Raw genomic sequence first — 509,801 nt, 5'->3', positions numbered from 1 at the left:
CCAGACTAGAAAATAACTGTTGGGGATGTTGAAATGCCTATTGTTATCCTTGGGGACTCAGCCTACCCCTTAATGCCATGGCTCATGAAGCTGTACACAGGCATCCTGGACCGTAGTAAGGAGCTGTTCAACTATATGCTGAGCAAGTGCAGAATGGTGGTAGAGTGTGCATTTGGACATTTAAAGGGTTGCTGGTGCAGTTTACTGACTTGCTCAGACCTCAGCGAAACCAGTATTCCCATTGCTATTGCTGCTTGCTGTGTGCTCCACAATCTCTGTGAGAGTAAGGGGAAGATGTTTATGGCGGGGTGGGAGGTCGAGGCAAATCACCTGGCTGCTGAATACACGCAGCCAGACACCAGGGCGATTAGAAGAGCACAGCAGGGTGCGCTGTGCATCAGAGAAGGTTTGAAAACCAGTTTCATGACGGCCAGGATACCGTGTGCCACTTCTGTTTCTCCTTGATGAAAACCTGCCCCCTTGGTTGACTCTAATTCCCTGTAAGCCACCCGCCCTCCCCCCTTCAATCACAGATTGCTTGCAAAGGAAATAAAGTCACTTTCGTTTAAAAACTATGTATTCTTTATTAATTGATTATAAAAATAGGGAGATAACTCACAAGGTAGCCTGGGTGGGGTGTGGGAGGAGGGTAGGAGGGAAGGAAAAGGTCACTTCAAAACTTGTTGAATGCCAACCTTCTGTTGCTTGGGCTGTCCACTGGGGTGGAGTGGTGGGTGCCTGGAGCCTCCCCCCGCCGTGTTCTTGGGCATCTGGGTGAGGAGGCTATGGAACTTGGGGAGGAGGGAGGGCTGTTAAACGGGCTGCAGCGGCAGTCTGTGATCCTGCTGCCATTCATGAACCTCTACCAGACGCCAGAGCGTGTCCGTTTGATCCCGCAGTAGCCCCAGCATTGCATCCTACCTCCTTTGATCTTCCTGCCACCACCTCTCATCTTGATCGTCCCTCGTGTCCTCACGTTCATTGGCCGCTTTCCTGTACTGTGCTACTGTGTCCCTCCACAGATTCTGCTGAGCTCTGTCAGTGCCGGACGACTGCATGAGCTCAGAGAACATTTCATCATGCGTGTGTTTTTTTGCCACCTTATCTGAGATAGCCTTTGGGACGGAGGAGGGAGGCTTGAAACATTTGCAGCTGGGGAGGGAAAAAAAGGGAGTGAAGTATTTAAAAAGATACATTTTACAGAAGAATGGCTATGCTCTTTCACAGTGAACAACACTATTCACATTATGTAGCACATTTGATTTTGGTACAAGGTTGCATTTTTCATCTTATATTAAGCGCCTGCGGCTTTGGTGTTAGAGATCACACATAGAGGGCCGGGCAACAGGATTCAGCTTGCAGGTGGCCATGGTAAGCCATAGTCTTTCAGCTTCTGCAAGCTTCATAACAGCAGCACCCTCCTTTCCCATACCAAGTGAAGCCCATTGAGTTGGCCATTTAGTGCTGTGGTTTTCTTGTTAACGTGCAGCAGCAGAAACCAAACTAACCCCCCCACCCCATTCGATTCACTGGGATGATTGCTTTACCCCTCCCCCGACTGTGTGGCTGGTATCAGGGAAAATCCCTGCTAGCCAAACGCAAACAGCTCAGCATCAATGCGCCCCCCCGCCCCCCAACCGCTTGGCTAAAGAGGATTTCTTTTCAGCCACAGGCAAACAGCCGAGTAGGAACGGCCACCTCTGAATGTCCCCTTAATGAAATTCCCGTATTTCAACCAGGTTACCATGAACAATATCACTCTCCTGAGGATAACACAGAGAGATAAAGAACGGATGTTGCTTGAATGCCAGCAAACACCGGGACCATACCCTGCCAGGCTTTGTCATGCAATGATACCAGATTACTTGCTACTAGCATGGCATTTTGTCAAGTGTCCTACCATGGAGGATGGAATAAGGTTGCTCTCCCCAGAAGCTTTCTGCAAAGGCTTTTAAAATACCTCCAGGAGAGCTTTATGGAGATGTCCCTGGAGGATTTCTGCTCCATCCCCAGACACGTTAACAGACTTTTCCAGTAGCTGTACTGGCCACGAATGCATCCTAAGTCCTCAGGGCAAATTAATCATTAAAAAATGCTTGCTTTTAAATCATGTATTATATTTAAAAAGGTACATTCACCAGAGGTCCCTTCTCTGGCTTGGTTGGATTGGGAGGGTATTTCAGTCAGGGTGATAAAAAGATCCTGGCTGTTGGGTAGAATGGTGCACTGTGTGCTCTCCTCAAACTCATCCTCCTCTTCCTCCTCATCTTCCCCGTCTGCAAAATTCTCAGGCATGGCGGAGAGTACCCCATCATCGGAGTCCACGGACAGGTGGGGTAGTGATGGCGGCCCCCCTTAGAATTGCATGCAGCTCAGTGTAGAAGCGGCATGTCTGGGGCTCTGTCCCGGAGTGTCCGTTTGATTCTTTCATTTTCTGGTACACTTGTCTGAGCGCCTTCAAGTTTCACGTGGCACTATGTTGCGTCCCTGCTGTTGCCTCTGTCCATCATGGCCTCTGAGATTTTTTTGAAATGTTTTGGCATTTTGTCTTTTGGAACGTAGTTCTGATAGCACGGATTCGTCTCCCCATACAGCGATCAGATCCAGTACCTCCCGTTTGGTCCATGCTGGAGCTCTTTTTTGATTCTGGGACTGCATGGTTACCTGTGCTGATGAGCTCTGCATGTTCACCTGTGCTGATGAGCTCGTCTGGCCAAACACGAAATGAGATTCAAAAGTTCCCAGGGCTTTTCCTGTACACCTGGCCAGCGCATCCGAGTTCAGAGTGCTGTCCAGAGCAGTCACAATGGTGCACTGTGGGATAGCTCCCGGAGGCCAGTACCGTCAAATTGCATCCACACGAACCCTAATTCAAAACGGTGATGTCGATTTCAGTGCTAATCCCCTCCTTGGGGAGAAGTAGAGAAATTGATTTTAAGAGCCCTTTATGTCGACAAAAATGGCTTCATTGTGTGGACGGGTGCAGGGTTAATTTGATTGAACGCTGCTAAATTCAACAAACTCGTAGTGTAGACGAGGCCTAAAACTCTGGGTAGGTAGATCACGGTGAAGGATCAAGGCCTTAGACTGCAAGCAGTTTGGGGAAGGGTGTTGTGTACTTCACATTGTTTAAAGCCCTGAACACATTTTAAGTTCTCAACAAATAGTGAATGAATAAATACATTTAAAAAATACCGATTGAATTTTCAGCAGCCTAAATTCTCTCTTGCTGAAGACTCAATTTCCCTCAAATTAGATCATGGATGCTCTAATTTTCACCAGCACATAATGGCTACTAAGAGGCTGTTAGGCCAGTCAAGGATTGTGGGAGTAGTTGGGCCATGCCTCCTTAACCTAGAGCCCCCTGTTCCAGTGGAAGTAGCATAGCTAGCTCTACGCCCCCTGAAAAGGCACGCAAGAGGAACACTTAGTTCTTTGGTTTGGACCAGGCTTCCTGCCCTTTTGCACTGGCAGAGTGGCACAGAAGGACTGTATTGATGCCAAAGGATCTTGTCCATGGATTTCTCTTCTAGGTAAGACCAGAGAATTTCTACTGTGTAAGTGTTTTAGGCATATTATCCAATACTTTGTAGCATATTCATTGTGCCTGGTCAGCTATCCTTTGCATAGTAGTAAACTACCTACGTTTATATTTTAATCAGCTATGCTTTCTTCTATTTCTGAATAGGATTAGTAAAATCTGATTTTGATATAAATTACTGGAATTGAAGGTAAATTTGGGATGTTGGAGAGAATGAAACAAAATTCTTACCTCAGTGAAAGCTGACTCAGGACTGAGTACTCAAAGCAAGCAAATTTCAGTTCCCCTCAAGATTGCCAGTTTCCTTGCAGCACTGAGGCCAGACAGGATTCCGAGGAGAGCGTAGCGACCTTGTGGAGTTGTACATTTGGCTAGTGGTACAATGTAAATGGTCAGTCTGGAGGCTTGTGCAGAGCAAAGTGAGCAGCAACTGAAGCAGGAAAAAAAAAATGAGTAAAATTGTGAGTACAGTTGTCAGTTTTGGTTGGACATATTCTTGGAGGTTTCATCACATGACCATTTTAAATTAAAGATTAATCTTTAATTCCTGGAGACTCCAGGATAATTCTGGAGGGGTTGGCAACCCTGGTGGTGGGTAGAAATGTATGTGGAGAGAGGGGGATGGAGTTCTGTAGAAGATTGAGTGTGAAGGCTAAGGACTGGTTATCCCCTCCCTTTGACTTTGTGCAACTATTTACATCTGGGCATAGTGGATGTAACACATGACCATTTTCATTTGGAAGTAAGTGCTTTACTCAGTTGCAAATGGCTACATAAGGTGTAAGACAGTAAAGAATCAGGTCCTAGGGGCTTTGTTTGTTTGTTTTTCCTCTCCAAAACATGATGCCAAGGCAAATGGGAGCCAGTGAATGAATCTGAATACGATAGTAGCACGTAGAGTGGTAAGAGAATAGTGGAAAAAGGAAACTATTTTTAGCAACTGTCTTTTTGTTCTGTGCTTGTACAGCTGCCAGTACACTTGGCGCCTGGTCACCTATCCGTGACGTTATGATAATACAAATAATAAGAATGATAGCAATAGCTTTTTGGATGGACTAAAAAGGAGCAAGAAAAGCAGCAACGGGACCAGAGGAGGTTTCAATACTGAAGGTAAGAGATGACCAGTATTTGGATGAGAGTTTTAATGGAGAGGAAACTATGGATTTTAAAGAGGTTATAAAAAGTTGCCTGTGTGTGCTGTGAAAGAAAGAGGAGCCAAATATGATTGAAGTAGTGAGCCTAACTGAGGGACAGAACAAGTGATAGAGAGGGGAGGACTTGGGGAAAACAGGGGAGATGAGCAAAAAAGAAAATAAGAGCATCCTGACACACCCACAAAAAGCCTCATGGAACTTTAACTATAGCATTGCTGGCAATCTGTGCTAAACTGAACAATTCAAAGCACAGAGTGAAAGAGCCCACATTGTTTTACGCAATGGCAGACTTTTTCTGACGATGCACAGGAGAAAGAGGGGTAACTAGTTTGGTAGGTCATGTTTGTTTTTCTTGCTATAATGGGGTGAGATTCTGGTGGAGGTGAACTAATTTCAGTGCTGCATATTGTAATTTCTATAATTTCTATGGCTGGGTTCTAAGATTTTTTTTTCAAATGCTGATGGATATGATGATATATTCACAAGTCTCCCACTCACCCTGCAAATGAAAAAATGGTCCACTGTAAATAATGTTATATTGCACAGATGTACGGTACATGTATTCATTCTCATTGCAGATTTAACGAGAACTCTGTAAGGGAGTTCAGCTCCAATTGACTGGCTCCCTATGGGGCCCAGCAAATGTGCCATGCAAAAGATAGGGACTATTCAGAAGAAACAGCCTGGGCTGTTTTCATTTTACAATCCAGCCCTGGATGTTCCTCCAGATAATAACATAACATACAGTATGATCTCAAAGTGTTCAGTAGCACATTTGTCAGAACATACACAATTGTTTTATACACAGAAAAGTGTAACAATGGAAAAACAGTATATCTAGAAAAATGTGAATGACATCACAAGCAAATGTCTTAAGCAGAGGCCATTGATAAGGCAAGTAGTGTCACCAGCGCCTCGGGAATAAATACAGTTCTAGTTTGTTCTTTAGAAGCTAGGGTTAGTCCAGACTAGGATTCATTTTTTTGCTGTTGATCAATTTACTATCTAATCCCACAACCACTGAAATCAAAGGGATTTTTTTGTCATTGACTTCATTGAGAGCAGGTTTTTGCCAGTCCACTAGCCTGCTACACCCACTCGTTTCAGTACTTCACCTGATTGGATCATGATTAGTAACGCACCATGTTCAGCAGCCCTACTAGCGTAGCTCAAGGCTACTGTCTCTCAACCCTCATTTGCACCTTTGCAAGCTACGGCCCATCCTGAGCAGCCCACTTTTCATCTTTGTCTGACTCAGACCATTAAATGATGAACAAGAATGACTCCGTAGTCTAGTGGGTAGGGCACTCAACTGGAAGGAGAGACCCAGGGTCCAGTCTTCGTGTTCCAATCACTCTCTAATTATGTATCCACAGTGGAACAGCTTCCAACAGGAGACACTGAAGGAACCCCACATCAGAATATTTCATAGCTCAGGCACTCTCCTGAGAGGTGGAAGACCTATTCAAATCCTTTCTTTAACTTGGAGCTCCCACCTCCCAAGTGAGAACTTTAAACCCTGGGATAAAAGTTATAAGGTGGGAAGCAGCAGAAGTAACACCACCACCTCCTCCTCCTCCTCCTGTTTTTTATGGAGCAAGGCAGGTACCTAACTCATTCCCGCAAGAAACAACTTATGCGCCTAAGCCACCCGACTGCCAGAAAGGGTTTCCCATTCATGGATCTCCAGCAGAAATAGGCATCTCCCTGCAGCTTGGACTTAGGCACCTATCTCTGTGAGTGGGGCAGGGCTTGAGACACTCTTCTCGTCAGGATCTCCGATACGTTAACTGGTGTGTCTCCCAGCCTAGCATGCTAGCACTCCCCCCACATTCATTCTATAGGGAGCTTAGGTGCGAAACTCAGGGTTCATGGATCACTGTTACTGTAATTTTTCTAGGCACCTAGATCCCTTTGTGGGTTCAGGCCTAGGTGACCTGCCCACAGGCATAGAATCATAGAACCATGGGGTTCAAAGGGACCGTAAGGGTCATCTAGTCTAACTCCTTACCAAGATGCAGGAGACAGCCACAAGTCAGTGTTTCAGGGCACTGCCTATTTGTGAAGGAGAGCTGGTTGCTGGGATTGGTGGAGGTTTTTTGTTTTACTCTTCCTTCTCACTTTTTGTATTTCCTTCTTCCCTGGTGAGAATGAAAAGTTTATTTTAGCAATAAGAATGAGAATTGTTTTAATTCTGCGCACATTTACAACTATTAAGACATCATCACAATTTTTAGCAGTAGGCTGCCCCCAAAGACACTCTCCAATTTTTAGATTTCACAGCAAGGGCTCACTTCTGCTTCTACTCAGATCAACAGCAAATTTCTGTTAATTTAAATAGGCATAGGACTGAGCATTGGGAGAAAATCTTGTTGCCTTCTCTGCACCTTGAGAGTAATTTGTGGCAGTGGCTTTCATATGATTCTAACATACAAAGTGCAGGCAGCATTTGGGAAAATTCACAGGGGATATGTTCCCTACACCACCCTTAACTTTGCAACCTGGAGGGGATCCTGTGCATGCACTAGGGAAGGAAGAGGGGTCAGGACAGAGTCAGAGAAGCTTGCACAAGTTTTTTAGTGCTACCACTGATGAGGAGTGGGCAATGCACAGGGGTGGTGGGAACTGCTGTAGCCAAGGAGCACAAGTAGCAATTTTGCCAAGCCTAAAGTGTTAAAAGATTGAGTCAGACACACCAAAAGTATGAGGTGGGCTTTAAAAATCCATGAGATTGAACAAACTGGATTCTCTTTATTTGTCTTCTGATTTTGGAGTCTTTAGAGTCCACTCAGGTCACGTTTTCAAGACTTTCCCTGCAAGCATGAGAGTTTGTTTTTTTATGGAAGCTGGGATTCTCAACTAGTTACATGATTATTAAGTATTAAGGCTGCAAAGTCAAGCACTCAAAATGTAGAAAGTGCCAGAATTCAGGTTGCCAGTGCAACCATAGCGTAACCCTCTTGTACTATGCAATATAAGACAGACTAATTACATGATCATATTCTACTTTTTCCACAAGACCCCTGCCTCATTCCATGCACAGGAATGAGGGCGAGCAGCAATTCAATATTTTATTTTCTCCTTGCTGTGCAGTGTGTGGCTCCAGACCTTATTTACTGCACACTATTCAAACCCTGCTCTGAAGAGAGAATTATTAACTTCCTCATGGGTTTTTCTCTGAAGCTCAGCAATAAGATAGCAGAAGGCTTCACAGATACTGATTAATTTTATTTTCCAAGCACAGCAGTTCACCATTACAGATGGTGAACTGAGGCACAGAGAGTAAGGTCAAATGTTTCCACTAATTTTGGGTGCCCAATTTGAGATGCCTAGAATCTAAATTTTCAGAGTATATATTATATTGCGTTTTCTGTTTAAAGCACAGCTCCCATCGAGTTCAGCTGCAGCTGTGAGCATTCAGCACTTCTGCAAATCAGACCACAGGATCTCAAGTCAGGCACCCAGAAAATGAGGAACACACAATTAGTGACCACCTGTAGAATGTTGGGTTTAAGTAACTTGTCTAGGAATACACAGGAACTCTGTGGAAGAGGCAGAAATAGAATCCCATTCTCCAGGGCAGCACTGAACTGACTTCCCCATGAGTCCATCCTTTCTCTTCCTACAGTCCTCTGCCTCTTCCATACCCACCTTCAAAGGTAGCCATCCATCACTCCAGGAGGAGGAGGTTGGATGAGAGAGTGGGGACAGCTCTGCAACTCTGGTGCCTATTTTGAATCCCTTGTCCACTCACATCTCCAGTTCCTCTGGACATAATCTACTGATTTATTGGATGTCTTTGAGGAGGAGTGGGTGTTGTCCGGGGTTCTCTGCTCAGAGTCCCTATCTAGGGCCCTCGTTCTTTAACTCTTACTTCATTCCCACTCCTGTTTTTTTCATTTGTTGTCCCCAGAAGTCATTTATAGCCTGGGCTCAGTGGTTCCTCCCTCTTAGCTGATGGGTCGGGGGGGGGGGGGGAGCTTTAGTTGTGGGTAGGCCTAGAACCTCTGACCCAGGGGTACGACATCCAGAGCCTCCTTCACTCCCCAAGTCTGGTTCATCCCCAGAGCAGATGCAGCCTATTTTTATCTGAGCTGTATCTCAGAAAGAGACAAACTGTTTTGGCTGAAATTTAAAAAAACCAAGCCCACCAGAGGTAGACCGCCTGGAAGGTTTTAGCTCAAGTGGTTAAAGTCTGTAAAAGTTATAAGCAAATGAAAACAGCAACTTACAGTAGGAGGTATCATGCAACTTCAGCAATAATCAGTCTTAACAGCCCATCACAGAGTCCTTCTCAAGCTACCCTGTGAGCAGCGCTGCCTAGGCAGGTTATGGGGTTTCGAGATGACAAATACACACAGTCTGTTTCTTTTTCACTACGTATACCTTTAATCCTCAGTTTCCAAACATGACAGGGCATAGCACAGGTATACCAGTTCCTTTCGCTCAGACTCTGAGATTTCTCTTTTACTTCCTGTTCCTCCCAATTATATATCCTCCCCATTATTAAGCCAATTATTTCATTAGCCCAGCAATTACCACCAAGCATTAGTAAGCACCGGTAACAATTAAGCTTGCAGCATTCTCTGGGCTACAGCAACCTCAGGTACCAGGGTGCTACAACTAGCACTTAGTCACACAGCCCCACCAATTTATCAGGTTTTGTAAAGGGATCATTTGGTGCAACAAATACAAATCTACCCACAGAACTGCAGGATGGGAACTTGCTGCTTTATTTAATTTCTTCACAACAGAATTTGTCGGGTGGGGAGAGGTCGCCCACTGACTAAACTGGAAGTAAGGAAAGGTTGAAGCATGGCTCTGCCCCATAATATGGAGAGGGGGGCATACTACGTGGGGAGGGCTATAACACAGTTAACCCCATGATGACCACTTTACTTCAGAAGGATTCTCTTGTGACTGACACATAGGACTCCAAATGAAGAGATCTGGGTTCTGTTCCCAGCTCTGACACAGACTTCCTGTGTAACCTTGAGGAAATGACTTAGCTGCCTGAGTTTCCCATCTATAAAATGGTAATATTTATCCCCTGTGAGGCTTATTTAATTCTTGTAAAATGCTTTGAGATCCTTGGAGAGAAGTTGCTGTGTAATTATAAAGTATTATTTATTAACCACTCAGAATACTAGCTAGAATCTGGATCCTGAAAATAAGTATCAGACTATTTTCAGGTTGTCCCACCCTTGACAGCATCGTTCATATACAGGGAATGAGCAATATGGAACACTAGTGTGTAGGGAAGATGGAATTATTACTTACTAATAATTGTGCCTGTCACGGTCATCTTCCCCCATCCTACAACAGAGTTCTTTTACTCTGAGCTCTTATAACTCCACCTGCTGGCAAGCAGGAGGCATAAAAAGATTTTTAATCATTCCTACAACATAAGAAACTGCTTAACCCATTCATAAACAGGTGAACAACATCCTAAAGCGCGCAACAAAAGCCAGAAAGGTGATAGGGCAGAAGCTGGGGAAAGAGGAAAGAATTACAACTACCAGTAAGTGGTTTCACCCTGTAATCTCTCTCTCCTTTCCTCCCATCCTATGACAGACAATCCCTTACTTACAGCTGCTGTATAAGAGGAGCAGCCCGGGACTGTGTTCTTAATGTGGCTTGTAACTTTTTTCTTCGTTTCTAGCCTGCATGCAGATAAGCAAGCTGCAAAGCTCCAATTTTTGCAAAGCTCTCATCATCTTGCTCCTATGCTGACATACAAAAAACAAAGTGATCTTTTGGCTGCTTGAAACACGTATGGCACCAAGTGTTAAAACTGAACTGCTACCATCACCAAGTGGTCTGCCAGTTTGGAGGAAAAAACCCAAACAGATTAAGCCCCTAGCAATCAAAAGTCTAGCCTTGAAGCACTGTTTTCACTCAGGAGCTCTGTACGAGTCTCAAAGAAGCCTGAAATCAGAATAGACAGGGCCAAATTTAATCAAAAACTTTACTTTTTGTCAAAATTTTCTGAGACAAAACAATAGCCTTGGTTGAAAAATAGAGCTTCTTGCAAATGGAGCAAGGCACTCCCGGCTATATGCTACAAAGAAGATGTTCAGCTTATGAACAATGCAAGTTGAAACAGATGCTTAGCGAGAGAATAAACCTGGGAGCAGGACTGCTGAGACATAAAACACCAATGTCTTTCATCACCCTGACCTAGATAAATAAATCACTCCTGTGCATACCAGCTTTCTTCCAATATGATCTGAAACTGTCATCATATCTAAGGCAATTTTCTGCTGCCTTGAAGTTGCCAAAATTTAAGTATTTTTAGCATCTTTACTGTATGTTAAACAGAAAGCTCTCTACAGTCATTTATGTTCCTCTCTGCCTGTATGAAATGCAGACATAATTCTTTGCTGTGACAAAATAGTCTAATGTCATGAAATGAGCTGACCATTGGAAACTGGGACATTTTCATTTCCAGGTGTAGAGAATGGTACAGATAAATTTTTCATAGAAATACAGTACATGCTGACATTACGGAGATTGCATCAGTACAACTCAGGCAGAATATGACTCATGCCTGTAATAGACTAGATAAGAATTTTAAGAATAGAGGCTCAAATCAGCAAAACACTGAAGCACATGCTTCAGTGCTTTGCTGATTTACTATTCTATCACCTTGCCTTTTGACACGCATACCTGCTTTTTAACAGATGTATCTAGATTTCGTGTATTTGACATACAAGTGTCTATGTAAAGAGTCACCTTCTTACCTATCTGCTCCATGCATGTATTCAGTAGTGCTTAACATTAGCAACAAAAATATCAGGCTTATTTACTCCTGCTTCAGAGCCAATACAGTTTTAAGGACCTGACCTGGATTCTTTCTAGATCATGTAAAATCAACAGAATTCTTGACTAAGTTCTACTTGCAGGTCCCGTTGTGGAAACTAAAGCTCACATTTGTTTTAAGTTTCAAATTATTTCAAATAATTTGCTTGGAACTTGTTTTGGGGGAACAAGATTGCACTGAAACAAATAAAATAAAATATATGAGAGGCTGGTGCTAACAGAGAATCTGGTCTAATCATAGCAGTCAAATGAAAATTCCATCCATTGCTACATAAAGGTTCAGCACCATGAAAGAAATGGATAGATGCAATATGAACAGAATACATCTTTCTAGCTTGCGAGGGAACTGAGGCTTTGAAGCAAGAATTTGGCCTCCAAAAACTCCAAATCTGGCAATACCCACAAAATAAACATTTATTAGTCCAAACAGTTTTGTGCCATTGAAACAGCAGCTCTGGAATCTCCAGACTTGCTAAAATGCACATGAAAAATTGGGCAGCATGCCAGACCTGCTGCATCAATATAAACTTGTTTAATGAAGGCCACCAGAAAAAAGTACCACGGTGCTTCAGAGTGAAGAATTATCAGGATTTGTCTTGATCACACAACAATGGAACACAATTTGACATAAAATAAGAAAAGCCCCAGTAGCTTTCTGTCTAATCCATCACACGCATTAGACTCCAACCCATATATCCAAAACAAGCACGAAGTGGACAGAAAACTGTGGAGTAGCCTCTGCTTATCACGCACACTGAGTATGCAGCTTGCGAAAATTGAGTACTTTTGGAAACAGAGGTACACTTAAGACTTTGTATTAGGCTTTTCTTTTGTTCCAACCATAATTGTTTATTGTTGGAGCTATGTTACAGTCCCCTGGCTTAGTCACCAGTCTACTTTATGGGACCCAACCTTTGGATCCCACAGGCTTCTAAGTCCATTAGGTCTGGGCAGCTTCCAGACACTGTCTCTCACACATACTGCCAGAGTGCAGACTCCCTATCTGGCACACCCTCAAGTCTCCTTCGTAGCTAATGCAGACTCTCCCTAGAGATCCATCATCATGGGCATTCTGGTGTACAGTATAATTTAACTCTTTGGGGACCACATGACAGTTAAAGCAAGGCGTACACAGGATTTGCAAATGAATGTCTTACACTCACACTTTACTTGTAGATGTCATCAGAGATTTACAGGGCTGTGGAAAAATAACGGACACCTTGAACACAATTCCCTCCCTCAGAGTCCTCACCACTGTTTGGGGTCCTTTGCAGTTTGGTCAGTGTCTGTCAGGAGGTCCAGTTCCCTCTAGCCCTCCACTGCTCTTGCTCAGTCTTCTGGTTCTGGTGATTACTGTCAGAGAGACTGTCTGTTTTTAAAAGCAGTGTCTGGCCCTTCTTCCTGTTTCTCTTCTCACTCCAAAGTTTTCCATTCTCCCCACCCTCAAGTAGGGGTGCTGTCATCGTCATCATCATCATCACATTCCTATTACGCCTCTGGCATTTAGAGGAGTGACGAAGCTCCACTACTCCTGTCTGTTTCTGACAAGTCTTTCAGTGGTTCCCCAGCTGTGTCCTAGGTTTTTCAGCTCCTCTTCCACAGCTCTTCGCCATGTTGGTTTTGGGCGGCCTTGTTTTCACTTGCCTTCAGGTGTCCATCTTATTGCTACTCTGGTGGTGGAATCAGTTTCCATCCGAAGCACAAGACAAACCCATCTCCGACGCCTCCTGGCAATGATGGTGCTCAGATCCTCTTGGGTGCACTGTGTCAATAGATCTTGAGGGTTGCTGTCAGACAGTCTTTAAAAGTCATGGCTCAATCTGTCATCCCCATGGAACTGCTCAGCCTGTTGTACCCATGGCACCATCTGGGTAAAGCTATTCAACTGTTGAAGCCCCTTGATAGCCCTGGTTAGGAGTCACAGACTTCTGTCTTCTGCCATAGAAGGGAAGTGTTAATCCACGCTGATGACTGTAATCAAACAACATTAATAAAATCAAATGTCATTCATAAGCGTACACAGACAGATATCCTAAACTGTCCAATTAGATCAGTGTTGGATCATGTGACTACATTTTCCCCCCTCACAAAGATGGGTTTTTCCAACAAACTTCCATTACCAGTAAACAAACTTGTAGTGAAATGACAGTCTGGGTTGTCAGCAGGCAGTGAATCTGGGTGAGAGCAGAGCCCTAATTGCTTAAACCATGGTAGCACCTAATGTATTATGGGTCAGATTCTGCTCCGTACCCCAACTTTTGCTGATAGCACCTACTCTGCAAACAGCCCCATTTATTTGAGCAGGACTACTCATGATGGAGTGTGGCATTACTGTTAAGGTACTAAACTACTACCCAGCATTACATAGTTAGCATTAATAAAAATGAAAACATTAATACAAAAACTTGAAAGTACATTCAGAGATTTTAATTTCAGAAGGGACCACCATAATCAGCCAGTCTGATCTCCTATGTAACATAGGCCACAGAGTTTCATCCAGCAAAGTAGGTGTCATCTATGCATTTAGAACAGCTCATTCTGATTACTGTCTAGCTTTCCTCCTGCCTTAATTCCAGCCGGGTTTTAGCAGCCAAAAATGTCATGAAACCCTGGAGCAGATTTCTGAGCAAGGCCAGCTCTAGGCACCAGCAAAAGAGGCAGATGCTTGGGGTGGCACATTTTTAGGGATGGCATTCTGGCGCCGGCCATGCCGCCCCTAGAAATGTGCCCCCGCCGCCCCAGCTCGCTTCCACCTGCTCCCCTGAGCACACCGCTGCCACTCCGCTTCTTCCTCTCCCCCCACCACCCAGGCTTGCTGCACGCGAAACAGCTGTTTGGTGCGGCAAGCCTGAGAGGGAGGAGAAGCCGAGCGATGGCGCGCTCGGGGGAGGGGGCGGTGGTGGAGCGGAGGTGAGCTGGGGCGGGGAGCAGTTCCTCTACCCCCGCCCCGTTACTTCCTGCGCTCTCCCACCCCACCCTCACTCCCCTCCACTCCGCCTGCTTCCTTGAACGCGCTGCCTCTCCCTCACCTGAGAGGGAGGGGGAGAAGCGGAGTGGCAGTGTGTTCAGGGGAGCAGGCGGAGCGGAGGTGAGGGTTGGGTTGCGGCACGCCCGGGGGAGGAGGCGGGGCCAGGAATTTGGGGAAGGGGTTGGGAAAGGGCGAAGTTGGGGTGGAGCCGGGGGGGGGCACAAAAAAAAGCGGGGGCGGCCAAAAATGTTTTTGCCTGGGGGTGGCAAAAGTCCTAGAGCCAGCCCTGTTTCTGAGCCATATCATTTGAAAGTTGGAACTACAAGATCTAAGATTATATATAGCATTGGCCCCAGATTTAACAGTTTCCAAGAAAGCAACCACCACAAATCAGATCAGAAACACAGTGGGAGGAAAATGCAAAGATGATAAACAAAATTATGTGTTTTTAATTTCCAACACCTCATGAAACTTTAGGGCTAGAAAATATGATACTGTAGCGATGAGCACCATAGAAAATATAACGAGGGAATTAATAAGTCTGTCTTTAGAGCAGGGTTTGAATAGTGTGCCGTAAATAAGACATGGGGTATACACTGAAAAATTAGGATGAAATAAAAATTAAATAGCTGCTCATTTACTGATCACCATTCATCTGGTGCACTGAATGAGGCAGGATCCTGTGGAAAAAAATAGTATGTGAATATGTAATTAAAGACAAATATAATGCAGATGCATAAGGGGCTCAAATTAAGGTAGTACGGGCAACCATAATTCTGGCATTTCCCAACCTCTGAGTGCTTGACTTTGCAAACTTAATGTTCTTTTAATGTATTTGTGCATGGGCGTGTGTAATTGAATATAGAATTTAACATCTCATTTTATTTATTTAAAATGCCTATCTATACAATTTTTTAAAAACACAACGTAAGGATAAATATCCTCAAAACAAAGGACTCCACCACTCATCCAGCTTCATAGCAAAGTCAGCTAAATAACACAATAAGCCCTTATAACTGTGGAAATTCCACCATAAATAATACCCCGCAATGAACCACAGCAAATCCCTCAATCCTGAGTGAATAGATGAACTTTACAGCTGCCCTGAAGGGTGACAAGTCCAGGCTCCGTCAGTTCAACCGGGAATCTAGTTCTTGAGGTGAAGATCCACGATGGAAAATATTTTCATTCACAGCCTTGTTGTCCTATCAGCACAAAAATAATGTTACCCTTTTTTCTAAGTTCTAACAATCCTTGCCTCCTCCTCTTATTCATGGAATGAAAGATTAGCTACGCCAGGAGTATAATAACCATTGCATGAGCTTGCACAATCATTTTCTGTCTTGCCTCTTAACTGCAAAATGACTGCCATCTAGTGTTTAATTGCAAAAATATCCAACTCCAAGAAATATTAGAATGCCAGTAGTAGTATAAACAATGAGGAGTCCTTGTGGCACCTTAGAGACTAACAAATTTATGTGGGCATAAGCTTTCGTGGGCTACAGCCCACTTCATTGGATGCATGGAGTGGAAAATACAGGAGCAGGTATAAATACATGAAAAGATGGTCTTAATCTGCTGGCTGTCAACTCATTACACATTATTACTGACAAGTTCCACAGTACACTTAGGATCCTGCCTGAAATAGAGATACACCTCTCTTTGGAGAAGGAAGAAACTGCCAGAGACATATCTAGTCAGGTCTTATTGCCCAGGCATTAGTGTTACTTACTGTGGTGATGGATGTCTTATAAATATCTGAGATACACGGAGTCCCTAATAACAAACTCCCATTCCCTCCTCCCCACATTATGCAAAGAATTGCATTAGTGTAATATTATGGCAGACATCAGAAATACACAAAATTCTAAATTATGGGTCTCACAGCAATCATAGCATGGCCACACTGCTCATTAGTGCCCAGATTGTGAGATGCCCTTACTGAGCAGGCAGGGGTGTTCCCGAGGATGGAATGCTGAAAAGGGGGCAAGAGTGGTGAGCAAGAGGTGAGGGCTAATCTAATCGATTAGATAAAATAGAAATCCTCAGTAGAGTGTCTTCCAGCTGTGGGGAGTGAAGGCAATAGTCTCAGCTGAGTGCTTTATTGCTGTCTTACTGATGCCTTTTTTGCCTTCTGTCAGTTGGCATCATGTGTCCATGGACCCTACCCTCGCCCCACGACATTGGACCACATTATTTTTGGGAAGCCACCAGCTAACAATTCAAAGGAGAAGAAAACATTGAAACCCACCGTGGGAATATAGCCCCACATTAGATCTGGAGGGACTATGGATTTAAACAGAGTTGGGATATAACTGGCCCCAATCATGTACCCAAAAAGAATGAGCTCATGAGAAAGAAAGGTTGTGTTAAACTTGTTGTGACCTGTCAAAATACCAGTGTTATCTTATTTAAGGTTTGGGCTGAAGTAATAGAAATAAAACACAGTTAACTGGGTACCAGGTGCAGTAAATAATTGGCCATACAAGAAACTGCTTCATCTGACCTTAGCTAAGGTCCAATAATTGGTAATAACATCATTTGTTTGTTTAAGGCTATACAAAAGTAAACTCTTAAAGGATTCATTTCTAATACCTCCCTGACCACCACGGAGCTGACCAATATAGATCTAAGGGCTCCTGGGTTTAGCCCATTTGTATCTTGATCAAATGCTTATAAATGTTTTGTTACTGTTTGGATGTAGTAAATTTCTTATTTTTTAGGCATGTTTAGAGCAATCGTATAAATACCATTCAGCCTTTGGATTCAATAAAGGAATTTATGGTTAAATTAGTGTCTTGGTAATATCCTGCATAAATAATAACAATTCCAACATCTATATTATTAACACATTTTGCTTCCTTCTTTCAGCTCACCCTTAGCAGTGGTGTGCTCATTGATGCTGCTCTTTGTATGTTTACACACAAGCCCATAAACAAAATTTTCAAAAGTGATTCACAAAAAGAAAAGGAGTACTTGTGGCACCTTAGAGACTAACCAATTTATTTGAGCCTAAGCTTTCGTGAGCTACAGCTCACTTCATCAGATGCATACTGTGGAAAGTGTAGAAGATCTTTTTATACACACAAAGCATGAAAAAATACCTCCCCCCACCCCATTCTCCTGCTGGTAATAGCTTATCTAAAGTGATCACTCTCCTTACAATGTGTATGATAATTAAGTTGGGCCATTTCCAGCACAAATCCAGGTTTTCTCCCCCCCCCCCCACCCCCACACACAAACCCACTCTCCTGTTGGTAATAGCTTATCTAAAGTGACCACTCTCCTTACAATGTGTATGATAATCAAGGTGGGCCATTTCCAGCACAAATCCAGGGTTTAACAAGAACGTCTGGGGGGGGGGGGGTGTCCTCCTCAGACGTTCTTGTTAAACCCTGGATTTGTGCTGGAAATGGCCCACCTTGATTATCATACACATTGTAAGGAGAGTGGTCACTTTAGATAAGCTATTACTAACAGGAGAGTGGGTTGGTGTGGGGGGGGATGTGGGGGGGGGGAGAAAACCTGGATTTGTGCTGGAAATGGCCCAGCTTGATTATCATACACATTGTAAGGAGAGTGATCACTTTAGATAAGCTATTACCAGCAGGAGAATGGGGTGGGGGGAGGTATTTTTTCATGCTTTGTGTGTATAAAAAGATCTTCTACACTTTCCACAGTATGCATCCGATGAAGTGAGCTGTAGCTCACGAAAGCTTAGGCTCAAATAAATTGGTTAGTCTCTAAGGTGCCACAAGTACTCCTTTTCTTTTTGCGAATACAGACTAACACGGCTGTTACTCTGAAACCTGTCAAAAGTGATTGTGGCCCTTAGAAATCTAAGTACCATTGATTTTCAGTGAGACTTAGGGCAAAATGTTCAAAAGGGCCTAAATGCCTTTGGAGCCTAAGTCCCATTTTCAAAAGTGAGTTACGTGCTTAGGAATAGAAGTCTCACTGTAAGTCTCAGATCAGACTAAGTTTCTGTGAAATCAACCAAATTGTTTTTTTGACCTCTGTTCAATCTGACACTCTTGTTTTGTGCCCATTTTTTAGGTTCTTAGGCTGTGAAATTGGTATTTTGAGTGCTATTTGATGGCTGTAGAAATTGGAAACTATTTTTTGTTGTTTATGGATTATAGTATCTACTGTGACAGCTATTTTAAGAGCTAGTTAATTGTCAAAAAATAATGTTTTTATTGATGAATGAATAATGAAATGAATGTAATGAAAATGATGAAAGTAATGAAAAAATATGTTCTATATCTTAAGTAGATTTGGGACCTATTCCTGTGAGTTCTATGGTCTCAAACTAGAGTTTTGTTCTTGTGGAAATGAATTTCTGCTGGGTTCAGAGAGTAATCACTTGAATCAGACATTACATTCCAATCCTAGATTCCACAAAGCTCCATACTCACTGGGAGTTAAGGATGTGTAAGCGATGGAAGCTCACACCACATGCTGTCTTCTCCTCCCTGGGCAGCAAAATACTCGTTTTCTAACGTAAAACCTGAACAAAGATCCAACTAAAAGAGGAAAAGATCTTGTGGTTAATGCAGTGGACGGGAACTCAAAAGACAATTCCCAGCTCTCCTGAAGACTTCCTATGAGGCCTTGGGAAAATCACTTCATCTCTCAGTGCTACAATATCTGCATGTGTAAAATGGGGATAATTATACTTTATACTTTATTTAGATTTCTCTTACTTGTCTATTTACTTTATAAGATCTTCTGGCTAGAAACTGTCTGTTGCTAATGCTTGTAGATTGGCCTCCACAATAGGACCCTGTTCTCAGTTGAGATCTCTAGGAACTAAGATAATACACATAATGATAAAAAGAGAAGTGTTCAGAAACAAAATCTGTAGGAATAACAATAATAAAAAGAACTACTACCCTTCCAGCAATGAGGAGGAAACACATTGGGGCTCTTTGTATCCAGAGACTTGGTCAACACAGTCTCCTGAAGGTACTCTATTTACTTCTGAGAGAGTGGAAAAAACTTATGTTGAGAAGAAAATGTTTGGGTTGAGATGTGGACTCTTTAATATTTATAAAGGGCAGAGGTGGCTCTGTTATCTCCAGTAAAATTGTTGTAGCATCTAACTTACCTACCAATGACAGCTTGCTGTCTAATAGAGCTGTGTGGAAACCAGAATTTCTTCCTTCATGGGAAATTCCACAATTCAGAAGTTTCGTTTCACTTAAAATTGGAACAAAACCAAAGATTTTTTAAATTTCCCATGAACTGAAATTAAAGAAAACATTGATTTTTAAATAAAAGAATAGCATTTGAAAGTCATTTCAAAGCAAAAAAATAAAATGTTCCGAAAGCATTGAAGCAGAATGTTTTTACACGTTTTTGTTCCAAAATGAGATTTTGTCTATGTTGACTAATTCCTGTGGAACGTTTCAGTACCAACAAAATGGTATTTTGCAATAGAAAATTGTTCAGTTGGAAAATTTTTCACCAGCTCTATTGTTAATGTTGTATCCAGCTGCTGGAACCTTTGCGACTCAATCCAGAGAATTCCAGGGTCCTCATATTTCTTACAGTGAGTTTCACGTCATCCAAAAAACTTGTTCTCTACAAACATGAATCCAGATGCCTAGATGGAGTCATTGCAAGGCACAGATCCAGTGACCATGGGGAGGGTAGCAGTTGCAGATACAAGTGGGAAATCTCAGGTAGGTTATATTCCTTTTTAGAGTAGCAGCCGTGTTAGTCTGTATTTGCAAAATTAACAAGAGTACTTGTGGCATCTTAGAGACTAACAAATTTATTTGAGCATAAGCTTTCATGAGCTACAGGGTTTTCTTTGGCTGGCAATTTGAATGACAATTCTGGGAGCTAAAGAAAGCAATTAAGCAGATCTCTCATTTTTAATATTTAAATTAGCTAATTTATTATATTTATCTCATTTCTTGAGGGCATAGCAAGATTTGTTAGTGTACTTGTATTATCTTTCTGTTTTATGGTTGCAGTATGTGAATATTCTAACTGAATGCATGCTGCTAAAGAACATATTTGTTCAGCTGTGAGAGTTTTGCCTTCACATATAATGTATGTTCATGAACCAAAATACACATTCCATCTGCTGTCAGTAAGGTGCTGAATAGTTTTACTTTAAATAAAAAAAAATGCTTAGCATTCAAAGATATTGTCCAGGACGGGGAAAATAAAACAAAACCAAAGTTACACAAAGAGACTCCAGAGGAAAATATTAATGATAGGTTTTCAAATATAATTTCTTTAAAACTCCACCAGACAGTGACTGATAGAAAGAAAATTAGAGTGCTTAATTGAGTCTGCTTGTATACTAGTAGAGTATTTCAATAACCTAATAATAGCACGTTCACACTAACTTAAAAATACATTTTCCTAAAGTGTTTAACATCCACCCTGTTATTCTTTGTCATCCTATTTTTTGTGATGAGGTAATTAAGCCACAAGTTTTAAGACCAGGATTGTAATTATTATTATTTTATCTTCAATTATTATTTCCATTGTGAATTCTTCATGGATGGACAGAGGTCTCTCCCTTACCTGGAGAATTGCATCATGACTGATGTGACATAGTCTAGCCTTTTTCATATCATAGGTTATTATTTTTTTAACAATACAATGTTCTTTCCTGGCAACGTTTTATTTTAAAAACAAAATCTGCTTCAAGCTCATTTTCTTTCTGAATGCTACAAATTAGAACAATTTCTCAAAGATAAACAAAGCGTCGTATGTTTTAGAGTTGGAATGTTGGCTCCATTCCCAGCCCCAAAGACCATTAGTTGTGTGTGGCACTGGGGAAGAGACATTGTCTTTCAAAGCTCTGACACCCAGTAAGAGAAACGCTTATTCTTAGCAATCTCAGATTCTGGAACTATGGAATGAATGACACAAACATTTCCTCTCCCACTCTTTATCTGCTGTGACAAAGTTCCTCCTCTACCTTGGTGGGTCTTGTGCTTATTGGCAGATTTGCTCACCTTGGAGCTTCACGGCAGACCTCAGCTTGGCCGTTTTTCTGAATGCACAATCCAGGTCGACTCCTCCTGTGTCTGACCAGGAGTTGGGAGGTTTGGGGGGAACCCAGGCCCGCCCTCTACTATGGGTTCCAGCCCAGGGCCCTGTGGAATGCAGGTGTCTAGAGTGCCTCCTGGAACAGCTGTGCGACAGCTACAACTCCCTGGGCTACTTTCCTATGGCCTCCTCCCAACAGCTTCTTTATTGTCTCCATAGGAACTTCCTCCTGGTGACTGATAATACTTGTGCTCCTCAGTCCTCCAACAGTCCGCGTTCTCACTCTCAGCTCCTAGTGCCTCTTGCTCCCAGCTCCTCCACGTGCACCACAAACGGAAGTGAGCTCCTTTTTAAACCCAGGTGCCCTGATTAGCCTGCCTTAATTGATTCTAGCAGCTTCTTGACTGGCTGCAGGAGTTCTGATCAGCCTGTCTGTCTTAATTGTCTCCAGAAGGTTCCTGATTGTTCTGGAACCTTCTTTGTTACCTTACTCAGGGAAAATAGACCTACTTAACCTGGGGCTAATATATCTGCCTTCTATTACTCTCCTGTAGCCATCCCTGTCACATATCCCTCCCCCCCCCCGCTCAACACTATGGGGTTGGGCAACTTGGGTCATCAGGCAGTGTACTCGTGACAAGCCATCTGTATTGCCATGGTGGCTTCCAGCCCAGTTTTGTATGGTGAATTGGAAAGGTTGTCGGGACAGGAACCACCTGGTCACCCTTGCGTTCTTCTCTTTATTTCGCTGCATCCACGGGAGGGGTGCATGGTCAGTCACAAGGGTAAAACGTCGTCCCAGAAGGTAATAACGTAGTATTTCCATGGCCCATTTCACAGCGAGGCACTCTGTTTCAACCACGGCATATTTCTGCTCTCTCAGAAGGCATTTCCTGCTGAGGTAGAGGATTGAGTGTTCTGCATCTCTGACCATCTGCAATAGGACAGCTCCCAATCCTACTTCAGATGCATCTGTTTGTAAAATGAATTCTTTGTTGAAGTCTGGGGCTATAAGCATGGGTTTACTGCAGAGGGCTGTCCGTAGATCCATGAATGCTTTCTCTGTGGCATCTGTCCACTTCACCATGTCTGGACCCCGGGCTTTTATCAGGTCTGTCAGGGGACTCGCTCTGGTAGCAAAATGGGGAATAAATCGTTGGTAGTACCCCACCACACCCAGGAATGCCCGGACTTGCTCTTTCCGATTCGGCCGGGGCCAATTTTGGATAGCCTCTAGTTTGTTTAGTTGGGGCTTGACCATGCCCCTTCCTACAATGTAGCCAAGGTATTTAGCCTCGGCTAGCCCTATAGCACACTTGGCTGGGTTGGCTGTGAGGCCAACCCGTCTTAGCATGTCCAGAACCGCTTCCACCTTTTCTAAGTGGGTTTCCCAGTCGGGGGTGTGAATAATCACATCATCCAGGTATGCCGCTGCATAACTGGTATGGGGCCGTAGGAGCTTGTCCATAAGATGCTGGAAGGTGGCACGTGTCCCATGCAGTCCAAAAGGAAGAACAGTATATTGAAACAGACCCTCTGGTGTAGAGAATGCTGTCTTTTCTTTCACATCTTTGGCAAGGGGAATCTGCCAGTATCCCTTTGTTAAATCAAGGGTAGTCAAAAATCGGGCATCGCCCAGGCGGTCAACTAACTCATCGATACGGGGTATGGGGTATGCATCGAATTTGGATATCTCATTTAGCTGGCGAAAGTCATTACAAAGCCTAGTGGTGCCATCGGGTTTGGGCACCAACACAATCGGGCTTGACCACTGACTGTGGGACTCTTTGATGACTCCCAGCTCCAACAACCTTTTTGCCTCTGCCTTGATCTCCTCCCTTTTTGCCGCTGGGACCCAATAGGGCCTTAAAGTTACCTTTGCCCAACGGTCTGTGATAATGTGGTGATATGCTTCAGTGGTCCGACCTGGTTTGATTGAAAACACGTCCTGGTATCGGTTGATCATCTCGGTTACCTCCTTCTTCTGGTTTGGTGTCAGATCAGTGGATATCCTGATCTGCTCCTGCATGTTATTTCCCTGGATCGGGATCTCTTGGGCCACTACACACGCCTCTTGTTGGTGCCAAGGCTTTAAGAGGTTAATGTGATAAATTTGTTCTTGTTTCCGGTGTCCTGGTTTCTGGGTTTTCCCTTCCATGGGGACCCCATCTATTTCGGTCACCTCTTTCCTAATGTTGTCGTACCTTGGGTCTTCAGCCTGGTCCCGTTCAAAATTTCCTCTCCCGGGGCTAATCTGCCCGAGATCTAGGGGGCCAGTCTCTGTTGCATCTACTGGTTCAGAGGCGTTAGGGCGTGGGTCAGACTTGGGTGCTTCTCCCTCCTGGGTGGCCTCCTTTTCAGTTGCTCGGGTCCACCTACCTACGAGAGCGACCCTCTGGCTTTGGGCCAGTATTCGGGTTCCCAAGGCCTTAGCTGCCCTTCTTTCCCTTTTTGTTTTTCTACCCTGTCTGGGAGTGGAGAACAAATCTGGGGATATTTCAGAGAAGGTTGGGGGTTGACAGTCTACTGTGGATGCCTCACTAACTTCAGGGCTTCCCCCTTTCTCCAATTCCCCTACCGGGAGTAAGTCTCCAAACCCTGGGAAGTCCTTCCCTATGAGCACCGGATATGGGAGTTTAGGGACTACCCCTGCTGCTACCTTAGTAGTGTTCCCCTGAATCTCAATTTTTACTGGGAGGGTGGGGTAATAACCAACTGTCCCATGGACGCATGTTATCCCCGTACGCTTAGCCCACAGCAGCTGACTACGCTTCACAAGCTTCCGTGAGACAAGTGTGATAGCACTCCCCCAATCAACCAGTGCTGTGGTCTCTACCCCATTTAGCTTCACTGGTCTGGTGTACATATGTGGGGTTAGTGAGATCCCCACAAGGTGGATTAGGGAGCATGGGTCTGCCAAGTTCCCCAGGTTACCCTGCATAGGCTCCTCGGCATTGGGACACTGTGCAGCTATGTGTCCCCACTCCCCGCAGGCGTAACATCTATATGGAGCCCTAGGCATTCCCCAGTCTCTTGGTTTGGGTAGTCTAACATCACGATCCTCTTCCCCCTCAGTGCTCCTACTCTTTGTGGCTTCTGGTGGGCCTTCAGCCCTTCTCTTTTTCCACCTGGGTTCTCCTGGTGGCCCAGTCACCCGAGCTCTAGGGCTTGGTGCTGCTAGTTTAATCTGGGGTGCTTCTTCCTTAACTGGTCGGGTCAGCTCCCTCGCCGTCCTTCGCCTTTCTACCAGTGTGACAACCTCGTTGTAGGTGGAGGGTTCATTCTGGCTTACCCAGGCACGAAGGTCTGGCAGTAGTCCTCTCATGTACCGGTCTATGACCAGAACCTCTAGTATTTCCTCCGGACTCTGGGACTCAGTTCGTAACCACTTTTGTGTGAGATGAGGTCATATAATTGGGACCGTGGGGTTTTGTTTTCCTGGTACCTCCACTCACGATATCGCTGGGCCTGCACTACGGTCGTTACCCCAGATCTGGCCAGGATCTCTGCTTTCAGCTGGGAGTAGTCTGCCGCAGCCTCTTCAGGCAAATCATAGTAGGTCTTCTGGGCCTCCCCGCACAGGAATGGAGCGAGGATGCCAGACCACTGTTCTCGGGGCCAAGCCTCCTGCAGGGCTGTCCTCTCAAAGGCCAGGAGGTATGCCTCTACATCATCCTCCCGCGTCATTTTCTGCAGCCAATTGATGGCCTGCATGATCTGCATCCCATCATGGCCACAGTTCAGCTCTGTAAGCTGGTTTACCAGTTCCTGCAACATAGCCCGGTCTTGAGCAGCCTGGTCCATCAGCAGGCGATTAGTCTCTTGCTGCAGCCACACTGCCTCCTGTTGGGCGACTGCCTGGACACGGGTAGCCTCCTGCTGGGCAGCTGTGGCTTGTATCAGTGCCCGCACTACCTCCTCCATTGTGGTGAAAAAAAAATAAAAATAGACCCTCTCCCCCTTTTTCTTTTCTCCCAAACACCCTCCTTCTTCCGCCACACTCTACTTTAGTGGGTCTTGCGCTTATTGGCGGATTTGCTCGCCTTAGAGCTTCACAGCAGACCTCAGCTTGGCCATTTTTCTGAACGCATAGTCCAGGTCGACTCCTCCTTTGTCTGACTAGGAGTTGGGAGGTTTGGGGGGAACCCAGGCCCGCCCTCTACTCCGGGTTCCAGCCCAGGGCCATTGGAATGCAGCTGTCTAGAGTGCTTCCTGGAACAGCTGTGCGACAGCTACAACTCCCTGGGCTACTTCCCCATGGTCTCCTCCCAACACCTCCTTTATTCTCACCATAGGAACTTCCTCCTGGTGTCTGATAATGCTTGTACTCCTCAGTCCTCCAACAGTCTGCATTCTCACTCTCAGCTCCTAGTGCCTCTTGCTCCCAGCTCCTCCACGCGCACCACAAACGGAAGTGAGCTCCTTTTTAAACCCAGGTGCCCTGATTAGCCTGCCTTAATTGATTCTAACAGCTTCTTGATTGGCTGCAGGTGTTCTAATCAGCCTGTCTGTCTTAATTGTCTCCAGAAGGTTCCTGATTGTTCTGGAACCTTCCCTGCTCCCTTACCCAGGGAAAAGGGACCTCCTTAGCTTGCTGCTAATCTATCTGCTTTCTGTTCCTGTCCTATAGCCCCCTGGCCTGGGCTTTTCTTACTTTTTGCCCCTGCCTCAGCTTCCCCCCCCCCCCCCGACCGGGGCAGACGCTTTTTCTTCATTTTGGGTTTTTTTTGCTGTTTTTCTGCTGCCGTTCGAGTACTAGCTAGCTGCCAGACCCCCCACACTTGTCCTCGGATGCTGCTACTGTTCCAGCTGAAACCCCTGGAGGGGTGGGGGACTGCCGACCCGCTCCCCTGGAGGAGGGGAGTGTAAGCCCCCAGACCCAACCGTTTGCTGTTTGTTTGTGGACCCGTACCGGCCGAGAGGAACTTCTCTTATCTGTTTGGCATTTCTGGAATGCTCCACAAAGCCCGGGAGAGAAGACAGCCAACAGAGAAATCGCCCAGGGAAGCTACGAACCATTGTGGATGGGGCCGTAAGACTGAGTAACTTTTGAACTGTACTCTTGTGTGGGGGGAGGTTTGACTGTGTCTTGACTGTGTTTGTAGGGGCACAGGGGATGTGGCATGGAGCTGCCCCCCGATCCATCGGTGCCCCCCCCAACACTACTACAACCGTCACAGCCCCCCCGCCGTCCATCCCTGCCGGCAACTTGCCATCTGCCTCTGGATTCAGCTGCTCGCCCTGATTCCACCGTCTGGATCAGAAACAACAGCCGACCAAACGAGACTCTTTGGACAAACGCACTTGGGTTCACATCCCCCCTCCCCCGGACTGTCCACCCCAGTTTGCCCCTACTACCTGACCCCAACTCCTGTTTCCTCTGCCTGTCCAGTCCGACCCAATTGGCCCTCCGCCCTGCCTGCAGCCCAACAGGGAGAAGTGGTTAATCTGCTTCCCCCTCCCCCCTCCTCCTTCTGGTGTCTCCCCGTCTCTCCCTGCTCACAATGGCGGGGAATGAGAGGGGTGAGGCCCCTCTAACAACCTCAGCTGCCCCTCCCCCACCTACCCCCCCGCCCAACCCCCAAGCCTCTCCCCCCACCACTGCTGCCAAAACACCTGCCACCGCCCCTGCTGGGGCATCGGTAGCAGGAGGCACTGGGGCGATTACCACCGCTGCCACGCCCACCGCCCCCCCAGATTCTAGGAGAGCCCCCCCAGTTGCCTGGAAAGGCCAGGGTGTGAAGAAGGGAAATGGCCCCGCTACAACCACCAGGCCCTCCATAGCAGGGGCTGCCCCCACCGCTGTGGCCTCGTCATCGACCACGGCGTCCCTCCCCACTGTTCCCTCCACCAGCTCTGCGAGCGTCCCTCCCCCGACCCCCAGGGCGTATGCCAGGTGGCGGCAGCCCCCCCGCCTGCCGCCTCGTCATCTCGCCCACCCACCACCTCCGCTACCATCAATAGCGGCCGGGGCCCCTTTCCCACCATGACCAGGAAGCACGGCATCCATTGTCTCCTGGTGCCCACCTCGCTCCGCGTGGACACATACGTGCAGGCTTGGCGAGGGTGGTAGGACCCACGGCTATTGTGGCGGCCTCCAAAATGTATGGGAAGGTCATCTTTTTCTTAGCATTGGAGGCTGCCGCCCAGGAGGCAGTGGAGAAGGCCTGGTGGTGGTGGGGGAGTTCGTCCCCCTGGAGCCGCTAGAGGACCTGGGCGTCCACCTAGTCCTGACTGCTGTCCCTCCTTTTTTACCCAATGCCGCCCTGTTACCGGCTCTTTCCACCCTGGGAAACCCGTCTCTGTCATCAGCCCTCTCCCGTTGGGCTGCAAGGACCCCACCCTCCATCATGTCCTCTCATTCCGCCAGCAAGTGCAGCTTCTACCGTCGGCAGCGACGTGTGATGGAGAGGCGCTCGAGGGGTCCTTCCTAGTCCCCTACCAGGGAGCCTGCTATCGGGTCTACTACTCCACGGGAGAGGCCCGGTGCTACCTCTGCCAAGCAGCGGGGCATGTCCGAAGAGACTGCCCCTTGGCCCAGCGGGGAGGGGCACCCGAGACCCGGCAGGACATCGGCTCCGTCATTGCCGACGTCCCTGGCCGCCCAGCACCTGAAACCACCTCTCCTCCTGCTCGATCCACCGCTGCTCCCACCCGGGCCCAAGGGACACCTCCTCTACAACGCTCAGACGAGCGAGGGAGCCCCGCCCTCGCTGCTAACAATCTGGCAGAGCCTATGGAGGACGGTGCAGCAAAGATACTACCGGGCATAGGAGAGGGCCCGCCCCAAGGGGAACCCTCCCTCCCTCATGCTGCCTCACCGTTACCCCCCCGAACCCCTGAACCATCGCCTCTGCCCCCTGACACGACCCCTGCTAACCAGTCCCCAGACGATGCTATGGAGGGCTGGACCCTAGTCCAGGGGAAGCGAGGCAAACGGAAGGCTCGAGCTCCGCTGCACCCATCCGATGCGGAGGCCCCCCGGAAGACCAGGAAGGAGGGCACTGACACCGAGCCTTCCGCTCTGCCCACGAGTGAGAGCCATCCGCCGGTGTCGGGTGGGGAAGACACGATAGCACTGGAAGGTAGGGTCTCCCCTCCATGGGAGACCCTCCCCTCCGAGACCCCTGGGGAAGCCCCTTCTGCCCGGACATCACCCAAAACCCCCGCAAACCCCGAGGCGACCGTTGAGGCGGGCGCCAGAGGGGAGACCCCCCAGGGTGGCGGAAGGCGACCTCTCCTCCATGTGTGAGGAGATCGAGGCCCTAGGTCTGACCCCAGTCACCCAGGGAGAGGATGACCTTCTGCCGGCTGGCCTCGATCTGGGCAACCTCACTCCAGTCCCCCTTTCCCCATGCTCCCTCCCCCACCGCCTTCCCGGGCGGGGACCCTACAGAAGGTAGTCCACCACCTGATGCCGTGGCTGCCAAATCCACCACAGAGCCTGCGCCTGGCATCACTGGGAGCCCCCTCCCCACCCCCTTAACCCTCGAATCTGTTTGGGAGGCGCCACCTCTCAGCTGCTTGCCTCCTGAAGCCCAGAGCCTCGCCTCTGCCCCTGCCCTCACCCCTGTCCCTGCCCAATCCACCTCCTCCTGCAATGCTATTGCCGCCCCTGGGGTTATTTCTTTCCTTTTTCTTGCGGATCCCCCCCAAGGAGCAGCCTTTGCATTTTCCTGCTGCGACCCATTAGGAGCTGCAGTTTTCCCTCCGCCATCCCCTTCTATCCCAAGGCTCGAGACAGACCTAATAACTTTGGCCTGTCAGACACCCCGTCGGTGGTCCGCACCCTGTCTGCCCGCCTCAGCGGACCATGAGGCTGCACCAAGAGCCCCACCAGGGAATAACCGAGAAATCGCAACCCCATCCCCCCATGAGCTGCGAAAAGCATTGCGGGAGTTTTTAGAAGACATCCGTGGCTCCTGCAACAAGCTCTCCAGCGATGGGGGGACTTTGACCAAATCCTACAAGCCACAAGGGCCCTCATAAGAGAGGGTAGAGGGACAGGAAGGCAAGGTGCCGCGACATACGGGCGGGTCCGCAGCTTCCGTGATAAATTACTCACTTACGGGACGGGTCACCGGATTGTTGCGCGACCCGCTGGGGGCCATGAACACCCCCGCCAACAAGGAACCCCCACCCCCCCCAGCCCTCCGCATGACGCCTCTCATTATCGCAACTTTGAACACCAGGGGCTGTAGGATGGCTCTCCGCAGGTCCCAGGTGCTCTCCTTCCTTCGGGAGGGGGGGTACTCTGTGGTTTTCCTGCAGGAAACCCATACGGATCCGACCGCCAAGGACAGCTGGCGGCTGGAGTGGGGGGACGGGGTCTACTTTAGTCATTTCACAGTTCGACAGGCTGGAGTGGCGACCCTGTTCTCCCCCGACCTACGGCCCGAGGTGCTAGGGGTCACTGAGGCCGAGCCGGGCCACCTGCTGCATCTCCGGGTCCATATGGAGGGGCTCGTGATCAACCTCATTAACATCTATGCCCCGACAACGAGCCCGAAGCGGCCGGAATTCTATCAGCGGGTGTCTGACTTCCTCAGCACCCTAGATTCTCACGAGTGCCTAGTCCTGGGAGGGGACTTTAACACCACCCTTGAGGAGCAGGACCGCTCAGGGGCCGAGCTGAGCCCGGTCGCCACAAACATTCTCCGAGAAATAGTCGAACATCATTCCCTAGTGGATGTTTGGCGTGACCACCACCCGGATGACACTTCCATGTTCACCTTTGTCCAGGTGGAGGCCCATCAGTCACACCACTCTTGGTTGGACCATATTTATTTATCCCGTTTCCATCTTTTATGAGCCCACTCCTCCAACATTCGGCCGGCCCCATTTTCCGACCATCATCTAGCCACCATAACAGCCTCCCTCCGTGTAGAGAGGCCGGGGCCGGCCTATTGGCATTTTAACAACAGCCTGTTGGAGGATGAGGGCTTCGTGACGTCCTTCCAGGAGTTCTGGCTGGCCTGGCGAGAGCAGCGGCGTGCCCTTCCCTCGGGGCGGCGATGGTGGGATCTAGGGAAGGTGCGTGCCAAGCTCTTCTGCCGTGACTACACCCGGGGCACCAGCCGACGGAGAAATGCGTCGATAGAACAGTTGGAAAGGGAGGTCTTAGAGATGGAGAGGCGTCTGGCCGCCAGCCCCAAGGACCCGTTCCTCTGCGGAGTGTGCCGGGAGAAGCGGGAGGAGCTCCGGGCCCTCGAGGACCATCGGACCCGAGGTGCCTTTGTTCGATCCCGCATCCGCCTCCTTCGGGAGATGGATCGCGGCTCCCGTTTCTTCTACGCCCTGGAGAAAATAAGGGGGGCCAAGAAACACGTCACCTGCCTTCTAGCAGAAGACGGCACCCCCCTCACGGATCTGGTGGAGATGTGTGGAATGGCCCGTGACTTCTACACAAGCCTTTTCTCCCCAGATCCGACCGATCCTGGCGCTTGCAGGGTGCTCTGGGAGGAACTCCCTATGGTCAGCATGGGAGACCGAGACCGACTAGAGCTGCCTCTCACCCTGGCCGAGTTCTCGGAAGCCCTCCGTCGCATGCCCACCAATAAATCTCCGGGCATGGACGGGCTGACCGTAGAGTTCTACCGCGCGTTCTGGGACATCTTTGGCCCAGACCTAGCCACTGTCTGGGCCGAGTCCTTGCAGGGCGGGGTCCTCCCTCTTTCGTGCAGGTGAGTGGTGCTCGCCTTGTTGCCGAAGAAGGGGGACCTCCGCAATTTATGAAATTGGCGCCCCGTCTCGCTCCTTAGCATGGACTACAAAATCATAGCGAAAGCAATCTCGCTGCGGCTAGGGTCCGTGATGGTGGACGTGATCCACCCAGACCAGACCTACACTGTCCCAGGCCGCAGCATTTTTGACAACCTATTTCTAGTCTGAGACCTTTTGGAACTCGGGTGTAGAGACGGTCTGTCGTTCACCCTCCTGACTCTCGATCAGGAGAAGGCGTTCAATAGAGTGGACCATGGGTACCTCCTGGGCACTCTGCGGGCATTTGGATTCGGACCTCAGTTTGTGAGTTTTCTCTGGGTGCTGTACGCTTCCGCGGAGTGTCTGGTTAGGCTCAACTGGACCCTGACCGAACCGGTCAGCTTCGGGCAAGGTGTACGGCAGGGGTGCCCCCTCTCGGGCCAGCTGTACGCTCTGGCGATCGAGCCCTTCCTCTGTCTCCTCTGAAGGAGGTTGACAGGGTTGGTGCTGCGGGAGCCAGAGCTGCGGCTGGTCCTGTCGGCGTATGCCGATGACGTGCTCCTCGTGGTCCAGGACCCGGGTGACCTGGCGCGGGTGGAGGCTTGCCAGGCCATCTATTCGGCAGCCTCCTCCACCCGAGTCAACTGGGTCAAGAGCTCTGGCTTGGCAGTAGGGGACTGGCGGCAGGTGAGCTCCCTCCCACCCGCGCTTCAGACCATCCGGTGGAGCGCGGGTCCGCTGCTCTACCTCGGCGTTTACCTTTCTGCCACGCACCCTTCCCCGCCGGAGAACTGGCAAAATTTGGAAGGCGGCGTGATTGAGCGGATCAGGAAATGGACGAGGCTACTCCGATGTCTCTCCCTTCGAGGGAGAGCACTGGTGCTTAACCAACTAGTCCTGTCCACGCTCTGGTACCGGCTCAACACCCTAGCCCCGGCCCCGGGTTTCCTGTCCCACTTCCGGAGATTGATTCTGGAGTTCTTTTGGTCAGGATTGCACTGGGCCCCTGTTGGAGTTCTTCATTTGCCCCTGAAGGAAGGAGGGCAGGGCCTGAAGTGTCTGTACACTCAGGTCCGTGTTTTCCGCCTCCAGGCCCTGCAGAGGCTCCTTTATAGTGCAGGTAGTTCGACGTGGAGCATATTGGCGCATGCCTTCCTACGCCGCTTCCATGGGCTCCGATATGACCGGCAGCTCTTTTATCTTTGTCCGAGAGGTTTTCCGCGAGACCTCTCCGGGCTGCCGGATTTCTACCAGGACCTCCTCCGGACCTGGAAACTGTTTTCAACGACCAGGTCCGTGGCGGCCATCGTGGGGGCAGATCTCCTCATGGAGCCCCTGCTACACAACCCCCAACTTCGTGTGCAGGCGGCGGAGTCCCGCACGGTGCGCCAGAGGTTGGTCCTGGCGGGAGTTACGAGGGTCGGGGACCTCCTGGACTACGACCGGGGAGACTGGCTGGATCCCCCGACGCTCGCTCGACGCATGGGGCTCTCCAGCCTTCGCACCCCCCGGCGCGTGCTTCAGGAGGTGGAGGCCGCTTTGACCCCCGCCGCTCGGGCTTATGTTAGCCGAGCCTTGCGCGAGGGCGCACCCCGCCCATCCTCTACCCCAGGCCCGCCGGACCTTTCCATCGGGCCCCTACCCTGCCGATCCCAACACACCCCTCATCCTTTCACTGCAAGCCGGCTGCATGAACTGCAACCGGTCGGTTTTCAAGTTGCACCACGGCAATATTTATATACACTCACGCTTCATACCCTTCACGCCCGCACCCTGGTGTCCCGCCCCGATACAAAGTGGCGAGATCTCCTACCACCTTTGGAGGGTGAGCAACCTCGGTGGGCCAGCCTGTACTCCACCTTGGTCCCGAGGCCCGTCGGGGACATCAGTTGGCGGCTCCTTCACGGGGCTGTGAGCACGGGCGTGTTTTTGACACGGTTTACTTCCATCCCGGATACTTGTCCTTTTTGTAATGTGAGGGAAACCCTGGCGCATGTCTATTTAGAGTGTGCCAGATTGCAGCCCCTTTTTCGGCTCCTCACAAATCTTCTATTGCGCTTCTGGCTTCATTTTTCTCCCCACCTCTTCATCTACACACTCCCCATCCGTGGCCCCACCAAGTCGCGGGATCTCCTGGTTAACCTCCTCCTAGCTTTGGCTAAAACAGCCATTTATAAGACCAGAGAGCGGAGGTTGGCTCATGAGGCGTCCTGCGATTGTAGGGCCGTTTTCCGATCCTCAGTACATTCACGCATCCGGGCGGAGTTCCTCTGGGCGGCGTCCACCGACTCCCTTGACACCTTCGAGGAGCGGTGGGCGCTGTCCGGGGTTCTCTGCTCGGTGACCCCGTCCGGTTCCCTCCGCCTGACCCTCTGATTGAGGGATGGAGCGAGGGACGCCAGCCACAGCCGTTAGCTGCTATGAATACCATCATTATTGTCATCTAGGAGGGGTCTTATACTACATGGGTGTACCCCCCTCCCTCCCAACCACCCACCCCACAGCCGTGCCCATCTTGTCGGGCACTCTCAGGAGAGGGAGGGTCGGTGACCCTGGGCGCGGCACTAGGTAACTCGAGGGGGTGGAAGACCACGAGTGTCGAGGAAGCCCCCCCGCTCTAGGCCACCAGGTAACTCAGGAGGGTGGAAGACCACGAGTGTCGAGGAAGCCCCCCCGCTCTGGGCCTAGGCTAACCTGAACACCTCTCCCTCCTGAAAGCTGTTGTGTTATATCTTTTGATTGCGTTGTTTTGTTGCTAAGTTTTTCTTTATCTTTTTGTAATTTCTGTAACTGTTACAAATAAATTTCTTTTCTGTTTCAAAAAAAAAAAAAAAAAAAAAAAAAAAAAACCCTTCCCTGCTCCCTTACCCAGGGAAAAGGGACCTCCTTAGCTTGCTGCTAATCTATCTGCTTTCTGTTCCTGTCCTATAGCCCCCTGGCCTGGGCTTTTCTTACTTTTTGCCCCTGCCTCAGCTTCCCCCCCCCCCCGACCGGGGCAGACGCTTTTTCTTCATTTTGGGTTTTTTTTGCTGTTTTTCTGCTGCCGTTCGAGTACTAGCTAGCTGCCAGACCCCCCACACTTGTCCTCGGATGCTGCTACTGTTCCAGCTGAAACCCCTGGAGGGGTGGGGGACTGCCGACCCGCTCCCCTGGAGGAGGGGAGTGTAAGCCCCCAGACCCAACCGTTTGCTGTTTGTTTGTGGACCCGTACCGGCCGAGAGGAACTTCTCTTATCTGTTTGGCATTTCTGGAATGCTCCACAAAGCCCGGGAGAGAAGACAGCCAACAGAGAAATCGCCCAGGGAAGCTACGAACCATTGTGGATGGGGCCGTAAGACTGAGTAACTTTTGAACTGTACTCTTGTGTGGGGGGAGGTTTGACTGTGTCTTGACTGTGTTTGTAGGGGCACAGGGGATGTGGCATGGAGCTGCCCCCCGATCCATCGGTGCCCCCCCCAACACTACTACAACCGTCACAGCCCCCCCGCCGTCCATCCCTGCCGGCAACTTGCCATCTGCCTCTGGATTCAGCTGCTCGCCCTGATTCCACCGTCTGGATCAGAAACAACAGCCGACCAAACGAGACTCTTTGGACAAACGCACTTGGGTTCACATCCCCCCTCCCCCGGACTGTCCACCCCAGTTTGCCCCTACTACCTGACCCCAACTCCTGTTTCCTCTGCCTGTCCAGTCCGACCCAATTGGCCCTCCGCCCTGCCTGCAGCCCAACAGGGAGAAGTGGTTAATCTGCTTCCCCCTCCCCCCTCCTCCTTCTGGTGTCTCCCCGTCTCTCCCTGCTCACAATGGCGGGGAATGAGAGGGGTGAGGCCCCTCTAACAACCTCAGCTGCCCCTCCCCCACCTACCCCCCCGCCCAACCCCCAAGCCTCTCCCCCCACCACTGCTGCCAAAACACCTGCCACCGCCCCTGCTGGGGCATCGGTAGCAGGAGGCACTGGGGCGATTACCACCGCTGCCACGCCCACCGCCCCCCCAGATTCTAGGAGAGCCCCCCCAGTTGCCTGGAAAGGCCAGGGTGTGAAGAAGGGAAATGGCCCCGCTACAACCACCAGGCCCTCCATAGCAGGGGCTGCCCCCACCGCTGTGGCCTCGTCATCGACCACGGCGTCCCTCCCCACTGTTCCCTCCACCAGCTCTGCGAGCGTCCCTCCCCCGACCCCCAGGGCGTATGCCAGGCGGCGGCAGCCCCCCCGCCTGCCGCCTCGTCATCTCGCCCACCCACCACCTCCGCTACCATCAATAGCGGCCGGGGCCCCTTTCCCACCATGACCAGGAAGCACGGCATCCATTGTCTCCTGGTGCCCACCTCGCTCCGCGTGGACACATACGTGCAGGCTTGGCGAGGGTGGTAGGACCCACGGCTATTGTGGCGGCCTCCAAAATGTATGGGAAGGTCATCTTTTTCTTAGCATTGGAGGCTGCCGCCCAGGAGGCAGTGGAAAAGGCCTGGTGGTGGTGGGGGAGTTCGTCCCCCTGGAGCCGCTAGAGGACCTGGGCGTCCACCTAGTCCTGACTGCTGTCCCTCCTTTTTTACCCAATGCCGCCCTGTTACCGGCTCTTTCCACCCTGGGAAACCCGTCTCTGTCATCAGCCCTCTCCCGTTGGGCTGCAAGGACCCCACCCTCCATCATGTCCTCTCATTCCGCCAGCAAGTGCAGCTTCTACCGTCGGCAGCGACGTGTGATGGAGAGGCGCTCGAGGGGTCCTTCCTAGTCCCCTACCAGGGAGCCTGCTATCGGGTCTACTACTCCACGGGAGAGGCCCGGTGCTACCTCTGCCAAGCAGCGGGGCATGTCCGAAGAGACTGCCCCTTGGCCCAGCGGGGAGGGGCCCCCGAGACCCGGCAGGACATCGGCTCCGTCATTGCCGACGTCCCTGGCCGCCCAGCACCTGAAACCACCTCTCCTCCTGCTCGATCCACCGCTGCTCCCACCCGGGCCCAAGGGACACCTCCTCTACAACGCTCAGACGAGCGAGGGAGCCCCGCCCTCGCTGCTAACAATCTGGCAGAGCCTATGGAGGATGGTGCAGCAAAGATACTACCGGGCATAGGAGAGGGCCCGCCCCAAGGGGAACCCTCCCTCCCTCATGCTGCCTCACCGTTACCCCCCCGAACCCCTGAACCATCGCCTCTGCCCCCTGACACGACCCCTGCTAACCAGTCCCCAGACGATGCTATGGAGGGCTGGACCCTAGTCCAGGGGAAGCGAGGCAAACGGAAGGCTCGAGCTCCGCTGCACCCATCCGATGCGGAGGCCCCCCGGAAGACCAGGAAGGAGGGCACTGACACCGAGCCTTCCGCTCTGCCCACGAGTGAGAGCCATCCGCCGGTGTCGGGTGGGGAAGACACGATAGCACTGGAAGGTAGGGTCTCCCCTCCATGGGAGACCCTCCCCTCCGAGACCCCTGGGGAAGCCCCTTCTGCCCGGACATCACCCGAAACCCCCGCAAACCCCGAGGCGACCGTTGAGGCGGGCGCCAGAGGGGAGACCCCCCAGGGTGGCGGAAGGCGACCTCTCCTCCATGTGTGAGGAGATCGAGGCCCTAGGTCTGACCCCAGTCACCCAGGGAGAGGATGACCTTCTGCCGGCTGGCCTCGATCTGGGCAACCTCACTCCAGTCCCCCTTTCCCCATGCTCCCTCCCCCACCGCCTTCCCGGGCGGGGACCCTACAGAAGGTAGTCCACCACCTGATGCCGTGGCTGCCAAATCCACCACAGAGCCTGCGCCTGGCATCACTGGGAGCCCCCTCCCCACCCCCTTAACCCTCGAATCTGTTTGGGAGGCGCCACCTCTCAGCTGCTTGCCTCCTGAAGCCCAGAGCCTCGCCTCTGCCCCTGCCCTCACCCCTGTCCCTGCCCAATCCACCTCCTCCTGCAATGCTATTGCCGCCCCTGGGGTTATTTCTTTCCTTTTTCTTGCGGATCCCCCCCAAGGAGCAGCCTTTGCATTTTCCTGCTGCGACCCATTAGGAGCTGCAGTTTTCCCTCCGCCATCCCCTTCTATCCCAAGGCTCGAGACAGACCTAATAACTTTGGCCTGTCAGACACCCCGTCGGTGGTCCGCACCCTGTCTGCCCGCCTCAGCGGACCATGAGGCTGCACCAAGAGCCCCACCAGGGAATAACCGAGAAATCGCAACCCCATCCCCCCATGAGCTGCGAAAAGCATTGCGGGAGTTTTTAGAAGACATCCGTGGCTCCTGCAACAAGCTCTCCAGCGATGGGGGGACTTTGACCAAATCCTACAAGCCACAAGGGCCCTCATAAGAGAGGGTAGAGGGACAGGAAGGCAAGGTGCCGCGACATACGGGCGGGTCCGCAGCTTCCGTGATAAATTACTCACTTACGGGACGGGTCACGGATTGTTGCGCGACCCGCTGGGGGCCATGAACACCCCCGCCAACAAGGAACCCCCACCCCCCCCAGCCCTCCGCATGACGCCTCTCATTATCGCAACTTTGAACACCAGGGGCTGTAGGATGGCTCTCCGCAGGTCCCAGGTGCTCTCCTTCCTTCGGGAGGGGGGGTACTCTGTGGTTTTCCTGCAGGAAACCCATACGGATCCGACCGCCAAGGACAGCTGGCGGCTGGAGTGGGGGGACGGGGTCTACTTTAGTCATTTCACAGTTCGACAGGCTGGAGTGGCGACCCTGTTCTCCCCCGACCTACGGCCCGAGGTGCTAGGGGTCACTGAGGCCGAGCCGGGCCACCTGCTGCATCTCCGGGTCCATATGGAGGGGCTCGTGATCAACCTCATTAACATCTATGCCCCGACAACGAGCCCGAAGCGGCCGGAATTCTATCAGCGGGTGTCTGACTTCCTCAGCACCCTAGATTCTCACGAGTGCCTAGTCCTGGGAGGGGACTTTAACACCACCCTTGAGGAGCAGGACCGCTCAGGGGCCGAGCTGAGCCCGGTCGCCACAAACATTCTCCGAGAAATAGTCGAACATCATTCCCTAGTGGATGTTTGGCGTGACCACCACCCGGATGACACTTCCATGTTCACCTTTGTCCAGGTGGAGGCCCATCAGTCACACCACTCTTGGTTGGACCATATTTATTTATCCCGTTTCCATCTTTTATGAGCCCACTCCTCCAACATTCGGCCGGCCCCATTTTCCGACCATCATCTAGCCACCATAACAGCCTCCCTCCGTGTAGAGAGGCCGGGGCCGGCCTATTGGCATTTTAACAACAGCCTGTTGGAGGATGAGGGCTTCGTGACGTCCTTCCAGGAGTTCTGGCTGGCCTGGCGAGAGCAGCGGCGTGCCCTTCCCTCGGGGCGGCGATGGTGGGATCTAGGGAAGGTGCGTGCCAAGCTCTTCTGCCGTGACTACACCCGGGGCACCAGCCGACGGAGAAATGCGTCGATAGAACAGTTGGAAAGGGAGGTCTTAGAGATGGAGAGGCGTCTGGCCGCCAGCCCCAAGGACCCGTTCCTCTGCGGAGTGTGCCGGGAGAAGCGGGAGGAGCTCCGGGCCCTCGAGGACCATCGGACCCGAGGTGCCTTTGTTCGATCCCGCATCCGCCTCCTTCGGGAGATGGATCGCGGCTCCCGTTTCTTCTACGCCCTGGAGAAAATAAGGGGGGCCAAGAAACACGTCACCTGCCTTCTAGCAGAAGACGGCACCCCCCTCACGGATCTGGTGGAGATGTGTGGAATGGCCCGTGACTTCTACACAAGCCTTTTCTCCCCAGATCCGACCGATCCTGGCGCTTGCAGGGTGCTCTGGGAGGAACTCCCTATGGTCAGCATGGGAGACCGAGACCGACTAGAGCTGCCTCTCACCCTGGCCGAGTTCTCGGAAGCCCTCCGTCGCATGCCCACCAATAAATCTCCGGGCATGGACGGGCTGACCGTAGAGTTCTACCGCGCGTTCTGGGACATCTTTGGCCCAGACCTAGCCACTGTCTGGGCCGAGTCCTTGCAGGGCGGGGTCCTCCCTCTTTCGTGCAGGTGAGTGGTGCTCGCCTTGTTGCCGAAGAAGGGGGACCTCCGCAATTTATGAAATTGGCGCCCCGTCTCGCTCCTTAGCATGGACTACAAAATCATAGCGAAAGCAATCTCGCTGCGGCTAGGGTCCGTGATGGTGGACGTGATCCACCCAGACCAGACCTACACTGTCCCAGGCCGCAGCATTTTTGACAACCTATTTCTAGTCTGAGACCTTTTGGAACTCGGGTGTAGAGACGGTCTGTCGTTCACCCTCCTGACTCTCGATCAGGAGAAGGCGTTCAATAGAGTGGACCATGGGTACCTCCTGGGCACTCTGCGGGCATTTGGATTCGGACCTCAGTTTGTGAGTTTTCTCTGGGTGCTGTACGCTTCCGCGGAGTGTCTGGTTAGGCTCAACTGGACCCTGACCGAACCGGTCAGCTTCGGGCAAGGTGTACGGCAGGGGTGCCCCCTCTCGGGCCAGCTGTACGCTCTGGCGATCGAGCCCTTCCTCTGTCTCCTCTGAAGGAGGTTGACAGGGTTGGTGCTGCGGGAGCCAGAGCTGCGGCTGGTCCTGTCGGCGTATGCCGATGACGTGCTCCTCGTGGTCCAGGACCCGGGTGACCTGGCGCGGGTGGAGGCTTGCCAGGCCATCTATTCGGCAGCCTCCTCCACCCGAGTCAACTGGGTCAAGAGCTCTGGCTTGGCAGTAGGGGACTGGCGGCAGGTGAGCTCCCTCCCACCCGCGCTTCAGACCATCCGGTGGAGCGCGGGTCCGCTGCTCTACCTCGGCGTTTACCTTTCTGCCACGCACCCTTCCCCGCCGGAGAACTGGCAAAATTTGGAAGGCGGCGTGATTGAGCGGATCAGGAAATGGACGAGGCTACTCCGATGTCTCTCCCTTCGAGGGAGAGCACTGGTGCTTAACCAACTAGTCCTGTCCACGCTCTGGTACCGGCTCAACACCCTAGCCCCGGCCCCGGGTTTCCTGTCCCACTTCCGGAGATTGATTCTGGAGTTCTTTTGGTCAGGATTGCACTGGGCCCCTGTTGGAGTTCTTCATTTGCCCCTGAAGGAAGGAGGGCAGGGCCTGAAGTGTCTGTACACTCAGGTCCGTGTTTTCCGCCTCCAGGCCCTGCAGAGGCTCCTTTATAGTGCAGGTAGTTCGACGTGGAGCATATTGGCGCATGCCTTCCTACGCCGCTTCCATGGGCTCCGATATGACCGGCAGCTCTTTTATCTTTGTCCGAGAGGTTTTCCGCGAGACCTCTCCGGGCTGCCGGATTTCTACCAGGACCTCCTCCGGACCTGGAAACTGTTTTCAACGACCAGGTCCGTGGCGGCCATCGTGGGGGCAGATCTCCTCATGGAGCCCCTGCTACACAACCCCCAACTTCGTGTGCAGGCGGCGGAGTCCCGCACGGTGCGCCAGAGGTTGGTCCTGGCGGGAGTTACGAGGGTCGGGGACCTCCTGGACTACGACCGGGGAGACTGGCTGGATCCCCCGACGCTCGCTCGACGCATGGGGCTCTCCAGCCTTCGCACCCCCCGGCGCGTGCTTCAGGAGGTGGAGGCCGCTTTGACCCCCGCCGCTCGGGCTTATGTTAGCCGAGCCTTGCGCGAGGGCGCACCCCGCCCATCCTCTACCCCAGGCCCGCCGGACCTTTCCATCGGGCCCCTACCCTGCCGATCCCAACACACCCCTCATCCTTTCACTGCAAGCCGGCTGCATGAACTGCAACCGGTCGGTTTTCAAGTTGCACCACGGCAATATTTATATACACTCACGCTTCATACCCTTCACGCCCGCACCCTGGTGTCCCGCCCCGATACAAAGTGGCGAGATCTCCTACCACCTTTGGAGGGTGAGCAACCTCGGTGGGCCAGCCTGTACTCCACCTTGGTCCCGAGGCCCGTCGGGGACATCAGTTGGCGGCTCCTTCACGGGGCTGTGAGCACGGGCGTGTTTTTGACACGGTTTACTTCCATCCCGGATACTTGTCCTTTTTGTAATGTGAGGGAAACCCTGGCGCATGTCTATTTAGAGTGTGCCAGATTGCAGCCCCTTTTTCGGCTCCTCACAAATCTTCTATTGCGCTTCTGGCTTCATTTTTCTCCCCACCTCTTCATCTACACACTCCCCATCCGTGGCCCCACCAAGTCGCGGGATCTCCTGGTTAACCTCCTCCTAGCTTTGGCTAAAACAGCCATTTATAAGACCAGAGAGCGGAGGTTGGCTCATGAGGCGTCCTGCGATTGTAGGGCCGTTTTCCGATCCTCAGTACATTCACGCATCCGGGCGGAGTTCCTCTGGGCGGCGTCCACCGACTCCCTTGACACCTTCGAGGAGCGGTGGGCGCTGTCCGGGGTTCTCTGCTCGGTGACCCCGTCCGGTTCCCTCCGCCTGACCCTCTGATTGAGGGATGGAGCGAGGGACGCCAGCCACAGCCGTTAGCTGCTATGAATACCATCATTATTGTCATCTAGGAGGGGTCTTATACTACATGGGTGTACCCCCCTCCCTCCCAACCACCCACCCCACAGCCGTGCCCATCTTGTCGGGCACTCTCAGGAGAGGGAGGGTCGGTGACCCTGGGCGCGGCACTAGGTAACTCGAGGGGGTGGAAGACCACGAGTGTCGAGGAAGCCCCCCCGCTCTAGGCCACCAGGTAACTCAGGAGGGTGGAAGACCACGAGTGTCGAGGAAGCCCCCCCGCTCTGGGCCTAGGCTAACCTGAACACCTCTCCCTCCTGAAAGCTGTTGTGTTATATCTTTTGATTGCGTTGTTTTGTTGCTAAGTTTTTCTTTATCTTTTTGTAATTTCTGTAACTGTTACAAATAAATTTCTTTTCTGTTTCAAAAAAAAAAAAAAAAAAAAAAAAAAAAACCCTTCCCTGCTCCCTTACCCAGGGAAAAGGGACCTCCTTAGCTTGCTGCTAATCTATCTGCTTTCTGTTCCTGTCCTATAGCCCCCTGGCCTGGGCTTTTCTTACTTTTTGCCCCTGCCTCAGCTTCCCCCCCCCCCCGACCGGGGCAGACGCTTTTTCTTCATTTTGGGTTTTTTTTTGCTGTTTTTCTGCTGCCGTTCGAGTACTAGCTAGCTGCCAGACCCCCCACACTTGTCCTCGGATGCTGCTACTGTTCCAGCTGAAACCCCTGGAGGGGTGGGGGACTGCCGACCCGCTCCCCTGGAGGAGGGGAGTGTAAGCCCCCAGACCCAACCGTTTGCTGTTTGTTTGTGGACCCGTACCGGCCGAGAGGAACTTCTCTTATCTGTTTGGCATTTCTGGAATGCTCCACAAAGCCCGGGAGAGAAGACAGCCAACAGAGAAATCGCCCAGGGAAGCTACGAACCATTGTGGATGGGGCCGTAAGACTGAGTAACTTTTGAACTGTACTCTTGTGTGGGGGGAGGTTTGACTGTGTCTTGACTGTGTTTGTAGGGGCACAGGGGATGTGGCATGGAGCTGCCCCCCGATCCATCGGTGCCCCCCCCAACACTACTACAACCGTCACAGCCCCCCCGCCGTCCATCCCTGCCGGCAACTTGCCATCTGCCTCTGGATTCAGCTGCTCGCCCTGATTCCACCGTCTGGATCAGAAACAACAGCCGACCAAACGAGACTCTTTGGACAAACGCACTTGGGTTCACATCCCCCCTCCCCCGGACTGTCCACCCCAGTTTGCCCCTACTACCTGACCCCAACTCCTGTTTCCTCTGCCTGTCCAGTCCGACCCAATTGGCCCTCCGCCCTGCCTGCAGCCCAACAGGGAGAAGTGGTTAATCTGCTTCCCCCTCCCCCCTCCTCCTTCTGGTGTCTCCCCGTCTCTCCCTGCTCACAATGGCGGGGAATGAGAGGGGTGAGGCCCCTCTAACAACCTCAGCTGCCCCTCCCCCACCTACCCCCCCGCCCAACCCCCAAGCCTCTCCCCCCACCACTGCTGCCAAAACACCTGCCACCGCCCCTGCTGGGGCATCGGTAGCAGGAGGCACTGGGGCGATTACCACCGCTGCCACGCCCACCGCCCCCCCAGATTCTAGGAGAGCCCCCCCAGTTGCCTGGAAAGGCCAGGGTGTGAAGAAGGGAAATGGCCCCGCTACAACCACCAGGCCCTCCATAGCAGGGGCTGCCCCCACCGCTGTGGCCTCGTCATCGACCACGGCGTCCCTCCCCACTGTTCCCTCCACCAGCTCTGCGAGCGTCCCTCCCCCGACCCCCAGGGCGTATGCCAGGCGGCGGCAGCCCCCCCGCCTGCCGCCTCGTCATCTCGCCCACCCACCACCTCCGCTACCATCAATAGCGGCCGGGGCCCCTTTCCCACCATGACCAGGAAGCACGGCATCCATTGTCTCCTGGTGCCCACCTCGCTCCGCGTGGACACATACGTGCAGGCTTGGCGAGGGTGGTAGGACCCACGGCTATTGTGGCGGCCTCCAAAATGTATGGGAAGGTCATCTTTTTCTTAGCATTGGAGGCTGCCGCCCAGGAGGCAGTGGAAAAGGCCTGGTGGTGGTGGGGGAGTTCGTCCCCCTGGAGCCGCTAGAGGACCTGGGCGTCCACCTAGTCCTGACTGCTGTCCCTCCTTTTTTACCCAATGCCGCCCTGTTACCGGCTCTTTCCACCCTGGGAAACCCGTCTCTGTCATCAGCCCTCTCCCGTTGGGCTGCAAGGACCCCACCCTCCATCATGTCCTCTCATTCCGCCAGCAAGTGCAGCTTCTACCGTCGGCAGCGACGTGTGATGGAGAGGCGCTCGAGGGGTCCTTCCTAGTCCCCTACCAGGGAGCCTGCTATCGGGTCTACTACTCCACGGGAGAGGCCCGGTGCTACCTCTGCCAAGCAGCGGGGCATGTCCGAAGAGACTGCCCCTTGGCCCAGCGGGGAGGGGCCCCCGAGACCCGGCAGGACATCGGCTCCGTCATTGCCGACGTCCCTGGCCGCCCAGCACCTGAAACCACCTCTCCTCCTGCTCGATCCACCGCTGCTCCCACCCGGGCCCAAGGGACACCTCCTCTACAACGCTCAGACGAGCGAGGGAGCCCCGCCCTCGCTGCTAACAATCTGGCAGAGCCTATGGAGGATGGTGCAGCAAAGATACTACCGGGCATAGGAGAGGGCCCGCCCCAAGGGGAACCCTCCCTCCCTCATGCTGCCTCACCGTTACCCCCCCGAACCCCTGAACCATCGCCTCTGCCCCCTGACACGACCCCTGCTAACCAGTCCCCAGACGATGCTATGGAGGGCTGGACCCTAGTCCAGGGGAAGCGAGGCAAACGGAAGGCTCGAGCTCCGCTGCACCCATCCGATGCGGAGGCCCCCCGGAAGACCAGGAAGGAGGGCACTGACACCGAGCCTTCCGCTCTGCCCACGAGTGAGAGCCATCCGCCGGTGTCGGGTGGGGAAGACACGATAGCACTGGAAGGTAGGGTCTCCCCTCCATGGGAGACCCTCCCCTCCGAGACCCCTGGGGAAGCCCCTTCTGCCCGGACATCACCCGAAACCCCCGCAAACCCCGAGGCGACCGTTGAGGCGGGCGCCAGAGGGGAGACCCCCCAGGGTGGCGGAAGGCGACCTCTCCTCCATGTGTGAGGAGATCGAGGCCCTAGGTCTGACCCCAGTCACCCAGGGAGAGGATGACCTTCTGCCGGCTGGCCTCGATCTGGGCAACCTCACTCCAGTCCCCCTTTCCCCATGCTCCCTCCCCCACCGCCTTCCCGGGCGGGGACCCTACAGAAGGTAGTCCACCACCTGATGCCGTGGCTGCCAAATCCACCACAGAGCCTGCGCCTGGCATCACTGGGAGCCCCCTCCCCACCCCCTTAACCCTCGAATCTGTTTGGGAGGCGCCACCTCTCAGCTGCTTGCCTCCTGAAGCCCAGAGCCTCGCCTCTGCCCCTGCCCTCACCCCTGTCCCTGCCCAATCCACCTCCTCCTGCAATGCTATTGCCGCCCCTGGGGTTATTTCTTTCCTTTTTCTTGCGGATCCCCCCCAAGGAGCAGCCTTTGCATTTTCCTGCTGCGACCCATTAGGAGCTGCAGTTTTCCCTCCGCCATCCCCTTCTATCCCAAGGCTCGAGACAGACCTAATAACTTTGGCCTGTCAGACACCCCGTCGGTGGTCCGCACCCTGTCTGCCCGCCTCAGCGGACCATGAGGCTGCACCAAGAGCCCCACCAGGGAATAACCGAGAAATCGCAACCCCATCCCCCCATGAGCTGCGAAAAGCATTGCGGGAGTTTTTAGAAGACATCCGTGGCTCCTGCAACAAGCTCTCCAGCGATGGGGGGACTTTGACCAAATCCTACAAGCCACAAGGGCCCTCATAAGAGAGGGTAGAGGGACAGGAAGGCAAGGTGCCGCGACATACGGGCGGGTCCGCAGCTTCCGTGATAAATTACTCACTTACGGGACGGGTCACGGATTGTTGCGCGACCCGCTGGGGGCCATGAACACCCCCGCCAACAAGGAACCCCCACCCCCCCCAGCCCTCCGCATGACGCCTCTCATTATCGCAACTTTGAACACCAGGGGCTGTAGGATGGCTCTCCGCAGGTCCCAGGTGCTCTCCTTCCTTCGGGAGGGGGGGTACTCTGTGGTTTTCCTGCAGGAAACCCATACGGATCCGACCGCCAAGGACAGCTGGCGGCTGGAGTGGGGGGACGGGGTCTACTTTAGTCATTTCACAGTTCGACAGGCTGGAGTGGCGACCCTGTTCTCCCCCGACCTACGGCCCGAGGTGCTAGGGGTCACTGAGGCCGAGCCGGGCCACCTGCTGCATCTCCGGGTCCATATGGAGGGGCTCGTGATCAACCTCATTAACATCTATGCCCCGACAACGAGCCCGAAGCGGCCGGAATTCTATCAGCGGGTGTCTGACTTCCTCAGCACCCTAGATTCTCACGAGTGCCTAGTCCTGGGAGGGGACTTTAACACCACCCTTGAGGAGCAGGACCGCTCAGGGGCCGAGCTGAGCCCGGTCGCCACAAACATTCTCCGAGAAATAGTCGAACATCATTCCCTAGTGGATGTTTGGCGTGACCACCACCCGGATGACACTTCCATGTTCACCTTTGTCCAGGTGGAGGCCCATCAGTCACACCACTCTTGGTTGGACCATATTTATTTATCCCGTTTCCATCTTTTATGAGCCCACTCCTCCAACATTCGGCCGGCCCCATTTTCCGACCATCATCTAGCCACCATAACAGCCTCCCTCCGTGTAGAGAGGCCGGGGCCGGCCTATTGGCATTTTAACAACAGCCTGTTGGAGGATGAGGGCTTCGTGACGTCCTTCCAGGAGTTCTGGCTGGCCTGGCGAGAGCAGCGGCGTGCCCTTCCCTCGGGGCGGCGATGGTGGGATCTAGGGAAGGTGCGTGCCAAGCTCTTCTGCCGTGACTACACCCGGGGCACCAGCCGACGGAGAAATGCGTCGATAGAACAGTTGGAAAGGGAGGTCTTAGAGATGGAGAGGCGTCTGGCCGCCAGCCCCAAGGACCCGTTCCTCTGCGGAGTGTGCCGGGAGAAGCGGGAGGAGCTCCGGGCCCTCGAGGACCATCGGACCCGAGGTGCCTTTGTTCGATCCCGCATCCGCCTCCTTCGGGAGATGGATCGCGGCTCCCGTTTCTTCTACGCCCTGGAGAAAATAAGGGGGGCCAAGAAACACGTCACCTGCCTTCTAGCAGAAGACGGCACCCCCCTCACGGATCTGGTGGAGATGTGTGGAATGGCCCGTGACTTCTACACAAGCCTTTTCTCCCCAGATCCGACCGATCCTGGCGCTTGCAGGGTGCTCTGGGAGGAACTCCCTATGGTCAGCATGGGAGACCGAGACCGACTAGAGCTGCCTCTCACCCTGGCCGAGTTCTCGGAAGCCCTCCGTCGCATGCCCACCAATAAATCTCCGGGCATGGACGGGCTGACCGTAGAGTTCTACCGCGCGTTCTGGGACATCTTTGGCCCAGACCTAGCCACTGTCTGGGCCGAGTCCTTGCAGGGCGGGGTCCTCCCTCTTTCGTGCAGGTGAGTGGTGCTCGCCTTGTTGCCGAAGAAGGGGGACCTCCGCAATTTATGAAATTGGCGCCCCGTCTCGCTCCTTAGCATGGACTACAAAATCATAGCGAAAGCAATCTCGCTGCGGCTAGGGTCCGTGATGGTGGACGTGATCCACCCAGACCAGACCTACACTGTCCCAGGCCGCAGCATTTTTGACAACCTATTTCTAGTCTGAGACCTTTTGGAACTCGGGTGTAGAGACGGTCTGTCGTTCACCCTCCTGACTCTCGATCAGGAGAAGGCGTTCAATAGAGTGGACCATGGGTACCTCCTGGGCACTCTGCGGGCATTTGGATTCGGACCTCAGTTTGTGAGTTTTCTCTGGGTGCTGTACGCTTCCGCGGAGTGTCTGGTTAGGCTCAACTGGACCCTGACCGAACCGGTCAGCTTCGGGCAAGGTGTACGGCAGGGGTGCCCCCTCTCGGGCCAGCTGTACGCTCTGGCGATCGAGCCCTTCCTCTGTCTCCTCTGAAGGAGGTTGACAGGGTTGGTGCTGCGGGAGCCAGAGCTGCGGCTGGTCCTGTCGGCGTATGCCGATGACGTGCTCCTCGTGGTCCAGGACCCGGGTGACCTGGCGCGGGTGGAGGCTTGCCAGGCCATCTATTCGGCAGCCTCCTCCACCCGAGTCAACTGGGTCAAGAGCTCTGGCTTGGCAGTAGGGGACTGGCGGCAGGTGAGCTCCCTCCCACCCGCGCTTCAGACCATCCGGTGGAGCGCGGGTCCGCTGCTCTACCTCGGCATTTACCTTTCTGCCACGCACCCTTCCCCGCCGGAGAACTGGCAAAATTTGGAAGGCGGCGTGATTGAGCGGATCAGGAAATGGACGAGGCTACTCCGATGTCTCTCCCTTCGAGGGAGAGCACTGGTGCTTAACCAACTAGTCCTGTCCACGCTCTGGTACCGGCTCAACACCCTAGCCCCGGCCCCGGGTTTCCTGTCCCACTTCCGGAGATTGATTCTGGAGTTCTTTTGGTCAGGATTGCACTGGGCCCCTGTTGGAGTTCTTCATTTGCCCCTGAAGGAAGGAGGGCAGGGCCTGAAGTGTCTGTACACTCAGGTCCGTGTTTTCCGCCTCCAGGCCCTGCAGAGGCTCCTTTATAGTGCAGGTAGTTCGACGTGGAGCATATTGGCGCATGCCTTCCTACGCCGCTTCCATGGGCTCCGATATGACCGGCAGCTCTTTTATCTTTGTCCGAGAGGTTTTCCGCGAGACCTCTCCGGGCTGCCGGATTTCTACCAGGACCTCCTCCGGACCTGGAAACTGTTTTCAACGACCAGGTCCGTGGCGGCCATCGTGGGGGCAGATCTCCTCATGGAGCCCCTGCTACACAACCCCCAACTTCGTGTGCAGGCGGCGGAGTCCCGCACGGTGCGCCAGAGGTTGGTCCTGGCGGGAGTTACGAGGGTCGGGGACCTCCTGGACTACGACCGGGGAGACTGGCTGGATCCCCCGACGCTCGCTCGACGCATGGGGCTCTCCAGCCTTCGCACCCCCCGGCGCGTGCTTCAGGAGGTGGAGGCCGCTTTGACCCCCGCCGCTCGGGCTTATGTTAGCCGAGCCTTGCGCGAGGGCGCACCCCGCCCATCCTCTACCCCAGGCCCGCCGGACCTTTCCATCGGGCCCCTACCCTGCCGATCCCAACACACCCCTCATCCTTTCACTGCAAGCCGGCTGCATGAACTGCAACCGGTCGGTTTTCAAGTTGCACCACGGCAATATTTATATACACTCACGCTTCATACCCTTCACGCCCGCACCCTGGTGTCCCGCCCCGATACAAAGTGGCGAGATCTCCTACCACCTTTGGAGGGTGAGCAACCTCGGTGGGCCAGCCTGTACTCCACCTTGGTCCCGAGGCCCGTCGGGGACATCAGTTGGCGGCTCCTTCACGGGGCTGTGAGCACGGGCGTGTTTTTGACACGGTTTACTTCCATCCCGGATACTTGTCCTTTTTGTAATGTGAGGGAAACCCTGGCGCATGTCTATTTAGAGTGTGCCAGATTGCAGCCCCTTTTTCGGCTCCTCACAAATCTTCTATTGCGCTTCTGGCTTCATTTTTCTCCCCACCTCTTCATCTACACACTCCCCATCCGTGGCCCCACCAAGTCGCGGGATCTCCTGGTTAACCTCCTCCTAGCTTTGGCTAAAACAGCCATTTATAAGACCAGAGAGCGGAGGTTGGCTCATGAGGCGTCCTGCGATTGTAGGGCCGTTTTCCGATCCTCAGTACATTCACGCATCCGGGCGGAGTTCCTCTGGGCGGCGTCCACCGACTCCCTTGACACCTTCGAGGAGCGGTGGGCGCTGTCCGGGGTTCTCTGCTCGGTGACCCCGTCCGGTTCCCTCCGCCTGACCCTCTGATTGAGGGATGGAGCGAGGGACGCCAGCCACAGCCGTTAGCTGCTATGAATACCATCATTATTGTCATCTAGGAGGGGTCTTATACTACATGGGTGTACCCCCCTCCCTCCCAACCACCCACCCCACAGCCGTGCCCATCTTGTCGGGCACTCTCAGGAGAGGGAGGGTCGGTGACCCTGGGCGCGGCACTAGGTAACTCGAGGGGGTGGAAGACCACGAGTGTCGAGGAAGCCCCCCCGCTCTAGGCCACCAGGTAACTCAGGAGGGTGGAAGACCACGAGTGTCGAGGAAGCCCCCCCGCTCTGGGCCTAGGCTAACCTGAACACCTCTCCCTCCTGAAAGCTGTTGTGTTATATCTTTTGATTGCGTTGTTTTGTTGCTAAGTTTTTCTTTATCTTTTTGTAATTTCTGTAACTGTTACAAATAAATTTCTTTTCTGTTTCAAAAAAAAAAAAAAAAAAAAAAAAAAAACCCTTCCCTGCTCCCTTACCCAGGGAAAAGGGACCTCCTTAGCTTGCTGCTAATCTATCTGCTTTCTGTTCCTGTCCTATAGCCCCCTGGCCTGGGCTTTTCTTACTTTTTGCCCCTGCCTCAGCTTCCCCCCCCCCCCCGACCGGGGCAGACGCTTTTTCTTCATTTTGGGTTTTTTTTGCTGTTTTTCTGCTGCCGTTCGAGTACTAGCTAGCTGCCAGACCCCCCACACTTGTCCTCGGATGCTGCTACTGTTCCAGCTGAAACCCCTGGAGGGGTGGGGGACTGCCGACCCGCTCCCCTGGAGGAGGGGAGTGTAAGCCCCCAGACCCAACCGTTTGCTGTTTGTTTGTGGACCCGTACCGGCCGAGAGGAACTTCTCTTATCTGTTTGGCATTTCTGGAATGCTCCACAAAGCCCGGGAGAGAAGACAGCCAACAGAGAAATCGCCCAGGGAAGCTACGAACCATTGTGGATGGGGCCGTAAGACTGAGTGACTTTTGAACTGTACTCTTGTGTGGGGGGAGGTTTGACTGTGTCTTGACTGTGTTTGTAGGGGCACAGGGGATGTGGCATGGAGCTGCCCCCCGATCCATCGGTGCCCCCCCCAACACTACTACAACCGTCACAGCCCCCCCGCCGTCCATCCCTGCCGGCAACTTGCCATCTGCCTCTGGATTCAGCTGCTCGCCCTGATTCCACCGTCTGGATCAGAAACAACAGCCGACCAAACGAGACTCTTTGGACAAACGCACTTGGGTTCACATCCCCCCTCCCCCGGACTGTCCACCCCAGTTTGCCCCTACTACCTGACCCCAACTCCTGTTTCCTCTGCCTGTCCAGTCCGACCCAATTGGCCCTCCGCCCTGCCTGCAGCCCAACAGGGAGAAGTGGTTAATCTGCTTCCCCCTCCCCCCTCCTCCTTCTGGTGTCTCCCCGTCTCTCCCTGCTCACAATGGCGGGGAATGAGAGGGGTGAGGCCCCTCTAACAACCTCAGCTGCCCCTCCCCCACCTACCCCCCCGCCCAACCCCCAAGCCTCTCCCCCCACCACTGCTGCCAAAACACCTGCCACCGCCCCTGCTGGGGCATCGGTAGCAGGAGGCACTGGGGCGATTACCACCGCTGCCACGCCCACCGCCCCCCCAGATTCTAGGAGAGCCCCCCCAGTTGCCTGGAAAGGCCAGGGTGTGAAGAAGGGAAATGGCCCCGCTACAACCACCAGGCCCTCCATAGCAGGGGCTGCCCCCACCGCTGTGGCCTCGTCATCGACCACGGCGTCCCTCCCCACTGTTCCCTCCACCAGCTCTGCGAGCGTCCCTCCCCCGACCCCCAGGGCGTATGCCAGGCGGCGGCAGCCCCCCCGCCTGCCGCCTCGTCATCTCGCCCACCCACCACCTCCGCTACCATCAATAGCGGCCGGGGCCCCTTTCCCACCATGACCAGGAAGCACGGCATCCATTGTCTCCTGGTGCCCACCTCGCTCCGCGTGGACACATACGTGCAGGCTTGGCGAGGGTGGTAGGACCCACGGCTATTGTGGCGGCCTCCAAAATGTATGGGAAGGTCATCTTTTTCTTAGCATTGGAGGCTGCCGCCCAGGAGGCAGTGGAAAAGGCCTGGTGGTGGTGGGGGAGTTCGTCCCCCTGGAGCCGCTAGAGGACCTGGGCGTCCACCTAGTCCTGACTGCTGTCCCTCCTTTTTTACCCAATGCCGCCCTGTTACCGGCTCTTTCCACCCTGGGAAACCCGTCTCTGTCATCAGCCCTCTCCCGTTGGGCTGCAAGGACCCCACCCTCCATCATGTCCTCTCATTCCGCCAGCAAGTGCAGCTTCTACCGTCGGCAGCGACGTGTGATGGAGAGGCGCTCGAGGGGTCCTTCCTAGTCCCCTACCAGGGAGCCTGCTATCGGGTCTACTACTCCACGGGAGAGGCCCGGTGCTACCTCTGCCAAGCAGCGGGGCATGTCCGAAGAGACTGCCCCTTGGCCCAGCGGGGAGGGGCCCCCGAGACCCGGCAGGACATCGGCTCCGTCATTGCCGACGTCCCTGGCCGCCCAGCACCTGAAACCACCTCTCCTCCTGCTCGATCCACCGCTGCTCCCACCCGGGCCCAAGGGACACCTCCTCTACAACGCTCAGACGAGCGAGGGAGCCCCGCCCTCGCTGCTAACAATCTGGCAGAGCCTATGGAGGACGGTGCAGCAAAGATACTACTGGGCATAGGAGAGGGCCCGCCCCAAGGGGAACCCTCCCTCCCTCATGCTGCCTCACCGTTACCCCCCCGAACCCCTGAACCATCGCCTCTGCCCCCTGACACGACCCCTGCTAACCAGTCCCCAGACGATGCTATGGAGGGCTGGACCCTAGTCCAGGGGAAGCGAGGCAAACGGAAGGCTCGAGCTCCGCTGCACCCATCCGATGCGGAGGCCCCCCGGAAGACCAGGAAGGAGGGCACTGACACCGAGCCTTCCGCTCTGCCCACGAGTGAGAGCCATCCGCCGGTGTCGGGTGGGGAAGACACGATAGCACTGGAAGGTAGGGTCTCCCCTCCATGGGAGACCCTCCCCTCCGAGACCCCTGGGGAAGCCCCTTCTGCCCGGACATCACCCGAAACCCCCGCAAACCCCGAGGCGACCGTTGAGGCGGGCGCCAGAGGGGAGACCCCCCAGGGTGGCGGAAGGCGACCTCTCCTCCATGTGTGAGGAGATCGAGGCCCTAGGTCTGACCCCAGTCACCCAGGGAGAGGATGACCTTCTGCCGGCTGGCCTCGATCTGGGCAACCTCACTCCAGTCCCCCTTTCCCCATGCTCCCTCCCCCACCGCCTTCCCGGGCGGGGACCCTACAGAAGGTAGTCCACCACCTGATGCCGTGGCTGCCAAATCCACCACAGAGCCTGCGCCTGGCATCACTGGGAGCCCCCTCCCCACCCCCTTAACCCTCGAATCTGTTTGGGAGGCGCCACCTCTCAGCTGCTTGCCTCCTGAAGCCCAGAGCCTCGCCTCTGCCCCTGCCCTCACCCCTGTCCCTGCCCAATCCACCTCCTCCTGCAATGCTATTGCCGCCCCTGGGGTTATTTCTTTCCTTTTTCTTGCGGATCCCCCCCAAGGAGCAGCCTTTGCATTTTCCTGCTGCGACCCATTAGGAGCTGCAGTTTTCCCTCCGCCATCCCCTTCTATCCCAAGGCTCGAGACAGACCTAATAACTTTGGCCTGTCAGACACCCCGTCGGTGGTCCGCACCCTGTCTGCCCGCCTCAGCGGACCATGAGGCTGCACCAAGAGCCCCACCAGGGAATAACCGAGAAATCGCAACCCCATCCCCCCATGAGCTGCGAAAAGCATTGCGGGAGTTTTTAGAAGACATCCGTGGCTCCTGCAACAAGCTCTCCAGCGATGGGGGGACTTTGACCAAATCCTACAAGCCACAAGGGCCCTCATAAGAGAGGGTAGAGGGACAGGAAGGCAAGGTGCCGCGACATACGGGCGGGTCCGCAGCTTCCGTGATAAATTACTCACTTACGGGACGGGTCACGGATTGTTGCGCGACCCGCTGGGGGCCATGAACACCCCCGCCAACAAGGAACCCCCACCCCCCCCAGCCCTCCGCATGACGCCTCTCATTATCGCAACTTTGAACACCAGGGGCTGTAGGATGGCTCTCCGCAGGTCCCAGGTGCTCTCCTTCCTTCGGGAGGGGGGGTACTCTGTGGTTTTCCTGCAGGAAACCCATACGGATCCGACCGCCAAGGACAGCTGGCGGCTGGAGTGGGGGGACGGGGTCTACTTTAGTCATTTCACAGTTCGACAGGCTGGAGTGGCGACCCTGTTCTCCCCCGACCTACGGCCCGAGGTGCTAGGGGTCACTGAGGCCGAGCCGGGCCACCTGCTGCATCTCCGGGTCCATATGGAGGGGCTCGTGATCAACCTCATTAACATCTATGCCCCGACAACGAGCCCGAAGCGGCCGGAATTCTATCAGCGGGTGTCTGACTTCCTCAGCACCCTAGATTCTCACGAGTGCCTAGTCCTGGGAGGGGACTTTAACACCACCCTTGAGGAGCAGGACCGCTCAGGGGCCGAGCTGAGCCCGGTCGCCACAAACATTCTCCGAGAAATAGTCGAACATCATTCCCTAGTGGATGTTTGGCGTGACCACCACCCGGATGACACTTCCATGTTCACCTTTGTCCAGGTGGAGGCCCATCAGTCACACCACTCTTGGTTGGACCATATTTATTTATCCCGTTTCCATCTTTTATGAGCCCACTCCTCCAACATTCGGCCGGCCCCATTTTCCGACCATCATCTAGCCACCATAACAGCCTCCCTCCGTGTAGAGAGGCCGGGGCCGGCCTATTGGCATTTTAACAACAGCCTGTTGGAGGATGAGGGCTTCGTGACGTCCTTCCAGGAGTTCTGGCTGGCCTGGCGAGAGCAGCGGCGTGCCCTTCCCTCGGGGCGGCGATGGTGGGATCTAGGGAAGGTGCGTGCCAAGCTCTTCTGCCGTGACTACACCCGGGGCACCAGCCGACGGAGAAATGCGTCGATAGAACAGTTGGAAAGGGAGGTCTTAGAGATGGAGAGGCGTCTGGCCGCCAGCCCCAAGGACCCGTTCCTCTGCGGAGTGTGCCGGGAGAAGCGGGAGGAGCTCCGGGCCCTCGAGGACCATCGGACCCGAGGTGCCTTTGTTCGATCCCGCATCCGCCTCCTTCGGGAGATGGATCGCGGCTCCCGTTTCTTCTACGCCCTGGAGAAAATAAGGGGGGCCAAGAAACACGTCACCTGCCTTCTAGCAGAAGACGGCACCCCCCTCACGGATCTGGTGGAGATGTGTGGAATGGCCCGTGACTTCTACACAAGCCTTTTCTCCCCAGATCCGACCGATCCTGGCGCTTGCAGGGTGCTCTGGGAGGAACTCCCTATGGTCAGCATGGGAGACCGAGACCGACTAGAGCTGCCTCTCACCCTGGCCGAGTTCTCGGAAGCCCTCCGTCGCATGCCCACCAATAAATCTCCGGGCATGGACGGGCTGACCGTAGAGTTCTACCGCGCGTTCTGGGACATCTTTGGCCCAGACCTAGCCACTGTCTGGGCCGAGTCCTTGCAGGGCGGGGTCCTCCCTCTTTCGTGCAGGTGAGTGGTGCTCGCCTTGTTGCCGAAGAAGGGGGACCTCCGCAATTTATGAAATTGGCGCCCCGTCTCGCTCCTTAGCATGGACTACAAAATCATAGCGAAAGCAATCTCGCTGCGGCTAGGGTCCGTGATGGTGGACGTGATCCACCCAGACCAGACCTACACTGTCCCAGGCCGCAGCATTTTTGACAACCTATTTCTAGTCTGAGACCTTTTGGAACTCGGGTGTAGAGACGGTCTGTCGTTCACCCTCCTGACTCTCGATCAGGAGAAGGCGTTCAATAGAGTGGACCATGGGTACCTCCTGGGCACTCTGCGGGCATTTGGATTCGGACCTCAGTTTGTGAGTTTTCTCTGGGTGCTGTACGCTTCCGCGGAGTGTCTGGTTAGGCTCAACTGGACCCTGACCGAACCGGTCAGCTTCGGGCAAGGTGTACGGCAGGGGTGCCCCCTCTCGGGCCAGCTGTACGCTCTGGCGATCGAGCCCTTCCTCTGTCTCCTCTGAAGGAGGTTGACAGGGTTGGTGCTGCGGGAGCCAGAGCTGCGGCTGGTCCTGTCGGCGTATGCCGATGACATGCTCCTCGTGGTCCAGGACCCGGGTGACCTGGCGCGGGTGGAGGCTTGCCAGGCCATCTATTCGGCAGCCTCCTCCACCCGAGTCAACTGGGTCAAGAGCTCTGGCTTGGCAGTAGGGGACTGGCGGCAGGTGAGCTCCCTCCCACCCGCGCTTCAGACCATCCGGTGGAGCGCGGGTCCGCTGCTCTACCTCGGCGTTTACCTTTCTGCCACGCACCCTTCTCCGCCAGAGAACTGGCAAAATGTAGAAGGCGGGGTGATAGAGCGGCTCCGGAAATGGACGAGGCTACTCTGATGTCTCTCCCTCCAAGGGAGAGCACTGGTGCTTAACCAACTAGTCCTGTCCACGCTCTGGTACCGGCTCAACACCCTGGTCCCGGCCCCGGGTTTCCTGACCAACCTCCGGACATCGATTCTAGAGTTCTTTTGGTCAGGAATGCACTGGGCCCCTGTTGGGGTTCTTCATCTACCCCTGAAGGAAGGAGAACAGGGCCTGAAGTGTCTGCACACTCAGGTCCGTGCCTTCCGCCTCCAGGCCCTGCAGAGGCTCCTTTATAGTGCAGGTAGTTCGACGTGGAGCATACTAGCGCACGCCTTCCTGCGCCGCTTCCAAGGGCTCCGATACGACCGGCAACTCTTTTATCTCTGTCCGAGAGGTTTTCCGCGAGACCTCTCCGGGCTGCCGGTCTTCTACCAGGACCTCCTCCGGACCTGGAAACTGTTTGCAGCCACCAGGTCCGCGGCGGCCACCGTGGGAGCAGATCTCCTCGCAGAGCCCCTGCTACACAACCCCCAGCTCTGTGTGCAGGTGGCGGAGTCCCCCTCAGTGCGCCAGAGTTTGGTCCTGGCGGAAGTCACGAGAGTCGGAGACCTCCTGGACTACGACTGGGGAGACTGGCTGGATCCCCTGACGCTCGCTCGGCGCATGGGGCTCTCCAGACGTTGTACCCCCCGGTGCGTACTTCAGGAAGTGAAGGCCGCTTTGACGCCCGCTGCTCGAGCTTATCTCAGCCAAGCCCTGCGCGAGGGCGCACTCCGCCCACCCTCTACCCCAGGCCCGCTGGACCTTTCAATTGGGCCCCTACCCCGTAGATCCCAACAAACCCCTCACCCTTTCACTGCGAGCCAGCTGCATGAACTGCAGCCGGTCAGCTTCCAAACCGCACCAAGGAAACATCTATACACACTCACGCTTCACATCCTTCACGCCCTCACCCTGGTGTCCCACCCTGATACAAAGTGGCGGGACCTCCTGCCACCTTTGGAGGGTGAGCAGCCTCGGTGGGCCAGCCTGTATTCCACCTTGGTCCCGAGGCCCGTCGGGGACATTAGTTGGCGGCTCCTTCACGGAGCTGCGAGCATGGGCGTGTTTTAGACGCGGTTCACCCCCATCCCGGATACTTGCCCTTTTTGCAACGTGAGGGAAACCCTGGCACATGTATATTTAGAGTGTGCCAGGCTGCAGCCCCTTTTCCGGCTCCTCACGAATATTTTATTACGCTTTTGGCTGCACTTTTCCCCTCACCTTTTTATTTACACACTCCCCATCCATGGCCCCACAAAGTCGCGGGATCTCCTGGTTAACCTCCTCCTAGCCCTAGCTAAAACAGCCATCTATAAAACCAGAGAGAAGAGGTTGGCCAATGAAGCGTCCTGAGACTGTAGGGCCATTTTCCGATCCTCAGTACATTCACGTATCCGGGCGGAGTTCCTCTGGGCGGCGTCCACCGACTCCCTTGACGCCTTCGAGGAGCGGTGGGCACTGTCCGAGGTTCTCTGCTCGGTGACCCCGTCCGGTTCCCTCCATCTGACCCTTTGATTGAGGGGAAAAGCAAGAGACCCCAGCCATTGCCATTGATGTGGATACCATCATCACCGTCACCTAGGAGGGGTCCTATCACACGTGGGTGTACTTCTCCCCCCCCAAACTGCCCACCCTGCAGCTGTGCCCATCTTGTCGGGCACTTTCAGGAGAGGAATAATCGGTGATACTGTGCGTGGCACTAGGTAACTTGAGGGGGTGGAAGACCACGAGTGTCGAGGAAGCCCCCCCCCGCTCTAGGCCACCAGGTAACTCAGGAGGGTGGAAGACCATGAGTGTCGAGGAAGTCCCCCCGCTCTGGGCCCAGGCCAGCCTGAACACTTCTCCCTCCTGAAGGCTGCTGTGTTATACCTTGCGTTTGCTTTTGTTTTGTTGCATAGTTTTGTTTTTTTCCTTTTTGGTGATTCTTTGTAAGTGTTATGCAAATAAAATTCTTTTCTGCTTCAAAAAAAAAAAATTACTCTCCTGTAGCATCTATGCTGATGTGAGTGAGCTCTCCCATCAGCATAATTACTCCATCTCCACAAGCAGTGGTAGCTATGTCAGCGGGAGAGCGCCTCCCACCGACATAGTGCTGTCCACACCAGCACTTAGGTCAGTGTAACTTACGTGTCTCACACACCCCTGAGTGAGTTAAGTTATACCGAAGTAAGCCCTAGTGTGAACAAGCCCTAGGAGAGACAGGGGCTTGGCCATGGCACCGCTGCAGGCTATCTGTCCAAGCATTAATGCTGTGCTCATCTCCATGGTGCATTAGCCCCCTGCACACCAGTTACTGTCACATGTCTGTGCTAGGTGCAGCTCTTCAAAGGGAAACCAAGAGCACCTTTCCATTTCCCTACGTTCCCCACAAGGTGTAGTGGCATTGTGCTTTACCCAGGCAACCTGAGACAGATCCTCAGCTGGTGGACATAGCTCCAACAAAGTTACACTGATTTACACCAGCTGAGGATGTGCCTCACCAGCTCCAGGCACCTGCTCCCCTACATCAAAGACAATAAAACTCAGGCTGGGGGTGATCATCTCACTTTTTGATCCTTGAAGAATGATTCAGGACGGAAAAATGTTTAGAAGCTTGTTTTAATTGTTGCAAGATTGTGAGTTCATAGCTGGAAAGTCCATGGATTTCCTCCAGGTCTAAGCTGTAAGAGGTGATTAGCTGGAAAATCTAGCATAGACTTAGCAGGAAATAGCTTCAGACAGAATCATGTACAATATTTATTTCTTCATTTAGGAAACTCCTAAAGTGTGGAATCAAAAGATACATAATTTAACTGTGTTACAGAAGAGACACTACTGGGTAAAGGCAACATGTAGCAATCTATTTATACTTAACAGTGTGCCAGGAGGTACCACCTGGTGGATAAACTGTGATACCCCTCCCCCCAATCCCAAAATTAGTTTATTTAAAGCCAAAGGTGCCACACGCTAATAGCAGAAAGTCACACTAGGGGGTGCACTAGTATGCTACTGATGCACTTCTTGAGCAATCCCAGGCACAATGCCAAAGACAAAGGTGCGTCACAGTTCAGGGCAACTGCATCTGCATTTCCCCTCAGTGGTTCAGCCACTCTTGGCTTTCAGCTCCCCAGCTGTTGCCTCTCTTTGGTGGAGTTTGGTGCATTACTCTCCCTTCTGACTGGGATAGTCCCAGGCTGGACTGGTCTCTCGCTTTTAGTGTCATTCCCAGCACAGATGTGTTGCCCTCTGACTGCTGCTTGCTTTCTCTTTAGAAACAGATAGCAATGTAATTGATACAGATATAAGTTACCACCCAGCTCTTTCTAAACAAGCCTGCTTTATTTTGAAAGTAAAAACATTACAGAGAAAACACACTGAAAACAATAAAAACCTATACTCATGCTAATAAGCGTACCAGAGTTCAGCCCACCTCTCACGTGCGTCTGGCAAGTGCAGTCTTTTAATACTCCACCTTAGGGGCATCCTTCTGTGACAAGTTCATCAGATCTTTGGCTCAGAACAGGCACACCCATAATATGTTCAGTTTCCTTTTTATACAGTTCAGGGGTCTTTGAACTGAAGTTTCCAGAAGCAGCTAGTTAGTATACAAAGTGTCTCTCTTCCCTGGGCATATCTTCAAAAGATTGGTTTTGGAGGGGTAGAATTTGCATTCTCCTCACTTCAAGGTATTTCTTGAGGAAATCCACTTCACAGGTATTGTTCCAAAAAAGATCTTTGAACTTCCACAAATTGCATTAATCTTGTTTTTCAACTAAAGACATTCCATATAATCTCACAATAGGACAAACTTTACTGAATTAAATTAAACCTTATTGAATTAGGATTAACGCCTTTGGAGCTCATTGTATTACAAATGCAAATCTTTGTCTTAATTCCATAAAGTTTGTTCAGGATATTACAGGATATCGTCAACCTGTCACATCTAACCTGTCACAAGGTGTTCGCAATAGCCTATTGATATACACCCTGGTGTAGCTTATTGCTACCAAGGGCGCTGGAACAATTTTTATAGTGCGGGGTGCTGAGAGCCATTTAACCAAACTGTAAACCCTGCATATAATGGAAACCACTTCAGGCCAGGTGGTACGGAAGCACCCCCAGAACCTTTAGTTCCAGCACCTATAAGGTGCCACAAGTACTCCTTTTCTTTTTACACACAAAGACTACATCAAGGAGACCAGGATCTGGAGGTCACGTGGGATGACGTGGGAAAGAGCTTACCAATGCAAATATGGGGTTTGCGTTCTAGTCTGTATTATTTATAAGGTGAGTGTAATGATCAAGTGATACAAAGTACTTACATTGGAAGCTCTTTGGGGGTAGGGACTGTCTTTTTGTTGTGTGTTTGTTTGCATAGCACTAGCACAATGCGGTCCTAGTCCGTGTCTGGGACTCCTAGTTATTTATTTTGAAGCAGTGCCTAAGAAGAAGAAGAAGCCTGCAGCTAATGTATGAGGCAGCAGTTCTCTAAAATGAGAGGTTTCAGGGTAGCAGCCGTGTTAGTCTGTATATAAATCTCCCCACTGTATTTTCCACTGCATGCATCCGATGAAGTGAGCTGTAGCTCACGAAAGCTTATGCTCAAATAAATTGGTTAGTCTCTAAGGTGCCACAAATCCTCCTGTTCTTTTTTCTGAAATGTGAGAGGCTGATTGAGGGTATGTTTACACAGCACTCAGAGGTCTGACTGCAGCACCTGTAGACAGACTTCCCGAGCTCGCTTTGCTCTAGCTCGATCAGTAACAACGCGCACTAGCTGGAGTACAAAACCAGGGTGCCCGTCACTGCTCTGGTTATTCAAACGAGGCAAACCAAGGCTCGCTCAGGAGGGATGCCCAGGCGTGCTGCAGTTGCACTTCTGAGTGCTGTGCAGATGTACGACAACGTCACAGGCAAGGTGCGTGCTGTGGCAAAAGTAGGAATGTTTTTAAATGTATCTTTGAACAGTAATTACTACGCTGGTGTAAGGCACGGCAGTTTTTAATTACTGGATTAATGACTAGATAAGCCAGATCTTGATTACTGGTATGTGCTCTTCATCTTGCTATTTACTGCTATGTAATATTACCACACTTAGAGTGACTGATGTCACAGTCTCACCCCTTTATCTTGGGCGTCACAGAGTATCCCAAGTATATTTGCAAGCATATTTCTGAGAAATACAAGTGACAAAGTGGTTGAGAGCTACAGATCCATTAATAATGTGACATCACTATCCTTATGTAACCTAAATATTTGCTGCAAACTTTATCAAGATGGCACAAAAAGGTGTTACAGCTAGTTTTTAATGTCAGTTAAAGAAACGTGCTTCCTTCTTCCAACACAGATCTTCTAGTTACTCTGCGGAAATCCAAGCTAATTGCAAAATCCAAATCAAGAACCAATAGTAATTCCCTCTGCTCTTTTGTGACTTTCTAAAATAATACTGATCAAAAAGAGAAGTAGATCTTGTGGAAGCAATAGAGGGCAATTCACACACTGCTGCTGGTGTAGTTAGAAGACTTCATGCTGCAGAGTTGTCAATGCAGCACTTTTTATGAGGACTATATTCAAAAGGGAAATAATGAAAAAAAATCCCCCAAACCATACAGCAATCATAGCTCCCAAGAGGCACCTGAAAAGGTAGTCACAAATCTACAAGCATGAAACAAAGATAGAGGTTGTGCCAGGTCATTTGGAGTGGGACGGTAACACTACACAAAACTTCTTTTTTACCTTCTTTCCAAAAGAGACAATTTCCCTAAGTCTCAAAGCTCTCAAATAGATCCTGGTCTTGGGATTCAAATTACTGTTTGCTCATGTGCTGTGTATATAGTCTATACAGCTCCAGTGGCATGAGATTGCAAATACAACGAACAGGATAGGGATAAACAGTGTGTGTTGATTAGAAGGAGCGCAGCTGGCAGCACTGGACTGCACTAGCATGCTTAAAGCACCACCCACAGCCTTAAAGGTGCTTTTCCAAAAGTTATTTAAATCCTCTCAGACAGAGAAATAAGATATGCATTGCTATACTTTCATTCATATGAACTAAAAGGACCAAAAATGCAATCAAATAATCGATCCTTTTAAAGTCCATTCCAGTCTGCAACATACATTCACGTAAAAGTCTGTGAGCAAAAATAACTGTTGTACTACGGTAGTCACTATTAACCAGTCAAAATTTACTGCACCCTGTGACAAAACTGCAGAAAGAACCAAGTTTGTGCATAGATGCAGTATGTGCACTGTAGTTGTCTCTGTCTCTAATGGTTTATAAAGGTAGGAAGTTTCTAACATGGCCTTTTCAGATCTCCCAACCTGGGGCATGTCTGTAGGGAAGACTGGTTTCGCCTAAAAATAGGAATCTAAGGCTATACAATATGAATATATAAAAGTTAATTGTTTTATTTTGGAAACCCAAATGTAAGCTAGCATTGTCACTGACAGAAGAAGAAAGGATGAAATGAGATGTCAGAGATAGGTTAAAAGAAAAGGAGGACTTGTGGCGCCTTAGAGACTAACAAATTTATTTGAGCATAAGCTTTCGTGAGCTACACCTCACTTCATCGGATGCATTCAGTGGAAAATACAGTGGGGGGATTTATATACATAGAGAACATGAAACAATCGGTGTTACCATACACACTGTAACCAGAGTGATCACTTAAGGTGAGCTATTACCAGGAGGAGAGCGGGGTGGGGGGGAACCTTTTGTAGTGATAATCAAGGTGGGCCATTTCCAGCAGTTGACAAGAACCTCTGAGGAACAGTGGGGGGTGGGGTGGGGGGATAAACATGGGGAAATAGTTTTACTTTGTGTAATGACCCATCCACTCCCAGTCTCTATTCAAGCCTAAGTTAATTGTATCCAGTTTGCAAATTAATTCCAATTCAGCAGTCTCTTGCTGGAGTCTGTTTTTGAAGTTTTTTTGTTGAAGCATTGCCACTTTTAGGTCTGTAATTGAGTGACCAGAGAGATTGAAGTGTTCTCCGACTGGTTTTTGAATGTTATAATTCTTGACGTCTGATTTGTGTCCATATATTCTTTTACATAAAGATTGTCCAGTTTGACCAATGTACATGGCAGAGGGGCATTGCTGGCACTGCTGGCACGTATCACATTGGTAGATGTGCAGGTGAACGAGCCTCTGATAGTGTGGCTGATGTGATTAGGCCCTATGATGTTGTCCCCTGAATAGATATGTGGACACAGTTGGCAACGGGCTTTGTTGCAAGGATAGGTTCCTGGGTTAGTGGTTCTGTTGTGTGGTGTGTGGTTGCTGGTGAGTATTTGCCTCAGGTTGGGGGGCTGTCTGTAAGCAAGGACTGGCCTGTCTTCCAAGATCTGTGAGAGTGATGGGTCGTCCTTCAGGATAGGTTGTAGATCCCTGATGATGCGTTGGAGAGGTTTTAGTTGGGGGCTGAAGGTGATGGCTAGTGGCGTTCTGTTATTTTCTTTGTTGGGCCTGTCCTGTAGTAGGTGACTTCTGGGTACTCTTCTGGCTCTGTCAGTCTGTTTCTTCACTTCAGCAGGTGGGTATTGTAGTTGTAAGAATGCTTGATAGAGATCTTGTAGGTGTTTGTCTCTGTCTGAGGGGTTGTTAAGCTCATCTTATCTGATCCCTCTCGTTACAGTGTGTATGGTAACAGACTACAGACTAACACGGCTGCTACTCTGAAACCAGAGATAGGTTGGGTGGTCAACCCTAGTTAGGCTGCATTTACTAAGGAATGGAAAGAAATGTGGGTAGTTAAAACTGGAAGGAATGATCTGTCATCATCTCTTTGGATTTTGCAAACCAAAGAGGAGTAAAGAATTAGCAGGAGTGGAAACTCCACATGCCAATTGCAAACAAGGTATTTGCAAACAAGGTATTGCCCAGCGTTTGGATTTGTTCCAATTTCCTTCTGTAAACATCTATGCAATTTCACAATGTTATTGCAAGATTATTGCAAAACTAGAAGTAACTTGTGCAGGTGCCTCTTTTCAAACAAAAACCTGTCTATATTATTATAAATACTTTATGAGAGAATTACTGATAACTAAACCAAGTTTTACTATGCTGGAGCCCATTTATAAGGATCCACAGAGAAACAACTTCTTCTCCCTAACAAGTATCAGACATATATTACCATATGCAAGCACAAATTAGTTAAACTGCATTTTCTTTTAATTACTAGCACTGTTTGCATCCACTTGTGGTCCTCCTTTCATTTTAAATTCATAGTGGTCATTATCACCAAACAAGCATCAAAGAGACTTTCATGGTCTGTGAAAACTATTTTCCCAGCACACAGCTAACAAGAACCCTTGGAGCTTGTTGCCCTGCTACATTGTGTGAAGCAATACTGGTCTTCCAGGAACTCATTTCAAGTGTGGTGGAGGCTCAGACTCAGTATTTGCCCAAATCTAGCAGTTCCTGTTAATTGAAGCTGTATGTTTAACTCCTCATTCACCAGCTCTAAAGAGTGCCATTAATGTACATATTGCCTTTACTTGCACTCTTTGGAAAAATAAACAATCTAGTGGCAAACCTGAGGCACACTAATGTAATGGTAAACTTCATTTGTAAAGTGATTTTTCAGAGGCGATGAGTACTTGTAGCTTCTCTCGACTTCAGCTGAAGTTGTGAATGTTCACTATCTTTGAAAATCAGTCCCCGGGCAATGTGGCCAAGGCACAGAGCGAGTCAATGCAGATCCAAGAATCAGATTCAGGAGTTCTCAATCTTAGTCCCTTGCTCTACCCACGGGAAGATGACAGTACTTCACAGGTGGGAACATACAAGAGATTAGTCCATGTTACCGTTTTATATTGAGGAATCTAATACTCTTTAAGACAAAAATAGTAATAAAAGCCTTTCAGCAACCCTTTTCCTGTGATACAGGAGTGTAGAACAACAGAGGCTGAAGCCTCCCCCCCGCCCCCACCTTTCAGAATGCCTAACTGCATGTGTCACAGGAAGTCAGGTGGTTTGCAGAGTGCTTTGTTCCTTTCTTCAGCATCAAAGTAGGTAGTTGCATCTCTGCTTGTTTGAAGGGGAGGAGGACAAAGTATTAGGGTGGTGGTGGTTCAGCAGGAAACAGGCCAGGGAGCTCTAAGGGCCTCATACTGTTCCTGTTCCTTCATTGTCCACTGCTTTCCAGGTCCCCAGACACATGCAGGGATCCCTCACACATGTACATTCTAGTCCTGTCTCCAGGTAGAGGTGAGGGAGGGGGAAGATATTATTTAGTGGTTTCAGCAAGGCGGTGTGGAAGTCAGGAATCCTGGGATTCTATTCTCAGGCATGGTTATAGCAGAGGGGACTGGAAGTCTCGCTCCCTGGATTCAGTCTTAGTACTGCAGAAACATGGATCAGATTCTCACATCTCCTAATTGCTGAATTCTTCTTCTTCTTCTTCTTCTTTTTTTTTTACTTGCATCTTCATTGGCAAACAGCACTCAAAGGATCTGGTAGGCCTTTGACCAGCAACTGTGCTGTCAACTGACCAAACAGAACTGGCCTGCAAATAAACTCAGCCCTCTAGTCTTTTCCAGTACCAGGCAGCTGATTTCATTTTCTGAGTTACCATCCTGTGCTCTGAGCTGCACTGTACACAGTGTCCAGAGAAAAATAAAACAATTTCTCTGTCTTGGCAAGGACACAAGATACTTTCTGTGTACTTTTTCAAAGACAAGTAAGGGAGCACAGCCTGACCCTTTCAAGACACCTAATCCAAACACAGGTTTTTCTTGCTGTGTGATGCTGTCTGTGGAGAGAACTTACAAGGGAAGTCCAAAGTCATTTCTTTACTGATCTGGCCCCAGCAACATGCCCTCGTGTGCACTCTGTCCTTGGTTCCCTACCTTTCCTTGCTATCAAAAGTACACAGAGGATCGTCCTGGAGGTGTTTATGCTGAGTGAGTGTCCTATGCAAATGTAGCACCTTCCCCCACACCATGAGTTACAAAAAATCTACACCGAGACTAAATTACACCATCACCCCTGAAGCCTGTCTCTCAAGTTACACCTTCTCTTGGGTCTAGCTGGAACATAGTTGCATACCTTAGTCACACTTTAGCTGCTGAGAACTGCATATGGCCCTGTATTTCTTACACTATAGAACTTTTCTATCTGAATTAATAGAAAGGGGAAAGGAAATGGCACCCTTGCCTGAGCAAACAACATAACTTTATGCTCTCAGGGACGAGGGTGCCATAAGGTTAATATATAAAAGGTGTGTCCACAGTAAGAAGCTATTCATGCCTTGCAAGCTTTAGAATATGTATCCCTGTTCTATCGAAGGGCAGAGGCAGATTAGGGGTTTGTGGGGCCCTGGGCCAGAGCAAGTGGGGCCCAGCCTCACCCCTTCTACCTGCAGTCCCCCCCGTGCCTCCCTCCCCCGCACTCCTGCTGGGGAAATGGGGTCGGGTCACGGGGGCTTTCCCCGCCCACCCGGCGCTCCTGTCAGGGAGCGGGGTCAGGGTGTGGGGGCTTTGTCCTGGGCCCTGACCCAGCTCCCAAGCAGGAACGCCAGATAGAGCGGGTCAGGGCATGAGGGTTCCCATTTTTCCAGGGGTCCCCCAGTTGGCCAGGGACCCTGGGCATGAGCCCAGTTGGCCCAGTGGCTAATCTGCCACTGTCGAAGGTACAGTGTATTTCTGGAGAGAAGGCCATAACAGGGACAGCCAAGTTTTCAGCTGTCCGAACAACTAAAAAACTTGTTGCAAATTATCCCCTTACATTATGCTTCTTAGAAAACATACAATGTAGACCGGTTGATTAAAAAAAACACAAATATACAGCCAGGCACAAAGCCAGAACTTCAGCTAATATTTTACAGCTCTAGTTTATCACGAAAATAATTTGATTGTTTTATCAGAGAAGAGGGGATTGAAGTATTCTGCTAACATTTACCTGAATTTTGCAATTAGCAGGCCCCCTGCTTCCACTTCATGCACCTGCATACACACTTTTGTATTAACATCTGTGCACACAGTTAATTGATTCTAATACACTGATAGACTTTATGTGAAAAGCCATTTTTTCTCCCAATGGATTTTACAAATGCAGATTGTATCACCAGCACACAGTGGTGTTGCTGCTAGTGTGCAGGTATATGCACATGCAACATACAAGTGTAAGTGGCGGCTGGGTTGAAATCTCTCTGTACCAGGGGTAGGCAACCTATGGCACGCGTGCCAAAGGCAGCACACAAGCTGATTTTCAGTGACACTCACACTGCCCAGGTCTTGGCCACCAGTCGGGGGTGGGGGGGTGGGAGGGGCTCTGCATTTTAATTTAATTTTAAATGAAGCTTCTTAAATATATTAAAACCCTTATTTACTTTACATACAACAATAGTTTAGTTATATATTATAGACTTACAGAAAGAGACCTTCTAAAAACGTTAAAATGTAGTACTGGCACGCAAAACCTTCAATTAGAGTGAATAGATGAAGACTCGGCACACTACTTCTGAAAGGTTGCTGACCCCTGCTCTGAACTATATCCTCTGAGGACTCCTGGGGTCTGGATATAGCATAGGGATGCTTCTTTTCTTTTTTTGTCATCTAACACTATAATAAAGTACATTAGAAACCAAATATGAACTTTCCTCTGCCCCACAAATCAGGGGGCATTCAAATTCTGGACCTGAACCAGAATCTACATTTTACCTCCTAGGTACCATCGTCTCTTATCAAGAGATTAACTTCCTGCTAACTAGGAAACTGTGCAGCTGTCAGAGCAAAACAGGCCAATTACTCTACTACAAGGGCAAGCATGACCTAACTGCTTTTTTCTTTATAACATAGGAAGCTGGGTGATCATCATGCCATACCTGCAACACATGAAAGCACAACCTTATCAGGATATACCTTATCTTTATATAACTATAACAAAAGATCATCTCATTGAGACTATACCTCCTAGAAAAGTTTGGTTTGGAGTGTGTTGGGTCTGGATGAGTCTTGCAAAATTCAACAGAAAAGCTACTGCAACGAGACCTGGAGATGTATCAATCAAGATGCTACTGCCTATCGGCCTGCTTGATTTGTTTATTTACAAATAGATGTGAGTTTCAATTTGATTTTGAATATCTGACAAGTGTTGCCAGTGGTGCTAACCAGCTCCAGCTCTGTGACTGCACTGATTTTATACAGCAGCCGCTCTAATAGTTCCAAATTAGCATTATCTAAAATCTTAAAAGTTTTCACCCTTGGAATGTGGACTACTTTTAGAAATGAGAGCACCTGCCCCATTTTTAATTTCTAGGAAACGTACTAAACTGCTATTTTAGCTTTCCAATCCTATGACAATTTACTATGAACAAATTTCTTGTGGAGGTAGTGAGTTAGCACAGCTTTGTCTAATTGGCTCATCCTGGCAGTTATATTCACAGACTGCAAATAACCTAATATTAACCATGAGGTTAACTTGTCCTCTGAACCTTCTAACCAAAGTCTGTGACTACTTCCTTCTGTGAATTTACTCCACAATAAGGCTTAACACCTTCCCATCCAAAACCTGGTATCCAATAAAAATCATAGCGATCTCTCAAAGGAGGAAAACAATCGAGTTTGTCACTGGCACCTCTCAAGCCTGGAAATAATTTCTCTGGTTGGCTGAACAGTGAAGAGTTGGGAACTCTGATCAGAGTTCAGCACAGGAGCTGCTGTTATTCCCTTGCACTTCCTGGTAACTCTGACTACCTTGTGGGGGACCACACTCACAAAATCAGGAATGGCTTTAGTCAGACATTTGGCTAATCATAGCAATAGCAAAGGAAAATTGTATCTCTTGGTTTTCACTCTCCATGCAAACAATCTGTTTTTAATAATTTTCTGTTTATGTTTTATTTTCAAATATGAGTGAGTGCTCCCCATCTCCAAGTAAATAAAGGGGAAACTGAGAAGAGACTCCCACTATAAATGTTTTGGAAGACAGTGTATTTAGGAAGTAATATTTTAATGGAAGAATTTTTAATCAGATACAGATACCTTCCTCAAATACACAAAGTATTCATATTCAAACCTTGGTTGACAAAAGTAGGTAATCTCTACAGTCTTCGATTCCTCCATATTATCTGAATATAGCATATAAGTGAAGGTAGATTAGACATTCATTCCACATTTTCTTTAAAACTACCCCATTCCCACATTAACAGCTGTAGAACTTACTAAAAGCATCCTCCTTTGTCACTGGAAGGACCCTGAAGCCCTTCTCTCAATGACTGGAAACATGGGATTGGCACAATGCCTTAAAGGATTTTCAAAGGTGTGTAAGCCATGCACGTGCAAAAATGCACATACATTTCTACATGCATGCGCGCACACACACATACAAAGATTTAGACCGAATAATTCTAACTTTGCAAAGTGAGGAAATTCAGAGTTAGTGTGCCAGTGTAAAACACATGTGTTTTGTAGGGTCTTTAATTATACAATACGTAATACTTTCCAGTGCTATATAATACTTTCCACAATTTGAAGTTACACTGTTAGCAATTGCTTGCAGATTTCAATTTGTCAGCTCTTTTTATTCACTCCATTCACTCTCTACAAGTTTCATACCTGCCACTGTTGCAAGTTGTACCAGCAAGTTAGCACAGAATGCGCTGTCAGCAAGGGTATTGTGGAGACTTTGGAGGAATGAGGTAGTGCATGATTACGGCTAGGAGCTTCATATCTAGGGTGACCAGACAGCAAATGTGAAAAATCGGGACGGGGGTGGAGGATAATAGGTGCCTATATTAGAAAAAGCCCCAAATATCAGGATTGTACCTATAAAATTGGGACATCTGGTCACCCTATTCATATCAGCAGGTCAAATGGCAGTTACCAGCAGGTTTGCATGGACCCAATCAAGTAATGTTATTATCCCAACCGTGGGCATTAATGCAACAAGTGTGTTGTTCTCACTGCCCTGAAGATAGCCATCTCTGAGAAGTCTTCTGATGTTACTTCTCTGAGCAAGGTTCTTTTTCTTTCCTTTTTAAAGACCATCTGAGCATACTGAAAATCACTTTGAGCAATGTACGGATATTAGCGCTGACTCAGTGCACTATATATTCACAGAGAAGTCATTAGGATTCAACATACATATTTCCAGAATGTTGACTGAAATTGTAGTTAGACTCAGTGTTAGTGTTGCTTCCAAGTTTCTGTGGTATAAGAAGACCAACCAGCCTCAACCCCATCTTTGAGCAATTCCATTGGCACTCCATTTATTTCAGGATCCAGAGTAAAGTTGTCCTCCTGGTATCTGAAAACCTTGGTGTACTTACTCCAACTACCTGAAGGGGGGTTCCAAAGAAGATGGAGCTCAGCTGTTCTCAGTGATGGCAGAAGACAGAACAAGAAGTAATGGTCTCAAGTTGCAGCGGGGAAGGTCTAGGTTGGATATTAGGAAAAACTATTTCACTATGAGGGTGGTGAAGCACTGGAATGGGTTACCTAGAGAGGTGGTGAAATCTCCATCCGAGGAGGTTTTTAAGGCCCAGCTTGACAAAGCCCTGGCTGGCACGGCTGGCCTTGCCATGAGGCGAACTGAGGCGGCCACCTCAGGTGCCAGACTGTGGGGGGCGCCACTAGGACTTAGAAAATTGTGTCTGCTGCTGGTGCATATGTAGTCTCTCTGCTGTAGATGCACAGAGATGGTGGAGTGCTGTGCTGGAGGAAGGAGGGCACAAGAGACATAACAGGAAGGCAGGAGAAAAGGTGAGAGGGAATAATGGAAAGCAGCAGGAGCTGCAGGGAGAGAGAGGAGAAGGAGCCTCTTATGTACCTCTCTAGCATCCCCAGGAGCCTGGACTGATTAACACCAGCTTCTCCGGGAGCTTCCTGTTTCCTGCTGCTTCTCTGAACCCACTTAAGGAGAACAGGCAGTCAACTGAAGTAGTAGGAGCCATTTAGACCCTTAAGACGCGGATATCTTCCCTCACTCAGGCCCTGCTACCGGTCTGCTTATTTGTCCCCTTCAATTGAGTGTTGAGAGCCACTATAGCTGGCACAGAACAGCAGTCATGAGTGAAAGAAGAAAACATCATTCTGGGGCAGCATTCAGAAAAAGAAAGCAAGCAAAGGAAGCTTTTCTATCTAAGCAGGAAGGAGCTCTCCTCAGATACATAGACATAAATAAAAGGAGTACTTGTGGCACCTTAGAGCCTAACAAATTTATTTGAGCATAAGCTTCCGTGAGCTACAGCTCACTTCATCGGATGCATTCATGAAAGCTTATGCTCAAATAAATTTGTTAGTCTCTAAGGTGCCACAAGTACTCCTTTTCTTTTTGCGAATACAGACTAACACGGCTGCTACTCTGAAACCTGTCAAAATAGACACAAATGTTCACGGTGAGCCTTCTGGCCCCAGTGAGGATGTGAGCGGTGAGGAGATGCCTGATCTTCCCGTTAGTTAGAGTGCAGGTGACCTGGCAGCTACTGCAGCATCCATAGTTCCATCTCAAATGGATGTAACCATTCCTGAAGAAAAGTGTAGATCAGAGAAGAGTGTGGTGGAGGCTCAAGAAACAGCTGCTGCTGAGTTTAGTTCCTTAAGTCTAGATGATCCAGGACTGTGGACCCACTTGAGCAGTAGCCTGAGGGACTTCCTTGTACTGCATGGGCCATAGCAAGTGAAAAACTTCATGTTCCCCAAAGACAATGAAAACAGAAGTTTCCATCCAACACATTACTGGTGTGAAATCCCTAATAGTGACAAAATGGAGAGGCCATGGCTTATGTCCTCAAAAACCCAGAATGCTGCATACTGTTTTTGTTGCAAACTCTTCCAGTCTAATGTTCCAGCCACATTGGGTTCTACAGGAACAAAGGACTGGAAAAATCTGGCTAGAAATCTGGCATGCCATGAGAAGGCAGCAAATCACCAGAGAGCATTCCATAGGTGGAAAGAGCTTGAGATGAGACTAAGGTTAAAGGCCACCATAGATGATCAGCATCAAGAGAAGATTGCATCGGAATCTCTTTACTGGCAAAATGTTCTGAAAAGGCTCATTGCCATTGTGAGAATGCTTGCTACCCAAAACCTAGCACTGCGTGGCACTTCAGATCAGCTGTAGGTGCCAAACAATGGAAACTTCCTTAAAATTGTGGAGCTGATGGCTGAGTTTGATGCTGTACTCCAGGAGCATCTAAGAAGAGTCACCACCCAAGAAATGTACACACACCACTACTTTGGAAAAACCATTCAAAATGAGATCATACAGTTACTGGCAACAAAAGTCAAACAGAAGATTGTGGCAGATCTGGAGTCAGCAAGATATTACTCTGTTATTCTGGACTGCACACCTGACATCGGCCATACGGAACAAATGACTTTAATGGTGTGTTTTTGTAACAGCAACAGAACCTAGTGAAAATGTCCCTGCAAATGGTGACTGTCAGAGAGCATTTTCTAGAATTTATTGACATTCATGATACTATAGGAGCTGGTATGACAAATGTGCTTCTTAAAAAGCTGGAAGATACGGGAATTGCGATAGCTGGCATGAGAAGTCAGGGCTATGATAATGGTGCCAACATGCGAGGAAAGAACAGAGGAGTGCAGACACGGATCCGAGAGTTAAACCCTTGAGCTTTTTTTGTCCCATGCAGTTCTCATTCATTGAACTTGGTGGTCAGTGATGCAGCATCAGCTTCTAGTGAGGCTGCTGAATTTTTTAATGTAATTCAAAGCATCTGTGTATTTTTCTGAGTAGCAGCCGTGTTAGTCTGTATCCAGAAAAAGAAAAGGAGGACTTGTGGCACCTTAGAGACTAAAAAATTTATTTGAGCATAAGCTTTCGTGAACTACAGCTCACTTCATCGGATGCATGCAGTGGAAAATACAATGGGGAGATTTTATATACACAGAGAACATGAAACAATGGGTGTTACCAGACACACTGTAACGAGAGGGATCAGATAAGGTGAGCTATTACCAGTAATAGCCAACAAAAAGGTAATCACTCACGTAGGTTTGCTATTGCTGATATTGTTTGCTATTGCTGGTAAGAGCTCACCTTACCTGATACCTCTCGTTACAGTGTGTCTGGTAACACCCATTGTTTCATGTTCTCTGTGTATATAAAATCTCCCCACTGTATTTTCCACTGTATGCATCCGATGAAGTGAGCTGTAGCTCACGAAAGCTTATGCTCAAATAAATTTCTTAGTCTCTAAGGTGCCACAAGTCCTCCTTTTCTTTTTATGTATTTTTCTCTGCATCAACTCATCGATGGCAAATTTTGAAGCAACATCTGGGAACATCCTCTCTGATATTGAAACCACTGAGTGCCACATGATGGGAAAGTTGAGTGGAGGCGATAAAGCCTATCAAACACCAAATTGGGAAGGTAGATGATGCCACAGTTGCCATTATGGAGGATAATGCTATGACAGGAACTGTTCGTGGGAGAACAGTGGCAGAGGGAAATGGAATCATCAGAAACATACATAACTTCAAATTTCTGTGTGGCTTAGTGTGGTGGCATGACATACTGTTTGAAATAAATGTTGTAAGCAAGAGACTCCAAGGTGTTGACCTTGATATATCTGGAGCAATGGAACAACTGGAAAAAGCAAAGTCATACCTACAGTCTTACTGGTCAGATGAGGGATTTCAAAACGTTCTGAAGAGTGCACAGAAATTGGCAGAGGAACTTCACACTGAAGCTATTTTCCCACCCATTCAACAATACAAGAGTCACCGAAGAAGACAACATTTTGATTATGAGGCATGGGATAATCCCATAAGAGACCCCAAACAACAATTCAAAGTTGAATTCTTTAACCAGGTGCTAGATTGTGCAGTACAGTCAGTTGAAGAATGTTTCATGCAGCTCAAAGAACACAGCAGTATATGTGGGATGTTGTATGATATTCCAAAACTCCTCACTATACCTGAAGAAGACCTACACCAGCAATGCAGTGCACTAGAGATACTGTTGACACATGATGACATGCACGATATTGATGCGAGTGATTTAGGTGATGAACTGAAAGCCCTTTCAAAATACATTTCAGCACGATCAACTCCAAAGGCTGTTCTGGAATATATGTGCACAAATAAGATGACCATCTTCTTTCCAAATGCTTTTTTTGCTCTGCGCATACTTCTAACACTGCCTGTAACAGTTGCCAGTGGAGAACGCAGCTTCTCCAAGCTGAAGTTAATAAAAACACATCTATGCTCCACAATGACACAGGAGAGGCTGGTCAGCCTTGCAACCATCTCAGTAGAGCATGAGCTGGCCCAAAGTGTGAACCTTCAGGAAGCAGTTCAAATCTTTGCAACCAAGAAGGCATGGAAAGGACCACTTTGATTATTCAAACAGACAAAAATGCCAGTGTTTACTGTGCAGACAAGAAAAGTTACATTTTGCTGTTCAGGCATTTGAAAGTTAAGTGTTACTTACAAATTTTGAACAAGGTATTTTAAGTTGTTAGTTCTCCTTTATTGGGGTAGGTAGCAGAGCAGTACCATGAGAGGAGTAGAACAGGAAAAAGGCAGAATTGAGACCTTTCAAAGTTTTGGCCCAAGCGAGGGGGCATGAGGACGTCATTTGCGCTCCCCGCCTCAGGTGCCAAATTATTGTGGGCCGGCCCTGCTTGTTGGGATGATTTAGTTGGGGTTGGTCCTGCTTTGAGCAGGGGGTTGGACTAGATGACCTCCTGAGGTCTCTTCCAACCCTAATCTTCTATGATTCTTCTATGATTCTAATTTAGGTCTCACTGTGAACTCTTTACACAAGAAAAGGTCACACATGCAAAGGTACCATTGTAACTGGAGCACCAAGTGAAATTTACAAAACAAATGTGCCCAAATATATTTTTTCTTGCTATTCTACCATAGTGACAATACATGGGAAACCTAAGTCAAAACAGTAATTTCTCACTAAAATTCCTCATATTTATGCCAATAAAAATATGCACAATTTGAAAATAACTATCCAGCAGCTATAGAAATTGTACAATATATAAAGACCTTTCGGTAAGTGCCAGAAAAATCATTCCGTACTAATTTTTAAAAGTTGTAAAAGCTAAGTGAAGCAAATTTACATTTCATACCAACAACTGATAGTGCCTCCCAGTTACCATACCAGACAAGTCATCAAAAAATAATGAAACAGCTTGGCACAAGTATGCAGTTTATCGTCTATTAAAACTACATTCAATGAGATTTTCAGGGAAGCATAAGAACTTCATATCTCATATTTTCCCTTAGTCTTCACTAAGAGAGAACTATCATGTAATACTGAGGCACAATGGGGATGAGAGAGCACTGCATGATGCAGTGATTGCATCTAGTGGTAGATCTTAGATGGGAGAATGAATGTCAGAAGGAAACCACCATCCCGGCTGTGAATGTGGCAGTGTACAGACACACGTCTGGAAATATTACTATATTCAACATATTAAGAGCCTGGTGAGAGTCTTCCCAGTAACTTCAGAGGGCTTTGGATCAGGCCATTAGTGTACACACACAGAGCACCCAAAAGGTTAAGTCTTTTACAGTTTCATTGAACTGTATATGTTTCCCTCTTTCATTAATTTGGAAAGAACCTTGAGAAATTAATAACAAGGTGCTTCACGTGGTGAAAAAGGATATAAGTTAGTGAAACTTAAATTCACAAGTTACATTCAGTGGCATTGTAAATAGAATATTCTCTTTAACTTTCTTTACTACTGAAAATAATGGAGTCTTTTTATAGCAGTTTTCAAGAACTGTACATAGCCAATGAGTCTACATGTGCGTTTGACTGCAAATATTAAATATTTTTGTTGTAAATTATTTACAGGAAGAGAATTATTTAGAGTGCTCTTATTTTTGCCTTGTGCACAAGTGCAAGTGAAAAAGAAATGGAAACTTATGCTAGTTCACAATGAGTGAAGCCTATAGGTTTTTTTTAAAACCAGTTGCCATTTAAATTTAAATAAATCTCACTGGAGGACAAGAATCACCTTATAGGATCACACCAGTGCTCCATTAGTCCAGTATCCTGTCTTCAACTGTGGGCAGCACTAGATGCTTCAGTGAAAGTGCTAGAAGCCCCAAAGTGGGAAATTATGGAATCGTATGCTCAACGGAAAGTTTTTGTCTAACGCCCATCATTTAGGCATGAAGGTTCATATCCCTTTCAATTTTATTTTTTTAGAATCTCATCTAACATAACTGTATTTTCATTATCCATATAAATGTCCAATCTGGCATCAAAGGCAGTTTGTGGCAGTGAATTCCACAGGCTAATTATGCACTGTGTGGAAAAATAAATTTTTCTTCTTTTCCACGAGAGACAGAGGACAAGAGAGCTAGATTTCGAATACTAGCCAATGGTGCAGTTAGGAAGCCACAAAAGTACAAGTAATGTGAAAACTCTCATCCACAACACACAAAACTGGTGTGCTCACATGGTAATTCTGCGTCACATGACCACCTCTCAGCTCCACAGGACTCTACAACAGGACTCCACATGACTAACCCTCAGATCAAATATCTTATCTGTTGACTCAGGCTGGTTAGCACCATGCCAATGATATGAGCTAAATGCTTTGAAAACAAACGAGTGTGCTGTTAAAGTTATTGTGGTGTTTTTAGTGTAGTTTTGCTTTTTTTACTCAGAAAACACCAAAAATGGCTGAACTATTAATTGGAAAGTTGGTATGCTGTTAGTACTAACTGAGGAGTTCATACGTGACTGGATTTTTTCTGGTAATTAATCTGAAATTCAAATACTGAGTACTGTGTGTGCGCAGCAGAAATTTGTCTTAAGGCAGACAGTTTGCACTTTTAGAGATATAGGACCTGAGTCTCTACTCTACTCTACTGGTTGTATGCCAATGTATCCCGAAGTGGTGGAAATGTAGCTGTGTAACCCTGGTGCAACAAGAATCAGATCAACAGTCAAAGTCTAGACCTAGCATTTTTCAGAAATACACTCCCACCCCCCACAATGTATGTAAATTGGCACCAGAGATTTAAAATTTAACCTGGATTCTCCTATCCTCAGGTTGTACCATTATATCACCAATGCAGATTTCCAAGTCCCTCAAGTCCTAGGGTGAACTCCCATTGACTTCAGTGGAATCAGGATTCACCCTGGGGGCTCCAGTAGTTAGTGGCTCACTCAAGCATGATTAGCACGTCATTAACACAGAAATGTGTCCAAGAAAACACTGTCCCACACAGGGCTGAAAGATGAACTGGGCACAGTGTTCTCACCACCGAACAACCTGTATCACCCAATCCTTTCAGTTTACTCCGCCTTAGTGGATTGTGAGTAATAAAGCATCATTCCCCCAGCTCTGCTGATGGGTTAGTATTGCTGTTTCACAACCTTCATCTGAACCTCTACAGAATCAAGCCCATAAAACACAATGCCAACATATTGTCCATCAAACAAGGCTTCTGAGACTAACATACCTAGCTAGTCAGACTAATATTGACATATCAGCACTCCTTTCCTTCTGTTTCTCTCATAACCAACAGATACATCCAATTTAACAGAAGCTTTTAGTTGGAACTAGGATATCTGGGATATCCCAGTGTTCCTAGTGGCCTCCCACCCCCCAAAATGTGGCTGCTCGAGTCCTAGGACCATGGTGCACTGTGGGAAAACTTTGCTGCCCACCCTACACACGTTATAGGAAATTTGAAGCAGCTCACTTTGCAAAAGGCTTGATCAGTTCACTCTCCATTGCAAACCTAGGAGCATAGGCGCCGACTTCCCCACTTTCCCCTGGGTGCTGGACCCCCACTCTGCCCCTTGCCCTGCCCCCACTCCACCCCTTCCAGGCATCCCCACCCCTGGCCTGCCTCTTCCCACCCCTGCCCTGCCCCCATTCCAACCCCTTCCCACCCCTGCCCCGTCTCTTCCCCACCCAACTCCGCCCCCCTCCCTGCCACTATTCCATCCCCTTCCCAAATCCCCGCCCCGGTCCCGCCTCCTCCCCTGAGCGCGCCACATTCCCGCGGCTCCCTCTCCCTCCTAGCACGCTGCCAAACAGCTGTTTGGTGGCGGCCGGGGAAAGTGCTGGGAGGTAGGCAGAGGAGTGGGGACATGGTGCGCTGGTCGGGGTGGGGAGGAGGAAGAGGTGGGACAGGGGGGTAGGGGAGCTTGACTGCCAGTGGGTGCAGAGCACCCACTAATTTTGCCCCATTGGTGCTCCAGACCCTGGGTCCAAGCTTAACTTGAGCTTGGACCCTCTAGCCCTGCAGGGTCCTAGAACCCTGAATCTGAGCCCTGAGTTAGCGCAATTGCAGTGCAGAGACGAGGGGTTAGGCTTTAGCCTGGGCTCAAACATAGGCTTATGTTGTAGCATATACATACCCCGAGTCTTAAAACTCTTACCTGGCCCATATTTTAGAATGATTTTTTTTTGAGCTCTGAAAAGAATGAAAATTCCATTTCACAGAGGATTTTGATATTTCAAAATTTGGTTTTGTTCTAATTTGGAAATTTTGAAATCCTCTGCAAAAGAAAAACCAGAAAAAATAATTTTGGATTGACTGAAACATATTGTTTAGATAAAAATCAAAACATACTGATTTTGCTTTTAAAAAAAAGTTTATTCTATAATACATATATAATTAAAAAAAACAAAATTTTGACATTAAAATATATTTCTAAATTAAAAATTTAAACAGTTCATTTTGACATTTTTGGAACTTTACCCACTTGTTTTCTCTGAGACAAATTTTTGGTAAAATTTACAGTTTTGCAAAATGTTTCATTTTCAATGGAATTGCATTTTTTGACAGAAAACTGTTCCACTGACGTTTTTCCAACCAGTTATTCCTGCTGCTAACATCTGCCCTCTTTAGGATCTTGCAGCATGGTCTTCTCTACTTTTCACACTCATCTTCTCTACTCCCACTTCTGTGAACTCATTTAAAGAAATAAATAACCAGAGTCTTAACTGGTGAAAATTGACTCACTCCACTGAAGCCAACAGAGTCATGCCAATTTACATCATTTGAAGATCCAGCCCAGTATCTACAGTGTTCATAATTAAAATGGCAATGTTTATCACACCATAGTATTTGAAATAGCAAAGCTGTTTCTTATTCTAAATACAGGGCAATACTGTGCTGTTTCAGATACCATAGTGTGATACCATGGTACTGTAAATGTTCAGTAAATGCTGACTTTTGAATGGTGAAACTGTAATTAGGTGACTTTCTGTAATGCAGTATACTTAAATCTGCTACATTACTCTCTCTTCTATTCATTTCTATATCCTCTTCCTTCTGGCTACTTTTCATGATCCTCATTATACCCTAGGATGAAATCCTGAGATTCTTAATCAGTTTCCATTTCATTTTTCCTTTATCCTTATTCACACACTCTCCAATTGTTCCATAGGATTTGGCCCATTTAAATTACAACAGAGCATTTTTTCCTTCTTACTTTATGATGTAGAGAATTTTCCAAAACCTTTAACATTTACATTTTCTATTATATGTATTACAGTATTTGTAATTCAAAAGACATTATAGCAAATGGCTCTCTGCAACATTCCAATGAAAATAAGTCCAAGTCAAAATCCCAGATCTAAACATCCTGAAACTTTGGGGGAAATTCAGATTCAGATCCTAACTTTGTGCCTTGGTCAATTTGCACTAAAAATATTGCATTGACTGCTGCTGTTGCAACCATCTAGCTCTTTCCCTCGCTGACATCACTTTCTGGGTAGGGAGATATACACTTTCTGTGTATAACTTGGTTCCTCTGGTTCAGCTATTGTTACAATCCAGTTTGTTCCCCATCCTTTCTACCTCTTAGGTAGAGGGAAAAAGTACAGTGCTGACTTCCTCTTGGTCTCTGCCCTTGTTATGCGCAGTCCTCTTTCTGGACCCTATACAGACAATTTATTGGGACATGACTAGACCCAATAGCCTTTTTTTTTAGAGACACACAGCAGTCCCAGAAGTCCCATTCACTTTTCTTCTTCTTTTGGAAGGAAGACATAGTAATTCTCTTTTGGGAATGGTTTGATGCATTACCTCACAAAATAACAATGGGATTCAAACACTGTGTAAACTACATCTTAATTTTAACCAGAAGCTTGGTTTTACCAGTGGAGAATGTAGAAATAAAGGGATTTTAATATTAAGGATCAAATCCTAGTATCAGCGTAGATCCTGAATAAATGAGCTGTGCATTGAGCATTTGTAGTCTGGCTGGTGGAAAGGATGGATAGAAGGACTCTTCCCCCTAGATTGTACTCCACAGCTTCCCCTGTGGCCTTAAGGTGACAGTAGGCCCAGAGTTCCTCTCTGTAGTGGGAAGAAGGAATAGCACCAGATGGAAGAAGGATGGTCTGGTGCTTAAGCCATTAGACTGGGACTCAAGATATGTGGATTCAACTGCTAGCTCTGGCACAGAATTCCCTTGTGACCCTGGACAAATCACTTAATTTCTCTGTGTCGCAGCTCCATGGCTGTAAAATGAAGATGGCAATACTTCTTTCAAAGTCTTGTGTATTTAAATTCCAAGCTCTTTGGGACAGGGACTGTCTATTATTGTGTGTCTGTATAGTGTCTAGCCCAGTGGAGCCTTGGATCTTTATTGGAGCTCCTAAGCGTTCCTGTAATACAAATAAATATAAATAATAACCTGGGTAGCTGTAGGTTCACAAGCCTCGCCCTCTCCCCTCTCACAATCTACTTCCACAACCCCCGCCCCCCTCTGTATGCAATTAACTCCCACACCACTGTGCTGTGCATCCCATAGAGTTTCAGAACCCCCAAATCCTACACCCCAGAACATAGAAAGTGTTCCTGTTCTAGAATCTGAACCAAAGCCTATTGATGGGTCTTCTATAAACAAGGAGGGGTCAGTATTTCCATGCATGAGTTTGCCTGATTAACAGTTGTATTACATAGTTTCAGGTGAGTCTAATAAGGCTAGGAGAAAGTTTTTGGTTTTAGGCAAAGTTAAGAAGTTAATTAATGCGTAGTCCATGTTACCCTTTAGAGAGCATGGTATGCAGCTATGATTCAGTCATGCTCTCTCCCACAATCACATCTTTACTAAGACCTGACAAATACTGCTTTGAGGACGTGTCCATGTTTCATCTGTTGAAATCCATTCAGATAATGTTTTGAAAGTAAACACTCATCCTTTATTAAAATACTTCTTTTTAATGACATCTATTTCATTGCTGTGAAAAAAAAGTCAAAATTTTTTTACAACCACCTTATGGCAAAGTGCATGTACATTGCAGAGTTGCAAGTAAATACAGAAAACAGCGTAAGTGAATATGTGCTTGGCCTGGGTGCTTTAGTACTGAGATAGCCTCTGTTTGGCTAGGAGACATTGCTTTTAAATACATATTTCCTTACATATTGGATAGGTATCTGCAAACTGTATAAAGGATGGCATATGCCTCTTGTGATAAACAAGTTTACGCCTTCCCAGAGAAAGAACTACTTAACTTGTAAAAAGGGAGTTGTAGAACCAGTAACACCATTATGGCTGGCTGAAACTTGTTGCATAATATAACCTTTTTTCCCATGAGCCAAGATTCCTTGTTCTCAGTACAGCAAATTACAGATGGGATATTACAGCTAATACAAAATACCTCAGTGACGATACAAATTATGATTAATTACCACAGCAATACTATTCTGCAAACTGTGACAGTGAAGTATTGGGGAAGCAGCCTTTCTAAGGCTGGCATGTTATTTGCCTAAGACATCACAACATGAAACCCTCTGTGTTTGATCGGTAAAGTGGGAAAATACTGGGGACAAGTGGAATACAATTCCTTAGAAGCTTAATCCTGCTCCCCTGGAACTTAATGGGACTCTCATAGGAGCAGGATCTAGCACAGAATCCTTCATTAATATCTGTGATGTGTAACTTTTTAATTGTTTATTAAGTTTAAAAAAGAAGACAAGAAAAATACATAAAAAACAGCAAAATGGTAAACTGTTTCGATGAAACATAACATGTAACGTGCTGCTTTTTTAAAGAAAAAGTACATAATATATCAATACATCAAACTGTAAAAATCTTTGTTACAGAATGACAATCTCATACCAAATATAGTCTTTTGCCCAGACAGACATGAAAAGGAAGCCAAAATACCAAATATTTCTTCAAGCATATATTAATTTTTCTACCTGAGCTGCAAAGTATATATATACAAACAGTGGGCTTGATTCTGATCTCACTTACTACAGAGTAAATTAGGAGTTGAATTCAAAGCAGTTATACCAGCATAACACTGTGTGACATCAGAATGACTCTCTACTGTTTTTAAATCTTGTACCTCAATAATACCTTTCTACGCACTTCACAGTCACTAAGAAACCACTTATTCTTAAAAAATTTGGAGCTTGATTCTGTTTTCTTGCAAATCCAGAACCCCCATTGTCTTTATTAAAAGAATGTAGGATCATTAAAATAGAGCAATTCCTTGTTCCTAAAAAACATACCTTAGAACATCAATCAATTTATATTTCTATAACTTTCCTCCTAACTGTTATCTTCAGATGGGATAAATTAGCTCTGCAGCAATATTGCCAACTCCAAACATTCAAAAATCAAGAGTCAGGCCCCCAAAATCATGAGCTTGTCTTAAAAATCTTGAGGTTTAAAAAAACCAATGAATTATGGATTCTTTTATTTGCCTTCTGCTTTTTTGAGTCTGTAGAGTACACTTGGGTCATGTTTTCCAGATTTTCTAGGCAACTATCAGGGCTTCAAACTTACTTTAAAAATATAAAAATAAAACTTGATATTGTCACCTAATTACATTCTCCAAGAGCCAGGGATTTAAGAAAATCACCAAATAACGCAAGATTCAAGATTTGGCAACACTGAATTGAAGTCAATTTACACCAGCACATAATCTGGGCTGTTCTACTGTTTATCTCTTTGAATGGTATGATTATCAGGCAGTGGAATCTAGAACAATCATGACCATGTTTAAAATGTGTGGGAAGTCCAGTAGTAACAACTGAGTAGATCAATTTGGAAAATAAAAATTATGGGAAGATGCAATAGATGTGTGCCCAGTATTTTTACATACCAATAGCCATATTTCCCCTGAAATATCCAACTGCATTTATGTGGATTGCTTTATTCTTGAGTGATTAACTACAGGATATCGTTTTTAAGAGGAAAGTAATTTACACCAACTACCACCTAAATACTTTTTCACATCTCATTTAAGAATAAATTATCTTGAATGAAGTATCCTGGAAAAAATACTGGTGTGAGGGATATATGCATCTTATCAACCAAACTATAGAATGAAAAACAATTTTTGTTCAATCAGATTCTTTATTTCATTCATACTAACCTGAATTTGAGATATCTAATGAATAATAAAAAACACTACAAGCCAATCCACCTTTGATGTACGTGGGTGCCAGTAAGATGCACCCACTCACACCAAGTCTGGATTTGGTGCTCTATGAAGAACTGAATTGCTGGTTACAGGCATGATTTTCCATTACCTTGCCCGATGTGCCCTTACATTGTACAGGTGAAAATAACTCAAGAAAGTGCTGAATCAGATCATGGAATACAATAGAGTAATGTTGTATGTTGTTCTTTCACCTCAATGGCCCAACAAGATTTGGTGAGATTTGTTGCCAGACTTGATTGGAACAGAAACTGCTTCCCTGATTGGTTATCTAAGGAACAAACACTACATTTGGCATATATTAAGATTATACACACACACACACACACACCCAATCTTAATTAACCATTCAGTTCTACAAATAGTTCTAAACATATCTGACCTATTTGATCTTACTTAATACTACTTTCTAGCTCGTTGATGTTCTTTTCATATAACATTCAGTTTAGAAGCTCTTTTAACCAAAAGTGTAAGAATGTATCACTCCATGAGGAAAAAAACTTTGGCTATCCCCCAAGCAGAGGAGGATTTTCATTCTGTAGAGGATTGGTAATAGAAAATAATTCCCACTGGAATTGCCCAGGAATTCCTTGAACTCCGCAGCATTACGCAAATATGGGCTGAATCTCTAATGCAAATAAGAGTTTGTTTATTTAATTATACTGTTTTTTATTATCATTTACATACAGTTGCTGAGAAAGTGGGGGACTTTAAAGTAAACAATTCTGAAATTTAAAACAAACAAACAAAGACAGCACAACTTTGGGAGTGTCTATGTCTAAATCAATGTATGGTTTTGACAAAAATGTACTAATAATCTGTAGTTATCTAGCACCGTTCATCCACTCATCTGAAAGCATTTGCAAATCTTAAATTCCAAAGCACCTGCAGCACCTAACTAGACATTACTTCACCCATCTTACAGATGGATACATTGAGGCAGAAAGCATCGTAGGCCCCAGTTCTGCCTCCTGTTTCCTGCCTCAGTAGTGCTTAGCAGATGGAAAGTACCCTAAAGAAAGTGGGAGCCAAGTAGAAACTTTGTGTTGCAAAAAGCCAGTGTGGCCAGCTCTCTGTCACCTACACCTTTCACTTCAGTGTAGACTGCAGGGAGGAATGGGAAAGGGACATCTAGTCACAGGAGTGGCAGGGTAGAGTAGAACTTGTATAAATATAGTTCACTGTGTATTTTTCTGCTTGTCAGTGACATCACTGGCAGTTTCTTTGCTTCACGATGTTTTGTGGAATTGAAATTGTTTTTATAGAATTTATACTAAGAAGTTTTATTTGTGAATTAAGTGTCTTTGACTACATTTCCAACACAGTTTTGTTATCCAGGCTACAACGCCCGCATAATGTAAAACTTTGGTTTCAAGCCTCAGGAAGCTTTGGGCCAAACATGTAGCCAGGGCCAGATCATCAGTTCAGCTAAAGCGACATAGCTCCAGGGAGCTGTGATGATTTACACCTGTTGGTGTTGATGTTCCCCTTTAATACCTACATCTTGATGATACACAGGTTTTATTGCCACATAGGAATAGTCATACCAAATCAGACCAGTGAACCATCTAGACCCGTATCCTGCCTCTGATTGGGCTCAATACCAAATGATGAACAGGAATGTGCAAGAAACCTCATACTGCACAATGATAGAATAACTTACTTATAGGAGAAATTTCTTCCTAACCCGAGGCACATAGGGGTTGGTGGTTGTCCTGAAGCATGAGAGTTTATATCCTTACGAGTTTTTTATTTTTTAAAAACACTGCTGATCTAAATAATGAATGTGACAGTTTGGGGGAATATATGTGCGTCCAATTATGGATTCCATTTCGTTTTGTGAGCACTATTTGTAACCGCAACCATCGTCGTGGTTGCATCACCCATCACCCATTCTGTGGCAGGAACTTGACTTGTACTTTGTAGTGGAGACACTATATCTGGAAAGCTGTGTCAGCAGACTCAAATGCTATTAACATTGAATGACTCTCTCCTGCTTGAACAAGGGGGATGCCACATGGGTTAAGCTAAATAGGAACAAGACACTTTTATTCCAAAATAAGAGTGTCCACACATGGAATTATTCTCCAGTAACTCCATAAGCAGACAAAGCCTAATTTACAGTTCTGTGCTACTTAAGAAAAATCTGCTGGGAAATGGCTTCCTTCCCTCCTCCCGCCTCTTCAGACCTCAAGACAGGTATGTGGGGAGTGGACAGAGGGTGGAACAGGGAATGGAGTCTTAGCTCAGAACCCACAACATGCCAGGCAGCAGAGCTGAGTCAGTATGGAGTGGGGAGGAGGAAGAGGAGGTGTAGTAATTTCTCTTAGCAGAGCCAAGTAGCAAATTATTATCCTCTGAAGCAGTGGCTTTCAACCTTTCCAGACTACTGTACCCCTTTCAGGAGTCTGATTTGTCTTGCATACTCCCAAATTTCACCTCACTTAAAAACTACTTGCTTATAAAATGACACCTAAAAACACAAAAGTGTCACAGCACACTATTTCTGAAAAAATGCTTACCTTCTCATTTTTACCATATAATTATAAAATAAATCAACAGGAAAATAATATTGTATTTACATTTCAGTGTATATATAGAGCAGTATAAACAAGTCAGCGTCTGTATGACATTTTAGTTTGTACTGACTTTTCTAGTGCTTTTTATGTAGCCTGTTGTAAAACTAGCCAAATATGTAGATGAGTTGATATACCCCCTGGGAGACCTCTGTGTACCCCCAGGAGTACATGTACCCCTGTTTGAGAACCACTACTCTGGAGTAAGGGGGGGAATCAAAGAAGGAGTTGTGGTTCCCTGGGTTCCCTGTGGGTTCTCTTGAGTCATACTTTTCCTTGGGGTGCTCCTGTGGTGGCATAACAATCAGACCCCTTTTATTATGGGTTGAGTGGTTGTGATGCAATCTAGCCCTTTGCTATATTGTGGGGATAGCATGCTTACAGTAATACTGGTTTTTGTCATAAACTTCACAGCTCCATTAATAAATAAATTACAGCTTAAAGCAAGAGTAATTGAAAGGCAAGGAATTCCCTGGAATTAAAAACCAGCTGCAAAGCGCTGATAGATATTAATAACAACATATCAGAAGGGAAGGATTTTTCCTTAGGGCTAATGCAATGCAGCTGGCACCCTGTGTACAGAGCACTCGCACAGAATTCATGCCCTGCACAGTCATCCCTCCACATTCCATTGGCTTTATCAGCTGTGGTGTTTCCTCTTTTATCTCCAACTTCAACCCGAACTAGAAAACGACACGGTCCATCGTGCGGGAAAGAGACATACCGCTGAGGAGCTAAGGGGAGGGAGTTTTATGGTCTCGGATGGGAGAACTAGCTCCATTTCTCCCTCCCTAACAAACCTAGCCAATAAATCAGTTATTTCCCAACCCAGGCTAAGGTTCAGCCACATGGTTGCTGGTTTTTTTTTTTTAAATATTTTGTACAGAACCTGCAGAACTGTCAGCATTTTACAAATAAATAACAGCAATTGTATAAATTAGTGGCTCATAATTAGAGCTGGAGGAAGTGGGAGGAAGTCTACACATGTCAATGGAGTTGCATCCTCTTACACCAGGTCTGAATTGGGCCAATAGATAGATTCCCCTGGGTATAATGCTCTTTGTTACTGAAACAAAATGAATTAGACTAGTTTTTTCAGTGTGACCTTCACAGTTGAAAGACTAATAGTTTTCCAGGTTCTAACATTAACATTTTTGACCCTACTATGTGATGATTTTTCTTTCCCTGTTAACTAGTACAGTTCAGCCACTGTTCATTTTGTATGAAATAACATCATTAGCCTCTCATGCTGTACGAATTTCATTCTCAAACACTGATAAGCACTGATTGGCATTTGTATTCAAGTTGCATGTGATTTGTATTGAACCTAATGCAATGTTTGACAAATCAAAATCTAAACTTCTCATAACTGTTTTCTATCTCTCAGCCGTGCTGCTAACGTTAGGTATTAGAACAAATTTTAAGGAATTAACAGATATATACTATTTGCACACTATCTCAGCTGAAAGTCCTATTTTCTTCAGTTATTTGCTTTAGAACCGGAGGCTTCGTGAAAGGCCAATTTAGTGCATTATATAGTTCTTTGAAATTTTGTTATGAATCACTTTCTCTCTTTACAATAGAGATATTCATTATACTTCAGTATAGACAGAGTACACATTTCATTGTCAACCATGACATTCTCTTAGCCTTTTGACGTATTAAATAATATGGAACTCAAATTGCAATCTATTAAGTTCACCTTTTAAATTGGCCCAGCCTCACAGTCTCATAGCTTACATTTTATGGTTAAAAGAATCCTGTCAGCCTTTTTTATCTTTGAATTGTGATGATCACAATTCAAAGTTAATCGGGGTCATGAAGTGACAAAGTCAGTACTATTGCTTTTACTTCCTCTGACTTCAGTTATGTTAAAAATGAAAGGTCGGTGTCATCCCACATAGGGCTATACACTACCTTTCACCTCAAGTAATGAAGGAAAGAAAGTAGAAAAGGATTTGTTGGCTCACTAAAGTAAATAACAAATATGGCTCCATAAGTTTGCATTAACACGTATGAGCCTGCATTAGGCCTTGTAATCAGTGACTTTCTAAAGCCAAGCCAATAGAAGTGGGAATGAGGATGATGGAAAGGTGAAGGATCTTTTCACACTTTATAAAAGTTCCCTCCAGTGGTTTTAATATAGACCTAGTACCCCAAACCTTAGACTGCTGTTCTCCTAAAGGAGGACTTTGAGATCCCTTCTGTTTTTGATCTCCTCTCACGCTTATGGAGAAAACACATTGTCTTATGAAGCAGAAACAGAGCGAACCCTTCTCGCATAGATTTAAAGTCAACAAAACAACTTTATTATAAAAAGGTCATTTCTGTACTGAAGGGTGAAGACAGACCATGACTCATAGAATGAAAACTTATCCTAGACAACCTAACAGGATCCTCTAGGCAGAGCAGATTGTTCACTACAATAGGTGTTCTTGTTCTCTGGATGAAACAGTCTCTAGACAAAGAAATAAACAGTACACCACACACTGGAGAGTTTAAAATGTGCATATTGGAAATGCTACTTGAGGATACTTGAGCTACACTGGAGACGGAGATGTAATTTCCAGCTCAGGTAGACATGCCCATGCCTGAGCAGGAACCTGCACCTCCAGCTCCAGTGTAGACATACCCTTAAATTGAGCAGGTGGTGAAACAGGATTGGTTGCATCTAGTAAGGATGGTGGCCATTTCCTACTGTTTCCAAACTGAAACAAACTCAGGCAGGATGGCTGCCATGTCCCTAAAGTCTTGCATGTGACCAAGAGGCTGCCTCCAGCAAAGGTGGCGACATTTTCCATTGTTCCCTTTGATTGAAGACTGCTACCTTTTCACTAAAGCCTCTCAACCTTCAAATCTGCCAACAGGTGACAAAAGCATTACAACCACAGCAAGATTAGCAGATATTCAATGTTGACATGCACTAGTTAAGTGCGTGGTGTGTTAATTATGTGCTATGGAAGTAGGGGGGTCACAATTCAGGCTTTGCGTTACACTCGGAGGGAGATTAATATTTGTATGGAGTGTATTTTCTTGCATGCCAGAGGCAGAGAACATGTTGAGTTGTTATTGTTAGTGGAAAAGAATTATAGGGGCATTAGAATACAGTTAAGAAGTGTCCCATAACTTGCCATTTCTTTGAGAGCATCTCACACTTACCCTACCTTAATTCCTTTTAAAACTATTTTTAATAGCTGTGGCCCCCATATTCAACATGTGTCAATATCCATTGTGACAGGGTCAGGCCAGATGGCTACAAGAGAGTGATCCTATTGGGACCCACACTGCTAAAGGATCCCCGCCCAGCCTAAGAGGAGGAATCCACAGGACCTGGAAGCCAAATGAGTACAGGGGACAACGAATGAAATAACAGGGACAGGAGTGCAGTCAAAGGGTCAAACGAAGGGAACCAGACGGGGACACCGAGCAGAGAACCCCGGACAGCGCCCACTGCTGCTCGAAGGCGTCAAGGGAGCCAGGGGACAGCGCCCAGAGGAATTCTGCCCGGATACCTGAGCAGACAGCCACACGTTGCTAGGTAGTCTGTGGGGCGGCTATGGAAAGAACAGGAGTTATTCTCTAACCCAGCTCACGTAGGCGGCTCTCTGGCTGGGGGAGACAAGAGGCCAAAGCTGTTGGGCTGCACCACGGGTCTTTCACCCCTGGGCCAGGGCCAGGGCCAGAGGAGGAACCCGTGCGGGGCGGTGGAATTGCAACACATGCCCCTCCTGGAGCCTTTATCTGGGCAGAGGCAGGGCTGTAAAGGAGGCAGAGAGAGCCGGTGAGGGCGGTGTGGGAGGCGGGATGAGTGACTGGGGGGGGGGCACACAGTGTGTGTGACAGACGGAATGCAAGGCGGAGGGGAGCGGTGGTGGTGGTGGGGAGCGAGTTTTTGAAGGCGGCTAAAAATATTCCTCCTCAGAGCGTTTTGGGGGGAAGCGGCTTCCAGGACGCCGCGCGCTCCCGCGGGGTTTGCAGCGGCGCCTCGCCCGGGTCTGGCTCCTTTGGGCGAGAGGCACAGTCCGGGGGTGGGGGGCAGGGGGGTGCCCGCTGGGGCAATGGCCGGGGGTGGGGGGGAGGGGAGGAAGAGGGGATGCTCGGCGCAGGCTGCCCCGGGCTGCGCGCTCGCTCCGCGCTGACTCATCTCCCCGTCTCTTGTGCTCTCTTGTCAGGCGCGCTGAGGAGCTGCGGGGCTGCAGCACCTCGTCTTCCACCCCGCGGCCGCAGCCGGCCCCTGCCCGCCTCCCGCCGGGGGCCGAGTCGCGGCGGAGGCGGCCGCCGCGAGGGTGTCGGCGAGCAGCTCTCCGCGCTCGCAGGGGGAGCGCCAGGCGGGGCCGAGATGCCCCGGGGGGCGGTGGCGGCCCTGGCGCTGGCAGCTGCCGCGGCCTTCAGCCCGCTGGCCGCGGGTGCGCGGGCCCCGCAGCCGGGCGGCCCCGTGGGCGGCTTCGCGGAGGACGTGCTGAGCCTGTTCGGGGAGAACCGCAGCCTCTCGGCCGCCCAGCTCACCCACCTGCTGCAGAGGCTGGGAGCCGCGGGGGAGCCGGGGGCAGCGCCGCCGGGACAGCACCACCTGCACCATAACGAGGTACTGCGCGCCCGCGGGACTTCTCCTCCTGCCACCCCCGGCACCGCCGGGCGGGAGCAAACCCTGCTGCTGCCGCCCTCCGAGTCCAGCCTGGCCCCAGGCGCTGCGGAGAGCTCAGGTTTGCTTCTGCGGGAGCCTAGGCACCGTGGTGACGGGGAGGCCGGAAATAGGCACCGTGAGAATTCACGCAGATGAGCTGTGCGGGGCTGATGGAGCCGCTGGCACCCGCCGCTGGTTTCCCACCCGTTTTATTTCTGTGCGGGGACACACAGGCAGGTACATAACCTCAAACAGTCAGGTGGAAATAAAATAAACCACCAGCCAAATCTTGGTTCTGTCACCAGCATAACGATGCAGTTCTTCTGGTTAGGGGAATTCAAGGCAAGAAAGTTTTAACCATGCGTGGCAGATGGTACAGATGTCTAGCTAAGTGCTGAAAGACAGGTGAGTAAGATACAGATATAAGTACAGAGAAAGGTCGAAATACTGATGTAAGTGTCTAGATGGATTGCTTTGTGATCAGTTAATAGAGAAGTATCCACAAAGTGTACATGTTACATATCACAGGCGTGCATAAGATGCCATGCAAAAGGGTCCATTTAATTTGGAAAATATTTTATTTTTCTTTTTAATTTTTGTAATAAGTTAATAAAAACAGACCCTTAAAATCAACCGGTATAGCTACATCTTGCAAACTAATTGCCACAAGTTCTTCCATAGTAGGTGACATTAAGTTTTATTTGTCTGAAGCCCATTGCAGCTGTATTTTCCCAGGCATTGTCTGGTTATATCCTCTGCCTGGGTGTGGGGGTAGACAGTGCAACAGACCTTGGGTCTATATGACATTTACTTCGTGCAGTGTACTTACAAAAAGTATTCATATGGTGGAACCAGATTAAAGTGAAACTGTTTATAGTGAAGGACTGAAACCTTGACTATTATCACTGAATTTCTGTATGCAAGTTGTGATATTCTGTATATAGGATCAAATCCTGAGGTTTCTTACTCAGTCCTGAAGCAGGAAAGTTTCCTGGATAATAGCAGCGGTGCAACAGACAAGTCAATGGGTATTTTTAGGGTCAAACCCTACCAAGCTGAGTAAGCAGAACCTCAGGATTTGGCCTACAGTGAAGTTGTCATGTGAAAAAAAAATTACTTGATTTTAAAAGATCCACTGTGTAGAGATCCTTTTTCAGAATTCTTCATATCTTTTCTTATTACAGGATGCAACTTAACTGTTTGTTTACATCAAATAATAAATCTGTTAATATTCTGGCTTGATGCCATAGGGATATATGTAGTGATCTGTGAAAATAACTTTTTTTTCCCTCTAAGTCCAGCTATACACAATTCAGATCTTTTCCTCCTTAGACTCAGTATTGCCTTTAAAGTCACCTTAGTTTCAATTTTCTATAAACTTTCACGGTTAATGTCTCAGAATAGTATGTTTAATTGAGGTGGTGAAGGGGTATCTTGGGGTTCTTGACAGCCCTCTTGTTATAAAACTGCCACCAAGTTGAAGGTTGGGTTAGAATAACTTTACTGTCTCTGGAGTATAACCCCTCTCTGGATACAGTTGAGCCATCCCTGCCAGGGATGACTTATAAATATACTTCCGAAGATCAGATCTTTTGCTTATTGTATGTACTTGACTGCATTAAGTGTGTGTGTATAAAAATTTAAAAAGCCCCAGGTGTATACTTCCTATATCTCCTTATAAAGGCTGCAGTTTATAAAGGGCACAGTTCTGCCATCCTTGCTCATGTTGAGTAGATGCTCACTCTGCAATTAGCCTAATTGAAAACAAGGTAGTACTCATCGTAAGAGGGATAGAATTGGGCCCAAGGTCTTCACTTCTCCCAACCTATTTCAAATGTCACAAGTTGAACACTGTACCAGTATGCTCAGTATATTTTTAAAGGAAGAAAATGTAAATGTTTCCCGTTAAGTGCACTGAATATAAATATGCAGTTTTGGTTATGGTTGTGAAAGTATTTTTCTTTAAAAAAGAAAAAAGAAGGCCTGGATTCCCCAGTCCTCCAGCCTTTCCCTCTGCAGTCACATGGTACTATGTACTGGGGAAAAAATTTGTGTTGTCCCTTTTTAAAATATACAAGTGCAGGAGTCTATCATAACTCCTTGAAGCCTAGCTGGAAAGACTTGTGTTGCCTCTACATTCTGTTTGGTGAAAGTCCATTTTAGTAAGAGGAAGCCATGTTGCATAAGTTGGGTTCTGTATTTGATTCAGATGAGAAAATTCTGGACCTACTTCAGAGTGTATTTTTTTGTCTGAGTAGTTACCAGTATCTGTTCTTTGTATAATGGTTCTTCCAATCCAATAGACCTCCCCCCCCCACCCCCCGAGTATATGTGAATTCAGTTGTCTCACACCAGTCTACAGAAGCCTGTTGTCAAGTGTCATCGCACATATATACTTATGCTTGACAGCTCAGGCATTTGTCCAAAGTGTGCTGATTGCATGTGTGACTGAAGAACCACTGGATGGCAACTGGCAGAGTATGTTAAGTATCCTCACATCTTCTTATCAACTGTCTAAATGGACCATTTTGATTATCACTACAAAACTTTTTTTTTCCCCCCTCTCCTGCTGATAATAGCTCATCTTAATTAATTAGCCTCTTACAGTTTGTATGGCAACTTCCACCTTCTCTGTATGTATATATATATATATATCTTCTTACTATATGTTCCATTCTATGCATCCGATGAAGTGGGCTGTAGCCCACGAAAGCTTATGTTCTAATAAATTTGTTAGTCTCTAAGGTGCCACAAGGACTCCTGTTCTTTTCTGAATGTAACCTTGGCTGTATTTGTTCTGAGTCCCCTACATTCTGTCTTCAATCTCCCCAGCCCCCACAGACGGATTCCTGTTTTTCAGGCTCATCCATTTTAATTACCAGCCCTTCTTTATCTAAATCACCCTGCCTCTGTTTATAAACAAAATATTGACTCCCTGCCCCAGGGGCATAAGCTGGGAGCAGTGCCTCTCCTCTGAAGAACTCACATTCCACACTCAGGCTATGCTGCAGTTAAGAGCTTCATCTGGGGCTAGGATGTGTGCCGCGAGCAAACTTCTAGTATGAAACTCAGGGGGCAGGGGAAGAAGCCCCCCAACCCCCAAAGTGGTGCCCCTGGGGATGTTCCGTTATTAGGGCTTGGCTACACTTACATTTCATAGTGCTCTAACTTGCTGGCTCAGGGGTGTGAAAAAGCACCCCCCTGAGCGCAGCAAGTCAGACCGCTTTAAAGTGCTAGTGTAAACAGGCTCCCAGCACTGGGAGCTGTGCTCCCAGCACTCGGAGCTAATCCCCTCGTGGAGGTGGAGTACCAGGAGCGCTGGGAGAGCTCTCTCCCAGTGCTCGCATGCGATCCCACTCACACTTCAAAGCGCTGGTGCGGGAGTGCTCCCGCGACAGCGCTTTGCAGTTTCCAGTGTAGCCATGCCCTTAGTCTTCAGAGCTAACAGCCTATGGAAGTGAATGGGGGCAGCTCTCTTTAGAGCTCTTGTTTCAGCCTGTCTGACAGCAGATTCAGAAAGCCAACACTACATTTGGTTCACATATGAAATGTTCTCTTTGCAATCAAAAAGGCTAGAAGCTTAGGCCATTTTCCCCCTCAAAGGTGTCTCTTTGTGTTCGCAGAAAAACAGACACATTGCAGATCCAGGATTAGGTAAAACAGGAACATATTTATTCAAGTTTAATACACAGGTGTAGGCTTCCTGCTTACAGTACTTTATAACGGCCCAGAAGTAACTGCTTTAATTTCAAAGTGGGTATGTGGGAAAGTCACGGAAGGGTCATCCTCTAAGAGAGACATATGCCCTAAAGAATACACACATAGAGACTTTAAAATTCACTTCAATGGAAAATTATTAACCTGCTCTCATTAATGTTGAACTGAGTTGAAAAGAAACATTTTTGATTTGGTTCAACAAACCTCAACAAAACACTTTGCTTCAGGAATGTCATTATGTTTCAACATTTAAAAAAGTTGATTTGGAACTTTTGTCTTGTGAAAAATGTCAATATACTGACTTTTTATCCCTATTTGGAATGGAAACAAAATTTCAAAATATCAGAATTTCCTGAAGAATGAAAATTTTGATTGTTAGCTCAGCTGTAACTTTCATTTCAGTCCTTGCTCTTGGCTGCTCAGTTTGAAAGAACTTGATTTTCAGAGGTGCTGGGTGTGCACATCAGCTACATTAGTTGGAGTTGTGGGTGCTCAGTGCCTCTGAAAATTAGGCCAAAGGATTTTCAGTACTCGGCAACTAAGACACCCAAAATCAGTAGACACTTTAAAAAAAGTTGGCCTTAATTTTTAAACACAAGAAATGGTAAATTATGCAGAAGCCTCTGGGGCTGCCAGAGGAGTGCTGGAATAGTATTCCACCCCATTCTGACTCACTTTGAGATTTTATAAAATCATATGGCAGGCTACCCAGAATAGTGTGTAGCATGGCTTGGTTATCATGTACCACTCTGGGACAAATCCTGTCATTGCTAGCATAGGTTCAGCAATAGTATAGACAGATAGCGGAGAGGTAGCCATGTTAGTCTGTATCCACAAAAACAACAAGGAGTCCAGTTACACCTTAAAGACTAACAGATTTATTTGGGCATAAGCTTTCGTGGGTAAAAATCCCGACTTCTGCAGATGCATGGAGTGAAAATTACAGATACAGGCATAAATATACTGGCACATGAAGAGAAGGGAGTTACCTTACAAGTGGAGAACCAGTGTTGACAAGGCCAATTCAATCAGAGGTCAGACAGCCTCCCAACCTGAAGCAAATACTCACCAGCAACTACACACCACACCACAGAAACACTAACTCAGGAACCAATCCCTGTAACAAACCTCGTAGCCTACTCTGTCCCCATATCTATTCTAGCGACACCATCAGAGGACCCAAACCATCAGGGGCTCGTTCACCTGCACATCTACTAATGTGATATATACCATCATGTGCCAGCAATGCCCCTCTGCCACGTACATTGGCCAAACTGGACAGTCTCTACGTAAAAGAATAAATGGACACAAATCAGACATCAGGAATGGTAACATACAAAAGCCAACAGAACACTTCAGTCTCCCTGGACACTCAATAACAGCTTTAAAAGTAGCCATTCTTCAACAAAAAAAATTCAAAAGCAGACTTCAAAGAGAAACTGCAGAGCTACAGTTCATTTGCAAACTTAACACCATCAATTTGGGATTGATTAGGGACTGGGAGTTGCTGGCTCACTACAAAAGCAATTTTCCTTCTCTTGGTATTGACACCTCATCATCAATTATTGGGAGTGGACTACATCCACCCGGACTGAATTGGCCTTGTCAGCACTGGCCCTCCACTTGTAAGGTAACTCCCTTCTCTTCATGTGCCAGTATATTTATGCCTGTATCTGTAATTTTCATTCCGTGCATCTGAAGAAGTGGGGATTTTTACCCACAAAAGCTTATGCCCAAATAAATCTGTTAGTATAGACAGAGTCTTCAGTAACATGCTTCTCATCGGGTACAGGCTTTTTCAGAAAGTCCAGTTCAATAGATATGGAAATATTGCCTCTTGTCTAAATCTCTTAAATGCAGACATACAAAAAGTGATGTCCAAAGAATATATAACTGAAGCATAATAAAAAGCTATATATTACTGATAAGTACATTTGTAGTGTAGTTTAGAATTCAGGTATGAAACATATATAAGGTCTAGCTTAATCTTAAAAAGCAACCTTCACATAATTATTTGAACCCGAATATGAAGAAAAGAAAAGTTTTGATTAGTAGGTGTAAATGTTTGTTGACAGATACCTCCACCCCTGACTTACAATTTCTTTAAATGGTATTCTTTTGATCCCATCTTCAAGACTTGGGCGTTACATTGTCGTTATTTTCAATAGTGGAGAGAGATCTTCAGTCCATTGATAAGGCTACGACATCTTTTTAATGACTTATGGAATGTCAGTAGGGCTAAGACGTTTGCTCAGCAAGAAGGATTTGGAATCCTTGATAAATTCTTTCATGTTTTCAAAATTATTGCATTTTATTTATGATGTTCCTGCTTGAATTATTTCTAATTACAGTAGAACTTCAGAGTTACGAACACCTCGGGAATGGAGGTTGTTTGTAATTCTGAAATGTTTGTAACTCTGAACAAAATGTTATGGTTGTTCTTTCAAAAGTTTACAAGTGAACATTGACTTATGCAGAAGAAAAATGCTTTATTTTTTTAAGAGTTTACATTTAACACAGTACAGTATTTGCTTTTTTTTTCGTTTTGTCTCTGCTGCTGCCTGATTGTGTACTTCTGGTTCCAAATGAGGTGTGTGGTCGACTGGTCAGTTCGTAACTCTGATGTTCATAATTCTGAGGTTCTACTGTAATAAATAATACTACTACTTTGCACTTATATGTCATTATTTCATTCTGTAGTTGTCGTGGTTTGAGCAGAGAATTAAACAAAATTATCTGACAGGAGTAGGGGAATGGTCCTTAATTTATATTTCCTAAAATGCCCCTAAGCCTCCAACACTGAGACATTCTAGGTTGACTATTATGCAGTGTCTTGTATAGAAAGAACACTTAACTTCACCTGTTGTCTCAGGACTCGTCGTTGGTATGTGAAAACTTTTTGTTTCATCTGTATACTCAAGTGAAGAACTCCTTCAGGTATTGGTCATGATAGAAAAATGTGTGAATAAAAAGAAATTATAAATTATTTGTGTACTGTCAAACAATTCATTACACATCTGTGCAACTTAAATCAAGATTTCTGTCTATTAGCTGTACGTTGAAAAGAATTCCTGGCCTGACATACTAAAGTAAAATATATGTTTGCTAGCACAGGAGCTACTGGCTTGTCCTAAGCTAAGAGGCTAAAGGTACTTGTCTTAATGGAATTTTTTTTTTAAAGTAAATGTATTCTGATTTGTTCTGTAACAGTCAATGATATGAAATGGATAAAAACCATTGGATACAACATACAGTAGGACCACTTAGGACAGTCTAATTCAAGTTTATTGAGACCAATAAACTGTTCAGGAAGGACAGGCAGGGCAGAAAAGGTGCGGGAGTTGCATTGTGTATGTAAGGGAGCAGTATGACTGCTCAGAGCTCAAGTATGAAACTGCAGAAAAACCTGAGAGTCTCTGGATTAAGTTTAGAAGTGTGAGCAACAAGGGTGACGTCGTGGTGGGAGTCTGCTATAGACCACTGGACCAGGGAGATGAGGTGGACGAGGCTTTCTTCCGGCAACTCACGGAAGTTACTAGATCGCAGGCCCTGGTTCTCATGGGAGACTTCAATCACGCTGATACTGCTGGGAGAGCAATACAGCGGTGCACAGACAATCCAGGAAGTTTTTGGAAAGTGTAGGGGACAATTTCCTGGTGCAAGTGCTGGAGGAACCAACTAGGGGCAGAGCTCTTCTTGACCTGCTGCTCACAAACCGGGAAGAATTAGTAGGGGAAGCAAAAGTGGATGGGAACCTGGGAGGCAGTGACCATGAAATGGTCGAGTTCAGGATCCTGACACAGGGAAGAAAGGAGAGCAGCGGAATGTGGACCCTGGACTTCAGAAAAGCAGACTTTGACTCCCTCAGGGAACTGATGGGCAGGATTCCCTGGGAGAATAACATGAGGGGGAAAGGAGTCCAGGAGAGCTGGCTGTATTTTAAAGAATCCTTATTAAGGTTACAGGGACAAACCATCCCGATGTGTAGAAAGAATAGTAAATATGGCAGGCGACCAGCTTGGCTTCACAGTGAAATCCTTGCAAAGCTTAAACACAAAAAAGAAGCTTACAAGAAGTGGAAGATTGGACAAATGACCAGGGAAGAGTACAAAAATATTGCTCGGGCATGCAGGAGTGAAATCAGGAAGGCCAAATCACACCTGGAGTTGCAGCTAGCAAGAGATGTGAAGAGTAATAAGAAGGGTTTCTTCAGGTATGTTAGCAACAAGAAGAAAGTCAAGGGAAGTGTGGGCCCCTTACTGAATGAGGGAGGCAACCTAGTGACAGAGGATGTGGAAAAAGCTAATGTACTCAATGCTTTTTTTGCCTCTGTCTTCACGAACAAGGTCAGCTCCCAGACTACTGCACTGGGCAGCACAGCATGGGGAGGAGGTGACCAGCCCTCTGTGAAGAAAGAAGTGGTTCGGGACTATTTAGAAAAGCTGGACGAGCACAAGTCCATGGGGCCGGATGCGCTGCATCCGAGAGTGCTAAAGGAGTTGGCGGATGTGATCGCAGAGTCATTGGCCATTATCTCTGAAAACTCATGGCGATCGGGGGAAGTCCTGGACGACTGGAAAAAGGCTAATGTAGTGCCCATCTTTTAAAAAGGGAAGAAGGAGGATCCTGGGAACTACAGGCCAGTCAGCCTCACCTCAGTCCCTGGAAAAATCATGGAGCAGGTCCTCAAGGAATCAATTCTGAAGCACTTAGAGGAGAGGACAGTGATCAGGAACAGTCAGCATGGATTCACCAAGGGCAAGTCATGCCTGACTAATCTAATTGCCTTCTACGACGAGATAACTGGCTCTGTGGATGAGGGGAAAGCAGTGGACGTGTTATTCCTTGACTTTAGCAAAGCTTTTGACACGGTCTCCCACAATATTCTTGCCAGCAAGTTAAAGAAGTATGGGCTGGATGAATGGACTATAAGGTGGATAGAAAGTTGGCTAGATTGTCAGGCTCAACGTTACCTAGGGAGGTGGTGGAATCTCCTTCCTTAGAAGTTTTTAAGGTCCTGGCTGGGATGATTTAGTTGGGGATTGGTCCTGCTTTGAGCAGGGGGTTGGACTAGATGACCTCCTGAGGTCCCTTCCAACCCTGATATTCTATGATTCTATGATTCAATAAAACAGCATGTGGTTGAAATATTTATTTACGTGAATAACAGTTGCTGCAGTAACTATCATTTGTTGATATTTTGTCATTGAGATTTTAATGGTATCCTAAATATTTTTAGATTTAATTATTTAGTTGTTAGACTAGTTTTATATACTGTGAGTCAGTGTTTTCAATGTTATTTTAAGCTATGAGCTAACTGGTCATAAATACACAGAAGCCAAGATTTTCAAAAGCACCTAAGTTAATTAGAAACAAGTTCCATTGATTTATAATGTATGTAAGGGAGCAGTATGACTGCTCAGAGCTCCGGTACGAAACTGTGGAAAAACCTGAGTGTCTCTGGATTAAGTTTAGAAGTGTGTGCAACAAGAGTGATGTAGTGGTGGGAGTCTGCTATAGACCACCGGACCAGGGGGATGAGGTGGATGAGGCTTTCTTCCGGCAACTCACGGAAGCTACTAGATCGCATGCCCTGATTCTCATGGGTGACTTTAATTTTCCTGATATCTGCTGGGAGAGCAATACAGCGGTGCATAGACAATCCAGGAAGTTTTTGGAAAGCGTAGGGGACAATTTCCTGGTGCAAGTGCTAGGGGAGCCAACTAGGGGGGGCGCTTTTCTTGACCTGCTGCTCACAAACCGGGTAGAATTAGTGGGGGAAGCAAAAGTGGATGGGAATCTGGGAGGCAGTGACCATGAGTTGGTTGAGTTCAGGATCCTGACGCAGGGAAGGAAGGTAAGCAGCAGGATACGGACCCTGGACTTCAGGAAAGCAGACTTCGACTCCCTCAGGGAACAGATGGCCAGGATCCCCTGGGGGACTAACATGAAGGGGAAGGGAGTCCAGGAGAGCTGGCTGTATTTCAAGGAATCCCTGTTGAGGTTACAGGGACAAACCATCCCGATGAGTCGAAAGAATAGTAAATATGGCAGGCGACCAGCTTGGCTTAATGGTGAAATCCTAGCGGATCTTAAACATAAAAAAGAAGCTTACAAGAAGTGGAAGGTTGGACATATGACCAGGGAAGAGTATAAAAATATTGCTCGGGCATGTAGGAAAGATATCAGGAGGGCCAAATCGCACCTGGAGCTGCAGCTAGCAAGAGATGTCAAGAGTAACAAGAAGGGTTTCTTCAGGTATGTTGGCAACAAGAAGAAAGCCAAGGAAAGTGTGGGCCCCTTACTGAATGAGGGAGGCAACCTAGTGACAGAGGATGTGGAAAAAGCTAATGTACTCAATGCTTTTTTTGCCTCTGTTTTCACTAACAAGGTCAGCTCCCAGACTGCTGCGCTGGGCATCACAAAATGGGGAAGAGATGGCCAGCCCTCTGTAGAGATAGAGGTGGTTAGGGACTATTTAGAAAAGCTGGACGTGCACAAGTCCATGGGGCCGGACGAATTGCATCCGAGAGTGCTGAAGGAATTGGCGGCTGTGATTGCAGAGCCCTTGGCCATTATCTTTGAAAACTCGTGGCGAACGGGGGAAGTCCCGGATGACTGGAAAAAGGCTAATGTAGTGCCCATCTTTAAAAAAGGGAAGAAGGAGGATCCTGGGAACTACAGGCCAGTCAGCCTCACCTCAGTCCCTGGAAAAATCATGGAGCAGGTCCTCAAAGAATCAATCCTGAAGCACTTAGAGGAGAGGAAAGTGATCAGGAACAGTCAGCATGGATTCACCAAGGGAAGGTCATGCCTGACTAATCTAATCGCCTTTTATGATGAGATTACTGGTTCTGTGGATGAAGGGAAAGCAGTGGATGTATTGTTTCTTGACTTTAGCAAAGCTTTTGACACGGTCTCCCACAGCATTCTTGTCAGCAAGTTAAGGAAGTATGGGCTGGATGAATGCACTATAAGGTGGGTAGAAAGCTGGCTAGATTGTCGGGCTCAACGGGTAGTGATCAATGGCTCCATGTCTAGTTGGCAGCCGGTGTCAAGTGGAGTGCCCCAGGGGTCGGTCCTGGGGCCGGTTTTGTTCAATATCTTCATAAATGATCTGGAGGATGGTGTGGATTGCACTCTCAGCAAATTTGCGGATGATACTAAACTGGGAGGAGTGGTAGATACGCTGGAGGGGAGGGATAGGATACAGAAGGACCTAGACAAATTGGAGGATTGGGCCAAAAGAAATCTGATGAGGTTCAATAAGGATAAGTGCAGGGTCCTGCACTTAGGACGGAAGAACCCAATGCACCGCTACAGACTAGGGACCGAATGGCTAGGCAGCAGTTCTGCGGAAAAGGACCTAGGGGTGACAGTGGACGAGAAGCTGGATATGAGTCAGCAGTGTGCCCTTGTTGCCAAGAAGGCCAATGGCATTTTGGGATGTATAAGTAGGGGCATAGCGAGTAGATCGAGGGACGTGATCGTTCCCCTCTATTCGACACTGGTGAGGCCTCATCTGGAGTACTGTGTCCAGTTTTGGGCCCCACACTACAAGAAGGATGTGGATAAATTGGAAAGAGTCCAGCGAAGGGCAACAAAAATGATTAGGGGTCTAGAGCACATGACTTATGAGGAGAGGCTGAGGGAGCTGGGATTGTTTAGTCTGCAGAAGAGAAGAATGAGGGGGGATTTGATAGCTGCTTTCAACTACCTGAAAGGGGGTTCCAAAGAGGATGGCTCTAGACTGTTCTCAATGGTAGCAGATGACAGAACGAGGAGTAATGGTCTCAAGTTGCAATGGGGGAGGTTTAGATTGGATATTAGGAAAAACTTTTTCACTAAGAGGGTGGTGAAACACTGGAATGCGTTACCTAGGGAGGTGGTAGAATCTCCTTCCTTACAGGTTTTTAAGGTCAGGCTTGACAAAGCCCTGGCTGGGATGATATAACTGGGACTTGGTCCTGCTTTGAGCAGGGGGTTGGACTAGATGACCTTCTGGGGTCCCTTCCAACCCTGATATTCTATGATTCTATGATTCTATGATAATGTGAATTATGTTCCCAAATCACTTTGGTGACTTGGCCAATGAATTCTGGGAGGGATTTTCAATCATGGTGTTTTCATGCACAAATTCGGAATGTGCAAAGTATGCTACTTGGAAAATCCTGCCCTGTATTTTCACTGCATAACACTAGTGTTTTTAGTGTAGCAGTTATTTCTCTCATCTGTCACCTCTTAATTTCATGTCAGCTTAATAATCTTTTTTTTTTTTTTTCAGTGCATGTCTGCTGAGGACATCTTTTCACTTCATGGATTGCCGAACAACAGCCAGATAACAAATTCCAGCTTCTCTGCAATATGTCCAGCTGTCTTACAACAGCTGATTTTTCACCCTTGTGATAATTCGTCAAAGCACAAGAACAAATCTAAACCGTCTTCTTCAGAAGGTAGATAATATCCTTTCATTCATAATGGAACAGGAGTAGGACTTGCTGAGATGAATTGTGTCCATTTGTTTCCACTTAATTTATGGATACATTCAGAGGAAATTGCAAGAAATCCTCCCGTAGGCAGTTATGAAATAACCTGCACATAGAGGGAAGTTTCTTTCTAATCATCTCTGTTAGAGGGTGGTTTATGCACGGAAGCATAAGAGCCATTTCACTTATAATTACTCTCTGAAACAGAAGATGGCCTTGGTGATTGCAGGGAGAAATTGTACTTTACAGGGGTGAATATTAATGTGTTGCATTTTAGATGGGCAGCTACCATTAAGATTTACAGGAGTCGTAAATTTGAATTGTCATTTGCAGATAGCGGTCAGGGAAACAAAGTTATTCTGGGGGAGTCAGTGGGTATCCTGCCCAGGGAAATTTTCCGTATCTGTCCCTTTCCCATTCCTGCTTTTGTCCCTTCTTCCATGCTTCCCACTGTGCATGGAACGTCTCCTCAAACCTGTTCTTAAATCCCTCTTTTTCTGATTCTGAAATTAATAATTATAATACATAGAAATGCAAGGGGGAAGGAAAATAAGTGCAAAACCAGCTATCTTAAGGGAATCAACTGTGGCCCCTGATCCTGACATAGCAAAATCAATGTGATTTTTTCCAGAATACTTAAGGGCCTCTCTTTAAAAAGGGCTGAGCACCTGCAATTCTACATCAGTGAGCAGGAGCTCTTGGTGCTCAGTAGTTTTGAAAAGCAGGCTCTCAGTGTCTGCAGAATTGAGGCCGAGATGTGTAAATGTCTTACTGAGTAAGGGTGTGATCTTCGTGTTATCCTTATCTTTCCTCTTCCCTTCCTCCTCCTTTTGTGTCTGTTGATAACCCTCATTGTTGAATTCAGACTGTAAGGTCTTCAGGGTGAGAGCCTATATCCTGTTTTGTGAGGCACCTAGCACACTTTTAATCTCTTAAAAATAACAAACAACAGTAATAGAGAGAGAAGCCAGAACGTTTTCACAGTAGTTTCTGTGGCAGCTCCTATGTTGCACTTCTATAGCCAATGAGGGGATTTGAAGACAGTTCGGGGGCAACATAGATGTGTGTGTGGGGGAAGAAAATTCCATCTTCTCTTAAGCAACCAATGAACTTACAACTAGTCCTAGGCATTAACATGGTGTTCGTGCAAAAGAATGTGTAGTGCTAGGCAGTAATTTGTTGTTCTTGTAGGCTTTTGTGCTGTGCTGAACGCTAATATCACTGCTAATGGTAATTTTGATGGTATTAGTAGCTATTTAATAAACAGAATTTAGAATGAGAGGGTTTTCCCAATAAAATCGTCATAATTTATGAGTCCAAGGCAGAGGCAGGTATGCTATTAACCACAGAGCTCATTGTTAGTTTCTTTCTTTGGCTCAGATTGCTTGTGAGTTGAAACAAAAAACCAAACCAACAAAGGTCAATCCTTTTAAAGTTGGGAGCCTAAATCCATATTAAAGCATCTAAATGAATTTTCTATTTTTCAGTGGTGCTGATCACCAACAATTCCCGTTACTCTTGTGACCTCGTAAAATCAGGCCACTTATTTTGGTGCTTAAGTGCAGATGTAGGCACCCAAGTTTGAAAGAGTTTACAAAGTGTCCATACTTTGCTTAGATGAGGTCCACACTGACAACTTTCCAGGAGTCCCAAGTCTGGACATAATTTATATGAGGTAGAACTGATAGCAGCCTTAATGTAGGAAGCTGCATGTCCCAACATGCATGCTGGTCATCTTGGATCAAGATGGAGCATTTCATGCTGAGAGTAGCAGATTCTGTGTGCCATGCCTCCATATTAAACCTGAGGTCAATTATGAGGGACATATAACAATGCGAGTTTTATTTGGCCCCTGGGCCACGCTTTTAGCTAACCCTGGTATATGGATCTTATTACTGTTCGTTTCTACGTTTAAAAGACAGGGTAGAAGAGTCCCAACTTTTTTGTTCTTGTTCTATTTCTTATTTTGTAACTCTGTTACCATTGGGTGTAACAGCCATTACTCTTACCCAATAGAATGCTGCCCATTTTATGAGATGTTTCCATTTGAGTGGCCCTTTAAGGGAGAACCTTTCCTTTACTTCTCTTCTTAAAATCATGTGAACTAACCAAATGAGTTCAATTCTGGCCATTCAGACTGCTGTGGCTCGCCGTCTTAAAAGCTGCTATTATTCAATGCTGTCTATTAAACCATGGTAGGAGCTTCTGTGCAGAAGAACTTGCAAATTTCATGGTGGGAGAATTCAAAAAGACTTTTCCATAAGTCTTTGCTAGATTTCAGTCTCTTCTTTCTACCTTTGTGAATATATTTGATCACTTTTCTATTTTTTTTTTTTATACCTATGGCTCACACTGACAGTGTTCCTTTGGGTTCTGTTGCTGACTTTCATCTTACTCTTTTCATTTATTTTTCTTACTGCATGAAATAATGAACAATAATGCAATGGGTTTTTTTTGTGCCCCCTTAACCCCTGCTCATCTGTCTACACCGAAAACTAATTGCTTTAGAAAGAACATTTACTTTTGCAGAACTTTACCCATTTTCAGTTTTTCATTACCTTTTGCACAAAATTCTGCATATTGGTTTTTCCTGAAATTCATCAGTTTTTTTTATCAGCCGTTCTTTTGTAAACCCCATATCAAGTCTGATCTGGCATTCCTCGCATACCCAAAACATCCAGTGAGCTCAGTGGGGGCTCTGAGCGTGCAAGGAACGCTGGATCAGGCCAATGATAGTGTTTATCAATAGGCCCATAACAGTATCTATTAATGTTGTTAATATATACTATTAAATATATGTAATTCTGAATTACAGGTGCTTTGTAGGGGTGCTATAACAGAAAATAAATAAAATGAACATTGACTAATGCTGCTTAGGAATTCATTAAATCCACAATCTCCATTTGCCATGACTTGTTTTGTTAATTGCATTATAACTAAGTTTAATTTTTCATATGGAAAGGATTTTAATTATTTTAACACTTACTTAAAAAGTAAACCCATTGCATCTTATAATCCTTGATTGTGAGCACTGTGAGGCTGCAACTTTCTTTGTGATATTTTTCGTACTACAACGAGCATAATGGGGCCCTGGTCAGGTCTTCAAGGTGCTACCATAATATAAATAATAATAAACATACACAAAAATGGAGCAAAGAATAATTCAACAAAATAATATACATAAAATAGTGAAATAATAACCAAATAATTTTTTCTCCTACCGTGACCAAGGGCAGAGGTAGAGGTAAATATTTAGTCAAAGTTATACTGGATTTTCTATTTGTCAGAGCCTGAGGACAGGCTTTTTTCTGTACTTGGAAAATGTTGCCTCTCTTTCTGACTGTTAGACAATGTTACTGAACTGCATTATTTAATAATAATACTTATTAATAAAAACTATATGCCATACACAGTAGGATCTCCGATATCCTGATAAGGGCCAAATAAGTATCTAGACAGAGAGTAGAGGAAGTATATTATTTTTCTGTGTGGGTTAAGTAGCCTGTACATTTAAAGTTTGACCCATAATTGACCTCCTATGCTGTTGTGACCATCTCGCTCCTTTTTTTTTTTTTTTTTTTTTTTTTGACTCTGCCAACTCATCAACAGTGTCCAGTGACAAGATAAGAGAGGCAGCCTGCCCCATGAGAACTACAGAAAATCTTCAGGGGCCTCCTGCCCTACCCTGTATTGCAGGGGCCTGAAATACAGAACATTTTAGAAGCCCAAATATTTTTTAAATTCCAAAATTCATTACAAAATTTGTAACTCAGTAATTACTAAGAATAAAAATGCTGCTTCAGAAACAGAAAATGCTAAAAGGCAGCATGTAACACATATCTATTTTCCATGTGGGTTGTAGGCTTAATAAATAGTACTGCACATAAAGCTATTTGATAATACACTATGGGCAAAATCATGTTCTTGCCTCTTTGAGGAGTAATGTGGGGAGAGCTGCAGACCTGCAGCAGCCAACTGGTGATGCTCTGAGGCATTCTGCCTGTCCAAGGCAAACATAAAGCATCATATGCAGCCCGCTCCATTGCTTCTTCAGAGCAGATCTGCACACTCTGCACCAGCTGATAACCACAGATAACCATTTGCCTTTTTAGATATGCAGAGTGTCCATTAAATACATTCCTAGAATCTGCTTGTTTGAGGGAGAAGAGTCCCTTCTTAACTTACTAAAGTCAGGTGGCGAAGTATAAAAGAGCTAAGGTCCTAAGATTTTTGTTGCTGTCTTCCCTAGCTCAGTGGTTCTTAGCCTGTGGTCCGCAGACCCCTGGGAGGCCGCAAAGTATGGCTAAGATTTCCAAAGGGGTCCCCACCAGCATTTGAAAATTTTTAGGGGAACGCAAATGAAAAAAGCTTGAGAATCACTGCTCTCGCTGACTGGTTGGATCATGTTTTCAGGCAGGGAGCTCAGGATATTCTAGCTGCTGCCCTTTATCTCCCATAATGCCAAAGAGAAGGTTGCAGCTTACAAATGGCATAAACTTCTCTCCTTGACTGACTTCAGCAATACATTGGTTAGCCATGGAGGGAGCCAGGCCTACAGAAAATTTAAAAAATGGTGACTGGAAAAAGGCCTAATCCTATCCAGGCTGCCAGCCACAATCACACAGGACAGAGTCAGAACAACTCATACACTGTTACTATAATTGAAGTGTTGAAGGACCTGAGAATTGGGAGTTAGCGCATGGGGGAGAGATTATTGTGTGAATTCTCCACGTTTGCTTTCCACAGAATGCTGAAGTTTGGTGCTGTAGGGCTGTTTGTTTGGGAGCTCTCCTGACAGACTGACTTCCTCTATATAGGATGGCCTGTGATAGTATAAAACCGGAACTGGCAATTTTCCAGGGCTTGAGTAGCATAAAAGGCCAAAGATAGTTTAAACTGGATCAAGTTCTAGTAATAAATATACTTTTACATATATGGCTCTGTAAAATACAGTGAAAACAAAATATTTTCAGCAGTGTTGCTAAATCTTGCAATTTTATCATGAGTTTTGTAGTAACTGGTATTCTTCTTGAAGCACCAGTTCTTGGTATCAGGTAATTATGTGAGGAAACTCAGCTTTTCTTTTTCTTTCTTTCTCTCTCTCTCTCTCTCTCTCTCTCTCTCTCTCTCTCTCTCCCTCCCTCTTTCATAAGTTTCTAGCTCTCATGGTTGTAGAGAAAAACTTGAAAATGTTACCCAAGTGAACCCTAAACATCCAGATAACAAAAAGCCAATAAAAACACCTAAGTTTTTTTTTTTTTTTTAAATCTTATGGTTTTTTCAGCTTCTCATGAATCTTTGGGGTTGGCAGTATTTCTTATGTTCATGCTGCTTTTATTAAATCAGTGATGGATGTAATTTGGTCTCCTGTATTAAGTTTCCTAACAAAAAACAATTAACTATCCATTGAACGCTCACCTTGTTTGAGCAGAGCAGACATAAGATATCAAATAAATAAAATAATAAAAAAATACTTCATTCCAGTATCAAAGGATTTAGGCCATAGAAATGTGGGCCCAGAATTAAAAAAAGGTCATCCCCCATCTCGTTAAATTCTAGAGAAAAGGTAGGTGAGGTAATAGCTTTTATTGGACAAACTTCTGTTTTTGAAAGAGACAAGATTTTGAGCTCTTCCTCTGGGAAACTAACTCCGAGTGTCACAGCTAAATACAAAGTGGAACAGACTGTCTAGCATAAATAATTAACGCATTTCAAGGGACCATCTCACCAACAGAGGTTAGTGCAAAAAAATATTACCTCGCCCACCTTCTCTCTAATACCCTGGGACCAACACAGCCACAACAACAACATTCAGAGTAGCAGCCGTGTTAGTCTGCATTCGCAAAAAGAAAAGGAGTACTTGTGGCACCTTAGAGACTAACAAATTTATTTGAGCATAAGCTTTCGTGAGCTACAGTTCACTTCATCGGACGCATTCAGTGGAAAATACAATGGGGAGATTTATATACATGGAGAACATGAAACAATGGGTGTTACCATACACACTGTACCAAGAGTGATTACTTAAGGTGAGCTATTACCAGCAGGAGAGCGGGGGTGGAGGGTGGGGGTGGGGAGGAAAAACTCTTTTGTAGTGATAATCAAGGTGGGCCATTTCCAGCAGTTGACAAGAACGTCTGAGAAACAGTGAGGGGTGGGGGTGGGGAATAAACATGGGGAAATAGTTTTACTTTGTGTAATGACCCATCCACTCCCAGTCTCTATTCAAGCCTAAGTTAATTGTATCCAGTTTTCAAATTAATTCCAATTCAGCAGTCTCTCGTTGGAGTCTGTTTTTGAAGTTTTTTTGTTGAAGAATTGCCACTTTCAGGTCTGTAATCGAGTGACCAAAGAGATTGAAGTGTTCTCCAACTGTGATATATGCCATCATGTGCCAGCAATGCTCCTCTGCCATGTACATTGGTCAAACTGGACAGTCTCTACGTAAAAGCATAAATGGACACAAATCAGACGTCAAGAATTATAACATTCAAAAACCAGCTGGAGAACACTTCAGTCTCTTTGGTCACTCGATTACAGACCTAAAAGTTGCAATTCTTCAACAAAAAAACGTCAAAAACAGACTCCAGCGAGAGACTGCTGAATTGGAATTAATTTGCAAACTGGATACAATTAACTTAGGCTTGAATAGAGACTGGGAGTGGATGGGTCATTACACAAAGTAAAACTATTTCCCCATGTTTATTCCCCACCCCCCACCCCCACTGTTCCTCAGACATTCTTGTCAACTGCTGGAAATGACCCACCTTGATTATCACTACAAAAGGTTTTCCCTCCCCACCCCCACCCCCGCTCTCCTGCTGGTAATAGCTCACCTTAAGTAATCACTCTTGGTACAGTGTGTATGGTAACACCCATTGTTTCATGTTCTCTATGTATATAAATCTCCCCACTGTATTTTCCACTGAATGCATCCGATGAAGTGAGCTATAGCTCACGGAAGCTTATGCTCAAATAAATTGGTTAGTCTCTAAGGTGCCACAAGTACTCCTTTTCTTTTAACAACAACATTGTATACACCAGTATATTCTGTTATTCTGAGAGAGTGCGAGTGCTATTATGAATGCATAATCATTCTTACTAGAGAATCTTCCACAGTCAGCACATTTCTAGCAATCTGGCATTAACCTAATTTTCTTACCATATTTTCTGACCTCAGTTTTTCTGCTGTCTTTCTACATTGACTTGTAGATATTAATATGTATCCTGTTTTTTGCTGTCAAAATGGATAGTATTAAATTAAAAACAATCATAATTTTAAAATGTTTGTCCTAATTTAATGTGTCTTGATTGTATCCAGTTTTAGTGTTAGTGACCCAGTTTCTTTGAGACCTGAAAATAGGTTTAATTAATTTTTTTAAAATCTGCTTTAAAATATTTGCAGTGCACAGGATAATAAAGAGTAGACAATATACAAAATTAAAAGGCACAGTTTTGTGATGATTCTAAATGGTAAAAGCAAAAGTTGTATGGATTGTGGTAACTACAGAACCCAAATGTTTTTGTTTATTTTTAGTACAGATAAAAATCAAAGCTTTCGTTAATATTGATTTAGGCTTTTAAATTGTTTGCACAAGGTTTCACTTTCCTCTCATAACATCGTGTACATTCCTTTCCATATGAAAATCCGGACACTGACACCACCAGGCAAAGTAAACTAAATTCAGCCTGGTGCAACTCCACTGCAGTGAGGGATTTGGCTCTGTATTAGGACTGACCATTAATCACAGTTAACTCAAGCGATTAACTCAAAACAAATTAAATCAATTCAAAATATTAATCGCGATTAATCACAGTTTTAATTGCACTGTTAACAGAATCCCGATTTAAATTTATTATAAATATTTTGGATGTTTCTCTACATTTTCAAAAATTGATTTAAATTACAAAACAGAATACAAAGTGGACACTGCTGACTTTATATTATTACTTTTGATTACAAATATTTGCACTGTAAAAAAGATAAAAGAAATAGTATTTTTCAATTCACTTCATACAAGTACAGTAGTACAATCTTTTTACGGTGGAAGTGCAACTTACAAATGTAGAATTTTTTTTTTACATAGTTGTACTCAAAACCAAAACAATGTAAAACTTCAGAGCCTGCACGTCCACTCAGTCCTACTTCTTGTTCAGCCAGTCGCTAAGACAAACAAGTTTGTTTACATTTATGGGAGATAATGCTGCCCACTTCTTATTTGCAATGTCACCTGAAAGTGAGAACAGGTGTTCGCATGGCACTGTTGTAGCCGGCATTGCAAGGTATTTACGTGTCACATATGCTCAAAGTTCATATGCCCTTTCATGCTTTGACTTGTAGATTGGACTATCTTTTTTACAGTGCAAATATTTGTAATAAAAAAATAATATAAAGGGAGCACTGTACATTTTTTATTCTGTATTGTAATTGAAATCAGTATGTTTGAAAATGTAGAAAAACACCCAAAATATTTATAATAAATTTAAATCGGTTTTCGGTTATTGTTTAATGGTGCAATTTAAACTGCGATTAATTGCGATAAATTTATTTGATAGTTTGACAGCCCTACTCCGTATGTTTGTTGTCATGTAAGAGAAAAAAATCAGGCAACCTTGGGCACACGGCCTCTCAGAGTAATCTGCTGGCGGGCTGCGAGACATTTTGTTTACGTTGACCGTCCGCAGGCACAGCCCCCTAAAGCTCCCAGTGGCCGTGGTTCACTGTTCCCGGCCAATGGGAGCTGTGGGAAGCGGCGGCCAGTATGTCCCAGTGGATTACCCTGATGGGCTGCGTGCCGAAGGTTGCTGACCCCTGGCCTATGCTAAGTCATCTTTGCACCACTCCAGCAATGCAAAGAGGAGCTTAAAGCAATTTTTATACTGTACAGTTTTCTGGATTATCCTGCTGCTCTCATATGTTCCAACATAATGTTGACTGTGATTATTGTTTGTGGATGATTTTACGGTAGAATTAGCAGTTTATATGGAAAACTGATTGTGGTTGTACCACAGAATTTCTTTAAAGGTGAGGTAAGAGGCAAGTTGGTGTACAGGCAAAACTTTTTGATACTCCTGGACAATAAACCTCAATCTTGACAATTTCATATTGCTTATAACAAAATCTACAATGCAGATTCTGGAACATTCATGGCATTGCATTTTGTCACCTGAAATTATGCTCATGGTGCATGGGACCGAGCTTTTCCAAGCCTGATTCTACCCTTATCTCTCTTTAAAAGAAGAGGCTCTTCTCATTTGACTCATACACAATTTTTGCATTATTCAGGAGTCTAGTACTACTTTCTGAACTATTTGACGTTCTCTCTGTCTGTCACTAATGATCCATCTTCTTTTCCACCTGCTAGTGCCACTTTCTCACTGATACAGAACGTCTGAGATTTGTCTGGCTTTTCACCTATTCATTTTCATGTGAGTTGTTGCACTTCTGCTTAGAGAGCCCCATTAGCATTCAGCTACATAGCACTGAGGGTGTCAGAGAAGCAGAATCTCTGCCAGAAAAATCCCTTCCCACAAAATAGCTGATGGGAGGGAGCGGAGTCCACCTGAAAATATCTCACTTCTTTCTGAATGCACAGATGCCTCTCCACACAAACACTGCATGTTAGAGACCTCAGTGGGTTTCAGGACTGGCATCAGGCCAGAGACTCATACTGTAGAGACAGCCGCTAAATGAGGAACTATCTCCTGTTGCTCAGGGGTGTTAGCTCATGGCCATAAGAGTCCTGTGCTGTTGTAGAGGAAAAGAGACGGGCTGGCTCTCTGCATGAATTCCTCAAAGATTCACAGATTTCTTCCATTCTGTAAGTCAAATTGCCTTTCAGGAGGGAATAATGCATTGAAAGCTTCACACCATGAACCACATGGTGTTTTCCATGTAAATTTCCCTTGTGTGGGTGTATTCTTATGGCATGGGTTTATAGGGCCAGAGTGCTTCACACACAGACAAGATGTTAGTATTTGATTAAACCTATTTTAGGAGTAGTTTAAACCTTCTCTGTGCAAATATGCTGTTCACTAAAACTTGCTCCCATTATACAAGGACTTAGCACAAGATTATTTTTGTAAATTATAAATATTTAGTACTTTCAGGGCCAGATTCCCAAGATGGTGTAAATTAGCATAGCTCGTTAATTTAAACAAATAATACTGATTAACCCCAGCTGAGAATCTGCACCTTCCTTGATTTATTTCATTATTACAACATTGGATGTCCACAGAGAATGGCATCTAACACAGAGACATGGTTACTCACAAGAAATTAAAAAAAAAAAAAATTGTCTACCCCACTCTCCCTCATGGTCCTGTTCCATTCTCTGTCTGTGGTGGGTAGGAGAGAGAGATACAAATGTTCATACATTTGCTCCATTCTGAGATATTTAGATACTACTTCCAGGTAGGACTTGACAGGCAGAAGCCATTTTAGAGAAGCTTACTGTATCCCCCCCATAGAGGTACTTGGGAGAGTCAAGGGAAGAAGGGAGCTACAAGGGAGGGAAGGGAGCCACTACTGGGGATTTTACAAATCTTTCCTTCAAAGGGAAAGGATTAGGGGATAAAAAGAGTCAAGCGGTGCAGCCCTCCAACCCTAGAGATCTGTGAAGACGTGAACTACAAGTGTTCTGGCTGCTTCTCAGCTCTCCAATGGCAAATTATATTCAAATGTAGCCATAGTGGCTAACAAGATAGTCTTATTCTTATGTCATGACTATACTGGCCTCTGGTTTAGCTTTTAAAGCATTAGTCCCAGATTAAATATAGCAGGGCTAGATTCTCTATTTACTTCAGAGTAAGCTGATTTGTATCAGCTGACAATCTGACCCACCAAATCCTGGACTTCAGACCCCAGTGTGTTTTCAATCCTTGATGTGACTGGTTCCAGACCGGAACTAATCAGTTCCAGCGTTTTGGTTTTCTTGTTTTTGTGGGTTCAGGTCAGCTCCTTTAAAGTTACACTGTACTTTTTCAAAAAGAAAAGGAGTACTTGTGGCACCTTAGAGACTAACAAATTTATTTGAGCATAAGCTTTCGTGAGCTACAGCTCACTTCATCGGATGCATTTTTTTGATTTCTGTACTTGTAAGTTCTAACATCAACTGCAGGTCAAAAATGATTTGTGAACAGTTTTTTTTATACTCATGTCAATTCATCTGTTAAAAATACATTGTATATGATATTAAAACACTTGATATTTCTGCTGTGCTCTCATTCACAGTTTGGGGGTTTGGGTTCCTTTCCGTGAGTATCATTAACCTGGCATCACTCCTTGGATTTGTTTTAACTCCTCTCTTGAAGAAGCCATATTTCCCCAAGATTTTAACCTATTTTGTGGGCTTGGCCATTGGGACCCTCTTTTCCAATGCTATTTTCCAGCTAATTCCAGAGGTAAGGAAGGGTATTCATTCTCTGGCTGTGGCACTTACCCATTTCCAAAGTGTTGTCATTTTTGAAGTGCACTATAGCATGGGTCCTCAACATTTGGGTCACGACCCCTAGGGGAATTGTGAACACATTTCAGGGGGGCCTGACTACCATCTGTCTTCATGGCTAGATGGGTGGGGAACGCCCCTACTTTATTGTAACAAGGGCGTGTCCTGGAAGAGATTGAGGACCACTGTACTATACTCTGCTTCCATCACTGGAGAAAGGGGAAAATACATTAGACCAAAGTTATACTTTCTGTAATTCTGAAGTTAACAAAATTACAACAGCGATCAATTTGTTCCAGGTTCTGTGTTGTATTGTGGCTATATTGGTAGAAGGCTTAGGAATGTCTGTTGTAGTTCACGGTGTAGTAATATTGGTGCAAGAAGTAACAATAATGGAACCTTGTCTTACAAACTGTTGTTAATGCAATCAGTCCCACAGACAGTAATGGGTCTACTCAAGTTGGTAAGCGTTTGCAGGCTCAGACCCAATAGGTATCCCCCAGGAAAACAGGCAGCTTTTACTGTCGCTTATCAAAGTGCTTGCAGTTCTTATTTCAGTTCATTGAATAAATATTAGTGGAAAGTTAATCTGCATGAGGGGATTTTATACAATAGTTTAAAAAACGCAGGGTCAACCATTGGGTTTTTAAAATATGGGACCTAAATTTTCCAGTAGGTATTTTGCTGACAGTACAGATACTTTTGTGTTTGCCTGGTTTAGATATCCAAGTGCATATGCCAGCACAGTAAATTTTGTGCATCTAAATCGGGCACATGGAAAAGTTCATATGCAGTTAGGCCCAAAGTCCGAGTTTCACTCCTTATTTTCCTGGGCACTTGATTTGATTTTTGACAATAGTAATTTAGGCATTAAAGTCAGCATGGCAATTTTTACTTTATTGCATTTACTTCAGATATCTTTGGCAAGCTAAAGTGTTATAACTGAATTTGGTCCTCAGAATGCATGCTATTACTACTGGTGGCAATGAGAGTTGCACATGCATCTTTGAGGGTTAAATTAGGCCCTTATAGCCAGATTCTGCTTACTCTGTCCTTACACAGGTAAAATTCCTCTTCAAGTCTGTATCCTGACAAGTCCTCATGCAAGCAGACTTGTGCCCTTCCCTCTCGCCCATTAAAATAACAGAAGTTTCTTCCTAGCTCAGGTTTAGTGGGGATTTTAGTTGTCAGGGAAATACATGTTTCTTCCTCAAATACTACCATGGGTCAAGAGACTAAACTTAGATCAAATATTGGCAAACCACTATCAGAATTGCACATGTAGAGAAATATATTTAAATTACCTGTTGTGGAAAGAGGTTATGAAACAGCCACATCTATATATAATTTTCCACACATTCGGATTGTATTTGGGATTTTTGTTCTTGCAACATTTTAACCTATGACTATCATGTACCTAAATTACTGTTTGGAAGGGGAGGATTTATTTTCTATGCATGAAGCTTCCAAAACAAAACCAATAGTTGCCAGATATGTAATGGTTCTAGGACAGTAAATATTGCTTACTGGGAACAAAGCCTACTGAAGTAAATGGAGAGACTTTCGAGAGTGACTTCTACACTCGGTCTGTAAATTGTACTATTTCAATACATCAGCCCAACTATTGATGGCCTAACTTAAAAGATTTAGGTTTGAGTAATAACTTAGGACCCATTAAAGCTACTGGTGGTAGTAGACACGCAGTCCTTCAGAGGATCCAGTCCAACTAATGTATTTTTCCCCCCGAAAGTGTGTTAAGATTGACTAACCTGAATTGCTGTTACATTCTCTTCTAGGCATTTGGATTGGATCCTAAAACTGATAATTATGTTGAGAAAGCAGTAGCTGTGTTTGGTGGATTCTATATTCTCTTCTTTGTGGAAAGGATTCTTAAAATGATATTGAAGACCTATGGCCAGGTAACTAACTGGACTGGTGTATTTTGATATATTTCAGCAAGTTATATTACTAGCAGGCTTTTTTATATTACAAAACTGAGCCTTAGTTTGAAACAGCTGTTACATTTTTATTAGATATTTGGTAGTTTGATGATATACAAGATTTTACATTATTTTCCAAGGATCTCAGTCTTACAACACCCCTCTGAGATACTTGGTTAAACTGAGGCTCAGAGAGGCTCAGTAACTTAACCTATCTCACACAGAGAATTACAAGCAGAGCTGGGAATAGAACCGAGAAACCGAGTTCCCATCTCCTGCTCTAATCATTAGGCCACATTCTATGCACCCTGAAGGACCAAATCCTGTGAGCAAAGCCTGAATGAATGGGTTTTGCCTGTTGGAAATACATAAAGGGCATTCTACCCTGAGCCCTCCCTTGGCCATTCATGCAGATACTGTAGGGTGTAAGGAGGATAAGTGGATACAGCCAGACACTTCCACCCATGAAGGTTTTGGCCTATTGACTCTACACTGACTGTGCTTTAACCTCACTGCCAATATCCCCACATCCCCTCCATGTTCCAGTGCAGAAACCTTAACAGGAATTGTGGGTTCTGCACAGGCTCTCGGTTTCGTCCCCATATCACACTGTATCTGTTGTCTTGTGTGCTCATGTACAGTCTGCAGCATGTGTCTCAGAGCAGGGTGTCTCAAACTTGTTCAGAGTTTAAATCGCACCTCAACTGTCTGGTGTACCTCCTCTTCCCCCTTGGAGATTCCTCAGCCCCATCTCCCTGCTGTTGAAGATTACAATAGGGAGGTGGTCCATGTGCCAATTCATACTGATTACGTACATGGAACAGGAACGTTCAGTATTTGCTAATGTATTTTTGGTTGTCTTTAGTGCAACTTAACAGCTGGAATTGAGAAGGAAAAAGCACTGCCTTGTGAAGAGCAAGCTTTCCATTAATGATCAGCAAATGCTCTGTGGACCACCAGTGGTCCTCTGACCAGTTTGGGAAGTTCTGCCTAACAGTATAATCAGCACAAACATAGACATCTGTATGTCCATCCAAATGGACAAGCTGATTTTTCTTGCACAGTGTGTTTAGACACATTCCTATTTTGCAGTCTGTATTTTTGTTTTGTTTCTTTTCTCCCCCCATTTAGACTGGCCATACTCACTTTGAAACTCACAAACAGAATCTTCCTCAGGATAAGGGTAATCCACCCACACCATTGAAATCTAATAATGGGATGATGTGCTATGCAAATCCAGCCATAATAGAGCCTAATGGAAACCCGAGTTTTGACACAGTTAGTGTGGTCTCTGCTCAGGTATGAACATTGTTTTTTATTTAATGTATTGTTTCTCAGTTGGTTGTATAAGCTTATCTAGGAAGAAGAGATACGCTTTTATAAACTGCTCGCTCACAACTCACTTGAGCAATATGAAAAAAGCTATTTTGGCAAGGTTGCAGAGTCAGTGATGCTCTCTTTGTTAGCTGCCAAGTCAGTGCTAACATATAGCAATGTCAACCCAGGTAAGATATCAATCAGTATTTTATATTCTCATTTATTAAGATCAAATTGTAATTGTTCAGTAGCTTCTAACTTTCACATAGCAAAACCCCCCACACTTTTTTTTATAATTTATAATTATAGTATAACAACTTCCTACAACTATTTTTGTAGTTCTCTTGTAATCAGAGGAATATGGTATTACATTGATATATACAGAGTTTGCTAAAGAGAAAGGGCAGTGTTTCTGTAACTTCAATATATATTTAACTCTCCATTTCAAGCACTAGCACTAGTTAATGGATTTCCAAGAGCCTTTATGTACAAATGTTGTTGGGTTTTACAGTAATTGTGCTACTGCATTTGTAACTGTATGTGCAAACATCTAGGAAACCACATTTTCAAAGGAGACCATTTATTTTGTGCTTTATCTGCCTGAAGGTGTTCATTACTACATGGTGCCGGACTTCTGTTTCCATCTCTGGGATACAGTATTGAGTCCTAAATGTTCATACTCAGCAGCTCTACACTAAGCTGTGTTTTTTTTTTTTTTTTTTTTTTTAAAAACTTAGAACCATTCAGCAGCACAGTGAAAATTACTTACTGTCAATGATATTGAACATGCACTCCTTAGAAACTGATTTTAACCCCAGGACGTGACTTGCATGGCCCAAACTTAGAAGTGAAACAATCGATGATGCTCCTGGATGGCTATGTAGGGTTTTATAGAGGTGCTCATCAGCAGGGTATCTGAGTGCCCAAGTAAGAATGACAGGGACTGGTAATATGATAGCGCCCTTTCATTTCTAATTAAGTGGTTGGGGTGGAAAGTGAGTGATTGCTTTTTAGTACCCCATTTGAAGCCCAAGTTTGTATTCTGTACAGCTTTTCATGGATTGGTGTGTGAATTGTAAAATCCACTACCCCAGTGCTCACCCTTGGTGTTTGTCTCAGCAGATGAACCAAGGGCTAAATGGGCATTGAGATGCTATTTCACAGTCAGAGTGGTGATCGATCCTTCCCCAGTTGCATCAAAGTAGATTAACTCAGTGATGTAGGAAAGTGTGTGCAGCTGCTGCCTTTTCAGTGTCAGCTCTGGGGACAAAGAACTTTGGTCTCCATTACAGTTAGTACTTTTACCTTTTAGCAGCTCTACATTAAAAAAGGGAAAGAAATCCATTGGCTTCTTTGCAGCTGTTTAATGCATCACATAATTGCTATGTTCTTTCTGCAGGAAGAGAAAACCCAAACCCAAAGTAAATGTTTAAAGGGACCCACATTGTCAGAGATTGGAACAATTGCCTGGATGATCACGCTGAGCGATGCCTTGCACAACTTCATTGATGGTCTGGCTATTGGTGCTTCCTTCACCCTCTCTCTGCTTCAGGGACTTAGTACATCCATAGCAATCTTATGTGAGGAGTTTCCTCATGAACTGGGTAAGATATTTACATTAACTCACCTGTCAGTCATGTTAATGCTGACTGAAAATGTTCTTCAGTATTTATATGAAAGAGGGCTGGGTTATAATTGTCATACAAGTTACAAATCTCCTTTCAAACCTTCAGAAAATAATCACTTAATGTCCTCTTCCACCTTTTTTTTTTCCCTAGGGGATTTTGTCATTTTGATAAATGCAGGAATGAGCACCTACCAGGCTCTATTTTTCAACTTTATTTCATCATGTTCCTGCTACATTGGTCTGGTTTTTGGTATATTAGTGGGCAGCAACTTTGCTCCTAACATTATCTTTGCAATAGCTGGTGGTATGTTCCTGTACATTTCCCTGGCAGATATGGTGAGATACAATTTCATTTTATTTATTTAATGCATGCATAAGAATATAGGCATTGCCACAGGGGACCTGAATAATGGTTCATTCACTATAATTTGGTATTCTGCCCTCTGATCCTGATAGGGGATGTGACTGACTTCCTTTGGGTGCAACTGGGAACTTGGGTCTCACTAACCTGCCGCCCCCCCCCCCCCCAAGCTGTGAGGTCATGACAAGCTGCAGTTCTCTCCACATTTTACAACTTACACAGCCCCACACAAGCAGAGACATATCCAGCTGCAGTTACATGAATGCTTCTCCTAGCCACTCGTGAACTAACAATAGAGAGGCTTCAGCCAGTCCCACCCCAGGCTAGGAGCCCAGAGCTGTACTGTCTTGCCCTGGTCAAAAGTCTGACCAGTATGTTTATTTCCTAGTCCACCCCTCCTTCAATGTAGAGAGGACAATGCACCAGCCCCTGTTCCTGAGCAGATATCCCCTTGCACTTCAAACTCATTGTTTTAGGTAAAAAAAAAATATATAAAACAGATTAAATACAGAAAGATGGATTTCAAGTCATAGTGTACAGATCAAAGTTTGTTACCCAAGAAATAAAACAAAATTGCAGTCTAAGCTCTATACCCTAGACAGGATTTGAATCAAGCAGTGTCTCACCCTCATGATACAAACAGTTCACCAATCTTCCATACACAGGCTAGAAATCCCTTCAGCCTGGGACCATATCCCTGGTTCAGTCTTTGTTCCTAAGGTGTTTCCAGGTGTTCAGTTGTAAGGGGAGTGAGGCCAAGGGATGTCACTTCCTTCTTTTATAGCTTCCTTCATGGGGTGGGAACTTTTGTTCCAAGCAAAGTCCCCAGCCCAGTTTGTGGAAAAGTACAGGCCTAAGATGGAGTCCAGTATCACACGATCTAGTCACATGCCCTTGCATGCTTCAATGACTCATAGCAGCCATTACTCACATACTGGCTGAAGTGTCCACAGAAGAGCCCATAAGGTGAAGATAAGCTTCTTTTATGGCCTCTTGTGTTTCTTAATGGGTAGTTACCTTGGATGATTCGTCCACAATGTGCTGACTAGTCTGGATATAAACTGCCTTGTGGGTGTCACTCGAGGAGCAAACACATTTGAAATATTGGTACACCGTCAATATTCATAACTTCAGATACAATCCAAAAGGATATTATTGTATGTGCTGTCAATGTTTAACAGATCAAGACTTTGAGAATGATACCTTACAAGGCATGCTTTGCACAAAACATATCAATTGCGTCACCATGGTAAAAAGATGGGAGTGTCAGGATATTGCTTTGGGGCACAAAGCAAATATATCAAAGTGAAAACCTTCTTAGTGCACGTAGCCAACTGTGCAACACTATATGAATGGAGAAAAATTCTCTTACTCCAGCAGGAATCGCTATTGAGAAAAAATTCTTTTGTAAATTGAGTCACAAGTCCACCCAAATTTATACATATTCAGACAGAATTATTGTCACTTATAATTTGATCATATTTATGCCAGACAAAAAACAGATAAGGTGGAATAGGTAGAGGCCTAAGTTACTGAGTTCCAGGGTACCAGGAGACTCTTCTGCATTTCATGACGGTTGTCTCAAGTCTCCGGTCTGATATTTCTGAGACTTGAGTCCTGTTCCCCTGTACCTTTTCACATTACAGATGCATTAGCTTTCCTTCACTCAACATTAAGCTTATAAAACATTGTCTTATGTAACTTTTACAATATGCACATGCAAGCTTCAATTTACATACCTTTTGCTGTCTATACTATTTTCAGGTCTTCGTTATCTGACTCATGATTTTTCCAATATAGGGACTTAGCATTATATTGTGAGTATCAGATAAGAGGAAGTTAATTAGTCTAAGTCGTCCAACACATAACACCACCTTTGTCCTGTAAGCATTACTGAAAGAAGTCTAGGTAAGAGAAAGATTGGCAAGACAAAAGCTAGGTCAAAGCCTTAACATAGGTACTATCCAAACTCAATCACTCTACATAATCAAACTAGTAACATTAAACTAACACAACCCTTTTTTTTTTTTTTTTTTTTTTTTTTAAAACTATTCAACAATTCTTCTTTATATTTCAGTATAAGTTTGTATGTATATAATGAAAAATGTAGGATGCTATTTATGAACTGTTAGTTGAGTAGGAAAGTTATGAGGAACAATAATCTTTGATGTCAGCATTAACTTGTCTTTTCCAAACATAGGTTTCCAACTTTTTGCTCCAACTCTAGCATCATGCTTTAAGTTATTAAAAAGCCTTGTCAGTAATCTCACCTGTTGCATTTTGAGGTGCTTTTTATTCAGTTTAGGGCTTTGGGAGTCAAGTGTTCCTCACCCCACTTATTTGTAACTATTACAGCTAAAAAATAAGAATGGCACAAAAGCAAACATCAGCCATGAGTGAAGACCCACCCTTTCATACTTGCTGATTCAGTACAAATGTACTAACCTTTGTCTTCATAATAGGCTCCGTGGCCTACATATTTCATAAATAAGGTGTGAAGGCTGGGGACACATAAGTTTTAGACTGGGGCTTGTGTTTGACAGCTGCAATTTGGACTCAACAGCATCAAAGTCATGTGAGCTTTTCTCATGATGAGATTTTTAAAATCACAAAATTCAGAAATCTTGTTAACTATCATTCATAAACATTACTGTCTTAGGCTCAAATCTTGCAAGACCAGCTATTCTCCTGAAATGGAACTGAGTTTTAAACCACATCTGTTCGTGTAGGTTCACAGCCCAGAGTTCAAACCTGAAGCTCCTCTAAATTCCCAGAATTTGAAGGGCCTCAGGGCAAGGTGACAATTTTGGCCCACCTCGAGCTACAGCCCAACAAGATATGATTGCACAGGTACCACTTGAGGCCATTTTAGAGTCAACCAGCACACCAAGAGTCTTTCAAACTCACCATGCCTTAGTAACCTCTACAAGAACAATTTCACAACTGAAATGGTTTAATTTCACTCCAAATGCTCTTTGATATGAGATCATAAATGCAAGTACTCATGTAACATGAATATCATGCAAAAATTATGAATTGTCTTTACTTTTAGAGTAGCTCAACTTAAAACAATTGTTGTTAAACCCATTATATAGAGAACACCCTGTCTCCATATCCATTGCTCTTCTGTTTTTAGGTTGTCCATTACAATTGTATCTGAAAAAAAATTATGCGAGTGCTCTATACAGAGGTCTGATTTTCCACTTCTCTCCTGATTTTCACACTCCTCTGTCTAGAAGCAGGTAGGATTAATTAGAACTTCATTTCTCTTCTTGTTCTTCTCTCCCCTGTTCAGAGAGCAGGCAGAGCAGAGCTTGTTAATGACTTGCATGTGTGGGTGAGAGAGCGAGAGAGAGTGCATGTGTGTGTGGGGTGGGAGGGAGGACTTGCACAGCGATGGGCTTACTTCTGAGAAGACTGTCTTCTGCTCCCACTAGTCTTAACCTGTTTGAGGGGATTGCACTTGCCTTGGGAGTTCATGAAGGGAGAGGCAGTTTGAGCTGGCTTAATATCACCCCACTGAGAGCTTTTCAGAAAAACAAACACAACCAACCAAGACTAGAACTTTAAACTTGATTCAACAGTTGACGGTAGCCAGTGCCATGATTTGAGGATGGGGATGAGAAGCAGCAGCTGCTGGGCTGTCTTTGTCAGCAAGTGAACTGCATTCTGCACCATTGAAGTTGAGTGGTTTTGGATTTATTTCCAACTACACAGGTTACAATACGTGACCCTGGCTGTCACAAATGAATGGATCATTGTGTTGAGAGGTTTGTGTCTGACAGGATAGAAGGTCATCTGGACAAACAGGATGGGGTGTTGTCTCCTGGCATGTTGCAGGTTGAAATAAGCTTCTCAGTTATTTTGGTGTCTCGTATCAATTTCACGAGGAGTTCTAGGTTGCATACTTTTGTCCATGGTTGGGTAGGTACCCTGTATTGATGGTATTGTCTAGTTCTGAGAAGTGTCTCTCTGTACCCCATTAGCATTAGTCCTGGGTTTTTCCCCCCTGGGTTCAGCTTCAGCCAGCTCTGATCTGGTGTTGTTCAGGTGCAGGATAGCTGGAGGTAGCATAGTTTACAGGGGAGGTGAAAGAGATAAATAGCCCAGTGTCATCCACATACTCCTGGCATTTAAAGCAATAGCATCTGATAAGCTTCCCCTAGGGGTTTAACCTAGACATTCCATAGGTTGAAAGGAATGTGGTGGAACTTTAGAGACTAGGCCCTTGGTTGCAGAAGTGCCGTTAACCATTGCTGTCCTCTGGGTGTGGTCTGTTAGGAAGGATGAAAACATCTGGGGGTACTGTCACTAACTCCTGCTAGCTCTCTAAGTCAGTCCTGCAGTATCTCATAATGTAGGTTTCAATTGCTGCAGAGAGAGGGGGAAAAAATGTTTGACTGGCAGTGGCCAGGAGACAGTCATCAGGACAGCCAGTATCATTTCCATGTCATACCCTCAAGCTGAAGCCTGATTGGGAAATTGGCTCTTGTTAGGCAATATGAGGCTGCCTTTAATCATTTTATAAATAATCCATCCCAAGGAAAGGGAAGTTAGAGATTATTTGCCTGTAGTTTACCAGGTCAGTGCAGTTAGGAGTGGTTCTAGAACAGGGGTGGCCAACCTGAGCCTGAGAAGGAGCCAGAATTTACCAATGTACATTGCCCAAGAGCCGCAGTAATACGTCAGCAGCCCCACATCAGCTTCTCCTCCCACCCACCAGCAGCCCCACTGATCAGCGCCTCCCCCTCCCTCCCCGCACCTCCCGATCAGCTCTTTCGTGGCGTGCAGGAGGCTCTGTGGGGAAGGAGCGAGGGTACTGCAGTCTCAGAGGAGGGGGTGGGGAGGGCTGGAGTGGGGGCAGAGCTGGGGTTGAGCAGTGAGCACCCCACAGCACATTGGAAAGTTGGCGTCTGTAGCTCCAGCCTGGGAGCTGCATATTAACTTCTGAAGATTTGCATGTGGCTCCGGAGCCACAGGTTAGCCACCCCTGTTCTAGAACTACAACATTTTTCAAGGCAGGTAGTAGGCTACTTTTCAAAGAAAGAGTTAATAGCCTGTGTTGTTAGAGAGCCTAAATGTTCACTTCTGTGAAGTATGGTTAAGAATAATAGGGAGTGGCTCATAGGGAAGGAACTATGTCCAGGATCTCCTGCTGTTTGAATGGTCCTTAAGAGAGGCATGGCATTATCTATTCCATGCTTGTTTGTTTGCTTCCACACACAAGTGCAACTTGGTCAGAGAAGGCGGATCATTCTTCAGCAGTTTGTGGAGGAGGTTGGGGGCTCTGGAATGCACTACAGGTTTAATTAAACAATGTACACTCTAGCTCAGCTGGACCATAGACTTTGTATTAACTATGGCTGATGAGAAAGTGGCTGTGTCTGTAGAACACTGGAGCAAGTCTGAAGGAATTTCTTGTCCCAGAGACTTTCATTTTTAGCTCATGTTTTTAGCTAGTGGCTGCTTGGTCTCATTCCTTCAACAGTTCCTGTATTTGTTTGCCCGAGAACCTGGGAGATCAGTGGAGGCAGTGTGCATATGTAGGAAGGGAGGTACTGATTAGAAGCCAGTGTCACAAGCAGTGGATATTTTTGTGATTATAGCATCTTATTTGGTCATCAGTGCCTTGACACTCTGGCTGTGTAAGAGCGCAGTGGAAACTTACTAAGAAAGCTTGTCCTTGTTATGTAAGAAGAAGTGTTCTGATAACCACTAGCAACAGATGGTGGTCCATCCATAGTAGCAATATAATTTTTGTGTTGGCTTTATACATATCCAGATTGAATATACGGTTCCATGTGTGGCCACAGGTGGGTAGAACCTGAGAGCAGCCTATAGCTGATAACATGCATGTGAGGAGTTCTAGGTGAAAGGGAGTGTTGACATGGGTGTTAAGGTCTCCTGTCACCTTTAATGACAGAGTCGTCATTGAATGCTAGGAAACTCAACTAATTCTATAGTATGTTGCTTCAGTCTTCTGGTCCAGTTCGTTAATTATCATACTTTCTTATTGCTACATGAAACTGATTAAAAATACATCAATCTTCCTTTATTACAGCCTGTCCCTTTAGTGCATTGGTACCTTAGGTGAAAGGATAAATCTCACCACAGAGTCATTGTTCTTTCTGTCCTGATTCCCACCAGCTCATCAACACCCCTAAGAGCTCACTTAGGTGTTCCAGTTCTGAAAGGATGTATGCATTTTCAGTTCCACTGTGGTAGTTTGTAGATGTGCCCCCAGAATCCTTATTTTGCATTCCCTAAAAGACCCTAGAGAGGTTCCTGACTGCAGCAGTGTTTGAAATGACAGACCATAACATCCTTTTTATTATGATTGTGTAACTTGGCAAGATAGCAGCAGCTGCTTGTATTAACAAGATAGCAGCAGCTGGCCTAGTAGATGGACCCCCATAGATTCCTGATGTCATATGAAGGAAGTGGTTCAGATCTGGATGACATCTCTAGATTACAGCACAGGAGAGACCACCATTTCAGTTTTCCCATCATTGGTGAAATGGGCCCTTTGACCTGTCCCTACCACTAACTCTCCTTTCTATTAGGGTTAAGATCCAAACACAGCTATAAAGTACATAATAAAAATCACTATCAAGATGCTAAATTACATATTCTACCACAAGATGGCAACTGTTACCTAAAAAATAAACCCTTCTCTTCTAGTTCCCAGAGATGAGTGACATGCTGAGAGAGAAAGTGACTGGAAGGAGAACAGATTTAACCTTCTTCCTTATTCAGAATGCTGGTTTACTAACAGGATTTGCTGCTATATTGCTGATTACCATATATGCAGGAGACATTGAGTTGGAATAATGAGATTCTGAAGATGGGACTGATAATGAAGGATATTAGTAAATTAGAAATGGAAAAACTCTTGAAATCCATAAAGGGACTTTAAATTCATCTACCTGATTTAAAACAATGACCCTGTTTTCTTCTGCAAATCATAGAAAGTTAGCTGCTTCTTTTAGGACTCCCAAATCAGTCCTATAAAATGGGCCATCAACTTCTGAGTATTACAAGCAATGGATTCAACACTTGTGAAGGTGCCAGACATACCTGCACAATGGTAAAAAGAGGATATTATATTCAATGGAATTAAGCAGGAGGCAGCTATATGTATTCCATATGACTTTAAAAAAAAAGTCGCCAGGATGGAAATTAGTACAAAAGAAAATGGTAAGGTTCATACTCTTAATTTAACTGTGATGAAAACTAACCAGCTTGGAAACCGCCTGCTTTCATGATTTGTGTTGCAGGGTTTCCCTATAAGCATATAAAACCCCCCAAATGATTTCATAATAGATATAATTGCTTCTAAGATTCTAATTAACACTGGAAGGAAAGAGAGCAGTTAATGCTTTTGATCTTTTCTCTTTAAGTGCACTAAGAGATTGTGGATTTATTTTGAGAACAATTTTTTAAAAGTAAAAACTTGGTATTAAATTTGACAAATTATGAATTCTGTAATGTTTTAAAAGGATTGTGTATTTTAAGTTCTATAAATACTTTGCATTGAAATGTTTTATATTCAGATATATATCAAGTTCCACAGATATCACTCTGGAGAAAAAAAATCAATGTTTGGTTTAGTTTTTGTAAGATCTCATTGACAAATGGCACTAAGAAAAAAATAATTAATGTCAGCAATCAAAGGGTTTCTGTAATGAGTAGTTTCCTTGTACAAAAGTTCAGCGTAGCAAGGAAAATATACATTTTTGAAGGACCAATCCTGCATTCCTTGGACTCTCAAAACATTAATTTTTATTGTATCAGTTTTCCAAAATCATGCTGGCAAGAACTCATTTTTAAAAAAAACAAACAAACAACACAACTGGCCTGGTATTGTGGGTTGGAGTGAGAGGAAGGAAATACATCTAGTTTTTCTTTTCAATTACCACTAATCTTTGGAAGGAGAAGAATACAGTTTTATAGTAATTATTTACGTTTTTCCCCTTGTTCAATGACAGCTTTACCATTTCAAAGTAAATACGGTCTCCCACCTCACTTCCTACCTATAGAGATTGGAATTTTCCCCATTTGTTAAAATCTATCTTTGAGGCAATAAAATTGATTTGAATATTTTAATTGTATCTTGGTTTATAATTACATTATATAAATGTTACATTTCAAGGTTGCTAAAGGATGGAACAAGTTTAAGGCAAACTGTATGGGAATGCTAAATGTTATTGGTTAGGCTTGATTATTTTAAAAATATGTATACAATATAAATATTTCATACAGTTTGCTATATAGAAACTGTATTTATCAGCCATCCAAATTTCAGGTCTCTGAAAGGAAAGGTATCCTGACCTCACTCAATATTCTCTCTCTCTCTTTTATAAAAAAATCATTCTGTTTATTGGCTCCTTTGGTTTTATTTCCTTCTACTGTGTGTGATGATGAGAAGAAGACAGAGCAAGCCTTCAGTGATTAGTCCCTGGAACAGCTACGGTTTTTATGCAGGTGATCACTCCCCATTGATCAAATTATATGCTCATGTAGCTCTTTTCATCCATAGAGCTGATGACACTTTGCAAAGGAGATTAAATATCGTCTCTGTGTTACCAGTGAGGTAACGGAAGGGCAGACTTCAGATGACTTGCGCACGGTGTCACAGCAGGTCAGGGACAGAGCCAGGAAGAGATCCCAGGTCTGACTTACAGCCTAGATTCATAGATTCCAAGGCCAGAAGGGACCACTGATCATTTAGTCTGACCTCCTGTATAACACAAGCTATAGAATGTCTGTAAAATATATTCTTGGTATATACCTTTTAGAAAAAACCTGATCTTGATCTAGAGAGAATTCACCACAACCCTTAATTGTTCCAATGGTTAATTACTCATGGTTAAAAATTTACACCTTATTTCCACTCTGAATTTGTTTGACTTCTGCTTCCAGTCATTGGATCATGTTATACCTTTCTCTCCTAGATTGAAGATGCCATTATTAAATATTTGTTCCCCATGTAGATACACAGACTGTAATCAAAGCACCCTTAACATTCTCTTTCTTATGCTAAATGGGCCCATCACTGTAAGGCATGTTTTCTAATCCTATAATCATTCTCGGTTATCAACATCCTTCTTGAACTGTTGACACCAGAACTGGACACAGTATTCCAGCAGTGGTTGCACCAGTGTCAAACAAGAGGTAAATAATCTTTATTTAGACTCTAGATTCCCCTGTTTATGCATGCAAGGATTACATTAGGCCTTATGTCTGCAACACTGCACTGGGAGCTCATGTTCAGCTGGTTATCCATCAAGACCCCCAAATCTTTTTGAGTCACTGCTTTCTAGGCTAGGGTCCCCCTTCCTCTAAGTATTGAGTTGTGTGTGATAGCAGGGCTAGTCATTTGATACTTCATTTTTCTATCCCCGTACCCTTAAAAAAAAAAGGGGGGGGGGTATGTATTTGGATTCTAGGAGTGTCTGAAATATGCTAGACTTTTGTCCATACACAAAGGAAGATATAGTCCCTGCCCCATACAAGTCCTTCACTTCCATGTGGAATATCAGGTACAGCTTAGCAAACAAAAGCTGACAATTTAAGACTGTGGGTGGACACTTCCCATTAACCCTCACGTTGGAAACATGGGAATAAATCAAGGGAAGAGACTTGTACATTCCTTTCCACTTTCACATACTGCCTACAACACTGTCCATTACAGACTCCAATGCTCCTTAAAGCTTTCACTTGGTCCAACAGATACCCGAAAACAATAATGTATCTCAACTTCAAACCTGACCAGTAATGCAAAGCCTTAACAGTGCCCTTGTACGCTTTTATATCACATGTCAACAGATCAGTACATCTGTCACACAATCCATGCATCTAAGATGTTATGCCTTGACAGTGGCCTTAGCCATGTTTCTCTCTTGTGATGTGTTTGCACTACCCCAGATATGGATCCAGCTTGGTGCCATGTTCACAGTTATGGCTAAAAAGCTATAAGAGGCTCCGCAGACAAACACTACCAATTGGCATGTGAGAAGCAACAATATGGACAAGACAGGTCCCAGATTTCTTCCAATAGGAGTACAAAGAAAAAGTGTGACAATCCAGTGAAAACAGACTGAGATTTTTGAACTTATTTTTTCTGTACCAATTCATTTAATGCATCTGTTAAACTGAACTTTTGACTCCACCTTAACTGTGGAATCATGACCAGTGCTACCACAAATTGGGCAATGAATGGTTACCTGTCTACTCAGTGTTCTCTCACTCAGGTAAGTGGAGGATTAAGCATGTGTATGTTAATAGCTCATTCTTACATACCACTTATACTAATACAAACGTACATTTCAGACAGCAAAGCTTTCCTATTGAAACTGCTGGTTTCATCATCTTTAGATATACAAATAGGTTTACATCTTCAAAGGTCTCCCACGCTATTAAAAAGTTTCTAGGTTTGCCTGATCGTGAATTTTGAGTTGTGTGAATTCTCATAAATCTAGGCCTTAGCAGGGAGAAAAGTTTTAGAAAAGGGACAAGTTTCTCACCTGTGAAATCCCAATGAAGTGCAAATTCAGTGAAGTCAACAGGGTTGCACTAGCGTATTTTGGCCCCAGATATGCTACTGTAACTTAATTTGGGATTGTATGATTGTGTACGTGTTTGCTAGAGCTGGGTCATTAACTTGGGATTTAAAACATCCAACAGATCTTTTGAATTCAAATTGTCCCTTACAAGGGTCAAACAGCTTTTTAAACAATCCCAAGAACTGCCTTGGAATCTAGTTTGTCTGCAAAGCAGACAGTAAACCATTTATAACATGAATGAGAGAGGCAAAGGAACCCCCTGTACAGCTGAGTGGGAATCTGGTCTAGGAGGATTACTAAATGTGGCAGATCAACCTCAGATGTTTGGGCTGAACAACCAGCCACCACTTACACCAAAACAGTCGTGTTGTGACAGGACAACATGCTAATTGGTCACTTACTAAGGATTCTACTCAGAATTCCTTAACTTAGGCCTGCTCCCATTGACGTCAATGGGATCTTGCCTGAGTGAGGACTGAATAAAGATGAAAAGATCTGGCCCTAGATAAGCATGTTATTTAAAGGAGCAAGTTTGAGAAGAGAGACTGTAACTTCAATTGTCAAACTGCTACCAATCTACACAGTATGAGAGGACCAAATCTAGCTCTTTGTTACATTAATACTCCCTGTGCAGCGTCCCCCCCGGCCATTGGTTCCAATGGGAGTTGTGTACATTTATACCTAATGGGAGATTGTGGCTCCTTTATAATAGCCACAAGATTCACAGAATAGCATAGCTGCCTTATCAACTCCTGCAGTACCTGATGCTCATTCTTTCCGTAGAGTTTAGAGGAAACTCCCTCCGCTATCTCACAATTCAGTATATATTGGTGTGACAAGTTAAATGAGCATGGCTAAAATCAAAAGCAGACAGAAGGCCTCATGGCTGCTAGAGATAGATACAACAAATGAAGCATCTGCCCATAGTATGGGTACATAATGTGTTTGGGATTTCATTCCCAATACATTTACCTTCTTATACCTATACAGTATGTTTACACTTCTTATTGCAATCCATATAAAGAATATGGCATAATTACATGTTGACTCAATTGTGTAAATTTAACTGAGCAATAAGGTCTGTGAGTAATATCTTTTATTGGACCAACTTCTGTTGGTAAGAGACAAGCTTTTGAGCTTACACAGAGCTCTTCTTCAGGTCTGGGAAACACATACTCAGAATTTAAACTAGTGATTATTAGTAACTAGTTGGATAATGGCATCTGTATCCAGTTCTTTATCTTGTGATCAAGTCTTGTATGGGGAAAGGGATATTTGCCAATATCCTTGCTTGATTTTGAAGTAACAACCCACTCAAGTTAAAAATCTCCAACTTGCTTTCCGATTTGGTTCCTTCCTGTGCTTCACATGTAAAATATTTCAGTTTGGATTGTCCTTGTGAAATCCGCTATGAAGAAAATTCTGGTACCATAATTTGTATAATGACAATACTCAGCTCTTTTTTATATAGTTCTTTTCATCAATACATCTTAAAAGATGCCATTCTCCAATGATAAAATCCAGTCCTTCCATACATGGGAAGCTTATAATTTCTGAAGGACTCTTGGTTTAGGTTGGAAACTCCTTTGAATCTGCAACTTCTCGGTGCTGCTGCTGTCTGTCTTTTGTTGGCATTTCACCCAGTCACTCATGGCTGAGCAGCAGCCGCCACAAATTGCAGTCTGACTTGCTACTCACTCTATTAGCAAGTGCTGGGGAGGAGGAAAGGAATATCAGATGCCCTGATAGCATTGCTAAGGAATGCTAGGAGAACACTGCCTGGTGAGGAGTAATCACATAATACTATCAATGTTCAATAATCCCAACTCATTTTATGAAACTGGCTTTGGGAAGACATGAGTTTTCCATTAATTCATTAAAAAAAAAAAAAAAAAAGGATTATTACTCCAGATGTTTTGCTTTGCTGAACACAGAGTAGGTAGCTATGGCATGGTGCCTCAGACTTTTGGAACAGAATCATATGCAGCCCAGTCACTTAAAGCATAGACATCCTCGGCCATCTCCACCTGGCCTGGTTCTTTGGAGGAAGCTATACAACAGGGACATTCTTCCATCAGAAAAATAGTCCAATTATAAGCATCACGGGGATATCTGAAATTAATCAGGCATAGCTAGCAAAGGGAAGTTTTTATGCAATTTTATAAAATGTAGCCTTTGCATAAAGCCTACAAAAGCTATATTAAATTCACTCCTCTTATTTCAATCCACTGGTCAAAACTACTGCAGGTCCCATTGCACACTAGGCACAACAATAGAGTTAATCTGTACACAGAGCATTTCCCTAAATAAGACTCAGCGCTGGCCCACGAACTTGTGTGTTTTTATTCTCAGTACCACTATCGCTGTAAACTGGAGTTATTTTTTTTATTGTAACCCAGCTCTGTAGCTGGTTGAAAAGCAGGGGGTGGGAAAATTGTGAATATTGTCAACTTTTCCAAATATTTAAAATATTTTTGAAATCTCATTAGTTTCAAAATCTGAAAATGTCAATCAACTGATAGAATAGCCAAATTCAGCTTTAGCTTAATGCCAATTACAGATATCCAAGAACTATGTATTCATTGCCAAAATTAATGCACGGCTTGTGTACAGTACAGACTACAAGGGTGTAATTGCAGCATGCACTAGCATAGTGCTCTAACTCCTCCACATGGATACTGCTGGTGCAAACAGGTCTAAGTTAATGCAAACTAGATACCTTTTCGTTTATGCCCGCGGTATCCACACAGTGGAGTTATATCACAGCATGCTAGCGAGTGCTGCAATTCACACCGCTGTAGTTTGAGCTGGTGGTGTAGACATAACCTCAGTTGAACTACCACATTGCTAACAATCTCTCAGGCTTGTACAGAAAACAGGAATCTGTTTGACACTATTGCGGCCTGAGGATTTGCACCTCCCAGTCTTCATGCCAGACTTTAAAGTCATTTCTATCTAATCTTCTGGGTTTACCTGATCTAGGGGATGAACACCCCTGAAAAGTTTATTTTCTTTCCTGGCGCTTTTATTTCACAATCCAGAATGGGTATTTTTCTGTGTGGAATGTACAGAAGAGAACAAAAGGAACAGTTCCACTTCCCTCTTAACCCCACGCAGGTATTGAGCACAATAGCAGCAACAGTTTTGTCAAGATTGGTGTGGAGAGCTAGTCTGGGAAAAGGGGCTGGATTGTGGCAGACGAGACCATACATGGGTAGATAGACTGCTGGTGTGAGTAAGAGGCCATGTCCCTCACCACAGGATGGTACAAGGGACTGTCACAATTGCAGTCTCTGCACTCAAGGAGCTCAGAAACAGCACGCCCTGTAGTGCCAGCAGTGCAGCGTCTCCCAATGATCCCACGTCCTTTTGCACCAGCCTGAGTAAGAGGCAAGGTGTAGGGCAAGGAACAAGCTATGTACCCTATAGTATAACATAACTTCACAGTTCGCTTGCTCACCACACCAATTGGCCCAGTCTCTCCCAGGTACCCTATCAGTGGCTAAATGCCACAATTAAGTCCTATGTGAACAAAGCCCAAGCAAAACAGCTGTGCCAGGGGAAACTATAAGATGAAATGAGCAATGAGGTGGAGTCTTCAACTACAAAATAGCGCTAAGGCCCTGTGTGGTTCCTACACTAATTCTGGGCTATGTAGATCCAATGACTATATGCTATTTGTGGATGTGAAGTCCACTTGTCTGGACTGAACATGCCCCTCTGTCTCACAGGCAGACCCCTTACTGCTGTCCTCTGCAGGGACTGGCCAGAGAGAGGATACAGGAGAACCACTGCTTCCTCCCCAAGTCTGCCTGCGTTGGCTCCTCTGTTAGCAGGACCAAGGGGAACCTCAGTTCTATTTGTGTTTGAATTTTGGAATCTTAGTTTTATAGTTGTCATGTTCCAAGAGGACCCTGAGCTGAAATGAATGGCATATACCACTAGACCACATTTGTTTTTGTGCTGCAGAATGTCTGAGATGCAAATACAATTTGTAGACTCCCTGACCTGTATTTTAAAAATGATAGATATTAAGCTCAGACATTTGCCATTCACTGGTTCAATTTTTTCATTCCGCCTGCAGAATTGCTCTTTGAGGTAATGAGTCCTGAAATCAAAAGACCTGTGATTATCCATATAGCATCATCAGGTTCCAGATCACAGTTGCCAGCATCAGGCTTTTTTCCCCTTCTAATTTTCCCCCGCACAACATTTGAAAGAAGAATTCCCTGGAATAGGGTGAGTAAATCTGTTTAGTAGAACTGGGGCCAAAACTGTTAATTTAACAATCCCTGATGCACAATGGTTTGTATCAGGCAACAGGCCCATCGGATTTAATATCGACTAGGGAGATCTACTAAAGTCAACAAATTGGGAAAACATGCTTTTTTAGTGCAATAAATGCTCAGTGTACATTCCGATTACATACTGCAGGAGCAGATATTTGAGCAGTTGATTCATAGATTCCAAGGCCAGAAATGACCATCATCATCATCAGTCTGATTTCCTGTGTAGCACAGGCCATAAAATGTCTGCAAAATAATTCCTAGAGCAGATCTTTTAGAAAAAGAGCCAGTGTTGATTTAAAAAATTGCCAGTGATGGAGAATCTACCACAACACTTGGTAAGTTGTTCCAATGGTTAATTACTCTCACTTATAAGTTTGCCTTATTTCCACTCTGAATTTTTCTAGCTTCAACTGCCAGCCATTGGAGTGTGTTCTACCTTTCTCTGCTAGACCGAGGAGCCCATTATTCAATATTTGTTCCCCATGTAGGGTACTTGGACTGATCGACTCACCCCTTAACCTAAATAGATTGAGCACTTTGCGTCTGTCATAAGGCATGTTTTCTAAGGCTGTCTACACTAGCACTTTTATTGTCACTTTTGTCAGCTAGGGGTGTGAAAACCCCCCCACCCCTCTAACTGACATAAATTACACCAACAGAAGTGGCGGTGTGGACAATGCTATGTTGGTGGGAGACGCTCTCCTGCTGACATAGCTACTGCTGCTCGTTGGGGGTGCACGCCCATCGGTATAGAGTGGCTACACAGGACACCGTACAGCGGTGCAGCTGTGTTGCTGCACAGTGTCGAGTGTAGGCATAGCCTAATTCTTCAATTACTCTTGTAGCTCTTATCTGAGCCCTCTCCAATTTATCAACATCCTTCTGGAATTGTTGACAGCAGAACAGGACACAGAATTCCATGAGTAGCTGCACCAGTGTCAAATAAGAGATAAAATAACCTCTCTACTATTCCCCTATTTATGCATTCAAGGATTACATTAGCCGTTTTGGCCACACTATTGCACTGGGAGCTTATGTTCAGCCAATTGGTGGTGGTGGGAGTCAATCTTCTTTAGTTGCTGCTTCTTAGAGAGGGTCCCCCACCCTGCAAGTATGGCCTACCATCGTTCCTAGATTTATACATTTAGCCATATTAAACAATATGTGTTTGCTTGTGCCCAGTTTACCAAATGATCCAGACTACTATCAATCAGAGACTGGTCCTCTTCATTGTTTACCACTCCCTATTTTGTGTGTCATGTGCAAGCTTTATCCAATGATGATTTTTTTCCCCTTCCAGGTCATTAATAAAAATGTAAATAGCATAGGCCTTAATCCAGTCCCTCCAGGACTCCACTAGAAACATACCTGCTTGACAATGATTCCTTGTTCAGAATTACACTGAGACCTATCAGTTAGCCAGTTTTTAATCCATTCAATGTGTACCAATTTTATATCATAGTAGTTTTTTTAAAACAACTTGATTCTGCATGACCACTTAAGTGCCTTACAGAAGTATTAGATCAAACAGTTACCTTTATCAACCCAACTTGTAATTTTTCTCAAATATCTATTGTCCATGAATCCACATGGATTGGTATTAATTTTAATTATACTCCTTTAAATCTTTAATAAATCAAGTCCTGTATAAGCCACTCCAAGTTGGAAGTATATATTTGGAGAATGGTCAGACAGTCTCCAAAAGTAAGGAGTGGAGAATGGTCAGACAGTCTCCAAAAGTAAGGGGTAGAGCAGGTCAGGACTCCCTGCAGCCAAAGCCCCATCCCCCTGGAAATTCACCCTGATTTTTTCTTCCATGAACTTCCTCTTACACCCTCTCAATGCTCCAGCAATAGCTTAGAGCACCATCCTCTTTGGGGGGAAAGCTTAAAGCCCCTAAATCTGACCTAGCCTTCGCTCCATCAATCTGCTAGAAAGCATTCAGGAAATGAGAATTTTAAGAGCTTTGTTTTTTGTTTTTTTAACATAGTATGTAATTTGTTATATCTACGCATTCAGTATCTTTGCCACACAGCTTATATATTTGCAACGTCTATGAAATGCTTCATGCATGTGTTTTTGATATCACAGAGGAAATGGAAGAGATGCCTCTAAGCCCTCGTCCTCTGTGAAATGGGCTAACTACCAAGACAACTGACAGCCTAATTGAAATTGGCTGCTCACGTAAGGTGCTGAGCACCCTTGAGTTTTTAAGACCTCATCCTGCAAGTTGTTAAAACGGGCTGCCATAGAAAGCAGGAGGATTGGAAGATAAAAAAGAAATGCCTGTTGCTAGCTCAGCGGTTTTGTTTGGAATTTTCTCTGAATTCATGTTTTGTGTTGAAGACTTTCAGTTGTCTTGCTAGTTAGCCCACGTGAAAGGGTTTGCAGGATTGGGGCCTAATGTACTTTTATATTGAGTTTCCATTACCAAGTAATCAGTTTGCAAAATACTTGGAAAATTAAAAGCAATATTACTGTTTTAATGTATTTTCACACCACTTCAATTTTTGGGGGACTTTCCAGATAGGCCCAATTTAGGGTAAATACTATAATAGCTATAGAGGGGCCCAATCCTATTCCCACTGGAGTCAATGAGAGCTTTGAAATTCACTTCACTGGAAGCAGTATCAATCTACCCCCCTCACCCCATGACTACTGATTCATAGGTTAGATCAGCACTGTTTTCTATGCATTTTGTATTTTAAGTGTGTATCAAAGAGTTAACTTGCTTACAGCAAGTATTCTCTAATTTCTCTTCACAAAGTCAAGGTACTCCCATGAAGAAAATAAGTTATGGTTTGAAAAAATGGAAGGGGAGCAGTGATATGGGCACATTACAAATGTGGATTCTGTTCTGAATACAGAAGTAGTACAATATTTTCCTCCAATACATTTTGGGATAGTGAGGTAGTACGTAGTCCCAAATAGCGGCTGGTTTTCAGAGTTATTTACCTCTTGCATATCCACCTGAAGTCAACAGGAGTGACAGTGCTCAGTAGTTCTGAAAAAAAAAAATCAAGCCCCTAACTTGTCATGAGATCCCTCTAACAGGTACATATAAAAAGAAAAGGAGTACTTGTGGCACCTTAGAGACTAACCAGTTTATTTGAGCATGAGCTTTCGTGAGCTACAGCTCACTTCATCGGATGAAGTGAGCTGTAGCTCACGAAAGCTCATGCTCAAATAAACTGGTTAGTCTCTAAGGTGCCACAAGTACTCCTTTTCTTTTTACGAATACAGACTAACACGGCTGTTACTCTGAAACCAGGTATATATAGTCACCTGAACTATGGGTTAACATTACTGAACATCACTCAGCTCTGCTAGTGTCTCCAGACAGAGGAAGCATTACCAGCCTTGACAGTAGCCCTCAGCCAAAAGGAAGTAGAAGTATATGGTGTATTCACTTAGTGCAGAGATTTTCTTTAAAAATAAACACCATGCAATTCAGCATGATCGGCAGCCCCTGCGGAGGAGAATTTCACCGGCAGCTTCAGGTCATGATGTTCATTAGTAAAAATCTTGTTGTATGCCTGTCTACCACTGTGGCTAACTCAGACCTGTGCGTCTCTTGTCACAGTTCAGGGCAACTGAACCTGTATTCCCCCTTTTTAGTCCAGCAAGGACTCTAATGCTCCCCACTCCTCAGCGGTCATCGCTCGTGGGTGCAGACCTCTCTCCCTCCCTCCTGGCCAGGCTTTCCCCCAGGCTTTCCTCCCTGTCTATTCCATTATTCCCAGCAAGTCAGGCTGCCTAAACATGCTAGCGCCTGTACTTTGCTCTCTTTGAAGGCTATAAACAATGTGATTGTCTACAGTTAGTCACCACTTAGCTGTTTAAGCAAGCACATTTATTCTTGAGGTGAAAGGGTTATAGAGAAAACATCAAAAATAATAAAAGCCTACATGGATGTTAATAAGCTTATGAGAGATCATACCTCTGCCCGTACCTTCCCCAACTCCAGCAGTAGGGGTCAGTCCTTCAAACACCACAAACTGGTTTTTCACTGGTTCTGATTTCATAAAAGCTTTAGCTAAGAGCAAGCACATCATGCACCAGTCTTTCCATTATACTCTTGGGCCTTAGATCTTCAGATTCTGGGAACAGGTAATCAGGAGACAACAGTGTCCTCAGGAGGTAGCTTCACAAGGCTGAGCTTTTGCATAAACGGAGGTGGGAATTTGCATTTACCTCCCACTAGAGATACCCAATTGACTCTGTTTGTCAAAGTCCATTCTTGGCTGCCACATTGTTCAATACAGTCCTTTGATTACCCAGGCCCACAATAATACATTAGCCATTCACTTAATACAAAGTATTCTAGAGATAGGTCAGGTTACTCAATATGATTTTTCAGTGATATTACAGGTAACTGCGATATCTGTCATCTTCCTCTTTCATGTTTGTTAAGTTACCCATAAAGAATAAGTAGTGAAATAAATGTAGTTATCTAGTTTGTGTGACGGAGCTTTAGAGATATGTATTACTTCTTTTTCAGGTTACTTATTGAAATCAGTTCCTTTGATTAATGTAAACAGTCTCAGTGTGAGCCAACTAGCTCCCAGTCTCTTTCCACCCCCTTGCCCCCAGTTTTCTAAATACTTCTTGTAATTTAATGGAATCGGTACTCTGGAGTATGGACCATTTTAATGAGCTATTGTAGAATAACAGCTGCCCAGCCTTTTGGTTGTAAAATGCTGGTCACACTTTACAATAACTAAGCATTAATTAAAGCTAAATTATATAGTGCCATTTGTCTGACACTCCTTACTACATGCATCAGACCAGATGCAGAGAAAGAATCCATCACGATTAATGTTTACATGATGATATTTATTTAATCAGTGCCAAAAGAGTAATCACGCTATGTTCAGAGATTTTATAATTTTTCACCTTGCTTGTGTTAATGAAATCAAAGCTACAGCTGCTATTGAATTGCCAAATAAGTGAGGTGTACATTCTGCCCCGGGACTTTGTTTTTATCAAGTTAATCTGAAAGACTACAGCTCTGTGGAAGTTATTTTGTCTGCAGTCCTATTGTGACACTTACTCTTCCAGTGATTACTAAATCTATGCTTGTTTGTCTTACCATATTTTACCATCACCTAGTAGCCCATATATGCTGGCAGAAAGGAGCTTTTCCATACATTGTCAACAGTAAAGCGCCTAAGTCTGCAATTTTACTTCAGCAGGATATCTGAGGATGCAGGGAAATGCAGGACTGGTCCCTAAAGATATGCGCGCTCATCATCTTCACACATGAAAAAGATCCATGTGCCTTTTATAAAGCCTGCTGCAAGATTAGGCACATCAGTATAATGTGGTACTGGTTTAATATAGACTTTGTAATACCACCTCTTGAGCCATCACTTCTCACAGAATGCGTCTCACCAGTTGGACTACAGCCTCAGCTATGCTTAGCTTTTCACACGTTATGTTAGGGTCACAGGGGGGAAGGTACTCATCCCTCTTGACTACAAGCCTAGTGCCATCTCCGATGAGCCACACTGCCATAGCATGAGGTAGAAACTCATGGGGAACAACAGTCTTCTCCACTACGTCCACTAATATTAAACATAGCTATCTTGCTGTCTATAAGCTTGCAATGTTTGTGTCTTGAACAGACAGCCTGGCAAGTTTACACTAACATTCCAGTTTTTAATATACTTAGTAGAGCCAAGATGACAATTTTGCTATTAGTGGATGGCAATAGGCTATGAAACACCGTTTAAGGAATGCTGATTAAGACTAAAGTAACTGAACTTTCTTTTTCTTCTCCCCTCTGAGCAAAAAAAACATATAGGGACAGACAACAACAACAGTAGAAGAGAAAGTCAGGACAATTCATTATTTCCCAGGACACAATTACCAATATAATTGCACCACAGTAACAGTAATTATTGTAATTACTTCTATTTACATAAATTCTGCGCTAAATACTGTAATTAACATTTTGGGCACACTGTGATTTGTAGCTTGTGAAAAGAATGATGATTCAAGAAGAGCTTTCCCCTAGCACTGAGAATAGTTACTCTTCTCCTCACATGGCTAAGGAATTACTTCTGTACTTTCACACTTGAAATAATGATGGAAAAACATCATCTTTCAGCTGCAGAAGGAAAGAGAAGTGCAGTCAGAATGCACTGCTGGTGCAATCAGGCGTACGGTCTGTGATTTTCCTGGGGTTGTCCTTTTCTTCCCCAAGTTGTTACTTATTATGTTTGGGTGCCCAAAGGAGTGGTAGGTGCTAAACAGAAAAAGCTAAAGACAAGATCCTGCCCCAGATCTTACATGTACACCACAAATTTATGTGCAGTTCTACATGGGGAGGCATACCTGCATTACCTTTAAGCTAGCTAGCATGGGTGGCAATAGTTGTGAAGATGTGGCTGCAAGGGATAGCTGCCCCACTAGGTGTCTGCTGGGGACCCTGGAGATGTATGTGGGTTGCTAGCCCACAGTGAAGAGGAGAGTAAGCAGGAAAGTAGCATTCTCCCCCACCCCCTCATTCCTTTGCATGGATTACGTAGATGGATGGTGTGTGCACAGAAGGAAGAGCAGGTCTGGAGGGGCCTTTATTTCTCCTCTCCTGTCTAGGTGGGCCTGGAAAAGACCTGGCCCAGACCACTTCCTCTTGGAACAAGGGGGGAACCCAAGAAAGGAATCATGACAGGACTTGCAGGGAACAAGAAGTCCTGAGGGGTTGGTTGTTACGGAAACCCAGAGGTAACAGAATAATTGATTGGAGACCAGGGCACATGGGGGGAGGGGCAAAGCTGTTGCTGGGAGGAGAGAATCTGGAAAAGGGAGGAAAGGATAGAGCTCGAAGGCTTTGGGGGAGCCCGAGAGGGCTGTCGTGGGCATGACAGATCAGAGCCATACTGCTCCATTCTCCCTCCGTGCCTTTTCAGGCCATGACCCCCATTCTCTCTCCTTTCCTAACCCCCCTTCAGACTCCCTCTCCTCACTGGCCTTCCCCTCCCTACCCACAAGCCAAAAGAGATCTAGAAGTCAGATGCTGGCTGAAGCAGCCCCTGGTGACTGGCCTGGGAACTGTGCCTCGTGCTCACATCCGGGTGGATGCATGATGACTAAATGTCACATAAAATGCACGATGGTTGGCAGCCCTGGAACAGATCTGCAAGAGACAATAGGAAGGAGTTCTCCTTCTTAAAGGATTACCACTCAAGCCCAGCTTCTGCATGAGGAGCAGAAAAGATGTTTTTCCTCTTGATAAGTATGGTCTAAAGCAGTGATTCTCAAACTTCTGTACCTGTGACCCCTTTCACACAGCAAGCCTCTCAGTGTGACCCCCCCCCTTATAAATTAAGAACACTTTAATATATTTAACACCATTATGAATGCTGGCGGTGAAGCGGAGTTTTGGCTAGAGGCTGGCAGCTCGTGAACCCCCATATAAGAACCTCATGACCCCCTGAGGGGTCCCGACCCCCAGTTTGAGAATCTAAAGCGCTAACGTTTTTCCAGTTTGTGCTCTGTGAATGAATAAATAGCCCTGAAAATAGCATCTCTGCAATCCCTTTTGTACATGGCTCTACACAGTAGCCATGCAAGTGTGGAACTAGGCCGTGGGAGCATTGTAAAGGGCTGACTGATTTGCTGCAGTTGTAGGCTGGAATGCTGGGGAGGCACCCACTGTGATGCATCTGCAGTGAAATTCTCCAGCCAACAAATAATAAAAAGTGAAGCCAATGGTGGGGCAAGCAGCTAGAATCACTCTAGGCTCTGGAGAATGAGTTCTCCCCAAACTGCCAAAGCTTGCTTTCAATAGTTAAAGTGAGGATCACACAGCTGTTTCTGACACTGCCCAAGTCAGTTCCTACACTGGGCCACTGATGTGCCCAGCCAAAGAGTTCTCACCTGAACTGCTAGTAGAACGCCCATTCTGGGAGCCATGGGTGAACTGCAAACAAGGAATACAGGAGCTGTCCCCTAGCCCAGTCCCTCATTTTGAAGCACCAAAGGTTATGACTACCACTGCAAAAAAAAAAAAAAAAAAAAAAAGGTCTGCAGCAATGAGTCTTAGAGCCCAGATCAATTGACTTGGACTCATGCTAATGGTCTAAAATAGTGTAAATGGCCAGGTTTTAAGATTCTCCCACCTCACCAGGTTCCAGAGCCCAGGCTCCAGCCTCAGTGGAAACATCTACACTGATATTTTTAGCCCTGTAATTTGAGCTCAAATCAATTGACCTGGGTTCACACGTGCTGCTGCCTTATTTTTTTTTTTTAAACCCACACAGTGTAGATGTACCCCAAGAAACAAAACTCCAAAAGACAGTCTACTGTTCACAGAATCAGAACTAAAGAACTTGTTACCGGGTGTTTTGCTGCTTCTGCCTGTGGCTCATGTTCCATTGCTGTCACTAGTCCAGCAGGTTTTATATCTAAAAAAGGCTACCTTTGGAAAACTGACAGAAGGAGCATGCCAAATAATGCAGAGGTATACAGATCTAGACTCAGGAGACAGCATAGTAGTGTACAATGGTAAAGGGAAGCTAAATCAGGCATTCCTATCCACTCTTGCTTATGTGCAAGAACAAAAAGGAAATCAATGGAAGATATTTAAAACAGATTTGTTTATTAAAAACATCACACATGATTAACCTGGGGCACTTATTGCCAAAGATACAACTGAGATCATAGGAGGATTAAAAAAATATTAGGTATTTATATGAATAATGAGAATATCCACGGTTATGTAAATTAATGCATATTGTAGCATACTGTATGCTTCTGGGAATAAGTCAACAGCTAATAGATACAGTTAAGAAGAAATGTCATTGTCTACCATAAGATATTCTGTACCTTTCTCTGAAGCCTCTGGTACCGGCTATAGTCAGACAGGATGCTGGACTAGATGGAGCACTTCTCTGATTTGGAAGGCATTTGTGATGTTCTTAACAAATTAGCAAAGGGAAATATTGGTAAGGTTTCAAACCATAGAGAAAAGCAGACTAAAGAAGAGTTTAGGTAAGCTGGGAAATACATGTTGAAAAAAAAATATTTGAGATTTGTCCCCCCCAAATCATTTAAAATATTATATGAAAGGGGTCAGAAAAAAGGGTATGTGAGATGGTAAAGAGAGAAATGGGGTTCTGAAACCAGGAGGAGATATGCTATCCTGGACAAGAACAGAAGAACCAAACCTTGATTGATTGTGGTTGTCAGTTATTTCTCAGTGAGTGTTCTATACTGAAATGTGTCAGAACAAACACAAAACAGTAAGATAGTTTACTTCAGTTATGCTACTTGAATGAGTCACCAAACTTTGAAACATGTCTCAAGTGTCCAGAGGTCATGGTTCATGAACTTTTCTGTGGCTTTCAGAGAAGACAGTTGCATTGCTAGTGCAATATAAGCTGCATAGATGAATTTACAAGATGATGTGACCAAACTGTCACTGATATTGAGTTGAACAGTGCAAGCACTAAAATGGATCCCTGAGGGAGGCTGCTGTTTAATCTCTGATTTGCTAGCAGATTCACCCTGGTGTACTTCGCATCTTGGTGACAAGTCTTAAGGTTGATTGGCACGGGAAAGCTAATGATAAATCTGCAGGAGCCCTGTGCACCTTACAGTACTGTATGTGGAAGTAAGGTCAGTGAACGATGTTGCTCTTTTTAATTTTTACTAGTAGCTGGATTCTGTGTAGCTGGTTGAGGCCAGCACCTTGTCACAGCAGTTGCAACCAGTTCTAAAATCTGAAAACTAGCGCTTCAAAGAACACTCATCTCTGCCTTCCACTTGAACCACCACGAGGCTGAAGTGTCTCTGAAAGTAGACTTCTGTGGTCTGCCTTTATCACATGACCACAATACGCAGTACCTTGGAGTTACCCTCAGATGCTGAGCTATTGCCAACATCTTGACAACATCAAGAAGAACATAAAAATGAGGGTCAACATCATTCAGAAGCTCACTGGCGCACCCTGGGGATGTGATGCATGCACACTTCGAACATTAGTACTCGCCATAGTTTTATCAACAGTGGAGTATTGCATGCCAGTTTGGTGTAACAGCTCCCACAACAGTCTCGTTGACACTGAAATCAATGCTGCGTTCAGGATTGCTAGCAAGTCTTACCACTCTCCTGACTCAAATCCAGGAAGCCTTTCTGGATCCATGCATCAATGCTACAGGCCAATGGAAAGGATGCCAGCACTTGCTGGCTTGAATTGTGTGCCACTCGTGATGTCCCAAACAAAGACCTGATTGAAGATCCAATGAAAGAAGTTCCAAGATTCTGCCTTTCCCATAGACAGTGGACTGCACTCAACTATGTTTGGACAAGGCATGGCAGGTGTGGATATTCTTCCACAAATAGGGAATAAAACCCCAGAGAGTCACCAAATTGTGCCTGTGGTGAGGTACAACCCACGTGACTCATCACGGACAACTGTACCATCACCGTAAGCATGAATGGGACAACAGGATACCCTTAGCTCCCCCAGAGGCATTAGAATGGTTTTTGAATCTTAAAATTCTATTATAACCCCAGCCTGTTGCTTTTCAAATGCTATATGAAAGAAGACTACTTGTCATGAAGTACCATAAAGGATGTAGGTGCTATGACATTTACTTGCAGTTATGCTGTTCAGCCACTAGAGTCTCTGTTCTGTATTGACAGGTCCAGAAAAACATGGGGTTCCCAGAAAGTAGGAAAGCAGATTGGGTTTTTTTGGAGCTTCCTATTCTTACTAATAAATACCTGTTTTTTGACAAGGACTGTGACCCCATTTATTATGACAGCAAGCAAATGACACATACTTACTATGTTGTCAGCCCAAAGCATTCAACAATCATCAGTCAGCCCTAAAAATCATGACATTTAAACTACTAAAGTTTGGATTCTTTCCATTAAGCTTTTTGGTAAGCAAGTCTCTAGGATTCACAATCAAGGGAGCTAAAAGTATCCATTAAAAAAAAATTAAAAAATCTACAGCTACTAGCCTAAGGATAAGAAGAAGGATCTATAAAATATATCAAGAAAAAGAAATCCTGTTAATATTAGGGTCCATTTCTCTATAGGGATGGTAAATTTGTCAGTAACAATGCAGAAAAGGCAGGAGTGTTCAATAAATATTTGTTATATATGTGGAAAGAAGCTGTAGAACATATTCACAGCTTAAAGTGATCATGAAATACTTTCATAGATAAGACCAGAAGGACCACTGTGATAATCTAGTCTGACCTCCTGCATTACATGGGCCACAGAACTTCAAACAGGAATGCATTCAGTGAAGTAGAGCATCTTTTAGAAGAACATCCAATCTTGATTTTTAAATTGCTAGTCAGGGAGGATCTACCACAAGCCTTGTTAAGTTATTCCACTAATTAATTACCTTCACTGTTCAAAATTTGCACCTTACTTCCAGACTGAAGTAGACCTTGGACTCTTTGCCCTAGCAGACAAAAATGAAACATTATCAAATTTTTGTTCCCCATGTAGGTACATTAAAAAAAAAAAAAATCAAGTCACCCCTTAACTGTCTCGTTGTTAAACTAAATAAATGAGCTTCCTGGGTATTACTACAAAGCATGTTTTCCAATCCTTTAATCCTTTTCCAATCCTTTAAAGTTAGACATGTTATCCTAGTGACAGACTTTTTAAATGCTTTAACACTAAAGTAAACAGTGGCATTGTCTAGTGATCTGAGCACAGCACTAGGGGATAGGGACAGCTGAGTTTCTAGGTCAGGTCAGGCTGCTGCAGTGGTCTTGAGTTAATCGCTTAACCACTTTCATTTTCTTCTCTGCAAAATGGGAACAACATCCTTCCTTATCTATCTCCCCACAGTGCTGTCAAGCATAACCAGTTAATGTTCATGAAGCACTCTGAAAACAGAAAAGCAGTACCAGCATACAAATAAGAATTGCCATGCCATTCTCACCACTCAAAGATAATTGCCCATCAGTGTCAGTCTGCTTAAAGATACATTTGTGACTCAAGGCACCACAACAAGATCCATATCTCAGGAGCCTTTTTTATTTTTTACCCAGATGACAGCAACTGAACTATTTGCAGTCTCGTTTCCCCCCCCCAAAAATATAGATCAAGGAAGAATAGTGGTTGGGAACTTCAGAGTTAAAACACCAGCGACCCAGCCCACTTCCATGCGCTCGCTGCAGGCACATCACTGTGAGGTTTGCCAGCATAAGGAGCATGGCATGGAGCCCTTGCAGAGGAGACTTGGGAGTGGTAAAACAAGGTCAAAACTGAGATGCCAAAAGACCAACAGAAAACAAAACGGGCTGAGGAAAACAGAGAGAAGAGTCACCAGCTCATCAGGTGACTGACTATTACAGCCCTGCTCCTTTTGTACAGTGACTTTCAACCTTTCCAGACTACTGTACCCCTTCCAGGAGTCGGTTTTGTCTTGTGTACCCTCAAGTTTTAACCTCACTTAAACTCCTTGTTTACAAAATCAGACATAAAAATACAAAAGTGTCACAGTGTACCATTACTAAAAAATTGCTTATGTTCTCATTTTTGCCATATAATTATAAAATAAATCAATTTCAATGTATAGTATATAGAACAGTATAAACAAATTATTGTCTGTATGAAGTTTTAGTTTGTACTGATTTCGCTAGTGCTTTTTATGTAGCCTGTTATAAAACCAGGCAAATAACTAGATGAGTGGATGTACTCCCTGGAAGACCGCTGCATCCTCTCAGGGGTATGCGTACCTCTGGTTGAGAACCACTGCTTTAGTGCACATAACAATAGATAGCAATATTGATTTATATATGCTGTGCTTGAAACCCATGGATCTGACTTCAAATCCACAGCTGCCCCTCAGATACAGCGACAGCAATGTTGCCATTTCATACTCAAAAGTACAGTAGTGCCACCAGAGCACAGTACATGATGGTCTAAATCCTGCTCTCCTTACTCGTGTGAGCTCTCCCACTGACTTCATCGGGATTACTCCCAGGAGTAAAATGAGCAGCATTTAGTATGATAGCAGCAGCCAGTCAGCATTGTCTCTCCAGGCTGGCATAACTGGAAATAGGACTTGGGGCTAGAAATTACAACATTCAAGCTGACAAAATGGTAAACAATCAATTTACAAGATATTATAAATGAATTACCTGGTTTAGTCTAGGCAGTTCCTGTGTTCTTTTTTTACTTAATATAAAATGTTTATTTCATTTTTAAAGGACTGAACATAAAACTAAATAAATGTGGCTAGATAAGATATATAATTAACTCAGTGAATTCGAGAGGATGTGCAGTCCATTTGAATTAAATTCTATGTCCTATGTTACAATAGATCTGACCTGCTGTTCTAACAGTTTTCTGGCATTACAACCTAGGACTCTCACTGAAGCAAGTAGAACTGTACATTCATGGTGGGGAAATTTTCAAAAGGCCCAAACAGGAGGCACTCAGCTCCCACTGACTGTCAGTAGGAACTGGATCTCTAACTGCACTTCGTGCCTTTGACAGTTTCCCCATCCTTTTAACTCATTCCTATGACATCAGTTCATTAACTTAAACGGTTACAGTAGTTAGTTACAAAAAGCCAGGTTTCCAAATCAGAATAAGCTCCAAAAATCCATATTTAGACTCACACAAGAGTGGCCTGATTTCTTCAATCTTCCACTGAAGACATGCTTGTGAAGAGACTCCACGGAACAGCACTTCTGTATTGTCTATATAGTTTTCCCCACAGGCAAACTGAACAAAAAAAAAACCTTTTCATTGGCTCTTTACCTGTTAATTTGAATCTATGTGGTTAGTGTGAATGGGCCAAACTCAACCTTGATGTAAATAAGTGCTCTCCTGAAGTCAATACAGCGGTGCCCGTTTACCCTATAGCTGAATTTAATGCAGTATGTTGGAGTTTCTGATGAAGAGGAAGTCTAATGAAAAAAAATTCTACATTTAAACCATAACCAGAGAAAAATGCTTGGTCTTGACTGCTCAAACACTTGCATGCCCCCTTAGCTCTAAGCCCAAGAGTGGTACCACTCAAGTCAAGCCTGTGTGACCAGTGAAACCATGGGTGGATGTGACTGAACATAATTAGTCTGAGATGAAATCAATGCAGTATGGTGCATCTTGGAACAAGTGCACACATGCATAAAAAGAAAAGAAAGTACTGGGCAAGCAGACGGGCAGTCGTCATCAGTGACAAAGACACAACATCCAGCATTAAAAGGGACAGCAGCATCCCATCAATTTGTTTCTGTAAATGAGTGAGAGGAATGGGGTGCGTCATCAGGAGAGAGAACGAGGAGACAAGAGTTGAAGAGAAAGCACGTTGGGAGGAGCAGGGACAGTGCGGAACAGAAGCCTGGAGAGGAGGATATACAGGCTTCACTACATCTGCCACCTCCCTTTCCTCTCCAATACAAACATGACTGAAGTGGGGAGGGAAAGAAGAAAACCCACTGCCTAAGATTTTTACTGAAAAATGGCTCCTGGAGGACTATAGAGAGGCCAGATTGGTAGTGAACATTAAAAGGTAAATTTGAATTACTTGGGGAATGGGGGACTAGGCACTCAGATTCCCTACACTCTTCTTTTGGTAAGCTATAAATTGGTTCCAAAGTGCAAGAGATTTTCCCACCCCCTAGAATCTCCATCTGATGAAGCATAGCGTGGAGATAGTGCCACCTCACAGCAAGATAGAAATAAACAGAATGATAAAAAAAAAAACCAAAACACATTTAGCTACATGTAGTTTGAAAGGAAGGTCAAGGAGGAAGCAAGTTGTGTCACAAAGTTTGCCATGGTTTTCCCATAAGGGTCTGTCTTCACTTTTGCTATCTGTGCAGATCATAGGGCAGATCTTTAGCTGGGGTAAGTCATTAGAACTCCAACTCAGTTGATTTACTCCAACAGAGTATTTGGACCAATAATTTTTAGGTGTCCATTACTTATATTTGGTAAGCAATTAACTTAAAAATTTCCCCACCCAAGAGCTTTCTATTTTTCAGTGTTTTTATAATCATAGAATATCATGGTTGGAAGGGACCTCAGGAGGTCATCTAGTCCAAGGTCCTGCTTTGAGCAGGACCAATCCCCAATTTTTGCCCCAGATCCCTAAATGGCCCCCTCAAGGATTGAACTCACAACCCTGGGTTTAGCAGGCCAATGCTCAAACCACTGAGCTATCCCTCCCCCTATTGTATTGCATGTACAAGGTTTAAAAATCAAATTGGTCTAAAGTGATTCAGTACCTTGAATTCTGGTTACCAGCTTATACATATCATTAACATCCTAAAGACATACCATCATAATGCTCTTTCTTCTAGATTTTATAGAATTTATAACCTTCAGCATTTTCTTTACTTATCGTAGCAGAGACAAATGTTAGGCTACTAGGATCAGATTAATCAACATTGTACAACCAGAACTAGAAGATTCTCATCCATTCCCCACCCCACAGAGACACACTAGATTTGTCTCTAATTTAGTCTTGGGGACTCAGTGGTTCTAACCTGGAATCACATCTCTGCTCCATAGCGTCAATGGCCAACTTGACCATGTTTAAAGTAGTAGCTGAAGATGCATATGCTGTTAAAGAATTTCCCCCAAATAATACAACCGAGCATAAGGGTGATTTTCTATGAGTATTCCCTCCCCTGATACAACCAGGCTTTGCCTTTACAAAGATTCTAATGATTTACTCATAATTTTGGAACCATTATAGCAAAATAGAATTAACCCAACTCAACAAATAAAATCTAATAGCCATCCCCTAAAAAGAGCCAAAGCTATATTTGCCTCCCCACCCACCTGAAAGCTGCTGTTGGCCAGGGCTGTAGTAGTGGAGGTAACGTTATTTGCTTCTGGGAGACAGATTGCAATAGGGGCCTCCTCTCCACCTTTGGGGATGATAGCATCTGGGACTGCAATGGTCGGGAACAGACAACAGCCATTCGTGGGAGACAGCCCAGTTACATGAAGCTCCTCTCTCTTGATCTGATGCCCTTTGAAGTAACTGGGCAGAAGTTACTGCTTTGGGAAAGAAGTGAGCCCTGGTTTCAAGGCCTCCTTTTCCCAGCCTTAAATAGCTGCACCTGGTGGCTGAGGTAAGCAGCTTTCCATTTTGTTAGCAGTGAGAGTCTGAAGTTGTTGTCCCCTCAGACTGGTTAGTTAAATGCCCTTTGGCCCCTGGGGTAGATTAGGACTTAATTTCTCAACCTATCCTGTTTGATATGTCTGTCCCTGGCATTATCTCATCTTCACTACCAGGAAAAGAATAATGCTCCATGTCTACCACCAAGAATATTCGCCTCACCCACATCACCCTTTGTGTAAATCATCCACTTTTCTGCCATCTCCTTAACACTTTGGTTGCTCCCCAGCATTCTGAACAGCCTGATTGGCTCTCCCATGATTTTCTACTTCTGAAACTCTTAATGTCTGCAAAAAGGTGTCACCTAGATGTTAGTACTGTAGTTGATTGTCAGATATACTATCTCTTAACTCCTAAGTGCAAGCTATCAGTCACGTAACATGGCATAGAAGTCACACATACACATTCATCTTTAAATATTTTGGATTTGCTTACGTGAAAAAGTTTTCAAGATGATCAGATGTGATTATGCAACCATTAGAAATTAGGGGGCCAGATCCTCAGCTGGTGTAAATCAGCATAACTCCATTGACTTGAATGGAGCTATACTGATTTACACTTGCTGACGGTCTGGCCATAGGTGTTTTCCTTTCCGCTCAACCATGTTTGGGACAATGATTAAGCCCCCAGATGGAAACATCCCAGTTTCTATAGTCATTAATAGGGCCCTACCAAATTCACGGTCCATTTTGGCCAATTTCATGGTCACAGGACTTTAAAAATCGTAAATTTCATGTTTTCAGCTATTTATATCTGAAATTTCACAGTGTTGTAACTGTAGGGGTCCTGACCCAAAAAGGAGCTGTGGGGTGGTTGCAAGGGGTTGTTGTGGGGCGGGGGGGTTGTGGTACTGCTACCCTTACTTCTGTGCTGCCTTCAGAGCTGGGCAGCTGGAGAGCAGCAGCTGCTGGACAGGAACCCAGCTTTGAAGGCAGAGTCACCACCAGCAGCAGCGCAGAAGGAACCATGGCATGGTATGGTATTGCCACCCTTACTTCTGTGCTGCTGCTTGCAGAGCTGGGCCCTCAGTCAGCAGCCCCCACTCTCTGGCTGCCCAGCTCTGAAGGCAGCAGAACAGAAGTAAGGGTGGTATGGTATGGTATTGCCATCCTTACTTCTGTGCTGCTGCTGGTGGAAAGAGGAGGGGTAGATGGAGAAGACAATAGCACTGTACTAAGGCGGCATATCTACACATTCCCCTCTCAGGCCTTTCTTCTGCTACTAATCAAGAGTAACTTAGTGTCCCTGCAGTAGCACTCATTGATGTTGGATCACATTCTCCTGTGCTCCTGGCCCTGCTCACCAGTTTTTGCCTTGTGCCAATAGGCACTACACTTGACATGGACACTGAACAGGATCAAGCCCTCTAAGGTTACATGAGGCACAAGCTGTGACTCAAAAGAAATTAAAGATGTCACCCCGAACTTTGCACTGTTGCCAACACCAAGCATTCAAAGAGCATGAGTCACACCCCACAAAATCATGCGATTAAAAAAAAATACATTGTGGTTTTTTGCCTTTTGGCGTATGAACCTTTGCAACATACTAGGTTATGTTTTCAAACGTCTCTGCAGAAGGCTAGAAACTGATTTGTTTTAAAATGAAAGCTGAGTTACATGATCACACGAATCTAGTAGCAGGGGCTTTAAGAAAAATACTTAACATTGCGAGACACTAAAAACCAGTAGAGTCAGCAACACTGCATTTCACTGTAATCATGCATAGGAATTGCAACAACAGGTGAATTTGAGCCATTACATTCAGAGCCAAATGAGAACTTCCAGACTACAATAGCAGAGTTACATACTCCAAAACTGTTGGGCTCTCTCTGACTACAATACATATTATGACGGGTTGGATCACAGAAACCCCCTTGGAGGCTGCCACCTGATGTGCCAAGACTACTTCTGCTCCTGCTTTCCTGCCCTGTCAGCTTAGGACTTCAGTGCCCTGCCTGGCGTGAGCCAGACCCGCTAGCCTGCTGCAAACCCAGACCCAGGTCTGAACCATGTCCCCTAACAGCTGCAGGTTTAATTGAAAGCAACTTAGGAAGCATTCCTACCTTTAACACTCAGATGCCCAACTCCCAATGGGGTCCAAACCCTAAATAAATCCATTTTTACCCTGTATAAACCTTATACAGGGTAAACTCATAAATTGTTCGCCCTCTGCAACACTGATAGAGAGATATGCACAGCTGTTTGCCTGCCCCCCGCCCCCAAGTATTAATACATACTCTGGGTTAATTAATAAGCAAAAAGTGATTTTATTAAATACAGAAAGTAGGACTTAAGTGGTTCCAAGTAGTAACAGACAGAACAAATGGACAGAATTACGAAGCAAAATAATGAAACACGCAAGTCTGTCTAGTACAGTAATAAAACTGAATACAGAAAATCTCACCCTTAGAGATGCTTCAATAAGTTTCTTTCACAGACTGGACACCTTCCGAGTCTGGGTACAATCCTTTCCCCTGGTACAGACCTTGTTCCAGCTCAGGTGGTAGCTAGGGGATTCCTCATGAAGGCTGCCCCCTTTGTCGTCTTCCACCCACTTATATATCTTTTGCATAAGGCGGGAATCCTTTGTCCCTCTGGGTTGCCACCCTCCTTCTCAATGGAAAGCACGAGGTTAAAGATGGATTCCAGTTCAGGTGACATGATCACATGTCACTGTAAGAGTTCATTACCCACTTGCCAGCACACACGTATACAGGAAGACTTACAAATGAAACAGAGCCATCTACAGACAATTGTCCTGGTTAATGGGAATGATCAAGATTCCAAACCACCACGAATGGCCCACACTTTGCATAATTACAATCGGCTTTCAAGAGTTATATTTTATATTTCTAGTTTTCAGATACAAGAGTGATACATTTATACAAATAGGATGACCACACTCAGTAGATTATAAGCTTTGTAATGATACCTTACCAGATACCTTTTGCACGAAGCATATTCCAGTTACATTATATTCACACTCATTAGCATATTTGTATAAAATCATGTAGAGTGTGACATACATATTATATTTAACATTCTGCACTCTGAGACACCAGCAGTGCCTAGACACAAAGGGGTGGCAATTAAAGACTGCTGAGCAAGATATCAGTTTTTAATATGCAATTATCATGTATTTTCCTATTAGCTGTAATGGTTCTGCAGGAGCTGTTCCACAATAATGAGTAAATATACTATTTTAGAAAGGTCTTAAAGCCAAAGCATTGCTCAAGAGAGACTTGTATTCACATTAATGGGAGATCAGCACCCAGGATGATAGGAGACTAGAAGTGAATTACATTCAGGCCATTTATTATTCCAATTCCGTACACAAACAAGACAGACAAACAAAACCAAAACCTACATTAAAAGAACATTAAGGTCAGAGACAGGCAGTCAATTTTGCCTGTGCAGCCTCAATTCAGCCCCCTTGAACTGTCTTATGGCATGATCACATACCGTTTTTTCCCCCACAGGACTCCTGCCTTTTTCAGTACACAGGATGGAATAATCAGCTGTTCAGTATTTTGTTTTATCCTCATTGTTCAGCGTGTGACTCTTGGCTTTATTTACTGTACACTATCTGAACTCTGGTTTTAATATGGAATTATTAACTTCCTTAGGGCTTCTCAGTTATTGCAGTTAAACATCTGACAAAGTTGTAAGCAACTGAAAACTGGGTCTTATAATCAGGAGTGTCAAACCTAAATATATGTGGCACTTCCGCCTCTGCCTATAATTTGAAATCTTCTGACAATTTTATCCATTTTCTGACCCTACACCCACTTTTCTGCTTTTAAAAGAAGATAAAAAATAGCAAAGTAATTATTATTAGAACTGTATAATAGTCTAAGATGAAATATAGTAACATATATCTGGTATAAGATTTTGATCAGCAAACTTAGTTCACACAAACTTGATACTTTATTTCATTGTGTTCAGATATAATGAATTTGCAATTAAGCCCCCTAGTAATTAAAATCCTGCAGATTTGCTATGTTTGGTAATCCTCCCTTAGAAGGCAGTAAAAGCAATAGTAATCACAGGTTTACTAAGTATAATCTATCATAAATCACCTAACAAAGTAGTTTGTATAATACTATCTTCTAGATCCATGCTTTAAATATTGCATCTATATTAAAGGAGCTCAGGAACCATTGAGAATGTATCTATACAAGGGGAGGAGAACTTATTCTCTAAATATCCATGAATAAGTGTCTAAATGGCACACAAGAGAAATAATTTAGGGCCCGATTTGGTTCTCACTGACATGAATGCAAGTTTTAGTCCTGACTGCAGTGAAGATGGAAGGGTTGTCTGAAGCTGGGCCTGGTTTAGGTGTGATCTTATCAGTGCTACTAAATTAAGCAGTCAGTGCTAGGATTAATTATCTACTAGAAAAATCCAGGGAGCTACAGTAATGGTGATTTAGTAGGTGGCGGCGTATTTTCTGAAGGACTGATTCTGCCACTCTGTGCATGTGTCTGAACTGCAAAGCTCATCACTACAGGTAGCGTGAAGGGATTTGCTCCCCACATGTACTGCCTAGTGGTCAGGGTAGGGTATGACCAGCACTCTCTGTCTTGGCACCCTGTGTTGACAGCCACTCCAACCCATAGATGCTTGAACTAGGGGTGCTGCAGCACCCCCTGGCTTGAAGTGGTTTCCATTCTATACAGGGTTTGCAGTGTGGTTCAATGGCTCTCAACACCCCCACTATACAAATTGTTCCAGCGCCCCTGCTCCAACCCTGCAGTAGCCTGTCCCCTTCTGTAACTCAGCCCTCTGGCAGCTCACAGATTGCATTCACCCCTTCTGGAGTCCATAGTCTAACAAAGGCTAATTCCACTGTCCAGTGAGGGGCTTCAGCCAGCTAAAGTCCCAGAAGCAGAACTCTCTAGGATGTGGGGTCCTCCTAGTCCCAAGTGTCTAGTATCAGGTAGGGTTTTTATTTGTTTGTTTTTTGTTTAAAATCCTCTAACCCCATCAGGGGCTGAACAGAGGAATCCAGGCCTACTCTCTCCCTCTACCAGACTCAAATCCAGGGCCCAAAGGTAGGCAGTTGCATCCTGGAATGCTATGCAGCTGCCTCCTACTAGTCTCCCCACAAAAGAGAAAAAAAGCAAAAACATACAAACAAAATAAAACAAAGACATTTCCAACCTGGCAGAGCCCAGAGTCCTTTTCCTCAGTAGGATAGAGTAGATCATCAATGGTCAGGACTCAGCTTCAGCACTAGGGCACTTACAGTGCTCCTTCTGCAGAGCTTCAGCACAGAGATCCACCTCCACTAGCTGTCTACCAAAAAGCTACTCTGCTCCCCTTGTCAGCTCCTTCCCCAGACTATTCATGCATTGCAGGTGTGGCAGAGTGGAGCTGCCTGGACCCAAGTAGCTCCTAACCCCCTCCTTTCCATTGTAGGATTTGCACACCCAATCACAGATAGATTATCACACAGCTGCCTTCTGCAGTCCTCTTAAAACTTCATCTGAACCACTTGGCATTGGCTTGTGTCTGAGACCAGATACTGGAGTAGGTGGGCCCGGGGGTCTGATCCAGTATGGTAATTCTGGTTCCCTATTGCAACATACTTCTTTACTAGTCTGAGGCTTCTGGAGCCTTAGACCCTCAGGACTATCTCTTTATGGTGCCACAACCATGAAAGTGATATTGAACAGAATTGTTCTTTTCAGACAGGCTGAAATACTGTTGTATTAGAAATTTTCTGATCAGCTGTTTTCCAGTTTCCCTTTGTAAAAGGATTTCATATTGAAGAATTGCTCTGAGATGTGGCTAGGGGGCACTGGGCTGTTGGAGATTTTACCCTTCTTTGTGTGGATGAGCTGTGATCCTGACCACTTGCACAAGCTGGTCAGAAAACTGGAAGTCAAATTTCAGTGAAAATGCTTGTGAAAAATATCACATGCCAAATGGTCAGAAAATGGTAAATACGCTCCCCCCACCCCCAAAAAAAATTAGAATGAGAAGTTATTTCTGTTTTGTGACTGACTGTGCCAATTATGGAAGTGATACCACGACACTTTTTGCAGTCGAGAAGCATCCCTCAGCCCATATTTTAATTTGGGAAATTACATTCTGCCTGTCTAAACGCCTTTATACTCTCAAGTGGTTATTATATTCTTTTTCCTTTTGTAGTGTTTGCTATGCGCTCTGAAACCACTGCTACATTTCTTATCAGAAAAGGCTACATTTCCATAGTGATAGCTGAAGTAATGCAGTTCATATTTGTAATGCACTTTGGGATGAACTGAATGACAGAAATGTGAATAATTAATTTATTATTATTCTCTCAATTCCACCTCTGCTGAAATCCTCATTCTCACCATTATCTCCTCTACTCTTGACCACTTCAATGCCCTTTCTATTCCCTGCCCTAGCCTCAACCCTCTAGTTTCCAAAATGTGGGGAATGTTTTTTCTGACTTTACACCTAAAAAGAAGTCACTATATAAACCATCACCCCTAATTAACTTCACTGACTCTTCTCTTCAGGCTCCAGTTCTAAACTGACTTTGTTTATAAAACCTTCCCTAGACTGTCCCATAGACTCTGCCTTCTTTTCCCTGCTGCTTTTCCCCCCTAATCCAGTGAAGTACTTAAGCACATGCTTAATTTAGAGAATGTATGTAGTCCTACTGAAGTTTTGTTTATGTCAGTGGGAGCAGCATTGAACCCCAAAATGCAAATGCTGTAGAATAAGCCATGATCTTGGTCCACAGGAAGCTGAAATTCTTGTGGGAAGTTTTTGTAGGCGAGAACCTGAAAGCTAGTGAAACTTGATTGGGTTCAGGTTTGGAAGTGTTACAAACTTGAATCTTTGGCCAGGATCACTGGAAAGTTTGTGAACCTTCTCATGAGTGCAAATAGCTTATAGTGAGATTGGACCAAGTGCTATGTGAATCTGAGTCTGTTTGTGGTTTCAGGTAGAATAAACCAATTTCTGGGTTTGTTTGTGGGGCTCTCACCCACCTAACTCTCTCTGGTGTTGAGGATCTGTTAATGATTGCAAATCACTTTGAACAGACAGCCCACTCATTACCAAAACAAAGCTCAAGGGACCACATTTTCTGCTGTGGTTAATGGGCCCAAGGCCACTGATTTCTATTCTCCCTGAATGGTCTGAACAATATGCTGCAGGGAACAATCTTGCATTGGCAGAGGATGGTCTTTGTAAGGGACACCTGCACTGTAGATAAGATACAGTTACTGTATCACACAGACACCAGGAACCATGTCTAGAACCCTGGTTCTTCTAGCTCCAAAATCACAATCTTCTCCCACTAATGATGAAGAAAAACTCCTTCAGAGGCTAGTAGTAGCAGGTCACTTAAAGTCTCTCAAGGCAGGCACCAGTGGGTGACATTACTCACTCATGCATATTACAGCTACTGTAGATAATCTAATAGACTTTTGGCTTCTCTAATTCAAATCCACTGTCGAATCAGGCAAATGAAGAGAGTGATTGTTTCAGTCTCTGAAACAGGTCTCTTGTCAAGTCTGTCTTATAGTGCAGTGCTGCATTCAGAAATGATCTGTCAGATACTGGCAGCTGTAGCAGTCCGGACATCTCACTAAATGGACCAGTGATCTTACGTGTTACTATACATCTTTTGTTCTCTAGTGCTTAAAGTTGTAATTAAGTGGGACAACTTGTGGGAGAGATAAAAATGAAAGAGAGGGGAGTGCAGAAGAAAAGGAAAGAAGAAAACCTTGTAATTTATTACTCTTAAGAAAACCACATACAGGAGTGATACACTTATCACTAATTACACAATTACTTGTATGTCTTGGTAAAAAATTACTCAAAGTCCAAACGAAGTCTAGTAATAAAATTACTTAATCATTTTGACTTGATTATTTATTAAAGGTTAGAGTTTGCTGAAGAGCATTTTAAGGTGTTAGCAATTAAATAATTACCAGTCATTTAAAGGAGTAATGTTTTTTTAAAAACTTTACTTAAATGACTGGTAATTATTTAATTATCCGACATGTAAAAAATTCTATCGCTTGTGTTTTTTAGAAAGCGTTTACAATTGCCGTTAGAGATGGGGCTGAGCTAGCACTTTAAATCTGATCCAAACTTTGATCTGGATCTGGATTTTGTAGCTTGTGACCCACCTCCAGGTGGGGGAAAAAAAGGTGGGGGAAAAGCCACACCTGCCACCGTTTAAAAAAAAATGTGGTGGTTTATATTCTCGTTGACGTTGGAACATTACTTAATAACGGAGATTATAATGGCAGCCAAGAATTCTGAAATACAATGACCAACAAGGAGTAGGTGTTAGAGGTTGTAGATTCAGTGGCATTACATCAAGGATGAATGTGGACCAGCACGATTAAAACAGAGTTATTGCAGATAGGATGGCATTTCCATTCACAAATGTGTGACTCCTATAGAAACCTTCTAATTGTGAGATGGGCTGTTTTATAGACTTGAACAGGCTGAAAAGGGAAACACTTAAATCCACCAACTAGTTACCATTATATCTACGGACAGAAGTTACATAATTGACTAAGAAACATTGGACAACAGTAGTGCCACCAATCCCAGTGCACTGTAACAACATCAGGGTCATGAGGTGGCACAAAGGCATTAGGGCCAAATGCGCTCATGTGCAAAGTCTGAGTAAATAGGCTCTGGGCAGGTGATCAAACAGGGATTGCTGGGAAAGGAAACTTTCCCACCTAACCTTATAGCTTGGTGTGCAGCAGTTACACATTGCTGCATCAACTAGAGTTGATGGCCTATAGTAGCAACTGGGGTCTCTGCATACCTCATCCAAAGAGGTATTTAGGCTCTTTGAACTATGTAGCAATAGATCCAATAGCTACTTTCCTATCTCTCTCTGGACTACCCCCACTATGTCTTCAGATCCACTTTGCTCAGTCATGAAGATAGACAACATGAAACAGATCCACAGTAGTGGATTTAGTACCTTCCATACCTATGAGAAAATTGATGGGGGCGGCGGGGGTTTCCAACCTTTGGCCCTTAAAAACTTCACTGATATTAATTTATACCTCTCTTGTTTTTTATTTGGTTCAATGGAGATGCTGGATTTTATGTTCAATGAATCACGGTATATAAATATAGACTCTGTACCAATCGCATCCTCAGTACGTACTAAGTGTTAAATTTTTCCTCATTGGATATTTTTCAATATGCTTTCCATTCTTTACTATTACTGTAATATTTTATTTCTTGCTGACAGACAATGCAGTGTTATAAAATAAAGAAACAGAATTACTTGCAAAACAAAATATATGTAGAAAATAAAACTAACCCCTCAAACAGTAAACCATGTAGAGTATTAACTGTATACAGTTAGGACCACAAGCTTCCAGACAGAGTGTTTGGGACAGATTGTGATCTCAGTTACACGAGTGTGACTCTGTTAAAGCTGGTGGATTTACATTTGTCTGGCTCTGTATTTGTTCAGAAGGAGATTAGTTTTTATAGGAGAGAAAAAACTTTTATTCTTTTGTGTTGGCTTTTAGACACTACAATGCCTTTTTATCATATGTTCTAGGTCCCTGAGACCAGTATGTATTCAAATAAATATTTTGCTTCAGTACAAAGGATTTTTGTAGCTTTTTTTCCCATGCCGTTTAATACAAATTGTGTACAAAATAACTGTAAATTACACATGAAGGCCAGTTTGAGCTAATTTTTGAAAACCATTTAGGCTGTCAGCATCCATAATATGTAGCTTGAAGATTTATTGGGGAGTAAGACCCAGGTCCACAAAGGGTCTTGGGTGTCCACGTCCCATTTTTAGGCTCCACTGTGATCCACAAAATGCCCCCTAAGCAAACATCTTGTCCATCAGGTGCCTATGTTTTTGCAGTAAAAAGGTCCCATGTTTCTGCCTCTGGTCATGCACACTGCTTGGCACCTGGATGCCTATCTCTTGCCTAAGCCTCCGGGCGAGCCAAGAAGTGGGAAGATGGGCACTCCTCTGCCTAACTTGCATGTTAGGCCCTAGCCAGTAGGCGTGCTCAGATGCTTCTTAACTGCACGCAAAACAGTGGGACGGGAGAAGGCGATAGACAGTGAGTCTCACTATTTGGCCCAATTAATATTTAATTATGCAATTAAAGTGGAACAACTTGAATAGGAGAGATTGGGAGCCCAAGTTTAGAATAGCCACTAGTCTGGTGGTGAGGGAATATGCCTCTGAGGTGGTGAAATCCCTTCTCCTCATCAGGCAGAGGTGTGACTTGAATCAGTGGTCTCCTACATCCCAAGGGAGTACCCTAACCACTGGGCCAAAGGTTATAAGGGAGCTCCTCCTTGCTGCCCCTCCCGCCAGGTATTTTGTGTACCGTTAAGTACGCTCTGAGCATTCCTACCAGCTCAGGCCCCACACATGAGTTAGGCAAAGGCGTGCTATCTTCTCCCAGTTCATGGATCACAAGCAGAGATAGCACCTCCCTGCAGCCCAGACTTAATGCCTATCTCTGTGAAAGGGGCAGGGTTTAGCATACACTACTCTTGTCAGCATCTCCCATGGGCTAGCTTAGATGGCTCTGACCCTGCGTGCTGGCTCTTGTGGACTGCATTCTAAGGTGCTTAACTCTCCCCATTCATTGTATAGGGAGCCTGGCTACCTCACTCAGGCTTTGTAGACTTGTTGTCCTGTGATTTTCTAAGTGCCTAAAAGTTAGCCATTGTGACCCTGAGTGTTGCAACGTCTAAGTCCCTTTGGGGATCCAGGCCTTACTCATTTAGCCCTGGTCTACACTAGGACTTTAGGTCAAATTTAGCAGCGTTAAATCGATGTAAACCTGCACCCGTCCACACGATGAAGCCCTTTATTTCGACTTAAAGGGCTCTTAAAATCGATTTCCTTACTCCACCCCTGACAAGTGGATTAGTGCTTAAATCGGCCTTGCCGGATCGAATTTGGGGTACTGTGGACACAATTCGACATTATTGGCCTCCGGGAGCTATCCCAGAGTGCTCCATTGTGACCGCTCTGGACAGCACTCTCAACTCAGCTGCACTGGCCAGGTAGACAGGAAAAGAACCGTGAACTTTTGAATCTCATTTCCTGTTTGGCCAGCGTGGCAAGCTGCAGGTGACCATGCGGAGCTCATCAGCAGAGGTGACCATGATGGAGTCCCAGAATCGCACAAGAGCTCCAGCATGGACCAAACGGGAGGTACGGGATCTGATCGCTGTATGGGGAGAGGAATCCGTGCTATCAGAACTCTGTTCCAGTTTTCGAAATGCCAAAACCTTTGTCAAAATCTCCCAGGGCATGAAGAACAGAGGCCATAACAGGGACCCGAAGCAGGGCCACGTGAAACTTAAGGAGCTGAGGCAAGCCTACCAGAAAACCAGAGAGGCGAACGGCTGCTCCGGGTCAGAGCCCCAAACATGCCGCTTCTATGATGAGCTGCATGCCATTTTAGGGGGTTCAGCCACCACTACCCCAGCCGTGTTGTTTGACTCCTTCAATGGAGATGGAGGCAACACGGAAGCAGGTTTTGGGGACGAAGAAGATGATGATGATGATGAGGTTGTAGATAGCTCACAGCAAGCAAGCAGAGAAACCGGTTTTTCTGACAGCCAGGAACTGTTTCTCACCCTGGACCTGGAGCCAGTACCCCCCGAACCCACCCAAGGCTGCCTCCTAGACACGGCAGGTGGAGAAGGGACCTCCGGTGAGTGTACCTTTTAAAATACTATACATGGTTTAAAAGCAAGCATGTGAAAGGATTAATTTGCCCTGGCATTCGCGGCTCTCCTGGATGTACTCCCAAAGCCTTTGCAAAAGGTTTCTGGGGAGGGCAGCCTTATTCCACCCACCATGGTAGGACACTTTACCACTCCAGGCAGTAACACGTACTCGGGAATCATTGTACAACAAAGCATTGCAGTGTATGTTTGCTGGCGTTCAAACAACATCCGTTCTTTATGTCTCTGTGTTATCCTCAGAAGAGTGAGATATCATTCATGGTCACCTGGTTGAAATAGGGTGCTTTTCTTCAGGGGACACTCAGAGGTGCCCGTTCCTGCTGGGCTGTTTGCCTGTGGCTGAACAGAAATGTTCCCCGCTGTTAGCCACGGGGTAGGGGGAGGGTTGATGGGGTAGCCACGCATTGGGGGGAGGCAAAATGCGACCTTGTAACGAAAGCACATGTGCTATGTATGTAATGTTAACAGCAAGGTTTACCCTGAAAGAATGTAACCACTGTTTTATAAAATGTGTCTTTTTAAAGACCGCTGTCCCTTTTTTTTTCTCCACCAGCTGCATGTGTTTCAATGATCACAGGATCTTCTCCTTCCCAGAGGCTAGTGAAGATTAGAAAGAAAAAAAAAAACGCACTCGTGATGAAATGTTCTCTGAGCTCATGCTGTCCGCCCACACTGACAGAGCACAGATGAATGCGTGGAGGCAAATAATGTCAGAGTGCAGGAAAGCACAAAATGACTGGGAGGAGAGGTGGTGGGCTGAAGAGAGTAAGTGGCGGGCTGAAGAGAGTAAGTGGCGGGCTGAGGACAGGGCTGAAGCTCAAATGTGGCGGCAGCGTGATGAGAGGAGGCAGGATTCAATGCTGAGGCTGGTGGAGGATCAAACCAGTATGCTCCAGTGTATGGCTGAGCTGCAGCAAAGGCAGCTTGAGCACAGACTGCCACTACAGCCCCTGTGTAACCAACTGCCCTCCTCCCCAAAATTCCACAGCCTCCACACAGACGCCCAAGAACGCGGTGGGGGGCCTCCGGCCAACCAGCCACTCCACCACAGAGGATTGCCCAAAAAACAGAAGGCTGGCATTGAATAAATTTTAAAGTTGTAAACTTTTAAAGTGCTGTGTGGCATTTTTCTTCCCTCCTCCACCACCCCTCCTGGGCTACCTTGGTAGTCATCCCCCTATTTGTGTGATGAATGAATAAAGAATGCATGAATGTGAAGCAACAATGACTTTATTGCCTCTGCAAACGGTGATCAAAGGGAAGAGGGGAGGGTGGTTAGCTTACAAGGAAGTAGAGTGAACCAAGGGACGGGGGTTTCATCAAGGAGAAACAAAGAGAACTTTCACACCGTAGCCTGGCCAGTCATGAAACTGGTTTTCAAAGCTTCTCTGATGCGCAGCGCGCCCTCCTGTGCTCTTCTAACCGCCCTGGTGTCTGGCTGCGTGAAACCAGCAGCCAGGCAGTTTGCCTCAACCTCCCACCCCACCATAAACGTCTCCCCCTTACTCTCACAGATATTGTGGAGCGCACAGCAAGCAGTAATAACAGTGGAATATTGGTTTCGCTGAGGTCTAAGCGAGTCAGTAAACTGCGCCAGCGCGCCTTTAAACATCCAAATGCACATTCTACCACCATTCTGCACTTGCTCAGCCTGTAGCTGAACAACTCCTGACTACTGTCCAGGCTGCCTGTGTACAGCTTCATGAGCCATGGCATGAAGGGGTAGGCTGGGTCCCCAAGGATAACTACAGGCATTTCAACATCCCCAACAGTTATTTTCTGGTCTGGGAATAAAGTCCCTTCCTGCAGCTTTTGAAACAGATCAGAGTTCCTGAAGATGCGAGCATCATGTACCTTTCCCAGCCATCCCACGTTGATGTTGGTGAAATGTCCCTTGTGATCCACCAGAGCTTGCAGCACTATTGAAAAGTACCCCTTGCGGTTTATGTACTCGCCAGCTTGGTGCTCCGGTGCCAAGATAGGGATATGGGTTCCGTCTATGGCCCCACCACAGTTAGGGAATCCCATTGCAGCAAAGCCATCCACTATGACCTGCACATTTCCCAGGGTCACTACCCCTGATATCAGCAGATCTTTGATTGCGTGGGCTACTTGCATCACAGCAGCCCCCACAGTAGATTTGCCCACTCCAAATTGATTCCCAACTGACCGGTAGCTGTCTGGCGTTGCAAGCTTCCACAGGGCTATCGCCACTCGCTTCTCAACTGTGAGGGCTGCTCTCATCTTGGTATTCATGCGATTCAGGGCAGGGGAAAGCAAGTCACAAAGTTCCATGAAAGTGCCCTTACGCATGCGAAAGTTTCGCAGCCACTGGGAATCGTCCCGGACATGCAACACTATGCGGTCCCACCAGTCTATGCTTGTTTCCCGAGCCCAGAATCGGTGTTCCACAGCATGAACCTGCCCCATTAGCACCATGATGCATGCATTGCCAGGACCCATGCTTTCAGAGAAATCTGTGTCCATGTCCTGATCACTCACGTGACCGCGCTCATGTCGCCTCCTCGCCCGGTATCGCTCTGCCAGGTTCTGGTGCTGCATATACTGCTGGATAATGCGTGTGGTGTTTAATGTGCTCCTAATTGCCAAAGTGAGCTGAGCGGCCTCCATGCTTGCCTTGGTATGGCGTCCGCACAGAAAAAAGGCGCGGAACAATTGTCTGCCGTTGCTCTGATGGAGGGAGGGGCGACTGACGACATGGCTTACAGGGTTGGCTTACAGGGAATTAAAATCAAGAAAGGGGGTGGCTTTACATCAAGGAGTATTTCAGGCAGGACTTCACGGAGGGTTCCAATAAGAAATGGTGCACCTAAGTAATTGTTCTTATTGGAACAAGCAGGTTGGTCTGGCCTCTGATTGATACATGGCTAGATTTACTTTGCTGCACCTTCTCTGTGAGTGACTGCAGTGTGACCTAGAGGAATGAGTCCCCTAGATGGGGGAGGGGGGGAAGCAAATGAGTACAAAACAAATCTGGTCTATTTCTTGTTTTGATCCACTCCATCTATCTTTTACATCTTTGGCTGGCAGAAGACGGTGCAGAAGGACTGCAAGCCATCCATATCTCATGGCTGCTCGGCAGAAGATGGTGCAGTAGGACTGCTAGCCATCCTCATCTCTTGCCTGCCTGGCAGAAGATGGTACAGTAGGACTGCTAGCAATCCGTATCACCTGCCTGCTCACCATAAGATGGTTCAATAGGACTGACTGCAGGACTAAAGAGAATGACCTGGTCAAGTCACTCCAAATTTAGTCCCTGCGCCCATGTCTGCCCAGGCGCTCCTGGCCGATGTGGCCAGGAGCACCTCGGACATGACGATGACGGCTACCAGTCCTACTGTACCGTCTGCTGCCACAAGGCAATGGGTTGCTGCTGCTGTGTAGCAATGCAGTACCATGTCTGCCAGCACCCAGGACACATATGGTGATGGTTACCTGAGCGGGCTCCATGCTTGCCGCGGTATGGCATCTGCACAGGTAACTCAAGAAAAAAGGCGCGAAACGATTGTCTGCTGCTGCTTTCACAGTGGGAGGGAGGGAACGGGGGCCTAACGATATGTACCCAGAACCACCCGCAACACTGTTTTAATCCCATTAGTCATTGGGATCTCAACTCAGAATTCCAATGGGCAGCGGAGACTGCAGGAACTGTGGGATAGCTACCCACAGTGCAACACTCCGGAAGTCGACGCTTGCCTCGGTACTGTGGAAGCACTCCGCCGAGTTAATGCACTTAATGCACTTACAGCATTTTCTGTGGGGACACACACACTCGAATATATAAAACCGATTTCTAAAAAAACGACTTCTATAAATTTGACCTAATTTCGTAGTGTAGACATACGAATCTAAGTAGCTAGAATTATACCTTGATCATTCTGTTCAGCCTTCCTACGACACTGGTAAGGGCAGATCTAACTGAACCAGAAAGAATTGGTTACACGCATGACTTCAGCAAAGATTAAACAGCTTTGGTTTGATAAGAACTTTACTGCAGTTGCTCATGTATAAAATGGGGGTAACATTACTCCCTTTCTCCCGTGCTCCCTGTCTTGTCTGGTTGTACTGTAAGCTTTGGGGCAGGCATTATCTCTTCCTATGTGTAAGTACGGTGTTTAGCACAATGGGTCCTTTATCCATATTGGGGGCTTTAGGCCCTTCTGTAATACAAATAAAAATAACTTATTTTTCAAACATTTAGGTCATTTGTAGAATGGCATCACAATGACTTTATACCCTAAGTGAATTATCAAACCAACCTTTAATAGAGGTTAGGAAGGAATTTTTCCATAACTTCCCACCAGAGAGATTTTTGCCCTTTATTGTGAAGCAGCTGGTGTTGGCCACTGTCAGAGACAGGATGCGGGACTAGGTGGTCCTTGGGTCTCAACAGTTGCCAGACTGGAGATGTTCAGATTATGTCTTTGAGGCACAGACTCATGGTGGGGGCTACAGGCAGCTACATCTCTGCAGCAGGGGCTCTGGAAGGGATTGTGTTTCAGGCCATGATCCTCCCTCCCTCCCTCTGCGCCTTCTGCTTTCTTGGTGTGACTTGCTCAGGAAAGGCATGCCAGGAAGGGAAAGTTCCTTATGCTTTCACATACACACATTGTCACAACCCAATGGCTCCCTCCCATTAGGGAGTCCCCTGGGAAGGTAGATCAGCACTGTATATTGCTAACGCTGTTGCAAGCATCACAAAGTATTTTGGGGAGGGCTAAAGGTGTGTGAGTGGAAAGTGGAAGATTCCTTTGCAGGAGTACAAGAGGCTGGGGTTGGGGGGAAGAAGAAGAATAGAGCAGAGAACGAGTTAACTCAACACTGGAGCGCTAGCTCAGTGCGAAGATAAAGATGCTGGCCCCCACCAAAGGACACTGTTCACAGCCAAGACTTGGCTGGCGGCCGAGAAAGACGGGGGCTTGCAGGTGCCTGAGCAGCCATGAGAAAGAAGATTCCAACTGCACAAATCTGCAGAACTGGAAGGCCAGCACAGAAGAAAACAAAGTCTAAGACTGCAGAGATGGAAAACACCTGTGAGATGGAACTGAGCCTTGAGTCCCTGAAGCCGAGGTGTTTTGGGAAGCTAAAGAACCCACGGACAGCCGGCTTGGACTGGCACAGAGAGCACAAGGAACAGAGGTCGTGGAATGGAACACCCCCAAAGGAGCCCAGGACTTAAAACCCTCTTGAAAGCTGGAGCAACTCGGAGAGCACAGCAGATCCTTGGTCAGCCTGGGCCTAGGACAGCTCTCCTGTCCACCTTTCCCCCCACCTTCTTCTGAAATTACACTCAGACTTGGGGAGTCTGGGTCGTGCGTGAGTATGAAAGTGGGTTAGGGCTTGGGGCATTAACACTTTCTTTCTTCCCGAGTGACATGGGAGCGTGCCCAACACTCTCTGCTGTTATTTTATCATTTTATTAATAAAGTTTTAAAATTTAGACACTTGGTGTGCCTCGTCATCTCCTCCCCGAAAAGATCCTGTGGCCCCAGCCTGATCAACTGTGGCCCCAGGCAGATTGGTAGTGAAAATCTGTCACAACATGCAAGGGCCAGGGAGAATCTGACTCTGCACAGGAATCCTGAAGACCCCTACAGGAATAACATGATCCCGGACAGGTCTTACAACGTATCCAATGTTGCAGCAGTCACATCGTTTTACTACAAACTATAAAAACTAAACAAAAGCAAACAAAGTCCAACTCGGATGTCAAACATGGTCTGGTTCTTTCTTCCCTCTGACATAATTAACATTTCACAGACCGTGGGGACTCTCCAGTCCCCTACGTTAGGGAAAGGAAGCTCACTAACATGATGCACAGGCGCAGGAACTAGGGTACCATGGGGGTGCTGCAGCACCCCAGGTTTTACACAAGGTCCCAGCTGCCGGCCCTGCCCCTGGGGCTCCGCACCTGCCTCCAGCTGTAGCCCCAGCCTTGGCCTCCTTACCCATCTGCGTCCCCCCCCCATAGCCACCGCCCCGCTCCCAGCCCCAGCTTTAGGGAGTGATGTGGGGGGGGGGCATGGACAGAGGTAAGGGGTGGATGCAGCGCCCCCCCCCCCCAAAAAAAAGTGTTCCAGCGCCACTGACATAAGGAAGTGAAAGGAGAGAGAGAATGAATAAAGAAGACACATTCTCAGTACCTCTGTGATCCTGAGTGGTGCACACTTATGTCCCTACTTCCACCTTGTCATAAGTCATCCAAAGAGTGATTGCCAGAAACAGAAATGTTGATGAACAGGACAGGGTACTAGAATGTGCATCATTAGGCTCCAGTTCTGAACACCTTTCAGATTATTATAATTCAGTATGGAATATTGTCCATATCCCATCCTCACCTGGTATCTTGTTCTCTGTCTCCTCACAGGTCTGAGTCTTATTCTCAGTGAAGAGTACCTTACTCTACGACCAGTCGGAATGATTTTAACTACATCAGTGAGACTACTCGTAAAATAAGGTGCAACTCATCTTGAGTCAGGGTAGCAGAATCCAACCTTGTATTATTATAAGTGGAAGGCCTCTATCTAATTAGTGGTATTAAATAAGCCTTTGCATAGCAAAATTTATCTGGTGTAAAAGGATGGTCTTCATTGGAAGGTGAAACATTTCATACACTGTCAAAGATTAATAAGTAGCATAGTATACATCACTCCAAGCAGCAAAATTAGTATGCACATCTCACGGCCACATTGAAAAGCTTAATTGAAACCAAAAAACTTTACAAACACATGCATACAGAAATAGTTATAATATAATGACCTGCTGCCAAAAACTACTCCAGGAAAAATGATTGATGGCCTCTCTGTAATTAAACACATTCTAGCATTCCATGACCACCGAGACAATTACTCAAACTTTGTAACAATGTATAAAGAAAAAAACCCTTAGCTAATGGGCCATGACTACCCATATACACCCATTATTCAATTTTATCCTCTTCAACCAGAAATAAAAATGGTAAAAACATTAAAAAAAATTAAAAGACCCCAAGAACAAAACAAGAGCTTACTAGGAATTTAAAACTGCACTAAAAGCAAGGCCTAATCTTGTATATAAAGTCTTACCTGCCCCTGTCACCCTACCCCAGCCTAGCTTCTTAGAGATCTCTGATTCTACTGGTTAAAGCACTAGAGGTTTATGATTAGCCACTATTCAAATCTGGAAGTCCTAACATTTAGGAATTTTGAATCACAAAAATACACAAACCCTCCAAATCTCACAGTCTAATGTACAGGTCTGGGACACAATCCATCCCTCCAAAATTTTTCTCTTCCCTCATGACAGTCTTTAAGAGCTGGCTGGCCCACTCTTCTCATTCTGTTTGTTTTAGGGTATCAGTTAGTAGGATTATGCCCCATTTCAACATCCTAAACGTTGACATCTTCTAGAGAGAGGGCAGCCCATCTTTCTCTCTCTGTACTTCAGTGGCAGTAGGAATGGAATGCTGACGCATACACTGGGCCCTTATGTTTGCCTCTGAGACATCAAGACTGCAGAGGGCTAAGGAGAACTCTACTTTCAGGTGATATCAGGGGTTTCCTTTAGCCCAATGCACTCTGGAATCTTCAGAGAACATAATATTTGACCTGTTTGGTAAATTCACCACTCAGTTCATCCACCTTCGATGCAATCTGTGCCTTCTTCAAGGAAGGCACTTAGCCTCCATTCTCCAATGCCTTTCCTGCTACACAATGGCCACTTATGAGAGTTAAGAAAAAAAACTTATTGTACAGTATGTGAAAAAAGCTGAATAACATAGTGCTCAAGTGATAATTGTATTGGGAACAGCAATTTGGTTGCTAACTGAAAATTATTTACTTGAGAGCATTTAATTATTTTCTCCCTTTTTCAATGTGTTTTCAATTTTATTCCTGAAAAGGAACCTGGAAAAACTTACAGATAAACATGGATTGCATTCTGGGCCAGACTTTGCAAAGGGAGTGGATGACAAAAGATGATTACAAAGCTTCAACTCATAAGTGAGATCCCATGAAACAAAGGTAGATGGCTAGATGTTATTTTTTGTTAGGGAGAGGAACTTGGTCCCTCTACATTCATATCAAAACCAAACCATTTATAAAATGGGAGGCAAATATGGGGAACTAGAAATTATGAACATTAATCAGAAGAAGTATAATGATTCCCATTTCCCTCTTCTGATGATTAAAGTGGATTGGTTCTCCAGTTTATTGGTACAAATATGCAACATTTTAGCCCCCACGGCATTTCCAGTTTATATAGGTCCACAGATTCCTTTCTCTGATGCTTCAACCTGACTTCCCTACACAGCTCAACATTACGATGTATTGTAAAACTTGTAATTGATGTTCAAGTTATACAAAATCCCTATTTTGTCTTGATCTGAAAACGAAGGGCCTGGATTATCCATTGCCTTGTGTTGGATATTCACACCTGTGCAAAGGGGATATAAAATGCTATGTAATCAGAAGCCTCCTCTCATTTACATGGGTGGTAGCATTTTACATCCACACTGCACAGGTTTGAATGACTATACAAAGTGCCAGGCAAGGAGATTCTGGCCCTAAGGCTGCAATTACACATTTTCCTATTTGTACCAGCTAATGACTGACGGACCCATCTGTAATGGACTTGTGCTGGTAATGTGCCTTTTAGGGAGTTCTATTCTTCTACCTCAAGATACAAATAATGAATGACATGTATCCTTGGGAGGTGAAGGGGGGAGAGAGAGAGAGAGAGAGAGAGAGCAGGATTAAGGCCCAAGAGATTCACTTAGGGTTGCCAACTTTCTAATCCCACAAAACCGAACACCCTAGCCCCACCCCTTACCTGAGGCTCGGCTCTGCTCCCCCGTTCACTACATTTCCCCCTCCCTCAGTGGTTTGCTCTCCCCCACCCTCACTCACTTTCACTGTGCTGGGGCAGAGGGTTGGGGTGGGAGGGCTCTAACCGGGGGAATGGGCTCTGGGGTAGGGCCAGAAATGCAGGTTTGGGGTATGGGAGGGGGTGAGGGCTCCATCTGGGGGTGTGGGCTCTGGGATGGGGCCAGGGATGTGGGGTTTGGGATGCAGGAGGGGGCTCCAGGCTGGTGGGCGGCTCAGGGCTGGGGCAGGGGGTTGGGCCATGGGCTTACCTCTGGCAGCTCCCGGTGAGCAGCACAGCAAGCAGGGGAGGCAGGCTGCAGACCGCACTGTGCCCCAGAAGCGGCCAGCAGCAGGTTCTGCTCCCAAGTGGAGGCGCGGCAGGCGGCTCTGCATGCTGCTCTCGCCTGCAGGCATCGCCCCCGCAGCTCCCATTGGGCACAGTTCCCGGCCAATGGGAGTGTGGAGCTGGTGCTCGGGGCGGGGCCAGCATGTGGAGCCCCGTGGCCCCCCCGCCTAGGAGTTGGACCTGCTGGCTGCTTCTGGGGCACAGCACGGAGCCAGGACAGGTAGGGACTAGCCTGCCTTAGCACCGCCGACCAGACTTTTAACACCCCCGGTCAGCAGTGCTGACCAGAGCCGCCAGGGTCCCTTTTCGACTGGGTGTTCCCATCGAACCTGGACACCTTGTCACCCTAGATTCACTGAGAAGATTACAGATACTAAGGGAACGTGTACACTGGGTAGAGTGGATGTGTAACTGTAGCGCATGTGGATATACCTGAACTACCTGTAATCTAGCAAGCTCTCGTACCAATAGCAATGAAACCAACTATGACAGCATGAACTTCAGTGGGGGCTATCCACTGGGCTACCCAGTGTCCCAAGTGGACTTGTACAGCCTGCACTGAAGCCCATGGTGCCATGGGCTATTGACACATGAGCTAGCTAGATGACAGCTAGCTTGGGTGTATCTAAGTGTTGCACTTACACACCCCTCCTGATTGCAGTGTATCATAGAATCATAGAATATCAGGGTTGGAAGGGACCTCAGGAGGCCATCTAGTCCAACCCCCGCTCAAAGCAGGACCAATCCACAACTAAATCATCCAAGAGAGAAAGCAGCACTGTTTCTGCCTGGTGATGAACCAGGGACCTTTCGCGTGTTAGGTGAATGTAATAACCACTACACTACAGAAACCAGCTCAGGCATACCCTAAGATTACAAAGTAATTACACAATAAAGGAAACATTAAAAATAAGGGAATCTACAGAAAAAGCATTAATGAAAACTAATTGAAAGATATTGGGACAGGATGGACACTAATTCTGTATTTTTTAAATTGCAATCAGGCCCAATCTAGAAATACATTATTTATAATGTTTAAGAAATGAAGATTTGTTGACCTACCCCAAGTCTCCAGTGAAGCTTTTGTTGTTATTGACCACTTTATCTCTGTCCACTTCATCAAAAGATGCCTGACAAGTGGATGTCTTTCACCTCTCAAATGAACATCATACATAAACTCTTTTGACTGATTTTACGTAATAAGATAGGTCTAATAGCAGTCAAGAAAAAACAAGTTACAGTTAGAATCTGTCTTAAACACAAATGAAGCAACAGCTTTTGGAGCCCAGAACGCCAAATGGAGTCTGCTACTTTTAGGGTGCCTGTATCACTTTCTGAAGAAGCAGAGGACAAGGAAGTAACTCATAGCTTGTGTTTGCTCCCTGTTTCCAGCTGTCTGGAAACCTATAAGTCCTCTAAGGCCAGCCCTTTCACCAAAGTAAACAGAACATCTATCAGGCATCTACTGCAAGTCAAGCAAGTTTCACAAATATATCCAGCCATAGTTCATGTTAAATCTCTTGCCCCAGGTTGTCTTGCATTGCATTTAATTAAGACACAGCATGAAGGTGGCTCATTGAGATAACTCACCTTTGGGGAAAAGGACAGAGGTTAACAGGATACCACTTACAGGATGTAGAAAATAAAGAAAAAAAGAAGCTGAACCTTAATAGTTAATAGGAACTCTGTTGCAACTCTGCAAAATAGCCTAACTGCATTATCCTGTAAATTGTTATAGTGTGATCATAAATTCATTTAACTTGCCTTTGGGACAAACCCCAAAAAGTTATATAGCAAATAATCACAACGTTAACATCTTCCAAACTATAAAACAGTCAGTGTACGAGGCAAACAGCTCTTCAACTCTGCAGTTTGCTTTGAATGGGAGCTGCTTGAGTGCCTCTGCTCGGTCTTTTCTTATCTTTCCTATCAGCTGCTTGATCTTATCTAGAGGTTCAGTAGCCGATATGCTTTTTCAAAGTACAGGAGTCTTATCAACATAGGTGAGTCACAGCTTAGCTGGGTGCAATGCTGCAGCTGTATGCTCTTCCCTCTGCAAAAAGTTTTTTCCAAAGAAGCAGTTTCCCACCACAGCCTGTGCCCAGCAGGGCTGATACCAGTGAAAGAAACCTCCTTGGCGATTATAACCTGCTTCCCCTGGCCAGTCTCAAAATGTTGTTCCTGTCATTAAGGCCTGACAACAAAGCAGTGCTGTATCTCCTGCTTTCAGATAGATTTCTGAGGGGCACTGAAAAGCACCTTACTGGCTATCATGACTTGCAGTATTGTTTTTGAAGTGTTTAATTGAATGTAGAATATGAATCAAGCTCTTTTCTCCCTGCTTTTAAGCAGTTCAATGCAAAACACAATAGAATTTAAACAGAACCAGGATTCTCTATTCCCAAGTGCATTCAGAGATGCATCAGGTCCCAGGACATAGGAAGGACTGGGTGCAGGCAGTACTAGTGGGACCAATAGCTGTGTCTATCCAGTCGTTTTATTTCTTTGAATCTGACCAGTACCAGATGCTTAAGGGGAAGGTTTAAAACCTCCATAATGGACAACTATGCAGCAACCTGCCCTCATTAGAAGCTTCTTCCTAACCCCCTGCAGTTAGAAACGCCCATTATATCCATCTTATGTATCTGTAGATGATATTCTTAATATTCATACATATGTCTAATACATTCTTTAAATTCTACTAAGCTCTTGGCCTCAGTGACATCTTATGGCAATGAGTTCCTCATGATAAGTATTTAATTTAAATCATTTTTAAATTTGTTGCCTTTGATTTTCACGGGAGTGCCCCTTGTTGTATTATGAGGGCAAGGTAAATAATTTAGATTCTGTATAGTGTTCATAATTCTGGTATAATCATGTCCCCTCTAACACTCTCTGTCTTTTCAATTTCTTCCCCAATAGAGTCTTTCTATCCTTCCAATAATTTTTGTTGCCCTTCTCTAGACCTTTTCTATTTCTGCTATATTCTTTTGAAGACTGGTGTGTTTGGGTGAGTGAATGGGTGCCTGTGTAAAACAGCACATTATATAAGGTGAGGGTCGATTTATATAATGACATAATATTTTCAGTTTTATTCTCTATTGCTTTCTTAATGCAGCCTAACATTCTGTATGCTGCTTGGACCACAACAGCACACTGAGCAGCTTTCATCGAGCTATTCACAATGACACCCAGGTCTTCCTCCTCAGTGGTTACAGTCAATTTAGATTCCATCAGGCTGTGTGGATAGCCAAATTGTTCTCACTGACATGCATTACCATGTGCATGTCAGCACTGACTTTAATCTGCTATCAGGCTGCCCACTCACTTCCCTTGGTTAAATCCTTTTGGAGTTCCTCACAACCCTCTCTAGACTGTACTAATTAAGGAATTTTGCATCATCCACCAAGATTTTGAATAATATCAGAGGCTACTTGGCCACTGCCTGAAGATCCATGAAGGAGGCGCACGTAATCTATTTGTCTCAACAAAAATGTCAAAAGGAGGGGATAGTGGGGTTTACTGGGCAGTCACCACCCTTTTGAAGTTCACTCTAGGTAAGGGGAGGCCACTTCTACAGACCAAGAATGATTTGCTCAAACTAATCTGCAAGTTTACTCATACATTTGTAAGCAGAGTCAGGATGAGCTCTACCCTGACATCTGGTGGCGAGTCATGGTGGGTTGTGGAAAAGAACTTCAGGGGCTGATCTCATTTGCATAGGCACATCCACCCTGCCTAGATGGTCACTTAGATGCTATAGGAGTCCCAGTTTCTCTGTTATTGGGGCAGGAATAAACTGTTATTATCCTGATTATGTGAATCAAGGACAGTGGAACTGTACTTGGCCTTTTGTTATGATGGAGGGACCTACCATCAACTAAGCAGAACTCGCTAGGCAAGGGTCATGGGTTCCAAAACCCAATGAAGAGAGAGAGGCTAGGGATAGGTATTAATACTTGGTGGTATGGGCCCCCTGGTGAGGGCCTTACATGCTAATTGTACTTCCTCCTCTCTCCACTGTAGACTATCAGAGCTAATTTTGATTCCATTAGGAGTCTAGTTACAGGCTGTTGAGCTGAATTCACTTTTGGCTAATGGTGCACCAGCACTGAGGCTCCCCTACTACGAGCTGAAATCACAAAAGAGCTAAACTTACTAAGAGCTGAAATCACTGAGTGTTGTGTTAAGTAGTGGGGGAGCCTGGAGATATATTGTAGAGCAGTTTGCGGGACGGCTGGCAGAGCAGAGCGGCTGGTGAAGCAGAGCAGTTTGCGGGACGGCTGGCAGAGCAGTTTGTCAGATGCCTGGAGCAGCTCATGGGGGTGGCTGGCAGAGGGGAGCCCCCTGGAGAGGTGGGGCAATCAGCTTTGGACTACGTAAGGTGCCCCTTAACCCCTGCCCCATCTCCACCCACGTTGGGAGGTAAAACTCTGCAGATAAACTTTCGAACTCTGGGGCTGCCCTGACCAGGGACAGAGACTTTTGGGACTTTGGGTGATTTTGGGTTGCTGGACTCAAGAACCAAAGAGAAAGGACACGCCCCAATTTGCTTGGGGTGGGTTTTTTGCTCATGGGTTGTGTTATGAATCCTGTTGGTGGTGTTTCCCCAACATAACACCACATTGTTTCTCTCTGTTATTAAAAGGCTTTTTGTTACACTCCAGACGCTGTGCTTGCGAGAGGGGAAGTATTGCCTCTTGGAGGCGCCCAGCGGGGGTGGTATATATTTGTCCCAGGTCACTGGGTGGGGGCTCGAGCCGGTTTTGCATTGTGTTATTGCAATGGAACCCCTAGATACTGAACCCGGCCCTTGTTGCTGCCAACTCTGACGGGCAGAAAGGTTACACATTCAAGAAAATTATGAACAGCTCATGGACAACTACTGAACAGAAGAAGACAAAATTTGATAAATAAAATTTCAATGCTAATTATTTTCTCAGCTTTAATATTGATGAGTAGCCAGGGCAGATTTTGCAATGCACCAGATATTACTGCATGGAACCCTCTGTTAGGGTGACCAGATGTCCTGATATTATCAGGACCATCCCGATATTAGGGGCTTTGTTTTATATATGCAACTATAACCCCCCCCAAAAGAAATTGTCACGATTTTTCACACCTGTTACCTCATCACCCTACCCTCTGTACTGCTTTACAACTGAATACTCATTAGACTTTACATTATAGAAGTTAATGATGGAGAAGGCCACTTAAGTCATCTTGTCCATTCTGTTATCCCCCACCAATTGAGTATTGTTCCCCTATACTACACTTGTATAATAGAATAAGCCTGAATTCCCTTTAAATGAAATACAAACGGTGTCTGAGTTAAGTACAGTCATTAAAATGGCCTTCAACACTGAAGTATTCGCAGATTAAATCAACTAAGATTTGCAGAACTCCAGGCTGGTGTCTGAACATGGGAGGGAGGGACACAACTGGGGTTTCTGACAATATGATTAGATTATAAAATAGTTTGCTAGCACAGCTGCTGATTTGCTCACTTAATTCACACTTGGCAGCATTTGCAATGAGAAGGCTCCTGGTTTAAGGCAAGGTAAGTTAAAGCTTGTCCTCCTTGGGTTGTGGACATCTGGAGAAACAAACACATTGACGTCAGACCTGCAGAGAATCCTGTACCTAAAGTAGTTTATGAAATCTCATCTTAGAAATATGAACAAACACAGTGAAGGTTAATGTAATTTTCCTCTGTATGCCCAAAAGCCAGAGAACAACACAAGTCCGGGCTTTTAGAGTTTGTTAATCAATGGCAGCAGTGGGTTCACAATAAATGGCTTTTAAGCCTCCTAATTTCTTTAACCACCTTTACACAACTGAAAAGCACTTTCCTTCCAATTACTTTCTTCCCCTGCTGCTGTTGCTCAAAATATGTCTCACATTCACATAGTGCCTTTCATAAAGACGAACTGGAGTCCAAAAGGCTGTACTAGACATAGATAATATAATCCGTTGTTCACCAGTGGAATGCAGCCATCTCTAGGGTGGAATGCAGCTCATGCACTCCAGCAACATCCAATCAATTTAGACCAAAAGTGAATGATCTAAACTAAATGAAAAAGGACCCTCCCCCTATTTCCTCCTCAGTACTCCTCAGCTTCCCAACTCTACACTGCAGCCCACTGTCCTGGCCAAGGACATTGGGAAGACACTTTGGAATCTGCCAACATTATGCCATAATGTCCCTTCAGATCCCATGCATGAAAATACATGTGTTTTCCTTACTACAGTTTAATGATGCTCTGCTTAGGCTACCAGAACGGCCTAAGTTCTTTACTGAAGGCCAGATTCTATCACCCTTACTCACAATGAATAGCACCTTATCTGGCAAATACTCCCATTGAAATCAGGGGGGTTATCTGAAAAGTAAAGTACTACTCAATATGCTTAAAGATGGCCCTTAGTAACTCAGGCTGAGTAGTACCTTACTAGTCATGAATGAATAGTTGAAACCAAGTTAGAAACTAGGCCATGTCTACACTACCACTTATGTGGAAAAAAACCCCTAAGCAATGTAAATTTTGCTTGCATAAGCACTTGTGTGCACAGCTTCTCCCGCCAACATAGCTAATGCCGCTCGTTTAGGTATGTTTATTATGTCAATGGGAGAGCTCTCTCCCATTGTCATAGAGCAGCTACATGAGTGATCCTACACCTTCTGATAATGAAACAGCCAAGTAAATAACTCGTTACAACTGTATATTAAGAATCAGATTTTCAACCGTTGCATTCAATTCTGCATCTGCAAGTGTTTCACAAGAATCAAATAAGGGGCCCTAGATGTGGCTGGCTAAAATATGGGCCCAGAGTACCTTTAATCAGAATGAAAATAACTCTAGCATTTGCATCATTATTTCCCCCAACCCATTAGGTGCAGGAATTAATTTAATTTTAAATTAATAAAATCTCACTCACCGGTGACAGACTTGTGCCTTCATGGTTGCTTTTCATTTTGTTTACTGCATGCTGAGATGACGCAGGAACACAAGCATGTGCTCTGTTGAAGGAATCCCATTGCCCAAATAATTACAGCTAGAGGTAGGCCAGAACTAAACTCTTAGAACCAAACACTCCTGAACTTTGGCAGAGGGAAGGTCAAAATCCAGATCCAGATTTGAGTTTTGTAGTTAGGGCCCATCTTGGATTACAAGCCAACACAGAGAAAATCTCCCTCTCCGATCATTTTGCAAACTTGCTTCTTGAAACCAATATACACAGATGTGGAACTTTTGCAGTAGTAAATGCAGTAGTGAAGAAGAAACAAATAAAAAAGCCAGTACAGATGATTGAGTTGAAACCTGAGCAACTAGTTCAGCAACTTCCCAATGGAGAAGTACCTCAGGAATTCTGAGTAAGCAAAGAGTCAGGAACTGGAATAAAATTGTCTCTTGGCACAAGATCCAGTGGGATTTTCTCAGGAGACAGACATACTACGACTACTGTTATTCATTTCTATTTTAATAGCACCAAGAGGCCTCACCTGAGATCAAAGGCCATTGTTGTAACCCCTGTAAAAATACATAAGGAAAGAATCTAAATAGACAAGAGACAAAGGGAGGGAGAGAAGTGTTACTGTCTGAATTTTATAGATTGGGACTTGCTCCAGGAAACCTGTGGCAGAGCCAGAAATTGAACCCACATCTGCTGAGTTTCAGGATCATTCTGTAACCAATAAGGCCATCCTTCCTCCCACAGTTTTATGTATGAGAGCTCCATTATTATAGACAGCTAAGAAATGGTCGTCATCTTTGAAATCAGACCGCTTATTTGGGTGCCTAAACATGGATTTAGGAGTCTAACTTAAGGCATCCAAGTTTGAAAACTTGGCCTTGATTTTTTTTATTCTTTAATCCTCTGTCATATGTCAATATGCATTTTGGTGTTTATTGTGGTTATCTGGCATGGTCACAATCCTGTCTCTATTAGAGTGGCATACAGTGATGCATGGGAATTCTACACCTAGTTAAGAAAGAGAAATAGATTAAAATGTCAGTTTAATTTTGTAATCGCAAGTGCTGACACTGAATGGTAGCTTGAGAATTTACTGTGGGTCTGAACATTATGTCTCTGATCAGCAGAGCATATCAACTGATAAGATAAGATGTGTGAACTGTCAAATAGTGTAGCTACAGTAAGAAAATTATGCCATTCTTGCTGCTGTATGCAATATCTGTATGTCATTTTCCCCTTGCATTTGTATATAACAAGTCATGTTATACCCAGTTCTGCTAACAGAAAACAGGCTGAGGAGAGCCTAAAATATACGGCTGACATTTTAACAAGCATAAAGACCACTACTGTGGTGGCACAAAATGAAGGCCACATTACAAAGAAGCATCTCTCATTGAAAAAAAAAAATCTTAGTAATTCACTGTAGCTCCAGGCAGGCAAAAACCTCCTGTCTCAATATCTGTCCTGCTCTTCACCCAGGGAGAAGAGAAGCTAATAGAGAAGAGAGACATGGCATGAATCTGTCACACAGTGGGATGGATTCACCCCGATGGAATATTTTCAAATAACTGTGAAACCAGTGAAGTTATGTTTGCCCCACTCATTTTAAGATTTAATTGTTTCAATAATTTGCTTATATCATGCAGATCACTAAGGCCTGAGTCATTAATGGAGGATGGGAACCTCCTTTAGTACTTGGTAAAGAAGACTCTCCTGTTAAATTTAAGGCACTGACCTGAGTGAAGGTCTTAGCTGGGAGAGGATGGATAATGTGACATGGGAGATGTTAGCCAATTTCCCTCATAGATAATACCCTTTAATTTTCATCTGTCTGGGCCTGAGGTGATACAGGTGTCAGTGTACGACGGAGGCAGCTAAGAATTCCTCCAGATTTGATTTATCAGCTAAGCGAAGAGGCCAGCAGCCTTTCCCAGTGAGATATGGAGTTAGCAGTAGAGCATATCTCTCAGTGCAGCACCCGATAGTTGGTTGGGAGGAGTTGAGGCCATAACCTCAGAAATACCAGCTTGCATCCCCGGGAGCAGGCTGGGCTGCTGGAAAAGATGTGCAGCCTGCACAGTCCCACTGCACACCAGACCTCTAAGGAAGGGAAAGTGCCTTGACACTGAAATGTGGAATGTAAATAGTGTTGGGCATTCTCTGTTTTAGTTGACACTGAGGCTGGGATTTTCAAAGGGGCCTAAGGGATTTAGGCACATCACTCCCACTGAATTTCAATTAGACATTTTAGTCCCTTCAACCCTTTTGAAAATCCCAGCTTCAGTGTTTGGTTACTATTGTTACTGCTTTCTGATCTAAATTCCGAAGCACTAGGTTTTGCAACAAACTTACACCATTGGGGCTGTTTCTGAGGAACAAGCCTGGAACTCCCTAAAAGGCTTCACATGCATTATATATGTGCAGTGTTCAAGCATTATCTGAACTCACAACAGAAAGTATTGTACGGTCTTTAGAAATTAATCGGTCATCATCGCCCTTCCTTTTTTTAAATACCAAGTTAAATTGCAAAAGCGTTACTGTAATTCCTAACAGATGTGCCGTTGGGCTGTCAGCAAGGAATGTGTGGGTGAGGGACTGAGGAAGAATGAATGAATGATTGAACATAAGTGAACACAATAGGGGCGGTGGGTGGAAAGAAGAGGCTCGCTATTGGCTCACTCCCTCCCTTAATATTCTTGAAATTGACACATACAAAGTGGGGCGGGAGGAGAGGATGAAAGAATCTTACCCTCCCCTGCCCCCTCTTTTATTTCAGCTCATCTTTGCCTTGGGGATATTTTTGTTTCTATGCTCTCTTTTAGGTACAGGTAACATACCTTGGATGTGAATGCGGTGAATAGTCTTAGGAACAGGCTTGCCTGTCCTGAATGCAAAAACTGCAGCTCGGTATGGAGCTCTCACTCTGCCTTGTTCTGCTGGGTAAACTGCTCTGTAATAACAGCTGGTCACGTAAGGTTGGCTGAATAATTCACTGTGTTCATCGTGTGACATTCTAAAGATTCCGTAGTCAACAAAAATTTTGTCTTTTGTTTGCTTGGTTGATCCATCTGTCCATCTTTTCATTTCACTGGTCTGTTGATCATATAATTTATTTGGTAAATTTTATGTCTTTTTTGAGGAAATATGTAATGAGAATTCTTTCCCAACATTCAGCCAGCTCTCTGTCTGGGCTATGTTGTAACAGAGCCTATGTGGCCTTGCTTGGCAGTAAGGCGACATAAAGGCCACCAATCCTGTGTGCATGCAGAGGGTTACCCAGGGTAGGGAAAGCAATCTCCAGGCAGCCATTAAGCAAGTGGGTGGGATGGGGCAGGGTGTGGGTGCTACTTTGAGGAATTAGAGTCAATTGGAAACCAACACAGCTGAGCCAGCACAGGTTGGAAAGAGTGAGTGGAGGGCATGGTAAAATATACTCCTCATAGAGATGCAATAAATTATTTCTTCATGGGAACAAGGAAGTTATTGGATTCTCTGAGTCACAATTCCTTCCTGTGGCAACTCATTGGGCACTACACCTGTACACTGTCCCATACTCAGGATTGACGGTAATTTCTCAATCTAGTCCTGTCTAATCTAATCTAACCACTGCCTTGATTTTCATGTAATCTAACTTGGTATATCAAAGAAAGTACTAACTGACTTCAAAGATGCCCTGTCAACTCCTTTTTAAAAAAATATACTCTTGATTTTATTATTGCTCTCTAGTCTTTGAAATATTATCTTGGAAACCTAAACTAAGATGGTCTTTTTTCCTTCTACTGTCTCCTCCAGTTGCAAAAGCAATTTTTTGTTGTCACGTTTTCAGAGCTGCAGGAGTAAACACAAATTCTTCTTTGCTTAATTCACTTCACTCACCTCGGGGATGTCAGCAGGCTCCTTAGCTAAATTCTGCTGCAAAACAACAGGAAAGGGGGATTGCTTATAAACTGGATTTGGAGAAGTGGAGTCTGTCAGATTGATGACTGTCTACTTAATTTGCCAAACTTCCCTGATTTCAGTGGAGTTGCACCAAGGGTGCCTGTGAGTAAGATAATCCTTGTTAATAAAGTGAGTAGCTATTTAAAAAATCTAGCACCTGGGTTATTTGCATATACAAATATGACATATTAATGTAATGATGGCCTAGTGCAAGACAAGTACTTTTATAATCTGACAAGGAATTCAAACTAGTCAGCATCTGGAATTCACTGTTACAGAAGTTATGTGGTCCAATACCAGCGCTGGATTTAAAAGATTATGGAGCATGTTATGATAAAACAGGAGTAATCAAATCTCATGTTTCATGGTATGAGCTGATCAGTGCCAGGGTCAGGAAGGATTCCACCTCTTCCACAGCAGACAAGATATGTTATGGCGTTTTTTCACCTTCTTCTGATAAATGCATGTGCACCATGGGTCCCAACGACACCACACATTCAGCGAACTGGACTAGCTGTAAGGGAGAACCCAGGGGGTCTCTCATACTGCAAGCGTAGGGATGGCTTTCCATACAGTTGGGAGGCTAACCCTCTGATCCCTAGGCCTTTCCCTTTGAGGTACAAATTATTTATACATATTGAGTTTGTCATTTAACTTGACCAAAAGTGGGTAATGTGCCTCAGTCCATACGCTCTGGCAAAATCAACGTGAGCTTTGCCTGACTGAGAACTACAGTACGGAGGCACCAAAACAGTAAAAGTTTAATTTCAAAGTAGTCGCTACTTGTGGCTTGTAGCTATGACAGATTGGAAGTATAGTTTTATTTAAGATTGTATTGGGAGGGCAACACAAGCTCTGAAGAGCTCATTCACTTACTGCAAGGTTGGCCAACCTGTGGCTCCAGAACTACAAACGGCTCTTCAGAAGCTAATCTGCGGCTCTTTGTACAGGCACCAACTCCGGGGCTGGAGCTACAGGCGCCAACTTTCCAATGTGCTGGGGGGTGCTCACTGCTCAACCCCTTGCTCTGCCCCACTCCACCCCTTCTTGCCCCTCCCCTGAGCCTGCAGTACCCTCGCTTCTTCCCCCTCCCCCCCAGAGGTTGTATCTTAGGGCTTGGCTGTAGACAATGGATCATGTGATGCGATCCAAATAAATCCGTTAGTCTTTAAGGTGCCACCAGACTCCTTGTTGTTTTTGTGAAATCAGATTAACATGGCTACCCCTGATACTTTTCATACTACAGTAAACTTCACAATAATTAGGAAAACTGGGATGTGTTTGTCATCCCAATTAAACAGCTGTCCCAATTAAGTTTTTTTTAAAGTGCAATGAATTTGATCATAAATATCTACATGGATGGGGGAAGTTTTCTGGTAGCAGAGGGTTCTTTAATCTAACAGAAGAAGTCATAACAAGGTCCAATGGATGGAAGTTGGAGCTAGACAAATTCAAGTTAGAAGTGCAAAAAATTTACAGAAAGGGTAATTAAACATTTCAACAATTTATCTCAAGATGTGGAGGATTCTCCATCACTTGAAGTCTTTAAAATCAAGATGAGATGTCTTTCTAAAAAGATACACTATAACTCATCCAGAAGTTATGGGCATGATACAGGAATCACTGGGTAAAATGTTATGGCCTGTGTTAGGCAGGAGGTCAGACTATAGTATCATAATGGACTCTCCAGGCCTTAAAGTCTATATGAATGTATTAACTGAAATACCGTGCTGTCTAAAAATGATACTTGGTGTATTTCATCTTTATTTGACCTGATTTTCGTAAGCTTTTATGGTCTGGGTTATAAATGGGCCTCTCTCTGCCCTTGTAATTTTTCCGTTCTGTACCTGTAATTTTCAGGATGCAAAACAAACAAACAAACAAAAAAAAACCCACAAAAAAAGTCTGTGGGAGCAATTAATGAGATGCAGATATCTCAGAAGCTGATTCCTGTGTTCAACATCTGATATCAGTTGCACCTGCATACCACTGCAGTGCAAAAGTTTTAAAAATAATGTAAACACTTGGCACAGGCTGGATTTGCACCTTTAAGTGGGATTTATGGAAATACAACACCAATGAAGTGGTCATAATTGGCACTCTCTATTAGAATCATGATGACACTTCACACATATTTAGTACATTCCTCTTAAGGCTCCCAAAGAGCTCTACACACGTTTGATTAATTTAGTTTGAGGGCTATGTGCTTTTACCCAGTTGGGAAAACCAAGGAACAGAGAGATTGACAAGTCTTTTGCAGAGCTGGACATGGAGTTGGAATAGGTCTACAGATTCCTTGGCCTGAGCCTGGAACACAAAACCATTGTTTCCTTCCCTTAGACCACTTTTCCTTCCCATTAAACTAACGCTGCTTTCCTGATATAGTTCTTGTTTTAGAGTCTCAATAACTGCAGTCTGCAGGCTAGAAAAGGCAAGATTACCTGCTACCCAAACTATCTGCAGTGGGTGGGTGGAGAAAAAGTTTGCCTCCTTCCTAGCCGATTTCTGGATCTATTCAGAGAAGCTCTATTGAAAAGTAACTTTGAAGTTTGTCAAAATGAGTGTTGGCCACAATATAGTAAATGGGCGGTCAGTCAGTCTGTGTGACCATGGTTCTCCCACTCATTATTAGTGTCCCTCCCCAAGGACTGTTAGTAAAATTCTCATATGGCTATTATTCCTGTAATGAGAGATTTCCTATTTGAAATCAATCTTCAGCAGCACTGACATTTTATACCCAGGGTCCCAGCTCCACTAATAAAATAAATCTGGCACATTATACACACAGTATAGGGATAATGAATGGAATATATCCATGTGATTCATGGTTGGTAGCGCCACTTGACAATATAAGCCTTCCTAACTAGTGAGGATACATTGGATAGGCCAACTGCCTTCAGGTCTGCTACATGTACTAAATTTATATTAGAATCTAGTCAAATAGTCAACAAATGGATTGAGCTGATTCATTGCTGTTGGACAGCTATAAAGTTGAAAGTCAGAATGATGAAAAGGATATAAAGCTAATCATTGTCAAGATGAATAACAGGTGAATGAAAAAGTGAGCCTAAAATCTGAACCATTGTTTATTTTGGGAGGTTGAAGTTCATTTAGGTTTGAAACTGGATTTGAACTGCCTGGTGGATTTGGCTCCAAGTGAGAGCCAGAACTGGAAAGGGCATGTTTCCCCACAAGATTTCATCACTGTTCAATCCAAACTCTACCCCCAATTCTCCCTCAAATCTGAACACGGAATGTAGCCTGAAGCTAAACCAGATCCACATCCAAACACACACTCTCTTCTGTTCAGTTCTACAAAAGATGCACCATTCACCAGCATAAAAAAATAAATAAAAAAGACAACATGAAAACCAACAGGGAAACAGGAGTTCAATAGCTGTTACTGGACTTCATAGTTTGGACCTCCAGCATTGGCACTCTTCACCTTAAAGACCTGAGAGTTATATCTGAGACTGTAGAAGGCTTTTTAAATGGAAAAATTCCTGAGCACTTGCAATGCAGTGAAAATGATAGTCTATGCAGATGGTGTGGGAGACTGATTGGAAGGTCTCATGTGAGGTGTTAGAAATTTTGCAAAGGTGCTACAAGATTTACTGATAAGCAAAGAGCACTGAAAATACCAAATTTATCTTTCCATACACTAAACTGTACTCAGTTTAAACTAAAACTGGATTGAAAAAAAATCAATTGAAAAATAACAAAATACTGAAGATAGTAACATCCAGAAAATATGTAATGGTGGAAGCAATTCTGGTTGCATTTTATAGTTACCAATAACCAAAGCTCATCAAATTGGAATGCCATCCTTTGGAGTGGTTTTCTTGCTATAATTGTCTCTTGCTGTTCTTCTGACTTGTGGTGTTACTTTCGCAAAATTTCTAAAATTCTTAAATATCGCACATGGGACTCCTTAGTCGAGCTAATATACATACATGCCCCTCCCCTCTTAGCAATATGGGAATGGCAGGTTGGTTGTGACCTCCTGTCACTTGTTGGGGGTTGCAACATCCGTGCTGAGAACCAAGATCTACATATTCACAAAAAACAACCAAGAGTCTGAGCAGACTGAAGAAAACAAGAGAAAATACTCCAATTATTAACACCAGAGAACTGTCATCTGATTTGCACCATCTCAATTTATACTATAAGCCCCTCAGAGCAAACACTATGTCATATAGCACTTACCTAATAATCAATAGTAAATTGATGCTCATTTGTACAAGTCTGGTACCTGTATTAAGATTGAAGAATTAATGCCTATATTTTTACAAAATTTGGTCAGTCAGAGACAATGTCAAGCTGAATCTGTGCCCTCATGATATTTGTCATCAAAAGTAACAGCCTCACATAAAGCATGCAAGAGACATGCAATAGCAAGTTGAACACAAGAAAAACAAAACTGGTGACTAAGACATATTATTTTCGAGAGTTTTAGCTGATCATTGTCAAAAATTGTTCTCCGAGAACAAATAGATTCCTCTTGAGCTCAGTGTGCCTATTAAGGCTTAGTCTTTCCCCAATGCCCGCTTAGGATGTGACTGCGTGCTGTACTCACTCAGCCCCTCATCCAGCTGGTCCACTGTTCAAGTCTGGAGATGGAAAGTCAGCCTTCTGGCTCGGGTCCACTGGAGGTCACCTGTTCCGGGGTTCAGGAGAAAAGAAACACAGGCCCAAACATGCCACAGGCCTCTCTTCCTTCAGGGTGACCCTGGCAATCCACACAGTCTGTCTTAATGTCACCAGGCAAGCAAATGACATGAGGTAACCATTGGTGTGTGTGTGTGTGTGTGGGGTGGTGCGGGGGATTAAGAGGGGTAGCAGAGATTAGGAGTAAGAGCGGAACGAGAAACAGGCCGGAATCAAAACTTTCAGTCCAAACTAGAGCTGGTGGAAAAATATTTGTTTTTCCTAGTAAAACTAAATATTTCCAGCCCAAACCAATAGTTTTCAGGTTTTGGATTTTAATGAAAATGAGAAATTTGCTACAGAAAGCAGACACTTTTCACAAAAAATTACATTTAGCCAAAAACCCTATTTTCTATGGTGAAATGGTTTCAACAGAAAATTTTCAACCAGCCCTAATCACCTTAAAATTATACAGGTGTGGGAGACAACTTCATGAGAATACCTCGTAAGATTTTGTTGGTGTCAAATCCAGACCTGAACTCTACTTTAAATCTAAGCCAGATCCAAACACTGGCTCCTCAGATCATCTCTGTTTGCAACAGTTTGCTTTCTTGTCACAAATAACTCTGATAAATCAGGGCAAATAGCAAGAAAAAGTCTTAGTGAACATGTTCACTCACCTGAATCGTGCCTCAATCTGACCATGGTCAGAGCCTTTTCTTTTTTCTTTTCCATAGACATTGGTATTTGGTTCAGGGAGGAACTTTTATTCAAACATATTCAGGTGCTTGTGCATTAACAAGAATATTCACACTGGAAATGCTTACATTAGATCATCCAGTCAGGGAACACAAACCATATCAGATGACTTAGTTGCCTAATTACATAGCTAAAAGGGCAGATTGAGAATTCTGAATGTCTGATATGGCCCACTATGAACAGTGCATGAACAATGCACAGGCCTAAATGTGTTGAGGAAAATTATTTGCCAATCAATAATGAATAACCAAAATATTGGTAAAATTCATGATCTAAAAACTTGTTCTCAAATAGAAAATCCAACTACTAAATTGCTGGCAACAAACACTTCAATCAGTTCTAGCATTGTGTGAGTGCTATCTACAGGATACAGTACTGGCTAGACTGTAAATTGCATATACATACTTGTACATTTCCCTTGTGTGGATAAGAAGGGTCATTTCTTCAAATCTTGTAAGTTTTTCTGCACAACTGAGGGTGCTCACTTAAATCTCAGAGTCGCTATGTGAATGCAGACCACAATTTGAGTCAAATTCTGCTTGGTTATGCCTATCACTGCATATGTCTTACTGGGGTTGCATGGGTTTAACAGAGGTTAGAGCCTGGCTCTGTGTTTATAGTTTACCCTAGCCATGCTATTAAACATACATACACACACAAACAAACACAAACCTGCCCTGTAAACATTATTTTTTGTAATCATGCTTATAGCTGCAGATAACTTGCGCTGATTTACATCCAAATTTAATTTACAAAGATACAGTTTGATGGCCGTTAGAAAGTAGCTCTAATTAGAATACAGCCATCCCTCCTGGCAAAAGAGGCAAGTTTCCTGTATAAACAGACATTACAAATGTGTATAAAAAAGTTTTAAACAATAGAAAGGAAAACATACAACTTCTCTGTATTTATAACTTCACCAGTTGTGTGCATGTGAGTCCATTTAAATCAAGCATCTTATTTAACTTTTTAGTGGCACTTTTTAGTTGCACTTCTCTAACAGTTTTGTAGCAAAGTTGAAATGAGTATAAAATATGGTACACAAAACAAGGCACAGTTTTTTTCTTAACCTCACATTTAGAGAATCAACTGAAATAAACAGCAAGGAAAGAGTGTAAAATCTAGTGCTGACTTGACAAGAAATTTTTATTACTGCTTTCTTCAGCAATGCTGGACTTTTGCCAGGATCGCCCGAACCATATGATTCCAAGGTGCAGAAACTGCAGTGATGAGAGCATGGTCATTTTCTTAGCAATATGTGCAGTAGATTGAGCGTAAGTCAAGATGTAGATTGGATACGTGTGTGGGATGCTGAACAGAGGCAGCTGATGCAAGACAGAATGAAGAAGTGCACTGCAGGGAATAATAAAAAAATGCATATTATTGAATAAACTTTTAGCAATGGGTGGGTACGTGATCAAATGCAACATTTCTTGAAGGTTTAGATAAAGCATCAAAAGCATTAATTCTGCTCTCAGATCCACATCCAGGATTTCAAGTTTGGTCTTTCTACATGCTTAGAACTCAATTTGATAAAGGAGTGAACACCACATGAAAGCTGCAGTGCTGAAGACAGAAGAGAATTTGGCTAGAGAAGCTTACTTTTGAATGTTTATTTGTGTGAGGAGCCTTGCTAATTTGCATTTCACTAATGCATGTATTTTATGATTTACACTCAAATATGTCTTCCTTTCCATGCCCCGGCAAAAATGCAATAGCAGAATGTCAGTGTAAAATTATGAAGACATGTTTTCACAAACCTGTCTTGCGAAACAACATACTAAAAAGGCTCAAATCCTCAGCTAGTTTAAATAGGAACAGATCCACTGACTTCAGTGTAGCTACACACATTTGCTCCAGCTGAGGATCTGCTTCAAAATTCATAGCAAAATGCTGGGAAGAATGTCATGGTATAAGGAATTATTTACATCTCTTTTAGGATTGTCCCACTTTGAAGGCTGCTGGTCTGATGTTAGAAAAAGTACCAAGAGTTATTTCAGGGAGGAGTGGGGATGAGCCTGTCCTTGAAGACAGTGATAAATATCTATTGACTTAAGTGGTACAGGCCTATATCCTCCCAATTCCTTTTACTATGCTGTTGCATTAGTGGCCTGATTTGTCGAAGTTAAACAAAAAACACACAATCCTGTTGAGCATTCCTCTGACTGCTACCAATAAATGTATTTCATCACTTTGATTTCAGGTCAGAGAGGCATATAGGGCATGGCTGAAAGCCTGTTGAAAAAAATAGGAATCTTGCCATTGACGTTTTAAATCGGAACGAAAAGCTCAGCCATCCAGATTTTATAAAGGATTTGAGAATTTCACCCCAAAAATGCATTCTCTCTTCTGTGGTGCATGCAAAATATATTCCATTTCCAACACTGTTTCTATCTTGCTGTTGACTTGGCAGGGCCAGAGGTGATGTAAAAGGAAGAAGTTGTAGCACACTCCTCTGTCATTCTTGTTAGTGCCATTCCACTTTTGTACAACAGGTAGCAGTACTCTTGCTATTTTATGCAGCAGGCATATGTGCCTCTCGATGAGCATGTCCTGCTTTTCAAAAACACATGCCACTACCAGTGTGGTACTGCATTCTTTTGAACTGGGTCTCCAACTCAAATTTTGTCACAGACAAAACCAGAAGGGTTCTGACTAAATCATTTTTTTGAAGGAGAGGGACAATGTATTTTGTCCATGACAATCTACTTCGTCATAAACAAGAACATGGGCAAAAATTGCTGAATACATTTTATCTTGCGAGTTATTCTCCCACATGTAATCCTCACTCCCACTATCCTTTCCTTTCTCACTGATGTAGCAATTTTCTAAAAGTGACAGATCACTGCTTGCTGATCCTGAGTTCTCCAGCTGCATGATTCATCTCACTTTAGCAATCTTCAGTTTACCTACTGTTTTAACTAACTTTTTCCTCCAGCTGTAGTTCCATCAGTAGAGATGAGGGTCCAGATCCTTAGTTGGTATAAGTTGCCATAGCTCCACTGAAATCAATGGAGCTATGCCTAGTCACACCAGCTGAGGATCTGGCCTGAAATGTTGAAAAGGGAGGCAAGGTATTTAATGCAGTAATTTTAATTTGAGTACTTGTGGCACCTTAGAGACTAACAAATTTATTTGAGCATAAGCTTTCGTGAGCTACAGCTCACTTCATCAGATGAAGTGAGCTGTAGCTCACGAAAGCTTATGCTCAAATAAATTTGTTAGTCTCTAAGGTGCCACAAGTACTCCTTCTCTTTTTGCGGATACAGACTAACACGGCTGCTAATCTGTAATTTGAATTTGTTCACTTTCAGGTCATGCTGAGCCCTATGTAACAGCCACTTGGAGTTTGCCAGCTTCTGGAGTTCCAGTCTGAGCCTTTAGGAGGCCTTTCCAAAAAGGACTACAAGTAAAATAGCTGCCCCAGTCCTCTGACCTCATTCCCGGCATGCTTGGAGTCAGGGGTAGAGACAGATGGTTCTAGAAACTCCTGCTGAGGCTGTTAGGGAGGCGTCTGCATGGGACAATCTGTACAAGCAGTCCAAGGGACCAAAGACAAGTGGCTTAATGACTCCCAATGAGGCCTGATAGACACAGGGAGAGCATGTCATTTAAGTTTTGAGTTTGGAAGCTGGAGGAGAGAGAGTGCAGCTCACGGAGTCCCTCCTACTTCCCTTGAAGTGAGTTTCGCTCTCCTCTGAGACTCTAGCTGCATAAACCAGGCAGTTTCGACACTGCAGCAGTCCACATCCAGAGGGAGAGAGCTGATCCAGCACTGGCTACTGAGAGCCAGCTGAAATCCCAGGGCTTCCAGACCCAGGAACCAGTGATCCCAGTTGGAGTCTGGAGAGGACCCTGCCCTACCCAGGGGTGAAGAAAAAGCAAGGTGACTTTTATTTAAGCCAATGCTACAGTGCTGCAATGCTCCATCTCAGGACATTGAACCTCAGCTGTACCATCTGCCTCAGAGAGATGCCAGGGAGGAACTGGGGTTTGCAAGTGTTGGGAGGCGGGGAATTCCTTTATTTTTACTATTCATTAATAATTAATGAACTTTAACCCTTCCATTCTCCAGATCCTATTTTCCCATTGCCAGTACAGTCCCCCTTTGTTATGCTGTTATTTCTAGTGTGTCATTCCTTTTCAGAGATTTGTTTTATTTACCTTATTGTTCCTTGCGTAATGGGCTTTACAGGCCTTGCAAGCTAGCAGTATTATAGCTGATTTTCTCAAGGGGTCAGCAGGCCTGGGTCTATGGCAAAGTGAGGTGTCATTTTGAGTGGAGGCACCAGATGCCAGAAAAGAACCCAGCTCCCAAACCACATGAGGACAGGGCAGAAAATGCTCCAAATACTGGTGATCGCAAGTACCACAGAGAGAAAAGGGAGGAGTCTTAAGCCACACCTCAGGGATGGGGCTATAACTGTCTGTATCAGGGAGTTTGGGGAAGGAGCTTAATAAGTGTGTTGGAGGGTGGGGAGGGAATCTTTATCTAACCTAAAAGCGGACTACTATCCAGAGATGCTGTGAGGAGCAATAAATCCTGAAGCCTTATTATCCTTTCATATCAGCATAAATCAGGACTGGAATCAGTGGTGTAAAACTAGTATAAGTGAGAGTAGGAGTCCCAAGAGAATGAGGCCAATAGTATCTATTCTAGGAGAGAACTTTTTGCTCAGAATTTTTCTGTAATCTGTTTTAACGTCACAGACTTCGGATAGAAATGGACCTACTGTGACCAAACGCACCCTATATTCACGCCCTATACACCACTGTAATAATATTTGTACAAAATATGCTTGTAAAGTATCATTTGAAAACTAAACTTGCTGGTCAATAGTATCATGATGAAATGTGGGCAGCAACGTTATATGTAGGGCCCCACTAAATTCACCATTTTGGTCAATTTCACGGTCATAGGATTTTAAACATCATAAATTTCATGATTTCAGCTATGTAAATCTGAAATGTCACGATGTTGTAATTGTAGGGGTCCTGACCCTAAAAGGAGTTGGGTGTGTGCGGGGGTGTCTCAAAGTTTTTCTAGGGGTGGCTGCAGTACTGCTACCCTTACTTCTGTGCTGCTGCTGGCGATGGCACTGCCTTCAGAACTGGGCAGCTGGAGAGCAGCGGCTGCTGGCTGGGAGCCCAGCTCTGAAGGCAGAGCCATTGCCAGCAGCAGCGCAGAAGGAAGCATGGCATTGTATGGTATTGCCACCCTTACGTCTGTGCTGCTGGCTGCAGAGCTGCGCCCTCCATCAGCAGCTGTCGCTCTTCAGCCACCCAGCTCTGAAGGTAGCAATGCAGAAGCAAGCATGGCATGGTATAGTATTGCCACCATTACTTCTGTGCTGCTGCTGGCGGGGCGCTGCCTTCAGAGCCGGGCACCTGGCCAACAGCCACCGCTCTCTGGCCAGCCAGCTCTGAAAGCAGCGCAGAAACAAGGGTAGCAATACCACGACCCCCCTAAAATAACCTTGTGACCCCCCTGCAACTCCCTTTTGGGTCAGGACCCTCAATTTGAGAAAGGCTGGTCTCCCCCTGTGAAATCTGTATAGTATAGGGTAAAAGCACACAAAAGACCAGATTTCACAGGGGGAGACCAGATTTCACGGTCCATGATGTGTTTTTCATGGCCGTGAATTTGGTAGGGCCCTAATTATATGTACATTTTTTAACAGAAGCTGAAATTATCGCTGAAATTATCACTGAAATGTGTTTACCAGACAAACCCTGGAAGGGGGTCAACCTGTTCCTCAAAGACGGAAGACAAGCTGATGCCTCTAGCCAGGTGTCAAAGTTGATGAGCAATCACCGCTGAAGTGGCCATTCTTTGTCTGCGAAGGGGGGCAGGAACAGATCGATTTGCATTTCAACAAACAACAACATGGAACGTCTTTCACCATGAGACTTCATGCCTCCATCCTTGGAGGCATGCTGGAAGGTACTTTATCTATGGGTAACTCTCAGGAAAATGCATTTCAAAGGTTGACTGGACTATAAAAGTCAGGGGCAAAGACTCCTCTCTTTCATCCAAGAAGACAAAGGAACCAGCCTTTGGACTTTGTGAGATATACTGACTTGTAAATTTGATCAGAAATGATGATGGGAGCCTGTGGTAAGGATTTTACTTTGAACCAAGTCTAGTATCTTAAGTCTTAGCTACTATCTTTATTTCTCTTGTAACCAGTTCTGCCTTTCATACCTTATACTTGTGTTCACTTAAAATCTCTCTTTGTTGATAAATAAACTTGTTTTATTCTTTAATAAAAACTAATCCAGTGTTGTGTTTAAACTGAATTGTTTGGTAATGCCAATTAAAGTAGCAAGCAGTCACACACTGACCCGTTTATAGGGGCAATGGACCTCTAATATCTGAACTGTCCAGGAGAGGACTGGACAGTGGAGAACACACGTTTTTATGGAAAATCCTGGACTGGGAATTTGGTGGGGCCACCCAGGCAATAGTAACCATGGTTGCTGAAAACCAGACTGTGGCTGGTGTGTTGCTGACAGGCTGCTGGGGTCAGAGTGGCTGGACCAAGACTGCAGCTATACAAAGACACTCAGGGTGTGACCTGCATGCTGTTACGCTGTTTGTGAGCGGCCCAGGATGGGAGTTACAACAGCAAGGCATTGTGAGGCACCCAAGTTGCAGGCCAGGTGGTGAAATACCCCTGAATGGTCTGGACTGCACCCCACAATGTGATATCTACATAGCGGACGGTGTTTAAATTTGTTTCTGTTACTGCTTTTTACAGCTGAATGGTTTAACCTTGACCCTTTCACTTTGCGCAAACCTGTTAAATGCTAATGTTTTATCGCTTGTGACAAAGTTCCTCCTCTGCCTTGCTGGGTCCTGCGCTTTTTGGCAGATTTGCTCACCTCAGAGTTTCACAGGAGCCATCAGTTTGGCCGCTTCTGCTAGAGGCTCAAACCTGCCATTCACTCAGCTAACCTCATCACTGGCCAGCATGGGGGAAATAGAGAACAATCCCACCTAGTGGGTCAGGGACAGGCCAGATTCCTTTCCAAATTAGACCTTCCCTTCTGGTGTTGCTCACAGACCAGGTCAACTCCTCCTGTGTCCAATCAGGAGTTGGGAGGAATGGGGGAAAGCCGGGCCCGCCCTCTACACCGGGTTCCAGCCCAGGGCCCTGTGGATAGCAGCTGTCTCCGTCTCCTGTATCAGCTGTGTGACAGCTACAACTCCCTGGGCTACTTCCCCATGGCCTCCCCCCAGCACCTTCTTTATCCTCAGTACAGGATCTTCCTCCTAAAGCCTGATCACACTTGTACTCCTCAGACCTCCAACAGCATACTTTCTCACTCCCTGCTCCTTGCACACCCTCCACTAACTGATGGGAGGTCCTTTTTAAACCAGGGGTCCTGATTAGTCTGCCTGCCATAACTGATTCTAGTATGTTCCTAATTGGCTCCAGGTGTCTTAATTAGCTTGCCTGTCTTAATTGGTTCTAGCAGGTTCCTGATTGCTCTAGCGCAGCCCCTGTTCTGGTCACTCAGGGAACAGGAAACTGTTCATCCAGTGGCCAGTATATTTGCCTTCTACCAGACTCCTGTACGGGCTTCGCCCGCCCACTTCCCAGATCCCAATAGGACCAGACTCCTGTACTCTGGTCCACTGGTCTGGGTCTGTCACAAGCTATAAAGACTGAGTGAATGTAATATTGATTCCGTAGGTCAAGCTCTGCACTCAGAGCGAACATTTGTGGATTCCATTGACCTGCCTAAGAGCTGGGGACAAAGGGAGGTAGAAAATAGCATATTCAGCACCCATCTTTAAAGTCTCATCTGGCTGGGAACTGCATGAATGTCTTCAGAAGTCTCTTGGTGCAATGATGGTGTGTGGAAGTGAAGGCACTGATCTGGATAAGAAAGGGTGACACTGAAATGAAGCCAGCTGGATGGAGACAGGCTGAGTAATGCACGATAAACTGAAGTGGCCAGACAATACTGAGGGCTCATCTAATCCCAAAAGACACACAAACACTCTGTTTGATTATAGAAGCAACAATAAAACAGGATAAAGTGCAGCTAAAAGCAATAGCTGCAGTGAATCAAAAAAAGGTCATATTTTAAACTATAGTATTGATGAAGCACAGAGCTGAGTTTTAGAAATGTGGGCTCAAAAAGCCTAACCGAAGGGAATAAATGGCATTGTTATAGACATTGGCTCATATCGTACATTTTCCTCCCGAGCAAAATGGTATGGAAGGGAACGAACTAATATAAAAACTTTGGTGCTTTGCTGTGTTCACTGAGGAAGTGCTTTCTTTTTCCCATGAGTTGGGGCACTGGTGGGTGTACAAAAGCAGAAGTGCTGCAAATATAAGCAGAGGGCAAGAGGCCACAGAACAATAATGGTCCAAGCCTATAGATCTCAGTCAGCAGCACAAAAAACCACCCCCTTTCTTGTATCATCATCGGTCTCCCGGCACATCAGCAATGGCAGCACAATACATTGTCTAGCCATTTCATGGCTACAGTCTGTGATCTTTCTAAGTGGGTTCACAGAGCAAGGAGCGGAAGTAAATATTGCTTCAACCAACATTAACTGTTAGCAACCTTAGCCCTATAAGATATGTAGATTCTTCCTGGCAAACCAGTTCTCCAACCTTGCTCCCCACATACACACTGGAAATGAGTGAAAAGAATGTGATAGAATAACGATTACCTCTATCTTCCTGCCCCAGAAAGTACTGATGTTTTAACCATCCCTTTATTATCAGGAAAGAGGGAACAGTGCCACCACCATGGAGGAGAAGAGATTAGAACGTGATCGAAACCTAGTTTCATGAGGAAGATCTATTTTCTTGTAACGTCTCTTTTCCATCTCTCTTCCATATGTTGAATGTCTCCCCTATTGTTCGGTTATTCCCCATATGGTGGTGTCCCTCCCTCCTCCCATGTTACTTCCCTGCCATATGTGCTGTAGCAGCCGCAGTGGCAGAGTGTTCATGAAACTGACTGACAGTCCAATCTTGGAAGAGCCTGAATATTGCACTTCAGGGAGCAGGAAATCAATCAGGTTCACTGACACTAACGGGAAACAAAACAGGAACACTATCAATCCACCCTCCTTCATTTAAGTGAAGGACAGCAAGTTTCAGAGAGCTTCATATTAAGATTACTTTTAAAGTGTTGAAAATAGGTTGTGCCACTCATTACCATACAGTGGTACTAATATAGTATAGTGCAGTGCTCCCCCTTGCTTAGTGCAGTAACTCACATAGCACTGCATTTAATTTAATATGGAGATATACCTATCCCATAGAACTGGAAGGGACCTTGATAGGTCATTGAGTCCAGTCCCCTGCCTTCACAGCAGGACCAAGTACTGTCCCCTATTTTTGCCCCAGATCTCACAGAACTCACAACCCTGGGTTTAGCACGCCAATGCTCAAACCACGGAGCTACCCTCCCCCCTCCAAGACAAGGTAATTGTTGGCTAAAGTTGAGCTTTATAATGGTGGCTACAATAGCCTATTTCGGAAGTCAGATGCAATATTAGTTTTAGTTAAAGGGGTATATTATCTCCTCCTCATTATAACATAATTCTGCCATTAATGTATCATTATATTATATATCAGTAAATATAGTAAAACTTTTCACTTCTATAACGTAAACATTTTAAAGTGAAGTCTGACCGTCCTTGTCAGGTAGGTATTATTAGCTGATTTTGCTGATGGGAGACTGAGGCACAAGGAGCTCCAGTTTTCAGAGCTTCTGAGTACACTCAGCTCCCGCTGACATCAACAGGAGCTGCTGGTGCTCAGCATGCGTGAAATCAGGCCTCAGGTAACTTGTTGAAGGAGGACTGGGGCAGTTGCAGGAACAGCATGCAAATCTTCTGACTCTCAGCCCTGTACTTTCATGACATGATCATTCTTCTCTGTGTAAGGCTGCATAACTCGTTAACTTGTTCAGGTGGATTGGGCTCTTCAGTGGGCTGGCAACAGGATGTAGCAACTTTCATTTCTAGGTAACTGGTTCAAATTCACCTCAGGGCCAGAATGAAGGAAAAGTAATTGATAAATTCTGTGAAATTAATTGGTGGTCTCAATGGTTCATGACTGGCACTCTTGTTGGCAATCTCAGAAGACAGGCTAAGGACTGCACTGACAGGAAGACTATGAATGCAGTAATATTCTGTTTATCTTTATGTCTTCTATGCAATCAATCCTAATGACTCTTATCATTCCACAATGTTTAAAATAGTTTTAAAAGCAATATGGGAAAGAAAAGAAAATGCAGGTAGCAACTGGTGATTAAAACAGACTCCTTGAGGTACAATATGCAATAGGATAGAGCATCAATGAACTGCTAGAGAGAGCAATTAATATTTCAACAGGATATAATGAGATGCCCAAAGTAGGAAGGTCACATTCATTAACAAAGGCCATCAGCAAACTCTGCTGCTATTGAAAACAGGAGTAGTAAATACACATAATCCTCTCATCATTTAAATGACAGATTACTGAATGGCTGTAGCTGATAGGTAATTAGTGTTTCTCTGTGAACAGCCTCCTTACATTAATACCTTTGTATGTGTTACCTCAGTGATTTCTTTATTAACCAGTTGTGGTGCTGGAAATAAACAGCATGCAAACAGAATATAGTGTAAAAAGAAATAGCAAACAACCTCAGTGGTTAACTTTCCAGTGACAGCTCCAAATTCTCTGGTGAAGGGACATCCCTTTGAAAATAATAGGGCCATTCTATTGTACCCCTGTTCCAGGATAAGCTCTACTTCTGAGCTCTCTCTCAGTTTCTTCAAGGGTAGCCTTCCAAGTGCCAGACCCAGTGCCAACACTTCTCAGAGTGGAATCCTGTGATTCATCCCACTTATAGATTGGGTTTCTAGGTTACAAAACCCCTGTTTAGCAACCGTGTTTCCCCAGCAGATCCAACTATATTTGACCCCTGCTACAGGCTTCCATTCGGGAACCTGTGATTAGATGAAAAGGCAGTGACCCTGATCACTTTTTCAAAACAAAGTATGTATTCATGCATAGGACTAAAGCAATCAGAGAGGCAAGGGTTAGAACAACAAAAGGTCGACACACATGGCATCTTATCTAAGCATAGCATTTCCTTCAAGCCTTAGTTAGGTCCAATTTAGCCTTTACTCCCACTCTCCTAGAGACTGGGTTACAATCCTTTTTGCAGACCTGCCTCTGCCTTCAGTTTCACGGCCAGTGCTTTTAACAATTTCCAAATTCTTTCTTCAAATTCTCTCTCCGCAGGGCCCTGGTTCTGCCATAAGCTAGGGGTAGTTGTGCTCCCCTTGGATAGTGACAAAAGAGCAACATCTTTTGACACCCATATTTTTGTCAAGTGTCAAGGATTTACAACCACTGTCTGCCTTTCTGCAGATGTGTAAAACCACCCAAGACTGAGTTAACTGTTTACTATCATACTGTCTAATACATGGATGCAATCAAATAGAAGAGGTATACAGCATATCAACAACAACATTTCAGATATCTCCCATCTCTTCACACTTCTTACTACACATTTGTATATTTTGCTGTTAGTGAGTGACTTTTGGCTTGGGTCACTCCTTGGGTTCTGGCAACTTTTGATGACAAGACAGGCTGTGAGCACCTAAATTAGAATACAGAGGTGCAAGCAACCTGAACCCGCCCTGTTCTGCCAAGGGGCTGGAAGTGCAGGTGTAACTCACAAGTGTGCAATGCTAGCCAGAGAAGGGGCAAGTCCAGAACACCTAGAAAATGCTTGATTGAGTGCATTCCTTGGACAGCTTTCATCTCTCACGGTGTCCCAGATAGATTCTAAAGCTGCCCTGCTTACGTGAAAATAAGTTGCACCATTGATTTAGTTCTGCCATAGAAGTGAGGTACCTGTGGTCCTAGAGGATATATCTGTAAAATTATTTAGTCTCTAGCACACAGGGAGCCAGTATGAACTCAGTGGCTAGCTTTGATGTCAGTGGTGGTCCTTGGTGAGGCATTTTAGGTTCATGCTAGGATACCAACTTTCCTTCATTCCATTACATATGTTCACTAACAAAAGGCACATTTGAAAGTGCCCTTCAGTGCTGTATTGTGGCTGAGAGGCTGGTTAATGAAGTACTACTGCTGCTTTGAAAACCCCTTACTGAAAGGTGCACTTTGCAATAAGGGGACCCAGAGCCACTGCTGCATAAGAATCCCTCATCTTGTAGTGTTAAGCTTGTCTCTTTCACCAACAAAAGCTGGTCCAATAAAAGATATTACCTCACCACCCTTGTCTCTCTCATACATAAATTATCAGCTGTGAATTATACACAGAATTGGGCAAAGGTACACTGATTTTCTTAATTTTCTCAGGGTAGCAGTACCCCAGGTTTCCCAGTGATAGAGAGCCTTCACTGTTTGTCACTAATTTCTGGTGAATACCCTTTCCCATGTCTCAAGGCCTCTGGATACTGCTTTGCAGGTCATACAGTTCGCAAGCCTACTACAAAAATGTAAACCCTTTCAGGCAACCTAGAGAAATCTCCAAAGATTCTAGAAATGAACAAAAATATATCAGTTGTTCAGTCTACGGAGCTCACATCTGCCATTGCAAAAACCAAACACAATCCTCTTTTGGGGACACTGTTCACCTAATGCTGATCTCACACCTCTCTTATCCCTTCATTCTCCATTCACGTCAGTGGAGTCACTACTGATTTACACAGATGTGAGCAAGATCAGAAATAGACCTCATATTTGGATTATGATGGTTTTTAGTTACATGCAGCACAGGTTTTATTCAATACCTTTAGGACAGTCTATGTATCGTATGATAATATACATATGTTCAGTATATCAGACTACATATTCCCCCAAAGCCTCTAATTTTTGTTGGTGTAATTAGTTGTACCTACAACGGCACCCACTTTTTAATTGCATACACAAGCCAGTTGTGTTTCTGACTCAGTGCAAATCTGCCGCTGTACTACTGAGGGCACACTGAAATCTGACTAAAAATCAGGGCCCTAACATATAATACATAACACTGCATACTATAGCACTGGGTGCATTTCTGGTTATTGCAGTAGGGATACCAGGATTATGGCTGTCACTTCTCTTCCATGGTTAAGAGCATGCATCACCGATATGAAGCACTTTATTAGGAATTGTTTTATATAAAAATAAATAATTTATATATGCTCTTACCTCCATTAATTATCTTTAGGCATCTGTTCCTTTTCTGGTGGGCTTCGAGTTGGGGACTAAAAAGATGCATACAATTTATAAACAGTCATGAACGCCACATGAGCAGTTAGGACAATATAGAATGTTGAAAAATGTAGTAAGGTCACAAAGTCTATAGTTAGAGTGGGTGATTGTTTTGACACAATGTGACATGTTAATTTTTAAAATTCTCTTTTAAATTCTCCAATATCCCTTCTATATCTCTGGCAGCTACTTAAGTAATGTTTTCCTTCCAAGGTGCTAAATACGGAAAATGCTACGGGGAAAACTGTGAAACTTCTATAAAAATAGGTCATCTTTGTTGGAGAATGAGCTGGGGGCCTGACCCTTGCTTCTGACTATACAAGAGTCCCCTCCTGTTTGTTTGGGGATGTGCAGCTGCAAGGATGGAGTGGCTTCTGAGGGAGATTGAGAGGTTGGGGAGTATTGTAAAGACACTGGGCCTCTCTGAGAACATCCCAGCCATGGTCTTTAACATCTTGGGTTTTGGTCATTCCATGGAGTTTAAGGAGGGGTGAAAATAACTTAAAGGACTTACCGGTACGCCGGAGTCCTGAGCAGGGGGAGGGGCCTCAACCAGAAGAGGTGGGGCCTTTAAAGACCTGGGCCCTTTAAATCAAGATTTAAAGGCCCCGGGGCTCCAGCTGCAGTAGCGGCGGCTGGGAGCCCTGGGCCCTTTAAATCACCCTGAACCCCGGGGCTCTGCAGCTGGTAGCTCCAGGGGTGATTTAAAGCGCCAGGGGCTCCGGCCGCTGCTACTGCAGCGGAGCTCTGGGCTCAGGTGGAGATTTAGAGGGCCTGGGGCACCGCTGCCACAGCAGTGGCCAGGAGCCCCTGGCCCTTCAAATCACTACCAGAGCCCTGCCACTGCTACCCCGGGGCTCTGGTAGCGGGGCTGGGGTGGTGATTTAAAGGGTGTGGGGCTCCCCGCTGCGGCCGGAGCCCCAGGCCCTTTAAATCACCGTCAGAGCCCTGCCGCTGCTACTCCGGGGCTCCGACAGTGGGGCTCAGGCAGCAATTTAAAGGGACCAGGGCTCCCCGCAGTGGCCGGAGCTCCAGGCCCTTTAAATCACCACCGGAGCCCTGCCGCCGCTACCCCAGGGCTCTGGCAGCAGGGCTTGGGCGGCGATTGAAAGGACCTGGGGCTCCGGCCGCAGCGGGGAGCTCCATGCCCTTTAAATCGCCGGCCCAGGGAAGCCGTCTGGTCTGGCACGGCGTACCAGCTCTTGCCGGTATGCCGTACTGGACCGGACCGGCTTACTTTCACCTCTGAGTTTAAGTGATGCCTCCTCCCATTCCTGCCAATGGGATAATTCCAAGGAAACACTATGCGTTTGTGAGCTCTTCCACTGAGTGGCATTCACTTTGAATTATTTCACTCCTAATAACAGGGAGAAGCAAAGGATTTGAAATTCAATAACTGGCTTCGTATTTCATGAACACTTAGAATTGGTGGATGTGTTCAAAATAAAGGTGTGTATTTTATGGTTTAGGCCCATCTCTACTTATTATCGGTCTTATAGATTTTTGTATATGCATTCCCTTCCCTATCAGAATGGAGTCCACTGATTATCAAGTGAGTGAGTTTACTGAGATAACTGCCAGCAATGGGAATAGAAACAAGATGCTGGTGAGAGACAAAGGGCTGGGGAAATGCATCCAGGTAATGAAGATAGTGCTCATAATCAACAAGCTAACAGTTTGTGAAAGAAGCTCAATGCTATTCTGAAGGCTTTTTGGATGACGCTGTGGAAGCAATTTGGTCTTTGGCAGACAGTTGGGCAAACTTAATTAAACCATATATGCTTTATTGCCATGGGCTTCTACAGGTTCAGATGGTGAAATCTGAAAAAGTATATATTCTAGGATTTCTTTACTCCTGTAGGTGACCTGGCCATGTACAGTACACTGGGGAGTTGAGCTATATTGGAGCAGTTATAACAGTAAGAGGACAGAATGTTTAATATAGCAGCACATGGTGAAATAAAGATATCCTTGGAGATGAAGCTTTTTCTCACAGAGAAATGAATAAATTAACATGCACTTTCATCTTTCATCTTTAAAAAGTCAGTAATGACTGAAGTCATAACTATGTGTTGGCTATTGAATGGCCTATGTAAAAGGACTTCCATCCAGTTTCCAGTGAACAAGCACCCACAGGACAAAACAACCATCAAAATTGCCACAGCATGCCACCCACACTGGTGGTCTCAAAGATACTTAGGCTGGAATGGGCATTAAGACTGAGTTACCATCTCACCCCGGTAGTGGCTCCAGTAGAATATGTTGGAGGCATATTCATGGGGCAGAACTGTGACCAAAGGACTACAATTTCCAGGTCTATAAGTCTGACATGTTTCTGGAGACCTACGTTCAATCAAAGTGCAATTATGCACACTGATGACACATAACACCCCCTCCCCCACAAATAAATGCTCAATAATGGCCTTTTGGTGTTTTCAAATACAATTTATGTTAACTTCAGGTGTTTTGGAGCCTCTATCTGGCCCTGTTGTCGCTTTCAGGTAATCTCCTACATCACTGGCGGCAGGGCTTGCAGTGTCAGCACATGGGGTAGAACTTAGTCTGGGCACAATAGACGACTGTTGTTTAAAACATAGGTGCATTACTGAGTGATAGAATGGTACTACATGCCCATTCAGTCCTTGCCATTAACACTGGCAATGAGGTTGCTAATTAATATCTATTATGATGGCAAGTTTTAGGATGTGGAAACTTGTCCATCCAGAACTGGACTGAGAAGAGTTCATTCTACAAAAATTACCAAAGAGCCATCAGAAGACAACAATTTACAGGCCGTTCAAATCACCATGAATCACAAGTATTTTTGTTAATCACCTCTGATCACTTTGAATCATCTCTCATATTCATTTTTAGAACATGACTATGGATGATTTTTAAATGATGGGAAATGGCACACAAAACTCAAGGCAGTTTGTATGTGATAATGGGTAAATGTTGCAAAAGTGCCTTTGGCCAGATTCTTAAAGGTACTTAGGTGCATAATGGTGCAGATACATACCTAGTGGGATTTTCAGGAGTGCCAAGGAGCCTAACTCCATTGATTTTAATGAGAATGAGGTGCCTATGTGTTTTGAAAATCTAAGGCACCTTTTTGTATCTTTAGGCACCTAAATACCTTTTAAAATCTGGCACTTAGAAGTCTAAAAGTCCCACTGAGAGTCAATGAGACTTAGTCTCTTCAGTCTAGCGCTTAAGTCACTTTTGAAAATTGTTCTTCAGCTCCTATGTCATTTAGGCATTTTTGAAAACTTTACCATAGGAGGTTTTCTTTGGTGGTTCATTTTTTTTCTCCAGTTCTATAAGAATGCAACAAAAATGTGATCATATCCATGCCTTAATGAATGTCATTTTAATTGTTATCAGAGAATCAGCTTTCTAAAAAACGAAGTGTTTTCTATGTCCATATTCGGTGCTTGCGCAAACAGCATGTCTGTTCATATGCCACACACTTACTCCTTATTTAGTAGTAACAGTTGTTAAAATCAGATCTATCCCACTTGCTTTTCCAGAAAAAAAGTCAAGATAAACTTTCCTGCTGCCATAAGAGGCATATTTTTTATGAATAAATCATATATTAATAGCCACATAAAGTATTACTTGGGGACCCAAAGATAGGAAGAACTGAAATAATATAGTGGAAGACTGAGCCTGACCCTGCTCCAACTGAAGTTTATAGCACAGTTTCCTCTGACTTTAGTGGGAGGAAGATCAGCACCAATATCAAGAAATTCAAAATCGCATTTTGTAACTATAAAAAGCAAAATTCAGTTATCCCCCTGCTCATTTACAAAAAAACCCCCTAAACTCCTTCCTGAATAAGTTTATGGAATAATAACTGTGCATGCAAAATCTAATCTTCAAACTTGGCTACTGAATAGGACATCCAAATCTGAGAGTCTAAAAGTGGGATTATGGCGATAAAGAGAAGATATGCTACTGTAATTTTTGTTTCAAGTCATGAATTAACATCTGTTGGGTGGACAGAGATGTAACCTTTTAATGTCCCAGCCTTACACTCATTATTTTGACAATTAACTCAGTGGGAGTTGTGTAAGAACTCAAGGATTAGGCCCTCAATAGTTAAAATCTGTTTCAAAAGGATCTGGGATCCCTTCACGTTCTTCCCAGTTTCTCCTTTTATGTCTCTGCCTTGTCATTCCCACCCAAGAGGGGTTGATAAAGTTCTGTCTTATGCCCAGTTTGAATGCCAGCTAGAGAGACACTTCAGAGCGATATAAGACACTGTAGCAGGATTCACAGAATGTTAAGACTTGAAGGAAACATTCTGATTATCTAGTCTAACCTGCCTAATGCACACAATAGAATTTCACCCAGAATGGCAGGGCTCTCCTGTTGACCTTGAAGGTCAGGTGGCAGGTGTGGTTCATTAAGAGAGAGAGTGGCTCTCAGGAGAGAGGAAACTAGAGAGAACTAGGATACAGGAGGTCTTGGAGGGAAATGCTAGGAGATAACCAAGCTCAGAGAGAAAGCTTAGTTTGAGGTTTATATCAAGTAACTGTTTGTGAACTACCAATAAAACCAAACCGTCGGAAGGGAGTGATTCTGAATACTAACTCAGGGTCTGTGTGCTCTGTTGCAAAAGCTGATAGGGATTCAACCATTTCACAGGTGCAGTGCTCTAAGTTCCTGGCAGTGTGGGGACTTTCAGACTGAAATCCTCTAGCTTACTACTACACCATTCAGCTAACCAGAATGCATTATTTCAATCTAAGGAACCAGCTATATATCTTGGAATTTCTGTGCAGTAGTTTTTGCCAGAGGGGCACTCTGAAAACTACCTATGCTAAGGTGAACTTTTAAGATTAAGCTAGTATCACTTACCATTTGGATGATGTTCAATGGTGATTTTGTCTGTCAAGAGGAAAAAAGATCATTAGAATGCATTATTTGTTTTACTGTCTTTCTGGCATTAGAGCAAGTGTGTGTGTGTTGTTTCCCTCTTTGGATTGGATTGGATAAATATATACATGTGTAAATAGATAGACACAGTATCGCTTGTGTACACACCCCCCCCCATAGGTATAGCTATATATGAAGGGCAGATTTTTTTTTTTTAGCAGTTTACTATTCTGTGCTTGTCATAACCATACAGCTAAGGATAGCCTAGAATTCCTCCTTACCTAAAAGGGGTTAAGAAGCTCAAATAACCTGGTTGGCACCTGACCAAAAGGACCAATGGGGAAAGAAGATACTTTCAAATCTTGGGGTGGGGGGAGGTTTTGTTTTGTGTGTTCTCTTGGGAAGCAGAGAAGCATCAGGTCGGAAAACTCCTTCTCCTATAAACCATCCTAAAAGTCTTTCATATTACAAAAATTGTAAGTAAAAGCCAGGCAAGGCGAGTTAGATTATCTTTTGTTCTGCTTGTGAACTTTTCCTTTGCTGGAGAGAGGTTTAATCCTGATTTTTGTAACTTTGAAACTAAGCCTAGAGGAAGTTCTGCTGTGTTTCTGAATCTTCTGTTACCCTGTAAAGTTATTTTCCATCCTGATTTTACAGAGGTGATTTTTTCGTTTTTTTAAAATAAAATCCTTCTTTTAAGAACCTGACTGATTTCTCTATTGTCCTAAGACCCAGGGGCTTGGGTCTGTGATCACTTTGTAACCAATTGGTTAGGGTATTATTCTCAAGCCTCCCCAGGAAAGGGGGTGTAAGGGCTTTGGGGGAAGAGGAACTCCAAGTGATCCTTTCCCTGATTCTTTGTTAAATCACTTGTTGGTGGCAGCATAACCTCCAAGGGCAAAGAATTTGTGCCTTGGGGAAGTTTTAACCTAAGCTGGTAGAAATAAGCTTATTAGGGGCTTTTTTCATGCGGGTTCCCACATCTGTACCCTAGAGTTCAGAGTGGGGAGGGAACCATGACAGTACTAATTGTCAAAATTAAACAGCAGGACAGGTTGAACTATTTTTTAATGGGATTTCACAAAAACTCCACTTGACAATCAATTAGTATTAATATTTAGGAACAGTTTTTAGTTACCCGAGTGACTACTTGTTTAAAAGGTACCTATTTTATATTTACTTTAAAAATGCTCCTTGGTACTCCAAAGAGTACTCAATGAATACTGAGTTTTATCAGATTACTACAAAACATTAACCATCAAGTCTATGTAAGTGCACTGTTTTCCAATGTAATCATGAAAACAGTAGTGTGGGTGATTTCCTGATTAGGGGAGTAGAGAGAAAAATAAATTTGCAAACATTTTGTGATTTAGAAATAGAATTTTGCATTGACTGTGTTCACATCCTATTTTTAACAAATGTTCTGTGAATGGAGTTTTGTTTGTATAAATATTTGCGGAAAATTTCAGGTTCATACTCAAGCTTTGTCTAACTGTGAAACAAACTTTTAGTTTCAAGACAGGATGAAATTTGTTTGCAGGACATCCCATCGGGAACAAAACAATACGGTAGAATTTTAAATAATGAAAAAAACCACAGCTCACATAATGAATACTAATTATGTGAAAGAGCTCTTGCAGTGAGCACTTCCTGAGCAATTCACAGGCACTAAATATGTATAATTTTGAACAGTAAACAAGTTAGTAAAAACCAATGTGTGTTCACTGATGAGTCACAAACAAGAAAAAAAAAAGACTAAAAATTCACCACATAAACTGTTATTAGGAAATTGATTGCCCATTTCTAGTCCCAACACTTTATTAAGCAACGCAGTGCATTACAGGAAAGCTGAGCAGTAGACACCGAGGGTGAAATCCTGGCCTCAACTGAAATCAATGGCAAAACTCGCACTGACTTCAGAAGGGTCAGGATTTTACCCTATAGGTTGATCAAGTATTATTAAGATAATACCTGTGAGTTAAACCAAGATACACAAAAGTGCTCACTAGGTCCTGATCTAAAGGCCCACCTGCGATTTGGATTGGTACTAGAGATATGGCATATTTATCCCTCAATTCATGTCTTCATTGTATTGAAATGCTACTTACCATACAAAATTTCTTCTTCTGGTCTTTTCCCAATAATGCTATCTCTGAGCTGGCGTACTTTTTCCTTAAAAAAGAAACACACAAACAACAATAAAAATCAATAACTAGGGCTGATTGTAAAAAAATGAATGAATAAATAGCTGGAAAAGTTGGCTTTTTAGTATTCTGAACATTTAGCTTCCCACCACAGGAAAATCATTTTAAAAGGCTAGGAAGAATGTTATGCTGCTCTATAGGTGCAGTCTTTTAGTTTCAGCATTTATCCCCAAGCCATCAGCAAGTTTACAGCGTATCCAGGGCTAGATGGTAGTTACACTCCTATCCAAATAGATTTAAACAGTCTGCATCAGTCTTTGTAGCCATAATAAGAGGTAGTCATTTTCTAGCCAATTGAGAAATAAGGTGCTAGTAGAAAGATCCTTTAGGGCCTGACCCTACCACCCTTATTCATGATAAGTAGCATCTTACTACACAAGTAATCCCACTGATTGTCTGCAAAGACATATTGATTCTTAAATATTTATTTTTTGTTTAAAACCAATGTTTAGGGTGAACAAATTTCAGCCCATGTATTACTTGTGAACTGCAAACTGAAAGAGGCATTTTAATGGGGCTACTCACAGAATAAAATACTATTCAGCATGAATACTGATACAGTAGTAGAATCATGGTCTAGGAATCTGGAAGATATCCTATTCTTCACTTGACTTTTTTTTGGTACTTCTGCTAATTGCTGGTGGGGCTACTGCCAGCATAATGATTTGTTTGTTGCAATATAAAAGTGGTTCCATTTTAGTGGTGGGTGGGAATACAATGATCCCTATATGTATATACCAGACTGTAGCACGTAATTCTGCATGCAAGCGGTTTGAAACCTGTGTAAAACCTATGCAATGTATATACAATGTCCTATATATCTGAAATGGTAGAACTTCCATTAGCTGGCTCTATACATTTTGTGTGTAATTGAGAAGGGTTCAGCTTATTCAGTGAGATAAGGCGTATGGTGAAGAATTCAAAGATAATCATTTTTCATAGATGTTACACAGCTTTCATAGATGATCAAAACAACAAGATTTAAAAAAAACAAAACAAAACATGAACAAAATGGTGCAAAAACTATGTTCTAAATACATAGTTAGGTACCAAAATATGCAACTGAAATTAAATGCTGAGAACCCACTTGTTCTCACTGAAATCAGCTGCTGGGTGCACAACACTTTTGAAAATCAGGGCCCCTGGGTATGTCTATACCACAGCTGGGTGGCCAGATTCCCAGAGTGGACAGACAGACTTGTGTTAGCTCTGCTCGAGCTAGTATGCTAAAAATAGCAGTGTGGACCTTACAGCATAGGCGGGGGCTGAGGCTAGCTGCCTGAGTCTATGCCTGCTGAACTCCTGGGTCTGAACTTGTGTGGCTAGCCCAAGTCGCATCTGCACTGCAACATCCACGCTGCCATTGATAGTGTACTAGCTTGAGCAGAGCTCGTGCAAGTCTGTCTGCCAGGGCTGGGAATCACAGCTGCAGTATAGATGTACACTTATTTGGATGCCTAAGTATGGATTTAGGACTCCAAATTTAGGTACCTATTTTTGAAACTCTTGGACAAAATGTCCTACAAGCAAACATAATCCTTCAGAAGTATACCTGCTGTGTGACTTCTAAACTGCTTTTTTCATTCTGCCATTGTTTAAATTTCTCAAGTGCTTCATCCACAGTAATTGTTCCCTTCTTCACCTTTTCCTGCAAAAGGATCAGTTCTTCCTGTCCAGAAGGGATGCTGTGTCTCAAAGTGGTATAGGTGGTACTGTCCGTTCGAACTCTGTCTGTAGTTATCAAGTATAAAAAGGAGTTTAAAAAAGGCACAGACGGTTAATTCATTTTTAAAACTGTTTTTCTTTTCAATGAAAGCTCATTTTGAGCAAGAGCATGTGAGTAGCAAATCTGTAAGGAGATGGCAATTAATCTTTTCCATCTTAACCGTGTTTACAGCCAAGCTCTATAGAGAAACATGCAATGAGCTATTTGCTACTGTTCTTTTGAAATAGTGTGAAGTAGTGTGTCCTGGTGAACAAAACTTTCAAACTCATTGCCATTTGCCTGATTGATTCACTCTTCGTTAAATTAAGTTTATGTAGCAACTTCTCTTTTGAGATAGTGCCGTACCATTAATTAATTATGAAATTCCACAGAATTCAAAAGGGAGTCCTGACATAAAAGAGCTGCCATATTGGGTCAGACGATGGTTCATTTTGCCCAGTATCCTGTCTCCAATCGTAGCCTGTACAAGAGCTTCAAGGAGAGTGTACAGAACAAGGCAATTATGGAGTGATCCACCTCTGTATTCCATTCCTGGCTTCTGGCAGCCAGAGGTTTAGGGTTGCATCCCTGACCATCGTGGCCAAGAGCCATTTATATCATATGTAGACATATTATATCAGTGCCAAGTTATTTGCTTTATAAACCATGACATTACTTGGAGATAGGAGTGGAAAATCCCAAATTCCCATTAATATCCATTTTCCTCACTCCCCAAATTCCCATCAATATCCATTTTCCTCTCCCCCCAAATTCACATATCATATTTCCCAATAGCTTGTGCTGAGAGTAGGTTAGAATCTGTTTTGAATTTTCATATAATTCACTCAACTATAATGATCAGAAAATATGCAGGGTCAAAGAGGAATCTTTTAATTTCTATGTAGCCTCATCGAACTAGGTTCTAACTAATCCCTATGCAGGTGTGCAGTTGAAGAGAAGTAATATGGAACTCTATGCTGCCACCCTCACAGTTTAGCCCATACATTCTTAGTATTCTCAGCTATTGGAATGGTTGCCTGGGGGCAAAGGCAGCTGGGAGTAGGTTAAAGCAGCCCAGAGGCTGCTTTGATTTTTTGAGGGATACTGAAACAGCTCTCCATAAGCCCCAGAATCAGAGAACTAAAAAAGGTGGCATAATGCCACTGCTGCTCTCCTCTCCTCAGCTCCTACACAGAATGCAGCTAGGCTGAATCTCCGAATTGGAGCCATAGTATTTGTCTTTACCTACATGTGAGCTTTTAATTGATTATGCCTGATTCCTTACTGTGCCTGCATGACATCCCTTTATTCTACATGAGGGATGACCAGCTGTGCAAAGGGAAATATACCTTGATGAAGAGAAAAAAAGTCATTATTGAGCCCCATTCTGCTCTTTTTCAAGAATATTAAGTACCAGCATACATTGGCCATGAATCTCCACCACTTTGCATCTCTGATAATAATTTACATTTGTGCTAAGAGAGTGCAAATGACTATACCGGACGCCAGGCAGTGGGAAAAAAATCAAACCTAAAACTTCTTAGGGGAATAACCTTTGTAGGGATTACACTAGCAATGCTCCATCACTAAACGTTGCAGTTATTTAATCATTACACAGAAACTTCCTATATTTCAACACATATTTTTTTAATGAATTTAGTGCTTGCAAAAAGTGACACTGACAGCACTGGCAAGTGGCGTTCTCTGTTTATTCACTGGACAGACAACTGTAATGCAGCTTCCCTACTCTGCTTCAACTAATACGTCCTAATCCTGACCTAGAGGGGCTATTTCCTGGAAGGATAATTCAGTCTCAACTCCATGTTCATTCATTTAACAATAATGCTAGTTATGCTAGGATACCAATTAATGCCAGTTGCAGTGGTAATTTAGTGATATGGACTCTTCTCAAATAGCAATTGGGCTGGAACCAGAAACTCATTTTACATGGGTCACAAAGCAGCCATGAGATAAGCTTTGGTAACTTGCTATTGACTCAGGCAGGTTAGAACTGGTGCACAGCATACATATGAGCCACCCAGTTCCTCCTTTTTTTAGTTTTAATCATTATAGAGAAAGCTGACAGAAAAGTGCAAAGTCATTTTTGCTTTTTCATATCTTTCCAAAAAGCTTTCATAAAGCTCCTCACTGATTTGCTTTGTTAAAATAATAATTTTTTATTTATTTGAATTGATTTTTAAAAGCTGAAGAACTATTGGGGATTTAGATCACCTTGGTAGGAAAAAAAGATATTAAATCATCCAAGAAAAAAATCAAGCCAGAGCAAAACTCTCATAGTCATATTAAGGATCATCAAGACTATTACAATAGCAAAATGAAGTTCCACACCTTGCTTCCTGAAAGCATAGTACATCTTCTCATTATCACTCTGAGTGCTGGTGGTCTTTTGCTGAAACACTGCAACAAAATAAAAAATGTTAGGAAGTTGTTCACAATTACACAATAAGGAGATAGCTCAATGCTTATCAGAACTTCAGTGTCCTGCAAGGTAATTTTGGACCTTTGAAAGTAAGCTGGAAGAGAAAAAAACTCTCTCTCTCAATGTATAATAGAAGCATTTCTGGAATTTGCTTATGTGAAAGAAGAATGCATAAAAAAGGATGCTGTGCAAAGGAAATTGGATGCCAAAGTGATATAGACTAGTTGGAAGACTCAATGACAAAGCAGAATCAGCTTCAAGTAGTTGAAGTCCAAAGAATGAACTCTTTTGGAAGCACAAGAAGGTGCAGGAACAAATCTATATATTTACCAAAGAGAAGATTAAAAGGTGTGAAATGTGCATAGACTCAGTGCAAGTGAAGAGCAAAACACACAGGGGGAAAAAAAAACAACAACTTCTATTGGAGAATGTCTGGATGTGCTTTGCCAGTAACAGAGGGAAAAGACAGTACCAGGAAGAAACATGCATTCTGCCTTCCATTCAGGGTCATTCAGAGAGACCAGAAAAGAAAAGCTAGTTCTTCATAGTGGAAAAAGTTGCACAAAATCACAAAAGGAACAGGAAGCCTGTTTATAATGAAAGGATTCCAGATCATAGCAACCTGTTAAAAGCTTTTGAAAAGCAGACCCCCTGAACACAAATGGGCAAGGAATTTTTAATTGTGACCAGAGTAAGGAGAGGATGACCAATGAAGAATGTCCATAGGTGTGTAGTAACTGTGCTTGTTATGACAAAAAAACCCACCTATGGATTCCTTCGTTAGCCTTTGCTGGAAGGAAGAGCGCCTTTGTAAAGCATTGAGAAGGGATTATTTGTCCTCTTTAAGACCGCTGTAATTTTGCAACCTGAAAACCTTAGCACCACTACTAGTTAATCTGCCACAAGAACTATTAAGAGTGCACAAGCTGTTAGTACTGCAGCTCTCCTAATAACAGAGTTTTAAAACCGTATGTCTGCATGTGTTTGGATTTAGCTTGCACTCGACAACACAGCTACTGACTACAAAAATACCCAGATCTTTCCTATGAAACTCTGTGGAGAAGAAAAACTTTTTGTACATGTCTATATTTAATCTTTTTTAATCTGATTTTTCTTTTAACCCTTTTTTGTAGATATGTCATTTTACTACTAATTTGCAAAGTTGTTTTGTTGCACAGAGAGACATGATTTTAGCCAGCCACAGAGTGCCCACATATTACGGTAAAGGGTATGTTAGAAAATAATAATAGTAAATAATAAATAGACACATTTTCACATTAGCGACATATACTTTGTATTACAATGTTTACAATTGCTAAACATCATGGGCCTGTTTTGGAGCTCAGTTAAACTGGTGCACATATTGAGTTCCATTGATGTGAATGGAATTACTCCACTGAAGTCAATAGAGTTAACATTGTGAGATCAGAATTTGGACCCAAGAGTGAAAGGTGTAGTGCAACATTTAAAAACTTGTCTGAAACCAAGGAACTCCTGAATTTTAATTCCATCTCTGGCACACATTCCGTTTATTGCACTGGACAGGTCATTTAACATTTCTGCCTTAGCTTTCCAACCTGTAAAATAGGGCATAATTGTTGGCTGCCTCACATGGGGAACTGAGATGATTAATTAAACCACGTTTTTAAAGTATTTTGGAGATAGCACTAACATAAATGTTGTCTATGTACTATTATTCATAATAGTAAACAGAAGAAAGCAATCTAAATGAACATGAATTAATAGGAATTGCTAATGTTTGTTTGTCCTTTCCTAATTACCAGCAATTACAATTTAGTTGGTTTCTTAATCAGAAACAAAATTAAGATGCAGTAAATGAATGCTGCAGTTTACATAGGATATCTGCACAATACATAGTGCCCAATTAATAACGTATGTAATACAACTATATAAAAAAGAATGTGTAGTCACATAGAATTCTAAGGATAAAGCATTTGAGTCCCCATCCTACGAACATTTAACGTGTGTAATTTTACTCATGTGAACAGATACACTGACTTCAGTGGGACTATTTAAGTGCATATATAGTGCATTTAATTGTGGGCCTGTAGCCTTAGAATTGAGGGCACTCAGCACCTTTTCAGAATCAGATCCTATGCAGCAAAGCTTTTAAGCACATGCTTATCTTTAAGCATGAGTACCCCTAATGAAGCCAATATACTTCGGTATTTCCAAGGCCTCTATTTATTTCATCTTATCATTTTCATATTCTAGAAATTGATAGCCAGACCTGTAAGAATCTAATCTCCTCCCATTTTATATCATCCAGGAGCTTTTCCATTATGAGACAATCCCATACTCTTCTAAGACAAAAAGAAAAGGAGTACTTGTGGCACCTTAGAGACTAACCAATTTATTTGAGCATAAGCTTTCGTGAGCTACAGCTCACTTCATCGGATGCATACTGTGGAAAGTGTAGAAGATCTTTTATACACACAAAGCATGAAAAAATACTTCCCCCCACCCCACTCTCCTTCTGGCAATAGCTCATCCAAAGTGACCACTCTCCCTACAATGTGCATGATAATCAAGGTGGGCCATTTCCAGCACAAATCCAGGTTTTCTCACCCCCCCCCCCCCCGCCACAAACCCACTCTCCTGCTGGTAATAGCTTATCTAAAGTGACCACTCTCCTTACAATGTGTATGATAATCAAGGTGGGCCAGCACAAATCCAGGGTTTAACAAGAACGTCTGAGGAGGTGGGGGGGTTCCTTAGACGTTCTTGTCACACCCTGGATCTGTGCTGGAAATGGCCCACCCCGACCACCACACACATTGCAAGGAGAGTGGTCACTCCAGACAAGCTACGACCAGCAGGAGAGTGGGTTTGCGCGTGTGTGTGTGGGGGGCGGGGTGAGAAAACCTGGATCTGTGCTGGAAATGGCCCAACTTGATTATCATACACATTGTAAGGAGAAAAGGAGTACTTGTGGCACCTTAGCGACTAACCAATTTATTTGAGCATAAGCTTTCGTGAGCTACAGCTCACTTCATCGGATGCATACTGTGGAAAGTGTAGAAGATCTTTTTATACACATAAAGCACAGTATGCCAACATTTTTATGACTGACTTAGAACAATGCTTCCTCAGCTCTCGTCCCCTAACGCCCCTACTCTACTTGCGCTATATTGATGACATCTTCATCATCTGGACCCATGGAAAAGAAGCCCTTGAGGAATTCCACCATGATGTCAACTATTTCCATCCCACCATCAACCTCAGCCTGTTCCAGTCCACACAAGAGATCCACTTCCTGGACACTACAGTGCTAATAAATGATGGTACATAAACACCACCCTATACCGGAAACCTACTGACCGCTATTCCTACCTACATGCCTCCAGCTTTCACCCTGACCACACCACATGATCCATTGTCTACAGCCAAGCTCTGCGATACAACCGCATTTGCTCCAACCCCTCAGACAGAGACAAACACCTACAAGATCTCTATCAAGCATTCTTACAACTGCAATACCCACCTGCGGAAGTGAAGAAACAGATTGATAGAGCCAGAAGAGTTCCCAGAAGTCACCTACTACAGGACAGCCCTAACAAAGAAAATAACAGAACGCCACTAGCCGTCACCTTCAGTCCCCAACTAAAACCCCTCCAAAGCATTATTAAGGATCTACAACCTATCCTGAAGGATGACCCAACTCTCTCACAAGTCTTGGGAGACAGGCCAGTCCTTGCCTACAGACAGCCCCCAACCTGAAGCAAATACTCACCAGCAACCACATACCACACAACAGAACCACTAACCCAGGAACCTATCCTTGCAACAAAGCCCGTTGCCAACTGTGTCCACATATCTATTCAGGGGACACCATCACAGGGCCTAATAGCATCAGCCACGCTATCAGAGGCTCGTTCACCTGCATATCCACCAATGTGATAAATGCCATCATGTGCCAGCAATGCCCCTCTGCCATGTACATTGGTCAAACTGGACAGTCTCTATGTAAAAGAATAAATGGACACAAATCAGATGTCAAGAATTATAACATTCATAAACCAGTCGGAGAACACTTCAATCTCTCTGGTCACGCGATTACAGACATGAAAGTTGCTATATTACAACAAAAATACTTCAAATCTAGACTCCAGCGAGAAACTGTTGAATTGGAATTCATTTGCAAATTGGATACAATTAACTTAGGCTTGAATAGAGACTGGGAGTGCCTAAGTCATTATGCAAGGTAACCTATTTCCCCTTGTTTTTTCCTACCCCCCCCCCCCAACGTTCTTGTTGGACCCTGGATTTGTGCTGGAAATGGCCTACCTTAATTGTCATGCACACTGTGAGGAGAGTGGTCACTTTGGACGGGCTATTGCCAGCAGGAGAGTGGGTTTGTGTGGGGGGGAGGGGAGGGGTGAGAGGACCTGGATTTGTGCTGGAAATGGCCCAGCTTGATTGTCATACACATTGTGAGGAGAGTGATCACTTTAGATAAGCTATTACCAGCAGGAGAGTGGGGTGGGAGGAGGTATTTTTTCATGCTTTGTGTGTATAAAAGATCTTCTACACTTTCCACAGTATGCATCCGATGAAATGAGCTGTAGCTCACGAAAGCTTATGCTCAAATAAATTGGTTAGTCTCTAAGGTGCCACAAGTACTCCTTTTCTTTTTGCGAATACAGACTAACACGGCTGTTCTTCTAAGACACAGTATACTGTCAGGGGGCTCCTTTCTCATCCAAAGCACTGACAAAACGCAGATCTGATGCTGTCAAAAGGTCTGAGCAATTTTTTATTATTGAGCAGATAGATATTTTTATTTGTAAGCCCCCAAAGTTTTACTAATAGATCCGCGGGTAATTTCTCTTTTGTTCTGTCCACGATAAAGTTTAAGATAATTGACTAATATTCCTGTGCTTAGGAATTTTTCTACCAAATATAGCTTAAGGCATGAGTTGTCTGACTCATCTCTGTAGATTTCCGTTAAAGGAGAGGTTGTCAGGTACCACTTTAATAGCACTTATTATTTTCTTTTATAGTTACACATATGAAAGAGGAGCTGCTGTATGGCAAATAAGAGACCACAGCTCTAGGAGCCAGATCCAAAGACCAATAAAGACAAAGGAAAGATTACCATTGGCATCAGTGGGCTTTGAATCAAGACCACAGGGAATTTTCTTATCTAAAACTTTTCCCACTTATTAATATAATTACATTTGTCTTCAATGGCAAGTGTTGGTATAATTAATATTTGAAATTATTATTAATATTAGTATTAGAGACCACCTGACTAATTTAACCGTGAATTCCTTTATGAACTCCAGCATGATCAAGTAGGATCTGACAAAGAACCTTCAGATTCATGGCTCTCTTTGTATTTGCTGACTTTAGCAAAAACCCAATTTTCTTCCTCTAAGGCCTTCTTTTCTTATCTCCTCGCCCCTCCTTGCTTACTAGCAGAACAGTGGGAAGGGTTGTGCTTGTTTCCTTTTAAGACAGTTTTTCTTTGTCTTGTTACTGCAGCTGTTTATTTTATCAGTTACTTTTTGAACCATACATCCTTCCCACACGACAAGCAATAGCCAGGTTATATGTCTTACTCTCACGACCTTCTTTTATTTACTGATTAGGACCTTTTCCTTACTAGTGACAAATAATAAAGCAAATATATTATTTCCTTAACCAAAAAAACTAACTTTAATTCTTTTATTTTCTTAGTTATCCCTACAGCAAGTTTAATAAAAGGTCATTATATAGTTTTGAAATTATGCCCTGGGAGGCTATAACCTTTCAAATCTCGGTGAATGGTCTCTTAAAGCCTACCTCTGTCAAGAATGTGAAATAAAATGTTTTAATTGTGTACAGTTAGATACTAGTATTATATCTGTATTGAAAACTCTTTATAGTGTCCCTGTGTCCATTTTTTTCTTCCCTCAATTACTGCCCCTCCTCTTTACAGGTTGACTGTTTTACAGGGTAATTTTTTCACATTTGTTAAACATGGGATGAGTATGTCCTGGGGGGAGTTGCTGTTAGAGAAGAATCGTTATCTGGTCCCAGAATTTTAAAATGGATGGAGACCCTTTTCAGCAAGTTTCAGGTGTTTTAATAAGAACATTATATATCGTAAAAGGTTACTGAAATCTTCCTGCTCCATCTTAGTGTCATAGAATCACAGGATTAGAAGGGACATCTAGTCTAACCCCCTGCCAAGATGCAGGATTTGTTTTGTCTAAACCATCCAAGACAGATGGCTATCCAGCCTCCTTTTGGAAACCTCCAGTGAAGGAGCTTTCATTACCTTCATCTAGTGTTCACGACTGCCCCCATCTTACAATATTATCAAGGCCTATTACATATACCGCCTGCACTATATAATTTCCTTTAATTAACCCTGATGATCTTATTACACTAAATATGTTGTAAAATAGAAAATTGCAATACTTCTAATATCTTTATGGGGATTTCTAGTGGAAGGATTTGAAAGAAGAAACAAACTTTACAGAGAATGGTCATTTCTGCCATTAAATATTTTAAAAATCTTTTCAGTAAAGGCTCATAATTTGCTTCATGTAATTTTTCCAAAAGGGAGGTAATATTAGACGTTAATACAAATATATTTTCCCAGTGGATTTTAAAGTTTTTTTGTAAAGATTTTTGGGTATCCTAGTTTAACTGTCTTTGCTATATATCATCATCTTGATTTATCTTTCTTTTGTTATTATTTTTTCAGGTATCTTATACCAAAGATGAATAAAACATGGCTTTTCCTAGCATTAACCTTTAATATTTTTGTTTTGTGAACTTTATTGGATAATATTTTAATCTATTTAAGTTAACATGCTCTTGTGTATGTTTGATCATTACATTCTGACTTACCCACTAATAATTCAATTATTGCAGTTTCTTGCTGCTGCTGTCAGGTTTTCCCTGTGAGGAGCAAAATGTCAATTCCTTGTTTGTGAATGAGACTAAGGATAAAGTGTGGGGAGGAACCAGAGAAGAGTTATCTTTGTCCAAATAAAAGTGACAAATTATGTCCTTACATTAAGCACACCATTTCCATAGATGAAAACATAACCTGTGCATGTGCATTTTGGGATAGAATTTGTCCCCAAAGTTTTACACATGCTACTGTGGGGTTATTTATGTTACCAAACACATGAAATTATCTAAGAGGCATATATTCTTACTAGGGACATTTACTTATAACGTAGCAGGCCAGGCCTCAGTGCCATTTAAGCTCAGAACTCAGGCTTTGCACATGTGTGTGGAGTGGAAGTCATGAAGGGAGTGCCCCTGTACCGCAGGATAGGTCTTCAGATGGACCTTGCACAGAGTGGTAAGGAAGGTGCTGATGGAAGCAAGCCAAGCAAGTGGCCGGAAGTTCCATACTTTTGGGAATGTAATTCCAACACACTGCACCAGTGTTGTGTATACACTAAAAAACTGGATGAACACACAGACTTTTCCAGTGACCAGGAATGGCCCTAGTGGTTTTGCCGGCCAGGATAAAAAGGGGATTTTGGTGCCACCCTCAAAACAAGCAGCTGAGTAAAAAGCAAATGAACCAAAATGACCAGCAGAGAAAAACAAAACAAAAAACCCAGCTGAGTAGTATGGAGCCCCCTGAACATTGGCACTCAGGGTGACTGCCCTGCTTGCCCACCCTAGAAGTGACCCTACTGAGACTCATCCCTAGCTTCAGTTTAGAGGGTTAGATTTCACTTCTTTGACCTTTACCTTCATCGAGCCCACCTAGTCCAGCTGAAGCATTTTCTCCATTGTGGGCTTTTTCTCCCATTCGTAGGTATAGGGTTCTTGGTGTTTAAAGGATTTTTCCTTTTTAAAGTAGGGGACAAGAGAGTAACCACAACATAGAGGTGAAATTGTGATTATTACTGCATAAAAAGGCATCTGTACTCTATTTTCTACCAGTATTGTTAAATCAATAGCTTGGGGTGTGAGAATTAAGAGCAGAGTTTCTAACAAAATCATCAATAGGGGAAATGAAGTGAGTCCAGGATGGGTACTCTCAACAATATCCCTGATTGGGAAGTACTTTAATTGATAGGCTTTGAGTTTTCTGCTGAGCTTTGAAATGCTGGAGTAATCAGAAATGGAATTAGTCTTCCAGCTGTTGAAAGTAAAATCATTAAAACCACTCTGCATCTTGCTGAAATGATTTCAGCTGGCAACAAACGCTCCATGTGGGAGAACTAAGTGAAAACAAATTAGTCCAATTTTTTGAATGACTGAAAAGATGTATAAGCATAATGCTATACAATGGTCACAAACAGAGATGAATCAAGCAATTTGTTCTACCACCCATATGTTGTAATACAGGGTGGGCAAACATTTTGGCCCAAGGGCCACATCTAGGTATGGAAATTGTATAGTGGGCCATGAATTCTCACAAAATTGGGGGTTGGGGTGCGGGGTCTCCAGCTGGGGGTGCGAACTCTGGGGTGGGGCTGGAGATGAAGGGTTGGGGGTGCAGGAAGGTGCTCCGGGCTGGGACCAAGGGGTTTGGAGGATGGGAGGGGGGATCAGGACTGGGGCAGGGGGGGGTTGGGGCGCAGGAGGGGTGCAGGCTCAAGGTGGCGCTTACCTCAAGCAGCTCCCAGAAGCAGCGGCATGTCCTGCTCCGGCTCCTACGCGGAGGCGCAGCCAGACAGCTCTGCGCGCTGCCCCGTCCGCAGGCGCCACCCCTGCAACTCCCAATGGCCACAGTTCCCTGGCTGCCCTGACACCTAGGAGCTGGAGCGGTGACATGTTGCTGCTTTCAGGAGCTGCACGGAGTGGGGCAAGCCCCTGACTCCACTCCCTGGTGAGAGTTCGAGGGCTGGATTAAAACATCTGGAGGGCTGGATGCAGCCCTCGGGCCGCAGTTTGCCCACCCTTGTTGTAACCTCTGGAATATGGTTGAACTACTATATGGGGAAGGGCTTGCTTGTGTGACAGGGGGAAATTATTCTGTCCTTTCCCACATAAAGAAGAATAAAAAAAGGTGCAAAGGGCATCAGTAAAGCAAACCCTCATTTTGATGGCCAAGATATCATACTTGAGCTCCATCCAAGGCAGGGTGTCTATTTTCTGAGCCTCTCTGCTTTGGGTAATTCAAGTAAGAAGCTATGCATTTCCATTACACTTATTTATCCAACCTGTACCTACAATGATCTCCAAGATACTACATAGATGGCCCTTTCCATTTATATTCATATTATGGCTGATTAAGGCATGTGTGGGCATTTATGTAAAAAAACAGAAAGCCAACTTAAACTATAAATGAAAAACCAATACACTTTACATTCAATACATAGATACATATATCCCAGAGAAAACCTATGTCAAAATGGAGTTAAGATTGAGAGTACTCGTCACTAGTTTAGGGTACAATGCATTACAGGAATGTTATAATCATCCCCTCCCCCAAAGCATTATAAACCCTGAAAATTCAGTTTTCCAGGTTCAATTTAAAAAGAAATACAAACATAGTAAGTATGAAAATGCACAGGTAGTGTACTTAAATAACCTTAACTCTGCCCTACAGTCACATTATGCATTAACCATATGTTTATGATTAAGACATTTCAGAGTTTGTAATCTCAGATTAGATTACCCTGATCTCTAAAGAAACATTATATTTTTTAACTCCCCTCCTCCTTCCCCCCAGTTATAAGACAGTTAAAATTGTTTAGATGCACTAGCTGCATTTCTGTAACATATATGGAATTCTTTTAGGTATGTACTATAATCCAATTAACCCTCCCATTTAAGGAAAGCTGGAGAGCAAAAAGCAGATGTAAGCAGATTCCAGCAGGAAAGGGAAACAGAAAACAAATACTTGAAAGCATGTCTGCAGTGATGCCTTGGAAAAATGCCAAATGCCAGGGTTGCAGAATTACAGAATCCACAGGACCCTGAAAGAAATGAAAGGGGCAGTTCACACATGTCAGACTTATTGTTTTGACTCTGCAGATGCAGGCAGGAAATATTACACTATTTCAACCTTGAAAACTTTCGTGAAATTGTGCTCTTGAGGACGAATGTGACTGAGTCAGAAAATCAGCATAATGTCACCTATTCAACGCTTTCAGTAAAATACACACATGAAGCAGCAGAAGGAGACAAAATGGTGGATATCATTCATCTGAAATCAGCTTGATCAAGGTTATTCAAGTTGCATTTATTTGTCAACTTCACTGAGTCTGGTCTTAGCAGGCTACCTATAACAAGAACTGCATTGCTTAAGAAACATTGACAATTACTAATCACAAAATTTTAACAAAATTCTACACTGGGATACAGGGCTAAATGGTAGCATGAGTTAATTTATGCACCAAGATTTTACTTCTTAATATCAACGTTCACATCTTAACTAGGTCACCAATCAGGATAAGTTTGTTAGTTTCAAACTTATCCTTACTCAATATCTGGTCACATCATAAAACAGTCACACAATTAACTACAATGACTGCATCTGATCAAGAGAAGGCCAAGAATGAAATAGAAGGGGTAGGTTACAAATCAGTGTTATGGAGCATTGATAGATGTATGTACGCAATTATTTCTAGCTTTACTTAGTGTAATTATTTTATTACTTAAAGATCATCCCAGGTGTGCATGGCATTTAGAAAAATAAAACGGACAAGTCTCTTACCTGGGAAAGATTAAAATCTAAATTAGACAAAATACAGCAAGGGATGTCAGTAAACAGAGGACAGCAAGCAGGAAATATGGAAGAATGAGGGTTGACACAGTTAGGGGTCATGAGTTATGCTGACTGTTATGTTTAATTCTATTAATTAATCAATTCACTTGACTGTTTTCCCCAGCATTCTCTTATTGCTGGAAAACCCAGCAATAAGAGAATACTGGGGAAAACAGTCAAGTGGATTGATTAATTATTTGAATGTGACATTAAATTGCTGGGTGCTAATTACTTGCTAGGCAAGAAACCACCCCAAGAACTCTTGCTCTGCAGCTTCTATTAGTAGGTAAACATATGCTAGAAGTTGGAAGACCTCTCACAGTGCATCTCAGGAATATTAGGTTCATTATGAAAATGGAACAATTAACTAAGCCTAAAACTTCGGATACATTTATTAGGCTTTGGAGTCCCATTTTTGTTGCACGGAGAGAAGTGATACTGTATGAATTTGCTTTGAACATTATTCTATAGCTATAGCTTCTTCATTGCTAGTGTCTGAAAAACTTCAATAAAAACACAGTGGACTGAAATCTCCTGTCTGGTGCATGGCACATTTTTGCAGAAGATTAGATGTAATTTCCTCCCATTGTGTCAACACATATATCAAGAAAATAAATTTTAGCAAAATAAAAAAGTCTCATTCTCCTGTCATGAGTAGGGTATTTGTGTGTGTGCACACCATGCTCATCTTCTGTGCGTGCTGCAGAAAAAGGGAGTGTGGCACTCCAAAAGGACAAACAGTAAAGGCAAAATCCCTTACGCAGTATGTGCTTGAACCAAAGTCTGTTGAAGTCAATGGGAGTCTTTTCAATAACTTCACTGGGGGATGATCAGGTCTTATGTTCCCCTCTGTAAAGGGGTTTAGTCACTGCAGGAGCACCTCCTTGTGGCCAGAAGTGGTGTAGTGGCTGTCTTTCCATATGGCACCCCCTGCCAATGGTCACTTTGGTGGTCTCTCTTTTTGCAACTTGGTCCTCTGGCCAGGTCATGCTTTAGTCAATCCCCTCCGGGATAACAGAATCCAACCCATCATTAATCCAATGACTGTAGAGCAGATCTGCCTGTCTCTGGGCTCCATGGTCATTACACCTCTTACCTCAGGGGGTTTCACCACATCTTCCTTGGTGGCTGGTAGCGGAACCTCTACTCTGGGTTTCCGTTCATGGACCCTGCAGCTAGCAGCCAAGGTCTACTCCCTCAGAGTCCTTCCTGTCTCTCTGGACTACATTTTATTTCTTCTATCCCCTTCCCCCCCCGCCCCCGAGACTGACTGCAGACTCTCTCCTTCAGCCCTTACTACTACTACTACTCCTTCTTCTTCTTCATGAGTTTGTGGAGCAGCAGACTCACTTCCTGAGTCTATGACTGCCATTCACTGTTAGCTCAGCCATAAAGACAGATGAAATTAGCTAGCCTTACCTCTTTCGTGACTCCAAAGACAGGCACACAGAAAGCTGCTCCTGCTCTACCCATTCCTTCTTCTTTGGAGCTGTCAGTATACATTTGACAATAGTGTCTCCATGTATCACAGATGCACTGATTTGCTAAATCTTGTACATTTATCATTCTTCTCCTTTGTTTATTATATAATTCCATTTCTATCTTGGGGGGGATGGATTTCCAGTAATTGGGTATTTTCCCTTTGCTATAGAGTTTGACCTTTCTTAAGCCCTTCTTTTCATTGACATCCTTTACCCACTTCTTTACACTACTTACATGAGGAATTTTGAGTTTTTGTCCTACCCAGTCTCCAGTTAATCCCCAACAGTACATATTAGTGTTGAGTTATCTTCACTATCATCTAATGCTTTAGACCAAAAGCTTAAGTCTAGGATCTTCATTCTAAGAGTAAAAACAACGAGGAGTACTTGTGGCACCTTAGAGACTAACAAATTTATTTGGGCATAAGCTTTTATGGGCTAAAACCCACTTCATTAGATGTATGGAGTGGAAAATACAGTAGGAAGATATATATACACACAGAGAGTACATGAAAAGATGGGGGTTGCCTTACCAATTCTAACAAGACAGTTCAATTAAAGTGGGCTATTATCAGCAGGAGGAAAAATCACTTTTGTAGTGGTAATCAGGGTGACCCATTTCAAACAGTTGACAAGAAGGTGTGAGTAACAGTCGGGGGGAAATTAGCATGGGGAAATAGTTTTTAGTTTGTGTAATGACTCATCCACTCCCAGTCTTTATTGGTCTAATTTGATGGTGTCCAGTTTGCAAATTAATTCCACTTCTGCAGTTTCTCGTTGGAGTCTGTTTTTGAAGTTTTTTTGTTGAAGAATTGCCACTTTTAAGTCTGTAATCGAGTGATCAAAGAGACTGAAGTGTTCTCCATCTGGTTTTTGAATGTTATAATTCTTGACATCTGATTTGTGTCCATTTATTCTTTTGCGTAGAGACTATCTTGTTTGGCCAATGTACATGGCAGAGGGGCATTGACAGGCATTTCTCTAGCTGTTACCTGCATTTCACACACAAGTGTAGTAATGAAGACACCACATGCTATACCCAATGCCTGTGCTTGGATACTGTCTAGTTTTCTCAGATTTGTTTTTGATGCTGACCTGAAGGCCTGGTAGCCATACTCAATATTAGGTCTGTTTAGAACTCTGTTTAGCACTATCACTGTTTTTTTTAATCTGCTCCCCTGGAGGTTCCAGATATACTTTTAAGTAAGTTGATTCTCCCCTTTGGACTTATCTATAATATTTGTAATATGGTCCCTATCAAATATCACACCTAAGAAATTTTTCCACTATACTTATCTGCTGGTCATACATATAATATAATGTTACCTCTTTCTGAATCTTCCAATCCAAGTTGTGAAGATCATTCCTTTAGTTTTATCAATGGAGAACTTGAAACCCCACCTGTTTCCCCATTCTAAACTACTCTGAAGTGCATCGTTGATTCTTTTGGTGGCATTTTCAAGATTTCTGCTTTTGATCCATATGGCACAGTCCTCAGAAAATAATGTAATGCCTATTCCTGCACTCATCTCCTTTGATAGGTCATTTATTATGATTTTAATAAGGGTTAGGCTAATGACACTCCCCTGTGGAGTTCCATTTGTAATGGAATATATGGTGGAAAAGGCCTTTGGTATTTGGACTTTTATATTCCTTTGCTTAGAAAATCTCTTATCTATACATTCTTCCTACATTACCCATAGTTGCCACTTTTTACAAAGTCCCTCTCTTCATTGTAGGCTTTTTCTATGTCCAAGAAGGTTCCAATGTACTCACTGGTTTTCAAGCTTTTATGTGTTTCTGTCTCTATCAGTACAATGTGGTCAGTCACACTCTTACTTCTTCTGAACGCACTTTGTGTTCCATCTATGAGCCTATTTCTTTCTAGGTATATTACTAATCTGTCTGTCATCATCTTTTTCATAGTTGTACCTAAATATGCTGCGAGGGTAATTGGTCTGTATGCCTCAGACCCAAAGTGCATGTTGCTTGGTTTCTTCACTGGGACAATAATCACATGTTTCCAGCCCCTAGATATTTTCCCTTTCCTCTATATGCTATTGTTTAATTTTAGTATTATCCTCAGGCTTTCATCACCTAGTATGAAGTATTTGAGCATTTCAAAGCTTATTTTGTCCTTGCCTCGTGTGGTGCTTTTGCTCCTTTTCATCACTTTTTGGAGGTCCTGAATACGGAATTTTTCATTTAAAATAAGATTGACATCTTCCTCCCACCTATTCATTATGTCATAATTATCATTAAGGAACGTTCTTTTCCTTTCCCTAATTTCTATCCCCTGAGCCTCATCATTACTGACTTTTTGAAACATGGTGGCCAAAATTTCTGCTTTTTCTTTGTTGGAGCTTATTACTCTATGACCTTCCACTGCAAGGCTTTGTGTTGCTCTTATTCTTATTCCATTCATTTTCTGAAATTGTTTGTGTACCTCTGATGTATTGATATCTTTACTTTACTTTCCTGCAGATTTCCTCCAGCTTTTTCTTTTCAGCCTTTTTATAGCTCTATGTGCAAGTACCTTGTAAACATTCCTTGTTCCACCACAGTACGCTTTTCTATCTTTTATAAAGGTTGGTATCCTAGGAATAGCTAGGCTGGCTGTCTTTATAATTTCCTTAGTAATATTACTACAGAATTCCTCAGTATCCTCACTGATACACTGCATGCCCACGTGTTCCTCATGTTAAATAGTTTCCAATTTGATTTTTTTATGTTTCAAGTGGGGGTATTAGTCTTGTCTTTGTATTTCCTTTTCCTGGATATCTAATGAATGTCAGGAACAGATCACTACCCATTTCATCCTCTCTGTAAATTTCCTAGATGCATTTGCTTGCTATGTTACTAGAAACTATTCCCAGGTCTTGGCAAGAAAGGCTTCAGTCTGCTGCAGTGAACCTGGTAGGTCTTCCACCATGTCATATTACTAAATTACTATCTTCAAAAAATTGCTCTAGGACATTTTCCATTCTTATAATTTTTCCAACTTTCCCACAATCTGTTGGGATTGTTCAGATCACTGCAGATAATACATGGGCATGTAACATCCGCAGTTAATTCTTTCAGTTCTATAGTCTAGTTTTCTGCAGGGGTTATAAACATTATGTAGTCTGAGAGATGCAGAGCTGTTTTGTATCAGTATCTCAACAGCATTATACTTGATATTTAACTTTTTAACTCTAAATCAAGGTAGTTTAGATTCTCCGTAACAAAGGTGTACACACCCCCACCCTTCCCTATTTCTCTAGCATGTCTATATATGCCAAATCTTGGATTTTTTTAGTCTAGTTTTTCTATTTGCCAAGTCTCTTTTATGCATGGTACATCAGGCTTTGTTTTCATATCAATAACATTTCTTTAATTCCTGCCCATGTGCGATAAGACTGTGTGTATTCCAGATAAAAATAGTTACCCCCATTCTTGTAACCTTCAATACTTCTTTAACTTAGGAAAGTATGGGAGATGTTCCTCTGATAAATTGGTAGTTCATAGTTACTTTTCAGCAGCTTTAACTGTAAGTCTCATTTTCTCTGTTTTCTTTCCTGTCTGAAAGAAGTACCACGTATGCCTTCAGTCACAGATGCAATTTCTTTTTCTATAAGTAGTATATCATCTCCTTTTGCCCCAATGTCACTCATTACTTTCTTCTCAGTATTTTGTTGCTTGGTAACCCCTGCCCCCAACTGGGTATTATTTTTCTCTCCAGGTGTCTCCTAGCAGGTTCTGCATATGAGATGTTAATGATTTTGTTTTTTATATTCCTTTAGCTTGCTTTGCCTCGGTACATTCTCCATATGCTGAGCTGTGTTTTCCTTCACAGTTACAACATTTTTGTTCTGTCCCTTCCTCATAATTATCATATGAATGGTCTCCTCCACACTTGCTGCATATTAATTTCCCTTTGCAATTATTTGCTAAGTGACCAAATCTTTGACACCTGTCGCATCTACCCTGTTTGTTTCAGTTAGGAATCCAGGTAGCTAACTGTTCATTTTTAGCTTTCTTAGCACCTTTGTCTTAAGGAGCTGTCCTATTTGTTCTTTGTTTTTGCATTCCACTAATAAGACTCTATGAGGTAGTTTCCCAGATCTTACTATATCTCCAACACTTTTTTTTGAACCATTCAGCAATCATCAGGTGATTGACATACCCTATCTTTATCTTGGGATTTTACTGTTATATAATGTTCTCCCATGTCCCATTCCTGCCTTCCCACTTGCAGTTCTTTCTGCTGGTTCTAAAGAATCTATCCTTTTCTTTTTCCTTGTTTTCAACCAGTCTTCCTCAATGCTTTCCCTATGCACATTTTCTAGCCTGGTTTGAGTATCATTTGTTATCACTTCCATCTCTCCCCAACCAGCAGTTTAGCCTGACCAGCTTTCCACTTCACCCCCAGCAAGAGAACCAGCCACATGTATCCAAATCCCCTAAGTCTCTTTGTGCTACAAACTTCCTACCTTTATAATCACCACCCAGCCCCATCCCAGTTGGGCTTTCGTCATCCATTAAGCCTCTCTCTCTCTCTCTCTCTCAGGTGCTGTCAGGTATGTTATTTGGCCTCTCAGGCCCACATTAACCCCTTAAGAGCCTGTGTGGAGTACACACCTCATCACGCCCACCAGAGCAGTTCAAAAAGTGAGAAAATAGGAAGTTTCAGCAATTCCTAGTTTCAAATTACTCCTTTTCCTCTCCACAAATATTATTGCTAGCATGTGGTCACTTCTGCTGAGAGATAGTTAAAGGCACACAGTACTTGCAGATGGATCAGAAAGAAAACAAAATTATCTCTTATTTGGGTTATGAATCTATTAGTCCCAGATCCACAAAAGGACTTAGGAACTTGCACCCCCAGATTTAGGTGCATATGTCCCCAATTTAGATGCTATTGCAATTCACAAAACTCCCTCTTGTCTGCTGTTTAACTCAGTAGATGCTCAAATTCACTCCGTGCCTAAATTTCCACTGTAAAAGTTCCCTGGGCACCTAAGTTTTCACCTCTGGACATGCACCTGACTGCCTGAGGCAGACGTCTGAATATTTAAGTGCCAGCATGATCTTCAAAGTTAGTCAAGATAGGCCTTCCCCTTGCCTATCTCACTTCTGGGACTCAATCCACTAAGGGTGCTTGGAGCATGTCTAACTCTACCCAAAATGGCCATTCCCCACTGTGCTTGATGAGGCAAAGGACTTGAACAGGGGTCTCCCACCTCTCAGGCAAGTGCCTTATCCACAGGTTATGTGTCTTTCTCTCTCTAGCCTAATTAATATTTAATTATTTAATACAAAATAGTATTTTTTTCCCCAGAGAACTGATGAAACTGCACCCTTTTTTGCCTCCAATGGATTCCTCAGCTTTCAATCACAGTAGTGCATCCTAAAAATGTTTCCTCCCATTGCACCTTTTCAGTAGATTTCTTAATGCCCCAAAGTTTGCTCATCTAAAAATCTAATCTTAGTTTACCAATCTAGCCAATCAAGTTAGCAAACCAGTTTACAAGCAGAATAAAAAATCCCCATTCTAGCCAGTAAAACTACTAGAGCATTAAACAATCTCAGTGCTTAGTATAATAGAGATCTCTCACACTGGAACTGACTGCTATAGTTACAAGAAATCTGTTGTTTCTTGAGTCTCTGAGGCGCTGGAAATGAGGGATTTTTACAGCATTTGGGTAAACACTGCCTATTCCTTATATGGAATATTCCTGTTCCCCGAAAACCCAACCACCGGTTGCTGCATGTGGTGCAAATTCATTTGGTTTTGATGAGATGCTAGAGTGCAGCTTGTACTCTATTCTGGAATAGACTTTGGAATATTGTTCCACTACTGACTTTTTGGCTTGAAATTTGTCCCAGGGACAGCCACTTTTAGATGCTAAAATGTTTTCATGTACCTGGGGGGACTGTATGGCTCCAGGGATATGTAATGAGACACAGACTACAGCATGTCACTGGTTGGGTGAAGTAGAATAGTAAAAGCCTTTGCCCCCGAGAGCTCTTTAAAGACACAAATGAAACAAGTTTGTGGCTTCATTCTAGTTCCTGCTGGACCAGGTGTCCACATAACAAACGACACTGATGACAATTAGCACCCTCATTGGTTGGTTCAGCAAGGAGGCAAGTGACTGCTCAATGAGGGATACTTAATGTATCCCCTCAACCCTTGAGGCAGTCCTCAAAAGTCTGAGTTGGGCCACATTGCTGGGCATTGTGGGAAAGCTTGCACCTGTTGTGAGGATAAATTGAGAAAATTGGGTTCCAGGGCTGTTAATCTAGCACATATAATGAGCATTGTAATTTCACTGTAAAATAAAAACAAAATCCCTTAATACATTTATTTAACAACTGTTTTGACAGCACATAGCTGGAAACATATTGAAATAACCTGGTAAGGAATATTAAGAATTTAAGGAACGGAGAGGGAGCACACAGGGAATGCGCACCATCTGGACAAAGCGCTATTTGGCACCACTCTGCAGCTTCATCTTTTGATGAACTTTTCATATAAAGACAGAATATTTACACTGGTGTGCCCTAAACAACAAGCAGGGATACACTCAACTGTTTATTAAAGATGCAGTATGTTTAGTGGAGTGTTCAGTATAGAAGTTCACATGTTCAGTATAATCTGGCAAAAGATTACATGAAATTAAGAGAAACCTTATTAGAACTCATAACGATTTTAAAGAATAATGAGGGGAATCTCCGAGCTGAAGGGTCATAAAAACATTAAATTACAGATCTCTTTACTTTCATCTGCTGGGAGACACAGGGCCGAGATACGCAACTTGTATATATTATCACAGTTCTGTGGAAGTCAATGGAGCGATGCCAATTTACACCATCTGAACATCTGACCATCATCCTTCAAAGTGTAGTCCTACTCTGAAAAGTGGCTGTGTATAAATGGTATCATGGGTTCCTATGTTAATTGCCTCTAAATCAACAAATCCCAAATTGTGGTCTGCAGAGCACTTGTTGGTGATCTATGGAAAGCTGGTTAGTCACATATTTCTCCAGTCCAGTGAGTCACAATCTTGTTTCTGGCTGCTTCTAAAGTTATGCTTTTTTAATAGGGCTGCAGGTACGGGGAAACCTGTGGGTGAGGCTCTTTCAACATGGGCAAAACAATGTATTTTTTCCCCATCTCCATTTTCCAAAACAGCTGAACCATTTTGGCTGAATTTTTTTAAAAATATGCAGCTTGAGGCAGACACCCAGCACAGAAAAGGTCATCTCAAATGGTTAAAGTTTTTAAAGTTTGGCCAAGTTATAAGGAACTGAAATCAGGGTCTTATAATGGAAAATGTTGGATAACCTTAATAAGAGGTGGTGCTACCAGCCCTGCCTTTAAGAAAGGCATGACATTTGTTATGGTTTTCTTCCCATTATTGGATAAATGTAAGGTTATGTCCTTAATAAAGAGAATGGGGAATTTAAATGAAACATACCACAAGAATCTTATCTTCCAAGTCCTCTCTCAGAGAATACAAGATGGAAGAAAATTAGTTTTCTAATTAAGTGATGACTTTCTAGGAAATTAGTGCAATTCTTTTACATCCAGCTAAATTCTGAGAAACCTAGAGGGAAACCGCTGAGGTTAAGGATACCAACAACCATTCGTAATAGCTCTGTAAAAGAAAAGATCCTTTTGGCGAATGTGGTGCAGATACAGAATATTCAGTGTAGCAAAATGCTTTTCTTTACATAGCACTTAAGAGTTCTGTGGAAATCTTAGGAGACAAACACTTAAAGGCCAGCAAAATACCATATGCCAAACTACCCACAGTAAAATTAAAATGTCTGTGTATTAATAATCAAATCATAAATCCCAAACAAAACAAACTACACTTCCAGCACATTTGACACTCCACTTCTTACCAATGTCTCTTTCTTTTTGGCTTTGTCTGTAATGAGTACAAACACCTGAGGTAACTCTTTTTTTTAGAGACGGAGTTTTATCCCCATCCTAACCAAACACCTATCACATTTCTGTATACATTTTCTCTTTCATTTCCATCCCTTCAGCATAGTTTAAACTCCAATATTATATTTCAGTATCATCCTTATTTACATAAAACTGAACTGAAGAAAGGAGCTTTTCAATTGTGGAATTACGTTTTCTGTAATAGTTAGAGATAGATGAACTGATTTGGATAAATTAAGAACCTGCCCAAACTTTGGCCCAAAACTCAAACTGAACTTGGTATGACTTTTGTTTAATTAAAAAAATAAAATAAATGAGGATAACTTTAACTGATTTTTTTTCTTTTTCAAGTAATTCAAACAGAAGAGGAAACACTGTTCTCATGGTATTTCTGACAAAATAAAAGCAGGAAGTACTAGACATCTCACCAGAACGCCTGCTCTCAGGAGATTTCCAAAGCAATTTTTCAGAAGCAGGAATTTCAGATCACTTTGATAAAGTTCAGATACACATCCTAATTTATGTGTAATTATTTCTACCAAAATGAGCTTCTATATCTTTGAGATTTACTCATTAGCTATCATAATGACAATTTGTGCACACAAAAACCTTTAAGATACTTTATTTCAAAATGCTAATTTAATGTCACAATAAGATTGCTAGGAAAGGAAATGTGGTGTGTGGTCAGGATACAGAAATGTTTAATCATAGATACTGAAACAGCGGTTCCTAAATGCTCTTTTCCACATCTTCTTCCCCTGAGTTCAACACAGTTTACTGATGATTTGTGATAAATGAAAAAAGAATGGACAGAATTTTAAATCAGCAGTTTCGGATAACTTGCCTCCAAGAGTTTTCAAGAAGCTGGCTGAGGAACTTGCTGAACTGTTAATGTTGATTTTCAATTACTCTTAGAGCACTGGGGAAGTTACAGAAGACAGGAAGAGAGCTAATGTTGTGCCAATATTTAAAAAGGGTAAACAGGATGACCCACGTAATTATAGACCTGTCACTCTGACATCAATCCCAGGCAATGGAGCAGCTGATACAGGACTTTTGATTAATAAAGAATTAAAGGAGGATAATGTAATTAATACCAATCAGCATGGGCTTCTAGAAAATAGATCCTGTCAAACTAACTTGATGTCTTTTATTGATGATTTACAATTTGTGTTGATAAAGGTAAGAGTGTATATACATAGATTTCTGTAAGGTGTTTGATTTGGCATTGTACATTTAGATTAAAAATTAACTGGGCATACATTAAATGGGTTAAAAGCTGGCTAAATGATAGGTCTCAAAATGTAACTCCAAATGGGGTATTATAACTGAGAGGGTTGGTTTCTAGTGGGGTCCCACAGGGCTTGATTCTTGGTGTCACATTATTGACCATTTTTATCAGTGACCTGGAAGAATACATAAAATCATCGCTGATAAAGTTTGCAGGCAACACAAAAATTGGGGAGTGGCAAATAATGAAGAGGATGGGTCACTGATATAGAGCTATATGGATCACTTGGTAAAGTGGGCGCAAGCAGCCAATCAGCATTTTAATGGAGAAAGTTAAAGGGTGACTTGATTGTAGTCTATAAGTATCTACATTGGGAACAAATATTTGATAATAAGCTCTTCAATCTAGCAGACAAAGGTATATGATGCAATGGCTGGAAGTTGAAGCAAGACAAATTGACATTGAAAATAAGACATACATTTTTAACAGTAAGGCTAATTAACCATTGGATTAATTTACCAAGAGTTGCGGTGGACTCTCCATCAATGACAATTTTAAAATCAAGATTGGATGTTTTTCTAAAAGATTGGCTTTAGGAATTATTTTGGGGAAGTTCTGGCCCTGTGTTAAACATGAGGTCAGACTAGATAATCACAATGGTTCCTTCTGACCTCGGATTCTATGAATCTATTATTCCAGGAGGAAAGCAATGAAGGATAGCACCATAAAACAAGGTGGGAATAACCTCAGGAACACTACCATTATCATTGCATATTCATTGAGAATTATGTAAACCAACAAAAAATAGAGATGAAACTTAGACTACTACTCAGTGTATCAATTTGTTTACCTGTAGAAACACATTTTAAAAGAATGGATTTCAAAATAATGGGATTTAAGGGAAGAACCACAGTAAAGAAAGTTCTGAAGCTGGGGTTGGGGAAAGGAAAGATTTTTTTTTTAATATTGTTACTTGGGCAATATATTGCACCCTTTGTTAACTGCTTGAAGGACACACTGAACAGAATGGACCAGATCCTGAGGTGGTGTAAACTGGTGTAGCTCCACTAATTTACACCAGCTGAGTATTTGGCTGAGTAATTTTTCATATTGTGTTACTATTTTAAGTAATTTTGATTAGGTTTTTTTTAAAAAAAGCAGCATCCTCTTAGATGCAAAATTGAAATTAGCAACAGCTTGGATACTTTTTCAGTTTGTTTCAAAGAGAGAATAGGTTGATGCAAGTTTATTAATAAGCCAAGGACCTCAGCCTCAAGTAGAAGATAATCTTTAGAAAATTAATATTCATCATTCACAACAGACAACTCTACCTGGAGTACAACTTATCTGTCAGTAAATATCTTTAAACAAACCTTACCTTGTACTATGTAGGGAGTGTTCTCTTCTTTAGGGGAACACAAGGGACGAGGGGCAGGTGCTGGTGGCCGGTTTATAATAAAGGATCCGTGTTGCTTTCTTTTCTCCTCATCAGAGGCCAGTATCATATCATACACACTGTCATCCAACTCGGCAAAAGTATATGGATCCTCTTCATCCTCCTCAGATTTATCTTCTTCACCATATACTTCCAGATGACCAGAAGTCACGTCTCTTTCCTTTCTATCTTCTACCCATTTCCTTGCTGCAACATAGACAAGTTGTTTTCAATCTTCAGACTCCAAAAAGCTGCATTCTAATGCCAAAATTTTCAAATTGGGCACCTAAATACATATTTAGGCGTCTAAAGAAACGTGGCCTGATTTCCCACAGCTCCTATTAAAGCCCATACAGATGGCATCTAGGGGAAAGACTGCATTCTCATTTTTTCTTCATAGTTTTTGCTAAACTTTTTGAGACTGGGAACCAAGAATGAGGACCCTAAATAAATGGCCTTATTTTAAAAAATACTGAGCACCCAGCAGCTCCCACTGAATATAAAAGGTTTCTTATCCTTAATAGTAAAGCAAAATAAATGGCAGCTGTGGGGTTCTCAGCACTTGTGAAAATCAATTCACTTATGTGCCAAAATTCGACCTTAGTAGTCTAACTTTACCTATCCATATTTTTAAAATTTTAGCTTTTGTCTCCCACATGCCTTCTGTAGACATGAAGCCTCTTCCCAGGTGCCCCCTCCTGGCTTAGGGGCTGCCCCATATGTGGTCTCTCACCTCAGTTTCCCTCTTGGATCCCTAGAAAATCCATGCAACTATGTTCTCAAGTCCATCAACATGTATTAACAAAACACAGCACAAATGTCTCACAACACGTCACCCCAGTGCAATTAGTCCTTAAAAAAGCCAGCTTTGTTCTCACCATAAGCCAGTGTCTTTTGCCACATCTCCATCCCTCTGCCAGGACAGCCCAGCCCTTCCTTCATGGGTGCAATCCTGTTCTTCCCAGCGGGAGCTCCCACAGCCTCTCTGCTGGGAGCACCCCTCACTCCCCCTGGCTTCACTCCTCACTGTTCTTCAGGGTCCAGCTCTCCAGCAAAGAGACGTCAGTGGGCAAACCCCTTCACTGCTCCCCTTTCTTTCAGCCCCTTATGGCCATTGGCTCCATCTCTCTGACTTAGAGCCAGCAGGAATCTCCCTCTTCTGCTGCTATTGCCTTCAGCCTTCTCCAGCACTGGCCCTCTGGGTTGAGACATGTCAGTCAGCAAAACCTTCTGGCTGCTCTCCTGCCTTCAGCCTTCTCCCAGGAACTACCTTCTGTCTCTGGCAGCTCTTATCTCCTGCCCTTCCAATCTGCTCTGACTCTCCTGGTCTCTTGCTCACAAGACCTTATTTGGCATGTCTACCCTGCAATCAGACAACCATGGCTGGCCTGTGCCAGCTGACTTGGGCTTGGGCACTGTTTCACTGAAGTGCAGACGTTCGGGCTCAGGCTGGAGCCCGGGCTCTAGGACCCTGTGTCGTGGGAGGGTCCCAGAGCTTGGGCTGCAGCCCGAGCCTGGAAGTCTACATTGCAATGAAACAGCCCTACAGCCCAACCCCCACAAACTTGAGTCAGCTGGCACGGGACAGCTGCAAGTTTTTAATTGCAGTGTAGATATACCCTTATAGTCCCCTGGTGCTACCCTGCCCTCTTCATCATCCACCTGGACTGGAACAGGAGAGCCAAGCCCAGTTTCCTTTAATGGGACAACTATCCTGCAACACCACCTGTTTTTTGAGTTTCACCAAGATGTACTGTCGTACTGTATTATAAACCATGAAAGGCAGGGCCGTCTCTAAGGGGGTGCTCCCCACAGACCCCCCCCCCCAGCACCTCCTGATGCTGCAAAAGCGGCTAAACAGCTGATCCACAGCTGGTGGGAGGTGCTGATCGGCAGGGCCCACTGGGGAGCAGGAGGCCCTGGGTGGGAGGGGGAGGTTATGGTAGGGGGGTCCTCCTCACCCGTCTGCCTTTCGCCTCATCTCCCTGTCCACTCCTCACGATTTTCTTGAAGAGCGGGACTCCCCAAAGCACGGGGCCCGGGGCAGTTGCCCCAATTCACTGTACCCATTTGTACACCTGGGGCTCTGATGAAAGGGTCTCCAGATGTACTTTTACAACTCATGACATACGGTTCCATTGTATATCATCTTTTGTAATTCATGCCAATGCCTTAAAAAAAAAAAAAAAAAAAAAAAAAAAGGTTTCCTGAACCTTTGCTTCCACCTTCCCCATATTCCACACATTGTGTTTTCTGGCTGCCCAGAATTGCATTCACTTTCTATTTAAAAAGCTGAGGCAGAATTAATAATATCCCAGATTTCATTTTTTAGACAGCAATATATTAGAAGCTTGTGCAGAGAAAATGATATTAAAAACAGCAGCTGGTAGATGTTTCATTTTTAAATCAGTGGTTTTAAAAATACTTGGACAGATGTCACAAACGTATTTAGCACAATTTATTAATGAGGGATTCTGAGGCCACAAAATGAGGAATGTTTACATTTGTTATTGCTGTCTACCTACTGTCCCCAAACAAACAGAAGATCCCCTAGTAGGTTTTAGTAGTGAATTGTGGTTCCCTTCATGTTGTTGTGGTCCCCTGCGTATGTCTCTTAATGCTTAAAACCGTTCTGCTGCTAATTAGAGTGAGAAACATTTTGTGTGTCTTGGGGACTACATCAGGTGAATAAATTTTAAAAGTGATACTATGTTCATGTAAACCAGCTATCTAATTATCACCTACTATGTTCTCTGGGTTTCTTATATATAAAATATATTGTAAAACATCTACTGTGGTAGATAAAAAGTCTGCAATATTCTATACTTAATGTGAGAAATAATCTGTTTCCATGTTTCTGTCTCAGTGGGCATTTTCATTCTCTGAACTCCAATAGGGGGCACTCTTATGCCATCAACAAAAAAACCAAACCCTCTCTCTGAAAAAGGGCTGAGCACTAGAATGCCTTTTATCTATTCCTAAGCAATACCTGCAGTAAATGGCTGACTAAAAATGTGTAGTGATGACTCGTTACAGTTTCTCTTTGAAAAGAAACTATCATCCTAATTTAGAGAAGATCCTCATATGTTATTTTCATTTTCCCCTTCCCCAGAAAGCTGTAACGATGAAACCAAAGCTAATACTTCATGAAAACACAGCACGTTTTAAATGAAGGATTCATATAGGAATTGTTTCAGAGGCACCTTACATTACCCCTAGGTTGTTAACTGTCTGTGCTCTGTATGTCCATATCTACCTATCTGTTCAGGTCCATATTTATGTTTTATAGGCATGAGACAGAGATGGAAGCATTACTAATGCATGGTGTAGCCACATATGAATTATGCATGTTAATCCAAATTTATACCAAGAAATTCTTTATTCCAAGTCTACCCCTCTCATGTATGTAGCTACTGAGAACAGTGGGTATTGCAAGAGAAGTAAGGGGCATTTGGGGGTCATGGTGACAGTGCACCACTTTATGGTAAGTAGATGTGCTTATAATTTGTAATCTTTACTTTTTAATATATGAATATAAACTTGTAGCATCCTGTATGAAACCAGGTTTCAGAGTAACAGCCGTGTTAGTCTGTATTCGCAAAAAGAAAAGGAGTACTTGTGGCACCTTAGAGACTAACCAATTTATTTGAGCATAAGCTTTCGTGAGCTACAGCTCACTTCATCAGATGCATATGAAACCAGCTTTTTTCTTTCACGTTAGAGGACTGGAGGAAATCCCACTGGAACAAAACAACTCCCCCCCCCCATATCCTGGAGAACAGAAAGCTATAAAACATGTAGCCACTCAGATACCATGAAGATGGTGATAGATTAGATAGAAAAGACTACACAATAGAGTGGGGTGCGGAGACTATGGAGTGTAAATTGTGAAGGAAGTAAGGATCTAGGAAATAGGTAATCTGTAGAACCAGATGATTAGAGGTGAGAGGCAACCTAGGCAGTGGAAAGGAGCTAGGCCAAACTCAAAATGGCTGCCAACATTATTGCACAATAGCCAGGGTTTATTTATTCATACTGAATAAAATCCTGAAGTCCTTATTCAGAAAAAATAAAGAACAGATACTTACCCTATGGTAACTGTGAGTCTTCTAGACCAGTGGGTTCAACTTTTTCTCATTTACGGACCCCTAAAATATTTCAAATGGAGATACAGGCCCCTTTGGAAATCTTAGACATAGTCTGTGGATCCCCAGGTCCATGAACCACAGTTTGAAAACCATCATTCTAGAAGGTGACTGTGGATCCCACTCTAGGCGCACATGTGACCCATGTGCATAAGACTGGATTCTTTTTACTAGCAGTGTCCATCGGGGTTGTGCATTCACCCTGTATCTCCTCATGCTCTCGCGTGAGGGCATAAAGAGGGGGGAGACCAGGACCCTCCCTCATTTTCCTTCCAGTATGAAGCTCATGTTTTTTGAAGTCTCTTAAAGTGGGAACGGAGGGCAGGTCATGGGTTCCACACTGACTAAAACAACTAGAAGAACCACAGTTCCTGTAGGGTAACCGTTCTTCTTCAGGTGGCCTGGGCATATTTCCACTTGAGGCTCCAGGCATCTGCACCATTAGCTTCCAGAGTCCTCTGGACAGCAGTGTTCTCTGGGCCCGCTTGTCCTTCAGTTCCCCAATCCTGAAGGGTTTGAGGGTATAAAAAAGGTATAAAAGGGGAAATGCAGTTCTTTTCTAAACACCGATGGTGCAGCAAGCTTGGACCACAGCTTCTATACTTTCCTCGACAGTTTTTGTTTTTTCTTTTTCTGCCCTTTGGAGGCAAAATGTCTTTAGAGTTATGTCATAGGGCAAACCCAACTGGAGAGCCCTCCAGCAGCAGGCCATGGCACAACAAGGGAACATGCCTCAGTTTCCCTCCTTCACTGGTTCTCAGAAATAGTCCCAACGGTCTTATCAAGTACAAATATAGCTCTCACAGTGTTAATTTATTACAGGGGTCCCATGCACATAAATCCTAACAAAACAAGTCCCCAGCTCATCAATAAACAGCCCCAGTGTGTCTCACCACATCTCTCACCACACCTTGTCCCCAGCCTTCAGCCCACTTCAGCCTTCTCTGGGCATAACTCTTTAGCTCAGGAAAGTCAGCAGGTCGGTCTCTCTCTCTCTCTCTCTCTCTCTCCCCCCCCCTCTCTTTCTCTGCTGGCTTCTGGGCAATTCCCCACTCTTTCCAGAGAAGGTCTACAGAGCTTTCTGCTCTCTACAGGGCTTTCCCAAGGCAACTCCCTGCTGCTCATTCAGGGCCCAGGTGTTCTCTTTTAAGCCGAAGTGGGGGTTTGCTGACCAGTAACAGCTGCACTAGTAACTGCCCTCCAGTTAGTTTGGTCTGTTTGTCTTTTAAAAGAAAAGAGGAGCTGCCCCTCTGGTACAGACTTGGTCTGAAGCCACAGGAGTCACCTCACACACGCCTACTGTTGTGGGTGGCTTCTCAGGCCCAGTTGACTAAGTTGGCAGTGAATAAAGTCCAGCATCTGCTTTTAAGAATGTCTTACAGGAGTGAATTTGGCTGCCTCCCCATCCCTGCTCACAGGGGAGGCATCTCAGGTTGGCCACTGTTAAAGTCCCTGGCCTAGGAGACCTAACTATATGCCTAAAGTGGCTCTCTGGCCATTGGAACCAGTTTCCAAAAGCTCTGGATCTGCAAACTGGATCTGGACCTGGGGGCCATCCATGGATCTGGTGCTGCAAAACACGGATCTGGATCTAGCAGCAAAACATGAATCTGAGGCTGCAAAACCCAGATCCAGATCTGGCAGCCATACATGGATCCAGGAGCCGTAAAACCTGGATTCTGATCCAGCAGCCAATCATGGATCTGGGAGCCACAAAACCCTGAGTGGATCCACAACAGGGCATAGATCTGTAGCTACCTCCCCCCCAAAGCTGCATATAGATCTCTGGCTTGTATTATTTTGTTCTGCAAATGGTATAAATACAAGTTAAATTCTTTCCTAATGGGGATAATGTTCTTGTTTAGGGTTCTGAGCCAAAGGCTAAGAAGCCTGGTCTTTCCATCTTCTGCAGACTGCTAGAATGCCCGTATATCCTTGCACCTCATTTACATTCAAGAAGGCAAGGATCAAATTTTGCATATTCAGAGAACTTTGTCACTATTTATATGGGGCCAAAATGTATCTATAAGTTTCCCAAAGCCTTGGGAAGACGGTGCTGACACAAGAGGAATCAGTCTGTCATGGTCCAAAGGTTGTCCATGTCATGACACACTGACAATATCCTGTAAAATCTGAACAAACCTTATGGGATTAAGATAAAGTTTATTGAATTAAGATAAACCTTACTGAGTTAGGGTTAATACCTTTGGGATGCATTGTATTAAAATGCAATTGTGTATGTATTATTCTGGCATTGTAAGTACCTTCTCTTGTAGGGAGGTGGGATGCTACTGTACTTCCTCTGTTATCAACCCTTTGAAACCCCTCCCCTGGACAGAGATGCATATACTAATTCCGACTGGATTCTCCAGGGATCAATAGACAAAGAAAGGGTTTTGGGATGAATAGCCTGATTTTATACTGTCTCAGGACCTGCTTCCTGATCCAGCAAACAGACAGGTCCATGGAGGGCCCCAATCCTTAGTTGGAAGGACTGGACCACGGAGGTCACAGAGGACATTGTGCTTGTTCTGAGCTGAAGCTGTGATAAACTGGTGACCACAAGGAATCCTGGGAGGGAGGGGAGGTCTGAAGGACTGGTCTTGCCAAAATCCATGTTAGGAGTAGGGTTAACTCTGGTAAGCTTATTAGCATACATGTAGGTTCTTTTATTGTTTTCTCTGTAATGCTTTTTACCTTAAGAATAAAGTAGACTTATACAGGAAGTGCTGTGTGGCAATTACACCTGTTAACCATCTCTAAAGAGAAAGTCAGCAGGTGCCCCCGGGCAACCTGTCAGTGCTGGGAAATGCACTGTGAAGGCAGGGAACTGTGCAGTCTGGAAACAGCCCAATCAGAAGGGAGAGAGATGGGGGTCTCCACCCAGAAAGGCAACAGATGGGGAGCTGGAAGCCCGAGGGCGGGTGCCCTTGCTGCACAACTGACAGGAGAAAGGCCATGCCCTCAAGCTTTCTTCATCACACCATGCTGCATGACAGATACTGCAGCTACATATGTTGTTTTTAGCAAAAAAAATTCCTTCAATTAAAACTTATCTTGGGGGAGGGAGAAGATTGATCTATTCACTCTTGACCTGGCATCCACAGCTGATGCTTGTTCTGGCCATTCTGCAGTCCTTGTTTACCTAGAACTCCTCAGCCCACTTTCCTGGGGGTTGTGCTGCTTGTTAACTCCCACAAGTGGGAATATGCAGAGACCACTCAACAACGAAATGAAGGTTACTTACCTGTAACTGGAGTTCTGCAAGAGGAGTCTCTGCATGTTCACACTCCCTGCCCATCTTCCCTGCTTCTTTGGCGTCTCAGGGCAAGAATTCCCAAATTAGTGGAAGGAGCTGAGGGGTGGTTGGGGCCACTCTCCACTTTTACACCATTAGAACCCTCCAGGATCAGAGGAAAAGGGAGGAGTGAGGGGCCACAATGGATACTCCTGTTCAGAAGGTTCCAGAAGTTTGTGGTGCAGGCACCTTGATCCCACAAATGGGAATATGCATAGGCTCCCTCAAAGAAGTAAGCTTCATTTCTTTCTTCTTTGCGCATGTGTCACTGTGAATCCCACTGTATGTGACTGGCAAGCAGTATCTTCTTCTGGATAGTGGGTACCCTGGCACTGGAACTAAGGGTGCTGGGGGTGCTGCCGTACTCCCTGGCTTGAAGTGCTTTCCATTATATCCTGGGGTTTACAGTTTGGTTCAGTGGCTCTCAGCACCCCCATTATACAAATTGTTCCAGTGCCCCTAAGTGGGTATGAAGTGTATCATCTGTGCTAATCAAATAAAATTAAATAAAAAATGAAGTACTGCTCTTCGGAACTTGGCATCTGCCCTGGCTGCATGTCAAGTGCATAATGTTTAAAGAAGGTCAGTGGGTTTGTCCATGTAGCTGCCTTACAGATCTGTGAGACTGACACATTTCTGACAAATGCCGACTTGCTCGCTTGAGCTCTGGTGAAGTGAGTCTTGACATTCACATATGCGGCTCACCAACCAGCTAGTAACAAGTGGAAATGCATTGTGTAATCCACTTGGAGAGTCCCCGTGGAGAGATCACCTCGCCTTTCAATACACAAAGAAACAGTGAGAGCGCTGCAAGGGCTCACTCCTCTTTAGGTATTAAAATAGAGCTTTGGAAATGTCCAGAGTGAGAATGGCAAATCCTCTTATGGCTTGCATTTCATGAGGAATTCCCTAAGCTTGAAGACGGGATGCCCTCCTCACTAATGCCACAATGGCTGTCGATCTAGCTACATCCATTGTGGATTGCAGGGACATATTTGCCACCAATTGTCCATCTTTTCCAATGTCTTTAAGCTCCTCTCAAGCCTTGTGAGGGAGCTTGTTGATAAATAGCATTGCTCTGTCCCATGTAAGAAACTCTCATTTGTCTAGGAGAGTCTGGCAATTAGCAACCCCTCACTGATGTGATATAGAGATAGCAGATCCAATCATTTGGGATTTTATGCATATTCTTGGCCAAATGCAATTTTTCTTGGATGACTGAGCCTACTAGAGATTGGGATTAGGGTAAGAATAAAAATACTTGAACCTGGAAAGTGGCACCTGGTATCTTTTCTTGATACATTTTGTTGTTAGTGATACAGTGGCTAGCAGTTGCCACGGAGTTCATGCTGTATCTAGCAATGCCACATTTATGGGGAAGATGAAGATAGGAAAATGAATAGCTTGTGAGATTTTTCAGATATGACTGAAGTCTGGATCTCCAGTGTGTCTGTGATCCATACCAGGAGCTCTTGGAATACTTTGAAATCATTCAGCTTTGGTATCAGTGCTGAGGTGACCACCTTGCTGGTTGATGATGAGGAAAGGTCTTTGAGGGGCAATGCCAGATGCTGATGGATTTGTGCCTACAGGTCCCGCTCCTCCTGGTACTCTGGGGGTCTGCAGCCTTGCCAGTTAGGCTGCCAGAGAGGGAAATCTTCTGTTTCTTGATGGAGAAGAGTGGCTCCTTCAGGCCTGTGAAGGAGGACCATTTATCCCAAGAAGGGCCATACTGGTATCCCGTATGAATACAGGTGGTTGGAAGGTTGCTGACAGGACTCTTTTTTTTTTCAGACTCTTACAGTTTTTCAGACTCTTACAGTTCAGTGACCCTAAGGGGGAAACTGGTGAGGTGTGCCCCAGTGATGATGAGTATGTGTCCTCCATAGGCAGTGCCAGTGGGTATAGTGCCGCCACTGGGTAGGGGTGCAGGTGCTTCTGTCAGTACCAGTGCACATCTCAGGGAGGTTGATCATTCTGCAGTCCACAACTGTTCCCCCATAATACCAAGTTTGGAGTTGGCATTGGGGTCCAGAACCAAGGAATTCTGCTGCACTCTAGTTTGCTCCTTTTCACTAATCTTCAGAGCTGGGAGTGTTTGAGGATTTATCCCTGATGCTTTCCTGTGTGTCTCTACATGAGAGGACACTGAGTTCTTCCTCAAGATCCTGCCTCAGCATTCTAGGTAGCTTCTTTCAGTGACCTGGTCTGATGTCTGAGGTTTTGCTGTCCATGGCCTCAACAGTTCTGGTCAGTGTTAATGTAGCCAGTGCTGTGGTCAGTGTTGGTGATGGTTCCTCACACGGTGCTGACTTCTCTGCTGAAGCCTTAGGTATCATCTGTCCCCTTGATGGAGCACAAGAGGGTGAAGTTTTGGCTACCATGGGAGTTTGAGCCCAGATCTCCTGACTCCAATGCCACTCTCATGGATTGTTCTAAAAGATGGAGTTTGAGTTTCGCATCTCACGATTTTTCGGTTCAAGCAGCAAAAGAAAGGCAAACTAGAATGTGGAATTTACCCTGGCAGAAAAGGCACGTGCTGTACCCATCTTTAAGTGGAATTAGTGCATCACTGGTTGGGCACAGCTGGAAGCCTACAGGTTTTGAACCCACCAAGTTAAGGTCCTTTACAGGGGAGTCATGTGCATGTGTGTGCATGTGCGTGTGTGTTTGTGTGTTTTCGTTCGTTCATACAGGAGGGGTTAGATTGAAGAATTTATATCCAGCCAAGAATTATTCAGTCCAAGATGTTGTAAGAGACTGAAGGCTGCTCTGAAGTGTTTCAGAAGTTTAGATGAAGATATAATAATAGAGTTGTCAGCAGATAGGACACCACTAGGTTCTGTCTCATTTCCATGGATGGTCAGAGGAAAATGAGAGACCGTCATGGGAGCATGAGGAAGCATAGGATTCATGCACTGCCCCAGTGGACACTGCTAGCAAAAAGAACCTGCTCTTGCGTGCCTGGGGAGCATGCACACCTACAGTGGGATCTACACTGACTCGTATTCAAAGAAGAACCAGAGATTATAGTCACAGTTCTCAGATTTTCATAATCTATTAAAGACAAACATTTGTGCAGCAAATTCAGAATGGACGTATCTGGATACTTACAGATAGTGTCTGCAAAGGACAAGTTGATTTTTGTTATTAGCTCAACATCTACATTTGGCATTTAAGGATTTGCTCTTTCCCATTTTTTTTCCAATAGGAAAACTATCATGACCCTTCTAGAAGTGCTACCACAACATTTTTTATTTTTTTTTGCCTTTCCATAGGGGGAATGCAAACTACAAAATTCAATTTTAGATTTTTGTTCCATGAGTCTGGTTTTAAAAAATCCATGTGACAGCCCTGTCACCGCATTAGGGTCATGATGTCAGCCCTTCATCAGGAATACCAAAACAGGAATACCAAGATCATTGTCCAATCTATAATTCAACAGATGGCCACATTTCTACCACAATACTGGCTAGAACTTATACTTAATACAATATTGGGTTACTTTTCCCTATTAGAATGCATAAAGTAAATTCTATTAATTTTACCTGTGGCATTGCAAGCTTCGCAAACAAGCACCAATTTAAATGTAACTTAACTAACATCTTAATTCAGTATTGTGTCTAAAACCTTCCTTATAATTCTATGCACCATGTATTATTTTATGGATCTCTGAGATGCGTAGGAGGAAGAAAACTCAGCCTGGAACCAGTGCTCCACAGTCTACCATCACTACTCTATCTGTAGTACTGAGTGACTTACGCCTTGACTCAGCAACGCAATTAAGCACTTGTTTGTTTTGCTGAATCAGGGCCTTACTGACTAGCCAACCACCATTAGCCACATCCATATAGAATCTCTACAGTGGCATTTAACAAGTATTACACATATGATGAAAAATTCTTTTTTGGTAAGACTATACCTTGTGAAAAGTAGTGAATATAATCTTGTTTTATAGTGGTAGATGGATCTCGAGGAGGTAGGGGTGGCTTGTCCAGGAAAAAAGAGTCTCTTCCACCCACTTCAGGATCGTCATCAGGTATGCTGGCATATAAATTGTCATTGTCGTCATCAAAGCTGCATGACTTTTCCTCTAAATTATTTTCTTCGTCTTTCTTTTCTTCCACTTCATTGACTTCTTCAGCTTCCTCTTCCTTTTCTTCCTCCTTGTCCTCTTCCTTCTTGCCTGATTCCTCCCAGGCTTTCTGTCTGACTCCACACTGGTCTCCTGTGCTCTGTCTATCTGTTAATGCTAAAGAATGCATTGTTTAATTTAAAATTTGCCAACTGGAAGCATTTTGTGTTTCACCGATTTCCATAAAAGTACCAGCACTGCCAATAAAACTTTTATGAACTAATACAGTGGAACGCTGTTAAATGTTTAACTTCTGTGAATGACTTTTAAAATATTTACCAAATGAACAGTGGAAGCTTTCATTATATCTTGCTACCTCAGAACACAACATATTCATGTATACAATAACATTAGGGCTTTTCAGAGTTATTGGTGGGGTGGTTAGGCAATATGCACTATCCTTTCCCCACAATCTGTATTGCCTGATTTTCAAAGCAGCACAGCACACATGAGTTAGTAAAATATGCTAGAACTCATGCAGCTGTATCACTTATTTTTAATACACTATAGCTTGGCTGCTTATCATTTAACATTATTTAAAATGAAATAAATATTTCCCCTGGGATAAGTGGTTTGTAGTGAGCTTTATGGCCTTAGTGGCCTTTCGACCAAAAATAAGGATATAGTGGAGAAATACATAACAGTAAATTTTCTGCACTATGTACAGCATAAGGATTTAGCTAAAATAACAACTGGAAACCATGTAACTTATTCCCTCCCTACCCTTTTAAAATTGTATCCATTTCTGGACATAAACATTATGAAGACCCTCCATTATTTCCAATATTAGAAGCATTTAACTTACATATGTTTCTATTCTTTTGCCAACCCTCTCAATTTTAACCCACAATTTATATGTTAATATTTTAAGCAAGCTGTTTCACTTAGGGTATTTGAGATAGAAGTTTTCCAATAAATTCTTTCTTTTCCATTCCTGGTATTTTCCAAAAAAATTCTAGAACCCCCCCAAAGTACCTGACTACTTTGTACTGCCTCATGCCTGACAGAAAGATGAGTGCTTCTAAATATAATAGACAAACCCATCCATCACCATTTTTTCTCTTTGTAAAAAAGGCCAAATTATGGTCCCCTGAGTCAGTGGAATGCGGGTGGGTGGGGAAAACATCCGTAGCATGTGAGAAGTGTGAAAGGAAGCGTTACGTCTCTACAAGACAGAATGCCCCCAGAGGCACCAAGGGAAGTAGAAGGAGAAGCAGCTTTTGTTGCACCTTATTAAAGGATTCTTAGTTGTGAAGGATCTGTTATGAAGATTTGTCCCTAGTGCTGAGTACTTCAGTTCATTTCCTAATTGGACCATCATTTTTATATCCACATCCAGAGCAGGGTAATGTTTGTGTGTCCCACCTAGAGCAGTAAGCACTAACAGTGCTAGCCAGACTTCTAGCCCTTCAAGTCAAATTATGGCTGCCCAGTGTCTAGGTGTGTTGGAGGAAGAGGCTCATGATTTAGCCTGTAAGGAGCAACAATCTAATACAGAAAGTGAGACAACTGGGAAGATATCAAGAATCTAGTCAAATACAAATAGAATATGGGATGGCCTTTCTTACACAGTTATCATGGATCTGTGGCATAAGTGTCATTGCTAAATGCAAAAAAACCTGCAGCTCTTCCCTAACTGTCTTAGGTTCCCTTGCAAATCTCAGCCAACATTACTGAAACGTTAAGGGACAGGTCAATGTTTGTACAGATGTGAGAAGAGGAAGCTGAAAAGAGCCTCCCAATTGTGCTTCCATGCAGAATCTAATGACAAATGTAGGCACTGCCCTACTCTAGCACAAGGGCTGCTCTCTGATAGAGCACAGGAGGGGTGGAGAGAAATGGGTCTGCCACTCTCCACATCAGCCCGCGGATCTGGGTGGCCACCAAGGGGAAAGCATGTTGCACCCCTTGAAAGAGTGTAGCAAAAGGTACGTTCCCCCATGGGCCAGTGTTTAAAGGCATGACTGAGCCCTTAGGTCACACAGCTAAATGCTAAAAAGTCAGGAAATCTGCAAGTTAAGGTTGAGCATTTAACCATAACTTTATCCTCTTGTGTGTGTATACACTCCCCTATAGTCTCTAGATACCACCATTTCTCAGTTAATACAACACAGTATGAAGGACATGGTACCTGAAACCTTTCAGACAATACGACTTACGAGAGGTAATGTGAGGGCCTGAGCTCAGCATGGCCACATAAATTCCATCTTCCTCCTCCTCCTCCTGATCACTGTCTTCATTATCGGTTGTATTAATCTGGAAAGAAGATCAAGCAGAGCACATCTTTTGGTGATATCATCCACAAACACATCAGTGTAGTGTGAAAGAAAAGAGCTTTTGCCCTGGGGAAAAAAAGAGTCAAATCCTTTTCTTTCAGTTCTGGGTAAAATGCCCTCATTTCATATTTTGCAGAGGTGCATTTGCCCTCAGTACTAATGCCTACTGATAAATTCCTTAAAATCCTTCTAAGGCGAAAACAGAGACAGGATAGTAGTAGTGATATATGAATCTAACTCTGTTTACTCTGTATGTGTGTGCGTGCATGTGTGAGAATCAGTTTCCAATTGTGAAGTATGCATGGTGGGTGGATGGAAGGTGTGGACAGTAAGAGATGAAAAGAGGGTCTGTGCGGCACTGTGGAGTAGACCAGAATGGTCAGGGTGCAACAATCTTTGGAGGGCTAATTGAAAATAGTAGACCACTGAGTGCATGCTGCGTGTGCACAGGAGACTAGAGGACCGGTCACACAACTGCAGGTATGTTAGCTGGGTCTGCCTTACTATCAAAGCAGAGCTATGTGCTTATTCTATCCTGCTTCTGAAAAAAACATTTAAAGCTCTTGATTTTACAGTGTCCAAATTAACCTCAGTTGGAGGAGTTTCAGGCCCAGTGTTTGTAGTAACAATGTCCATAGTCTTTTCACCATATTTACATTAGCAGGAGGATATATTAACTTCTGCCAATCTCTGACCAGACAAAGCAGAGTAGGATTACAGTCAGTTTTGGTTGTCCTCCACAGAAGAAGCTTGTATTCTTTCAAGGCCTGATTTTCAGTAAGATGTGTATGGAAATATATGTCTCCGTTGCACATACACAAATGTCTGATTAACATGCACACACTGCTGTGTAGGCATCCATCTAGCAGTCATTAGTGCACAAAGCAGGACTCTTTAGAGATATCTAGAGTCTTGCATCTTAAGGAGCATCACAGTAGCTTGAACTCCCTGGGACCTGTATTACTAGCATGTGCCTAAAGGGCACAACAGAGTCCTCAGTAGTCATTGATTAGAGACTTGAATGCTGAAAAGGAATATTAATCCCCTGCATTTGATTTCTGCCTACACAACAAAGTACCTACCAACTTGAAAGCAGGAATTTAACAGTGTGCTCCATAAATCCTGCAGTTTGCAAGGAATCACTGCAAGCAGATATGCAATCAGCAGAGAGTCTTTGACTGAAGAGCTGGCCTTCTGCTCCTGGGTCTCTCTGCTTAACTTCCCTAGGATTATGGGGGTTCAGAGTGAAGGCATGGGGTGAACTTCACCCAGTGAGCAGATCAAGAGGCACCAATCTGGGCCATCATTTATCACCGCTGACAGATCTTTGTAAAGTATAGGGAAAAAGGGAAAATAAATATGAGAAATTTTGGGTTTCTCTGTGGGAACCAAGAGAGCATCTTTTCCCGCTGCAGCTGTGTATGGCAATCTCAAGAATGTTAGATCCAGTGCCCCGTGTTCCCTACCCCCTCCAAACAGTAAACACAATTTAAGGAATATGTCCAGGTCATCTGTCCCCATGAACAAAGCACTGGCCCTGTATGCTATGTCCATCTAATGTGTTTAGCAGTTTAAGAGTCTTATGCTCTGGCAGAACTTCCCCATTGTTCAATTGGTTCCCCCTAGTTTGGGGACATAGGACATCACTGCACTGATGTCTGACAAAACATGTGTACGGAAGCCCTGAAATGAGACTTTTCCAGAATACGAAGTAGCTATAATCTGGGTTAATATGCACAATTTGTGCTAACAGCAGCAATAAACTGCAAACAGGGGGCTCTGACAAGTTCCATGGCCCACTGACCCTGTGATGAGAAACATGAAGCCACGACTTAGAGACATGACTCCTGAGGATCTGTGCAATGTGGGCCTAGAAAGGAGTGGAGTTTTAAAAACACTGAGTTCCCCTTCTGTGATGTTGGAGGCCTGCAAAAGGGAAACACTTCCCAGTTGTTTACCCTTAGCCTTGCAACCAGTAAGCACCTATGGATATGTATTTAATAGAGAATGCCCAGAGGGAAGGCAGGGAATGGAGCTCTTGGAGTAGCTTTGCTAATTGCCTCTGGGAGATGGAGGGAGCAACCATTAACTCCCAGTACTTATTCATTATGGATCAATTTTTGATGAAGGAAATCCCACGAATCACAGAAAGCCTAAATGGGAGATATGATTAATGTAGACTTTTCTATATTTTCAAGAAACCCAAATTCCCTTCAAAGAGGACTGTAGCCATTATATAAGTCTTAGGAGCTCTTCTGACTGATGCAATGAAATTATTGTTTAAGTAAATACATCTTTTCACTTCTCTGGATTTTAGGGGGTGAGTAGCTTGACATAGTGCTGCTTTTCAGGAAAAGTTATTAAGTTTCCTGTAGTTGGGAGACATGGGAAAGCTGAGCAAATTGAGAACAGTTTTACTTAGATCTGTTTTTCCTAGAAAATTCCCTTTGTAAACCTTGGGTGAAGTCATAGTTCCATTACAGTCAATGGCAAAACGCCCACTGACTTCAATGGGGCCAGGATTTCACTCCATTACTTTAAAGTCTTCGAGGCTGTCCTGATGAAATGGCTTGGCATTTAAGGTTCAAAACTGGATAGAATCCTCCAGTGACCTTGGGGAATACAAATATGAGACATATTCAGCCCATCTGAGGGTTTCTGCTTGGCATTACTTCTAAGGCAGAAAGCTCTATGGTCTCTCTTATCTCCTTTTATATCAGAGACGTATAGCTCTGTAGACTTATTAGTGAAGGAGAGACCCTTTACCCTGGAATGGAGTTGAAATACAGTTTTAGCCCTTCTGGCACACACTGTAGGACTTTTTGTGGGTCTTTCCCCTTTCCTCCATTTCAACCCAAAATTTTGTTTTGTTGGCAACGAGTTTGGCAATTAGAGGGAAAGAACTTCTGCTAGTGTCAACCGAGGGGCTGCCTCAAGAGGTCTGTGAAGATTTGAAACCCTTAGCTTGTAAATTAATAGGCAAGGTCTGCTTACCTGAGTCTACACCCTACAGTAGCTGGATAGTCTTAGCTCTAGATGCAGCAGGCAGGTTAGAAATGAAAGGCCTCTAAGACACTGGATACTACCATGTGATTTCCTTCTTTTCTAAACCCTTGGCTTGCAGGGTTGGTTAGCCCAGCCATGGACTTGGAAATGTTGCGTTTTATTTTTTACCTCCTCAGTCCAACTTTCCCTAGGTCTGAATAGCTCAGGGTAGAGAACTTATAAACCTCCATGTGACCACTGCCACCTGTCATTTCGGGGACCACTAATCTAGCAGTGGGCCTAGTCTGCCTCAGGATTGAGATCTGGGCACATTTGGCAAAGAAGAGAAGTCTCCCCATCTGCTGGGTTTCAGAGGGCGAATCTGGGCAAATAATGTTACTGAAATAATATTAGATGTGGTCTAAAACAAATAAAAGGTAGGTAATATGCCTTATTCTTCTCTAACTTATCCCAGTGTAACTCAGTGGCATTCTCTCCTGTTTTATACTGGAGAGAAGAATGAAGTCCATTTGGAGTCTCAGAAGTAGGAAACATAGTTCTATCTTCACCATTGCTCCCTTAATGAAGAATCAGGCCTATTTCCTCACAATTTGATTTTACTTTCACTTCTGCTAAGGTTAAATGCCCCCTTTTAACATTATATGGTCGGGTATGGCTTTCTTTCAGTTATCCACTCTAACTGGCTAACTAAGCTTTATGTAGAGGTAGTCACAAAAAAAAATTAAAAATCACATTGATAATTGAAATGTCAAAGCTGTTTCTATTTTGCAGGGTTTGAAACTGATTTTTTCATTTTTTCTAAATTTTTAATTTTTGTAGCAAAATTGTTATCAGGATCATTATCAAACAATTTACAGCCATTTTGATGAGTTTCAATAATATCTTCAATAAAGATTTCAATTTAAAACATAGTAAAATTAATGAAAAATGAAACAAAAAAATGAACTTTTTTTTTTTTTGCAAACTTTTTCATTTTCAAGAAAAGGTATTTTTCCATAAAAAACAACAAAAACACTTTGGTCAAAAAATTCTGACCATCTCAATGGTTGAGAAAGCCTCTTCTGGCTAGATCCTGTACAGATGTGGAGTGTTCCACATCTATGCACAGGCAAACAGCGATGAACTGAACAAAAGAAGCACAAGGGAATCAGATCCTGCATTAATGAAAGCACTACTGGCTGCCACCACACTACACCTGCCTTGCAGCCTGTGAGGGCAGCCCATAACAAAGCACCTCATTTACATGCTGATGATCATGCCTAAGGCCTCTTCATATCACAAACACCTCACTTTTTTTTTAACCCTGTATAGAGACCAAGGAGAGGCACTGGAGCGCAACAAGTCTGTACTCCCTTTTGTGCATTGCACAAGGACTTGGAAGAATCAAACCTTTCGAGTTTAAGTTAGGCCTTGGACAATGCATTGATTGAACACACAGGGTTAATTCAATTGTTTCTTATCTGTTGGGCTTGATACTACCCATTATCCTGTTCCTTGATTAATCATTATAAAAATGGCATTTACAAACAAGGTTGAAAAGTCAATTATTTTCCAGTCTCTCCATAGAGTAATTAAACTTCTTCTGATGGTAGCTTCCAGAATCCCATGTGCTTCTGGCTCAGTTTATTGTACTTGATCAAACTGGCATTTTTAAAAAAAATGTAACATTCAATGGCTTTCAAACCTCAGCTATTCTTTCTACATATAATTATGGAATTCTTCATGCTACATAATAGCCTCCAAATTTCCCTGAAATGTGGCAATTATGAAAATGCACCATGGAACGAATGCTGAAGTCATCATTAGACCTAGGCAAAATATTTTGAAACTTTTTTTGCTGAAAAATGCAGAGTTGGGTTGACTGAAGCATTTCTCAAACTCATGTTGACTTCGGTGAATTGTTTCAGTCAAAATGAAAAAAAGAAAAAAAAGGGAAATATTGAAATGAGTGCTATTCAAAAATTTTGTACAAATGGAATGGGATACTGCGAATACAACAGGCATCCCCACTGCTTCCTCCTTCTCAGTTTTGTGCATCTATCCTTTCATTTCCTTTGCTTTTATCAAGATGAAATATGCCTCAAAATAGAAGTCAGTCTGGAGTCAAACAAAACACGTTGTTTGATCTGAAACAAATCTTTTCCAACTTTTTTAATTAATCAAAAATTCAGAAAAATGTTGTTTTCGGTTTGACCTGAACTCCAATTTTTTTTCCATAACAGGCAGCAAACCAAAACATCAGTTATTTGCCCATCTCTAGTTGTCATTCAGTTTTTACACAATTCTTATGTAAAATTCTCATTGACTCTTTCAGTGAGAGGTTTACTTTAGTAAGGAGTCAATAAAAACTGAGTTATAACATAAGAAATTGACTCCATAATATGACATTAAGCTAACTTTAGCAATATACTGGAAAATTTAAGATATGCTACGTATGGAATAATATGGAGCCATTTATTCATGCTGTGGGCTTTCAAAAATCACATATTGTCAGGGAAAAATTAATAAAAATAATGTAATATTAGCCACCAATAAACCTCACAAAAGGTAATTCATCTTGTTTTTTTGTGGACATGAGGAGCTGTCATAAATATAAACGGAAGGGTAACCACCTTTGTGTATACAGTGCTATAAAATCCCTCCTGGCCAGAGGAAAAATCCTTTCACCTGTAAAGGGTTAAGAAGCTAAGGTAACCTCGCTGGCACCTGACCCAAAATGACCAACGAGGGGACAAGATACTTTCAAATCTGAAGGGGCGGGGGGAGAGACTTTTGTCTGTCTGTGTGTGACCTTTGCCGGGAACAGATCAAGGATGCAAGCTCTCCAACTCCTGTAAAGTTAGTAAGTAATCTAGCTAGAAAATGTGTTAGGTTTTCTTTGTTTTGGCTTGTAAATTCGCTGTGCTGGAGGGAATGTATATTCCTGTTTTTGTGTCTTTTTGTAACTTAAGGTTTTGCCTAGAGGGATTCTCTATGTTTTGAATCTGACTGCCTGTTAGATTATCTTCCATTCTAATCTTACAGAGTGTTTCTTTTATCTTTGTTTTGTTCTTCTAATAAAGTTCTGTTTTTTAAGAATCTGGGTTTTTAGGGATCTAAAAGATCCAAGGCTGGTTTGTGCTCATCTTGTTTATTCTCAAGCCTCCCCAGGAAAGGGGGTGTAGGACTTGGGGGGATATTTTGGGGGAAGAAGTCTCCAAGTGGTCTCTTCCTGGATTCTTTGTTAAATTGCTTGGTGGTGGCAGCGTACCAGGTTTTTAACCTAAGCTGCTTCCCCAGACAAGAAAGAAATCTGTGCCTTGGGGAAGTTTTAACCTAAGCCGGTAAGAATAAGCTTAGGGGGTCTTTCATGCGGGTCCCCACATCTGTACCCTAGAGTTCAGAGTGGGGAAGGAACCTTGACAGGAGCCCACAAAGGAAGAGGTCATAATGACAGTCTGCTTGCAATAAGTTTATATTTGAAGTCAGTACATACTGCTTGGGTGCCAAATAAGATCTTGTTTGAATTACAAGGGTGGATTCTAGAAACGGTCGTGAATGAAAACTGTGGCTGTGACCCACCTCCACACACAATTTTATGGTGTTGAAATCCAGAGCTGAATTTGGATACAAACTGTACAAATGACCCTTATCTTTACAGTGGGTCAAACCAAAACTCCAGATGCACACCTTGAAACTCAAACCTTGAAGTGGCTCTGAACTTCACATCTTCATCATATGCCTTAACAACAAAATATATTTAAGTGAAATCAGGCATTGGTTTATGATCAGACATTCAGGGGCAGAGTCTGCTTTCACATCAACATAAACCAACAGTAACTCCAGTAAAGTCAATGGACTTATCCCACTGTAAAACTGATATAAGTAGGAGCAAAATCAGAGATGCAATCTTTGTGAATATGCTGATAGTCAGAATATCCTTATGGGCCTTTCTACAACTGCACATATTTTACATAATGAGACTGACTTTCTGCTTTTATATATTGGTATATATCTGGTGTAATTCCATGGAAGTCAATGGGCTGGATCCTCAGCAGGTGTAAACTGTCTTAGCGCCACCACAGTCAATGGAGCTATCCTGATTTACACCAGTTGAGAATCTGGCCTGTTAGTTACACTGCTGTAAATATGACATAAATGAGAGGAGAATCAAGCTACAAGAAGTTCAGGTAATTGAGAAGAGCATGAAGATACTTGCTCATAAGTATAAAAGACTGGAATATGGATGAGGAAGCAGATTTTGAAATGAAGGACTGTACAGAATAATGATGGACCAGCTACATTAAAGTTTGGATGTTCTTTGGGAAATTGACAAGTTTGTATCTTTTAGTCTGAAAATTTGTTATTTTAGTATTTTTGGCACATGCAAAAACCAAACAGCATGTAACAATTTAGTTCTATTCAGTATTTTACTGCAATATGGTACTATAGGCTTCTCATGAATATACATTCTCTGTAATAATCCGATGGTATGACAAGTGTCTTTTTCTACTGACTAGCCTAACATTTATCATTCTTGTTTATATTAATTTCTCGCATAGTATAAATTTCAAAAGTTAACAGAAAAAGAAGATAGTAAAGTTTGGGGAAAAAAGCGCATGCAAACTGCCCATAAACAAAAATCGCACTCTCTTCTTTTCAGTAATTCACATACATGGTTCTGCTTGAAGTGCAATTAAATGTAAAACCTTGAATGGAATCCAAATATTATATGATTTTATCTCTTTTGCAAGCCTGTTTCCAAGCTGCCAATTTGGAGTTGGCTCAGAGGTGGACAGGTTTTTGATCTACATTACTGGTAGGCCATGTTTTCCTTGTCCCCAAGCCAGAGATACTTTGAATATGTATACAACAGTATCAAATGAAAGAAGTCAAGCATGGTAATGAAGCACTAGGATTGTCACTGTGTCACAGTTGTTGGACATTTCATTTGTTTAATGGCAAAGAAGCAGCTGGCTTCTGTAATCTCATCCAAGCTGTAAACAGAGGACCCTGTATGCAAAACCAGCAATTTCCCACTAAGATTATCCTACATTATTATTAGAAAATAAGCATTATCTGCTAGAACAAACAGACAGGCACTTCTTGTTCATATTGTCTTTAACTACTTTTCTCACAAAAATATGGGGTCAAATTCTGCCTTCACTTATACCCATACCAGCCTAGCTGATCCATATAAATAGGCTGAGATTAAAAGAAATCTTTTCCATAAAAACAGAGACTTTGATTAAGCAGTAGAGATGAAAATCCAGTTTAACCCACAGCTTTCCATTTGAAATAAAGTAACAGTCTTGCAGGCTGAATTCAGAACTCACATATTTTCCCTTCTATGTTTACAATTTTACAGTACAGTCCTGGATGCAACAAACACACTGCACCTAAACTGAAAAGAGAAGCTTGAAGCTATCATCATCCTTGGGTCATCATGTAAACACAGAACAATATGGATAAGGTAAAGGAGCAGCATGGAAGAACCTCAGGTGTGAAAGGCAACATATAAAGTATTTTAAACACATCTTTCCCATTCAGACCAGGGATAGTCTGGTCTATTTGACTAGTATTATTCCAGTAACTTACTCCTTTCCCCTCCAAAGTCACTTATCATTTCCATGGGATGAAAACAACCAAAATAGAAAAAAGAGACAGTATGCAACATAAGCACATACAGTAAGCGTGCTTAAAATATCAATTCCAGACTAGATATATTACTGGCTCCAGCAATATTCCCTCTACTTAAAATAGAGACTACAGCTAAAACTGGTCTCTCTCTAGAACTAGAATTAATCACCCAGTCTCACTTTGAATGTTGGGCATACCTTTTTTTGCTTTTTGTTTACTTGGACTGCTCCATTTGTTTTGTATAAAAGTATGGACATTTCCAGGAAACAGATCTCATTGAAACAAAACTGAAACTCTGCAATAATCCACAGAATCAAATTCTGTGTGCTGTTTCACTGTTATTTCATTGAGGTTCCATATGACAGCATATTGACATAAATGCCAATAACGGCTGTTTGAAACGATTGTGCTGTGAATGGACATTCTGTTTGTCACTGCCTCCTTCAGGAGTTTGGCTCAAATTAGTTTGGTTTTCATTCTGAGCACACAGATTCCCAAGTTTACACCCCCTCATCTCTATAGATTTATTTCTGCTACAGAAAGTAATGGAAGGCACAAACAGTGCTTATTTCCAAACTCCAGTTGTAATGAACTTTTCACAGCAGACCATTTTTCTGGGCTGTTCTTCTGTTTTAAGATATTACAATGTGTTCCTTGGAAGAAGGGAACACAGTAGAGTTCCCTTAAATCCTAATATAAATTTATGCAGTTATAGTGTGCCTGTCACCATACTATCTAGGCACAAATGCAAACTTTAGCTCAAAAGGAAGAAAACTTTTCAGTAGGCTTTCCTCAAAATTTGTGTTTACCAAAGGGGACTATATAAGCTTTTTCAGGCTCTTGGGCGGATACCAAAATAGTACGTACATGACGACAAATCTATGATCAGTGTTACAAATGAGATACTACTAGGTTAACAGATGACAGAGTCATACTCCTTATCATACTAACCTTTTGTACTCCTTTGAGCACCTTCAGCACTATCACTGCTTATGTCACTTCCATGTTTGTCCTTGGGGATTCAACAATGGGTGTGCCAGGCATCATTGTTTTGGTGTGAGAACCAGGGGGCTGCAGGTCTGGTAGCCTTGGCTGATATATAAAAAGAGGGCCAAATCTGTTCTAACATCAGGACCATCAAGGGAATGCCTCTAGATTTACACCCGAGTGAGTGAGAACAGAATTTTGCTTCAATATGCTTTTGTAACAAGGGTTATTCTTTTGCAATCAGAACAATAGTACTAAAGTTTGCATAGCTGGCAGATGAGGTCCTAAGCTATGCATAGCAGACATTTTCTTTACCTCTTTAACTGGTAGCTATTCAACTGAGGCAATACCATTTCTGTGACAAATCAGTAAATAAAACTGGCAGAACTGATTAAGTGCACAGCACAGTGTACTGTAGTAGCTATGGAAAAAGCTGTCAGTAGCAAAAAACCAAACCAAACCAAACCAATAAACCTTGATGTTACTGAAAAAATCCTGTTTGTAGCCAAAGAAATCTGGCAGCTGAATTAGGACACAGATGTTCTTTCTTATACAGGGAATCCTCTATTTCTCTAGGGAGAGCTGGTATTTTAAACATGCTCTGTTGTAACAATTTTACAAAAATGGTTGAGGTCTATGCTGTGTTTTTTGCCACTCCTTCCCTATGCCAAACCTGTAGAAGAAAGCATAAATCTCATCCATTTGGGGTTGTGGTTCTGGGATGTAGAGGTTATATACTTAAACTGAGGTCTCTAGGTCACATCATGGCCTTCTGCATCAGTAGATGGCAGACAGAGTGTACCTTCTGTAAAGGTTTGTGTATGTTTTTGATTGTTGTGGAAGTTGTTTCAGAGTTTCTGACTCACTCTTCCAGCCTTGGGGTAAATGTTTATCAGGGTCTGTGGATATCTTTTGCATAAAACCTAACTAAACTCAGCCACATAACACTGAATGTCATTCACTCTCATTGTCCCTTCTGCATCAATGACGTCAAAGATATGTTTCAGTGTGTTCGAATAGATTATTTCACTTCTTTCATTCACTTTCTGTCTCATACCGGAATTTAGAACTGGCTGGAGTTTACCACGTGAATGGCATAAATCCTCAAACAACTCTACTCAAATAAGATAAATGTAATACCTTTCTTTTTATGTCTGTCTAACAAGGATTGTGGTCTTTCACGTCTTCCTCTAGCCTATAAACCAAACCATGTTGACTGATGTTTTGCCAAAACCTAAACCCAAGCTTTCTGAGCCCATTGTATTACTGTTACATTTTTCCACCTCACTGTCCATTTAATTTTCCAACACTTAAATATATTGAAGAACTCTGATCCCTGAGCTACTTTGTGAAGTTGACATTTATTATGGACTCTTTGTTTCCTATTGCTTAGCCAGATTTTAATACACAACAGTATTTCATCCCATACTCTGTTAGTTGTCTATTTTCCTTTCCTCAGAAACAATTGCTGTTTTAGGGATATACATACTGGGACAAATTGAAGCTTCATTTGTAAACATATTGTGCTTGCTCACTCAAGGACAGAATTTGGACAACTATATTTTAGAGAGATGCATTATTTTGTGCACATTGTCTTTAGTTCAAACCATCTCATATTTTAGTTTCTCCTGAAGCGTGGACCCCATGTGGCCTACGAGATTTACTGAACTTAGCTGTGTTATAAACACATCCTAAAGAGAGGGAACGTGCATTGGTTCATAGCAGAAATTCTTGACGTATGCCAACCCATTTCTTGTTAGTAACATAATTGCGCTCTTTCCTTAAAAGAATAATGCCACTAAAGCTCTGCTGCCTAAATGTAAAATATTGTACTTGGTGAATGTGCTGACAAAGTGGGCTATTTAATTCCATGAGTGGTTAATGATAATGCACTGCAGTTTACATATGGCAGAATCCCAGGACCCAGCACTTAGCTTTAGTTGTGTGCTAGGTGCCTCTGCAGAGAGAAAGGAATCTTTCCCCATGCTTCCTCCCTGCAAGCAGTGGAGCAGATGCAGAACCACTCTGTGGAGGCTACATCAGCAAAAGGACTCTAACTCATTGGTAGGAAGCTCAGAGGTGGGCATGTTCTCTAGCCCAACCTTACCCTTGCCTTACACACTGCCCCACAGAGATTCGTCAGGGAGCTTGGATCTATGCAGCACAAGGGATGCACAGCCTCTGCACAGACCATCAACCTCTCAGTTCTGTCCCCCACCCTCTGCCAGAAGGATCTCTCCCACCTGCAGAAGTGGAGGCTGCATGTTCCCCCACAGTGCCTTTTCATTCGAGTTGTCCACGCTGCATGAGATGCAAGCAGTTAGTTTCATAAATATTCTCTTTCATTAAATACCATCCATAGCTCTATGTTGTAACCTAGCAACCAGGCATTTTGGTTCTAAAAATTGTTCTTACTCTCCACTTTGCATTAATGTTACTACTATTTATACAATCTACTGTAACCCCCATTTGGAGTTTGCCCGTTCCTAAAACCCCATACTGAGCCTTTAGGTGGTCCTATCCTATGGATTATAACAATACCAGCTACCAGAGCCCTCTGTCGCCATTTCTCAGAATACTTGGAGTCAGGAATGGACTAGAAACTCCTGCTGAGGCCAGTAGGGAGCTTTCTGCATGGGGTGATATGGACAAGTAGTTTGCTGGGCCAAAGATGAGCCAGGGCTGCTCAGCCCTTCCGTCCAAGGGGATAGCCTGACTCAGAGATAAAGAGATTAGGTTTAGGGTTTTTTTGAGCTTTTGGGAACTGAGAGAGAAGCAAAACAGCCCAGGGATCCTCTGATTAACTCAACCACGCAGAAAGGGAGTCTTTGAACTGCTTTGGGATCAAGTGTATGAGTTAGGAAATTCCAGCCCTGCAGAGACCAGTGTCCAGAGTGACAGATCCAACTTGACTTCTGAGAGCCAACTGAGCCCTCCACAGGATTCCCAGACTAGGGAGCCAAGAGAGGAACCTGCTCTACCCAGGAGAGGAGACACTGTAAGAAGACTCTTTGTTTGTTTTAGGTGGCCAACATCTGCAGCACTGCCACACTCATCTCTGGGGCTCACCTTCAGCATACCATCTGCCTGGGAAGGTGCCAGGGAGGGATCTGGGGGTTGGGAAGAGTTGGGAGTATTGGGAGGTTGGAAATTTGTTGATTTTTGGATGTGTTGGTATTTTTTAGTTAACCCAGCACTTGTCTTCCCCAAATACTGTTTTCTTGCTCCCAGTAAAGCCCCCCATTGTTATATTGTTATTTGGGAGGGAGGGTGTTATTTCTTTGCTGGGGTCTGTGTTGATTGGTTTTTTTTTGGTGTACTGGGTTTTATACTCCTTGCCAGCAGTGGTTACATTATTCATTTGCCCAAAGGACAGCACCCTTTGTGTCTTGGGCACAAGGAAAAGTCGCCTGATGTGGAGACACCAGGCAGCACGAAAAAGAAGTCAGGACCCAGCCCTTGCGAGTAGAGGGAAGAAACCACTTGAAGTAGCAAGAACCAGGGAGGAGGCTTGAGCCATACCTTGGGGAAGGAGCTAGACAACAATGTAAAATACTCAAAAATTATTTATTATCCATCACCCCCTCTCCCCCCGAGACCTGTATGAGCACCTGGATAAATGAATGAAGAAATTAGCTTCATAAAATTGCTTACATGCACATGGACAGAATCAGCACTGCTGTTCATCAGTATTATCTATTTAAAGTGTTTTACTGCCTTCTAATTTGAGTTTGATTTTGTTTGTTCACACCGGCAAGAAAGCTCACACGGTTTTCCTACATGATCTATTTTAAAGTTATTGTCCTCTTGTTATGAGAAAGATAGGACAGACACTCTGTTGATGTTAGTGAAAGACATTAAACACTGAGTTATAACCAAAGGTAAAATGTACTTAGGAATCTGTTTTGTTTTGGCTTTCACAGCCAGAACTGCCCTGGGGAGCGGGCAGAGTAAGTTAAAGAGGTGGAGCACCAGAGCAACAGTTGCTGGAGGCACTCTGCCCACAGAATGCTGAACTAAACAGAAAGCCTACAGGCCTTTTGCTAAAAAGGAGAGCATCCCAAGGCAATTCCTACCCCTCTGAACAATCCTCCTGGCCATGACTCGGGGATTGTGCAGCAGTGCTACATGTGCTAGCCATCCTCAACCCCCTCATGCTCAGGCAGGAGAAGCTCTAGCTTTCCTGACGCCCTCTGCATGGGTGTACAAGGAGACGGGGAAAGACTCTCGTACCTCTCTTCATTCAGCCCTTTCACACTTGCATAGGAACAATTAAGATTTAGCTCTAAGGCTCAGATCCTCAAAGGTATTTAGGTGATTTCAATGGGAGTTAGGTGCCTAAATGACTTTGACGATCTGGGCCTAAGAACCCAAGGCTCACCTCTTGTAGGAAAAAATCTGCAGGGAGGGAAAGTACCTCAGAAACATAGTGATCCCTGACTGTAAGTCTACTCAAACATGCCAGCCATGGCCAGCCCTGTGTGGAGAAAGAGGTGGTTAGGGACTATTTAGAAAAGCTGGACGTGCACAAGTCCATGGGGCCGGACGAGTTGCATCCGAGAGTGCTAAAGGAATTGGTGGATGTGATTGCAGAGCCATTGGCCATTATCTTTGAAAACTCGTGGCGAACGGGGGAAGTCCCAGATGACTGGAAAAAGGCTAATGTAGTGCCCATCTTTAAAAAAGGGAAGAAGGAGGATCCTGGGAACTACAGGCCAGTCAGCCTCACCTCAGTCCCCGGAAAAATCATGGAGCAGGTCCTCAAGGAATCAATCCTGAAGCACTTACATGAGAGGAAAGTGATCAGGAACAGTCAGCATGGATTCACCAAGGGTAGGTCATGCCTGACTAATCTAACCGCCTTCTATGATGAGATTACTGGTTCTGTGGATGAAGAGAAAGCAGTGGATGTATTGTTTCTTGACTTTAGCAAAGCTTTTGACACGGTCTCCCACAGTATTCTTGTCAGCAAGTTAAAGAAGTATGAGCTGGATGAATGCTCTATAAGGTGGGTAGAAAGTGGGCTAGATTGTCGGGCTCAACGGGTAGTGCTCAATGGCTCCATGTCTAGTTGGCAGCCGGTGTCAAGTGGAGTGCCCCAGGGGTCGGTCCTGGGGCCGGTTTTGTTCAATATCTTCATAAATGATCTGGAGGATGGTGTGGATTGCACTCTCAGCAAATTTGCGGATGATACTAAACTGGGAGGAGTGGTAGATACGCTGGAGGGCAGGGATAGGATACAGAGGGACCTAGAAAAATTGGAGGATTGGGCCAAAAGAAATCTGATGAGGTTCAATAAGGATAAGTGCAGGGTCCTGCACTTAGGACGGAAGAACCCAATGCACAGCTACAGACTAGGAACCGAATGGTTAGGCAGCAGTTCTGCGGAAAAGGACCTAGGGGTTACAGTGGACGAGAAGCTGGATATGAGTCAGCAGTGTGCCCTTGTTGCCAAGAAGGCCAATAGCATTTTGGGATGTATAAGTAGGGGCATAGCGAGCAGATCGAGGGACGTGATCGTTCCCCTCTATTCAACATTGGTGAGGCCTCATCTGGAGTACTGTGTCCAGTTTTGGGCCCCACACTACAAGAAAGATGTGGATAAATTGGAGAGAGTCCAGTGAAGGGCAACAAAAATGGTTAGGGGTCTGGAACACATGACTTATGAGGAGAGGCTGAGGGAACTGGGATTGTTTAGTCTGCAGAAGAGAAGAATGAGGGGGGATTTGATAGCTGCTTTCAACTACCTGAGAGGTGGTTCCAGAGAGGATGGTTCTAGACTATTCTCAGTGGTAGAAGAGGACAGGACAAGGAGTAATGGTCTCAAGTTGCAGTGGGGGAGGTTTAGGTTGGATATTAGGAAAAACTTTTTCACTAGGAGGGTGGTGAAACACTGGAATGCGTTACCTAGGGAGGTGGTAGAATCTCCTTCCTTAGAAGTTTTTAAGGTCAGGCTTGACAAAGCCCTGGCTGGGATGATTTGATTGGGGATTGGTCCTGCTTTGAGCAGGGGGTTGGACTAGATGACCTCCTGAGGTCCCTTCCAACCCTGATATTCTATGATTCTATGCACTAGGGGACATACTGACCTCTAGCTGAGCCTATGATCCGGGAGCTGTATAGTTGGCATACTTGTATCAAGCACAGTTAGCTGGATCAAGTTTTAGGCCCTACATATTTAGAAAAGCCTTCTTCCCCCTTACTGGTTTTAAGTTTTAGAGCAGGTGCAGGGAAAGAGTTCTTCTACTCCTTCACATTGGTGCTTCTGCTGCTTTGTTTTCTTTTCCATTTTTTTCTTATAACTTCACATCTCCTAATAAGATCTGTGATCTCAGGTAAAGGATGCCAGCTTCCACAATGCAACCAGCATCCGTTATCCTGGTGAGCTAGAAGTACTTGGCCTGAAGCTGTGCCAAACAAATCAGAAAGCAAAAGACGAGTATCTAAGATCAGTTATTTTGATAAAAAATAATAGTATTTTTGAATGAAGCTGATCATTTTGATGATTTTGTTGACACTGAGGGAAAACCATCACTTGGAGATGCTTCTCACAGTAGTCTGTAGTCATAATTTACTGTAATACTATGCTGACTTCTAACTTCTAATATCTCTGCTTACACCATATGGCTTATTATCAGGCTGCTGGAGGTAACAAATGCAGCAATGTTGTTGCTTTTCAGTAATACATAAGCACTGCATTACTAGTACACATAATTTTATCTTTCAAATACACACTTTGTCCACATACACTACATATTATCATCTTTCCCACAGCATGGTTTTAATTTCCTCAGAATGTGTTCTTGTTATTTATTTATTAATAGATATGGTCATTCGATATGTAATTGCTCTGCTTCTTCTCACTTATATTGTTGTAAATCAGGAGTGCCTCATTATGACTTAATGAATTATGACATTTATTCATTATTTATTTATTTGTTGTGCAACTCAATTGTGACACACTGGTAGAAAAGTAGAGAGACAGAAGAAAATCAGACCCTTTGCCATTTAAAAGTTAGTGGTTGAGGATTAAATACCCATGTTTCCGGTGATATGTTCACAACAGCCTACAACATGCCTTTAGCACACAGTTTGCTAAAAATCCCAAGCACTACCATACTTTCTGGGAAATTTAAGAAAATGAAATCTGTTCAAATTTTAATGGCAGCTGATAGGAAATATATCACCATGGTCTGGCTCACAAAAGAGATGTGATTAGAAAAGAACAAGGAATATGAGATATAGAACAAATCACAGCCCAAATACAATGATCTTATAACCAGTTTGTGGAAATATTGTTCTTAACACACTACTCACAGCATATTAAACAACAACAACAAAGCGAACAAACAAAAAGTCAGCAATGGATACACAACCTTGGCCTCAAACTAAAATATTAAAACACCAGCACTGAACGAGTCTGGCTTTCCTTGAAAATATGACATAGCGATAACAAACATCTGAACTACCTATCCATGTATAGATCACCTCACAAACTCTGAATATAAACTGACTCACATGCATAGCTACCTGATACTGATTTACAAACTGCTGCACTGCACCACATATCAGCAGAACAATAGGCTGTGATCCCTCTTTCCAGCACTACTATAGCAAGGCAACAGTTTAGGTTAAGACCAGCTCCAGCTTTCTGTTTAAAGGTTGACTGTTCTAAGAGCTCTACAAACTATACAGTTAATCAGATTGCCTTGAAATTTGGTGAGCCTCATGGCGACATGGGGTACGGCCAGTGATCCAAATCTGGGGCCATTTAATGAATGGGCTCCTAAGATACAACCCCTGAAAAACAAAACAGCTGTTTTTTAAAGTTGATACATTCTGGCAATGTTCTTTTGCTCACAATTAGAGATCAAATCATTATACCCGGGTTTCAAATGCTCGAGGGCTACCCCACTAGAGTGCATGGCACCAGCCAGCCCTTGGGGGGAAAACAAATTAAAACATGATTTAAAAAAGCGTTTGCATCTCCAATTAGTTGTGCTGAGGCTCACATGCCTAAGGGATTACACTAAACATGCATAGAAAGAGGGTAACTATTTGGAAAACTATCTTTTTATCCCAGGATGTGGGTGGATCTGAGAATATATTTCAGTCACCAAATCTGAGCACAACCCCAGGCACTGTGGGAAAAAAAGCAGGCATATTTCTCCAATATGCCTCTATCAAAGGAGGCGTTTTATTTTGGGGAAATGTATTCTGAGTACAGCAGAATATTTAGAAGGCTCTTAAACTTGGGGTGGGGAGGTGGTCTGAGCTCCTCTCCTTACCCCCCTATGTGAGCTGGGATTTGGGGTAATACAATAATGCAATATTATCATGGAATGCCAGCTCTGCTGTAGCTAAGGTTGGGAAGCCTTTCCTGTTTGATGAATGACTCTTCTAAGTGATCTGAAATCTGTGGGCTTATATAGACTGTCTTGAAATTGTCTATGCCTCCTGGCAGTACAGGGGTACTAGGAATAAAGGGACCAGTCCAGTGTGCAGTCTGGGCTACATAACCAAGGTAGTGTGCAGCCTACCAGTAAGCTATTGCCTGTGTTATGCGTATATACATGGCAATATAGGGCTCGATACTGCAAGGAGAAATTTCTTATATGTTAATGACGTCTACAGACGCAACTAATAGAAAAAAGGGATGGGAAAGGGGCCCTGGAAATGTTGGCAGAGGAGCTATATGTTGTGGGGAATGATGGAGGAGGGGGTGAAAAAGGTGAGAGATCAGTCTTTTCTCACACACTTAAAGTTACTATAACAACCATGTAATAAAACGGTCAAGGTTTTGGGGCATAGACCATGGATGAGATTTCTCTCACCAGCCCTGTCAGCAACTACAAAAGAATGGCCATACTGCATCAGATCAATGGTCCATCTAGCCCAGTATCCTGTTTCTGATACTTCAGAGGGAATGAAAGAACAAGTCAATTGTGAGTGACACATCCCCTGTTGTCCAGTCACACTCCTGGCAGTTTGACGCTTACCGACACCCATGAACATGAAGTTCTGCCCCTGACCATCCTGCCTAATAGCCATTGATGGACTTCTCCTTCATGAACTAATCTAATTCTTTTTTGAACCCAGTTATACTTTTGGCTTTCACAACATCCTATGACAATGAGTTACATAACTTGACTGTGCATTATGTAAAGAAGTAGTTCCTTTTCTTAGTTTTAAACCTGCTGTCTATTAATTTCATCAGGTGACCCATAGTTCTTATGTTATGTAAAGGGGTAAATAACACTTCCCTATTCACTTTCTCCACACCATACATGATTTTATAGACCTTTACCATATCCACCTTTAGCCAACTCTTTTCTAAACTGAACAGTCCCTATCTTTTCAATCTCTCCTGTTATGGAAACTGTTCCATACTCCTAATTATTTTTGTTGCCTTTGTCTTTACATTTTCCAATTCTAATATCTTTTTTGGGATGGGAAAACTAGAACTGCATGCACTATTCAAGGTGTGAGGAAACCATGGATTTACTTAGCAACAATACAATTTTTTTCTTTTTTATTAGGAACTATTAAGAAAGGCACAAATACCATTCTGTTAGCTTTTTGGATTGCCACTGCGTGTTGAGCAGATGTTTTCAGAGAACTATTCATGATGACTCCAAGATCTCTTTTTTGAGTGGTGACAGCTCTTTAGCCCCCATCATTTTGTATATACAGTTGGGATTATTTTTTCCACCGTGCATTAATTTGCATTTATCAATATTAAATTTCACCTGCCATTTTATCACCCTGTCACGTCAGTTTGCTTTGTAACTCTTCACAGCCAGCTTTTGACTTACCTATCTTGAGTAATTTTGTATCATCTGCACATTTTGCCACCTCCCTGTTCATCCCCCTTTCCAGGTCATTTATGAATATGTTGAACAGCACTGTTCCCAGTACAGATCTTTGGGGGACCCCACTATTTACCTGTTTCCATTCTAAAAACTGACCATTTATCCTACCCTTTGTTTCCTATCTTTTAAGCAGTTACTAATCCATGAGAGAACCGTCCCTCTTATCCTATGACTGCTTAGTTTGCTTAAGAACCTTTGGTGAGGGACCATGTCAAAGGCTTTCTGAAAGTCCAAGTACGCTATATCCACTGGATTACCCTTCTGTACATGCTTGTTGACTCCCTCAAATAATCTAATAGATTGCTGAGGCATGACTTCCTTTATAAAAGCTGTGTTGACTGTTCCCCCAGCAAATCATATTCATCTATTGTTTGGTAATTCTGTTCTTTACTATAGTTTCAACCAATTTTCCTGGTACTGAAGTTAGACTCACTGGCTTGTAATTGCCAGGATTGCCTCTTAAGCCTTTTTTAAAAATCGGCATTGCATAGCTATCTTCCAGTCATCTGGTACAGATGGCGAATTAAGTGATAGGTCATACCGGAGATAGTAGTTCTGCCATTTCATTTTTAATAAGAGTCCTTCAGAACTCTTGGGTAAATACCATCTGGTCCTTCTGACTTATTGTTTAATTTATCAATTTGTTCCAAAACCTCTTCTACTGACCCTTCAACCTGGAATAGTTCCTCAGATTTGTCACCTGAAAAGAATGGCTTGGGTGTGGAGATCTCCCTGCAAATCCTTTGCAGTGAAAACTGATGCAAAGAATTCTTTTAGCTTCTCCAACAGCTTTGTCTTTCTTGAGTGTTCCTTTAGCACCTTGATTGCCCAGTGGCCTCCATGACTGTTTGGCAGGCTTCCTGCTTCTGACGTGCTTAACATTTTTCTTGCTGTTAGTTTTTGTGTCTTTAGCTAGTCGCTCTTCAAATTCTTTCTTGGTTGTCTTATTGTACTTTTACACTTGACTTGCCAGAGTTTATGCTCCTTTCTATTTTCCTCACTAGGACTGGACTGTCAATTTTAAAAGGATGCCTTTTTGCCCCTAACCTCCTCTTTTACTCTGCTATTTAGATATGGTGGCATTTTACACATTGCAAATATTTCAAAGCATGACCATTATCCCTATTCCAGTACACCAAATGTGCAGGAGGGGGGAGAAGCACTGAGGAATCACATAGAAACTCTGTATTCCTGGTTTTCAGACATTTGAATTTTGCTGAATGCAACATTCTGTAAGGACATGAGCCACCATTGGGCAAACCTGAAGTTTTTTTCCATTTAATCATGTATAATTTGATGTGCATTTTATGTACCTTTCTACAACACTTAGGTAAATTTCTGTGTGATTTCCTGTAACTGTCACTTTAAATTGAAGGGAAAAAAGTGAAAAACCAACTCAAAAACACTATTGTTATCATTTCAATTCAGCTCTTCATAAATGACTTACTGCTACACTCCCACAGTTTTATATATTTTAGCTGAATTACTGCTTTTCATTCTCAATGGTCATATACTATATTGTACAGGCATTCAAATAACCTCAGATTTGTTTTTGACACCATTACTACCGGAGATAGAAAAGAGAAAATGGAATCAGTAAAATTAATTTAGCTTTACACACATAAATGCTAATATCAAGAGACCTTTTTACTAAATTACTGAAGGTTCTTCAGTCTTTGGTTGAAGACCTCTCTCTTTTTTAAAGTGTTTGGTTTGTGCTATTCTGTACAACTGAATATAAGGGATTTCTCTTCTGAGCAAGCTAGCTTTCACAAATAACAATCCTCCTTAGATTTATTTTTGTTGTTTCTCCTTTGACTACTGTTCTTGCTTCCTCACTTTTCATACCCCCACACTACTTTTTTCAAAGACTTCCAAATCTTACAGAGCACTAATTCTGCAGAACAAAATACCCACTGCTGTTTGACAAGCTGTGTAATCACTACAAATTCCTCAAAAGCATCCCCATCATGTCAATAAGTTATTTTGCTAGTCATGTGGAGTCAACATTTTTCTTGCTTCCCCCTCATTAGTTTTTTACTGGGCTGAAGAACAGCCATCCCACAGAGCATTTCTCTTTTGCCTTATGCCAATTATGGTGGCTCAGCTTTTAGTGTACTCAACTACACTACATTCAGTCCCTGATGTCACAGAACACTCAGAGATCCCCCGGCAGTGCAATAGGTGGTGGAGAAAGTGGAGGCGGGAGTCAGGGAAGAACATAAGGGGTTTGCATACCCTTCAAGGCCTAGACCCAGCTCCATAGGAGTGTTTTGTCCAGCACAGCAATATGCAGAGGGCGAGGGAGCCCAGGGTAGGTGTGGGCATGGTGAGGTTGGGCCACAGAATACTCTGTTGCGTGTTCCCCATTCCTCTCCCTGAAGCCCACAGCTCAGCCACATTATGGGTGAAACACACCCCTATGCCAAGGACCAACAAAAGGCTTATTCAGCACTTAAGCTCTCAAAATATATTTTAAATGAGACTTAAATGCATCTTAAGCAGTGTATAGGACCTTTTCACAATGGTGAATTTCACCACAGGCTGTGTCAGCCAGGAAGTAAGCACAGGCCTCCTCCCCTTTCCCCAGTACCGAGCCCAGCCTTGAGGATGCTCTGAGCTCCATCAATTGGACTTCCAGCTGGGAAATGCAGGAGCACAGCATATTCCATGCCTCCTTCCCACTACTGACATGCCCCATCTGCCAATCTAGATTTGTGTGTCGGAAGGGAGGGGCTCTGGAGGAGCCAGAGAGAATTCCCCGCTGAGGGACACACAGCAGTTTCCACTCCCTTTGCATGGCCTGAAACCCATGTACCATATTAGGGCGTTACATCGAAGATGCATGCACCTCATGTACAAATGGAGAATCAAAATGTCAATGCAGAGACTTCCAAATCCTCCAACATACTGTGAACACACTGTCCCATCTTTTCATGTCCATGAGGTCTAGTAAACGTGCACTCGCCTGAAACCCTTGAATGGATTTCAAACCTTTCTATTAACTTATAAACGTTGCTATTTTCATATGAAAGAAGAAGAAGAAGAAGGAGAATGCCATGCAGGGAGCAGAACAGGGCAGAAGTTCTGTCCCAACATTTTTTTACTTTCTTTTTCCAAACTTGCAGGGTTCTGGGTAAATTAAAAAAAAAATCAGGGTGAATATAGGCCCCTCAGCTCTTAGACATTTTTTTCCTTTGGCTCTCTTACTTGCCATCTTATCACTCCTGCTGGATGAAAGATTTTCTTTCATAAAACATAATTATGCTTTAGATGACCATAATTTTAATCAGAGCTGCACTGGATGTATGAATGCTTCATGTACTGCAGGTGTACAGTAGTTAAACAATGAGATGAAAGACAAGCTTGAATGGGTCATTGATTAAGGGAAAACCAGCCTGTAGGAAAGCTTTATGGAACATTTGAAGATCTCATACTTTAAAATGAAAAACAAGTTGCTGTGTATTGAATAAGAAATGTTACCAGTGAAGATATCCATAATCAACAGGAAAGAAACAGGACAGGGATGAGGGTTCTTCAGTAATAATATTCTGCCTACCTACAGACCTGAAATTTTACAATTCCATCTGCCTGCATGATGAATACTACAGAATACTATTGAGTTCCTGTAAAAAATACCTCCACTCCTGTCTTGCAAGAAGGGCACATTTCAAGGTTTCAGGGATCTAATTAGGTTTTTAGTTAAAAGTATACAACTTTCCCTGGACTCAGCATGAGTTGCATATGTTCAAGTGACAGGGCAATCAAGATATACTACAGGACTGTAAATTAATTCCATAGTTACATTTTTATTCCTCATTTTCTGTCCTATACTATTATATTTAATATTGTATTCCCATAGGGTCTAGAAGCCCTAGTCATGGATCAGGACCCCATTGTTCTAAGGAAAAACACAGGACTAAAAGACAGTCCATACACCAATGACCTTGCAATGTAAGTATAAGATGAGACAACGGATGGATACAGACAGATGGGAGGAAACAATGAGACAGTATTGGTCAGCATGACATGCAGCGGTATCAGTACACCAGCAGCCTAACCACTGCCAAGTTTGGGTTTTTTTGTAGTCATCACAGCAAAGCAGAGTTTTGAGGAGGATTTTGAAGAAGGCTAATGAGTTAGTTTTGTGGATGTTTACTTTTGCAGATGTTTATGGGGAGTTCCTCCTAAGCACAAGGGGCAACATGGAAGAAATGATGAAAGTGCTTGTTTGAAAATGTAAGACATGGGCAATGGAGGCTGGTATCATGGTCTGATTAGAAATGGAAGCTGACATTACATTTCAAGAGGGAATGAGAGCAAGGATACATAGGATGAGGATAGGCTGCGAAGGGCCTTGAAAATGAACACATGCAGCTTATGTTTGGGAAGAGCCGGTGGAGAGTTGCAAAGAGAAATGTGAGATGGTCAAAGTAATGAGCTAGGAAAACAATCTTTTCAGCAACATTCTGAATGCATATGGGTGGAGCAAAATTGAATTTGTCAAGAAGAGAGAAAGGATGCTGCAATAATTGAAACGCGAGATAATGAGAGCTTGAAGGAGAGTTTTAGCTGTGTTGATGGATTTGAAAGGTCATCTGTGTGAAGGGTTATTGTCACAAACCCACCCTTGCCAGTGACATAGCCAACTTTCCTCCTCAGATGGGGAGAGTGAAGATGGTCAGGTTACCCAATCAGGCCTGCAGTAGATAGGTAAGAGGCGTGGAGAGAGAAGGCATTGCAGGTGGGTGTGGGCAGAAACCTGAAGAGAAGATAGACCCTAAGGGAATGGGACTGTGCTCATATGAAACTGGTGTGAAGACTTCATAGGCTTAAGTTCTATTTTGAAAGACTTTATGCAGGATTTAATAAATTGGACCCAAAAGGGGAATGATTTCATAGAATCATAGATGATTAGGGTTGGAAGAGACCTCAGGAGGTCATCTAGTCCAACCCCCTGCTCAAAGCAAGACCAACACCAACTAAATTTGAATATCTGTGCTATGGACTTTTTAAGGGGCCTGAGCAGAAGGGGAAACAGAGGCAGAGCCCCATTCCCAGCTAGGAGGGGGTGCTCGGGAGGTGGTTTATCCTGTTACAGCTATGAAAAAAGAATTTAAAATGTTTAGACATAGTGAAGTGTTGCTGCGCAATATTATACAGATTCTATGTTTCATCCCCAAAGTGGCTGCATTTAGTGGTTAATAAACAGCTCTCTGTGTTATTTAATGCACTTGATCCTGCTCCCGAGAAATAGAAGCCAAATGAAGTTTTGTCATGCTTCTAGTTTAGGTTTTTATATATTGACTTAAATGGGAGCAGGATAGGTCTTAAGTCTGTAAAGTGCTTTGGCATCTCTGAAATGGCTAACATTGTCAAAACTCAGAGTAGCAGCCGTGTTAGTCTGTATTCGCAAAAAGAAAAGGAGTACTTGTGGCACCTTAGAGACTAACACATTTATTTGAGCATAAGCTTTCGTGAGCTACAGCTGCATCCGATGAAGTGAGCTGTAGCTCACGAAAGTGTATGCTCAAATAAATTTGTTAGTCTCTAAGGTGCCACAAGTACTCCTTTTCTTATTGTCAAAACTGGATGCCTAAAGTTAGGCTCTTACATCCATACTTATGTTCCCAAAGAGTAGTAAGAATAAGAAATAAGAATACTAGCTAAAACAGAAGTTATTCAGGTGCCTAAATATTGATTTAGGAGATTAAATTTAGGACCCTTTGAAGATTTAGCCATAATTACTGTTGTATTGAACTATACCAGTTAAAAGCTACTGTATTTCTATCCCAGGCTGTTTGTACACAAAGCACTGGAAGTTATCATAAGAAACATTTTTCTGGAGAAAGACAGATTTAAAATTAAATTTCCTTTTGAAATAAAACAAAAAATACAGTGAAACAGTTTTTTCTCCCTTGCAATTGTTTCCTGTCAATTATTCTAGATCTCTTGTCAGTCAAAATATTATTGGTATATCCTGCGGGGTGTTTAATTTTCAAAGGCCAAAGAAGGTTTTTCTTATTGTTTTCTTAATTCTGAATGCACCAACATTTGTTTGTGTGAATACTTGCTTTCAGATTCAAATATTATAAAATTGCTGAGAATGCCTTGAGGCAGAGCTGGCAACATGTTGAACATTGCCTCATAAGCCTAAGCAATATGCATCTTTTAAAAAGCATTACATAATTATTGCAAATGCTGCCTTATTCTTCATCCTTTACAACTGTCACTTGAATTAATGCAGCCTGAAATTCACATTACTTTAATTAGTTTGCCATTTTTTGCACAAAGTTCATTTTAAAATTAGCTCTACATATCCTGCATTTTTCTTCCAGTTCAGGAATATTTTTATTTGCAAAAGGAAGGTTGGTATTGGGGTAAAAGCAAAGGATGGTGAATTAGGGGCTCAAGTCCTTGGTCTGCCACAAGTTCCCTGTTTGATCTTAAGCAAGTGACAAAAACTCTCTGTCTTAGTTTTCCTTTCTGTAAAATGGGATAACAACATTTACCCATCTCACAAGGATGTTTTGAGGCTTAATTCATTAATGTTTTTAAAGTGTTCTGGGATCCTTGGAAAGAAATGCAAAGTGTTACTATATCTCTTTAAAATCAACATAAATCAAAATAATAAGTATAAAATGCACCTGTCAAAAATGCTCAAGGCACACGCACAAATTATAATTAAATACATATCATAAATAAAACTGAACTGACACAATGTCAACTAAATAACTCCACAATCTGCAAAATCTGAAACTCTCCGCATTCCACGGATCCCTCATTAAAAGCCTGAGTAAGTCATGCAAAATGCCCTGAAAGTCAATAGATTCCCTTTCTAATAAGCCAAAGTGGGAAGCAAATTGCAGGTCCGAGGACTCTCTATCAAAAATGTCATGCTGCCAGGCTACAGAAGTGAAATCTGGCCTTCTTCAATGAAATCAGTGGAAATTTGGTATTGACTTCAATAGGACTAGGATTTCACCCGATGTATCAATGTAAGGACCATGATATGGTGTACCTTTGCTAATCTCAACAGTCACAGAAAATGGTGGTCTGAGATTCACATGCTCTACACCCCTAAAAGAATTGCTGCATACTCGGGAACACAGTGTGAATACAGACAACATTTACTATTTAAATATATGTCTGTAGCCACATGTGCCATGAAACCAAATGAAGGAGTGATGAATGGACAGGTCAGAAAGGAAGCAGCAGAAGGGAGGGAGAAAATGGTGGATAACAGAGGAGGGGCAAGTGAAGAGAGACATAGTAAGGAGAAAGGAAGAGAAAAAGGAGTAACTCCTTTCAGCTTGGGTATATTATATTTATTGTAATTATATACTACACTGAACTGTTCTATGTCCTTGTGTGTGCAGATGTTATTGCCAAAATCCAAATTCTGGATAACAGAAGAGGGGCAAGTGAAGAGAGACATAGTATGGAGAAAAGAAGAGAAAAAGGAGTAACAAAAATAGAACCAAAAGCCATGGAATTTCATCTTCTTCTTAGGAACGATATGTAATTCAGGAATACATTTGAACCAGCCCTCCCATTTCTCTAGTATAACAGCTCTTGTGGTAGAATCACAATGATAATCTCATTACATCCACACTTTAAAAGTACACAACAGCTCACAAGCAAGAAGGCAGAAAGCTGGACACTGACTGAGCACCTCAACAACATAGCTAAGGTTCCCAACTAGTGGAAGCAGAGCTCTAACCTCTTTGAATGAATATCAAAACATATTTGCATTTTGCACAATAGTTTTCCACTGCCCAATTTCATACCCATTTGCTGAATATCACAAGTTTGCCTTTATTCTGAATTGTTCAACTGAATTTCAGTCTTTTTTTCCCAAAAAATATAAAAAATAATAAATTACAAACATATTAATGAAATTGGTGGTAATAAAGAGAAGATGTTTCTATTTTCATTATGTAACTCAGAAGACAAGACAGAAAATATAGCCACATGCTCCAAAGCAACAGAATCTTTTACGAGAGTTTGAGCCATATTATGTACTCTCTTTGTTGAAATATACATCCATATTCTGCAAATGTCATCCATGCACTTCAATGGGTGGGAGACCTTATTGGGGCTGGTAAGTGGACAGCAGTGAGGGAGGGAGACACTCCTCTCCATTCTTTGAGTCTCTGGTATCCATGGCCAGTTGGGGAGGGAGGGGTTCTGATTGGCAAGCATTGCCCAGATCCTAGGATTCAACCTGGAGAAGGTGCCATGGGACTCTCTTTTAGCTCCTCTCCACCAGCAATGTGCATTTGTATAGCATAGTTCACAATAGTCTTAGGAGTCTTTACACTCTAAAAGATAACTAAAAGAAACACTGAACAGCATTTTCTTTCAATTAGAATAGCCAGATCAGAATCAGCTTTTCAAATTTTGACTGGAAGTGGATTCCAGTAACATATAGTTACTAAATACTGTGGATCTGACTTTAAAATTGATATTGAAGAGATGCCAGTTTATCATCAGATGCAGACCTAAGTGAAAGAGTTGGGACATACAGTAGAAGAATGTCACAAATACATATGGACCTCTTTTGAGTTTTTATTGTTTGCTTCTTTTGTTTTTGTAAATAAGCAGCTAATAAAGTTAGATATTTTAAAATCAGCACGTCTGGATAACTTGTATCCTAGAATTATAAAGTAGCTGGCTGAGGAGTTCACTGGATGGTTAATATTGACTTTCAGTAACTCCTGAACCATTGGGAAAGTTTCAGAAGACTGGAAGAAAGCTAATGTTGTGCCAACATTTAAAAAGGGTAAATGGGATGACCTAGGTAATAATAGGCCTGTCAGTCTGACATTGATCCCAGGCAAGACAATGAAGTGGCTGACACAGGATTTGATTAATACAGAATTAAAGGGCACGTAATGTATTAATGCAAATCAACAGAGGTTTATGGAAACAGATCCTGTTGAACTAACTTGGTATCTTTTCTGATGAGTATCATAAATATAAAGGGAAGGGTAACCACCTTTCTGTATACAGTGCTATAAAATCCCTCCTGCCCAGAGGCAAAACCCTTTCACCTGTAAAGGGTTAAAAAGCTAAGGTAACCTCACTGGCACCTGACCCAAAATGACCAATGAGGGGACAAGATACTTTCAAATCTGGGAGCGGGGCGGAGGGGGGACGACGACAAAGGGTTCTGTCTGTCTGTGTGTTGCTTTTGCCAGGAACAGATCAGGAATGCAGCCTTCCAACTCCTGTTAAATTAGTAAGTAATCTAGATTGAAAATGCATTAAATTTCCTTTTGTTTAATGGCTGGTGAAATAAGCTGTGCTGGAGGGAATGTATATTCCTGTTTTTGTGTCTTTTTGTAACTTAAGGTTTTGCCTAGAGGGATTCTCTATGTTTTGAATCTGATTACCCTGTAAGGTATTTACCATCCTGATTTTACAGAGGTGATTCTTTTACTTTTTCTTTAATTAAAATTCTTCTTTTAAGAACCTGATTGATTTTTCATTGTTCTTAAGATCCAAGGGTTTGGGTCTGTGTTCACCTGTACCAATTGGTGAGGATTATTATCAAGCCTTCCTCAGGAAAGGGGGTGTGGGGCTTGGGGAAATATTTTGAGGGGAAGACATCTCCAAGTGGTCTCTTTCCCTGTTCTTTATTTAAAACGCTTGGTGGTGGCAGCATACTATTTAAGGACAAGGCAAAGTTTGTACCTTGGGAAAGTTTTTAACCTAAGCTGGTAAGAATAAGCTTAGGGGGTCTTTCATGCAGGTCCCCACATATGTACCCTAGAGTTCAGAGTGGGGAATCAACCTTGACAATGAGATTACTAGTTTGGTTGATAAAGGTAATAGTGTTGCTGTAATACACTTAGACTTCTGTAAGGCATTTGACTTTGTAGCAAATGACATTTTGATTAAAAAACTAGAATGATACAAAATTAACATGGATTAAGTGTTGGCTAACTGATAAGTCTCAAAAGGTAACTGTAAACAGGGAATTACCATTGCATGGGTATGTTGCTAATGAAGTCCTGTAGGGACTGGTTCTTGACACTAAGCTATTTAACATTTTTATTAATGACCCAGAAGAAAACATAAAATCGTTACTGCTAAACGTCACCAATGACCCAGAAATCAGGGAGCGGCAAATAATGAAGAGGACAGGTCACTAAAACACAGCGATATGGATTGCCTGGAAAGCTGGGTACAAGCAAACAATATGGTTTTAGTATGGCTAAATGTAAATATTTACATCTAGGAACAAAGAATGTAGGCTGGGAGACTCTATCCTAAGATGCAGTGACTCTGAAAAAGATTTGGGGGTGGAGGTGGATAATCAAGTGAACATGAGCTCCCAGGAAACACCGAGGCCAAAATGGCTAATGCAATCCTTGAATGTAAAAACAGGGCACGTTGAGCAGGAGTAGAGAGGTTATTTTACCTCTACATTTGGCACCGGTGCAACTGCTTCTGGAACACTGTTCAATTCTGGTGTCCAAAATTCAAGCAGGATGTTGATAAATTGGACAGGGTTCAGCCATGAGAATGATTAAAGGTTCAGAAAACATGTCTTGCAGTAATAAACTCAAGGAACTCAATCTATTTAGTGTAAGACAGAGGGCATGTCTACACTTACTGGAGATAGATGCTGCTGTGATCGATTCAGCGGGGCTTGATTCAGCAGGTCTAGTGAAGATCCGCTATGTCGACTGCAGAGTGGTCTTTGGTCGACTCCAGTACTCCACCAGAACGAGAAAATTAAGTTAAGTTGATGGGAGAGTGTCTCCCATAGACACAGCACTACATTATTCACCTAGCTGGAGTAGTGTAACATGGGTTGACTTAGTGTGGTAGTATAGACAAGGCCAGAGAAGGTTAAGGGATGACTTGATTACAGTCTCAAAGTACCTCCATGAGGAACAAATATTTAATGACAGGTTTCAGAGTAGCAGCCGTGTTAGTCTGTATCCGCAAAAAGAAAAGGAGTACTTGTGGCACCTTAGAGACTGACAAATTTATATGAGCATAAGCTTTCGTGAGTTACAGCTCACTTCATCGGATGCATGCAGTGGAAAATACAGTGGGGAGATTTTATATACAACGTGAAACAATGGGTGTTACCATACACACTGTAATGAGAGTGATCAGGAGGAGAGAAAAAAAAACCTTTTGTAGAGATAATCAAGGTGGGCCATTTCCAGCAGTTGACAAGAATGTGTGAGGAACAGTGGGGGAGGGGGGAATAAACATGGGGAAATAGTTTTACTTTGTGTAATGACACATCCACTGCTAGGCAGCTCTCCAACACCACATTCTACAAGCCACTACCCTCTGATCCCACTGAGGGTTACCAAAAGAAACTACACCATCTGCTCAAGAAACTCCCTGAAAAAGCACTAGAACAAATCTGCACAGACACACCCCTAGAACCCCGACCAGGGGTATTCTATCTGCTACCCAAGATCCATAAACCTGGAAATCCTGGACGTCCCATCATCTCAGGCATTGGCACCCTGACAGCAGGATTGTCTGGCTATATAGACTCCCTCCTCAGGCCCTACGCTACCAGCACTCCCAGCTATCTTCGAGACACCACTGACTTCCTGAGGAAACTACAATCCATCTGGGATCTTCCTGAAAACACCATCCTAGCCACTGTGGATGTAGAAGCCCTCTACACCAACATTCCACACAAAGATGGACTACAAGCAGTCAGGAACAGTATCCCCAATAATGTCACGGCAAACCTGGTGGCTGAACTTTGTGACTTTGTCCTCACCCATAACTATTTCACATTTGGGGACAATGTATACCTTCAAATCAGCGGCACTGCTATGGGTACCCGCATGGCCCCACAGTATGCCAACATTTTTATGGCTGACTTAGAACAACGCTTCCTCAGCTCTCGTCCCCTAATGCCCCTACTCTACTTGCACTACATTGATGACATCTTCATCATCTGGACCCATGGAAAAGAAGCCCTTGAGGAATTCCACCATGATTTCAACAATTTCCATCCTACCATCAACCTCAGCCTGGACCAGTCCACAGAAGAGATCCACTTCCTGGACACTACGGTGCTAATAAGCGATGGTCACATAAATACCACCCTATACCGGAAACCTACTGACCACTATACTTACCAACATGCCTCCAGCTTTCATCCAGACCACACCACACGATCCATTGTCTACAGCCAAGCTCTACAATACAACCACATTTGCTCCAACCCCTCAGACAGAGACAAATGCCTACAAGATCTCTTATCAAGCGTTCTTACAACTACAGTACCCACCTGCTGAAGTGAAGAAACAGATTGATAGAGCCAGAAGAGTACCCAGAAGTTACCTACTACAGGACAGGCCCAACAAAGAAAATAACAGAACGCCACTAGCCATCACCTTCAGCCCCCAACTAAAACCTCTCCAGCACATCATCAAGGATCTACAACCTATCCTGAAGGACGACCCATCACTCTCACAGATCTTGGGAGACAGGTCAGTCCTTGCTTACAGACAGCCCCCCAACCTGAAGCAAATATTCACCAGCAACCACACACCACACAACAAAAACACTAACCTAGGAACCTATCCTTGCAACAAAGCTCGTTGCCAAATGTGTCCACATATCTATTCAGGGGACACCATCATAGAACCTAATCACATCAGCCACACTATCAGAGGCTCGTTCACCTGCACATCTACCAATGTGATATATGCCATCATGTGTCACCAATGCCCCTCTGCCATGTACATTTGCCAAACTGGGCAGTCTCTACGTAAAAGAATAAATGGACACAAATCAGACGTCAAGAATTATAACATTCAAAAACCAGTCAGAGAACACTTCAATCTCTCTGGTCACTCGATTACAGACCTAAAAGTGACAATTCTTCAACAAAAAAACTTCAAAAACAGACTCCAACGAGAGACTGCTGAATTGGAATTAATTTGCAAACTGGACACCATTAACTTAGGCTTGAATAAAGACTGGGAGTGGATGTGTCATTACACAAAGTAAAACTATTTCCCCATGTATATTATAAGTATGTGGCTGGAAGTTGAAGCTAGACAAATTCAGACTGGAAATAAGGCATAATTTTTAACGCTGAGGGTAATTAACCATTGGAACAATTTATCAAAAGTCGTGGTGGATTCTCTAGCACTGGCAATTTTTAAATCGAGATTGGATGTTTTCCTAAAAGATCTGTTCTAGAAATTATTTTTGGGAAATTGTACGGCCTGTGTTATACAGGAGATAAGATTAGATAATAACAGTGGGCTCTTCTAGCCTTGGGAATCTATGGATCTATAATATTTACTCTTGCAGTTTCTGCAACACATTCCCTGTAGTTTAAGATTTTTCAGAACCACACAAAGGGGTATAGGGTATGATTTTTTGACATTGATTTTGTGTGGGTGAGACATTTGTCTGCCTCTTGTTGAGTTGTACTTCAAAGAAAAAAAACACCCAGGGAACCATTCTACGCTTTCAGTGAGTAGTCTACTCACCTGTCTACATCTCACTCTTCAGACAGATATTTTTCACGTAAGACATTTTGTTGCTTTGAGGCATTTTGAGCAGCACTCATTTTTACTGGAAAAGTAAGTTGGATTCAGTATTTACCACTCAATTAATTCAGAAAACCACTCAGTATTTATTTAAAAAGAGGGTGAGGCAAAAAACCCACTCTAAGCAATTCTGGTCAGTTTTACATTCAACACGCAGACTTTACAAAGTTCATATTTTTTGGCTTCCACAACCCAACAACAGCCTATACTCCTAGTCATGGAGGGGAGGCAGGGTGCCGGGAAGAGTGGGAAAAGGGAGAAAAAATTTCAAACATACTGTTTAAAGTTAAGACATGGAACTAAAAGACCTAACAAAGTTTTTAAACTGTTTTCAAGTGTTTTGTTATATACAATATTTATAAGACAGTAACAGCATATTTCAGTTGAACGTCTCTTTTGGGGATAATCTCTTGTGATATTAGAACAAAAATTAGCTGAACTGGAATGTGCAATCATGTGAAATTCATTAAAGCAGTGAAAAATTTAAAGGTACATTCATACTGATTTTGTAAGAGATAAAACTGTGGCTAAAGAGTTCTCCAGCATTTCAATGCTTATTGTTGACATTTCTTATAAAAACTGGTTTCTTTATGTTTTTGATTATGTGTGTGTTGTTGTTTTTTTAACTTGGACACACTATTGATTTCAAATAGCTCTCAACACAGCACCACCACATTACTTTCACCATTTGGTATCACCTGTCACCTTATATCCTGTTGTTAGCTGAGGGCTCTAAGATGTGTGAACATAACAGACTCACACTCCCTTCCTTTATAAATGGGGACTTCCTCCTATGTCCAAGTGATTTTTTCACCTAACCTTTGATTAGAATGCATGCATGATCCTGCCTTGGCACATGGGGTGGACCAGATTGTCTGTTGAGGTGCCTTCCAGCCCTACATTTCTGTGACTCTCTGAAAGAATCACACAAATGGAATTGAACAGACCAATGTTCTCAGTTAAGAGCAGTCTGTCGCAGTTGGGGTTAAATAAATAAGATTGTATGAAAGAAACATCCCTCTAGCATTGATGATGGAATTATAATTAGTTAATGTTTGTAAAGAACTACTATATATTTGCTAAATTCACCAGAATTTCCTGATTATGAAATACTGTTAAAGTCTCATCTACACATCACATTGAAACTGATATATCCAATTAGGGGACAATAGTGATTGGCTCCAATTACACAGTGGTATTTTTTTTCAGAGTAGAAGCCGTGTTAGTCTGTGTCTGTAAAAAGAAAAGGAGTACTTGTGACACCTTAGAGACTAACAGATTTATTTGAACATAAGCTTTCGTGAGCTACAGCTCACTTTATTGGCTGTAGCTCACGAAAGCTTATGCTCAAATAAATGTTTTAGTCTCTAAGGTGCCACAAGTACTCCTTTTCTTTTTACAGTCGTATTTGTGATTTAGAGTGGCCCTATGGCTTGTAAACATGATCGCAACAACTTTCAAACATGGTTGCAGCCTAACACTATTATAGCTTCAGGGCTAATATAATAAAAAATCAAGTTACAACCATGTTCAGATACTATTCTATATAATACCTAGCATAGAGTCTAAAGTATTTTTAAAAGGAAAAAATCATCATCAAAACAGGACTGGGTAATTGGCCTACAACCATGCTAGCCAGTGCTTAATTAGTAATGAAAGAGATCCTGGGGCTCAAGCAATTAAGTACTGGGGCTCAAGCAATTTTTTTACTTTCATAATTGATGCAGCAAGCCCAGAGCTGCCATGGCTATGAACTACCAAGCCTAGAGGTGGCAGGCTCAGCCCTGGCAAGCCCTGGCAACAATTAAGTACTGATGCTAACTACAACTCAAAAAGACCTGAAGAAGAGCTCTGTGTAAGTTCAAAAGCTTCACTCTCTCACCAACAGAAGATGGTCCAATACAAGAAGATATTGCCTCACTCACTCTCTCTAATATCCTGGGACTGCCATGGCTACAACAATACAGCGAACAACATTATTAAATGGTGTCCAAGCACAGTTCTATAAGAACTATACTTGACAACAATTTTTGAAGACAGTTGTTGCTAACTCAGTGGGCCTCAATGACTATCTTTTTCAAGTATCAGAGGGGTAGCTGTGTTATTCTGGATCTGTGAAAGTGGCAAAGAGTCCTGTGGCACCTCATAGACTAACAAGACGTATTGGAGCATAAGGTTTCGTGGGTGAATACCCACTTCTTCAGATGCATGTAGTATTTTTTTCAAGAAGACCACTAGCAGCTATTCAGAGAGGAGGAAAGAATAAAATCAAATGGAAAAGGAAGAAGGGTATTAAACAAGAGTAAACAAACAAACTAAAAAAAGAGACAGAGGAAAGGAGGGAGAAAATATAATAAACATTTGACATCAGGCACACAACCTACTAGTAATTTAATACCACTACTAACATTCTCCTACAAGTAGCTTTGCTATCTCTTAAATTTTTCCTTCAGAGTCAGAATCTGGATCCATTTTTTGCGAGCTTTCCAATTTAGGGTGGTGGGCCAAACTTTGCATTTGGCATATCAAACATGCTCATGAATCTGAGATATAATCCATTAGTGGATTGGTATTGCCCACTCCTGCACCTATTAGATTATTCGTCAGCACCATTATCAATTATAGTGATCATAAAACACCATCTATGCAGCAGGGAGCTGTGTCAACAAAAGTAGGCACAATACTATAGAATTATAATATTCCATCCTTTTACTTTATTACATTACTCGAATATATCCTAATATATCCCAACAGGATATATAGTAATTTTTCCTCCCATACCCCGTAATATGATTTGGTAATGCAGGTATTGTTTCCCCAATAGTAATATATGCCCATGGACTAGCTCTTCTGTTATGTAAATTATCATCATGGGCCCACTGAAGTCTTCACCATCTAAGAATCTGGCCCCTTTATTTTTTATCTAAGTACATTCAGTAGGTAGGAAGAAATTCCAAAATTCCTGCTTTAAGTGCATATAAACTGAATTTATAATAGTTAGGTTGTGAAAATATACTTGACAAAACCACTGCTGGCACATTGGTTCACTTGTCAGAGCTAATCAGCTATTAAATACACATGTTCTGGCTGGCAGGAGCCACAATGGAAGATTAAAGATTAGACGGTATAAACTGTTCACCACAGAGCTCTTACATTGTTTTTCAGTGGACTGCTGAAAAATCTTACCAACCTTCTTATTTCTCCAACTGTTACTCTGTGAATTCCCTCTTGAGAAAATCTAAATGCATATAAACTGTATCACACAATTCCTGTGATGGCTTAGTCTTGGATATTCATATCTCACTGAACAATCTCACAGTATGTATCATTTTATCTAGTAGAAGGTGGTGCTAGGAAAGTTTAGAAATGGGATTTGTTGTGGAAAGTGGAAACCATTGTTTAACATTGGTTTACTACTAAAAGGAGGTTAGTTATTGTCACTTTTGTCAATTTTAGAGCATGCAGTGATATAATTGTACTTATTCCACAGCTATGGGTAAATATGTAATTTAATATCCAATATATTTTTTAATAGAAGGCCTTAGTAGAAGCTATGAGGAAGAAAGAAGGGAAGGATATGAAAAATATACAACACCAGAGCATTTAATATTGACTTTTTCATTCTTTTTGAAAACGGCCAAAGGAGCTGTTCCAACAACTGCTGGAGGTGCCATTGTACTGCAGGAGCCCAACAGTTCCACTGAAGTATCAGAGGGGTGGGGAAGCAGAGAGCAGGGTATCCTGGGATTCTGTTGAACAGAATTCTGTTCAACAGAATTGGCTGAAAATGTTCCCACAAAACCAAGACATTCCTCAGAGAATTGGGAGATCTAAAAACACCCTACAGATTAACTATGATGACGTGACTAGTGATTTTGCCAAGTTATCAATCTGCCCCTAACTAAGCACACAAATAGAAAGGCTGTAACAGAAATTAATAAAAGAACAAGGAAATCAGGGCCTGATACAAGAGGCAGTGGAGACTCAAAGCGACTTCCATACCCTTTGGGTCTGGCTGTAGCTGAACAAACAGAGAAATCATTAATAGCCTAAAGCCGAAAAGGACAGAGATAACTGGGCCTGATTCAACATATAATATACCAAGTTTTCACATAGTAGAAATCTGGTCAAGTCAGCACTGTGGAAGCCCAGACCAATTATTTGTTGTTAGTACTTCACCTTTTACAGTGGCTGCAAGTTGCATTACACTAATGTTTTGCATACTATTTAAATGAGCTTTAGTACAAAGAATTGGAAAAGGGAACAGATGTTGAACAACAAATGGTTATTGAACAACCTCTGATTCATTGATTTCTTCTGCCACTGACTCTAATGGTATATATTTTACTACTGTAGATGACTATGGAAAATCCACTAAATGTTTTATTTACATTAGATGCTATAGTGAAGACAAAAATAAAAACACCTTCTAGTTCTTCTCGAAAGAAAATATCAAAGAAATAGGGTCTGACTCCACATTCAAAAATATCACACTCGTTACTGGATGTCCCCTCATAGAGAAGCGGGGAAGGATCCAAGCTGAAGCAAATTCTCTGGTCCCACCCTCTCCTTTGTAGGTCTGTCTAAGTCTGATAACACCCAATGTGTGCTGCCATACAAGAAGTCCCCATGGACCTGGGCTCAATGGCACAAAAGGTTGCATGTCCCATGTGTGTTGCCCTTTAAACAAAACAAACAAATCAAAAAAATCTTCTCTCTCCTGTGCAGCTCAACATTTTTCATCATCAAAATAATCATATAAACAACATATCATTATATGTAAACAACATATCACTATAAATTATTAAAATTGGAATGTAAAAGATTTTAAAAACTTTAATTTACATTTCTCAATTTATGGATATAGTTTATTTTATTTCACTTTATTTTACTGTGCATATTTTGCAGCTTGGCCAGTGAAAACAGTCAAGCCAAATGTCCATTGTTTCCAGTCAATTTCCCTTTCTGATTCTCAGACACAAGTCAAGTATTGTCATGTATGAAGGGCAAGCACTACAATTAGTAGAAGGCGGAATGTTTAAATTAAAAAAATCCCTCTTTTCATTTATATTTTTTTAAATTATGAACATTTATATATATTTACATATATACATATATTAACATTTGATATTGAAAAACCTAGGCCCCAAAACCTACAATGAATTTGGTGTAAGAGGACCCAGTTCCCATGTGGAGGTCCATCAACTTAACATGGTTGATATTTAACTTTTAAATTTATTGACATTTAACAACTGAACATGGTAACATTGCAGGACTGAGCATTAATTCTCTGTCAGCAACTCTTTGAAGGAAACTAATGTGCCATCAAATCAGTGCATTTTGTGTGAACAACTCCATTTAAATAAAAGGAAAGCAGAAGTATAAAGTATGGCAAAAGCTGTAGCAACATATTTTAGAACATGAATTATTTCTTGTCTCATTTACCATTTTAGGATAAGTTTTGAAAGACAGAAGTATCTCATGTCTGTGAGCTAATTAATACATTCAAAGATGATTTACTAGCCTAATGGAAATCTCTCTTAATGTCCTGAATTCCTAGAAAAAAAAATTAAGCTTCAGAGCTCTTTAGACACAAATCCTTTATACAAGTCCTTTGGGTTATAAATCACTGTCCATCCATGCCCTGATCTGATACTCACCTCATATGTTCTTCAATAGTCTCACCAGTTTTTTTTATTGATTTAAGGTAAATCAATATAGGACACTCTTAATCTGAAATAAGAGTGTCCACATAGTGATTTGACCAAAGTAACATAAGGTGTGAATTTAAAACAATTTAGTTATTTCAGAAAAGCCCTACGTGAGATCTGAATCAGGCCCTAATTCAGGGGTGGGCAAACTTTTTGGCCCGAGGGCCACATCGGGGTTGCGAAACTGTATGGAGGGCTGGGTAGGGAAGGCTGTGCATCCCCAGACAGCCTGGCCTCTGCCCCCTATCCGCCCCCTCCCAATCCCACCCCCCTCAGAACCTCCCACTCATCCAACCTCCCTGCTCCTTGTCCCCTGACCACCCCCTCCTGGGACCCCCCGCCCCTAACCACCCCCCTGCTCCTTGTCTCCTGGCTGCCCTGACCCCTATCCACACCCATGCCCCCTGACAGGCCCCCCGGGACTCCTGACCCATCGACCCCCCACACTTCTTGTCCCCTAACTGCCCCCTCCCGGGACCCCCATCCTTAACTGCCCCCCAAGGACCCCACCCCCTATCCAACCCCACCTGATCCCTGTCCCACCCTACTGGGACCTCCCGACCCCCCGGAACTTCACCTCCTATCCAACCCTCCCTGCTCCCTGTCTCCTGACTGCCCCCCTCCCTGAACCTCCCCCCCATCTGACCACCCCCTGTCCCCTGACTGCCCCCCGGGACCTCCTGCCACCCCCCACTGCCCCTTTATCATGCCGCTCAGAGCAGCAGGACAGGCTTGTTGGAAAGCCTGGGAGGTGGGCGGGCGCAAGCTGTGCTCCTTGCGCGGCGACGTGGCTGTAGGGGAGGGGGAACAGCAGGGGAGGGACCGGGAGCTAGCCTTCCCAGCCAGGAGCTCAGGGGCTGGACAGGACTGTCCCGCGGGACACATTTTGCCCACCTCTGCCCTAATTGAAGCACCTAGCTGAAAATAAACAATGGGCCTAATTCTCCACTATTTACACCAGCATAATATCCATTCATAGTTGCAGATATTGTGCTGTAGCATTTTATAGTAGTGTTAATTTTAAGTGTCACGCTTCCAATAAAACTTTGGAGGCAATTTCCACTTTGGAGGAGAACATAAATATTAGTTTAAGTGTAGATACCGTATCCATATTTTTTCTGAACTTATCATGGTTATATTTCAAATAATATTATAGCAATGTAATGATAGCTGGAGTAATACCTAATACAGAAAAAGATGTTTAACATACTCAGTTCTATTAGTTCCAAATATTACTAGACCAGAAGCTAAAGACTAAATATTTTACAGTAAAAGCATATGTCTGTATTTCTTTGGTCTCCCTTTATCTTTTGTTTTTTTATTTTCATATACTAGAAATGGTCGGGAGATCTGTAGCCTGCACCCCCACCCCACTCCCATATCATATGTGAGCTTTTCTCTTGTAAGAATATCCTATATCTTCTGAGCCACAAAATATTATTAGGGGATCTCCTCCTCTTGCAAAACTCTGCCAGAACCCACACTGATGCTATCAGGAGGTGCAAGAGCAATTTTGTATTATGGAGTGGATAGGTATTTTGATTAGGGACACAGTAAAGCATGACCACTGCATCCATTAGCAATTTCACTTCTGCTTTATCCATTCTGATATTTAAAATATAGTATTTCTGCACTTTTGAACATTCACAACAACTATGGATAAAGGTACCTTTCATTCCACACTCTCACCAACAGTTGCAAGACACATCTTTGTATATTTTCTTTAAAGGAGAAAAGGTGTCAAGTATCAGTGAAATATGTTGTATACAGTATTGTTGTAGCTGAGCCATTTGATGAATGAAAAAGCTGTTTATTGCAATAGTTCTCTCATGTCATGGGCACTATGCCTATTATAGAACAACGTAAAAAAAGATGTATGAATCTGTAATATAAAAATTGTTTGAATACAGAACCAATTGTTTTTCCCCTTTTGAGGGTTATATATGCTGCGCCGCCTCTTTCTGTGAGTTTCCAGTGCTGTCACTTTGGATGAATAGCTTTTTAAGGGTAGGTTTAAAAGACTAATTGTTTAAATGCAGATCTTTAAAATAAATAATTCTTTTAGTTGCAACCAATGTGGAAAATGAGCAAAGGGACTGGACAGAAGAGTGCAATAGTAGATTCATTGATATTTGTGATGGCCAATGGCAAGGTTTTCTGGTCTAGAATATCATAGAATCATAGAATATTGGGGTTGGAAGAGACATCAAGAGGTCATCTAGTCCAATCCCCGGCTCAAAGAGGGACCAACACCAACTAAATCATCCCAGCCAAAGCTTTGTCAAGCCAGGCCTTAAAAACATCTAAGGATCGAAACAGAGATTCTCCTTTGGTTTGTAATATGGGGTACAAAAGAACACACATGGAATCAGGTTAAAATCAAGCACTCTGGATCTGTGGGTACAGAGACTTCATAGTTGAGCTGGGCAAGTGTGGGGAGCATGCAATTCTTGCATGGTGCAGAGCTTTGCTTCTGCACAACAGTTCACAGTGGGTATGTAAGGCCCTGCAGGTCCAGAATCCAGGCCTCTCCAGGCTGCCATGTAGCAGCAGTTGTGACCAGCTTGCACTCCACTTCTCATGCCTGCTGTGGACACAGACCATGGGATTTCTGCCTCAAAGGTTTGACAAGCAGCAGCCTTGTGGCTCCTGATTGGCTCCCTGTCCTATATAAACCCAAGGGGCATTTCAGAAAGTGCCCAAGCAACAGTGTGGATCTGCTGCAGCTGCCATGACTATACCTGCTCCTGAATGCCTGTCTTTGACCTTGGTTTGATTTGGACTTCGCCTCTTGACTCAGATCCTGAAACCTGACTTGGACTCTGACCCTTGGTATCAGCCCTGGCCTAGAACTGGATTATGAACCCCTGTGCTACTCCCAGCCCCAGGTTTGCCCGAGCTCTGATTCTTGGCCCCGACTGCCCTTGGTGGGATCCTGACAAGGTAGGAGTAGGGGAAGGGCCAGAGCCGGTGATTCACTGCTGTGCCAATCTTCACGCTTGCCTCCCATAGGGCCATGAAGCCTTCTCCAACCACAGGAGTAGGCTCCATAATGCAGCTGCAAAGCTGCTCCACAGCCAGGAGAGAATTCTTGCCCTGTGCCCCCTGAGCATCTGCTCAGTCCAGCTGCTAGGCACCAGGCACTAGGAATAGAATTTTAGCCAGAATCCCTATTTATATGCCAAGTTTGTTTAGAAATACTACAGAACACCGCAAGAAGAGCTGTGAAAAAAAAATCAGATTTTTTAGTTTGCAAAACTTCACAGTCTTTTGGCAGTTCCTGTATGATTTTGAGGTCATCACATTTTCATTACTTTTGTTTATGAAAAGGCTATTTTCATACTATAAACTTAGAAAACTATGGTTTTTACTGAGAAATGGGTTTGTTTTATAAAAAATTCAGAATGCCATCTATTTTTGCTAGAAATTTGGCTAATCTGACCTGGAAAATAAGACTAGTTTTCCTCAAACAATTCACATAAGTTTTCCATAAAACTAGATTCATTTTTGGTTTGTGATGAAATGCGGGAAAAACTTGAATTCTGTTGCTTTGCATTTTTTATTAATTTTTCCACATCTCTAAAGGCTGGTACTTTGCCGACAGAATAGTAAGGTACAGAAAGGCATAGGACAGTGCTAGGGAGAAACAGCAAGTGTCTTTATTTCTGGTATGACTGCAATTACACTGGAGCTCCAATCCATCAGGGAGGTAGACAGAGGAACTAGAAAGTGGATGATTACATGTCTGAGTTGGTGATATTAACATATACATACATCACTAACACTTTAACAGCAGAGTCATCTTAGAAGGAGTGACTCTCTACCTGGAGACCTGAAGAAATACCAGGTGTTCTCTTGCTTTTCCTGCTATTCAGAAAATTACCCCTGTACTCTGTGGAGGACAAAAAAGCACTTTACAGACTGTGACTCAGCAGACAAATTAGTAAATTAATAGTCTTTGATATTATAAATTTTTATGCCTCTCCAGGCAAATCTGTGGCTGCATGCAAATTGACACCACAACCATAACGCTGTACCATACAAAATGCTGCATATCTCAGGACCTTCAACTCCTAAAGCACCATCCTTTGGAAGTGAAGAGGAATGGCTATGATCCTGATCCAAAGCCCACTGATGTTAATGGGAGTCTTTCCACTGACTTCAACAGACTTTGGATCAGGCTGCATTTCTATTATACAATCTGTGAGCCAGCTGCTATAGGGTAAGGGTACACAAATGTAATATTCACCCATTAAATTATATCTTTAAGCCACTCCCTAGCTAAAAGTTAATTATTTTGCACTCTACACAGGAACATAGGGTTAGCCTTACTAATCTAGATCATGATCCATCATTGTCCTACATTCATTCTGCCTCCAGCAATGGACAACACCTTATGCTTCAGAGGAAGACGGACAGCCCCTCCTTTTATAAATAAGGAATAAAGTGTGATAAGCTCTACTGAGCATGAATAAGGGTAACTCCTTGAGCAGTCCCATTAAAATGAATATAACTACTCAAGAAGTAAGATCCTAATTAATTTGAATGAGTGTATCACAACCTGGCCCATAATTAATTGTGCAGTGTGTACATAAGGGTAAAAAAAAATATTTTCTGAAGCATCAACTATCTTTACTGCAATCTTTGGTATTTGTTTATTCTTTATTTGCTTTTCATTGCTCAAAAAAGGTACTTGAACTTTCGCCTTAAAACTCACTAATTAGTATAAATGCATTTCTACAGTACCAAAGAGAGCTATCATATCTTTCTGCAAATATTTGTACGTTAGACATATCCTGCCTGCTCTTCCATTCTTACTGAACTAGTTCCTTTTCGCATCAACTCCAAAGCCTCACTATCTCACAAATCTTTCCTTCCCCTCCTCCACCCCCCCCACATATCATGAGAAACATAAAAAATACTGGAACTCTGCAATCCAAAAATGATTGTACTGTTATTCTTTTCAAACCAAGAAGACAGCGTAAATAACAAAATATACAGCAGAGGATTAGCAGCAGCACCACAGTAACTCCTGGGAAAACGCAGAGGCTCACAAAGAAGCATATTAGCATGGCTCCCTTGCACAAGAAAGTAAGATGCAGAGAGATGGCTTTGTGACATACAAGGGCAGAATATAAGCAAAGCTCCACAATGGCCTGTTTGCACTGGGTCTTAAACAGAGGAGATGAAAACTTGCTGGGAATAGGCTAGATGTCTGGCCAATGAGTTTGCCAAGTACATTGATCCCCTGGTTCACAAACAGGCATATGGGTGCAGCAGTAGCTATTCCTGCAAGCTGGCACTGAACATTTTGTTCCTCAGCTCCAACACACATGTGACTGAGCGCACAGTACAGTTATCCCGGCTGTGCACCATTTTTAGGGTCTGATCCTGTACTCTCCAGCAAAGTTCCCATTGACTTTAATGGTGCAGTCTCAGGCTCTTAGATAATTCCACCCTAAGTGGAGTGTAAATCAGAATGGAAAGAATAATCATTACAAAATAAAGCAATGTTGAGATAAAGAAAAACACCACCAGCAAAAATACCAACATTGAAGGTTATTCACTAAAAATACTACAGCAAGAGAAAATGCTAGATTACTGCGAAAAGATGAAAACCAACATTTTCAAAGTAAAATATAACTAAATTGCAAAATATTCTAAGATCCACAAAATGAATAATGAAGGAATATTAAGAAATGTGGACTTATTCCCAAAAGTTACCTACTTGTAACTGAAGTTTTTTAAACTATGACAGGGATTTATGGGATTGATCAAAAAAAGGTGCCATTTACAAATAAAAAAATCATGTTCTGAATTTCAAGAAAAAGATAAAGTTTAATAATGAACATTTAAAAAAGTTACTGAACTCTGTGACTTACCAGTAAGAAAGGGGTTAAGAAACTGATCTGGGCCCAGGAAGTCCCACCCCACCACACTTGCAAAGCACGTATGGCTTGGAGGAGGAGTTCAAAAGGAGAGAAGCCCAGCTCAGGAGGGTAGCAGACAGTGGGGATGAACTAACTTATACTCCGAACTCCTGAGGGCTGGCTGCAGTGATGTTGCCAAACTCAAAGGGAAGAGACTTGGAGGAGAGGTTAATAATGAAGTCAGTGATTCAGAGTGATCTGGATTGTTTGGTAAACTAGGTGCAAACAAACAATATACATTTTAATATGGCTAAATGTAAATGTATATATGTAGGAACGAAGGATGTAGGCCATACTTACAGGATGGGGGACTCTATCCTGGGAAGCAATGATTCTGAAAAAAAATTGGCAGTCATGGATTGATAATCAGCTGAATATGAGCTTTCAATGTGACACTCTGGCCAAAAGAGCTAATCCTGGGGTGCATAAACAGGGAATCTTGAGAAGGAGTAGAGAGGTTATTTTAGCTCTGTTTAGGCTTTAGATCTAGACTGTTCTCAGTGGTAGCTGATGACAGAACGAGGAGTAATGGTCTCAAGTTGCAGTGGGGGAGGTTTAGGTTGGATATTAGGAAAAACTTTTTCACTAGGAGGGTGGTGAAACACTGGAATATGTTACCTAGGGAGGTGGTGGAATCACCTTCCTTAGACGTTTTTAAGGTCAAGCTTGACAAAGCCCTGGCTGGGATGATTTAGTTGGGGATTGGTCCTGCTTTGAGCAGGGGGTTGGACTAGATGACCTCCTGAGGTCCCTTCCAACCCTGATATTCTATGATTCATACATTTTTAACAGTGAGAGTAATTAATCATTGGAACAATTTACTAATGGTCATAGTGGACTCTCCATCACTGACAATTAGTGATTGGATGTTTTTCTAAAAGATATGCTCTAGGAATTATTTTGAGGAAGTTCTATGGCCTTTGCTCTACAGGAGGTCAGACTAGATCAGCGATTCCCAAACTTGTTCTGCAGCTTGTGCAGGGAAAGCCCCTGGCGGCCAGCCGGTTTGTTTACCTGCCGCGTCCGCAGGTTTGGCTGATCGTGGCTCCCAGTGGCTGCGGTTCGCTGCTCCAGGCCAATGGGAGCTGCTGGAAGCAGTGCAGGCCAAAGGATGTACTGGCCACCGCTTCCAGCAGCTCCCATTGGCCTGGAGCAGCAAAAGGAGCCGCGATCGGCCGAACCTGCGGACGTGGCAGGTAAACAAACTGGCCAGCCCACCAGGGGCTTTCCCTGCACAAACGGCAGAACAAGTTTGGGAACCACTGAACTAGATGATCACGATGTTCCCTTCTGGCATTAGAATCTATTAATTTATTTCTACTGGTACAATATTGTTAGGAATATTGCAGAAAATAATCATTTAAAAAATGAAATTTTCTAACTGTGCCAACTGGATTTTGCGATAGCAATCTACAACACTTTAATGCTGCTCAGAACAGCATTTTTTTCTATCAGTTTTACGCAGTAACTTGCTCTGTCTTTTCCAGCAAAATGTATATCCACCAGACTTTGACTTTACAATGACTACTCCGTTATTTCTTCAGACCAAACCTCCTTTTTTCAAAATTTGTTGATGCAGATCTTCATTCTTTTCTCACAGTGGTTGTCACCAGCATAACTCCACTGACTTCAATGGACTTACTTCCGGTTTAATCAAGCGTAAGTGAGCAAAGAATCAGGCCAACAAAATGGAAAAGTTTTCTTCCTGACTATTACAAGCAAGCAATTATCATCCTAAAACATCAGATCTGATTAGCACTATATCATTGTCTTAGCCTGCCTTGCTGTAGAGGTTGTTAGTGGTTGTGAAATTATCGACTACTTCTAAAATTCACCCACAGTATGTTTCTCAATGGCTTCCTCTGGCAATGAATTGCATAAATACAGAACAAAGAAGCGCTGTATTTACTTTTAGTATTTCTCTATTCACTGACCTTTGCCAAACATGGCTGATAAGAACAAAATTTTGATCACCAGCATTCTGCCAGTTTACCTTAAGGAGCAGCTGCAGAAATGCTAGTCAGCAGAGACTTATTCATATATTACTCACTAATATTTCCATTCTTTCCCAGCTGAGTCAGATATCATCTTCTAATATCTGCACACAATAGATACTGTGAAACAAAGATATAAATTGATCTTGGCAGATGCACTGAAATCTAGGGTGAAATCCTGACCCCACTGAAGTCAATGGGAAAATTTCCATTGACTTCAATAGGGCCAGGATTTTACCCCTAGAGTTTGGGAAGACATATTTTATAGTGCTGGGTTGTACAGAAGAGTTATGAAGAAATAACATAATTTGAGGAACTAAAATAATAAAATACAATTTGAAGATCTGAAAAAGTAAATAAAACCTATGAATCTAGCAAGTAATGTCAGAATTCTAGCTGAACAGTCACTGAAGCAGATATTTACCATGAGGACAGGTTGTGATAAACTTATTCACATTGAGTGGTAGCTTACTCCAGTAGTAACCCTATTTATTTCCAATGGGACTACTTGTGGAATGAGGTACTACTCATCGTAAGTAAGGGAATCACAATCTGGCCTCAAGTAAGAAATTACTACGGCTAGAGATACACAAAAGTCATATAAAGTAAATTAAAATATGACATGGAAAGGGCAGGAGTTTGAAGTGTAGGGTGGCTGGGTTTTAAGCAGCATGCACAGAACATTGTTTCAGTATTTCTCATTTGTAGTGTACAATTTTGTGTTTGATTACGGGTTTTACTATGCACTTTCCACATGTTTTTGCTTCCTTGTTTGATTCTTTCACTGTAGAGTCTTATGCTGGTAGTTGCATGCACCCCCTTCAACACAAAAAACATCTAACCAACCAGCCAAAAAATTACCTTAAAACAAATCACTTAAAAAAATTAATACAATCTAAACCAAACAAAAAACAAAACAAAAAACAAACAAAACCTCCACTAGGTATTTTGCTACTGATTTTAGTGGAAGGTGTTCAGATACTATAATGATGAGTGGCAGTATAAAAATTCAAGATCAATAGATCTCTCAAACAATAACTATAGCTTAAAATGTTGAATGCTGTGCTTGAACATGTAATCCTTCCCTTTATGAGATTCTGTGGGGCAGATAGTTAGCTGGCGTACACTGTAATGATGTCAGTGGAATTATGATGACTTACACCAGCTGAAGACCTGCCCCCTGAGTTTCAGTCTCATGTTAAACTATGAATACCAACGCATACATTTACCTCTTGACTCTAGATTTTATTATTAAAGAAGCTTTTAAGTAAGTTTTAAGATCACTGATGCTATTCAGTGAACTGTTTTAGCCATTTTCACAATCTAATGCACAATATTGTGTCTCCCTGTGGCTGAGTAACATGGAGGAGTCCCCACGCCAGATTTAATGAAGCTTTTTGTTTGCTTTTAGCTATTTCATTATATTAGTGTTTTTCAGTCAAATCTGTTATGTTTTCTGTTCTCAAGGAGCAACTATATATTTTCAGTCCTACTTATTTTATAGCAAGGAGAACAACAAAAAGAAAGAACAAAGGTAATGTCTCCATGAGAGATCACAGTTTGTGTTTCGTCTAGGCTGCAACAACTCTCAGAACAAGAAGGTTGCTGAGTGTGCCCATAGGCAGAGTTTTTAGAAACTTAAAGAAAACAAAGGCCTCACTGTTTCATAGCTATATGGACCTCAATCCCTATCTTCTTCTGTTTGGTCTCCAAGTTTTCTCTTACTCAGCTACTGCACTTCAGATACCTAGTTCAATCAAACTCCTATTACCAGTTGCCAGAATTGTTGCTTCGGTGGACTGGGGGAAGAGGACCCATACAAGTCTCAGAGGGGGTAGTAACAATGTTATCTTTTGCTGATATTAGTTCACAAGTATCAAGGAAACGGCAACCTTCAACTCATGCATGATGAAATATGCAGTTCTTTGTCGATAAAATGGTTGGCTAGGTTCTGCCAAGCACTAGGGCTGCTTTGCACTGCACAATGAGTACAAAGTGGCCCTAAAATTGACATAGATATCCATGGGAGTATCTTCCCAGCATAAAGGCATCCCGTGTATTTTCACATTTCCACATTTTCTGTGCCTGGTATAGTGGGTGGTGTGGAAAGGAATCCCCTGTATATTATAGTTCAACATGATCCAATTCAGGATAGAGCTAAGACAGTATATTCTGAAGGAACAAACATGGCATGGAGTCAGACATTCCATTCCTCTAAACTATGCTGTCTCAGATCTGCCCGGAATCGTGGAAAGGGAAGAAGTACTTTCTTTTTGAAGCCACATACAAACACAGGCTTGGGGTTGGAGGAGAAGGGGATCTACTTTCAAATTTCCCTGAAAAAGATTAATCTTTGTGGACTATAGTAAAGTAAATCTGGGAATAGGGAGGATGGTGATTGAAACCGGGGGAAGCAGAAATCAGGAAATACTGTGAGAAGGAATAGGAGTTCAAATCTGCTACTTCATTTTTGAGGCTGAGCCAGATAACTGTAAGGGAATGTTATACCACCTCACCCTCACCACTTCCCAACAAAAATTCGAGTCAGCTCTATACCTGCTCTGTTCTCTGAAATCAAAGCTGGTATTCTGTCATGATCTCTTGGGACTGTAATATAAATCCAGTAAATAATCTGTACCATTTTAATTCATTTTTGCTAAAGCAAACTATATGGAGGAAAATGTAAAGCATCAGAAGGTACCTGTGTGTGTGTCTAGTTGGTGATAATGGAAAGCACATACCTGTTATTAGTAGCTCTTTGAATAAAACACTCTATATTGTGAACAATGCTTTCTTGTTAAATTACAAATATGGCACCTACAGGATCTTGTGTTTCATGCTTTCCCCCATTTAAATGCAAATCCTGACCTTCACACAAGACCCAAAATGGCGTTCTGAAGAAATAATGGAAAAGCACAGTGCTTATATCACCAGCTGATAACACAAGTCTTCTGTAGTCATTTTCTTTAAGACAGAACTGATAATAATAATTCTCTTTCAGGCTGTTGCTGACTTATATATATCTAATACTCTTAAGGAAGGAGTATTTTTATACAGGTATAGCAAGAGTAGTATATGTAATGGCAGATGTGGGCTTAAAATGTAACAGGACTTTCCTAATATCAGAAGATAAATATCATGATAAATTAGCAGAAACAATAGAAAAAGTAGCAGAACAGGATCAAGAATAACAAGGATTCAAGCTGAAATAGGTTATACTCATCTAGGAATCGGACATACCTACCAAAAATAACAGACAACAAGAAGAAATAGAGTAATATAATTAAGTTAAAACAATAATGGTAATATATAACCATATCTTTTGAAGGAGAAATAGTGTTGCAGTAGCAAACCCTTTGCTTTTTTAAGCAAGAATTGACTGTCTCTGACATTAGCATTTGTCTTGCTTTAAGCCTTTACTCTGGTATATACTCAAAGAAGAAAAGCCATGCAAGATCTTAGCATCGGAAGCAAATTGATCCGTAAATAAGTTTAAGTAACCATCTCTTGAATTAAATAGGAAGAAGAATTAAGTACGTAAGATTGCAGTGCTACTTTATGGAATTTTCCAAACAGCATTTATCTGTGGCTGACTGGTTCAAGGAAGATTGTTTTTATGGCCAAAATGTGACATTATACATTAGGCCTGTTGTGGTAATTGGGCCTACAAATTTATCCTAATTGTAAGCTAAACTGTAAAAAAAAAAAAAAAAAAAGTTTATAAAGTGTCACAATAACCTACAACAATAAATGTTAATGGGAAAAGATGCAAAACGCAGACAAAATAAACTGAACTAGTCCAAACAAAAAGGCCTACTAATATAATTCAAGGACGGTGTTAAAAACTATGCCTGGTAAACAAGAAAAGCATGGGACTGAAAATTAATGGACCAAAATTGTAGTGTAGAAAATTAAACTTCATTGGTAAACAAAATAGTTTAGGGGATGGGTTATTCCATCCATTACCGCCTTTGAGGTTTTTTAAAAATCAAAAAAGACTTTGGGGGAAAATATGGACAGAAGAAGGAGAATGCAACAATTTCTGACTGTGTGACACTATTGTCCCTTCTTGTCCTGATCCTGAGAGATGTCCTGACGAGATCAGGCCAAAGAGGGGGGCTCAAATGACACTGCCACGTCCACCAGCTCTCACTAAATCTCAACCCCGACCTGGGATCTGAGACTGTCTCCCACTTCCGCCGTGTGTTATTTTCCTTCCCCACTTTATTGCTTCTCTTTCCTATCCCTGTCTTTTGACTTCTGTTAAGAGTCTAGCTTAGCCAGCCAAGAGGGTATACTTTGCAATGTTGCTGTAAGCAGAAAGGCAGTTAAAAGTAATGCCCCGACAGCCCTATGATGGTACAAGTTTCCCTGGTCTCAGAGTGGCTAATAAGGCTGTGTGCTGTGCCCTTGTTTTTCTAACTGTGAGGTTGTATGGGAGTCAACGTTAGAGACAGAAGCTGCATTTTCTATTTTTGTTGTTCTCTCCTCTTTCCCCTCTTCAATGTGTGGGCCTTGTTTTGTCTTCAGGGGTGAAATCAGATTTTAACAATAACAGCAACAACAGTTCTTGCCCATCTCTACTAACTTTTTCTCTTTTCTCCAGAAAGACAGTTACTACCATCTACTCCCACCACACAAGCACATATACTGATTAAAAAAAAACCCAACATGCAACTCTCACTAAATATTAAAAACAGTAAGGCATTGATTCAAACAGAGCCAAAGATCCATTGTAATAACAGCAAAAGCAAAATTGCAATTTTAGTTGATGCTTAAAATTAAATGTGCAGATCGCATCATAGCAAACGGATTAACATACAGATGGCAACAACTCTGTATAATGCTATGAAAGCTTAACAGAAATCCATCAAAATGCACAACACCATCTACAGTCAGATGCCTAGTGCCATCTGAGGACCTGATTTGTCTGGAGCTAGTTATTCATTGCTGGAGTAAAACATGCACAGTAAGATTTTTTTTCCCTAAAGCTTCTCATGTACCCCAGAATACATTCCGTGCCGCCCCCAGGGGGGCGTCCCCCCAGTTTAAGAACCTCTTATCTAAGAGACTGTCAAAAAAGGGGGGCATAGTTCTAAAAACTCTCTTCAGTTAAAAAAAAGGAACAAAAATGTTGTAATACTACTACATTTCAAATGCTCTGTTTTTCTTCTCTCTCTCTCTAATAAAAATGTGTTTGCCGTGATACTAAGCAGGCTAAGGTCTCTGTATACAAACCTTGTTTAATGCTGGACAGTGATGGGTTCATGTTAACACCTTTGACTCTTTGAGCCCATGTAGTCCATCAAAATTAATACAACAGACCTAATTCTGTTCTTCTCTTCTGATGTCTACACTTCCTTTCCATTTTGGGGATCGAGCCAGCTATCTTTATGAGGTCAAGCCATACAGGCAAATTCTGCAACAGTAACATTGGCATAAATCCGGAGTAACTCCTTTGATTTCAGTGAAGTTAACCCCAGCATAAATCCAGAGTAACTGAAGCCAAATGTACCCCATAGCTTCTGGCACTGTCTGTAAAGGATTAATAATTCTCATGCACATTTTGTTATTGCAGCTATATATCTAAACAAATACAGGGCTGGATGGAGCTTTTAGGCTCAGCAGTGTGTAAAAGGTATTACACAACTGCACAGTCCCAGGAGATCTCCTGGTAAGAAATTGTGACTCTCTCTGAGGGTAAGCAGTGTATTTTATTGTAGCACTTTACCAAGTGAAGCTTACTTTCCCCTAATATCAGCTCAGCTCCAACGGTTTACACATTGAGATGGAGCCAAGGATCTGCCCCTTTCATGCCGAAGCTATAATGTGCTGTTAGCCAATACATATATGTTAGGTGTAATGCATACCACATTGATATAAACCTACAAATAACAGACTGGTCAACTGCATTTCAACCTATCCTATGTGCACTATTCAGTATGCAATCACCTACAGAAATGTTACGATGGCCCGAGATAAAACTGGGCCCTACCTAGTCTTGTAACTTTGCTTAATAATGTACATTTTATGCTTATACATCTTTTAAATCTCTCATTGGAATATGGCTAAATTAAGTACTGTGTAAAAGCAAATGAATCATTGTATATTTCTTTGTTAATTAATAAAATAGCATCATCTCAAAAATATGCACAGCATCAAATAGCTGGCAAAATCTATTCTGCAGTCCGGTATTTTTCAAAACTAGGTGACGCCAAAGTTTAGATTAATTATTTTGGGACTATTTGGATCTGGGATGTCCATTTGGAACAGGGCAGATCTGAAAAAATATGAAAAGGCACATTAACTATTTTGAGCACAGGCAGCGGAACCTGTTTCTAAACACATAATTAAGGCTACGATTTATAGTCATGGGTATTTTTAGTAGAAGTCATAGATAGGTCTTAGGCAATAAACAAAAATTCACTGCCTGTGACCTGTACTATATACCCCTGACTAAATCTTAGCTGGGGGTGGGGCTAAGTTTGTGCTGTTTGTGCTGCTCAGGGGGAGGGTGCCAGGGGGGCACTGCTGAGGGGGGATGTGCCAGGGGCCAGCGGCACCAGCTGCTAGGGGCCACTAAGGCCACCCACACCCACAGCTACTGTTATATCAAACAGCAACGTGAACTTGGAAGGCATCAGACATGGCCTGTTGTTCCGTTAAGGAATATCAGTATGTGTGTAGATGTAATGTTTTTCACATCACAACTCCTGAGTGTGGCCACACAGCCCTGGACCAGTATAACAAATCAGAAAGTTAGTCACTCCTGTCTCCTGCCCAGTAAAGCTCACCAACTGGCAATTCACAGCAGTAATGGTAGCCTATAATATGAATAGAGAGTACTGTGTAGTAACTAATTATTAAAAAATTATGTATAAAGACCTGACATGTTATGTCACTACTCCAAATTTCTGTTTGACTCTTCATGTACTATTATAATACAATATAATATATATATTATAATATAATATTCCAGTTTTTCAAAATAAAGCCATAATTCAAATTGAACCCCAGCATCAGGAGGAAGTTGAAAATACATACCAGTTTTTAATGTACATATTGATCCACTAACCTTAAATCTAAAAATATTACTAAATCAAAAAACACTCTAACAATTCAAATTAGCAATTACATGCATAAAGTAAAAGAAGCCCTAAATAACCTTATCTATAATGGTAATTTGAAAATAATAATTTATGGTACTTAAATAAAAGTGACATTTAAAGTGGTTGGGGAACAATTATACATCTAAGCACTTGATAACTGGCAAATGAATAAGCACTTCAAAATGTAACAGGTGAAACTGCTGACAAGGCTTTCTAATGATTTATAAGCATGGATGTTAAATTTTGAGCAACAAGTCCACTGAAAACCCATGTTTGGAAAAGATAAGGTCATGCTGACATTAGGGAATGTTGTTCCCCATAACACTCCTACTCTAAGAAAAATAAAGGTTATGTTCATAAGTAATTTAGGATGATACATGTGTACTGAATTATGATACTAAAAGATGGAAAATTGCTGAATGGTAAAAATGTAGGCTACATTTTGTAAATTTAATGTTAACAGTAAATGATAACGTATGTTGAATGGTAAAAGGATAATTGAGTTGTGTTAATATAATATTAATGACTTACAGTAACAGAATGGAGAGTGAAAAAACAAATTATTAATGTTTGGGTAAACACATAACTGGATATATGGGATGTCAGATGATGCAGGACAAATTAATATATAAAAAACTAAGTGAACAAGGGCCCAAGTTGGAGAACTCCAGAGCCTGATGTAATGTAGGCCCCTACCTTTTCTGTCTTATCCGTCTTATTGTCTGTCATACATATATGATCAGAAACTGTAACTGTCAGCGATTCTGAAAATGTATAAATAAAGGTGAAAAATTGATTAAGCCTAAATTGGGTGAACGCATGCCTCAGTTTCCCATCTTACAAAGCTTTGTTTGCATTACAACAAATATTAGTTTAATTGTACTAATTACCTACTGCCGCTTGCATAATAAGCTAAACCAGTATACATTTTATATAAATGCTCTTACCTTTGCTTCATATATCCATTTAGCAAAGGTGTCACCCTGATATAATAATTTTCGTGGTGCCAAGCCGGGGTTTGTTAGCCAATACATGTACGTTAGGCATAGTGCACACTGTATTAATGTTGTATTATACCCAGTATGTGGGCTATTATGTTAAACAAATGATATTACATCTTTCCCACAGTACTGTTCACTTCTCTTTACTCATGTCAAGATCACTCCTAGGGGAATTCTGCATCACTGCACATGCACAGAATTTATGTCCCCCACAGAATTCTTTGCTTCCCTGCAGAAAAATGACTTTCTGATGGGGAAGCAAAGGGAAACCACATGAGCGGTCATGTGACCCTCCTCAGCAGTATGTTGTGGGTGCCCAGGGAAGCCAGCAGAGAGGTAAATAACTGTAGGGCAGGGGGTGGGATTGAGGAAGACCTGGCTGGTGACTCCTACCCTGCGTCAGGCTCAGCTGCTAGTCCCGGCTGGGATGGGGAGGATGGGACTTCCTTTTCTCCGGCATGGCATCCGGGGCTGGGTCAGACCCCCAGGCTGGTTCTCCCCTGGCTGTAGGAAGCTCTGCAAACTCCCCTACACCGCGCTTCCTGCACCTATTGCTCCTCAGCTGCAGGGGGAGGGATCGCCGTAGAGGGAGCTGCTCCCCCATCTGCCCAACCCCGTGCATCCAGACCCCCTCTTACCCAGACCCTCCCACTGAGCATCACCCCTCCCCTGCAGCCAGAACCCCCCTGAGGAGTCCCACTCCCCCTGCACCTGGACCACCACAACGAGCCACCCACATCCCCACCCTACTGAGCCTCAACTAGCTGCGCCTGGATCCCCATCCCACTGAGCCCCACAAATCCAGATGTCCCTGATGAGCTCTATCCTCCAACACCCAGGCCCCCTCGCCCCACTGAGCCCCAACCACCTTCTCCTGGACTCCCCTGCAGAATCCCATTACCATTGCACCCAGAAACCCCAACAAGCCCCTGTGCACCCAGATCCCCTCACACTCAGATTCTCCACTGAGTCGCCCGCACCCAGATTGACCCACAGAGAACCCTCTCAACCCACAGTTGGATCCCCCCACACTAAGCCCCTCCACATTTGGATTCTGCCTTGCTGAGCCTGCCTGCCCACACCTGATGCACATGGCATGGAGGATCAGGGCCCTGGGGTGTTTCTGGGGCAGGCCAGGTCCTTGTGCTGAGGCAGGGTTGGGTGCAGTCTCACCACTGAATCTGTGTCCTGGGGAGATGTGGGGCGGTGGAGCTGCACAGTGATCTCCCACCTCTGTGCAGCCAGTGGCCTGTGTTCTCCAAAGCCATGCTGGAGCCTCCACATTTATTTTACGAATAAAGTTTGCAGAATTTTAAAATGTGCACAGAATTTTTTTTTTTTTGGTCACAGAATTTTAATTTTTTGGTACAGAATGCTCTCAGGAGCACAAGATATATATCCAGTAATACCCTACAAAGCTGAAGTCAGCTTTGGCACTGGAAAATACAAAACCTGTCAAAGACAAGATACGTATACTCTTTGTTGTGGTTCAAATTGGGAGGTACTTTCACAAGTAATTGGTCTGAAATGTAGTATCTAAAACAGAAATAAGGAAAGGTAAAACATGGTACCAAAAAAATGGTAAAAAGCAAATTAGTAAATTTTAGTCTTGGATGATGTACAAAGTGCTTTTAGCTCATAAACAACTATAATATAAATATAGATAGGCTTGGATGTGTATTTCAAAGCACATCTTCTAGGTAAGGAACTACACTCTGCAAAAAACAAGCTTCCGCACAGAACAGGTAAAGTATTAACTCATTTCTTTCTGTGTTGCACTGCTTTGTCTTTAATTAATAAACTTAGCTAAGCTTAGTTATTTGGTCATGCTGGGCTAGTTCACAGTCTAGCCTATGATGACTGGATCCACTTAGATTAGCATCTCTAAATTACTTTGGTTTTAAATAAGCTTTTTGAGACAAGATATGGATGATATCTGGATCATTACATTTAATTTATGTTTCCTGTGTTCTGTGTTTCCAGTTCTTCACATAGATAAAAATTGGCCTATTTGTCACAACTTTTTATGAGCCTTGTTTCTCTATAAAGTCCAACCAACCAATTGCTATTGTGGGTATATAAATTTACCACCTTTGGAACATTGCAGTCTGATCTTCACAATGGTTATTTTTCAGAGTAGCAGCCGTGTTAGTCTGTATCCGCAAAAAGAAAAGGAGTACTTGTGGCACCTTAGAGATTATCAAATTTATTTGAGCATAAGCTTTCATGAGCTACAGCTTACTTCATCTGATGCATTCGGTGGAAAATATTTCACTGAATGCATGAGATGAAGTGAGCTGTAGCTCACGAAAGCTTATGCTCAAATAAATTTGATAATCTCTAAGGTGCCACAAGTATTTTCCACTGAATGCATCAGATGAAGTGAGCTGTTGCTCACGAAAGCTTATGCTCAAATAAATTTGTTAGTCTCTAAGGTGCCACAAGTACTCCTTTTCTTTTTAATGGTTATTTTCTCATTTTTCATTATTGGCTTTTCAGCAAATTGCATACAGTAAACCAAACTACAAAGAATGGAAGAAAACTGGGGAACTTTAAACACCTTCAGAAAAAAAAAATCAAGTCACCGAAGAGTGCTAGTGGAGAGGTAGGCATCTAATATAAAGTGACACTGTGTTATTGATTTATACACAAATTTCAGCAAGGAAATCTTAAAATCTGATGTCACTATGTTTCTCACAGCTATTAATTGTTTCCTTGAGCTCCCGCCTTTTGTTTTCTTTATCCACTTGTTATATATCGTCTTACATGTAGTTTGTAAGCTCTCTGGGGAAGAGACTGTCTTTCTTTTATTTGTACAATGTCTTGAACAATGGGGCCCTGACCTGTAAATGGTACTATAATACAAATAATAAAAAGAATTAACTTACATGTTGGCCAATATAGAAAAGGTGTAACACACAGGGGAGCTCGTAAGCCACTCTACTTTATTTCCTGGAGCCAGTGCTGTGTCATGGAGTGGAGACACAAGCAGAATTTTCCTAAGGAGGGGGCCCAGAGAGCTCTCTCGTCCCCTATTCCCAGCTATACACCTAGTCTCTCCATCTGCTGCCTTCCCCTCACATTGCCCCGTATCCAGCCCTGAGATCTCCCCATCAAACATCCAGCCCCAATCTCTTACTCAGAGAGGCAGTTGGCTGAAGTGCACCATCCCCACCAAGGGACAGGCAGTTCTGGGAGCCCCAGACCCCATTCTTCTCCTGAGTCTCTGCTTCCCTAGGAAGCATCAAAAGCCTCCGACCCTCTTGAGAGTGGGGCTTCCTGGTGCCTCCTGCTCCAGTTCTTCCTGGGGGTGGCCAGTACCCATGGACACTAGAAGGATTGCAAAGGTGGGGGAGAACCCAAGCACATGCACAGGGTCACAATGTCCCTCACATATGAGTGAGGGACTGAGTGTCATTGCGACCTGGTGCACGCAGTTGCGGCACCTCTCAAATTTAGCCCAGCTGCCCCTCTGTCATGATAGAGGGGCGATCTGGCCAAATTTCTAGCTTCAGTCAGGACTGAGGATGAGGGGGTTGTTCCCTTTGTTTCCCCCTTCTCCTTGCTGTACCCCTGGTAAGGGTTACAAAAGGTTATACCCCTGTCATTTGCTATTGACTCCAGTGCTTACAGTTACATCTTCCTTCTGTAAGGGCTTGACTTGATTTCCTTAAACTATATCAAAGAGAAATTAGCCACTGTTATTACTTATTTACTTGTGGAACTCCATGATGTGCAAACTGTGATTTACAGCATGTTTTTACATTACTATTTGATGTGCTGGGTTACAGCTCAGTTTTTAAAAAGAATTTATTCCACTAGATTTGCACCAGCCTTGGCCCAAGAGTGATCAAGGATTGTGTGTGATTTCAGTGACATGACTGTAGTTATACTGATGTAAAACTGATGTGAGCACAGAATCAGGCTCAGTGTTTCTTGAATTACATTTCCTCCCTTCCCAGCATGAAACAGTGAGGCCTTTATGTATATATGCAGAAAGTATTTCTGCAGAATTACTCCTTTTCTGAAAGGGACTTGTTGGAAAGGATGGTGTTATAAGGTCCTGTGAAAAAGTAACACCATCCCTTCCAGTATGACAGGTGGAATTTTAAGGCTCCAGAACTGCATAACTTACTAAAAAGTTACCTTTGGAGCACAACCTTCTTCTATTTTATAGCAGGCTAGAATATATGTGGGGTTTTTAAAATAAAGTTTCACAAAAATTGTTCTTGCTGTTAGAGTTATCCAAATGTGAAAGCATTTTTCAATGATATCCATTTTCAAGGTTCTTATTTTACAGATATAATAATTTTTAAAAAAAACCCTTCCTGATGCCAGATGAAAAAAAGGAAGATTTCTAACCTTTGGGAAAAGAAAAGCACAGTATAACTTTTGTCAAAATGGATGCTCCTTGGCTACTACATCTTACCAATGATTAACTGACCTTTTTTACACTACATACACAACCAAATCAAATGCCTTACATTATGCACTTTTCAGAAAACTGTACTTGTTATTTTAACAAGTGGTATGGAGCAATCCAAACACAGAGAACTACTTTCATTGGTGTACTTCTACAGCACCAATTTGGAATTCATTTCTCAGTGTTTCCATGGTTGCACTGAAGGAAAAAATTCAAACTACAAGAAAGGTGATGCCATCCTATGCCTTGTTACGGGCACCGACGTTTTTGCTATGGTTTTAATCTTCACTTCAGAATTTCTATGGAAATGCTGAGCCAGAGACAAATCAGTTCAGGTGCTTATATTATTGAACAAAACTGGTGGTTTTATTATGCTTATATTCTGTGAGCCCAATTCTCAGTTCACTTACACTGGTGTAAATTCTGAGCAACTCCTGTGCTCCAGAGTAAACAGTGGAGTTATACCAGTATAAAATCAGTGTCCTGAGACCAGAATCAGGCCCTAACCATTTGCATTATTGAGCTGTCATACTGTACTGACTTCTATCCCCTCATCTCATAAGTCTAGAAAATGTGGGAAACTTTCTAGGGCTGGCTTTCTTCTTATGTTCACAATATACACACAGAGAAGTTAGAGAACAACAAACATTCTCTTTCTGGAAGGTTTAACATGGCACTACTTTATTTCTTAGAATCCAGAATCCTAACACAAGAACCAAAAATAAGATGAGACAAAGCAGACATGGGGTAGGATTTTCAAAGTGTTGTGACTTATGTGACTTAGGAGCACAAGTCCCATTGAAATTATTTGTGCTCTTAAGACAACTAGATGCTTTTGAAAATCCCACCTCTAGACTGCGCATCTCACTATGGAGTTTTCATGTTAAGATTTGGGACTCAATCCTGCAAGATGCTGAGCCCAAAGACTCTGATTCAGCAAGGTACAAAAGCCTTTCCTGGATAAGGACCCTACTACTCAGCAACTTGCACAATCAAGCCATTAAGGAACTCCCAGGGTATGTCTACTCTGAACACTAAACTTGCGTTCTGACTCAGGTTTGAGCCCAGCCCACCTTTTGTCCACACACAAATCAGTCTGACTCAGGTCAGTAAACACTCAGGACCCAGATCCTAGGATCCTGCTTGGGGGGGGGCGGGGGTTGGAAACAGCTCAAGTCCCATTATGACCTAGGTTCAAGCCCTGTCATTTTGCAGTATAGATGCAAGTTAAGCCACAGACCTGAGTCAGAAGGTCTGTATAGTGCAGTATGGACATGTTAGCATGGCTGTAAGATCCAGGTCCAACAATTGTAAACCCAGGTTTACAAGGTAGTATGGATGCTCAAGCATGAGTTTGGAAACACCCAGTCCATAAGCCCAGGCACTACAGACCTAGGTTTACAATGCAGAGTAGACAGACCCCCAGAGACCTAAGCCACTACAACTTTGTTAACTGAACAATAACTACCTTACACTCAATATCACAGAAGAAATATGAAACAAATGAAATTGGTCAATTCCCCCACATTTCCTTCCTTTGCCATGGTGAGTTTTCAGATAGCAAGAGATGAGAAATTCCTGCCAGTCAAAAGATTGCACAATATGAGTTCAGCTAAAGCTGGCTATCAACACTATGCTGACCAGATATCTTCCTTTTGGTAGAATATCTCTCTTTCTAGCAAGCCACTCTACTTTGTGCGTTTCTGTGACAGGGCACACTAGTACTGCAAGGGTTAACTCTACTCTTTGGGCCAAGAAGTCCACGCCCCCTCAGCCCTGGTTGGCATGCTTCAGCTGGAGACTAGCTATAAAGCAGCTTGGCTCATTCAGGGCTGACCACTGAGGAGGGAGGCCCCAGACAAGGGAAGCCAGAGACACTGAGATCCAGGAGGACTCCCAAGGTGTGTTGGAGCTGCATGGACTGAGAAGCCTGGAGATGCCAGGGTCACTGCACCAGGGACAGGGTAGGCAGTAGCTCAGGATGACTAGTGATTGTACTAGGTGGTGTCAGTGTATTTTGGGTGGATTTCCTGCTGACCCAGTGGTGAGCATACTTGCCACTGTCAGGGCCCTGAGCTGGGACCTGGTGCAGCAGGGAGGGCCTGTATCCTACTACCTAGCAGCCACTCACCTGACTGGCCACTAGGCCATGCAGCCCTGAAGGAGGGGGGGAGGTTATACTGACTCTGGCCATTGGGCTATGCAGCCCTGAGACAGGGCAGCCATTTTGACTTTTGTCCCTAGATCATGCTATCCTGAGACAGGGGTGAGTGTACAGACTTAGTCATGGGGAAATAACCCTCCTCCTACCCAAGAGCGGACAGGGTGTGCTTGCCCTGCAATACTTTCCCATGGCTGTCTAGCCAAATGTCCTATTTTTTGTGCCAGTAAGGCCCCCTGCCACCCTCTGAGCAATAAAATCTGCTTCAGAGGATATTACATAGATTTCATGGGGAGCATGTTTAGAGTATTTCTCTGATTAACTTATTTTGCTCTTGAAATACTCAAAATGGCAATAGCTTTCATTGTAGTAGTGTATGCTCCTGCATTCAGTTAATGCCCACTGTGAAATCCTGCCAGGTGAAAATAAGTTTTCTATATTTTTGGCTCAGGATATTAGATATTAACACAACTAACAAATTGATGCCATGGCCAAGAGTTCCTTGAAGCCAGAAACTGGAAAACCTGAATTGTTTGACAATATGCAAGGATAGCAAGCACCACGACACAGAGGTTGATCCAAGGACCACTGAGCTCGATGGAAACCGATTCTGCTTCCATTGAAGTCTATGGCAAAATTCCTACAAACTTTAGTAATGCAGGATCAGGCTCTGTATACCAGTACACACAGCACTACTGAAATGGACATCTTGGATAGGAGGTCTGCAATCAATTAGTGTACAGCACACTGCATGAAAAGGAACAGGGGAGGTAAGGGAAATTTTGGTCAAATTTACAGGAGCAAAATCCTTACCCTTATAAAAGGGCCAGGCAGTCTTTCATTTTTGCACAACTCTGGCAGGTTCTATGAAAACTGCATGCAGTCAACTGCATGATCTCCAATTTATCTGCCTCTGAAGGATGAAGGGCTGAGATAATTCTCACAGGTTGTCAAGCAGATGCTCCAAGGAGTCAGGGTGCTTCCAATCAGTTTTTAATGAATCCAGGAAGTCTGCCTATTTCTTCCATTTCACTTCTAAAAAAGCAAGGACTATGGTTGAATGTTTGACAGACTATATGCAGCTCATTTCTTTTGTTTTAACTTCTTTTTAGGGTAAGATGTACCTCAGCAGGAACAGCCTTATGGATCAGGTGATTAGAAAAAGACATTTCTTGTCATCTTACATCTTACCTCCCCTGTTCCTTTTCATGGGTAGGAAAGAGTGAATATAAATCTTGGTGTCTTCAATGCCAAGAGAAAACAGAGTTAATACTAAAGAGAATTTCTGTCAGAAAATACACACTGTGAAAACAAACCTTTCCCTATGGCAATTTCTTCCAATGCTTTGGATTTATTATAACTAAGCAACAAGGCAAAGACTAAGCAGGCAGTGCATTTCTGGAGGATTACTACATACCTCAGGTGTATTGTGAGGTGATAATTAACTAAAAAAAACCACATGACGGGTGAGTCTCAAACCATATAAAATGGTGATGTTAAAAGAAAAGGTCATGCCCATGCATTTAGTGGGGAAATACAGACCATATTACAACAATGGCAGATTAGTAAACCATTAGAGAACTCAGTGTTTGTCCAGCATTCTAAAGCCATTTAAAAAGGGTAAGTAATAGAACAATGAGGGTGACATCAATCTGCCACTTCTTTCTGACCCAATTCAAGAGGGTCCATAAATTAGATATCCAACTGCATAACATTAAAGTTTTGATTCAATAAATATTACTTTGTTTTCTGGTGCTTTAAATAAGTGAATTATTTAAGATATCTGTAAAAGCACAAGCTACTGTATAGATCATTCATTTGATCCACTTCAATGAGCCACTGTCTTAAATAGGGGTGGTATTAGTCATTAACTAACAAAATGAGGTAGAAGTCTTTTCTGCATTTATACATGGTTTAGTCTTCATGACAGTCTTTAACCCCCCCTTTTAAATAAAGCCTTAGATTTTTAAAAGGAGGAACAAAGTGTTATCCCCATCCAAGGTTAATATCATTGCATGTCACATACCTTTATTCCAGTCAGAGGAGTTTATATACTCTGCAGCACTGTTTACCAAGCAACTACACCACAAAGAAGCAGTCAAAAAATAAACAAAAATCCCACAGTTCCTCTTTCAGCTGTGGGTTTCAGAAATTAGTCTGCCACTGAAACCTTCTTCACTTTACTCAAAAGTTAATTCATGACACTGAGGATATATTTAAAAAAGGACAGGTTTCAGAGTAACAGCCGTGTTAGTCTGTATTCGCAAAAAGAAAAGGAGTACTTGTGGCACCTTAGACTAACCAATTTATTTGAGCATAAGCTTTCGTGAGCTACAGGTTAACACCCATTTTTTCATGGTTTGTATGTATAAGAACATCTTCTGTATTTTCCACAGTATGCATCCGATGAAGTGAGCTGTAGCTCACGAAAGCTTATGCTCAAATAAATTGGTTAGTCTCTAAGGTGCCACAAGTACTCCCTTTTTTAAAAAAAAAATATGCAATTTAAAAATTGCATTATACCATGTAGCATTATTTCTCTAATATATAGCTTAATTAGAGTAAGTCTAAAGCCTAGTCTTTCATTTTACTTTGCACTTATGATAACCTGAGGTGGTCCTGCTTTTCTCCTAGATACCATATAAGGAATCTGCTTAGCATATAAATGCAGAGCACACAGAACACCATTTCAGTATAGATTGTAACCTTTTACATCAGATTATAGATATACAATAGGGCACTTATTTTTAACTTTTAGACTCAGATATCTTTCTGCTTAGTATTTAGAAGCTAAAATTCTGAACACATTCATTTAAAATTGTAACTTTTCTTTTAGCCAAGAAGCTTACTATTTTTGCACACATTCTTTGAAAAAGTAGCTTTTTTTTGTTTTGATGCTTTGAAAGACAAATTCTTAGGACTTTCTCCTCTCCCACAGGCTCAAGGTCAGGAATGGATGCATATGTTTAAGTACACAAGGGACTGGTCCCACTGAAGTCAATGTGACTACTCATGTGAGGGGCAGATTTTCAAAGGCACAAAAAAGAGTTGGATGCCGAACTTCTGGGTTTTTTTTGTTTTAAATGTGTCTTTGAAATCTCCCCCTAAACTGCTTTGCTAGATCAGGGTCTTGGATCCAAGTCTTGTATATGTGTAATTACACTAACATCCACGGAGTTACTACTAATTTACAGCGGTGTAAGTAAAAGGAGAATCTGTCTCTTTGATGTTGAAATGGGTTTCATTACTTTGTTTTTCATATCATTTTCTATACATTTCTACAGAAATTAAACATTAGAAAATCTATTGGTTAACAAAAATACGTAAAGGCAAAAACTCAGAGCAAACATGGCCAATTCAATAGTCAAGGAGCCAATCTCTCAAAGTTATCCAGCTAGTGACAAAATGCAAGAGTCCCTCAAAAGAGCGTTTCTCAGATGTGTAGGTCAGTGGGATCCTCCAGTCAGGACTCCAGTTACGGCTCAGTATGATTTAAGCCTACATCTTGCTGATGTAGCTATTTCAAAAAGAAACACTTTATTTCTGCACCCTCTAATGAAATATGCTCACCTGCCATGTCAAATCGATGCTCAGAAAAACAGTGCCTACAACTTACTGTAAATGCAAATAAAAATCACAAAGTAGTACTCAAAGTACAAACAGGAGCAGTGACATCAGATATAAATGAGGATATATGGGTGTGAGAAATATATTATATACAGCAGGAGCCCCCAATCTAGTGTGGCTGTGGGTCCCTTAGATGTGTCTGAACTGGACCTGTTAGATATTTAGAAATTACCAAATCTCTATGTATTCTATGAGAGGTAGTGTTTGAGTTTAAATTGTTAGAAAAATCTAAATTAACAAATAAAACAGAATTGAGCAGTGCACTAAGAAATGATTAGTTGTAATTACACACATTAATGTGTTCCCCTATCTCATTTCAATCTCAAGACAAACATTCAACATAAACCTGCTTATCTAAGGGTAATTAATGCATTAGGTCAAAGATACAGGACATAGTGGATCAAAGGTCTGATTTAATAAGGCAAATTCTGCGCTCTTCTGTAAGCTAAACATGTTAATTGACAAGGTTACTAAACTCTCACCATTATTAACCAATACTCACGTTCCATTGCTTTACATGGGGCATCCATCAACCCTTGCTTTCTTCACTCTGCTCATATGGGAGTTTTGCCACTGACTTCAGTGGAGCCAGGATTCTGCCCTATGTATATATTGTGACATACCCAGACCAGTGGGGTACAGTAGTCTGGTCTTATTGGGATCCAGGAAGTGGGCGGGCAAAGCTCCCCCACTGCTAAAGGATCCCCCCCCAGCCTAAGGGCGAGATCCACAGGACCTGGAAGCCAAATAATTACGGGGGACAACTAATGAAGAACAGGGGCGGGAGTGCGGTCAAAGGGTCAAAAGAAGGGAACCGGACAGGGACACCGAGCAGAGGACCCCGGACAGCGCCCACCGCTCCACAAAGGCGTCAAGGGAGTCGGTGGACGCCGCCCAGAGGAACTCTGCCCGGAGGCGTGAACGGACGGAGGATCGGAAATAGGCCCCGCAGTCGCAGGAGACTCCATCGGCCAACCTCCTCACCCTGGTTTTATAGATGGCCACTTTAGCCAGGGCCAGGAGGAGGTTGACCAGGAGGTCCCGCGACTTAGTGGGGCCATGGACAGGGAGTGCGTAAATAAGAAGGTGAGGACAAAAGTGCAGCCAAAACCTTAAAAAAATATTGGTGAGGAGCCGGAATAGGGGCTGCAACCTGGCGCACTCCAGGTAGACATGCGCCAGGGTTTCCCTCACGCCGCAAAAGGGGCAAGTGTCCGGGATTGGGGTAAACCGCGCCAAGTACACGCCCGTGCTCACGGCCCCGTGTAGGAGCCGCCAACTGATATCCCCGGCGGGCCTCGGGACTAAGGTGGAATAGAGGCTGGCCCACCGGGGCTCCTCACCCTCTAGAGGTGGCAGGAGATCCCACCACTTTGTGTCTGGGCGGGACGCGAGGGTGAGGACATGAAGGGTGTGGAGCACGAGCGTGTAGAGATGTTGTTTTGGCGCGGTCTGGAACCGGACCGGCTGCAGCTCGTGCAGCCGGCTCACGGTGAAGGGGCGGGGGGGTCGGTCGGGTCCACGGGGCAGGGGCCCGATGAAAAGGTCCGGAGGGCCTGGGGTGGAGGGTGGGCGGGGTGCGCCCTCTCGCAGGACCCGGTCGAGGTAAACCCGAGCAGCGGGCGGCAAAGCGGCCCTCACCTCCTGGAGTAAGCGCAGGGCGGTACGAGGTCTGGAGAGCCCCATGCGCTGAGCGAGCGTCAGGGGATCCAGCCAGTCTCCCCGGTCGTAGTCCAGGAGGTCTCCGACTTTGGTGACTTCTGCCAGGACCAACCTCTGGCGCACCGAGGGGGACTCCGCCGCCTGCACACGGAGGTAGGGGTTGTGTAGCAGGGGCTCCGCGAGGAGATCTTCCCCCACGGAGGCCGCCACGGACCTGGTCGCTGCAAACAGTTTCCAGGTCCGGAGGAGGTCCTGGTAGAAGACCGGCAGCCCGGAGAGGTCTCGCGGAAGACCCCTCGGATGGAGATAAAGGAGCTGCCGGTCATATCGGAGCCCTCGGAGGCGGCGCAGGAAGGCGTGCGCCAATATGCTCCACGCCGGACTACCTGCACCATAAAGGAGCCTCTGCAGGGCCTGGAGGCGGAAGACATGGACCTGAGTGCGGAGACACTTCAGGCCCTGCCCTCCCTCCTCCAGGGGCAGATGGAGAACCCCTGCAGAGACCTAGTGCAGTCCTGACCAGAAGAACTCCAGAATCAATTTCCGGAGGTTGGCCAGGAAATCCGGGGCCGGAACCAGGGTGTTGAGCCGGTACCAGAGCATGGACAGGACTAGTTGATTGAGCACCAGTGCCCGCCCTCGAAAGGACAGACACCGGAGCAGTCCTGTCCATCTCCGGAGCCGCTCTACCACCCTGCCCTCTAAACCTTGCCAGTTCTCCGGCGGAGACGGATGCGTGGCAGAAAGGTAAACGCCGAGATAGAGCAGCGGACCCGCGCTCCACCGGATGGCTTGAAGCGCGGGTGGGAGGGAGCTCGCCTGCCGCCAGTCCCCTACCACCAAGCCAGAGCTCTTGACCCAGTTGACCTGGGCGGAGGAGGCTGCTGAGTACACAGCCTGGCAAGCCTCCACCCGCGCACAGTAGTCTGGTAGAAAGCAAATATACTGGCTACTGGATGAATAGTTTTCTGTTTCCTGAGTTACCAGAGTGGGGCTGCCCTAGAGCAATCAGGAACCTGCTAGAACCAATTAAGCTAGGCAAGATAATTAAGACACCTGGAGCCAATTAAGAACTTACTAGAATCAATTATGGCAGGCAGGCTAACCAGGACACCTGGTTTAAAAAGGACCTCCCATCAGTTACTGTGGGGGGCGCACAAGGAGTGAGAAGGCATAGCTGGAGGGTCCCTAAATTAGATAACCAATAGGGATCCTGCTGGAGGACTGAAGAGTACAAGTGTGATCAGGCTTCAGGAGGAAGATCCTGCAGTCAGAATACAGAAGTTGCTGGGGGAAGGCTATGGGGAAGTAGCCCAGGGAGTTGTAGCTGTTACGCAGCTGATACACAGGACATTGTAGACAGCTGCTATCCACAGAGCCCCAGGCTGGAACCCGGTGTAGAGGGTGAGCCCTGGTCCCCCGTCCCTCCCATCCATCCCCCCAACTCCTGATCAGACACAGAAGGAGTTGACCTGGTTTGTGAGGAAACACCAGAAGGGAAGGTCTAATTTGGAAAGGGATCTGGCCTGTCCCCGACCCACTAGGTGGGACACAGAAACTATGGGGATTGTTCTCCGTTTCCCCCATGCTGGCCAGTGATGAGGTTAGCTGAGTGAACAGCAGGTTTGAGCCTCTAGCAGAAGTGGCCAAACTGGTCAAACTGAGGGCTGCCGTGAACCACTGAGGCAAGCAAATCCACCAAAAAGCACAGGACCCACAGAGACAGAGGAGGAACTTTGTCACAGTATCTGTAGGACAGTTTTCCTTTTGGAGCTAATCTATCAGTGAGAGTTGGGCTTAAACTAGAATCCAAACGATTTTGAAAACAAGATATATGCAAGTAGGTTGGGTTCCAATCTTCAAGTCTGAATTTGACCTGCCTTTTAAGTTTTGGAGCAGATCCACAAGTACAGAAAGAAAAGGAATCTTTTTATGCTTCCAGTTCAGCTGTGGATGAAATTTCATTTGAATAATTAACCTCCTGAGATTTCCCCCATTTTGAGAACAGCTTGTGAACCTCATGTAATTGACTCTGAATCTGAGCCCTAATTTAACCTTCAATGTGAATACTCACCTAAACTTAATTCAGACCCACATACCACCTCCTTCATCCATCTCAACCATCAAAGCAGCACCTGAATTGTACTGAGTGAGTCACTACTCAGCAACAGGGGAAGGGATAGCTCAGCGGTTTGAGCATTGCCCTGCTAAACCCAGGGTTGTGAGTTCAATCCTTGAGGGGGCCATTTAGGGATCTGGAGCAAAAATTGGGGATTGGTCCTGCTTTGAGCAGGGGGTTGGACTAGATGATCTCCTGAGGTCCCTTCCAAACCTGATATTCTAGGAACACATGACATTCCCTTCTAAGAGCAAAATCAAATCTGAGTGCCTCAAATCAGGGGCCTAAATCCACCATTAGGCCCATAAATAAAAGTGGCCGGATTTTCTGAAGCACCTACAACTCCCCACCAAATTAATGGGAAATACAGGAACTCATCCCTTCTGAAAATCAGGCCACTTCTTTAGGTATGGATTCAGGTACTTAACTTTAGGCACCCAAGTTTGAAAATCTTGGTTTAAATGTGATGCCTCCAGAGCTCCTGGCAGCTCAGCCAATAAAAGACTGCCTAGGGTAAGGAACTGAACACAGGTTTTACAGATGTAATAACACAACACTAACCTAACCTGGTTATAATTTGAGTACAGAAATTAGGAGTATATTTGATAGCTAGTGACTATGCCTTAATAGCAGTACTCCTAGGATTCCCTATTCAGATAGCAAGGGTGAGCCAATGCTATTCATCAGCAAATGACCCTTTTTAGCAGGCCACTGCATACTTCCCTATTATTAACTTACTGGCACATATACTGTGTTCACAATAGGAGAAATTCTTGTTTGAAGATTAAATTGGGTTTTGATTATCAGTCTGCAAAGAGGTGATGGTGGAAATTTCTCATTTCCTTATTAAATGCAGACCACAGTTAAAATACAGTTTTGAAATCTCAAACTATACTAGTCAAGTATGAAGCAAAATATGTCAGTAAAGGAAAAAAAAAACCCTGCAACAAACAGAACATTGGGTAGTTGGCAGCCTAAATTTTCAAAGAGGGTCACTTTCAGTTTTTATAATGGCTTAGCCATTTGCCAGTTGAACTAATGCAAACAATACAGAATAACTAGTGAAAAGAAAAACTTTAAAGCAGCATGCCACTAGCTATTTAAATCACTTTAATCAAATCCAAGCTGGCATGTGGAACTATGGCATATTGGGTTTTTGTTAGTCAGTGATCAAGAACAGTTAGAAGTACTCAGTTGCTAGCAGCCTGTTCATTGTTCAGTACCTGGAGATAAGTGCACTGTGCAGACTATGCTGAAAACCAAAAATCCTCTGAGGATGTAGGAAAGAAAATTGGAGACAAACCTGACAGGTTTAAATCCCAATGGTATCTAAGTGAAATGTATCCTGTTAAATCTGACTCATGCATCATTTTTGTTGCCATTCTTCTCATTTTATTAACATTAGTTTCAATATGTTAAAGCACATTAATATAATCAACATAAAGGTTCAGATATAGTAAAAAGTGATGAGTGATATATTGTTGTCCCTTTGCCAAGAAGTAGCAGATTTGTGGGCTATGCAGCATGTCAGTCTCCCACTGGAAGAGAAGTTAGTGATACAGACTCAGGGTATAGTCTAGTATAAATTATTTTCAAAATCTACATGGAATCCTATTTACATTGAACAGAGATGGACCAGGAAAGAGCAAAACTGCACAAAGGCACTTCTATATACAGAAACTATAGCTAAGACAGGCTAGTCTAGATCCACAAAGGGGACTTAGGATATGTCTACACTGCATTTAAACACCTGGGGCTGGCCTGTGTTGCTGACTCAGGCTTGCAGAGCTCGGGCTACAGGCTGTTTAATTCTGGTGTACACATTTGGGCTTGGGCTGGAGCCCAACCTCTGGCACCCCACAAGTCAGCTGACACAGACCAGCATAGGTGTCTAATTGCAGTGTAGACATACCCTTATTCTCAGCATTGCATTGCCTAACATTCAGGCACCCTTCTACCTCATTGAAATCCACGGACACGAGTTAAGTGCCAGGGCTTTCTGTACAATGCATGGAGAGAGTGAGGTGCCTAAGAATGGGAGTCTCAATAGCCAGCACACTGAGCAGTTTCTATTGGCATCTGCCTAAACTAGCCAATAGAAAATGTTGAGGAGGCAGTGTGCCCTAATCCCTGCTCCCTCAAAAGGAGTGAGGCTAATTCCAGGCTAGAGGGAGGCACCTCCCTCTGCTTGGGATTCACAACCATAAACCCCACTCTTAGAGTCAGATCAATCCTTTCTTTCAAAAAACTAAGGAAGGAAATGCTTAGTTTGAGGATCCCACTGGGGCTTAGATGTGAACTAGGTGCAGGGCATCAGGATTTAAGTGGCTGTGTGCATGCACACCAGCAGAAATTTAGGCACCTATAAAAGTTAGGTGCCTGTGGGGTTAGGCAGCAGCTGAGCAGGGGTTTGAAGATCTTCATTTTGGACTCAGGCACATAAGGTGGCAGTTAGTTTTCTAAATACCTTTGTGGATCTAGCCCACAGTGTTTAACTATGTAGCCAAAAGCAGCTTCTTTTTTCTGGCCCTGGGTCTTTCACATTTGCTCTAAAAACACTATTTCTTCCCATGTCCTGTCTGTTCTTGAAATTTTTACCTGTGAAGCTCATTAGCCTAAAATCCCTAGACTGTGACAGCATGAAGCTCAATGTTCACAAAGCTAAGCATGGTCTAGTTCAGTAAGTCTGGAAGTAAAACTTTCTTTTGCTCAACTGCTTCACAACAAAAGGAAATCACAATCAGTTATGACTATACTTACTGTCCCCTAGAGCTGGCTTCTCTGATAATCTCCATCCAGACAAGAGAAATCTGCATAATCCCCATTCAGGTGCAGTTGTCAGAGTTTGCCCTTATGGGGTCCTGTAGGCAAAGTCCTCTGTTTAACTATGTCATTGGGTGACACTGGACCATGAGTAGGGAAGAGGCCAGTGTACCTGTCACTGGTCAGCTGACCCCAACTGGCAGAGATCGATATTGTAGGAGATTTCTGAAGGAAGTGGTATGTGCTGGGGGAGCAATGGAGCAGGGCTAAAGGCAACAGTAGGGTTTGCTGACTCTTCTCCGCAAGACAGAGAGCCAGGTCTGGGAAGAGGAGGGTGGCTGACTTGGTGAGAAGACCAGTGAAGAGCCTGGGTATGGTGGAAGATGCTGGAGTGTGGTATGTAGGGTGTGGAGGGACTAGAAATCATGGGATTTTAAGGTAAATGCACTGGGGGGTAAAAAAATTTGGATCCTGGTATGGACAGTTTTGCACTACATATTTATAATAAACAGGCCCCAAGGAGGGATATTATTGAGGTAAAAAAGCTTGTGTGAAGTTACTGGGGACTCTGAAAGAGGGAAACTGAGGCAGGTATGACCATTCTACTGCAGCCTGCTACGGGAGAGTGCTTCAGGTGGGGCTTCTCTATGACAAACCCTTTCAACTGAGATCTTCACTGTGAGTACTTATCTCAATAACTTAAGTCAGCCATTTGTCAAAACAATATAATACGCTGTGCTGGCATCAGCTAATTAAGTTCTTGGTTCACTTTAAGCAGCACCACTCTTCTCAGAATGGTATTCAGTCAAAATTCTGATAACCTAGACTTTTCCATTAATTTACTAATCAGCAATAATTGTCTGTTTAATGCATGTGAGGTACCCTTTACTGTTGTATGTGTGAATCAAAACTAAGACATTAGAGTTGATTTCCTGCTGATTGTTCCTTTATTGGCTAACGGCTTGAAGGTCTAGCTTCCTCTTCTTGGTTTTTAATACCTGAAAGCTGCTTGAAACTAAGTGCAATCTGCTTTTTATTATTTCTTTAACACATTTTAAAAACTGATTGTCTTTTACGAGCAGAAGTAAAAGTGGCAACCTGACTTATTTTGTGGGTATTAAAGTCCCAAATCTAAAATATTACTAAAATTTCTAGTGAATAATATCAATGTAGGAGAAAAGGAATTCTTCGCAACATAAGAGGAGTCCTACAGTTCAATCTACTATCAAAGTCAATGGAAGACGACAGACTCATAGATTTTAAGATCAGAAGGGACCATTAGATAATCTCATCTGACTTCCTATATATCACAGGCCATTAAATTAGACTCTCCCATATATCCTTGTCATTTAGTGTTATATCTTCTGCTTAGCTCTGCCTCTTATCCCTACAGTTCTGCCTTGCAACAAGTCTAGGTTTTCTTTCAGTCACCTTACCACTGAGTTAAGATCCTAAGAAAATATTTTAAAATATTAATAAGAGGATATAATTACTGTGTCCTGGTGAAGTTTTGCTTACATTCTATTCAATCCTTCCTATTTTCAGTCATTCACCATAACTCTTCACAGAAAATGTCCCTTTGGGGTTGCAACCTGAATGCTTAGTCTCAGCTCAAAGGGTTTATGCTTTTCTTCCTTTTACATCTTTTGTTGTTGTTAAGGAACTGATTGCTCATCAAAGATGCTGGACCATCAGTCTTGTAGGCTAAAGCCCTTTGTCTATCCATACCATGAATGCAGAAGAAGAAAGCACAAACTTTCCACACTGCGCTGCCAATAAGTTTCAACCCTGATCTAGAGGGTTCACTCTAGTAATTAAGAGGATGGTTCATTTTTTCTGCTCATTCTTCCCTTGGCCTCTCTTCTGAGGGTATTTCTACACTACGAAATTAGGTCAAATTTATAGAAGTCGATTTTTTAGGAAGTGATTTTATACAGTCGATTGTGTATGTCCCTAAGCGCATTAAGTCGGCGGAGTGCAGCCACGGTACCGTGGCTAGCGTCGACTTTCAGAGCGTTGCACTGTGGGTAGCTATCCCACAGTTCCCGCAGTCTCAGCCACCCATTGGAATTTTGGGTTAAGCTCCCAATGCCTGATGGGGCAAAAACATTGTTGAGGGTGGTTTTGGGTACATGTCGTCAATCGCCCCTCCCTCCATGAAAGCAATGGCAGACAATCGTTTCACGCCTTTTTTCCATGTGAATGCGATACTGCTTTCAGCAGACGGTGCAGTAGGACTGCTAACCATCATCATCGAACCACTGCTTCCACTGCAACTCTGCTCTCCTGCTCTCATAAATCCACCTCGCAGGTCATGAGCCACCGCTTCCGCTGCAACTCTGCTTTCCTGCTCTCCTACAGATGCCATACCACAGCAAACATGCAGCCCACTCAGCTCACCGACACCGCAGCAAGTAGCCAATGCAATCACTGACGTTCTGCTATCAAGGGTAGTGATTCTGGGAAATGTGCAGGTCATAGTGGATGGCTTTGCTGCAGTGGGGTTCCCTAACTGGTGGGGCGACAGACGGAACGCATATCCCTATCTTGGGACCGGACCACATTAGCAGCCAGTACATAAACCGAAAGGGGTACTTTCCAATGGTGCTGTGAGCACTGGTGGATCACAAGGGACATTTCACCAACATCAAAGTGGGATGGCCGGAAAAGGTACATGACGCTCGCATCTTCAGGAACTCTGGTCTGTTTGAACAACTGCAGGAAGGGACTTATTTTCCAGACCAGCAAATAACAGTTGGGGATGTTGAAATGCCTATCGTTATCCTTGGGGACCCAGCCTACTTCTTAATGCTATGGCTCACAAAGCCATACACAGGCACCCTGCACAATAGTCAGGAGCTGTTCAACTACAGGCTGAGCAAGTGCAGAATGGTGGTAAAATGTGCATTTGGATGTTTAAAGAGTCGCTGGCGCAGTTTACTGACTCGCTCAGACCTCAGCGAAACCAGTATTCCCATTGTTATTACTGCTTGCTGTGCGCTCCACAATATCTGTGAGAGTAAGGGGGAGACGTTTATGGTGGGGTGGGAGGTTGAGGCAAATCACCTGGCAGCTGATTACATGCAGCCAGACATCAGGGCGGTTAGAAGAGCACAGCAGGGCGCGCTGCGCATCAGAGAAGCTTTGAAAACCAGTTTCATGACTGGCGAGGCTACGGTGTGAGAGTTCTGTTTGTTTCTCTTTGATGGAAACCCACCCCCTTGGTTCACTCTACTTCCCTGTACGCCAACCGCCCTCCCCTCTTTGATCACCGCTTGCAGAAGCAATAAAGTCATTGTTTCAAATTCATGCATTCTTTATTAATTAGTCACACAAATAGGGGGATAACTGCCAAGGTAGCCCGGGTGGGATAGGGGAGGACGGAAGGACAAGGCCACACTGCACTTCAAAACTTATTGAATGCCAGCCTTCTGTTGCTTGGGCAGTCCTCTGGGGTGGAGCGTTTGGGTGCCCGGAGGCACCCCTCTCCTCGCGTTCTTGGGCATCTGGGTGAGGAGGCTATGGAACTTGGGGAGGAGGGCGGGTGGTTACACAGTGGCTGCAGCAGCGGTCTGTGCTCATGCTGCCTTTCCTGCAGCTCAACCATAGGCCAGAGCATATCCGTTTGATCCTCCAGTAGCCTCAGCATTGCCTCCTGCCTCCTCTCACCACGCTGCTGCTACCTATCATCTTGATCCCGCCACCTCTCCTTGCATACATTTTCTGCTTTCCTGGACTCTGCAATTGTCTGCCTCCATGCATTCTGCTGAGCTCTTTCAGTGCAGGAGGACTGCAGGAGCTCAGAGAACATTTCATCGCTAATGTGTTTTTGTTCGTCTTTTTATCTGCACTAGCCTCAGGGATGGAGATGATAGGGGGAGCGTTGAAACATTTGCAGCTGCAGGAGGAAAAAAAGGGAGAGTAGTATTTAAAAAGACACATTTTAGAGAACAATGGGTAGACTCTTTTTCATGGTGAATGGTTTCAAACAACAGCGCCCTCCTTTCCTGTTTCAAGCACCCGTTGGGTTGGCCTTTTAAAAGGAGGGGCTGTGGTTTTCGGGTTAATGTGCAGCACAAACCCAACTAACCCCCCCCCGCCCCCAAGTTCTCTGGGATGATCGCTTCACCGCTCCTCCCATCATATGACTATTATCAGGGAAGATCCCTGCCAGCCAAACAAGAACAGCTCAGTGTGAAAGGCCACCCCCACCCCCTCACTGCATGGCTTAAAGCGGGGATGATTTCTTTTCAGCCACAGGCAAACAGCCCAGCAGGAACGGCCACCTCTGAATGTCCCCTTAATAAAATTCCCCTATTTCAACCAGGTGACCATGAATGATGTCTCTCTCCTGAGGATAACACAACAGATGTTGCTTGAATGCCAGCAAACACCGGGACCATACGCTGCTATGCTTTGTTATGCAACGATTCCAGACTATGTGCTACTGGCCTGGCGTGGTAAAGTGTCCTACCATGAAGGACGGAATAAGACTGCCCTCCCCAGAAACCTTTTGCAAAGGCTTTAGGAGTATATCCAGAAGAGCTTCATTGAGATGTCCCTGGAGGATTTCCGATCCATCCCCAGACACGTTAACAGACTTTTCCAGGAGCTGTACTGGATGCGAATGCATCCCAAGTCTTCAGAGAAAATTAATCATTAAACATGCTTGCTTTTAAACCATGTATTATATTTACAAAGGTACACTCACCAGAGGTGTCTTCTCTGCCTTCAAGGTCCGGGAGCCCGCCTTGGGAGGGTATTGGATCCAGGGTGATAAACACTTCCCGGCTGTCAGGGAGAACAGTTTCATCCTCCACCTCATCATCATCTTTCTTGTCCCCAAAATCCTCATCCCTGTTGCGTGAGACTCCCCCCTTGCAGGAGTCCATGTACAGGGGTGGGGTAGTGGTAGGGGCACCACCTAGAATTGCATGCAGCTCCTCATAAAAGCGGCATGTCTGGAGTTCTGACCCGGAGCGGCCGTTTGGTTTTTTGGTAGCCTTGCCTGAGCTCCATAATTTTCACGCTGCACTGCTGTGGGTCCCTGTTATAGCCTCTGTCCTTCATGCCCCTGGAGATTTTTTTCAAATATATTGGCATTGCATCTTTTGGAATGGAGTTCTGATAGCACGGATTCATCTCCCCATACAGCGATCAGATCCAGTACCTCCCATTTGGTCCACTCTTTTGCAATTCTGGGATTGCATGGTCACCTCTGCTCATGAGCTCTGCATAGTCACGCCACGCTGGCCAGACAGGAAATGAAATTCAAAAGTTCCCGGTGCTTTTCCTGTGTACCTGGCTAGTGCATTTGAGTGGAAAGTGCTGTCCAGAGCGGTCACAATGGAGCACTCTGGGATAGCTCCCGGAGGCCAATACCGTCGAATTGCGTCCACGCTACCCCAAATTCGACCCAGCAATGTTGATTTCAGCGCTAATCCCCTCGTCAGGGAGGAGTACAGAAATCGATTTTAAGAGCTCTTTAAGTCGACAAAAATGGCTTCTTCGTGTGGACGGGTGCAGGGTTAAATTGATCTAGCGCTGCTAAATTTGACCTAAACTCGTAGTGTGGACCAGGGCTGAGACTGCCAGCCGGGGTGCCAATTAATGGTGGTGCTCCATTAAAGTTGTGCTCCTCACTTCTCCACTAGGAACTGGGCTGAGTTCCAAATTTGTTTCATACATGCCACTCCAGCCATCGGACAGCAACCTCTTTCAGTCACTGCTGACTTTGGCTGGATTTGAATGGTTAACCTAAATAGTCAGCATTTCAGGTTTTAAAATAAAGTTACAAACATTTCTATCTATTAATAGAGCTAAGGGATTTATAAGAGGCTAATCACCAAAGAATCTGTGCATTGATTGTGCAAAATACATTATTACTTATTTAATTAGACAGAAAGGTTAAGTAGTTTAATGTCTTGTAATGCAGATATCCTTGTCCATTCTCAGATATTTGAGAGAGGGATGGTCTGAACCTGACAAAACACCAACAAAAGCTCCCATATTTGGTGAGCTAAATACTTAGATTACTAGAATAGCATGTACATCAGCCCTAAATATTTAGCTCACCAAATATGGGAGCTATTGATGGTGTTTTGAAAATTAATTAGCTGACTCCTTCACCCCTAATATGAACTGGCTGTACAATTCCAAAGGGATAACCAACCCTGGAAAACTGTCAGGTTCAGACCATCTTGGACAAGAAATCAGTAATGAAGGAGGCCAGGTACCAGGAGGCCAGACATACACTACAAACCTAATTAAGGCTAATAAAGAACCACTGGTGGGAGCAGAAGGCTGCAGAGCTGCAAGAAGTTGAGAAGCATGACATAAAGGCCTTCTATGAAGGTCTCTGTGCAGTGTATGGCTGTGGTACAGTCTCTGTCCTTACAGCAGATGGTAACTGGCTGCTCACAGACAAAGGCAATACTTTCTCGCTGGGCAGGACACTTTGATAGTGGATTGTCAGTTCAGGAGCCTCTGTCCAATGAAGGCATTGACTCACTCCCAAGCAACCTGTCCTGGAGGAGCTGACCATGGACCGCCCCCCCCCCCCGCCCTTTATTTTTTAGACAACGTTATTAAGGCCATCAACCAGCTGTCCACAGGCAAGTCTCCAGGCCTTGACAGCAATCCACCTGAAGTGTACAAAAGTGGAGTTGTCCACATGGTCAGGAAACTCACCTGCCTTTCCAAAATTAAATGGGAACAGGATACCACGCCCCAGGAGTATAAGGATGCTTTCATAGTCTATCTATACAAAAGGAAGGGAAGCATATCTAGCTGCAAGAGCCATTGCAGAATCTCACTGCTGTCTATAGCAGGGAAGTTCCTCGCATGGGTTGTCCTCAATAGGCTCGTCTCTCACCTAGCAGACTTGGTGAACCCAGAGTTGCAGTGTGGCTCTTGTGTTGGCCATAGCCCAATGGACATGATTTCTGCAGTCCAACAGATACAAGAGACGGCTTGTGAACAGAACAAGGACCCATACATGGTGTGTGTTGACCTGACCAAGGCCTTTGACACAATGAATCATGAGGGCGTATGGAAACTCCTTTGTAAATTTGGCTGCCCAGAAAAGACAATTGTGGTCATCCCCTCTTTGAATGATGGCCAGACTAATGGAGTGTGGTGACTCAGAAGCCTTCTCTGTCACCAGTGGCACTAAGCAAGGGTGAGTAATGGCTCCAGCCCTCTTTGCCATTGTCTTTTCAGCTATGCTTTTGTTTGTCAAAATCTTGGAATGCAGAGGCATACACATCCAGTTTAGACTGGATGGGGGTCTATTCAACCTACAGGAACTCAAGCCCCCCACCAAGGTAATCAAACAGCGACTAAGAGAGCTCCTGTTTGCTGATGACTGTCTCCTCATCTCACAAACACTCAGACATTCAGCTTATTGTTGATCACTTTGCTGATGCCTCAAAATGCTTCGGTTGCTCAATGAGCCTGAAAAAGACGAAGGTCACATACCATCCAGCACCAGATCACCAGCATCACTAGCACCATGATCCCATCATCACAGCAGACAACATATCCTCAACTAGACCAGGAAATTCTGCTACCTCTGTAGCATACTTTGCCATAATGCCATGTTAGATGGGGACATCATTCAGCACCTGGCAAAGGCCAATTTGGCAGGCTCACCCACAGACTCGGGAGGGAGCATGGAATCTGCCTCAGAACCAAGATAAAAAAATCTATCATGCTGTTGTACTCACCTCAGTTCTCTATGGCTGCAAGACATGGCCTCTCTACCAATGCTGCATCAAACAACTGGAGAGCTGCCACCTTCACTGCCTAAGATCCATTTGCAACTTCAAGTAGCAGGAGGGGATCCCCAACACTGAAGTCCTTGAGAGGAGCCAAATCCCTGGCAGCGAGAGCATGCTCATCAGGACTTAACTTCGCTGGGTTGGACATGTGGTCCTCAGGAGGTTTCCTGTATACCAAAAGTGGTACCCTACAGCGAACTGAGCACGGGAAGCTGCTCTAAAGGTCAAACCATCCTCCAATATAAAGACTCCTTTCAGGACAACCTCAAAGCCAGCAAGATGCACATTTAAAACCTGGAAATTTATTGCACTCAACAGACCCAGAAGGAAAGGTCTGTGCCATGAATCCATGACTTTGACTCCCTCCGGGAACTGATGGGTAGTATCCCCTGGGAGAATAACATGAGGGGGAAAGGAGTCCAGGAGAGCTGGCTGTATTTTAAAGAATCCTTATTGAGGTTACAGGGACAAACCATCCCAATGTGTAGAAAGAATAGTAAATATGGCAGGCAACCAGCTTGGCTTCACAGTGAAATCCTTGCTGATCTTGAACACAAAAAAGAAGCTTACAAGAAGTGGAAGATTGGACAAATAACCATGGAAGAGTATAAAAATATTGCTCGGGCATGCAGGAGTGAAATCAGGAAGGCCAAATCACACCTGGAGTTGCAGCTAGCAAGAGATGTTAAAAGTAACATGAAGGGTTTCTTCAGGTATGTTAGCAACAAGAAGAAAGTCAAGGGAAGTGTGGGCCCCTTACTGAATGAGGGAGGCAACCTAGTGACAGAGGATGTGGAAAAAGCTAATGTACTCAATGCTTTTTTTGCCTCTGTCTTCACGAACAAGGTCAGCTCCCAGACTACTGCACTGGGCAGCACAGCATGGGGAGGAGGTGACCAGCCCTCTGTGAAGAAAGAAGTGGTTCGGGACTATCTAGAAGAGCTAGATGAGCACAAATCCATGGGGCCGGATGCGCTGCATCCGAGAGTGCTAAAGGAGTTGGCGGATGTGATTGCAGAGCCATTGGCCATTATCTTTGAAAACTCATGGCGATTGGGGGAGGACCCGGACGACTGGAAAAAGGCTAATGTAGTGCCCATCTTTAAAAAAGGGAAGAAGGAAGATGCTGGGAACTACAGGCCAGTCAGCCTCATCTCAGTCCCTGGAAAAATCATGGAGCAGGTCCTCAAGGAATCAATTCTGAAGCACTTAGAGGAGAGGAAAGTGATCAGGAACAGTCAGCATGGATTCACCAAGGGCAAGTCATGCCTGACTAACCTAATTGCCTTCTATGATGAGATAACTGGCTCTGTGGATGAAGGGAAAGCGGTGGATGTGTTGTTCCTTGACTTTAGCAAAGCTTTTGACATAGTCTCCCACAGTATTCTTGCCAGCAAGTTAAAGAAGTATGGGCTGGATGAATGGACTATAAGGTGGATGGAAAGTTGGCTAGATTGTCGGGCTCAACGGGTAGTGATCAATGGCTCCATGTCTAGTTGGCAGCCGGTATCAAGTAGAGTGCCCCAAGGGTCGGTCCTCGGGCCGGTTTTGTTCAATATTTTCATAAATGATCTGGAGGATGGTGTGGATTGCATCCTCAGCAAGTTTTCAGATGACACTAAACTGGGAGGAGAGGTAGATATGCTGGAGGGTAGGGATCGGATACAGAGGGACCTAGACAAATTAGAGGATTGGGCCAAAAGAAATCTGATGAGGTTCAACAAGGACAAGTGCAGAGTCCTGCACTTAGGACGGAACAATCCCATGCACCGCTACAGACTAGGGACCGAATGGCTCGGCAGCAGTTCTGCAGAAAAGGACCTAGGGGTTATAGTGGACGAGAAGCTGGATATGAGTCAACAGTGTGCCCTTGTTGTCAAGAAGGCCAATGGCATTTTGGGATGTATACGTAGGGGCACTGCCAGCAGATCGAGGGACGTGATCATTCCCCTCTATTCGACATTGGTGAGGCCTCATCTGGAGTACTGTGTCCAGTTTTGGGCCCCACACTACAAGAAGGATGGGGAAAAATTGGAAAGAGTCCAGCGGAGGGCAACAAAAATGATTAGGGGACTGGAACACATGACTTATGAGGAGAGGCTGAGGGAACTGGGATTGTTTAGTCTGCGGAAGAGAAGAATGAAGGGGGGGATTTGATAGCTGCTTTCAACTACCTGAAAGGGGGTTCCAAAGAGGATGGATCTTGACTGTTCTCACTGGTAGCAGATGACAGAAGGAGGAGTAATGGTCTCAAGTTGCAGTGGGGGAGGTTTAGGTTGGATATTAGGAAAAACGTTTTCACTAGGAGGGTGGTGAAACACTGGAATGCATTACCTAGGGAGGTGGTGGAATCTCCTTCCTTAGATATTTTTAAGATCAGGCTTGACAAAGCCCTGGCTGGGATGATTTAGTTGGGGATTGGTCCTGCTTTGAGCAGGGGGTTGGACTAGATGACCTCCTGAGGTCCCTTCCAACCCTGATATTCTATGATTCTATGACCATTTTTGAGGAGTGGCATGTGAAGTCTCTGCAGGAGAAGAGAGTATACTGCAAGGCCAACACTTCAACCCTCTCCCTCCCCCTCCCCCAACAATGACTACTCTTGCAAGACATGCACACCACATTTTCAAATCCTGTATTGGACTCAATTCCCACATGAGAAGTCATAAAAAGAAAAACCTAGAACTCTAGTTAACACTAGCTGAACGCTCATCTGCTGAAGAAACGGGAGATTCCAGAGAATCTACTCATATCACATCTGCAAACAATTATGCATAGCATAACTTGAGTAAATCCACTGAAATTAATGGGACCATTCACATGTTTAAAATTACTCATGTGTTTAAGAGTTTCCTGGATCAAGACCAGTTTGCAATGTTTATTCTTGCTCTTTTGATTTTTTTTCTTTTTTGTAGTGCAAAAAACATAATGGAATGGAGCTATACTTTTCTCCCAATGTGATTGTAAATAAATTAGACTGTATACTTCAATGATTTAACTGAACCTTTTTCTGTAAAGTTATATAAATATGTTGCATTTCATATCGCTGTATATAGTTTAGTGTGAGCTTGTAAAGAATAAGCATATAGTAATACTTGCAGACAGGATTAGTAGGGAAAGTTTTATATATCCTGACATTTTGGCATGTAACATCTTTCTCACTGGAGACTTAAATTTTAACAGGTATGGTGGGACTTGCATATGACAAGAGCTTGCAAAAACTAGGATTACAATATGTGAGAGAGCACTGGTTAAGGGTTTTAAGATGATCATGGATAGAATAAGTGGATCAGTTCCTTCTTGTTATGCTGTCTCATAAAATGAAAATAAGAATTCCCTCAAATGTTAATTTTAAATAAATAAAAATAAACACTTGTGTGTTAAGCTCAGAATTATTACACTGCAGCCGAAGCCCCAGTCAAGGAAAATCTTATACTCAAGAGGGTAGCTTTCTGGCTCCTCTGTGTTACTGTAGTGGCACAAAAAAGGTGTGTGCAATGACCAGGACAGGGGCAGTCAGCCTAGTGGTCAGAACAGGAATAAGGTTGCCAACTTTCTACTCGCACAAAACTGAACACCCTTGCCTGGCCCCTCCTCTGAGGTCCTGCCCCCCACTCACTCCATTCCCCCCTCCCTCTGTTGGTCGCTCTCCCCACCCTCCCTCTCTCACTCACTCATTTTCACCGGGCTGGCTCAGGGGGATGGGATGCAGGAAGGGTGAGGGCTCTGGCTGGGGGTGCAGGCTGTGGGGTGGGGCCAGAAATGAGGAGTTCAGGGTACAGGAGGCTGGTGTGGGGGGGGAGAGTCAGGACCCTGGTATGGGACCAGGAATAAAGGATTTAGGGTGTAGGAGGGGGCTCTGGGATGAGGGGTTAGGAGTACAGGAGGGGGCTCTAGGTGGGGAAGGGGTGAGAGCACTGGCTGGGGGTACAGTTTCTGGGGTGCAGGAGGGTGCTCTAGGATAGGAACGAGGGTTTCAGAGGGCAGGAGGGGGATTAGGGCAGGGAGTTGGGGCATGGGAGGGGTCCAGGGGTGAAGGCTCCAGGCAGTGTTTACCTCAGGCAGCTCCCGGAAGCAGCAGCATGTCCTGCCTCCAGCTCCTACACTGTCAGCAGGTGGCGCCCCTGCCGCTGCCATTGACTGTGGTTCCTAGCCAATGGGAGCTGCGGAGCTGGCACTTGGGGCAGGGCAGTGCGTGGAGCTCCCTGGCTGTCCCTGGACCTAGGAGTCAGAGGGGGGACATGCCGCTGCTTCTGGGAGCTGTGCGGAGCCACAGCAGGCAGGGAGCCTGCCTTACTCCTACTGCACTGCCAACTGGACTTCTAAGAGCCTGATCAGAGGTGCTGACCGGAGCCTCCAGGGTCCCTTTTCAACTGGGCTGTTCGGTCAAAAAATGGACACTTGGCAACCTTAAGCAGGAGTCAGTCCCAATGATCAGAGCAGAGGGTCAAAACCAAGGACAGTGTTAGGTACAATGCATAAAGTCAGAGCTGGAGACAGAGTCAGGTACCAAGCCAGGAGTCCAAGCTGGTGACAGCATTAGGGGTAAGGCAAAGGAGCAGGGGCCTGGATAAGGGCATGACATCAGGAACTGGAAGCAGACTGGGGTCTAGGATGGGAGGACAGCAACCAGCAGCAGGCGGGGTCCCTAGCAGCTGCCAGCGAAGGATTCTTTTAGATGCCCAGACAACTTCCTCTTATTACTTCCTGGTTCATATAGTACTCCTTAACCAATTGTGGGCTGGATGTTTCTCCCAATAGGGAGTTTTGAGGGCCTGGTCCTCTGCGAGCTAGCCCTTCCCTGAACCCACACCTAGTTCCTCAGGTGAGCTGCTGGGTGGCAGTCATGGCTTAAGCGCTACGTGGGGACCCATCGGCCGCGGTCTGAGACCTGTGATCCCTCAGAGCGTGTAGTGAGGGTAGGAACTGTCCCGTTTCTTCTCCAACAATACACATTACCATAATATATTCTATAGTAAATGCAGAAATACATTCATGTATTGAGCAGTGTACGTATAGTATGTACAATAAATGTACAGAATACAGAACAAAAAGATCTTATTCTATTAAACTAGAAACTGACATCCTATCTATATTATGTACTACACCAGCTGCATATGAGGTTTTTTTTTAGTATTACAACCAATGCAAAGGTCAAGAGAAACAATCTTATTACGCTGATAGCTTCTGGCACAAGTCAGGCACTTCCTCAGCTGCCAATGAAAAATATCTTCAGTTAACGTCAAAGATTTCTATGAAATTCTTTCATTCTATTTCTAAAAATAGGACCAATGGTTTACTAGAATAATAAAAAATGGAATATAGTAATGCTAATCTGCCAATCAGTCTGGTGGAATGAGAGGTATCAGACTAGCAACATTGATCCCAGGCTGTATGATCGGACTAATCAACAAATTTCCCTTCCCACGTTAAAATCCTAGATAAATTTCCTGCAAGAAATAAGCAAGTGTAATAAGTGCTGGATTGCAACAGCTTTACACTACTTTTCACTGTATCTGTGACTACAGAGAAATTTATTCTAGAAAGACTCCTTTTATTAAAACAGGTCAAGGTGCGCATGCAAAAATGCTTGTGTAACTAACCCATGCAATTATCTTGTATGCAGGCACAAATCAGTTGATGTGGCATGGAATGGGATACTAAGGTACCAAAGTAGCCATTAAAATGTGCAGTCACTCAACTTGTATATAACAGGACTGATTTTACAAGATATTGAGCTCTTCTGTTTCACGTAGAACACATTTAATTCCCAGTGTGGCAAAATGCTGCCATATGATTTCACAAGAATTTTTGCATACAGACCATTGACCTGATTTAATAAAAAAATGGCCTTCATAATACATTTAAATGTGTTTTAAGCCACCCCTGAAAGGAATGTCAAGAGTTGATCACTGGGATCTCAACGTCTCTTGGAAGCATCTTGCAGGATGGGGTCTAAGATCACGGGCCTAAATTTTCAAAAACATCTGGTGATTTTGAACGCCTCTGGTTTTGCCACCTTAAAGGAACCTGATTTTCAGAAAATGCTCAACTCCAACCTTCTGAAAATCAGCTCATTTCAATGTGTCTCTAGTCAGGCACCCAAAAATTGAGGCATTAAAAGTCACTAGTTAGCTTTTTTTCAATTTAGGCCAGGATAATCACTTGAGAAATTTTAGACATGTAACTACATTCATATTTTGGACCATGAACATTGTGTTTCCTTTACAAAAATATGTATGGCCCTAATTGCACTGATCTGCAAACAGTGTCATTTTTTAGTAAAATAATGTTTGGCACAGTAAAATGAAAAATGAAAAGAATCAAGAGTTAAAGTTCAGTGGAAATAGCCTAAGGTCTGGAGGTTAAAGTGATAATATTTTCTTGCTAGAATATTTTTAACATATGTAGCTTGCCTATTTTATATTATTTTAAATATGTACAAGAGGGAGGAAGCAATAAAAACAACAGAGGACAGATGGTTTCTGCCAAGTGTCAAGTGAAATTACATCTATGCTCTAAAATATATTTTAGCCATGAATGACGATGGCTAAATAGTGACCTGCTGCTATGCAAGTTTTTACAACAGTCGTGCTTGAGACATTCTGACAAAACTGCTTCCCACATGCATATGTCATCAGAAAATATTTGCACAGGAAATAGCAAAATAGCTTTTAGTGTATTAGTGATGCCTGCCTTACTTCATTTGAGATCAATAATATAAAAACTGGAAACATCTGCTGAAAAAACATCACTGTGACTGGAGAAATCAGTTTGTCCTTCTTTTGAATTATTCTGATATTCACCATCTAACATGCTTAGTTTGGTTAATGCACAAAAAGATAACTAGCACAGAGATGTGTCGGAAACACAAACACTAACAAGGTGGTATTTAAATAATTATGTCGTGAACATTTGGGGTGGGGTTTTCAAAAGCACCAAAGTGACTTAGAAGCACACGTATGAGACTAATGCTCCTAAAACACTTTGGTGCTTTAGAAAATCCCACCCTAGGTCTGAGATCTTCTCTTACATACAACTTAATCTTTAACTTTGTAATTTCTTATACCCTTTTGCTCAAAGTTCAAACCAACTAACATACAAGAGTAGGAGATACAGTCAGCATAGTGGACAATATCCTATCTTTGGAAATTTGTTTAATACTTACCATTTGGTGAAATCAAAGTTTTGCCACGGACTACAATGAAAGTGGGATCAGTGTTTGAATGAGGCGATATTACCAGCAGCCATGCCTGCTCTGGTTGTGCTCTTGTGGGCACACACAAGAGAGACAGTGTCAGTACTAGGACCTCCAATGAAAATCCAAAGTGCTATATGGAGTGACACTGATGATTCAGTGGGGATATTCTATTTTCTAAGGCCTGATTTTGCCCAAATCAGGTCCTCACAATTGACTGTTTTAGCAAACGTTCCTGCCAGAATTTGCTAGAATACTCATGGAAAGCACAAACAAGACATACACAGTGATAAGGAATTAGTTAAAAAAATTAAAACCATTATTCACTTTTTTTTTGTATTATACATCCAGCTGTATTAAAGAGATATTTGTTCCAGGTTACTAGGCCTGACATGTATCATCTAGTGAGAGGAAGTTCTCTGCATTCTTTTATTCTTACAGAGAAATTTGTAAAAATCACTACAAGGCATGCATAGTTGACAATAACAGTGCGCTAAAAAAAGGTTATGCCTGGAATAAAGCATTGAATGCAATAGAATTACACTAGAGATGAACTAAATGAATGATGTTTTGTCATCTGTTGTACTATTGGTCATCACCACTAATGATAAATAACGATGTTTGGACGTGATATGGTGTTACATTATTTAAAATTATTGCAGGTTAAGAACTAAAATTCAGTACTTTTTACAGTCAGACTCCAAAATATTTCCATTTAAAAACACATTGGTCAAGGCCTTCTTTTCTTTTAGCCACACCTTCTCCAAACCTGACCTCCAGTCACAGCAATCTGAGCCAAGCACCACAGCATCTTTTTCTCCCTGTGGTTTCAGAAGCAACTGAGGTCTTGGCTACATGAACATTTAGGTTGTGGCATGTTCACATGCATCAGGATTTGTGCTAGTATGGGGTAGATTCACACCCCAGCTTGCGGCAAATTAAAGGTTCGCTTAGACAAGCCACGAGGCTGAGGCAGGCAATGTGTATTTGTGCATTTCTGCTTCTGTGAATGTGCCCAGACATTAGAACTGTGCGTAGAGGGTTTGGCTAGGTACAGTTTTGAGTAAGTTTCTGTTGGTGGCTGGGGAACACTCAGAAACAGACTCTAAAGGAGACAACACAAAGACAGAGGTAGTAGGGGCAGAAAGCTAGTCAGCCTGGAAAAGCACAATATATAACCCAGAAAGAAGCCTAGAAAGAGTGCTTTTGGATCTGGTTATGGTTAAAAGGTTTGGCACTGTAGGTAAAGAAATGATATCCAGTTGTTTTTATTTCTCCTGTGTTCAAGAAACCAGGACTCTGTACATTCTTTATAAATAAACAAGATTGCATGGAAGGTACCAGACTCCTCCACCAACTTCTCCTCCCTGTTGGAACAATCTATACAAACACAAATTTTTGGCTAGCCACTCAAGTCAAATGGGATGTATGTTGCGTAACAAAACTTGCCTTGTTTTATGGTAATTTTGTCCTCACTGCAATGGATTTGAATGACCCTGAAGCTCAAAGTCAAACTCAAAGGGCTGGAAACTACACAAACTGGAACCAACAAAAATGTTTGTTTTAGCCCATGTGAACTGAAACTAGCCAATTCCATGTAGTTCTCCTTACAGTTTCCTTAATAAATCTGCCATGCATTTCAACCATCCAGCTGTACCAAACTGCTACAGCATTTGGTGACAAATTGTAACTTGGGCTGTGCAGCCCTGATGGGCCATAAGAGGGAGTAAGAATGCCCCAGTAGGCTCCTGTGCGGGCTTCACAGACTTTACATCTAAATGCAGTGAGGTAAATGGATGCTACATTCCTGCTACTATCCTAGGTGTGGCTGATGAGTGAGCCTCTGCCTGGCATGGATCAGCGACAAATTTCTACCCTCACTCCCAGAGCCAGGAGGAAGCAGGAAGAAGATCGAGTCTCTTTCCTGTACTGCCCCATTCACAGGACATGTGGCTTTGCCATAATCTAGTCCAGAAAGAAGAGGAGAACTGAAGTCATTCTTTGAAGTCAGTACAGTGTATGGTGTTCACCAATGTGATAAGGGTTGCACAATCTATAGCCTTGTACAAGTTGCAGCCTGTTAGAAGAACAGCATATAGAAATGAGTCCCTTTCAAATTTCATTTAACAGTTTAGGAACAAATGTGTAAATGCTACAGTAACAGCTACTGAAGCAGCTGTGGATGAATCATCAGCTACAGTAAACAACATTTAAAAGTTCTGATTGAAACAGCTCTTTATTACTGAAAGGCTTTGGAAGTCCTCTCCTCCCAACCAGCAAATATAAGGCCAGGCTGTCCCTTGCTCTAGTATGGAGGAAGAGGACATGGAAAGGGAGACAGGGCAATTTCAATGAGCAATCCTGCACAAGGGCCTGGCTGGATGCCCTGTCTCTCTCTGCTCACAGGTGTATAGTGACTGCTGTCTTTGTACGCCCTTCATGGTCACATAACACCCAAAAGGGAGTGGATGGGTTCTCTTTCTCCCTACTTCAGATGGGCCAGCTGAAGTTGCTGGTGTAGCAGAGGAGTAGGCTTTCCTCACTACACAACCCCTGTGTACCAGGGAGTTTGGGGAATAGTTGTACCTCCTGATGCACAATGTCTCCCTGAGATGCTTCTATGAAGTCCAGCTTGGCATCACCCTTGTCTTCTCAGTACTTAAATGACACAATTTAGTCCACTGTAGTCACTGACCTTTTCACTTGTTTTTAACATTAAGCACAAATTCCTGATGCAGAAGAAGAAATGTAAGGTAGGTGAGATGTAAGATGTTATTTTCAAATCAACCTAGGATGTGACTCTCTGATCAAAGAAAGCACTATTTTTTCACACCCCAGAGGTTGCAGTGACCACACTGTCACACCATGAAGGTTTTCTCCCAACCAAGCAGACAGCACAAAGTAAATAACAGCATAACCTGAAGAAGGTCTCTGTGTAAGCTCAAAAGCTTGTCTCTTTCAGGAACAGAAATTGCTACAATAAAAGATATTACCTCACCCACCTTCCCTCTCTGATATCCTGTGACCAACACAGCTACAACAACACTGCAAACAGCATAGTTATAGTGAAACTACTTGACTTCACAGACTGTTAAGCATGACTTATAGGATTATTTTTGTATTTAACACTTCTCAACCTCCTTTTTATAGTATGTTACCACCTAAATCTATCATACTTTGAGGTAAAATATAAGTGACTTGTCTTATAAAAGCATACACACACACACACGATGTCTGGAAAGATAATTAGATTCACATTGTTCCTTGTTATATTAATCCATCACTTGGATGTTCAACACACAATCACATTATTCTACCAGGTATATCAATTTGATATTATAAGCTTTAAAACATTTTTATGTTATTAGGATAATTATATTTATATCATGCATAGTGTCTTTAATATGTATAATAGTATTTTTTCTTTTAATACTAAACAGGAGAAAAGATTGGGGTCAGACCCAAGAAGCCACAAGTAAATACATGCTTCTGGTGAGTTCTTGGACAAACACGGCAAACAATTCTGATGACATCTCTTAGGACAAGTTTTGAAGCTCTTCAGCAACGTTGTGATTCAGTATGAATCACAGAGACAAAGAAATAATGGCCAAAACATAGAACAAAGGGCAAAAAAGATCAAGCCTAACATCCCATTAGTCATGCAGAGCTCATTGCGTCAGTCATAGTGTTCCTTTGCTCATCAATGGAGAGGAAGACTTTGAGAGTTTTTTTGAGTCACTGTATACCATGTGGCACCTTAGAGACTAACATATTTATTAGAGCATAAGCTTTCATGGGCTACAGCCCACTTCATCGGATGCATTGAATGGAACATATAGTATGAAGATATATATATATATACATACAGAGAAGGTGGAAGTTGCCATACAAACTGTAAGAGGCTAATTAATTAAGATGAGCTATTATCAGCAGGAGAAAAAAACTTTTGTAGTGATAATCAAGATGGCCCATTTAGACAGTTGACAAGAAGGTGTGAGAATACTTAACATAGGGAAATAGATTCAATATGTGTAATGACCCAGCCACTCCCAGTTTCTATTCAAACCCAAGTTAATGGTATCTAATTTGCATATTAATTCAAGCTCAGCAATTTCTCGTTGGAGTCTGTTTTTGAAGCTTTTCTGTTGCAGCCAACAACTCAGATCAAGAAATTAAGTTTAAAAAGTCACACTGAGTGAACACTATTGTCTGACTGATTAACCTGTTTTTCCTCCTTGCTCAAAACTTCATCTTATCACAGATTTTGATATTTATCTCCTCACACGGCACAAAAGCGGTATGAAGTGTAGTTGTAGCCTTGTTAACTCCAGGATATTAGAGAGACAAGGTTGGTGAAGTATTATTTTTTATTGGACCAACTTCAACTGGTGAGAAAGACAAGCTTTTGAGCCACACAGAGCTCTTCTTTAGGTCTGGGAGAGCATAATGATTGTCTGGTTTTACTTACGCTAAACAATCTGTTCCTCCTTGCATTTAGCTGTGACTCTCGGAGTACCTTTCCCAGACCCGAAGAAGAGCTGTGTGGTCTTGAAAGCTTGTCTATCTCACCAACAGAAGTTGCTCCAATAAAAGTTATTACCTCATCCACATAAAGTCTGTGACAGAGCTGTGGACTGAAACAAGGTCTTTAACTTATAGGCCAGTATCCTAACTACTGGTTCAGACTTACTCTTTGTGGAACATGGCTACCAGGCTACTCCCAATTTTTGTTTGATTAAGCAGCATTTCCAGTCAATACAGGATAGATACATCAGTAATGCTTCTAGCTGCATAGCTGTGATAATGCTATCAGCTTCCAGGAGTAAGTCATCAAGAAGTACAAAAACTCATTTTATTTTAAAATGAGAGTGGATGGGTGGGGGTAAGTGTGTGTGTGTGTGAATCAAAAACTACTGTGTGTGTTCTTTTTAAACAAAATTTGCAGCATTCTTAAATTAGAAAGCAGCCTGCTAGGCAACCCTTCAACAAGAGCAGTGGGTTTCTTCATGATAATGAACATTCATGTCACTATACTGAATCCTGTCTTCCTACTCTGTTCTTTTGAGCTAGGCAGCGTATTGAAAAGTACAAGAATCCAGAAACCATTTTTCAGCCTGCACAGGGTGTGAGGAAGCCTAATAATCATTGCTAAATATTCTAAAAACTTGGTAAGAAATAATGAATCATTTACTGTTTATTCAACACACCAAAAGGTGGGGAAAGAAGTGTGACCATGGCATCTGTGCCCAGCCCACTGTCAGAATTATAAAAGGAAAATGCGATTTGGCTATGTTAAACAAAATTAACACTATATAGGATAAAAATGGATTTTTTTAAAAAAGTAGTTTCTTATAATGGGCTCAGTAGCTTTGAAAAAAATGTCTTTTTCTAATGGTCATTCTACTGATGTAGAGCCTAAGGACAATTTTCCTAATTAAGCAATAAATCACACTTGGTAGAAAAGTCTGGTAAGTCACTCTTAGAGCTGTGCAGAGCTCTGAGCCTTTGATTCAGAGAGGTTGCGGCAAGCCTTTTATCTGGCTTTGCCATACATAGGTTCTCATCTCCTCCCCCAAGTTTCTCTTAGAGTTTTGGGTTCAATGACCCCCCCAAAATGAAATTCAGCCAAAACTGCAAAATTTTACATGGTTTATACTCTGGACCATAAACCAGACCACCTCTTTCCTCCCTAGCTTCCCTTCTCCTCTTCCAACAAGACCCAGCTCCTCTCTCATTGCCTTTTGCTGTTTTCTGTAGGGAAAGGGTATGCCACTGGTGTGCTTTCTCCCCTCACATCCAATATCTTTGTAAGGAGTGTCAGATGTCTGGTTCCTAAATCTCTTGGAGACAGCCAACTGGCACACTCCACACATCACCTGTATCCAGGGAGGTAAGTAAGTCAGTCCTCTCAAAATCACTAGAATTCCTTCAGACAGGCTCCCCGTGGCCCATTTGACAGGATCAAGACCTAAAATGTCCCTTGTAATGTAAACTTGTCTTGCTGCAGGACCATAATCTGGGATTCTCCAGCAATGTGTATTCTGGGGCTTTTGCAGCAAAGCAGGATCCAGTGAATAGTTTGGGATCTTCCTTCTGCTGCTCATTCTGTCTATTTAACATGCTTCTGAGGCAGTTACATCTTAGTCAGGAGGAAAGGAGTACTTGTGGCACCTCAGAGACTAACCAATTTATTTGAGCATAAGCTTTCGTGAGCTACAGCTCACTTCATCGGATGCATACACTCAGGAGGGTGTCCTGATCACCTGAGAATATATGTATATAAGAATTGCCATACTGGATCAGACTAATAGACCAGCATCCCTCCTCTGACAGTGGCCAGTATCAGATAATTCAGAGGAAGATGCCAGGCGATCCCATAATGGACAATTATGAAATAACCTCCTGCCGGGAAAGATTCTTCCTAGGGCATTCAGTTAGTAGGCTGCCATGAAGGCTAAAGCATGAGGGTTTATGTAGATGTTAGGTTTCAGAATAGCAGCTGTGTTAGTCTATTATCTATGAAAACATTGAATCCTTTACTGAATCCTACTAAGCTCCTGGCTTCAGTGACATTTTGAATTAATCAAGTTAGACAGATTAATTATGGCTTGTGTGGACAAGTATTTCCTTTTATCAGTTATAAATCTGTTGCCCTTCAATTTCATTAATTCTCCCCTTGTTCTCGTATTATAAGACAGGGTAAACAGGAGCATCTGATTTGCCTTCTTGATACTATCATGTATGATATCCTATTATTTGCCTCCCCCTTAACAGTTCCCAAACTTTTCAAGCTCTCCTTGTAGAAAAATATCTCCATGCTGCTAATGATTTTCACCATCTAATTCTGAACACCTGCTATTGTTGCTATATCTTCTTAGGTATAGAGTCACCAGAACTGAAATGCATACTGACATTTTATTTGCTTTTTTCACCAATGTTAAATATTGAACAGTCTACAGTGATTCATAAGTCTTTTTTTCCCTGAGTGGTTCCAATTAGCTGAGAACCCAGCAAATGTGTATGAGTGGTTCAAATTATTCCTTCCAACATGCATACTTTTGCATTTTTCAGCAGAGGTATTAATCTGCTTCCATGCTGTCCATTCACCAATTTTTTTTAGATCCCCTTGAAGTTACTTGCTCTCTTGACAACAAAACAAATTAAACACCACCAGTCCTATTACCGAACCTAGGGGCACCCTGTTCTTAAACTTTTACCATATTGAAAGTTCTTCCTTTATTTCTACTCTCTGCTTTTTGTCTTTTTCCCAGTTTCTAACCCATGATAATGTTTTATGTCTAAGCCATTAAACAATCAGTTTCCTTAATAGTCATTGTGAGGTATTTGGCTTTTTGAAAGTTCATATAAATTATGTCAGTTATTTCTTTTTATCCACAATTTTACTGAAACATTGACTGAATACTAGTAGATTATAGAGCAGGGGTGGGCAAACTACAGCCCGGGGGGGCCACATCCGGCCCTTCAGACGTTTTAATCCGGCCCTCGAGCTCCTGCTGGGGAGTGGGGTCTGGGGCTTGTCCCGCTCCAGCTGGGGAGTGGGGTCGGGGGCTTGTCCCGCTCTGCACGTGCCATGGATTCACACGGCTCCCAGAAGCAGCAGCATGTCTCCCCTCTGGCTCCAAGGCGTAGGGGAAGCCAGGGGGCTCCACCCCTGCCCCCCGCCCCAAGCGCTACCCCCGCAGTCCCCATTGGCCAGGAAACACAGTCAATGGGAGATGCAGGGGCGGCACCTGCGGATGAGGCAGCATGCACAGCCGCCTGACCCTGCCTCCACATAGGAGCCAGAGTGGAGGACATGCCACTGTTTCTGGGAACTGCTTGAGGTAAGTGCCACCCAGAGCCTGCACCCCTGACTCCCTCCCATACCCCGACCCCCTCCCATGCCCCAACCCCTTGCCCCAGTCCTGATCCCCTTCCTGCCCTCCGAACCCCTTGGTCCCAGCCAAGAGCACCTTCCTGCACCCCAACCCCTCATCCCCATCCCCAAGCCCTCACTCTCCCGCACCCCAACCCCCTATCCAAGCCCAGAGCCCCCTCCCACATCCTCATTTCTGGCCCCACCCCAGAGCCCACTTCCCCAGCCAGAGCCCTCCCCCCCTCCTGCACCCCAACCCCCAATTTCATGAGCGTTCAGGGTCTGCCATACAATTTCCCTACCCAGATGTGGCCCTCGGGCCAAAAAGTTTGCCCACCCCTGTTGTAGAGGAATGACTTTCCTTTGCCTAAGGTATCCTGGTTTGTCACTGTCAAATCAAGATCTCCTAAGTGACTTATAATTTTATTTTTAAGTATTATTTCAATTAATTTACCCAGTACAGAAGTAAGAAGTTGTGCTCTTAGCGAGCCAACATGGATTGAGTTAGTGTCTTTTATTGGACCAACTTCTGTTGGAGAGAGAGAGAGAAAAGCTTTCAAGCTACACAGAGATCTTCAGGCCATCCACCTTGTCTTTCTAATATCCTGGAACCAACACAGCTACAACACTACATGTACTGGTCTGTAATTCCCAGTATCATTGCTAGTGCCTTTTTTTAAAGCTGGGCACAGTATTTGCTGCTGTTCAGTCCTTTGGCACAGCAGCTGCTCTTAGGAGAGACTGCGTTTTGTGTTAGCAGCTCAGCCACTTCATTCTAAACTTCCTTCAGAAGCCTGCTGACTTGTAGCTAATTAAGTGCATGATCCAAATAAAAGACTCAATTGACTTCAATGGCCTCTGGATTAGGTCCTCATTTATCAGTGTGTTCAAGCACCTCTTCTTTTGATATCTCGCTCTCTGACAGTAATTCATCTTTATCACATGAAAAGAGTTGGTATCTCCTCACACTCTATGGCAAAGACAGAGACAAAGAAATCATTCAGTTTCTCAACAATTCCCTTATCTTCTTTTACAGCGTGATCCAAAACCCATTGAAGTCAATGGGAGTCTTTTCACTGATTTCACTGAGCTTTGAATCCAGCCCTAACAGCTCCCTTTATTCCACAGTGCTCCAGTGGACCCACTGATACTCTTGGACACTTCCTGCTTCTGATAGACTTAAAGAATTTCACTGTTATAATGTCTCTGGCTAATTGCCATTCAATTTCCCTCTTAGCCCACACAGTGTTATTTTCTTACATATTATCTGCTATAGTTTATGTTCCTTTCACTACAGCTGGATTTTTCTTTTTCTTAAGGATACCTGTATGGCTTGAATAACCTCTTCAATAATTTATTAATTTTTGTTTGCCTTCCTCTTTTGTTTAAACGTGTCCATGCCTTTGTGACCGTATTCTAGTTGCATAAGCAGCCTCCAGAGTAAGTGTAAAGATTTTAATTTCTGCACTATTGATCTGAGGATTGGTGGTGGTGTTTTACTCACTCCCTCATTTCTGTGAAATATCCCTGATTAAACTTTAGTCTCACACTGCAAATTTTTGGTATACTTCCTTCTCCAAGGATGTTAAACTTAATTTCCAAAGTTGATGTGAGGGGTTTTACTCTGTGATTGGGTATTAGGTTGAACAAGGTTTTATCTTTAAGTGGGAAGCTAAGGTTTATTTTAGTTGTTTCTTTAATTAATGGATTTTATTTACTTTAGCCCATTAACAATTAATTTAGCAGTCTGCTCCCCTCTGAGCCAAACTCCCATGTTGTCCCTTGTGCTTATACAGTCAGTGACTCACTTTACACTAAAGAGTATGGAGGAACGGGCATTATTCATTAGCTCATCCCGCAAAAGGCAGAGTGTTCCAGGAAGACATTAGAGTATTTGTGTGTGTATGTGTGTGTGTGTGAGAGAAAGGGTAAGCAAGTGGCCACTGGTAAGACAGCATCAGTAAAACGCTCCCATATTCTGTTGAGGAGAGAGGGATCCTATGGAATGGAATATATGACCCAAATATGGGATCAGGGCCATGTCTACATTAGCACTTATGTCAGCAAACCTTTTGGTGCTCTGGGGTGTGAAAAAACACCCGCCTGAGTGACATAAGTTTAGCTTGCATAAGTGGTAGTTTGCGCACAGTGCTATGTCGGCAGAATAGCTTCTCCTGCCACTTGTTGGGGGTGGTTTAATTATGTCGATGGGAGAGAGCTCTACATAAGACCGGCTACACGAGAGATCTTACAGCGGCACAGCTGCATCGGTAGCTGTGCTGCTGTAAGCTCTTTAGTATAGACATGGCCAAAGGTTGCCTAATACTTGTCCCAAATTGACAAATCTCTCAGGCTATGCCTACACTGCATTAAAAAACCCCTGCTGGCCTGTGCCAGCTGACTCAGGCTTCAGTGGCTCAAGTTCCAGGGCTGTTGAATTACAGTGGAAACTTCCAGGCTTGGGCTTCAGCGTGAGATTTGGGACCCTCCTACCACTCAGGGCCCTATAGCCTGAAAGTCTACACTGCAGTTAAACAGCCCCTTAGCCTGAGTCTTGCGAGCCGCGGCTGGACGCCCGCGGGTGTCTAATTGCAGTGTACAAATACCCTCAGTGAATCTGGGCTTAGAATCTGATTTAATTACAAAAGGGTTGTAAACATCTAGCCACTAAAAGACATCTAACACTATCACATTATCTTATTCACTGTCAGCTTAGGAACTCCCACGTACTGTAGGATGCATGTAACCATCAACAGTTCTGAATATTAAAATCTTGTTGAAAGAGTAAAATCCCAGCAGGTTTTGCTGAGTTATCACCGTTGGAATAGCGCAAATGCCAGAAATCTGACTGATCCTTTTCTCTCACATACACTCCCAGCTACCTGATGCTGACGAGCAATGGGCCAAAGTGTTATTGCAGCAGCACTTAAGATAATTAAACAAAATATTGATAGCAATCAAATTTAGCACATTTAGAATTCTTTTAAAATATATTTTCCACTTTCTCTTCCTACATAGATTTCTCTCCAACCACTAAGTAACTGTGTCTTTGGAGGGGGATAACATCTTGACTGAAGCAACAACAGGTTTAAATTGAGGATCCTCCCATTATATGAGAAATGGAATGAATCCCTTTGGGGCTGCACATGACTGAGCTACAATACAGTAGGATGCAGGAATAACGAAATTACTATGAAAAAAAGGAAGCTGACTTTGCCATCCACAGGCTCAGCAGCAGGGTACACAATCCTAAAGGAGTGTTGCTATTTGCATTTATTCAAATACTGGAAGTTCTAAGAACTCTGGGAAATTCCCGTGCCTTTTTGGCAAAAGTGACAGGACTGTCCAAAGTTCTTTCTGGCTGTTGCCTGTATAATTTATACTAGTAAATAAATACAGTAATACATTAGTCCTGAAAAGAAAAGACACAATCTACAATTAGACTGTAGAATGGTGGTACAATATATAAAAGTGATCCACTAGTGTTCAGGTATTCTCAGACCATCTTTTTCTGGTAGTCCCAGTTGATGACAATCCTGCCCTTCCCAGATTGCTAAGGGAGTATCTCAGCTAGAAATTTACTAAATGCAAGAGGGCCAGGTGGACTGGGGAAGTCCCAGTATAGAAAAGGTTGAGAACCCTTCACTAATTTCAATGAGTGATTCACCACATTACACTTTTTCTACTGTGCATTTCAGCCACATGTATCCTGAGTATATTTGGAGTCAGTTTTAAATGTACACATAAAGGAGTGAAAATCTGCTTGGTGCAGCAGTGGTGCGTAAATGGGGGAAGAGTTTGTAGGAAATAGTTTCTCTGCACACAAGCAGCAGGATAGGGTCTTTCTTATACCAGAACTTGAGCAAAGGCAAGCTACTATGCTGGCCCCCACATACTACATTCTCAAGTGCACGTGCTAGTGTCAGCAAGTATTAGCCAGAAGTGTGCTGTGCTCCTGCTCAGAGGGAAAGCAGCATATCTCAATAAGCCTTCCTGCACAATTATTTGTAAGAAAGAACATCCAGACTGGAAGAATTTCCATAGCACAAGATTCTCCCGACTACCTCTCTACTCCCTATCTCTACACCAGATAGTGTAAAATGTAGAGCTGGGCTTCAAATTCTTCCCTTGGATGCACAAATTTGGTTCCCCCTGAATTTAAATGGGAACTGGACATGGCATCTGAGGACAGAATTTCTCTCTTACACCAAGCTTGATCCTACATTTCTTCCACACACAAAAGTCTCATTGACTTGCGCGGGAGTTACATATAAGTAAATAGCCTGATTGTGCAACCCTTACATTGGGGAACATTTACTCACGGACTTGTCCCATTGAAGTCAATGGGACTACTCTCTTGTAACTTTTCACCAACTTGAGTTGCACAATTGAGCCAAAAGGAAGCAGGATCAACAGCACCCAGTCCTGGACTTGAATACTTCACAGGATTTTAGTTGTGGAAAGCATCACTAAGCTGTTTGAAGTGTTGTTTTAAAGACAGAGGTGGATTTAAGAGTTGGGATGTAGTAAGAAAATAAAGGAGGAGACGATAGGAGGCAATGGATGGTATGGCATATTTAACAATTTCTCTTCTTTCCCTCACTGTATTCTCCTACCCCACTCTGTTCTTTCCCTCTTAGCCTTTCATTACAGTACTTCCTTTGTATTCTCTAAGTCTGTTTCCTTTCCTGTCCTCAGTTTGTTTCCCAGTTACTCTTCCACTGACTCCTCTGCGCTCTGTCTCTTTCTCTCTTCCTCCTCCCCCCCAACCACATCTCAAACCAGCAGATGGGATTAGGATTTCCATCCTCCTTCAATTTAAGAGAGTTTCCCTTCCCCTTTCAATTTTCTCTTCCCCGACCTCAAGTATCTTCTGCATCCCTAATCTCCAATAGCTGGGCAATTTCCAGGCTCAAGAGTGGGGCCAGAGTCAATTTTGCTCCCAGAGAAGAAGCTGGGTGATATATATTGAATCTGAGGTGGGGGATTGATTTTGCCCTCAGAGTGAGGAGAGGGGGTGATTTTCTCCTACCTCTAAGTAGATGGGTGGGGTGGGGAGTACTTGAGAGTAGCCTATCATGAGTAGATAGGGAGCGACTGAGCTGACCAACTGGGCAAGATGGGAATGTGGAGTTGGGCCCAGACCCATGCAGCCAGAGAGGAGCTTAACTGAGCTGCCAGCTTTAGTGAAAGAGATGTCGCAATCCCCTGTGTTTACATAACTGATGGAGGGCCTGATTAGAATTTGCCAATTCATTGTCTTTTAGATTCATCCTTGGTTAAAGAGTTAAAGAAATACTGGTCTTGGTTTCAGAAAAAATGCCATCATTTTAGATATTTTCTGGCATTTAAATATATACACTCCTCTTCAGAAAACAATTCTCATCTATAATTGCTGAAACACAGATGTGTTCCCAATGTCTATACACTAATCAGGGCACATCTGGAGTAGTTAACAACTGCAACCTCAGCGATTAGCAACAATATTCTAGATCCTGTCATGTCAATTGATAGAATCAATCTTCACAGGAGAAGAATTAATGTGACTGTACCTAGCTGCAGAGTATTGTAAAGAGCAAATACAGTCACAGATTCACTTAAGGCCTGATTCTAATCTCATTGAAGTGAATAGGAATTTTGCAAATGGGTACAGGATCAACACCTACTGCTTTTCAATAGCTGCTAAATATCACATTCATTCAGGACTTATACCAGCTCAGTAACACATACATATACCACTCTCAATATATAAATTTGGTCTTGTCTGATTCATTAAGCAGGGAGATACATAAAATTATATTTGCAGACAAAAATCCAAAATGTTTTTACAGTCCATTATTCAGAATGGGACTTGGTTGGATTCAAAAAGCTCAATTAACCTGTTTTTTATTCATGAGAATTAGGCAACCAAGCCTAAAATGATGAAAAGCATTTTAATATTTTAAAAACAAAAGTATTTTGCCACCACACAGTCTAGACACTGCAACACAAAAAATGAATACTGCAATTATTGTATAAAATGGTACTGACGTTACCCATAGGACCATGTTATAAGGCTAAATCCAACAATCAGTAAGCCTTATTTGCATTAAGCAATCAACAAAACAGTCTTTTAATTGGAATTTTTTCAGAATCTGCGAAATATACTGCAAGTGGGATACAGTATATATTTTCTGATTATGGCCCATGTAGCAGTCAGCATCAACTACTAAATACAGAAAGGGATAAATTATGGCCCTCTGAACCTCTGGAGTGCTGTAATGGATGGAGCAGCAGAACACCCTTAATGCTGGAAGGAGGAATTTTGTCCATAAGATGACATAAAGGACCAGCATGACTCTCAATGAGACTTAGACCCATTTTGAAATGAAACTTAGGAGCTTCTAAAAATGTTATTCCTTGTTTATTTTTTGGTTTTTCTTTGTACCTTGTGTCACTGATTCAGTCAGGCTCTTCTATCAGCGGTCCACCAGTCTGCTGTGAAGGGAATCCAGGCCTCTGGATCACTGGTTGTTGTGTCTAGAGTCTGAACAGATAGTCCCAGATGCTGCATTTGCAGCTAAAGTGAGGCTACTGGCAACAAAGTGACAATGCAGGACAAATATATTGGTATATGATAACTTCATTATGCTGGAAGAAGAGGAAGTTTCTTTACCTAGATTATAATGAAACATGCAGGGAGTGGAAGTGAGTGTTTCTCAGGTGGTTTTATTTGACTTTTTGCTTAAAATAACGAATTCTTTATTCTTCGTAAAATTGCTAACATACTTGGGACAAAACTATAGAATGATCATTTCAGGCTGTTAAAGAAACCCCTTTTAGGGACAATGACTATATCCACCTAAGAAAAGTGAAAAATGTTTATAAAAATGATAAAATCTTAGCAAAACATGATGTGTCTGTGTTACGATTTCCTCAACATATGGAAGAAGATCTTCGAGGAACTTTAAAAATACAGAGGTGATGTGCTGAGAGAGAATGCGGTCAGTTACCGTTTGTTGAAATATAGGATTAGAAAGTATGTGTTATTTCTGTTATATTTAATACCCCAGAAATGACGACTCAAAACACAAGGATGAGTCTGTTTCCTTTTGTGAAAAATTTGGAAACTCCTCAGTCAACAACATACTTAACCACTATTTTCATAGGACTGTATTCTCATCCATTAGAGAAGTGCAGTAAAAGCAGAGTGTTTTGTGTTCTAAATGCACTAATACCGATAGCATTAATAAGACATTTTTTCTTGGGTTTGATCTAATACTTCTAAAATTCCACATTAAATCTTTCAGCAGACATGGAGTGCTACCCTGATTCCCCCTCTCCCCGGACCTCAATTTGCATCCCTGCAATAGATCTTCTACAGGACATTGTAGATAAACTGGCTGCACAATTTGCTAAAATGTAAACGTCCAAAACCTGTAAGAATACACTGCCCAGTAGGGAAGATTTGACAGCAGGGACGTTGAAATATTCTGCATAGTCAACATATTTAACCATATATTCCCAAACAAAACTCTAGGCAAGCTTCAGACATCCTTGCTCACACTGAGTAGTATCTCATTCCACAAGTAGGTCCTTTGATTTCACGCATCCTTTATAGCACAGTGTCTTATTTCCATTTTTTAAAAAGAACTGCTCACGGAGTAAAGTATTATTCAACATGACTTGGGGTGGCAGAATCTGGCCACCTAGTTAAAAAAAGGGGTCCAGGATGAAATTGTATTTCAGTGGAGCATAACCAACAATTTTCAACTTCCTTCTCCATCTTCTACCAAAAACCATACACTTTCTCTGTAAAAACTCAACTCCTCTCATTAAAAAAAAAATTCAACATTGCTTTAGGTCCTGCTGTAAGAGTATGTATCTCAGGTGTACTTGTGAGTCAGAGGAAAAAGGGAGAAGAGATAAAGGAAGAACAGCTAAAATGCTCTGTCTAGCCACGTCAGGGCATCTACAGTTCTGTACAAAGCATTTCTTCAATATGGCCCAGAGTTGGAACGAGGGCTTTCTTCAGCCTGCACACAGAAAAAAAAAAAAAACCAAAACAGCCAACTAAAATGTCTTTTTCTTCCAGTAAGGGAGGTGGGGGAGAGAGGAAACAAAGTCCTTTAATTATGAAGTCTCTTGCAAGCAATATAGTCTGATATAAGGCTTGGTCTATACTTGAAAGTTATATTGGCATAGCTATGTTGGTTAGAGATGTTAAAAACACACCCCTGATAAACAGCTGTGCTGACAAAATCCCCAGAGTAGACGCAGCTATGCCAACAAACGAGTGTTTCTGTCAATGTAGTGTTTGGGGAGATGGTGTTCCTGCAATGGCAGAAAAACTCCTTTTGTCAGTGTACATGGCATCTCCTATGTCAGCCTAGCTATGCCAGCATAGGCTCTGTAGTGCAGACATAGCCTAAACTCCCCTTTAACCATCATGCTCAGGAGCCTCATGGCTCTGATTCCTTGCCGGGCCAGGCAAGAGTAAATCCAATCTCTGTGGCCCTGATTTATATGCTTGGCTTGAAGCATGTGAGTATGTTGGATCATATTAAAGAAGTTCTGTATTAAAATCACAAATGAGTTTGATTCCCCATAGTTTAAATTCCAGGGTATTACTAATTAAGAGGTCTCTTGGTTTTTGGTACTGTTTCTCTCCCTCTCTGTGTGAAACTTGCAAGCTGCTAATTGTGTTAGTACATCCTAAGACAGAGTCTGTTCTCAAAGCAATACTTTGTAACAACAGAAACAGCACACAGAGACTCCCCGCCCTTTTGTTGTATTCATCTCGCTTTGTTAACAATTGTGATTAAAATAGAGATAGAGGATGTATGTGGATGGATGGTTGGCGTGGATAATAACTGAATGATCAGGGAGGTGCCAGCCTAAGAATCCAGTGTCCATCGGCCGAAGAAGGCATCAAGTGGAAACAACCAGAGGACCCCCGGAGGCCAGACTGGAATCCACCTAACAGCCTCAAGGATGGGAGAACCGAAGAACAACATGGAGCCGTCAGGAATGTGCCATCTGCTGATTGATTCAGCAATAGCATGATGAAGCAATTCCCATAGACTGGCATAGGAAGAAATTCCTATAAAAATGGACTCTAGAAACTGATAATTTTGGGGTCTGATTCTGCAAACCAACTTCCAGGAGCGTCAGATGTGCATCTGACAAGGCCCTGCTCCCTCCTTGTTTCCAGGACACCTGGCCAGTGGCTTGGCATGAGCAACTCTAAGGCTAGTAACTATGATAACAACTTTGCAGAACCTGTGTGTGTGTGTATGAATGAATGTGTGAATAAATATGAAATTGAATGGAAAGTTATAGCTATAACTAATTGCTTACTATGGTTCTTTCTGTATTCACAATAAATTTGGCATTTTGCCTTTTCCCCTTTTAATAAGATCTTGCTGGTTTTTATTTTATTGGTATAATAAGTAGTCTCCATGAAGTCCTAATGAGTAGAAGTGGTTGAAATTTCAAAATCTGAAAAATAACTGAAGAAAACAATTGACACAATTCTCACAAAATTTATCCCTGCTTCTAATCTGCTCTATTAATGAGCTCATAATAACCCTTTCTCTGCCTACTTCCATGTGAGTTATGCACACACTATTACTATCTTTATTCCCCCCAACCCAAAAAAAGCCACAGTAAATGTGACATCTAAGCAAGGATGAAAAATGAAACAACAATTTGAAGCCATTCTGGAGATACAGACAAGCCAAAAAAGTTGGGAAATTTTTCAAAATGCCAATGATAAAGAAATGGTTTAAATAATGCCATAACTTTAACACTCCTTTTCTAATTGTTTTTATAAACATCCTATAGAATTATATCTTGGGATACACCAACATGTGAAATTTGAGGGGGACTGGCTTCTTTCAGGGAAAATTTGGGATGAGGGTGGCTTTAATGTCAATATAGTATCATCTCTTTAACAATGTGGTAAATAGCACTGCATTTTATGCATTAAGATTTTTGCTGTTTCCTTGTATGACATACAGCTTTTTTCTTTATCCCAGAAAGTTAAGATCCACACTTTCATTCTGTCTGGCCATTGCTCAGAGGAGGTTAGATATTGGGGTTTTGCTACAAGAATGTATCATGTGATACAGTAATTTAGTTTTCAGTGCGAGACATCTCCTGTGGGATATTTCATCATAATAGTCACAAAATTCAGTTACACATTCTTATTGATAGGCAGATTAATTTTCATGCTTTTATTCCAGTTTAAAAAACTTCCTTGAGCAAACCAAATGTTCAAATGGACTTTTGGAATTGGGAAATCAAGATTTAAAAAGCTTGAATGGAGATACCATCTTGGATTCCCGTCATATAAGATGTGAGACCCCCCATAGTTTGATTTAACAGCTTTGAAACTTCATTTCCTGTGACAGCACCTAATTTGAACACTGAATATGTGTAATAGCAAACAAAGTTTCAAAGCCATGAAATCAACTGAAAACATTTGCTCTTCAAATGGAATGAATTAAAGATGTCAGCCAAGACTTCATGGCTCCCATATGTGATCAGGTTAATGGGGTAGGGGGCTAATGGTAGCTCTCCTATAGATGGAAAGGATTACAACAGGCAAAATGACTTGCACCAGAGAAGTTATTGTCAGATAGTTCCCATATGTTTTTCTTAATAAAGTAGCAGCTGAGTTAAACCACATTCCTGGTGTCTTATCTTTCTTCCTGCCATGCCTGATATACTAGAAAGTGCAGTGTTTGATTGTTATCAAACTCACCTGTTTCACTTGATACCTTTTGTGACTAAAACACCTATTTCAATTTGCAGCCAGAAATCATATGTCCGATAAAGTAGGTGGCTGCAAATTGAAAAGCATGTAGCTATGTAATATAACACAGGAACTGCATGAGACCTTAGTCTGAGTGTGTCAAAAAAATAAGTGGAAAAGCAACTGATGAATTCAGGAGATGTAGTATGAGTCAGGCTGGAGCTATGTGCTTAGCCAGGCAAAACTCCATTTAACTTTTTAGGAGGAGTTTTGCCAGCCTCAGAACTGGACATTCTGTGAATGAGATATACAGAGCTTTTTATCTGAAACTATTGTTCGTACCGCACAAGGACTTTTTCTTGACGATTTTGGATCTGAACATTTTAATTTGATAGCAGTTCATCAAAGTATGACAACCAATGTCTTTGCCATATCATTTTCTAGGCTTGCACATTATCTCTGTGACTTATTTCTTCCCTATTTCATTTCTGTTCATACATTTCTCATTTAAAAAACAACTAAATCGTGTCAGAGGAATAAAGCAAACACAAGCCTTGCCACAACTGAACCAGAAAGGGCTGTGTGATAGAAGTGTTAGTGACTCTTTGAGCCAGATTAGGATGACCATATTCCCAAAGGGAAAACAGGACACTGCATGGGGCTGGCCTGAGCCACTTGCCCAAGCCTTGCCCCCCATTCCCGTGCTTACGGCTGGTGTCGCTACTCACCCAAACCCTGCCTGCCTCCTGTGCAGCTGTTGCTGCATGCCCAAACCCTGACTCCCCACTGTGACTGGCGTCACTGCTCGCTGGAGCCCTGTTTCTCCCTCCGCCTCCCTGCAGGGCTGGCGCTGCCGCTGGCCCCCCCACACTGCGCACGTTCCTCTGCACCTCTCTAAGGGTGTATGCCCCATTTTGGGGGGCAAAAGTGGGCATTTGTCCAATTTGCTCTTGCCTACCGATCAGCTGAGACTGTCCTGGCCAAAACAGGACGCATGGTCACCCTAGGCCAGATCCGCTGCAGTGGAAGCCTGCTTGCCCTCAGGATTGGGGGTGGGGAGAAAAGGTGTTAAAAAGCTATCTATGCTCTTACTTCCAGGTGCACCAAGCAATTCTCTGATGCACCTGAGGATCTGATCTATTGGCTATTGAAGAGAGCATCCTGCTTTTCAAATGCATTTGGCTCTGTTACCATGGTGTTAAGTTCTCTGTAGCAGGCACACAGATGCTCTCCTCTCCCGCCTGAGTCACGTTCACCTGTTTCCTTCTCTGTGTTTACTGTAATTCAGTGATCTTTTTTATCTGGAGCATGTTTAAGGTCGCTAATTATGGCATCCATTTTCTTTTCCATTCAAACTATAACCTGAAGCAATATAGCTGCTGCTGTGTATACTGAGGATCAGGGGATAAACTAGGTTTGAGTACTGCAGCTGTTGTCAGATAACATGTATGTTTGATTTCCATAAAGCAACATGTTACCAAAGCTCATGCTTGCTGGTGTTGTGTTGCATGCTGGTTTTAATTAAAATTGCATTTTCAGGTTTGTGGCATCAACTGAAAAATGATATTCACATAATTGCTAAACCAACCAAGAAGGATCACAGCTACAAATCTCTTTTGGAAAGAAAAGCAGATTACTGAATAGTGAAATACTTGCAAATGCCTTATTATGGGTTATTGTGTCCCCCTCCCACTACCCACCGCATAAAAGGTACTCTAGCAAGGTGTACATTGACAGATACAGCAGGACAATTTTATTGTCTCCACATACAGCACTTGCAAGGCCATGTCTAAAGTAGAGACCTTACAGTGGCATAGCTGTACCGATGCAGCGGCACCGCAGGAGAGAGCTATCCATGCTGGCAATTCTGTTGGTGTAATTTATGTCGCTCAGGGGTGTGTTTCTTCAGGTTTTTTTTTCACACCCCTGAGCAAAATAAGTTATACTGACAAAAGTGCTAGTGTAGACATAGCCTAATTTGTATCTATTGAATATGCTTCTTGCCAGTACTCCACAGATATTTCTGAAACTTATTTTGTAGGGACCACTTGTACAGGTGACAGTGTCATCAAACAGCTAATCAGTCTCATTCAGTCACTGAGCTGCTTTACTGAGACTGTGGTAGTGGGTATCTGTATATTAATAAATGGCATGTGACCGGCAACCTACTGACCTGAGTTGAATTTGAATCAGTGTTCTACAGATGAAAGACATAGTGAGCGGGGGTGATAAGTCCTCTCAACTCTCCTGTCCCACATTGACTGTAAATACAGTATAATACTTTGACAGTGATCCTGGGGGATATATGGCTGTATGCCATTAGCTGCTTTAATTTAAAAAAGAGCATCCCATGATGTAAATCTTTCATAACACACTTAAAATCAGGTTCCTTGCTGATTTCCTAGAATAATTTATACAGCATATAGTATCAATAATGAAATGTGCAATAACCAATTAAAGTTGGCTTACTCTTACTGCTGTAACTTGTTATAACGAACACAGTAAGCTGCAATATTTTCTCATTGTCACATAATTGTCCTCTTGGAGAAAAAGCTGGGATACGGTGAATAAATCGCAAGCTAGCTCTCACTCAGGTGCTGAGTATCAGAGGGATAGCTGTGTTAGTCTGTATCCAAAAAACAACGAGGAATCCGGAGGCACCTTAAAGACTAACAGATTTATTTGGGCATAAGCTTTCGTGGGTAAAAAACCCACTTCTTCAGATGATGGAGAGTACTCAGGTACTGGAAAGTCTCACTAATTCATAGGGTTGCTGTAATGTAGTTCTGCCCACATTTAACATATATTGGAGGTGTGACCAGGTGCAGCTCTTGCCAAGAGTGCAGGCATTAGCTAAGAACCAAAAACACAGAGCTGGCGACAAGACCAGTTCACCTGTATGTTAGTTTTGCTTAACATAGGTAATAGTCTTATAAGAATGTAGTAGTGTTTAGACTTCATAAAATGCTTGTAAACTGCATGAAATGCATGTATTAATCTCACTTGTAATGTCTTTAGTCCAGGCTATAAGAAAATATGTAAGTTTTGCTTTATAACTTAGAAAATGTTTGCTCTGAACTTCTGATCCCAGGCAAAGGAATCATCTCTTCATGTTTCCCTACCCCCAATCCCCCATCCCCTCCTCAGCCATCCAGGAGGACTATCGACATTTAACTGGGCCATTATAAAACAAAGGCTTTGTTAATTGCCCCCATCTACCCATGGGGAAGTACACTGTGAACGCTGGAAGAGGGAAATGAAAACAGTTGATGTGAAGATTGTTCATCCCTTCTGCTGTTTGAACGGTCACGGGGCCAAAGAAACCAAGCTGAAGGCTTTGTCTACACTGGCACTTTTGTCGTTAAAACTTTGGTTGCTCAGGGGTGTGAAAAAAACACACACCCGAATACAAAAGTTTTAACAATGAAAAGCGCTGGTGTGGACAGCGGTACGTCGGCGGGAGCTGCACCCCCGGCGACAAAGCTACCATCCCTTGTTGGAGGTGGTTTTATTTTGTTGCCGGGAGAGCTCTCTCCTGGAGATAAAGAGCGGCCTCACAGCACACTTTTCAAGGGCGCAGCTGCAGTGGCACAGCCGCGCTGTTGTACAGTGTGCAGTGTAGACATCACCGAAGCCAGAGATCGCCAGGGGTTACCTCCTGGATTTGCCCTGAAAGACACTTTGAATTGATAGCTCACTACAACTCTGTCACTCTTAGGATCTAGATGGTAACTCATTTGTGTGTATATGTTTGCTTGCTTTAACCTGTAAATAACTCTCTTATTTCTTTTTCCCAGTTAATAAACCTTTAGATAGTTTATTACAGGATTGGCTACAGGCATTGTCTTTGGTGTAAGATCTAGGGTACTTGTTGATCTGGAGTAAGTGTCTCATCTCTTGGGACTAGAAGCAATCTGAATATTGTGTGATTTTTTGGTGTAAGAGACCTTTACCACTAAGTCCAGTTTGCCCAGCTCGCAAGATAGACTGGAGAGGCTAAGAGGACTGCTTATGACTCAATGGTAGGACTGCTCTAGTGATCCAGGAGTTCACATTCATTACTGGTTTGGTGAAATCTAATTATAAAACCCACTACCAGTTTGGGCTGTCTGCCCTGTTTTTGACAGTCTGCCCTGATGTAGGCACTCACAGTCATGAGCCACCCTAGACAGCATGACAAGAGGTAAATGAGAACAAAAATGTGATCCAGAATAGACTAGTACAAAATTAGAAACTCCCAGTGTCAGGGTCGGACAGAATATTGTGAATTCTCAAATTCTACTTTTCACCTAATCTCAAGAGAGGCCCTGAGAGAGAACGGTTGAAACTGCTAGTCACAGCTGCAGTATTTGAAATTATAGGCCAGATCCACAGCTGGTGTAAATGGATGCATCTCCACTGATGTCAAGAGAACTTTGCCAGTATACACCAATTAAGGAGATGGGCCCAGATTTTTAAAGGTACTCCATTACTCCACTCACTGTTGCTATCTGTAACTGACTAAGAAGCTTAAATCTCATTTTCAGAAGGGACTTCGGCACCTAGGGCCAGATTGAAATTGAATAGGACTTAGATTGATAAGTGCCTAGTCACTTTTGAAAATGAGACTAGTAACTTATGACCTCAATCATGTTTTCACTTCATCAGTGTTCCCAGTCTTTATTACCCACAAGTCAGCTTCTCCCTTAAATACCTTCATGTTTTCTCCCATGCTGCTCCTTATGCATGCAAAAAACTCTCAGTTATTATCCACAGGGCCACTACCTGATCCTCCTTCAAATCCCTCTTTAAGACTTGTCTCTACTCTGACGCCTATAAAACCCTGCCTCATCATCATGGCTAGACAGATGATAAGCCCCGAGTGTCCCTCCTTCCTTTTCTTATCTCCTTTCTCGCCAGCATTCCCAATTTTGCCATTTGCCATTCAACATCTACTCCCCAACAGAACAAGCATCAACAACGACAAAAAGCCATGCAACTCACAAGGCCGAGCCAATTCTTCACAATATTTACCTGGTTATGTATTATATCCCTATGCCTACTCTAAGTCTGCTTTACATCTTTTAGAGTATGCCTACATTGCAGTCAGAGGTATGAGCACAGCACATGTGAACAAACCTGAGCTAGTTTTGCTCTCACCAATAACAATAGCAGGAAAGCCATGGTAGTATAAATGGCAGCACCTATTGGAGGTGTAGGGAACAGGGCTGATTGAGCCCACAGCCTCTCGGCCAGTGTGGAATTTGTATACCTCATCACAGCTACACTCTCTCATTTTTGCTCATGTGAAGTAGTGCCTTATTGACAAGAAGTTCCATTGCACAGCAAGTAGAATAAAGAACCGCTTAGTATGGATATGGGAGACAGAATCAGGCCCTATTTGTTTGTTTATGGCTCTGGAATGGCTTTTATAGTCAGGTCTATACTCAAGGTGAGAGTAGAGAGGTGTCCAAAGGAATTTTTCCTTGTGGAATGTTAAGGCAGACAGAATGCTTCTCAAAACACTGCGGGGAGAATTCGGAAGCAGTTTTTACATCTTCTTACTTTCTCTTTAGAGAAGCAGCTGGAGGTTCCCACAGCTCTGATTGCTTGTTGCAGTGCAGGCAGCACAGACCTAGACATACCATATGGACAACTTCTCACTGTGCTATCTTAACTCCAACTCCAATACCACTATACTTAGGTTTGAAATCACTGACATTCTGGCTGCCCATTATATCAGTGCAAAAGTGGGAAGGGTTCTCGTATCCTGCCCCACCTGTCATGCACCCATGCTGGAATCCAGCACATAATGTTTTTAAAGAGAAGGACAACAGTATTAGGGTTTGACAAATATCAGTACCTCTTTCAAAGAAGATTCTATCCTGTAACAGGACTGCTAAGCATCTGGTTTTACATATTCAATGAACATTGTGAAAAAGTATACAAACTTACTGACAATTCTTGAATGATTTTTTGGAGTTCATTGTGCCCGTGCTTTCCAGCAATATGTGCTGGGTTCTCTCCATGTTTGTTGGTTATTCTGCAAGCCTGACTTGCCTCAGGGCACTGGAGTAAAAGAGTAGCAAGGTTCTTTAATCCAAATTTAGCTGCACAATGGAGAAGTGTAGGAAGCTCTTCCCAATAGGAATCTGTATATGAAAATAAGAAAAGGGTTTCATAAAAGTCCCTGGTTTATATACAAAACATATCACCCTCCTTTACCAAACTTCCAGGGTTCAATAATTTGTAGTGTTTTGAAAGCTGTCCTTACAGAATTGGTCCTCAGAGAGCAAATTCTTATAACTAAAAGTTTTATAATTCAAGTAGTTGTCATACATTTCAGTAATGGTGCCTCTTAACTTTCCTTTAACACAACCGAGAAGTCCCATTTTCTCTGACAGATGGAATTTCAAAAAACACTTGAATTATTTCTCCTGATAAATAATGAGAGCTGGACACTGCCCCAGGGAAAGAAAATTGTACAGTATAGGCATACCTTCCCATAAGTATTTATTACTAAAATTCTCTAGAGTCGTTTTTAATCTCTATAGCTGACCTGAACATTACATTTCTAGAGGGGTATATTCCTATATTTGTAATATAATACCCATTTTGCAGGTTCACAAGCTAGATTGTATCAGCAAATGTATGCCTATCAATTTACTGAAAATCAGGCCCATTTTTTGTTTTAAAAATGACTTTACATTTGGGGTACAGATTTTTAGTCATTGTTCTGAAATAGTGGGACATTAATTTGTATTGTCTTCTGCATTTCTCTTTTGGGGAATAAGTGAAGTAGGTACACTGAAATTAACCAACTATTTCAGAACTTATTATTAGCAACGGTACAATGGTTGTGGTGGAATGGCAAAATCTCAGCTCACCGTTGTTAGAAAGATGGATTGCAAAGACACAGGAAGTTCTTGCAATAGAAAAAAATAATTACTGATCCCAAAAGTGACTCTTATGGTCGTTACTTAAATACTCGATTGCCTTTTGGACAAGGAAGCAAGAACAGAGAAACCCAGAAATATTTGTACTATGCCATACTGAGTGGAGAAGTAGCTGTTACCACTCTTTGTACTGTCGACTGTAATGTTGAAGTTTTTAGCCACCATAAGTAAGCGTGTGTGTGTGTGTGAGAGAGAGAGAGAGAGAGAGAGAGACCTCTGGCAAAAAACTTCAGTGCTAACACCTAAGATTGAGCACCTAAATATAAAAGGCCTGACTTCACATGTATGGAGCACCTGCAAATCTATCTGAAGACAATGCGGTTTTAAGTGCTCAGCACCTTTGAAAAAACAAATCACTTAAATATAAATAATGAAATAGATTCAGGAGCCTTGCATATATTTAGAGGCACACAGCTTCAAAAATTTGGCCCTCTGTTAAGAAAATATTTATTTTCCTGTGTATCTCCATATACTAGCTGTGTTTTCTTTGAGTTTTATATTTCTTTGAGTCTACTTAGTAAAAGTCTATTAAGCATTACAATAATTGTAATTTTAAAATAATAGTTCCAGCAACAAAAATATCTAAAGCTTCTTTGTGAGAAATAGCTGCTGTATGATATGTTTACTCTGCCATTCTCAGCCTCTTATTTAAATTCCATAGTCTAGATTCTATATTAGAATAACTATAAATATTTTTCCCCTAGAAAAAAGTGAACATAATCCATAATGTAGTTAGATATTTCTCTATATTTCCACACACAGCAGAAAAAATCCCTGGGGAAAACACACACACACTAACAGTATAATATATGCAAGGAATTTGAAAACTAGACCAAAACCATCAAAGCTAGGTCTAATTCTGCACATTACGTGAGATTCTTTTACAAGTAAAATGTCTAAAAAATAGCTGATATTTCAAAAGCACCAAAAAAAAAAAGATTTCTTCCCTGAGTTGCCTGTATTAAACTTTCTGCCTTTGTAGGTGTCTAGCAGGAACATAAAAGTTGAAAAAGGTTAAAGGATAATTTTAGAGAGGATATGATAACAAAAAAAATTAATTTCCAGCCTATGTTTTGCAAGCATACATCAAGAGGTCAAATATTTTATGCAAAAAACTTTTACAACATGTTAATGACATGTTCTAAGGAAAAAATCCATGCCTTCAAATTAAACCAGATATAATTGGCCAGGAATGCAGAATAAGTCCTAATTTTATCATCTTATAAATTCCACTCACACACATTGTTTGAGATGGGAGGAAGTGACAAAATGCATCATAAAGGGTGCCACAAAGGGAAGTGAGGGAATCTGAGCACCTGAACTTCAATATTTTTGTCAAATTTGTCATCGTACTCTCTACATATGCATAACAAAATGCTATAATGTATGCAAACTGTGACAGTTTAGTATTTTATGGAGGCACTAGTTGAGACTCCTAAGTTAAGGTTGAATTTTCCACTTAAAGCAGTACTTCAATCTCTTTGTCATGAACAAAGAATACAGAACATCCTCACAATCAGAAAGGATGAGTGTTGAAATAATTTTTGAGAATTTACAAATAAATAAATAAGTTTATTAATTAAAATTTTTAAAATTGGTATTTTAAAGAATTTTAACTTATATAGTTGTTGGATTTTTATTTTTAACCTGAACAATAAAACAGCATCTTCAAATTTTTCATGTAGTTATGATTATGGACTGTTGGGGTCAGGTTATTAGCTCATGTCACTTTTGAATGGAGCCATTGTGACATTACAGGTAACTCAACTGTGACAAAAAGTGAGACCTGACAGTTCTGGAGGTGTGGTCCTATTGAAATTCCAGGGAAGTGGGCGGATATAAGTCCGCCCATGGCTAAAAGACCCTCCCCCAGCCTTTGGGAAGGATCCACTGAGCCCGGGAACTCAGCTGATTATGGGGGACAACAAACCTCTGCAGACACCCCATGCAGTCCTGGCCAAAAGAACTCCAGTATCAGCTTCTGGAGATTGGCCAGGAAACCCGATGTCAGGCACAGGGTGTTGAGCTGGTGCCAGAGCATGGACAGGATCAGTTGGTTGAGCAACAGTGCCCTCCCCCGAAGAGAGAGGCCCCGGAGCAGTTCTGTCTACTCTGGAGGTGTGGGTACTGGGAAGTGGGCGGGTGTAAGCCCACAGCTAAAGGCCCCTCCCCCAGCCTAGGGAGGAGCTATGGATCCCTGAACTCAACTAAAGTCAGGGGACAACGAAAAAAAAAAAAAACAGGAACAGGTGTGGGGGTCAAAGGGCCAAAACCAGGAAACCTGATGGGGACACTGAGCACAGAACCCCGGACAGCACCCACTGCTCCTCAAAAGCATCAAAGGAGCCAGTGGATCTGGAAGTGTGATTGAAGGCAAGTATATCAGTTTTAGATTGGTTAAAGCCCTTTTTTCTATGAACTGAAAGAGGTTATCTCAGCTTAATTAGGGACACCTGAGTCTAATTAAGGGCAGCCTGTGATCTTTAAAAACTTCTTCCAGTGAGGGAGAAAGGAGAGGTGGAATGAGAAGTAAGCTGCAGAAAGGTTGTGTGCAGTGAGGGAAAAATGTTTCTGCTAGGTCAAGAGCTGTTTTACCCTATAAGGGGAAATCTTATTTTTATTTCTGTTTGGGGAAGAGGCTTTGATTCCCAGCATAGCTGGGCCCAGAGTAGTTTAAAGAGGGTGGAGCCAGCAAAAGAAGAGGCAGTGCTCCAGGAGGAGTTAAAAATTTTAATTTTTTTTGTCTAAAGAAGCCCTTGAATCAACCTTAAGCCCTATCCTGTAAATAGGCCAATATGAAGTATTAAATCTGCAGAATAGGACTGATTTACCCCAGGTCCCCCTTAATGCCAGGGGGAGAAACACTGAGCCCTGATGTGACAAAAGAGGCACATTTGTCACACAACCAATGGTTACTATTTCTAGCCAACTACTTTCCCTGCTGCAATTCTGTTAGTTGGAATGAGACAGTGTGTGAAGGAAACTATACAAAAAGTGTCATTTAGTTTCCAGTGGTCATTGGATTGGATCCAACTTTTACCAGTATTAAATTCTTATGCTGTATGTTAAATTAAAGGACAGATTGACCAGAAACATTGTGCTACCCCAGTCAATTTAAGCAGCCAGCTTGTACCAGGGAGACTGTATCTGGCCTTAAAAGTTAAAAACTGTAAACAATTAAAGTTGATAGTACATATCATTATTCATATATTCCACTTGCTAGTGATATCACAAGGTGGCATTCTCCAAGGGTTTCTTGTTTAATATTAATGTATGAAATCTGTAACAATTAACATAACATTAACAAAGAAACCATAATAATTTTTTACAGTCCAAAATGAGGATGAATAACCCATCTATCTCATTCAACTTGGAATTGAATAATTATTGATTGTTTTACATTAATGATGAAATAATGACTTTAAGGTGCTGTGAAGTGTCTGATTATCAGTGGTAAAGGTATTAATTCCCTTTGATTATTAGACTGTTGTTATTTAAAAACACTGATAGACAATGCAGAATAAAGAGAGAGATTGTAAGGTATTTATAGTAAATCAGGCTAATCTGCCTTTGGAAGGTTCAATATAGTGTATTCTGTACATCAGTCATGTCACTGATGCTGCAAATTCATTTACGATTTTTTTATATTGATGACATATAGGTTATAGTTACACTGCAATTGAAGATGTGATTGCACACCTGCATTAGCTTTATTTTAGCTAGCATACTAAAAATAGCAGTGAAGCTGGTGCAGTATGGACTTCCGCATGGATGTAACAGTCTGCTCCTAATACTAGGTATATCTCATTGCTAGCCTGCACTGAGGCCCAGGCTGTCGTGCCTTCACTGCTGTTCGGGGTGGGGGGGGGGGGGGCTCATTCTTACATTTGCTGGACAATGGCACTGAATTCAAGGGATGTTCTGGGTGCTGAAAGGAATGCAGGCACCAGGGACTAGCTTCACAAGGGGGACTTGCCTTACATTATTCTGTGTTGCAACACCTAACTTTCAGGTGCCTTGCTGCACAGTGGAATACACAAGCCCAAGTTAGATGCTCAGGCTCCCTAGCCAATGCCTGCAGAGAATTGGGTGCCTAAAAAAGGGATTCACAGAACTCAGCTTGCTGAGCAGGCAGCCGCCTGAGCCACCCAGTAGGAAACGACAAGGAGAGGGTTGACTTAAGCCCAGCTCCTCAAAAGGGAGTTAGAGCCTAACTCTGGGTCAAAAGGAGGTGCCTCTGTCTGCTTGGGTTTCACAGCCATGAACCCTCTCCTGGAGGTAGGCACCTAAGGCAGATCAGCCCTTCCTTGCAAAAAACAAAACAAGGAGGAGGAGGTGGTAATGATGCCCCCTGCCTGATTTAGAGCAGAGATTTGAACCCAGGTCTCCCAAGTGAGTGTCCTAACCACTGGCGCATAGGGTCATTCTCTCTCTCTCTCTGACTCAATAAATATTGAATTATTTACACAACGTGGAACAGCTTCAACAGGAGAGATGGAGAACCTCCCCGGCCCCCCACATACCTTATAGCTCAGTGGTTAAGGGACTCACGTGGGAGGTGGGAAACCTGGGTTCCAGTCCCGGCTCAGAACCAGGCAGAGTGGAGATATTAACCTAGTTCTCCCACATTTCAGGGGCAGCACCACCAACTCCCCACAGACTAGGCATGCTGAAAGCACACCTACTAGATTGAGTCCCAAAGGTGAGATAAGCAGGGGCACGTGTAAGTTTGAGGATCTCACTGGGGCTTAGGTGCTAAGCAACTAAACACATTTAGGACATAGATTTGCACATGCTTACTAGAAGAAATTTACGTGCCATTGGGACTTTACTGGCAGAACTTGAGCACCATGGGACTTTAGCCACCTACAGGGTCAGGCAGCAGCTGAGTGGGGGTTTGTGAATGCCAGTGGCACCTAGAAGTTGGACTTAGACATCTAAAGGGGCAGCTAGATGTCTCAGTCCCCCTTGTGAATCTAGCCCCTGAGGTGAAATCTTGACCCAGAAGAGGCCAGGATTTCATCCACAGTATCTAGTGGGTCAAGAATACCATTCTATTGCAGTTTCTCTGACTCTATAGCCTGTCAACAGAATGCAGTAGCCCAACATAAGTAAAAATAGTGTTTCTTCCCCTTCCATTCATGCATTCCAATTCCAGCAAAGCAAAATTCCTAAAATCCAATGTCTGTAGCAGTTTCTCAGATTCATCTGTCCATCATATCCTTCCCAAACCGGGATTCTGTTTTAATGCACCAAAATATTATTCAGTGTATTAAAAAGAGAGGCATTGGAACAATTTGTTACACATTTTATTTGTCTGTTGTCATTAACTTGGAAGGTACTTAGGAAAAAATAATCTAACCAGTGTTAATTCCCAATAATACACAAATCTTGATGAAATGCAGACTTAAAATTAAAAATCTGTAACATCAAAACCTGTCAGGAAGTCCGTGCAGGTTTAAATTATCACACTTGATGAACAAACCATTTCTTAACATTACACAAGATTAGAGTTATCAGAACTAAAATGAAAGTTTAAAAGCATCTTAATTTGAACTCCACCCAAATTTAAAGTCCAGCAGCACCAGATAGCAGTACAGATCAGGATTTTAAAACAAAATGCTTTGGCAAGGCTCTGTTTGTTTATGTTCTATATAAGAGAAATTAATGCAAATGGCATCAGCACTGTTTGAAAATGTGTAACTACAAGATGAGAAAATGGAAGCAGAAGGAATAAGAACTACAACTTATGGTTGTGGTTCTGCATTTCAGCAAGATTGTTATGAATATTTTAAAAGCTTCCCTTTCCAGATTTCAGAATGAACAAAAACCCACATGTCCCTATGTACTTTGTGTGCACATGCGTGTAGTGTAATGTAACATAATGGATATATCTGACTATAAATAATAATAAACAATGAAAATAAGTAAAATACAGTTTCCCGTCAAACACGAACAAGCTCATCAGAGTGAAAAAATCCTACACTGGTCTGTCGCTGAGCTCATCTTTCTTACAGCCAGTGATGGCACTGTATGGTGATCAACTAAAACTATATCTCTTTGAGGTGAGATTAAAGCCCGGATAGACATACCCATACTAATATAGGTAACAATGTGGGGCACAGATTTCAGCGTGGGCTAGCAATGCGAGAAGGTACACAGGGTTCCCAGCCTTCTTGTGCAGCCTATGCTTAAGCCTGTGGTGCTGCATCTGCACAGTTACTTTTAGCCAAACTAGCATGGATAAAGCTACCACAAATACATCTATCCAAGCTGCAGTCACACCTTGGATTGCAGTGGAGACATACCCTTAGATAGTGTGGGCCTGGTTTTGAAAATTTGAGGCCAGGAGCAAGGGCAATAACTGTATGTTTTATTTATACATGTTGATAACAGTAGCATACACAATGATGAGGTATTTGCATGTGCCACTTGTCAGGTATTCTGTGCCATTTGTGTGCACAAATAGGAGATGTGGTGGCAACTTTGATAACTGCACACACATTTAATGCACATTTTTGTACATGGCTCCATGCTTTTCAGGTTTCAAAAAAAATCAAGTTCCAGGAAGCCTTGTGAGCCATATGCCCATGTTTACAATTCAAAACATGTCCTTTATACCTATTTTTGGCTTAACAATTCAAAACCAACACATGTATTTTACTCATTAAATAGAATGTACATAAGAGTGCCTGTTTTCCTGCTGTTATCACTTACTAAATGGGCAGTATGTATTCCTTTTCCAAAACCCAACATTATGATTACAGATAATTACTACTGTTAACCTTGTAAATCTACATCTTTTGTGTCAGCAGAGAGAAACTGAACACACATGCAGCAATTATTTGAACACACAGACTTCTGCATGGTACAAAGCACTCATACAACTTAATTCTTCAGCTTTCAGAAGCTCTGGTTGAGGAATTTACATTTCCTATCTTAGCAGATATTGCACATAGTGGGAGGCTGAGGTGGGAATGGGGCTATCTTGACATGCTGGATCATGGAGGAGCTGCAATCTGACAAACCTCCTACGATTCATAAGAATGCAGCTTTCCCCCAACAAATTATAAGCAACTTGTTGGAATATTTCTCTTCTCTCCTCTGCATTTTCCCTTCACCATGTCTCCCCTGCAGAACCCACTCTCGTCACATCATCCTTCCTCACTCCTGGGCAAACCCCACTTTCTCTCCATCCTATGACATCCCGAATTCACAGAATGTAGCTGGGGAGTCAAGAAGGCAACCTGGCCTAAATGAGAGAACAGATGGAGCTGGCTATCAGGAGGACTATCAGCAATCACTTATGTCATTAATGGTGTGCTGTCATAACACAGATGAGGTAGAACAACTGGCTAGCTAAAATGTTCGAGAGATTTCATCTTGCATTACATATGCTATTTTAGCTAGATTTTTATAAAAATACATATGTATATCACATGCTGTACAGTAGACACTTGCTTATCTGCACTTCACTAATATGTACACAATCTGCACTTTCCCTTCTCTGAGATTTAACAGAGTGCCATAGTGAGATCTCTTGTGCTAAGAATTTTTTATAGCTAGAAAATATGTTATACTGTGAAGTATCATCAAAAAAACTAAATCTTCACCTGTCAAAATAAGTGAATAAGGATAATGCATCACAAAATGTACTTTGCTTCTTAGCTTACTTTTTTTAAAATTGTAATTGTTCACTTAATTGCTGATCCACAACATTCAGTAATTTGCAATGGGTTCTCTATTAGCTCAAATCAGAGATGTTCTACTGTAAAGAACTGTTCTACTGTACCGTATTTAACTCATTAAAATGAGGGACAAAAGAGGTTTTATGTTGTATATGCTAGCAAAGTACTGTAATTATTTGAACACACAAAAGCTTTAGAAGGAAATAACTATCTTTAAACTTGAAGTTTTGTCATACTGAAGCTAAGCATAGGGAATATCTGTAAAACCTTTCCTTGCTGTAGAACCAGAAAGAACTACCCGTATATACTCGTTCATAAGCCAAATTTTCTGGGTAAAAAGTGAAGCATTAAAAAGTGGGGGTCAGCTTATCAAATGGATCTACACCAAAACTTGATGATTTTAAGCTTTATTGAATTGAATATCTAATACATTGTCATTTTGTTTACCTGGAGCATTCGCAGGCACAGTGCCCCTCAGCTCCCAGTGGCTGCAGTTTGCCGTTCCCAGCCAATGAGAGCTTCAGAAAGTGGCAGCCAGCATGTCCCTCGGCCTGCGCCACTTCCTGCAGCTCCCATTGGCTGGGAACGGCAAACCACGGCCATTGGGAGCTGATGGGCTCCATGCCTGCAGACGCTCCAGCTAAACAAAATGTTCTGACCCGCTAGCAGCTTACCCTGATGGGCCGGGAGCCAAAGTTTGCCAACCCCTGAAATATAGGGTCAGCTTATGAAAGGGTCACAACAGTTTTTGCCATTTTTACCTATCCACCTTGTGGGGGTCGGCTTATAAATGAACGGGTTAATGAACGAGTATATACGGTACTTTTGTGTGTCCACTTTAGGCTAGGACATCTATGGGATGGGAACAATTTTTGGCCGCTAAAAATTTAAATCCTGACCTGGTAACCTAGAGGTGAAAGCCTCTTTCTTTATTCTTTTCATTATCACTCCCCTAATGAAGGAAGTTAAAAGCAACAGAGCGTAAAGTGGTCAGAGCGTAAAGCTATTGCAGACGTCTAGCTTAACCGAGTATTAACTAGGTAGCTAGTGATCGTGTGTAGGCAACAGAGTGTATAAGGATAAGGAGTAATCCAGGTCCAGCTTTTTAAGGCCTGGTCTACACTGGGGGCGGGCGGGGCGGGGAAGATCCATCTAAGTTACGCAACTTCAGCTACGTGAATAACGTAGCTGAAGTCAATGTACTTAGATCTACTCACTGCGGTGCCCTCACTGTGGTGAGTCGACTGCTGCCGCTCCCCCGTCAACTCTGCCTGTGCCTCTCGCGGCGGTGGAGTACAGGAGTCGATGGGAGAGCGCTCGGGGGTCGATCGCTGCCCGCTGATCCGCAGGTACTATAGACATACCCTAAAGGTATTTAGACACCTAAAGATGCAGATAGACACGTAATAGGATGATTCTTTAAAAAATCCCACAAGATGCCTATCTACATCTTTAGGGGCCTAAATACCTTTGAAAATCTGGTCCCCAGTGCTTTCTTGTGATTACATATAACTTCTAATGGATATGTGCAAGGCTACATGTGAGTTGCTGCTGTATGTGTGTTTACTTGCCTACCACAGTCATTACGCACCACCATTTTATAATTCCTTACTGTAAAGCTGTGACGCCGGCAGGCCAAATGCCAGCTCTTGCCCAGACTGCAGGCATTAGCTAAGAACTGACAAACTCATAACTGGAGACCGGACTAGGTCACCTGTATCTTAGTTTTGTTCAAAATAGGTATCAGTCTTATAAAACTATTTGGTGTTTAGACTCTGATACAACCATTTCAAAATCTCGCTTATAATATTCCATACCCCATGGTATAAGGTAATATTTTCAGTGTTTGTTCTGCAATTGTAAAAGTGTTTTCTCTGCAATGGTAAACCACCAGCACACCCCTCCCCAGCCAGAAGAGAAGCATGACTAAGTGTGAAACCACAAGAGGTGTTAGCTCCTGCCCAACAAAAGATTGCTCATGGACAACAGACAAACCATTGTGGAACACCAGGGGATAAAAAACGGTTGATTGTTCGTCACCACCACCACCCATGAAGAGGAAACATGCATGTGAACTAGTCCCACCATCTGGAACTCTGGAGGAAGAGAACAAAAATCCCTGGCAAGAAGAAACTTTATCTTTTTTGACAGTTTGAACTCTGAAGGACCAGACTCTAAACTAAAGCCAGAGACCGCCAGGGGCTCCCTTTTGGGTCTGCACTGAAAGACACTTTGAACAGACCGATCATTACAACTCTGTCACTCTTAGGTTTTGGATGGTAACTCACTGCTGTGTATATGTTTGCTTTCTATCCCCTAACGCCAGCCCTGTGGACGTTTCCATGATTTATTGTTTATTTCCCACATCCTGTCCTTGACTTTCACTAAAATACCCATGCCAACATCACAGCCTTAGGTAAGTATTATGGTAATGCCCAAGAGGATCTCCGATTTTAAGGACTACATACACCAGGGTGACATGGACTGTTTTGGGACTTTTGTTATGAAATATTTATACATTTGTTAATCAACTGCTCTGGGACTAGAGGACAAGACTCCATGAAGTTACAAGGGATCCAAGAGGGAAACTGAGCTGAGGGGATCACTTGCAGGGCTTCCGTGAGACGAGGGGGTGCCTAGGAGCATAGGCGCCGACTTCTGCTGGTGCCGGTGGGTGCTCGACTCTCCTCTGCCCCTGCCCCTGCCCAGCCCCCATTCCAACCCCTTCCCCAAATCTCTGCCCCAGCCCCACCTCTTCCCCGCCTCCTCCCCTGAGCGTGCCGCATTCCTGCTCCTCCCTCCCGGAGCTTGTTACGCTGCGAAACAGCTGTTTTGCAGTGGCAAGTGCTGGGAGGAGAAGCGGGGAAGTGGCGCGCTCAGGGGAGGAGGCAGAGATGAGGTGAGGTGGGGTGTGGGGCGGGGAGGGGAGCTTGGCTGCCGGCGGGTGCAGAGCACCTGCCCCGGAGTACCCACGGAGTCGGCGCCTGTGCCTAGGAGGAGCCTGTGGCAGCTAGAAGCTGCTATAAAATTAAATGGAAATGGCAAAACACAAAGCCTAAATTAAAGAAATTTGACTTTTGCATGCCCCAGGCCTCAACACATTTATCCCCAACCCACCCCTGCTCAATTTTCTTTTCTCAAGACTGAATATATCCAGGTTTTCTAAACCTTTTATCATTTTTGTTGCCCTCCTCTGCACTATCGGCAATTTGCCGTTTTTAAAACTGCAAACTGGAGTTTTAAAACTGGACAGAATACTTCAGGTGAGGCCTCACCAGTGCTGAGTAGAGTGGGACAAGTACCCCCTGAGTCTTACATACGTCACTCCTATTAATACATCCCCGAACGATACTGACCTTTTTCACAACTGCACCACATTGTTGGCTCATATGCAATCTGTGATCCACTATCACTCTCAGTCGCTTTTCTGCAGTACTACTGCCTAGTCAGTTGTTCCCCACTTTGTATTTGAGCATTTAATTTTTCAAATGCTGGATGCTCAAAGCAGATACTAAAGCTGGAACTCTTGAGGAAAAACTAGTTAAACCAAAGGTGTCTGTATTCGAAGCCCTAAGGAACTAAGGGTTTGATCCAAACTCCGTTGAGATCAATGGGAGTTTTTGCATTGACTTGACAAACAGGCTACAGAAATGAATATGAGAGTGACTGGTACCCTGGAGAAGCAAAGCCACTGTGGTTCAGGACTAAACTTTTGCCTGAACTCCTGTATATTGATAAGGAAAGAGATCTTCTCTACAGCTTCCTGTAGGTCCCCCCTGCATTGGGCCAAATTCTTCAATCTTTACTCAGGCAAAACTCTTATTCAGTGGCGCAATAGGGAATGGTATGGTGCTTGACACATACAATAAAATTCACACACAACCCCTCAGGCCCAGCACAAAACCAGTGGGTTGGTATGCAGCACCGAAATCCTACGTAAGCCTTATTTTGAGGACCTAAGTGGAACTTAAGTGGTGCATGGGCCTTGTGCTGGCCCTCTACATAAAGGTGAATTTCAGCCATATGGAGTCTGAACGGATAGAAACAAAGTAACCAAGACTGTGGAAAATACAAGTGAACATGATAAATATCAATGGCAGTAAACAATACTTGCAATATTGTATTTGGAGGTAACAAAGGTATTTTCTCCTTAAGCCTTAGTCCATATACCCAAGTGAGAAGAAAAGAACTAACTCAAATAAACATTAAGAACATAAGAACGGCCATACTGGGTCACACCAAAGGTCTATTTAGCCCAGTATCCTGTCTTCCAACAGTGGCCAATGCCAGGTGCCCCAGAGGAAATTAATAGAACAAGTAATAATCAAGTGATCCATCCCCTGTCGCCCATTCCCAGCTTCTGGGAAACAGAGGCTAGGGACACCATCCCTGCCCATCCTGGCTAATAGCCGTTGATGAATCTGTCCTCCATGAATTTATCTAGTTCTTTTTTGAACCCTGTTATAGTCTTGGCCTTCACAACATCCTCTGGCAAGGAGTTCCACAGGTTGACTATGTGTTGTGTGAAAAAATACTTCCTTTTGTTTGTTTTAAACCTGCTGCCTATTAATTTCATTTGGTGGCCCTTAGTTCTTGTGTTATGAGAAGGAGTAAATAACACTTCTTATTTACTTTCTCCACACCAGTCATGATTTTATAGACCTCTATCATATCCCCACTTAGTCGTCTCTTTTCCAAGCTGAAAAGTCCCAGTCTTATTAATCTCTCCTCATACAGCAGCCGTTCCATACACCTAATAATTTTTGTTCCCCTTTTCTGAACCTTTTCAAAGTCCAATATATCTTTTTTGAGATGGGGTGACCACATCTGCATGCAGTATTCAAGATGTGGGCACACCATGGATTTATATCGAGGCAATATGATATTTTCTGTCTTATTAGCTATCCCTTTCTTAATGATTCCCAAATTCTGTTAGCTTTTTTGACTGCCGCTGCACACTGAGTGGATGTTTTCAGAGAACTATCCACAATGACTCCACGATCTCTTTCTTGAGTGGTAACAGCTAATTTAGACCCCATAATTTTATATACATAGTTGGGATTATGTTTTCCAATGTGCATTCCTTTCTTGTGGATAATTTTGATGCCTCAAACTTATACCTCACACAACTGACAGTTATATGAAAAGGGAAAACTTGTATTTTCTGGGCTTTTAACTTTGCAGCAAGGCTCTTGGAGAAACTGAGCGTTGACAGACATCCTGCAAACACCCGACGTGATACTTTAGAAGCATAAACTGAGGAAAGACCACCTGTTTATTGCAACATATTTTCAAATGTGTCAGGAACATGAAATGGCTAAATGAATTCATCCAAGACTTTGATTTTGGGCCTTAAATAGTAGTTTGTGTTGATATCCCAGATATCCTGGTTATTGGTGTCCTTAATGTAGGCTTCTGCATTTCACTAATAGCCACTATATGTACATCCAAAACATGTCTTAAATAGGCAATTGCTACAACAGTAGTGTATAAATAAATGCATATGAGAATGTACTCACTAGCTTGTTGATGGTGCACTTCATTCGGGAAAGCGCTGAATTCATAAGCAGACACATTGCTTTTCAATAAGAAGGTCAGAGTATTGTCAAGCTTCTCCACAGAAGAAAACTTGAAAGCCTGTTTAGAAGAAAGATAAAAGAAAAATTCAGAGCAAGTAGTGCTTATGTGTTATTAACCATGTCCTTGTAGTGGCAGTGAATCAAAGGATTTAAACAAAATAAACGTAAGGTCAGTCTCATTAAGGTTAGTTTATTTTTGAAAGACCACAAAGGAGAAGTAATCTGACATAAGACCACCAAGCTAATTTGACCAAAATAAGGAAAAGTGGACATTTTGGCCCCAAGCCTTAGCTGTGACTAAACTCAGAAGGATTGGGGAGGGCCTTTAAGAAACCTTTGTGTTCCTCCTATTCTTGGCTCAGCAGTGCACTGGACCAGTACCCTGCCCTAATTTAGAGCAGTGTGAGGGTTATTCTAATTTATACCAGCAGCCAATAGACCCAAGAGGCCATTACTGCAGCTGGGGATCACAAGGCAGCATGTTGCCTAGGCTGACCCAAGTGAGGAGGATGGTATGAGTCATTATCCTGGCTCTACACCAAATAGGCATCCCCCCTAAGCTGGCTGCTAACACCACTTTCAGGTCTACTATGCACCAGTGACACAGTGTAAAGCAGCTACACATATCTGAGGATCAGGGTAACTGTGTGGAAAGTATTAGTGGTTTTATGGTAAAACAATTTGACGAGCACATTTATTAGTTACAGAAGACACTCATACTGCACTGAATCATGTCAGGAACCAAGCTATGTTAGCTGCAATGATCCAAGCTAATGTCCCAATCACTGCACCACACTCAAAAGGGCTGAAGAAGCAACCGTGCCTCACGGCAGCCTGGCACATAGTGGGGACTGTGCAATCTGCTCTCCACCATACAGCTAATATTTCTGTGGGCTAGGAAAGCAAGTGGAACAGCAGGGCCCATAGCTGTATTTCCTCCCTGCCACCTTTGAGGTGCCAAGGAGAGTAGTCTGACTGCAGAGAAATTGTGGGAAGCCCTAGAGCGGGCTTCACAAAAGTTCTTTGCATGTTCTCTCCATCAACTCAAACCCTAGAGAACGGCTTGTCACTATTACTATCCTAAAATGATTTTTGAGAGAGGAGTTTCAAACAAAGAGGTTTCCAGTATATTATATCATGTTTAATATAACAAAGGTTTTGAAGGGTGATATTTACACATTGAATTATCACTTTATAAGGGATATGTCTACCCTGCAGTTGGCGGTGTGATTGCAGCACCAGCTGGCATACCCATACTAGCTTTAATCTAGCTAGCATGGCTAAAAGAAAAGATGTAGCAGTACAGGATTCAATGCAGGCTAGCAAGGCGAGTATGTAGCAAAGGTCCCCAGGGTGCTTGTACAACCCAAAGCAAAGTCCGTGCCGCTACAGCTTCACTGCTATTTTTAGCATGATAGCTAAATTAAAGCTAGCACAGGTATGCCAGCCTGTGCTTCAATCACACCTCTGACTATAGTACAGATATACCCTCAGACTCATGGCAGCTGAGGAACCTTTTACTGAGGGAACATTTCTGAGCATGCCCTGCCGTACATAGACTATGCACTAATAAATGAAAACAAAAATTGAAAACACTGACTGCAGACCAGCCACTGGGATATCCTCTTCAGAAGAAGCAAAACTAAAGTAGCAGCCAACTTTTTGCATCTCTGAAAGGATCCTACAAAACACTGTACTTAGTCCAAAGATATCTCCATGCTTTATCATGACAGCCATGCAGTGCCGCCATTTTCTTTGGGGGATTTTTCCTGATACTGATTTCTGTTTTAGAATGGAAAACCCATGTACAATACGGGATAAAAAGAATTTAACCAAATAACTATAAGGATATATTTTAATTTATAAGCTACTGCTTAGAATTATTACAAATTCATTCCTATACATGGAAAATAAGGTATCAATTAACTGTTCTGATAAGAATCAAAAGACGGAAGACACAACCAAAATGTAGCAGAAAAGATTATTAATGTGCTGTAAAACCAACTGAGAGGAAAAAAAATAAAACAAGATAGCAACACTTCATTGAAGTCTATTTCTATTTTTAGAAAGATATTTTAAAAACTCATCACATCATGCCCAAACCCACTATTTTAAGCTGCTTAGGGTCTGTAAATACTTCTGAAGGTAGGACTAATTTCGATAGTATGATAAGGCCAGTATGTACTACGCTGCTATCAGACTATGTTTCCAAAGCCAACCTGACCAGCCTAACAAATGTAAAGGTCATCTTCCAGTGGCAAAGATTCAATTTAGGGTCTCTCCCCTCCCCCCAATCCCTGCTACCAGTTTGAGTTATTGCAGCTCTTGGCCAGACACTTTTGCACACAAACCTCTGCCACGCGCAGTGTACCAATTAGTTTAGCCCCAGGATCTGGCCTTTAGTGCTTAGTACCATGTGAAATCCCATAGCACTATGGTCCTGATTCAAGAAAGCACTTAAGCATATATTTAACTTAGGTGTGTGCTTCAAGTCTCATTGAAGTCAATGGAAGCTAAGCATATGCTTAAAGTTAAGGATGTGCTTAAGTATTTCTCTGAATAGGGATGTATACGTGTTTTCCTGAATCATAGCTTGTACTAGGTAATAAGTGTTAATAAATTTGGACCATTAATTTGTGCAGCCAATACTTATCAAAGAGACTGGCATATTTCTCATTGACTTTGGCAGCTCTACAAAAGTCACATTTTCATACAGATGAACTATACTTGAATATCTTCTATGTATAGGATAATATAGTCTATGTATCATTGACTTTCAATGAGACTTAGGCTCTTCAGTGCCTGTGTCACTTTTGAAAATAGGATTTAGGTTCCTAAATCACTTATGCACTTGTGAAAATATTACCCATTGTCCATTCTGGGCTATCATAATTTTGAGAGGAGATTCCGCATTTGGAAGAAGAAAAGGAAACATTTTTAAATCGTATTTGCTGAAGTTGTTTATAAAGGTCAAATATTAAAATTAGTCCCAAAGGAAATGGATTCATAGGTAGACTGCATGTGAGGCTCTGCGATTCATCATATAAATAGGAGCATGTATGTCGTATCTATTTCATATAACTTTTTATAGAGAAGGCTGGATTTAATTATCTTTTCTTCCCTCCCCGCAAAATTTACATACTGTAACTGGAATCATGTTTAATGTGTATGATAAAAACATCTTTTGATATATCAAATGTCTCAAAAGCTAAAAATATTATTCAAAAAGAGTTTGATGTGAAGATTCCCTAAACCTCTCTAGATATTCAAAGTCACTCTAATTAACGGGAGCATCACAATTTCAATATTAAGCACCTGCCACTGGTTTCCATCTTTATTGGGAAACCAAAGGAAATCTTAAAATAAAAAATCTAAATAAGTAGGATCAATTTTGTATTAGTAGAAAATCTCATAGGAAAAATCAATAAGCTGTATAACGCAATGTTGAAATCATAAATTAAAGAAAAGTATATAGTGAAATAGGAACAAAAGTCTAATTATGAAGCATAACAGCCATATGATCATGTCTCTACATAAGGAGTTAGTATAACAAGATATGTTCCTAGGAGAGCTTCTTTGATGTAGTGTTATATGAATGTATTGTTCCCACTTTTATAATTAAACCATTAGCAGTCCCCACCTCCCATATATCTTGATACCAAGTCCTTTCAGCACTCATCATTAAGGCTATGATCTAGTCATGGATATTTTTAGTAAAAGTCATGGACAGGTCATGGGCAATAAACAAAAATTCAGGGCCTGTGACCTGTCCATGACTTATACTATAAATACCTCTGACTAAATCTTAAAGGGGTCGCTGCTGGGGGGAGCACCTAGGGGGCCAATGTTGGGGGGCAGAGCCGGGAGGGGAGCACTGCTGGGGGGGGGGGTGCTACTGTGGGGCTGTTGTTGATGGGGACAGGGACCAGCCGTGGCACCAGCTGCCAGGGGCGGCCAGCAGTGGCTGCACTGGCCACCTGGGAACTGCCGCCGGCAGCGGCTGCACCAGCCATCCAGGGACCACTGTTCAGCCTGTCCCCGGGGCCAGCCATACTGGCCACTGCTCAAGCAATCCCCAGAGCTGGCTGCCCAGGCAGCAGCCGGTGAGGCTGTCCCTGGGGCCACCTGAGCAGCTGGTCCCCAAGCCAGCTGCCCCCCACAGCAGTCATGGAGGTTGCAAAAAGTTACAGAATCCGTGACTTTCCATGACCTCCATGACAAACAAGGAGCCCTACTCATCATTATGATGCAGACTAAAGTAAGAAGGAACATCCAACACTGAAAACCTAAAATTTCAGAGTTTTGTTTCAAAACAAATCCTTTTTCAAAACATCTCGGAATGTTTTATTTTATTGTATTGTATTGCTATTAAATATCATTTTAATAATGTTTTCAATAATGTTTTGATAAAAATTTCAGAAGCAAATGGAAAAAGGCACATTTTTGCACAAAACATTTTGATTTTTAAAAACAATCATTTTAAGATGTAAAATGTTTTCTCAAAAAAATTTTTGATCAACCCTAATTTTTAATCTAATTTTGTCTTTTGTCCCCAGTCTAAACAAGTGACTCAATTGGGTTTAGTGGTACAGTATTACTCAAATCTGTCATCTCTGGCGACTATGTCCTGATTTGGCCAACGGTAAAAAAATGAACTTAGCACTCTAACCCTATTTTTTTAGTGAACATTAATGTATACCATGTACAAATAATCTGAAAGGTCAACAACAGAGGATACAATCTCTTAAAAGTATATTATCCAAACATGACATCCTTAGTATGTCTTATTGGACTAATTTGCATTCATTAAGAGATTTTAATCAGCATCTCAGATTGCAAACATTCACAAGAAACTTGAACTTTTCTTTAAAATCACAGAATGCTGTTTCTTTGATCAATAATTACTGTAAGCTTTTCTTTTTGACTTTAATTTTGTTTTATGTTGTGTCTGATTATTACTCTACATAAACTGCTGTTGCCCCAGGATACTTTTGAGGATAAAATGCTCGTCTCAAAGGTTTTAATTATACTGGTTAAATAGAAGTTACTACTATTCCTGCTACTTGATGGGAATTCTAATGATCTTCCTAGAGTGTGTTTTGGTCTTCCTTATGTAAATCTCTTTTTAGGGCACATTTAGATGATGTTCCATTAACTGAGCTTTTACAATGTATCCTGCTGCCATACTTTGTTAGCAGAGAGCTAAGGTCACCCAGTAATAGCTTGTGCCCTTCCAGGATGTCAAGTTCAGCAAAACTCAAACTTCTGAAAACTAGGAAATACAGAGTTATGGTAAACACTGTCCCCCTAGAGCTGGCAATAGCCACTGGAAATTAACTGCACACATTCCAGCAGCATTCATTGGGTTAGGTTTAGCTGTATTGAATTGGTGGAGGAATAAGTTTGAACAGCTTGGAAGAGCTGTGATTGTGATATGAGGAGATCTGCCTCTGAGTATCCCCATGTGTGTTATCAAAGGAAAGGTACCTTGAGGTTCCAGTCTTCATCATTTCAGCATAGAATTGTGTCGACTGTATCAGCAGCAGGGAACTGGGGTCTTCTTGCCATTGGTATTATCAGTGGTGAGGTGAAATATGAAATATGAAAGCAGTTTGTGGATTTAATGATGGGGAGGGTAAAGCATAGGTTAAAGCATAGGGTAAAGCACAGGTTTAGGTGGCATCCTGTGTGTAAGTGTGAATAGGTTGAAGAAAGGTCTGAAGTTTTTGCTGAATTTTACAAGTGTAGTATTCTGTCAGGGGGGTGGGCTCAGAGTTTGAACGTATGGCAAGTGCCAGCAGTGCCTGTCCATCACAGTGCAAAGGCAGAGTGTTATGGGCCTTGTGGAGCATGGCACAAAGAGGGAAAAGTTAAGGTTGGAAAGACATTTACCTTTACTCTGTATTTCCTGGTTTTCAGAAGTTTCAGTTTTGCTTAAACAACATTCTGGAAGGGCATGAGCTATCACTCGGTAACCTTAACTCTGTGTTAAAGATTTTGCCATTCAATTTCCTAGTTTTTTTTTAAATAGAAAGAGAAATGTTTGTTGATAGGAGTTAGTGGCCATTTAGGCAGGTGTAGTTCTCACCTAGGTTTACAGTTCATATGATACTGTGGCTAGATAATTAAAAAAACTAGTTGTATACAGTGCTTTTCGGCATTATACATTATCCCCATTTTACAGATGGGAAACTGTAAGATGAGTCACAGAAAGGTGATGTGACTTGCCCAAAGTCACCCAGCAGGCCTGTGGCAGAACTACAAATAGTTTCAGTCAGGCAGTCTTTCCATTAGGCCACATGGTTGCTATGGGATTCCTCAGTGCTCCTGTCCTCTCATGGACATTTTGTTCCAGTGAAATGGGAATAATGGTCAGTTTTTGAAATGCTTACAATGTGTAGTTGCTAAGAGAACCAGTGAGATAAATCTCTGGTCTATGTCTCAAAACCTTGTCAATTTTATTACGTGGTTGTTACAATAACTGTAAGGGTGTGAGAGAAGCCTGGTGTGTCTCTCTTCTCCATCCTCTACCACAACACTCCTTGCAACATGTAGCTCCCCTGCCAACATTTCCAGTTCCCTCTCCCCTTCCCATCCCATTGAGTCATTAGTTGTCACTGCAGAAGCCATTAACATGTAAAAAAGATGCTCCTTGCTGTCTCCTGCCCTATGCTGCTGTGTGTTAGGGTTGCCAACTTTCTAACTGCACAAAACTGATCAACCTTTCTCTTGCCCCACCCCTTCTTCAAGCCCCCACCCCCCACTCACTCCATCCCCCTCCCTCCGTCGCTCATTCTCCCCACCCTCGCTCACTTTCACTGGGCTGGGGCAGTGGGTTGGGGTGCGGGGATGGGGGTGAGGGCTCTGGCTGGGGGTGCAGGATCTGGGGTGAGGCCAGGGATGAGGAGTTTGGGGTGGAGGAGGGGGCTCCGGGCTTGGGCCAAGGGGTTCAGAGTGCAGGAGGAGGTACAGTACCAACTGGGCGGCGCTTACCTCAGGCGGCTCCCTGTCAGTGGTGCAGCGGGACTAAGGCAGGCTTCCTGCTTGCCCTTGCTCCATGCGGCTCCCAGAATCGGCTGGCATGTCTGGCTCCTAGGTGGAGGGACAGGGGGCTCTGCACACTGCCTATGCCTGCAGGCACCCCTGCAGCTCCCATTGTCCATGGTTCCTGGCCAATGGGAGCTGCGGAGCCAGCACTTGGGGTGGGGGCAGTGCGTGGAGACCCCCTGGCTGACCCTATGCCTAGGAGCTGGACATTCCGGCGACTTCCAGGAGCCGCGTGGAGCCAGCGCAGTCAGGGAGCCTGCCTTAGCCCCGCTGCGTCACCAAACGGACTTTTAGCAGCCTATTAAAATCTCTCTGATTGCTTACAATACTCACTGGGAGATCAATGCCGATTCCGGTAGACTCCCACCAACCCAGGAGAGTTGGCAACCCTACTGTGTGTATATATCACAGGTAGCAGTTTACTGGAAAGCTACAGGCTACCTTGGTTACATGATTTAGATGCACACGGAGCTGGGCTCCTCACTTCTGCTACCCACCGACAGCTGGGAATCCTGTCCCTGCTTCAGCTTACTTCCCCAGCCATGCCCTAGGTCCATCCAGTCTGCCCATCCCCCACACACCGGCCAGATCCCATTATCAATCCGAAGCAAGATGATGTGTATTTTACCTAGTCATTTTCTGGATTTCAGATATTTATATTTGTGTTACCTTCAGTCCCCCCACTCCAGATCGCAGCTCACATGGAGGAGCTTAAACACCCCAAGAGGAGCTGGATCCCCCATATCTCAGAACACACAGTAGGCAGGGAGAGGGGCTCAGACCCCTGAAGAGGGGAGAATTCAGAACTGGCAGTAGTCTCCCAACCAGTCATAAACCCCCAACTTCCTCTGCTACGCCTCATATTCTCCTCCCCCTCACCTGAGCCCCCCAACCCTTCTTCTCTCCCCTAATACCCATTCCATTTAGGGCCCCATAATACACCCATCCCTCGCTGTAGATACAAACCCCTCTTCATTCTTCCCCTCCTATGAGAATTCACATGTGCAATTTATACTTTTCAAAAATAGTTTAATCACCTTCTGAATATTCTGTTGTACTCAGATGATGGTTTATTTGGGTTTTTTTTTAACAAAAAAAAACCTTTCCAAAGGAAGATTTCCCCAAATGCTTACAGTTCATTCTCAGATTTCTAGCCAGATTTCTTAAAAGTTGCATATTCAAAGAGATGTTCAGTAGCTCATTCATCTCAATGAGATATTCTCCAATGAAAGGCTACTCAATGTGGATGAATACAGCCTAAAACAATAGGGGGAGGGATAGCTCAGTAGTTTGAGCATTGGCCTGCTAAACCCAGGGTTGTGAGTTCAATCCTTGAGGGGGCCGTTTGGGATCTGGGGCAAAAATTGGGGATTGGTCCTGCTTTGAGCAGGGGGTTGGACTAGATGACCTCCTGAGGTCCCTTCCAACCCTGATATTCTATGATTCTATGAATAGCCCTGAAATGTGTGAACTGATCCATTCATATCAGTGGGTGTTTCCCCCTCCCCAGGGCAGGAGGAGAATTTCTGATGTGTGTCCAGCATACCCCTTCTCAGATCCTATTCCAATATCAGCCACTTGTTCTTGGTGCATCCTGGAAGCTCGCTCCACAGTGGGGTGGGGTTCCCCACATCCTGTCACACACATGGAACAGGGACTATGGCTCAGTCACCAACAGGGGGAAGGGACTCTGAGCCCACATAAGGGCACGGGGAGGGGAGGACAGAAAGGGGCTCAGATCCCCAGATCCAGCCATATACAGAAAGGGAAAATATGGGGCTGATGGGTGCCCCGGGCTTCTCCTCCCACTCTCCTGCCACTCCTATCTATCTCTGTCCCAGTGTCCCTCTCCATCACCTAAATCCCCCAAACCCTCTCACCTCCATTACCTCCCATCCCCATTTATCCCCCTTCCCTTGCTGCAGCCCCAAACCCTCTCATTCCTATTTCCCCCCACTCCTCCACACCTTAAAATACCTATTCCCTGGCAGCAAGCATGCACTTTAAATAAATAATAATAATTTTTAAAAAACCCTGTCAGATTTTAGTAAGAAGCCGCCCACCCATTTCCAGATTTCTGCCCCCGGTAAGGCTCAAACTGACACTAGGTGGGGGGTCAGATTCAAAGAACCACAACTTTTTCCCTGGAGCTAACCAACTAGCATGAAACTTTGCTGGCTAACAATCCTGTTAACGCCTCTGTCTGCACGTGCTCAGTGAAATCTATTAGGAGAGAGAATCAGCACATGCAGCTTGCAGGAAGCCTAATTGCAGAAGCAAAATCTTTTTCAAATAATGTTTTAATTTGATTTCCCATAAAGGGCTGGTTGGTGCCATGCACTCTGTTGGGATAACCTTGAGCATTTGAGACACTGGTCCAATAGTCTGAGCCCTGGATTGACCTTTATGTGTGAGCTGAAAAGGTTGTTAGAATCTCTAAAGTTTAAGAAAAGCTGTTTTTATTTTCATGGGACTTTATCTCAGGAACCCCTTGTTCAAATGTCCCCAAATTTGGACTGCTAACAGAACCCACACTCCCATATCAAAACTTCAAGAGTCAAGCTTTAAACAGAAAGCTCATCTTACCCTTAACTATAACAAGGCTGTTGCTCTGCTGCTATAATAAGAGGTTAAAGGAGTTGAAAATTGTGGGAAATAGCTTAGCTAGTGCAGTTACATTGCTCCATGGCTTGGTGTTCATCATTAAAAATACCACCACAAAATGGATTTCCCATTACCGTTCTTTCCCACAGAACTGTCATGATGCTGTGTGGATAGGGCCACTTAATTGATTATGAAAAAGTCTCTTGGCAGTGACTTATGTTTCCTATACTAACCCAGAGCACATAAAGCTAAACAGCCAGACTTACAGTAGCTCCAAATTTGTACCCCTATTCATTACTCAGGTGAGTAAAGGTTAGGCGATCATTAAAATATGCCTGGCATTCAAAACACTAGTAGTGTATTTCCTAGTACACATACTGTTCTGCATGGAAAATTTTTACAATTTGTATTTGAATATTATTTAAAATTGTATATGTCTTACTTACTGAATTTTAGTCACATTGTTAAGATGAGGGGCCAACCTAATGAACAAAATAATCTAATAACCTACAGACATTTAAGACAGACATGGTATTGCTAGCTCACTATTTTTTTTTTAAACTCAGTCTCACACCCTCTCCTTTCAACAGAAAATTTTGTTAAATCCAGATCAAGGTCATTTTAGATGGCCTTTAATCTAGAGATTTAAGAATGATCAGATATTGTAAAGACTTTCCGAGGTGCACTGGCAGGATAAGCTACACTTTATTTTATTTTATTTTCCAAGAACAAAAGTGAATTGTATTTGGAAGAAATCTACCACTGTGTTTAAACAGAATACTAATAATGAAATATATAATGTTTTATTAATCCTTTTGTTATGCGTGTAATGCCTTAGGTGGTAGATAAGGTATATTTGTCACAGGAGAATGAGACTTGTCTACGTTACACACAGACTTTTTTGTTGTTGTTCTTTCTTTGTCATTACAATATAGATGTATCAAATATGCTCAAACTATCAATCCTTGGACAAGTGATATTTCAGTTTCTGTCCATTCTAAAGACTGCTTTCTTTTCCTTTTGTTTTTTCACATATTGCTGCTAAAGGAGACTTCATGCTGCAGTGGCTTTATACTGCAGTCTGCAGTGCTGAGTATGAAGTCCAGCTTCAAAGCCTGAATTCTTCTAAACACATGCAAATATCTGCATGGCAACCAGCAGATCTCATGAGTTATAACTGAAAAGCTGTGTGCAATCTGTATATGTATAGTAAGCTCATGTTTTCCATACACAGTAAGCTTTCAGTTTTCAATACCAACCCAAAAGAAGGGATTTACTGCTGCTGGATATACTATGGTCCAAATCTCTCTCGCCCTCCCTCCCCAATCCTGAAACACTGTGTGATTTAAGGACATTTTCCCTTGGTTTCAGAATAGGCTCAGCAGTTTCCTTTTTGCTATTGATAGAAATTAATTATTATTATTTTCATCTATGAGACAGGGGCATTAGTCTACAACTGTAAAGAATCATTCAAATTTATGTCATTGTGTAAACAATAAATAACAAATAATACAACTAATAATAGCTCAATAGAGATCATTTGTTTTCACTTGTCTGATTTGTTTACAACTAGACATCTCAAAGACTGGCTTCTTTCCACTCTTGTTGATCCATTGCTCATTATTTTATCAAAATAGCCTTTATAGCACAGTATACGTTCTCTTATCTCATACTGGCACTTTTATGCTTTTTTATTAACTTAATGGAGATGTCAACTTACCTGACAAGCAAAAGCTATTGGATCAGCCACTTTTTTAAATATGCGTTCAATCTCCTCTACTGCTGTGCAGTATTCAATCTGTGTCATGGCCTTAATGACTCCCCCACAGTAGACATTTACATTTACAGGGCCAGCAGGAAAATCTTATAAAACACAAACAAAAACGGCAGCTGAAAACATTTTATAATGCCAGACAGGAGGTGTCAGGGAGTAAGTAAAAGAACAGAGAAATATCACAAACACCACATAAAAGGTAACGAATAAGATTTTCATTTCACAGATGTTTCAATGCAATAATTTTTAAACCAGTCCTTCAGTTTAACACAAAAATGCAACAAAAATACATATCTGTAAATTGTTATAAAATATAGCTATGTATTGTTTCAAATTAGAAGAGAGATGAAAACAGAATGCTTCACTTTTCAACCTTCGCTTTGATGGATTGATGCTCTATAATCAGCTGCCTTCTGCCTACAGATTAAGTAAAGGTTCAGTCATTTATTACAAGTTACAGATTTACTATTCATCTTTTGAAACATTTTTCTTAATTGCAGACAAGCCTCTCAGAATTGGGTTTTGTAGAAATTACAGTTTAATTACTTCCATTCCAGTTGTTTATCTACTGAAAGCTGAGGAAGGAGGTATTTGTATAGTCTGTTACTTTAGAACAACTTGCTCTGTGTATGCAGCATGAGACCTCTTTATGAGTACATTTTATAATTCATTAGTATTCACTGTGCCATGAATCCTGCTGTACCTACCAGCAGCAAAACTAAAATTCTAGCTCTTCTCACAAAAGAATTAAAAATGGACAAACTTGAAGACAGAGAAGAAATGGAGAGTCAAAGAAACTCAGATTAATAGAAATCAGTATCTCAATTCACTTAAATGATAATAAGCACAAGCTCATTTTACTTTCCTTTGTTAAAATGAAATCAGCTGGATCCTTGGTCCAAACGGGCATTCCTGTACTTTAATTATTCTTTGTTTTTCCCAGGGGGAGGGGAGGGAGGGACAAATAACAAAGAAGCTAAATTAAACAATGATGGGAGGAAAATAGTGCTTCTGTTGGAATGCCAAACACTTTTTATTTAAAAGCTCTAACGGAACAAAAAACTGATCTTGGTTTGGGACAAAAAGAAACTGAACTTATTAGTTATGCTTTGTATTTTGTGTTTACGAATCTATACCCCTTATGGCTATCTGCCCTGGCCCAATAATGTCCCCAGAAGATATGCCTGGAGGAGCCCCCACAATACAGTCAATGGGAATTTCAGTTTGTCTTTTCTGAAAGATGCCTCATCACCAAGATCCTCCTCTGGCCAAGCACAGCCATTTCAGATCACCACCTACCTCCCCATGGAAGCATCCTGCTAATGAATAACTGTCAAGCATATGGACAATCAGGCAACTTGCAACCTCACCTTTAAGTGCCTCCATACTTGAATGGACTTCACAGAGACGTGGACCCCAGGAGCTCTTGTTCTAATCCCAGCTGTCACTGACTTGCCATGTTTTCCTGATCAAATCACAACTTGCTTGCCTCAGTTCCCCATCTGTAACATGGGGATAATACTACTCATCTAACCTCACAATGGTGTCATAAGGATCAATTAGTGTCCATATAGCCCTTTGAATGCACCATACAAACGTTAATGCACCATACAAATGAATGCACCATACAACTATTACTGTCAAAGCCACCTATGATCCCCAGTGAGAGGGAGCCAGTGGAGGCTCCTTTAAGGGAAGAGGAATGAGGTCAGTGATTGTGATCAACTTCTTCCCTGCAAAGAGAGATGCAGCCTCCCACAGGAGCTGATCTGAGAACACTAGTACAAGAAATAGCTGCTGCTCCCGTGGGAGAGAAGAGAAGCTGATGTTCACTTCTGTTACCCACAGATCCCATACGCCTCAGAGGGAACAATGGGATTTGCTAGTGCTTAGCATCCCCAAAAAATTAAGCCACTTAGTTAGGCCTTGTCTACACTACACAGTTTTGTCAACAAAAGTCAGCTTTCATTGACAAAACAAAGATGCCAAAATATGGTGTAAAGAAGAGGAGTACTTGTGGCACCTTAGAGACTAACAAATTTATTTGAGCATAAGCTTTCGTGATGCATCCGATGAAGTGAGCTGTAGCTCACAAAAGCTTATGCTCATATAAATTGGTTAGTCTCTAAGGTTCCACAAGTACTCCTTTTCTTTTTGCAAATACAGACTAACATGGCTGCTACTCTGAAACCTGAAAATATGGCGTGACAGGGTCGGGCCAGATGGCTATAGGAGAGTAATAGAAGGCAGATATATTAGCCCCAGGCTAAGTAGGTCCCTTTTCCCTGGGTAAGATAACAGGGAAGGTTCCAGAATAATCAGGAACCTTCTGGAGACAATTAAGACAGGCTGATTAGAACAACTGCAGCCAATCAAGAAGCTGCTAGAATCAATTAAGGCAGGCTAATCAGGGCACCTGGGTTTTAAAAAGGAGCTCACTTCAGTTTGTGGTGTGCGTGTGAGGAGCTGGGAGCAAGAGGCACTAGGAGCTGAGAGTGAGAATGCGGACTGTTGGAGGACTGAGATGTACAAGCATTATCAGACACGAGGAGGGAGGTCCTATGGTGAGGATAAAGAAGGTGTTGGGAGGAGGCCATGGGGAAGTAGCCCAGGGAGTTGTAGCTGTCGCACAGCTGTTCCAGGAGGCACTCTAGACAGCTGCATTCCACAGGGCCCTGGGCTGGAACCCGTAGTAAAGGGCGGGCCCAGGTTCCCCACAAATCCTCCCAATTCCTGGTCAGACACAGGAGGAGTCGACCTGGAGTGTGAATTCAGAAAAACGGCCAAGCTGCGGGCTGCCGTGAAGCTCCAAGGCGAGCAAATCCGCCAATAAGCGCAAGACCCACCAAGGTAGAGGAGGAACTTTGTTACAATGGATTTTAGGGCCTAACTTCAGGCGACCAAGTTTGAAAATTGTAGCTTAAGTGTTTTCCTTCTAAATGATGTGGTATTACCATGGTTTTTTAAAATAAAATATTATATAATACCGCTTGGGAATTCACAGCATGCAACAGAGAGACGAAGTGAACCCTGAACTCCTAGCTGAATATTTCCATCACACCTCTAGTCCAATAACTGGGAGGGAGGTATGGCCATTCCCTCTGCATTCTGAGACTCATACAATGAAAAATGTTGTTGTATGGTTTATCATGCTCCAGGCAAAATAAGAAAATAGAATAGCTAATATTATGGATAGAGTGATTGACAAAACCCAGAGAAACCAAGGGAGATTGAGTAACATAGAGAAACGGGGTGGATATGAAATCACAGCAAAGAAGGGAAATGTTCTCAGATGTCAGTAAGAATTATAGACAGGCATATGGGCAAAAAGAAAAAAACAACTTCGCTGAATAAAATAAGAGACAAAACATCTTGTTAAATCTAATGCAGTAATAAGAATATTAGCTTTGCATTTTATAGCAGGAATTTATTAAGAATGTTAATCTGTGACTAATCAATGACATTTTAAAGCCTGCCACCTGCCACTTAACCACACAAAAACAACCCAATAAAATCCAGTTTCCCATAAATCACAAGCCTTTGTATTGGTGTATTAATAAAAATAATAATGCTCTGTATGCAAAACCCATATACAGGAAACACAAAATAATATTAGATTCTGATGGGAAGTGAAACTGCTTATTGTAAGACAAGTGAAGAGAGACCAGGACCAAAATTTTCTATTTATTTAAAGCTACAGCAATGTTCTCTTACCTAAAGCTTTCATGCATCTGACCTTCTGATTCCAAAAGGCTGGCTGTTTCCTAATTCGTTGATTGTCTGTTATGAATTCAATTTCTACAGTTTCCGTTATTTCATCTCTCAAAAGAATGAATATTTCACCAGGGTTCTATAAAGTTAGAAATATGCTCCCATTAGCCTTTCACCAAATTAAACTGAAACCATAAAATGTAAATTATATGCTTTAATGTAAGTTGCAAGAAAAGTTCTTTTACCAATAGCTTTATATCCTGAAATATTGTTATATAACAGCTGTGATGCTATTTCATTAAGTTCTCCTTTATGTTTCTCTAAGTAAAAAATTGACAGCATTATTGTAATAGTTTGAACTCTGTTTACTAAAACCATATATAATGAAATTCTTTTCACTGTAAGCCTAAGATCATATATTCACTTCCAGTCCACAAAGGGTGACATTCCCCTCATGCAGGGGACCCCTACACTACTTAAAACACACTTAAACACTCAGAATTGGATTCATGGGTAAGGAACTTAAGTGATACAATGGTCTTCTGCGGACCCTCTGACCAAGGGTGAATTTCAACATAGAGAACATTAGTGAGCTACAGTACGTGATGGGCCAAATTCAAAGGTGACCTAGGTGGTGTAAGCTGCATCTCAGAGGTGGTATAAAACTGCATCTCAGTTTTAGGGCTAAGCTGGTGCATTTTAAATACTAAAGTCAGAATTATAGTAAGGCAAGGAACTAACAAGAAGGTGTAAAATAAAATAAGCTGACTATTTTATCTTATGCCTTCCTGCGCCAGCCCCTTATTTGTTCTCCATGCACTACTCAACCGTCTCTGTATACAAGTGACACCAGTTTATACTCACTCATGGTGACTCCCCTGTCATACTGGTCTGTAATGTTGCACTGTTCAACATCTTTAAACCTGGCCCACTGATTTGTGGCAAATTTATGTATTTTCACTGGGAAAATATACACATATGCTAGTGTTCTTTGAAGAACAGATCAAGAGTCAGAACAATCATTCACTATGAACAATTCACTGAGCTATATTTGCCACCCTTCAGATCAGCTAAAACTGAACTAAATTTCACCCTTAATCTCTTTATTAGTCCTTCAAAACAAAATATATACCCTTATATCACTACATAATCTCCCTTCTGAATGTGATGGGGTGATCCGTGCATGAAAGGACCCTTCAGAACAGCAATCTGGGGGCAGGGGGATAATCTAGGCCCTTGTTTTTCTTATCTTTTTAACCGGAAAGATTTCCCAAAAGTCAAAAGGGAATATATTTGTTTCACTGTTTAGAGAAGCAGTTTAATACTTTCTAGTATACCCCCTGTTCCCAAAATAATAATTTCCTAATTTATATTATCGAAAGGTCCTATAGAACTTAACAGACAATGACAACTCTTCCAAAAAAAATTGGAACTAACCTAGAAAATTCTATAAAAGGGATATTCATTATTAAATTCAATTTGTTACTTTAAAATTCTATTGCAAGTTTCTACTGTTTAGAATAATACTCTCCATCTTCATAATGGGGCTTTCCAGTGAGGAAAAACAGTATTTCTCAGAAGTACACATTTTAAATCATACTAACTGTAATTCTTTATTCAATTCTATAGGTTTTAGCGTAATATATGTAGAGCCCTATTGGTTTCATCAGTGCTGATTACTGAAAGAGTTTTCCAAAATAGTAAAAGTTTTAAGCTAAATATGTTCTATATGCATGTCTTTCATCTGATTTTCAGCTATAATCAGTAATCTAGGGTTCGCTGAACCACTGCTACTCAGTGGCATGGAATAGCCTATTTGTAACATAGCAGCCAAAACTGTGCAACATTCCTTCCACTTCTCTGCCATGCCATTATTCACCTGATTCTTCAGCCCTCACGTGACTGTGGTCACTTACTTGTCTAAGGGCTACAGGGTTGGGGTTCAGATGTTGCACTCTTTATACAGTTTTCATGCTTTTGTGTTTTCTCACATACAGTGTTGATTTTTAAAAATGAGCATTCATATGTTTGTACACACACACACACACACATCTACCACCCCAAACCTGATTCTTACTGAGAGGCAATTAATATCTTTTGAAAGTTCCTGACTACAATTTTCCTTTACATTGCAATGAAACATCTTGAAGCGGAATTATATCTGACCCAATCTGCCAAACAATTTTTAATAGATGTAAAGTCATGCAACGATTGTCCCAAATCCATATTAGTTTGCAGATGTTTGTATTGGATGTGACACACAGACAGCATAACTCCCACTGCAGGTAAACTTTCATTTGTGCTCCAGAGTAGTGATCTGCCCCACAGAACTGATGTGCTATGAAGGAGCTTGTAGCAGTGGCAGGGCAGAAGAGTGATATTTATCCCTAACTTTTTAGCATTGAAAGGTCTTACCTCACAGGATATCCTTTCTGGTAGCACCAATACTGATGGTCTTGTAGTTTCCAACGTTTCAGAAACGACTTCAGTTTCCAAACTCACATCTGTTTTCACTGATACTCCTCCTTCATTCAACTGCAAGTTAACTTCAGAGTTATTTTGGTAATCTGAAAGATATAATATTGAATGAAATGTATTGTTAGTCATCCTACACAAATAAAACATGATGGGCTGAAAACTGCTAGACGATGATTATTTACAAAATGCTACTGATGTATGTGGCATTTTGTGAAGAAATAAAAGAAAGAAGATGAAATCCTGGCCCCATTGAAGTCAATGGATTTCATCCAGTGTCCTTGTCCAAAAGATCCCACAACCCATATTCATCTCAATAGTCTTTGCTCACATGAGAAATTTCACTGAGGTCAAACGTATTTGGCTTTGTCTACAATGGGGATTTGCCACCAGTGTAGTTGCAACAGCAAACCACACTCTGTGCAGGGTAAACTGAGATAAGCAATGATTTTCATCACTGCAGCTTATCCTTGTTTCAAACAGGGCTAAGCTTTACTGATGCAAATGCCACCCACCTGACTCAACAGGTAGGAAACTTTATAGGAGCTGCTGCGGGCAGACAGCCGCTGGGAAAGGGCTGGGGGAGGGGACACACACCAGAACACAAAAGGTGGGCCCTTTCCCCTCCAGGGTTTCTCTGCCTCCCATTGGCCAGCCAGAGGGAGATGGGAGGTAATTGGCCCCTTTCTTCCCCCCACCCCATTAATTTAAACCTTTGCCTAGGTCTTTTGGAGCTTCTCACTCCATTTTAGCTATCCTACCCTCCTCCTCTGTAGTTTTAGGATACAAGCCATGTATTTCAGGATGTTATAGATCTAACCAATTACCTCTTTTGGGAGGTTAGGAAGAAACTTTTCCCATTGGTGCCAAATGGTGAGGGGCCTTTTGGGTTTTTTCCACCTTCCTTACAGCCCCATGGAGACAGTTGTGTTAAATAGCAGTAGGACTTAGAAATAAATATTAATAACTTGTGTGACTGTTTAGTTTGTCATAACTTTTGGCTGGTGTCCAGTGTGGATAAAAAGGCCAAAATGGCCAGTTCCCTGAAGTAAGAGACCTGGGATTTCTTTGGTAGACTTGTGCTTCTGGGAGAAGGGGAGACCTGAAGTCTTTGCAGACTGAGGTCCCTCTTTTGGTACTGTCTGTCCCCATTAGAGTGGGGAGGGTGAGAAGATACACCAGAGTGAGCTGAATCCTAGGGATAGGCTGAGGTTAGTCTACTCTGAGTTATGTGTTTTATGGTTGGAGCCCTGTAACCCTCGCATTGGACCCATTTAAATATCTGGTACACGTGAGTCAGGAGAAACGGGGCAGATGACACTGGAGTTGTGTTCAGCCATTAAATCCACCTCTGTGCCTGTTCTCATTCACCTGTGTGTCCTGACCAACTGCAGCGTTGTCTGGCTACACTAGGGGTTTGCCTCAGGGCAGCTATACTAGTGAGCTGCTACCAATGGATCTAACCAGGGCAAATCCCTGGCATAGACAAAGGTCTTTGCCATAAATATGTAGTGGATGTAATGAGCAGCATGAGTTCCTTCGTCTGTCATTCACATCTAACAAGATGGACTCACAGCATCCTAAACATATACACTATCTGTGCACGATGATATTCTGATTTTAAAATAAGATACCATCCCATTTAGTTTGTGTGCAATTTACAGTGACGGGTTTCTTCTTTATTCCACAACACTAGTATGGCCGGAAGAGCTGTAGCATGAGCCCTTCATCCCATCTCAGAATTTTAATGTGAAAACATAAAAGAATTGGCAATTGCCTCTCCAGAACTGTGTTTTAGAAAAAGCCGTTCTTCACACCTGCTACTTCTCAGCTTTATCATTATTACTCCATTCTACTGACTAGCTCTGACACAGTACAAAATGTTAGACAGTCTCGCCACCTCATCTCCCAGGACAGCAGCACATTCATAATGATACAGGATTATTCAATATTCTGCAGCACATTTAATGTAGTCTAATGATATTTCAGACTTCTCATCAGCCAGTCAGGATTCTGTGAGCAGTCAGAGGACCAGAGCATTTTGTATTACTGTAAATTATGGAACACAGTCAATTATAGTCAAGAACACAGACAACACTGAGGTGCAAACTCGTGATGGGCAGACCTCGACATTTTGGGAATTTGTTTTCTTTTCAGAAAAGCCCTAAAGGTGACTGATCAGGTGTCCTCCTCACACTTGCCCAGAAAGAGTTAAGGCAGGCCAGAAAGTCCAGTTAGCCCGTGACCGTGATTGCTGGGGAGGGACCACGCTGAGATTGCTCAATCAGGGCAAACTGCAAAGAATGGGGCAGACGATCCCCAACACTGGTGGTCTGTTCTAATAATTAGATTCACCAAGCTAGCAACAAAACAGCTTCTATAATTCCTTACTGGTTACCAAGAAGCCCCAAAATAGTCTCCCTTAACTAATCCAGCCTTGGGCTCCTACCCAGACAGCCAAATCAAATAGGATGAGGATTACTAAAATCTTATTCACCATAAAGTTCTACCAATTCCAAAGGATCGGACACATTACCCACCAGGTCAATGAATATTTCAGATTTTACTCAAGCACACACGTACAGCCAATTCTTATTAACTAATCTAAGATTTATTAAAAAGAAAAGAAAGAGTACTGTCGATAAAGATCATTATACATACAGATAAGAATAAAGTTCTTGAGTCAGTTGCACATCGTAAAGCCCTACTACTGCTATATAAATGCCAGTGTTGAGAGAAGCCAAAATAATTGCTTTCGAAGTAGGAGACATTGAGCCTGTGACAACATTGCAATTATTTTGTAATTATTATGCAGTTTAGCTCAAATATTGGTCCTCAGCATAGGCAAAATCTGCCCCCTCTCTCCTCACACAATTGTGTAGCCAGACTTGCATACAGAGACTTCCATGGGAAAGGGGAAGTCCTCCCACCGTGCTACAACACTGCTGCTACTGCAACCCTGTGGATGCAAGAGCTTTTGCTACTGCTGTGCCCCTGCTTGATAAGGAGTGATGACCAGTGAATATACATAATTTCATATCCACAAACCCAGCTCCAGCTCCTCCCCTGACCTACCCTTTTCCCATCCTCCACAACCTGTATGGGGTGCAAGACCTCGTCAAGGACTTTCCAAATCAAACTCCTCAAACTTCTGCACAATGAATTTCATTGCAGGCAGGCATGTGTTTGGTTACAAAAACAGGTGCAGGATTTTCCCTGTATCCTAAATGACCCAGAGAATTCTGACTGACACAGTGAACAGATAGTCATAAGACAGCTTGCGCACGTTACCATTGTGTAAAACAATACTGTACATTTATTATCAAGTCATATTGTAGCTGACGGATTTTATTGTTAATATAAACTTTTGTCATACAAGAATTAATCAATATGGAGCTTAAAGGCGTGAAGGAATGTGGCAAGCTGTCTATTCTTTGGGTGACAAGCTGTCCCGATTTTATAGGGACAGTCCTGATTTTTGGGTCTTTTTCTTATATCGGCTCCTATTAACTCCCACTCCCTGTCCCGATTTTTCACACTTGCTGTTTGGTCACCCTAGCTACTCTAGAGCCCCTAACATTGCTGACTGCTATTGGAAATATCCCTAACCTAATGAATATCAGAGAGAGATACTGGGAAAGTCTATAGAAAGAAGGTTCAATTACAAAGAGACAGAGCTGGCTATTATCAGTATATGAAGAAAATTGCAGACCAAAGTTTGTCCATCTACACAGTGAATAGAAGGGGTGAGAAAGTAAAATCCCTTGGAAGTAGATCCCTTACTGTTCATCTCAGTAAAGTAGAACCTCGGAATTACCAACACCACAGGAATGGAGGTTGTTCATAACTCTGAAATTTTTGTAACTCTGAAAAAACATTATGGTTGTTCTTTAAAAAGTTTACAACTGAATATTGATTTAATATAGCTTTGAAACTTTACTATACAAAAAAAAAATGCTGCTTTCCCTTTATTTTTTTAGTAGTATACATTTAATACAGTACTGTGCTGTATTTGCTTTTTTTTTTTGGTCTCTGCTGCTGCCTGATTGTGTACTTCCAGTTCCAAATGAAGTGTGTGGTCGACTGGTCAGTTTGTAACTCTGGTGTTCGTAACTCTGAGGTTCTACTGTATTTTATTCTTGTCATGGTGAGCTCATTACATAATAATTCTAACACGTACTCTACAGTCACCTTCAGATTTAGATCAAGACATTCCGATACCCATTTCCCACTCAAACAATGCAAAATTTCAGGTGATGTTAACTCACCTATTTTTATTTTAAACTGAAAAAGCATTTTCACTGACCAAAACAAGCACATTTAAAAATACATTGACTGCATAATATAAAGAAGCTAACTGTGCAAACATATGAAAGATCATGCCAGTTTTACTGGGATAATCCTAGTTAGCCATTTGATTTTCCAGTGTCCCACAAACTTCTTTTCAGGAAGATCTTCTTCCAGGAGATCTTCAATGATCTTAAAACTCAAAAAAGAATCCTACAAAAAGTGGAAACTCAGTCAAATTACAAAGGATGAATAAAAAAAAATAACACAAGTATGTAGTGACAAAATTAGAAAAGCCAAGGCACAAAATGAGATCAAGCTAGTTAGAGACATAAAAAGTAACATGAAAACATTCTACAAATACATTAGAAGCAAGAGGAAGACCAAGGACAGAGTAGGCCCGTTACTCAATGAAGGGTGAAAGACAATAACAGAAAATGTGGAAATGGCAGAGGTGCTTAATGACTTTGTTTCGGTTTTCACCAAGAAGGTTGGTGGCGATTGGACGTCTAACATAGTTAATGCCAGTGAAAATGAGGTAGGATCAGAGTCTGAAATAGGGAAAGAACACGTCAAAAATTACTTAGACAAGTTAGATGTCTTCAAATCACAGGACCATTAGCAATTATCTTTGAAAAGTCATGGAAGACGGGAGACATTCCAGAAGACTGGAAAAGGGCAAATATACTGCCCTTTTATAAAAAAGGAAATAAGGACAACCCGAAGAATTACAGACCAGTCAGCTTAACTTCTGTACCCGGAAAGACAATGGAGCAAATAATTAAGAAATCAATTTCCAAACACCTAGAAGATAATGAGGTGATAAGTAATAGTCAACACGGATTTGTCAAGAACAGATTGTGTCAATCCCACCTGATAGCTTTCTTAGACAGGGTAACAAGCCTTGTGGATAGGGGGAAAGTGGTAGATGTGGTATATCTTGACATTAGTAAGGTTTTTGATACTGTCTCGCATGACCTTCCCATAAACAAACTAGAGAAATACAACCTAGATGGAGCTACTATAACATGGGTGCATAATTGGTTGAAAAACATTCCCAGAGAGTAGTTATCAGTGGTTCACAGTCATGCTGGAAGGGCATAACGAGTGGGGTCCCGCAGGGATCAGCCCTGGGTCTGGTTCTGTTCAGTATCTTCATTAAATGATTTAGATAATGGCATAGAGAGTACACTTACAAAAAGTTTGCGGATGATACCAAGCTGGGAGTTGTTGCAAGTGCTTTGGAGGATAGGATTAAAATTCAAAATGATCTGGAAAAAGTGGAGAAATGGTCTCATGTAAATAGGATGAAATTCAATAAGGACAAATGTAAAGTACTCCAATTAGGAAAGAACAATCAGTTGCACACATACAAAATGGGAAATGACTCCCTAGGAAGGGATACTGTGGAAAGGGATCTGGGGGTCATAGTGGATCACAAGCAAAATATGAGTCAACAGTGTAATGCTGTTGCAAAAAAAGCAAACATCATTCTGGGATGTATTAGCAGGAGTATTGTAAGCAAGACACAAGAAGTAAGTCTTCCGCTCTACTCGCACTGTTTAGGCCTCAACTGGAGTATTGTGTCCAGTTCTGGGCACCACATTTCAGGAAAGATGTGAACAAACTGGAGAAAGTCCGGAGAAGAGCAACAAAAATGATTAAAGGTCTATAAAACATGACCTATGAGGGAAGATTGAAAAAATTGGGTTTGTTTAGTCTGGAGAAGAGAAGACTGAGAGAGGAGATAACAGTTTTCAAGTACATAAAAGGTTTTTACAAGGAAGAGGGAGAAGAATTGTTCTTCTTAACCTCTGAGGATAGGACAAGAAGCAATGGGCTTAAATTGCAGCAAGAGTGATTTAGGTTGGACATTAGGAAAAACTTCCTGTCAGAGTGGTTAAGCACTGGCATAAATTGTCTAGGGAGGTTGTGGAATCTTCATCATTGGGGATTTTTAAGAGCAGGTTGGACAAACACCTGTCAGGGATGGTCTAGATAATACTTAGTCCTGCCTTGAGTGCAGGGGACTGGACTAGATGACCTCTTGAGGTCCGTTCCAGTTCAATGATTCTATGATACCTGAAGTGTCCCTGATTTTTCATGTTATCAATCAAAATGTTTGATTTTTGTATATTACATAATGTCTGTTTAAGACATATTGCTATATGCGAAGTAGAATTTGCTCTGAGTTTACCAGGAACAAACAAGACAGTGAATGACCATTCAGTGTGATGAACAGTGTTCGGAGTGATGTCAAATGAACACAGACGCTATCATAGAATATCAGGGTTGGAAGGGACCTCAGAAGATCATCATTTGAACCCCTGTTCAAAGCAGGACCAATCCCCAATTTTTGCCCCAGATCCCTAAATGGCCCCCTCAAGGATTAAGCTCACAACCCTGGGTTTAGCAAGCCAATGCTCAAACCACTGAGCTATCCCTCCCCCTAGGAGAAGTTAGCAAACAAACAGGGGACTTTAGTAGGGGAGTTCAGCTAGGGACTGTGAAAGCAGACACACCTAATAAATATTCTCTAAACTTTGGCCAGTAACACCCACACACACACACACACACACACACACTCCCTGTGCAAAAAACACCACACACACTACACACACTACCCTGCAAGAGTAAAAATAATACCGGCAGAAGTCAGGCAGCAGACTGGGGGTTACCCATCTTATTGCACTGAATGCAACATGCATGATTATCTGTATTGTGGTCAGGTGCTATATGTGTGCATTCGGTGCAAGTCGCACATGGCGCTCAGAGACCATGTACGGGGGGCTCAAGACCAGAGTGACTGAACTGGAGGAGTTCACGGACACAGTAGAGTAATCCCACCCCAAGGCTGACAGCCTCTGTGTTGATGAGGAGGATGAGAGTCTTAGGAAGGAGATCATCAAGTTGGAGAAGACAGAAAAGATCCCATAGTTGGGACCCTGCTTCCAGATGATCTCAAGGTATCCTCTCTCACTGAGGATACCTCTCCCCTGGAGAGGTCGCTCGTATTAGGTAGATAGGTAATAGTAATGGGTGATTGAATTAATAGAAATATAGATAGTTGGGTTTGTGATGACGGAGAGAACCGTATGGTGAATTGCCTGCTGTGTGCGACGGCTGAGAGCCTCTCGAGACATCTGTGCAGTGCTGAGGAGGAGCCAGTGGTCGTGGTTCAGTGACATAGGGAGAGATCCTGGAGGCCAAATTTAGGCTGCTAGATAGCAGATTGAAGTCCAGGACCTCCATGGTAGCATTCTCTGAAATGCTTCCCATTCCACAAGCAGGGCCAGTTAGGCAGGCAGAACTGTAGGGTCTCAATGCATGGATGAGATGATGGTGTTCAGAGGAAAGATTAAGGTTTATTAGGAACTGGAGAATTTTTTTTAAAGCAATCCTGGCAATTACAGGCTAGTAAGCCTTCTCCTGTACCAAGCAAAGTAGTTGCAACTATAGTAAAGAATAGAATTATCGGACACATAGATGAACACAGTGTATTTGGGAAGAGTCAACATGGCTTTTGTAAAGGGAAATCATGCCTCACCAATCTATTAGAATAATGTGGGCGGGGGGGTCAACAAACATGTGAACAAGGGTGATCCAGTGTAACTGGATTTTCAGAAAGCCTTTGACAAGGTCCCTCACCAAAGGCTCTTACGCGAACTAAGTAGTCATGGGATAAGAGGGAAGGTCCTCTCATGGATCAGTAACTAGTTAAAAGATAGAAACAAAGGGTCAGAATAAATAGTTAGTTTTCACAGTGGAGAGAGGTAAATAGTGGGGTCCCCCAAGGATTTCTACTGGGATCAGTGTTATTCAACATTCGTAAGTGATCTAGGAAAAAGGGGTAAACAGTGAGGTGACAAAGTTTGCAAATGACTCAGAACAAAGCAGTCAGCTTTGGACTTGGGTAACAGTTAAAGGGATTTCACAAAACTGACCAGTCACCCATCAAAATGCTAGATGAAATTGAAGGTTAATAAATGCAAAGTACTACATATTGGAAAACATAATCCCAACTAAACATACATAATGATGGGGTCTAAATTAGCTGTTACTACTCAAGAAAGAAATCTTGGAGTCATTGTGGATAGTTCTCTGAAAACATCCGCTCAACGTGCAGCAGCAGTCAAAAAAGCGAACAATGTTAGGAACCACTAGGAAAGGGATAGATAAGACAGAAAATATCATAATGCCACAATATAAATCAACACCTGGAATACTGCATGCAATTCAGTAGTTGACCCATCTCAAAAAAGAAATATTAGAATAGGAAAAAAGTACAGAGAACCAAAATGATTAAGGGTATAGAACAGCTTCCATGTGAGGAGAGATTGGAAAGACTGGGACTGTACATTTTAGAAAAGAGACAACTAAGGGGACTGGAAGACAGGGAATGGATCACTTGATGATTAGCCTGCTCTGTTCATTCATTCTGAAGCATGTGGCACCAGCCACTGTGAGAAGGCAGGATACTGAGCTAGATGGACCATTGGTCCGACACAATATGGCCATTCTTATGTTCTTATGACACTTTGTCAAAATGAATGGTAGTGTCATATGTCTAGTGTCTCCTGATAAACCCATTCAAACAAGTTTTTAGAAGACATTCTCCACTCTGAGCAATATGCATATGTCACTTTAGGTTAGAAACTGGCAGCACTGACAAGAGAACAAGTACTTTTTTATTTTATATGAGTATTTCACAACTCTAAAAAAATGTTGCCATAAAAATGTCCTTTCTATTGTGAAAATATTATCACCTTAAAAAAACACTGATTAGAAAATAAATGTCATTTAGATGTTGTATCTAGCTATAAAGGTTCCAAAGAGAGAGGTAATGAGCTCACATAAATGACTCTTTGAGTCAGTGTTTTATTAAATCTCAAGAAACCTAGCAGCAAAGAAAGGATGGATATAGAAATTTATGTAATACCTTCAGTTAATGTATCATTATGAACTAGATCTCATTATATACTTTTTCATATTACTTCCAAAAAGTGATCATTTATCAATCCAAAGGTGTTAGCAAGTTCAGCCAACCATTCTGTACACACACGAATAGCTAAAGAAAAAGTGTGACGGTACAAGAGCTCAACACCTTTGAAAATAATTCACTAAGAGTTTTTAAAGTAATGAAGACCCATATAAAGACAAACGTGGTAAGATATAGGGTATGAAATAAAGCTGTATTTTAAAGAATCCTTATTGAGATTACAGGGACAAACCATCCCGAAGTGTAGAAAGAATAGTCAATATGGCAGGCGACCAGCTTGGCTTAACAGTGAAATTCTTGCTGATCTTAAACACAAAAAAGTGGAAGGCTGGACGAATGACCAGGGAGGGGTATAAAAATATTGCTCGGGCATGCAGGAGTGAAATCAGGAAGGCCAAATCACACCTGGAGTTGCAGCTAGCAAGAGATGTTAAGAGTAACAAGAAGGGTTTCTTCAGGTATGTTAGCAACAAGAAGAAAGTCAAGGGAAGTGTGGGCCCCTTACTGAATGAGGGAGGCAACTAGTGACAGAGGATGTGGAAAAAGCTAATGTACTCAATGCTTTTTTTGCCTCTGTCTTCACGAACAAGGTCAGCTCCCAGACTACTGCACTGGGCAGCACAGCATGGGGAGGAGGTGACCAGCCCTCTGTGAAGAAAGAAGTGGTTCGGGACTATTTAGAAAAGCTGGATGAACACAAGTCCATGGGGCCGGATGTGCTGCATCTGAGACTGCTAAAGGAGTTGGCGGATGTGATTGCAGAGTCATTGGCCATTATCTTTGAAAACTCATGGCGATCGGGGGAGGACCCGGACAACTGGAAAAAGGCTAATGTAGTGCCCATCTTTAAAAAAGGGAAGAAGGAGGATCCTGGGAACTACAGGCCTGTCAGCCTCACCTCAGTCCCTGGAAAAATTATGGAGCAGATCCTCAAGGAATCATTTCTGAAGCACTTAGAGGAGAGGAAAGTGATCAGGAACAGTCAGCATGGATTCACAAAGGGCAAGTCATGCCTGACTAATTAATTGCCTTCTATGACGAGATAACTGGCTCTGTGGATGAGGGGAAAGCAGTGGACGTGTTGTTCCTTGACTTTAGCAAAGCTTTTGACACGGTCTCCCACAGTATTCTTGCCAGCAAGTTAAAGAAGTATGGGCTAGATGAATGGACTATAAGGTGGATAGAAAGTTGGCTAGATTGTCGGGCTTAACGGGTAGTGATCAATGGCTCTATGTCTAGTTGGCAGCTGGTATCAAGTGGAGTGCCCCAAGGGTTGGTCCTTGGGCTGGTTTTGTTCAATATCTTCATAAATGATCTGGAGGATGGTGTGGATTGCACCCTCAGCAAGTTTGCAGATGACACTAAACTGGGAGGAGAGGTAGATATGCTGGAGGGTAGGGATAGGATACAGAGGGACCTAGACAAATTAGGGGATTGGGCCAAAAGAAATCTGATGGGGTTCAACAAGGACAAGTGCAGAGTCCTGCACTTAGGACGGAAGAATCCAATGCACCGCTACAGACTAGGGACCGAATAGCTAGGCAGCAGTTCTGCAGAAAAGGACCTGGGGTTACAGTGGACAAGAAGCCGGATATGAGTCAACAGTGTGCCCTTGTTGTCAAGAAGGCCAATGGCATTTTGGGATGTATACGTAGGGGCATTGCCAGCAGATCGAGGGACGTGATGGTTCTCCTCTATTTGACATTGGTGAGGCCTCATCTGGAGTACTGTGTCCAGTTTTGGGCCCCACACTACAAGAAGGATGTGGAAAAACTGGAAAGAGTCCAGCGGAGGGCAACAAAAATGATTAGGGGACTGGAACACATGACTTATGAGGAGAGGCTGAGGGAACTGGGATTGTTTAGTCTGCGGAAGAGAAGAATGAGGGGGGATATTATAGCTACTTTCAACTACCTGAAAGGGGGTTCCAAAGAGGATGGATCTAGACTGTTCTCAGTGGTAGCAGATGACAGAAGGAGGAGTAATGGTCTCAAGTTGCAGTGGGGGAGGTTTAGATTGGATATTAGGAAAAAAATTTTCACTAGGAGGGTGGTGAAACACTGGAATGCATTACCTCGGGAGGTGGTGGAATCACCTTCCTTAGACGTTTTTAAGGTCAGGCTTGACAAAGCCCTGGCTGGAATGATTTAGTTGGGGATTGGTCCTGCTTTGAGCAGGGGGTTGGACTAGATGACCTCCTGAGGTCCCTTCCAACCCTGATAGTCTATGATTCTGTGAAATGATCCATAAAACCTAGGATGTAGAAATGTAACTAAACATGGTGAAATAAAGAAAAATGATATATTCCTTAACATTACAGTGTTTTTGCAGAATTGCTTGCCCTGTTATACAAGAATAGCGTTTGTTATAAGCTGCAAGTCTGTATGGGATTGGTACTGCCAGTATGTTTTCTATCTGAGAAAACAGTGAATATCTTTCAGACTCCAAGATTTTTTGTTACAAATTTTGCTTTAGAAGAAGCTGAGGAGTTGAGAGTTGGATGTATTCCTAACACATGACTAAATGTTTTCTTATTCAGCATCAGGTATAGTCACTTCCAATTAATCCTCCTCCTTGGGACTTACTTTACTTTGAGTTACAAAATGTTTGAGAGGTTTAAATATTAGTAATTTTTCAAATGCAATACAATTTTGTCCCATTCCAATTCTTAACATAATATTTGCTTAATAAAGTGAATCGCTACTTATACAATATAGTGCAGGAACGTAGAGACTGGGTATGGACATACTTTAAACAGGTTCTTTGGACCTCTGGGTTCTTTGTTGCTGATAGGATGACTCAAATGAAGCAATTTATTCTTTTTCCATTTTAGAGAACAGATTTCCTTTAGAGAACAGATTCTGCTCTGTCATCTGACTACAAATGTAAAGCCTTTGCTCAAAGGATCTACGAGATGTTGGGGGAAGACAACCTTAACCAGAATTAGACTCCTTGATGTAGCATAGTTGCACAACTGCTTCACTGTCAGTATAGCCCATGGTTTGTGGAAGCAGCTGCAGCCCCTTTGCAGGAGGTTTAGGTGTTTGCAATTAAATAGTTCCACTTTCCCAAACCACTCTTACGTACATCCTCCAAACCCCTCCTTTGCACAGCTCTTGAGAAAGAACATGGAGGGGCGGGGGGTGTGTGTGACGTGAATCATGATACAACAAATCAGTTGTGGTTCTGCTGGATTTATGGTCTTGCATTTAGACCTAGATTAGCAATCTACTTTGTTCTGAGGCAAATTTTAGAATTATTCCAGATTAATGTTCTGGGACACTCCATAAACATTATCTAGAAACATCTGGAATTTATTTCAGAATACTCCAAGCAGTATTACGTATATCCTTCTTCTACAGTGAAAACAGCATTTGATTTCGATATAACAGGCTTTGAAACAATGAATTAAGGGGTGTCCTGTCCTTCACTGCATTAATTCAAGAGAAGGCCTTATTCTTGCAAAGACAAGAGCTACTTCACCATCAGACAAAATGAAAAGGAGAGATAACATAAAAAAATCTGGTAGGGTTAGGCCTGTCAGATGCCAGTTTCCAGTTATCATCTTTAAAGAGCTCTGTGGACACTTGCCAACCCGTATGAAGTTCACCATAACTTTATTTACATAGTTTTTACTCTGTTTATCAATACTTAGAGTAGTTGGTGACATCGTGTAGTGTCTCTAGTACTTTGCCTAGTGATATAGTCTATGTTAGAGCTAAGCTACTGACAAATTAGCATGAAGTTTAACAGCCAAATTTGTATTTTTATTTATTATTTATAGTGCAGTATCACCCAGAAGACCTGAATGAGGACTGGAGTTCATGGTGTTTAGGCTCTGTATAAACTCAAAAGATATGGTGCATTCTCCAAAGAACCTAATATCCAAGTGTCAGAGCCCCATCTTCTGATATTCACCAACCTTTGTGGCATAATTTTTGCAATTCAAAGACTCTGCTTCAGCTTCCCTCTTTCTTTGATGGACTGATTGCCATCTAGACACTTGTTGGTTCTTTGTAACCACCCTGGCCCACTGGCTGAGTCATTTGGTAGTCCTTTCTCCAGGGTGGTAAAGAGCCCAATACGTCAGGAGGCCAATTGCCTGAGACAAAGGGCATACGGGTCTTCTGGAGAATGCTTCACTTGTAAAAGCCTTTATGAACCCCCTTGCTGGTTTTGATAGGCAAACCACCTGCCCACTCTACTGGGTCCAGGCCAGGGACTCAGTATGACGTGGTTGGTACCACTCTCCGTAGTGTTTCCCTTGCTTACTTCTTACCACATCTCTCTTGCAGGCTGTTCCTCAGACTCTCACCCTGGAGTCCTCGCTTCCTAGAACTCCAGCTTCCTGGGTGGCTTCTAACTAGTCTACTGATGAAGGGTCCTGCTCCCACTGGCTCCTCAGCTCTCTGACAGCTGCCCTGCTCTTTTCCTGTGCAGTCCTTTTATCTCTACAGTTGTTGAGGCCACCGATTAGCCCCAGCTGAGCAGTCAGTTTCCCTATTAACCCTTTAGCAGCTGAGACAGTATGGGGTCTGCATACTCCATGGCAGTAAGAATAAAAGGATTTCCCTGTTGATAGTGAACGGAAAGCAGTGGCGATAGGTAGCTGTGTGCCAACTACTGAAAGCCAACAGGTAAGATTCCCCCAATAAATTTCATATTCACATTATATAGCTATTAATTCAAAAAGATGTTATCTGTCTTGCAATCCAAGGATAACAGTGGCTTGTATCATCACCCTATATTTTATAGTGTTCCTTCCCTCTAACTGAGCCCCAAAAACATAATTCCCAATATTCCCATTTTCACCATGAGTGCCAACAACACTGTCCCTAATATGTCATGAAACAAACACGTTATTTCTGTATTCTGAACAATCACCCTACCTGCTTTTTGAGATTGGGTGATAAGGGATGGATTCAGTAAACCTTTTGTTCTAAGCATTTGCTACAATATGTGATGTGTAAGGGATTAACATCAATGTTCTTAGAATGGTGAAATTTTGCTAATAAAAGACAGAATATGTATTGACATGTGAGATGCTCCTTTTCTGTGAGTTTTCCACTACAATCATGCTAACTATTGAGATTAGGCTGTGTTTGTCACATAGGTCTTTTGAGGACTGGGTTTTTTCAAGCCTTGATTGTGATTCCCATTTGCTGAAATGGCTGTGCCTCTGCCAGAGAAGTCACAGTTAAGAAGTCAGCTATTCTGCAAGCCTTGCAGGAATTTAAGCTCTTTTAACAAGATTTTGCAATTGTAGATGCATATTGGCATGTAAGTGACATGATATGGCAATATGAAATAACATCCACTGCTTTCCTAAAGTCAGATCCTCAAACACAAATTCATTTGATGACCATACTTGGCAGGATTCACTTTTTTATTGCTCTGAGATCTATCAAGATCTTCAGTGTAAACCCCTTTAAAAACGATGTCACCCAAACCAAACTGTTCATCATGCCTGACGTTACTTAAATAATTGCCTACCATCAAAAATAACTCTGTTAGCTAGAGAACATCCAAATATTCTTCGCTCTTCTTCACCATAATATATTAGCTTCGAGTGGAGAAGTACTTTTTTCCAATATTTATTGTTCAGTGAACTCAAATATTTTCTTTTGCAGTGACCTATATGAGTGTATGCATTGGAGGAATAGTGGTTTAAATAATGGATCAATAAAAATGGGTCCCTTCTTGAAGGATCTAAATATCAGAAATCATTAATAGTATTTAATGATGCTTACTTAGACAGTTAAAAAGAAGCTAAAATAAATTTAAAAAAAGCTATTATTCTTTTCCCTAGGGTATTTAAGATACTCCTGAGAATTATAGGTTTCAGAGTAGCAGCCATGTTAGTCTGTATTCGCAAAAAGAAAAGGAGTACTAGTGGCACCTTAGAGACTAACCAATTTATTTGAGCATAAGCTTTCGTGAGCTACAGCTCACTTCATCGGATGCATCATCGTGAGCTGTAGCTCACGAAAGCTTATGCTCAAATAAATTGGTTAGTCTCTAAGGTGCCACTAGTATTCCTCTTCTTCCTGAGAATTATAGTCCGTTATAGAAGGTAATGCTCTATCTCACAGGCTGCTTTCTTTGGCACGCTTTGGAAAATATCTATTGATATTTTTCATACTTAAAAAGGATTTATATAAAAAGTTTAGCTTCATAACTCAGTAACCAAATATTAGCTATGTATCTGTTACATACACTTTAAGAGTTATTTGTTTAGTTGGATTCTGTACTGATGCTTTCAATTTTATTTCAGTCTCTCTTCCTAATTCATATTATGCAACACATTATTTCAGTATATTTTATGTAAAACCTTTTGGAATGCATTATAGCTTTCAATTCCACATTCTCAACTGAACTTATGAAATTTCTTTGAAATTGTATTCCACTGCATAAATAGAATTTTTCATGAATGCCTTACCACAGCTCCTGACAACCTACACTTGACATCCAACTTCCTTCCCAAAATGAATTCTAACCTTTCAAATGTACTCTATTTAATCCTTATTGCAGTCTACAAGGTTCACAAATTATCTCTGTTTTGATATTTGACGCTCATTATATACTTTGAATCAACAATGTGTGTAACAGGCTCTGGGTGTTAAAATCAGCAAAAGAACTAAATGAAACATATGTTTTCTAAGGTTACCATGGTAAAAGGCTCATGGCCAAAGCCTGAGATCCCTACTCAGTTTTTACTCAGCCTTTACACATACAAACCTCCCTGTGGTGCTCAGAAGAGAACTGAAAGTGCTACAGCAATGTTAATTGAAGAGCTAAGGTGTATGTTCAACTAATGAACAAGGTCCCTATGTTCCCTTACATCACATAGCAACAGAGAGGATTGAAAGTGACTTAAAATCATACATTGGGCTAAGGCAGCAATACAAATTGGAAAGGTGTTTATGCAGTACAGGTGCTTCAGATTGTGGAGCGTTCAGCCCCACTGTATTTAGCCTTAATTCGGCAAAGTTCTTAAGCAAATACTTAGCTTTAAGCTTGTGAGTGGTCGAACTAGATTCAATGGTATTACTCATGTGAGTAAAAATATGCATGTGCTTACGTGTCCTGCTGAATCCACCAAAAGGCTTGTAAAGCATATGTGTAAGTGATTTTCAGGATTGGGAATTTAATCCCTCAGAGTAGTTTTGTGGGAAAATAATTCATAGCCTGTTGGAGTGTGGACGAATCAAGGAATCATTTCTATACACTTTGTGTTCCCTTTATAGTCCAGCATAAATATATGCCAGGTAAATATGCCTGCTGGTGCTACTTGGAACAGGGATAACTAATTCTAAATGCTCTTTGCCCCATTAGAGGGCTCACATGAGTATATCTGCTAGGTGGGAACCAATGGCAACTCTGTGAGCCGTTTTGCTACTGATGAGGGGAGGGCTGAGAGGGACATGGAGGCAGTAGGGGTCCCTATATGTAACCTGAGAAATTAAGGGTTTAATTTCCTTTTTACTACAAATCTCTTGAAATCACATCATTTCAAAGCCAATCCCTTCACGTCTTTGGGACTATCACTAGCCTGACTCTTTCTGCTCTGTTGAGAAGGAAGACTTCTTTTGTTAATGGTCAGAGGCCCTGAGAAACTCCCCATTTTAAAGCACTTCAAGTGCAAATACAAATCTGCGCTACATATTAACAGAAATTATTCCCAATTTTGTAAAAAATAAAAACACCCAAATCTTTATGATCCTTATGCCAAAAATATTCAACTTCCTTTGAAGCAGTCCTGATATCTGAGCAACCTGACAATTCCATTGGCATTTAACGGATGTGTAGGTGAACAAAGGAGAGATCATACTTGAATGCCTGTGTCACGCTATCTGGAGTGGTTTGTTTTGCTCAAAATCATTTTCAATCCCATTTTCTACTTCCATGGTTGAGCTCTTCTACCAAAAATTAATGTTTTTGTTCGTTAATGTTTGTTTGTGTTATCTGTGAGCTGGCCGGTATTGTCTATGAATCCAAAATGGTCCTGTTATCTGAAAGAAAAGTTGCTCACCAAAAATAAAGTAAGCATCAGGCAGACAGTTTCTTTAAAAGCTGTAAAATTCCCAGCAAGACACAGTTTACTATCTATCATTTCTCACTGTTCATTGCCAGCCACACACTGATCACATACCAGTCTATGGGTGTGACATCACGAAGACTGTAATTACTAACCACACTATGGCTTTAGAATAAGGGTATGATTTCCAGCTCCGAAGTCTGCACACACAATTGCATACATACTTTGTGCATGCACAACCACATGCATGTACATATGGCAACATCATTAATATAAATTACATGTATTTACAGTCACTCACAGGTCTTTAACACTCTTGGGGCCTCCAAGCACTAATTTAATACGAATTATGTGGCCAAAGTACCATGCACTGTACCAAACACATAGTAAGAGACAACCCCCTCTCCCAAAGAGCTTACAAACTAGACACACAAGGTAGATGAAGTGTGGGAGAGGAAACAGAGGCACAGAAAGGTAAAGTGACTACTTGCCCAAGATCACATAGGTCAGTAGCAGAACTGGTAATAGAAACCATGTATTCTGAGTCCCAGTCCATTGTTTCCTATCCACTAAACCATGTTGTGTCCTCCTCTACATGGTGACATAGCCTGGCATATGGGAAGAAGTGCACCTCAAGAAGTCAGAATTCAACTTCCAGCCTCTCTGCATAAAGGGGATACCTGCCCAGCTATTCAGATGAAATATAATATTAAGGAACCATAAGCTACCAGCATTAGACTCACTAAAGTTTTATCTGAGTAAGGTCTTCAGGTTTGGACCCATTGCCAACCTGAGAGACCATCTCTCCTCATGCTATACTGTCCACAGAGGCTGTCAGCAGAAGAATTTAGGCCAGAAACAACTTTATTTTTAAAGCGGATTGTCAGCAGACCATTCTCCATAAGGGACTCTCCATGTTGGAATTCACTCTCACCTTTGGTTTGAAATAGCCCAAACTTGTTGACCTGTACGGTATGCTACAAGGCCTATCACTTTACTTACGGATACAATAAGGACTGCTTGTCTCTAGGTCATGCAGAATACTGTTTGTGTTTGGTTTCATCTTTTGTTGGTTATTTTCTGGTTTGGGGATGAAAGTAAGCTGCAGGCTTTTTTTTGGCATCATATTTTCATTTATGTCAATAGTGCCTGGAGTCTGGGATAGGCATTTTTTATCAAAAGGGGTTATAAAGAAAACCATCAGACTACAGCGTGGGCTACTTTGATCAGAGGTGGTCTGGGAGCTCTTCTGCCTAACTTTCAGAAGCTGCGCCATCAATTTTGTTATGGAGCTCTGACCTATCCTTCAAGAAACCAGGCTGCTCATGGTTAGATCAGATTTCTGAGCAGACACACCATATATCTGGAGTTAAACTTTCCAGTGGCCAGCCATTAGGCATCAATATCATCTTGTGATGCCCAGTTTATCCAGCTCTTTACTTCAATGGCACCATCACTCTTTACAGCGCATGGTATATGTGCCAATGAGTTTTTTTATGGTTGCTGAGTCAGATGCGTGAGTGACAGTTCCATTCATAGTTAGGGCACTCCCATGCACTAGCAATGTTCTGAATCTGAGCAGCAGATTCTTTCCTCCTCTGACACTGGTCATCAAAAAGCTTGATCCAGTCTGCCTTGCTCCATCTACAAGCTAACTCCGCCAACCAGAGTGGCATTCTGCACTCCTTTCTCAATCATCCACAGAGAATCCAAAGGATACTAAATCATATTTGGCAAATCTGCGCAGCGGTCTGCCTCCCTTTTTAGTCTCTTCGTGAGTTCAGAGTACAGCAGCACACTCTTCAGGATCCTGTAATCTGGCATCCACTTACATATCCAAGCCACCTGAGTCTTTTCTTACTAATCAATGTTCCCATAAATGACATACCAGTACAATTTAACACTTCCACATTTGTCACCCTGTCTTGCCATTTTATGAGAAGAATTTTTTGCAAACATCTGATATGAAAACTGTTTAGTTTTTTGGTATGTTTGGTGTAAGTCATCCATGTTTCTGAGCCATAAAGAAGAGTGGATAAAACAGGTCTCATAAATACAGATTTTTACTTTAGTTGACAATTTGTTATTGTTCCAGGCGTTGTCTTGCAATATAGTGCTCGTTCCTGGCTGCCTTGCCAATTCTACTATTAAGCTCAGCATCAAGATCTAAATTGGTGGTAACAGTAGAGCCAAGGTAGCAAAACTGGTTAACATCTAGAGGAATACCATCTAAGCCAATATGTGGAACTGGTTCTGAAGAGCCTTGGTGCATGACAACAGACTTCTTCGAGCTTATTGCTAGCTCAGAGATTTTGCATGAATCAGAAAAATTAGTAATAAGATGTTGTAGGGCATATACATTATGAGCCACAAGAGTTGCATCATCTGCAAACAACAGGCCCCTTACGATGATTTCCTTCATCTTAGCTCTGAACTTTGCAATGTTAAACAAACCTCCATCATGTCTCATGACGAGAGACACCCTCTCGAACATCACGGAACGCATACTGAAGCAGGAATGAGAAGTAAATATTAAACAATGTAGGAGGCAGTATGCAACCCTCCTTCACTCCATTGTTTGATGTCAAATGAGTCAGACTCTTGGTTTTCATACATTAATGTTGCCTTTATGCCATCTTGTATGGATTTCACAAGGTTTAGCAATATAGGTGGAAAACCAAGCTTCTTCAGAACAATGTAAAGCCCTGATCGACCAGGCTTTTGTTAAATCTATAAAAGCCATGTACAGTGGAATACACTTCTCTCTTCACTTTTTCTGCAGTTTTCTTACAGAGAAGACCATGTCTATGGTGGTCCTTCCTGAGAGGAAGGCACACTGGCTCTCAGGATAGATTCTCTCAGCTAAATTTGAAGTCTAGGTAAAAGAATATGACTTAAAATTTTTCCCAAGATGTTAAGAAGAGAGATACCTCTGTGGTTATTACAGTCACTTGTCTCTTTTTTTTTATGGAGTTGCATGAAACGAGCATCCTTAAAGTCTTGCAGAACAGTTTCTTCCTTCCAGCAGAGTAGCAATACCTCATGCAATCTTTGCAGCAAGTCTTTGCGCATTTGTGGATTTCAGCAGGTAAACAGTCAGATCCCGAAGCTTTCTTGTTGGGAATCTTTTTGATGCTTTGTTCAAGCTCCTCTTGTGTAGGTTTGGCATCCAGCAAAGTCATAACTTCAAACTCAGGTAATTCGTCCAGCACACGTTGGTCTACTACAGACTCCTTTGAGTATATCATTCCTTAGTGCTCAATCCATCTCTCCAGTTGCTTCCCTTTATCAATTATAATATTGCCATCCAGATCTTTCAGTGGAGCTGTCTTGTTCTTTATTGGCCCAATGGCCTTTCTAATGCCCTCATTCAACTGTCGACTGTCATCTGCGTCAGCTGACTGTTGGATTCTGTCACAAAGACCCAGCCAAAATTCTTGACCACACTTCCTGGAAGCTATTTGAACAACCTTACGAGCTTCTCTTAGGTTGTTGAGCAAATCAGTAATAGTGGACTTGTAGGTGATCAGGGCAGATCTTTTCCTCTCAATGAGTGGCAGCAGTATCTCCAAATGGTCTAAGAACCAGTCAACATTTTTCCTAGTACTCTTTCCAAAGCTCTTGACTGCCGCATTGTTCATACTTGTCTTCAGGACCTCCCATGCATCTGACGCAGTTTCATTCCTTCCAGCTATCTTTGCTACTTCTTCATTAAAAAGCCATTTCTTGACAGGATCATGGATTCGAAACAAGTCAATACAAGGTTGTACAGCAGTTTTGTTATAGTGGATCTTCTTAGCTTGAAATTTCACTTTGCAGGAGACAAGACAGTGGTCTGTGTCACAGTCTGCGCTTTAGAAGGATCATGTATGTAAGACATCTTTCAAATATGCATGTTTTTTCAATACCAAGTCCAGCTGGTGCTAGTGCTTGGACCTCAGGTGTCTCCATGATGTTCTTCTGATGTTATCAGCAAAGAAGGTGTTAGTCACTGATAAGCCTTGACTGGCACAGATATCGAGAACTCTCTGACCATCGTCATTTATACGTTCAATGCCATGCCTACCCAGAATCTCAGGCCAGATCTCAGCATTGGATCCAATACTTGCACTGAAGATTCCAAGTACTAGGATGGGTTCCTTCCGTGGATTCCTGCCGATCAATTCTTCTAGCTGTTGGTAAAAGCTATCCTACTCACCACTAGCCTGAAGAATTGGAGCATAGACACTGAAAAGGTTGATGAATCCCTTCTGTAAACTAACTCAAAGTGTCATGATATGTAAGGACACTGCAATCGGAGCATCACACAATCCCATAAGTTCATTTCTGATAGCAAAACCTTCGTCATACTCTCTCCTTACTCCTTCAGGTTTGCCGTGCCAGTAAATGGTGTAGTCCTTCTCCCTTATGAAGCCTGTATCTGAAAACTGAGTTTCCAAAAGAACTGCAATATCAATTTTGAAACATGCAAGTTCATTACTCAACATCGCTGTTTTCCTCAAATCTGAATTCAGATCAAAGTTGTATCCAGAGGACAAACTCCAAACATTCCAGCAAGCAATTCTGGAAAACAGTTGAGCCAGAATGTAAACGATGAGGCAGGGCTTTTTTAACCCACCTTTTCTAGAGCCACCCTCATGCAAGGCAAGCAGGCCATCCCTAAACAAGGCTGCTTAGAAATCTTGGGATTTGCCCCAGGGCCTTTATGCCTCTCTCGGATCCCTGCGACAATCTTGCTAAGACCTTCAGCTCATATGCCTAGGCAAAGTCATGGAGGAGCGGAGGCTGCCATAGAACTGTTGTCCCCCCTTTAGACCACTGGGCCAGAATCTAAAAGCCAGAGTGAGTCTGGATGTTCAGTGACACAAAGGTTGTAGCATCTGCCAGAGAGCCAACCTAGATAGAGCTGCTAACTGCCTATCACTTCAGCGTGAGCACCTTTTCTGTCAGGGTGAGATCCTTTAGCCATTCTTCACCAACAAGTATCCACAAGGCAGTGGAGGATGCAGTTTAACATCATGCCGAGAACTAATCTCTTTATTTACTTAATACAGGTCCAATAGGTCAATGGTAAAAAGGCAAAATTGTAATATGGAACTGGAACAATCTCTGTTTAATTATTCTGAATGTGTATTTTAATTTTAGGTAGCTCTAGTTTTTGGGTAAATTAATTAATGTCAGTTCAACAATGCCCTGAAGAAGAACTCCATGTAGCTTGAAAGCTTGTCTCTTTCACCAACAAAAGTTGGTCAAATAAAATATATTACCTCTCCCACCTTGACTCAGTTCAACAATAATGCATAAACATTTCCAACTCCATGGTTAAATGGTTATTATAACCAGTATACCTGGAAGCCAGCAAGATTACTTCATTTTTCCAACTCAGTTTATAAATTGCCATAATGGCTATGCAGGGTAGGAAAAAATGGAACTTTTTTTCAAGAACTGTAAGATCTCTTGAAATTAATTTTTTTAATATAGCTTGGTCTGTTTTCTTACAAGGAATGAAAACACTGAAATGAAACAAAGTAAATATATTAGAATAGTTGTGAGAGGCTAAAATCATTGAGTTGTTCAGACTATTTTGGCCTCAAAATTATTCAGCTTCACTTTCTATATCTTTGACTTAAATTGCTCATGAGAATTCTTTTATCAGATACAGGAATGAACCCTCATAAATACACATTATTATGATTAGCATTCTACCACTGGATCTTTTCCACCACTCCCAGGTACTAACAAATCAGTTGATTTCACATCTGCCTGCAACTCATATTTCCCGAAAGGATCTCAGAGATCATATTTGTTTCCATTTTCCAATGTACACTCCCACCTTTTCCCTTAAGGACTTACACAATTCACTTTAGTCAATCAGTTCTTCTTGATTGTTAGGTCTCACTCATTCTCCATCTATCTTTGCTTTATTAGATACATTATTTGCTGTCTTTCCATTTGTCTTGTCAGCTACTTGCTGTTCTTTCGACCACTGTTGCCTCATAGTTCTCATTTAAGCTTTGTTCTTTTGATCTGTTCACCTTTCATTCCAGCCAAAGCCTAAATTATCCTATTCTTATCTTGTGCCTTTTCTATGCCAGACTGTACACTTAAGAGAGAAAGTCCAACTTTCAGTGGGCCAAACTACCTCTTTTTAAATCTTTCCCTAAAAGTTAGTTATTTCATGATATCATCCCAGGTTTCTCTCTCACATAATGTCGCCATAACTACTTGTGTTTTAGCTGTTTATCCCAGAGATCATATTTGTCTAAGGTAAACTGGAAGCTCCTTGGCATCTATGTAGCACAGGCTTTATACATTTTTGTGACTGGATAAGCTCCCTTTTTATAAGAGATAAGCAAAGCTGCAGGATTCACTTTGCAACTGTCACCACTGAGCCAAACCATGCTGGTTTGTTAGTGAGGTTCACATACTTCTTCAAGGGCAACACCAGCTGCCTCTTGACACCTTATCTTGCCTGATTTCTGAGACACTGACATGCTAGTGGCCAAACATCCTATTCCCTCTTCTTTCTTGGGCAAGGTTCCCCCATCCATGGATCTCCAGGAATGTCAAGTGACTATTTCCTATTGCAACATCAAGGAGGCAACCCTGATCCCAAAAACCCTAAAGTGTGTTCAGGAGGCAGGACGCAGCCTGCTCCCCAAACAGGAGAGGAAAAACTGGAAAACACTTTTGTTGCAACTGGCTCCTACACTGATTACAGGGGAAGCCTTATAGATCGCTTAGCAAGGTAACTTGAGAAACACTGGGGATTCCCACGTGCCATACATTAGGGATTATACAACATCCTAGGTGACTCCCCAAAAATTTTTCTAGCCACCAAAGGGAGAATATAGTGCAAGAAACCACTTACCTTTGCACTGCTGCTGAAGGAATGCAAGGACTGTGTGAGACTAACGACTTTCCAAAGTGGGCAGGATGAAGGTAGGGCTATAGCAGAGTCAGGGATCAAAGAAAGAGGGAACACAGGGAAGTGCAGCTCCTAATTATTTTCTTCTCTTGGGTTTGAGCGGGGAGATCAGCTCTCCCTCCTCACACCCCCGTCTATTCCTCCTATCATGCCAGCAAGCTAGAGGTGCTTAGCCAGTATGTTCCCAGCATATTTCCACTCCACATTAGCTTACTGAGTTACAGGGGATGAGGCAGTAACCTCAAAGAGACTTCCCTCTGTACATCAGCCCAGAGTTCTGGACATATTGAACCAGTGACTTCAGAAAAGCCCTCTCCCTGACTTCAGACCAGCAAGACAGAGGTCCTTAGTCACCTCAGAGTTCCCTTTTTCTTGACATCAACCCAGTCAGCTACAGGTGCCAAGACGGTGAGTGACATCAGTGGCTTGCTGCTTGATATTAGACCAGGAAAACTGAGGTGTTGAGCTTGTGACATCACACATACCTGTATCTTGACATGAGCCCAGCAAACCAGAAATGGTGAACTAGATACCCCACAGACATGTGACCTGAATTCAGTCTAGCAAGTTAGAAGTTCACAGCCAATGAGCTTACAGCATCCTGTGCTCTGACATCATGCCAGCAAGGCAGAGCTGCTGATCCAGTAACCTCAGAGAGGCTCATACCTTGCCATGAGTCCAGTAAGGTGGAGGTGCTAAGCCAAGAATTCCGAAAGACACTTAGTAATCTCACCAAAGCTTTTTCATCAGCCAGCAAGTTGATTGTGCTGAGCTAGTAACTTCACACAGTGGTATAACTTGACATCAGCCCTGCAATAAAGATTTACTGAAGAGGCCTTTAAGTAAGGGTTAGTAGCAGAGGCCGTGCTATGTGGGAACTCTTTTGCTAAAAGCAGAGGGAAAGTTCCACCTTCTCTTACTCTCCTGGGCTTGGGGGGGAATTCATCTCTCCAAGTTCCATCTCCTGTTTCTTAGCACTGACTGATGAAATAAACATTCATTAAGCAAATAATCTAGAATGGAAAGCACCAGGAGGAGCTGGTACCTAGCTGGGGAGTTTATTGGGCTCCATGCCTACCTGCCTTTAAGTGAAGCAGCATTGACATTTGACAGGAGAAAAAGTACTGTCCAAACTGAAAGACTCATATCAACCTCATTTCCTCTACAGCAGGAGTGGCCAACCTGAGCCTGAGAAGGAGCCAGAATTTACCAATGTACATTGCCAAAGAGCCACAGTAATATGTCAGCAGCCCCCCCATCAGCTTCTCCCCCACCCTCCGCTCCCAGCGCCTCCTGCCCACCGGCCAGCATCTCCCCATCCCTCCCTGCACCTCCCGATCAGCTGTTTCATGGCATGTAGGAGGCTCTGGGGGCAGGCAGAGGGGGAGGAGCGAGGGCACAGCAAGCTCAGGGGAGGGAGCAGGAAGGGGTAGAGTGGGGGCAGGGGCTGTGGCAGAGCCACGGGTTGAGCAGTGAGCACCGCCCACCGCCAGGCCACCCCTGCTCTACAGGAAGATCCTTCCCTCCCCACCAGGGAGAAATGGAGAGGAAAAGCTCTCTCCCCCCCCTCCCTGCATGGAAAAGGGAGGTCCTTCCTCTGCCCAACACTACCTGGATTTGAGGGGGAGAGCAATGGTTCTGTCAGCTCCTTTTCCTCTTCTGGAACCCATGGAGGGATGGGCAGGTGGATGTGTGAGTACGAGACAGGTTCCTCTATGTAGTTCCACATTCTAGAAAGATTAGATCACTTCCTTTCGGGTCACACAAGATGTAAAGACTCTATGTGCTCAAGAGTCCTTTGCTCTACTTTCATGTAGTTTAGGGAATTTCAAACTCACCATCCGCAAGAACTGTTTCATAGATGCAAGACAGTGACTCTTTGGCTTCTTCATTCTGTGGTTCGTCTAAGAAAAGAAAGATACTTTAATGGATGACATCTCCCTCAAAACATCTTGAAATGAGCATCTCCCTGGCCAGTCTCCCACTGCTTCTTAAGTTGTTTCTTAAAATGTTTAATTCTGTACTCCAGCAAGGACAGCTCTGATGACCATTGGTGGGATGAGAACTACTTTAGGAACAACTTATTTTGGGACAACTAGTTAATTCCAGGACATTAGCAGTATATATTATAGATTTTTTTTTAATTGAAGCTATAACAGAGGTTTTCTTCCTAAAAATATTAAAACCTGCTTGTTATTCAGCTACATTCCTCAACTTACATACTAGGAGTGAGTAATGTATTAAATGTTAGTTAATTAGTAATTTATTTTTTTACTATGTGGAATAAGTAATATGATAGCACAAGTGAGAAAAGAAAACTATACTGGCACAGTTTATACAATGAAATGCAAAGCTTTGCCACTCTAAGCCAATATGGTCAGTGGTTCAGTCTTCACAGAAGCACAATGATGTGGAATTAAGGTAGAAGTCCCACTGTAGTCAGTAGGAGTATATGGACTGATGGCAGGATTAGGTCCTAGTTAGTTTTTACTTTGAACTTCCTGGCTTTTGTTCAGTTGTATCCCTGCCTCAATGCTACTGTCAATAGTTTAGTACACAAAAGGAGACTTCTGAGAAATGAAATTCCTACAGAAGGGAATCACAACAGATGAGGTTCCATTCGAAATCTTCATTTTGACACACTGTTCTCCATCGATGGGCATTTCACACAATCACATAGAAAACCTGCACTTCTCATTTGTCTATTAGGTATTATTGCCACTGAAATGATTCTCTGCAAAAATTAATACAAATTCTTTTAAATCTGTTATATGAAAGGAGAGATATAATAAAGCATCACTGTTTTCTTAAAATCAACGAACAAGTGTATTAATGACTCTTCTGTGAGTAAATTATGTATACATTTCTTCATTGGCAAACTTGTGGTATAACTGGAGCATCCGATGGGCAAGTAACCACAATATTAAAGACCATTTTGCACAAATTCAATATCAGAAACTGAATGGAACAAAATAAAAAACTATAATTTGACAATATACAGAAAGATTAAAAACAACAACAAATGAATCTTAGAAATAAGGCAGGGCCGGGTCATTTATTTTTGCTTGCATTCCCACCCCCACCTCCCTTTTTAGGCTAAATCCTGAGGTTTCTTACACAAAGGCCAAAATATCTTAAAAGTGGTGGGCCTGCTGCGGAAGAGAAGATTCATAGATTCATAGATCCATAGATATTTAGGTCAGAAGGGACCATTATGATCATCTAGTCTGACCTCCTGCACAACGCAGGCCACAGAATTTCACCCACCACTCCTACAAAAAAACCTCACACCTATATCTGTGCTATTGAAGTCCTCAAATTGTAGTTTAAAGACCTCAAGGAGCAGAGAATCCTCCAGCAAGTGACCCGTGCCCCATGCTACAGAGGAAGGTGAAAAACCTCCAGGGCCTTCCAATCTGCCCTGGAGGAAAATTCCTTCCCAACCCCAAATATGGCGATCAGCTAAACCCTGAGCATATGGGCAAGATTCATCAGCCAGATACTACAGAAAATTCTTTCCCAGGTAACTTGGATCTTACCCCATCTAAAAACCCATCACAGGCCATTGGGCCTATTTACCATGAATATTTAATTACCAAAACCATGTTATCCCATCATACCATCTCCTCCATAAACTTATCGAGTTTAATCTTAAAGCAAGATAGATCTTTTGCCCCCACTACTTCCCTCGGAAGGCTATTCCAAAACTTCACTCCTCTGATGGTTAGAAACCTTCGTCTAATTTCTAATCTAAATTTCCTAGTGGCCAGTTTATATCCATTTGTTCTTGTGTCCACATTGGTACTGAGTTTAAATAATTCCTCTCCCTCTCTGGTATTTATCCCTCTGATATATTTATAGAGAGCAATCATATCTCCCCTCAACCTTCTTTTAGTTAGGCTAAACAAGCCAAACTCCCTGAGTCTCCTTTCATAAGACAAGTTTTCCATTCCTCGGATCATCCTAGTAGCCCTTCTCTGTACCTGTTCCAGTTTGAATTCATCCTTCTTAAACATGGGAGACCAGAACTGCACACAGTATTCCAGGTGAGGTCTCACCAGTGCTTTATATAACGGTACTAAAACCTCCTTATCCCTACTGGAAATACCTCTCCTGATGCATCCCAAGACGACATTAGCTTTTTTCACAGCCATATCACATTGGCAGCTCATAGTCATCCTATGATCAACCAATACTCCAAGGTCCTTTTCCTCCTCCGTTACTTCTAGTTGATGCGTCCCTAGCTTATAACTAAAATTCTTGTTATTAATCCCTAAATGCATGACCTTACACTTCTCACTATTAAATTTCATCCTATTCCTATTACTCCAGTTTACAAGGTCATCCAGATCCTCCTGTAGGGTATCCCTGTCCTTCTCTAAATTAGCAATACCTCCCAGCTTTGTATCATCTGCAAACTTTATTAGCACACTCCCACTTTTTGTGCCCAGGTCAGTAATAAAAAGATTAAATAAGATTGGTCCCAAAACTGATCCTTGAGGAACTCCACTGGTAACCTCCCTCCAACTTGACAGTTCACCTTTCAGTAGGACCCGTTGTAGTCTCCCCTTTAACCAATTCCCTATCCACCTTTCAATTTTCCTATTGATGCCCATCTTATCCAATTTAACTAATAATTCCCCATGTGGCACAGTATCAAACGCCTTACTAAAATCTAAGTAAATTAGATCCACTGCGTTTCCTTTGTCTAAAAAATCTGTTACTTTCTCAAAGAAGGAGATCAGGTTGGTTTGAGATGAGGAGGGGGACAATCTGGGGAGATCCCTCACAAGCCTGTATACACCCTTCTGGTACATGCATCATCATAGCTTACCAAAAATGATGGGAATGTGGGCTTGTGCAGGATTGTGCCTGAGGTATGTATAGTATGAATCTACATGGCTACAGTTCGGTAAGGTGGGGAACAGCAGCCTGTGCCCTTTATTCTTCTCTGTTCTACCATTAACTGAATGTGACCTAGCTGCATGAGTGCCTCAAGATCTACTCTTGGACTAAGGGTAAAGATTCCATCCCCACAAAATCCCTCATATCTTTTGTGGGCAAGGCTATTTTCTTCAGAATAAGACCCTTGATTTCTCCATTTGTTTTCTTGCCTGATAAAACTGTATTTGTGTTTTTCCTTGTGTTATGGTCCCCACTGAAATCTTCAATGCTTTTACAAATAATTATTACTGCAGCAACTCACAGTATTCCTTGGGTATTTCCTAGGTACTGTATAGGGAATATCAAGAATACTGCGGTAATCTTATCTACTTGCAAAGGCAAAAGCAAAAAAAAGGTTGCCATCAAGTGAGACTTTGACCTAGTTCAATCTGATGTGCAGGCTATGCACTCTTCCTTCAGTCTACCTGACAGGAGCAATTAAACCCCTTCATGTAGTGAAAAGCTTCTACCTAAGGCAACTCGCTGTATGACAAGGCCTGAGGAAAAACTAACCTCGGTAGATTAACAGAGGGTTCCCTGATTGCCAAGGCAGGGGCCAAGTTTTGGGCTGGTGTGTGTGTGTGTGTGTTTTAGAGGCAGAAAGCCAGCAGAAAGTGAAAAAAAAAACAGAGATGAGCGTGACCCTGAGGTGAAACACAGAGACAGAGCTTCTTGGGCACAGAACTTGCAGGAGAGGCAGGCTTGAGGATTTATGAGCAAGGAAACTTCCTGCTGTTTGTTTCTACTGTGTTCAAGGAAACAGAATTTTGCGTACATACTTTGGAAATAAACAGGATTGCACCAAAGAATATACCTGATTCAGATCACCAATTTGTCCTCCTAAGAGAAACAGCCCTGCAAGGACACAAATGTTGGCTAACCACTTATGTCAGAGGAGTAGCAAGCTGCTTGTACCAAGATAGGAGAAAAATACAAGTAAGTCAGGTTTAAAACTGTTATGGGCAACCACCTTAATATCAATTGCATTTAAAATAAAACCTGACAGAAATATTATTTATTTGTATTATAGTAATGCCTACAAGCTCCCACTAAAATTGGGACCCATTGTGCTACCCGCTGTACAGACACAGTGAGAGATATTGCCAGCATAAAGAGATTGCAATCTAAATGGATAAAAGAGACAAAAGATGGGAGGAGAAAAGTAAAGTGACTTCCCAAAGTCACGTGGAAAAACTCGGAACAGAACCCATGTCTCCTTATTTCCAGATCAATGCCCTAGCCAGTAGGCTAAACTGCCTCTTTATGAAACAAAAAAACAACCCACTACTCCCCTAAATTGAAGATCTGAGTTCTGTGGTGACTTTTCAACACTATCTTGAAGTGAGAAAAATGGGATTGATGAAGGCATAGGAACAACAGGTACAGGAATTATTTGTTTTCTGTCTCTACCTGTCACTTCAACCCCAACATTCTTCTGCACTCCATCACCTCAATGAGTAGTGTAAGCAGCTATGCTGCTGTAGGAGCCTGGCAGGGACAAAACAAAGCGTGTTTCACAGTTTGATTATTCACTTGCAAACAAAAGTAAACTTTTGTGGGGACGGTCTTCTTGCTTTTCCCTGCAGCAGAAGTCCTGAGCAGCATTTGGTAAAAGAAAAAAACCAATGGCTGCTGGTGGGGAAAAAAGGAGGGTAGAAACTAAGACACTACTTAGATGCCACATGATGGAATCTCTCATTCAAAAATTAGGAAATGCCAGAATTAAGATTGCCTGTGCAACTTTAATTCAGCCCCCTTGAGCATATGAATTAATTACAAAAATCACAAACTATTTTTTTCATATGACCCAGGAGGATGGACCTGCTCTGGAGGTGATTTGTGGCTGTGTAGTGAAGCAGGTTGTTGTCTGTAGGACCTCTGCCTCATTTGTTATGGAAGTTGGAAGGTGTGCAGTGAGTGAGGCTGGGGATTGCAAAAAAAGAAAGAATAGTCTCATGGTTAAGGTCTTGTGCCTAAGGCAGTTGAATGCTGTTCAGAAGAACTGGATTCTATCCAGAGCGGGGATGAAATTTTTCAACCAAAATTTTTTAGCAAAAAAAAAAAAAATGCAGATTCGGTGATCCGCAAACATTTCATGAATTTCTGTCAGTTTTGCCAAAATGTTTGCTTAGAAACAACAAAAATATTCTGAGAAAAAATCAAAACATTTTGTTTTGACCTTTTAAAACAAAACATTTCAATTTTTCAGTTCAAAATTTTCTTTAATTTATTCTATAACAAATCAAAAATGTTTTAAAATGCTCAAAATCTAAAACAAAATGTTTCATATTGGATCAAACAGAACATTTTGTATGACCCAAAAGGTATTTTATTTTTCAACTTCTTGAAACTGCCAATGAAGAAAAAAAAATCAGTTATTTGCTTAGCTCTAATTCTATTCCTGCCTCTGCCACAGAGTTCCTATGAGATACTAGGCAAGTCACTTAAACCAAGCTTTTCAGATTTGGAAGCGGAGCACCACGGCTGGGAGCTGGCGGAGTGGAGCGGGCTGGGGCCGGGCTGTTCCGCTTCTGCCACTGCCGGTGAGTGGGGGGGGGAATCCCTTCCCCCAAGCCCTCTCCCCCAAGCGACATGGTTGGGGCTGGGGAGAGGGAAGCAGAGCGGGCTGCTCCCGGCCCCCTGCTAATCCCCAGGGCCACTCTGGGATTGTGGGGCCCCCAAAAGTGCCCCCCACAGCTCCTGCCTCCCAGACCTTGTGGGGGAGGGAAGCCCCTGACCGCCCCCCGAGACCCTCTGCCCCTTATCCAACCCCTCGGCCCCGGCCCGTCAGCGTGTCGGAGCTTTACTGCGTTGTATGCGAACCCGCGTTATATCGGGCCACGTTATATCGGGGTAGAGGTGTATTTAAGTGCTCGATTTTAAATAAATGGATTTCTCCTGTGGGTCACGAAAAAAGGGCCCTCTTTTTCTTTGGGAACAGGCTGTAGGAGAAGAGAAGAGAAGAGGACTGCTGTGTTTATTTTTGCCAACACCATCAAATAAAATAGAGCCATTAAAGAGAGTGCTAGATGCTAAGATTCCCAAGTCCTCGATAGATTCAAAGTCCTACCAAACAGTCTCATAAAATAATAAGCTCATTTTAGAAACATAACCAGAGAGGTATCTATAGAGAGTAAAATTTTCAAAATCTACCCTCTCTTTTTGCATCTGCAAGATGAGGACAGAAATAACTGCGGAAACAATTTAAGGCATTTAGAGATCTAAGCACCTAACTGCACATGCAGATCAGTTACTTAGACATTGAACCTGTCTAAATTGTGCCTACAAATGACTGTGGGAATAAAAACAGAGGCCCAGTTAAGTCTAGGCTGAAAAACCAGGCCCATAGGATCTCTTTCTTAATGAATATATAACATAACCATCATTTCTAGAAGAAAGTACATGCCTAGAATCTTGGCTGTCTGCAGTGTCAGGTTGACAGCTACTCTAGAGTGGTGAGAAGGGGCAGGGGAAAGAGAGGAGGGGGAAAGGCATAGAGTAAAACACAGTGTTGAACTGTACTTTCATCAATATTAAGAAAAGCTGAGGCAAAGAAAAGTCAAAATACTAAATTAATAGAGTCACCTTGCATTAAAATTAAACGCACAGTTATGTAGAAGAGTAAACAGAATCTTAGTTGCTAGCTTGGGAAAATACAACCTCCTAAGTCCTAACTTTTCTGTACAGCCTACATTTCTAATGACAAACGAGTATTCAGACAATTAAAAAAAACGGAAGAAAGGTTTTAATTGAGCTGCTCAGGATAACATCACTGTAAAAATGTTCACACCTTTTAAGAAGTCTTGCTATGCCAATCTCTTAACAGCAAAAATATTTGCATTCTTCCTAGCTCTAAACAGGAACATACTAAAATCTGCCACCATCCAGGAAACATATGTTACAAAGCATAATGCCTGAGTCTCAGTTCCTCATTTGCTCCCCCTATGAATGCTCTCAACCACAGACAGCAAATCCTCCTGATTTTAGGTTTTCTTTGAATCATGCTATTCTGTAAACTGGATCTCTAATGGGTACATTATCTAACTATCAACTAACACCTTTATTTGAAGTGTGCATGTTAATTAGTATTATTTATTTGGCTAGCATTATAAGAGTACACAGCTGGAGAATAGTGCCAAAGGGTTGAAGTTGGCACAATCTGGTGTGGTAAAGGATATTTCGGCCAAATGAAGAGATATGGAGTTGGATCTCTTGGTCCATTCTATCCACTTCATGCTGCTCAGACAGCACAAAGAGAATAGAGTTCAGTGCAAATTAACTAGCAGAGAATCCCCTTGCCCAGAATTCCCTCCAGGCGTAAAGCCAGAAAACCCTGCTTCTGTGCCAGTCAGCCACTCGGATGTAGTGGCATGGCATGGCAGAGTTTGTTAACACCAAATCTACGTTGATGTAAAGTCTGAGAGATTGTAAACCAGTGATAGAAATTAGAACAGGACCTCTTCTGTTCTATCTAATGCCAGAACTAGCCCAGTACTGAATCATGGAGCCAAAATCAGCTGCCTGATGGCCTCCTGTGCCCTGCAATGAATGGAACTCAGCTGCAGAGGAGAACTGATGCTGTGGTGTCAGGTAGTCAATACTGAAATGTGCCATGGAATACATGGGTTTTAAGGAGAAGAATGGGAGAGTTTTATGAATATTGACTAGGAGGCGTTGTGCAAGGTGGTACAAATGTGCAGAGTGAACAAATTAGCAGCAATTAATAATGTTATGAGCAAATGGAAAAGGAAGGAGTAAAATACATATAATATTGTGTTCTGTTTGGTCACTATGTCAAAAGTTGTTGCAGAAACAGAGGGGATCAGAAATAGGTGATGAAAATAAGAAAAAAGAATGGCCATACTGGGTCACACCAAAGGTCCATCTAGCCCAGTATCCTGTCTTCCGACCGTGGTCAATGTCAGGTGCCCCAGAGGGAATGAACAGAACAGGTAATCACCAAGTGATCCATCCCCGTCGCCCATTCCCAGCTTCTGGGAAACAGAGGCTAGGGACACCATCCCTGCCCATCCTGGCTAATAGCCATTGATGGACCTATCTTCCATGAATTGATCAAGTTCTTTTTTGAACCTTGTTATGGTCTTGGCCTTCAAAACATCCTCTGGCAAGGAGTTCCACAGGTTGACTGTGCATTGTGTGAAGATTAAAATGAGGTGTGTCCGGACAGGCTTCCACATGAAGAGAGACTGAAAGTATTTAGCTTAATGAAGAGTAAAAGGAGACATGATGGGGCATACAAAACATTGGTATACAAAAGGTAAATCAAATGTACCTCTTGTTCTTTCATTGAAAAGCAACAAATTTAAAACTGATAAAAGGAAAAAATTGTTTTACAACATCCGAAAATCATCAATACAGGTTATCATTGAGACCGAAAGCTTAGCAGGATTCTCAATAAAAGATTAACATGGATAATGCAAACATCCACAGCTACACTAGTCAGAAGTAAACAATATAGAAGATGTAAACCTTTACACTTCAGGGCATATCACTAACTGTTACAGATTAGGAAGAAACTTTCATTGTAACCAAGTGATTTTCATATTTGTCCACTACAGCATTTTTCTTTTTTTTGCACCTTCCACTGAAGCAGCTGTTACTGGCCACTATTAGAGACAGGATATGGTGGATGCCTTGCCACTTTACGTTGTCATATTCTGTAATCTGACCACTGTAAACAAATGCTTTGTGACAACTGACCAAAATGAAGAAACACCTTTCTTCTAAGAAACTATATTTGTTTTTTTTTAACAAATGTTTGCAGTTTCCTGTTTGCGGTTCCCACTGATATGGAAGTACAGTCCCTGTGCTAAATTCTCCTCTTAGCTATACTGGTGTGATCCCATTGATTTCGTTCCCATGAATGACAAGGTTAGTGAGCCAAAGAGCTCTTTCTCCCATTCAATAGTCAAGCATCAGTAATGCACTGTAGGAAGGTGCAGAACTTTTGGGATGCCAACTTTCTGGAAGCCAAATCGGGTGACTCTGATTAGCTTTACTCCAGAACATAAAAGAAAGATCTAGAGGAGGGGATCTAGGACTTCTGTTTGTAAGTACAGTTGTGTCTGTTCACTTGGGTCCAAGCATGCTTTCAGTTACACACCAGTGTTACTGCAGAGTAAATCCATGTTCATGTAATTAAAGACTGGGTCTACTTCTCCACACCACTGCCATAGTTTTATACTTGTGCAACTCCACTTCATGACAGCATTTTGGTGGAGTTGCTCTAGCATAAGACTGGGACAAGGGAGTGAGGAAAAAAATCTGACACTAGGTTTTAATTCATATTCCCGGAATTTTGAGTACTTCATTTTCCAACCTTCAAACGTTTAATGTCAAGTTTTTGATGGACTTTCCTTCCTTTATTTTTTTTTAAAGTAAAAGAAAAGAAAACTCTGATGTGGAGCTACTTGCTAGATAGCAGCACAACATTCTACCCTGCACATAATGTGCAGTTTCTGAGGTCAAGGCTCACGTCCTGCTTCACTGAGTATGCACTTTGCATGCTGAATGAAAGTTTTCAAACAGCAGCTGTAACAAAAAACTAACTTATATGGGGGCAAGAGTGTGTGTGAATAGTATAACCACACAAAACAGAAGGAGTTTGGGAGCAGACAGAGGACTGAGAGGCCATGAAAAAGCAGCAGCAGCAAATGCCTATCAGGAGTGCATATCGGGTGATGTGTGTGAAGCCTGTGATAATATTACTGGAGTGGCCTCCCCAAATTGATTGCGATACAGTCTTCCTACAAAACAGACTGCAGACGGTGCTAGGTATAAAGTGACTCCTCAGTTCCATTTCTACAGCACAGTAAAGTACTTGCAAATGAATTTCAACCCTGTGCAATGGGCCAGCAAAAGACCTATTCACTACTTAAGCTCTTAAAATAACTCTTATGTTGACCTCCTGCTCAGTGCTGATCTGCCTCAGCAGTCACATAACAAACATATACAGGATGCAATTCTATTTAGCAGAAACTTCTTGTTTCAGCTGCTGCAGAAGATTAGCATACTGTTTCAGCTTGTGTGTGCTTCGGAGAGAAAAAGAATGACTGAAGTAAGCCCAAACTTTGTGGATGGCATATCTTCCATATTAGCACATTGCCTAGGAAGTTCTGAACTAGGAAATTAAGACAATTTGAAAGTTATAACAAGTTTCAGAGAGGTTGCTGTGTTAGTCTGCATCAGTGAAAACAAAGTGGAGTCCTTGTGGCACCTTAGAGACTAACAAATTTATTTGAGTTTACGCTTTCATGAGATATAACCCACTTCATCAGATACATGGGGTGGAAAAATAATTTTCCCTCTGTTGATACTCACACCTTCTTGTCAACTGCTGGGAATGGGCCACATCCACTTTGATTGAATTGGCCTCGTTAGCACTATAAAAAGTAATTTTCCCTCTGTTGATATTCACCCCTTCTTGTCAACTGTTGAGAATGGGCCACATCCACTTTGATTGAATTGGTCTCGTTAGCACTGACCCTCCACTTGGTAAGGCAACTCCCATCTTTTCATGTGCTGTATATTTATTCCTGCTTACTGTATTTTCCACACCATTCATCTGATGAAGTGGGTTATATCCCACAAAAGCTTATGCCCAAATAAATAATAAGGTGCCACAAGGACTCCTTGTTGTTTTTACTGAAAGTTATGAGACATGCATACACATTTTTCAACCATACTAATGGCAGGCATTAGATTGTTATAATTATCTGAACCCAGGGGTCAGAGAGACAAGAGTATATCATCCCTTTAAGCTCACCAGACAGCTTCTGAAGAACATTCACTGCAGTGCTAGACTTTCCAAAGCTGCATACTCCTTACTCTGGATCTAAGAGGAGGATAACTTTAATCATAATTAAGTGACAAATATATCATCAGCAGGATTAAACTTTAAAATTACCTTGTTGAATAACGCCAGCAACAATGGAGAGGTATTCCTCGGGATCCTGATCGGTGGAGATCTCTTGGCTGCTTTGGTCTAAGGTCAGTATCTCATGTAGAACGTCTGAGTTCTCCACCCCACAAAGTAGAATCACCACCCTACCGGAAGGCTCAAGGACCCTGTCCAGGAAATATCTTCTCTTTTGATTCAGGCATTTTAGAAGTCCATTTGATAGTATGAGCAGTTTACATCTATAACAGGATAGAGAGAGTGACTCTAGATGCTGAATAGACAAAGTTTCTAGGTTGTAAAGTAAGATTCCTTGTTCCTTTATAATGTGTTTGAAAAGCGATTTTAAATACAGAGCCCATTCTTCTGCCTCTTCTTCATAAATCACCAGAATGTCCTTTGTATTTTCTGTAAAAAAAAAAAAAAAAAAACATTTTTAAACCTCCATTTTATCTAATATCCACAGCTAGCATGGTAGATTTTTTTCTCTTTGTAATTTGAAACAGAATGGTAGAGATAGAAATTTGGGTTTTCAACTGTTTGCAGAAAAATTTGAAATTTATGTTCCAAACTAGAATATAAATATTTTTGAAATTTCGTGTGGAACAGAAATTCTGATAAAATTCCCTTTTGAAAATTTTGTTTAGTAAAACTTTTGAAATTGTTTCAAAACAAAATATGTTTAATTTTTTCCTTTTCATATTATTTATTCTTTTTATCATAAAATATCAGGGTTAGAAGGGAACCTCAGGAGGTCATCTAGTCCAACCCCTTGCTCAAAGCAGGACCAATCCCCAATTTTTGCCCCTGATCCCTAAATGGCCCCATCAAGGATTGAACTCACAACCCTGGGTTTAGCAGACTAATGCTCAAACCACTGAGCCCTCCCTCCCCATATCTGTCATTATGTCTCAGCAGTAATAGTAGTAGTAGTGCATCTCACATATCACGTCATATTGTGCAGACAAAATATAATACTCAAAACAATTACTTTCTTATTTTTATTGTATTTTATTTACAAAAAATATTGGGGCAGCTGCTACTTAATACAGATTAAAGCACCTTATTTTGTTGTTGAAAAGTCTCTTGTTTGTGATGTAATGAAGTAGTTTAACATTTTCAACAAGAAAATAATTGTTAAAGCATCAAACTGTTTAATTACAACTTGAACAGGAGACACTAATCTAAAAGAATATATTCTGTCATCATAATATAACATGTCATTTGATGCACTACAGCAATTAGAATCACAGGATTGGAAGGGACCTCAGGAGGTCATCTAGTCCAACCCCCTGCTCAAAGCAGGACCAATCCCCCTTAGTTGCCCCAGATCCCTAAATGGCTCCCTCAAGGATTCATAGATTCATAGATATTTAGGTCAGAAGGGACCATTATGATCATCTAGTCTGACCTCCTGCACAACGCAGGCCACAGAATTTCACCCACCACTCCCACAAAAAAACCTCACACCTATATCTGTGCTATTGAAGTCCTCAAATTGTAGTTTAAAGACCTCAAGGAGCAGAGAATCCTCCAGCAAGTGATCCGTGCCCCATGCTACAGAGGAAGGCGAAAAACCTCCAGGGCCTTCCAATCTGCCCAGGAGGAAAATTCCTTCCCGACCCCAAATATGGCGATCAGCTAAACCCTGAGCATATGGGCAAGATTCATCAGCCAGATACTACAGAAAATTCTTTCCCGGGTAACTTGGATCTTACCCCATCTAAAACCCATCACAGGCCATTGGGCCTATTTACCATGAATATTTAATTACCAAAGCCATGTTATCCCATCATACCATCTCATGCTCAAACCACTGAGGTATCCCTCCCCCAAATTGATGTGTTGTAAACTGGGTTGGTTGTTTTTTCTATATATTTATTTTAAAATATTAATGTAAATGCTAATCTAATAAAAATAGGAATAGTTCAGCATCTGGCAAGTTGCTGCAGCTAGAGAAACAAAAGGAAATGTCAAATAAAGTAGATAAAGGCACACCCATGATGCTGATATTATAGATGATACGATGCCTTTGACACCACTGATATATTGATCAACAACAGTATGCAGCAAAATACAATATGACATCAAATTAATTAATACAGTTCTATTGTCACAAAGTTAATCACAGGTGGTCTAAGCAACAGCATCCATAGACTACATACTTTTAGCTTAGTAATACAGGTTTGTATGCTATGGACCATATTCTACACTCAGTTTTCATGACGTAAATCTGAAGTAACAACACAGACAAAATTACACCTCTTTTATGCCATTTTAAGTGTGAACAGAATTTGGCCAACACGTTTGATAATTATATTAGTGTAAAAGCTCCGGTTTTAGATTTCTCTTAATAGAAAGCACCAAATGAATAGAAAGTTCATTTCTATCCCACTATACACTAGTTATTTTGATTTTTTAAAATACTGTAAACAAACAAAGCTTAGACATGGGAGCTGCATAGCTATTATAGGCATATAAACACATACCACACAACAGCATACACCAACAATAAATACTAACCAATTAGAGAATTAAAAATGCATAAATCAAACATCCTCTGTCATTTATATAATATTACATATGCAGTAGTGGCATAAGTACAAGACCCTTTGTGCAAGAAACAATGTTGTGTAATGAAGATTTTCTGCAGAGTCCATTCAGGCCAAATCCTTAAGTCTAACTTGGGAAATTATAGGGCTCCATCACCATAGTTACTGAGCACCTCACAATCTTTATTATATATACTCAGAGAGAAAGAGAACCTCACAACACCCTAGTGATTATTCCCATTTTAAAGATGGGGAGCTAAAGAACAGATAGACTAAATGACTTGTCCAAAGTCACACAGGGCACAGTAGTGAAGAAAGCCCAGATCTCAGAGTCCTAGATTAGTGATATCACGATTTCAGGTAACTGCTCCTGTGTCCCCACTTCTGTGATACACTCTAGGAGTTCCTAGTCACGTCTCCGGTTTCCAAAATCACCTGTCTCTGTGTAGGGACCCTTATAACACTGTCTTCTGACCAGGGGTTTTTAAGCCTGTCCAGGACCCCCGCTGCTGCTGAGGTGAGCACCGTGGCCTGGGACCCCCATTGCTGCTGTGCGGGAGGCACAGTTGCCCAAGACTGACACACCGGCTGCTGCAGAAGTCACAGAGGTCCCAGAAAGTCACGGAATCCATGACTTCTGTGACCTCCGTGACAGACTCGCAGCATTATCTCTGGGGCCTTAGTAGGTCAAAGTCCTTCCAACTCTTTGGCAAGGGTCAGACCTCCCTCCCTTGGACAGAAGGTTCTGTCCGTTTGCTAGATCAGAAAAAAGGCTTTGAGTCAGTTTACCTTTTTCTGCCAAAAGCCCTTTGTCTGTTGGCCGCTGGAAAACCCAGCTTAAACCAGTATATGCAAAGCACTCCAGGGTATGGTACGTCTCTAGAGTTGTTTAGTCTTAGTGATTCACCTTAATCACCTCCCACCATTTGTAGTTCCTAGAGAAGCTGTGCTAACCCTCCATCATGGAGTAGTACACAGTCATACATAATACTATTCACAGGTATAAAATAATATGGTCTGCAAAGATATTGCGATCGCATGCAATATCTGTCAGGTGTATTACCACTGGACCATCATTCCTTTCTTAGCTTCTAATCCAGGGGTTAGCATGCTGCAGGAAGTGGCACAGGCTGGAACTGCGAACCGCGGCCACTGGGAGCTGCGGGGGGCCATGCCTGCATATGGTCAATGTAAACGGAATGTCTCACGGCCCACCAGCAGATTACCCTGGTGGGCCATGTGCTGAAGGTTGCCAACCTCTATTCTAATCATTCATCCTTTATACACAGTATAGTGCATAATGGCATCCCAGAATGGTCGACAATGAACTGCTGCTCTCTCTCAAACCAGTTGATTGAAAATTTTCAAAATATATTTGAAATAGAGGCCCCCATATTTTCTGTGGTCAAAATGTGAAATCAGCCTTATGCAAGATGGCTCTCTATCCCTGTTTTAAAATGCAATTCTAATAAAAAGTGTTCTATAATACTATATTTCTCATTTTACTTAGAGCTAAAATTGAGTGCTATAGGTAGGGCCCTACCAAATTCACGGCCATGAAAAACGCGTCACGGACTGTGAAACCTGGTCTCTCCCCATGAAATCTGGGGTTTTGTGTACTTTTACCCCTATACTATACAGCTTTCACAGGGGAGACCAGTGTTTTCCAAACTGGGGGTCCTAACCCAAAAAGAGGAGGTGGAGTACCGCAAGGTTATTGTGGGGGGGTCACACTATTGCCACCCTTATTTCTGCGTTGCCTTCAGTGCTGGGTGGACAGAGAGCGGTGGCTGCTGGCCAGGCGCCCAGCTCTGAAGGCAGCGTCCCTCCAGCAGCAGCGCAGAAGTAAGGATGGCATGGTATGGTATTGCCTCCCTTGAAGGCAGCACTGCCATCAGCAGCAGCACAGAAGTAAGAGTGGCAATACGGCAACCCTCCTACAATAACTTGCGACTCCACACAATCCTCTTTTGGGTCAGCCCCCTACAGTTACAGCACTGTGAAATATCAGATTTAAATAGCTGAAATAACGAAATTTACTATTTTTAAAATCCTATGACCGTGCAATTGACCAAAATGGACTGTGAATGTGGTAGAACCCTAGTAAGAGGACACTGGGCTAAGCAAAATGGTTTCAGTTTTACAGTAGTTTAAGGAAGAGGAGAGGCCATGAGGCTTTTTTTTTTTCTTTTTTTCTCAGACCCTTGTCTTGATTTTGGTCAATTGTATAGAAGAAAAGGATAAAAGAAAAAATGTTGTTAGAGTTACATAAGTAATGTCAGAAGAGAAGATAGAAGTTCACCAATTGTATGGATAAAAAAGACGCTTATAATTATCTAGTCTGATCTTCTATACCACAGAACCTCACCCAGCAATTTCTGCATCAAGCACATAATTTGTGTTTGAGCTACAGTATATCTTTTAGAAAGACATACAGTCTTGATTTAAGGACTTCAAGTGAAGGAGAATTCACCTATGTAAATTATTCCACTGGTTACGTATTCATTGTTAAAAATCTTCACCTTCTACTCTGAATATGTCTCTCTTGTTTTTTCATGATATTTCATTTTGCCTTTCTCTGCTAGTTTAAAGAACCCTTTACTATCAGAAATCTGTTTCCCATGTAGGTACTTTTAGACTGTGAAAAAGTGACTTCTCAGCTGGCTGTTGGATATACTTTGCAGACCTCAAATCAGTCTTGTAACTTTTTTCTGAATCCCTCTCAGTTTTTCACCATCCTTTTTGTGAACATCAGAACTGGACAGAATCTTCCAGTAATTAGAGAAGAGAAGAGAAGAGAAGAGAGGTTGGTATCAGCAAGAGTTCTATGCATGGCAGACATGCAGCATTGGACCCATGGCTAGAAATGTCTTCAAAGTGCTTTTGAGTCCTTTAGTGTTAAATAAATATAAATCATATACACAAAAGGTGAAATTCACATCTGTGCAGAGGGACATCAGAAAAGTTATGCACTGTCTCAGTCCAAGACTTAAGAGAAGCTGCAGTATGAAGATGAAGGAATGGTGGGAAAGTTGCTTTGAAGTTATGAAATATGAAAAAGCCTTATATTTTTCCAGATGCATGTTTTTATTTTAAAATATTGTGCAAACAACTGGAACACATGTGGGTATGATATACCTGGATGGAAATTTCATACTCAAAAGAGCCTAAGTGATTTGGGAACATGTGACATTCTATACCTTGGGAGCGTCCTGTAACCCCCATATTCCTCATTTCTATATAATTGTGATCTTACCTATAAAGCATGCCTTGTAAGGTATTGGTGAAAGGCTATGATCTGCTGAAAGTCATTTCTCTATCCATATATGTATACCTTTAACGCACATGAAGTTATGAGAATTGTGTTGTATGGTTGTCACTAAAACATGCTGTACGTTGGGGAATCAGCCAGATATTAGCTCTCCGGAGGCAAGATCAAGGAAAGTAACCAACATCCGGGCGGGGTGTCAAACAACCCATCAACAGCCATTGTCTAGCAAGGGAACTACAGTGCAATGACTCACCTGCATGAGGCCACACCAGGGGAATTGCTCAACCTTACCTGGAGACTCAGCAGTGCCCCCAGACATGCCTCGACTTGTGCTCCCCAAGCACATAGGACTGAAGGTATAAAACAGACACAGTGGCCACATGCTTGGCCTTTCTCCTTCACCCATCTACGCTGCAAGCAACAAGGACACTCTGAAGACTCCAACTGAGGGGACTGGCCCAGATTTCGAGGGGGAAATCTGTGTACTATAAACTGCAATATCCAGTGGAGTGAGAAAAACTGCTTAGTCTTGTTGTTGCCCAGTCGAATAGGGTTGAGAGTTTAGACTGCATGCTTATATTTTATTTTATTTTGGTAACTAACTCTGACTTTTTGACTTTTTAATATCACTTAAAATCTATTTTTGTAGTCAATAGATCTGTTTTACTGTTTATCTTTACCAGTGAGTTCGTATGAAGTATATGGCAAATCTGCTCAGGTTTTGCAAAGGCTGGAGTATATCCACTTTCCATTGATGAAGTGGTGAACCAATTAATAAATTTGCACTGCTCACACTGAGCAGTACAAGATGGTATATTCCTGAGGTACAAGGCTGGGAGTTGGGGGGATTTGGCTGGTGCCTTTCTCTGTGTGATTCATGAGTGGCTCTGGGAGCATTCATACAATCTACCTGGGTGTGGGGCTCCACATGCTGTTGTGCTGAATGATCACAGCACCTGGAAGGGTTTGCTGCTGGTCACTAGCAAAGCATTGTGCAAGACAACCCAGTCTGGAGAGAATTAAGGGGGCACAGTAGTCCTACAGTCCCAGGCTGCACCCTGAAGATCCTGTGACAGAATACAAAACCCCAAATTCCACCCTGAGTGTGTGACTATGTCCTCTGCTGAGTGGGGATGAAAAGGATGGCAGTTTGGGGGAGGGTGGGGTTTAAGCCTTTTATTATGGCAAAATTACAATAAATTTTTCAAATACTACATCATACAGTACTTATTATGTATGAAGGATCAGGTTAATATTCAAAATGTTAAGTTGTTTACTGAGAGGTGGGCTGTATCTCTTTTTTACCATATTGATGTTTTTTAAAGAGAGAAAACACATAATGGCGTATTTATGTAAGAAAAGGGGGTGAGTGAGATGTATATTATACATTTGCTGGAGAAAGAGATTTAAGACATGTATCATATAAACTTTAATTTAACACATTTTTCTTTCCTGATCTTTTGTTTATGGGGAGACTCATAGGACTGGTACTTCATTACAGCAGTTTGGTGAAATGTTGGTTGTTTAAATAAGAAGGCAAGTGCTATTAAATTCCATACAGCTGTCTTTCATTTAGAGGTGGGAGACAAAGTGGGTTTGTTTTGCATTATTTGTTTCTCTTATTTTTTTGATTTGTGCCATTTGATTTGTTGCTTTCTAAGATATTCTTCTCAGTCTCAATTTAACTTTTGTTAATAATGAATGTAAGAGCTGTGTTTGTTAATTACCGTGATAAACTCAGGACAGAAGGCTGCAAGGGGGAGGTGGGGTAGAAAACAGTCCCAGAAGGTTAAAAGGCCCTCCTCCCTATCAACTGAGGAGGGATAACTACAGGTCAATGAAGATCATCTGAGAGGGAGCTACATGAGGTCAATTAGGATCAGCTGATTCCAACTAAGGGCTGTCTGAGACCTGTTTAAACCCTCCCCTGTGTAGGGGGGGAGGAAAGGAAAGGAAGCAAAGCGAAACAAAAGTAAGCTAAGCTAAGCTAAGCGTAGGTGAGTAGCAGCAAGGAAACAAGCCTCTCCAGGAAAGGAGGCTGCATTTTCTCCCATAAGGGAGAAAAACAAGCCCAAAACACTGACTGAGAGAAGGACAGACTGCCGCTATGCAGCCAAGAGGGACTGTTTTGCTCCAAGCCTGTCTCTCCAAGGCAAAAAACAGCTGAGGCTGGTGAGACCCAGAAGGTGGCTTGCTACATTAGATTTATCATAAAGCAGGCAGGAATCACTGTTAAAGTGGTATATGTGCTCAAATGTAAGGCTAAATACTACTCAGTTACTTATCCAGAGTAACTTCATTAAAGTCAGTGAAATTACTATGGAATTACAATGCATACTGTGAGCAAAATTTTGCCCCTACTTTGAATATTTGCAAAGAGCCTACAGGAAGGTGATCAGGCGAGATATCTTCCCCAGCCATAGTGAGATTCAACAACCCATTGTGGCACTAAGTATCCCTATATTCACACCCTCCACACTATTGTAATAATCTTTGTACAAAATGTGCCTTGTAAGGTATCATCTGAACACTAACAACTCACCGATCATTAATATTCTTGCTTGATGTATGTACATGATGTATATTAAGAGTTATGAATATACGCTGGAATTATGACTAAAGTATGTGAAAACCAGGTACAGCGAGGGACTTGTTAAAACAGGTCTATCCTAAAGAAAGGACTGTGTTTACTTCAATTTACAGATAAGCAGTAAACAGCACCATCAAGACAGCTGGGGGAGGATATGACAGAAAACAGAACAATTTTCATTTCAGCAAACACAAATGGGGGAAGAGAGAGCATGGAGCTTCCTTCATCAGACTCAGTGTTGCCTTTCTCACAGCTTGAATAAACTTTACTTTGAGGGGCTTCAAAGGTTTATTGGTCTATACAAGGGGTCTGAACCTTAAGTGCTAAGCAATTGGATTAACTAATTTATACAATATTACTGTATTATAAAGTGTACAGAGTGAAGTCTTTTCTGAAAGCTAATGACATGCTGTTAATTAACAGCATTTTGAAATGTTTGTATTAACACTGTATGAGGAAATATGGATACTTAGTGATACTCTGTTTTAAAGTCTGTGACCAAACTGGAAGAAACAAATGCTCTCCCAGACAGGAGAAAAGGCAGCTATTTACCGGTCTCCTGTGCAAATTAAGCATGGTGGAATCAAAACAACAGAAGCCCCAATTTACATGCAAGTGGAGGGGAAGCCAATAGGAAGGGAAAAAACAGCATGAGGTCATCCTCCCTATTAAAGCAAGGCCATTGAAATTTGGAAGATATAAGCAAGGACAGGAGACATCTTTGGCATCCATCACTAAACAGACACAAGAGGCCAGAACTCTTGCAAGGTGAGAAAGATGGGTCCTTCAACGAAAGATTGATATATTCCCAGTAGAAATATTCCTCTTTAAAATATAAATGCAATTCTCTAAGGAAGCTTACTTGAAAACTACATTACACCCAGACTTCCACCTCCACCTTCACTCCTCAGAGTAAAATAATTATTACAGGGTACAGGAAAAGAAGTCCAGATATAATTCAATAGAATTCAATAGTGAATACAGTATAGCAGGTATTTCACTTTTCAGTCTCCGTGAACTGAATATAGATGAGAAACCTACTTACGCAAAGAATGTACCTTGCTAGATTAAGCTTTAGACATTTCGATGCATGTTTATACTTTGCCTGTAAACATTTCAAATTATTTCTTTTACTTAACCTATGTCCAATTGCTAATAAATTTGTTTCATTTTTTTTCCATTATAAACCAACTCAGTTCTGTGTTTGAATGGAAGGGTATATTTAAGCTGCCATGTGCTTTTGTCTCTTTACATGAACAAACCTTATTTCTCTGAACTGTCCAGTGGAGGGAAGGACATTACAGAACACAGGGATGGGGAAAATTCAGGACTGGGAGTGTGCACTACCCTGCAAGTAGTAACCAAGGCTGCTGCAAGCCAAAGGGTGGCCGTGGGCCTGTAGATAGGCTGCTGGGGTCCAGGCTGCTGAACCACGTCTGCCTAGCACACAGACACTCAGAGTGTGACTTGCATGCTTGTGAACTTGTTGTAAACATCCCAGGTTGGCAGCTACAGCAGCAAAACATTGTGAGACACCTAGCGTTGCAGGGCAAGTAGTGACGCAATTCCTCATTGCACCCTGAACTGCTGTTACAACCACCCATCATTCACAAAAGGAGAGACCACCAGTCTATTCCTTGTAAGGCATGAAGTGTTGCCATTTATGTCAGTGGAGCCAGTATTTCACGTATAACACCCCACAGATAGGATTTATTTGTTTCTTTCCCTTAGGTTGGTTTTGACTCCGTTTCTTGGAGATGAAAGGTTCTGCAACTGTTCACCAACTCCCTAGTTACAGATCAAGCAAAAGTTAAAAGCCTACAAAGCCAAAAACCTACTGTATGCCCCAAACATTAATCTTTGTATATCACAATATTATTTTTCCCTGTAGAAATATTTTTCTTTAAAATATAGATGTAATTCTCTAAGGAAGCTTACTTGAAAACTACATTACACCCAGACTTCCACCTCCACCCTCACTCCCCAAAGTAAAATAATTATTACAGGGTACAGAAAAAGACGAAGTCCAGATATAATTCAATAGAACTCAATGGTGAATACAGAATAGCAGGTATTTCACTTTTCAGCAAGAATTTTTCCCTTCATTGTTTTTATCTCTCACTATTTTTCTTTTGTGTATAATGCAAGTTGAGAAGAATTTTGTTCCTGTGAAAGTTAATGTAATAGAAACTATCACCACCTGACAAAATTAAGCTATGCTTTAACTGTTAGTACTTGGTAGCAGAATCAAAGGTAGAAATAAAATGTATTATTAATTCTGCAATGAGAAACAATAGGAAAGTTTATGTCGTCATCCATAGGACAGGAAAGGACTTTTCTGTCAGGCCAAGCTAATCAGTAGGTTACTGATGTGTGGTCACCCATAAAAGCATAACACAACACTACCATAAAATGTGCCCTCTAAACCATGGTTTGAAAAGAAAAATGTTAATCTAGTATGCTTCAGGAGAGACAAAAAAAATTTTTTTTTGGGTGGTGCTGGTAAAGAGGAAAATCAGGAACTTTTGCAGGGGGGAGGGTGGAATTTAATTCCAAGGTAAGGATTAGAATTATGGATATAGGATTATGAAGAAAAGTAGAGTAAAAGAGAGTAGGAAATAATTGGAAAACTGAGGAGAAAATTACTTTAGAGAAGTGTGTGGTGTACCAAACAAATTTATCTGGGCAGGGAAAGATCTAAAAGGTTTGGTGGTTTTTAACTGCTTTTAAGCATGTACATTAGATAACCAGTTTCTCTATTAATCTGATTTATAACAAGCTTCTGCTTTCTTCTTCATTTCAAACTAAGCAAGAAACACTCAGGGTCACTGATCCTTCAGGTTAACATCAAAATAGAATCACAAAAACAGGGCCTTTGCACAGATTACATTATATTCTCTACAGTATACATTTTCCTGAATGTATAAAGAATTTAATAAGATATGTTTAGTTCTTCTCCGTGATGAAAGGAGATCTTTGGCAACCTACAGGCACACACAGTTTTCTTTGGCTCTTTCTACACAGCAATTTGAAATGGTGTTTCCACCTTTCTAGAGAGCTGCCTTTGAATATGGTATTTGCCAACAAAAAGGGCATAACAGAGCTTCCTTGGATAGCATAGACAGGATCTAACCATGTTAAATTGGCTTGGGACAATTCCATTTTCTCAGCCTGTTTTAATAAAACTAAGGTTTTATCACAGTGTGACGGGGTGGATTGGCCCTACACTGGTATGGAGAGGGTTAATCCTTCCCTTCTACTAGAGGAAGCCCCACCCCTGAGGCTCTACTGGGTATGCTCCACCTGGAAGTCAGCTATAAAAGCCTGCAGAGCTGCTCAGTCAGGGTGGATTGCTGAGGAGGAAGGATGCTCTGCAGGAGTGCCAGCCTAGGAGCCATTACAGCCCTTACCTACAAGAGCTGAAGAGCCAGAAACCTGGACCAGAGGCCTGTCACTACCAGAACCCCAAGGAGTGTCTGGTGCTGAGGAGCCTAGAGACCCTAGAGCTGAAGAGCCAGAAACCCCACCAGAGGTCTGCTGCTATCAGAACCCTAGGGAGTGTCTGGTGCTGAGGAGCCTGGAGACCCCAATACCATATGGACCACTGCTACAGGAAAGCTGGTTGGAAGTGACCCAGGGAGGGTAAGGGAATGGTACCTCCCACCCTTATGAGGTCAGTGTGTTTTGGTAGGATTCCCTGCTGATCCTGTGCTGGACTGCTCTGCTGCTGGTAGAGCCCTGAGTTGGGGCCCAGTGGAGTTGGGTGGGCCTACTGGGGGCTGCCACCCCCTTGTGATGGCCCCCAGGCACCAGCCACTAGGCCACCTGTTTTGCCTCCAAAGGTGGCTGTACTGACTCTGGCCACCAAGCCATGCTATCCCACTAGAGGAGGAGAATTAGGTGGACTCTTGCCATTGGGCCACACTGCCCTAGGGGCACATTGAATGGACTCTGGCTGCTAGGCTGTGCTATCCCACTCAGGAAGAGGCAGTAGGTGGGCTCTAGCCATTGGGTCACACTGTGCTGATTATCGGAGTGGGGGGGTTAGAAAATGGACATAGGCATAGAAGTGGGATTACCTCCTGCCCCCCTGTCTTAAGGGGTTGATGAGGTACAAAGCCTGCCACACCCAGTTTCAGAAGAATCTTGATCAGCATATTGTTCTGGGTACACTACCATTTGCTGTAATTTGCTCCACTTCTTTCAGTCTGGAATGGGGAAGGGAGATCAGCTACCAACCATCTAGCTGTCCAAATCTCCCCAACTCAAGGAGTCCCTAGTTTTTCACTTTGAAAACTTTGTCATCTAAATGACAAGTCTCTGCCTTATGAGAGATGCTCAGTTTCTCTCTCTCATGTATGGCATCTACAGAGCAACATTCTATAGATGCAGCTGTAGGTCCATAAGCCATTTTAAGGCATCCTCTCTGTTCAGTGACCGGTGTGAAGCAAATTGGTGCTCTGTGTCTAGTGGACAGCTGTCCACGACCCAAAAACCTCTAAAACAAGCAGTCTTGTTGGCTGTCTCAGCAGAGGCACCAAAGACAGAGTGGACATTGTTGCTGAGTATCTTGCACAGCTCTAAATGAAATGAGGAAGATTGGATGAATGTCACCTAGGCTAAACTCTTTGGTTGATAGCTGATGGTTGCTTCTCCATAGTTGTCAATACAGTACTTTTCACCAATGCTAAAAATAAAAAAAAAAAAACACATTTTCCCTGGAACAGAAGGATGGGGCCAGGGAAGTGCTAGGCTTTTAATAGTCAAATATGCACCTATGTTGTTTATACCTGGATTTCCACTGGCAGAGAAGCTACGCAGAATGCCATCGTAGGTGAAGATGTGGCATGCTCTCCCACTATCCCCAATTCCACTGAAACCCCTCCTTCCTAGTCTGCAGGGTCCTGACTCAGCAGTAATGGAGAGCTGCTTGAGATTGAAGAGTGTGTAACGGGGAGTGGGTGTTCTCTGCTGCCTTATCCCTTCTTGAACTTACCTGGATAAAGCTTTGCAGAAAAATGCTGTCCATCCTGCCTACCAAGGAGCAATTAGGGCAGTCAGGAACCATGCTATAAAGAGACAAGAGTGTGATGGAGAGATGTGCACAGGTACTAGTCTCCATGCGAAAGTTCAGCTTACCATAGATAAAGAATTTCTCCTCAGAACTCAGTATAAAATCCCTCTCAGTTCTATGTGTGCGCGCAGGGTGAGAGGAGAGGGTTGACACACAAGGACCACCTAGTTAGAGCAATTAGGATAAAACTTGACAAGCTGAAACTCTGGCGTCTCCTGGCCCCTACATAGACTAACTCTCCACAAAGAGTAACATATGGCCATTTATCTGTACATGTGCCTTGCTGTGACAATATAATATACTATGGAATTCAAGAAGAGTTCCACCAGAAACCAAAGCAATCCCTGCAATTTCTTGGTGAAAACCAAATGAGACTATTAAATTTAATGTTAATCAGTGTCCCTGAGATGACACTTTCCTCCCACATCAGGAATGAATTTACCAGTCAAAGTACCTGGCACACAACCAGTAACATAGATGCATAGTGAGATATCTCTGACCTGCTAGACCTCAACAAGGCAAATTCCCTGAAGCAAGCCAAAATGGATTTGTGTGGGAGGGATAGCAGAAAACACTTTAGAGCTACTCTTGGATAATGGCAAATGTTTTCCCATATTGCTTCTCAGAGATTTGCCACTAATGGAAATGAAGATTACAACTATTTGCTTCTAAGCTTTACAGTGAGATCATGAAGTACCTAAAATGCAGTGAAGCAGTGGCACACCTGTTTCAGTTAAAGCAATTATCTTAGAGGAAGGGCATTCCTGCCACCACCACATGAACTAGCTCAGTGATCGTATTTGTATTCTCAAATTGCTATTAAACTATTGTGTCATTTGCACATAGGCTGCATTTCTTTGCCTTCAATTGCTAATTGCAATGATTTGAGTAAGTAAATGCCTTCTCTTACTGTACATAACTAGCCTTCACCTCTTGCCCATTGCATTCAGTGATATTCAGTAAGGCTTTTGATACTGTCTCACATGACCTTCTCATAAGCAAATTAGGGAAATACAACCTAGATTGGAGGTGGGCAAATTATGGCCCCCAGGCCACATCTGGCCCGTGGGACCGTCCTGCCCGGCCCCTGAGCTCCTGGCCAGCGAGGCTAGCCCTCGGCCCCTCCCCTGCTGTACCTCCCCCTCCCCCCCCCCGCAGCCTCAGCTCGCTGCACCACCCGTGCTCTGGCCCACTGCTCCTGCCGGGCAGCACGCAGCGTGGTTGGCTCTGGTGAGGCTGCGAGCTTCTGCTTCTCTGAGCGGCATGGTAAGGGGGTGCGGGTTGGATAAGGGGCAGGGAGTCCTAGGGGGCAGTCAGGGGACAGGGAGCAGGGGGTGGCTGGATGGCGTGGAGGGTTGGGGGGGGGCGGTCAGGGGATGGGGAATGGGGGGGATGGCTAGGTGTAGGAATCCTGGGGGGCTGTCACGGGGCAGGGGTGGGGGCAGTCAGAGGACAAGGAACAGCGGGGTTGGATGGGAGTGGGGTCCCCAGGGGACGGTTGGGGCGGGGGTCCTCGGAGGAGGTGGTCAGGGGACAAGGAGCAGGGGTGTTGGATGGGTCGAGGGTTTTGAGGGGGGTGAATAGGGGGCAGGCTGGGGAGGCACAGCCTTCCCTACCTGGCCCTCCATACAGTTTTGTAACCCAGATGTGGCCCTTGGGCCAAAAACTTTGCCCACTCCTGACATAGATGGAGCTATAATAAGGTATGTACATAACTGGTTGGAAAACCATTCCCAGAGAGTAGTTATCAGTTGTTCACAGTGAAGCTGGAAGGGCATGACTGCCTAGGAAAGAGTAATGGAGAAAGGGATCTGGGAATCTAGTGGATCACAGGCTAAATATGAGTCAACAGTGTAACACTGTTGCCAAACAAACATCATTCTGGGATGTATTAGCAAGAGTGTTGTTAGCAAAACGCAAGAAGTAATTGTTCCACTCTACTCCACATTGATAAGGCCTCAGCTACAGTATTGTGTCCAGTTCTGGTTGCCACATTTCAGGAAAGATGTGGACAAACTGAAGAAAGTCCAGAGGAGAGTAACAAAAATTATTAAAGGTCTAGAGAACAAGACCTATGAGGGAACATTGTGTGTGGTTTTAAAAAAACAAAATAAAATTGGGTTTGTTTAGTTTGGAGAACATAAACCTTTTCAAGTACATAAAAGGTTGTTACGAAGAGGAGGGTGAAAATGGTTGTTAGCATCTGAGGATAAGACTAGAAGCAATGGGCTTAAATTGCAGCAAGGGAGGTTTAGGTTGGAGATTAGGAAAAGCTTCTTGTCAGGGCAGTTAAGCACTGGGACAAAATTGCCTAGGGAGATAGAAACCTCCAATGATGGAGATTCTACAAAGAGTTGACAAACATCTGTCAAGAATAGTCTAGTTATTATGTAGCTGTGACATACTGTACCTCATAGGAACACTCCACACCCCCATGTTCATCCTTATAATATGATTGTGTGGCATCTAATGCAAAGTTTGTCATGTCAGGTGTCTTCAGAAGGCTCATGATATACTGAGCATTGTTCTAGTAATAGGTTGTAACTTCATGTATGTAGTTATACGGCTGAAAATATGTCTTCATGGCTTAAAGCAAGCCCAGGCAAAAACTCTCCAAGAGCAGAGGAGCAGTTCACACCTCGTCAGGGGACGTATGGGACAAGCCCAGCCTCACAGAACAAAGGACACTGGGCTAGGCAACAACAAAGGATCTGTTGGACCCTCCAGTGAGTCACACCCCTTCCTTTGGTCAGTTTGGGACCACGATAAGCTGATGCTCACCTGACTCTGAAAAGAAAGGGGGCAAAGCCAAGGGGGAGAAAAGAAAATGATAAAAGGGAGAAATGTTTGCCAGGCTCTTCCTCTCTCTTCCCACCTCCATCTACAGACATCACCACCAAGTGACTAAAGCGCTGATCAAAGGGGAGAGCCTGGCTCAAGGGTAGCCAGCCAGCCTGTGGTGAGAAGCATTGAAAGTGTTAAGATCAACTTAGAATACATTTTGCTTTTATTTCATTTGCCCAAATTCGACTTTGATTATAAGTCAGAGCATAACAAATCTTTGTAGTTAATAAATCTGTTTGTTTTACCTGAAGCAGTGTGTTTGCTTTGAAGCGTGTCAGACTCCGCTTAGCCTGGTGCATATCAACTTCTTTGTTAAATTGACAAACTCATATAAGCTTGCAGCGTCCAGCAGGCATAACTGGAAACAGCAAGACAGAGGTTCCTAGGGTTGTGTCTGGGACCCAAGATATTGGCTAGTGTCATTTGGTTGCACAATCCAAGGAGCAGCTTACATGCCAGAAACTGTGCGTGATCAGCCCAGGAGTGGGAGCTCTCACAGTAGAGCAAGGTAAAGTTGGCTCCCAGAGTCAAGGATTGGCGTGACCTAGCAGCTCACCAGTCCAGATAACACCAGAGGGGAACGTCACAGTAGCCCTGCCTTGAGTGCAGGGGACTGGACTCTGGCACCTAGAATGGTAAATAGGTCATAAAGTTCAGATCCTCAAAATCACCACTCAACTGCCACCTAAAATCCCTCGGTGCCTACATTTCAGCTGCTGCCGTCCCCATAGGCACCTAAAAATCTGCCAGTGAGTGTGTATAGCTGCCTAAGTCCTGTCTTATGCTTAAACCTGGGAGGCAGTCTTCAAATTAAGTATTCCCCCCAACTGTCAAGCTCGTGGGGCCTTGTCCACTAGATCTTCTCAGAGGCTCGGTAACAGATTGGGTGTGCCATACACACAAAGGCTGCCAGAGGAGTAGGTGGCAGTGCTGTTTAAGAAAGATTAATTCAAACTGAAACAGGTGCAGAGAAGGGCTACAAGGATGATCCAAGGAATGGAAAACCTACATTATGAGAGAAGACTCAAAGAAAGTTGAGGGGGGATATGATTGCTCTCTATAAATACATCAGAGGGATAAATACCAGGGAGGGAGAGGAGTTATTTAAGTTAAGCACCAATGTGGACACAAGAACAAGTGTCATCAACAAGTTTAGGCTCAAAATTAGGCAAAGTTTTCTAACTTGAGAAGTGAAGTTCTGGAACAGCCTTCCAAGGGCAGAAGTGGGGGCAAAAAACATAACTGGCTTCAAGACAGAGTCTGATAAGTTTATGGAGGGGATGGTATAACAAGACTTCCTACAATGGCATGATTGGCGACTACCTATAGCAAAAATCCCAAATGGCAGGGAATGGTACACTAGATGAGGAGGGATCTGAGTTACTACAGATAATTCTTTCCCAAGTATCTGCCCCGTGGGTCTTAGAATCATAGAAGATTAGGGTTGGAAGAGACCTCAGGAGGTCATCTAGTCCAACCCCCAGCTCAAAGCAGGACCGACACCAACTAAATCATCCCAGCCAGGGCTTACAAACCTCTAAGGATGGAGATTCCACCACCTCCCTAGATAACCCATTCCAGTGCTTCACCACTCTCCTAGTGAAATAGTGTTTCCTAATATCCAATCTAGATCTCCCCCACTGCAATTTCAGACCATTGCTCCTTGTTGTGTCACCTGCCACCACTGAGAACAGCTGAGCTCCATCCTCTTTGGAACCCCCCTTCAGGTAGTTGAAGGCTGCTATCAAATCCCCCTTCACTCTTCTCTTCTGCAGATTAAATAACCCTAGTTCCCTCAGCCTCTCCTTGTAAGTCATGTGCCCCAGCCCCCTGATCATTTTAGTTGCCCACTGCTGGACTCTCTCCAATTTGTCCACATCTTTTCTGAAGTGGGGGGCCCAAAACTGGACACAATACTCCAGATGTGGTCTCACCAGTGCCGAATAGAGGGGTATAATCACTTTCTTTGATCTGCTGGCAGTGCTCCTACTAATGGAGCCCAATATGCCGTTAGCCTTCTTGGCAACAAGGGCACACTGTTCACTCGTATCCAGCTTCTCATCCACTGTAATCCCAAGGTCCTTTTCCGCAGAACTGCTGCTTAGACACTTGGTCCCCAGCCTGTAGTGGTGCATGGGATTCTGCTGTCCTAAGTGCAGGACTCTGCACTTGTCCTTGTTGAACCTCATCAGACTTCTTTTGGCCCAATCCTCCAATTTGTTTAGGTCACTCTGGACCCTATCCCTACCCTTCAGCATATCTACCTCTTTCTCCCCCCACCACCCCAGCTTAGTGTCATCTGCGAACTTGCTGATCCATCCCATCATCTAGATCATTAATAAAGATGTTGAACAAAACCGGTTCCAGGATCGACCCCTGGGGCACTCCGCTTGATACTGGCTGCCAACTAGATATGGAGCTGTTGATCACTACCCGTTGAGCCTGACAATCTAGCCAATTTATAGTCCATTCATAGAATCCACACTTTTTTAACTTGCTGGCAAGAATACTGTGGGAGACCGTATCAAAAGCTTTGCTAAAGTCAAGATCTATCACATCCACTGCTTTCCCCATATCCACAGAGCCATATGTCTTGCCCACATGCCCAGGATCGTTTGGGAGCAGGAAGGAATTTTTGCCCCAAGTCAGATTGGCAGAGACCCTGGGGGGATGGGGGTGCCTTCCTCTGCAGCAAGGGCACATGTCATTTGCAGGTTTAAACTAGTGTAAATGGTGAATTCTCTGTAACTTGAAGTATTTAAACCATGATTTGAAGACTTCAGTAACTCAGCCAGAGGTCAGGGGTTTATTACAGGAGCGGGTGGATGGGGTTCTGTGGCCTGCAACGATCACGATGGTCCCTTCTGACCTTAAAGTCTATGAATCTTATAACCGTAAGCCCAGTGGTTGTCCTGGGTTCAAATCCCCCTTCTCCCTAATTTGGAACAAGAATTTGAACTGACATCTCATCTCTCAGTGGAGTGCCCTAACCACTGGGCTTTGAGAGAGACCCATCCCAAAACATCCCAATCTCTTCTGTTAATTACTTATACAAAGTGGAATGGTTTAATTAAATATTCATTAGAACAGGTTAATGTCCTAACCACTGGGCTATAGAGTCACTCTCTCTGACCCAACGAATATTTAAAATGGAAGGGCTTCAACAGGAGAGACTGAGACAGACACCTCAAAATATCATCCAGCTCAGTGGATTAGGACACTCTCCACCACTTCCTCCTCCCCCATGTTTTTTTGCAAAAAAGGGCCTAGTGACTAATGTCGGGGAGGGTTCATGGCTGTGAATCCCCAGTGGAGACTGGGGGGGCTTGGATCACATCCCTCTCCTTGATGTTTCCTAGTGGCTAGTTTAGGTAGCCCCCTGTTCAGCTTCCTGGCTTTTGTAGATTCCCGTTTGTAAGTTCCTAACTCTTCCAGTGCATTGTATAGGATGCCTGGGCACCTAAATCAGAGTGCCGAAAGTTAGGTGTTGTAGTGCTGAGCTTAAGTTGTAGTGCTTTTCCCTCCTACAATTGAGAACATGCCCAAGGAAAATGGCATATATATATATATATAAAGGCCCCAATCCAGCAACTGACAGCTTCCAGGCAGCCTGCTTTGATCCCATAGAGCCCCATTAATTTAAATGGGGCTGCATGTGGGATTGAGGCTTAATCAATGAACAGTTAAGATTTCCTGTGTGCGGGGAATTGTTAGAAACTGAAAGAATCCAGAAATCACCACAGCACAACAGTGCCTTGCTTCCTGCAGAGTGAGATCTCTTAAGTAACGCCGGAAACAAATCCTTCACTTTTCAGCAATCACCACTACTTACAGAGATTCTTGCTTAAAGCAATTTCTATTTTCAATTCATTATAAAGTTGAGCCAAGTGTGCTGTATTAAACAATGACAACACTACAACAATTCTTAAGAAAAACAAAGACACCATCACTGACACAGGAAACCTACATGGTAGAAGTCCCCTAGAAACAGAACTCATACCAGTCACAGACTCTAATATAATAATCTTATGTCCTCACTGCCATAAAATCTGTTGCCAAATATGTTTTAATTTTTGTCAGAAGTCAACAGAGTATCCTCAGGGTAGGCAAGAAGGCTCTGGCTACTTTTGTGCATGATCTTCATCTACTTCTGTACATTGGCTTTGAATCCATCCTTATTTGTTGGTTTTGTCTGTCCTCTTCTAGATGTTTTGAATCTCCACTATCAGCATTTAAAAGGACAGTGAAAAGTAATTTATGTTCAGTACGTGCTATGTCTTTAATGTAGTGGGGAAGATCCTCTGGATTCAAAATATCCTCCCTACTCCAATCCCTCATTCAAATGTACCACTAGCGCAGAGGGGGGAAAAATCAAAGCACTAGTCAGTGTCTATGTACAGTACCTTTAACAGTCTATGCTGTTTCTATTGCCAGTAAACGGTGCACAAGTTAGCTAAACCCAATCCTACAGCTGAACTCTATCAACATCATTAATGACAGTCATGCACAAAGGAGGAAGTAAGTGAGACAGGAGTATAGTGTGTCAGAAAACAAAAACATAGTTTAACAACATTGCAATGATGAGTCTAGTGATCAGTTGGAAACCAAGTTAAACAAGCATTTTGTAAAACTTTTGAACAGTTTTATTAGAAAGCAGACTTTCCTACACAAAAGCCCAAATTAATCCCTGCACAGTCACTTAAGGCAGTGGACTCAGGATTCCACCCATGTAATAACCTAGATATTTTTATTACTGCCCGCCAGTCAGCAAAAAACCAAACAAACCAAAAAAACTCCAAATACCAACCAACCAACCCACCCACACCCCAAAAGAGCTAATCAATCACAGAATCGTAGGACTGGAAGAGACTTTGAGAGATCATCTAGTCCAGTCCCCTGCACTCATGGCAGGACTAAGTATTATCTATACCATCCCTGACAGGTGTTTGCTCTTAAATATCTCCAATGATGGAGATTCCACAATCTCCCATGGTGATTTACTCCAGTGCTTAACAATCCTGACTGTTAGGACATTTTTCCTAATGTTCAATCTAAACCACCCTTGCTGCAATTTAAGCCCATTGCTTCTTGTTCTGTCCTTGGAGGTTAACAAGAAAAATTTTTCTCCCTCCTCCTTGCAACAAACTTTTTATGTACTTAAAAACTGTTATCACGTTCCCTCTCAGTCTTCTCTTCTTCAGACTAAACAAGCCCAATTTTTTCAATCTTTCCTCATAGGTCATGTTTCCTTCAACCTTTAATCATTTTTGTTGCTCTTCTCCATTTTTTCTCCAATTTGTCCACATCTTTCCTGAACCGTGGCACCCAGAACAGGACACAATACTCCAGCTGAAGTCTCATCAGCACGGAGTAGAACAGAAGAATTAGTTCTTGTGGCTTCCTTACAACACTCCTGTTAATACATCCCAAAGTGATGTTGGCTTTTTTGTCCGCAAACTTTATAAGTGTACTCTCTACGCCATTATCTAAATCACTGATAAATATATTGAACAGAACTAGACCCACCACTGATCCCTCTGGGACCCCATTTGATATGCCCTTCCAGCTTGACTGTGAACCACTGATAACTGCTCTCTGGGAATGGTTTTCTAACCACCTACACACCCTACAGAGTGGCTCCATCTACATTGTGTTTCCCTAGTTTATTTATGAGAAAATCATGTGAGACAGTATCAAAAGTCTTACTAAAGTCAAGATATACCGATCTACTGTTTCCCCCCATCCACAAGACTTGTTATCCAGTCAAAGAAAGCTATTAGATTGGTTTGACACAATTTGTTCTTGACAAAGCCATGCTGACTATTACTTAACACCTTACTATCTTCTAGGTGTTTGAAAATTGATTGCTTAATTATTTGCTCCATTATCTTTCCGGATACTGAAGTTAAACTAACTGATCTGTAATTCCTTGGATTGTCCTTATTTTCCTTTTTATATATGGGCACTATATTTGTCCTCTTCCAGTCCTCTGGAATCTGTCCGGTATTCTGTGACTTTTTAAAGATAATCGCTAATGGCTCAGATACCTCCTCAGTCAGCTCCTTGAGTATTCTAGGATGTATTTCATCAGGCCCTGGTAACTTGAAGACATCTATCTTGTCTAAGCAATTTTTAACATGTTCTTTCCCTATTTAATCACATTACACCATCATATATTAAGACAATTCATACATTATATTGGAAAATCAACCAACCTGCCCAAATAACATTCAAGTTTATGAATGATTTAAGATACATTCTTCCAGCAAGCACTTTTTTCTCAGTAGAAGGTTAACATCATGTGATCACTGTCTTCTCTTACAAACTGCGAGTTCTCATATTACCGCTTTATACCCTGATCCTACAAAAGGAAACACATGAGCAGACCCCTGTGTAGCACACATTAGCACAGTCTGGCTCTTTGTCTTCCCCTAGTTACCAGACAACAAATAGAGGGTTACGAGCAACCTACTGCCTATGAGCGAACAGGCCTGGTCCCTTAGCTGCAACAGTAGAGACTTATGCTTTTCAGTTGTACTGCTGATTTCTATAAAAGGCTTCAGAAGTGATCCTTTCAGTTACAGGGTGATAAGCCTAACTTCAGTACCAGGCAAATTGGTTGAAAATATAGTAAATAACAGGATTATCAAACACATAGATAAACATCATATGTTGGGGGAAGAGTCAACACAGCTTTCGTCAAGAGGAATTATGCCTCATCAATCTATTTAAATTATTTGAGTGTGTCAACAAGCATGTGAACAAGGGTGATGCAATGGATATAGTGTATTTGGACTTTCAGAAAGCCTTTGACAAGGTCCCTCACCAAAGGCTCTTAAGCAAACGAAACAATCATGGAATAAAAGGGAAAGTTCTCTTATGGATCAGTAACTGGTTAAAGATAAGAAACAAAGGGTAGGAATAAATGGTCAATTTTCACAATGGAAAGTGGTAAATAGTGGGGTCCCCCTGGGATCTGTACTGGGACTTACTTATTTATTTAAATGATCTGGAAAACAAGGTAAACAGCACGGTGGCAAAGCTTGCAGACAATACTAAATTACTCAAGGTAGTAAGTCCAAAACAGTCTGTGAAGAGTTACAATGGGATCTCACAAAATTGGGTTACTGGGAGACAAAATGGCAGATGAAATTCAATGTTGGAGTCATGGATAGTTCTCTAAAAAGATCTGCTCAATGAGCAGCGGCAGTCTAAAAAGCTAATAGAATGTTGGGAACCATTAGGAAAGAGACAGATAATAAAAATGAAAATATCAGAATGCTGCTAAATAAATCCATAGCACCCACACCTTGAATACTGTGGAACTCGAAAAGGTATACAGAAGGGCAACAAAAATTATAGGGGTATGGAACAGCTTCCATATGAGGATAGATTAAAAAGACTGGGACTGTTCATCTTAGAAAAGAGACGACTAAATGGGAGATATTATAGAGGTCTATAAAATCATAAATGGTGTGGAGAAAGTGAATAGGGAAGTGTTACTTAGCCCTTCACATAACACAAGAACAATGGATCACCCAATGAAATTAGCAAGCAGCAGGTATACAACAAACAAAAGGAAATATTTCTTCACACAACACACAGTCAACCTATGGAACTCATTGCCAGGGAATGCTGTGAAGGCCAGAAGTACAACTTGGTTCAAAAAAGAATTAGATAAGTTCATGGAGGACAGGTTAATCAATGGCTATTACTAAGGATTAGGTTAGGTCATGGTGATCATGGTAGTCACGGATTCCATGAATTTCAGAGACTTTGGTGACATTTTCCTGCTTCAGCACTGGGATGGCGGGGGCACCCAGACCCATTGGCCCGCAGCTGGGGAAACCGGAGCTCTAAGCCTCAGGGGCACCCAAGCTGTCAGTCACTGTGGGGGGTGCTAGACTCCCCACCCCCTGCAGTGAGGCTAGGGCTCTCTTCCCCTCCCGGCCTGCAGGGCACTTCAGTCCTCCACTTTGCCCATGAGGCTCCCACCATTACATATATATATATATATATATATATTTTTTTTTTAGTAAAAGTCACAGATAGGTTACAGGCTTCAATGAATTTTTGTTTATTGCCTGCGACCTGTCCATGACTTTTACTAAAAATAACTGTGACAAAATCTTAATCTTAGCTGTTAGCCAAGATGATCAGGGATACAATCCCATGCTCTGGGTGCCCCTAAACCTTTGACTGCCAGAAGGTGGGACTGGACAACACGGGATGTATCACTCAATTGCCCTGTTCTTTTCATTCCTTCTGAAGCAGATGACACCAGCCACTGTTGGAAGACAGGATACTGGGCTAGATGGATCATTGTATGCCATTCTTATGTTCTTAATCCAGTAATATCATCACACCTGCACCTGTGAGGATCCATTTGCAGGACGTGACCCTGAAAATCTATATGTGATTGTGAAAAAAATTCTGACTGGTATATTAAAGTAGACTTTTACTCCAGCTAGGTCCTAAACTTCAAGATGTAAGGGAACAGTCTGTGTGGTTGGCTGGCTTTCCAGGAACCTGCCACAGTGACTGGAGATGCAGGGTTTTCAGCTCTCTTCTCTACCACTGTCTCATGATTGTCCCTCTGGACATGGTCACTAGAACCTGCAAAAATCACTGGACAACACATTGGTGTCCAAATAATCCTCTTAAAATGAAAACACCTTTTTCTCTAACCCAAAGTACTGAGTTGACTAGTTCTCAACTTTCTTTAAGTAGACAGAAGAACTTTTCTGTTTTTCAGTCTAGATTTTCTAACCTTGTATTTTTCTTTGTGGCTGCATACTACTTGACAAGTTGTACTGACATCTGTGCTCTGGTTTTCTCACATTCTACTTCACATATTTTACTTCCCTCTGCTTTCTCTTTCTGACACTTAGTTCTGTCTTGTTTCTTTCTGCTACATTTTAATTGTTGGCTTTCTGTTAACTTTGCTTTTTGCAAACTCCTCTTTTTCTTTCTCTTCTTCTTTTCCTTTTTGGAGAGTTGGAAACCACATAGGAAAACATTATCCATATGTAAATGACAAAGATTCTAACCGGACTTCGATTTTCTTTGGGAAGTTTTAGCAAATTATATTTTATCTAGGAATAGTTCAGCTCACTACACTTCTGGCTTGCTTTCCATGTTCCATACCAGGTACACACCAATTTCAACTAATACCGCTAAAATCATATTAATTCTCAATTCACGGCATATGCTCTCAAAACAAAAGCCTGTATTTTTTAGAGATAGGAAATAATAAGTTTCAAGAACTCATGGGACTTTTTTAACATACAAAAGCAAAAAAGAAAACATTTTGCACTAAAGTCCACAATCATTAATGGCAAAACAGAAAGTATTCTAGGTGCTCCAAGGTACCAAGGAGGCCTGGATAGCTTGTTTAGAGGCATAAATACACCCCACATGCTGCAATAGGATCACACACTAGAAGAACAGTGGTAGTATATGTTTCTCCTTTTTTAGAAAAGCAGTAAAGTGCACTGCAGAATGCACAGTCCCCAGGATATTGTCCCAGTGCCTTTCCCTGGCACGCTTTTGCAAACTCTTGGAAAGGGACTTATCTATTGAATTCACTGACTTTAATGCAAGTTGGAGTAGGCTCTCTGGACAGGATTTTGCCCATAATATTTTACTGTTCCGAGGATTTTTCTTGGTTAGATAGCTGCAAGATGATTCTGAATAATACTGAAAAGTATCTCACAAGGGACTTTATTTTTCCACAATGCATGCAGTCTCCCATACGTACATATTCAGAAATGTGTAGGAATTAAAAGTAAACAGCAAACCCTTACAGTACTACATTAAATTTTAATCCAGTACCTGCACTCTTTGTCTAAATACCACCAGAGAGCCAGTCCAGTGAGGTACTAAGTGTTCACTCCTCCCACTGAAGTCAATGGCACTGGAAAACATTTATGACCTCATATGTGATACTCTGCACCTAACTGTAGTTGCATATTAAAACAAGCTTCTCATTTCATTTCTCCTTGAATGGTTAGCCAATTAGAGAGATAACAAGAAAGGTAACACCTTGAGACTATCAGTTCTACTACTTTTTTTTCTTTTTAGTCATATATTTTATTAACTCATTGCCATCATTACAACATTTTAGCACAGTGTAGCCAAAGTAGGTCCTCAAGTGACACTTGTGCAATCCCATTGTTTTTAACAAACTTGCACAGTTATAACTGGAATTTAAATAATTCTGTTCATGAGGCATAACAAGGAATAGAATCCACTCACATTCAGTTGAGTTAGATCAGCAGGGATAACAGAAACAGTAAAATTTATGTTTTCTCCTATCACTAAATTCAACAGATAAGACTCTTAATGTACAGGAGTATAGTAAGAAAGCAACATGTTTGCACAGTCATTTTCAGAAAAGAACCCCACTTTAATAATAGACCCCACTTTAAAAGCCTCAGTTTTGCCTAATAAAAATACTCATGTCTGAATTGTTTGTAGACAAGGTAGAATAATAAATTCATAGGCCACTATTTTCACACCTGAGTGCCATGAGTAAGGTTTGTACATCCAACTTTCTGCTCAGATCAAAGTTTCTCTAATCAATGGTTGTCTAAAGGCTCTATGTTTCAAACATTATGAATGGTCACAAGTCCATAGTAAGGTTGAGTATAGTTCTACTTTCGGGGGGCATGTGATTTAGAGTATGATTTAGTTAGGGATCATGTGTGAGATTCATGAATTATATAAGAATTATATATATGGTTCACCATGATCAAGGGCCTTCTGGCATGTGGGAGGACAAAATGTATTATATATATACACACACACATACACACACACACACACACACACATCTATATACACAATATATCTGAAAAGCTAAAATATAGGAATATGGAATGCCATCTAAATGAATCATATTACCTTCTCAGATGGTGAAAAATAGGCAAAGAGTCTGTCAATGAAATAGAGTTGTTTTAAACTCTCGTAGAAGACTAGGTGACAATAATTTGGCGGGACCTCTACAAGAAAATTAAAAATAAATTGACCTGGATGTTTTGTGTTAGTATGAAAGGTTTCTGTTTCTAAATTGACAAATGTAAAAGCAACCTCAAAAGCTTCTGCAGAAAATATTTTTTCTCCAATTCAATCATTACAGGCTAGGTTTGATGCATTCAAGTCCAAATTAGATTTGGCCTCTTCTAAAATGGTTAATCTTGAACAGTGAACAGAATCTCTTGGGGGAAGAAAACCTCTGGAAGCTTTTGATAAGATTATCGAATTACAAACACAGAATGCTAGTATGAAATTTTTAAGTGGAATTTTGATTAAGGATAGTGGGCCAGATCCTGATTTGGCGTGAAATCAGCATTCTGCAATTGACTTCAATGGAGCTATAATGATTTACAGCAGCTGGGAAACTGACCCAGTGCTTCTGTATGCAGGAAACTTGAAGCTATGGGAAACTTTCCGAAAGACTATAATAGTAGAATTATTGGAATTCTTGAAAATAGGGGTGTTATTGAGCTTTTTGCATTTTTTATTGGATTTGCTACATTTGAAATCCCATTCCAAGCTAGATTTATTTGTTGTGTATTCTAATTAAATCTTTATTAAATTCTACAGTATCTAGCCCTACTTTTTGTGCTAGAAGTTTTATTTTAACTTTCAGATCACTATAGGAGTGTGAATGAGATACAAATTGGGTTTGGATATTAAAACGTAATATTATGATACCGTCCCCAAGTTCCTGGCCTGCCCTCCTCAAAATGTAGTTCTCTAGATTCAGGTAAAGCCATTTAAGCTTATAAAAACATGGTTTCAGTTCATTTGGTGTTGCTTAGGTACATAACCAACATCCACTGAAGTAAATGGGAGTCTTCCCACTAACTTCAATGAGCTTCAGATCAAACCTTAAATCATTAGGTACCCTACTTCAATTTTGAGCAGAACTCGGATGGACTACAGATAGATTTTAAAAAAATTATGTTTAAGTCAACTGCACAGTTGAATAAAAAGTTAAGGCTTTGATTCAACTAAGTATATGTTCAAGCACTTGGCTAAACTGGGCCCTATATGAGGATGAAAGTGTTCTGGAGAGTTCTATACTACTGGAGTATGATTAACTGATTGGGCTTCTTTCCGTGTGCATGCACATACACACGCACTCCTAATTGATGTTGCATGTGCCCCAGCCACGGAAGAGGATCTGGACCTGGCTGTTTGGACATTACTGAAAACGTTAAAGCCTCTGGGGGGGAGGAACCCTAACACATTAGCTCTGTTCCTACAAATAACACCGTCAGGAGTTACTTCTGGTAATTACACCAAATTGCACAGAAGGTCAGGTAAATTTGAATGTCTGTAGAGCCTGATTAATAGTGCATACAGTATTTACCAATTTTAGTGCATATTATACATTTAAAAAAGAAAAATAAACAGAACCAGAAGTTGGTATCTGACAGTTCTACTGTATGTATGATTTGTTAACTTAAATGCAGTTTCTGTCACTCAAGCATATTATGACTTGTTTAACGAGTGAACAACTGTGACTGATTTTTGAATTAATACAAACATCAGTACAATCTGGAGGATGCCACATTTTGTATTGGCTGACAGGAGTGCTATTTGTTTGCTTTTACTGCTCAGTATTGCTTTAGTGTTAAACTAATTGAGTCCTGTAGGCTTCTATTTTTAAGGAAGAAACTAATGTTATTTAAAGGTTGGGTCTTTTGATTTCAGTCCTCAAATAGTTTTCAGCTATTCTTGTTGAACTTGTTCCAGGCACACAATTGTATTTTTTCCATCCTTCAACTAACAAAGTGTAAAATGTTTCATGGGTAAACCAAAACAATAATAAGCATACATTATAGGAAAATATGATGTATATATATTTCACTTCTATAAAATTTAAGTCCATGTATTGATTCATTTTCTATTCAGCAAAATCTTGTAAAAGTTTGAACACTGACAAAGACATTACCACTTTAATATGTTAAATGTTGTAAGGGATGTGATCTATATCCTATAAGAACTCTATTTGTTAACAAATAGTAGTATTTTTCAAACATTTACCTTTGACTAACTATCAACTTGAGTACTATTACTATTCGATCCCCCAGCTAACCTTCCTCCATTCCATGGAGCGCTCAAGCTGAATGCTGTGATATATTGATATTCAGTATTATTTCTGTGGGATAAAATATACAAATATCCAGCAAGTGGAGCTATCATGACTTATTAAATGTGCCTACCTCGGCGTTTGCTCTGTACTAGACACAGAAGTACACACAGTCCCTGCACCAAGGAACCTAAGGTGATTACCCATAGGCATAAAGTGACATGTTTAAGTGTTTGCAGGATCATGGATGTAAACAGACAGATACAAAGAACCTGAGGGGGGAGGGGGGCTCAGTGTTTTCTGCTTTATGTCTTTGTTTGGGTATAAGAAAGATTGTTAGTGTTCTTGGCTAATGTTAATATTGGTTTGTTTGTTGTTTGCTAGATGGTGTTTACTTCCTCCAAACTTACGTTTACTTCCTCCAAAGTTATGCAGATTTGGTACAATTGTCTGAACTGGCTCTGTTGTTTAAGTAAGAAAAAAAGTTACAGATTCCAGTCTCTAACCCTGTTTCTTTGTGAGCATTCACACAATGTCCCCTCACCAGTACATAGAATATGTTAAATGCTACTGGGTAAGCATTTAAAATATAGACAGATCATCAATGAGCTGAGTTTTTGTGAGGTTTTCTTGGTTTTCTTTATTTTTAAAGTACCATTTACCAACAACAAATTTCAAGTATTAATGTCTGGGTCTTTATTTGGTACAAACTATAGGGCTCAGCTGTAGCATTAAGCTACACACCACAGCAGGCAGCAACATGAAGACACAACCACCCAGTTAAAGATCCCAGAGGCACTAGTCCTGAGGCAAATACACTCCTTCCATGAGCCCAGCTGAGAGGTGATTAGCCACTGCATTACCACTGGAGAAGTACAATGTGGCTCCCTCACAGAGCCACCTCCACTGTAGCCTCATGCCTTCACCGGGCATGTTATAGGCACTGCCTAAGGGATCACAATCATGGCCACTGTGTCAGGATGCTGCACAGAAATTCAAGGAGTGGTAAAACCCCTGAATGATTTTTACAACGTATGTTTGTATTCTAATTATTATCTGTAGAAATTATGGTCTCCTGATTAAGACGCTGCACTGGAATTCTAGGTCCTCTTCCTAGCTGTCACGTGCTTCCTGTGTAATCTTAGACAAATCATTTAGGTAAGGCTGTCATTTCTTTTTTTAAACCAACACAGTCATAGTTTTTCACATGGTGTTATAGTATCCTGATAACTATTTTTTCAGGATGCCTGAAATATTCCAATTTTTCATTTAGCCAATTAAAACATTTGGGTTTTTTTTTTATACTTACATAATGTTTGTTCAAGACAATTTGTTACACTGGTATAAGTTGTTTTGTGCACCAGTGTTTCACTCTCATTATCACATTTCAACAAGTTTTCAGCATTTCAAAATGTGGGAGAGTTAGGGGCTCTCCCACCAGATCCTACTTCAAGTTGTTTATAATGTCCCCCCTCCGAGTTCATAGCATATGCGGGGTTCTCTAAGCAAAACAAACTAAACAAAGGTCCTTTTCTCTCTGTTTCCATTATAAGAGATGGGAAATGAATGACAGAAAAGAAAGGTAAAGGTGGCAGTCTTTCAGGAGTCAGCCCTTTGGGCTTGTGCTCTAACTTATTTATTTATTTATCTATTAATAAAAGGTCAACTCAAAATTGGAATTCAGAGTGGCCACTTATTGTCCTGCCCCCCCCCCCCCCATACACACACCCTTTTTTAACCAGGTCAGACATCTTGGGCCTGATTTTTAGAAGGACCCACAACTCCATTTGAAGTCAAAGGGGGCAATGGTTGGTTAGCACGTCTGAAGATTGGGCCCAGGGTGTCCAAGGCTAGGCACACAGACACACAGAACAAGTGGACACTTGAAAAATTTGGCCTTAATCTCTCAGGACCAGATTTTCAAAAGAGCTCAGCAGCTACGGTGTACAGAGCACTTCTGAAAGTCTGTCCACTTCATTTAAGTACCCATCCAGTTTCTTTCTGTTTGTGAGGTACAGACATACTATTATGAAGAGAGTGTAAAAAAGCAAATATCTGTTTAAAAGGCTTTATTTTTTAAACTATATTAAAGATTAAAACATACCATGTAAGAGAAAATTCAGATTATTGCTTACTTTAGTATTACAGTGCTATTAATCCATGCTTATATCGAGTGCTAATATTGTATGTAATTATTGAATGATGAAAGTAATACAATTATTATTGTGTGCTTATATTTAACATAGATTATATCCAGCAGATAACTACGTAATAGTTCCTACGGATGCTCTGAGTTATTTTATCATGAAAGTTATTTCTTAGCACTGCTAAAATACAGTTTATACAATTTGGTTCTTTGATTGTATTCATTACATGGCTAAACATAAGAAGTCAGTATTTGGTGTTTGGCCATATAATGAAAATGACTATTCATCACACTCCAACTTTTAATAAGGAGAGAATCAAAGCCACAAATACTTGCTATTAATAAGTACTTGTATAATGTTTCAAGGCAGTTACAGCTGCTAACCATGTGATCTAAGAGCAAAAAGGGTGCTTTCCAAACTCAGCTATGCATTCTTAAATTATACTCACATACCATGTTATATACAGTATGTCTTGATTTTTTAAGATTATACGGAGTCTCAAGAAACTTTGCAGAACTGTATAACTATGCCTTTTTTAAAAAAAATATCTAAAATTAGCTTGCCTTAAACATCAGAACCAATGGAAGTGTAAATCAGACTTTATGAATAATTAGAGAGCTTCGTTTCATTTCTAAATAGGGAGCTATCAGATGATAAATAAGGATCCATATTGTCTTAGGAAATAATATGAATCTCTATTTGACTTTCAGACCTCAGTATTTGTTTTTCCCTTCTTAACTGCATGGCTATTTTGAATATTTCAAATGTGGGTTTGTTTTATGCAAATACTTATGCACCCGATGAAGTGGGCTGTAGCCCATGAAAGCTTATGCTCTAATAAATTTGTTAGTCTCTAAGGTGCCACAAGTACTCCTGTTCTTTTTGCGGATACAGACTAACACGGCTGCTACTCTGAAACCTGTCATTTAAAATCTGTTACTACTTTTACATTAAACAGATTATCTAGTAATATAATCAGAAATGAATGGGTCCCCTATGCAGATAAAATTCTAACCCAGTACTGCCTACTGTAGCACTATGTTCAAATGTTCTAAATTTTGTTTGGTTGGTTTTTTACTGCACGTGTAAAAATAGAGGAGTATGTAAGCTTACCAGGTACTCAGAGACCAGCACCAAGAGAAACAGAGACAAGAGAGCAGAAGAACTGTGTTTATATTGTAATTCCCATCCCCCTGGACACAGATGCTCCTCCTTTTAGAAATTGAGACTGTTGCCCTTTCTTTTGCCTGTACTGTGGCTTCAGTGACATAATTTTTCAGTGCCAATGAAACTCAGATGTGTGTAATCTACTGCTTATTTTAAGCTTCAGTGAGCATATGAGATGACCATGCACCTAGAGACAGGAGAGAGGAATAAGAGTTCAGAGAAGGAAAGGAAACTGCTTTGGGTGAGTTCAGTTCTGAAAGAACTCTTACTTTTTTCAACTGCAAGTTACAAAGAAAAATCATTATGGGAGGGCAGATTTTCAGCAATGATTTTCAAATATCTTTGAAAACATCCCCCCTTTGTTTCTGTTCGAAGTTTATGATGCCAGTATGTGCAACCCCACGCATTCAAAAATCATAAATCAAGATTTTCAAAATCGTAAGACTGGCTTTAAAACACACCGGATTTTTCAAAATAATAAAATCTGGGTTCTTTGTATTTGCCTTCTGATACTTAAGCCTTTAGGATTCACATTTTCAAGTTTTTGTCCACAAACCATTGAGACTGAAACTTACTGTTTTCTGACAAAATCTGAGATTTTCACATAAACCAAATGACTCCAGAAATTAGGACTTTAAGAGACACATCAAATATCACAAGACTTATGAAAAAATTGCAAGAAAAGGAAACACTGTGATTCGTCTTCAGCTCAGACCTCTCGCTAGATCAGGGGTGGGCAAACTTTTTGGCCTGAGGGCCACATCTGGGTATGGAAATTGTATGGCAGGCCATGAATGCTCATGAAATTGGTGTTTGGGGTGCGGGAGGGTGAGGGCTCTGGGATGGGGATAGGGGGTTGGGGTGCAGGAGGGTGCTCTGGGCTGGGATCAAGGAGTTTGGAGGGCAGGAGGGGGATCAGGACTGGGGCAGGGGGTTGGGGCATGGGAGGGGGTCAGAGGTGCAGGCTCTGGGTGGTGCTTAGATCAAGCAGCTCCCAGAAACAGCAGAATGTCCTCCTCTCCACCTCCTATGTGGAGGCGTGGCCAGGCGGGTCTGCACACTGCCCCATCTGCAGGTGCCACCCCTGCATCTCCCATTGGCTGTGGTTCCCGGCCAATGGGAGCTGCAGGCGCAGCACTTGGGGTGGGGGAAGGGAGTGGAGCTCCCTGGCTGCCCCTACGCATTAGAGCCAGAGGGGAGACATGCTGCTGCTTCTGGGAGCCGTGCGAAACCATGGCACACACAGAGCGGGGCAAGTCCCCGACCCACTCCCCAGCAGGAGCTCGAGGGCTGGATTAAAATATCTGAAGGGCCGGATGTGGCCCCTGGGCCATAGTTTGCCCACCCCTGCGCTAGGTCCTCACATCCAGACTATGTCTGAATTGTGCCAATTCTTTCTGCATCACATCTAACATATTACTTTTCCAAATCAGCCACACAGCTAAAATTCACAGCCAAGCTTTCATTATCTCACATCTCGATTACTGCAACATTCTTCTCTCTGGCCTTGAGAAATGCAAGCTTGCCCTGCTCACAGCCATCAGAATGCTGCTGCAAAGATAATTTTCCTAGTCCATAGCCTTGACCATGTGACCCCTCTCACTGAAACCCTCCACTGATTCGTCCCTCTCTATTGCATCAAATATATGCTACTTGTATTTACTTTTAAGGCCCTTCAGAGTCAATCCCCACCCTCCCTATTATCTTTCATTCCTATCAAGCTGTTGATACACGCCTGTGAATGACCCATGATGCCAGCCTCTAATGCCAGTTTTGTGCAGAAAAAAACTCGGTCCTTTATATTTTAGGTCATCGGGATGTTGTTTTAATTTTTAATAAAACAGGTTTTCCTTTCCACGACCATGCTGAATGTTTTTTTTAAAAAAGGAAGTTAAGTTTCCAGCCAGTAGGAGTGGTTTGAAGACACTGGCAGCTGGATAGCATCTTGGATGGAGATGAAATGATCAACCTCGACCTTTAAGTATTAGGCGTGGAATAATTAGATTTCAATCTTTAAATCTCAGTAATACTAGATTTTTCCTTTAATCCAAAACACTATCAAACTGTTTTCATCATTAATAAGCAAAATGTATAGAAAGGGCATTTTTAATACACAAAAAGGGTTTTTTGTCTAACACGATTGTGTGCACGTGTGAATGCACACCATAGGATCTTGTAAAAAATTTAGTATTTCATTATACTCAAAGAAATATTGAGAAGATATTATTATATATGATTATCAAATTCTGTGATATTATTTCTGAATCGTCTCTAAAACTCACTTTTACATATTATATTTTTAATTAAGTCAAGCACTGAGCATTATTTATTTCCTATTAATGCAAACATTTAAATTAATTAAAAAATTAAAAATACTGGATATATATTGCTGTTTTCTGTTATTCATGAAATACAAAAATCAAATGTTTCCAAGCCGAGTCATTGGCTAGATTCCCCTGTAGGATTAACACATTCCATTCAAACACAATCAATTTTAATGACTTATTTCTGTCAAGTGGGAGAAGTGCACTTTATATAAATAAAGAATACAAAATGGCTAATCTCTGTTACGACATTTATCTTCATGAATGGGGAGAAGAGATATAACTCAAGTATGCCATCACCATTAGTGGATTATCGTACCTCTGCCTCTCCCCATAAGTGAAGACAGATTTCATAAAAGATCTGCCATTCATGAATGCTTTATCTACACTAGGTACAGTATGTTTAGTGGAATTTGCATAAAGAAGTCTGTCGGAGATCGCGATTGACTGGGACATCCACTAGGATTGACAAGTCGATCGCAATCTACCGGTTGGTGACCACTGCAATACAGTATTTGCTGCCTTTTTTTTTGCATTTTGGTCTCCACTTACTTCCAGTCCCACATGCTATCCAGTTGATCAGTAAGGCCGTAACTCTGATGTTCATATCTTTGAGGTTCTATTGTACCTCATAAGGGGGCTGTGAGCATCAGTTAGTGTATTGAACATAAAAAGTGCTATAAAATCCTAAAAACACTGGGAAAAAAGAAAAAAAAAAGTCCTGGATGTCTCATGCAGAGTGAGCGCCCAATCATGGCACCGAAAATAGCGACACTTTTACAAATTCTGGCCTTCATATCTATTTTCTCATAGGTAAGATGAGGGTAAAAATACTTTTCTGTCTCCTAGAGTTGTGAAAATAGATCCCTGTCTTTGCCACAGACTTGTGGTATGTGATATCAAGCAAGTCTCTTAAACACAATTTTTGGCAGGTGGTCACTAATTGTGTGTTTGTCATTTTCTGGGTGCCCAATATAAAATACCAGGGGGCACACATTTTCAGAAGTGCAGCTGAACACTCATCTCTACCTGAAATCAATGGGAACTGTAAATACTCAGTATCTTCCTCAGTTAAGCAGTGTGGTTAAGGTTGGGAGTCCAGGGGTCCTAAATTCTAATCCTGGATCTGTCCCTGATTTACTATGTTCTTTGTGTCAGTTTCCCCTTCCGTAAAATGGAAATAATAATGCATTAATTTTTGTAAGGCACTTTTATGCCATAGCGATGTACTCTATAAAAAAAGACCATGAAAAAATGAACAATTCTGTATTCAGTGCAGGGTTTGGATGGTGTGTAGTAAATAAGGCTGAAGATCAGAAATTGAATTATGAGGAAAAAAGAAAAATTGAATTAGATGCCTTGATCACTGAACACTGTCCATCCTGTGTTTTTAATGAGATGGAAAAAATAGTATGTGATTATCTAATTAAAAAGTATGTGACAATGCACGTTCCAAGGGACCAGAATTTATATTGTCCATTCTACCCTAATTCTAGCCTTTCCCAACTTTCAAGCGCTTGACTTTGCAATAACTTTTGAAATGTATTTTTTGGTATGTAATGATACATAGGTTTAAAGTTGAACCAACATATGATTAATGGATATTTTGGAGGGGAGCATTTCTATAAAGCTATAGGTGTGGCTTGTGGTGCTAAACACTTATGAAAAATAATGGTAGTCTTCTTCAGTAAAGTGTTCAGTAAAATTTAGTTTGCCATATAAAACACTTGGAGAAATGGCACTAACAAATTAAAATGTCCAAAACAAAATATTTACGGTAATCGAGTGAAAGACAAGGTGAACGGGTGAGTTGAGCTTTCATTGTGGTCCAGTGGTCTACCGAACACCCTAGCCCCTTCCCTGAGGTCCCACCCCCCGCTCACTACATTTTCCCCTCCCTCAGTGGCTTGCTCTCCCCCACCAGCTGGGGTGTGAGCTCTGGGGTGGGGCTGGGGATGAGGGGTTTAGGGGGGCTCAAGGCAGGGGCAGGTGCTTGGGCTCAGGGCGTAGGCTTACCTCGGGCAGCTCCCAGTCAGCAGCATAGCGGGGCTAAGGCAGGCTTCCTGCCTGTCCTGGCTCCATGCTGTGCCCTGGAAGCGGCCTGCAGGTCTGGCTTCTAGGCCGGGGGGAGAGGGGGGCGCGGGGGGGAGGCAGAGCAGGAGGCTCCGCGCGCTGCTCTTGCTCGCAGGCACCGCCCCCCCAGGTCCCATTGGCTGCAGTTCTCGACCAATGGGAGTGCAGAGCCGGTGCTCGGGGCGGGGGCAGTGCGTGGAGCCCTGTAGTCCCCCTGCCTAGGAGCTGGACTTGCTGCTGGCCGCTTCCAGGGCACAGCGCAGTGCCAGGATAGGTAGGGACTAGCCTGTCTTAGACCCTCCGCATCACTGACCGGACTTTTAACGCCCGGTCGGCAGTGCTGACCAGAGCCACCAGGGTCCCTTTTCGATGGGGCATTCTGGTCAAAAACCTGGCAAACCTATCCAGTTTTTGTGGGCATTTGACCTTGTTTTTCATTTCAATGCAATCTGAAGAAGAGCTCAATGTTACTTGAAAGCTTGTCTCTTTTACCAACAGAAGTTGGTCCAAAAAAAGATATTACCTCACCTGCTTTGCCTAAAAGTGGTTGTACTGAGCTAGATATGATGTTAGGACCCCAAACTGGAGGGGTTGCATATTTCCAAGCCATAAGTCTACAATTATATTTCACTAAAGAAATTCTGGGTTATTGTTCACCATTTAACAACGCATATACCAGCTGTATTAATTTTGTTTAAGGAAACAACTTACTCTTTTGTAAGTAAGCAATGGTCCCTACAGCTAAGCTATTCCTCAATGCAAGAAGAAAAGTCTTCTACTACACATCCCCTTTAAATAAAAAAAAGTTGTCTGACATTTTCACTCCTACGTTAGACACTTTGCAAAATAAAAATTTAGGCTTTGCTCTACCCATCCTTCGCTTAGGGAAGCAAAGTAAGAAATCCCCAGGGACGCACGTTTTCACTCTTCTTCTAGCATCACCCCCCGCCCGGCAATATTTGGTGGGTTGGGTCCTACTCTTTATTTTTCATTAGCAGGACTTGGGGTTCGTAACAGGGTAGCTTTGGGCAACAGCACGTCGCGGGAGGGCATGAAGAGAAGTGGGTCCCTGTCTCCCCTGTGGTGCTCACCACACCCCAAGGGCATCGCCAGGTGGGATACAGCCTGGGCTGGGGGACTCGAAGAAGAGCCGGTGCAGCACCCCCAGTTCCAGCCCCTTTGCTCCCTCCCGCTCGTCTCTCAGTCAGGTGTGGGGGCAGGGAAGGACCCGCCCCTCCCCCGGGAAGCCAAGCTGGGCGGCGGGGGGAGGAAGAGACCTCAACGTTTGACACCTCCCCGCTTCCCACCCCCAGCGCTGGCCCGGCCACCCCATCCCGGCAGCAGCCCGGACCCACCTGAGGGGCTGGTCATCGTCCCGCCGCGGGCCGCGGCCCGTTGCCTCCGTCTCCGCAGGGCAGGTGGAGCCCGGGGGCGCGCTCAGCCAGCCGCGTCGCTCCGGCCCCAGCTGCAGAGACGCCCCCTCTTCAGCCACCGCCACCGCGGAAGCGCCGACCTGCCGCTGCAGCCCCCGCCCGCCCCCTCGCGCGGGTCCCGCTCCGTCCGCTGGGGGAAGTTCGGCTCCCGCGCTGGCTGCAGAAGTGAAACTCCCGCCCAAGGCTGGACGCGGGCCCTGCTTCCTCCTGTCGAGCTGAGGAGACGGCGCCCTTCTGAGGGCCCGGCGCCCCCAAGCCGTGGCGCCCCGCTCTCCTGCACTGCCGGGGAAAGGGGAGAGGGTGCGGCCGGGGTGCGGGTGGTATCGCTCGGGCTTTGGTCCGGCGCACGCCGGCCTCCTTTTAAACCAAAGGCGAGTTCCTTTGAGACTCGCCTTCGTCAACCGAACCCCTCTGCAGCCCGCCCAGCCCCGGCGAAAAGGATGCTGCCCTCGTTTGGCAACGGGTCCTGCTTTCCATCCCACCCCAGGACTCCCATTCAGCTTCAGGGGTAGCTTGTGGCACGCAGGGAACAAACAGAGGGCCACAGGCGTGTGTAGACCAGATTCAAACGATTGTGACAGGGTGGAGGTGGGGGAGATACCTGGATGAGTGTCTCTCTCTCCCCTGGGGAAGAGCCCCTTAATGGCAGCAACGTTCATTAGAATCATAGAATATCAGGGTTGGAAGGGACCGCAGGAGGTCATCTAGTCCAACCCCCTGCTCAAAGCAGGACCAATCCCCAATTAAATCATCCCAGCCAGGGCTTTGTCAAGCCTGACCTTAAAAACTTTTAAGGAAGGAGATTCCACCACCTCCCTAGGTAACGCATTCCAGTGTTTCACCACCCTCCTAGTGAAAAAGTTTTTCCTAATATCCAACCTAAATCTTCCCCACTGCAACTTGAGGCCATTACTCCTTGTTCTGTCGTCTGCTACCACTGAGAACAGTCTAGAGCCATTAGTTGTGGTCTTCAGGGGGAAGAAAGAAAAAAAAAGTCAAAAGCATTTCTAGATCTGCAGATATTTTGGATCTGTTTTTAAAGGGGCCCAGATTTCATGAATCCAGCCGGGTACAGTATTTAAAGAACAGACTGAACGAATGGAACTTTGGAAATATGCCCCTTCATGCAGAGATCTTTATCCTGGCAATACAATTTTAATGCCCTGCTTGGAAAGTGTTCAAAATCACAATGATTTAACTCCCCGACCCTATTATGCTTTATATTAATTATTGACCTGGCAGAGAAAAAAATTGAAAAATGTTAGAAATATCAGACTGTAAGGGTGGTAGTGTTTGCAATTTCTCCTTAAGTGCACCATCCGTTAAAAATGGTTTTAGGGCTCAGTCCAGCTCCCATCGATCAAGAGGGTATTTTTCATTGATTTCAATAGGCATTGGACCAGGTCTGAACCTTATCAAAATAAAGGCCAAACTCCCATTTAAATCAGTAGGAGCAGGACTGGGACCTAAACTGGAACTATTGAAAAGCTTCATAGATAATGGTCAATTGATAGCATTCGGGGAAAAAAGTGTCAGTAAAAAGCATTTTTAAAAGTGTTATCTGCATGCTATAAGGACAAAATGGAGAACTGAACCATGGGCTGTTACTGCTGTCACTGTTTGTGTAGCTGTTTTTCAAATTAATGTTTTGGCAGGGGGTTGTTTTTGCTGTTGGGCGGGGGGGGGGGATGTCCAATTCTGATGTTATACTGTGAAAATCCAAAACACCACCACTGAAGTCAGTGGATCTGTGAGATTGGGATGTGGTTCATTGTCAGGACCGTCAGTTTTTAAATTGTTTCCATTTTCTGAAATAATAGGTATCAGGTAACACTAAATTGCAGGTGTTTAATTCTTGAGTGACCATAGTCCAAAAGATCGCTATTATTGCTATTATTATAATATTATCATTATTATTATTACTTCTAATGGAAGTCCAAGCTAATGGCAACGAGTCAGTGCATCGGGTAAATAATCTAGAGTGAGAGAAGGAATAATCGGAAGAGATGGAAGGAGAGAATAATATCACATAAGAGGGGAGGAACATGTCAGTGATAGAAATTAACATCATTTGTCCAGCTTATTTTCTGTAAATAGCAGCAACATTTACTGCACCTTATAAACTAAAATATTAGACAAAATGGCTTAGAAGATGGTGTAGTCCACACTATGATTGTGAGCTAAATCGTGAAAAGACCACATCATAAAGAAGAAAAGCCAAATTATGTTGTTAAATAATTCAATAATGAACGAGGAAGATCAATTAGGACCTCTGTAGTCCCAGTAAGAACAAAAAAATTGTATGTTGCCTCCCAGATACCATTCGCATCCAGGGAAAAAGAAAGATCTACCTGCAGACGTGAGTCAAAGAGCAAAAATGAGTTGAAGTTAGTCGTTCCAAGAACAAAGAGTTGAGTTTCCAGGAATCAAATTTAAAGGTCAGTTTGACTAGTTATTTCGTATTACTCGTATTCCCTTCTAGGAACTCATACTGTGAAATTAGGCTGTTAGCTGTGCCTCCAGTGCTTGTTCTCTCGTGGAAGCACAACTGTAGGGAAATCTGGCTGGCCTGGTGGTCAAACCTTGTGTTTATTATAAGCCCAAGAAATTTAAAGTTAAGATTATGCTTAAAAGAAATTCAGAAATGTTGCATAAAAAAACACAGTTATATCACCAACCTTAACTCTTTCCTGTTTTGATGCCATGAGGGGGAATAGTGTGGAAAAATCTAGATTACACTGATTTTTAAAGACATATTAAATTAAGACCTGTGATGGGGCAAGGCCAGATGGTTGTAGAAAAGTAGTGGGAGATAGATATATTAGCTCCAGGCTAAACAAATTCCTAATACCAGGATAAGTGAAATGGCAGCTGCTCCAGGTCAATTAAGACACCTGGGGCCAATTAAGAACTTTCCAGAAGGCAGGGAGAAGGCTACGTTGATTGGGACACCTGAAGCCAAACAGGGGCTGGCTGAAACTAGTTAAAAGCCTCCCAGTTAGTCAGGCGGGTGTGCATGTCAGGAGCTGTGGGAGGAAGTTGTCCTGTTGGAGAGGCTGAGTAGTACACACCATGTCAGGTACAAGGAAGGAGGCCCTGAGGTAAGGGTGAAGTGGAGCTTGAGGAAGTGAGGGCTGCTGTGGGGGAAGTAGCCCAGGGAATTGTACATGTTATGTTTCTAAAAGGTCAGCTACCATAGCTGATACTATTAGGGTCCCTAGGCTGGAGCCCGGAGTAGAGGGTGGGCCCGGGCTCCCCCCCCATCTTTGCCCCCTGATTAATCACTGAGACTGGGAGACAACAGAGACTGTGCAAGGAAGGATAACTTCTCCTCACCTCCCTCGCTGGCTTGTGATGAAAATGGCTTAGTAGACTGTGACCCTTGTCTCTAGAGAGAGAAGGGTTACGTGGAGGGTTACAGTGAGCCTCTGAGGCTAGCGAAATCTGCCAGGAAACGCGGGACCCCCGGAGGCAAGGACAGAGCTTTGTCACAGACCACAAACACTAAAATGTCATAATGATCATCACAGGGTTATTGCATAACATCACTACTGTGAAGAGTTAAAGTGGTTCCGGTGCCTTGACTGTCTGTTTCTTACCTTAACTTGCTTGGATTTCTTCTAAGTGTAACATCAACTCTGAATTTCCTTGGTTTATTACACATCCTTGAAATATTCTTTTTACCCTTAGTTACTGATGCATGCTCTGAACCTTAACTTCATCCTAATTTCTCCCTCCCATCCCCACCCAATGTATACTACAGAGTGCTGAGACACTACTGAGATGGGTGCTTTAGAAATGTAAAAGATTTAATACAATAATAATAATTATTCATAAATATGCACTGGGTTGCTTTAATTACCCTCTATGATTTCAGTATTTACATTACTGGACATAGTAAGTTTGTGTATTCTACTAGAAGTCCAGTAAGTTCAAAACAAGATTTTCTGCTAATAGTCTGAACTTGAAGATTATTTTAGATCTACAAATGTTTCTGAAAATTCTACTCCACATTTTATTGTTTATACTACATTTCATATCTTGAATAGGTATTATTGTGACCATGAGACAAAAGAGTGCTTGACTGTACAAACCTAGAATAAGACAGTACCTGCCTCAAAGAGCCTTCATTGTAAAAATCACACAGATACAGTTCAAACAATTGACACACAGTTGGAAGGATTCGGTTTGAAATTATGCGGGTTTGTTTTTTGATTTTAGATGCATGCGACGATCACTATTAGTACGTCTACATTTATTCATGCTTAGCTCATCGTGCTATCAGTTACCACAATATGTTCTAATTAGGAGGTGAAAAGCCAGTGTTCAAGTTCCTGCTTTGCCACAAACATCTTGTATGACCTTGGGCAAGTCACTTAGCTTCCCTTTCTCAGTTTGTCATCCCTAAAATAGAGATAATAATATTGTACTTTCCTACCTCACAGGAGCGTTGTGAGGATAAATACATTAAAAATGTAATATCTGAGGTGCTCAGATATTATGGTAATGGAGACCATGTAAGTATCTAAGAGATAGGTAGCTGACAGACAATACCAAAGGATTGGAGAAGCACTTATGAATTAATGTAACAATTTTTAAAAAGGAGGAACTTGGTCTTTATGACTATCATCTTGTTCAACATCATGCTTGCTAAAATAATGAAATAAATATTAAGGGAAAAGTCTGCAAACACCAAGTGTATAATAATATCATAACCAATAAGCAACATAAGTTTATGGAAAGTAGCCCAAACCAGACAAACCTATTAGCCTCTTTCAGTACAAATACAATAAAATTAGAGTATGACAGGAATCCAACAGATATCATATAGATGTACTGCAACAGAAAAAAAGTTTGCATCAGTCTTCAGTTTCATTCTTCCAACAAAGCATTATTCACTTCCTCCTTGTTATAACCTGCAGAGCTCTTCTTGGTCACAGCTAGTAAAGTTTCATAATAAATAGTTGCAACAGTTTTACTTCAAACATACATCCATATTAGTAAAAACAGAACCCAAAAGATAGGTAAACATCTTCAGTCCCTCAGCAGATACGACAGAAACATAGATTTTTTTTCCCATTGCAGCTACCCCTCATCCATGGGCTATTAATGGTTTAGAGTTGCATGTAATTGTGACTCACCTTTTAGTAGATTTCAGATAACAATAATCCTCAAAGTGGCTGAAATCTAAGCCATCAATAACAAATTAACATGAATTACATCTACAACATGAATTAACAGTATGAGTAGAGCTGGCTGAAATTTTGCAGCCCAAACTTTATTGACAAAATACAGATTTGGCAACACCAAAATGTTTCTTGAATTCAGGTTGATTTCGCTGAATTGTTTGTGTTGAAAAAACAAAAAAGTCATAACATTTCATTTTGAAATAAAATATTTATATTTATTGGTTCAAAATGACATTTTGTTTAGAAATTTCATTAATTTTTTTTAATTAAGTGTTAAACATGTTCAAAATAGAAAACACATTTTGGGTCAAAAAAATGTTTTGTTTGATCCAAAACAATTTTTCAACTTGCCAGTTGTCTGCCTGTTTTGAAAAACTTGTTATTGGGTTTACCTGAAACAATTTTTTTGATTTTTCTGGAATTGCCAGTGAACTGAATAATTCACTATTTGCACAGCTCTAATTATGAGTAACACAGTACCACTAGGTAAATACAGAAACACAGTTGTCATTATTAAAAGGACAGTTACTACAGTATGGAATGTGATATAGCAAAGTATTTCCATATGCTCAGAAAAGGTAATATCTTTTGTAGTTCAGATGCTGACACAGTAAATGTTGGTAAATATTAACTTTATATGGCTGCCATCTCTGTTGCTTTACGCATCCATTTGACAATCTAGATCAGATTATCTGCTACAACTAGTGGTCACCAACTGGTCGATCGCGATTTACTGGTCGATCCTAGAGGATCTCCCAGTCGATTGCAATCTCTGGCGGCACAGTGGAGCTGCCAGAAGCAGCGAGCACGGCCCTGAGGGCGGGCATGCACTGCTCCTGTCTGCAAGCACCTCCCCTGCAGCTCTCGTTGGCCAGGAACGGGGAGCTGTGGCCAATGGGAGCTGTAGGGACGGTGCTTGCAGAGAGGGACAGCATGTGAAGCCACGTGCCCCGCCCCAGGGACCTCAGGGGCGTGTTGGCCCCTTCTGGGAGCATCATGGGGCCAGGGCAGGCAGGGAGCCTGCCTTAGCCTTGCTGTGCCGCCGACCGGGAGCCGCCCAAGGTAACTGCTGCCCAGCAGGAGGCCACACCCCAACCCCCAGCCTCCTCCCTGAGCCAGCATCTCATACCCCATCCTGCACCCCAACCCCCAGCCCTGAGCCTCTCCCAGAGCCAGAACTCTGTACCCCCTCCTGCACCCCAACACTCTGCCCCAGCCCAGAGCCCCCTCTGTAACCAAACTCCTTCCCAGTGCTTGCACCCCTCACCCCCTCCTTTACCCCAATCCCCTGCCCCAGACTCAGTCCAGAGCCCCCTCCCACTCTACAAATCCCTTGGCCCCAGCCCAGAGCCTGCATACACCCCCCCGAACCCCAACCCCAGCCTGGTGAAAGTGAGTGAGGGTGGGGGAGAGCAAACAACAGATGTGGGGGAGAGCAAACAATGGAGGTGGGGGAATGGAGTGAGCAGGGCAGGGCTTTGGGGAAGGGGCAGGGCCTCAGGGAAGGGGCAGGGTATATCCTGGTTTGCCCTTAAATTCGAAAAGTGATCTTGGGTGTAAAAAGGTTTGAGACCACTGTACTACACTAATACATCATTTAATGCAGTGCCAATGGGTTGTTATTAGAAAAATTTGATTAAATTGATGTGGACAATACTATTAAACAGATCTGATGGATTATAAAGTAAAGCATGGCAGAAATGAACTGATATGCTATCATCTTCATGCCAAACAGCCACCAAAACAGAGGACAAACAATTGTGTTTCCCGAGTTGAGTACTAGTTGGTATAACTCTTGCTTCCATCTCTTCACTAAATCTACAGAATGCAAAGTATAATTTTTGTGAGACAGATCCTTGTCTCATGTAAATCAGAGTATCTCCATTTACTTCAATCAAAGTTTATGTGTTTGATTTTTCCTGTGTCTCTGTTTATTATTAGGGCTGTCAAGCAGTTAAAAAAATTAATTGCTATTAATTGCGCAATTAATCTCACTGTTAAACAATAATAGAATACTATTTATTTATATATTTTGGATGTTTTCTACATTTTCAAATATATTGATTTCAATTATGACACAGAATACAAAGTGTACAGTGCTCACTTTATATTTATTTTTGATTACAAGTATTTACACTATAAAAAAACCAAAAGAAATAATATTTTTCAATTCACCTCATACAAGTACTGTAGTGCAGTCTCTTTATCATGAAAGTTGAACCTACAAATGTAAAATTTTAGAGCCTTCGAGTCCACTCAGTCCTACTTCTTGTTCAGCCAATCTCTCAGACAAACAAGTTTGTTTACATTTGCAGAAGATAATGCTGCCTGCTTCTTGTTTACAATATCACCTGAAAGTGAGAACATGTGTTCTCCTGGCACTGTTGTAGCTGGCGTTGCAAGACATTTACATGCCAAGTGCTCTAAAAATTCATATGTCCCTTCATGCTTCAACTACCATTCCAAGGGACACGTGTCCATGTTGATGACGTGTTCTGCTTGATAACAGTCCAAAGCAGTGGGGACTGATGCATGTTCATTTTCATTATCTGAGTCAGATGCCACCAGCAGAAGGTTGATTTTCTTTTTTGGTGGTTCGGGTTCTGTAGTTTCCGCATCGGAGTGTTGCTCTTTCAAGACTTCTGAAAGCATGCTCCACACCTCATCCCTCTCAGATTTTGGAAGTCACTTCAGATTCTTAAACCTTGGGTTGAGTGCTGCAGCTATCTTTAGAAATCTCACATTAGTGCCTTCTTTGCATTTTCTGAAATCTGCAGTGAAAGTGTTGTTAAAATGAACATGTGCTGGGTCATCATCCGAGACTGCTGTAACATGAAATATATGGCAGAATGCGGGTAAAACAGAGCAGGGGACATACAATTCTCCCCCAAGGAGTTCAGTCACAAAATTTATTAACACATTTTTTTAACGAGCATCATCAGCATGGAAGTGTGTCCTCTGGAATGGTGGCCGAAGCATGAAGGGGTATACAAATGTTTAGCATATCTGGCACATAAATACCTTGCAACACTGGCTACAAAAGTGCCACGCAAATGTCCGTTCTCTCTTTCTCCTGACATTGTAAATAAGAAGAGGGCAGCATTATCTCCTGTAAATGTAAACAAACTTCTTTGTCTTAGCAATTGGCTGAACAAGAAGTAGGACTGAGTGGACTTGAAGGCTCCGAAGTTTTACATTGTTTTAAGTATAGTTATGTAACAAACAAAAAAAATCTACATTTGTAAGTTGCCCTTTCACAATAAAGAGATTGCATTACAGTACTTGTATGAGGTGAATTGAAAAATACTATTTCTTTTGTTTACCATTTTACAGTGCAAATATTTGTAATCAAAAGTAATATACTCTTTGATTTCAGTTACAACCATAGAATACAATATATATGAAAATGTAGAAAAACATCTAAAATATTTAATAAATTTCAGTTGGTATTCTATTGTTTAACAGTGCGATTAAAACTGCAATTAATCACAATTAATTTTTTTTATCATGATTCTTTTTTTGTGTTAATTGCGTGAGTTAACTGTGATTAATTGACAGCCCTAATTATTATTATGCATCACATATATGAAAAAGCTCATAAAATAGATATAAATAGATGACAATGTATCTATCTAAGGCCCTGTCTACACTGGCAAGTTTCTGCGCAGTAAAGCAGCTTTCTGTGCTGTAACTCCCACGTTGTACACACTGCCAAGCCACTTAGTGCACAGAAACTGCGCAGTTGTAGTGCTTTAAAAAAAACCACCCCAGTGCGAGGCGTACAGTTTTCTGCGCCAAGGGTACAGCGCTGTGGTGCCAGTTTAGACACCGTGGCGATTACAGCACTGCAGTTGGCCTTCTGGAGGTGTCCCACAATGCCTGTTCTCATCTCTCTGGTCTTCAGTTTGAACTCTGCTGCCCTGCCGTCAGGTGACCAATCATCCTCCCCACCACATAAATGTCTTTGCAAATTTGGAAGTCCCCTTCCTGTTTGCTCAGTGATGCGTGCAGTGGTCTCAGCACATCTTTCCAGGTAGCCATGCCTGCTCCACGCACCAGGGGATCCCCCACTTGGAGCAATGCCGAACTGCTGGACCTCATCAGCATTTGGGGAGAGGAGGCTGTCCAGTTCCAACTGCTCTCCAGCTGTAGGAATTATGGTACCTACGGACAGATTTCATGATGCATGATAGAATGGGAGCATGACTGGGACAGATTGCAATGTAGGGTAAAAGTGAAGGAGCTGCGGAACGCCTATCACAAGGCACGGGAGGCAAACCGCCGTTCCAGTGCTGCACCCATGAGTGGCCGGTTCTACAAAGAGCTGGACACAATATTTGGTGGCTACCCCACCTCCACTGCAAAGGCCCTGTGGATACTTTGTTCGCTCGCATGCCAGTCGAGAATGGAACGAGCTAGGAGGAGGAAATCTTGGACGAGGATGTGGAGGGGGAAGGGGACCCAGAGGCAGAGGATGACTCGGAGGCCAGGGATGCATGCAGCCAGGAGCTCTTTTCTACCCCAGAGGAGCCTAGCCAGTCACAGCAGTAGCATCTGGGCGAAGCACAAACAGGAGAGGGGCCCCTAGTAAGTGGATCTGATTTTGGGAATTGCTGAAGCGAGTTGTTGGGGGCAGTAGGGCAGGAGAGTTGCAGAAAGCAGGCTAGTCTCCCACCTCATGCCTAGTCTGAGCGGCGGAACAGGCTGTTGATTGACTCCCTCACCTCACGGGAATCTCCCTCAGAGATCTCCAGGAAACTCTTGTGGAGATACTGGGTAATCTACTGACACAGATTCTTCGGCAGAGCTGCTTTGTTTCTTGCCACATTAATGGTAACTTTCCCGCGCCGCTGTGCTGTCATGGGCAGGGAACCATTGCTGCACACAGGTGAGCCGCATTGGGGCTTGGAGAAGACCCTCCCTTGATTCTCTGTTCACCCTCAAGAGCGAGATATCTTCCATAATGATCACATCCTGTGGAAAGTGTGGGGACAGGAATGATTATCAGCCCACCCGCCATACAGTGCTGGCTCTTCCCAAGAGCCACATGCCCAGTGTACAGCAGGGTCTGGGAACAGTGATTTACCCTGCCCCTGTAGCTACTCACCATTTTGGGGGTCTTGTGGCTCATGTGTGCTTGCCTGGGGTCAGCCAGTTAGTGACAGGTGTGTGAATACTGACTGTGTTTTAAAGCACTGAATCAGTGTTGTGTGTGTTGCAAACAATACTGCTTCTGTAAAATGTTGCATTTAAACTTAACAGAGATGACCTTGGGATCCTAGCCTCCCTCTTTGTTAGCAGCAGCAGAACAGCTGCACAGAACTAGAAGGCGGCCAAGAAGAACTAAGGAGGACTTTCTGCATGAGGTTATGATGTCCTCTGCCGCTGAGAAACAGGAATTGAAGGAGTGGTGGGGCAGCGAGAAGAGGGACCAAAAGGAGAACGCGGCATGCCAGAAAGAATCCACAGAGTGGCTCTTAAACATTATGGAGCACCAAGCAGACACACTCCAGGCGATACTAGCTCCTCAAACTGAGCAGCTCCATGCCCGCCCTCCCCTGCAGCTGCTGTCACAAAATTCTTTCCCATGTGCTCCCCAGACACCACCAACACAGTCTTATGAACCTCCTGGCTCCAGTCTCTATCTGCAGCATTCCACTCATCCCTCCTCACAGTCCAGCACTGAGGACTCCCACTACCCACTGCACTCAACACCCATCCCTCTGCAGTTTGGGCCTGCTGAAGTACAGTATCCGCTGCATTGTACTCCAGAGGAGAAGGTTGGATATGACATATACAAATATTTAGTCATCCCTGGACCCCTCCTCTTCCTGGAACTTTCCCTTCCCCCATCCCCCTCCCTGCTGATGTATTTTTTCATTTGACTTTCCTCTGGTTGTTGTCTTTTAAAAAAAGAATTGTGTTGGTTTGAAAGCAATCTTTATTCTATTAAGTGAAAGCAAAAAGAGCATTGCAAAGCAACATACAATTATGTTAAGGTCCCTTCTTGCATCATGTGCACCAATCACTTCCTAGCATTACAAGCACTGCAATCCTGAGCATAGCAACAAATATTAGTGGCTTTCAGCTTCAAATTGCTGCCTCAAGGCATCCCTGATCCTTATGGCCCCGCGCTGTGCCTCTCTAATAGCCCTGGACTCTGGCTGTTCAAACTCAGCCTCCAGGTGCTGAGACTCTGCAGTCCAGCCCTGAGTGAAGCTTTCACCCTTCTCTTCACAAATATTATGGAGTATACAGCATGCAGCTATAAGCATAGGCCAGGTCCAGCTTCCCATAGAGGCATCGCAGCTATAAGCATAGGCCTGTCATTGGCCAGGTCCAGCTTCCCATAGAGGCATCGCCAGCAGGCTTTTAAATGGCCAAAAGCACACTCAACAGTCATTCTGCATTTGCTCAGCCTGTTGTTGAACCGCTCCTTCCTGCTGTTAAGTTGCCCCGTGTATAGCTTCATAAGCCACGGCATTAAGGGGTAGGCGGGGCCTCCCAGGGCATTTTGACTTTCCCTACGGTGATCTTCTGGTCTGTGAAGAAAGTCCCTGCTTGCAGTTTCTTGAACAGGCCAGTGTTCTGAAAGATGCATGTGTCATGTACCTTTCCAGACCAGCCTGCATCAATGTCTGTGAAAAGCCCACAGTGATCCACAAGCACCTGGAGAACTATTGAGAAATATCCCTTGCGATTAATGTACTCGGTGACTAGGTGGTCTGGTGCCAGAATTGGAATGTGCATGCTATCTGTCACCCCTCCGCAGTTAGGGAAGCCCATTTGTGCAAAGCCATCCAGTTTCCCACTCCGAACTGGTTAGCGACTAATTGGTAGCAGTCTGGAGTAGCCAGCTTCCACAGTGCAATCAACACGTGCTTCTCCAACAAAAGGGCAACTCTCATTCTCGTGTCCTTCTGCCGTAGGACTGGGGCGAGCTCATCATACAGTCCCATGAATGTGGCTTTCCTCATCCGAATGTTCTGCAGCCACTGCTCATCATCCCAGACATGCATGACAATGTGATCCCACCACTCAGTGCTTGTTTCCCAAGACCAAAAACGGCGTTCCACTGTGTCAGCACCTCTGTGAATGCCACAAGCAATCTCGGGTCATAGCTAGTATGTGTGGCGAGATCTATGTCACACTCCTCTTGCCTTTGTAGTTAAGGAATAACTCCACTGCCACTCGTGATGTGTTGGTCAGAGCGAGGAACATACTGGTCAGCAGTTTGGGATCCATTCCTGCAGACCGAAGAGGCAGAGCATGCAGTACACAAACTGTTGAAAGATGGCACCAAATTCAGATGGAAGCACAGGGATTTCTGGGATGCGAAGCAATGCATCACGGAGCACTGGGACAGGACCCAGGATGCCGTGCGACCTCCTCTGCCTTCCCACAACTCTTAGCGGCAGAAGAGGAAGAGGTGCTCTGTGGGATAGCTGCCTAGAGTGCACCGCTACAAATACCGCTGCAAGTGCTGCGAGTGTGAACATGCTATTGCGCAGGCAGCTGACAGTGTGAATTTCCTTTCAGTGCTCTCTGAGTGGTGCTGTAACTACTGGTGCTGTAACTTTGCCAGTGTAGATGTACCCTAATTGAGATGAAGTGCCGGCTGAGGCCCCAAAGGGATGATTATTGCATTGTATTTTGATTTCGGTTTCCCATAAATGATCTGGAGAATGAGGGAAGAAACTAATTTGTATTTCAGAAAACAAGGTAGGGTGTTGTAAACACAGACAGGAATAGAAAATGCAAAAGCATATATTGGGAGTGGAACAACAGATAGAAATAAACAACAATGAGGAGGAATGTTTGGGGTGGCAAAAAGAGAGAACCAGAATCGTAAATGAAATGTAATTGTTCCAACCAGAAAGCGGGGATGCTGTTCAATTATTGAACTATAACCAGCACTTATTTCTCAATTATGAAAGCCCTTGTATTCCAATTGGTTGAGAGGTCTGATTGATTTGTCATCAACATGTATGTTTCTTCTCAGTAGCCATACTGCATACAAGTCTCTGAACTTTGATTTGTTGAGGACCATTTTTAGTCACTCCAGACAGAGATTGTTTTAATCATTGTACTATTATTCCTAACTATACAAACCAGACCACTCTTTTGCCTTCAGAATTTTGCATCCACTATGTATAGAAACATGGCAGTCTCAACTTGTGCCCACCTCTTCATCCTCTTATGACACCAAACCCCAGATATTAAAACCAGTGGTTGCTCTTAAAAAACTTTCAATTTTTTCCTTAATAGATGCAGTATTCCTTAAGGTTACTACATTCTTTTTAGTATTTTCTATAGAAAGTATGGGAAGGTTTATCTGAATAAGGCAAAGTTTTCATTCTTCTAAGGTTGACCACTGTACAATGAAGTAGTACAGTTATCAAAAATAAATTACTCTTACTGAAAGCCATTTTTGGTGTGAACATATATGAAAGGGTTCTGAGAGCAGTAGCCAGTCAAAGAAAAGGGAATTTTTCATAGCAAGATTATTGAGTATACATTTCAGTAGAACAACTATATACAGATGCTCCCTTTTAATTCAGTAATAAGCCAGTGACTGAGGGTATACTTTGGAATGTATTTAGGCCAATATATAGTTATTATTAAGCAATAAGATACAATCACATGAAAACATTTATACTTCAGGGAATGTTTTCAAATAGCAAAAAGTCTATGGAATAGTTTTCAAATAGAAGTTGTTAATAAGTGGCTGATAAACCATAAGCTAATTATCCTGTTACTATTCTCTTACTAGAATTACCCAAAACTAGGCTGGACAAAACATTTCAGAATGAGCAGTATAAACCACCATATGGCAGGAGGAATGGATTGGATAACCTAAGAAGTCTTTGCTATGCTGTTTGTAATTTTATAATCTACTTTGCCAGTATTTTACTTTTCTCAACAGATGCACAAAATATTATGATCTAGTTATGAAAGCATATTGGAATATTATATTGCCAAATAATTGCAATTACCTGTTTCAAATTATATTTCAATAATCTGCCTCAATTTGAGTACATTCAGTGTTTTCCAAGTCAGAATGACTAATACCCAGACCAATAATACTCTCAGGATTCCCATTAATTTCATAATAGACAAAGATAATTTCACATATATTACAAGTCATCGTTAGAGTGACAAGAGAAAAACATGGGATGATGTTTTTAAATAACAACTGGGGCAAATACATGGAACAGGAACAAGAAATTAGCACCAAAGATACAGTGAGCAGGTAACCAGAGACAACCAGTTTATACTTAGACAAAATATTTCAGAATTCATCTAGGGAAGGCTTTTCCCCAAAACATGATTGTGCTCCCCATCCTGTGAAAGATCTCAAGGGCAGCAGCTGGTAGCAGAACCAATGGGACAGAGCTGTCATGGAGGCAGCTGTGGGCCAGAGAAAACAGGAAGGTAGGGCAGAGAAATGGCTTTCGCACTGATGGCCCTCTCCTATGTTGAATCCTCCAAGAAGCACAGAGATCTAAAAGGATCTTCATATTCTTTGGGTTGATCTCTCTTCCTGTTCTGAGGTCGGGGGAACCCATCCCCATAAAGAAGCAGTCCAGGGAATATCACCAGTGTAGATTGGAAGCATTCCCTTGCCCCTACAAATGAATAATCCATGATGAATTTAGTTCAATATGGGGAGAACATAATTCAGTGTTCTGTGGTAGCATGGCATAATATAATGCTGCTCTAGTAAGCATCAACAGGTCACCACTGGCTGAAGGAAGGGGCAATGACATGAAGTGTGTCTGTCTTCCTGGCCCATCTTCCAGCTTGTCCCCTCCCCAGATATACAGCCTGATCCCTGCAGATCTTCTTCTTCTAGACTTAGTCCCATCTATATGGGCTTGGTTTTTTGAGTTCTCCTTCTCCATTCCACTCTGTTTTAAGCAGTTCCTCAGAAACTCTGCAGCTAATCAAATCCTTTTGTATAACATTCATCCATCTAGTTTTGGGTCTTCCAACACTTCTCTTACCCTCCACTTCTAAATTTAATACCGTTTCCTATGTATTCTTCCTATCTTCTTTTCACATTTCCAAACCACTGAAGCCCGGATTCCTTCGGCTTTTCTATAATTGGTACTATCTTCACACTTCCCCTAATTCATTCATTCCAAACGTGGTCCATCCTTGTAAATTCAAGCTTCCATCTTAACATTTTTATTTCTACTGTATTCAAGATCTACTCCCATCACAGATTCCAAGGCCAGAAGGGACAACTGTGATTATATACTCTGACTTTCTGTATAATACAGGCCACAGAACTTCCCCAAAATAACTCCTAGAGCTGATCTCTTGGAAAAATATCCAATCTTGATTTAAAAATTATCAGTGATGGAGAATCCACCACGGCCCTTGGTAAATTGTTACAGAAACAGGTGGGCACTCTGAAATTAGGACATGCTGGAAATGACTTTTAAATTGTTTCAAGGGTTAATTACCATCACTATCAAAAATGCACACCAGTGTGAATTTGTATAGCTTCAACTTTCAGTCACTGGATCATGTTATACCTTTCTCTGCTAGATTGAAGAACCCATTATTAAATATTAGTTCCCCACATACATACTCAGACTGTAATCAAGTCACCCCTCAACCTTCTCTTTGTTAAACTAAATCGATTGAGCTTCTTGAGTCACTATCTCTAAGACCTGTTTTCTAATCCTTTAACCATTCTTGTGGCTCTTCTCTGAATCCTCTCCAATTTATCAACATCCTTTTTGAATTGTGGGCACCAGAACTGGACAAACTTATTCCAGCAGCAGCTGCACCAGTGCCAAATTTAGAGGTAAAATAACCTCTCTACTCCTAATTGGGTTTGTGATGACTAGGAAAACTGCATGGTGAAGTGCCTGCTAGGTGCAAAGGTTGCCGATCTCACTAGACATCTAGACAGTATGTATGTGCAGTGCTGGGGAGGAGCTGATGGTCATGGTACATGTAGGTATCAATGACATAGGGATAGTAGTCCTTGAGACCAAATTTAGGCTGCTAGGTAAGAGATTCAAGTCCAGGACTTCCATGGTAGCATTCTCTGAAATTCTTCCAGTTCCACTTGCAGGGTCAGAAAGATAGGTAGAACTGCAGGGTCTCAATGCGTGTATGAGATGATGATATCGAGAGAAAGGTTTTAGATTTATTAGGAACTGGGGAACCTATTTGGAAATGAGAATCCGATAACAGGAAGTAACCAAACTGGAATCAAACTGCTGGGATGTAAGTTTAAAAAGATGTAGAGGATTTTTTAAATGAAGGGCTGGGAGAAAGCCGACAGGTGCCGAGGAGCACTCAGAATGGGCGGAGACATCACTTACAGATGAATTTATTAAAGGGGAAACTCTATTCCTAGTAAAGAGGATAAGAAAGAAGTTGGTAAAGTACAGGTAAGAGCTAGTGAGAAACAAATCAATCATAAAAGTGTTCCATTTAAATATAACACACGGAGGCAAGCAACTAAATATTGACAAAATGTACAAGTGCTTATATACAAATGCAAGAAGTCTAAATACTGAGATTGGTGAACTAGATAGAGTGCCTGTAATTAAATTGGGATACTGATATAATAGGCATCACAGAAACTTGGTGGAATGAGGATAATCAATGGGACACAGTAATACCAGGGTTCAAATATATATAGGAATGACAACGTAGGCTGTGCTGGTGGGGGAGTGGCATGATATGTGAAAGAAAAATATAGAATCAAAATATAGTAAAAAATCTTAAATTAATCAAAAAGTACACTAGATTCTCTATGGATAGAAATTCCATGTTTGAATAAAAAGAGTATAACACTAGGAATATACTACCAACCACCACACCGGGATGGTATGCTTATTGTGAAATACTCAGGGAGATTAGAGAGGCTACAAAGGCAGATAATAGGTAGATTTCAATTATTCTCATATTGACTGGTTATATGTCACCTCAGGATGGGATGCAGAGATAAAATGTCTAGACAACTTAAAAGTCTGCTTCTTGGAGCAGCTGGACCTGGAACTGCTTGTTCTGGAGGCAATTATTGATTTAGTCCTAAGTGGAGCACAGGGTCTGGACCAACAGGTGAATATAGCTGAACCACTTGGATACAGCAACCATAATATAATTAAATTTAACATCCTTGTAAGGGGGGAAAAATTCCAAAGAACCCACCACAGTAGCATTTAACTTCACACAGGAAAATGCTAAAAGACAAAAACAGCCTATAACCTGTGGGTGAACACTTTTCACAAAGCAATCACTCTCTATCTGATCTGTCGCTCCTCAAAGGAAACCTGCACAAGACTTTCAAAAGATGAGCCTGAGAGGTTAAATTCATAACTCTGCTAGACACTACAAATCATGGACTAAGAGACACTGGATTTATGGTTTATTACAACAATCTGTAATCCACTAACCCCCACACCTCCCCACACACACACTTTTTTTGTGTGCTATGACTGCAGAGATGTTAACTGCCCACTCTATCTTTAAGGGTCCCTTAAATTAATACGTGCTAACTACTTATGCTAAACAACCTGTTCCACCTTGTATTTACCTGTGACACTCACAGTACCTTTCCCAGACCTGAAGAAGAGCTCTGTGTAGCTCCAAAGCTTCTCTCTCTCACCAACAGAAGTTGGTCCATGGCCGTTATCTCTCTAATATCCTGAGACCAACACAGCTATAGTGCGACTGCATACATAATTTATAAGCGTTTACATAAAGTGCTGTATAAAAATGGATTTTTTTTTCACAAGACCTGGGTGTTATAAAATCCTGCTCCATTTTCACTAACACTGTTCAGAAACCTCCCAGGTAAATAACTGAAGAATGTGTCTGTCCATATTTTTTAAACTCTCTTTCTTTGAATTATTTTTACTTCTGGCAGTAAATTAACACCCACACAAGAAATGGTCTCATCACTTTTAAAAACCCATCAAGAAAAAGAAAGAGTTCTGACAGAGATTTCTTTCTGCAACATTTAGCTGAGTATGCAATGCAAGCAGACATCTTTGAGAAGTGTGAAACTGAGGGTAGCTCTGTTCAGTTTTAGAGGATGCATGATAACATCTTAATACATTTTCTGTTGAAAAATAACTTAGAATAAAAGAAAAAATTTTGTGTCAGAATATATAATGCATGAATGACTAGTTTTGAGACACTGATATATAAATTATACATAGCCTTGTAGATTCTGCAGCTATGTATTATTAATTAAAAGCTAAAGATCTTCATCTATGCTCAAGATACACCCAGATATCTAGGCCACTCAAGTACATGTTGTAATGGTAGGAATTAAATAGCAGTTGACAGAATGCAGTAAACCTGTGCTTTCTCACTTTTGGCAGTGTTTCAATATATGACATGTCCAGCACCTGCTTTCACCACAGTGGACAGCACTTGCTTGCTTTTGAGGACTGAACAAGGGTGAAATTGATATTTTAATGTTCTTACCAAAGAAAAGAAGAAATATTTATATCATGTCGTCTCTGGATTATGTAATTTCTCAAATGGCATATACTGCTCTAGGAGAGATTTTTTCTTTACAGTAGATTTTAATGTATTTTATGGATTCTGTGGCTACCTATTAGATCCTTTCCCACTTAGGGGTTCAGAGGACAGCTGATGAAGACACTCATAACTGTCTGATATTCCCTATAGTTGAGCTTCTGAACTAAAAATCAAAGAGATTTTTACATAACAAAGCATACAAACCTGCAAGCCACAGTCAGCTACTATGCTCTTTTATGTTAAGATGTCAACAGTCTTTCATAGCTGGCTAAGATGTTGGTTAGTGATTACAAAGTGTGTACTTAGGGAATGCCCATTGCCAGTGGGGTTTCTTGTACTGTAATCTGAAGAGGATGTCTCAGATCACCTGATGGCATTAAATTCATCATGTAAGGGAAGATATAATTAAAGCGAATAGTCACATTTTAACAATCTGCAAATATGCTGCCCATTTCTTCAAACTATACTTGTTTACAAATATATTGAACTCGTTGTGTATTCAGGGTACAGAGGCTCATAAACCTGCTGATGTAGTATATATCATTTATTATTTTTATTACAAAAACTGTTTCTATCACATAGAAACTTCCTTTTTACTGTTGGAATCATTCATGTCATGCATCTCCTACAAAGGGGTATGAACCACATACAAAAAGAATGACGATATCAATACAAGCAAATGCAAGACACAAAATAACACTTTCTAAGCAGACTAAGACACAGGCGCCAACTTTTGTTGGCGCCGATGGGTGCTCGTGCCCCTGGCCCCTCCCCAACTCCGCCCCCTCCCAGCCCCTATTGGATCCCTCCCCAAATCCCCTCCCTGGCCCTGCCTCTTCCCCAAGTGCGCTGCATTCCCTCTCCTCCCCCCTCCCTCCCAGGCTTGCCACACAAAACAGCTGTTTCACAGTGCAAGCACTGGGGGCGGGGTGGAAAGCAGGACGTCAGCCCGCTCAGGGGAGGAGGTGGAGGCGGAGCGGAGGCGGAGGCGAGCTGGGGCGGGGAGGGCGGGGCGGGGAGCTGCCGGTGGGTGCTCTGCACCCACCAATTTTTCCCCGTGGGTGCTCCAGCCCCGGAGCACCCACGGAGTCGGCGCCTATGGACTAAGCCCTAGTTTACATTACGAGTTTAGGTCGAATTTAGCAGTGTTAGGTCGATTTAACCCTGCACCCATCCACATGACGAAGCCATTTTTGTTGACTTAAAGAGCTCTTAAAATCGATTTCTGTACTCCTCCCCTACAAGGGGATTAGCGCTGAAATCGACATCACCGGGTCGAATTTGGGGTAGTGTGGACGCAATTCGATGGTATTGGCCTCCAGGAGCTATCCCAGAGTGCTCCATTGTGACCGCTCTGGACAGCACTTTCAACTGAAATGCACTAGTCAGGTACACAGGAAAAGCACTGGGAACTTTTGAATTTCATTTCCTGTTTGGCCAGCGTGGCAAGCTCATCAGCAGAGGTGACCATGCAGAGCTCATCAGCAGAGGTGACCATGCAGTCCCAGAATCGCAAAAGAGCTCCAGCATGGACAGAACGGGAGGTACTGGATCTCATCGCTGTATGGGGAGACGAATCCGTGCTATCAGAACTCCGTTCCAAAGACAAAATGCCAATATATTTGAAAAAACCTCCAAGGGCATGATGGACAGAGGCTATAACAGGGACCCGCAGCAGTGCCGCGTGAAAATTAAGGAGCTCAGGCAAGCCTACCAAAAAACCAAAGAGGCAAACGGCCGCTCCGGGTCAGAGCCCCAGACATGCCGCTTCTATGATGAGCTGCATGCAATTCTCGGGGGTGCCCCTACCATAACCCGACCCCTGTCCATGGACACCTGCAAGGGGGGAGTCCCTGACCATGAAGCCGGAAAAGGCACCTCTCGTGAGTGTACCTTTGTAAATATAATACATGGTTTAAAGGCAAGCGTGTTTAATGATTACTTTGCCTGAAAACTTGGGATGCATTCACAGCCAGTAGAGCTACTGGAAAAGTCTGTTAACGTGTCTGGGGATGGAGCAGAAATCTCCAGGGACATTATTAAGGGGATATTCAGAGGTGGCCGTTCCTGCTGGGCTGTTTGCCTGTGTCTGAAAAGAAATCATCCCCGCTTTTAGCCACGTGGTTTGGGGGGGCCCATTCACGCTGAGCTGTTTGTGTTTGGCTGGCAGGGATCTTCCCTGATACTAGTCGTGCGGTGGGAGGAGGGGTGAAGCGATCATCCCAGAGAATTGGGGAGTGGGGTGGGGTTAGTTGGGTTTGTGCTGCACGTTAACCTGAAAACCGCAGCCCCTCCTTTTAAATGGCCAACCCAGTGGGTGCTTGGTATGGGAAAGGAGGGCGCTGCTGTTTGAAACCATTCCCACATGTTATGAAGGTTGAAGAAGCCGAAAGACTGTGGCTTACCATGGCTGCCTGCAAGCCGAATTCTGTTGCCCGGCCCTGCATGTGTGATCTCTCACACCAAACCGTCAGGCCCTCAATATAAGAGGCAAAATGCAGCCTTGTACGAAAAGCACATGTGCTATGTAATGTTAACAGCTTGGTTCACCATGAAAGAGTCTACCCATTGTTCTCTAAAATGTGTCTTTTTAAATACTACTCTCCCTTTTTTTCCTCCTGCAGCTGCAAATGTTTCAGCACTCCCCCTATCATCTCTGTCCCAGAGGCTAGCTCAGATAAGAAGGCAAAAAAACCACACTCACAATGAAATTTTCTCTGGGCTCATGCGGTCCTCCCTCACTGAAAGAGCTCAGCAGAATGCATGGAGGCAAACAATGGCAGAGTCCAGAAAAGCAGAAAATGAACACGAGGAGAGGTTGCAGGAGCAAGAGGAGAGGTGGCGGCAGCGTGATGGGAGGAGGCAGGATGCAATGCTGAGGCTACTGTGGGAAACTGATATGCTCCAGTGTCTGGTGGAGCTGCAGGAAAGGCAGCAGGAGCACAGACTGCCACTGAAGCCCCTGTGTAACTGCCCAGCCTCCTCCCCAAGTTCCATAGCCTCCTCACCCAGATGCCCAAGAACGCCAAGGGGGGCGGTGTCCTCCAGGCACCCAACCACTCCACCCCAGAGGACTGCCCAAGCAACAGAAGGCTGGCATTCAATAAGTTTTGAAGTGCAGTGTGGCCTTGTGCTTCTCTCCTCCCCCACCCCTTCTGGGCTACCTTGGCAGTTACCTTGGCACAAACCCCCTGTTTGTGTGACAAATTAATAAAGAATGCATGAATTTGAAACAACAACGACTTTATTGCCTCTAAAAGTGGTGATCAAAGAGGGGAGGGCGGTTGGCTTACACGGAAGTAGAGTGAACCAAGGGGACGGGTTTTCATCAAGGAGAAACAAACAGAACTGTTACACCGTAGCCTGGCCAGTCATGAAACTGGTTTTCAAAGCTTCTCTGATGCGCAGCACGCCCTGCTGTGCTCTTCTAATCGCCCTGGTGTCTGGCTGCACGTAATCAGCAGCCAGGTGATTTGCCTCAACCTCCCACCCCGCCATAAACATCTCCACCTTACTCTCTCAGATATTGTGGAGCACACAGCAAGCAGCAATAACAATGGGAATATTGGTTTCGCTGAGGTCTGACTGAATCAGTAAACTGCACTCGCGCGCTTTTAAATGTCCAAATGCACATTCTACCACCATTCTGCACTTGCTCAGCCTATAGCTGAACAGCTCCTGACTACTGTCCAGGGTGCCTGTGTATGGCTTCATAAGCCATGGCATTAAGGGGTAGGCTGGGTCCCCAAGGATAACTACAGGCATTTCAAAAAAAAAAGGAGTACTTGTGGTGCCACAAGTACTCCTTTTCTCTTTGCGAATACAGACTAACACGGTGCTACTCTGAAACCTATAGGCATTTCAACATCCCCAACAGTTATTTTCTGGTCTGGGAAGTAAGTCCCTTCCTGCAGCTGTTCAAACAGACCAGAGTTCCTGAAGATGCGAGCATCATGTACCTTTCCCGGCCATCCCACGTTGATGTTGTTGAAACGTCCCTTGTGATCCACCAGTGCTTGCAGCACTATTGAAAAGTACCCCTTGCGGTTTACGTACTGGCTGCCAAGGTGGTCCGGTCCCAAGATAGGGATCTGCATTCCGTCTATCGCCCCACCACAGTTAGGGAATCCCATTGCAGCAAAGCCACCCTCTATGACCTGCACATTTCCCAGAGTCACTACCCTTGATAGCAGCAGCTAAGTGATTGCGTTGGCTACTGGGATCACAGGAGCCCCCACAGTAGATTTGCCCACTCCAAATTGATTCCCGACTGACTGGTAGCTGTCTGGCATTGCAAGATTGCACAGGGCTATCGCCACTCACTTGTGAACTGTGAGGGTTGCTCTCATCTTGGTATTCTTGCGCTTCAGGGCAGGAGAAAGCAAGTCACAAAGTCACATGAAAATGCCCTTACGCATGCGAAAGTTTCGCAGCCACTGGGAATCGTCCCAGACCTGCAGCACTATGCGGTCCCACCAGTCTGTGCTTGTTTCCCGGGCCCAGAATTGGCATTCCACGGCATGAGCCTGCCCCATTGCTACCAGGATGTCCAAATTGCCAGGGCCCGTACTTTGAGAGAAGTCTGTGTCCATGTCCTTATCACTCTCGTCACCATGCTGCCGCCGCCTCCTCGCCTGGTTCTGCACATACTGCAGGATAATGCGTGAGGTGTTTACAATGCTCATAACTGCTGCGATGATCTGAGTGGGCTTCATGCTTGCTGTGGTATGGCATCTGCAGGAGAGCAGAGTTGCAGCAGAAGCGGTGGCTGACGACAGATGCCATGAGAACAGATATTTATAGAGAACGACGAGAGGACCTGCCAGGTGGATTCATGAGAGTAGGAGAGCAAAGTTGCATCGGAAGCGGTGGAGGACGACGGTTAGCACCATGCACATTTCCCGAGGAAGAACACACGTACCCGGGAGCCCATGACAGACAGCATGGAGAAATTCGCTATTGAGACAATAGCAGCAGAGCAGAGTTGCAGCGGAAGCGGTGGAGGATGATGGTTAGCACCCCGCACATTTCCCGAGGAAGAACACACATACCCGGAAGCCCATGACAGACAGCATGGAGAAATTCGCTATTGAGACAACAGCAGCAGAGCAGAGGTGCAGCGGAAGCGGTGGATGATGACCGTTAGCAGTCCTACTACACCGTCTGCTGAAAGCAGTATGGCGTCCTCACGGAAAAAAGGCGCGAAACGATTGTCTGCCATTGCTTTCACGGAGGGAGGGGCGACTGACGACGTGTACCCAAAACCACCCGCGACAATGTTTTTGCCCCATCAGGCGTTGGGAACTTAACCCAGAATTCCCACGGAGACTGCGGGAACTGTGGGATAGCTACCCACAGTGCACCGCTCCGTAAGTCGATGCTAGCCACGGTAGTGAGGATGCACTCCGCCGACTTAATGTGCTTAGTGTGGACATACACAATCAACTGTATAAAATCAATTTCTAAAAATCGACTTCTGTAATATCGACCTAATTTCATAGCGTAGACATACCCTAAGTTGGGAGTTAACCTTCAGACATAGCCAAAGCTGTTCCTCTGGAACCAGGGACATGATTCTTTGAGGGGCTCAGCACCCTCAGACCTTGCAAAATTCAGTAGAAGTTTAGGGTGCTCTGTGTCTCAGAGGAATGAGCCCAAAATTCTGTTTAGAATTAGGAAGGTTGTTTTGGAAGTTATTTGTGGCTCAAAATTGATCTGATCCCACGTTCCTTACACAGGCAAAACTCCCACTGACTCAAGTGGGAGATTTGCCAGAGGAAGAACCAAGATCAAGTCCATAAAATGCAAGACTTTTAAATTACACCTAAAAAAAGAGAAAAAAGAAGAAAGATTTAGATGATGGGGGGGGAATTGTTCTTATATATGTGAAGAATTTACAGTACCTTGCAACTTTTTCTTTCATGGATTTTGCTACAGCATGGAAATGTTAATCTTCACTCTAAGCATTGTGTAAGATTTTTGCAATTAAGTTGCAGATGCAAAAGGGAAAAATCTGTTGTGTAGATTTTTTTGCTAGTTAGATTGAAATGACAAAGGTCTCAGAAATAAAACTAATAAAACAGTATTAAGTATTTATTAGTTAAAAGAGGCAAAGGACATTTCAATAATTGTCTTCCAGCAGAGAGAAGGATGTAGGATCTATATACCTAGTAGCATCTTGGCCCATTTATAATAAATACTTCCCTCCATAGAATCTGCTTCTGGCAAATGTGAATGATTTCCATTAATTTTGTATTAGTGGTGAGAAGGTAAAATGAATGCCATCTGTTTTGTGGTTAGTTAGTATATTGGTTTTTAAAATAACCATTATACTGATATGCAGTTATGAATAAGTGAAGATTCAAATAAATAAAAAGAGTAATGTTCTGTTTTGTAATGCTCTCTGTGCTGGAAGTAACTGTCTCACTGAATCACTCATTATATGTGGACACATTGTAGTGAATTAGCTCCTGTGTGTATAAATGGTCATCACAGGAATATCGAAATAAATTCTGTTCTAGCTGAATAAGCCCATCAAGACTTCTTGAAAACCATGTGAAGAGGAAAAGGCTTTTTTACTGTGTCAGACCATGCTGGGATGGCTGCTAGGATGCAAGTCTGCTCGGATTTTTTTTTCTTAGAGAAAGTTGCATATGCTTGTCTCAAAGATTAAGCCATGCATGTCTAAGTACACTCGGCCGGTACAGTGAAACTGCGAATGGCTTATTAAATCAGTTATGGTTCCTTTGGTTGCTCCAACCCTTACTTGGATAACTGTGGTAATTCTAGAGCTAATACATGCTGATGAGCGCTAAATGTTAGTGGTCGCTAACGGTGCTGCACTGACAGCTGTGGAGGCTCAGGTCCTCTTGTCCTCAAAACAGACACTGTAAAAGCAGCAATGTTGGAATCATCCCAGAATGCTGTGTTAATGCACCTAACTCTGACCCTGACTAAATTTATGTCCTTGGCCTCTCTGCTGAGCCTGCCCACAAAAATACCAATTGGCACCTACTGTAATAATCAGAGGGGTAGCCGTGTTCGTCTGTATCCACAAAAACAACAAAAGCTTATGCCCAAATAAATCTGTTAGTCTTTAGGGTGCCACCGGACTCCTCATTTTTACTATAATAATGATAACTGTGGTGGGGCATCTGAGTTAGGAACCTGACTGAGATAACCAACTCATTTCACATATCTAGGGCTACCAAACGGTTACCTTATACTTCCAGATTCGCTATTGAGTTGGACTGGATTCAAACTAACGACCCAGAGCTGAAAAGGCTGCGTATTGTATTCCTAAAGATATGGTTGATTATGACCATTTTAAAGAGAAAAATAACAAAATCCCTGGAAATACCATAAAAATGTAAAACATTTCCTCCAAAATAATCTGTATTAATTCCATTCAAGGACAAATAAATAAAAAAAGTGTGTGTGCTTTTATAAACAATGGCCAGTTTTGAAAAGTGGAGTTGGCATGTGGGAGCAGCCCTCTGGCCTTTCTAGTCTGAGGTTTTAGAAAAAGGAAAACTGCTTCCCACACTCATCTGTAATGCACATAGTCAAGGTTGTGCTTAGGGATCTGTTTCGATAAGGATAAATGTCTGCTGGTCTATATCTTCATAGAAAAGCCATGGAAAAAAAGGAAATTAAAAACAATCTCAAACAGAGGGGCCAGTTCTGCAAATACATAAGTGAGTAATTTTTCACAATATGAAAGGCCTTGAACATGGAGTGAAATTCTTCCACAGGACACGTGGTAGCTTCTTTATGACAAGTGCAATTTATCTCCCTATGGGGAATTAAGTTCCTGTTATGGCCCCAGTCCTGTAGCCATATCTGCAATGAAAGACCCTTGCGGACCTCAGGGTATAGTGTCTGCCTGCATGAAACCAATTGCAGGATTGGGCCTCTTGTCCTCCTTTGTGTTGCTGCGCAGTTATTAGTGAGCCTCATCTCTCTGTTAACCCATTCAGCCCACCATTTAACTTTGCAGCTCTCAGTTATCTCTGGTCAACCTTTTACCAACACATTCACCCATTAGTCATTCTCTCACTCAGAAATCCTAAAACATCAAAGGTCAAAGATTTAAAAAACAAACACGTATTCCATGAAATCCATAATCAATCTAGTTCTCAAGGAAATTATGACAAAATTCAGCCTTTACCTGCTACCAATCCTTTGTGCCATCTAGTCTCTTGACAGCCAAGAATTGTATTCGAAATTATTTAATTGCTTCTGCTGAGATTTGTAAAATCATGTTTTCCAAATAGTCATAATTAGTTTAAAGCCAGTGGGATTATCCACTGATGATATGAAGTTCAATAGTCGTACGACATCCATTGTACAGACTGATTATATATTTTTATTTAACCATCTTTATTTCTTCAGAAGTATGGGAAATGATATTGGTCCTCATATTGTGAGTAGTGTAGGTGCATGTGTATTATTTTAATATAAAGTGACAATGACAAAAAGTTTCCAAAAGGAAGCTTTGTCATTTTGTAGCATATAAATGATACCATAGTTAGTTAGCTATCAGTTTGTTATTTCTATTTTTTTTTCTCCCCAGGAACAACCAAAATGCATACCTACAGTGCACAATAATAGGACGAGATTCAAGCTTACATAGTTATAAAATATATGTTAATATAAAGTGTATATATAGGGCTACATTTTGATTTTAGGCACAGCCCTGAATAAGAGTATGTGTAAGAGCTACCAACCGAGGCCCGGCAGGGACTGTTTCTTACTATCTATTCATACAGTGCCCAGCACAATGGAGCCCTGATCTCAGTTGCTGCTGCACTAATAACAAATGATAACAGCACAACCCCGTAGTACCATCGTGATTCGGACACACTTGTAATTTACAATTAACTGAAATACTTTTCAACGCACGTAATTAGACTGTGCAGTTTGTTGCCACAACATGTCATTGAGGCAAAGAACTTAGCAAGTCTCAAAGATGGCTTGGACAGTGGTGGGGTGTGTACCACACAGGCAAGGGTAGAGTTAATGTGGATTTGAGAGGCTAATGATGTGGCCTGGGTGCACTTGGACAGTGGGCCAGGCTTAATTAAAGGTGAAGCCCCAGCTGGGTAAGGAGCTGGGTGGTGACTATAAAGAAGGAAAGTTTAGAGCAGAGGTTGCAGGGAGGAGAGGAACATAATAGAATGGAATTCTACAGTCAGTCTCTAGGACTGGAGAGCTGACAGATGGGAAAGATCAAGCTCAGTGGTTATCCATTGGCCTGCTAAACTCAGGGTTGTGAATTCAATCCTTGAGGGGGCCATTTAGGGATCGGGGCAAAAATTGGGGATTGGTTCTGCTTTGAGCAGGGGGTTGGACTAGATGACCTCCTGAGGTCCCTTCCAACCCTGATATTCTATGATTCTATTATATGTATTGTGCATACATTTCTGTATAAAGACAGATAGCTAGATGTCAATATATTGTGGCAAATTGCCGGTACGATTATGATGGGTCCCGTGCTTCCTCTTCTTGGGGGGGGGGGGTTCAGGTCGCAGTTTTCTGCCCCTGAACTAGGGTAGTTACTGTCCCACTAGTAACCTTGAGAAGGGTAGGGGAGAGAGAGGGAGCCGGGCCTGCCCTCTACTCCGGGACCCAGCCCAGGGGCCCTAGGGATAGTGGTAAACCACTTGAACTAGTGCTTCCTTCCCCTGGGCTACTTCCCTCTCCTGCTCTTCAGCTTGTGGGGCTTCCTGCCGCTCTCTCTCTGCACAAGCTGGGTGTTTCTTTACCTAGGTTCTTGGTCTTCTAGCCAGCCACGGCACTTCTCCAAACTCTCCTCTACTTCAACTCCTCCAAACTGCACTCTTCTCCAACTCCTTCCCCTGGCTGATTGAAGCAGGGGTTTTTTATCAGGTGACTAGCTTCAGGTGCTCCAATTGGCTTCAGGTGCTTTTAATTCATCTATAGAAACCTTTCTTCCCTCTACAGGGAATAAGGCTTCTCCTCATCCTGGGACTTACATATCTCTCCTATATCACTCTCCTGCTGCCTTTTGGCCATGCTGTATCACAATATGTTGAAGGAATATGATAAAATACACAGCCACAAGGTAATATGTATTTCTTATGCCTTATGACCACCGCAATGGCACCCATTTCCACTGGGATGACTTTTAATATTCCAGATCTCTGAGCAACTTTAAACATCTTCTACTTTTTATTAATAAAAAAAATCTGCTATAGAAATTTTTCCTCCCCTTTTGCTCCCTTTCCTCCATCCTCACCCCAGTTATACAACTCTGAGATCCAGAATGGGGAATATGTAGATCTGAGCAGTGACTACTGTATGGACTGATATGTTGTGAACCATCTAGGCTAGACACTGGCACATCTCATATCTATAAAGAAAACTGCCATATCAGATCACATCAATGTTCCCTTTAGTTCAATATCCTGCCTCTGACTGACCAGGAATAAGCTGCGTCAGAGGAAGGTGCAAGAAACAATGTAATGGAATAGCCTGCCTACAGGGGAAGCGTCTTCATCCAGTTCTCATGAGCTAGTGTTTGGCTAATACCATTGGAAAGAGACGTGTCCCACCTCTTCAATAGGACACAGAGTCTCTAGCTCAGGAAGGTCTACAGATAGCAGATATAAAATCATGACATTATGTATGAAAAAGCTATTGTGGATAACTTTTAGAGGCTTGTAAAATTTTTCTCAGTGATTCTTCTCTCCCTCTGAGGCCATTGCATTTGGCCAAGCCCAAATGAAATCAGTGAAAAGACACTCATTAACTGCAGGGGATTTTGGATCACACCCTTGGTCCTATGATAACTGAACCATCTGGCTTTAGCGGCAGAAGGATGCAAAATAAAAAAGGACTAATACATCTTTTTAACATTCTTTAAGTTTAAAACATTTCTGAAGTAGTTTAGCAAAATACATGGCATATACAGAGTAATAGTTTTATTAGCAGTCATTTGTGATAATCTAACTATGCGTGAGTAATGTTGCAATCCCAATTTCATACCAAAAAACCTTCATATCACAATACACCATCATGTATTTTTGTTACAGGCCACATATTTTGAGACAATATTTATCATGTATTGTAGAGCCATATGACAAATTGTATCTATAATCATAGAATCATAGAATCATAGAATATCAGGGTTGGAAGGGACCTCAGGAGGTCATCTAGTCCAACCCCCTGCTCAAAGCAGGACCAATCCCCAATCAAACCATCCCAGCCAGGGCTTTGTCAAGCCTGACCTTAAAAACATATAAAGAAGGAGATTCTACCACCTCCCTAGGTAACGCATTCCAGTGTTTCACCACCCTCCTAGTGAAAAAGTTTTTCCTAATATCCAACCTAAACCTCCCCCACTGCAACTTGAGACCATTACTCCTTGTCCTGTCCTCTTCTACCACTGAGAATAGTCTAGAACCATCCTCTCTGGAACCACCTCTCAGGTAGTTGAAAGCAGCTATCAAATCCCCCCTCATTCTTCTCTTCTGCAGACTAAACAATCCCGGTTCCCTCAGCCTCTCCTCATAAGTCATGTGTTCCAGACCCCTAATCATTTTTGTTGCCCTTCGCTGGACTCTCTCTCCAATTTATCCACATCCTTCTTGTAGTGTGGGGCCCAAAACTGGACACAGTATTCCAGATGAGGCCTCACCAATGTCGAATAGAGGGGAACAATCACGTCCCTCGATCTGCTCGCTATGCCCCTACTTATACATCCCAAAATGCCATTGGCCTTCTTGGCAACAAGGGCACACTGCTGACTCATATCCAGCTTCTCGTCCACTGTCACCCCTAGGTCCTTTTCCGCAGAACTGCTGCCTAGCCATTCGGTCCCTAGTCTGTAGCGGTGCATTGGATTCTTCCATCCTAAGTGCAGGACCCTGCACTTATCCTTATTGAACCTCATCAGATTTCTTTTGGCCCAATCCTCCAATTTGTCTAGGTCCCTCTGTATCCTATCCCTACCCTCCAGCGTATCTACCACTCCTCCCAGTTTAGTATCCTCCGCAAATTTGCTGAGAGTGCAATCCACACCATCCTCCAGATCATTTATGAAGATATTGAACAAAACCGGCCCCAGGACCAACCCCTGGGGCACTCCACTTGATACCGGCTGCCAACTAGACATGGAGCCATTGATCACTACCTGTTGAGCCCGACAATCTAGCCAACTTTCTACCCACCTTATAGTGCATTCATCCAGCCCATACTTCTGCATCTTTGGTTACCTAAAACATACTAAACCTCTGGAGGAGCTTCAAAGACTTGCCATTAAAACACGAAAGAGAACAACCCCTCCCCTCCAAAAAAACACTCTTGTTAGAAAAGTTTACTTCTCTCCTAACAAATGTAGAATTCTCTTACAGATACAGTCACAAAAAAACAAAAAAACACTCCATTTAATGTTAGTTAAGGTTACTCTCATCAATAAACTAAACCATAAAATATTAGGAAATACTGTGTTAAGGATTAGTAAGTTCCAAAGTCAAGCACTCAAGTTAAAAATTTCATCCTGAACCCCAAGCTACCAGTAAAATTCATAATATGAAAATGCTGGAGGGCCCAAGAGATAATCTGATTATACAAACATAACAAGTGCCGATGAATATGAAATTGAAGTGCTGAGTTAATAAGTTTTTCAATTAACTTCTTGCCTTTTTTTGCATTTAAAGCTGTTGCTTTTATTATAAGTGGATTGCACTGCTTTATCAAGACAGCTGTGAAGCAAGTAGGCTCCAAAACCTATATTACTTAGTAGAGATCAACAGAGCTTCACGTACAATGTTTTGTGTTGGGGAGAAAAATAAATGGGGGGCAAACACTTCAATGGGCTGTTTGATACAGAGGAGTGAAAAGAGGGATTTTGTGGTACACAGTAGATGCACAAAGAAGCATGTAGATGTGGGATTGTCGAATGCATCCTGTATGTACAGCTATTCATGTGAACATATAGACACCAAACTATGAAACTCATTAGTTCCTCACTGTATAATGGGACTACAGGGCCAAGTTGTCAGACCCCAGAGGTACAGACTTGTATTCAACAGGTTTAAGACTCTTTTCAACAGGATCATGTTCCTTCACCAAAGCTGTTGTGAGTACTTTTATTAGGATTTAGCAACAGCTGAAGATGCCACTTGTCTCTTCTGTACAAAGTATTTGAATTCATCTCAACCATGAAAGGACTTCACATGGAACTACATCCACTAACAACCGATGGTATCAATATTTTTCCTCATGCAATTTTAAGAAGACTTGGTCTCCATGTTTATGCTTGGGATGCCGTAGGGCTTCATTCCCACAGTTAAAGAAGAAAGCCTGAGACATCTTAGATTTAGCATCTCTCAGCATCACATGCTTACTGGGGCCCATTAGGATGAATATTTATCTGTGAGGCTGTCAGCATTGTTCTGATATGTTGAACAATAAGCATTATCACCAGCCCCAATGTTCAAAAATCATGAGACTGACTTAAAAATCGTGATTTTAAAAAAAAATCAATAAATGTTGGTGTTACCGAGTACTCCACTCACTGCTAGGCTGGCACCTCCTCCAGGCCACTCTGGGGATTAGCTCATGAGATCGACAAACCCTTCCTGTGGTTGCACACTGTCACTCCATCTCTCTCCCTTTCTCTGGTCTGCAGCCCCTTTCTTGCTCCAGGAACCACAGCATTCTCTTTGCGGTGTTCCCCCCCTCCAGGGTATAGTCGTTTAAAATCTCTGTTGCTCCCACAGTGACACAGGCAGTCATTCACTTCACTGCCCCACCAGTGCCACTTCCTCAGTGGTGGTAGGGGAACCAGGGCCTGCCCTTTACTCCAGGTTCCAGTCCAGGGACCCTACAACATACAGCCATGGTCTGTTCAGTCCCCAACCATGCTGCTTACTCCCTGGGCTGCTTCCTTTCTCTGGGGTTTGCCGGCCTTTCTACTCCCTCCTTCCAATGAGCAACCATAGGTTACTTGTTGCTATAGTACCCAAACACAGCTCCCTTCTCCCAGGGAGTGACTGCAGACTACCTCCCTAATTTTATAGAAGCCCTGCCTTTTCCCGCTTCCCCTAATAAAGACTTTCCTCTCAGCCTTCAGCCTAATAGATTAATTGGCCCATCTGGCATCCATTAACCCTTTCAGGGTGAATGTGGGGTGGAAACCCCATCACAGTTGGATTCTTGGCTCCTTGGTTTCTGAGCCTTTAGGGTGCAACCATGAGTATTAGAAACATACTTTTAAAAAAGCTGCTGTTCTTATGCAATCTACGAATACTAAGAGCTGAAGCGTTAAGAAAAAACCCAAGTATTGCAAGACTTGCAATAAAATCATGAGTTAGCAATGCCGCATAAGCAATTAAGCGAAGCCTACTCCAGTGACTCACATGGGGGTCATACTCAAATGGGAGTTGTTCTATAGCTAGTAAAAGCTAGTGTAAGATTATTATTTTTTTGTAGAAACTCTTAGCACATTGTACTGCTCTTTCTTTTAGTCTATTCTTTTGTAGCTGGTAGGAACCAGAAGAAATATGGCTTAAATTATACAATATCCCAAAAGCTTGGAATTCATAACTGGCAAACTAGTCCATTTCAGTGTCTCTTTCTTCTAAATTGAGAAACCATGCCTTGTAATGTTTCTGTGATCTGTTACATCTTTTCTGATAATCTGTGACAGTTCTATTGTCATCCCACTGTTCCTGAAGGATGAAATATTGGAAAAGATAAATGAGGGACATCAGGACCTCACAAAATTCTGGGAGTGAGCCTGAATGTGATTGTGATGAACTAGCATTGGGCAGGACCTAAAGTGCCAGGTGAAAACATGCGAGTCCATGACACAACTCAACAAACCTCTCATACCCACAGCATTCCTTAAGAGGCCTTGGAAAAGAATAGCACAAGATGTGTGTGAAGAAAAGGGACATATTTATCTAATAGCCACTGGTTATTTTTCTAGACTTGAAGAAATTCTACACACTAGACTTCACAGGACTGCACAGAAGCCACAGGCTTCATATGGGATCCCTGATAGGTACCTGTTTATTAACAGTACAGGTGACTTGTGGTCTGTACAGATGGCCCAGGTGTCTTTTTGTTCCCCAGAATCCCCATGGGCTCAGGTACAGAATCCAGGTCCCCTTTTTTCCCCATTATGACTTTTGGATAAAAGTCTATAGTTACCAGAATAACAACGTTTAAGTTTATATGATTAGCAAGATGCTTCCTTGATCTTTTTCCAATATAGTCACCTGAGGGAAATGTATTATTTGGTCTGAAGAGGAGTTTCATAAATCTTATCCATTTCATAAATTTCAGCTTGACATTTCACAGACCTGTTTGTAGGACATGGTTCAAAATTCCACCTCTTTATTTGTTTATATAGCATGCAGACATAAAATAAGACCAGTCCATTTCCCAAAGAACTTCTAATCTAAGCACCTTATCTAAATCCTACTGTAGTTAATGGGAGTTAGATCAGGCCCTAAAGGGACAATATAAAAACAAAGAAGTGGTGGAATGAATCAACCATCACTATTTTATACTATTTACCCCTTTTAATCTTGTTATATTCACTCTGACTAGTTACCTGATTATTGTAATTTAGCACTTGTCTTGCTGCCTCCATGCACTTTATCCTTATATTTCTTTCTCTTTTCTCCATATTCAAGAAATAAAACAAACAGAAAATTAAGTCTGATTGTCATGCAACTTCATGTGAAAACTTGCTATGAAATACTGTGACACTCTGTTCCTAGGGGGAACACCCTGCGCCCCCACGTTCATCCTTATAATATGATTGTGTGGTATCCAATGCAAAGCTTGTCATGTCGAGTGTCTTCGGAAGGCTCATGATGCACTGACCACTGTTGTTGTAGTAAAGTTATAGGTTGTAGTTTCATGTATATAGTTATGAGGTTGAAAATGTGTCCTCATGGCTTAAAACAAGCCCAGGCAAATCTCTCCAGGAGCAGAGGGGCAGTTCGCACTTCATCAGGGCATGTATGGGACAAACCCAGCCCAGCCTCACAGGAACAAAGGACACTGCCTAGGCTGCAACAAAGGATCTGTTAGACTCTTGAGTGAGTCACCCCCTTCCCTGGGTCAGTTTGGGACTACAGTGAGGTAATACTCACCTGACTCTGAAGGGGGTGCAAAGCCAAGAGGGAAGAAAGAACAAGATAAAAGGGAGAGACTTTGCCATGCTCTCTCCCTTCCACCTTCATCTACAGACACCACCACCATGTGACTGAAGTGCTGATCAAAGGGGAGAGCCTGGCTGAAGGGCAACCAGCCAGCCTGTGGTGAGAAGCATCTAAGTTTGTACGGGCACTGAAAGTGTTAAGATCAGCTTAGTATCCGTTTTGCTTTTATTTCATTTGACCAAATGTGACTTCTTGTGCTTTGACTTATAATTACTTAAAATCTATCTTTTGTAAGTAATAATTTTTTTGTTTATTCTACCTGAAGCAGTGCATTTGGTTTGAAGGGTGTCAGAGACTCTCCTTGGGATAACAGGCCTGGTACATATCAATTTCTTTGTTAAATTGACAAACTCATATAAGCTTGCAGTGTCCAGTGGACATAACTGGACACAGCAAGATGAAGGTTCCTAGGACTGTGTCTGGGACCAGAGATATTGGCTTGTGTCATTCAGTTGCACAATCCAAGCAGCAAAAATGCTCACTCACGTAGCAATGGGGTGGTCTGGAAGAGGGAGGAGTGGCAACAGCTACTGACTGGTGGAGGAAGAGACCCTCTATGATAAGGTAGGACCAAGTAAACCTAGACTCTGAAGGGGGGGGCAAAGCCAAGAGGGAAGAAAGAACAGAGACCATTCCTGGCAGGTGTTTGTCCAACCTGTTCTTATAAACCTCCAATGATGCTGATTCCACAACCTCCCTTGGAAGCCTATTCCAGAGCTCAACTACCCCTACAGTTAGAAAGTTTTTCCTAATATCTAACCTAAATCTTCCTTGCTGCAGATTCAGCCTGTTAGTTCTTGTTCTACCTTCAGTGGACATGGAGAACAATTCATCACCATCCTCTTTATAACAGTCCTTATAATTTTTGAAGACTGTTATCATGTCCCCCCCAAAGGCTGGTCTACACTACCCACTGGATCTGTGGGCAGCAATCGATCTAGTGGGGGTCGATTTATCTTGTCTAGTATAGAAGGTTTAAAAAACCTGTGAGGAAATGTTGAAAACACTGAACATGTTTAGTCTTGAGAAAATAAGACTGGACCCAGCACTGACCCTGGCGAGACACCACTATATATGCCCTCCCAATTTGACACTGAACCATTGATAACTACCCGTTGCAGTAACCATTTGTGCACTTACGTGACAGTGATTTCATCTAGACTGTATCTTCCTAGTTTGCTTATGAGAATGTCATGTATCAAAAGCCTTACTAAAATCAAGATACATCATTGCTACTGCTTGTCCCCTATCCATCTAGCTAGTAACCTTGACAAATTAAATTGGTTTGACATGATTTGCACTTGACAAATCCTTGCTGGATATCCCTTATACCCCAATTATCATCTAGGTGCTTACAATTAGATTGTTTAATAACTTGTTCCTGTATCTTTCCAGGTATCGAATTTAGGCTGACTGGTCTATAATTCTCCCTTTCATTCCCCTTTTTAAAGATAGGTACAATATTTGCCCTTCTCCAGTCCTCTGGAATCTCACCCGGCCTCTATGAGTTCCTGAAGATAATTGCTAATGGTTCTGAGGGTATGTCTACACTACAAAATTAGGTCGAATTTATAGAAGTCGGTTTTTTAGAAATCGTTTTTATATATTCAATTGTGTGTCCCCCCACAGAAAATGCTCTAAGTGCATTAAGTGCATTAACTCGGCGGAGTGCTTCCACTGTACCGAGACAAGCGTCGACTTCCGGAGTGTTGCACTGTGGGTAGCTATCCCACAGTTCCCGCAGTCTCCACTGCCCATTGGAATTCTGGGTTGAGATCCCAGTGCCGATGGGGTAAAAAACATTGTCGCAGGTGGTTCTGGGTACATATAATCAGGCCTTCCCTTCCTCCCTCCCTCTGTGAAAGCAATGGCAGACAATCGTTTTGCACCTTTTTTCCTGAGTTACCTGTGCAGACGCCATACCATGGCAAGCATGGAGCCCACTCAGCTCACGGTCACCGTATGTCTCCTGGGTGCTGGCAGACGCGGTACTGCATTGCTACACAGCAGCAGCAACCCATACCTTGTGGCAGCAGATGGTGCAATAGGACTGGTAGCCATCATTGTCGTGTCCGAGGTGCTCCTGGTTGCCTCTGTGAGGTCGATCAGGAGCGCCTGGGCAGACATGGGCGCAGGGACTAAATTTGGAGTGACTCGACCAGGTCATTCTCTTTAGTCCTGCAGTCAGTCCTATTGAACCATCTTATGGTGAGCAGGCAGGTGATTCGGATTGCTAGCAGTCCTATTGCACCATCTTCTGCCGAGCAGCCATGACGTGTGGATGGCTTGCAGTCCTGCACCGTCTGCTGCCAGCCAAAGATCTAAAAGATAGATGGAGTGGATTAAAACAAGAAATAGACAAGAAATAGACTAGATTTGTTTTGTACTCATTTGCTTCCCCCCCTGCCCCCCTCCCCCCAGTCTAGGGGACTCATTCCTCTGGGTCACACTGCAGTCACTCACAGAGAAGGTGCAGTGAGGTAAATCTAGCCATGTATCAATCAGAGGCCAGACAAACCTGCTTGTTCCAATAAGAACAATTACTGAGGTGCACCATTTCTTATTGGAACCCTCCGTGAAGTCCTGCCTGAAATACTCCTTGATGTAAAGCCACCCCCTTTGTTGATTTTAATTCCCTGTAAGCCAACCCTGTAAGCCATGTCGTCAGTCGCCCCTCCCTCCATCAGAGCAACGGAAGACAATCGTTCCGCGCCTTTTTCTGTGCGGACGCAATACCACGACAAGCATGGAGGCCGCTCAGCTCACTTTGGCAATTAGGAGCACATTAAACACCACACACATTATCCAGTAGTATATGCAGCACCAGAACCTGGCAAAGCGATACCGGACGAGTAGGTGACGTCAGCGCGGTGATGTGAGTGATGAGGACATGGACACAGACTTCTCTGAAAGCATGGGCCCTGCCAATGCAGGCATCATGGTGTTAATGGGGCAGGTTCATGCGGTGGAACCGATTCTGGGCTCGGGAAACAAGCACAGACTGGTGGGATCGCACAGTGTTGCAGGTCTGGGATGATTCCCAGTGGCTGCGAAACTTTTGCATGTGTAAGGGCACTTTCATGGAACTTTGTGACTTGCTTTCCCCTGCCCTGAAGTGCATGAATACCAAGATGAGAGCAGCCCTCACAGTTGAGAAGCGAGTGGCGATAGCCCTGTGGAAGCTTGCAATGCCAGACAGCTACCGGTCAGTTGGGAATCAATTTGGAGTGGGCAAATGAGAGGAAAGTGATCAGGAACAGTCAGCATGGATTCACCAAGGGAAGGTCATGCCTGACTAATCTAATCGCCTTTTATGATGAGATTACTGGTTCTGTGGATGAAGGGAAAGCAGTGGATGTATTGTTTCTTGACTTTAGCAAAGCTTTTGACACGGTCTCCCATAGTATTCTTGTCAGCAAGTTAAGGAAGTATGGGCTGGATGAATGCACTATAAGGTGGGTAGACAGCTGGCTAGATTGTCGGGCTCAACGGGTAGTGATCAATGGCTCCATGTCTAGTTGGCAGCCGGTGTCAAGTGGAGGGCCCCAGGGGTCGGTCCTGGGGCCGGTTTTGTTCAATATCTTCATAAATGATCTGGAGGATGGTGTGGATTGCACTCTCAGCAAATTTGCGGATGATACTAAACTGGGAGGAGTGGTAGATACGCTGGAGGGGAGGGATAGGATACAGAAGGACCTAGACAAATTGGAGGATTGGGCCAAAAGAAATCTGATGAGGTTCAATAAGGATAAGTGCAGGGTCCTGCACTTAGGATGGAAGAATCCAATGCACCGCTACAGACTAGGGACCGAATGGCTAGGCAGCAGTTCTGCGGAAAAGGACCTAGGGGTGACAGTGGACGAGAAGCTGGATATGAGTCAGCAGTGTGCCCTTGTTGCCAAGAAGGCCAATGGCATTTTGGGATGTATAAGTAGGGGCATAGCGAGCAGATCGAGGGACGTGATCGTTCCCCTCTATTCGACACTGGTGAGGCCTCATCTGGAGTACTGTGTCCAGTTTTGGGCCCCACACTACAAGAAGGATGTGGATAAATTGGAGAGAGTCCAGCGAAGGGCAACAAAAATGATTAGGGGTCTAGAACACATGACTTATGAGGAGAGGCTGAGGGAGCTGGGATTGTTTAGTCTGCAGAAGAGAAGAATGAGGGGGGATTTGATAGCTGCTTTCAACTACCTGAAAGGGGGTTCCAAAGAGGATGGCTCTAGACTGTTCTCAATGGTAGAAGATGACAGAACGAGGAGTAATGGTCTCAAGTTGCAATGGGGGAGGTTTAGATTGGATATTAGGAAAAACTTTTTCACTAAGAGGGTGGTGAAACACTGGAATGCGTTACCTAGGGAGGTGGTAGAATCTCCTTCCTTAGAGGTTTTTAAGGTCAGGCTTGACAAAGCCCTGGCTGGGATGATTTAACTGGGAATTGGTCCTGCTTCGAGCAGGGGGTTGGACTAGATGACCTTCTGGGGTCCCTTCCAACCCTGATATTCTATGATTCTATGAAATCTACTGTGGGGGCTGCTGTGATGCAAGTAGCCCATGCAATCAAAGATCTGCTGATATCAAGGGTAGTGACCCTGGGAAATGTGCAGGTCATTGTGGATGGCTTTGCTGCAATGGGATTCCCTAACTGTGGTGGGGCCATAGACGGAACCCATATCCCTATCTTGGCACCGGAACACCAAGCCGGCGAGTACATAAACCGCAAGGGGTACTTTTCAATAGTGCTGCAAGCTCTGGTGGAGCACAAGGGACGTTTCACCAACATCAGCGTTGGATGGCCGGGAAAGGTACATGATGCTCGCATCTTCAAGAACTCTGGTCTGTTTCAAAAGCTGCAGGAAGGGACTTTATTCCCAGACCAGAAAATAACCATTGGAATGTTGAAATGCCTATCGTTATCCTTGGGGACCCAGCCTACCCCTTAATGCCATGGCTCATGAAGCCATACACAGGCACCCTGGACAGCAGTAAGGAGGTGTTCAGCTACAAGCTGAGCAAGTGCAGAATGGTGGTAGAATGTGCATTTGGACATTTAAAAGCGCGCTGGCGCAGTTTACTGACTCGGTTAGACCTCAGCGAAACCAATATTCCCACTGTTATTACTGCTTGCTGTGCGCTCCACAATATCTGTGAGAGTAAGGGGGAGACATTTATGGCGGGGTGGGAGGTTGAGGCAAATCGCCTGGCTGCTGGCTACGCGCAGCCAGACCCCAGGGCGGTTAGAAGAGCACAGGAGGGCGCGGTGCGCATCAGAGAAGCTTTGAAAACCAGTTTCATGACTGGCCAGGCTACGGTGTGAAAGTTCTGTTTGTTTGTCCTTGATGAAACCCCCCGCCCCTTGGTTCACTCTACTTCCCTATAAGCTAACCACCTTCCCCTCCTTCCTTCGATCACCGCTTGCAGAGGCAATAAAGTCATTGTTGCTTCACATTCATGCATTCTTTATTCATTCATCACACAAATAGGGGGATGACTACCAAGGTAGCCCAGGAGGGGTGGTGGAGGAGGGAAGGACAATGCCACACAGCACTTTAAAATTTTACAACTTTAAAATTTATTGAATGCCAGCCTTCTGTTTTTTGGGCAATCCTCTGTGGTGGAGTGGCTGGGTGGCCGGAGGCCCCCCCACCGTGTTCTTGGGCATCTGGGTGAGGAGGCTATGGAACTTGGGGAGGAGGGTGGTTGGTTACACAGGAGCTGTAGTGGCAGTCTGTGCTCCTGCTGCCTTTCCTGCAGCTCAACCATACGCTGGAGCATATTGGTTTGATCCTCCAGCAGCCTCAGCATTGAATCCTGCCTCCTCTCATCACGCTGCCACCACATTTGAGCTTCAGCCCTGTCTTCAGCCCGCCACTTACTCTCTTCAGCCCGCCACTTGCTCTCTTCAGCCTGCCACCTCTCCTCACGGTCATTTTGTGCTTTTCTGCACTCTGACATTGTCTGCCTCCATGCATTCGTCTGTGCTCTGTCAGTGTGGGCGGACAGCATGAGCTCAGAGAACATTTCATCACGAGTGCATTTTTTTCTCTTTCTAATCTTCACTAGCCTCTGGGAAAGAGAAGATCCTGTGATCATTGAAACACATGCAGCTGGTGGAGAAAAAAAAAGGGACAGTGGTATTTAAAAAGACACATTTTATAGAACAATGGGTACACTCTTTCACGGTAAACCTTGCTGTTAACATTACATACATAGCACATGTGCTTTCGTTCCAAGGTTGCATTTTGCCTCCCCCCACCGCATGGCTAACCCCTCACCCCTCCCCGTGGCTAACAGTGAGGAACATTTCTGTTCAGCCACAGGCAAACAGCCCATCAGGAACAGGCACCTCTGAGTGTCCCCTGAAGAAAAGCACCCTATTTCAACCAGGTGACCATGAATGATATCATCTCCTAAGGATAACACAGAGAGATAAAGAACGGATGTTGTTTGAACGCCAGCAAACATACGCTGCAATGCTTTGTTGTACAATGATTCCTGAGTACGTGCTACTGGCCTGTTGTGGTAAAGTGTCCTACCATGGAGGACGCAATAAGGCTGCCCTTCCCAGAAACCTTTTGCAAAGGCTTTGGGAGTACATCCGGGAGAGCCGCGAATGCCAGGGCAAATTAATCATTACACATGCTTGCTTTTAAACAATGTATAGTATTTTAAAAGGTACACTCACCAGAGGTCCCTTCTCCGCCTGCCATGTCTAGGAGGCAGCTTTGGGTGGGTTCAGGGGATACTGGCTCTAGGTCCAGGGTGAGAAACAGTTCCTGGCTGTCAGGAAAACCGGTTTCTCCGCTTGCTTGCTGTGAGCTATCTACAACCTCATCATCTTCCTCGTCCCCAAAACCTGCTTCCGTGTTGCCTCCATCTCCACTGAAGGAGTCAAACAACACGGCTGGGGTAGTGGTGGCTGAACCCCCTAAAATGGCATGCAGCTCATCATAGAAGCGGCATGTTTGGGGCTCTGACCCGGAGCGGCCGTTCGCCTCTCTGGTTTTCTAGTAGGTTTGCCTCAGCTCCTTAAGTTTCACGCGGCACTGCTTCAGGTCCCTGTTATGGCCTCTGTCCTTCATGCCCTGGGAGATTTTGACAAATGTTTTGGCATTTCGAAAACTGGAACAGAGTTCTGATAGCACGGATTCCTCTCCCCATACAGCAATCTGATCCCGTACCTCCCATTCAGTCCATGCTGGAGCTCTTTTGTGATTCTGGGACTCCATCATGCTCACCTCTGCTGATGAGCTCTGCATGGTCACCTGCAGCTTTCCACGCTGGCCAAACAGGAAATTGAAATTCAAAAGTTCACGGGCCTTTTCCTATCTACCTGGCCAGTGCATCTGAGTTGAGAGTGCTGTCCAGAGCGGTCACAATGGAGCACTTTGGGATA

General features: G+C 43.1%; 2 protein-coding genes and 1 long non-coding RNA gene across 6 annotated transcripts; 2 read left to right on the top strand and 1 right to left on the bottom strand.

Moving 5' to 3' along the window:
• The first annotated feature begins 89,681 nt into the window (after window positions 1–89,681).
• Window positions 89,682–127,889, top strand: SLC39A8 (solute carrier family 39 member 8). 4 transcript variants are annotated; one of them, XR_005225095.2, is made up of 10 exons: window positions 89,806–89,862; window positions 90,158–90,570; window positions 102,611–102,779; window positions 114,046–114,215; window positions 116,056–116,178; window positions 117,331–117,498; window positions 118,916–119,120; window positions 119,295–119,479; window positions 122,641–122,746; window positions 126,186–126,318. XR_005225095.2 is itself a non-coding variant. In XM_037896968.2 (9 exons), the coding sequence occupies exons 2-9, from the start codon at window positions 90,325–90,327 to the stop codon at window positions 126,333–126,335; spliced, it is 1,416 nt and encodes a 471-aa protein (XP_037752896.1). In that variant the 5' UTR covers window positions 89,682–89,766; window positions 90,158–90,324; the 3' UTR covers window positions 126,336–127,889. The 4 variants fall into 4 exon arrangements, 3 of the variants coding, with proteins under 3 accessions (XP_037752896.1, XP_037752897.1, XP_037752898.1); XM_037896968.2 differs by lacking the exons at window positions 89,806–89,862; window positions 122,641–122,746 and adding an exon at window positions 89,682–89,766 and having other exon boundaries at window positions 126,186–127,889; XM_037896969.2 differs by lacking the exon at window positions 122,641–122,746 and having other exon boundaries at window positions 126,186–127,889.
• A 59,401-nt stretch (window positions 127,890–187,290) lies between these two features.
• Window positions 187,291–467,818, bottom strand: BANK1 (B cell scaffold protein with ankyrin repeats 1). The gene is made up of 17 exons (XM_037896965.2): window positions 467,413–467,818; window positions 428,923–429,321; window positions 417,890–417,955; window positions 391,740–391,891; window positions 389,328–389,463; window positions 385,560–385,702; window positions 374,129–374,246; window positions 359,921–360,117; window positions 248,734–248,830; window positions 246,362–246,691; window positions 234,940–235,203; window positions 212,121–212,189; window positions 209,619–209,797; window positions 207,971–208,034; window positions 205,845–205,874; window positions 200,919–200,974; window positions 187,291–189,084 (listed from the first exon to the last, which is right to left on the bottom strand). The coding sequence occupies exons 1-16, from the start codon at window positions 467,426–467,428 to the stop codon at window positions 200,934–200,936; spliced, it is 2,301 nt and encodes a 766-aa protein (XP_037752893.1). The 5' UTR covers window positions 467,429–467,818; the 3' UTR covers window positions 187,291–189,084; window positions 200,919–200,933.
• LOC122465472 lies at window positions 309,903–314,197 on the top strand. The gene is made up of 4 exons (XR_006290369.1): window positions 309,903–310,025; window positions 310,674–310,992; window positions 311,335–311,373; window positions 313,161–314,197. It is a non-coding gene; the product is annotated as an uncharacterized LOC122465472 (long non-coding RNA).
• Window positions 467,819–509,801: the final 41,983 nt, after the last annotated feature.

Source organism: Chelonia mydas, chromosome 4 (assembly GCF_015237465.2).
Source record: "Chelonia mydas isolate rCheMyd1 chromosome 4, rCheMyd1.pri.v2, whole genome shotgun sequence".
Classification (NCBI taxonomy): Eukaryota; Metazoa; Chordata; order Testudines; family Cheloniidae; genus Chelonia; species Chelonia mydas.
The sequence above is the reverse complement of the archived record's forward strand: the minus strand, read 5'-3'. Positions and strand labels throughout refer to the sequence as shown.

What these genes read in the sequence shown, in the direction of transcription:
- SLC39A8 (XM_037896968.2), top strand. Translation starts at nt 90,325, where the DNA reads ATGCCCCGGGGGGCGGTGGCGGCCCTGGCGCTGGCAGCTGCCGCGGCC. An exon ending in ACCACCTGCACCATAACGAG is followed by an intron (nt 90,571 to 102,610) that starts GTACTGCGCGCC and finishes TTTTTTTTTCAG; the next exon opens with TGCATGTCTGCTGAGGACAT. An exon ending in TTAGTGTGGTCTCTGCTCAG is followed by an intron (nt 117,499 to 118,915) that starts GTATGAACATTG and finishes TTCTTTCTGCAG; the next exon opens with GAAGAGAAAACCCAAACCCA.
- BANK1 (XM_037896965.2), bottom strand. An exon ending in TGAAACAGTTCTTGCGGATG is followed by an intron (nt 391,892 to 417,889) that starts GTGAGTTTGAAA and finishes TATATCTTTCAG; the next exon opens with ATTACCAAAATAACTCTGAA. An exon ending in CACTCCCTACATAGTACAAG is followed by an intron (nt 212,190 to 234,939) that starts GTAAGGTTTGTT and finishes ATTTTGTTGCAG; the next exon opens with TGTTTCAGCAAAAGACCACC.